At 47.5% G+C, this 571,324-nt stretch overlaps 14 protein-coding genes and 1 pseudogene across 65 annotated transcripts; 8 read left to right on the plus strand and 7 right to left on the minus strand.

The window, feature by feature from the left end:
- The first annotated feature begins 5,472 nt into the window (after positions 1–5,472).
- A3GALT2 (alpha 1,3-galactosyltransferase 2) lies at positions 5,473–14,262 on the plus strand. The gene is made up of 5 exons (XM_063808844.1): positions 5,473–5,558; positions 6,359–6,442; positions 6,661–6,750; positions 7,062–7,199; positions 11,719–14,262. Exons 1-5 carry the CDS (start codon positions 5,473–5,475, stop codon positions 12,404–12,406), a joined length of 1,086 nt encoding a protein of 361 aa, XP_063664914.1. The 3' UTR covers positions 12,407–14,262.
- A 4,186-nt stretch (positions 14,263–18,448) lies between these two features.
- On the minus strand, positions 18,449–192,553 carry ZNF362 (zinc finger protein 362). Of its 3 annotated transcripts, none has more exons than XM_054665602.2 (9): positions 192,282–192,553; positions 159,819–159,869; positions 43,071–43,134; positions 42,640–42,886; positions 38,758–39,091; positions 37,398–37,622; positions 24,163–24,241; positions 23,873–24,031; positions 18,449–20,240 (listed from the first exon to the last, which is right to left on the minus strand). In XM_054665602.2, the coding sequence occupies exons 1-9, from the start codon at positions 192,299–192,301 to the stop codon at positions 20,124–20,126; spliced, it is 1,296 nt and encodes a 431-aa protein (XP_054521577.1). In that variant the 5' UTR covers positions 192,302–192,553; the 3' UTR covers positions 18,449–20,123. The 3 variants fall into 3 exon arrangements, with proteins under 3 accessions (XP_054521577.1, XP_016814110.1, XP_063639176.1); XM_016958621.4 differs by lacking the exons at positions 159,819–159,869; positions 192,282–192,553 and adding exons at positions 48,665–48,790; positions 62,593–62,851; XM_063783106.1 differs by lacking the exons at positions 159,819–159,869; positions 192,282–192,553 and adding an exon at positions 43,904–43,985.
- Positions 18,672–19,453, minus strand: LOC129136881 (uncharacterized; annotated as a pseudogene).
- Positions 138,629–175,341, plus strand: TRIM62 (tripartite motif containing 62). Of its 3 annotated transcripts, XM_063783061.1 has the most exons (6): positions 138,698–138,818; positions 139,318–139,787; positions 155,165–155,260; positions 160,777–161,033; positions 162,334–162,449; positions 172,977–175,341. In XM_063783061.1, exons 2-6 carry the CDS (start codon positions 139,380–139,382, stop codon positions 173,525–173,527), a joined length of 1,428 nt encoding a protein of 475 aa, XP_063639131.1. In that variant the 5' UTR covers positions 138,698–138,818; positions 139,318–139,379; the 3' UTR covers positions 173,528–175,341. The 3 variants fall into 3 exon arrangements, with proteins under 3 accessions (XP_063639137.1, XP_063639131.1, XP_009451488.3); XM_009453213.5 differs by having other exon boundaries at positions 138,700–139,787; XM_063783067.1 differs by lacking the exons at positions 160,777–161,033; positions 162,334–162,449; positions 172,977–175,341 and adding an exon at positions 156,376–157,227 and having other exon boundaries at positions 138,629–139,787.
- Positions 192,554–197,365: 4,812 nt separating the features above from the next.
- On the minus strand, positions 197,366–239,761 carry AZIN2 (antizyme inhibitor 2). Of its 12 annotated transcripts, none has more exons than XR_010147245.1 (12): positions 239,615–239,752; positions 239,401–239,518; positions 238,555–238,731; positions 236,788–236,961; positions 228,683–228,855; positions 227,489–227,623; positions 226,197–226,362; positions 224,043–224,205; positions 222,733–222,845; positions 218,993–219,062; positions 202,729–202,943; positions 200,315–200,803 (listed from the first exon to the last, which is right to left on the minus strand). XR_010147245.1 is itself a non-coding variant. In XM_016958591.3 (11 exons), exons 3-11 carry the CDS (start codon positions 238,657–238,659, stop codon positions 200,665–200,667), a joined length of 1,383 nt encoding a protein of 460 aa, XP_016814080.1. In that variant the 5' UTR covers positions 238,660–238,731; positions 239,401–239,518; positions 239,615–239,752; the 3' UTR covers positions 197,366–200,664. The 12 variants fall into 12 exon arrangements, 10 of the variants coding, with proteins under 10 accessions (XP_016814080.1, XP_016814078.1, XP_024213503.1 ...); XR_010147244.1 differs by having other exon boundaries at positions 239,401–239,521; positions 239,615–239,750; XM_016958591.3 differs by lacking the exon at positions 218,993–219,062 and having other exon boundaries at positions 197,366–200,803.
- Positions 239,762–281,491: 41,730 nt separating this feature from the next.
- Positions 281,492–309,591, plus strand: AK2 (adenylate kinase 2). Of its 5 annotated transcripts, XR_002944570.3 has the most exons (8): positions 281,596–281,787; positions 293,961–294,086; positions 296,806–296,916; positions 297,048–297,142; positions 303,879–303,951; positions 305,072–305,267; positions 307,639–307,707; positions 308,578–309,591. XR_002944570.3 is itself a non-coding variant. In XM_513289.9 (7 exons), the coding sequence occupies exons 1-7, from the start codon at positions 281,695–281,697 to the stop codon at positions 307,641–307,643; spliced, it is 699 nt and encodes a 232-aa protein (XP_513289.2). In that variant the 5' UTR covers positions 281,492–281,694; the 3' UTR covers positions 307,644–309,591. The 5 variants fall into 5 exon arrangements, 4 of the variants coding, with proteins under 4 accessions (XP_513289.2, XP_009451468.1, XP_016814073.1 ...); XM_513289.9 differs by having other exon boundaries at positions 281,492–281,787; positions 307,639–309,591; XM_009453193.5 differs by lacking the exons at positions 307,639–307,707; positions 308,578–309,591 and having other exon boundaries at positions 281,528–281,787; positions 305,072–305,430.
- A 24,932-nt stretch (positions 309,592–334,523) lies between these two features.
- On the minus strand, positions 334,524–335,908 carry LOC469268 (large ribosomal subunit protein eL20-like). Its single transcript, XM_054665536.2, has one exon. It carries the CDS (start codon positions 335,886–335,888, stop codon positions 335,361–335,363), a length of 528 nt encoding a protein of 175 aa, XP_054521511.1. The 5' UTR covers positions 335,889–335,908; the 3' UTR covers positions 334,524–335,360.
- Positions 335,909–348,607: 12,699 nt separating this feature from the next.
- On the plus strand, positions 348,608–376,980 carry RNF19B (ring finger protein 19B). 6 transcript variants are annotated; one of them, XM_024357699.3, is made up of 9 exons: positions 348,608–349,372; positions 363,653–363,858; positions 365,061–365,205; positions 366,871–367,033; positions 367,806–367,920; positions 369,266–369,406; positions 370,964–371,171; positions 374,902–375,033; positions 376,118–376,980. In XM_024357699.3, the coding sequence occupies exons 1-9, from the start codon at positions 348,738–348,740 to the stop codon at positions 376,137–376,139; spliced, it is 1,767 nt and encodes a 588-aa protein (XP_024213467.2). In that variant the 5' UTR covers positions 348,608–348,737; the 3' UTR covers positions 376,140–376,980. The 6 variants fall into 6 exon arrangements, with proteins under 6 accessions (XP_024213467.2, XP_024213466.2, XP_024213468.2 ...); XM_024357700.3 differs by having other exon boundaries at positions 348,609–349,372; positions 365,064–365,205; XM_016958581.4 differs by having other exon boundaries at positions 348,610–349,372; positions 376,168–376,980.
- On the plus strand, positions 361,865–362,272 carry LOC104007267 (metallothionein-1E). The gene has a single exon (XM_054665539.2). It carries the CDS (start codon positions 361,946–361,948, stop codon positions 362,129–362,131), a length of 186 nt encoding a protein of 61 aa, XP_054521514.1. The 5' UTR covers positions 361,865–361,945; the 3' UTR covers positions 362,132–362,272.
- Positions 376,981–413,359: 36,379 nt separating the features above from the next.
- TMEM54 (transmembrane protein 54) lies at positions 413,360–420,165 on the plus strand. 2 transcript variants are annotated; one of them, XM_016958575.4, is made up of 6 exons: positions 413,360–413,539; positions 416,441–416,634; positions 418,791–418,850; positions 419,017–419,205; positions 419,321–419,455; positions 419,827–420,165. In XM_016958575.4, the coding sequence occupies exons 1-6, from the start codon at positions 413,524–413,526 to the stop codon at positions 419,953–419,955; spliced, it is 723 nt and encodes a 240-aa protein (XP_016814064.1). In that variant the 5' UTR covers positions 413,360–413,523; the 3' UTR covers positions 419,956–420,165. The 2 variants fall into 2 exon arrangements, with proteins under 2 accessions (XP_016814064.1, XP_016814065.1); XM_016958576.3 differs by having other exon boundaries at positions 413,362–413,539; positions 419,881–420,165.
- On the minus strand, positions 420,114–428,749 carry HPCA (hippocalcin). Of its 3 annotated transcripts, none has more exons than XM_009453156.4 (4): positions 428,652–428,749; positions 425,495–425,893; positions 421,131–421,236; positions 420,114–420,995 (listed from the first exon to the last, which is right to left on the minus strand). In XM_009453156.4, the coding sequence occupies exons 2-4, from the start codon at positions 425,870–425,872 to the stop codon at positions 420,898–420,900; spliced, it is 582 nt and encodes a 193-aa protein (XP_009451431.1). In that variant the 5' UTR covers positions 425,873–425,893; positions 428,652–428,749; the 3' UTR covers positions 420,114–420,897. The 3 variants fall into 3 exon arrangements, with proteins under 3 accessions (XP_009451431.1, XP_001155509.2, XP_009451430.1); XM_001155509.6 differs by lacking the exon at positions 428,652–428,749 and adding an exon at positions 428,254–428,359; XM_009453155.5 differs by lacking the exon at positions 428,652–428,749 and adding an exon at positions 427,206–427,652.
- A 15,095-nt stretch (positions 428,750–443,844) lies between these two features.
- On the plus strand, positions 443,845–452,472 carry FNDC5 (fibronectin type III domain containing 5). Of its 4 annotated transcripts, none has more exons than XM_009453146.3 (6): positions 443,845–444,105; positions 445,763–445,878; positions 446,372–446,570; positions 446,918–447,007; positions 449,946–450,079; positions 450,260–452,472. In XM_009453146.3, the coding sequence occupies exons 1-6, from the start codon at positions 443,868–443,870 to the stop codon at positions 450,278–450,280; spliced, it is 798 nt and encodes a 265-aa protein (XP_009451421.3). In that variant the 5' UTR covers positions 443,845–443,867; the 3' UTR covers positions 450,281–452,472. The 4 variants fall into 4 exon arrangements, with proteins under 4 accessions (XP_009451421.3, XP_009451423.3, XP_009451419.3 ...); XM_009453148.3 differs by having other exon boundaries at positions 450,445–452,472; XM_009453144.3 differs by having other exon boundaries at positions 450,964–452,472.
- A 3,393-nt stretch (positions 452,473–455,865) lies between these two features.
- Positions 455,866–497,330, minus strand: S100PBP (S100P binding protein). 18 transcript variants are annotated; one of them, XR_010147280.1, is made up of 8 exons: positions 497,086–497,188; positions 489,328–489,444; positions 487,827–488,659; positions 486,679–486,767; positions 484,693–484,796; positions 480,691–480,718; positions 461,590–461,677; positions 455,866–458,821 (listed from the first exon to the last, which is right to left on the minus strand). XR_010147280.1 is itself a non-coding variant. In XM_054665446.2 (8 exons), exons 4-8 carry the CDS (start codon positions 488,655–488,657, stop codon positions 458,707–458,709), a joined length of 1,224 nt encoding a protein of 407 aa, XP_054521421.1. In that variant the 5' UTR covers positions 488,658–488,659; positions 489,328–489,444; positions 494,181–494,233; positions 496,445–497,330; the 3' UTR covers positions 455,866–458,706. The 18 variants fall into 18 exon arrangements, 17 of the variants coding, with proteins under 17 accessions (XP_054521421.1, XP_063639282.1, XP_003308004.1 ...); XM_054665446.2 differs by lacking the exon at positions 480,691–480,718 and adding an exon at positions 494,181–494,233 and having other exon boundaries at positions 486,679–486,764; positions 496,445–497,330; XM_063783212.1 differs by lacking the exons at positions 480,691–480,718; positions 497,086–497,188 and adding exons at positions 494,181–494,233; positions 496,445–496,823.
- On the plus strand, positions 497,215–537,118 carry YARS1 (tyrosyl-tRNA synthetase 1). Its single transcript, XM_001164500.6, has 13 exons — positions 497,215–497,587; positions 503,728–503,874; positions 504,019–504,194; positions 508,173–508,302; positions 516,633–516,713; positions 521,076–521,168; positions 525,268–525,403; positions 525,896–525,981; positions 529,808–529,943; positions 531,204–531,301; positions 532,071–532,264; positions 532,831–532,972; positions 536,269–537,118. The coding sequence occupies exons 1-13, from the start codon at positions 497,531–497,533 to the stop codon at positions 536,377–536,379; spliced, it is 1,587 nt and encodes a 528-aa protein (XP_001164500.1). The 5' UTR covers positions 497,215–497,530; the 3' UTR covers positions 536,380–537,118.
- Positions 537,119–537,390: 272 nt separating this feature from the next.
- NHSL3 (NHS like 3) lies at positions 537,391–570,388 on the minus strand. 5 transcript variants are annotated; one of them, XM_003307954.4, is made up of 7 exons: positions 570,028–570,388; positions 544,406–544,576; positions 544,246–544,301; positions 543,589–543,712; positions 542,576–542,689; positions 539,921–542,482; positions 537,391–539,496 (listed from the first exon to the last, which is right to left on the minus strand). In XM_003307954.4, exons 1-7 carry the CDS (start codon positions 570,260–570,262, stop codon positions 539,474–539,476), a joined length of 3,285 nt encoding a protein of 1,094 aa, XP_003308002.2. In that variant the 5' UTR covers positions 570,263–570,388; the 3' UTR covers positions 537,391–539,473. The 5 variants fall into 5 exon arrangements, with proteins under 5 accessions (XP_003308002.2, XP_054521346.1, XP_054521357.1 ...); XM_054665371.2 differs by lacking the exon at positions 570,028–570,388 and adding an exon at positions 558,166–558,366; XM_054665382.1 differs by lacking the exon at positions 570,028–570,388 and adding an exon at positions 548,859–550,519.
- Between the last annotated feature and the right edge of the window lie 936 nt (positions 570,389–571,324).

Consider the following 571,324-nt stretch of genomic DNA (forward strand, 5'->3'; position numbering starts at 1 on the left):
TTCCTTCTATGTTCTCAGCGATTGATCCCAGTGACCCAAATGGACCCCTGCTTTCTCCCCGAGCAACTGCAACCCTAAGCAAGTGATTTAACCTTTCTAAGCCTCAGTTTCCTCATTTATAAAGTAGACATAAGCACAGCATCTCCTTCAAGGGGCTGTGGTGTGCCTTTAACAGGACAGGCACATAATACACTTGGCCAGGTATCCGTCTCAGTGTCTGGGATTATGCATAAGGAGTACAGACTTAATCCTGAAGAAAATGGAGTTTTAAGCAAAGGAGTACCAGTCAACTTGGAAGAGAGAATGAACACAAATAACTCATTCGTTGTTTCATTCATTTGCTGAACAAATAATTATCAATAGCATGAATTATGAGGCAGAGGCATAATGAGTGAGGCAGACAGTCCCTAGCATCGCTTGGCAGGTACTGGAGGAGAGGTCTGGGAAAGGGACAGAGGCACATCCTGGGGGAGGGACCTAACAGGAGGAGATGTCAAGGCCAGCTTCAGACAGGAGGAAGCTGGGTGCTGAGGAATGATGCGGAGCTTGTTGGCTGATGGAAGGAAGAGTGCAATCAGAACGGAATACAGAGGTAGGGAAGCCTAGGAGACTTCATAGTGAAGGGTAAAAGATGGAGACTCGGAGGCAGGGTCAGGAGGCTGTTATAGGAATCCAAGTGAGAAACAAGGAGGCACGGATAGGACAGTGAGGGAGGCCAGGAGGGGAGTTTTGGGCACTAGGAAGGAGGCAAAAGCAACAACTTGGCTGTCAGGAGAGAAAGCAGGGGTCCCACTTGGGTCACTGGGATCAATCGCTGAGAACACAGGAAGGGGAGAGTGAATGGCAGGATGGGGGAGGAGTGAGTGGGGGGACGGAGGAGAGTGAGTGGGAGAACCCCCAGGGTTTGCTGATAGGCTGCATGTGGGGCATTAAATTATTTGTAACAATATTTTTATTTAAACCAGCACATCCGAATTTATACCTGTTTCACTGTTTTAATGTGGCTACTAGACATGTTTAAATTACATATGTGACTCACACTATACTTCCACTGGATGATGCTATTCTAGATCTCTTCCTACACTCATGAAAGAATGCGGCTATACATGACTGCAAAGGCTCGAGTGCACAGGCACAGATGCTTCCCCCTGCCAGAAGCAAGGTCTGCCTCTCCGTATTAGTTATTCCTTCCTTTTCACCTTAACACATTAGGGTCTGTTTTCCAGAGAGTACATATAAATCTACCTCACCCTTTTCAATAGCCATGTTGATCTCCATTATACAAGTTGAGCACCCCTCATCCAAAAATCTGAAATCCAAAACGCTCTAGAATCCGAAATTTTTTGAGCACTGACAGGACATTCAAAGGAAATGCTCCCACTGGAGCATTTTGAATTTCAGATTTCCAGATTAGGGATACTTAGCCAGTAAATACAATGCAAATATTCAAAACTCCAAAAAAGTCCAAAATCCAAAACACTTTTGGTCCAAACTTTTGGATAAAGGATACCCAACCTGTATAGAGATGCCTAATTCATTGATCCAGTTCCCTACTAATGAACCCTGGGGTTGTTGCATTAGTTTGCTTTTTCAGAGAAGGCTATGGGAACATCCTGGGACTAGTCACTGCAGAGTCTCCATTCCTAGCTGCAGGCAAGCTGGCCAGGGGCTGTGAGCACTGACAGTGTTACAGTGGAGGAGCTGGACTTGGAAGGCTTCTCAGGCATGGTTAAGAGATGTGGACGGTGTCCTGCACTCAGCAGGAAACCACAAAATAACTTCAATTTTTTTGTGTGTAAATTGCTATCTTTGAAATTTTCCTTCATTAAAAAAGCAACATACTGTAAATACATTACAGAAAATTGAGGAGAAAATAAGAAACTAATTTTATTGCACAAACACATTCTTCCTTTTAGTCTTATTTTCTGATGCACGTTTTTATTCTTGCTTAAATTGTAATCAGAGTGCACCTCAATTTTAGATCCTGCTTTTTTCCTTTCATGTTCCTGTATGAGCATTTTTCTACGTGACTGCAGAGTCTTCCTAACACGTTTATTTGCCAGTCCCTTCAACTGGACACTAAAGCCTTCTTCAGTTATATTTGAGCAGCTGAGATAATGCCTCTCCCTGTGACCCAAAACGCCTTCTCTGTGGGTGCTTTCCAGGCAGCATTCAACCAAGCTCAAGTCTCGCTTGTGTAAGGGAAACAAGCACACACCCATCAATACAACCACCCTGTCCCCTCCAGTTGCCACCCCATCTCTGTCCTCCTTACAGCCCGACTTCTGGAAAGACAGCCCCACTCCCACCCAACCCATGTGCCTCTCCTTAAGTCCTCTACCTCCTCAGTCTCCCTCCCATTCCCACCTGGTATAGGCCTGGGCCCTGGCCTCCTCTCCCTCTGTACTCTCTCCCTCTCTCCCATAACATCCCTGCCCTCCTGGCAAATCCCAGAACTTTCTCCTGAGCCTGCCTGCCTTCTGGGCTCCAGCCCCCTTCCTCCAACCAGACAACCAGGCATCTTCTCCTTTCTGGTACCTCAGCCCCGTCCCTCAAATCCATGGCCAAGTCTTGCCCATGTGCCCTCCCTGACAGCCCCTCACCACCTATTCCTCCCCATCCAGCTGCCAACTCCCTGATGTTGCCCCTGATACCTCCCAGGGACTGGCACCTAACTCATCTTCCTGCCTCCAGCAGTGCCCTCCCTGCCACCCCACCATGGCCAGGCTCCAGATTTCAGCTGGAGTACTTTAAGGTTTGTGGAGGGGTTGTTTGTTGGTTTTTGGGGGTTTTGTTTTGTTTTGTTTTGTTTTTTCAAATAAAAATCTGACTGAGTCACTCCCCAGAGGAAATACCTTTCAGGGCTCCCCATGACCCTCAAGATGAAGTCCAATTCCCCGAGCCTGACATGCGGGCCCTGGGTGACCTGGCCCCGGCTCACCTCTGCAGCCTCATCCCTCCCTCCTCATCTGCTACTACACTCCACCCTGCAGTTCCACAGACATTCCAGGAGTGAGGCTTCCTCACTTTTGCATACTGTTGTTTCTTTTCCATGGACCTCTCTTCCCCCTCCATGCCTTCTTCACCTGAAGAACTTCTATTAATAATTTTTTAGGTCCTACCTTAGAAGTCAACTCCTCCTCCAGGAGGCCCCAACTACCTCCTCATCTACGAAGGCTCAGGTGCTACCCTCCAATTTGCCTCATAGCATCTGATACTGTTCCCAATCACAGCATTCATTGTGCTGTGTTCCACGCATCTGTTTTCAGTCTGTCATGTGACCCATACCCTCACCACCGCCCCCCCGCCCAACTACACCCACATCTTCCTGACTCCGCACCCTGAAGACAGGGTCTGTGTCTCATTCACCTCTGAATCCCTGACTTAGCACAGTGCTTGACGCTGAGCTTGTGTCCAATAAATATACGTTGAATGCACGACTTAACAGAAACTGATGAACATCTTGATGCATAAACTTTTCTCATTCTGAAGATTATCTCCTTTGAACAGATTCCCAGAAGCTTGGAATTATTGAATCAAAGTGGATGAATATTGAACACTTTCAATTCCCATAGCTAAGTAGCTTTCCAAATGGCTGTGGCAATTTACACTCCCACCAGCAAGTGTAAGAGCACCAATCTCACTGCATTCTTGCAGCTTGGCTATTCTCATTATGCCTTTTATTTTTAAAATCAAGACAGGGTCTACCTCTGCCACCCAGGCTAGAGTCCAGTGGCATGATCATAGCTTACTGTAACCTGTAACTCCTGGGCTCAAGCGATCCTCCTGCCTCAGCCTCCTGAACTGAATAGCTGGAACTACAGGTGCATACCATCTGGCTAATTTTTTTTTTTTTTTTTTTTTTTTTTTTTTTTGAGACAGAGTCTTGCTCTGTCACCAGGCTGGAGTACAGTGGTGTGATCTCAGCTCACTGCAACCTCCGCCTCCCAAGTTCAAGTGATTCTCCTGCCTCAGCCACCCAAGTAGCTGGGACTACCGACACGTGCCACCACGGCCAGCTAATTTTTGTATTTTTAGTAGAGATGGGGTTTCACCGTGTTGGCCAGGATGGGCTCGATCGCTTGACCTCGTGATCCACCCGCTCGGCCTCCCAAAGTGCTGGGATTACAGGCATGAGCCACCATGCCCAGCCCCGGCTAATTTAATTTTTTGCAGAGGCAGGGTCTTGCTCCGTTGCCCGGGCTGATCTCGAACTCCTGGCCTCAAGCAATTCTCCTGCCTTGACCTCCCAAAACACTGGGATTACATGCACAAGCCCCTCCCAGCCCTATTATGTTTTTTTTTTTAAAGTGCTCATTTTATAGGCAAAACATACCACCTTGTTCTAATTTGTATATCTTTGATTGCCAGTGAGGGTGAACATTTTTCCATATATTTGCCTACTAAATGCACTTCTTCTTTGAGGATTTACCGGTTTGTGTGACATGGAAACTGTTAAGGCAGGCTGACTTGTTATGAGATGACTCTGGGGCTGTGGAGGAAGTGACCAGGAGCATGAAGAGTGCTGCTGCAATGATCCCGTGACGGAGGAGCAGGCCAGGGTCACTGTGGGGCACAGGGAAGAGCAGGGGGAGCAGAGATCAAGGAGACCAGGTCAACCCGGGACTGAAAGCAGACAGCAGGTGCAGAGCAGGAGGGGTCAGGGTGCACCCAGGTTTCTGGCTTGGCGCAGTGAACTGGAGGAGGGGCTGTGCTCAGAGACAGTGCCCAGGTGGATCCACACACCTGCAAGGCAGTTCGCAGCACTCTTTACTAGACACACCTGCTGAGGAACAGCTATGTGGGGCAGCAGGAGAGGCAGGGGCAGGAGGGTCTGAAGCTGGCGGCCTTCTTGAAAGAGACCAGGGGAGCCAGGTTTTGAAAGGATTTGTAGGCCGGACACGGTGGCTCACGCCTGTAATCCTAGCACTTTGGAAGGCCGAGGTGGGTGCATCACCGGAGGTCAGGAGTTTGAGACCAGCCTGGCCAACATGGCGAAACCCCGTCTCTACTAAAAATACAAAAATTAGCTGGGCAAGGTGGTGGGCACTCGTAATCCCAGCTATTCGGGAGGCTGAGTCACGAGAATCACTTGAACCCAGGAGACAGAGGTTGCAGTGAGCTGAGACTGTGCCATTGCACGCTAGCCTGGGCTACAGAGCGAGACTCCGTCTCAAAAAAAAAAAAAAAAAAGAGGAAGGAAGGAAGGAAAGAAGGATGGATGGATGGATGGATTTGTAGGGGCAGGGAGTGGAGTGAGGAGGCTGCCCAGGTGACGATCAGGGTGTGTTCAGGAAGAATGGTCATCACTAGATAAAGCTGAGTGAACTATTGCAACATGAGAGGCCTTGTTCTCAACGCTTAGCTTGTGTGAAGGCAATGACAGCCCTAAGGCAGGAGTTCTTATTACCCCATCCTATAGATGAGACTGATGTGCAGAGGACCAGACCTTGCCCCAGGGTCAGACAGCTAATGAGTGGTGGAGCTGGGATTCGAACCCAGGGCTCTGGCCCCCGTGTCTGTGCTCCTTACTACGTGGCTCCAGTTGCTCTAGATACGTGAGTACTCAGGAAGGTGGGGTGACAGTGGAACAAGCTCCCCAGAAGGAGCTTATTAAGATTCTCAGCATTTGGAGCCCTTCCTGGAAAACGAAGTGTGGACAAATCCCAAAGCCCACCTCTTCTGAGCCGAGAATTGGGCTGCTGAGCTCTGCTTGGAGGAGTTCACCTGGCCTGGTGACTGGAGCCACCACAGACACCTGGTCTCTGACCACAGCCAGCCCAGTAACTCTTCTCTAAGTCCCAGACAGCTTTTAACTCCCAGTGACTGAGGCGGGAGGATTGCTTGAGCTGAGTTGGAGACAAGCATGGGCAACATAGCAAGACCCCATCTCTAAAAAAAAAAAAAAAATACAAAATTAGGCATCTATAGTCCCAGCTACACAGGAGGCTGAAGTGGGAGGATAGCTTGAGCCCAGGAGTTCAAGGCTGCAGTGAGCTGTGATCACACCACAACACTCCAGCCTGGGTGACAGAGTGAGGCTGTCTCAAAAAAAAAAAAAAAAAAAAAAACTCCCAGTCACCGAACCACAAACACTTGTGCATCCTCTCCCGGCCTCTCCTGTCCAAGGTCAGTCCCACCTTCCACCCAGGATAAGTAAGTACCTCAACCCCTAACGTTATCATCCCCGCAACCTGCCCAAGGTCATGCCCCTGCACAAGAAACTGGTAACACTGGCTACCTTCATGCAGAAGAACCGGCTGGCTGGAAGTAAGAAAGACTTTTCATGTATGTGTGCATATAAATATTTGTGTCTATACATATAAATGAGTTACTGATGCCCCCCTCCCGCCCCCAGGGCCTGGAAGAGAATCTTCTGGCGGCAGATCCTACTTACACTTGGCCTCTTAGGCCTGTTTCTGTATGGCCTCCCTAAATTCAGGTAAAAGCCCCTTTCCCCAGCACTTGAGGTGGGACCACAGAGTCAGGTTTAAAGGGGATCTGTCTAAGTGCCTCCTTGAGGGATGGAGGGCAGTGGCTAACTCAGCTCAAGTGTCCTTGTGAGCTCTCTCTCCTTGTAAGAAGCAAAGCCAGAGGGCTCCTGGCCAGGCTGACATGCTTCTCACGGCTGCCTCCCCCCCGCCCCTCAACCCACCACAGGCATCTGGAAGCCCTCATCCCCATGGGCGTCTGCCCTTCGGCCACAATGTCCCAGCTGAGAGACAACTTCACAGGTGCCCTGCGTCCCTGGTAAGAAGCTCCCATCCCTCCCACTCCAAGGGCACCCCCAAACCCTACACAGCTCTGCCCCATGTCCCTGCCCTCCACACATCTCCCACCCCAGCAGAGCCAGGCACTCTGCCACCAAGTCCAGCAGCCCCATCGGGCCACACATCTCCCAGTCCTCTGTGTTGCTCTGAGCTGGGGGCTTCCAGGGGCAGCAACTAGGTCTCATCGGTCTATGGGTCCCTAGGGCTCAGCACTGGGGAGGTGGCAGTGAACATGCACCAAGTGGGTGGATGAATGGAGCTATTTCCATTTCCCATCCCTGCCCTGGCCAGGGCCCGGCCTGAAGTTCTGACCTGTACCCCCTGGGGGGCTCCCATTATTTGGGATGGCTCTTTCGACCCAGATGTGGCCAAGCAAGAGGCTAGACAGCAGAACCTCACCATTGGGCTGACTATCTTTGCTGTAGGCAGGTAAGGCCTGGGAAGGGAAGCAGTGCTGTCAAAGCTGTGAGTGGGAGGGGTGTGCATGTGATGAAGGAGGCGGGGCACTCTGCTCCCCTGTGCCATGGGATCCCAAAGTGAAGCGAGAAGCAAAGACAGCACTTCTTGCCCCACACCCCCAGATGAGCACAGGACCATCCTTCTCCTCCTCCCTGGACACCAACACCATAGAGCCCGCCCAACACAGGCAGCCAGGGCTGTTCTAGAACCACATCTGGAAGGGACCTGCCTAGGGGCTGGGGCTCATCCATCTGGAGGCACTGGTTTTGTAGTGAGAAAATGATGGAGTCTTTCAGGTGAGAGTGGTGAGAGGAGGGGAGTGTGACTGGGTAAGTAGAGGGATGATTCACTGCATTAGGTGCCCATTGGAGGTCAGCAGCTCAGGTGCAGGTACACAGGATTGTGGGGGCAGGTGCCAAGCAAGTCTGATGAAGGGAGAGGGGCTGGGGAGCTGAAGGATTGCAAGGGAGTGAATCTGAACTGGGCAGAGGGAAGTGAAGAGAGGAAGGGGGTGACAAATACTGAAGTGGCAAGGTCACCAGATTAGAGGATTCAGTGAGGTAGGACTGTTTTGGGTTGGGGGTGGTAATCACAGTAAGTGAGCTAGAAGAACGAGGTCCTTACAGGGTGGGACAGACACTGATGAAGATCAAGTTGAGGGAGTAGCCATGGGAACAGGTAACTGTGAAGGGAACAGGTGACTGTGGAGGGCATGGGAAAATCACTACAGGAAAGGAGGTCAAGAGAAGAAATGGCAGCGGGGCGCTGACCTCCCCACTATGGATGACAGGGAGTGTCTAAACTGGGTGTCGACCTTCCTGAAGTGACACGAAGGGGACTCTTGGCTGACAGTGGCAGTCAGATCCTATAACCTAGTTTCGGGCAACTAAAAGAAGCATTTCTAAAAGTGGAACTAGTTGCTTTGGGAAGGTGGTGAGAACCTCCCATTCAGGAAGGATGGGGAAGGAATTTTGTTACCAGATACCCCAGACAACTGTTCAAGGCTCCTCGAACTCTGTCCCCCACACCCTACAAGGGAGGGAAAGCCAGGAGTGCCACTCACAGGCAAGGGGATGAAAAGGACCAAGGGCTGCCCCGTGGACCAGGTGGGCAGAACTGCTGGGCTACTTGGGCCTTCACCTCTCCCAAGGCCTCGGTGCTCCCACTTCCATCACACATGCTGAGTAGGGCATTCCTGCCCCAGCCCTAGGGTCAGACACTCAATGTACAGAAAATTCTGGGATACTGAGGTCCTGAGTTCCAAGATTCTGAGTCCAACACCACGAAATGCTGAGATTTCCTAGGTCTCTGATTCCCATTTCCCACAGTCACCAGGAATAGAGCAAGTGCAAGTAAAGGTACAGGCTCTAAGGCCAAGCTGGGTTCAAATCCTGGCTCAACCACTTACCAATGATACATACAAGTTTCTAACGCTCTTTAGATGAGACAATGCACATTGACATAGAAAGCAGTGGCTGCCACATGATAAAAGTTCAAAGTATTATTAGGCACTGTTACTACTATTTTAAAGTCCTAGGATCCCAAGGTCTGTTCATACAGTATTCCAGGCAGCCTCATGATCCATATAGTGAAAGACAGTGACTTAAAACAACTTATTATTATAGCTCATAAAATAATTCCCCTCTCCCTCTCCCTCTCCCCGGTCTTCCTCTCCCCGGTCTCCCTCTCCCCGGTCTCCCTCTCCCTCTCCCTCTCTCTCCACGGTCTCCCTCTGATGCCGAGCCGAGGCTGGACTGTACTGCCGCCATCTCGGCTCACTGCAACCTCCCTGACTGATTCTCCTGCCTCAGCCTGCCGAGTGCCTGGGATTGCAGGCGCGCGCCGCCACGCCTGACTGGTTTTTGTATTTTTTGGTGGAGACGGAGTTTCGCTGTGTTGGCCGGGCTGGTCTCCAGCTCCTGACTGCAAGTGATCTGCCCGCCTCGGCCTCCCGAGGTGCCGGGATTGCAGACGGAGTCTCGCTCACTCAGTGCTCAATGTTGCCCAGGCTGGAGTGCAGTGGCATGATCTCGGTTCGCTACAACCTCCACCTACCAGCTGCCTGCCTTGGCCTACCAAAGTGCCCAGATTGCAGCCTCTGCCCGGCCGCCTCCCTGTCTGGGAAGTGAGGAGCGTCTCTGCCTGGCCGTCCATCGTCTGGGATGTGAGGAGCCCCTCTGCCCGGCTGCCCAGTCTGGGAAGTGAGGAGCGCCTCTTCCCGGCCGCCATCCCGTCTAGGAAGTGAGGAGCGTCTCTGCCCGGCCGCCCATCGTCTGAGATGTGGGGAGCGCCTCTGCCCCGCCGCCCTTTCTGGGATGTGAGGAGCGCCTCTGCCTGGCCGCGACCCCCATCTGGGAACTGAGGAGTGTCTCTGCCCGACCGCCACCCCGTCTGGAAGGTGAGGAGCGTCTCTGCCCGGCCGCCCCGTCTGAGAAGTGAGGAGCCCCTCCGCCCAGCAGCCGCCCCATCTGGGAAGTGAGGAGCGTCTCCACCCGGCAGCCGCCCCATCCAGGAGGTGGGGGACAGCCCCCGCCCGGCCAGCCGCCCTGTCCGGGAGGGAGGTGGGGGGCAGCCCCCGCCTGGCCAGCCCCCCGTCTCGGAGGTGGGGGGCGCCTCTGCCCAGCCACCCCGTCTGGGAAGTGAGGAGCCCCTCTGCCCGGCCGCCACCCCATCTGGGAGGTGTACCCAACAGCTCATTGAGAACGGGCCATGATGATGATGGTGGTTTTGTCGAATAGAAAAGGGGGAAATGTGGGGAAAAGAAAGAGAAATCAGATTGTTACTGTGTCTGTGTAGAAAGAAGTAGACATAGGAGACTCCATTTTGTTCTGTACTAAGAAAAATTCTTCTGCCTTGGGATGCTGTTAATCTATAACCTTACCCCCAACCCCGTGCTCTCTGAAACATGTGCTGTGTCCACTCAGGGTTAAATGGATTAAGGGCGGTGCAAGATGTGCTTTGTTAAACAGATGCTTGAAGGCAGCATGCTCGTTAAGAGTCATCACCGCTCCCTAATCTCAAGTACCCAGGGACACAAACACTGCAGAAGGCCGCAGGGTCCTCTGCCTAGGAAAACCAGAGACCCTTGTTCACATGTTTATCTGCTGACCTTCCCTCCACTATTGTCCTATGACCCTGCCAAATCCCCCTCTCTGAGAAACACCCAAGAATGATCAATAAATACTAAAAAACAAAACAAAACAAACAAACAAAAAAAAACACACAAAAAAAACAACTTTGACATGACAAAAAAATAATAATAATAATTCTGTGGAGGGCCAGGCGTAGTAGCTCACACCTGTAATCCCAGCACTTTGGGAGGCCCGAGACGGGAGGATCACCTGAGGTCAGAGTTCGAGACCAGCCTGGCCAACACGGTGAAACCCCATCTCTACTAAAAATACAAAAAAATTGGCCGGGCGTGGTGGTGGCCACTTGTAATCCCAGCTACTTGGAGCCTGAGGCAGGAGAATCGCTTGAAGCCGGGAGGCAGAGGTTGTAGTGAGCTGAGATAGCGCCACTGTACTCCAGCCTGGGCCACAGGAGCGAAACGCTGTCTCAAAAATAATAATTCTGTGTGTCAGTAATTCAGACAGGGCTCAGCAGGAAGGGCTCCTCTTCTCATGCTCTCAAATGTCTGCGTCTCAGCTGGGAGACCAACTGCTGAAGACTGGTGGGGGCCAGCTTAGGCTTCCTCACTCATGGCAGCACCCAAGTTCTGGGACTTCTTAAATGGAGGCTTAGAGCTCTAAAGAGAGAAACGCTGCCAGTCGTCCAAAGGGCCAGTATGAGGCAGGAGTGGCAGGCAATTTGCAAGCATCCTCAGTCCAACCTGCCCTGCCCCATCTAAGTTGAAAGATGCTAGGGCTAGAGGGTCCGGAGTTCCAAGGCCGGGTGTGGGGAGGACCAGGCAGCACTGGTGGGGTGGGGGTAAGGTTGGGGTGGGGGTGAGGTGGGTGAGGTTGGGGTGGGGTAGGGGTGAGGTGGGGTGAAGTGAGGTTGGGGTGGGGGTGGGGTGAGGTTGAGGTGGGGGTGAGGGTTGGGTGGGGTGAGAAGGGGGTGAAGGCTGGGTGGGGCAGCAGAGGGGTGAGGTGGGGGTGAGCTTGGGTTAGGCGCGCTGAGGTGGGGGTAGGGATAAGGTTGGGGTGGGGTGAGGTTGGGGTGGGGGTGAGGGTTGGGTTGGGTGGGTTGAGGTGGGGGTGGGGGGGAGGTGGGAGTGGGGGGAGGTGGGGATGGAGTGAGGTTGGGGTAGGGTGAGATCGGGATGACGGTTGGGTGGTGTGTGGTGGGGGTGAGGATTGGGTGGTGTGAGGTGGGGGTGAGGGTTGGGAGGGGTGGGATGAGGTGGGGGTGAGGGTGGGGTGGAAGTGGGGGTGAGGGTGGGGTGGGAGTGGGGGTGAGGGTGGGGTGGAAGTAGAGGTGAGGTGAGGTGGGGAGGCCGGCCCCGCCTCGCTTCACTCTCAGGCTGACGGTGGCGCCGCGCCCTTAGATACCCGGAGAAGTACCTGGAGCGCTTCCTGGAGACGGCGGAGCAGCACTTCATGGCGGGCCAGAGCGTGATGTACTACGTGTGCACCGAGCCTCCGGGAGCGGTGCCCCGCGTGGCGCTGGGCCCGGGACGCCGGCTGCCCGTGGAGCGCGTGGCGCGCGAGCGGCGCTGGCAAGACGTGTCGATGGCGCGCATGCGCACGTTGCACGCGGCGCTGGGCGGGCTGCCGGGCCGCGAGGCGCACTTCGTGTTCTGCATGGACGTGGACCAGCACTTCAGCGGCACCTTTGGGCCCGAGGCGCTGGCCGAGTCGGTGGCGCAGCTGCACTCCTGGCACTACCACTGGCCGTCGTGGCTGCTGCCCTTCGAACGCGACGCGCATTCGGCCGCCGCGATGGCGTGGGGCCAGGGCGACTTCTATTACCACGCGGCGGTGTTCGGGGGCAGCGTGGCGGCGCTGCGCGGGCTGACGGCGCACTGTGCGGGGGGCCTGGCCTGGGACCGCGCGCGCGGCCTGGAGGCGCGCTGGCACGACGAGAGCCACCTCAACAAGTTCTTCTGGCTGCACAAGCCCGCCAAGGTGCTGTCGCCCGAGTTCTGCTGGAGCCCGGACATCGGCCCGCGGGCCGAGATCCGCCGCCCGCGACTGCTGTGGGCGCCCAAGGGGTACCGGCTGCTGCGGAACTAGCGCCGCCGCCGGCTCCCGGCCCTCCGGCTTCTCCGCCGGCCCAGCCGGCCCGGCCTCGCTCCCGCTCCGGGCGTCTTCGGCCCCGGGAAGATGTGGAGTGGGAGTCACTAGAGGAAGAGATCCTGAAACCGGGCGGGGCCCTTCTGGACGCTGATGGCGCTCTGGAGAGCAGAGAGATAGTGGATACAAAAGCCCTACCCGCTTCGTGTGCGCCAGTCCGTGGGAGTGGGAGTAGGAGGGAGAGCTCCTCGCCTTTGGGGAGCTCCTCACTTCAAGAGAAAAATCCCCTTCCCTTAGCTTAGCAGTGAGCGAGGCTCAACTGCAGTAGAGCCCCGAGCTATCAGCCTGTAGACCTTTCACCCCTGAGCCTGCAGAATGCAGCTGGTGTCTCTGGAGATGTTTTAGTCCCACCTGCAACCCCTTTTTTAAATGAGGAGACTGAGATACAAAAGAGGAAACATAACTGCCCAAGGACACAGAGGGTCCGAGTCACTGTGATGTCAGCGGCTGGAGAGGCGTGGCTGGCCCCTCGGGATGTCTCTGGGCAGGAGCCACAGGAAGAAACACAGGGGGCACCCCGTCATTGGCTCTGCCCTTTTACCTCCCCTGCTCATAAGCATGGTTTGTACATATTTCAGTAATATTATGATAAATTATTCCTGTGCTGCGAGACAAAGTAGCAAACATAAGAAGCCATGTTTGCTCCTTTCCCTTGCCAGCATAATTTCACAAAACCCTAACTGTGACAGCATATAGCTGTCAAAACAAAAAACACAGCTCCCCACGTCCCTTGCCAGAGTCACTATATTCCCTAAAAAAATAAGTGACTCTAGATATATCTCCATATAAGATAATGTCAGTTGGAGTTAATGATCATGCTTCTATAAACTATAACCAGATACACTCTTACACACAAACTTAGATATAATTTTACGCATACTGAAGCTTCACCACCTATATCTAAACTCTAAACTAAAATACTACATTCAGGCCGGGCATAGTGGCTCATGCCTGTAATCCCAGCACTTCGGGAGGCTGAGACACACAGATCACTTGAGGTTAGGAGTTTGAGACCAGCCTGGCCAACATGATGAAACCCCATCTCTACTAAAAATACAAAAATTAGCAGGGCGTGGTGGCACACACCTGTTAATCCCAGCTACTGGGGAGGCTGAGGCACAAGAATCGCTTGAACTCGGGAGGCGAAGGTTGCAGTGAGCCGAGATCGTACCACTGCACTCCAGCCTGAGTGACAGAGCAAGACTCTCAATAAAATAAATAAAATACTACATTCAAAGCGTCTGATAGAACCTTCTAAAGAGCTCCTCCCGGGCCATAGGCCTTGGTCGATGGTCCTCAATAAGACTTCTAAGTGACACTAACTTTAATTATTTAAAAACTTACTTTTATTCTTTAGTTGACATTCCCAAATTGTTATTATGGCTTTTTCTCCTAGACAAAGTCCAAAATGACATTTTCTGGCCTGGGGGCGATAGCAGGGTGACATTTGGCCACAGTATCTGGGAGGGAAGTTTCCACATCCGTGGCAGCTGTCTAGACTTCTGATCCCCAGTGGGGAAACACAGGCTCTGAATAGGAGTGTGAAGGCGTCAGACCCTCCCAGGAAGGTGGTCACAGAGCCAAGGAGATAGGGAAGGTAGCCACTGAAGCCCCTGAGATTTTGTCTGACATTTGGGAAAACTGGGGCCCTGAGAGACTGGGATTTCACCCTGGCTCTCCTGAATCTTTTACGTAGTATTGTCACCAACCTTGCATTTTAATAGCCTCCACTCCCAGGTAGGGCAGCAATTCTTGCTATTTACCAGGCCCAGCTATTGACGATAAGAGAGATCTGTCCTCTCAAAAGCAGTTCAAAATGTCTCCTATCTAAACTAGATTAGCAAAACCCAGAAGGTCTTCTGGACTCAGGATTAGAGATGAGAATGGGCCACGTGTGTCAGAACAGGCAATTTGGCCGGGCACAGTGGCTCACACCTGTAATCCCAGCACTTTGGGAGGCTGAGGCAGGCGGATCACAAGGTCAGGAGTTCGAGACCAGCCTGGCCAGCATGGTGAAACCCTGTCTCTACTAAAAACACAAAAATTAGCCAGGCGTGGTGGTGGGCACCTGTAATCCCAGCTACTTGGGAGGCTGAGGCATGAAAATCACTTGAACCTGGGAGGCGGAAGTTGCAGTGAGCCAAGATCGTGCCACTGCACTCCATCCAGCCCGGATGACAGTACGAGACTCCGTTTCAAAAAAAAAAAAAAAAAAATTTCTGCCTGTGAGCTGGGGAAGATGTGTGTCCTCCACCTTAGCCTGCAGCATTCACTGAGGGCTACACGTGCTGACCCTAACAATTGCTGCAGACCCTAACAATTGCTGGGCCATTCAATACCTGAGCATGAGCCAGCAAGAGATGATGTGAACTGGCTCTTCTGTGTGTGGGTAGACAAGTTCCTTACCTTTGCTGGCCTCAGTTTTCTCATACGTGAAATGTGGATGCCACTCTTCCTCCCTGCAGGGGTTGTGGTGGTGCTCTAGAAAACACAACTTGCCTTCCTCTCCGTGCCTGCCCTTTTTCCAGCATGCTCAGAGAGTGCAAAGGATTTGCCAAAGAACAGTCATTTCCTGTTTTTTGTTTGTTTGTTTTTGAGACAGCATCTCACTCTGTTGCCCAGGCTGGAGTGCAGTGGCTATGCTCATGGCTCACTGCAGCCTCAACATCCCTGAGCTCAGGTGATCCTCCCACCTCAGCCTCCCAAGTAGCTGGGACTACAGGCATGCACCACCACACCAGGCTTTTTTTTTTTTTTTTTTGTAGAGGCGGGGTTTCACCAAGTTGCCCAGGCTGGTCTCGAACTCCTGGGCTCAAGGAATCCACTTGCCTTGGCCTCTCAAAGTGCTGGGATTCCAGGCATGAGCCACTGCGCCCAGCCAGTCATTTCTGTTTTAAAGGGGGAATAAATGGCATGCTCAGGAGTTTCCAAGGCGTGGACTGGAGGCAGCCTTGCGCTGTTGGGGATCTTCTTGAGGAGGGAGGGGTTCCAGGAAGCTGCAGGGTGGGCAACCCTTGGGAATGGCTCCCCTCCTAGTGAGCCCAGAGGCCTAAGGAGGGGTTGCGGGGGTGGGTACAGAGGGACTTGGATCTAAAGCAGGAATAACAAGAGGGCTAAAGCTCCTTCTGCAGCTGCCTCCATTACCATCAACACTGTCCTCAGCACCTATCCTGAGGCTCCCCCAGGGGCAGTGGCACTCACTCCCCACGTGAGCAAGTGAAAATCAGACTCAGTCCCCTCAGCATCACTGCTACATGCAAAATCTCCACCTGTCCCAGCCGCCCCGCCTTGCCATGCAAGCTCAAATGCCACCCCTAGAAATTCCCAAACATCTTCAGCTCTCAGTCAGGGATCACTGATCATAAGGATCATAGATCCCTTAGGGCTAAGGCAAATAGCAGCAATAATGATGTGGACATATATTGGGTCTTACAACGTGCCAGTTCTAAGCATTAGACAGGTATTGATTCATTTAATCCTCACATCCACACTGTAAGTTGGTTACTACTGTTTACCTCATTTTACATATGAGGAAATCAGGCACAGATTTAGTAACTAACACAATGTCACACCACTAGCAACTTAAACTCATTGAAGTGAGAACAAACAGGAGATTAAACATAGCCAGAGGATGAAGACTGACAGGAACAGAGGTTACCACTAGCTCTTGGTCTCCTTGGTCCATTTCTGCTCTTTCTCTGCCGGCTTTGTTCTTCTGCTTGTGTCCAGCTCAACACAGTCACCCCAAACCGCAGTCTACAGGGTTTTCCAGTTCAGGTACCCACCATCTCCTAACTTGTTCCTAATTCATGGAATAGAGAATCTGACAGGAGAGTCAGCTCCGTCCGGTGGTGTGCTGGTATAAGTCTAGCAGTTGACTGGGGAAAAAGAAAGCCCTGATTTATAGTGTTTGCCAATATCCATGGTGTAAATCCCACCATGGCTGATTTCAAGCTACCAGTACTCCCTGAATGCAGAGCTTGGAAGAGGTGTGCACAATTTTCTCACATGAATCAGGACAGCCATTATGCACCACTGGCTGCACCTATGTATCAAGTCAGAGTCAGGTGTCCACCCCTGGCCAATCGGCTGTGGCTGCAATGGGGTCATGTGACACAAATATGGCTGCCAGAGCCCATCCTTTCATGGCAAAGCAGGCTATGGGAGGTCAATTTCAGAGAAAGAGATGAGGCCCCTGAGATTACTGAAAACATGCTGGTTCTTGGCTACCACACATCCATTTCCTCTTCTGATAGTAACACACTCTGGTTTCCTGTTAGGGAACCTCTTGTGCTTCAGAAAGTAAAGAAGGTGAGGGCTTCACCCTCTACTCCAGGCTTAGAGCATGGGCCCTAGGCCCAAGCCAAACAAGCACACAACATGATGCAGTTAGAACCAGGAAGACCCAATTAGACTTTTGCTGGGTGCTATGGTTTGAATGTGTCCCCCCAAAAAAACATATGTGTTGGAAACAACCCCCAGTGCAACAGTGTTAGGAGTTGGAGCCTAGTGGGAGTTGTTGGGCCATGGGGGCTCCACCCTCATTAATGGATTAATGCTGATTATAAAAGGATATGAGGCTTCGAGTTCCATTTTTCTCACTCTCACCCTCTTTTTGAGATGGAGCTTGTTCTGTCTCCCAGTCTGGAGTGCAAATGGTGCAATCACGGCTCCCCACAGCCCTGACCTCCCAGGCTCAAGCAATCCTCTCACCTCAGCCTCTCAAGTAGCTGGGACTACAGGCGCACGCACCACCACACCTGGCCAATTTTCTTTTTCTTTTTTTTTGTAGAGACAAGGTCTCCCTATGTTGCCCAGGCTGGTCTCAAACTCCTGGACTCAAGTGATCCTCCTGCCTTGGCCTCCCAAAGTGCTGAGATTACAAGCATGAGCCACCAAGCCTGGCCTCACCCTTTCTTGCTCTTCTGCCTTCTGGCATGAGATGACATGGCATGAAGGCCCTCACCAGATGCTGGCACCATGCTCTTGGACTTCCCAACCTCCAGAACTATGAGACTGGAATTTATCATGAACAGAATGAAATTTCTGCTCATTATAAATTACCGAGTTTGTGATATCCTGTTATAGCAGCATAAAACAGATGAAGACACTGAGGCTTTTGTCAGAGAGACAAGAGGCTTGATTGCTGGAACCCTGGGGACTGAGAGACTAGAGCTGCTGACCCCACAGGCGCCTCAGGCTGAAGCTGACTCAGAACAGAGTGGAGAGCTGGAGACACATCCTTTGAGCCCTGAAGCTGGCCTGACCACTGTCCTGTTACATAAGCCAATACACCCTTGTTTGGATTGGACTTTCTATCACTTGCAGCAAAGTCTTGACACATGAGGACTGTGAGGACTCAGGGAAATGAGTTCCCAATGATGACCTCCATGGTAGATGACCTCCATGATGACCTTCCATGGACAGTGGAAGCACTGTCCCCCTCACAGTGCTTCCACAGGGCCAGACTTGATAAGCTTTTGGGGATTTTATTACTAAATTTCCTTCCTAGGCAGTCAAAACATTGACCCCTATGGGGAAAAAACAATGTATGACAAGGATGTCTTGGACTCCCCCTTCAATCACTAGACTCACTTCCACAAATCAGGCACTCATGATGGACCCCCCCCCCACATAGGTGGGGTGCCCCCTCAGGGAGCAGTGGAAGTGAGACTTATTGGTGGACCTAGTATATCCAAGAAGGCTCCAGAACTAGGCAATGCTGGGTCAGTTTATGTCACTGCCACTATACTGCAGCATGATCCTTAGCAAAGAGCCTCTCTTGGTTTGCTGCCCACTTCTTAAGGAGTTGTGAGGCAATCAACATAAAGCAATCAGTTCAGCACCTGGAGTGAGGCCAGCCCACAGTGAGAGGCCACTTTCTTCCTTCTCCAAGTCTGGGGGGCGGGGGAGGGGAGAGGAGCAATGGAAAGGTGCCCCCCAGCCCTGCCCTCGCACAGAGCACGCCAAACACCACCGCCACCCGGGTGCAGGTACAGTTTATTCTTCACAACAGAGAAATACAAAGAGCAGAGGGTTTGTAATTCCTTTGTTTCTTGCCCCCTTTAGTGTTTTCCCCCCACATTTGATTTTCATTTGCTCCCCACCCCCTTTTTTAAATAGAATGCAAACTACCTTCCTGAAGTGTCTGAGGGGCACCTGCCCTCACCTCCCTGCCTCCAAGATGCAGACTGAGAAGCCAACAGACTGTTTTTTCTTTTTTAATAAGGTAACTAGTTCTAAATATGGTGGCCTGGAGGTCCCATAGAAAAAGCAAAGGGGTGTTAACAGTATGTATAACAGCGTATTTACAGGGAGTAACATGCGGACAAAAAGCTACAATACTGAGTATCAGACGACGCAAGTCAAACAAAGGGCCGGGGGTGGGGGCAGAGAACCCCATGGGCAAAGAAACCCCAGGAAACGTTAAACTGGTAAATCAATGGCGAGTTAAGGCTTAAAAAGTGTATAAAAATAACACAGTTAATATTCAAAACGGAACTCCAGATACAGAATATATAGATGAGTTTCTGTCTAGTTCTCTTTTTTTTCCCGGGGGGATGTAGGGGGCTTCTCTGGGCTCTGTACATGGTTCCTATATACACCGACACGCATGGCTTTCAGATTGGGGTGTGTCTGTGGGGGCTGGGGGCAGGGTCTGCTCCTGGGACCTGCCTCCCCGAGGATCCCTTCCCTGCTGAGGGGCCTAGGGCCTCGGCTGGGGATTCCCACTCCATGGCAGGGAAGACAAATAACCCCTCCCTGGGCACTGCCCCCATCTGGAGGAAATTCTGGAGGGAGGTCCCAGATCCAGGCCCACTCCCTCCCCATCCCCCTGCCCACAGTCTGGGATGGTGGGAGAGGTAGCCGAAAGGTTTCCTGGCCAGCACCGAGGTAGACTGGGGTGGTCTTCAGGGCAGCAGGGGAGGGCCAGGTCTTACCCAGCCCATCCCCACCCCATTTCCCTGGGCCCGCCACCCAGCCCATCACTGCACCCTTTGGTCCTGTGGATCTCCCACCCCTCTCGTTTCCGCCTCCTGAAGCTGCCGCACCCCTCTGCTCAGTGATGCCCAGGGCACAGCTCGAGAGGTGCGAGCCAGGCACTCAGGGGCGAAGGGCTCACTCCGGCTGCTTCCTGCCCCTCCCACCTGGGGGTCCCCTTTGCAGTCCAGAAACCTAGGCCCGAGCCTTCCCTCAAGACCTGAGTCCATGGCAAGAGAAGGTCCCACACTGCCCTCTGGTTCTCTGCGTCCATCTGTCCGATTCTTTAAATTTCTCGGTCTTAGCAGCACCAACTTCCTGGCCAATAAATATCTTTTCTGTTATTTCCAAAACAAACTTAAAAAAAAAAACGAAAAAAAAAAAAAAACAGTGAAGCAAGTGAAGGGTGGGGAACAAAAAGAAAACTCAACAGAGAGGTTCAAAGTGCTCTGAGATCGTCTTTGGATGCCACCAAAACAGTCCAGAATCTTGCAGTTGGCCTGGCCGCCCCCGGACTGGACCAGGCAGGGCTTCTGCGGACCAAGCTTTCTGGAAGATTGGGAAGGTCGTGAGAGAGCTTGGTGGTTCCTGGAGGGCCCCCGGAGGGAGCTGGGGCCTGGTGCTGCCTGGGTCTGTGTCTGCCAGTGGGCCGGGTGGGGCGGCGCCTCCAGTGGGCTCAGATGAGAGAGATTCGCACCGGGATGCCGGGGGACTCCGTCCTCTGGGGCGAGTGATGGCTCACCAGGTGCTCCACCACCGTGTGTTTGGACATGTGCTTCATCAGGTAGGTCTCCTGTGGGCAGGGATGAGATTCAGAACAGGGAACCACCAGCAAGGGAGGGAGAAGAGGCTGCAGTTCCCACCAGCAGCCACTGGAGGGCTCTTGGTAGGCGGTTCAGAGGGTGGAGGACAGCCACAGTTTCGCAGGGTCAGATGGGCGTCGGCCATTGGTTCTAGAGACACTGCACTGCTGCCAGTATGAGTGCTGGCTGGAGAGCTCACCCCTCAGCAGTGCCCACCTGTGGCTCTCTAGGGCCAGGCCCCCAGCCCCTTGCCACCTGGGTGTAGCTGGGTATACTGGCTGAACCTCAGCCCTGTCTGCCAGGTGAAGCACTGTGCCTGCATCTGGCTGGTGATCCCAGTGACAGTGAGGCAGCAGGACTGGGTCTGAGCCTAGCTCTGCTCTTTCTTAGTGGTGAGAACTTGGACAAGTCATCTTGTCTCTCTGAGCCTCAGTTTCCTCCTCTGTAAGCAGGCATAGGGGAGGAACAACCTCAACAGGTTGCTATGGTGACAAAGATCAAGCCCTTAGCATGGAGTAAGGGTTGAAGGGTCCACTCCTGCCCCAGTCTCTACATTTCCTTTCCTTCCTTTTCTTAAGGTCTCACTGTGTCGCCCAGGCTGGAATGCTGTGGCACAATCACAGCTCACCACAGCCTCAACCTCCTGGGCTCAAGCAGTTCTCCCACCTCAGCCCTCCAAGTAGCTGGGACTACAGGTGGGTACTATCATGTCCTCCACTGGCTCTGCTGGATCTGACCTGAGGCACCAGGACTGGGTAGGTGAGGTTGTGACCCAGGGCTCACTGCAGGCCCAGAAGCCCTCACACTAAGCCACATCCTTCCAATAGCCTTTGCCAGAAGCAGAGGCGGTACTCCCACCTGCCACTCCTTGACTTCAGACCTCAATATGCTCAGAACCCAGCAGAGGAAGCCCTCAAATGTGGCGGCAACATGCTATCCAATACCAGAGGGAAGCAACCTGCAAATTCCTAGCTAGGAAACTATTCTTCAGTGAATAAATAACAAAGAAAAAAAGTGGGGGTAAGGGGACCTAGAGATTAAAAGATCTACTGAGCTACTACGATGCAGGAATCTTATTTGGATCTTGATCTAAAAAGAATAATGTAGGCTGGGCACGGTGGCTCATGCCTATAATCCCAGCACTTTGGGAGACTGAGGCGGGCGGATCACCTGCGGTCAGGAGTTCGAGACCAGCCTCGCCAACATGGTGAAACCCCGTCTCTACTAAAAATACAAAAACATTAGCTGGGCATAGTGGCACATGCCTGTATTCCCAGCTACTCGGGAGGCTGAGGCAGGAGAATCGCTTGAACCTGGGAGGCGAATGTTGCAGTGAGCTCAGACTGTGCCACTGCACTCCAGCCTGGGTGACAGAGCAAGACTCCGTCTCAAAAAAAAAAAAAAAAGAGGAATAATGTAAATACACCAAATCATGGCATTCATGACACAAATGAAAATGTCAATGCTGAACGGGTATTTGAGTATCTGATGATGATAAGGACTTTGGTTAATTACTTTTTGATATTCCAAAGGTATTGTGGATATGCTCAAAAAAGGAGTCTTCATCATTAGAGAGATAAAGTGAAATTTTTAGAAATAGTATGTCGTCTGGATTGTACTTCAAAAAATAGGAGTATGGATGAGGCAGGATTGGTTGATGGTGTAGGAGGTTATGGAAAACTTGAGCCTTGGAGAGAGGCAGGGACTGACTGGAGATCAGCTAGCCAAGCGAGGGCTCCTGCTCACCCCTTTGGAGCCCTTTTCCCTGCAGATTCTGTCCTCTTCGCCTCCTGACCCTCCTCTGCCCTTTGAACTCCAGGGAAGAATAAATGTTACAGACTCAGCACTTAGCAAGTGGCAGCCCTGCCCGGCACCTGACAAGTACTGCCAACAACCCCACCTACGATCCATGAACAGCCTCCAGCCAGAGTGACCTTGCAAAAATACCTTCCCTGCCAGGCACAGTGGTGCACACCTGTAGCCCCAGCTACTCTGGAGGTTGAAGCAGGAGGATCCCTTGAGCCCAGGATTTTGATTCCAGCCTGGGCAACATAGCAAGACCCCGTCTCTAAAATATACCAAAAAAAAAAAAAAAAACCCTTCCTGACAGTCCCCTCCCTGTGGCTTCCCATTCCACCTGAAAAAATATCCAAACTTTTCTAACAGAGCCCCAAGGCCCCAACTGACCTAATTTCCTTTGAGTTCTTATAACATGCCAAGTTTGTTACCCCTCAGGGGGTCTGCACTCAGTGTTCGCCTGCGTGGAAGCTTCTTTCCCCTCTTTCTCCTTCTCATCCAATTATCCTTCAAGGCTTCACCTAAGTGTTGCTCCTCCAGGTGGTCAATCTGGACTCATCCCCCTTCCCAGCTCCATTGTGTCCTCCCTGCTGTCTTTCAAAACACACTTTTATCACAGTGGTTCTCAATTGAGGTGATTTTGCCCCCCAGGGACAAAGAGCCAGGATGAGAACCCAGGAGTGGCAGGGACAGAAGGAGCTCCCAGGGAGGACACAGAGGGACAGAGCTTCAGGGCCATGCTGTCCCCCAGGATGCAGGACTCCAGAATGCAGGACGGCATGGCCCTGCAGCTCAGCCCCTCTGTGTCATCCCTGAAGACATTTTTTGGCTGTCACCACTTGGGGAGCGGTTGCTACTGGCATCTAGCGGATGGAGGCCTGGAATGCTGCTCAGAGCCCTGCCACATGCAGGCCAGCGCCCACAGTGGAAAGGTCCGGCCCAAATGTCCATCTGGACTAGGGCCGAGAGTCTCTGCTTTACAGCAGCTACACAATTTCCCGTCAAACAGTTATGTGTGTACTTGTTTAATACTTGTCTCCAACAGTTCTTAACTTCCCTGGGGGCAAAAAATAGATCTGTCTGGCTCATCCCAATGCCCGAGCACCAGGCAGAAGTGTTTAGTAAAGACTGAGTGAATAAATAATGGTACTAGCTCAGGTTGATTTGGCACCACTCTGCCAGCCAACAGCCCTGTGAGTTCATCCATTTGACAGATGAGGAAACTGAGGCTCAGTGACCTCTATGTCGGGGATACGGGGTCTGTTAACTAGAATATTAGATCAAACAGAAGCACACACTCAAGCGATTCGCCTGGGGGTGAATGGTATTTCTGGGTGCCAAAAGGCCCTCGTTTGGGGAAATTCCCACCCAGGGACGGGAGCTGAATGCTCTGAGCTTTCCGGGCTGCTCAGGCCTTTCCTGAGATGAGGGTGGCTATGGGCCATGTCACTGCGCCACCTTGTGGCCACAATGGGGGTTGCAGCTTCCTGGGTGACAGGAAGGCGCTTCTCTCTCTGTAGCTCTGCAGAGCAGGTGAAAAGCCTCCTGCCACTGCTGTGAGTATTCCAGGGCCTCGGAGACTCAGGCTAAAGGTGAGCAGGAGGCTAGGGGCTTGGTCAGGGGTAGCTGAAACCAGAAGTGGGAAGCAAAAGCCCTGGTTCTCCCCTTCCCTGTGATCTCAGGGTGTCACTTCCCTTCTCTAGGCCTCAATTTCTTTGTCTGGAAAATGGGTAGAGTCGACACAGATCTGACAATGGGGAAGCAACTGAGGCCTGGAAGAGGAAGTGGCTCCCCCGGGGCAGGGCACAGGCCGACCGGCACTCACCGAGGTGTAGGCCCGCCCACACATGCTGCAGCAGTAGGCCTTGGCGTGCTTGATGGCGTGGGCCGAGAGGTGGATCTGCAAAGAAGCGGAGTCCGAATAGGCCCGGTAGCAGTTGGGACACTTGTAGGGCTTGTCCTTGTTGTGCTGGCGCTGGTGAGACTGTGGGGGCACAGCAGGGGGTCAGGAGAGGAACAGGGCTCCCTCGCCCCACCCCCTTCCTACGCTTCCTTGTGGGGGTGGGTGGGGGGGCACCAGAGCACCTGGTGGGCAGGAGGCAGGCAGGCACTCACCTGGAGGTTGGAGAGCTGAGTGAAAGCCTTCTCGCAGCCAGGATGTGGGCACTTGTAGGGTCTGTCGCCTGTGTGGATTCTGTAATGGGCAGCCCAGTAAGTTCGAAGTCCCTGACACACACCCCAAGACCGCTCCAGTTCCCAAGTCCTTACTCTGGCCCCTAAGCCTCTCGGTCCCTACCCTGCCCATGCTCCCCAAGGACCCAAGAGTGAGCCCAGGCAAGAGCTGGGGACTTCAACGGCCATGGCTCTTCCTTCCTTCTCTGGCCTCCACTGACAGTCTGACCAGAGCCTCCTACTTCCCACAGGTCCCAGCTGTCCCCAGCCCACCACCAGAGCCCTTGCAGCAACCCAGTGCAGGCCTCGGAGAGGGCCTGATTTGGCTGCCCCTCTCTTTGAAAACCCCACACTACGGACCACACATTGCAAAGAACACAGATGCACAGCTTTGTCGGGACCTTCCCTGCCCTCCCAGCCTCCTTCCCTAAGAAGAAGGAGACATCTCCCTCTAATTGGCCCCAGGCACTTATTTCCTGTCCCTACCCCATGTCAGGCACATCTCCGTGACAGCTGCATGGTCACCCTAGTAAATGGGAGAATGTGGGACAGCATGGCCCTGAAGCTCAGCCCCTCTGTGTCCTTCCTGAGAGCTCCTTCTGTCCCTGCCACTCCTGGGTTCTCATCCTGGCTATTAACCAGCTGGGTGACCTTGGACAAACCACTGAGCATCAGTTTCCTCATCTGCAAAATGGGTATAAAAATACAGTTCCTATCTCATCGGGCTTTGTGAAGATAACATCAGATAATGCATGTAAAGGGCTTAGCCTAGTGTTGGTACAAAGTAAGCACTCAACGTTTGCCAGTTATCGTTACTCATTCATTCACATTCATTACATTGGGTACCCATGCCCCAGGCACTGTGCTAGGTATTTGGAATATATCATGAACAAAACAGACAAAAGCCACTGCCTGGAGGAAATAAGCAACAAGCGTGAAATAAGTAAATCACATGTAGAAGGTAGTAAGTTCTGTGGGAAAAACAACAAGATGGGGAGACCATGAGTGACGGGAAGGAGGGGTACAGTTTTAAACGGAGATAAGGGCCTCATGAGGAAGGTGACATTGGGGCAGTGACTTGAGGGCTGATGACCCTGTACCTGCCCAACAGCCCAGGTGAGGATGGAGCTGTGGACTGGGCGATGATGTCCACAAATGGAGCTCAGCAGCCTGGCATGCACTAATAGTGGCCTTCCCTGCTTTCCACACTCATGCCTTTGCACCATCTCCCTGGGCATGTCTTCAAGCATCTGTTTGGGCAAATCTGCTGTACCAAGCAGGTGAGCAATGAAATGCCAGCTGGGCCTGCACTTTGTTTGCCTAATTTGTTGAGGAACAAAAGTGGAGGGGAATATCCAGATTTTATCAAAAGGGTGTCCACTCCTTCCTTCCAAGGCCCCAGCCCCTCTCACTGACTGGGTTTGCCATCAGCCCATCAACAAACTCATCAAAGAAACTAAAGCCCCTCTGGCCAGGCCCAGTGTTAGACTTAGAGACACAGGGTTGAGTAAGAAACACTCCCTGCTACCAATAAGCCCATTGGCTGCCATTATAAACACTGACAAAGTCCAAATTCCTTATATGTCATTCAAGCCTTCACCAGGTGGTCCAGCATCCCCTCCCTGCTCGTACGCACCCTACGTCCTGGTCAGATAATGATTCTTCCCTGCCAGCCATGTCTGATAAGTCTCCCCACACCTCTGCTATGTCTGCATCCTCAGCACTGGGACCTCCCCAGCTCTTTTGCCCAGTAAATGTCAGCTCATCCTTCCAGATTCGTTGGCGAGTGGGGCTCTGCGGAATCTCCCCTGAGCGAACTGCTCACCCCACAGGCTTCCAGAGCACATTCCTCACCACAGAGCCAACCCCACTGGACTCTCAAGGCCTCCCACACTTCTCTCCCCTGCTAGATGGGGAATCCCGAGGGCAGGGACGGGCCCCAGTCTCAGGATCAAGGCCTGGGGTCTGGCCTTCCACAACAGCTGTGCCAAGAGAAGCTGGGCTGACCCAGTTCTGAGCACCCCTGCACATTTCTGGATGTCACATGTTTCAGGATCCCATCCCAGGCTGCTGCACCGTCTCTACAATGGAAGGACCTTAAGGGTCATCTGGACCAACTCCGCCTGAGGCCAGCATCCTCTTCACTTCATCCCATCCTCATTCTCTCTAGGGCTGGGGAATTCGTTTACTTAGGCTCCCCAACACCTAATCCTTAAGGGTCCCCAGGACTCACAATGCCTTTGTTTTAAACCCCACAACCAAGTCCAGGACCAGATGGATTCACAGCCGAGTTCTACCAGAGGTACAAGGAGGAGCTGGTACCATTCCTTCTGAAACTATTCCAATCAGTAGAAAAAGAGGGAATCCTCCCTAATTCATTTTATGAGGCCAGCATCATCCTGATACCAAAGCCTGGCAGAGACACAACAAAAAAAGAGAATTTTAGACCAATATCCCTGATGAACATCGATGCAAAAATCCTCAGTAAAATACTGGCAGACTGAATCCAGCCACACATCAAAAAGCTTATCCACCATGATCAAGTGGGCTTCATCCCTGGGATGCAAGGCTGGTTCAACATACACAAATCAATAAACGTAATCCAGCATATAAACAGAACCAACGACAAACACCACATGATTATCTCAATAGATGCAGAAAAGGCCTTTGACAAAATTCAACAGCCCTTGTTGCTAAAAACTCTCAATAAATTAGGTATTGATGGGACGTATCTCAAAATAATAAGAACTATTTATGACAAACCCACAGCCAATATCATACTGAATGGGCAAAAACTGGAAGCATTCCCTTTGAAAACTGGCACAAGACAGGGATGCCCTCTCTCACCACTCCTATTCAACATAGTGTTGGAAGTTCTGGCCAGGGCAATCAGGCAGGAGAAAGAAATAAAGGGTATTCAATTAGGAAAAGAGGAAGTCAAATTGTCCCTGTTTGCAGATGACATGACTGTATATCTAGAAAACCCCATCGTCTCAGCCCAAAATCTCCTTAAGCTGATAAGCAACTTCAGCAAAGTCTCAGGATACAAAATCAATATGCAAAAATCACAAGCATTCTTATACACCAATAACAGACAAACAGAGAGCCAAATCATGAGTGAACTCCCATTCACAATTGCTTCAAAGAGAATAAAATACCTAGGAATTCAACTTACAAGGGATGTGAAGAACCTCTTCAAGGAGAACTACAAACCAGTGCTCAATAATAAATAAATAAATAAAAGAGGATACAAACAAATGCAAGAACATTCCATGCTCATGGATAGGAAGAATCAATATCGTGAAAATGGCCATACTGCCCAAGGTAATTTATAGATTCAATGTCATCCCAATCAAGCTACCAATGACTTTCTTCACAGAATTGGAAAAAACTACTTTAAAGTTCATATGGAACCAAAAAAGAGCCTGCATTGCCAAATCAATCCTAAGCCAAAAGAACGAAGCTGGAGGCATCACGCTACCTGACTTCAAACTATACTACAAGGCTACAGTAACCAAAACAGCATGATACTGGTACCAAAACAGAGATATAGACCAATGGAACAGAACAGAGTCCTCAGAAATAATGCCACACATCTACAACTATCTGATCTTTGACAAACCTGACAAAAACAAGAAATGGGGGAAGGACTCCCTATTTAACAAATGGTGCTGGGAAAACTGGCTAGCCATATGTAGAAAGCTGAAACTGGATCCCTTCCTTACACCTTATACAAAAATTAATTCAAGATGGATTAAAGACTTAAATGTTAGACCTAAAACCATAAAAACCCTAGAAGAAAACCTAGGCATTACCATTCAGGACATAGGCATGGGCAAGAACTTCATGTCTAAAACACCAAAAGCAATGGCAACAAAAGCTAAAATTGACAAACGGGACCCAATTAAACTAAAGAGTTTCTGCACAGCAAAAGAAACTACCATCAGAGTGAACAGGCAACCTACAGAATGGGAGAAAATTTTTGCAATCTACTCCTCTGACAAAGGGCTAATATCCAGAATCTACAAAGAACTCAAACAAATTTACAAGAAAAAAACAAACAACCCCATCAACAAGTGGGCGAAGGATATGAACAGATACTTCTCAAAAGAAGACATCTATGCAGCCAAAAGACATATGAAAAAATGTTCATCATCACTGGCCATCAGAGAAATGCAAATCAAAACCACAATAAGATACCATCTCACACCAGTTAGAATGGCAATCATTAAAAAGTCAGGAAACAACAGGTGCTGGAGAGGATATGGAGAAATAGGAACACTTTTACACTGTTGGTGGGACTGTAAACTAGTTCAACCATTGTGGAAGTCAGTGTGGCGATTCCTCAGGGATCTAGAACTAGAAATACCATTTGACCCAGCCATCCCATTACTGGGTATATACCCAAAGGATTATAAATCATGCTGCTATAAAGACACATGCACACGTATGTTTATTGCGGCACTATTCACAATAGCAAAGACTTGGAACCAACCCAAATGTCCAACAATGGTAGACTGGATTAAGAAAATGTGGCACATATACACCATGGAATACTATGCAGCCATAAAAAATGATGAGTTCATGTCCTTTGTAGGGACATGGATGAAGCTGGAAACCATCACTCTCAGCAAACTATCGCAAGGACAAAAAACCAAACACCGCATGTTCTCACTCATAGGTGGGAATTGAACAATGAGAACACTTCGATGCAGGAAGGGGACCATCACACACCGGGGCCTGTTGTGGGGTTATACCTAATGTAAATGACGAGTTAATGGGTGCAGCACACCAACATGGCACATGTATACATATGTAACAAACCTGCACGTTCTGCACATGTCCCCTAGAACTTTAAGTATAAATAAAAAAAAAAAAAACCCACAACCCCTTCTCCCCTTGCCCTGAAACCCAGCCACAGTGGCCTTGCACTAGCTCCTCCAGCACTGAGCCCTTGCCCACCTCCAATCCTTTATCCAAGCTGTTCCCTCTACCAGGAACACCTGTTCCTCAGTTAACACCTGGCTAAAACCCAACTCCTGATCTCAGCATAAAAGTCCCTTCATCAGGGCAGTCTTCCCTGACCCCCTAGACCAGGTCAGGCTCCCTGCGGCCCACCTCGCAGGCAACAAAGACATCGGCTTCCCAGAAGTCTCTGCATGGGTACTTATTTTCTCCATGTCTGGTCACTGTGTTCCTTCAGAGGAACTCCCTTGGGCTCATTCCCCACCATCACCCCAGCGCCTGGCATGGGCTCAGCACAGAGGGGATTCCATAAATAGACACAGACTGAATGAAGGAAAGCAAGTTCTTTCTCCCTGAAGTCAATCATTGACAAGAGAAATAGGTTCCACATTATCAGCGACTTCCATGCTCTGGGTGTATTTCATGAGGGTTTGCTCACTCACTGACCAACAGTCCTCCAGTGGATTCAGCTCCTTCCTCAGGAACCAGCCAAGCCCTCTTGACCAGCAAGTTGCCCCTCTGGCCTCCTCCCATGCACGTGCAACAACTGCCCGGCCTCCCCCTTGACTCCCAGCCTCAGCCTCTCCCCGCCAGGCCTCGGCACGGCTGAAGCTGCAGGGCTCTGACCTGGTCACAGCCCAGTCTGGCAACCTCCATGGTCTCCCTCTTTTTCCAGGACAGAGTCCATATCCCCGTCCCCAGCTTGCAAGGCCCTTCACATTCTGGCCTTTGTTTCTAAGGCCTCCTGCTCTGCCACTGCGCTCCTGAGAGGAGCATCTTACCAACCTCCCCCAACACACATGCAGATGCAGCCTCCCGGCGGGCCTCGAGCCTTTGCTCATGTCGTTCTTCCTCTGACTGGGGAGGGCTGTGGACCCCTCCGTACTCAACCCAGATGATCCCCCCCAACCTCCACCTCCTACTTCCCTCTCTCAAGGAAGTTTCCACATCTGCCATCCTCCTAGGTCACAGTGGCAGGGGCCTGCCTCTGCCCACTCCTGTGTCCCTGTGCATGGCACCCAGCATGGGGCTGGCTCAGAAAAAGCTTCAGGGAGCAACTGTTGGATAAGGAAGGACCAGGCTACCTGTTCTTTTAGCCACAAAGCTCTTGTCTTCAGTCCCTGAACTTCAAGTCAAGCCTAAGCCCTCAATTCTAACATCAGAATCCTCTCTGTAGGGCATCTTCCCACTAGGGGAGCACCCAGCCCCAGCTCCCACATCTGTGGCGATGGGAAGTCCACCCCTGACTCTAGGTGGTCACGCTTCTTTTTTTTTTTTTTTTTAGACAGAGTCTTGCTCTATCGCCGAGGCTGGAGTGCAGTGGCACAATCTCAGCTCACTGCAACCTCCGCCACCCCAGTTCAGCGATTATCCTGCCTCAGCCTCCCAAGTAGCTGGGACTACAGGCCTGTGCCACTGTGCTCGGCTAACTTTTTTGTATTTTTAGTAGACCACCATGGTTCAAGACCACGTCAGCCAGGCTAGTCTCAAACTCCTGACCTCAAGTAATCCACTCACCTCAGCCTCCTAAAGTGCTGGGATTACAGGAATGAGCCACCACCGCACCCGGCTGGTGGTCACTCCTCTTTAGGCAGCACAAGGAAGCTGAGCTGAAGCTAGTGGCCCTGGACTACCCCACTTCACCCCCCACTGTCCCAGTCCCACCCAGGGGCTCCAAAGACTTGCTCTTCTCTCTTGCCTGGCACTGCCATCCCCAAGTGCTTCTTCTGCAGCCTGATGCCCCAGCCCTTCCTTCTTTCTGAACTGGGCTGCTCCTTGGTGCTCTGCACTCAAATCTTGCTTCTGCCACCTCTTAGCCGGGTAACCTGGGGCAGGTAACTCTGCCTCCCTCAGCCTCAGTTTCCCCCTCTCTAAAATGGGGATAATAGACTGTAAGAATTTAAAGGGTGTTCATAAAATATTTTTGCAGTGTTAGTTTTTAATACATTAATTTCTATTTAAGTTAAGCAACTTATGAAAACAGAGGAAACGTATTCAATGTTTCAATAAAATTATTAAGGATTCATGAATTATCACTTTTATTTCTCAGCCATGATATGGCTTTTGGCATGTCGTGTTTTTTAACTAAAACAATGGTCATAGATATATGAAAGTTAAACATTCCTTGAGAGGATTCCCCCTCTGTGGCATTTTTCAAATTCATTATCTCTTATGAAGAAACAACAAATTCACACTGTACAGGGATTTTATGGACACCTTGTATATTAAAACACCTTAAGCAGGACCTGGCACACAGAAGTTCTTTAATAAGGAATAGTTGTCGTTGTTATTAGCATTATTATCAGACTTGAAAAAACTCAAAGGACACTTTCCCCTGCTGCAATGATCATTAGGCATGTACATAACATCACTCTGTCAGGAAAAGAAAAACAAAAACAAAACCCCTTTGCACCCTGAATAAACAGACAAATCCAGAGTCACTCTGTCTAGTTCTAGTTCCACAAATAGATAAAACTTTCAGCCATTTCCTATAACTTAACTTCCTCCCAAAACAATGGTTTGTTTGTTTGTTGTTTGTTTAGATAGGATCTCTGTCACCCAGGCTGCAGTGCAGTGGCGTGATCTCAGCTCACTGCAGCCTCTACCTCCTGGGTTCAAGCAATCCTCCCACCTCAGTCTCCTGAGTAGCTGGAGCTACAACACATGCTACCACACTCAGCTAACTTTTTAATTTTCTGTAGAGATGGGTCTCAACATGTTGCCCAGGCCAGTCTCAGACTCCTGGCCTCAAGCCCTGACTCCCACACTGTGATATCTGCAGGTACAGACGACCCTTACACATACACTAACTGCACGAGACAACGCTGGTTTTCTACCATGAACAGACTAACAAGAACAGAAAATGTTCTATTTTCTCTATAAATCCATGTGGTGTTTATTATGTAGAGGGCTGATCCTTCTGAAGCCTGGACTTGTTCAACACTTTGCAAGTCCCTCACTTTGCTTGTGCCTTCCTTTCACGCTGCAGGCCAATTAAGATGCTCCAACGCCACTCAACCGCCTCACTCCGACCATGCTCCCAAGCACAACCTTCTCAACTCCCAGGATGGATCTTGCTTGCCCTCTTGCTAACTCTACCTCTATTGCTTGACCGGGGCTGGCTCTGTTTTGGACATGACCTTCTTTTATGCCCTTCATTAGTGGCTGTAACATTGGGAAGATGGATTTGATTATATGATCTGATGCTTGGTTCTCTGCCAAGGGACAAATAAGTAGGAAAGGGCCTCCGTCAAATAGCAGAGGACAAGGAATCTGGAATCTGGTTGTTTCTTCAGCTTTGGCTTTGTTTGTTTGTTTGTCTAAAGAATCCTGGGAGTTCTGGGCATGTGGGGACACTCGCCTCTTTGCCACTGAGTTAGGACATATCAGTTTAATTATATGTGCAAGCGTCTAGTGACTTATAAACTGTCTTCCAAATGTTGATAGAATCCTCTTTTGTTGTTTGTTTGGTTTCCTGCCATTATGAACTCAAATTAGTCCAAAAGAGAGAGAGAGGGAAAAAAATAAATTGTGCCCTCAGGAATGGAGAATAATCCCTGAGTCAAAGAACATTCTGGCAAAATACTCTCCTCTCCTTCAAAGGCCTGTTAATTTTTTGTTGCTTTTTTTTGGGTCATGTTCTCAAATAATATTTTTAAACAAAGTCTACTTCTTGGAAAAAAAAAAACAGAATTCTTCATCATTATTATCACTTGCTCTTGTGTTTATTAGCTTGCCTGTTCTGTCAACTTTGTGCTGTCGCCTTTCTCAGATCCAGGTCCCCATTCAGAAAGATAAAATTGTCAAGGTGCAAATGCAAATGCAATTGCTTTTGGCATTTCCAGACGGCTGCTGGGCAACACCAAAGATTTGCTCCCTTGTTTTACAAAAGGAGGGATGCTTACAATGATTGGGTTTTGTATTCTTCTTTTTTTGTTGTTTTTTGTTTTTTTGTTTTTTGAGACAGGGTCTTGCTCTGTCACCCAGGCTGGAGTGCAGTGGTGCGATCTCAGCTCACCGCAACCTCCGCCTCCCAGGTTCAAATGATTCTCCTGCCTTGGCCTCCTAAGTAGCTGGAATTACAGGCACCCGCCACCACACCTGGCTAATTTTTGTATTTTTAGTAAAGACAGGGTTTCACCATGTTGACCAGGCTGGTCTCAAACTCCTGACCTCAAGTGATTCACCCACCTTGGCCTCCCAAAGTGCTGTGATTACAGGCGTGAGCCATGGCACCCGGCCTATGTATTCTCCATGGTTTTAATTAGCCAAACACTAGAGTGACAGCTGCCCTACAAAGTTTGTAGCGTAAGAAAGTTGGCAAATAAAAAGAGAAACTCAACCTCCCTGGGTTAATTTTATACATACATAAACATATAATATGTATAACATATAATATGTTCTTGTGCACTTTTTAAGATGGACCAAAAAAACCTAATCTAATGCACAGAGGCTGGCATAACAAGCATCAACAAAGACATTTCTTTAAGAAGATTTTGTCTCTAGATTTAGAATGCCCTTAACAATTAGTGATAACGCTTTATGGGATTAAAAGACCCTGAAGATGGGCCAGTGTGCTTGATGCCAATAACATTTTTTTGTTGGTGGTGAGATGGGGTCTTGCTCTGTCACCCAGGCTGGAGTGCAGTGGCATGATCTCGGCTCACTGCAACCTCTGCCTCCCGGGTTCAAGTGATTCTCCTGTCTCAGCCTCCCGAGTAGATGGGACTACAGGCATGCACCACCACACTCGGCTAATTTTTGTACTTTTAGTAGAGACGGAGTTTGACCATGTTGGCCAGGTTGGTCTCGAACTCCTGACCTCAAGTGATCCACCTGTCTCAGCTTCCCAAAGTGTTGGGATTACAGGTGTGAGCCACCGTGCCAGCCTACCATGTTTTTAATTTGAAAAATTGATCGTGATTATACCTTAATAGAGGACTCCATTGTCCTCCATAGTGATATTGTTGATTATTACAATTAACTAAGCAGAATCATTTGTTCTAGTCAACAGGTCTGATTTTTACCCTCACACTTGCTTAATTAAAGGCCTCTGCTTTGAGCTAGAAAAGACAAATGCATACAGGCTGCCACGTTGACATCCTCTTCTTGACCAGACACTGCCAGAGGCCAAGGTAGGCTCCAAGAGTCCTTGCTCCAGAAGTAGATAACTTTGAAAGCAGGCTAACTAACCCAGGAGCAGAGGAACAGGAATTATTCCCCAGGACTGGATGAAACTGATTTCACCCTTAATGTTCTAATTTTCTAAAGGTCTTTTTTTTTTCTTTATTACTGTCGCTAATCCTCAATTTAGGAGGCTGTATTCAATAAACTGGAATAAAATATTCCTAAAATGGTGCCTTCTTCCTTCTTCCAACTAACTCTTCAGAATTCTGGGGGTGAGGGTGGGAGGGGGACTATAAAAACCTAACATAGATATGAAATAATAAATCATCAAGGAAATGTTCAAATAATCATTCTATTGAAAACAACAAATGTAATTGGCCTTATCTACAAAACTACTAGGAATAATAGCTAAAAACTCTTCAAAGTACCTTTGCTGAGACCCTTTTCTTTAACGATCATTAGTTCTGTAAACAGGATCTGTAAGAATCTGTCCTCCTTCCTAACAGGATATAATTGGGTAAATCAAATTTGTAACCATGGCTGTGCCAGAAATGTCACAGTTAAAGACAAATTTCATTTAATTAGGCATGACAAGCCTGAGAGTAAGAAACAAGGACTGCACTTCAGAAGTGGGAATGAGGCCTCCCGGGCCTCCAGGAAACCGGACTGGACCTGCTCTATGGCTTGTGGAATTTCAGCCTTTAAGGTTATAAAAACACATCAATCTCTGCTTGTTCAGAAACACTGACAAATGAAGATTCTCCAAAAAAAGGGTAACCGCCACGTTACACGTTGTATAGGCACAATCTGGCAGAGGTGAATTGGATGGTTCTAGGTTCCTGATCTCTAATAATATAAAATTTTTTCACATACACACACACATACACAATTCTGGCCTGGGGGCCTTACAAAGTCTCCTAATAGAGTTAACTCTCAAGCTTTTCTATCAAATGCTCTAATTTTAAGAACCATACAACTGGGAGGACTTTATCAATCAACACCTTGTTACATACATCTCTGTACATAAACCTGGCCAAATTTTTTAAAAATCAAAGTAGCAACAAAATCAGAAAATTGCTGAAACAAACTTACATGGTCAGACTTGTGCCTTGGGAGGCATGGTAACGAGAAAACAGACTGACACCTGGCCCTGCTGCCATTGTACCATTTTATTCTTTTATTTTTTTTTCTTTTGAGACAGGGTCTCATTCTGTCCCCCAGGCTGGAGTGCAGTGGTGTGACGTCAGCTCACTGAAGCCTCGACCTCCTGAGTTCAAGCAATCGATCCTCCCACCTCAGCCTCCCAAGTAGCTGGGACTACAGGCATGCACCATTACTCCCAGCTAATTTTGTATTCTTCTGTAGCAATGGGGTTTTGCCATGTTGCTGGTCTCGAACTCCTGAGTTCAAGTGATCAACCCATCTCAGCCTCCCAAAGTGCTAGAATTACAGGCATGAGCCACTGAGCCCAGCCTGTCATTTGATTCTTACTATCATACCCACACATCATGTCCCAAAGTCAGAGAAACAGACAAGGTAAAACATCTTGCACCCAGGGATAAAAGATTCAAAGACAATGGAGATAAACGAATAAATGACAAAAACAAAAAAAGCAAATAAAAAATAGAGCCCTTCTCATGGTGGCACACGCCTGTAATCCCAGCTACTTGGGAAGCTGAGGAGGCAGAGGTTGCAGTGATCCGGGATCATGACACTGCACTCCAGCCTGGGCAATAGAGTGAGACTCTGTCTCAAAAAAATAGAGCCCTTCTGTATAGTATTAGTCCTCAAAACAGAAAAAACCTTGAATTCTTTCTGTAAATTACAAACTCCACAACAAAAACCAGTTTTATCCCTGACTTTTACAATGCTGATATTGGCAAACACGTGACAATGCTCACACAGATGATCATCGTCATGTGAGAAAACGGTGCTGCTTCCCCTCTGAACAGAGGGACTGCAATCTTGGTAATCTTTGGCTTGTTTTTAAAAATACCAATGGTATTTTTATTTGGTGAGCCAGTCTTTCTGATGTCTATACCCTCCTGCACAAACTTTTTTTTTTTTTTTTTCTTGAGACAGAGTTTCACTCTTGTCATCCAGGCTGGAGTGCAATGGCGCAATCTCGGCTCACTGCAGCCTCCATCTCCTGGGTTCAAGCGAGTCTCCTGCCTAAGCTTCCCAAGTAGCTGGGATTACAGGCGCCCACCACCACACCCAGCTAATTTTTGTATTTTTAGTAGAGATGGGGTTTCGCCACGTTGGCCAGGCTGGTCATGAACTCCTGACCTCAGGTGATCCACCCGCCTCAGCCTCCTAAAGTGCTGGGATTACAGGTGTGAGCCACTGCACCCAGCCACAAACTTTTCTTAAAGCATTTATAGCTTTGAGTCTCCCTTTCACACACTCAACTAGACTGTATGCCCCACGAAGGCAGAGATTTTCATCTGTTTTGTTCCTTGCTGTATCCTCAACATCTAGAATAGTGTCTGGCATAGAGTAAAAGTTTCTATAAGTGTTTGTTAAATGGATGAATCATATGCTCTGTAAAAACCAGTTATATTTATTCCAAAATATTTAATAATTGCTTATTTTGTGCCACAAACTGGGGATATGGAAATGGAGGAGACTGAGCTCTTGCCTTCAAGAACTCCCAGTAGATTGAGTGAGGTGGGCAGATAAAGAGACACGGGCGTGACAGCCTACCACTGCTATGATGGACATGCACAGAGCCCTGTGGGGACACAGAGGTCGGGTCCCTCACCCAGCTAGAGCAATCAGGGAGGGCTTCCTGGAGGAAGCTAGACTGAGAGAGGACAAGGGGATGGCCAGAGAAACAGGGAAAAGCGGGAGAGGGGTGTCTCTCTGGTAAAGGACACAGCATCTGCAAAGACCTAGAGATGAGAAACAGTGGGGACGGGGTGCAGTAACAACAGCTGAGGCCAGTGAGGTCCACAAGGGCCGTGACCCCGAGGGCAATGGGCACCTGGAGAAGGTCCTTGCCCCTCCTTGCACTGGCTCCATGTGCCAGGCCACGGGTGCTGAGCTGAGTTGGGCTGCAGCAGGGCAGCAGGCAGGCCACTCACCTGGTGTGCTGCTGGAGGTGGGAGAGCTGCCGGAAGGACTTATCACAGTAGGAGCAGTGGTAGGGCTTGACGCCCAGGTGGATGCGCAGGTGCTGGGCCAGGTAGGAGGCGTTGGCAAAGGACTTGGAGCAGTGCGGGCACTTGTGGGGCTTGGCCTCTGTGTGCGACTTGGAGTGGATCTGCATCTCTGACTTGGTGAAAAAGGTCAGTGGGCATACCTTACACCTGCGGAGCAAGAGACAGGTTCACGTGGGAAGATCCCCCAGACTGTCCATCTCAGGGGAGGCCTTCTACATCAGAGAGACCTTGCACCTGGGACAGGTCTTTCCTGTGATGAGCCCAAGAAGCACAGGACCACCTGGGAAAGACAGGGGACAGTCTCCCAGCCTGGGCACCCTTAAATCTGGAGGAGGAAGCTCTTGCCTGGGGAAACATTACAGAGCCTGGAGCATAGGTTACACCTCATAGGGAAGACAGGCCTGATCCTGGTGAGGGTTTGCCCAGGGCTATATCCCATGGTTCCGGGCAGGAGGCGCTACCACGTGAAGTAGTTCTCAACCAGGCTGCTCATTAGAATCATCTGGGGAGCGTCTAAGAAATACCAACGCCTGCCCCACCCTCCATACTTTCCATCCTCAGAAAATTAACTCAGAATTCCTGGAGATGCAGCCCTGGCATCCACATTTTCTGAAAGCTCTTCAGGTGATTCTTTAAAATTGTTGTTGTTGTTGTTGTTGTTGTTGTTGTTTGAGACAGAGTCTCACCCTGTCACCCAGGTTGGAGTGCAGTGGCCCGATCTCGGCTCACTGCAGCCTCTGCCTCCCAAGTTCAAGTTATTCTCTTGCCTCAGCCTCCTGAGTAGCTAGGATTACAGGGGCGCACCACCATGCCCGGCTAACTTTTGTATTTTTTGTAGAGACGAGGTTTCACCATGCTGGCCAGGCTGGTCTCAAACTCCTGACCGCAGGTGATCCACCCGCCTTGGCCTCCCAAAGCGCTGGGATTACAGGGATGAGCCACTGTGCACGGCCTCTTCAGGTGATTCTAAGGTGGCCAGGGTTGAGAACACTGCTTAAAGGGAGGAGGAAACCGACTCTCACAACCCCAGGCTGTGGGGGTGGCTGCCAGCCACAGACCACACCTAAGGGTCCAAGCCTCTATTCCCCTCCCCAGCAGCCCTCCCCGAATTGGGACTTGGGATGTGGGTGGGGCTCTCCAGAAGGCCCCGCCCCTCTGGACCCTAGCCCTGCCCCTCGGCCCTAAGGGTCCTGTTTCGGCCCCGCTGCTGGGCTCCTGGAGCAGCCCTGGCTCAAGCCCCAGCCCCAAGCCCACTCGGACCCCATCCCGCCGAGACCCCCACCTGTACGTCTTGCCCTCCTTGGCAGTCTCGCCCGAGGCCAGGATGGGATAGGGGACTACAAGGACAGGCGGACCCCCCGGGTTCTCCGCCTTGATCTTTTTGCGGCCGCGTTCGGACTTGGGGGGGCCAAGCAGGCCGTGGCCCTGGATTGTCTTGATGGAGTCCAGGAGAGGGGGGCTGGTGATCCCTGAGATGAGGGTGGGGGACGAGGCGATGAGGCGGCTCTGGCTGGTGGTGGTGGGTGTGGACGGGGTGCTGGTACCCGTGCCCGTGCCCGCGCCCGCGCTTGACTCAGAAGTGCTCACAGACGGGGTCCGGGTGGACAGCCCCAGACCTGCGAAGACAGGTGGGTGGGGGCAGGGGTGAGGGGAGCTGCAGAGACCAGCTCAGCTGCCCACCCAGCTATGTGATTTTGGCAGGCGAGCATCCCCTTAACGTTCATAAGTTATTACCCAGGGGTAACTAAATGAGACCTTGTGCATGTGTAAGATGCCTTAGACACCTTAAGATTAAATTGAGTTAGATAACAGGGGCACTTTGGAAAAATTCAAACTATAGAAAAATACTGAGGCACAAAGAAGTTCACTGCCATCTTATTTATAACAGCAAAATTTTAGAGGCAACTGAAATATGCAACATTAGGGAAGGATTCGGTAAACAGCAATTAATTGCCTCTACTGAACTGCCCATTGAAAAGGAGGTTATGTTTGTTTAAGCAAACTACGTATGTATGCACACAAAAAAATAAGAAGGAAAGAACGTGCCAAAATGTGATATGGATAGTAGATCAGGAGTAATAAAAAAAAAAAAAGAGGCTTAACTGTGCTTGATTCTTTGACAATGAGCGTTTTAAAAACTTCTGTAATAAAAGTTATTCTTTTAAAAATGATAGGACTAGAAACATAATATCAACTGAAGCAAACAAAATCATGAAAATGGTATCTATTGTGTGGTTCTATGTTTTTTAAAAGAAAAACTAAAAATTTGTGCATTGAAAAAGATAATGTCAAGTTGGCAGGAGAATGTTTTATATCATACACTGGTGGTGGGAGTGTACATTTGCAAAGCCTTAATGAAGCCTTAATGTTAATGAAGGGTAGTCTGGCAACAGCCATTAAAATTTAAACATGGCCGAGCACGGTGGCTCACGCTTGTAATCCCAGCACTTTAGGAGGCTGAGGTAGGAATATCACTTGAGCCCAGAAGCTGAAGACCAGCCTGGGCAACGTGGCAAAACCCTGTCTCTACAAAAATTACAAAAATTAGCTGGGTGTGGTGGCGTGTGCCTGTAGTCCCAGCTACTAAGGAGGCTGGGGTGGGAGGATCACTTGAGCCCCGGAGGTCGAGGCTTCAGTGAGCCATGATCACACCACTGCACTCCAGCCTGGGTAACAGAACAAGACCCTACTCTTAAAAAAAAAATTAATTTAAATAAATTTTAATGTACACAACTTTTGGCCAAGCAATTCTACTTCTAGAAGTTTACAATAAAGAAATATTCCCACATGAGCACAAAGATGTGTGTACATGTCCATACAAAATTGTGATCAGACAAAATTGGACACAACCTGTTTGTCCTCAGCATAAGCTTTGTAAAGAGCTGTGGTCCACTCTCATTAGGGAGAACTGCACAGCCACTAAAACAAGATCGATGTGATACAGTGACACAGAGAGAAGGTCGAAATGAGCTGTCAGGTGAAAAAAGCAAATCACAGACATACGAGGCCATCTATTTTAAAGAACACACACTCAAACTACATACGTAGTTTGGACAAGATATATGTGCATGTAAACGCACAGGAATAGATCTGAGAGGAGACACATCAAACTGCTAATTGTGATTCTCTCTAGGGAAAGAGAATAATTTTTTGGTAAAAGGAGATTTTCATACTTTGTCTATCTGATTCTGTATTATTTGAATCTTTTACCTGGTGAATTTATCCATTTTTAACATCTGTGATTAAAGGACAAAATAAAATAAATTATAAAATATGAAAATTCTTAACAATAGTAGGATTAAGGCTATTTTTTCTCCTTTCAGCTTATCAGCAATTTCCAAATTTTCTATAATGACTATGTATTACCTTTATAATAAAAAGTGGAATATATATGTTTATGACAGAATGGTGAGTAGGAAAAGCAAGTTAAAATCATGGGTACAGCCCTACCACAAGCTCAGCAAAACACACATGAATATTGAAAAGCCAAAAATATGGCAAAGGAAGGAAATGGACCAACAGCCTCTCTGAGCTGCTCAGTTGGGAGCTGGGGATTATGAATGATTTTTTTGTTGCTAGTTTCTCTTTTTTCCAAACTTCCCTTAATATGCTTATATTACTTTTTAATATTACTTTTATAATGGAAAAAATAAATTTAATAAAATCATAATAACAGGGGACATACAGAGTGCGGCTGGGGCCTGGAGAGGTTTACCAGGCCCTGTAATTCTTGGGTCACTCTGGGAAAATGCAGGAGAGAAGAAGAGAGGCAGAAGCACCTGCCTGGCAGCAGGGGCGACAAGGGAGGAACAAAGGCCCAACCACTGAGGTCTCCCAAGAAAGCCTATCCACCAAGCTCCGAGGAGGCCTCCGGTGGCTCCAGCCCCTTGACATTATCCCAGGATGTCCGCCTGGCACCCCAGCCTCAACCTATCCAAGACTGAGCTCACATCTTTCCCCAACCCTGTTCCTTCTCCGGGGATTCCATCACAAGGGCGGTGCCCTGGGAGTCTCCCTCACCTCCTCCCTCCCCTCACGCTCCTACATCCTGTCCTCTCTTCTCCCACAATGTATCTCAGATCTGTCCACTTCTCTCCATTCCCACTACCACTGCATTGCCCAGGCCACCACACTCCTGAAGGTCTCCCTGCTTCCATGCTTACCCCCTGACAACCTGGTCTCCACCTAGCAGCCAGACTCGGTTTTCTCAACCCATATCTGAGTGTTTCCTCCCCTATTTAAAAACCTTCAGTGGTTCCCCACTGCCCAAGGGTCAAGTCCAAACCACTCTGTGGCCTACAGGGCCCTTTTTAATCTGGTCCCTGCTTCCTCGAAGCCTCAGCAGAACTGAGCATCAAAACAGAGTGAAGATACAGGCTCTGGAGCCACACTGCCGGCCTCTGCCTCTTACTAGCTGTAAACCGTGGTTGCACGTGGCTTTACCTTTCTCTGCCTCAGTTTCCTCATCTGTTGAATAGAGACATTAAGGTGAACTGCATGAAACTGCTGTTTTTCTAAGTCAAAACGGTCCAGTGTTCCGCCTAATACCAACAGCACACACCTCACAGGCTGCTGGGAGTACAATGAACACTGGTGAACAGACACAGGCGCTCGACTGGAGCTAGCTGTCATCATCACCATCTTCTGGGCCTCCCCACCCCAGACGGTCTGTCCTACTCTTGCTTCCTACACACATATTCCCTCTGCCTGTGCGGTTCCCTCTTCCTGTCCCATTTCCCTGGTTTGCTGCCAACCTTTCCTCGCCTTTTGGCTCCTCCAAGGAAGTCTTCTCTTACCCCCTAAATCTGGTCAGGGTCGTTCTCTGGATTCCCAAAGAATCTCGTGATTTCCAAAGTTCTCTATGTGAACCTAACTTTCCTGGTGAGCCCCATGGGGCAGTGACCGGCTCCTGTCGTGTCCACTGGGGGGAGAAGGGTCCTTCCAGTACTGGGTCGTTGGAAGTCCGGTGCTGTGGCTCGTCGTGGCCAACCCCGCCACCCCAAGCTTTATGCCCTACCCCTAGGCCCTGCCCGCCCTGCTCTTACCTAGCCGGGTCCCATCCTCACCAAGTCCCCCGCTACGCCCGCCCCCTCCCGCCCAGTCCTCGCCGGCCCCGCCCACCCGCCGGCCCCGCCCACCCGCCGGCCCCGCCCGCTCGGCCTACCTGTGACGGTGCTGGTGGCCGGCCGTGCGTGCAGCGCCACGTCGGGCTGCGGCACCGCCTGCGGATGCAGCCCCGGCACCTGCTGCAGCTTGGGCAGCGACATGACGGCCTGGCTGCTCTCGGCGGGCGCCGGCGGCACTAGCAACGGCTGCTGCGACGAGGCCGACGTGGGCGGCAGGTGAGGCGGCCTGATCTTCTCGGCCATCAGCTGCTCCTTGATCTTGTTAATCAGAACCAGGTTGTCCAGCTGCGGGAAGAAGAGGACGGGCTGAGGAGGTCTGGACCACCTCCCGCCCCTTGCCCAGGCCCGCTGGTCCACCCGCGAGCCCCTCGCTCCTCACCCTCCTCCCCGCAGGCCACAGCCAAAACCCAGGGGAAGCGAAGCAGCGCCAAGGAGGGTAGGGCAGCCGGAGGGGCGACGTCAGTCTTACCTGGCTGGGCATGGTGGGAGGAGGGGGCCAGAAGTAGGGGTTGTTAAATCGAGGCTCGGCCATCCTGCGGGAAGAGAGCGACTGTCACCGGGAAGAGAGCCCTCCCCAAGGCCTGGGGCGAGCACCCTTCAGCTGCGCCCACTCAAGTCAGGGCCAGTGTCTGGGATCCATGTCCCCGTGGGTCCCCCAGCCTCACAGCACAGCAGGCCTCCCACCAGGCCAGGAAGCCACATCTCCAGGCTGAAAAACCTGGAATTCAGTGACACCCCCACCACCCCCCCTTAGTGGGCCCCATAGGGCAAAGGTCACATCCAGACCAGAGTACTCTCAACCAGCTCCCACCCCTATCACCCCAATGCTGGCCAACCAATCTCCATCCCCCAGGAGGGCCCCAGGCTGCTGTGCCAACCCCGTAGGTTCCATACAGAAGGCCCCCCAAGTCCAGAGACAAACTGGGGAGGACTGCAGCAAATTTGTAAATGCCCATCCCTGATCCCTGCCCTTCTGCCCCCTGACCCCTTGAGTACGGACATCCTTCTCAAAATCAGGGGGCAACATGAGGTCACCAGATATAGCCTTTCTGAGGGGCAGTTTGGCAGGACAATTTACAGTGACCCAAATGATTATTGCCCTTTGACTCAAGAAATTGTACTTCTGGAAAGTTATCTTCAAGAAACAGGCCACGTGTGGTTGTTCAATGTCACGTGCAACATCTGACCTACAACGACGTGGATGAGAATGCTGTGGTTATGGAGGGGGCTGAAGAGGCTGAAGCTAGGGCAGTCTGCGGCTCTTTGGTAAAAGTGTGTGACAAACTGTCTGGTGGCCCTCACCTCTGGCAAGTTCCATGGCAGGCCTGTGCGGTTAGAAGGCCTTTTCAACCAGGGCAGTATGAAGGATGGGCCTTCAGGGCTATCTCAGTCTTCCAGAAGGTTTGTCTTCCTGCGACCCTAGAGTAAGTCAAGAAGTGACTTACAGGGACCATGCCTCACAGAGGGTTTCCATTAAGTCTTGCTCCCTGTCAAGTTTCTCGTATCTCTCTCTTACAGAAATCACTTGCCTAACTGGTATTACTGCTTAAATGAAATTGTTTATTTTGACAGGAAAGACCAAAATGAAGTGCTTTCAACCTCTTTTCCTGATTCTATGAGCTTGAGAAACCCCTATTGGAATGGTAGCTATAGGGCTTCGGGAGAAAACTCTCAATAAGGACACGATCTAATCTCAATATTTTAAGAAAGACATTTTAGATGAATTCTCTCTTGTGATCTTTACTTGAAAGTAGGCACAAGAGGTATTATTATACCATTTTATCAGTGAAGAAACTGAGGCTCAGAGAGAGGGGAAGGAGGAGACCTGTCCAAGGCCACAAAGCGAAGGTGCCACAGTCAAAACTAGAAATCAGATTTGCTCAAGCTGGTTCCTCTGGGGAATTTGCTTTGCAAACCCTAGTCTTTGGAAGAGCAAATGCCCATATGCAAATGGCTCAATATCTATATGCAAATGTCCTTACCCCTCACTCCCAGCCTGAGGGCCAGTTTGGGTCAGAGCACCCTCCTCAGGTGGCTGGGGCAGCTCCTGCCCTCTATCAGCCCCCCTGCTCCTCCATCCACAGGCACCAAGATGCTCTTCCCTCTGCCCACCAATCCCTTACAGCCCAACACAAGAAGTACTTCCTGCCTGGAGTTCTCCCTGAATGCTCCAGACCCCTGGGACGTATCCTTTCCCAGAACAAACTCAAAACAATAATTATGGTGAGGAGGCTGCAAGTTACCAAGTGCCTCTCTTGTGCCAGGCACAATGACACTGAAAGGCAGGTAGGTACTCTTATCATTCCCATTTTATAGCTCAGGAAACTGAATTCAGAGAGGTGGAGTGACTTGTTCAAGGTCACACAGCAAGTAAGCAGAGAGCTGAGATTCCCACTCTAATCTGCCTGACTCTGAAGTCCAGCTCATCAGTCCCTTACGTATTCAGGGGAATGACGCATCCTGACCACAGGCTTGTGAATAAACCCTACCTTAGGATGACACGGCTGCGACCCCACAGGTGAGCACCCGCTCACACAGCAGTCTCAGGACCTGTCCCAACCCTGCTGCTGTCCACAGGGGGAAATGTGGAGGGGACCGAGATGTAAAGCCAGGGTAAGGAGGCTCCACGGCTGGGGGCAGGGAGCTTGAGAATTGGATACACCTGTCCTGTTCATCTGGGTATCCCCAGCACCCAGGCCCAGAGGTTATCAATAATGTGAGTTGCATAATGGAATGAATAAATGAAGTAATAATAATCAGAATGACTTTAAAGACAATCCCATACAATTATCTAGCACTGCTCACAGTTTACAAAGCTCTTCTGTGCCCACTGGCATTCTCATAAGAACCTCAGGAGGATGGCAAGCAAGGAAGAATTTTCACCCTGATTTCACGGAGGAAGAAACAAGGGCACCAGGAGGGAGGCACCTTGCTCAGGCCACATGCATGAGAAACAGGAAGCAGCACTGTGATGTGATGCTGGGTGCTAGCTCTCTAAGCCTCAGGTTTCCTCCTCTGTAAAATGGGGTGAAACAGGCTACCCTGCCTCACTCCTGCCCTGGCCCAGGACTCTGCCCACTGCACCTCGCTGCTTCTCAGACAGTTCTGGGAGATCCGTCTTTTCCTCCTCTTCAGTTCAGTTCAATGCCAAGTTCAGAGCCACTACCCTGATCAGGAGGCTATGGGAAGAGGGGGTCTTGCCCAGGGTACCACAGCTGGGATAGAACATCCTGCCACTTATCAGACCCCTGGTCAGGCAGGGGCCACCCTTCACCCTAGCTGGGCCCCAGATCACTTAATCTGATCCACACCACCTTTGCCTGATTTCTCTGCATCATTTTCTGGCTGGTTCTAAGTAATTTAATGATTCAGTCAGTGACCCTAGTCCTGGTGTCTACCTACTGTGTGACAGGCACAGGGAAGGCAGGGCAGGGGCCAAACATTTCCTGAGCTCTTCCTGCGTGTCAGACACACTGCTAGGTGCTCATCAACAGCATCTCATGTGAGACTCTGTCTCACATGCCTTTGAGGTGGGTATCCCCTGTGCAGCCCTGGGACCTGTACAAGAGGGTGGGCCCTGGTGAGAGGTGAAGGGGTAAGACAGCCAGGGCCAGGCCAAGCCACTCAGACCTTGTCTAAGGGAGGGGCTTGAAGCCAGAAAGAGACATGGCCAGAAGTGTGTTCAGGACAGAGGGACAAGGCAGAAGGACATTCCTGGAAGAGGTCACAGCTTCAGCAAAGGTGTGGAGATGTGAAAGCACAAGGCAGGCTTGGGACAGTGAACAGCACCCACAGACACCAAAGAGAGCTGCAGACCAGGGAGGTGGGGAGACACAGGGCACTGAATGCCATGCTAAGATGTTGGGTTGGAATGCTGGTGGTGAGAAGGTGGCAGGAAGCATGCTGGGCCAGGGGAGCAGTGAAGCAGAGGGGACTATCTGAGGACCTGGTGAGGGCAGGGGGTGGAGACAGAACAGCCACCTGGGGGTTGAGTGTGCATACCAGAATGGGCAGAGGAAACACGCTGGTGGCCAGGCCTCAAGCACGACAAAAGCCAAGACTCTCTACTGTGAGCCCCAAGACACAGGGCTGATCCTTACAGGGGAGCAAATGTCATTTTGTTTCTCTTATTCTAAAAGGTGAAAAACAGTGGATGGGTGGATGAACAAAACGCCCCTTCCAGAAAATGGCCTGCTGATGGCAGCTGGCCCATCTATCAATCTGTCCATCCATTCATATTGGACAAATCCTCTGGGCCAAACTGGGACCAGTGCTGGGGAACCTGAGCCAACTGGAAAGAACTCTGCCCTCCCCGAGCCCCAAGCTAAGTGAAGGAAGCAGACAAGTGAGCCATAAGCTTCTGCAAAGAACTCCCACCTATAAGGCCAACCACACACCACCGTGGCCTCCCTGAGGTCAAAGCTTATGGCCCACCTTCCAGTCCTGTCCTCCATGGCCTCCCTGCCACCTGGCCCCTTGGAGAAGGCCTGTGTACCATGACACCTGGCTCCTCACTTTCTCAGCCTCCTTTACAGTCCCTAGCCTCTCTTCCCCACCAATTCAGCTCCTCAGGACAGAGCGGGAGCCCCCTCTCTCCCACCAGCCTCAGTTCCTGGGTGGCCCAACCACTTTAGAATCCAAATACCAGCCAAGCCCGAAGTCCCCACCTCCAGCCAGGCCTCTCGCTGACAGTCCCTTTGGCCGACTCCTGGGCTGCTCAGACTCTGCAGGCCTGAGCTGGACTTAGTCTTCCCCTATGCCATGCACCTGGTCTGGTCACCCCCAGCTCACAGCGGGACATCCCCATCTGCCCAGATGCTCCTGCAAACACACAGTGATCTACCACACATCTACCCAGATGCTCCTGCAGACACACAGTGATCTACCACACATCTGCCCAGATGCTCCTGCAGACAGAGTGATCTACCACACATCTGCCCAGATGCTCCTGCAGACACAAAGTGATCTACCACACTCGCCCTCCCTCCCCACTCACCTCACACCCATCTCAGCCATGTCCTCAGGATTCCAGTTCCAAAATCTCTCTCAAGCCCACCCACTCTTCTCCAACAGTCCCAGCCACTGTCGCCTCACCAGGACTGTGGAACAGCCCGCTCTGTTTGCAGCCCAACATACCCGGGTTCCAATCTTTACTCCAACTCACCAGCTGTGTGATCTTGGGCAAGGCACTTGCTCCTGCCCCCCATGTAAGGGATTAGCAGCCCAGAGCCAGGGACCTGACCCAGCCTGGAGAGGATCAGGGAGGACTTCCCAGGGGAGGTGATGCCTGCCTTGGGTCTTAAAGGATGAGTGGGAGTTAGCCAGGCAGAGAAGAAGTGGGAGCATTCCCAGCAGAAGCAACAGCTTGAGCAAAGGCCCCCCAGGCGAGGAGCCCAACAGTGTGAGGGGAGCCACGAGCGTTCGGTGTTGCCTGGCAGATGGGAGATGAGGCTGGAGCCAGCAGCTGGGGCCAGACCTAAAAGGCTGCTCCCTGACTCCTAGGCCTGAAGGCTAGACTTGAAGCAGTGGGTGATGGGACAGAATCTGTGGTTGAGAAAGGCCCCTCTGAGTGCCCAATGTAGAGGGGACTAGAAAGGACAGGAGAAGAGGCAGTGGGAGGCCCCTGGGGAGCAGAGCAGAGAGGCAGGGGCTGCGCCTGGGCCAGGGAGGAGAGCGGTCAAAGAGCCCTGAAGCTGGAGGCCAAGGAAGCATGTAAGGTGACCCCCACAGTGGAGCCCAGGAGGCCCACTGCATACCAATGCTGACAAACACAGCCACAGGAACATGCGGACAGACAGCACCAAACCCAGACGCAAATGACAGATACAGACCTGTGGCCCCAAACGTGGACTGATGGGGACCCAGCAGCTGCCGTGAGGAGGAACCCACAGCCACCACGACACAGGAGGCCGCTACAGGAGGGTAAGCACACACCTCCCCCAGGGCAGACCCAGAGGGTAGCAGCGGGGGCACTCAGGGAAGGTGGGATGAACACAATGCTTTAATCCCCCAAAGAACAAACCCTCATTGACAGAGTGCAACCTGGAATCACAGGCTCCTTACCTAGAGTGTCCTTTCCCACTTGGTGAACTTCTACTCATCCTTCAAGACCCAGCTCAAGTGTTCCCTCTTCTACGGAGCTTTCCCTGAACCCCCAGCCAGTCACTTCCTCTGTGTTCCCAACAGCACCTTGTATATGGGAATAACAATAACAATAATAACAATAATAATAATAGTAAAGTGCCAGCTACCATTGATTTCAACATCTATGTGTTGAATATGTCATGATTCATGTCACTGAATCTTCCCAATGACTCTGAGATGCACGTGCAGCACAGAGAGATTGACCAACTTGCCCCAAATCACACAGCTAGTAAGTGATGGAGTTAGGATGCCCAGCACTGGCCCAGCACTACAGGGCCAACTGCACTCCAGTGCAGTTATATTTTCCTGGGTGTCCTCCCCACCAGACTTCAAACTCTTCACAAGTAGGGTTGGTGCTCATTCATTTCTGCCAGCCTCTAGCCCAAGGTGGCCACTTCCAATGGACTGGGAACTGTGTCAGGATATTTACAGCCATTATTTTACTCTCACAATAAACCTATTGTACAGATGAGGAAACTGAGGTCCAGAGAGGTTAAGCAAGTTGCCTTAGGTCACAGAGCTGAATCTGAACTTGAAACCGGGTCTGTTTATCACTCCGTCCCAGAAGGGTGTCTCTGAGGCCAGCCCAGCAAGCTCCAGAGAGGGCAACTGAGGGAGGGGGTACTGAGGAAGGGGTACATCAGGTGCCAGGCCCTGCCACCTGGAGACTTTCAGACCTAGACAAATGGACAGAAAGAGGACAGGCAGCCCAGGGAGGAATGTCACAAGACTTACCCACTGCAAGGCAGAAGGGTTCAGTAAAGCAACTTACGGCTATCCCCCAACCCCCGCCCCAGCCCAACCCACAGACATTAAAATGTGAGATTTGACTGGGCTGGGCATGGTTCATGCCTGTAATCTCAGCACTTTGAGAGGCTGAGGCAGGAGAATCGCTTGAGCCCAGGAGTTTGAGGCTGCAGTGAGCCATGATCACACCACTACACTCCAGCCTGGGTGACAGAGTGAGAACCTGTCTTTAAAAAGAAGACACTGCCCAGACCCCATGGCCACATGGGAACTAGCTCTTCACAAAGCAAATGCGAGAGAGCAGGACCCAAAACTATCCGGACACTATGATTACAAAGGAGGCAAAAATAAAAACCTGCGTCAGAAAAAAGAAAGCTTCAGGGAGCCACACCCAGAGGGAGGCTGGGAGCAAGGCAGGAGGCAGCTGGGGCCAATCTTGGTCTTTGTCTTTGTTTCTCTGATTTCCAAATTCTCTGTAATGCTGTTCAGCTGCTTAATGAAAACAATAAATTTATTCTTAAAAAATGAAAGAAAGTAGTTGGTAGCCCAGTGCGGGGAACAGATGGAGGGTCCAGAGGCATGGGGCAGGGGGAGGTCAGGGTCAGCTGCTGGTGGGCAGGCAGTTGACTGTTGCATGCCAGGCCCTGCACAGCCTCAGCCTCAAAGCACAACTTGGAGGGTGGGTGTCAGGAAGGGCTATCCGGAAGAGGTGGCATTCAATCTGTACCATGAAGCTGATTAGGATCCTACAGGGTGGGGAGAGAAGAGGGTCTGCACCACCTTCCCTGCCCTGATCCAGGCCCCCTTCAGCTCTGGCCTCAGCTGTTGTAAAAGCCTGCTCACAGGTTCCCCCACTCCACCCTCATCCTCCACTCCATTACTGCAGTCACTGTGATTTTAATAAAATAAAAGATCATAACCCTGCCCTTCCTAGGACCCTCCATAGCTCCCTACTTCCCTCCAGACAATTTCTGGATTGCTTAAGCCTTACATGTGCGGCCCCTGCCAATCTCTCTGGCTGTTCTACTTTGCACTGCCCAGCCAGAATGAACATCTCACAGTTCCCCCAGGGTTCTGCTTCCCTTCTCACCTTCCACAGGCTGCATCCTCTCCCTGGTGCTCTCTGCCCTCCCCATTTCACTAGTGAATTCCAATGCATCCCTCAGGCCCCAGCTTACAGGCCACGTCTTCCTGGAAGCAATTGGGGACTGCTCTGCCTCCATGCCTGAGCTACTGTGTGCTCTCCTCTCTGCTCCCTTTGTACCCTGCCTTTCCATCATCAGAACCCCTCTCATCCCATGTTCTGTCTGTTTGCTCATCCATCTCTGCTGCCAGACAAGCACTCTGTTGGGGAGGGATCATGGCTGAATCATTTATCTTTTAAGCCCTGCACAGTACCTGATAAAAGTTTGGATTAATTACTTAATAATCAGGTGGGGGGAACTGAAAGGGCTGTGGCCTGGATGGAAGGAAGCCCCCTCCCCCTCCTCCAAGTCCCCTCCACCCACTCTGGCACTGTGCTGTCCTCTGTGTTAACACTGTTTACTATTTCCTGTATCTAAGTCCTGTCTTCCTAATTGACCCAAGAAGGGGCTATGTGTGTTCTCTAAAGACGAGCCAACCCAAAAAGGATGTTAACAGCTAATAAACACAGAAAATGGTTCTGCTTCCATAGCAGTGAAAATTCAATGAGTTTAACCTGTCAAAATAGGAAAAAGAAATAAGAAAATGCTAACACCCAATACTGGTGAGGGTATGGTGAAATTGGCACGCTCATGTATTATTGGTGGGAGTGTAAACTGTAACAATCATTTCTGAAATAAATCTGGCATGAATTTGTCAAGAGCTCTAAAAATGTCCAAACTTCCTGGCCTAGTGATCCCATTCTTGGTCATCCATCCCTAGAAAAATATAGAAAAAGTTATATGTACAAAGCTGTTTGCGTCAGTGGTTTTTTACAGCAGCAAAAACCTGGAACAGCCGAAATTTTAAACAGGTTCTGTTTAAGTCATGTTACCTGGTGTCATAGTCTATGGTCGTTAATAACAGCTAATGTTACTGGCCTTGTAATGACTCATTTAACACTCCCATTGGCCTGTCAGGAACTGAAGGCACAGAGAGATCAAGAAATTTGCCTAAAGTCAAGCAGTTAAGTGTAGGATTTGAATCCAGACAATCAGGCCCTAAAGCCCATACTCTCCACCCTGACACTGGATCCATTAAAAGGAAGGATTGAAACCACTCTGCAGTCATTTAAAAAAATACTTGTGATACAACAATAGTCAGGGGGGAAATGGGAAGATTTTAAAAAACTGCATGTATAGATGGAGCAAGGACATCTATATAAAAACTGGGTGCTGAGAGGAAAGAGGGGAAGAAAACACCAAAATGCTAACAGTGGTGATGCTTCCGGCTTGGAGCAGGGGCAGAGATGAGGTGGGTTTTTACTTATTTCATATCCCTGTTTTCTCATTTTTCTCCATGTCACAGCTGATGGGGCGATAGGCCTGGAAGAGTATTCTTATGTGACTTTTTAAGGGAATATTTTTAATAAAACCAAAAGTTAAGCAACCTTTGACAAAGCAAGACACCCCAAACCCCAGCCTAAGGCCCTGCAAGTTTACCCAGGAGAGTGGGGCTCAGGGAGGGACAGGGACCTGCTCAAAGTCCCACAGCAAAAGCCTCCAGCCCCACCCATGACCCCAGCCAGGAGAGCAGTCAGGAAGGGACTCCTGGTCCCATCCAGGGGCCCCAGCAGGGAGGACCAAGCCGAAGGAGAGCCTGCCCAGGGCGCTAAGTCTACCGCTTAAAATCCTTCTTGGATTCCCATCACTTTTGGGGTATAGTTCAAACTCCATAGTCTGATGCTCGGGTTTTCGCCAAGAAGGTCCCCTGGCCACACTCATCTCACCAGGTGTGCCCCTTGGCAGCATCCCTCCAGCATCAGGGCCCCCAGAACAAGGTGATCTGATGTGCCATGGCTTTGCACAGGCTGAGCCCCTCCATCTGGGAGCCATACCACCCAGCTGGAACCCTGCCCTCAAAACTCTGCTCAGCTGGCACCACCTTGAGGAACTGTCTGGTTATCTGGTTATTTGTCCAGTCCCCCAAGTAGGCTGTGGGCTCCCCAAAAGCAGGGCTTGGTCTGGTTCTCAGTTACAACCCCTACCCCAACATAGCCCCACAGCTCACCCAGGTCTTCCCTCCTGTCTCAACTTAAAGGTCACTTTTGACGTTTCCCACATAGGAATTGGGCTACCCTGTTATACACTCCCATGGTCCCCTGCCTTCTCCCTACCCCACCTTTGTATTAATACCATGCACCTAAATATGCTTTAGGCCTGTCTCCCCATCAGCCGTCACTGCTGCAGCCCCAGAGCCCAGCGCCAGCCATGCAGTAGGGCCTCAAGTGCCTAGTATACACTGGGTACTCAACAGATGTTCACTGAGGGAATTGATGAGGAGGGGTCTTTCCATGTGAGCCGTGAAGACAGACGAGTTTGCCAGGAGAGCCACTGCGGCAGAAGGGCAGCATGTGCAGAGGCTGGAAAACTGTTAACTCCCTGGGAGAGCAAAGGTTTCCCAAACATAATCCCTGCCCCCAGAGAGAGGCAACAGCTACTGCTGCAGTCAGGCTGGGAGGGAAGGGAGGGTAGTGGCAGCATTCTCAGGAGGGTGAACTCATCTCACTGTGGGAAGAACAGACTTCAGGAAGGTGGGACTTACTGATGGGGGAAGGGGAAATTGCAAGAGGGAGATGCCAGAGGAGAGCATGGCAGGTGGAAAGAACTGCATGTGCAAAGGCCCCGAGGCAGAAAAGCACACAGCATCACGTGGGTCAGGGGTATAGTGCAGGAATTCACAAGGGAAGAAGGGTGGGGTGGCTGGAGCCGTTCATAAAGGACCAGAGTTCCAGGCTAAGGTGCTCCGGTGAAAGAACATAGCGGGGACATGGGAGGTCCCTGAGCAAGGGAGGGCCATGGCCAAGGTTTTCAATGGACAAGCTGTATGGGGCCAGAAGGATGGCCTGGAGAGGATAAGCAGATGGTCTAGGAGAGGGAAACTGAGGCTTCTCATGTTTTAGGCTCCTGAGACATGCTCAAAGTTTGCCTCCCATGGCCCCTCTGCCCTCTGCCACTCCAAGCAGCTAGAACCCTGAGCCCCAGCCACTGCACCCCACCCCACTCTCAAGACTTTGGGCAGGCCTGGCCAGCACCAGAAACACACTCCTGGGAACTTCCTTCCCCGGAAGGAAAGAGGATCCCAGGGTCCTGGATCCAATTAGACCGGGTTTCCGCAGCCCCACGGGGCTGGGAAGGGCTGTTTTCATTGTGATGGCAGGGCTGATCAGAGCAGGAGGGGTTGCTGTCTGTGCCCAGGTCAGTGGGAGCTGGGAGCCTGCCCCTTCCCCTCACTGTCCCTCCCCCTCCCCAACACCCTCAACCTCTGGGCCCCCCATTCCCACCTCCAGCTACCCAGAGACACTGAGGGCGGTTGAGCCTCTCTGGGAGCCTCAGTGCCCTCATCTAGGGAAGGGGCCATGACACTCTCTCAGTTCTGAGAGAATGTTCTACAGGCTTGGAGCACATACCCCTCCCTACTTCTATTTCTCCTGGGGACCCCCAGCTCCTATCCCCACAGGGAACTCCTTCTGCTTGTATGAAATGATGATGGCAATAATAATAATAGTTGCTTCCTCCACGCCAGGCACCTTAAGATACTTTACAAGCATTTCTCACTCTGGCTCCTAACGACCCCATGAGGTAGATGCTGTGAGTGTTTTGAAATATAACATATATTCAGAAAGATGCTTAGAACATGAACGGACAGCTTAATCACTTACAAAGCATGTATCAGGAGACCTAAGAAGCCCTCACCCTGGGTCCTTTCTCAATTTCAGTCCCCATGTGTCCCCCAAGCTTCTATGGTCATCACTTCTTTGTTTGGGGTCAGGAATGAGGCTCAGAGAGGTAACTAACCTGCCCAAGACCATGCATCTGGTGCAGGCAGAGGTAACAGAACCCTCTGTCAAGTCCATTTTCTCTCTGGGCCTCCTTTCCTGCCTCTATAAGGTGAAGGGGTTCAACCAAATCATAGTGTGGGCTCCTGGACCCTTAAAGGGGAAATGTGACAGCTCAAGGGTTCAAAGTATGGATTCTGGAGGCAGATAGCCCCAGCTCAGGCCTTTGGGATTGTTACCTAAATCTCCAAGCCTCAATTTTCTCATCTGTAAACTGGGGATGATCATGGTATCTCCATGGGTTGTACTGAGGACTAAGTTAGCTAATATGGATAAAATCTTTCGAACACTGCCTGACACACAGTGAGGACTCCTGAACAGTCAGCTGCCGTTGCTGTTGCTAGGTTCTCTAAGGCCTAAGGGAGCCTTTCCCAACATTCCAAAGACCCACATGGAAATCTGACCAGCCAGTAATGCCATCTAGGGGGTGGGGGGTGGCAGTAGCTCTGGGCGGCCTTCAGGACCCACAGGGACCATTCTTCTGACTGGCAAAGATCTAGGTCTGAGATTAACTAAAAACAGGAAAGCCAACTGCTGGACCCTGGCTCTGGCCCGGCCCCCAGGAGCTTTCTAGACAGGTCTCAGGGGTCCTGGACAGGGAACCCCTGGCAGGCAGTGAAGCCTGCTTCCCTGCTATATCCCAGGACCTCCAAGGCAGGCAGCCTGTGGGGCAGGCCAAACAGGCCTCCAGCCTGGGGTGCAGGCCAGCAGACAGAGCAGGCCCCAAGCAGGCCACAGCAGCAAAGGGAAGGCTGAGCTGGGCTGGGCAGAGAAAGGAGTGGGGAGGGTGTGGGGTGGACAAATGGCTCGCGGGGAACAGGCCAGGGAAGACCGGCTACAGGCCCCACCAGACTCAGCCTCACCTGCTGCCTCATCTCCTGCAACTTCCCTAGGTCCCAGTGCCACCACCTTCTCTTTGTCCCTGAATTTCTCACCTCGGGGTCTCTGCCCAGGCTGTTCCCTCTGCTCCTCCCCCATCATCAGTCAACATAGTGACCAAAATCTCTAATCTTAATCATCATGTGGCTGGGCACGGTGGCTCACACCTGTAATCCCAGCACTTTGGGAGGCCAAAGTGGGTGGATCACCAGAGGTCAGGAGTTTGAGACCAGCCTGACCAACATGGCAAAACCCCATCTCTACTAAAAATACAAAGATTAGCCAGGTATGGTGGCACACGCCTGTAATCCCAGCTACTCTGGAGGCTGAGGCAGGAGAATTGCTTAAGCCTGGAAGGTGGAGGTTGCAGTGAGCCAAGATTGTGCCACTGCACTCCAGCCTGGGTGATAGAGCGAGACTCCATCTCAAAAAAAAAAAAAAAAAAATCATCATTTGTGTGATCTTTTATATAGTGCCGTCTACCTCCACTAGGGCAGGGACCTATATACATCAGTTTTCCTCCCATCTATCCTCAGCATCTAGCACAAAGCCTGGATATAGTAAATGCTCAAGAAATACTAGTGAATGAAGGCAGGAGACGGAAACGGGCTGCCGGCTCCACCATTTCCAGTAGGTCCAGGCCAGGTGTAGGTGCAGGTGTGAATGCAAGGGTGTGTATGAGACACACTGCGCAACGGCTAGAATTTGAGGCTATGTTATCTCAAGTGTAAATAAGCATGTGCATGCAAGACTCATCTACATGTAAAAACACACATGTGCACAAGGAGGCCTGAGTGAACAGAGCTGTGTACAGATGAACACCATGCGTGTGGGAGAATGTGCAGATGATCAGGCATGTGGCTGTGTGCTGTTTCCCAGGAGAGTGCACGGTGTACGCTTGGGTATGTGGTCCTCCCAGTGGCAAGAGCACATGCACGTGCTCCTATGTGATGTGCATACCGTGTGTGCATGCACACTCCAGCAGACATGCTTCCTGAACTCCTGGCTCCTAGGGATCCAGTTTAGGACACCTGTGGTGGTATTTCTGAAATAGCAGAGGAGTGCTCCACATTGGCAAGGATGGTGCAGGAGGGAGGGTCAGGGGTGGTAATGGAAAAGGTAATAGTGTGAATATGTATGAATGTATTTGAGTGTGTTGAAGGGTTTTGCCCCCTCTCAAGCAGGTGTCCCCCGACAGAGCCCCAGAACCTGGAACGGCTGCCTAGACTGTCCCCTCAAGAATCCTTAAGCCGGCCAGGTGCGGTGGCTCACGCCTGTAATCCCAGCACTTTGGGAGGCCAAGGCGGATGGATCACAAGGTCAGGAGATCGAGACCATCCTGGCTAACACGGTGAAACCCCATCTCTACTAAAAATACAAAAAAATTAGCTGGGCGTGGTGGTGGGCACCTGTAGTCCCAGCTACTCGGGAGGCTGAGGCAGGAGAATGGTGTGAACCCAGGAGGTGGAGCTTACAGTGAGGGGAGATCGCGCTACTGCACTCCAGCCTAGGGGACAGAGCGAGATTCCATCTCAAAAAAAAAAAAAAAAAAGAATCCTAAAGCCTTTGCCCAAAGTTCAGAAAAGGACCCAGATGGTGGAGACCCCACCAAGGGTACCCTTGTGGCCACATGCATGAGGCAGGGAACAAGGCAGGACCCCTTAGGCCCCAGAGCCAAATCCCTCGGCCTTCCCTACACACCTTATCCACTAAAGACACTATTCAGCCACCTCCCCCAAATTCCACCCAGCCTCCAAAGCCCAGTTCCAGCCCCAGGTTCTAGAAAGCCATCCCCATCACCATAGCCCCAACCAACTCCCAATGCAGCTGGCTTCCTCAATCTCCCCCCAAGTGCCAGGCACACCCTGTGCATCCAAAAATGTTGCCCCCATTGTACAGGGGTAGCTTCTCCACTAGAGAAGAAGTAACTGTCCCATTGAGCACTTTTCCCTGCCTTTGATCCCCAAGGCAGATACTGCAGCAGCCTGTTGGCCTCTGGGTAGCAGACAGAGATGCACGTGGCCTTGGATAAGGCCTGCTCCTCTCCCTTCCCACTTCAGTTTCCCCAACGGGTAGAATGAAGTTTGGCTAGATGACATCCACCTCGCTCCTAATAGTGCATGATTTTAGATCTCACATGATTCTCCAAGAATTGCATACATAAATGTCATCAGATACAGACTTTATTGGAGAGATAACGGTGTCTCCTTTTCCTGAGTACACCAAGCCTGACCAATTACCCTGGATGAGTGCCGAGCACCAGGCTAAAGAGATAGGAACTCAGAAATCCTGAGGGTTCACGCGGTCTTTGTGCACCAATTTATTCATTCTTACATTCAACAATGCACTGAAGCTGTCTGCCTCAAGGCTGTCTGCCTTTCTTCCCACAACCCAGTGGGAAGAAAGAGGCTACTGAAACCAGGAATCCACAAGGTCAAAGGCACTGGGAAACCATGACACTAACACCACTTCCCAGGCGTTACTCACAAGGGAGGGGCAGCACTTTACACATTGTAAAGAAAATCTTACTAGCAATGAGAACTTTCTGACAGCAGGAAGCTAGGTGGCCTGGTTAGGAGGGAGTTCACTGGAGGGGGGTTTTTTGGCAGAGATCAGAGGCCCTTTTGACAAAGGTGTGGGAAAAGGATTCCTGCTCTGTGCAAGGGTCAAGTGAGGTTGGGCTTCCCCTCAACAGTTGAGGGATTCTAAGGAGTCCCAGAGTGCTAGGTTCAAATCCCAGCAACTGCTCCATGATACCTAAATACCTCTGTGCCTCAGCTTCCTCACCTGTAAATATGTTAATATTTATAAAGGCTTTTAAAACATGGCGTGGCACAAAGCGAGCCCTCTGTGATGCTAAACAAGGCAGTGAGAGTCCACTTTGTAAGATTCTAAACCTAAGACTGGATCATCCTATCATGGTAAGATTCCAAGTGTCAAAGGTTCTGAGCTGGAAAGCTTCTCAGATGCTAAAGCTCTGAGACTGGAAGAGACTGGGATTCTTAGATTCCATGATTTAATCATCTCATTATTTCCTGACAACAGCCCTGAGTCTCCCGGGGTAGGGGGAAGGAGAAGACAGCCCTCAGTGTAACTTTATCTCCCAGGCAATGCGCTGCCACACCTGGACTCCCTAGCATTTCCTCACCTCTACAAAAGCCCCAGCCACACCACACCAGAACCACCTGCTCACTCACACGCATGGCGCTTCAGCATGTTCCAATGGTGTAGACAGGCAAGAAATGCAAATAAATAAATGAGAGGGTTTCAGGTACTGGTGACAGCCATAAGAGAAAAGAAAAAGCAGCTGATGTGAGAGAGTGAGAGTAGGAAGCTATTTTAGAGCAAGTGGTCCAAGCAGACCCTCTGAGGAGGTAACATTCAAGTAGAAACCTGTGAAACAAGAAGGTGCCAGCCATGTAAACACTCAGGGAAAAGCTGTCCTGGTGGGGGAATGTGCAAAGGCTCTGCCACCAGGCTTTGTAAATTCAAGGTGTAGAATGAAACTGGTGTGTGGCTGGAGGTGGCAATGGGATGCGGGGAGCCAAGGTTGAGAGGTGGGCAGAGCCTGGACTGTTAAGGGCCTTGTAGGCCCAGAAAGTACTTCAGATATTTTTTCTTATAAATGCCTAGGAAACATGAGAAAAGTTTCAGCAGGGGAATGACAAAGCAGACCAGGGCTTTCAGGGTGCCCAGATCATTTGCCTCATTCTGAAACCACCATCACGGTTCTCAAATTCATGGCAGGGCCTAGGACAGTCATCAGCAATCCTTATAACTCAGTGGGTACGTACTGAGCTCCCACCACATGCCTGGCCAGGGCAGGGAGACGTGTCATACACTGTCTTGATATCACTCCCAACAACCCATGAGAGATTCACAGAAAGTACCCCATTTTAGAGTTGAGGAAACTGAGGCTCAGAAAGGGAAAGAATGTGCTGAAAGTCACAGAAGCCATGTGACACAATGGGACCTAATCTCAGGACCCAGGTCTACCACTGTGATGGTTTATGGAACTCCTTTGGTGTCTTCAAGCTTTCCATTCTCTGAGATACCTCCCCTGGGGACTCATGGAGGCACTCAGCAAACACTGCCCTGGCTAGTGCTTCATGCACCTGCAGTCTCATCTCTTCTTCCTTGTTGGCTTTAAAGCCCTGGAGGACTACACTTGTATCTCACATGTCTGTCCAGTGTGGGCTGGGTGAGCTAAGGATTGCATAGGACAGATGGGTAGATTACTGAGATGACTAACCAATAAACTAATTAATGGATAATGAAAGAATAAAGGAATAATCTGGCAACAAATGAATGAATAAAATAGCCCGTGGCAGAAGAAGGAATGAATGGCTCCTCATTTTACAGAGAGATAAGACAGGAAAGTGTCTGCCCAGGGAAGGGCTAGGGCCAGCCTGGCTTCAGACCCGGTCCCCACCTCACCCACACACCTGCTTCCTCCTTTCCATGTGGGACCAACTTGCCTCCATCCCCCAAGACTGCAGATAGCCTATTCCTCAGTCCCTGGGATAAGTTCATGTCTCCATGGAGCGCTGGCCGTTATTCCATGACACCATCACCAGCACCACCACCCACTAGCAATTCCTGCCATCCTGGGGCCCGTGCAGCCTGGCAATGGGTAGAGGGGCTCATTGTCCCTCTGAGTGTCACAGAGGAAGGGAGGCAGGAGATCAGGGTCTGGTTCTGAGACCCAAATCACTGACTTCCAGCCAGTAGCTTCCCCTCTCTGAGCCCAGGTGACCTCCTGACATCTGAGCCTTTTCAGCTCTGACATTCTTTGGGTGGGGTGGGCCTCTGGATTTTTACACAGTCACTGGGTTCAGCAGAAGAATTAGAGAGCCCAAAACCTAGAAGAGTCCTTCCCACAGCACCAAAGTCCACCTGGGAAAAGGCCAGGCGAGGAGCCTGCAGGCCTGAATTTAAGCCTCCTCTGCCACTGTTCAACCTCTCTGAGTCTTGGTTTCCTTATAATGAGGTTCATAATCCCCATTAGGACAATTTAACCCTAACTGAGTTTCTGGGAGAACCTGATGTGATAATCACCACACCATACTGTGAAAACTGTGAAGTTCAATTCTCTCAGGAAAGATTATGATAGCGGGGGTAGGAGGGGGTGAAGGGATCGTGCTGTCCCATTCTAGTCCAGTTCTGTTCAAAACGGATCTTCCAGGGGTCCAGGCCCGCCATGGAGAACAGTGGAGGGAGCCCAGCAGTGGAAGCCTGAACACCCAGGTCCCGGGCTCAGTCTCCTTCTACCTGGTAGCGTGACTTCAGGCAAGTCACTTCCTCTCTCTGGACCTCAGTTCCTCCATCTAAAAACCACCTGGCTTGGTACCCTCTGGCCAAGACATGCCAAGTTCCACAGCCCTGAACCCCTAACCCCAGCTTTCAACCCCCGACTCTGGCTTCTGGGAGCTCACTCTGTCTAGTGGAGCCAGGACACAAACCAGAAGTGAGACTAGAAGGGTCTCCCCTCCAAGAAATGCTGGGGTAGGGGACACATGAGAGGCTAGGCCCAACACTGCCCCAGTGCCTTGGACAGCACCAGTCACCCCAGACCTTGTGGGCCTGGCCTTCAGATCCCCCTCGGCAGCCTGCGGAGCCAGCAGGCCCTGACCTGTCCAGCGAGATACTTCAGGAACTTAACCGAAGTCCAAAGTGCTTCTACCTCCCGGGCGTAGGGCAGCAGTGGCAGAAAGGAATAAGAGCATACCACAGGGGTGAGGCTCACACAGAGGAGGTCTAGCAAACCAGACTACCTTTCCTGCCCCTTCCCTCAGACGGGACCCACTGGGCTGCAGGCCTGCACCCAACCAAAAGTTCATCATAGGGTGGGGTCGGGGAAGACATTACCACCAGCTGCCACCTCTGGGGGCAGGAGGACCACCAGGTTGGGGAGGGGGCTCTCCAACTGCAAAGGGCCAAGCTCACTTGCCTCAGGGTCCAAGGGTCACCCCAGGGCCTGGGCGAGATTCCAGCCTACACGGGGGGTCCTGGCCACCCATGAAGGAGACAGGCCCACTGCCACACACACAGCTCCCGAAGGTTCCACACTGCTCGAGGGCAGGGTGGTGGGACAGCAGGATTATTTCCTCATGCCAGGGGTCTTTGCTGGAAATCCTGGACCCATTCTGAGCCCCTCTTGCCGGCCCTCTCCCCCAGATCTGAGGATCTAGCTCCTTACAATGCCATGTTTATAGAGCCCCTTCCAAATAAATGTTTCCCAGTTCCCCCAAAACTCCCATCCTCAACCCTCCACATCCGCCCCCCCACCCCCATCCCGCGCAGCTCTGAGGAAACTGGCAGTTAACTTTTCCCAAAAATCCTGCAAAGGCAGCTGGCTGGGGGAGAAATGGGCCTCGAGATCCTTTCGCGGCATTTCACCGTCTTCCAAAAAAAAAAAAAAAAAAAGAAAGAAAGAAAGAAAGAAAGAGAAGCAAAGCAAAGCAAACTTTCGGAGTTAACTTTAAATTCCCAGCCCTCCCCCCCCAAATCGCCCGGCAGCTTCCCTTTTTTTTTTTCTTTAAAGTGCAATTGCATTGTGTCTCACCTCCCCGAAAGGCTCGCGGCTCTCGCCAAAGAAAAGGAAAAAAGCCAACCCTTCGGGTGCCCCCTCTGCTTCCAGCCGCCTCTCCCACATTCTCAGACAGTTTTATTAAAATTTTCAGACAAAAGAAAAACAAAAATGGCAGCCTGGCTTATTTTTAAAACAGGACAGGGACGCCATATTCTGCAGATCTGCAAAAAAAGGGAGAAATCCGGCACTGGCCGCTCCACCGGGCCGGCTGCAAAGTGCGCGAACCGCGCCGTTTGCAATCCGTTTATTTGCATTAAGCCCCATGAATCATTGTTTACCGGAGAATTGCAGCAGGGTTTGAATAGCCCGGCTTAAGAAAACACACACACACGCGCGCGCACACACACGCACACACACTCGGAGACCAGCCCCAGACACGCCGCGGGAGACACTTCCTACCCCGCGCGCCCCGCTGCCGCCGCCGCCGCCGCCGCCGCTCCGGGCCGGGCCCGAGGCGCAGGCGGCCCCGGGCCCTCGGAGCGCCCCGGCCCGCGCTGACAGCGCCCGCGCCCCGGCCCGGCCCCCGCCCGCAACTCGGCGCAACTTTCCCGCGGGCAGGCGCCCGCCGCCGCTGGGCCCGCTCCCCGCGCGCCCCGGGCCCGCACGGACCTGGCTGTGCTGGCGGCGCCTCCGGGACGCGGCCGCAGCCCCGCGCCCGGCGGCCCGAGCAGGGCCGGGCTGGGGCTCCGGCACAGGCTCCGGGCTCGGGCTCCGGCTCCGGCTCTGGCTCGCTGCGGAGCCGCGCGCAAACCTTCCGGGTCGCCTGCTGTTCACTTCTGGGTTCTGCAAGCACCGAGGCGGCGGCGGCGGCGGCGGCGGCGGCGGCGGGAGGCTGGGTCTGCAGCGCCGCGCGGCCCCCAGTGCGCTCGGCGAGCCCCCGCGCCAGGCGCCCGGCTCCGGGGGGGCCGCGTCGGGCCCCCGCCTCTCCGGCTGCGCAGCCCGTCCGGCCCCGGGGGCTCCCGCGAGTGGGCAGCGCCGGGCGCTGGCGACTGCGCGCGAGGGGAGGGGGCCGGGCGGGGGGCGGGGGCGGGCCGCGCGCTGGGGGCCCCACTCGGGCCCCGGGGCCTCGTCTCGCGCTCGCCGCCGCCGCCGCCACCGCCTGGCAAAGTTGCGCTGCGCCCCCCGCCCGCGCCGCGCCGGAGGCAGAGCCACAAAGGAACTCCTCGCCCCCCTCCGCCCGCCTGAGCCGCGCGGGGAGGGCACCGGCGCCCGGCCCTAGGACAGCCCCTTCCCCAGCGCGGGGGCTCCCGGGGCCCCGGCGGCCGTGGCCATTGTCCCGCCCAGGCCCGGCGGCCGCCTCGCCACCCCACTCCTGGGTGATGGCAGGCTGGGGACTTGGGCCTGGCGGGCCACGGCCCTGACCAGGCCGAGCCCGCGCGGTGCCAGGCTGCCCCTGGGGGTCTCCCTCGAAGACGGCCGCCTGGAGGGGACCCCCAGGATGGACCCTCACACCTGATAACGACCTGCTCAAAATCCAGGCCGATTTTTTTTTTAAGACGAGGACATAGGGGTGGGGAGTAGAAGTTTGCACAGGCCCAGCCACCCCTCCCTAGCCCTAGGCCGGATCCCCGACGGATGGGGCGGCCCGAAGCTGGCAGCGGCTCCTCTCGCAGAGTCTATCAGAGGTGGCACCGGCTGTACCCCGGCTCCAGACCTCAGAGCCATCTGTGTGACTCCTCCTCCCGCCTCACCCTCCCCAGCCAATCAGTCACCAAGTCCTCCTGATTCGGCCTCCCGAGCTGTGTCAGCTTCCAAACTTACACTTCTACCTGAGGAGGCAGCCGGTTCCAGGATCCCTTCACCGGCTTAGATTTCTATGGCATCCACCACCCCGCGACCGCTGGGCCAGGATGGATCAGGGCTGGCCCTGCCCTCAGGGAGCGCACAGTCCCCCGGGAAGGGCACAGAGATAAACAATCATCTGCCAGCGTTTGTCCTCCAGGAAGCATTTCCAAATTCAGTAAATATTCATAGAGGACCTGGTAAACATCAACCACTGTGCTGGTTGGCTGGGAGCACAGCTATTAAAAAACTGGATAATGCCCCTGCCCTCACGAAGATTCTAGTCCAGCACAGGATGGTAAACACTGTGAGCAACTCGAAGACAGGGCCCATAGGGACTGCTTGTTCTCAATCCCCAAGCACAGTGCCTGGCACAGAGCAGGGGCACAAGAAATCTGTGTGGCATGAATTAGTTGGAATGTTAAAGCATGGCGGGAGAGCACAGAGGAGGCCACTCTTTCCTGGAGAGGTGGAGAGGGCTTCAGAAATTGGCTCTGGGGTGAGCGAGGTGGGGAAGAAAGGAAGGCCTTCCAGTTTCCAGAAATGACGATAATCAGAGGACCAACCCATTGTTGAGAAATTCAATGAGATAATAAATTAATAAACGGGAGAGAAGAGACAAATTGTCTGTGCAGAAGAATTCCAAATAATTTATGTAGACAATCAGGGAGGGGGAGCATCACTCCCTACTCTTTAGGAGTAGGCTGCAGATAGTGACGTCCTCCCCAAGCACACAATATGGAAAGGGAGAGGAAAGGAGTAACTTTACAGGGAGAGAGCTGATGACTGCTACTCAGACAAGTGATCAAGGCCAAGATCAACAGCCACAAATCATGTTGATATGTGCTTGATACTATGTGATGAAAATGACACTTTACCTTTGTGGTCTTCCTCCCAATAACCCATAACCCCAGCCTTGTGAGAAAAACAGACAGACTCCAAGAGTGGGCTATCCAACAAAATTGCTGGCTGACCAGTACCCCTCAAAACTATCAAGGTCATCCAAATCAAGGAAAGTCCGAGAAACCATCACAGCCAGAGAGGAGCCTAAAGACACGGCCGGGTGCAATGGCTTATGCCTGTAATTCCAGCACTTTGGGAGGCCGAGGCGGGAGGATCACCAGGTCAGACTTTAAGACCAGCCTGACCAACGTGGTGAAACCCCATCTCTACTAAAAATACAAAAATTAGCCAGGCGTGGCACGTGCCTGTAGTCCCAGCTACTCAGGAGTCTGAGGCAGAAGAATGGCTTGAACTCCAGAGGTGGAAGTTGCAGTGAGCCGAGATTGGGCCACTGCACTCCAGCCTGGGCAACAAGAGTGAAAGTCTGTCTCAAAAAAAAAAAAAAAACAGACGAAAGACACATAACTACTAAATGTAAAAGACATTAGGTAAAAACAATCTAAATAAACTATGGAATTTAGTTATTAATAACAATAATGTGTCAAGGAAAGTATCTACCAAGAATTATAACAAATCATAACAAATAGTAACATAAGGTATTACTCATAGGAAAATTAGAGGAGGTATATATGGGAACTGTCTGTAATATCGTCTCAATTTTTCTATAAATCTAAAAATGTTCTAAAACATAAAGTCTATAAATTTTAAAATTAATACCTTTAATTAATTAAGGTATTAATTAATTTTAAAAGGTATTAATCACGGCATTGCTGAGCAGTTCAATGAAATAATGCCCATCACAGCACCTAACACATTCTAAGCGCTCAAAAAAGTTATGTTATCATCAATATCATCATTATCATCATCATTCTAGGCACTTAGAACAGCACATGCAAAGGCACAGAAGTTTAGAATGGAGAGGCAGATGGGAGACAGGATCCTGAAGGCCTTGAGTGCTGAGCTGGGGCCTTTGGAAGGGATTTATGGGGGAAGGGTACATGCTGGCCCACCTTTGCCCCACCAGTCTCCTCCCTAGCCACCTGGAAAGCTGTGCTCCAGCCAGCCAAAGTGAGCTGCCATCTAAGGCCTTGCTATCTCACTTCTGAGGACTTTGCATATGCTGTTCCCTCTGCCTGGAACACCCTCCCTTGCCCTTTCGCCTCACCTTTTCTGACCACCTTCAGTTTATCCTTCAGGTCTTAGCTTAGACATTTTCTTAAAAGCCTTCCAGAACCTTCCAAGATGCTATTAATATGATTTGGTTGGAGGCAGTTGGGGTGAGGTGCAGGAAGCTAGGGATGGAGAGACTGAGCTCAGCTCTTTGCCACTGGCACCCATCCCCCTTTCCCCCCAAATCCAGCCATACTAGATGCTGCCCTGTCTCTGAACACACCATCCACCTTCATGATGCCTGGCCTCTGCTCATGCTGTTCCCTCTGTCTGGTATTTTTAGTCCTTTTCTCCTCATCTCATCTCTGTAGTGAATACTTACTTATCAAGTCTTAGCTCAAACATCACCTCCTGTATGAAGCCATTCTAGATCCTTCACATAGAAAGGGCACTTTCCTTTGGTTCCCAAGGTGTCCATGGTCCTTCTGCCACACTGCTGGCAACACACTCATCACGATGCATCGGAATAAATGTTTGCTGAATGGATGGACAGCAAGCCCACTGTCATCCTCTCCAATTCTGCAAAGCTTTCCTCTAGGAGGCCCTCCATGGCAGCTCCAGCCCATTAACCCCTCTCCCTTTCTTTTTTTAGCAGTTATCCCCTAATTGTATTCTAACTATTGTGTGTATAAGAATCAATCTCTTGGATTAGAGTAAATTATTTAAGGAAGGAACCATGTCTCACACTTTCTGTTTTTTCACTCATTCAAGTATTTACAAAGCACCTACTCCAGTGTTTCGGTTAGGGTCCCAGGCTCTGGAGAGGCAGCAGTGAGGAAGACCCCAGCTCTGCACAAATAGAGCACTGTCTTAACCAGACTATGCCGCAGTAACAAAGAACTCCAAAATCTCAGTGACATAGCACAAGAGTCATTTATTGCCCACTTGTGCCACATGCCCATCATGGTTTCTCTGCTTTAGTCACTCAGAGACCTAGACTGAGGAGTCCCTTCCATTTTGGAGCTGCACCCACTGGAACTTGTGACCTTCTCAGTTACCATGGCAGAAGAAAAGAGAATAGATGGTTTTTCTGGTTGTTATTGTTGTTGTTGTTGTTGTTGTTGTTGTTGTTGTTTTGAGATGGAGTTTCACTCTTGTTGCCCAGGCTGGAGTGCAATGATGCAATCTCGGCTCACCGCAACCTCTGCCTCCTGGGTTCAAGTGATTCTCCTGCCTCAGCCTCCCGAGTAGCTGGGAATTACAGGCACATGCCACCACACCTGGCTAATTTTGTATATTTAGTAAAGACGTATTTCTCCATGTTGGTCAGGCTGGTCTCAAACTCCCGACCTCAGGTGATCTGCCCGCCTCAGCCTCCCAAAGTGCTGGGATTACAGGCGTGAGCCACCACGCCCAGCCGAGAATGGATGATTTTTTTCAGGCATGGATTTTTCACTGCTTCTGCCTGGAGGTGACACACACACCCCTTCTCACCATCCATTGGCCAAGACTAGTCACATGGTCCTGCCTACTGCAAGGGAGGCTGGGAAATACAGTGCTCCTCTGGAAAGAGAATAGACTGGACATGGGTGAGCTCTTCCACTGTCTGTCCCAGGAGAAAGAATTTAGCAAATAATTACTGAAGTAATGCTTTAATTAGGTCTCATAAGTGCTACAAAGGTGAGGCTGGAAGTGTCTGGAGAGTGTCTGAGAGAAGATCAGGGAGGGATTCCCAGAGTAAGGGACATTTAAGCTGACATCAGGGAAGAGTGTTTCCAACAGAGAGAACAGTACGTGAAGGTTCTGGGGCAGGGAGGAGTTTGACACATTGAAGGGCCAGAAAAGAGAGGGGAGCTGTGAAGTGACACTCAGGGCTAGATGTCGTAGGCAGGCCCAGATAGGTAAGGGTTTAGGATTTTATCTTAAGGGTAAAGGAATTCCCAGGAAGGTGTTAAGCAGAGATGTGATATGGCAGAGTTTTCTCCAAAAGGTCCATGTGGTTGCTGAGGAGAGAATGGGCTGGAATGGGCAGAGTAGGGAAGCGGTGGGGGTGCTGGGGGCAGTGAGGAGACTTTCAGAGTCCTCCAGGTGAAAGGTGGCAATGGTTTGGACCTTGGCATTGGCAGAGGTGGAGAGAAGTGGACAAACATGGGATTTATTAAGGAATCAGCCCTACCAGGACTTGGTGACTGATAGATGCGGGGAGTAAGAAAGCAGGAGGTGTCCAGGTGACTCACAGGTTTTGCAGCCCTCATAGTGCCCAGCACAAGGCTGGCTCCACTACATTGTATCTCCAGCATGTTCACCATGGGACCTTGACCTTGGACTCATCTGGGACATCTAGCCCTCAGTGTCATTTTGCAATCCCACCTCATTCCACTCCAGATTCCCTGTTCTTTCTGTCCCTTCAGTGTGGCAAGCTCCTCCTTGCCTCATGGCCTTCACACTCCATTCTCTCTTTTGGAAATACTTCTTTCAGCTCCTCTCTCATGTCGGCTTAAATGTCCCTCTCTGTCATCAAGCTAGCTAACCACCTCCTCGTTCTGTAGGAGGAGGGGTGTACCTCCCATCAGAACTAAAAACGCTCTCAAGCATCAACCATGCACCTTCTTCTTCTTCTCCTTCTTCTTCTTCTTCTCCTTCTTCTTCTTCTTCTCCTTCTTCTTCTCCTTCTCCTTCTTTCTTCTTCCTTCTTCTTTCTTCTTTTTTTTTCTTCAACTTTTCAGTTCCAGGGTACATGTGCAGGATATGCAGATTTGTTACATAGGTAAATGTGTGCCATGGTGGTTTGCTGCACAGATCAACCCATCACCTAGGTATTAAGCCCAGCATCCATTAGCTGTTCTTCCTGATGCTCTCCCTCCCCCTGCTCCCCAAATAGGCCCCAGTATTGTTGCTCCCTCACTATGTGTCCATGTATTCTCATTGTTCATCTCCCACTTACAAGTGAGAACATTCAGTGTTTGGTTTTCTGTTCCTGCATTAGTTTGCTGAGGATAATGGCTTCCAGCTCCATCCATGTCCATACAAAGGACATGGTCTCACTCCTTTTTATGGCTGCATAGTATTCCATGGTGTATATGTAGCACATTTTCATTATCCCATCTATCATTAATGGGCATTTTGGTTGATTCCATGTCTTTGCTACTGAACACATGCACTTTCCACTTGGACCCCCTACAGTAGTCTTGAGAGGGAGGCTGGTAGGAACATTATCCCCATTTCACAGTGGAAAAAACTGAGGCCAGAGAAGGGAAGTGGTTGGCTACATCTTGGGGCCAGGCCTCTAGCTAAGGTCCTCTAACTCCTGGTTCAGAGTTTCTTTTACTGCAGTGCCTGGTGCATAGTGGGTGCTGTATGGCATTTGCCAAGAGAATAAATGAATGAATGAAGGAATGAGCACATGACTGTCTGCCTATTCACTTCTTTACCTTTGCTCATTTTGTTTCCCTCAAAGAGGCTGTAGATTGAGCTAATAGATTAGGTTTAAGAGTCCCAGAGAGCTGTTTGAACCCTAGCTTTGTCATTTAAAGATAGTGACTTTAGGCAAGTTTCTTCCTGTCTCTGCAAATTAAGGATGCAAATACCTACTTTATAGAGCAGGTATTAAAAGAGAATGTGTGGGTTAGGCCAGAGTAATGTTGGCTGCCTGTTCTTCAGGGACCTGTTCCCACCTTGCCTCCCTTGGAAAATCTTCCCTGAGAACACCAGCCTGCACTTACCCACACCCAATAAGAACCTCTCAAGCCCTTCTCATCTGTATCTCCCAGGTTATGACCCAGATGAAAAGTGTCATTTAAACCGCAAACTAGATGCTCTGCCTTCCGAGGGCAGTGGCATAATTCACATCGGTGTGAAACTCAATCTCTCTGTACTCTCCTTTCCACTTTCTTGGGGGAGTGGGGCAGGAAGGGGAAAACTTCTACCACTTTCTCTGGGGAGACTCTGAGTATCATTTGGCCCTCTGTTAAGCAGAGATATGAATGGAGCTTTGGGTAAACCAAAACTGTCCATGAGCTGAGCAGGAGATGGAGATCTAACTTGCTCTACATGATAAGCTGATGGGGATAATGGCCTATAAGTCTCTACATGGCATGGTCGCTGCCAACCCTTTCATCCCCAACTAGAACTGTTTTCCCCCTTGGCCTCGGTGCTGCAGCCACACAAGCCCCCTGGAGTTCACAGAAGGCATGCTGATTCCTCTTGCTACAGGGACTTTGCACAGGCACTCCTCTCAGAATGTGCTCCCCAACCATCTCTGCCCTATCACCTAGCAAGCTCCTCCTCACCCACCATGTGGCTCATAGCCACATCCTGAGGGTGACCTTCTGCCATCTTCAGGATACTCTCATAGCTCCATGGACCTACCTTTCCTTTTTTACAGACTTATCTCAGCTGTAATTATTCATTCTGATTTCTAATTGTTTGCTTTGACATCAGATTGTAAGCTCAATACATATTTCTTCCTTCATGCAATAAAAAGTGACGGAGATTGAATTTTTGAAGGTGAAGGGGCTCAGCAAATGAACAGGTTGAAATATTTGAGCATTATCTTGAAGTGTGGGGGTGATCCATAAAATGGGAGAGCCTGAGAAGAGCAGTGGCCGGCACTGGTGGCTGAAGGACTCTGAAGAGCAGGGCTAGCCATTATTCAACTTGCTCCCCTTTGCATTGCTATGATACAACCCATCTCCTTCAATCTCAGTAAAATAACCTGCATACTGAACGTGAGGTTGGCACAGGGTTGCCTGGCTTGGCACTGGGCAGAGAGGAAAGGTGAGCAGAGGAGAGATGAAAGGTGTACCGGGAGGAAAAAACTGGGGCTGAAAGTAAGCACAATTTTGCAAGTCACTGGAATTTGAAGAAATCTTGGGGCCATCACTGGATTTCTTCAAGATGTGAGATAGGAAATTCCAGTCCATTTTTTATCTAAATCTCAAAGGACTAGTAATCTGGGTTCTCAGCAGGAAGAATGCTGTGACTGATTAGCAATGTCTGTCATGGGCAGTGACAACTGGTTACATAGATCTGCAGTTGAGCTTAGCGTTCTCTTAGCCAGAGGGTGAAGACTATGTCTTAGTCATCTTTCACCATCAGTCACCATCAGCAGTGAGCTGGGGGTTATGGGATGGAGGGAGATAGCAGTGAAATGGGCAGGAGGGCAGAGCCTTGACCAGGCAGGGCAGGACATGGGGCACCAGGTCCTGACAATGTTAAATCCTAGAGTGAGCTTGGGCAAGCCATGTTGCATCTCTGGGCTTCAATTTCTTCAACTTTGAAATGGGCCAGTAGTACCTGTGGCAAGTTATAAGGCAAGAGCATTAGTGCTTTGAGATCAGATATACAGGGTTCAAATCTTGGTTCGCCCTAGCTTTAGGATCTAGAAAGATCTCAGTCTTCTCATTTATAAAACTTCACAGGTCAGTGTGCCAGGATTAGAAGCAGTACACACCAACAATTAGCAAGCATTTGCTATAAGCAAGGCACCTTGCTGGACTTTTGGGGACTTGACCTCACCCAGAGAAGGGAGAGTGCCCAGCACAGTGCCCAAAAGACAACCAGTGCTCAATGACTGTTCACTCCTTTTTCCTACCAAGTCTAAGGAGCTCATGGGTGTGGAAGGGCTCTATCATCCATAAATTGTCTTCAGAAAGCGAGGCCGATGACAGTAACTACTTACAGCCTTTCCCCCATCTGGGCTGACAATCCTCCCGTGCTGCACCCTCGCAGCACATCTGGACCCAGCTCCCTTTCATGACTGGCCCGGGGACTGCCAGAGGAAAAGGGCAGAAGTGCCATAATGAAAGGGCTGACAATTACCTTCCCTCTTAATTACCATTTGCAGTAATTAAATAATAATAGCCTTTTGTTGGCCCTGAGAATTCAAAGCAGCCCACATCATAACATCTGGTTCTGCCTTTTGCCAGGAATTGAATGCCCATAGGGACAAGATGGGGAAATTGAGGCAGAAGGGGATAAGGCTAGCCATTCTTCAGTCACACAGAAATCAGAATGCCAGCGTTAGGGCAAGGTCCTTAAAGAAACGACTCCAAGTGGAAGATAGCCGCAGCCCTGCATTATGGGTGCCGGCTCAAACCACTCACACGCTGTGTGGTTTGGGTGGTTCACTCCCCTCTTTGTGCCTCAGTTACTCCATATGTAAAATAAGATGAAGTCAATACTTGACCTGCCCTGAGCATATTTTTCTAGACTTTACTTTGTTCATACATAGTAATGGGAAATTCTTTTTGCAAACTTTGGGTTGCTAGAAATAGAAATCCACCATAGACCAGCAAATAAACAGAAAAAAATGGGTTACCAGTCTACTAATTCTAGAAAGGGTTGAACAGCCGGAGGTCCTGAGACCTCTGCTTTTTGTGTGTGAAAAAAGCAGAGGGCTCAGGAACAATTAAACCAGAGACCAGGACATCACAAGGCCTCCTTCCTCTCTGCACCTCTTAAACATCAGCTTTATTCTTTCTCCACCTTTCTTCAGAGGGTAAGGAACATAGAGCACCAACAGCTACTCCAACCTTCAGTTCAGACTGTCAGCCACCTACAGGCATCTACCCTCACTGGTCTGGCTTGAGCCAGGCAGCCACCCTTGAACCAATAACTGCATCCAGTAAGGCAGGGTCTATAATGGCCTGTAGCAACTTCAGGGATGGAGTAAGAGAAGGGGCCAGTCACAGAGTTAGTAGGAGCCACTAGGCAGGCAACATAATAGTCATCCACTAAAACAAAATTCCTGCACGTGGCCTGCAAAACAGTGAAGGGAAAGTTGCTGTAAAATCAAAGCAACGGCATAAATCACCAGGAACAGAGAAATAGCAGAGGCTTCCCTTGGAGGGGAAGGGGAGAGCTGTACCATCTCAGGTGGGCTTGACTTCAGACCTCAGCCCTCTGAACTGGGGACCCAGTCCTATGTGAGCATCCACTCTGATCACTACACCCACCTGGAAAAAAGCAATTCCCAGGCTTTTCCATGGCCTGAGTGAACATCGATTGGTGCTGCCTGCCAGGCCCCTTCTTTGGGAGTGTTCCTGGTGGGGACCAGCGGGTCACATAACCCAAGCCAGGCCAATCAGAATCCTTCTCCTGGTCTTTCCTCGAGAGATACCCAAGGCCACGGCCCCATCCAAGAGAACAGACATCCCATGCCAAGAGGGCAGCATTCCCCTGCCTGGTCCCAGCCACCCCGGAGTTGGGCCTAACTGCAAGCCCTTCCTTTGGTTTGGCTATATTGAGTCAATCAAATCCCCCTTTGAGTAGGTGTATTCACTTCCTGGGACTGTTATAATAAACTACCACAAACTCAGTGGCTTAAGACAACAGGAATTTATTCTCTGGAGGCCAAAGTCCAAATAGAAGACATCAGCAGGACAATGCTCCCTCCTCCTAAGGCTCCTAAGGCTCTAATCCTGTCTTGTCCTTTCCAGTTACTGGTGGGTGCATAACTCTGATCTTTGCCTTTGTCTTCCCACAGCTGTCTCTCTCTCTGTCTCTCTCTCCCTCCCTCTCTCTCTCTGTTTGAGATAGGGTCTTGTTCTGTCACCCAGTCTGGAGTGCAGTGGTGTGATCATGGCTCACTGCAGCCTTGATCTCTTGGGCTCAAGTGAGTCTCCTACCTCAGCCTCCTGAATAGCTAGGACTACAGGCACATACCACCATACCCAGCTAATTTTTTAAAAATTTTTGTAGAGACGAGGTCTTGCTATGTTGCCCAGGGTGGTCTCAAACTCCTGGCCTCAAGCGATCTTCCCGTTTGGGCCTCCCAAAACACTGAGATTACAGGCATGAGCCACTGCATCTGGCTTCCTTCCATCTCTTATAGGGATACTTGCTGTTGGATTTTTGTTCACAGTTGTATGCCTACCCAGGTAGTAATCCAGAATGATCTTCAGATCTCATCTCACGATCCTTAATTATACATGCAAAATCCTTTTACCAAATAAGGTCACATTTACAAGTTCTGGGAGGTAGGACATGGGCATATCTCTTTTTTTTTGGTGGGGGGTGGGCACCATTTAACCCACTATAGCAAGCCTATGTCATTTGTAACCCCCCAAAAAAAAATCCCTCGTATATGCCTCAGGATTAGGCATGGATCAGTCCTCCTCACTGTGTTCTGGTCCTGAACTCTGAAGCAACATTTTAATAACTAACTCCAATCCTTTCTGAGAATGTGATCCATCTCTGAGCCCCAGGTTTTGTTTTCCACCTGTAAAAATGGGGCAAATACCATCTAAATGGTGGTTGAGTGGATTAAATGAAGGGTCATCGGTCAGACCCAGCCTCACACTTTAAACATCAGAGCTTTTTCCCAGCCTTGATGGTGGACCTGAGCACTCAGGCCCCTGCGAAGGAGAAGCCCTGCTTACAAATGAGCCACCTGACACCTGGTTCATTCATCAAATTCCCAGGAGTCCTGGCAGCCTGAGTTCACCCAGACTAGACCCTGTGCACCTGACAAAAACAAATTTCTGCTTCTGCAGAGCTGAGGGCTGGAGCCTCTGGCTAAGTCTGTCAGCCTTGTAGAATGACAGGAATCCCAAGGCTGATAAAATGAGGTTGGCAGTCCCATGAAGAAAATCCCAGAGATTAAACCCAAAAAACCCAACACAATATTAATAGCTGTTCCTTATTGTGTACCTCCTCCAAGCCAGGCCCACACTCAGGCCCTTGCCCCCACTCCCTTTTAATCCTCACCACAATCCTATGAGGCAGCTCTCATGATCTCCATTTTACGAAGTTGTTGAGGCTCAGAGAGATGAAGCCAGTGATCTAAGGCCACACAGCAGAGTAAATTGTGGAGCCCGAGGCAACTCCATAACTGTCACCTCAGCCATAAGTGCCTTCCCAGTCTCTCCTCCCCACAAAGGGTGGCATCAGAGCAATTAGCACCATGGTGAGATAGGATTCTGAAATATGAACTGAAGGGCTTTCGCTCACAAAATGTCCTTGTCCCCTTGGTCATTCCTCCATGGACTTTGTCTTGTTCACAGTAGTATGCCCAGTGATTAAAAGAGTGCCTAGCACATACTCTGTACTCAATAAACATTTGTTGAATGAATGAATTCAGTTAGTGAGGGCATTCCGGTGGTTAGTGCCTCAGGGAAGAGATGATGTGATAACACAGACAACAAAGGGATCCTGGTCTGGCCTTTAAAGTGTCAAAACCCTAGGCCCAGACAGAAGACCAAAGAGCTGGGAAAGCATGTGATATATAAGGAAACAGTTCATCCCTGATACTAGAACACACATCTCCTGGCCCTGCCCCTCTGGGAATGACGGGAAGGGGAAGGAGAATCAGAGGGGAAGCAAAAACCAAAAACAAAGCTCTCTGCTTTGTAAAAGCACTTGAAAAACAGAAAGTACTGTAGACATTATAGTGATTACACAGGGGAACCTCAATCCTGCTTCCCCCATCCCATCCCTCCACTGACAATTCTTTCATCAGTCTCCAAATCCATGGACACTTTTCCTTTTTTTTGTAAATTACACATATTTTTTTCCATTCTAAAAATGTGCATGCTTATGATAGAAAATACATAAAAGTCGGCCGGGCGCAGTAGTTCACGCCTGTAATCCCAGCACTTTGCAAAGGAGGCCAAGGCGGGCGGATCACAAGGTCAGGAGATCGAGACCATCTGGCTAACACGGTGAAACCCTGTCTCTACTAAAAATACAAAAAAAAAAAAAATTGGCCAGTTGTGGTGGTGGGCGCCTGTAGTCCCAGCTATTCAGGAGGCTGAGGCAGGAGAATAGCATGAACCTGGGAGGCGGAGCTTGCAGTGAGCCGAGATCGCACCACTGCACTCCAGCCTGGGCGACAGAGCGAGACTCCGTCTAAAAAAAAAAAAAAAAGAAAAGAAAATACATAAAAGTCGAAGGAAAACAGGAAGAATCTACTTCAGGTCCATCACTTAATAATAACTAAGATTTTGATGTATTCCCTCCAAACACTTTTAAAAGTTGTGATTTGGGGCCGGGCGTGGTGGCTCACACTTGTAATTCCAGCACTTTGGGAGGCCAAGGCAGGCAGATCACCTGAGGTCAGGATTTCAAGACCAGCCTGGCCAACATGGTGAAACCCCCATCTCCGCTAAAAAAAAAAAAAATACAAAAATTAGCTGGGTGGGGTGGCGGGTGCACCTGTGGTCCCAGGCACACCTGTGGTCCTGGCTACTCTGGAGGCTAAGGCAGGAGAATCACTTGAACCCAGGAGGCGGAGGGTTTCAGTGAGCCAAGATAGCGCCACTGCACTCCAGCCTGGGCAACAGAGCAAGACTCCATCTCAAAATAACATAACATAACATAACATAACATACCATAATAACAGTTGTGGTGATTTGGTGATATAAAAGCATATATAATTATTTTGAATATCTCTCATTATAATACATTGTCATTGGGAAAAAAATAGAACAGAAAGAAAAAAAGAAAGAAAACATAAATATTAAACAGAATCCCCCAATCTCAGACACAATCCAGGTTCCTCCCTCCACCTCCTACTGTTTTCTGGGACTTGTGGTTTTGGTATGAATGTTTTTTTAAGGACATATATGGGGAAGGGAGGAGAGGAAGCAGCACTTTGGCTTGTCCAAAACAGGATTTATGACTTAGAAACACAACAACTGCCCATTTTTCTGGTTGCAACATATCTTCAGTTTCTGAACTAGGAGCAGAGAGTGAGGGGAAAACGAGATATTTACACCTTGCACTTTCTTATCAAGTACAAAAGGGGATTTAATTCCACTTCTCAACCCACCTCCATCGCTTCCTAATCCGTGGGAAGTCTTGATTCTGGCCATGGGTTGATTTTCAATGCTGGTTTTCCGTGTCTTTCTTAGAGAGTTTTTGTCTTTTTCTGGGTCTTCACAGGTATGTTAGTGGGTGTATCACTAACTGCTTGCTAGGATCCACTTTATGTATTATTGACAAATTATAATTTCATATATTTATGGGGTATAAAGTGATGCTATGTGCAGAGAGTGTGGAATGAGAGAACCCACTTTAAAAGTTCATCCTTATCCTATGTGACCTCTCATGGCATTTCTCCCCAGCAACCACTTCCTCCTGCTCAAAATGCTCACCTCCCTTGATTTCTGTGACACCACAGTCACTGCACTGTCCCTTTACCTTCTGATCTATCCTTTTCTGTTCATTTTCCTCATTCCTCTTCCTCGGCCATCTTTCCCTAGGGTTCATTCTCGCTCTCTTCCATCCCCTCCATGACTTACACAAGGTTAATTCTCCCTCCCTGATCCACCCCTGCAGCCTCAGGACCACATACTCAGTGGCTTGCTGCACACCTCCCCCTGCTCATCCCTCAGGAATCTGAGATTCCACGTGTCCACAGCCTCCTCATCGCCTTTCCCGGAATTTGTTCTTCTTGCTGGACTGATGCTGTCTCATCCTCTTCCATTCACCCACAAGGGTTGGCTCAGTGTCATCTTTAGCTGTCTCTCCCCTTTACCCCACATACCACTGAGTCCAGCTTAACTTGCTTGGTTTTGGGGGTGGGGGTTGGGGGTTGGTACATTTTCATTGTGAAATAATTTCAGGGCCAGGCATGGTGGCTCACACCCATAATCCAGGTACTTTGGGAGGTCAAGGCAGGAGGATGGCTCCAGGCCAGGAGTTCGAGACCAGCCTTGGCAACACAGTGAGATGTTCTAATATTTCCCTTTTATTTCTTCTGGCAGCATAAGACCAGCATCTTCTGTTGTTTCTCTCAACTCTCTTCTTTGAGATTTGATCGTTTTTTCTGTGTAAATACTCATTCCTTTATGATTTGTTATTGCATAGTTAGTGGATTTTTCCATGATTTCTATACACCAGTCTTCAAGGAGAAATATTTATTTATTTGTTTATTTACTTATTTATTTTAGTGTAAACATAACTTTGTAAAAAATTTTATTCGTACATCTTTTTTTTTTTTTTTTTTTGAGATGGAGTTTAGCTCTTTGGCCCAGGCTGGAGTTAAATGGCATGATCTCGGCTCACTGCAACCTCCACCCCCCCAGGTAGAAGTGATTCTCCTGCCTCAGCCTCCCCAGTAGCTAGGATTACAGGCACCCGCCCCTACACCTGGCTAATTTTTGTATTTTTAGTAGAGATGGGGTTTTGCCATGTTGGCCAAGCTGGTTTCGAACTTCTGATCTCAGGTGATCCACTCACCTCAGCCTCCCAAAGTGCTAGGATTACAGGCGTGAGCCACCGTGCCCAATCCATACATAATTTTTTAAAGCTTGATATTTTACTCTCCAGTGATCAGGACTGATTTTTGTGTCAGATTCACCTTACCTAAAACTCCACACTTGAAAAGGACAACTCAGAGTGGGGGGGAATTGTCATATACAGCAGAAAGCAAAATTTCAACAGATTCCCCCTTTGGATTACCCAGCACTTCAAAGGTTGGGGTTCACTTTTCAAGCACCGTCTCTACTGCATGCACAGCTTCGTGTGGTGAAATCATTTTGCGTGGGAAAGTCTTTCCACTGTCACACCCTTATTCTGCAGCATCTGCCACCAGCAAAGTGAGATTGAAAAGCATGGGCACATTTTTTCCGAAGTTCTGTAAAGTGTCACGCATGGGGGGAAAACGCCAGGTAATCACATAGAATGTCAGAATTGTACTCAGGTTCAGTTTCTTTGCCATCACTCTGCTATCACTGCTTGTTTTGAGTCTACTATTTAAACACAGGGATATGGGATATGACGGGTTGGAGGTGCAAACTGCACCAAAGTTAGCTTGAGCAAGAAGAACCAAAATGGATGTACTCTGTAAACAAACAAATACATTTTGCAGAGTCTACATATACCAGGGCAAAATGTCTACCTGGGAATTCTCCAAATAAACTTCCACTTTGAACCTAACATTTACGAAAAGATAAGTAGTAAGAATTTGCTCATGTGAATTGTACATATGTATGTGTCTATGTATGTGTGTTTATGTATATATGTATATGTATACTGAATATATAATTATATCTAAAAGCAATGGGAGCAATTGCTCAGATGTTTTAAGGGAAGACTGTTTTATCACTGAATTGTTGGCACATGGTGATAATAAAAAGCACCTCAATTTTAGTCTGTTTTACTACTTTTAAATTCTTAAAAAACACCACTCGCTGCCTGCACCCAGACCAGATGATTCCCGCCCTTGGTATGTCACTAATTCAGTGCCTCATGTCAGGAAGCAGGTGATTGTCAGTTTGTTCCAATATAGGCTGTGTTAACTTTGATCACTTGATGAAGTCCTCTGTAAAGTTACATGTTTCCCTTTGTCACTAATAAGTAACATGAGGAGATACTCTAAGACCACACTAATGTCCTGTTCCTCAACAGGCTTTCACCCGGGAGTTCTACCACCCTCTGATGATTTTCCAACTCTCATTTCTATATTTAGTAGTTGGCACTCTACTGTAAGAAAAAGCATTCCCTTCTCCCTACTTTATTTCCTTATTTATGTCAGTACGGATACATAGATTCATATTTTTTCAATGGGTGATAGTCTGTTACTATCATTATTTATTTTGGTTTTCAAATTATCCCTGATTTGGCCAGTGGGAGGGTTTTCAGGTTGGTTCCTATGTCCTTCTGACATGTTCCCATCTGATATGATTTTGTTCTGTGTCTCCACCCAAATCTCACCTTGAATTGTAATCCCTGTAATCTCCACGTGTCAAGGGCAGGACCACGTGGAGGTAATTGGATCATGGGGGCGGTTCCCCCATGCTGTTCTCGTGATAGTGAGTGATTCTCATGAGATCTGATGGTTTTATGAATCTAGCATTTCCCCTGCTTGCACTTACTCTGTCCTGCGCCCCCGTGAAGCAGGCGCCTGCTTCTCCTTTGCCTTCCGCCATGATTGTAAGTTTCCTGAAGCCTCCCCAGCCATGCAGAACTGTGAGTCAATTAAACTTCTGTCTTTTATAAATTAGTCAGTCTCGGGTATTTCTTCATAGCAGTGTGAGAACGGACTAATACACTATCATTCTTTTGAGCACTTCCCTACTTTCTGATGTGTACCACTATGTATTATTAAAAACCCATGTGAGTATATGTACCAGTAAGTATATGAGTACCAGGAAATGATCTAGGGGACCCCAGAGGGAACATTTGGGGCCCCTATTAGGGCCCACGTTTGGGGTCTTGCCAACAACATTGGAACAGGAGACAGCAAATCTGAGATCTACCTTTAGCATTGTCTGCAACTCCCCACCAGAGTGAGTGTGCTGCCACTGTTCTGTCCAGTATAAATACTCTGGCATATAATAATCTATTATTAGTGGTATTTGATAATAGTGCCACAGACACAAATTGGGGGATGGAGTAGGTGTTATCTGGCTCACAGCGGTACTCCCAGAACTAATTCACTGTGTTGGTAGTCTCCATGCCCTCAACCAGCACCTTCTGGGAAACCACTCCTGCTGGGGCTGCCATAACAAAATGCCGTAAGCTGGATGGATTAAACAACAGAAATTCATTTTCTCACAGTTCTGGAGGCTGGAAGTCCAGGATTGAGGCACCTGCATGGTCCGGTTCTGGTAAGGCCTCTCTCCTCAGTTTGCAGAGGGGGCTTTTCATCGTGTCTCCACATGGCCTTTTCTCTGTGTGCATACGTCGAGAGGGAGAGAGAGAGAACGCTCAGGGGGTGTCTCTTCCTCCTCTTATAAGGACCCCAGTCCTATCGGATTAGGACCCCACCCTTATGACCTCATTCAACCTTAATTACCTCCTTTAAAGGCCCTGTCTCCAAATCCAGTCACATTGGGGGTTAGGGCTTTAACATATGAAGTCTGGGGAGACACAATTCAGTCCATAATAATTCCCTTCGCTCTGGCTACATGACCCTTCCTTTCTAGCTGCATTGATTGGCTGAGGTGCAAGCACCTGACCTAGGCTTGGCCAATCACAGCACCTCACTTTCCTCAGCTATTGTGATTGGTTCAGCCACGGTCACATGACTCAAATGGGCTTTCCAAGGGATTTTATTTTTTAGTTTGAAGCAGAGATCTCATTTTATTTTTTTTTATTTTATTTTATTTTATTTTATATTTTGAGACAGAGCCTCACACTGTCACCCGGGCTGGCGTGCAGTGGTGCGATCTCAGCTCACTGCAACCTCTGCCTCCCAGGTTCAAGTGATTCTCCTGCCTCAGCCTCCTGAGTAGCTGGGATTACAGGCGCCTGCCACCACGCCTGGCTAATTTTTTTGTATTTTCAGTAGAGACGGGGTTTCACTATGTTGGCCAGGCTGGTCTTGAACGCCTGACCTCTGATCCACCTGCCTTGGCCTCCCAAAGGTGCTGGGATTACAGGCGTGAGCCACTGCACCCAGTCACAATTTTTTTTAAATAAAAGGCTAGATAGTAAATATTTTCAGCTTTGGGAGAGAAGGAGTATATGGTCTCTGTCACAACTATCAATCCTGTGTTAAACTCTGCCCTTGCAGGTAAAAGCTCTATGAAGTGATTCATAGATTTCACAGATGCTCATTTTTATTAGCATGTGGTTCCAGCGTCTTTAACACAGCCTTCAAGGTTTCCCTGTCCTCAGCAGCTGACGAAGTAAAGAAAGAGAAACCTCTACTCACATACCATTGGCCAGAACTAGTCACATGGCTCCACCTGGCTACAAGAGGCCTGGGAAATGCAGTTTACTTGTGGGCCCAGGAAGAAGAAATGGGTCTGATGTACATCCAGCCATCCTCTGCCAACGACTCCACCACAGATCATCATGAGGACTGAGGGGAAGAATACTATAAAGACTTAGGACAGCATCTGTTCCACATAAGCACGCAATAAATGTTAGCTACGATTATTACTGAAGCTTCAAGGGGGAAAGAGAAAGCACTCTTTTCCTTTCTGGTAGTAGAGCCATATCAATGTCATCTCGGAGCAGCCTGCAGCCATGGCTGCAACTGTGAGGGGAAGGTCAGGGTAGGGAAGAGATGCTGACACACAGAAAGAGACCAGTGAGATAGTCCTGACTGCACAGAAGTGTCTGTTGCAATCAAGCCTGTCCTTCTGCAGCCTTGGTCAGTCTGCTCTTAACATCAACAACAGTAACAGTACCTGACATCTATTAAACTGTGCTATGTGCCAGATGCTTCATTAAGCTCTTAACAGATAATATTTTTCTAATTCAAACCACAACCCATGGCAGGGGGAGGAGTCATTAAATCATTTTAAGGAGTTGATACCAGCATTTAATAAAAATTTTTAAATTTTATTTTTAATTGAAAAAATAATGGTATGTATTTATGAGGTACGATGTGATGTGTGGTTTTGTTCTGTGGAGTTTTTTTTGAGACAGAATCTCGCTCTGTGCCCAGGCTGGAGTGCAATGGTGTGATCTCAGCTCACTACAACCTCCGCCTCCCAGGTTCAAGTGATTCTCCTGCCTCAGCCTCCCGAGTAGCTGGGATTACAGGCATGTACCACCACGCCCAGCTAATTTTTGTATTTTTAGTAGAGACGGGGTTTCATCATGTTGACCAGGCTGGTCTCGAGCTCCTAATCTCAAGGGGTCTATCCACCTCAGTGCTGGGATTACAGGTGTGAGCCACTGTGCTTGGCCACAATGTGATATTTTGATATATGTTTACATAGTAGAATGATTAAATAAAGCTAATTAACAAATCCATCACCTCATGTACTTATCATATTTTTGTGGTGAAAACATTGAGTGTCAGTATTTTTAAGAATAAACAAAATAGACTACACTAGACTAGACTAAACTAGAACATAAATTATTAGAGTATATTACATATAGTAGTAAGGGAAAATATTGTGTGTGTGTATATCTATCTATCTATCTATCTATATATATATATATTTTTTTTTTTTTTAAGAGGCAGAGTCTTGTTCTGTCACCCAGGCTGGAGGCTACAGTATCTTGAACTCCCGGGTTCAAGCAAGTCTCCTGCCTCAGCCTCTTGAGTAGCTAGCTAGATAGGACTGTAGGTGCACACCACCACACCTGGCTAATTTTTTTTCATTTTTTGTAGAGATGGGATCTCACTATGTTGTCCTGGCTGGTCTCAAACTCCTGACCTCAACCGATCTTCCCAAAGCCTCCCAAAGTACTGGGATTGCAGGCATTAGCCACTGCAACCGGCCTGTTTTATGAGCATTTGTCTTCGATTTATGTGTGTGCTGGGTGATGATATAAAGTATGTTTCTCAAGGTGGGCTGCAGTCACTGCACTAATTCATTGCACTAATCCAGCCTTCACCTAGTGAAGGAGGTATTACTATGAGCCCGTCCTATAAATAGGGAAGGTGAAGCCCTGAGAAGTGACCTCACTTGCTGTGGGCTGCACAGTTAGAAGGGGCACCAGTCAGCACTTGCACCCCCAACAGTCTGGCTCCTGAATCTCCCTCTAAGGTCTACCCTAACACCCTTCCAATAAATCAGTAACTTCTCTTTCAGCTTAAGCATCTTTAAGTTGGATTTCTGTGCTGTGCAAACCCAAGAGTCCTGACCAACAGAAGGAGGGAGGAACAGCATTGACAAGACTGACAAAGGTCCGCTGCTTGACCAAACTCTAGTCAGGCTTCTAAACCTTCTCCTAGGTCCACCCATATGCCCACCCTGGCCTGTCTTCAGCAAGAATCCTGTTAGGTCAGTTTAGCCAGAATTTCCCTTATCTCTGATGTTTCCTCTTAGTAATTTTCCATGCACTGACCCTCACCCTGCTTCTGGGCTATAAATTCCCACTTGCCTGTTCTGTATTCAGCATTGAGCCCAATCTCACTCCTCCACTACAAAATCCTATTGCAGTGGTCCCTATACCTATAGTGACAGTCCTGAGTAAAGTCTGCCTTACTGTGCTTTAGCAAGTATCCTTGAATAATTTTTTCTTTAACAAGGCACAGATGTGGAGAGAGGAGGCCAGGTCCTAGGCTAGGCTTAGCCTGGAGTTTGCTGGAGACCTTCAAAACAACACCTCACTTTTCCAAGTATCTGTTTCCTTCTCCTGGCAAATGAAGATGGCAATAGTGTCTCCCTTACAGGCATCGTGAGGAAGAGAGATAACCTAGGAAAACTAATCATGTGTCTGGCCAGGAGTGCCTGGGGTGCGGGGTGGGACAGGGACAGCACATGCAAAGGTGTGGGGAAAGCAATGAGCAGAGCAAGGAGAAATCAGCACAGGAAAGCGGTATTGCAGGGCCTCAGAGGCTGGATGACAAGGAACATGGTCCATTACCAAGCAGAGTCCTGGGAGGTTCCAGAAGAGTAAAGTGAGGAGTTCCCAAGTGTCCTAAGGTACAGACAGACATTTCCTATGAATTAAACTTGAGGAACACACAACACGGTGCCTCCATCACAGGTGGCTAACAGAGGAGAGTCAAGCATCTTAAATCTATGACCCGGGACTGCAGGGGGAGTGAGGAAGCCCAATGATCGACCTCAGCTGAGGCCTCAGCCATTCCCAGGGCTGAACAGCAGGCTCCCTGCAGAGCAGGAAGCCAGGAGCTGCTCAGAGGGCAGGCAGCTGTGAGGCCTCCTCTGGGAAACCACTCTTTGATCTCCCTGGCAACAGAGGGGTCCCACTTCCTGCATCATAGAATGCCTGCTCTGGAAGGGACCTCAGAGTACGTGGACCCAACCCCATTGGACAGATGGGAGCAATGCTGCCCTGAAAGGTGCAGGCTTTGGTCAAGGCTGCACAGGGAGCCAGTGGACAAGTCAGGACCAGCATCCCAGCTGCCGTGCTGGTCCTAGACCTCCCTGTTCCTCCTGCTTCCTCTCGCTCAACGGGAAGGCAGCAGGGAGGGCCTGCTCCTTCCGATCTCTCTGATGCGGAGGGTCCATTTCCTGCCAAAGCTGAATGAGTTCAAAGGCCCCTGGATGGTCGGGGGATCTGGACAGTACAAGATGGGGCGGGGGGTCTTTAAATCACAAAGATTACTTTCTCCTCTGAGATTTTTTTAAGTGGAAAGAAGCCAATTTCCTAGCATTCGTTCTTCTGATGTAGCCCTTGGCAAAAATGATGACACGGCGTGGGTGGGGAGGGAAGGAAACTTAAGGTATTTGAGCTCCTACTGTGTGCTGGGCTCTGTGCCATGTGAATATAACAATCTTTCATGGCAGGTGTTAGTTTACTTATTTCAAAGTTGAGGAAATGGAGATAGAGGGAGGTGAAGTAACTTGTGTAGGGTCACACAGCTAGGATTGGAGCCCAAGTTCCTCTGACTGAGGAGCAGTATTTGACTTTAGGCCACATCAGTACCCTAGGGGTTGTATTCTGGGTAATCCGAGTTCCACTGCCCCATTCATTCTTTCAACAAACACTTGGTGAATGTCTGGTAGGCAGCAAGTGCTTCAAGTACAGGAATAATCATAAAAATAGATGAGATTTATTGAGTACTTCCTATGTGTCAGGCCCCATTCATCCTAAGTGTTTACATGCAGAAACTCATTTAATTCCTGCAACAGTCATGTAAGATGGAAACTATTAAATATCCCCATCTTAAGAGTGAAAGTGAGGCACACAGAGTTGAGAGGAGGCATCCCAGTTCCATATTTAGGAAGTGATGGAGCTGGAAGTCAAACTCTTGTGTGCCAGAGTTCACTCTCTGGACCACGGCACTGCACTACCCTGCCAGGCTCCAGAGGCACAAAGTCTCAGGGGAAGACAGACATGACTCCAGGTAACTATAAGAAAGTGTAAAAAGGGGCCGGGCTCGGTGGCTCATGCCTGTAATTCCAACACTTTGGGAGGCCGAGGCAGGCTGATCATTTCAGGTCAGGAGTTCAAGACCAGCCTGGCCAACATGGTGAAACCCCATCTCTACGAAAAATACAAAAATTAGCTGGGCGTGGTGGCATGGACCTGTAATCCTAGCTACTCAGGAGGCTGAGGCAGGAAGATTGCTTGAGCCCGGGAGGCAGAGGTTGCAGTGAGCCGAGATTGCACCACTACACTCCAGCCTGGGCGACAGAGCGAGACTCTGTTTCAAAAAAAAAAAAAAAAGTGTGAGAAGGGATGGGTGAGGGAAAAGCAGGGCATTGCAGGCATGCAGAGAAAAGGCAGGCTAAAGCCAGAATGGGTGGCCAGGAAAGGCCTCTGAGAGCATGTGACAATGCAATCAATGCCTAAAGAGTGAACTGTAGTTGGTCAGGCAGAAAGTAAATAGACTATCTCAGGCAGAAGGAGCAATCAGGGGAACTAAAGGATTTTGGTCTGCCCAGGGCTTAGAGTGAGAATGGGAGTACAGAATGGGGACATCTGAAGCTGAGGAGGATGGAAAGGAGCAGAGAGCCTGAAGAGTACTGAATGCCACATTAAGAAGTTTGATTTTTATCCTATGGGCAACTGAGTCTCAGTGCGTGACCCTGGACAAGCCACATAACCTCACTGCATTTCAGTTTTCTTCTTAGTAAATTGGGACTAAGAGAAACTATTTTGCATACCTGTAGTTATTCAGTGGAAGAAATGAGATGATGCATTTGTAGTAAGAACCTTACAAATGTTAGTTTCCAGCCTCCACCTCTCCACCACTGAAATGAAGAACACAGAGACGCAGTTGAAGAAGCAGACAAGTGTCACAGGAGTGGTGCCGTGTGCCCATCAGGAGGCTTCAAGCAAGGAACAGAAACCCCAACTAAATACGGCTTAAGCCATAAGGAGGTCATTTTCTCACATAATAACAAGAGTATAAGTTCTGGGGTTTGGAAATTCGGTGGCTTAATGATGTCTTCAAGCGGTGTCAGCTTCCTTCCCATACTGTCAATGCCTTGCCTCATGCTAACTAGATGAATGCAGCAGTGCCAGCCACCATCCGCAGACATGACAATGTCCAGTGAAAAATGCATTTCTGGCCGGGCGCGGTGGCTCACGCCTGTAATCCCAGCACTTTGGGAGGCTGAGGCAGGCAGATTACTTGTCAGGAGTTTGAGACCAGCCTTGCCCACATGGTGAAGCCCCGTCTCTGCTAAAAAATACAAAAAAAAAATTAGCCTGGCATGGTGGCGTGAGCCTGTAGTTACTTGGGTGGCTGAGGCAGGAGAATCGCTTGAACCCAGGAGGTGGAGGTTGCAGTGAGCTGAGATCACACCACTGCACTCCAGCCTGGGCAACAGAGTGAGACCCTGTCTCAGAAAAAAAAAAATACATTTCCGCTTACGCATCTTTAAAGGAAGAAAATCTTTTCTGTAGACCTCTTCATCAGACTTCCCCTTAGGTCCCATTGACCAGTATTGGCTTGCATGCCTTTTGCCAAACCAATATCTGGCAAGGAGAATATAATCATGATTGTCTTAGACCAATCATGACTCATGCCCCAATACTGAGGAGTGCCCTGTCCTCTGAGTGCTTGGCCTCAAGGGAAAAGGACCCAAGCAAAACAGGCCTTTCCAGCCAGGAAGAAGGAGGGATGGATTTACATAGGTCATCAACATCATCTGTGACTCCAAGAACCAAGTCCAGGCTCTGGCCAATAACAGTAATTTCAGCTCCCAACTACTGATGGGCTTAGGCTCCAGCAACCTTCTATAGCCCTTGATATCAGGACAGGATGAGAAAACATCCTGAGCCTTAGAAGCTGCCTTAGTAGGGCTGAGGGAGCTGGGGTGTGTCCCTTGTACCCCCTTGGTCCAGCTCAGTGCCTCCGGAGGAATCCATCATTCGCTCATTCAGTCCACAAATATTAATTGGACATTTATTTTGTAGTGGGGACACAATGATAATCAAAACCCAGCATGGACCCTGCCCTTACTGACCTCACTCTCTAGTTGGGGAGACAACAAAATAACTACACAGGCATGTGTAAAATGACAACTGTGTCAGTTGTGGACTGACAGGTAAGTGGTGCTATGGGAGGAAATATCAGGGGACTTGACCCCAGCAGGGAGATCGGGGACTGTGGATTCCACAGGTATCTTTTGGAGCCCAGGGTCAGCCACTTACTGGCTGTGCAACTTTGCAATGATAATTTGTTTGACATCTCCGTGCCTTGGTCTTCATTGGGAAATAGCTAAAGCATGAGGAAATGTCTCTTAGGATTAGTAGAAAAAACAAATGAGATGATGTGGCCATCGTGCAATAACTGCAGTTCTAAGAAACCTCATGCAATCAACAAACCAGTAGAATAGCACAATGGTTGTGGCTCTGGCTCAAGCTAGACTATACGTGTGTGAGGCCCAGCTCCGCTTCCTTCTAACTGTTTGACACTGAGCAATCGTCTCATCTCTCTATGCCTTGGTTTCCCTATCTGTAAAATGGAGCCAATAACAAAGAACATTGCGTGAAAATTAAACAGATCATTGTGCAAATCTCTTAGCACAAAGCCATCACATAGTAAGTTCAATAAGCGTTAGTGAAGTTTATTATTATTGTTGTGGTGGTTCTTTTGAAATTAATCATAAAAACGAATGTGAAAATGTGGTTGGGTTAGAGATTTTCAGTCTAGCAACTGCAAAGTCACTTTTCTTGTTGATACCTTAATAATAACAGTGTTTGCCCTAGCAATATGTGTATGGTTATGAAAGTTTTATATCCCTGAGCATCCCTGAGCTTCGATTACATCTATATTTTCTTTCAGAGTGCTGGCCTTCCTATTTCTAGCACCACCAGCACCATCAGTAACACATCTTGAGAAGCAGCCATTGTTTGGATAAACAAAGCAAAACCCAGCCAGCAGCCTCACGGCAGCCCAGCCGCAACTTCCAGGCTGCTTCCAGCTTGCGCTGCTGTATAACCAATCACAAGCCGCAGGATGCAAATCGTGTTCCCTAATTGATCCATCAAGGTATGCACAGATCAGGTTATGAAAACTGGCACTGTGGGAGGAATGTCTGTACGTGCGAACACTTAGCACTGGGCTCGACACATGTGAAGTATTCGGTGAACATCAGCTATTGTTATTAGTATTATGTATCCTACAGATGGTGGGAGCATCAGACTCTTACAAGCTGGAGAGAGCCATGACTGGTTTTGCTTTTCCTTTCCTTGGTAAAACGACTGTAGCCTCTTTAGGTTATCATGTTATTACTACACCTGCTTCATAGGGTGGGTATGAGGATTCCATGAGTTGGTGCGCGGATGTATTTGGAATGGTTCCTGTACAGCATAAGCACTCAGTAACAACAATAATAGCTAATACTCATTGAGAACTTTTCAGGTTTACTTTCCAGATTTAATCCTCGCCACCCACCAATGAGGTGGGTATTAACACCATTCCCAGTTTACAAGTGAGGAAACTGAGACATTGGAATGTTAAATAACATGCTTAAGTTACACAGTAAACATAAACATCAGCTGCTATGGTTATAGGTTTTTTTCAAAATAGGGCATTAATCTGAAGAGTCAGTAGAAGCACAGCTATATGTTAAAAAACAAACCAAAAAATCCAGCTTTTGCATAGAAGAATGCTTCAAAATGTAAATAGTGCTTATCTCTAAATGGTATGCATGTGGGTAGGGATCCCACCTTTTTTCATCTATCTGTGTCTTCAAAGTTTTCCATTAGCAACATGTATTACTTTTATATTGGTGAAAAATAATAATTTTTAAATGTATGTGGCAAAAGCCTAGATGGACAGAGAGCAGAGGGAGGGACGCGGGTTACTAGACAATTGTAATCGCTAAAGGGGAAGAAGGTGGAGTTTGAACCAGCTGTTGACTGGGGGCTAAGGGGAGGACAGTGTGGATGCAGGTGATTTTAAGAAGGCAGAATAGGGCCGGGAGTGGTGGTTCACGCCTGTAATCCCAGTGCTTTGAGAGGCCAAGACAGGCAGATCACCAGGTCAGGAGTTCGAGACCAGTCTGGCCAATATGTTGAAACTCCATCTACACTAAAAATACAAAAAGCTAGCCGGTGTGGTGGTGGGCACCTGTAATCCCAGCTACTCAGGAGGCTGAGGCAGGAGGATCACTTGAACCCGGGAGGTGGAGGTTACAGTGAGCTGAGATCATGCCACTACACTCCAGCCTGGGCAACAGAGCAAGACTCCGTCTCACAAAAAAAAAAAAAAAAGGCAGAATAGAAATGACTTTTTGACTGATTGGACATAAGTGAAGGAGCTGCCTGGGATCCACTCATTCATTCCACAGATGGCTAATAAGCTCTTTCTAGAATTCTAGGCACTGTTCCAGGAGCCAGGGTTGCATAAGACAGATAAATCCCAGAGCTCATGGAGCTTCCATTTAAAACTGAGAAAAGATGTCAGTGCGTGTGGGGTCAGATGTTAAGGGTTGTGGAGAAAAGGAAAGAGAGGGGCTAGAGAGTCCTGGGTGGGGTGGAGAGTAGTCAGGGAACCCCACCCCCACCCCCAACCTTCCTGACCCTTAGAAACATTTGAACAGAGGCGGAAGGAAATGTGAGAACAAGCCCTACAGATACCTCGAGGAAAACCACCCCTTGCAGAGGAAACGGCAATCACAAAGGCTTTGCAGCAAGAGCATCTTCAGGGAAGAGCAAGGAAGGCTGGGGTGGCTGCAGAGAGGGAGGGACCGAACAAGCAGTAGGAGATGAAGTTCGTTAGCCATTGCCAGGACTTAGACTCTTATTCTGAGGGATGTAGGAAGTGGCGGAGGTTTCCAGTAGAGGAATGATAGGCTTGACCTTCATTTTAAAATGATCACTGAGGCTGCTGTGTGGGAAACAGACAAGGCAAAGTTGGAAGCAGGGAGGTCTGTTAGGAGGTCTTTGCAATAATCTTGGAGAGATGGTGATGGCTTCCAGAGTGGCAGAGTCACACTGAGGAGTGATTGGATTCTGAATCTTTGAATAGAGCTGACGGCATTTCCTGACTTCTTGGATTGTGGTGCAGAAGAGGAGTCAAGGGTGAGTCCCAAATTTGTGGCCCATGCAACTGGAAGAATGCAGTAAACATTTCCTAAGAAGGGAAAGACTGCCTGAGAACCAGATTTGTGGAAGGCAAACCAGAGTTTGGTGTTGGATATGTTGAGTTTGAGATACCTTTTAGATGTCTGTGTGGAGAGGTCAGCTAGACAAGCGGATGGACTGGAAAGAAGTTCAGAGGAAAAGTCAGGACTGGGGACAAAAATTTAGGAGGCCTCAAAGTATAGATGATATTGAAAGCCTGAGTACCAGATAGGAAGGTCTAGGAGTGAGCATAGCAAGGGAAGGATGACTCCTGGGTTTCAGGCTTGGGCAACTGAAGGATAATTTTCCTTCTTCAGAGATGGAGGGCACAGGAGCAGGAGCAGGTGTGGAGGGGAAGACGATGTGCCTACTTGTGGACACACAGATTTGGGGTCCTGGAGGACATTACAGAGGGGAAGGGAGTAACCTGGCTCTAGTTGGATGTAGAGGTCATGAGCTCAGAAGAGAGGGTTGGGTAAAAGCCAGAGCCAGGGGGCAGCTGAGGTCCCAACAAATTTATGTAAAAGAGATGCAAATCTCCATAAACCTGAGCCCTTTTCACAATTCCGAGTCAGGGCAAACAGGTGTCAATGCAGGTGTTCTAGGGATTAACAGGAATTTGAACTCACAGGTAAATTTCAACCTTTTCTGAGGGAACACCCTCAGTAAATAACTGAGTGGGAAAAAAAAAGACCCCTTCCCTCTCCATTTCTGAGCACCATCTGGCTTCTCTAGGGCACCTGAATGAGGGACTCTTGAGAGACTGGAAAGGGATCCAATGGGATAGAGACAGGAATGGTAGAGCCAGGAGTAGGACTGGTGGCCTCTACAATCTGTTGCTGCATAGCAAATACCCCCAGCTTGGCAGTACAAAGCAACATTTTTATTAGGCTCATGGATTTGGCAGTCAGGAATTTGGACAGAGCACTGTAGGAATGGTTTATCTCTGCCTCTTGATGTCTAAGGCGTTAACTGAGAAGGCTCCAGTGGCTGGGGACTGGAGTCATCTGGGGGTTCCTTCACTCACACATCTGGCTCCTGGCCTTGGATGGCTGAAGGCTGGGCTTAGCTGGGAATGTCTCCTTCATGGCTTATATATGGCTTGGGCTTCTTATAGCATGGCAGTTGCGTTCTGAGCAGGAACGTCTAAAGAGTCAGTGTTTAGAGAGAGCCAGGTAGAAGATGCCCAAAGGCCTAGCCTCAGAAGTCACACAGTGTCACTTCCACCATACTCTATTGGTCAAAGCTGACACAAGCCCACTCAATTCAAGGGGATGGGGCATCGACCCCACTTCTTAATAGGAGGAGCTTCAAAGGATTTGTAGCCAATTTTCTTAGTAACAGTTTTATTGAGATATAATTCACGTACCATATGATTCACTAATTTAAAGTATATAGTTCAATGATTTTTAGTATATTTACAGAATTGTGCAATCCATCACCACAACCAATTTTAGAACATTCTTATCACCCCAAAAAAGAAACCTTGTACCCTATAGTTATCACTGTCCCCAGTATTCTCATCCCTTCCCTCAGCCCCTGGCAACCAGTAATCTACTTTATATCTTCAGGGATTTGCCATTTCTGGACATTTCATATAAATGAAACCATATAGTATGTGGTTTTTGTGATTGGCTTATTTCACTTAGCATAATGGGTGTCTTGTTTTGTTTTGCTTTTTGTTTTTGAGACAGAGTCTCAGTCTATGGCCCAGGCTGGAGTGCAGTGGCACAAACCAGGCTCACTGCAACCTCTGCCTCCCGGGCAGCGATTCTCATGCCACAGCCTCCCAAGTAGCTGGGATTACAGGCATGCGCCACCATGCCCAGCTAATATTTGTATTTTTAGTAGCGATGGGATTTCACCATGTTGGCCAGGCTGGTCTTGAACTCCTGACCTCAGGTGATCCACCCACCTCAGCCTCTCAAAATGCTGGGATTACAGGCGTGAGCCACGGCGCCCGGCCTCATTTAGCATAACGTTTTCAAGGTCCATCCATATTGTAGCAGGAATCAGCACCTCGTTACTTTTTATGGCCAAATGATATTTCATTATATGAATACACCACATTTTGTTTATCCATTCATCAGCTGATGGAGATTTGAATTGTTTCTATTTTTAGGCTATTATGAATAATGCTGCTATGAATATTCATGTGAAAGTTTTGTGGCCAATTTTTAAAAACCATCACTGACTCACGGGCAGGAGCTCCAAGGCTGGTGGACCCCAGACAAGATTTTGACATGTCTTAGCTCTATGCCCTTCAGAAAAATCATTCAGTATTTCTGAGCTCATCTGCAAAATGGGACAACAAAATATTCCTGGACAGGTGAGGATTAATGAGCTCAAGGCTGTGAAGTAATTTTTTAAATCATAAACTGAAAAGCTTTGTAAGAGATCTACATGTTGCCATCCCAACAGCACTCCCTTTCTTGGTAAAAGAACCCTGATTTTGGTCAGGTATGTGCCTCCTGGGGGCTTGACACCCACCCTCCCACCACAGTAGACAAATCATGATCAGTCTAAACCAATCACAATAATCCATTGTCTTTGCCTATTTATGGTTTTGGAATGACCTAATGATGCATTACTGGTCAATGAGACAGAGGGGGTCTGCTGGGGAACACTGCAGTAAATGGGTATCTTAGACCTAAAAATCATGCAAAAGAAAAAACCATCCCTTTTTAGCAAGACATCTTCATGTCTGCTTGTGAAACTGCATAGTAATCAGCTTGCTGAGTGAGATAAAATCTGAAGATTGACAACAAGTTGATGTCAGCATTGAGCTAACCCTGGAGAAGTCTTGCCTCTGGATGACTTATGTGAGGTAATAAATGTCTTTATTCTTTAAGTCACTTACAGTTGGGTTTCCTATAACTTGCAATGGAAAACATCCATACTTAAACACATCTCAGTATCTGTCTGTCTGTCTATCTACCCCATCTACTTTCAGAGAGGATTAGTCTTACCTTACAATAAAAGACACAGGGAGAAATCAATACAAGGGTAAACAAGCAACGATGGGAACTCATGCTTCTGGCATCATGGCATACCAAATACCCTGAATGACCCTTCTGATTAAAAGAGCTGTAGTTATTTTAAATACATATATATTTTTTAAATAAATCAGTTACATGAATCAGCTTACATTTAGGTAAAAGGAGAGCAACAACACAAAAAGTATAAGTAAGTAAAATATATAATATGTCAGAAGGTAATAATGCATAAAGAAAAATAATTTCAGGAAGAAGGATGAGGAGTACCAGGTGGAATAAGTGTGTTACCATTTCAAAGGGGTGGCTAAGGTAGGCCTCATTGGAATGGTGACATTTGAGAAAGGACTTAAAGATAATGAGGGCAAAAGTTATATAAATGTCTGAGAGAGAAGAATAATCAAGTAGAGGAAACAGCCAGTGTGAAGAGTCTATAGTGTGAATGTGTCTGGGATGTACAAGGAATAACAAAGCCAGTATGACTAGAATTAAATGAGTGAAGGGAAGAGCAGAAGATCAGTTCATAGTTGTAATGGATATGGAAATCTAGATGGGCAGTAGTTGTTGTCTTCTGGCTCTTGTGGTTTCTGTGGAGAAGTCCACTGTCAGTCCTATTGTAGATTCTTTGAATATATATCTTTTTCTCTCTGGCCTCTTTTAAGATTTTTCTCTTTGTCTTTGGCTTTCAGAAGTTTGACTACTGTGTGCCTGAATATGGTTTTCTTCGTATTCATTCTGTATAGAGTTCATAATTCTTAATGCATCTTATGACTTGATATCTTTCTTCAGTTTTGGAAATTCTCAACCATCATCTCTTCAAATATTGCATCTGCCCTATTTTCTCTTTCCTTTCACTTCGAGATTCCAATTATACATAATTTAGACATGTCCATGTGTTTCATGTGTCTCTTTCATCGTTATCTCTTATAGATCTCTTGCAATTATAGGTCTCTTCAAATTGTACATAATTTAGACATGTCCACTGTGTTTCACATGTCTCTTACATTGTTATCTCTTATAGATCTCTTGCAATTATAGATCCCTTCCAATTATGTAAGAAACACATGAAACACAGTGGATACATTTAAATTATGTATCTCATATAGATAGCAATGTAAGAGACACAATGTTATTTGTATTTTTGCATCCTTTACACTCTCCTTACTTAGGTCTGGAAATTTGATCTATTTCCAGTTCACTAATTCTCTCTTCAGTTGTGTCTAATCTGTCGCCAAACCCATCTATTGAGTTTTTTATTTCAACTGCTACACTTTTTAGTTCTAGAGTTCATTTTTGATAATTTCTATAGTTTCCAGGTCTCTGTTGAAATTTCCCATCTTTCCATTTAATTTATTTATCACTGTTACTTTAAAGTCTGATAGTGCCAATATCTGGACTCCTATGGGTCTCTTTCTATGATTTTTTTTCTCTTGATGTTTGGTAAATTCATGTCTCTTTGCATGTTCAGTAAATTTTGATTAAATTTTAACATTGTGTACGAAAAATGTAGAGATAATTTGAAACTCTGGATCATGTTCTTTTTCTCAAGAGAAGATACACTTTTACTTGTGACAGGTAGTAGAGACAGATCACCTTAATGCAGTCAGGGACTAAGCTGATCCAAAGCTGGTCTTCAGTCTCTTTTTTCTTTTTTTTTTTTTTTTTTGAGACGGAGTTTCACTCTTTTTGCCCAGGCTGGAGTGTAGTGACGTGATCTTGGCTCACTGCAGCCTCCACCTCCCTGGTTCAAGCAATTCTCCCATCTCAGCCTCCCAAGTAGCTGGAACTACAGATGCATGCCACGATGTCCAGCTAATTTTTGTATTTTTAGTAGAGACAGGGTTTCACCATGTTGCCCAGGCTGATCTTGAACTCCTGACCGCAGGTGATTCACCCGCCTCAGCCTCCCAAAGTGCTGGGATTACAGGCATGAGCCACCATGGCCAGCCTGGTCTTCAGTCTTTATGATGGCTAATCTACTTCTGATTCACCCAAAATTACAAACTCTGAAAAGTGCTATGAAGGAGGTAAATGGTAATAGAACAGAGAGTAATTTGGGATGGGAGAGAGAAATATATGCAGCTTTAGCTAAGTGTATTAGTCCATTTTCATGCTGCTGATAAAGACATACCTGAGACTGGGCAATCTACAAAAGAAAGAGGTTTATTGGACTTACAGTTCCACATGGGTGGGGAGGCCTCACAATCATCGCAGAAGGTAAAAGGCACATCTCACAGGGCAGCAGACAAGAGAAGAGAGCTTGTGCAGGGAAACTCCTGTGTTTTTTTGTTTTTTGGTTTTTGTTTTTTTGAGACAGAATCTTGCTCTATCACCAGGCTGGAGTGCAGTGGCTCAATCTCGGCTCACTGCAAGCTCTGCTTCCTGGGTTCAAGTGATTCTCCTGCCTCAGCCTCCTGAGTAGCTGGGACTACAGGCACATGCCACAACACCCAGCTAATTTTTGTATTTTTAGTAGAGACGGGGTTTCACCCTGTTGTCCAGGATGGTCTTGATCTCCTGACCTCGTGATCCACCCACCTCAGCCTCCCAAAGTGCTGGGATTACAGACATGAGCCACCGTGCCCAGCTGGGAAACTCCTGTTTTTAAAACCATCAGATCTCATGAGACTTATTCACTCTCAAGAGAACAGCACAGAAAAGACCTGCCCCCATGATTCAATTACCTCCCACCAGGTCCCTCTCACAACACGTGGGAATTCAAGATGAGATTTGGGTGGGGACACAGCCAAACCACATCACTAGGGTACTCAAAGAAGGCCTCTATGAGAGGTAACACTTGACTGCCAAACTGAATGATGAGAAGGAAACAGCCACGTGAAGATGTGGGTTCTTCCAGACAGATTAAGCAGCAAATGCAAGTGCCCTGAGGCTGAAATGAGCTTGGTAGCTTTGTGCAATAGAAAGAAGGCAGGATGACACTACAAGGTAGATAACAGCTAGCTATTAGAAGTCCTGGCAAAGAGTGTGGATTTCAGGCACAGTAGGAAATTACTGGAAAATTTCACACAAGCAGTGGCATGATGTGATTCATGTTTTTAAAAGATCACTCTGGCGAATGTGGAGAAATATTCATGGGAAGCAAAACTTGAAGCAAGGAGATCAGTGATATGACTATTTGCAGTAATGTAGATGAGAGATGCTGGCAGCCCAGACTAGGGTGCACTGCAAATGAAGAGAAATAGATGGATCTGAGATATATTTTGGAGGTAGGATGTACAGGGCTTGTTTCTAGGTTAGAAATAGGGTTGGTGGGGGGCCAAAAGGACTTGAGCAATTGGATGGATGGAGATGGGGAAGTATGGGGAAGGTATAGTTTTGGAGATAAAGGTCAAGCATTCCATTCTGATGCCATTTCCATGGTATACAAACAGCATTAATTTGATGGCTTTTGGTTGCAAGTGTCAAACTGGCTTAAGCAAACATGAGAAATTGTTGGCTAGTACTCTTGGGAAATACAGGCTCATGGACAGCTCATGAACCTATACTGGGCACTGTAACTGTCCTCAGAACACACATACTACCTCACTCTTTCTTTCTGTCTCCTTGTCGCCCTCTTCCTCCTCCACCTGCTTCTCCTTTTTCTCTCTACCTTCTTTGCTGGGATGATTTAATCCTCCACCCATGGAGGAAACTGTCTACAGTAGGAAGAAAGGCAGCCTTCCCACAGCCTATCCACTGCATCCTACTGCCCATCCACTGCATCCTACTGCCCCATCGTTCATGCTGGGTGAGATTATCCATCTGTTTAACCCTCTAGGAACAGATCAGACACACCTTAAAGTTAAGGACCAGTTCTTACTCCCTCTGAAACACCAGCTTAGTGAAATGAAAAATGAATTGTCTTTGGAATGAGCCAGTACCTGGCTCTGACATTTAGTAGTTGCTTGACCTTGGACAGCTCACTTAATCTCTCTGAGACTTATTTTCCTTATGTAAAAACTAGTGATTACAAATATATACTTGTGCAAGCTGTGAGGATTAAATAAGATCTTGATGAGAAATGCCTGGTATAGTTTGGGCACTCTATGTTTTGAAAACTACGGATATACAAAGACAGCAGCAACCCTGTGGGTATAATCTTGGTGATGTGGGTGTGGAGGAGTGAGGCTGGACTGGTTCCTGGCAGCAGGGAGGAAAAGCCAGTTTGGGACAGGGGTGCCTGAAACTCACTGTGCAGTTTCCTTGGGCAGGCCCACCCCAAACCTGGCTTCAGCCCAAGCCTGCCTGATGGGGGCCCTTCCCAGGATCCCCACCCACAGTCAGGACAGGTCCTGGCCCGTACCTCACTCCTCTGCCTGCGGCTGGGGTTTGCTTAAGCCTCTTACATTCCGGAGGGATTGATAAGATTCTGGAAGCCACACCCACCACCCACTGCCAATCCCAGGGTTAGGAGAGAAACACCGGGTCTTGCCCTCCATGCCTCGGGCTGATGGTCGGCACCCCGCCCCCCAGCACCAGCCTTCACATACACACATGGCCCTGTCTCTTCTTCACAGAACAGCACAACTTTAAGGAACCCCAAGGAGCCCTGCCACCCTCTTTCTGCTGACCCTTGCCCTGTCAATCTGATGGGCCACACCCTTCCACATTCCCCACAGAGCATCAACCAGTTTCATTCCTTTCCTCCCTACGAAACTCACAAATTCAAAGAACTTGCCCAGAATTCGTGGCATTAGGAGAACCATGGCTATAGGGTGACCTAACGGTGGCTGAATGTACCCACATCCGCTGGGTTGCTTCACCCAGATTATAGCTCCAAAGACTCTGGGTTCCTGGGACCCCATGTTGGAAAACACTGTTGGACAAATGGGGAAACTGAGGACCAGAGAGCAAAAGGAACTCACCCAAGTCATAGTCAGTCCTGGCTGGGCAGTGGTAGAACCCAGGCCTGCGATGCTGCAAGCCAGACAGACTCCTGAGGCCTGCCCTCAGGACAAATCAGCCACAGATGGCGCCTCCACACCCACAGAGGCACCTTCTGGTGGGTGCATGACATAGTCCAACATGACTGTAGGGGAGTGGGTTTGAAGGAACTGGGGGCAAACAGATGGCTCTGCCCTGACTCCCTGACTCCTCAGTGTGGCCTAGGACAAGTGGCTTAACCTCTCTGAGCTTCTGCGTCCACATCTTAAAGTGGAGATCAATCACAAGGTAACTGAGGGTTAGAGGATGTAATGCTTGTAAAGAGTTTAGCAGGAGGCCCAGCATATGGTAAGCAATCTACAAACAGCTGTTATTGCTATCATTATTAATAAAAACAATGGAATAGAAGTCTATAATCCTGCCTTAGCCAAGGCACCAGATTGGAGATTGAGGGAAACTCAGGACAGGCCCCCAAACCCCCCACTGCAGAGTCCTGTGACCTTACAACCCCTTCCCTGCCCACCTTTCCTTCCCCACAAAGCCCACAGCCTCCGGGGCCTGGGCCCAGCACTCACCTTCTGCTCCACTGCGCTCTCCCTCTGCTGGCTCTGATGATTCATCCACCCCCAGGCCATAGTCATGCCCATCAGAAACCCATTTTTCCAGTTTCCCCTTCTGAGCCAGGGGCCTCTTCGGCCATGCCTTGTTCCCAGTATAAGGGAGGAGTAGGGGGCCCTGAGCTGGAAAAAGAGTATCTAGGGGGAGTTGGGGTAGCAAGGAGGAAGACGGGAAAGGAAGTAAGGACAGAAACAATTTCCTCCCTTGGCTTGAATTAGTCTAGAGCAGCTCTGATCCCTGGGCAGGGATAGACCCAGGTTTTTCAGGTGTGAGAGGTGGGGAGAGGTCAGGCTAGAGCCGTGATTTGCCACTGCTGAAAGCATCCTGGAAGTCCCTCCAGCACCTCAAACTCAGCAGAATTCAAGCAGAACTTACCCCATGTCAAAACTGCCCCTACTCCTTGGCTGTCCACACAGTCCCTCAGATAGGAAACCTGGGCATGCCCCATCTCACCCCTCTCCTGGCCAGCACATCTCACCCACGGCCATGCGCTGGCCTTTTCTGCCTGGGAACACCATATCTTCCTGTTGGGCCCTGCTGCCCATGCTACCTGGTTAGGTCTTCACGAGTCCTCCCCTTCCTCGCTGGGCTCCTCCCCTGCAATCTCCCTCCATACTACCCAGTGAATCTTTCTTAGACACAGAATTAATCAAACATGTGGGCAGGCTTGAGACAGCAGGAGCCAACTTGTCTCTGGTCCGCCGATGAATGAATGGCGGGCAGAGGTTGGGAAGTGGGCTGGGCAGGCCCACTGTGGGCTCACACTCACTGAGCACCAACCGTACACTTTACCGTCATCATACCCAGTGAAGGTGGGTACCACTGTACCCATTTCACAGATGGGGAAATTGAGGGTACAGAGGTCATGAATGTCACACCCAGCCCCCAGCCAGGAGATGACAGAGTTGGATTTTGAACTCCAGTCTGACTTCAGAGCCTGATTCTCTTCAATGTTTAGAGGTATCTCTAGAGACTAAGGGGAAATAATTTGTGTTTGGGGCCCTTAAGGGTCAGTGAATCAAGTGGCTTCCTGAGAAAGGAAGGAAGTCTCTTGCGGGGGGCGGGGGGTGGTGTGTGTGTGTGTGTGTGTGTGTGTGTGTGTGTCCAGCTCCTGGGCAGACCTGTGCATCCAGCCTGAAAGTGAATGTTGCTGCCACTGCTGCCCTCCACTGACCAGAGGCAGAACTGTTCCAATCTCTTGGGAATCTGACTTCACAGGGGACTACATTGCCCAACTCCACGGACCCTGAGAAACCAGATGGGTTAAGGTTAAATCCCTAATATACAAAGAGTTCTTAAAAAGCAATAAGAAACAAACAAATTTAATCCAACAGAAAAAAATAGACAAAGGACATAAACCGGCCATTTCACAAAAGAAAACATCCAAATAGCCAATAAGCAGATGATCAATTTCACTAATAATCAAATAAATGATAATAAAAACAATAATGACAAGTTCACCTGTTAGATTACAAATTGACAATGCCTTCTTTTGGAAAGAGTGCTGAGAAACAGGCATTCATGTATTGTCAGTAGCAGTGAGATTGGTACTAGCTTTTTGGAGGGCAATATCAAAAATTTTAATATTCACATTTTTTTTTGAGACAGGGTCCAGGCTGGAGTGCAGTGGTGTGTGTAATCACAGGGCACTGCAGCCTCGACCTCCAGGGCTCAAGTCATCCTCCTGCCTCAGTTTCTCAAGTAGCGTGGACCATAGGCATACACCACCATGCCCAGCTAATTTTTAAATTTTTTGTAGAGGCAGTATCTCCCTATGTTGCCCAGGCTGGTCTTGAACTCCTGAACTCGAGTGATCCTCCCACCTTGGCCTTCCAAAGTGCTGGATTATAGGCATAAGCTGCCATGCCCAGCCCCTACATTTTTCTACCTAACTGTTCTGCATCTAGAAATTTATCCTAAAAATGCAAAAGAATATATGTTTAAAGGTGTTTGCTGCTACAGTGTTTATGATCCATCTATGGACTATAGAGAAAAATAGGGAGCCACTAAAAATAAAGACGTAACTGGATTCTGCTCATGTTCATGCTGATCACGTTTATACATTTATGTAAATTGTATATTTGTATGTGAGTAAGTAATCAAAGTAAAACTTTGACAGTAATAAGATAAATATATTTTTACATAGATATCCATGACATATTATGGAGTGAAAAACTGAGATTGCACCATAGTTAAAATACTATGATCCAGTTTACATAAAGTTGTGGGTGTGTGTTTGTGTGTGTGTGTGAACATAAGGAGTTATCTTGGAAGACTGTTACCAAAATCTTAATGGTGGCTACCTTTGTATAATAAGATTTCACTTAAATTTTACTTTCTCCTGTATACTTCTCTTATGGTTTAAATTTCTTTTTAATGAGTCTATATTATTTTAATAATGAAAACAATAAAGTTGTTTTCATTCTGAAGAAAGAAAACAGTCAGAAGATCTTGCTTCCCCAGGTGGGGGAGCCCAGTGGTAGGATGGGGGTGGCCCTGCTAGGAGAGCAAGCTGGTGGTTGGGACATTAAGGTGGGGTGCAGAGATCTGGAGCTGCATCTGACCCAGTGTAAAGTTGCCTGGAATGAGTCCTAGATGGCCAGAGAGGAAAAGGCCTGCCGGTCTAACACCCTCTGTGTGAGGCAGGAGTGACAGATTACATGGCTCAGATTGGGCAAGGGAATTGGCCAAGGTTACACAGTGAGCTAGTGCTGAATTAGGCACCAAAACCCAGGCCCTCAGACCCTAGGCCAGGGCTCCTTCCTCACTGCTCTAACTTCATAAGGTGGATCTGAAGGTCAGAAGTTAGATCAGGTTAGGCAGCAGGTTTCCACTGAGATGGTGCTGTTACTGATTTGCTGGGAGAACAATTATCTCCAATTTAGCCTCCTTAGCACTGAGCCAGGAAGTCATTGCTCCCTGGGAACATCTTTGTGCCACGCGCCTGTTCCTGATGCTGAGCTGGAAGCTGGGTTGTAAGGGATGGATGGTGGCCTCTCTCCATCCCCAGTCTTCCTGCCTCCAGGACCACCTCAGCAATTCATTCTCTACACCACCCTCGGGGGATTCCTTGAAAACTCTACTCCCACGCGTCGCCTCTGCTTGGAAAAGCTCTCTGTGGTTCCCCACCGCCCTTATTCAAGGCCTTCAGTGATGTGAACCCACCCTCCATTTGCAGCCCTTGCCCAGCCCCTCCAGCCACCTGCACAGGGGGCCCATCCTATGTGCTGACTCTACCAAGTCTTTTTACCTTCCTGTACCTTGGCTCATGCAACTCTTTCTATTTATTATTATATTCCTGCCTTCTATAAGTGCGAAGCTTTTGATCCTTCTTTAAAATCATCCTAAATAAATGTTCTTTCCTCCGGGAAGCCTTCTTTGACTCCCAGAGGAATTTTTTTTTTCTGTTTCTTTTTTTTTTTTTTTTTGAGACAGACTCTTGCTCTGTGGCCCACGCTGGAGTGCAATGGCACAATCTCGGCTCACTGCAACCTCTGCCTCCCGGGTTCAAGGGATTCTCCTGTCTCAGCCTCCTGAGTAGCTGGGATTACAGGCGCCTGCCACCATGCCTGGCTAATTTTTGTATTTTTAGTAGAGATGGGGTTTCACCATGTTGGTCAGTCTGGTCTCAAACTCCTGACCTCGTGATCTGCCCGCTTCAGCCTCCCAAAATGCTGGGATTACAGGCATAAGCCATCGCGCCCGGCCCTTTTTTCTGTTTCTTAAGAGCATACTTTATTCATCTTTGTACCATCTGTGGCTAGCCCTGTGCTTAGCATACAGTGAGCAGACAAGAGATGCTGGTCAAATGAAGAGTCAACTGCATTTAATTAAACTGTCTCATTTTCCCCTCCCCTCCCACCCCTTTTACTTTAGAATGCAAGGGATGGAAAAACTCTCTAAACTTTTTCAGAGGAGAAGAATATAGGAGGTCTTACATTTCACTTTCAGTATAAGTACAGCACTGGTCTTAGATTTAAAGTCTTATGGAAACGTTTGTTTTTATAAATATATCACAGGTTGGAGATACTGACATATAATAAGATAAAATTATTAGCCCAAGGTTTAGTTGGCAACACCTTGACTGTATTTACTTTTATAATCATGAGAAACATTGCTTCAAACCATGTTTGTTATACATAATAAGCATATATAGGCCCCTGGTTTATGGCAGAAAACCTTTTTCAAAAAATTCGTGACATTAAGAAAACATTACAAGCATCAGCATATTCCTATATATGTGTGCTCAATTTCAAAATTTATTTGAGGATTTGTAGAAAATATCACTCTGAATGTGACTGTGAACTTCATTTTTGCAACACTACCAGGGTACAGAATTTTTATATTGATTTTTAAATTTTTAAAAAATGTTAGTGACTATGGATACTCCATATTCATGGAGTACATAGGGCAATGTACTGATCCAGGCACTCAATGTGTAATAATCACATCAGGGTAATCAGGGTATCCATTGCCTCAAGCATTTATCATTTCTTTGTGTTAGGAACATTCCAATATCACTCTTTTAGTTATTTTTAAATGTACAATAAATTATGTTGACCATAGTCACTCTGTTGTGCTATCAAATACTAAAATACTAGGATATTATTCATTCTATATAAGTATATTTTTGTGCCCATTAACCATTCTCCCCTACCCCACCCTACCCCCAACTTCCTTCTCAGCCTTTGGTGACCATCATTCTACTCTCTATCTTCATGAGTTCAATTGTTTTAATTTTTAGCTCCCACATATAAGTGAGAACATGAGAAATTTGTCTTTCTGTGCCTGGCTTATTTCACTTACATAATGTCTTCCAGTTCCATCCATGTTGTTGCAAATGACAGAATTTAATTATTTTTATGGATGAATAATATTCCACTGTGTACATGTACAACATTTTGTTTATTTATTCATCTATTTGGGGACACTTAGATTGATTCCAAATCTTGGCTATTGTGCACAGTGCTGCAATAAACATGGGAGCGCAGATATCTAATCAATACACTACTTTCCTTTATTTGGATGTATACCTACTAGTGGAATTGCTAGATCATATGGTAGTTCTATCTTTAGTTTTATTGAGGAAACTTCAAACTACTCTCCATATGACTATACTAATTTACACTCCCAACAGTGTACGAGGGTTCCCCTTTCACCATATCCTCACCAGTATTTGTTATTGCCTGTCTTTTGAGTGAAAGGCATTTTAACTGGGGTGAAATAATATCTCATTGTAGTTTTGATTTGCATTTCTCTGATGATTAATAATGTTGAGCATTTTTTTCAAACACCTGTCAATCATTTGTATGTCTTCTTTGGAGAAATATCTATTTGGATCTTTTGCCCACTTTTTAATCCAATTACTTCATTTTTTCTGATCAAGTTGTCTGAGCTCCTTATATATTCTGGTTATTAATCCCTTTCAGATGGGTAGTTTGCAAATATTGCCTTTCATTGTGTGAGTTGTCTCTTTACTTTGCTGATTGTTTCCTTTGCTGTGCAGAAGATTTTTAGCTGGATGTGATCTCATTTGTCCGTTTTTGCTTTGGTTGTCTGTGCCTTTGAGGTATTATTTGAGAAATCTTTGCCCAGACCAATGTCCTAGAGAGTTTCCCCAATGTTTCCTTTTAGTAGTTTCATAGTTTGGCGTCTTAGATTTAAGTCTTTAATCCATTCTTACTTGATTATTGTATATGGCAAGAGATAGGGGTCTACTTTCATTCTTCTGCATACGGAGATCCTGTTTTCCTAGCTCCAAATATTGAAGAGACTTTCCTTTCCCCAGTGAATGTTCTTAGCACCTTTGTCAAAAATGAGTTCACTGTAGATGTCCCATAGGAATTTTTAGGGGTGTGCATCCAGCTATTCCTGTATGTTTTCCCATGGCTTCAGCTGCTATCTTATTTTGTGTCTTTCAATTTACATGCTTTTTGCTTCTTTTTTCTTATTTCACATTTTTAATTGGATTAATTTCTTTTTAATTCTATTCTTTTTTTCCCTGAACTAGCATGAAGTTAAGTATACATCATGCACTCTTAAAATCTAGAACTCAGTAAAATCCCTAGACTTTTCCCAACCAATACAAAATCAGGTGTTTTCGTTCAATCTTGTTTTTTGTTGTTGTTGTTTTTTTGTTTGTTTGTTTGTTTTGGTTTGGTTTGGTTTGGTTTTTTTGAGACAGAGTTTCTGTCTGTTGCCAGGCTGGAGTGCAGTGGCGTGATCTCAGTTCACTGCAACCTTTGCCTCCCGGGTTCAAGCGATTCTCCTGCCTCAGCCTCCCAAGTAGCTGGGACTACAGGCACGTGCCACCACGCCCAGTTAATTTTTGTATTTTTAGTAGAGATGGGGTTTCACCATGTTGGCCAGGATGGTCTCGATCTCTTGACATCATGATCCACCCGCCTCGGCCTCCCAAAGTACTTGGATTACAGGCGTGAGCCAACACGCCCGGCCTCAATCTTGTTTTAAAACCTCCAAAATAGTAATTATTATTATTATTACTATAGTAATCAATACTTATTTAAATTCACCAACACATTTACCAGCTTCTTTGTTCACTTTACTGCTTCCCACCCTTCTTCTGGGATTTTTTCTAACTGATTTATTGAAATACAATTGACAAACAATAAACTGCCCATACTTAAAGTGAACAATTTTGAGAGGTTGTTATGTATGTATGTATGCATCTGTGAAATCATCGCCGTGATTAAGAAAATGAACTTCAGGCTGGGCGTAGTGCTTCATGCCTGTAATCTCAGCACTTTAGGAGGCTGAGGTGGGTGGGTCACCTGAAGTCAGGAGCCAAGATCGCACCACTGCACTCCAGCCTGGGCAACAGAGTGAGACTCCATCTAAAACAAAACAAAACAAAATTCTAAAAATTTATATGAATAGTATAATACATACATACTCTTTTTGTCCATCTTCTTTCACTCAGCACAATTATTTTGAGATTCAGCCATGCTATTGCACATATAAAATTTACCCTTTTTATTGCCAAGGAGCATTTCCATTGTATGGATGTGCCACATTTAGTTTATTCATTCATCCATGGATTTGGGACATTAGGGTTACTTCTAAATAAATTGTGACTATTATAAATAAGGCAGCAATAAACATTTGTGTACAAATCTTTGCATGCACGTATGCTTTCATTTCTCATATAGTTCGGCTGTCTTCTCCAAATCTCATGTTAAAATGTAATTCCCAGTGTTGGAGGTGAGGCCTGAAGGTCAGAGATGTTTGGATCATGGGGGAGTATCCCTCATGAATGGCTTAGTGCCATTCCCTTGGTGATGAATGAGTTCACACAAGATCTGGTTGTTTAAAAGTGTGTGGCACCTCCCCACTGCACCCCACCACCTCTCTGTCTTACTCCTGCTCTTGCCATGTGATAGGCCAGCTTCCCCTTTGTCTTCTGCCATGATTGTAAGTTTCCTGAGGCCTCACCAGAAGCCAAGCAGATGCCTAGCGCCATGCTTCCTGTACAGCCTGCAGTACTGTGACTCAATTAAACCACTTTTCTTTATAAATTATCCAGTCTTGGGTACTTCTTTACAGCAATGCACCAATAGCCTAATATAGGTACCTAGAAGTGGAATGGCTCAATATATGTTAGAGATACCTAGGTAAATTATTGAGAAACTGCCAAACTGTTTTCCAAAATGGCTATCATACTAGTCATTCTCACACTGCTATGAAGAAATACCTGGGACTGGATAATTTATAAAGAAAAGAGGTTTAAGTGGCTCACAGTACTGCAAGCTGTATAGGAAGCTTGGCTGGATCTGCTTCTGGGGAGGCCTCAGGGAGCTTTGACTCATAGTGGAAGGTGAAGGGGAAGCAGGCATGTCTTACATGGTTGAAGCAGGAGGAACAGAGAGAAGGGGGCGGTGCTACACACTTTTTAACAACCAGATCTCATGAGAATTCACTATCATAATGACAGCTCCAAGGGAGATGATGTTAACCATGAGAAACAGCCCCTGTGGTCCAATCACTTCCCACCAGATCCCGCCTCCAACACCAGGGATTACAATTGAATGTGAGATTTGGGTGGGGACACAGATGAAAACCATCTCAGATGTACATTTGATATTCCCACCAGCAATATAAGAATTATCAAGACCAAATCTCCTTTGGATTGGTGTACCTGAAAGTGATGGGGAGAATGGAACCAAGTTAGAAAACATTCTTCAGGATACTATCCAGGAGAACTTCCCCAACCTAGCAAGGCAGGCCAACATTCAAATTCAGGAAATGCAGAGAACACCGCAAAGATTACTCCTTGAGAAGAGCAACCCCGAGACACATAAATGTCAGATTCACCAAGGTTGAAATGAAGGAAAAAATGCTAAGGGCAGCCAGAGAGAAAGGGCGGGTTACCCACAAAGGGAAGCCCATCAGACTAGCAGATCTCTCTGCAGAAACCCTACAAACCAGAAGGGAGTAGGGGTCAATATTCAACATTCTTAAAGAAAAGAATTTTCAACCCAGAATTTCATATCCAGCCAAAATAAGCTTCATAAATGAAGGAGAAATAAAATCCCTTACAGTCAACCAAATGCTGAGAGATTTTGTCACCACCAGGCCTGCCTTACAAGAGCTCCTGAAGGAAGCACTAAACATGGAAATGAACAAACAGTACCAGCCACTGCAAAAACATGCCAAATTGTAGAGACCATCAACGCTATGAAGAAACTGCATCAATTAACCGGTGAAATAACCAGCTAGCATCATAATGGCAGGATCAAATTCACACATAACAATATTAACCTTAAATGTAGGCCTGGCGCGGTGGCTCACATCTGTAATCCCAACACTTTGGGAGGCTAGTGAGGGCAGATCACAAAGTCAGGAGATCGAGACCAACCTGGCTAACATGGTGAAACCCCATCTCTACTAAAAATACAAAAAATTAGCCAGGCGTGGTGGTGGGCACCTGTAGTCCCAGCTACTCGGGAGGCTGAGGCAGGAGAATGGTGTGAACCTAGGAGGCAGAGCTTGCAGTGAGCCAGGATTGTGCCACTGCACTCCAGCCTGGGTGACAGAGTGAGACTCTGTCTCAAAAAAAAAAAAAAAATTAACCTTAAATGTAAATGAGCTAAATGTCCCAATTAAAAGACACAGACTGGCAAATTGGATAAAGGGTTAAGACCAATCGGTGTGCTGTATTCAGGAGACACATCTCACATGCAAAGACACACATAGGCTCAAAATAAAGGGATGGAGGAAGGTCTACCAAGCAAGTGGAAAGAAAAAAAAGTAGGGGTTGCAATCCTGGGTCTCTGATAAAACAGACTTTAAACCAACAAAGATCAAAAGAGATGAAGAAGGCCATTACATAATGGTAAACGGATCAATTCACCAAGAAGAGCTAACTATCCTAAATATATATGCACCCAATACAGGAGCATCATGATTCATAAAGCGAGTTCTTAGAGACCCACAAAGAGACTTAGACTCCCAGGCAATAATAATGGGAGACTTTAATACCCCACTGTCAATATTAGACAGATCAATGAGATAGAAAATTAACAAGGATATCCAGGACTTGAACTCATCTCTGGACCAAGCAGACCTAATAGACATCTACAGAATTCTTCACCCCAAATCAACAGAATATACATTCTTCTCAGCACCACATTGCACTTATTCTAAAATTGACCTCATAATTGGAAGTAAAACACTCCTCAGCAAATGTAAAAGAACAGAAATTACAACAAACTGTCTCTCAGACCACAGTACAATCAAATTGGAACTCAGGATTAAGAAACACTCAAAACTGCACAACTACATGGAAACTGAACAATCTGCTCCTGAATGACTACTGGGTGAATAATGAAATGAAGGCAGAAATAAAGATGTTCTTTGAAACCAATAAGAACAAAGACACAACATACCAGAATCTCTGGGGCACATTTAAAGCAGTGTGTAGAGGGAACTTTATAGCACTAAATGCCCACAAGAGAAAGCAGGAAAGATCTAAAATCGACACCCTAACATCACAATTAAAACAACTAGAGAAGGAAGAGCAAACAAATTCAAAAGCTAGCAGAAGGCAACAAATAACTTAGATCAGAGCAGAACTGAAGGAAATAGAGACAAAACAAACCCTTCAAAAAAAATCAATGAATCCAGGAGCTGTTTTTTTGAAAAGATCAACAAAATTCATAGACCACTAGCAAGACTAATAAAGAAGAAAAGAGAGAAGAATCAAATAGATGCAATAAAAAATGATAAAGGGGATATCACCACCGATCCCACAGAAATACAAACTACCATCAGGGAATATTATAAACACCTCTACGCAAATAAACTAGAAAACCTAGAAGAAATGGATAAATTCCTGGACACATACACCCTCTCAAGACTAAGCCAGGAAGAAGTTGAATCTCCAAATAGACCAATAACAGGCTCTGAAATTGCGGCAATAATTAATAGCTTACCAACCAAAAAAAGTCCAGGACCAGACGGAGTCACAGCCGAATTCTACCAGAGGTACAAAGAAGAGCTGGTATCATTCCTTCTGAAATTATTCCAATCAATAGAAAAAGAGAGAATCCTCCCTAACTCATTTTATGAGGCCAGCATCATCCTGATACCAAAGCCTGGCAGAGACACAACAACAAAAAAAGAGAATTTTAGGCCAATATCCCTGATGAACATCAATGCAAAAATCCTTAATAAAATACTGGCAAACCGAATCCAGCAGCACATCTAAAAGCTTATCCACCACGATCAAGTCAGCTTCATCCCTGGGATGCAAGTCTGGTTCAACATACACAAATCAATAAGTGTAATCCATCACATAAACAGAACCAACGACAAAAACCACATGATTATCTCAATAGATGCAGAAAAGGCCTTTGACAAAATTCAACAGCCTTTCATGCTAAAAATTCTCAATAAACTAGGTATTGATGGAATGTATCTCAAAATAATAAGAGCTATTTATGACAAACCCACAGCCAATATACTGAATGGGCAAAAACTGGAAGCATTCCCTTTGAAAACTGGGACAAGACAAGGATGCCCTCTCTCACCACTCCTATTCAACACAGTATTGGAAGTTCTGGCCAGGGCAATCAGGCAGGAGAAAGAAATAAAGGATATTCAATTAGGAAAAAAGGAAATCAAATTGTCTCTGTTTCCAGATGACATGATTGTATATTTAGAAAACCCCATTGTCTCAGCCCAAAATCTCCTTAAGCTGATAAGCAAATTCAGCAGTCTCAGGATACAAAATCAATGTGCAAAAATCACAAGCATTCCTATACACCAATAACAGAGAGCCAAATCATGAGTGAACTCCTATTCACAATTACTACAAAGAGAATAAAATACCTAGGAATCCAAATTACAATGGATGTGAAGAACCTCTTCAAGGAGAACTACAAACCACTGCTCAACAAAATAAAAGAGGACACAAACAAATGGAAGAACATTCCATGCTCATGGATAGGAAAAATCAATATCGTGAAAATGGCCATACTGCACAAGGTAATTTATAGTTTCAATGCCATCCCCATCAAGCTACCACTGACTTTCTTCACAGAATTGGAAAAAAACTACTTTAAATTTCATATGGAACAAAAAAAGAGCCCACAGAGCCAAGATGATTCTAAGCAAAAAGAACAAAGCTGGAGGCATCACGCTACCTGACTTCAAGCTAAACTACAAGTCTACAGTAACCAAAACAGCATAGTACTGGTACCAAAACAGATATATAGATCAATGGAACAGAACAGAGGCCACAGAAATAACACGTCTACAACCATCTGATCTCTGACAAACCCCACAAAAACAAACAATGGGGAAAGGATTCCCTATTTAATATATGGTGCTGGGAAAACTGGCTAGCCATATGTAGAAAGCTGAAACTGGATCCCTTCCTTACACTTTATACAAAAATTAACTCAAGATGGATTAAAGACTTAAAACCATAAAAACCCTAGAAGAAAACCTAGGCAATACCATTCAAGACATAGGCATGGGCAAAGACTTCATGACTAAAACACCAAAAGCAATGGCAACAAAAGCCAAAATAGACAAATGCGGACTAGTTAAACTAAAGAGCTTCTGCACAGCAAAAGAAACTATCATCAGAGTGAACAGGCAATCTACAGAATGGGAGAAAATTTTTGCAATCTATCCATCTGACAAAGGGCTAATATCCAGAATCTACAAAGAACTTAAACAAATTTATAAGAAAAAAAACAACCCCATCAAAAAGTGCAAAGGATATGAACAGACACTTCTTAAAAGAAGACATTTATGCAGCCAACAGACATATGAAAAAATGCTCATCATCACCGGTCATCAGAGAAATGCAAATCAAAACCACAATGAGATACCATCTCACGCCAGTTAGAATGGCGATCATTAAAAAGTCAGGAAACAACAGATGCTGGAGAGGATGTGGAAAAATAGGAAGGTTTTTACACTGTTGATGGGAGTGTAAATTAGTTCAACCATTGTGGAAGACAGTGTGGTGATTCTTCAAGGATCTAGAACTAGAAATACCATTTGACCCAGCAATCTCATTACTGGGTATATACCCAAAGGATTATAAATCATGCTGCTATAAAGACACATGCACACGTATGTTTATTGCGGCATTATTCACAATAGCAAAGACTTGGAACCAACCCAAATGTCCAACAATGATAGATTGGATTAAGAAAATATGGCACATATACACCATGGAATACTATGCAGCTATAAAAAAGTATGAGTTCATGTCCTTTGCAGGGACGTGGATGAAGCTGGAAACCATCATTATCAGCAAAATATCACAAAGACAGAAAACCAAACACCGCATGTTCTCACTCATAAGTGGAAGTTAAACAATGAGAACACATGGACACAGGGAGGAGAGCATCACACACCGGGGCCTGTTGGGGAGTGGGGGGCTGGGGGAGGGATAGCGTTAGGAGAAATACCTAATGTAAATGATGAGTTGATGGGTGCAGCAAACCAACATGGCACATGTATATCTATGTAACAAACCTGCACGTTGTACACATGTACCCTAGAACTTAAAGTATAATTTTATAAAAAGGAATTGTCAAGTTTCTCCATATCCTCCCCAACAGATGGTATGATCTTAGACATTACAACAGGTGCATAGTAGTATCTTATTGTAGTTTTAATTGCATCTCCTTAATGATTAATGATGTTGAACATATTTTATATACTAATTTTCCATCTGCATATATTATTTAAGTGTCTGAAAGTTTTTTGCCCATTTTGGGAGAGATGTGTGTTTTATTATTATTGAGTTTTCAGAGTTCTTTATACATTCTAGTTACAAGTCCTTTATCAGATATGTGATATGCAAATATTTTTCCCCAGTCTGTGGCTTGTCTTTTCGTTTTTATAATAGTATTTTTTTCTCTTTTTACAGATGGGGTCTCACTGTGTTGGCCAGGCTAGAGTACAGTAGTTATTCACAGGTGCAATCATAACACACTGCAGCCTCAAATTCCTGGGCTCGAGTGATCCTCCCATCTCAGCTTCATGAGTAACTGAGACTACAGGCTCATATCACCATGCTTAGCTATAATAGATTCTTTTGAATTACAAATTTTCTTAACTTTGATGAAATCCAGTTTATCAATTTTTTCTTGTTTGTTGTAGTCATTTTTTTTTTGTTTTGGTATTATGTCCAATAAATCTTTGCCCAACTCAAGGCCCATAAAATTATCTTATATGTTTTCTTCTAGAAGTTTTATATTTTTATGTTGTACACTTAAGCAGGAAAGATCTAAAATCAACAGGTGCATGATAGTATCTTATTGTAGTTTTCATTTGCATCTCCTTAATGATTAATGATGTCAAACATTTTTATATGCTAATTTTCTATGATACATTTGAAGTTATGGCTCAAGTTTTATTTTTGTTTTGTTTTTGCATTTGCACATGAATATATAATTTTTCCAATATTATTTGTTTTAAAAGATTATCTTTTCTCAAATGAATGGCCTTCACATCTTTGTCAAAAATCAGTTGACTATATAAACACGGGTCTATATTTGGAATCTGTACTCTGTTCTATTGATCTATTTGTCTATCTTTTATTTTTTTTTTTTATTTTTTTGAGACAGAGTCTTGCTCTGTCGCCCAGTATGGAGTGCAGTGGTGCGATCTTGGCTCAGTGCATCCTCTGCCTCCCAGGTTCAAATGATTCTCCTGCTTCAGCCTCCCAAGTACCTGGGATTACAGGCACCCACCACTACATCTGGCTAATTTTTTTGTATTTTTAGTAGAGGCAGGGTTTCATGATGTTTGCCAAGCTGGTCTCAAACTCCTGACCTCAGGTGATCCACTCACCTCAGCCTCTCAAAGTGCTGGGATTACAGGTGTGAGATACCACACCTGGCCCTGTTTGTCTATCTTGATACCAATACCAAAATATCTTGATTATTGTAGCTTTATAATGTCATCAAGTCAAATAAGTCCTTCAACTTTCTTCTTTTTTTTCAGTTATTTTTTTCTATTTTAGATCCTTTGCATTTTTTTCTTTTTTGAGATAGGGTCTTTATTTGTTGCCCAGGCTGAAGTGCAGTTGTGCAATCATAGCTCAGTGCAGCCTCCATCACCTGGGCTCATGTGATCCTCCCACCTCAGCTTCCCAAGTAGCTGGGACCACAGGCATGCACCACCATGCCTGGCTAACTTTTTAAATTTTTAGTAGAGATGAGGTCTCACTATGTTGCCCAGGCTGGTCTTGAACTTCTGAGCTCAAGTGATCCTCTTGCCTCAGCCTCCCAAAGTGCTGGCGTTATAGTTGTGAGCCGCTGTGCCCAGCCATTCTCTGCATTTTTTAGAATTTTAAAATTAGCTCATCCATTTGTAAATACACACACACACACACACACACAAACACACAGGATTTGCATTAGGATTCTCTTAAATATATAGATGAATTTTGAGAGAGTTGACATCTTAGCAGTATTGAGTCTTCTAATCTAAGAACATGGTATATCTTCCCATTTATTTGAGTCTTTAATTTCTCTCAGCAATGTTTTGTAGTGTTCAATATATAGGTCTTCCACATATCTTGTAGATTCATCCCTAAGTATTTCCTATATTTTAAGGCTATTATAAAAGATGTTTTTAAATTTTAATTTCTGATTGTTTGTTGCTAATATATAGAAATACAATAGATTCTTACATATTAATTTTGTATCCTGAAGCCTTACCAAACTCACTTCTTATTCCAATGGGACTGGCAAGAACCCCTAGTACAGTAACGATGAATAAAAGAGATGAGTGCAGACATCCTTGATTTGATTCTGATCTTAGAGGAAAGCATTCAGTCTTTCACCATGAAGTATGCTGTAAACTGTAGGTTTTTCATAAATGCCATTTGAAATTGAAGAAGACACAACTAAATGGAAAGACATCCTATGTTCATGGATTAGAATTAATATTGTTAAAATGTTCATACTACTGAATTCCATATACAGGTTTATTCCAATCCCTATGAAAGTTTCAATGGCATTCTTTACAGAAATAGGAAAAGCAATTCTAAAATTTGTATGGAACCACAAAAGACCACAAGTAGACAAAGCAATTTAGAGAAAGAAAAACAAAGTTGAAGGCATCACATTTCCTGATTTTTAATTATATTATAAAGGTATGGTAATCAAAACAGTATAGTACTGACATAAAAGACAGACATATAGACAAATGGAACAGAATAGAGAGCCCAGAAATAAACTCAGTCATATATGGTCAACTAATTTTTGACAAGGGTACCAAGAAGACATAATGGGGAAAAGACAGCCTCTTCAATAGATGGTGCTGAAAAACTAGATTTCCACATGCCAAAAAATGTGGAAACTGGACTCTTATATTATACAGAAAAAAATCAACTCAAAATGGACAAAGGACCTAAATATAAGAACCAAAACCATAAAATTTCTAAAAGAAAACACAGAGGAAAAGCTCCTTGACTTTGGCCTTGGTAATAATTTTCTGGATATCACACAAAAAGCTCAGGCTATAAAAGCAAAAATAAATAAATGGGACTACATCAAACCAAAGAGCTTCTTCACAGCAGGGGAAACAGTCAGTAAAAGGAAAAGGCAGCATACAAAATGGGAGAAAATATTTGCAAACCGTACATCTGATATCCAAAATATATAAGAAACTCAAACAATTCAATAGCAAGAAACAATAGCAAGAAAACAAATAATCCAATTAAAAAATGCGCAAAGGACTGAAAAGACATTTCTTCAAAGAAGACATTAAAATGGTCAATACGTGTATGAAAAGGTGTTCAACATCACTAATCATCAGGGAAATGCGAATCAAAACCACAAGGAGCTATCACCTCACACCTGTTAAGATGGTTATTATCAAAAAGATGAGAGATAACACATGTTAAGAGTGTGGAGAAAAGGGAACCCTTGTACACTGTTGGTGGGAATGTAGATCGGTACAGCCATTGTGGAAAACAGCATGGAGGTTTCCAAAGAAATTAAAAATAGAAGTACTATATGACCCAGCAATCCTTCTTGTGGGTATATACAAAAATGAAATAAAATCATCATCTCATAGAAACGTCTGTACTCCCATGTTCATTGCAGCATTATTCACAATAGCCGTGATATGAAAACAAACTAAAATATCCCTCGATGGATGAATGGGTAAAGAAACCATGGTGCACATATATGATGGAATATCATTCAGCCTTAAAAAAGGAGATCCTACCACTTACCACAACATGGATGAACTTGGAAGACATTATGCTAAATGAAATAAGCCAAACACAGAAAGGAAAATATTGCATGATCTCACTTATATGTGGAATCATCAAAAAAAAGAAAAGTCAGAAAGATGGAGAATAAAATCGTAGATGGGAAGGAGTAAATAGGGAGATGTAGATCCAAGGATACAGTGTTGTAGCTATGTAGGATGAACAAATCTGGAGATCTAATGTAACACATAAGGACTATCACTAATAATATTGTATTATATTTGAGATTTTTGTTAAAAGAATGGATTTTAGGTGCTATTCCCACAAAAGGAAACGAGTAACTATTTGAGATGATGGATATGTTAATTTGCTTGACTACATTAACAACTTCGCCAAATGTATGTATACCAAACATCATATTTAAGGTATTTATATACCTTAAATATATACAATAAAATTTTTAAATAAAAAAGTGATCTTCACTGGGCTGAGGAACTCCACTATTGTTCCTAGCACATTGAGTGTTTTAATCAAGATTGAGTGCTGGCTTTTATAAATGTTTTTTTCTGCATCAATTAAGATGATTATATAGCTTTTCTTTCTCAGCCTGTCAACATGATAAATTATAGTGATTGATTTGGGATGCTTAAACCAATCTTACATTCCCGAGGCATAGTATCCTTTTGGTCATGATATAGCGTCTTTTTTTTTTTTTTTTTTTTAAGGAGTCTCGCTCTGTCACCCAGGCTGGAGTGCAGTGGCGCAATCTCGGCTCACTGCAAGCCCCGCCTCCCGGGTTCACGCCATTCTCCTGCCTCAGCCTCCCCAGTAGCTGGGACTACAGGCGGCCGCCACCATGCCTGGCTGATTTTTTTTGTATTTTTAGTAGAGACAGGGTTTCACCGTGTTAGCCAGGATGATCTCAATCTCCTGACCTTGTGATCCGCCCGCCCTCGCCTCCCAAAGTGCTGGGATTACAGGCGTGAGCCACCACGCCCGGCCTGATACAGTGTCTTCTTTATATATTGTTAAATTCAACCTGCTGGTTTTATAGGATGAATTGGAAAATATTCCCTCCTCTTCAATTTTATGGAAGATTTTATTTAGAATTTGTATTATTTCCTTCTTACATGTTTGGAAGAATTCCTCAGTGAAGCTGTCTGGACCTGGAGTTTTATTTATGGAAAGGCTTTTAAATACGAATTCAATTTATGTAATATTTGAGGGCTATTCAGGTTATTTATTTCTTCTTGAGTGAACTTTGGTAGTTTTTATCTTTTGAGGAATTTGTCCATTTCATCTAAGTTATCCAACTTCTTGGCACAAAGGTGCTCATAGTACTCCCTTATTATCCTTTTGATATATTTAGAATCTGTGGTGATGTCACCCTTTCATTCTTGGTATTGAAATAATTTATATTTTCTTTCCCTTTTTTCCCAAATCAGTCTGGATAGAGATTTGTCAATTTTACTGGTCTGCTCTATGAACCAGCTTTTGTTGTCATTGATGTTCTGTATCGCTTTTGTTTTCTATTTCATTGAATTTTGCTTTCATCTTTATTATTTATTTCTTCTGCTTACTTTACATTTAATTTTCTCTTTTTGTTGTTTCTTAAGGTGAAAGCTAAGGCCCTTGATTAATATAGAGCATTTAGTGCTATAACTTTCCTTCTATGTACTATGTAGCAGCATCCTACAAATTTTAATATGTGTATTACCATTTTAATTCCATTCAAAATATTTTAATTTGTCTTTTGATTTCTTCTTTAGCCCATGGATTGTTTAGAAGTATGTTATTCAGTTTCTAAATACTTGCAGATTTTCCAGAGATCTTTCCATTATTGACTTTTAATTTTATTTCATTGTTGTCAGGAAATATACTTTATATGACTTGAGTTCATTTAAATTTATCAATCCTTGTTTCATGCCCCAGAATATGGTCTGTCTTAGTAAATGTTCCGTGTTAGCTGAAATTAATGTGTACTCTGCTGATGTTGGATGAAGTGTTCTATAAATGTCTATTAGATCAAGTTGGCTGACAGTATTGTTCAACTCCTGTATCTTTACTGATTTATGCCTACTCTTTCTATCAACTTCTAATAGAAGGGTGTTGGAATCTCCTACTATCATTGTGGCTTTGTCTCTTTTTCCTTGCAGTTCGTTCTATCAGTTTTTGCTTCATGCATGTATTAGTTTGCTAGGGCTGCCATAATACAGCACTATAGACAATGTGGCTTAAACAAAAAAAAAAATTTCCTCACAGATATGGAGGCCAGAAATCCAAGATTAAGGTTTCAGCAGGGTTGATGTCTTCTGAGGCCTCTCTCCTTGTCTTGTAGATGACGGTCTTCTCCCTGTGTCTTCACATGATATTCCGTCTGTACCTTGTCTGTGTCCAAATTCTCTCTTCTTACAAAGACACCAGTCATAGTAGATTAGGGCCCACCCTAATTTAACCTGATTATCTCTTTAAATATCCTATCTCCAAATATAGTCACATTGGAGGTTAGGACTTTATGATTTTGGAAAGGGTACACAATTTAGCCCATAACAATGTATTTCAAAGCTCCCTTATTAGTTGCTTAGGACTTCTATGTTCTCCTGATTAATTGACCCCCCTTTCTTTGTGAAATAACTCACTTTATCTCTAATAATAACCTTTACTCTGAAATCTACTTCATTTTGATTGGCTATGATGTGATATATATTTTTCCATCCTTTTACTTTTAACCTGTTTGTATCTTATATTTAAAGTGGATGTCTTATAAGTAACATATAGCTGTGCCTTGCTTTTTTATTCAGTCTGAAAATCTATACTTTTTAATTGGAGTATTTAAATCTTTTACATTAATGTAATTCTTGATATGGTTGAGTTTGAATCCTGGCTATTTGACTTCTGTTTGTCCTATTTCATTTTTTTCTTCCATTTTTTCTCTTTTTCTGCCTTTTTTGGATTGAGTATTTTTTCTTCTCTTTCTTTTTTAAGAGACAGGGTTTCACTCTGTCACCTGGGCTGGAGTGCAGTAGCACAATCATAGCTCATTGTAATGTAACCTCTAACTCCTGGGCTCAAGTGATCCTTCCACCTTAGCTTCTTGCCTAAGGTATTTTGTCACAGCAGCAGGAATAGACTAAGACAACAGCCTACCTTCAAGTGATAGTACACCACCTCACAAACAGAATATGACCCTTATAAAAGTACACTTCCACTTAGCCCCTCCTGGACTTTGTGCTATTGTTGTCAGATATTTTACTGGTTGTTTTGTTTTGTTTGTTTGTTTTGTTTTGTTTTTGAGATGGAGTTTTGCTCTGTTGCCCAGGCTGGAGTGCAGTGGCGCCATCTTATCTCACGGCAACGTCTGCCTCCCAGGTTCAAGCAATTCTCCTGCCTCAGCCTCCCGAGTAGCTGGGATTACAGGCACCTGCTATCACATCTGGCTAATTTTTGTATTTTTAGTAGAGATGGGGTTTCACCATGCCAGGATGGTCTCAAACTCCCAACCTCAGGTGATCCACCTGCCTCAGCCTCCCAAAGTGCTGGGATTACAGGCGTGGGCCATCATGCCCGGCCTAGATATTTTACTTTTACTTATAACCCCACAGTAACAATGCATTGTTATTGCTTTTGCTCTAAATGGTTGATTATCTTTAAAGGGATTTAAATAATTTTTAAAAGGCATTATTTTTTACCCACATAATTGCCATTTCCAGTACTTTTCATTTCTTTATGTAGATCCAGATTTCCATCTTGTATCATTTTCTTTCTGCTTGAATAACTTCCTTTAACATTTCTTGTAAGTACAGGTCTGCTGGTGATAAACTCTTTCAGTTTTTGTATTTCCAAGAAAGTATTTATTTCCCCTTCATTTTTGAAATATATTTTCAATGGGTGTAGAATTCTAGCTTGATAGATTTTTCCTTTCAGTACTTTAAAGATGTTGTTCCACTATCTCTTAGCTTGCATTGTTTATAATACAAAAAATCTACTGTCATTCTTTGTTCCTCTGTGTAATGTTTCTTCTTCCTTTAGCGGTTTTTAAGATTCTCTCATTTTAACTTGTTTTGAGCAATTTGATTGTGATGTGCCTTGGTGTATTTTTTCTTTATGTTTCTTGTGTTTGGGTTTGTTGAGTTTCATGGTTATGTGAGTTTATAGTTTTCATCAAATTTGGAAATTTTTCAGATGTTTCTTCAATTTTTTTTCTTTTCTTCCCTTCTCTCCTTAAGGGACTCCAAATATACATATGTTAGGCTGCTTTAAATTATCCCATGACTCACTGATGCTCTTTTTATTTGTTTTTGTCTTTTTTCTTTCTGTGTTTTATTTTGGATAGCTTCTATTGCTGTATCTTCAAGTTTACAAATCTGTTCTTCTGCAGTGTCAAAACTGCCATTAATCTCATCCAGTATATTTTTCACTTCAAACATTGTGATTTTCATGTTTGGATGTTTGATTTGAGTATTTTTTAAATATCTTCTATTATTCTGTTTAACATGTTTAATCTTTCTTCTGGCTTTTTGAACATATGGAATTCAGTTACAATTGGTGTTTTAAAGTCTTTGCCTCCTAATTCTATCATGTGTCACTTCTGGGTCAGTTTTGATTGACTGACTGATTGACTTTTCTCTTTTTAAATTTTTGATACAGGATCTTGCTCTGTTGCCCAGGCTGGAGTATAGTGGCATGATCATGGTTCACATCAGCCTCAACCTCCCAGGCTCAAGTGATCCTCCCACCTCAGCCTCCTAAGTAGCTGAAACTAGAGGCGTGCATCACCATACCCAGCTAATTTTTGTATTTTTTGCAGAGATGGGGTTTTGCCATGTTGTCCAGGCTGGTCTCCAAACTCCTGAGCTCAAACAATCTGCCCACCTTGGCCTTACAAAGTGCTGGGATTACAGGCATGAGCCACCATGCCCGGCTTTGACTTTTCTCTTCTTTTTTATTTTTGTTTTTTAAATTTAATAGAGACAGCATCTCACTGTGTTGCCCAGGTTGGTCTTGAACTACTGGGCTCAAATACCCTGGTCTCCCAAAGTGCTAGGATTTATAGGCATGAGCCACCACACTTGGCCGACTTTTCTCTTCTTTATACATAGTATTTTTCTGCACTTTCACTTGCCTGGTAATTTTTTATTGGATGCTAGACATTGTAAATTTTACTTTTTGGGGGGCTCTGGATAATTTTTATATGCCTATAAATATTCTTTAGCTTTGTTCTTAATGTAGTTAAGTTACTCTGAGATAATTTGATCCTTTCAGGTCTTACTTTTAACATTCTTGGCAGAACCCCAGTAGCATTTAGTCAAGAGTTAAATTCCCTTGCCTCAGAGGCAAAACCCTTCTGAGTGCTCTACACAGTGCCTCAAGAGTTATGAGAGTTTTCTACTGTGGCCGGTGGGAAGATCACTATTCCTGACTATATGTGAACTCTGAGAATGTTTTTCTCTACTCTTTTTGTGAAGTTCTTTCCCAAGGCTTGGGTCATTTCCTCACATGCACATGATCAGTACTCAGTACTATGAAGTGCTCTCCTTTCTGGGACTCTGCCCTGCAAACTCTAGCTTCCTTGGCTTCCTTGGCCTCTCAGCTCTGTCTCCTCCTCTCAGAAAGACCTCCAGGGTTAGCCTGGGTTCCCTCCCCCGTACTGTGGCCTGGAAACTCTTTCTAGGCAGTAAGGTTGGAAACTGTTTAGCTCACCTTGCTTGTTTCCCAGGGATTGCTCCCCTTTTTGCCTAATGTCCAATGCCTTGAGAACCATCGTTTCATATACAGTTATGCACTGCATAACGACTTTTGATCAATGATGGACGCATATGTGACAGTGGTCCCAAAAGATTATAATGGAGCTGAAAAATTCCTATCCCCTAGTGATGCCATAGCCATCTGTATTAGTCAGGGTTCTCCAGAGAGACAGAACTAATAGGATATATGTATATATGAAAGGGATTTTATTAGGGAGGATTGGCTCACATGATTACAAGGCAAAGTCCCACAATAGGCTGTCTGCAAACTGGGGAAGAGAGAAGCCAGTAGTGGCTCAGTCTGAGTCTGACAGCCTCAAAACAAGGGAAGCCAACAGTGCAGCCTTCAGTCAATGGCTGAAGGCCCAAGATCCCCCAGCAAGCCACTGGTGCAAGACCCAGAATCCAAAGACCAAAGAACCTGGACTCTGATGTCCAAGAGCAGGAGGAGCAGAAGAAAGCATCCAGCACAGAAGAAAGAAGGAAGCCAGACAACTCAGCAAGCTAGGATATCCCACCTTCTTTCACCTGCTTTGTTCTAGCTGGCAGCCCATTGGATGGCACCCACCCACATTGAGGGTGGGTCTTCCTCTCCCAGTCCGCCAACTCAAATGTAAATCTCTGGCAACATCCTCACAGGCACACCCAGAAACAGTACTTTGCCAGCCATCTAGGCATCCTTCAATCCAATCAAATTGACACCTAATATTAACCATCAAAATGTCATAGTGCAATATATTACTCATGTTTGTAGTGATGCTGGTGTAAACGGCCTACTGCACTGCCAGTCATATAAAAGTCTAGCACATACAATTATGTACAGTACATAATACTTGATAATTATAATAAACAGCTGTTACTGGTTTATGTATACTGTGCTATACTTTTTATCATTATTTTAAAGTGTACTCCTTCTACTTATTAAAAGAAAAAAAAGTTAACTGCAAAACAACCTCTGGCAGGTCCTTCAGGAGGTATTCCAGAAGAAGACATTGTTAGCATAGGACATGACAGCTCCATGCATGTTATTACCCCGATAACCTTCCAGTGGGGCGAGATGTGGAGGTGGAAGACAGTGATATCAATGATCTTGACTCTGTGTGGGCCTAGGCTAATGCATATGTTTGTGTCTTTGTTTTTTATTTGTTTGTTTGCTTGTTTGTTTGTTTTTGAGATGGAGCCTTGCTCTGTCACCCAGGCTGGAGTGCAATGGAGCAATCTTGGCTCACTGCAACCTCTGTCTCCTGGGTTCAAGCAATTCTCCTGTCTCAGCCTCCCAAGTAGCTGGGATTACAGGCGCCTGCCACCATGCCTGGCTAATTTTTGTAGTTTTAGTAGAGACAGGGTTTCACCATGTTGGCCAGGCTGGTCTCGAACTCCTGACCTCAAGCAATCCACCTGACTCGGCCTCCCAAAGTGTTGGGATTACAGGTGTGAGCCACTGCACCCAGCCTGAGTCTTTGGTTTTAACAAAGAAGTTTAAAAAGTAAAACCTAAGGATAATAATTTTAAAAATACAAAAAGGCTTATAGAATAAGGATATAAAGAAAATATTTTGGTACAGCTGTACAACGTGTACATGTTTTAAGCTAAGTCTTATTACAGAAGAGCCCAAAAGTTTTTAAAAGTTTAAAAGTTTATAAAGTAAAAAAGTTACAGAAAGCTAAGGTTAATTTATTATCGAAGAAAGAAATTTTTTTTTATAAATTTAGTGTAGCCTTAGTGTACAGTGTTTATGAAGTCTACAGAATTATGCATAATGTCCTACAACTTCACATTCACTCACCACCCACTCACTGACTCACCCAGAGCAACTTCCAGTCCTGCAAGCTTCACTTGTGGTAAGTGCCCTATAGAAATATACCATACTTTAATCTTTTATGCCATATTTTTAGTCTGCCTTTTCTATGTTTAGATATGTTTAAACACAAATACTTACCATTGTGTTACAATTGCCAACAGTATTCAATACAGTAACATCCTGTACGGGAGCCTGGGAGCAACAGGCTCTACCATGTAGCCCAGGTGTGTAGTAGGCTATGACATCCAGGTTTGTGTAAGTATCCTCTATGATGTTTCAGTAAGGACAAAAAACACCTAAAGGTGCATTTCTCAGAATACATCCTCATCATTAAATAATTATCAATAATAACTGTTTTGTCCAGTTTTATTTGTTGTTCCAGGTGAAAGGGTAAATCTGGTTCTTATTCTTCCATTTTGATTGGAAGATTCTTTCCCTCTGAGCTGAATTTTTTTCTTGCTGAAGTCCACCCTTCATAAATTCTTTGAGCAAAAGTCTGAGATTAGTAAAACCTCAGTCTGTATATATCTGAAAATGTCTTTATTTTGCATTCATCCTTAAATGCTGGTTAACTGAATGTAGAATTTGTTTTTCTGATCACTTCAAAGGTATTAGTCCACTGGCATCTATTGTTGCTGATGAGAAATTGGCTTCAGGCAGAACATCATTCATTTGTGGATGTTTCATTTCTGATGGCTTTTCAGATTTTTTTCTTTATTTTTATTGTTTTTCAGTCTCTTCAATATGTCTAGAAATGAAATTTTTTATTCTACTCAGAACTCAATGTGCCTTTTCATTCCAGAGGCTCATTTTTCTTTGCTTGTAGAAAATCCTTCATCATTATTTCTTAGAATGGTGCTTCTTCTCCCCTATTTTCTCCTTGTAGAACTACTAATCTAATATAAATTTTGGAACTTCTCATTTTCTCCTCTATGATTTTTATCTTTCATATTTTCCATTACTCTATAATACTGAGCACTCTCTATGTGCCAAGAACTATAAACTCATTTAATCCTCATAGTAACACTATGAGGTAGGTACATTATAGTATATTATAACATTATAACATTATAGTATATCTCCATTTTATAGATGAGAAAATTGATACACAAAAGGCTTAAAAACATACCTGAATCTCTATTGCTATTAATAGTAAGTATCAGAGATTTAATACCAGCTGTGCGGCTTCAGACCCCATGTATTTTTTTTTTTTTTTTTTTTGAGACAGGGTCACACACTCGTCACCCAGGCTGGAGTGCAGTGGTGCAATCTCTTTGCAGCCTCGACTTCCCAAGCTCAGGTGATTCTCCCACCTCAGCCTCCCAAGTAGCTGGAACTACAGATACGTGCCACCATGCCCGGCTAATTTTTTGTATTTTTAGTAGAGATGGGGTTTTGCCATTTTTCCCAGGCTGGTCTCCAACTCCTGGGCTTAAGCAATCCACCAGCCTCAGCCTCCCAAATTGCTGGGATTACGGGTGTGAGCCACCGTGCCCAGCCCACTGCACTAATATTCCATACTATTATAATTTCATCTCTTTGTGCTGCTTTCTGTGCTGCCTTCTGGGTAATTTCTTCAGATCAATTTGAGTGTACTAATTCTCTCTCTCCATCTGTGTCTAATCTACTCTTTAAAACATCTATTGCATTTTAATAGTTCATTTTTGCTATTTCTATTTGCTTCTTTTTTCATAAGCTCTTCTTCTTGCCTTATGTCTTCGATTCCTAATTTTATCTCATTTAAACATACTTACATTAAAGTTTCTCAGGTTGTTCTATAATCCTAATTTTTGGCATATGCACCACTAAGATCTCCCTTCAAGAAAGAACTTGCTCTTCAGCCACACAAGTGCAGTTGGCTGACTACCTCAAGCTGTTAGTACCGTTACTGCCTTCAAGATATGCCTCCGTTTTTTAGTTAAGGCTGTGCTCTTCTTCGGCAGTCCCTAAGCAATAACTTTATGAACACGGCAGGTGTACTATAGTCTTGCTATTTCTGCTCAACAAGGGACTTTCTCTAACAGGCGGTATTTGTTCTATAATCCCCCTTTGTGTTAGCCAAGACTTTATCACATTTGCGTCCCATCTAAGGCTCTCTGCCCAATCTTGATTCTCCCCATTTTGTCTTTTACAGGCATTACCCCTCAATAAACCCCTTGCACTCCTAATCCCGTCTCTGCATTTACTTTCTGGAGGACCCAACTAAAACAGCATGTGAATTATCCAGGTTATTTCATCTTCTGACTTTCTTTCCTAGCAATCCTTTTCCTCTCATACTTTGTAATGTTTTTTACCATGAGATTATCTTCAGTGGGAGTTGTTTTCTATAGAAGTCCTGTGTGCCCTGCATTGTGGAGGAGAACCACAGGTAGTTTCACAAGAAGATCCATTAGTTTAACCAGTTCCAAGACAAACTTTATGTCAATTTCTTAGCTAGGGTTCCCCCAAACATCACATCACTGCCACCATCACACAGTTAATGCAAACATGTGAACTTAATTCTCACACCCATACTAATGCAGATTGTGATTACAATTGCTTCCAGGTGACTCTTTCCTAGCTCTTTTCTAGCTCCATCTGAGCTTTTGAGCTCAGCTATATATTTTTTAATGTACTTTTTATATTTTACCTAGCATTTCTATTTATTTAGCGTAAGAGATAAAAGAAACTTCTTTTCTTTCTACAGTACCCCATAGTCAATGAAAGTAAACCCTGGAACCTGCATATATGTGTGTGTGTGTGTGTGTGTGTGTATATATATATATATATATATATATATGGAGAGAGAGAGACATATACATACATATATATTTCTATATAATTTATATTCTTGGTCATACTATCTATTTTTTAACTTTTTATTTTGGAATAATTATACATTCATAGGAAGCTGCAGAAGACTCCCGAGTACACTTCACTCAGTTCCCTTCATTCAGGGAATGTACTCAGGAATCTGCATTTTAGCAGGTAATCAGAGGACTCAGATGTAGGTGCAGGTTGTTGCAGATGCTATCAGTTCCCCATCCATATCCCTTGGACCTTTCCTACCAACTGTTAGCAACAACTCTTAACCAATGACTCTCAGCATTGGTATATAAATACCCTGGTTCCCTTACCCTTCATATGCGTTATTTCTGAGTCATGTTTTGCACCATTTCCCAGAGTCTCCCTGCTAAATTAACTGTTAATAAACCACTGTGGTAGCACTCTTATTGTCTGCCTTCCTTTTCTTTATCACTTCCCACTTCTCTCCCCAAATAGTCACTTTCCAAATAAGCTAATTTAACTCAAATCTTTGTGTGGCGGTCTGTATCTGGTCTTCTAAGCTCAGATCAGAAGTGGTCTTAGATCCCAAGGATGGAATCTAGGATTGTAAAATTTGTCAGCCAATGGTAATAAGATTCCATTATTGATGGTCTTTAATATATTGTAGAGGCCTAGGATGAATTGGCGGACAAGATACAGATACAAGGGGATACAACCATTTATGAAGTCTCTCTAACATCTGAGAGATGTGGAGGCAATGGTAGTTAAAGAACTGGTGGAGTTTGTTGGTTGTTGTTAAGTACCATTGAAGTGCTAAAGGAGGAAAATGATAGGGTCAAATTAGTCAATTACCAGCCCAGGGGATGGTATGAAACCTAGAAAGCCACTATGACAGCATTTTAAAATCCCCTAATTTCCTACAGCTGGAGGGCAGATAGGTCTGAAAACCACGTCCAGAACCTAATGATGAAAGTAGTAGAAGTGTCCCACTCCCGTTTGCTAGAGGATAATAGGCTTCCTCCTCTTGCCTGGAAACTATGCAGAAGCCTCCCCTAAGGCAGATGCCTTGCAAGATGATACTTGCCCTCTTCAAGATCTGCTTCTACATTCTCTTGCGTCTTCTAGGTCAATCACTAGGGTTAAATCTCATCACTCAACCATTGAGGAGGTACTATCTCTGCTTAAAGAAACAGGATTTTGGCCAGGCTTATGCCTGTAATCCCAGCACTTTGGGAGGTTGAGGCGGGTGAATCACCTGAGGTCAGGAGTTCAGGACAAGCCTGGCCGATATGGTGAAACCCCATCTCTTCTAAAAATACAAAAATTAGCCAGGCGTGGTGGTGCACACCTGTAGTCCCAGCTACTTGGGAGGCTGAGACAGGAGAATCACTTGAACCTGGGAGGCAGTGGTTGCAGTGAACCAAGATCGTGCCATTGCTCTCCAGCCTGCCTGGGGGACACAGCGAGACTCCGTCTCAAAAAACAAAAACAAAAACAAAAACAAAAAAAAAGGATGTTTACTAAAAGAACTGCAGGACCTGCCTAATAGGTACCAATAAAAAGCTGGAAGATGTGCCTGGGAATGGATATTGAGGCTGCTGAGTCAAGAAGGGAAATGGAACATAGGGATGGAGAAGAGAAGAGTTGTTGATATGGAGGAAGTCTCCTGAGCTTCTGCACTTACCATCCTGGCAAGAACACTTGGAGCTGGGATAGTTCAGAGGACAAAAGGATCAGTGTCCAATCAGGAGGTAGAAACTACACCACTAATTTAAATAGAGATCTAATGTAGTGTATTCTTAAGTAGGTATAAAATTATTAAGTAGGTAACTGCAAAGGTAAAAAGAGAATGCTAAGTTGTCACAAAGATAGCAATGACAAAAGCAGATACCATGCCCACGGCTGGTGAAACAAAATAAGAAGCGGAATTATCAAAATTTAGAAGCTTACAAGAGAAGTTCCAAGAAACCAAAACTCAGATCTCTGAGGAGGAACACCAAAGTATTGGAAACTGGTGCTAGGAAGTGTTGGGAAACTGCAAACTGGATTCAGCTGCTGCTAAGGAAAGATGCTGCTGATGCCAGGGTGAAGAAGCGTTGCTAGGGTGATGCTCACAGGAACAGGAAGCTGACAGGAAGTCAATAGGAAGAAGCAAGTCCCTCCTTCCTGCTGCTGCGACATCAATTCCCACCTGCCCTCCTCATTGGCAGGCATAACAGGGAGAAACTGGCAATGCTGGAATGTGAATTTCTGAACCCCAGCCCCAGCACTACACAAGTTGATACAGAAGGGTGGTTGTGGCGCTAAGAGGTGACAGCTTAACAACTGACAAGAGTTACAATAAACAATGTAGAAATGCGTGAACTGACATAACTGGAGACAGGAGTCAAAAGTTCAGAGGAGAAATGTATTGCCTAAAACCAAAAGACCACCAGCTTAGTAGCTTAGTATGTTTCCAGTACACCTTCACTGGAGCAATAAAGAATGAGCTCCTGAAGGGGCACTGACATCATTGAGCAACTCAGTGGTGGCTGCCCCTTCTATGTTGTGTTGTAGCTGCTAGGGAACTGGAGTTCCTACTGTTTGTTAATGGTGACAATAGGATTCCAGAACAGCAGAGGCCAGGTAGCAGCACTTAACCATCAGACACATAGTGTATGGAATTACCATAATGGGCAGCAAAGTCAGAAACTCAACCAAGGGGCCCTTACCCACAGAGATCTGTGGGATTGCTAATAGACCCTGAAGTTCCTAAGGGTGAGATCAGTGGGTGACTAACAAGGGTATTGCTGCCCAATATAATAAAAACAGATCAAGAGCATGTAATGTGAAGACTGAGGTGAGCCATCACAGTGGAAAATCACTATCCCTCACCCATTTTTCATGCTTAAGCTAGTCCTCAGACCCAGTACCACAGTAACTGTACACAGGAGAACAAAAATATCCAGATATTTCTATAGTTGGGGAATTCAGAGTCCGGACTAACACTGATTCCAGGGGATCCAAATTGCCACTATAGCCCTCCTGTTAAAGTAAGGAGATATGGAGGCAAGATGATAAATGGAGTCTTTGCCAAAGCCCATTTTACAGTGAGTCCAGTGGGTCTTCACACCCTCCTGTGACTATTTTCCCCATCCCTGAATACTTAATTGGGATTAGTAAACTCAGCAGGCAGTAGAAACCTCACATCGGTTTCTTAATCTGTAAAGAAACTGGTGAGGGTCACCCAAAGCAGAGGTGACAACGGTATGTGTGTGTGTGTGTGTGTGTGTGTGTATATATATATATATATATATATATATATATATATATATATATGCTGGAATGTGAATTTCTGAACCCCAGCCCCAGCACTACACAAGTTGATACAGAAGTGTGGTTGCGGCGCTAAGAGGCAACAGCTTAACAACTGACAAGAGTTACAATAAACGATGTAGAATATATATATATGGGGGATCAACTGATTATATAGCCAGAGTTTCCCATTGTAAGTTTTGTACTGTCAGATCCACCAAACTGTATAGTCGAGTATGTGCAACAGTAATCCATTGAAGCGTGGACATGGAACATTGTCATGAACTAGGCCTGAGCAGGACCAGAGGTCACAAATAAACTACAGAAGCAGGCCCAGAATCCCCTGTTGTGATCCCTGCATTGGAACCTCTCCCCTCAGCTCACACCTATGAAATCATGAGAGATTCCTGATGACCAGGTGACAGAGGAGGAAAAAGCTTAGGCCTGGTTTATGGACAGGTTGGCACAATAGGTTAGTGGAAAACAAAAATTCACTCTTGCTGCACTACAGTCCCACTCAAGGGTTCCTGAAGAACAGCCATGTGGAGAATTTTTTGCAGGGGCAGAACTTTAGGCGGCGCATTGAGTCATCAACTTGGTGCAGAAAGAGTGGTGGCCTGAGGTCAGGACTCCCAGGCAGTAGTGAACAGTTCAGCTGATTGCTCAGGGACTTGTGAAGAGCAAGACTGCAAAATTGCAGTTAAGGAGGTCTGGGGAAGAAGCATGTGGATTGATCTTTGAGAGAAGACACAAAAATATGTGGGTCTCTGTCTCATTTCATTGTCTACCAGAGGGTGTCCATCGCAGAGAAGGTGCTGAACAATCAGTTAGATAGGATGATTCATCCAGTGGAAATGAGCTTATCTCTTTCCTCAGCTGCCCCAGAGCATGCACAACAGACCCATGAACTGAGAAGCCATGGTAAGAGGGATGGAAGCCACACATGGCCCAACAGCATGGGCTTCCTCTGGCCGAGGCTGACCTAGGTATTACTACTAAGTGTCCAATCTGTCAAAGCACAGGCAGGGCTGAGCTCTTGACATAGTACCACCCCTCAAGGAGGGCACCCAGCCACATGGTGCCAGTTGATTACACTGGACCCAACCACCCTGGAGGTGCTGTGACTCTTCTATGACTTCATGGGACTGATACAGATTTGCCTTCTCTGTCCACAATGTCATGGTCAGCAGCACTCTCTCAGAGTTCCCAGGGTGTGCAGTTTATCATCAAAGCATTCCCCCCATAACATGGCCATGGAGAAAGTGAGCACATGACCATGTTATTCACTGGTCCTGCTATTTACCATACCAACCAGGGCTGCATCCTGAGAAAATGCTGGAATAACCACTTGAAGGCATAGCTAAGTCATCAGCTTGAAGATAGGGTTGAGAACCTGTCCTTACATGTTTGTTTGTTTGTTTGTTTGTTTTGAGATGAAGTCTCATTCTGTTGCCCAGGCTGGAGTGCAGTGGCACAATCTCGGCTTACTTCAACCTCTGCCTCCTGGGTTCAAGGGATTCTCCTGCCTCAGCCTCCCGAGTAGCTGGGATTACAGGCACCCGCCACCACCCCCGGCTAATTTTTGTATTTTTAGTAGAGACGGGGTTTCACCATGTTGGTCAGGCTGGTCTCAAACTCCTGACTTCGTGATCTGCCCGTCTCGGCCTCCCAAAGTGCTGGGATTACAGACGTGAGCCATCGCACCCTGCCTCCCTTACATGTATTTCTATACTTGAGACAATAGCTATTGTAAGGGTGCTACATCCCCAACAGTCAGAATACATAGGTCTGGAAGCCAAGAAATGAGTGGCCTCTCTCACCTTTATTCCCAATGACCCACTTGGCAAATTTATGCTTTCTATTGCCAAAGCTTTAGGCTCTGTTGAACCAGAGATCCTAGTTCTCAGAGGGTAGGGAGAGATCACTTCTACCAGAGGACATAATTGTGGTTTTATTAAACCTAAAATTATATCTGCCTCTGGTAATTTTGGGATCCTCATGACAGCAGACCAACAAGCTAAGAAAGGAGATTCTGAACTGGCAGGAGTAAGTGACCCCTGCTGGACCAGGTGAGGGGCATCTAGAAAGGGTAGTAGAGTCGGAAGCTGAGCATCGGTTACACTTTAGGACCAACTACAGCAGTGGGGTCTGGAGATTGTCCCTCCTCTTATCTGTTATCCTTTCTACCTCTTCCTCTTCCTTCTTCTCCTCTCTTCTTGTAACAAATCGTGACTTTCCACCACCCAAAGTAGCAGTGACAGAACATGAAACTTAATATGAATGCAAGTTTATCTGAGCAGGTGCAAGGGTGAACTGTGACACATACTGTCAATGCCCTGCCATTGTCCCTCAAACCTGTCAATGTATTCCCAAGACTTCCGACTGCCAGCATCCACATGGTAGCTAAGGGATCATTTTCCCAGAACTACAGAGAGCTGACTGTACACCTCACAGTTCACAAGTGCCAAAGAATTAAACACCACCAGGGAGCAGCCTCAACACTCAAACATGGTGTATAAATACCCCAGCTCCCTCATCCTTTGGGTGGGATGCTTCTGAGGCATCGATCATTCTGAGGTTTTGTACCATTTCCCAGAATTTCCCTGCAGGATAAATCTTCAGTTCCCCTTTGTGATAATAGTGCACCCTTATGGGGCTGCCTTCCCTTCCCTGTATCACCTTCCCACTTCCCTATTAGTGTTACTTATGCTCCCCAAATAAACTATTTTCACTTTAGTCCTTATCTTAAGGTCAGTTCTTGGAAGAACCCATGCTAAGACACATGTGGCTCAAGGACTATGCATTGAGAAGCACTAATTTAGAGAGTGAACTCATTTCTATTTTTTAAAAATATCTTTCTCCCTCTCTCCCCTGACTCCCCTTCTCCTTCCCCCTACACCCGAGTTTGTGTGTGCACACATGTGCACACATATATAGAATATATGAAAAAGATCTGAGGATATGATCCAAGTATTAACAATAGTTCTTTCTGAATGGTGGCTTCTTAGTTTTCCTCTCTTTTGTTTTTCTACAGCAGCAATTGTGTCTCTGAAAGTATTTTTAATTGGCAATTAGGAGATGATGAGTGGAGTGGTGGGGGAGCAGAGCCAGGCTGCAGTGGGCTGATGCTGGCCCAAGAAGATGCATAGGCCACAGTGGGCTGATGCTGGCACAGGAGGATGTGCAGGCTGCAGTGGACTGATGCCAGTCCAGGAGGATGTGCAGGCTGCAGTGGGCTCATGCAAGCACAGGAGGATGTGTAGGCTGCAGTGGGCTGGTGCTGGCCCAGGAGGATGTGCAGGCTGCAGTGGGCTGGTCCTGGCCCAGGAGGATGTGCAGGCTGCCGAGGGCTGGTGCTGGCCCAGGAGGATGTGCAGGCTGCAGTGGGCTGGTGCTGGCCCAGGAGGATGCGCAGGCTGCAATGGGCTGATGGTGACGCAGGAGGATGTACAGACAATTCTCTCAAGGTGCTGGGCTAGAGACAGGCAAGAAATGAGATGGTAGCTCAAGGTGGGGCAACTGTAGAGAGTATCATTTGAAGAGGAAGTTGAGCCTGTTTCTAGGCTGAGGAAAAGCAGCCAATGACAAGGAAGGAGACAAAAATACAGAGTCAAAAGTGGGCTCACTGAAGGAGTCAGGTCCCAGAAGAGGCCTGAGGGGATTCAAGGGGCCCTAGGGGAGGAATCCATTCTCAACAGAAGGTGAGCTTCATCCTCTGGGACCAGGGAAAGGGGGTGAAGATGAATAACGTTAGAAATGCATTTATTTCAGTCATTTTTTTGTTCTACTCTCTGCTTCATTTCACAGAGGACTTGAGGTGTTTCTATAGATAAGTTGATAGGTTGGAGGGACTGGAAGTTGAGACATCCCCACGGAGGGGGCTCCACTTCCTCCATGGAGCAGGAGGCAAGGTCCCCCACTGAGAGGAAGCAGGGGTGTCTCTGTGGGGTTACAGGAGCCAGGCAAAGGTTTGGAATAGGGAGGAGGCACTGAGCGACAGAGCCCAGCTTGCCCATTTATAAAGTCTGCTAGGTGGAGCTGACCGCTCAGCTGTGGCCCAGCCAGGCTGCACAATGTGGAGTCATCTCCAGCTGCTTGGGCCCCAGGCAAGAATCACAGGAGGAGCCTGTGCCGCTTACTTGTCCTGGTTTTAGATAAGTCACTTCCCCACTCCCAGCCACAGTTTCCTCATCTGCCAATGGGGAGAAACAAGTCAAATCTGGAGATTTGATCCTATTGTGAGGATCAAATCAAATAACACACATGAAGCACCTAGCACAGTGCGTGGCACTCGGAAGTTGCTCAATGTTCCTTCTTCTGCTCCTCTGCCTTCAAGTGGGCTTGAGCAAATGTAACCTGGATAGGAAGGGACATGGATGTTTTATCTTGTATTGGTGGATGCTGTTACATGCAACAATTTTAAATACAGCCGACTCTCATTACTCTCTGTAGCCCTTAAAAGAGCTATGGCATCAGGCTCCTGTGAGTCTCTGGCCACATTTTCAGCAACCAGTCAATATACAACATTGTTTTATTTATTTATTTATTTATTTATTTATTTAGAGATGGAGTTTCGCTCTATCGCCCAGGCTGCAGTGCAGTGGTGCAATCTCAGCTCACTGCAACCTCCACTTCCTGGGTTCAGGTGATTCTCGTGCCTCAACCTCACAAGTAGCTGGAATTACAAGCACCCGTCACCACACCCGGCTAATTTTTGTTTTTTAGTAGAGATGGGGTTTCACCATGTTGGCCAGGCTGGTCTCAAACTCCTGACCTCAGGTGATCCTCCTGCCTCAGCCTCCCAAAGTGCTGGGATTACAGGAGTGAGCCACCGGACCCAGCCACAACTTTGTTTTATGTGTGTTTCTGCTTAGAGACCCTTATTTAATATATAAATCGTTGATTCACTAGCATTGAACTCACAGCCAACACTACTGTAACTCATGTCTGAACAAAGCTTATCAAGCACACGTATTTTCTCCTTAAGGCACATCACAGCCTTCTTGTGCTTGAGAATACCAGACAGCACTTCAGCACAATGCTTGGGGCCATTTTAAATAGCAAAATCACCAACAAAAAGCACAAAAAATGAGAACAGTTCGCACCAAATAAGTCACAAAAAGAATACTTGTTTACACTATGACAGCTGAGACAAGAAGGCAGGGTGTCCCTTTGTTCAACTTCAGCTGGGAACATATGTGTGGGTAAGTCAAGATTTTCACCACTGCACATAAGTATGTCCACAAATAATAGCAATTGTGCCTCAAGTATTGATTTGAAGGTTACAAATAAATTTTAGAAGCAGGTGATTTTGCAAATATGGAATCCATAAATAATGAGGATCAATTTTCTTTATTTTTTCTGATTATAAAAATATATATAATAAACAGAGCTATCTAATGTAAAAGTTAAAGTCCCCCATAATCCCAGCCCACAAATGAACACAATTAGAATATAGTTCTATAGAATTTTTGTTATGCAAATAATGCCTGTGATTGTGTCTAAGTCTGTGGGTGTCTATGTGTCTATGTGTATTTGGGTCTTTCTTTTCTTTTTCTCACTCAACAATAGCTCTTGGATAGCTTTCCAGAAAAAAAATTCCTGATGTTAATTTTTGGAGTATGAATGGAAGCAGATGGCATACACTGCAGTCAGGATCTCTAAGTCTTAGTTCAGACCACTCAACCACATCAGATGTGGAGAGAGCAATGACTTGCCAAATGTAAAGATAATCAACAGTTTTAGTGTTCTGCATCTTAATGGAGATGGAATAAGGTCAAGAGAAGAACTGCTCAGAGGATAAAAGGACTGAACACTGGGAAGTAAAGTGAAAGATAAGAGACTGGGTCAGGCACGGTGGCTCACACCTATAATCCCAGCACTCTGGGAGGCCAAGGCAGGCAGATCACTTGAGGTCAGGAGTTTGAGACCAGCCTGGCCAACATGGTGAAACCCCCTCTCTACTAAAAATACAAAAATTAGCTTGGCGTGGTGGCGGGCACCTGTAATCCCAGCTACTCGGGAGGCTGAAGCACGAGAATTGCTTGAGGCTGGGAGGTGGAGGTTGCAGTGAGCCAAGATTGCACCACTTCACTCCAGCCTGGGCAACAGAGCAAGACTCCATCTCAAAAGAAAAAAAAAGAGTCTGTGACTTTCAGCCAGAGAAAACCACATTCTATGTCCTTTGGAGGAGACTAGACCTACATATTAAGACTATCTACTGAAAGGATTTAGACAATAGAGTAAAATAGTACCAGAGCCTCTTCTAAAAACAGCTGCAAAATTGGCTGGGCACAGTGGCTCATGCCTGTAATCCCAGCACTTTGGGAGGCAGAGGCGGTTGGATGACCTGAGGTCAGGAGTTTGAGACCAGCCTGACCAATATGGTGAAACCCTGTCTTTACTAAAAATACAAAAATTAGCCAGGCATGGTGGTGTGCGCCTATAGTCCCAGCTACTAGGGAGGCTGAGAAGGAGAATCACTTGGACCTGGGAGGCAGAGGTTGCAGTGAGCCAAGATCATGCCACTGTGCTCCAGCCAGGGTGACAGAGCGAGACTCCATCTCAAATAAACAAATAATAAAAACAGCTGCAAAATAGTATGGAGAAAGCTGGGCTGCTGCAACAAAAGACCCAAAATACAATGGCTCTTAGAAAATAAGTTTACTTCTCACTCTGTAGTCCATGTCAGGGTGGCTGTACTTCATGCAGTCATTCAGGAACCCAGGATCCTCCCATATCTTTGCTCCATCAGCCCTTTTGAAGCATTATTGAAGCTGTGTCCCTGGTACATCTGTGTTCCAACTCAAGAGAAGAGAAAATGGAGCATGGAAAAGCAAAAGCTTCATGCCTTAAGGTCTATTTCTATTTATGTTCTATTAGAAAGATTTTAGTCACCAAGTCTCACTCGGCTGCAAGAACAGCTGGGATGTATGATCTCTAGTGGACCAGCCATTCCTCCGACTGCTACTCTATTACATAGAAGAACAGGAGGATGAAGTTTAGTGGACAGCTAGCAATTTCCATCACATCTCCTTTATTTGAGCCTTGGTATCTTCCTCTATAAAAGGGGGATAATAATATAAACTAGTTAAGGCTGCTTTGGGACTCAAATCCAATAATATATGTGAGAACGCTTAGCAAGCCCTACTGTGTCTGATAAGAATTTCTCATTGATTTTGCCCTCTAGACTGCCAGCTCCTTGGGAGCAAGGAGCATAGTTTATTCCACCTCCTCACAAAGACCTGCTTGGAGTCAGCATCAGTAAATACATGTTGAATAATGAAGTCACTGTTTCATCCATCATCAAGCCTTTTTTTTTTTTTTTTCATTTCATTTCAAACGCTTCAATAATTTAGACTCTGCCCTGTTCACTTTCCCCACCCCCTCATTAGGGGTGCACGTCAGTATATCAGTTGGGATTCTCTGGGTTGCAAAGTGACAATGCACTACTGTTAAACTGGCTTATGCAATAAGATGGACCATCTCACATATCCTGAAGTCCAGACTCTGCATCAGAATAAAAGCTTCTCTTCCCTAGGACTCTCTTGGCCTTGCCCTCCCTTCTGTATTTGCTGCATTCTCAGACTGGGAGCAAGATGGCTGTTGCTATTCCAAGCATTGCCACCAAACATATCCCAGCAAAGGGGGCAGACTGTTTTGCAAAGTAAAGAGACCGTTTCCTGAAAACCCCTCTCTGCCATAGGCTTCCCCTTTAGTTTTTCAGGCTGGACCTGCCCAAACCGTCACTGGCAAGAGGAATGAGACCACCATAATGGACTTGGACCAAACAAGACTCACTCCATGAGACCACCATAATGGACTTGGACCAAACAAGGCTCACTCCTGGAAATGGGCTGGGGTCAGCCTTCCTTGGGTCACTTGGGGAAGGGGGCCACCTGAACAAAATCAGGGCTCTGCCCATAAGAAAAAGTTGAGAAACTGCTGTTGCATGAGCAACCAACTATTTTTCTCACAATGATGGAGATTCTGGGCCAGATGAGGGTGTGATGGAGAAAGTGTTAACCATAGAGAACTAAACTGAGAGCTTTTTCATAAACTTTACCTCAATAAAGTTTAACACCAATGAAGATATTTCTGGAGGAGGCAGAAACTGGTAGCCACCCTCTATGGCTCATTTCCCTCACCCCCGTATCCAACCATCACCAAATGTCACCGTGTCTGTACTTGCAATACCCTAGTCTTCTCTCCTTACCCACTGTTGGGGCCCCAGTTCGGGTCTCGCCTCCTGCAGGCACGATGACAACAGCACCTTAGGGGTGCCCAGTCTTTCCTTCCTCCTGCAACCCAGGGCGTTGATGCGGTTATTCAGCTACACACCTTTACTGTGTGCTGAGTGCTGTGCATGCGCAGACACATTGGAAAAGCTCCCTGTCTTCTTCACCTTGCAGATGGTATAATGATTATCTCTGAGACTTCCTGAAACCCAATCGGACCAGGTCATTCCCTTGCCTGAAAGCCCCATGCCTTCAAGAAATTCTTTACCATGACCCACAATGCCCTCCAGCCCACCCAGGCTCCTTCTCCACCCCACCCCCAACGGTACAGAATTACTCGCACTTCCTTCACTGCACCCTCCCCTTTCACGCCTCTATGCTTTTGCACAGGCTGTCTCCTCTGCCTAGAAATCCCTTATCCCCTCTCCATCTGGCACGCAAGACAAGTTCTCCTATTACTTTTTCTCCCTCTCTCCTGCTCCACCCCTCACCGCCTTAACACACACACACACACACACACACACACACACACACACACAAATACAGCACTCCAGAATTGTTTGCCAATGGAGGCAGCCTCCGGGGCCAGATGTTAGCCAGGGCTTTCCAAACTTCTCCCCAAGCACTCCTTAAGAAAGTGAAGAGGAAATGGGACCCCAGGGCTTAGGAGTGTGAGGGCCTTGAACTTGCTCTAAGCAAGCAGGGCATTTCAAGAGTTTTATCTTTATATTTTATGCAGAAGTTGTATTCCAAATAAATTCTTGTTCGTTTTAATACAAAATATGATTTTTTCTACATCTTCAAATCGATGATCCAGAAAGATGCTCCTTGTTTATTTGTTGTGCTCTCAAATTAGCTGCTCCGCCTCGCCGCGGGGACCCTAAGCGAGACCTGGATGCAGTTCCAAGTACACACCCCGAAGGAACAGCTGGGCTTCGCTTCCCCGGGAGCTGGAGGATGGTGGGGGTGGGGCGGGGTCAACCGGCTGGTGGCCCCGCCCCTCCCCCGCCCGCTGCGGGGGCGGAGTTGCTTGGGTCCCGCCCACGGGGGCGGGGAGGCAGCCGCGGCCACCGGCTGCTCGGATTCGGCTGGTTCCGGGTTGAGAGGCTGCGCTGGACCGAAGCGGTGGCTGCTAAGCTCGCGGGGGTAAGGGGTCGCGCTGGGCCAGGGTTTGGGGCCGGGATCCGGCAGCTGAGCGGGCCGGCACCCCTCCTCTTCTCTGCCGGTCACAGCCAATGTACGGCTCGGCCTGGCTGCCCCCTCCCCCAGGATTCCCCATCCCCAGCTTTTCGCCCTCCCCGCACCGCCCCCACCCCGGGATTTCGACCCCCTCAAGGGCTCCACCCCGCTCCGGGATCCCCTTCTCCCAGCTCCTATCCCTTAGGACTGCCCCGCCCCCTAGAACCTCCCCGTCAGGATCTCCGTCCCTCAGCCGCTCACAGCCTCCTCCCAGCGCCCATCGCCTTGAGCTGCCCACTACCTCTAGACTGCCCTCCCGGGCTGGCGTCCCACGGAGTCTCAGCCGCGCACCCCTTCCTCGCGTTACCCTCCTTCCGGACAGCACCCCCTCCCTTCTCCGGTAGCTCCTACCCCTGCCTGTGCGGGCCTCGTCCCCGCGCCCAGCCCTCGGTGCTGCCTCCGACAGCGCCGCGCTCTCTCAGCCGCCCCCCTGCCCCTCGGGCCCCCCTCTCTGCTGCCCCCGGCGCCATGGCGTGCAGCCTCAAGGACGAGCTGCTGTGCTCCATCTGCCTGAGCATCTACCAGGACCCGGTGAGCCTGGGCTGCGAGCATTACTTCTGCCGCCGCTGCATCACCGAGCACTGGGTGCGGCAGGAGGCTCAGGGCGCCCGCGACTGCCCCGAGTGCCGGCGCACGTTCGCCGAGCCCGCGCTGGCGCCCAGCCTCAAGCTGGCCAACATCGTGGAGCGCTACAGCGCCTTCCCGCTGGACGCCATCCTCAACGCGCGCCGCGCCGCGCGACCCTGCCAGGCGCACGACAAGGTCAAGCTCTTCTGCCTCACGGACCGCGCGCTGCTCTGCTTCTTCTGCGACGAGCCTGCGCTGCACGAGCAGCATCAGGTCACCGGCATAGACGACGCCTTCGACGAGCTGCAGGTGCGCTGCCGGGCCTGCCTGGGGAAGAGGCGGGGCCGGGCTGGAGGTGGGGCCGGGAGGGGGGTGGGGTCAGGGCTGGACCGCGGGCCAGGCCCAGTCAGAATGGTCCTGGGGCGGGGCCGCCAGCCGGGTCAGGGCCCTATCAGGAGTAACGCGGGGCAGGGAGGGGCGGGGCCGCCGCAGGGCGGGACCGTGGGGGCGGGGCCTTGGGCAGTCCGGACCCTGAGGGATCTGAGACAGACCTGGAGTACCGGCTGGTCCGCGGTTAGGGAGAAGTCGGGGATGCGGATGGGATGGCGGAAACAAGTGAGATCAGAAGTGGACCAGATACTGGGCTGGGGCAGGGTTGTGGACGAAGCGGAATCAGAGCCGGGCAAAGGCAGGGCCACTGTCAGACTGAGGGCGAGGCCGCGAGGATGGGTCTGTATTAAACCGGGTAGCTGAGCTCTGGCAGGCTGGGGGTTCTGTGGGGGCGGAGACTGGATCAGATGTGCATCAGGACTAAGAGGAGTACGGGGGCTAGAATGTGTTGGACAGGTGAGGGTGAAACCTAATAGAGGGGTATAAGTTAGGGTGCCAAAGTGCTGAGAGGGCAGGTTTGAGTACTGAGGATTAGGCCAAGGTGTATGAGGGGTTAAGACTGAGATCAGGTCCAGATACTCTACAACAAGTTTAGATTTAAGCCAGAGTAGAGGCCAGGTTGAGTGGGGGCAGGACTTTAAGGTAAAGATTTGGAGAATAAGGCCCAGATGTAAGGTGATTCAAGAAGGGAGGGGCTAGACCTCTAGGAGTCTCTAGAGGTTTTTGATGACCTCTTTGGCTCTGTCCCCCACATCAGGACTTTTGAAGACTAAGTGAAACGGTACATGCAGAGTGACCTGAGCATAGTTGGCATAGAACTCTAATCGGTCTCCCTTAAGACTTCCTGTCTTCACTGACAAACTCCTACTCAACTTTTAAGGCCTTGCTCAAATATCCTCTCCGTGAAGCCTTCTCCAAGCTCCACTGGTCAAACAAACAAACAAACAAACACAAACATTAGAACTGCATTTCCCCAAATGCTCTCTATTAATAAGTGTGGGAAATACAGTATATTTTTTATACCCACCCCCTTGGAGAATTTTCAGTGTGCATTTGCATATTAAAAGCTTAGAGAAATTTTGTTGCAAATAAATCTATTTTACTGTGTTTAATAAAATGGTTCCCAAGCTTACTTGGGCCTGGAATCCTTTTTTCAAGCTAAATCACTTAAATCCAGCAGTCCCATGTACCTGGCTTTGGGATACTAGTCAAGCACGTAGTTCTCCAAGGCCAGAGACAGAATCTTATTTCTCCTATCTATGGCCCCAAAGCCTGGTGCAAGGCCTGGCCCACAGTACACACCAATAAAGGCCAAATGAATGAACGAAAGAATGACCAACCCTGGCCTAAGCTGGACCACACTGTGGAGCGTTTGGAAGCAGAAGGTTTTTGGCTCAAACATTTTATGAAAATGGAGTGGGCTAACTTGGGAGGTAATGAGCTCTCTGGCCTCGAGATACTCAAACAGAAACTAAATAATTACTTTCCCCTGTATTGTAGGGGCTCCCAACCCCTCCACACACTAGTCTTTGAGTAGGCCTGCACCCAGCAGATGCCCATGGGCCTCAGGAGAAATGGCCCATGTTCACCATCGCTCCTTCCCTGTCCCTTTTATCTCAAAACTACAACTGACTCCCTTCCAGTCTAGCTGTCTGAGGATGAAGGCCCCATCAGAGGCCTGGGCCTCTGGGAGCCTGCACAAGGCTTGGCCCTCCACCCCCAGAGCCATCGTGCTAGACGCTGCTGCTGTCCATCTCCCCGTCTATGGAGTCACATAAGCAGGAAGAGTTTGAGGGGACTCTGTCTGAAACCATCTGTCCAACCTCTTCATCATGTAGGAATGGAAAGTGAGGCCTGGAGAAGTGATGTGACTTGCCCAAGGCCACACTTCCAGACAGTGAGACAGCCAGGGCTATAGGGCACAGCCTGACCCAGATCCCTCTTCTCTGATCTCTCCCCTCCTTGTCTGACCTTCTAGCCTCTGCTTCAGAGCCTTGGTTCTCCTGTCTGCAAACCAGGAAATCCAAATTACTGTATGTTGGGCTTCTGTACTCTATCCAATGACCTGGGGGACACAGGAGAAATTGAACATGTATTACCTACAAATATTATTGAAATGCTTCATTATTGGGTGAAAAGTAAAACAGGACTGCCACTTGCTTACTTTCTAGCACACTGTCCTGGGGTTGGACATACTTGGGTTCCAAACCTGCTGTGGGCACTGTGTGCACCTTGGTGAGTCACTTCATGTAAACGTTGATGCTCTGTCTGTACAATGGGGTCAGGATGCTTCCTTCCTACCAGGACTTTTGTGAGGCTGACCTGGGATTAACCTGCTATTTGAGGTTCAAAGGCACACAGTACGGGCTGGAATAACATACAGCCCACCTTTTCTCTTTCTGCCTGTGAGAGCTCATGTGCCCAGCTGAGTGAATGCCCAGACTCTCCTCTCTGGCCCGAGAAGGAGGCCTTGCTTTAGTGTGTCCTCTGGGCTTGGCAATTTGGTGGCAGAGAAATCTGCCTCCCATCTAGAGAGTATGTGCTGCTGGGTGAGATTCAAGGCACCCTCCACCCCACCTGCCTCTCCCTCCATATGGGGAAGGCAAGGCTTATTAGCTATTTATGTAGCAGAAATAAGGCTGAACCCACCCTCACATCCCCTTCTCTCCCAGCAGCTGATGGAGCTGGGGCCCTTCTCCTGCAGAATTACAGACTCAGAGCCATGCATATGATCTGGTGCCACATCCACTTGACAGATGGGGAAACCGGAGAGGGAGCGGGAGGAAGGGGACTTGCCCAAGGCCTCGAAGCCAGAGGAAGCTGGGCCTATACTCAGCTGGAGTCTCCCAACACCCTACCTAGCAGTTGGCCTGGAGCTTTTACATTTATTATAAATCCTTGAGGCATCAGAGCAGAGAAATTAAGAGCCCTGCTTTGTACCCAGGCAATCTCAATCCTGGCTCTACCATTTACTGTGTGACTTTGGGAAGATTATTTACCATCTCTGAGCCTCGGGTCCTTCATGGACAGCATGGAAGTAATTATATTAGGATTAAACAAGATGATGTTTATAAAAACTTAGTACTGCACTTGGCACCTAACAGCACTCAATAAATGACAGCTATAGTAGGTTACATCGTACTCGGCATTATTGACATTTGGGGCTAGATAACTGTTGTGCAGGGCCATCTTGTGTGTTATAGGAAGTCTGGTAGCATTCCTGGCCTCTACCCATTAGATGCCAGTAGCAAACTCCACCCACCCTGCAAGTTGTGACAATCAAAACCATCTCCAAGCATTGACAAATGTCTCCTAGAGTCAAAATCACCTCTAGTTGAGAAACCTGACCTAGAAAAGTCCTACTGAACTTTAAAACTTCAGGTCAAATATCACCTCCTCTGTGAAGCCTTCCCTGACCTACTAAGCACAATTGCTTTGTACTCCAGATTCCATCACAGGGGTCAGATCCTGACATGCTGTGTGTCCTTGGTCACGTCACTTTGCTTCTCTAAGGCTCCTTCTCTAAGGTTCATCTATAACACGAGGATATGACGTTCCTGGGAAGGATGTTGTAAGGGTTAGGGATCCTTTATCAGAAGTGCCTAGTACTGTGCCTGGCATAGTAGGCACCCCAAAACTATTTTTAAATGTCTTTATTCTGATTATAAAATTAACACAAGAAGCAGAGCTGTATAATGTAAAAGTTAAAGTCCCCCCATAATCATATCCCATGAAACATGGCAGGAGCTACTATATAGTTCTAAGGATTTTTATGTAACCTGTGGGTGTGCATGTGCATGTGTGTGCATGCGTACATGCATGTGTGTGCATGTGTGCATGCATGTGTGTGTGTGCATGTGTGTGTGTGTATATGTGTATGTGTGTTGGTGTCTTCCTCCCCACCTCCACTGCTGAGTACCTGGACCACTGAGCAAAGTGGAGGGAAGGAGCCCATTTCCAAAGAGTTCAGGGCTTCTCAGCCAATATTCATCGAGCCCAGTCTGAATGCCTGGGACTGCACTAAGAGCTTTTCTTGCATTACCTCATTTAATCTTCATAGCACCCTGTGGGATGGGTATTGTTATCTATTTCTTCTACTGATGAAGAAACAGACTCAGAGGAATTAAGTGACTCATTTGGTCACCCAGCTGGTAAATGGCAGGGCCAGGATTGGAAGCCAGTCTGACTAGGCCACATATCGTCCCTGAGCTACCTCTGAGGGCTGGGTAATTGTCTCCCAGCCACCCTGCCTGTCCTGTATTGACAGGGCTAGGCCATCTGTGCCAGCTGACGCCCCGAGGGCAGGTGGTTGGGACGTCATCTTGGTCAGAGCAGACGTGGCATCCGGCTCCCTGGCCATCTCAGGTTCCTAACCCCAGAGAGGGGATCCGATTCAGTCTCAGCCGCCCCCCTCCAGGCCTCATGTGACCATTGGAGCCCTTCCCAAGGCTTCCTTCATGCCAGAGAAGACAGCAGTGGATCAGCCTTGGACGCAAGCCCTGGTAGGCAGGGTATGGTGATCCAGTGACACCAAGGCAGCCACCCAAGGAGGGAGGGGGCTGGGGGCTAGGTTCAAATCTCGGCTCTGGTTTCTTCCAGGAGAGGGGGTGACACCCTCTTACCCAATCTGAGAAATGGAAGTAAGAACTAGCCCTCCTGCTTTCTGTATAAAGAGAGAGAAAGAGTTGCTAAATATCCAAAGAAATGAGAGATTCAGAGGCACTTTATTTTGTAGCATAGATAGGAAGGCAGCTGGGTTGTCTGTGTTGTGGGGAAGTGGCTCTGCTGTTACTTTTCCAAGGAGAGGGCAGGATTTCTATGCCAACAGCAGCCTCTGTGAGGGCAAAGCTGGCTGTGGGTCAAACTCAGAGCTGGCCGCTGGCATCTCTACATCCCTCTTCACAGGTGTCTGGGCAGCCAGGATACCTTGGCTGAGCACGGGCCACAGTGTAGAAGCTTAGGGCCAACACTGGGGACCCCAAGATGTTTATTTTATAGAAAGAAAAAAGACCTGGTAGGGACTAACAATGATGAAACAACGACTCTAAAAAATTATAGCCCAAGTTTTGGAGGCACAAAGTAAGTTATGGGGCACTTACTGTGTGCCAGGTGCTGTGTTATAGGCATTTGATCCTCACAAGGATTTTTTCGTTCCCTACTCCCTGAGTGGGACTGAGATCAGTACCATCTCACAGATGAAGAAAATGAGGCTGAGAGATTCAGTAACCTTCCCAAGATCACATTGCAAGTAGGAGGAAGAGCTGAGATTCAAAGTGGTCTTTCTGACTCAGAATTCACCCTCCTTCCCAACACGCCAACTGTCCCAGGGAGCACCAAATGAGGAGGAACCTGAGAAACCATCTGGTTGACATGCTCCCCATTTTGCAGATGGGGAAACTGCCTTGCCCAGGGTTAGACCAGAGCTCAGCTCTCCCGACTCAGTCCAGTGTTGTTTTCCCAGTACCATTTACCTTCCTGACCTCCATCTCTGCTTGAACACTCAGAGGGATGAGGCGGATTTGGAGGTGAGTTCTGTCTTGGATTCAGGGATTCCTTTAATAATTTCTGGGCTGGGCGCAGTGGCCCACGCCTGTAATCCCAGCACTTCAGGAGGCCAAGGCAGGCGGATCACCTGAGTTTGAGATCAGCCTGGCCAACATGATGAAACCCCCAACTCTACTAAAAATACAAAAAAAAAAAAATTAGCTGGGCATTCATGGCACACACCTATAATCCCAGCTACTCGGGAGGCTGAGGCACGAGAATCGCTTGAACCGGGAGGCAGAGGTTGCCGTGAGCTGAGATCGTTCCACTACACTCCAGCCTGGGTGACAGAGTGACACTCCATCTTAAAAAAAATACATATACATATACATATACATATAAATACGTGTGTGTACATATATATGTATATGTGTATATATACATACATATATATATGTATGTGTGTGTGTATATATATATATATATACACACACACATAATTTCTTTAGCAAGTATCTGTGCCATGGCTACAGAGGGCCAGCCCTGTGTTGGGCCCAGGAGAGAACTACACAAGACCTGGCCCTGTGTGGTCCCGAGAGATAGGCCCATAAACTGGTAGGTTGCTGTAACTGAGGCTTGCTCTGTTGAGCTGAATCCTAAAAGATACGCTGAGTACTTCAGGCCAGGGAGCAGAAAGAAAGATGTTATGGACAAAGGGAATAAAAACATGCACAGCCTGGTGCAGATTGTTCCACGGACTGGGTTCAAGGCTTTGACAGGCAGGCATGCTCTCCTTCTCTCTCTCTCCCCCAGCCTACCTCTCATTTAATTCTAACAGTAACCCTATGAGATGGATCTCATTGCCCCATTTTATAAATGGAGAAACTGAGGCTCAGAAACTGTGCCTAGCTGGGCACAGTAGCTCACACCTGTAATTCCAGTACTTTGAGAGGTCAGGGCAGGAGGATTGCTTGAGCCCAGAAGTTCGAGACCAGTCTGGGCAACATGGCAAAACCCTATCTCTACAAAAAATGCAAAAAAATTAGCTGGACATGGTTTCATGCACCTGTAGTCCCAGCTATTTGGGAGGCTGAGGTGGGAGGATCGCTTGAGCCCAGGAGGTTGAAACTGCAGTGAGCTGTGATGGTGCCACTGCACTCCAGCCAGCCTGGGCAACAGAGTGAGACCCTGTCTCAAAAAAACAAAAAGAAAAAACAGAAACTGTGCCTAAGGGCCTGGAAAGGGAGAAGGGAGAAGAAGGGGGAAGAAGAAAGGGGGGAAAAGAATATAAATGTACTTACTATCTCTGAATTGTACACCTAAAAATGGTAAAGATGATAAGTTATATATGTATATTTTACCTCAATAAAATTTTTTTTAAAAAGAGGCTAAGCACAGTGGCTTATGCTTCTAATCCCAGCTCTTGGGAGGCCAAGGTGGGAGGATCATTTGAGGCCAGAAGCTAGGAGTTCGAGACCATCCTGGGCAACACAGAGAGACCCCATCTCTACAATAAATTTTTAAAAATTATCCAGGCATGATGCATGCCTGTAGTGTGAGGTACTTGGGAGGCTGAGGCAGGAGGATTACTTGAGCCCCAGGAGTTTGAGGCTATAGTGAGCTATGATTGCACCACTGCACTTCAGCCTAGGTGATAGAGTGAGCCCTTGTCTCTAAAAAAATTTTTTTTAATTAGGGGAAAAAAAAAAAAAGAAAGAAACTGTGCTTAAGGTCAGAAAACCACTAAGTGTCCCTGAAGCTGAAACTTGAACTCAGGTTATCTGAGTGTGACCAGGGACAGGCATGGAGGTGAGCACACATTCAGGTGGTTCATTGTGGCTAGAGGGGAGGGTGTGGCAGGAGGAGGTAAGAATGGAAAAGCAAGGCTTGACCAGCTCAGGAAGGGCTTTGAATGCTTGAATGTACACATACATGCACACACACACATACACACATACACATGCATGCACACACAAGCTCACACACACACATGCATGCACCCATTGAGCTTGATCCTTAACTAGGAAGCCAGAAACAGATGTGAGCAGGCAAGTGCAGCCCGGCCAGGTCTGCATTATGGACCAAGCACTCTGGGGCAGTGTGCCAGGGGAGCTGGTGGGAGACCCTAGAAGCAGGGACTGGCCAGATGTTGCCAGAGATTGTGTGGCTCGGAAGTGCACAGGGAGGGTTGGGGCTCAAAGATATAAAATAATTCCAGTCTGTTGGGAGGACCAGGAGCATCCGGTTCTAGGTATAGATGAAGGATTGGGGTTGAGGGAGGAAAGGGAGAGGCAAGTTCAAGTTTGTCACGGTCAGGTTTCTGGCATCCTTGGGTCAGAGAGGGAAAGAGAGAGAAGTACCCAGACATGGAGAAGAGGAGAGGCTTGAGCACCTATTGTGTGCAGCACCATGCTGGGCCGTGTCATAGGTGCCATCTCACTTTAGCCTTCATCACAACACTGTGAAAGCTTGCGGAGGTGAGCCCTGAGCGAAAGTCGTGCTGTCAGGATTTGAACACAGGCTTTTCTGATGAAGAGTCCCTGAAGCCAGAGCTGAGATGGCTTTCCACAGCTGCTTTGTCCCCTGGGCCAGAGGGAGGGATGGCCTCACAGCAGGAGAGATCTGGCCTTGGGAACATTTGAGCCCTGCCTCTCTGTGCCCCCCAACTCCTCTGTTGCCCCAGTCCTGGCTTCTTCATACCAATAAAGAGCCCCAGAGCCTCAAAGCTGGCATATTTGCATAACTGTGTGCTCAGGGCTGCGCAGACTCCACAGCCCCACCCTCTGAGGTGTGTCCTCCCCACTCACCTCATCCTGCCCTGCCCACCCCCGCTCCGATGGGGCCCTGTGGAATCCAACTCTCCAAGGCTGACATTCAAGGCCTCCTCCAGTGCCCACCCCTACCCTAGCTAGCCCCAACTGGCCTTTCCAGCTTGTGACTCCACCCACCTGTCACATGCCTGGCTGCAGCCATCCCCAACCACCCCCACTTCCTGCACATGTGAGGGTGGGCCCCTACCCAACCTGTTCTCCCCACCTGCAATGCCCTGGCCCATCCTGGAGACTTGAAGGAACCCTGGCCATCCATCTTCCTTTGTCCTTCCATCAGAAACAAACTCCTTCCTTGAAGCTCCCCCAGTTCTGAGTCCCAACTTTACATATAGTTACTATGATGATAATGACAACTAAGATTGATTGAGCTCACCCTGTACGTCATGTCAGGTCATGAATTAAGTCATTTCATTCCCAGAGCAAGCCTATGGAGCAGGTGCTGTTAGGCCTTACTTAATAGATTTGAGGTCCGGTGCCATGGCTGATGCCTGTAATCACAGCACTTTGGGAGGCCAAGGTAGGCAGATCACTTGAAGTCAGCAGTTCAAGACCAGCCTGGACAACATGGTGAAACCCCATCTCTACTAAAAATACAAAAATTAGCCAGGCGTGGTGGCGGGCGCCTATAATCCCAGCTACTCAGGAGGCTGAGGCAGGAGTATCACTTGAACCTGGGAGGCAGAGGTTGTAGTGAGCCAAGATCGCACCACTACACCCCAGCCTGGGTTACAGAGCGAGATTCTGTCTCAAAAAAATAAAAAATAAAAATAAGACCTTACTTTACAGATTTGGAAACCAAGGTGGAGGGAGGGTGCTGTGAGCACAGCCAGGTGTTGTCAGCTGTTCTGGATCCTAGCAGGCCCTCCATGTTTATCCTGTTCTTCTTTGTATTTTACCTATTCAAGTTTCTTCCTCCTCGACTAACTGCAAATTCTTCAAGGACCATGTATAGGCCCACCCCTGGAGCGGCCAGCACAAAGCCTGACACTCATTGGGTACTCAGAAATTTTTGCTGCATTGATTTGCATGGGAGGTAGGGAGGCCAAGAGATTTTGAACATGGATTTTCGGAGCCACTGAGACCCTCCCCTCTGCCTCTTACTAGCTGTGTGAACTTAGGCAAGCTGCCTAACCTCACTGAGCCTCAATTTCCCCCTCTGTGAGATGGACGCAATAAAGACACTACTAACCTTGTGGATTGTTGTGAGAATTAGGTGACAAGATGCCTGTGAAATTCAAACCCAAACCATACCCGCCTCCAGCCCCTCTGGTCCTGGGTCTCTGCCGTTACCAGTGTCCTTCCTCAGGGTTAAGCTGTATCACTTGGGAGTTTATCAGGCTCCAGTTTCCTGTGTGACCTCTCTGCTGGAGTAAAATTTCCAGTTTGTTCTCCTGTGTCAAGCTGTGTGGCCGTGGGCCAGTCAGTCCCTTCCCTTGGGCCTGTGTTTCCTGTCCTGGCAATCCAAGGGGTTGGACCAGATGGTCCCTGCAGCCTCTTCCTGCTCTGGCCATCTGAGAAGGGAAGGAGGGGCCACCTGGACACAGTGAGGGATGAAGACACAAAGAAGCGACTAGGGAGCCGCATACGGGACACAGTGACCGCTCTGTCTCCCGAGCACCCAGGGTGTGCCAGGCTCTGTGCCCTGTGAGGCTGAATACTTCTTACCATTGTCTCATTTTATCCTCCCAACCTTAGGAGATATGATTATCCCCATTTTTCAGACAAGGCACTGGGGCACAGAGAGGTTAGGTGACATCCTAGGGTCACACAGCCCAATGGGTGGTAGAGCCAGTCTTCTAACCAAGGAAGGAGACACGTTGGAGGGGGAGGGGTGACACAGCTCAGGCAGCCTTCTAAGTCCTACCTTCTGGACTCTAGGGTTTGGTTTTCCTAAGTTAGCTGTTTCTTTGGGCTCTGCACCTAGCCCATCCAAGGAACTCTGCCTGCTGGGGGCCTTCTCTCCCCTCCCACCCTTTCAGAGGTGAACTCTGACCCAGCCTAGCCTCATCCCTGGGCAGGGACATCCTGAAGACTCAGTGAGGCCAGGGGTGTGTGGCCGTGTCCTAGGTACTGAGATTGTGAAAATCTCCCCTTTCCACAGTCCTTGCCCTCAAGAGCCCATAATCTAGTAGGGGAGATTTTTGTTGTTGTTGTTTTAAAGATGGGGTCTCGCTCTGTCACCCAGGCTGGAATGTACAATCTAGTAGGGGAGATTTTTTTTTTTTTTTTAGAGAGACTGGGCTGTGTCACCCAGGCTGGAGTGCAGTGGCACAATCTTGGCTCACTGCAACCTCCTGGGTTAAAGCGATTCTTGTGCCTCAGCCTCCCAAGTAGCTGGAATTACAGGCACCCGCCACCATGCCCGGCTAATTTTTGTATTTTTAGTAGAGACGGGGTTTTGCCATGTTGGCCAGGCTGGTTTTGAACTTCTGACCTTAGGTGATCCACCTGCCTCAGCCTCCCAAAGGCTTGGGATTACAGGTGTGAGCCACTGTGCCCAGCTTAGTAGGGGAGATTGACAGGTAACCTTGCAATTAAAATGCAGTGTGTGCCATCAGGGTACAAGTGTGGGACACTGTGCATGCAGAGTTTGAGACATGTACTCCCAGGGGAGGTGACATTTGATCTGGGTCTTGAGAGATGTGTAAAGGCCTGGAGAGCCCTGTGAGCTGCTCATGTATCTGCAGCAGTACTGTCCACTAGAACTCTCTGGTAGAACGGGCAGTTCTGTGTCTGCACTGTCTGATACAGCAGCCCACGTGGCTGGCAAGCACTTGAAATGTGGCCAGTGCAACCGAGGAGCTGAATTTTCCATTTTATTTCATTTTAATTAATTGCAATTTAAATAGCCATGTGTGTCGTATTGAACAGCACACGTCTGGACCAAGAGCTAGGACTGGAGAAGAAAAGGTTGGGGCCAGCAGTGAAGAGCCTTGAATGTCACCCTAAGGCTTTGTGCCTTTCTTCCCAGACAATGTGGAAATCTGCAGACTGGCACAATGGGGAGAGTGAGGGGGAAGCATTTATACATCTGCCCTTTAGAACAATCACTGCAGCTGCTGTGCAGGGCACTTGGAGCAGCAGGAGAGCTAGAGGCAGGGAGGAGCCTGGGGCCACAGCCCAGAAAAGAAGTGATAAAAACCGAACCAGAGGCAGCACGCATAGAGAGGAGAGAACAAATTCCAGAGCAAACCTGGTGACTGGATTGGTTTAGAGGCGGTAGGAATCAAGGATGACTCTCACTCTGAGGTTTCTGGCTGGGATGGAGTTGGGGGAGGGGTGCCCTTCACTGAGATGGGGAATATCGGGAGAGGAGCAAGTTTGGGATCTCCTAACACGATCGCAGCATTCCCCATGATGTAAGTGTCTGTGTCCCTGACTGTCACCCCAACACATGCACACCTCGTGGCATCACGTTTAGGACTCACCCCTCATCTCTCCCCATCCCTGACACAGCACCATGTGGGGCCCAAGGTCTCAACACATGTTTGTGGAATGGGCAAATGAGTGTTCTGATTCCCCCGGGATCCAGGAGGAAGGAGCAAGCCCGCTGTCCTTATTCCCTGACTGCAAAATCAGGGAGGAAATGTCCAGGTTTCTCAAGTGCCCTGAGCAATGTGAGGAAGGCAGACTCCATGGCAGTTTCTCAGAAATCCTGAAGAGCTGCCTGGGTGGCTGGGTCTTCTGTGGACCCATGGGGGCCACCAGCGGGAGAATTGTAGCACTTGGCCCATCTCCTCAACATCTGCCTCTCAGCCACACTGTGTCCCAGGCTGGATAGCCCAAGGCTGTCAGAAGCACCTGAGGAGTGGTCTTTCTACTCTCTTAGGCAAACAAGATTCCTCTGCTCCGAGGACTGTATCCGCTTAAGCTGCACACGAATATTAGGAATGACTTTCAGCTGTTAGTAACAGAGCCCTGGCTGAAGTAGCTGCAATCAGATGGGGTGCGTTTCTCTCTCATGTAAGACAAGTCTCTAGGAAAGGACTCCAGGTGGGGTATGCTGCAGCAGGTTGCACTGGCTCCTGAGAGCTGATTGTGTGCATCTCATCCCAATGCCAAGTCCAACTACTACTTCACACTGATAGCTTGAAATCCACTTGAGTGGGAACATTAACACCATGGAAATTGGCACTGTTGGGGCTTTAAAAAAAAAAAAAGTTTTTCTCAGACAGCCAGCTTCCTAGCATGTCACTGAGTAAACCGATGGTGTGGCAGCCCCACAGTCATCAGGGACTCGGGCTCCTTCTTCCTTCTACTCTTCTGGTTTCAGCTTGTGACTTTGGTCTTTACAGTTGCCTCATGGCCTGAGATGGCTGCCAGAGTTCCAACAATTGCATCAGCATGGGCTCTCAAAACAAGCAGCTTGTATTTTTCTATCTTACCCCCATTTTCATGGCTGGCTCCTCCTCATCCTTCTGCTGTCACCTCCTCAGAGAAGCCTTCCCTGGCCACCCTACCTAAAGTCCCCTCCATCTCACACTGCTTTATTTTCTCTGCAGGACACACCATATTGGTAACCTCGCTCCTTTATTATTTTCCTTGTTTGTTGTCTGTCTTCCCCACCAGACTAGTCCCTATGGTCAGGGACTGTGTCTGTCTTGTCCTTCGCCATAATCCCAGTGCCTCAACAGTGCCTGGTACATAATAGTTGCCCAAGAAATATTTTTAAATGAATAATTGATAGTAATCAAAGATAATTTTGTTTCCTGCATTCTTCCATCAGCATGTCATCATGAATATTTTCCCATGTTGCTGCCTAGTCTTTAAAATTAATTGAACTAGACATTTACCAAGGCCCTCCCTGGTCTGACAAGTTGAATGAGTGGGAGGGAGGTGGATGTGAACAGGTAAGTCAGCCTTCCTGGCACTGCTCACAGCCCAGACTGACTTGGGGAAGTCAGAGGCCATTTCCAGGAACTTCATTCACGCAGCAAGCGTCATTGAGTCCCATCTCAGTGCCAGGCTGTTGCTGGGTGTGAGGTATATGGAGAGGGAGCAGTAGGAGCCACCCTGGAGGACTCGTGGGCCAATACGGGGACGAAGAAGAGATAGACAGGAGAACAACTGGCGATAATACAATGGGCTAGATTCCCAATGCCTGCAGACAGCTGGACCCTGTGCTAGGGAGCACTCACCTCCACAACCCATTTATCACTTGACAAATAATCACTGAGTCCCTGGGCATAAGGCAGGGAACAAGCCAGACAAGATTCCTACTACTCTCATGAAACTCACATTCTAGTGAGGAGATAAGCAATAAACACCACAGTCAAATATACTCAGACAGCAGAAGGCGCAAGGAAGACCGTGAATCCAGATGCGTGACAGGGTATGAGGAGGTGCCACTGTGCGTGGGGCGGTCAGGCAAGACTCTTCAAGGAGTTGGCATCTGAGTTAAATTAATGGTACAAAGGAGTCACCATGAGAAACTCTGAGAGTGGAGGCCACCAGCCAGAGGGAATAGCCAGGGCATAGTCTGAAGATTGGAATGAGCTCAAGATGGTGGAGGCACAGGAAGAAGGCCACTGGCTGGATGGGAGTGATGAGGGAGGGTGTTGGAGACAGAGGTGGGATCAGAGGGTGCCCCAAACTCAGCAATCAAGATGAATAGTATTTAATGCAATATTTCTTAAATCAAAATTAATGCAAAGAACCCACGATGAACAAAATTCAACATTTCAAACAAGGCCAGGATCACTAACAATGCTCTGCTGAGCCACACTGGAACCTGAGACAAAGGAAAAATCAGTGAGGCTGATCATGTTTTTATTTAAAATTTTGATATCTTGTGTGTCGTGGATTTATTGTTATTCATCGCAGGAGTCATCATGGTAGAAAATGTGTCACCTGGCATCAAGATCATGGTCTCCACAACCAGGCTGTCCGGGTTCCAATTCCTTCTTTACCATTATATGCTTATCTGTATGCTATGGGGCCAGTTTCTTGACCTCTCTGTATCTTTTTCTCCATCAGAAAATGGAGATAATAATTGTGCCTCCCTTAGGGTTACTGAGAGGCCCAAGTGATTTAATATAAGCAAAGAGCTAAGAACTGTGCCCAGCCCACTGTAGCCCTCGGAGAATGTTGGCAGCTAGTCTGTAGCATTGGACTGGTACAGCTTTGGTTCCTTAGAGCAGTGGTCCCCAACCTTTTTAGCACCAGGGACCAGCTTCATGGAAGACAATTTTTCCACAAACCGCAGGGGGTGGGGGTGGGGTGATGGTTTCAGGATGATTCAAGCACATTACATTTATTGTGTACTTTATTTCTATTATTATTTCATTGTAATATATAATGGAATAATTACACAACTCAACATGATGTAGGATCAGTGGGAGCCCTGAGCTTGTTTTTCCACAGCTAGACAGTCCCATCTGGGGGTGACGGAAGACAGTGAGTGATCATCAGGCATTAGATTCTCATAAGGAGCAGGCAACCTAGATCCCTCCCATGTGCAGTTCACACTCCTGTGAGAATCTAATGCCACCACTGATCCAACAGGAGGTGGAGTCAGGTGGTAATGCCAGCGATGAGGAGCGGCTGCAAATACAGATGGTTTGCCCCTCCCCACCACCGTTCATCTCCTGCTGTGCGGCCAGGTTCCTAACAAGCTATGGACCAATACCCACCTGTGGCCTGGGGGTTGGAGACCCCTGCCTTAATTCTAAGAGGGGATCCAGGGCCAAGTGTGGGGAGCCAGAGAGTGTGTATGTGGAAGTCAATTGTCACAGAAGCCTCTAGGGTGGCCAAAGAGGAGGAGGCTGTTGCAAAGATGCGGGTGAAAGATACGGACGGGTTCTGGAGGTGTTTAGGAGACAGACTCTACAGGACTTGCTGGTGGTTGAACTGTGACGGGAGGCAAGTGTTGGAGGTTGGGGACAGAGACCAGGCTAACCCCCAGAGCCTGGCAGTGGTCAGGGCTGAATGCCTGGGCCAGGCATGGCCCCTGCCCCCATCCCGGCCCTGTGTGTGTTTCAGAGGGAGCTGAAGGAGCAACTTCAGGCCCTTCAAGACAGCGAGCGGGAGCACACCGAAGCGCTGCAGCTGCTCAAGCGACAACTGGCGGAGACCAAGGTGAGCCTGGCCGGGGCGCGGAGGTGGGGCCGGCAGAGATGAGGGCAGGGCTTCGAGGGGCGGGGCCAGCTGGGGAAGAGGGGCGGGGCCTCGGGTGTGCGGTGGAAACCTGGCTTCAAGGAGCCAAACCAGGAGTGAGAAGGGCAGCGTGGGGAAGAGGGTAGGGCGTCCGTTAAGTTCAATGGGGCGGGACCCACCCCATCATGACTGGCGGCAAGGATGTGGGCTGGTCCCTCGGTTAAGGACGGGGCCATTTCTCCCTTCCCACTTTGGGTGGAAGTTGAGGCGGGTCCCGGGACCCTCCGGAAACCCCCTGCCTCCTGAAGGGCTGGGGAATGTGCTCAGTCTCTTTCTCCTCTCCCCTTATTAAAACCGCCCAACCCTGGTGTTGTGACACACACTTGTAGTCCCAGTCTCTTCAGAGGCCGAGGCAAGATGATGGCTTGAGCCCAGGAGTTTGAGACCAGCCTGGCCAATATAACGAGATGCCTTCTCTACAAAAAAAAAAAAAAAAAAAATTGAATATAGCCAGGCGTAGTGGCACATGCCTGTAGTCCCAGCTACTCTGGAGACTGAGACAGATGGGAAGATTGCCTGAGCCCAGGAGTTTGAGGCTGCAGTAGGCCATGATCATGCCACTGCACTCCAGCCTGGGTGACAGAGTGATACCCTGTCTCTAAAATGAATGAATGAATGAATGAATAAGCCCATTGCCTAGGAGTCAGTCCTGAGCATGTCCCCTCGAAGCCCTCCAGAGGTGGCCCAGCCCTGGTATCATCTCCCCTTAAGCTCAGGCCATGGGATATGGACTCTGAAAGGTAGGGCCAAACTCTGCAGTCTCTGGCTACCGTGGTTTGGGAAACAAACAAACAAACAGACCTTTCCACTGACCTGAGAAGGACATGGGTTCTGATCCCACCACTAACTCACTGTGTGACTTTGGGTAAATTGCATGCTTTCCTGGGTCCCCAGCCTTCCCATCTGTCCAGTGGGGACTGCCAGGCTCAGTCCAGCACTCTGGGACTGGAAGGTGCCGGGTGGAATCCCCACTATACAGAGTGACTCTGTGTCGTGAGGCCTGGGGTGATTTCAGGCTGACCCCGCTGTGTCAGCAGGAGCTGCGGCAGAGCCTTAGGAATGCGCTGGGCCTCTGGAGGTCATCCTGGGGCCTGAAGACACCATTGGAAACCCAGATCTATGCCCCAGCTTGGCCACCAACCCACTGTGGGGTCTCAGGAAGGTCATGACAAACAATTCTTCACAGAACATTCCAGAGTGCCTCTGGGCAGGACCCTCGGGGGCAACAGATGATAAACAGTCACAGGATGCTGGCCTCATTGCTTCTTGCAGCCTCAGTTTCCCCAACTGTCTGGTGATTCTGTACCTCTTGGATGATGAGAAGCAAATGGAAGCCTCTCTCTGTATGAGAGCGGAGTATTATGGGCTGTTCCTTCTCCCCAGCAGCACTCTCTTCTCTCCACATCCCACACCCTCTTTGTTTTTCTCCACTGACCTCTTCCTCCCCCGCTTTCCTGTCCATCTGTCTGCCTCTGGGGGGTCCTGTGGGGCCACATCCCCCTCGAGTTCCCCCAGCCCCACTTCCTGTCTGGACTGGGGTGTTTATACAAGAAATGCCTATGGATGCTTTGGAGGTCATATTTCACCTGGTGCCTGACTCGGCTTTCCTGCTGCGCCTGCCCCTCCAATGGCCCGGCCTGAGGGCCTGTCTGATCTCCCTCCTCAGGCCCTCTGTTTTCCTTGGTCGGCGCCCTGGCGGGGTGATGCATTCTTGGCAGGGTGTTTTTCTGAAAGGGCCCCAGCGCCTCCAGCCCTAGGGTGTTCCAAGGGATGTGATGGGTTGGGGTGGGGGCTGTTTCCCCAGCCACAGAGCTGAAAGGAGAGGGTTGGGGAAAGGGTGACTCTGCCCTGGAAAGAACTAGAATAAATGGGGTGCACCAGTTGAGCAGAACTTTTCTCTGTGCTGAGAATTGTGTTCCCCTTCATTATCCTGCCAACCTCACAGAATGTCACCTCCACGAGAGCAGGATTCCCTAAAACCTAGCACAGTGTCTGGCACACAATAAGTAGTTATAAAAAAAGTGATTGAAAAGAAAAAAAAATCGGCCAGGCACAGTGGCTCACGCCTGTAATCCTAGCACTTTGGGAGGCTGAGGCAGGCAGATCACCTGAGGTCAGGAGTTCAAGACCAGCCTGGCCAATATGGTGAAACCCTGTCTCTACTAAAAATACAAAAACTAGCTGGGCATGTTGGTGGGTGCCTGTAATCCCAGCTACTCAAGAGGCTGAGGCAGGAGAATTGCTTGAACCCAGGAGGTGGAGGTTGTAGTGAGCCAATATCGAGCCACTGCACCCCAGCCTGGGCAACAAGAGCGAGACTCCATCTCAAAAAAATAAAAAACAACAAAAACAAAAACCAAAAAAACAGGAAAGAAAAAAAATCGTCCCAGGTAGGAACTGTTGTTATCTCAATCTTATCAGTGAGGCAACTGAGGCACAGAGAGGTTGAGGGACCAACCTAAAGTCCCACAGCTAGAAAATGGCAACTCGGGAGCTTACCATCCAGTCCTGTCAGAGCCCAGTGCATAGTCCAGCTGGGATGTCTCCTGGGGTATCCTGCAAGAGCTATGGCTTTGCAGTCAGCAAGCCAGGTAGGTCAGTAGGACTCATCGGGAATGTACTTGGGGCTCCAGGGGTGGCTGTCACTCTGATGTTCCACTGCTGGCTGCCCTGTCCCTGCCTTCCCCCCTTTCCCTCCCATCCTCTCTCGTCCTTGAGACATTGAAACCCCAGCCTGGAAAGAAGTTGGAGCCTGCACCCAGCTCTACGGAGCAATCTCAGACAAGACTCTTCCCTCCTTCACCCCTCAAGCAACTCCTGATTGCCAGCCTTGTACCAGGCTCTGGGATGGGCACAGGGGTGCAGAGCCAAGGGAGATGTCATTCCTACCCAGCAGGGGCCCACTTACTAGCCAGGGAGACAGAAAATGTGGGACAATGTATTAAGACTGTTGACAAAAGGCTCTGGGAACATCCAAGTGCCTGAAAGAGAGGAAAGTTATCTCTGAAGAGGTCACTTTCAAGCTAGGTCTTGCAGGATGAGTAGGAGTTTGCCAGTTGAATACAGGGTTTGGGTAGGGTCATTCTAGGCAGGTGGAGTTGCAATGCAGTGGCGCTAGGGAGGTAAGCTAGGGTTAAATTGAGAAGGTCCTTGAATGCCAGACTAAAGAGTTCAGCGTTTTACTACGTGTCAAGGAGCTAAAGAAGGTTCCTAAACTCAGGATCATCTGTGATTCATTTGGCACTTTAGAACGATCACTCTGACAGTGAGTTTGCTGGCAAACACAAGAGTTGACTTGTAGACCAAGTGAGTTGGAAAGACCTGTGGGACCCCAGAGGGATGTGTTGGGGAGACTGTTGGAAAAATGGGTGTGGCACTCAGGAGACAGGCAAGGCCATCTATATGGACTTGGGAACCATCCTTAAAGCAGTTCAAGTTGAAAATGGGGGCAGGTGTACAGGGTGAGGATGGAAGGCGCTGACCTGGATGAGCCCCGAGGAACATGGGAGGCAGAGAGGCAGCAGTCACAGAGAAGGGAGGCAAAGCAGAACTTTCAACTAGGAGAGGGTGGCGAGTGGGCTAAGTGCTGCAGAGTGGTCTAGCAGGAGCCAGAGGAGTAGCTGCGGAGTCTGGGCGCCTGTGGAGGGCAGCTCCAGGTGGTGCAGGGACGACGGACCCCATCTTCCCCATCAGCAACATGCCGCTGCAGAGGCCTCCACCCTCCCCGGGTGAGGGGGCTCAGGAAGGCCACAGCAGCCTGGCCGTGCATCCCCAGCCTCTCGTCCGCCCCCCTTTGTCTGCCTGGCGTTCTGGGTGGGCATGCGCAGCGAGGCTGGCCCACCGCCAGCAGTTCTTCCTGCAGGCCAGCAGCCGCGCGTCGGGGAGGGAACAGGCCCTAATTGAGCCTTTGTAGAGCCTCCCACAGAGCCCTGGGCACTGAACACAGTGGGATTTCTGACTCCATGAACTCCCAGCCAGAATCCCACAAAGTAAAATTGCAGAGGCAGGCCCCACATGCTGCTGCAGCCTGGCCGCACTTCTATAGCCCGTGTCGTCCTGATGTTAAGCCCTTCCTCATGCGGCTCCCTCTGCCTGTTCCCTTGACCCCCAACTGACATCCTGCCCATCCCTCAGGCCCCGGCTCAGAACCCGTCTCTCAATGAAGACTTCCGGGAAACGCTTATTAGAATTGCAGTCTTCAATAACCAGGCTCTTTCTCTGCGCCTTGGAGTGCGCACAACACCACCCCCTCATTTCATCTTCACCACAATCCTACAATGCAGTTTTTGTTACCCCTTTCACAGATAAGAAAACTAAGGTTCACAGCTCTTAGGCAACTGACGTTGCCATAGCTAGAGACCCAGAGCTAGAATCCTTACGCAGACTGTCAGGCACCAAACCTGTGCCCTTCACTACTTCACCCTTCCTGAGCCTCACAGTGCCCTTGGGGGCAGAGAAAACCATGAAAGTTCATGCTTACCTCCCTGATCCTGTCCATAAACACCAGTCCTTGCTCCTTAGCCAGAGGGTCCTAGAGGTAACAGGAGACAGCGAGTAACCACCAAAGTTTTCTCAATACGTTGCAATTTACAAAGCTCTTTGATGTCTGTGATCTTGTCATCTTTCCTTGAGCCCCCTGAATGAGCCCCATGAATGATTTTTTTAAAATAAAGACTTCAGCCGGGCACGATGGCTCACGCCTGTAATCCCAGCACTTTGGGAGGCCAAGGTGGGCAGATCACCTAAGGTCAGGTGTTTGAGACCAGCCTGGCCAACATGGTGAAACCCCATCTCTACTAAAAATACAAAAATTATCCGGGCACAGTGGCGGGCTCCTGTAATCCCAGCTACTAGGGAGGCTGAGGCTGGAGAATCGCCTGAACCCAGGAGGTGGAGGTTGCAATGATCCGAGATCGTGCCATTACACTGCAGCCTGGGTGACAGGAGCAAAACTCCATCTCAAAAAACTAATAATAATAAAAGCAAAAAAAATAAAGACTTCACTATGTCCTTGAGAGAACATCTTCACCCTGTCCCCTAGGCCTCACTCCAGCTCCCTCATCCCTCCTACCCCCAAGCCAGAAACCTGGGCATTATCCCCAGCTCCTTTCTCTTCTGTACCCCTCTAGCCAACACAGCAGGGTCAAAGAGGCTGCCCTCTAGATGTTTCTCAAACCGTGTTCCTCACCATTGCTGCTGCTCCTCTAGTTCAGGCCTCATTTTCTCACCTGGGCCATTTCATTAGCTATTTAATGGACCACATAGAACATGCCCATCCTTTCCTACCACCATGCTTTTGCATGTGACATTTCCCCCACCACGCGTGCCCTTTCCCACCCTTTCCTCTCTGTGTGTCAAGGCTCTCGATTTCCTCCTCTCACCCAGAGATCACCCCATCTGCTCCCCCAGCCATAACCCCTGACGACTGTCCCCCACAGTCTTCCACCAAGAGCCTGCGGACCACTATCGGCGAGGCCTTCGAGCGGCTGCACCGGCTGCTGCGTGAGCGCCAGAAGGCCATGCTAGAGGAGCTGGAGGCGGACACGGCCCGCACGCTGACCGACATCGAGCAGAAAGTCCAGCGCTACAGCCAGCAGCTGCGCAAGGTCCAGGAGGGAGCCCAGATCCTGCAGGAGCGGCTGGCTGAAACTGACCGGCACACCTTCCTGGCTGGGGTGGCCTCACTGTCCGAGCGGTAAGTGCCACCTGCCGGGGCCCTCCCCGGCTGACCATCCCCTCCTCGACCCATGCTGGGCAGTGGGAGTGGAGGCAGATGGGATCCTTAGCAGAGAATTCTTTCATTAAACATTTACGGGACATCTGCTATGGGTAGGAGCATGAAGCCTTGAGTATGAAGCCAGTGAGGCTTGAACTAGAGGAGCAGCAGCAATGGTGAGGAACACAGTTTGAAAACCATCTAGAGGGCAGCCACTTTGACCCTGCTGTCTTGGCTCTAGGGGTGCAGGAGAGAAAGGATCTGGGAATAAAGACTTCATATATTTACATTATTATATATGTAATATATTCTGTATACATTATAGATAGTAGGTAACATTTAATAGTGTTTACAATCATATAATATAAATATATTACATATTATTTTATTTATGATAATGTTGGCATTACGTGTTACTATATAAAGGCTTTATATTACTGTAACCCTCTCAGTCCCTTTGAAAGTAGTTACCACTGTCATCATCATTTCATGCATGTAGAAACTGAGGCTCCTGCTGGGCACGGTGGCTCACACCTGTAATCCCAGCGCTTTGGGAGGCCGAGGCGGGTGGATTACCTGAGGTCAGGAGTTCAGGACCAGCCTGACTAACATGGTGAAACCCCGTCTCTACTAAAAAAAAATACAAAAATTAGCCGGGCATGGTGGCAGGCACCTTTTGTCCCAGCTACTCAGGAGGCTGAGGCAGGAGAATTGCTTGAACCCAGGAGGCAGAGGTTGCAGTGAGCTGAGATTGCGCCATTGCACTTCAGCCTGGGCAATAAGAGTGAAACTCTGTCTCAAAAAAAAAAGAAAAAAACTGAGGCTCTGAAAAGCTACATCAGTTGGCCAAGGCCCCCTATCTGGTAACTGGTAAGCCAGGATTCAAGCCTAGGTCTCTGTGACCCCAAATCTTCCCTTAGTAGTAATAACACTTAGTCATTGGTTTGTTGGTGATCAATACTGATTGCTAAGATCATGAATTTGGCGTTGACCGTGAGCCGAGCACTGTGCTGAGCATCTGTATATGTTATGCCATGTAATTCTCACAAAAAGCCTAGAAGGCTGATGCTAGCATAGCACCCATTTTAAAGATGAGAAGACTGAGGGAATCGTTAGAGAGGCCAGAAGCAGCACAAGCAGGCACTTGAATCTGAGTCCCACAGACTTCTCACTCATGACCACATCCTACGCCAGCTGCCCTAAAGGTGGCTGCGGGGCCCCTGGCATTGGGGCAGGAATCCAGTCCCTGGTGCAGCCCCCTTTCCTGCTCTCCTTCCAGGCTCAAGGGAAAAATCCATGAGACCAACCTCACATATGAAGACTTCCCAACCTCCAAGTACACAGGCCCCCTGCAGTACACCATCTGGAAGTCCCTGTTCCAGGACATCCACCCAGGTAAGTCATGGGTTATCATGGTCCAGAGCTAGGTGGGGCATGTCCCAGCACAGCCCAGCCCCGTCCTAAACACAGCATGGGGCAGTTGGGGTGAATGAGCAGAGTGCCTTGCTGAGCACCTAGTGTGTTCCAGGACCTGTCCTGGGCACCTGCACAATCACTCAGCTCAGTGGACCTTCAAAACACCCCAGGAGATGGCTGGGCGTGGTGGCTCACACCTGTAATCCCAGCACTTTGGGAGGCTGAGGTGGGTGGATCATGAGGTCAGGAGTTCGAGACCAGCCTGGTCAACATGGTGAAACCCTGTCTCTATTAAAAATACAAAAATTAGCTGGGCATGGTGGCGTGCACCTGTAATCCCAGCTACTCGAGAGGCTGAGGCAGGAGAATTGCTTGAACCCAGGAGGCAGAGGTTGCAGTGAGCTGAGACTGAGCCACTGCACTCCAGCCTGGGCAACAGAGCAAGACTCCATCTCGGAAAAAAAGGAAGAAAAAAAAAAACATGAGATAGGTTCCATTAGCAAACCCATTCTCCAGATGAAATGACTGAGGCCTGGACACTTCATAGACTCCTTCTATACAACAGGGTATATAAGAGTTCACATCAGGAACTGTTCTAGGTGCTGGAGATACCATAGTGAGCAAAACAGGCAAAAATCCCTGCCCTCACGCATCTTACATCCTAGGGTGTGAGATAGAAAGTAGACAAAAGTAAATCAGAAAAATACAGAGCATATTAGATACTGACAAAGAATAAGGAAGGGGGCTGGGAAAGGTGAGACAGGATGGAGATTTTAGACAGGTGGTCCAGGAACCAGCCCTCACTGAGAAGGAAGCATTAGAGTCAAGGGCTGAAGAAGAGTGAGCCACGTAGGTATCTGGAGAAAGAGTGTTCCTGGCATGGGGACAGCAAGTGCAAAGGACCTGAGGCAGGAGTACATCTCACTCTCACCAGTCTCCCTCTGTTTCCCAGGCAGGAAGAGCAAGGAGGTTAACGTGGCTGGAGGGAGATGAGTGAGGAGGAGGGTCAAGGTGAAGAGACTGAGAAGGTAGCAGTGGCCAGACACCACGAGGGTCTGTAGGCCATTGTGAGAACTTTGGATTTTATGCTGAGTGAGATGAGAGCCAGTGGAGGGCTTGGAGCCATGAAGTGACGTGAACTGGTTTAAGTTTTTTAAGGATCCCTTTGGCTAGTGGGTTGAGAATAGACTGAAGGGGGTGAAGGATGGGGGCTGGGAAATGGGTTAGGAGACCACTGCATAATCCAGGCAAGAGGTGATGTGGGCGTGAAGCAGGGTGGTGGTAGTGGAGGGGGTGGGAAGGGGTGGGATTTAGGACATATTTTGTAAGGACAGCCAACAGGATTTGCTAGCGGATTAGCAAATCCAGGTGTGAAAGAAAGAAGACGAGGGAGATAGCAATTATTTCAGCCAAAGTGACTAAAAGGATGAAGTTGTAAGCCTGTAAGGTTTGTGATGCCAATTAGTTATCTCAGCACTGATGCTGAAAAGGCAGTAGGGATGACAAGCCAGCAATACAAAAGGAAGGTCAGCACCGGCATCATTAACATATGGACAGCTTTTAATGAGCCTGGACAAGATCACCTAGGAAGTGGGGGTGGATAGAAAAGAGAGGGCTGCCCTAACATCAGGAGCCCCGGAACACTCCTAGAAATCAGGGACAAGAGGGGGACCCAGCCAAGGAGACCGAGAAGGAGCAGTCAGAGGGATAGGAGGGCAACCCAGGTATGTCCTGGAAGCCTGGAGGAAGCGTTTCCAGGAGAGGGTGGCTAACAGTGACAAAGGCTGCTGAGCCAAGCATGGGAGAACCCAGAAGAGACTATTCTCCAGATTTAGCAACAAGGAAGTCATTGGTGGACTTGATGAGAGCTGGTTGGGTGGAGCAGTAGGGGCCAAAGCCTGGTTGGAGCTGGTCCAAGAGAGGTGGAGGCAATGCTTGAAAGGAGTTTTACTCAAGCGAAGGAGAGAGAGTGTGGCAGTGCTGTTTTTTATGATAGAAGAAATACAGCATATCTGTGAGATGATTGGAAAGATCCAGTAGAGGGGACAGAATTAAGGATGTAGGAGAGGAAGTTGCAGGAGTGACAGCCTTGACTGCCGCCCAGCCTTGACTGTGATCTGCTGCATGGCTGAGAGCCAGCTTCTGCTGGGAGCCCAGACAGTTCATCTTCAGGAGCCCAGAGAAAGTAGAATAAGTGGGCACCAAAGCCAGTGGGGCAGTGGTGGGCGCTTGGGGGATTCTCTTCTGATGGCTTCACCTTTCTCAGTAAAGCAGGAAGCAAGATCATCAGCAGAGATGGGAGCAGGGGATGAGAGGTTTGCAGAGAGAGAAGAAGGTCTGAAACAGGTTTCTAGTAGACTTATCAGGTGTTGGGACTGGGAAATCAGTGCCTTCCCAAAATCACAGATCCCCCCCAAGGGCAGATTCAAACTGACTGGCAGCAGAGAACCCTGTGTGTTCCTGAGTCAGGCACGATGTCCTTTAGAGGAGAGACCTGGATAGAGAAGTGAATTCTCCCTGAGAAGTGGGAAGTGTTATTATCCTCATTTTTTCAGAATAAGTAACGGAGGCACAGAGCTGTTAGGAACTTGTCCTTGGTCACGACTTGGAAATGCTACAGCCAGGACTTAAACCCCAACGTTGGGCCCCAGAGCCTGTGCCCTTCCTTACCTACTAAGCTCACTGGCCATTCTCTGACCTCACACACACCAGGAAGGAGGCTGGGGAGACCAAGGCTCAGGGAGACTCACTGACTCCCTCAGGTCACACAGGGGTCAGAGTTCCTTCCATCTGGCTGGATTCATTCTTCTGTTCCACAAACATCAAAAGTCCCTCAAGGCACGTTCAAGAGTCAGGGGAGGCCGGGCATGGTGGCTCATGCCTGTAATTCCAGCACTTTGGGAGGCCAAGGCAGGCGGATCACTTGAGGTCAGGAGTTCGAGACCAGCTTGGCCAACATGGTGAAACCCCGTCTCTACTAAAAATACAAAAATTAGCCAGGCATGGTGGTACACGCCTGTAATCCCAATTACTCGGGAGGCTGAGGCGGGAGAATGGCTTGAACCCAGGCGGTGAAGGCTGCAGTGAGCCGAGATCGCGCCACTGCACTACAGCCTGGGCAACAGAGCGAGACCTTTTGAGACGGAGTCTCGCTCTGTCGCCCAGGCTGGAGTGCAGTGGTGCGATCTCGGCTCACTGCAAGGTCTGCCTCCCGGGTTCACGCCATTCTCCCGCCTCAGCCTCCCAAGTAGCTGGGACTGCAGGCGCCCGCCAAGACGCCTGGCTAATTTTTTGTATTTTTAGTAGAGACGGGGTTTCACCGTGTTAGCCAGGATGGTCTCGATCTCCTGACCTCATGTTCTGCCCGTCTTGGCCTCCCAAAGTGCTGGGATTACAGGCGTGAGTCACCGCGCCTGGCCACTTTTTTTTTTTGGATACGGAGTTTCGCTGTGTCAACCAGGCTGGAGTACAGTGGCGTGATCTCGGCTCACTGCAACCTCTGCCTCCTGGGTTCAGGCAATTTTCCTGCCTCAGCCTCCCAAGTAGCTGGGATTACAGGCACACGCCACTGCACCCAGCTAATTTTTGTATTTTTAGTAGAGACGGGGTTTCACCATGTTGGCCAGGGTGGTCTTGAACTCCTGACCTCGTGATCCACCCACCTTGGCCTCCCAAAGTGCTGGGATTACAGGCGTGAGCCACCGCGCCCAGCCTCAAAAAAAACAAATTTAATTAAGAAAAAAAAAAGATCTAAAGATGGTTCCATATAGCTGAGCAAGATAATGGAAGAGAGAATGAGAAGCTGGCAGGCCCCAGATCCTATAGGGCTTTGAATGCCAGGCTGAGGTGCCTGGACTGCCTCTCCGAGCTGTGACAGACATGGAGCAGGTGGCAGCTGAGGCTAGAAGGCTCCCCAGGCTCCCTGCTCCAGGGCTGTCCTGGGTCAGTGACTGGGGAGGGAATCGGAGCCTCGGATGCACTTTTGCCTCCCAGAACTTAGTCTCAGCCTCCCAAAGTGCTGGGATTACAGGCGTGAGCCACCACACCCGGCCCATCTTTAGATCTTAAATGAGCCATATTCTCCCTCATCTACATGTTTTGTATTCTCCCTCATCTACACGTTTGCACATGCCATTCCCTTCGGCTGCAGCCCTCTACACAATCCTTAGTCTTTGATGGCCAACTCTTACTCTCCTTGGCATCTTAGTTTATAAAACCTTCCTCTGAGAAGCCTTCCTGGATTTCTCAAGGCAACCTGGGCTTACATGGTCTCACTGTTTTGTCATTGTCTGTGTGGCTGTCTCACTCACTAGACTGTGAACTGTGAGGGTCAGAGGCCAGGTCTGATTCACTCCCAGCAGCTAGCACAGCAAATGTTTGTCGATAAATGCATAAAAAAATGAATGGATCCTAGTCTCAGTTCTGTTTCTAGAATAGCGCCTCATATAAAATAGGTGCTTAGTAAGTATTTGTTGACTGAAGAAACTTGCTGCACAGCCTTGAACAAGTCACTGCCTCCTCTGAACTTCAGTTTCTTCCTCTGAAATAGGGATGCTAGTGTTCCCTTCTCAACTCCCTCACAAGGGAGCAAAGGGATGTGGAACTTGCCATCACCCCAGTGCAGGGTTTCTCAACCACAGCCCCATTGACACTGGAGGCTGGACCATTCCTTGTTGCAGGGCCCCGCTCTGTGTTCTGCAGGATGTTTAGTGGCATCCCTGGCCTCTATCCACTAGATGCCAGTAGCCAGTAGCCACCCCACTCAGTTGTAACAACCAAAAATGTCTCTGGACTTTGCCAGATGTCCCTGGGAAGCAAAATTGGCCCAGTTGAGAACCACTGCTCTAGAGAAAGCTGCCTGCCAGAGAGGAGCTGAGGGAGGAACAGCCTGTGCTCCAACATCCTGCCCAGAGCAGAGGCCCCTGGGGAGTTCAGAGAGCAGCAGCCTGGTTGGCTGGGCCCCTTTCTTTGTCTGTGGGGCCTGTGAAGTCAGTCTGGCTCCTCTGCCAGCACCAAAGCCCTTTATGTCCAGATGGGAGGGGTGCCCCCAGGGACCTAGCCCATGGATTCTAGCAGCTTCCTGCCTGCCCCTCCCCTCCGGCTCAGGCTTCCTATTGGGTCACCTGAGAACCCCATCCAGCACCTGTCACTCCCCTGCTCTGGCACTTCCGCCCTCCCCCACCTCCCACCCCTCTATCCCACCCCCAGCCTAACATTAGGAAGCTCTCCTCCAACTGTGACCTTCTTACCTACCTGGTCTAAATCCCCCAACTCCCAGGCACAAACTGCCTCCCCAGCCAGGCCAGGCAGCCCATTGTCCCAAGGACACCAGGAGCAGCCTGCCTTGCTCCTGCCTCCTCCCCATCCTGGGCTGCTCTCCCCACCCCCTGCTAATCTGAATCCAGTCATTTTGAGTCCCAGCACATTCCTTGCCTAGCTGTGTGACCCAGAGCAATGCACTCCCCTCTCTGAGCCCCCGTTTCCTCATCTGTAAAACAAGGATAGTTGCATTTCTCTCCCAGGGTAGCTATGCAGATTAAATTATTTGTTTGTAATAATGATCCTGTAACACTTAGTAAGTACTTGATTCCTGTCTGTTTATTGTTATTATCATCATGAATCGACAGATGGTTCCCCAGTCTTTTTTTTTTTTTTTCTTTTTGAGACGGAGTTTCGCTCTTGTTGCCCAGGCTGGAGTGCAATGGCACAATCTTGGCTCACCACAACCTCCACCTCCCGGATTCAAGCGATTCTCCTGCCTCAGCCTCCCAAGTAGCTGGGATTACAGGCATGTGCCACCATGCGCCGCTAATTTTTTGTATTTTTAGTAGAGACAGGGTTTCTACATGTTGGCCAGGCTGATCTCGAACTCCAGACCTCAGGTGATCCGCCTGCCTCGGCCTCCCAAAGTGCTGGGATTACGGGCGTGAGCCACCGAGCCCAGCCTCCCCAGTCTTGCTGAACAGGCTTTCTGGGGCCACATGCTGGGAAGAGCATGATGTGAAAAGACCTCAGCTGAAGTTCCAACTCTGCTTCCTCTCCAAGTGGCAGCTTGAGCAAGCCACTTACCTCAGAGTTGTCTCCTTGGAGCCTCAGTCTCCTCTTCTGAAAAATGGCTAGAACAATCTGTGCCCCTGGGTCTGTCGTGGTGCTCCCATGAGCTAGTGAATGTGAGAATGTTTTTGCACATGTCTGCCCTGTACATCTGAGGGACTGAGGAACCTGGTTTTTTAAAGGCCTGGCCAGAGGAAAACGCTTACAGCCAGACTTTCATGTTCTGTCAGGCCTCTGCATGCTGGAAGCCTCTGTTCTTGAGAACAAAGAAACACAATCCACTCACTGCCAAGCAGCTGTGCTGGGCTGTGCCCCGGGAGGGCTTTCTCCACTGCTTGGGCAGAATGTGATTGCTCAGTGGTGGCCGGGAAACATCTCCTGGGACCTCCACAGTCCATGATCCTTCCTGAATGCCTTTGACCTCAAGGTCTCAGAGATGCTTAAATGAATGGAGAACACACCTGGAGACCAGACGGGCTGCCTCAGTGTCTGGCTTGTTTTTATAAATCTTGGTGTCCCGGGACTTAGAAATGAGCTCTGACCTGTAGAATAGTGAGCCCCCAGGGACTGCACTTGTTTTGCTGGGCCTGTCACCTCCTGGGGATGAGGGACAGATGGAGGAACTGACTTCTCAGAGGGGGAAGGGGTGTTGCCATGCCCCTTCTAGGTCCCTTTCTGGTCTGAAGGTTGTTACTCCTGTTAGCCCTAGCCTCGGGGAGGGAGCCCCAGGAGCCAAGACCCTGTGTTAATGATGCGTGCAAGGCCTTAGAGGTGGCTTCAGCTAGGGTGCCACACCCTGCCCCAGCCTCACCCCTTGGGGTATAGAAGTCTCCTAAGAGTCAGGCCACACCCCCGCCTAAGAGAGTGGCAGGCCCTGCCCCTAGGCCAGCCCAGTGAGTGGCAGGCCCTGTACCTATCCTGTCCCCTGGGCTTCAAGCAGCACAGGTCCGCTCGCCAGGGCTGGCATTCAGTGGGTCAGGATTTCCTCCAATCTGCAGGCTCATCTTTGTCTACTGGTCTCAGACCCACGGAGAGCCCCCTTGTCTCCCTCTTAGGGTGCCCTCCCACTCATCAGTGGCACCACAAGTGGCTCACATTGTCCTACATAAGCTACAAGTCTGAGGCTGAGCCCTTATACCTGCTCGAGGGTACCCCCCGCCCCACACCCGTCCTTCTGCCCTGAGCCTCGGTTGCTGCCTGTTGCTGGTCTCAAATCACCCAGGCGCCTTAGATATCATGCCTAGGTTCCCCCAGCACTCTGAACTGCTGCTGTTCATGCCTGGGCACAGTGCATCGCTCTTCTGCCCCTCCGCTGTCATACCTGAGTGTGATCCACATCCCACTGTCATAGGGGTGGCCCACCTATGTCTGATCAGGTTCCTCTTCTCAATCTAGCTCTTCCCCCTACCACACACTCCTCCTACAGCTCCCTCCCACTCCCACCTCCCGACCCCACTGTGGGAATTCCCCACATTCCACCAGGCAGGGGCCCCCTGGTTCTGACAAGCTGCCTGTGGCCAGTCAGACCACAGGGTGAAACATCCAGCCACCAACTCAGTGGCCGTCCTCTCTTGGTTCCCCGTCTTCTATGTCCCTGGACAGAGGATTGAGTTTCCATTGACCCCTCTATTCACAAGGCTAATTACTTCCATACAGCCCTCTAAGTCCAAAGGACAGAAACAAAGAGGGTAAAATGCAAAACTAAACTTACTCCTGGCAAAGATCATGGAAGGAACTTGATATAGGTCACTGGTCCAGTGGGTATATGAACAGAGGCACAGTTCAGGGACTGGCTGTAGCTCCCTGTTGGGGACAGTCCCCATCATTGAGGCATCTTCTTTCTGCACATCAATGCAGCCAACAGAGGCAACTGAAGTAGGGAGAATGCTCCAGCCAAGCATAACCATGTCCCTACTTCGCCAGTAAAGGAAAGAGCCAGAGAGCTGGATGTCCAAGACCCCAAGGAACGGATGCGATTCCTTCTTCCCACTTTTCCTCATCTCTGTCTTGCTGTTGCCTGGAAATGGTCATTCAGGCTAAGGAAAGCCAATCCCAGTTTCCTCCTTCTCCTCTGGCCAGTTATCAGCTCCCTCAGGGAGCAGAGAGTAAACAGAGATCTTAACAAGGGTTCATGAAATTTTTAGTCAGACCTGCTAAGCCGGTGTGGCCAGCCCAGAGCCAGGTGATGCAGCCCATGCCACCTGCCCAACACAAACATGGCCAGTTTAATTTGGTGAGTCTTTCCGGAAATGTGCCACAAGCCAGGCCCTGGGCTGGGCTCTGGACACACAAGGGAGAGCCCCATTAGACAGTACACGGTCCTTGCCCTCTTGGTGCAAATGGGGAAATAGGGCAAAATGTGATCACAGAAGATAATACCCCACGCCAGTATCGGGGCACAAATAAAGCTAAAGAATTTCAGGCCAGGTGCAGTGGCTCACACCTATAATCCCAGCACTGAGAGAGGCTGAGGCAGCAGGATCACTTGAGGCCAGGAGGTTGAGACCAGCCTGGCCAACATTGCGAAACCTCATCTCTATGAAAAATTTAAAAATTAGCTGCGCATAGTGATGCATGCCTATAGTCTCAGCTACTCAAGAGGCTGAAGCAGGAGGATCACTTAAGCCAAGGAGTTGGAGGCTCCAATGAGCTATGATGACACTACTGCACTCCAGCCTGGGTGGCAGAGTGAGACCCTGTCTGTATTTTTTTTTAAAAAAAAAGAAGAATCCAGCACAGTGGCTCACGCCTGTAATCCCAGAACTTTGGGAGGCCGAGGTGGGCAGATCACTTGAGGCCAGGAGTTCAAGACCAGCCTGGCCAACATGTCGAAACCCTGTCTCTACTAAAAATACAAAAAATTAGCCGGGTGTGGTGGCGCGTGCCTATAATCCCAACTACTCGAGAGGCTGAGGCATGAGAATCACTTGAACCTGGGAGGTGGAGGTTGCAGTGGGCCAAGATCATGCCACTGCATTCCTGCCTGGGGGATAAAGCAAGACTCTATCTCCAATAAATAAATAAGAAAAAGAAGAGGCAAAAGGAATTTCAGAGGACAGAATGAGCACATCTGCTGGGTGACCAGGAAGGCTTCCCAGAGGGTGGGCCTTTTGAATTGAGCCTCTGGGGGTGGTTGCAACAAGCAGAGAGGAGGAGGTGGAGGGAACCGTGTAAGCAGAGGCTTTGGACCTAAGTGGGGTAGGGGGCAGAAGTGAGAGGTTGGCTGGGAGAAAGGACTGGCACTAGATTGCAGACGACCTTGGTTAGTCCTGGCTCTGCCAATATTTGCAGGATGACCTAAGTTTGTCATGTCTCCCCTCTGGGTCTCAGTTTCCTCATCTGTCAAATGGAAGAGTTGGCCTAGAATTCATGTTTTCAATCTTTTCAGACCCATTGTCTACTTTTCATAACAAATCATGTGTAATATCTCAAAGATAATATAACCTTTTTATAATTTCAAGTGTAACCTTTTCACAATTTCAAGTGTTGTTTGTGTATATGTACATAGATACATACTCTGACTATTAATATGAAGGAAAATAGAAGGAAATTATTAATAATAAAATATTTTGTATGTCAACATGTAGATGCTCACCCACAATCACACTAGAAAACCTAGCAAAGCAGCCAGGTCCTCTCGTCATAGGTAAAACACCATCCTGCCTCAAATGCCTATACAGGTAGGTTGTCTCAGTCAGTGGTGTTGCCCTTAGGGATGTATTTTCCAACAAAGCAAACAGTTCTTAGGGAAGTTCCAAACAAAACAAATGCAGCCTTCCCTTCATTTACACAGTGGTTGCATTCTGAAATATTCAGTGTATATTAAAACTGCAAAAAAAATTTCATGTTTATACATGAAATGGAGTTAGGTTATAGTTTCTTATCCTTATAAAAAAGATTTTTCATCCACATGAATGTCTGCTGGGACACGTGAAAATCACTGGGATTCGGGGAAGGTGTGGGGCAGAACTTCCCTTTGCAGAACTGTCCTGTCCATTTCGTGGTCTTTAGCATCCCTGGATCCCAGCTGTTGTTAAGACAACCTGAACACACTCACCAATTTCCCCATTCCCCCTAGGGGGCAGTAGCAACTGGATCATCTGGAAGCTCCCTTCCAGCTCTAAAATTCCCCAATTCTAGGCCTCATTCTGGTTAATTCAACAAACATTTGCCAGTGCCCACTATGTGCTCCGCCCTGGGCATCAGGCAGTGAACAAGCAGCTGTAGCCCCTGCTCCCCTGCAGACAATATCTGGAAGGACCTTAACCACCACCCTTCCATTCTACAGAGGAGGAAGATGAGGCCCAGAGAGGGCAGACTTGTATTCAAGGTCACACAGCAGGTCAGAGGCCTCCTGCGTACCAACCAGAACTCTGCCCTCAGGAAGGCACTGCATCGTGGGTCCACAGCCTTCTCCCCACTCATCTTCTCTCCCTCCTCCAACCCCCACAGTGCCAGCCGCCCTAACCCTGGACCCGGGCACAGCCCACCAGCGCCTGATCCTGTCGGACGACTGCACCATTGTGGCTTACGGCAACTTGCACCCACAGCCACTGCAGGACTCGCCAAAGCGCTTCGATGTGGAGGTGTCGGTGCTGGGTTCTGAAGCCTTCAGTAGTGGCGTCCACTACTGGGAGGTGGTGGTGGCGGAGAAGACCCAGTGGGTGATCGGGCTGGCACACGAAGCCGCAAGCCGCAAGGGCAGCATCCAGATCCAGCCCAGCCGCGGCTTCTACTGCATCGTGATGCACGATGGCAACCAGTACAGCGCCTGCACGGAGCCCTGGACGCGGCTTAATGTCCGGGACAAGCTTGACAAGGTGGGTGTCTTCCTGGACTATGACCAAGGCTTGCTCATCTTCTACAATGCTGATGACATGTCCTGGCTCTACACCTTCCGCGAGAAGTTCCCTGGCAAGCTCTGCTCTTACTTCAGCCCTGGCCAGAGCCACGCCAATGGCAAGAACGTTCAGCCGCTGCGGATCAACACCGTCCGCATCTAGTCCAGGCCGAAGGAGACCACAGCCTCCTGGGACCACTGCCACCTGCAAGAGCCCTGCCCAGGAGATAGAAGACCTGGACTCCGGCCCACCGTGGCCACTGGAGACCTCAGGCCAGTTGTTTACCCTCCAGCCTCCAGTCTGTAAAATGGAGGTTGCATTCCCTACTTCCTAAACTCTCTTCCAGCATCGATGTCCTGTAGCTCTGACCTTGATGGGGATACAGCTTTGATCCAAGGATGTGACATGGCTTCTCCTCAGGGCAACCCCTGCCCAACCCTCATCCCCATCTTCTCAGGGGCAGGGGACTACCTTCCAGTGTCTCCCTCCAGCCCAGCCCTGACCTCAGGAAGTGTCAGAGCATGGCCAGTAGTTGGCAGCCCGAAAGACACACAGCACCCTCTTATGTCCCATGGCCTAAGACTTACCCCTGACCAAGCTAGTGATGGGCCATTTACCCTTGACCCCAGTCCACAGTGGACACAGGTAGTACCTGGTCCTAGGGTTGCCTGAGAGCCAACCTCTCCTGCCACCCCCACACCAAGAACTATATGGTTCCTACTTTTCCCACTGATCTGCTGGTCAGTGATGATGCTGTGGCCTGTGGAAGGCACCTGGTAGTTGAGTCCACACATTATAGTCATGTGCCACCACCTTCCTGCCCACAGGCCCAGGGACAGGGTGAGGGTATACCCAAAGCTGATGCAGAGCCCATTAGCCTAAAAGCAACTGCAGGACAAGCCTCCCTGGATGATCGAGGTCCCCAGTAGCTCTGAACAAGAGTCCAGCCAACCCTCTTCAGCCAGGCCTCTGTGACCTGCTAGGGTGCAGGAGGCTTCCAGAAGCAGTTGTTGTAATTAGGACCCAAGCACTGGGAGGGGCTGTTGGCTGGACCCCTTGTCAGACTTGGCATCTATCTCAGTTAGGATCCTGCTGCAGAAAACAAGAGCCACTTGTAGCTGGTTTAATTAGACAAGGATTTACTACCTGGCCCCTGGTGGCTTGCAAAATTGTTGGAAGAGCTGGAGAAGCAGACTCTGCTGAATTTCCAGGAACAACTCCCAGCGCCAGATTCATCATGTCTGTTGTGACCAGGAAAGCTGCCCCCATCTGCAGGAAGCCACTGTGCCGGAAAGCTGCTGACTGCAGAACTAGGCTCCCTCTGCCACGGTCCGTGCCAGCCAATAGATGTCCTGAGGCCTGCCCCTCTCCCACTTCACTCAGTTCCCAAATCTAAATTTTTACAAGAGATTCTATTTGGGGGAACTTAAGTCAGATCCAGAACCTTGGCTGCAAGAGAGTCTGGGAAATGTCGTTTTCCTCTTTCCAACTTCAGTCATACAAAAAGGCTCACTAGAAGGAAGTTAGGGTGGGTGGAGCAAGCCCCACCTGTGTTTTTCTGCCACAGCATCCAATCGTGAAGAACTCGGGAGAGGGCGGAGTCCACATCTAGGGTTGTCCTGCCCCTTGGCTCTATCCCTGCCCAGAGGTGGGAACTGGAGGAGTGGGCTGCAAGACTGAGCCTAAATGTCTCCCCGGCCTTGACTTTTCTTTCTAGTCCTGGGGCCTAGATTCTGCACTTGGGGTCTCTGACACAACACACCATCCCAAAGTAGCCAGAAGAGCTAAACACAGGGGGTTCTTACAATGGCTGCCCCCGCCACCCGGGCCTCCCTTGGGCAAAAGGAATTGTCAGCCCTACCCCAACCCTTCAACTACCAGAATCTGGGCCACCCCAGCAGTATTTTTATTTAAAATGTTGCCCATTTTATGAGTTATGATCAATTTGTATTAAATTAAAGTTACAGATGTCAGTAGCCAGTTCCATTCATTTTGACAAACACACAGGCCCACCCAGCTCTGTCCCAGGCAGTGCACACACATGAGCATAGCTAATCCACAAAGCAGCCCGGCTGGGTAAATGGTATTATGCTCATTTTACGGAGGAGGAAAAATGAGGTTCAGAGAGAAGCCAAGACTTACCTGGAGTCCCATATCCCATGCTGGCAAGTGCCACACCACAAACCTGTCCAAAAACTTACCAGCCAGGGAAGGCTGTCAGTCTTTACCTGGAGGAGAGGTGGTGGTAGTCTTGGGAGCAGGCAGCGGGCAGCTCATGGGGCAGTGGCAAGAGCCTGGTCTCGGGAACCACACAGACCTCAGCTCAAATCCAGGCTCCATCACTGTGTGACTTTAGAAAAATGACTACCCTCTCTGGGACTCAGTTTTCCCACATGGAAGATGAGGATACCGATTTCACATAATTTATTGGTAAGCTGTAAAGTGCAGTGCACTTAAGGCGGCCCTACCCTATCCCCCCAGCTGCCTCCCAGAGTCAGTGCCTGGAGCTGTATGGGTTTCCTGAACCTCTGGGCTGGCTCTGACCCAAGAAGTCTGTCTTTCTCCTTATGGGCTGTGACGGGTATGGAACCACCTAGACCAGGACCATCCTGAGGTCCATCCCACCTCTGACTGATGAGGAAGCATCCTGGCTGGGAGTTAGGACAGGCTCTGCATGTGGACACACAGGCTGTGCACACTTAAGTGGAAAAGACTGTCGACTAAAGAAGAAATATCAAGCTTTTAAAGAATTAAAGTTCACTTTACTTAGAAGTCTTACTGAGTACTATAGACAGGCCTAGAGCCCAGCAGCGGCCCTTTAGAGAGGTTCTATCAGTCGGGCCCAGGACAGTATTTTAGCCCACTGCTTATATACAGGTGGTGGAGGTTTAGTACACGCAAAATCACATCACACTTGCTCAGAAGTAACATTAAAGCCGCCGGGCGCAGTGGCTCATGCCTGTAATCCCAACACTTTGGGAGGCCAAGGCAGGCGGATCACCTGAGGTTGGGAGTTCAAGACCACCCTGACCAACGTGGAGAAACCCCGTCTCTACTAAAAAATACAAAATTAGCCGGGTGTGGTGGCACATGCCTGTAATCCCAGCTGCTCGGGAGGCTGAGGCAGGAGAATCTCTTGAACCTGGGAGGCGGAGGTTGCGGTGAGCTAGAGATCGCGCCATTGCACTCCAGCCTGGGCAAAGAGCGAAACTCCGTCTCAAAAAAAAAAAAAAAAAAGAAGTAACATTAAAGCGGAATCATATATCAACGTTTGCATGTAAGAGTGTGTCTGGGCTACAGATTACAGAGGCATAATCATGAATGCCATCAGACACTATCTTCTGTACAGGAAAAGGCAAGGACTAGGTTTATTTATCTTTTAAGGAACGTAGTGACTCAGGCAAGAGACATGGGGGCCATGCCCACTATTCTGTCTTGTCTCCAAAGTATCCCTCCACAGAGCCGCACATGGTCACAGAGTCAGAGGCTTGTGAAATTATGCTGGCAAACAGAAATGAGGGAAGTAGCTTCTTCCATTTGCTACTGTGTCTCCCAGGCCACTGGGTGCTCTCTGCAGTGTGCAGGGAGTACAGCACCCCTGGGAGCCCTGGACTGGTGTTGGCTTTCTGTTAAGTCATTTTCACCCTAAGCCATTCTTGGCCTCCTCACCCACAGAATGAGGGAGGTTAGGCTGCAGGCCACAGGTGGATCTTCATCTACAGCCTGGAGCTGGGGAGAGGGAACCACCCCAGTCATTGACTTGCCTGGGTTTCTAGGAAGAGGAATGAGAACGAGGATGGGAGAGGGGCTGTTGGCAGGGGTGGGTGGAGAGGTCTCTGATTGTCTGATGGAGAGCAGCCCAGTTCACAGGGAAGTGACTGGGGTGATTCTGAGACTAGAGTATCCCAAGCCCTCCCCCATCCTCTCAGATCCCTGTGACTGCTCTAAAACCACGCCCTCTCATTTTGGCTCAGTGGATCTGTCTTTGCTCAGCCTTCTCCCTCTGGGGTCGGAGCACCCCCTCCATGGCGCATTCCACCTTCTCCCCACTCAGCCTCAGCAGCAGCTCCAAGAAATGCTGGCCACTTCCCAGGCTTTACTCACAGTTTCCAAGTGTGTAGAAGTAACTATAGAGGCCGAATTTGCATTATCAACTGGGGACTCCTGGAAATGGGGGTGTCTCCAAGAGATATATTTGATACACGTCCAGAGAATTCCTGAAGGAAAGAATCTGGGGTTGTCAGGCTGATATCATGAACCCCACATTTAACACATTAAGTGAAGAGAGGGGACAAAGGCCAGGCTTGGGAAGGAAGGAGGGATCAACAAAGGCCTTACCCAGGACAGATAAAAATGATAGAATGGCAGTAACCCCATTTGGAGCCCCCATTTGTAGTCAGCGAGCAAAGTACTGGTCCTTTTTATACCTTATCTAACCATCGAGACACGCCCCTGCGGTTGGTATCATTATCTCAGTGTTTGAGCAGGGAAACGTCACTTCCCAGAGGACCCACAGCCAGTACTCGGCAGAGCTGGAAATCAAACCCGGTCCATCCAAAGCTAAGGCCAGATGTCTCTTTACTGGACCTCTCTGGAAATGCTTCTCAACTTTGATGATGGCTCCAGTGACAGGCAGCAGCCACCAGGACTGTGATCTCCCTGGGATTTAAAGTGGGAGGTTAAACCAGGCTCCACGCCACTGCGGAATTGTGCAATTGTAAGTCAAGTCTCAATTGTGAGCCAAGCTTCTCCCAGGGTCAGAGGTGGAGTTAGAAAGGCCCCATGTGACCCTGAGCAAGTCTCTCTCCTTCCCTGGTCCTTAGTTTCCCCATCTCTATTGGGGAAGGGTTAGGTATCTATTCTAGTTGATTAATTGCCAGGGCCTGAGCTCTGATGGTCCAGGATTCTGTTAAGTCTAATGTTAGGTCCCACGGCTTGCCCTGCTCAGCACCTAATAAGGCCATTAGCTCTGGCTCCTTCTCTCTGGGGTGGCAGCAGGGACAGAAAACAACAGAGATAAGTTCTCTTGGCAGCACAGAACTCAGCTCAAGGGCTCTGGGGATGGGGCCTTCCCTCCTGCCAGGGAGGCCATCTCGAGAGGCTGACTGCTCACACCTGGGCAGCACTCTGTCTCCTCCCCTCCTGCCTGGGTCCCAGCTCTGTTCACCACCCCAAAGCACATCATCACAAGGTCAGTTGCAAAGGCCCAGTATCACAGGCTTAAATACAGAGGGCTAGGAGGGAGGTGGGAGGTGGGAGAGGAAGGTGGAGTACTAACAAAGGTGCTGAATTATCACTGCCCATCAGGACACGGTTATTTCCCCTTACTCTGGGACACCAAAGATTCTACACAATCTTCCTATAATCCTGAACCACAAAAGGGAGGCACAGCCTCCAAAAAAAAGTAGGAGAGGGGAGGGGGGAAGTCCTTTTATTTTGAAATGTGTTCATTTTTCTTTGTTTTGTTTTCTATCTTGATGAAAAGAATGTATTTTTAAGCCTAAATACAAAATAGTACAGTTTTCTATTTTTTTTTTAAGTTCCAGGATACATGTGCAGGACGTGCAGGTTTGTTACATAGGTAAATGTGTGCTATGGTGGTTTGCTGCACCTATCAACCTATCAGAACAGTTTTCTATCTGCTTTAAAAATTTCAACAGTTCTATCATATTTCTATTACAAAATGCTCCCCCCTCCCTTGAAATTAGATGAAGAGGGGGAAGGGTTGACACTGTGGACCAGAGACCCAGGGACTTCCTACCCTGATGTCATGATAAGGGCTGGGGAAGGGCTTTCAGGAAGCTGGCATCAGAGGCACAAAGCTTCAGGTCGTGGTGAGCTTCCCAAAACTGTGAGACTAGATGTGATCGAATCTGAATGCTGGAAGGGTCTGAGTGATCCTCCAGTCTAACCTGAAGCCCAGAGAGGGTTAGTTTCTAGCTCCACATCACACAGCGTATGGTGGAGCTGAGATGAGTACTCAAGTGTCCTGGTTCCCAGTCAGCACATAGGGGAGGGAGATTGACCAACTGAGAGGGCCCCAGCCCAGGCAAAGAAAAGGAACACAGGCCAGGCTGGAAGGGACAGGGCCAGAGCTTAGGAGGGAGGTGCTCAGAGGAGAAGGGTCCCACATCTAAGAAGGTCTGCGGGGGTACAAGAGGGCCTATCAGAGTTGGGGGCTGCAGCTCCTCCGAGAGGAGAAGGAGGGGGCAAAAGGGTGATCAAATCAGGAAGTCCTCCCTGGGGTGTGCATGCCAATCAGCATCACAGGCCCCAACATGGCTGATGAGAGACCCCTGATCTCAGCCCTGCCATTTACATAGAAGAAAACTGAGACATAGATGCAAAGACAGCAGCCTGCAGGGCACAGTCAGGGCCAGATCCCAGTCTCCTGACTCCCAGCCATCGGCTCTTTTCATGCAAACTTCAGTCTCCCTCTTGTGGATTCTGGTGTCTCCTCCTACCCCCTGGGAACCTGGAGCCTGAGCAGAAGGAGAAGGGGAGAGAGGAGGGTTCCAACAACCCCAGGCACCAGGAGCTGGGTGCCTTCCTCTGTTGTCCTCTCCAAGGAGAAGAGAGAGCTGGCCTGGACCTCCAGGGCAGAGCCACTTCATACCTGCCCACACCTGGTCCTCCTTTGCTGGCAACAGAGTTCAGAGCTAGCACCAGCCACAGCAAGGACAAAGCCCAGCTCAGGCAGCTGCTGGAGCTGCAGGGAGTCCCAAGTAAGTGAAAGCATTGGGACTGATGGCCCAAGGGGGTTCCCTGATTTCATGGCACTAGAGAAAGCCCTGGGATATCAGGTGGTTTGAATGTTTTGAAGTCTTTTTCCCCAGAAAAGAGGCTCTTGCCCCCTCACTCCCTGCAGGCTGAGCCCCTGTGCCTGCTTCCTCTGCTTACCACATACCCCAGGTCAAAGGCCCTCCCTGACCAAGCTGCCAGATCTGCCAATCAGAAGCGAGGTCCTGGGGCCCAGCAGCACTGTTCTTGCCACTGGGAGAAGGGAGAAGCAGATATGGGACCTGAAAGGTCACCAAAAAAAGCAGACAGGCTGGAGGTTTGTGCCTCTCACCAGGGTGGGGCTGTGGGTCGAGACCTGGGTAAACCCCAGCTCTGTCTCTGACTCACCAATGACCCTGGACAGCTCCTTCATTGCCACCGTAAGCATCCCTGTTCCTCATCGGCTGAACAAGAGGGACAGGCAAAGGTTCTAGCCTGAGGCAGCTTCCTGGGTTTGTCCATTGGTACCCCTCTCTCCCCTCTTTCCTCTTAGGGACCCCCCTCTGACACACTCCTGGAAGGTCCTTCCCCACTTCTTTCATTCCTCCATCAAAATTTACCCTCCGGTGTTCCTCAGGTTAACTGGCTTACTGTTTAAGATGTCTCCCTGTCTACAACCTATGCACATTTATAATAGGAACCACTCCCGGAAGAGTAGCTGATGGTGGGATCTTAGAAACTCTGACAAGCAGCAGAGGAAAGATTATGGGGAGGATAGAAAGAGATAGGGGACTTCTCATGACACCATATGGCAGCACTACAGCAGCTGCTGGTGGCTCCTGTCTTTCCAGCTGACCTGTCTCACTCTTGCCCCCATCCTCAGCACTCAGCCCTCCCCACCAGCAGCCCAATACAGGCTAACGGCCACGCACCACAGCCTTTCTGTTTGCAGGGGCTTCCTCTGCAGGAGGAAAACAACCTATGCATACAATGTTAGAATCAGACATGTGGACCTTTATGATCCCACGTGGAGAATGATAAGCATATTTTTGGCCTTAATGAATCTGCTTTTGGAGTACTCTTCCCCCTACCTAATGCCCTCCTTTTCCTTACTGTTGAAATCTTACTCATCCTTCATGTCCCACTCAAGGCAGGCTGTGTCAGTCATCCAGGTCCAGGAGATTCACTGACCCTGGGCTTTCTAAGAAGGACTCTGGGTCTCCCACTGCCACTAGGCATGAGCATCTCAAGATGGGGATCCTGTCCTATGGTTTTGCATGCTGGGTGCACAGAGAATGTCAGAAAATGTTTTCTGGCTGAAAAGTAGCTAATGTCAAGCTGTAATTGTGAAACTACCCCATCTCCAAGATGGGAGGGAACTTACAGACCAGAGATAACCCCTCCCTGATGATGCTGAGCCCCCAGAGCGACCCTCACTGATCATTCCCCCGACACCTAGATTTTGTGCAGGGAGAGCCAGGGAAAAGAGGCAGAGACTAGGAAAGTTATTTGTTTGCTTTTTTAACAAATTATAACATAACTTGTGCTCATTTTAAAAAATGAAAATAAACGGTAGAAATTCTCATTCTCCTTCTTCCCCAGTCCCAGAAGTCAGCAGCTATTAACAGTCAGTGCGAGTCTTGCAGGCATTTTTGCTTACACACAAACAAATGTCATTTTCTTTTACACAAATATGATCATCTTTCACATACTGTCCATCTTTCTATGTGTTCTGTGGTGTAAGTAGAAGCCCAACCCTTTCCCCTGCCACCTCCCTGGACCTCGGGCTCCTCAGGCTCCTACAAATGAAATTATTGGTCAAAAGATTTTCTCATTTAAAATGTGTTGCTTTCCTGGGTCGTTTTATTTTCTTGTAACATGCTCATTATAGAAAATTTGGAAAATACACAAGACACAAAGGAAAAAAATCATCAGCCACTGTCCAGAGATAACTGCTGCTAGCATTTTGATGATAAGGTTTACAGTCTTTCTTTCCTTTTCTTTTTTTTTTTTTTTTTTTTGTTGTTGTTGTTGAGACAGGATCTCGCTCTGTCACCCAGACTGGAATGCAGTGGCACAATCACAGTGCCTCAGCCTCCCAACTAGCTAGGACCATTATTGGGCGTGCTAATTTAAAAAGAAATTTTGCAGAGACAGGGTCTCGCTATGTTGCCTAGGCTCATCTTGAACTCCTGGTCTCAAGCAGCCTCTCCACTAGGCTTCTTAAAGTGTTGGGATTACAGGCATGAACCACTGCACCTAGACCAGCCTTTTTTCTACGTGAGTCTATTCTACATAAATCAAACCACTTTGCCTATTGTTCCATAACCTGTTTTTTTCCACTTAATAAAAGATTGTTATTCCATGTTAGTCTACAGCATCAGTTTAGTATGCTGTGTGACCTCAGGGCCACCTTAGAAGCCTACTTTTCCTAACCCCCATTCTGAGTAGGGAACCTGCTGCAGCAGATGCCCAGAACGCTCTTGCTCCAGGGTGTAACCTCTGCGTACTGGCTCCCTTTCAGGAATAAAATGCCCTGAGAAGTCCCTGAGCACTTGCCTCCTCCACCTCCCCTGAGCTGAAATCCCAGCACCCCACTGACGGTTATGCAGTCCCCCTGCAACTTCTCCGGCACCACCTACCGGTGCAGTAAGTAGAAGCCTGCCCCTTTCCCCTGCCACCTCCCTGGACCCTCAGCTCCTCGGCTCTGCTGCCAACCCAAGACCCAAGGTGGGGAGGATGGAGGTGGGGGCCTGGGTGGTCCTGACTGTGAGGCAAGGGAAGCCCTCTGGACTCAAGTTGGGCAAGTGACAGTGCCACTTGCCCTTGTACCGTGGCCAGCTTTCCCTCAGAATGATGAGACTGAGGAAGGGACAGGGGCAGGTAGGTATCAGAGGTGGGCCAAGGAGGGTGCTGAGCCACTTGAAAGTTTTCTGGTTCCCAAAGCAAATACCCAGCTTCCCAGCCCAAGCCCATACTCTGCCCAAGGAATTTACTAGCCAAATAGTGTGGTTAAGTGTGGTGTTGGGCAAGATCCCCCCTCTGGGGATCTCAGTCTTCTTACCAATTATACAAGGGGAAATATAGCCAGGTGGTTTCTAAGCCACCTTCCCAGCTCTGAAACTCTAAAACCCAACTGGAATCCATGTTTTCAAATGCTCTGTTTTCTCTCAAAGTCCCTGTACGCCTCATGATTAGTTGAATCCAATTATAGACCAGGTCTGGTTTGAAATATCATTAACATAATAATTATTATGGGCTGTCCTCTCATTTAATCCTCACAACAAGCATAAGAGGAGATACTATTTTTATCCTCTTTTTACTGATAAGAACACAAGGTCCAGAGAGTTAAGATGACTTTCTGCTTATGTGGCAGAGCTCGGATTTGAACCCAGGGCTGTGGGACTCCCAAACCTGTGCTCCTTATTAGCCTCCAGTCCCCATACTACCCTGTGATAGGTGTAGGGATCATTCTTCCCTTGCTACAGTTAAGGAAACTGAGGCCAAACAGAAGAGATGTTTTCCTCAGGGTCACATAGCAAGTTCATGGCACAGCTGGGTGAACCCAGGCTCTGTGTCTCCCGGCCAACTGTCACTCCCCCACTCCCAACAAGCACTGGCTGATTTTCTTTTCTTTTTTTTTTTTTTTTTTGGAGACTGAGTCTTGCTCTGTCACCCAGGCTGGAGTGCAGTGATGCGATCTTAGCTAACTGCAACCTCTGCCTCCTGGGTTCAAGCAATTATCCTGTCTCAGCCTCCCAAGCAGCTGGGACTACAAGCACGCACCACCACGCCCAGCTAATTTTTGTATTTTTAGTAGAGACAGGGTTTCACCATATTGGCCAGGCTGGTCTTGGACTCCTGACCTCTGATCCACCTGCCTCGGCCTCCCAAAGTGCTGGGATTACGGGCGTGAGCCACCATGCCCGGCCTGGCTGATTTTCATAGACAGTTGTTGGGGAACCGGAAACAGCCCCTGGGGCCAGGCGCAGTGGCTCAGGCCTGTAATCCCAGCACTTTGGGAGGCTGAAGCAGGAGGATCACTTGAGGCCAGGAGTTCAAGACCAGCCTGCCCAACATGGCGAAACCCTGTCTCTACTAAAAATACAAAAAATTAGCTAGGTGTGGTGGCATGCACCTGTAGTCCCAGCTACTCGGTAGGCTGAGGCATGAGAATTGCTTGAGCCTGGGAGGCAGAGATTGCAGTGAGCCAAGATTGTGCCACTGCACTCCAGCCTGGGTGATGGCGAGGCACTATCAAGAAAGAAAGGAAGAAAGAAAGAAAGACAGAGAGAGAGAGAAAGAAGGAAGGAAGGAAGGAAGGAAGGAAGGAAGGAAAGAAAAAGAAAGAAAGAAAGAAAAAGAAAGAAAGGAAAGGAAGAGAGAAAGGAAAAGAAAGAGAAAGAAAGGAGGGAAGGAAGGGAGAAAGGGAGAATGGAGGGAGGGAGAGAGGGAGGGAAGGAGGGAAGGAAGGAGGAAGGAAAGAAGGAAGGAAGGAAGGAAGGAAGGAAGGAAGGAAGGAAGGAAGGAAGGGCTGGCCCCTGGGCTGGAGTCAAATGCCCAGAACTGAACAGGGATGGGGGCAGTCAAGAAGAGAAGGCCATGTTTGCTCAGACAAGCTTAGGTCCACCTTCCCCAGCTCAGTCCAGACAAGTATTGGCTTTGGGCAAGTCCCAAAGAAAGAAATACATTACCTGCAGGGTGGGGAGGGAGGGCTGGGCCTGGGGACCCCTCACTGTGCTCTTCACTCCCTCACTCCCTCATTCAATCGCTTACCCAACAATTCCTACAGCTTGCTAGGCACTGAGATAGGCAACAACAGCCGCATCCCAGGTCTATATCAAAGAGCTGATGGTGACCAGGCAAAGATAGCACATAGGTTGAGGACTCAGGAGAACAAGAGAGGCTCTCAGGAACTCAAGAGAAGAGGTTCCTCCTGGAGGAGGTTCTGCTGAAGCTGAGACCTGCATGCTGAGTAAGTGCTGGGCAAAGTTGTCCAGGAAGGAGGAACAGCATGTTTGAGGGACAGGAGGCTGGCAATGAGGCTGTGTGGCTGAGGATCCAATGTGAGACCAAGGGCAAAGCAATGGGCTGTGGGCGATCCTGAGGGCAACAGAGAAGCCTTGCTGGGTTGCTGTGAGAATGAAATGAGTCGAAATAATAGTAATGCCTAACGACAGCTAGAATTTATTGAGGGACTGCCACGTGCCAGGTGGTCTCTTACTGGGGTGGGCCACATGTCTGGCTCATGGTAAGTGTTCAGAGCTTGCTTGTGGGGAAGCACATGAATAGCGTGAAGGCCTGGCAGCATGCGGACCTGGGTTGTTTTTGTTTGGTTTGTTTGTTTGTTTGTTTGTTTTTGAGAGAGTCTTGCTCTGTCACCCAGGCAGGAGTGCAGTGGCGCCATCTCAGCTCACTGCAACCTCGCTTCAAGGTTCAAGTGATTCTCCTGTCTCAGCCTCCCAAGTAGCTGGGATTACAGGCACGTGCCACCACGCCCGTCTAAATTTTTTTTGTATTTTTAGTAGAGACGGGGTTTCACCATGTTGGCCAAGCTGGTCTTAAAACTCCTGACTCAGGTGATCCACCCACATCGGCTCCCAAAGTGCTGGGATTATAGGCATGAGCCACAGCGCCCAGATCCATGAATGGTTTTAATCAGGGAAGGAGGGTGGTCATATTTATGTGGAGTGAAACACAGCTGGAGGCAGGGAGGGAACCCAGCGGGAAAGCAGCAAGGCTGGTGAGGCTGAGGCCAGGGGTGGGATGGAAGAGGAAGTAGAAGACGGAAGAAATGAGGAGCCAGGGATTTCTCCTGGGAGCACAGAACTGTTTCAGAGCTGACAACTCATCCTCGCTCCCCTATTTCTCAGAGTCCCAGAGAGGGCAGGCGCAGCAAGCTGGCAGCTGCTGTGGGCCAAGAACCCAGAGACCCGCATGTACTCCTAGCACCAAGAGAAAATTCCTGCAGTCTCCCATGCCACAGCTTCCCTGCGTAAACATGTCTGGTGCCAGGGAGCTCACTATCTGTGCAGCAGCCCATCCTACTACCGGATTAGGAGGTCTTTCTTTCCATGGGTCCCCTTGTGTCTCTGGTGGTCCTAGCTCTGTCTTCTGACCCCCTCCTTTCCATAGGATAGTCCTTTAAAGGCCCTCCATTTACTCCTTTTCCAAGGACTCCTTCCCATTCTTCAACTAAATAAACAGAGGCAGTATTATTGGATTCCTCTGCTACCTAAGCGCCTTAGCTAACATGGGAAAAGAGTCCACCTGCACTTAATTCCTGGCCCTGCCACTTAACCAGCTGTGGACCTTAGGCCAGACACTTCACCGCGATAGCCTCAGACTTCCCATCTGGAAAATAGGAACAAAAATACCTACCCTTGCTGGGTTGCTGTGAGGATCAAATGAGTCGAAATAACAGTAATGCCTAATGACAGCTAAAATTTATTGAGGGACTGCCACGTGCCAGGTGGTGTCTTATGGGGCTGGGCCACATGCCTGGCCCACGGTACGTGTTCAGAGCATGCTTGTGGGGAAGCACATGGATAGCATGAAGGCCTGGCAACATGCGGATCTGGGTTCAAATCCTGCCTCTGCCCCTTATAAACGTTTTAGCCTCAGAGAAGCCAGCCTTGGCATCACAGCTTCACCAGCTGGTAAGTGGTAACAGCAGAGGCAGCTCGCCAGGTTGAGTAAGATAAGGCATGTAAAGCATCTGGTGGTATTAGGATCACATCTCTCCCTTTGGGTCCACAAGCAAGTACCCAGCACCTTCTAAGTGCCAAACACTAGGGGAAGAACAATTGGCCACTTGCCCAAGGTCACTCAATCTTTGCCTCTCAGCCTGCTTTTTCTCTGCACCATGCCTCCTCCATGTCGTGGGAGCCCAGTGTTGTGTGGGCCAAGGCTGCTGAGGGCCAGAAGCACAGCCTGCCCTCGGGGAGCAGTCCACTGCCCTTGCCCTAACACCCCATCTCTTTCGCCAGACGTGGGTGGCTTACAAGCTGCAGTGCCCTGATGCCCCATCCCTTTGGCCAGGCATGGGTGGCTTGCAAGCTGCAGTGATCACCATCCCGGCCCTGCTCCCCTCATCCACTCTGCTGGTCATCAGCTGTATAAATGGAAAACGTGCCGCCGGTGGTCCCAGGTCACCTGCCCCAGCCCACCATCCCCATGAGGGGCCCAGGTAAGCCATTCAAGGTCCACGATGACAGGGAAGATCCACTGCTCTTTTACTCTTGGTCTTATTGTGCAAAACACCCAGGAAAGGCCCTATCAGATCTGTATTGCCCAAAGGTGTGACATTTAAGAGTGACATTAAAAGGAGAAACTCTCCTTCCTCTCTTGAGGCGACAGGGACAATGTGCTTAGCTGGATAAAGCCTCGCAGAGGCCATGAGCACTGTCTTTGGCCTCACAGCCTCCCTTGCCCTTGTCCAGGATCTGTTGAATGTTACTCACCAAGCCCTTGGGTCAAGGAAGGTCCATTCTGCAGCCCTGTAACTGTAACTGTAAGTGACTATGGGCCAAGGCTGCCCTCGACCCCACAGTGTCTCTCTCCTGACCCACTGGGCCTGATGGGGCCTCCGCAGGGAACCTTACCAAGGAGCACAAAGCCTCCTCCAAGGAGTACACTCCTGGTTTCACCCCAGCTGAGGTGTGGCTTATCACATTATCCAGGGCTTGCAGCCCTTAGAATTTTCCACTTCTCCCATCTTAAAACATTCCCCCATGCTTTTCTGAAGTATTGGAGTTACAGGAGGTGCCTCTCATGCCGCTAATTTTAAAAGCCCAGAATTCTCATCACTACCCAAGATCTCAGGACATCTAGTCTGACTATGTGTCAACCACAAGGTTCATGGTTTCTTCCACTCATCCAATGACACTCAAGTGCGTGCCATGTGCCAGGAGTGCCAGGTGGTGAGTTTATAACAAATGAGACCCAGAATTAGTAAGCCAGTGGTTAGAAAAGAACAATGACAACAGAGTATGAGAAGTGCATGTATGGGATACAGGGGTCTGTGGGAGCATAGAGAAGGAGCAACTAACCAGTCAGGAGAGGAAGGTTAGGGGGAGCCTCCAAGAAGTGGCATCTGAACTGAGACCAGAAGGATGACTAGGCACTTGCTGGAAGGAAGGAGTGAAAGGATAGTCCAGGCAGAGGGAACAGAAAGTACAGTTTAGGGGTTGACAAACTATGGCCCACCTCTTGGTTTTGGAAATGAAGTTTCACTGAAACACAGCCATGTCCAATCACTTATGTATTGTCTCTGGCAGCTTTTGCTCTGCAGGGCAGAATGAAGTAGTTGCAAAAGAAACACTAAGAATTACAAAGCAAAATAAGTATTGACTATCTGGCCCTTGACAGAAAAGGTTTGCTGACCCCTAGAGACTGGAGAGCTCACGCTGCCTTTTAGGGAACATAGTGGCTGGAGGGTAAGGGTGGGAAAAAAGCAGTAGGCAGCTCACAGTGCGTTCTTCCCGTAGCCATAGCAGCTGGATCCAGAGTAGATACACCCTGATTTAAACTGAGCTGATCAGAGTCTGTCTTCTCAGAAATTGGAATGTGGGATGTCAAATTCAAAAATGGAGCCCGGTCACATTAATGCCTGTGAAGCTCTGCTGCGAAGGCCCCTCAAGCCTGCTCCTTGCCCAGACTGCTCAATCAACCATGCCTTGATTCAGAAGGCCCTTGCAATCAATTCCCCTAACATTTAATTTTCATTTCCCCTCAAGGTTTCTGTTACTTTCAATGAAAATAAAACAAACCTTTCATTAACTAAAATTAAAGTCACTGAGAGAGATAAAGTTGGTAGGGAATACAGATTTAGTCAGTGAGGTCCAACATAAATATAATGTGAGGTATATTTAATATATAATTTTAAATTTCCTAATAGCCATATTTTGGCTGTTAAATTTTCTAATAGCCAAAATAAGTAAAATCTATTATTTAAATTAATTTCACTAATTTAAAAAGAAATGTGTGAAATTAATTTAATATATTTTAATTATTTATTTTATTTCTTTTAAACATACAAAATGTTATCCAATGATAATACTAAAATCAATATTCAATATTTAAAAATTATTGAAATCGTTTACAATCTTTTCTTTTGAACTACATCTTTGAAATCTAGGGTGTATTTTACACTTATAACACATTCAATTTGGACTGGCCACATTTCAAGTGTCTCATAGCCACAGGAGGCCGGTGGCTAACATAACAGACAGCACAGATTTAGACCCTCAGAGCCCTGCAGGAGTGGCTAAAAAGTCCTAGCCTCAATCTTACTGTTTCTCTGCAACCAAGTTATGAACAGTAGTATGAAGGCAGGGACTTGTGTGTTTACTTGTTTGTCCCCAGTGCCTAGCACAGAGAAAGCACTTAGTAAACATTTGTGGAGAGAATGGCTAGATGAAGAGGAGAATGGTATACCATACACTTTGACAAGTAAATCAAACTCAGGAAAGAGAATTCCCTCCAGCTCTTCCTTGATTCTATTTTTCTGCATTATTTCTTCCCCAGCTCACAGTGGCTGTTTTCTTTGACCAACCTTGAGTCTGCTTTGTTGATCTATCTTGTTGTTGCCAGAAATCTCAAGGAGCCACTTTTAAAACTCATCCCCAGTGACCTGCATGCTGGCAGCTCTAGCAAATACCATCCCTCACATTACCAAACACTGGCATTGCTCTCTCCTCTGCCTTATCCCTCCTTCCCACATCCAACTCCATTGCCAAATGTCTTCTGTTCTTTTTCCAGACATATCTCAAATTCATCTTCTGCTCTTCACCTGCACAGCCACTGCACAATTCAGGTTCTCATTATTAGAGAGATGGCCTACAACCACCACCCTCTCCTAATTTCTCTACTTCTGTCTTTGCTTCTAATCCCTCTGTATTAGTTATCTATTGCTGCCTAACAAATTACCTTAAAATTAGGTAAAACTTAAAACCACGAATATTACTTATCTCCCTTTCTGAGGGTCAAGAACCTGGGTATGGCTTAACTGGGTCCTCTGGCTTAGGGCCTCTCACATGGCTGCAATCAGGTGTTGGCTGGGGCTGCAGTCATTCTAAGGCTTGCCTGGGGGAGGATCTACTTTCAAGCTCACTCACAGCTGTTAGAAGGCCTCAAGTCCTTGCTAGCTGTTGATTAGTCATCTGTTCTTTGACACACAGACCTACCCACAGGGCAGTTCACAAGATGGCTGCTGTGTTCCCTAAGAGCAAGTGAGCAAGAGAGCAAGAGAAGGTGCCCAAAACAGAAGCCACAGGGAGTTTTTGTAATCGAATCTCAGAAATGACAACCCGTCACTTCTAACATATTCTATTCATTAGAATGGAATCAATAAATTCCATCCATACTCAAGGGGAGGAAATCACACCAGGGTGTGAATACTGGGATGTGAAATCATTAAGGACAACTCAGAGACTGCCTACCGCATCCTCTTCCTTGCCTCCTAGTGCACCATCTAAAGTGCAAAGCTACGGCCAGGTGCAGTGGTTCATACCTGTAATCCCAGCACTTTGGGAGGCCAAGGCAGGTGGATCACGTGAGGTCAGGAGTTTGAGACTAGCCTGACCAACATGGTGAAACCCCATCTCTACTAAAAATACAAAATTAGCCAGGCATGGTGGCTCATGCCTGTAATCCCAACTACTCGGGAGGCTGAGGCAGGAGAATCGCTTGAACCCGGGAGGCAGAGGCTGCAGTGAGCCGAGATGACCCCACTGCACTCCAGCCTGATCAACAAAAGCAAAACTCCGTCTCAAAATAAATAAATAAATAATGTGCAAAGCTGACCTCCTCTCTCCCCCGCTCAGAAATTCTGATGTCTTGCTGATACTTCGGAACATCACCCTTTATTGTCCAAAAGATCACCAGAATGGGTAAATAGTAGAAAAGGAGAGCTTTATCGGTGATATTAGTTTGCAAACCAGGAAGAGAATCTCCAGTGTGGACCAAACGTGTTTTCTCTTCGAGAAGGGAAGGAGCAGGTTGGGTTTTATGCCTCACAAGGTCCATATTTACACAACAGAGTCATACATATTTAGCAGATTGTGGGGGAAGACTATATTTATGAGGGGAGCTGAGTGCATGCACAATGCGTAAACATATATGTAACACTCATCCCATGCTCACTTTGGGGCAGAATTTTTGCATTAAAATGAGGTAGAATTTGACTCTTTATATCAAAAGATGAACCACAGGACCCAAAGACAGTCTGTGTACCGCCTTTATCAGCTGGTGAAACTGGCTTAAGGTCTGCAGTTGCTTATCAGAAGAGAATGTTTGTAAGGCCGGTCCTCTGTCCAATCAGAGTTGTAGCGGTCTTGGGTTGTAAATCAGAGTTAGGAGGGATATGATGAACCCCCAACCCATAGGTAACTTTAACTTTGGTTTCCTTAATCTTAGGGTCTGTCTTAGTTGATAAGAAGTGTCTTCTTAGATCACTTCTTCGTAATATGCCCCCAATCTCCATTCCATTCTTACCTTCCATCCTATACTCCAGTTCCCAGAAAGGGCTCTGAATCATCAAACTACCATTCCCTTGTACACGCCAGTGCCCTGGTCTGGAATGCTCCTCTCAACTTCCCCAGACTTTTCTACCTGGCCAACTCCTACTCATTCACCAAGACCTGCTGCTTTTGCCACGCCTGTCCTAATCCTGGCCGGCAGCTTTATCTATCCCTAATCAGACCTCCCTTGGTGCCCTGTGCTTTCCACTAACACAGCACTTACCACACCAAATCACAATTATCTCCACTTGGATATCTGAAAAGATCTCAAATGTAACATGTTCAGAAGTTCATTTCTACTGATTTTTCCATAAGTAGGATTTAGTAGGAGGTGGATCTTGAAGCCATCCATTCTGACTTCTCCCAGAAGCCTTGCCCCTGGTCTGAGAGACAAGTTATAGGACCTCACCAACTTCATTAAAATTACAAAAATGCCCAGAGAGCAGCCACTTTGTAATAGGATGCTACCAAATAAATACATCTGATGCTTTAAAGGCAATTAGGATCATCACAGGCTCCCTGTAGACACAGGAAGAGGGTGGGGCAGGTATAGTGATTGAGATTCAGATTAGGCAGAGACTTTCCCAACCTGCCTCCACTAGTTGCTATCTGTTCTAGACAAGTTACTTCATACGTAAGCCTCATTTCTCAATTTGTAAATGAAAATAACTTACCTGGTTACTGTGGTTACCATGTGTCAGGTGCTGTTCTGAGTGCTTTAAATACGTTAAATTTTTTGTTCTTTTGGAGACGAGGTCTCACTCTGTTGCCCAAACTGGAGTGCAGTGCCCCACTCACGGCTCACTGAAGCCTCGACCTCCCAGGCTCAAGCAATCCTCCTCCCACCTCAGCCTCCAGAGTAGCTGGGACCGCAGGTGCTTGCCACCACGCCTGGCTAATTTTTTTTTTTTTTTTTTTTTTTTTTTTTTTTTTTTTTGGAGAGGTGGGGAGTTTCACTATTTTACCCGGGCTGGTCTTGAACTCCTGGGCTCAAACAATCCTTCCACCTTCGGCCTCCCAAAGTGCTGGGATTACAGGTGTGAGCTACCATGCCCAACCTAAATATGTTAAATTTATTTATCTTTAGAATAATGGTATAAGGTAGATACTATTATCCTATTTTACAGAGTCAGAAACTGTGGCAGAGAGTGACTTAGGCCAGGATACACAGCTAATAACTGGCAGAACCAGGATTCCAACACAGGCAGTGGAGGGTAGGAGTCCTTGTCATTAAGACGCACTGCACAGGCCTGTGTCGATTAATTGAATAATGCGAGTGAAGGCGAGAGCAGGGCCTGGCAAGCAGTAGGCACGCTTGATTATTTTAAAATGTAAAACTCCTTGGCCTAGAGATCAAGAATTATTTCAAAGACCTTTATATTCTGCGTGAACCCAGCAGGTGTTTTCCCTCGCATATGAAATTGATGGTTGAGAAGGACATCGGAGACAAGTCTTAGGTTCGTACAGCCTTTCGGTTCTTTTACCCAGATCCTCCGTTTTTAAGTAGAAGCGAAAGTAGCTGATGCGCAAATAAGCCCACTTCCGGTGTTACCCCGGGCCTTTTTCCAGCTGAGCAGAGATAAGGTCGCCCGCTTCCCACGCCGCCTCAGTCCTGGGTTGACCCCTTTCCCGTGAGAGCCCCGCCCTCGGCGAAGGTTCGGTTTAACATTGGTTGAGGTTGGAAGACTGAGCTGCGCCTCTCCGTCTTTCAACCAACGGACTTCCCTGTTCCTTCTCACCGTTTGGTAAAGTCGGTCCCTCCTCCCAGCCGCCAGAGGGCGCGACATCGCGTGGCTCGAAGCCTAGAAGTCTCTCGAATACGGAAGTGACTTTACGCTACCGGAAGACCGTGGCCTCAAGGGATGGGGGCTGTGAGCTGGGGGTTCCGGTGGCTGGAAGCTGAGCAGTCATGGCTCCGCCAGGCAATCGTTTCCACTTCTGAGAGTCTCATATGCTCAGATGAGAAAACGGAGGCTTTTGGAGGAAGGAGCTTCTCGTATTTACACAGCGAAAAACTCCTCAGACAAGCGCGCTTCCCATACGACTCACCAGGACAAAGGGACGATCCATGAGGGTATTTGCTCAGCCTGAGGAATCCCTGAGGCAAGTCTCACAGAACTGTGCCCATTCCACCGATGGAGAAAGCGAAACCCAGAGAGGGACATGCAGCGTACAGGGACTTGCCAGAGTAGGGTTACCATATTTAGCAAATAAAATGCAGGATGCCCAGTTGAAGTTGAATTTCAGGTAAACGACGAGTAATGCTTTAGTATAAGACTATCCCAAATATTGCAATGAGACACGTATGCTAAAAAATTACTCATTGTTTTTCTGAATTCAAATTTATCTGGATGTCCTGTATTTTATTTGGCGATCCTACCCCAAGGTCACCTAACTGAGTGGAAAAACAGAAAGCGCTATTGGGGGGGTCCTACGTGCCTCCCTGCCTGGGGCTCACTAGTGTATGGAGCTGGCTTGTTCCCAGGTGCTATTCTGAGGTTATTTTAAAGGCCCCCAGCTCATGCTAGTCAATGGTCTTCCTAGTGCAGGATCTAGACCTATTCAGGAGCTGACAAGGAGCCACATCCCCCACTCCCATTCAGGGCTACCGCACCACCACCACCCAAACTAGTTTATTCAAAAGACACTAAGTGTCTACTCTGTGGTAAGCACAGTCTTAGGTTCCAGATCACACTAGAAAATAGGAGAAACACTCCCTGTCTTTATGGAATCAATAGGATTAGATACGCAGGAAGACAAGTATTTAGAGAGGAAAACTACAGTACGTTGTGATCAGTAGTTCTTTAATAGGGACAAATACAGGATGCATGAAAGCCCAGAGATGGAACCCCTAATGAAGGAATAGAAAGTAAGAGAAAGGAGAGAGACACCCAAGCTGAGGCCTGAAAGATTCATTCCTTCATTCAGTAATTTCTTGAACATCTACATGAAGGACAGTATTCTAGGCACTGTGGACCCAGCAGTGAACAAAATAAACAAATCTTTGCCCTCAGAACTTAATTCTAAGTGAAATGTATAATATGTTAGACGGTGATCTATGGAGGAAAAAGTAAGGCTCTGAAGGGGATTATAGAATGCTGGGGCAGGAATGGAAATGTTACAGTTTTTTTGCTTGTTTGATTTAGAGATGGCATCTCACTATGTTGCCCAGGCTGGCCTCAAATTCCTGGGCTCAAGTGATCCTCCTGCCTCAGCCTCCCAAAGTGCTGGGATTACAAGAATGAGCCGTCACTCCCAGCCTGAAGTGGGTAGTCAGGAAGGTCTCACTGAGAACATTACATTTGAGCAAAGACCTGAAGGGATGAGGGAGAGAGATCTATGCAGAGATTTGGGGTTGTAAGTGTGTCTGGCACGTTACAGGAAAGGAAAGGGAAAGGGAAAGGGAAAGGGCGTGTGATAAACAAGATTCCAATATGATAGCTTTCTAAGGGATTTTCAATGATAATTTTGACCATATGATTCTTGCCTTAAATATGGTCTTTAGAGCCTCATCCCTGTAAAATATGACCACATAAGTTGGTGGGGGCTACTTTGAACAGGATGTTTGGAAAAGGCCTTCTTGAGATGGCAACATTCAAGCCGAGGCCTTTAAGATGAGAATGAGCCAATGCTGGAGTAGCTAAGGGAACAGCAAAGGCGAAGACTTGGAGGCAAGAAAGAAGTCAGTAAATGTGAGAAACTGAAATGTGAGAAAAGAGTGGCATGAGATGAGGTGGGAGAGGTGGGCAGGGGTCTCAGGCAATTTAGCTTTTATTGGCATCGCAGCGGAAATCAACTGAAGGGCTTTCAGCAGAGGACTGACAATCAGATCATTTTACTGGTTGAATTTACACAGGCTTAGCTGTTTATCCCAAAGGTGCCAGGAAGAGGGTTTAAAATGGAGCAAAGGGATGAGTGGAACCCCTGTCCTCTTGCCTCCCCTTTGTTCCCTTTACAGCTGGAATGAGATGGCTTGGGCAGGTGGGTTTCCTAGGTGAGAGATGACTCCCACCCAGAGAGCCACCATCTCCCTCTGAGCTGGGGTGAACAGAGTTGACAACTTGCGTCTCTCTGACCTCCTCAAAGTTTCCTGGTTGGATCCCATTACTGGGTATATACCCAAAGGATTATAAATCATGCTGCTATAAAGATGCATGCACACGTATGTTTATTGTGGCACTATTCACAATAGCAAAGACTTGGAACCAACCCAAATATCCATCAATGATAGACTGGATTAAGAAAATGTGGCACATATACACCATGGAATACTGTGCAGCCATAAAAAAGGATGAGTTCCTGTCCTTTGTAGGGGCATGGATGAAACTGGAAACGATCATTCTGAGCAAACTATCACAAGAACAAAAAACCAAACACCGCATGTTCTCACTCATAGGTGGGAATTGAACAATGAGAGCACTTGGACACAGGTTGGGGAACATCACACACCGGGGCCTGTCGTGGGGTTGGGGGACGGGGGAGGGATAGCATTAGAAGATATACCTAATGTAAATGATGAGTTAATGGGTGCAGCACACCAACATGGCACATGTATACATATGTAACAAACCTGCACGTTGTGCACATGTACCCTAGAACTTAAAGTATAATAAAAAAAAAAGTTTCCTGACTGGGTCTGCCTTTCAGACTGTGGGCATAGGTGAAGGAAGTACATGCCACTACCAGCCCTGAAGGTCTCCTCCCTCCGCCCCTTTTGAGTATACTTTTTTTTTCTTTTTTTTATTTTGAATACACTTTCAATTAATCTTCCCAAAGATCCTGACGTGCTTCTTCTGCTCCAGAAGCATAGCGGGCTCCCTACTGCCTACAGAATTAAGTTCAAACTCCTGGCTTTGTAATTCAAGGTCCTCTGTGACCATGCTGCACTGTGAGCTCCCTGAGAACTCAGAGGGACTCACCTCTGCATCACCAACATCTACCATGGGCTATAGCCACAGTAAGTGCTCACTAAATGCTCAGGAATTACCTTTCAACCTCACTTATTGAGCACCTAATGGTGTGCTAAGTCCTGGACTAAGTACTTTATACCCATTTTCTTTTTTTATTTTTTATTGTTTTTTTTTTTGAGATGGAGTCTTGCCCTGTCGCCTAGGCTGGAGTGCAATGGCAGGATCTCGGCTCAATGCAACCTCCACCTCCCAGGTTCAAGTGATTCTCCTGTCTCAGCCTCACAAGTAGCTGGGATTAGAGGTGCACGCCACCATGCCTGGCTAATTTTTTGTATCTTTTTTTTTGAGATGGAGTCTCGCACTGTCATCCGGGCTGGAGTGTCGTGGTGTGATCTCAGCTCACTACAACCTCCACCTTCCAGTTCAAGTGATTCTCCTGCCTCAGCCTCCCAAGTAGCCAGGATTACAGGTGCCGCCACCACACCCAGCTAATTTTTTGTATTTTTAGTAGAGACAGGGTTTCACTGTTTTGGCCAGGCTGGTCTCAAACTCCTGACCTCGTGATCCGCCTGCCTTGGCCTCCCAAAGTACTAGAATTATAGGTGTAAGCCACCGCTGCTTGCCAATTTTTTGTATCTTTAGTAGAGATGGAGTTTCACCATGTTGGCCAGGGTGGTCTCAAACTCCTGACCTCGTGATCCACCAGCCTCGGCCTCCCGAAGTGCTAGGATTACAGGCATGAGCCACCACAGCTGGCCTTATACCCATTTTCTTATTTAATCTTCACAATAACCCTCTGAGGGAAATAAAGTTATCAGCCACATTGTACAAATGAGTAAACAGATTCAGACAGATTAAGAGCATGTTTATTCAGACAGATTCAGACATGTTTATTCATTTGCCCATCCAGCATATACTTTTTGAACACCTACTCCGTTCTAGGTAATAAGGACACAGCAGTGAAAAAATACATCAGGTTTATTCCAAGAGCCTAGAGCTCACATTCTAGAAGGGCTGACAGTTGCCCTTGTGTTATGGAACACATTATGGAGTTATAGAGTATGTTGAGTGGTGGTAGGTACTATGAAGAAAAAGAAAACTAGTTAAGAGAAAAGAGAGAGACTGGGACATGCTATTTTCTAAAGGGTGATCCAGAAGGCTTCACCTAAAGAAAACATTTGCACAGAACCTGAATGAAGTGAGTGAGGCCCACAGATAACCCAGGAAGATCATTCTAGAGAGGGGACAGTAAATGCATGCCCAGCAGTGGAGTGTTTGAAGAACAGAGAGGAGGCCAGTGTGGCCAGGACCCAGTGCATGAGAGGGAAGTGTGGGAGTCAGAGAGCCAGCTGGCCAAGGACTTTAAATTTCATTCTTGGTGAAACGGAATCCCAGGAGGTACGGCATCTGGCTGCTGAGTGGAGGACGGACTGTGGAGGGGAAAGGGGAAGAAGGGGCCAGTCCTGAGTATGAGAAGATGGAAGCTCAGATCTGTTAACTCCTTGAGGGAGAGAATGAGAGAGAGTGAGTGTGCGCACAGGAGGGGCTTCAGGAGGCACAGGTGGGTTGTAGGGAGGCATTGGGAAGAGGATGTTCCTCAGGTGATGCCCCAGGGAAGGATGGGTCTGTGAGAGGCCAACAGGAACATCTGACTTCCAAGGCAACCAGGAGGCATGAGGAGCCACTACCAGTGGGTCGCTCAGCAGGGAGCTTGGAGGAGGCAGTGCCCATGCAGCCAGGGGTCCAGGAGACCCCTGCTTAGATTCGCCTGCACAAGCCTGAAGCCCCTTACCGTTCTCCACATTTCAGGCTTTTTTCTTCTCTTTAGAAAAAGATTGAAATAAGAAACAAAAACAAATAACTGGGAAAAAATGACTATTAACTATTATCCTCAAGTAAGCCACATCAAGTTCTGCGTGTATCTTTCTTGGAAAAGTAAATTTCACATCCTTGCTGCAAATGGAACATGAAACACTAGAAAGGCTCCAGTGAGAAATCCATTCAAACTCCATGACAGCCACTGTCATTTCAAAAGCCACAGAATGCCCCCTCAGTGGACTTGCTCAGAAGAGGGAATCAGCTACACCTGGGTCTCACTGTAGCCAGCCATGAGATCTTCCCAGGATTCCTGCGCTTTTCACAGCAGATGCCTGGTTCCAGCAGAAAACCTATGTCCCTCCCCGCAAAAGAAGTATGAGTGCTTGGAGATCTGAGATGGAAGAAGTCTCAGTCTGATAGACAATTACAGGCATGGTAATACCTGTAAATCGTGGCTTTGGTGGATCACGGGGTAGTAGAGTAACCCTTTCTGATTGCCCTGAGTCTTTTGATGTCCCAAGCTTTCAGCCTATTTATTGTCAAGATACCAAAAACTAGATCCCACCTGGAAAAGGGAGACACCCCTGGTTTTGAGAAAGCACCTCATTCACTCCAAACCCATGCCACATTGCCTCATGAGATGACCTCAAAGCCACGTACAGTTCCCACCAGGACTGGCTGAGATACTGAAGCAGGATGGCCAGGCTTACCTAGAGAGAAGCTCAAGTGAAGATAGAAAATCCATCACAATACAATGTCCAGAATAAGCAAATCCATAGAGATGGAAGGTAGATTTGTGTCATCAGGGACTGGGGAATGGGAAAAATGGAGAGTGACTGCTAATGGGTATGGGATTTCTTTCTAGGGTGATGGTTACACAACTGAATACACCAGAAACCACTAACTTCTCCACTTTATTTATTTCTTTATTTGAGACAGGGTCTCGCTCAGTTGCCCAGGCTGGAGTGCAGTGGTGCAATCTCAGCTCACTGCAACCTCGGCTCACTGCAACCTCCACCTCCCTGTTCAAGTGATTCTCCTGCCTCAGCCTCCTGAGTAGCTGGAATTACAGGCACATACCACCACACCCAGCTAATTTTTGTATTTTTAGTAGAGACGGGGTTTTGCCATGTTGGCCAGGCTGGTCTCGAACTCCTGACCTCAGGTGATCACCTGCCTCAGCCTCCCAAAGTGCTGGGATTACAGGTGTGAGCCACTGCACCCAGGCTTCTGCATTTAAAAGGGTGAATTTGATGATTGCATATGAATTACATCTCAAATCTTTTAATTGCAGCAGAAAAATATTTAGAGTCCCCTGCAGCCACTGAGGGGGACTCTAAAATCTGAACTCCTTTGCTCAACAGCTCACACACCCCGGGGGCATAATTTGGGAACCCGGCAGTGTGAAGGAGCCTTTGTCCTGATAAGCACTGCCAGTCTCAGGGGATGCCAGGGCTGTCGGCACTGGACACAGCAATACTCCGTGGCCAGCCCTGTTCTAACAGGCACTGCCCAAAGAAGCAAAAGCGACCACCAGGTGTCTGCTTTACTCTGACTGCCTTGCCAACCTGCAGGGAGAGCAAGGGTGCAGGGTCCACTCAAAACCTCCCACACACCCATTTCTTGGCTCTGTATCTTCAGTATGAATTTCCACAGCTGTGTTAAATACTCCATTGCCCCTACTCTGGGCCAGGCCTTAAGCTGGGTGTTGGGCTGACACAAAGGCCGTTCACCAGTTATGAGCTACGTAACTGCCCATCTCAGTCTCTGACAGCAGCCCCTTCCTTATGGCACCAGGCCTGGAGGCCCATGAGGAGGAGAGAGATGAGTCAGATAAGGTGAGTACTAGTGGGGGAGGCACACGCTGCAGCCAGGGCTCAGGACTAAAACAGAGGGTGTGGGCTCATCAGTGCGTGATGGGGAAATCCTGCCCCAGGCCTAGCCCAGGCTGCTTTGTGAATCAAACTGCCAGATTCCGCTGCAGTTTTTAAAAACCTAAATATTTATTTATTTGCATTATATTTACAAAGGTGGGAAGGAGACCAAAGGAGACCCCAAGAACACCCCCACACCTGGCTGACCAGGCCCCTTGCACTGCAGAGGAGGCAGACACAGCTGGAAGGAACAGGATTTATGTTGCATACTTGAACTACAGCGAGTGTAAGACTGGTCCTATTTACAGGGCAGAAACACTGCAGGTGGAGCGCGGGGGTGGCAGGGTGGGCACCAGAGTCCTGGCCAAGGGTACCCTTGCCTGCCATCTTCCCCACCTCTCCCAGATGCATCTCTGAGGCCCCGCTGGGATTCTCCGGGGGGGAACGAGGCCCACTCACATGATGCTCGCTGGGGTGAAGACAGGGCCCACGCACAGGGTGTCTGTGATCTCCCAGCCGCAGGACAGAGGCTTGCACACACCCTCCACGTCATCCTCCTGTTCTGCAGCCATCAGCTGCCTTCGCAGCGCTTCCCTAGGGGTGAGAGAGGGTTGCTGCAAGTAGCCAGCATGGGACTGGCAGGGCCCTGTACCTGGAGACGCGGCCCCATTGGGCAGAGGGCTCTCACGTGAGCCCGAGCTCAGCTGAGGGCAGGGGCAGGGACAGGCTGCTGACCCCTCCCCAACTGCTTCCTACTCCCGTGTGGTCCCCACCCCTCAACAAGGGAAAGAAATCCACATGTATCGAGCATTTACTACATGCCAGACATCATGCCAGACACTTATATTATCTATTTGTATCTTCCCAAAAACCCCATGAGGGAGGCATTACCATCCACGTTGCATTGATGATGTAATCAATCAGTTCCCCAGAGAGAGAAGTGACCTACCTAAGATCACATCCCTAGTAGGTAGTAGAACTAGGACTGAACCCAACTCTCACTCGAAAGCCCACATTCATCATACCCCAGGCTTGGGACTTCAAATAAAATCATATCCCATTCTCTCAAACAATCCCACAAACTGCTTCTCCTCCTACATACCCATGTTGATCAATGGCTCTACTATCAGAGTTGTAAACAGTTGGCAATCTTGTTCCCACACCCAGTCGAGCCCTGCTGAGCCCAGCTTCTGAACATCCTCATGTGCCCCATGGTCTCCATCCCCATGGGTAACACCATTTCAGTCTCCCTGATCTGCTCGTGCCCTCTCCAGACAGTTCTCAGCCAGGACCCAGATTCATCTTTCCAAAAAACAAATCCCTGCCCTTGAGCTGCCAGCCGTTTCCCTCTGCTCTCAGGCCCTGCAAGATCTGGCTCTACCCGCCTCTTCCACCCACTCCTGGACACACCGGCCCACACACCTGAGCCATCCACTATGGCCACCTTTTGGGCTCTTACACATGTCCTCTCCCCAGCCTGGATCCATCCTTGTCTCTCTGCCTGTATCATCAACCCTCATCTAATTCCTCCTTAGCCTTCAGGTCTCAGCTTTGGTGACAGTCCTGAGACTGGACACAGCAGAGGAATTGAATGTGCCTGGGCAAACTGCTCCAGCTCTTTGGCCCTCTCCCTACCCCCAAAGAGGGACCCTTCACCACTGACTAGCTGCGTGACCTCAGAAGAATGACCTCTCTGTGATAACGCTGACCCCCACAGAGTGTTGTGTGGGTGAAATAGTCATACGACACCTAACGTAAGGCCTGATGTCAGGGTTCACTGGATGTGACTCCCCCATCTTGCATGCCTCTTGCCTTACTGGATCCCAGCACTAGCCTGGTGGGGCAGGCAGGGCTACTGTTACGCTTATTTTCTAGATGGAAAGACCAAGGCTCAGCAAGCAGGCAGACCAAGTCTCTCCTGTGTCACACAGCAGCCACCTAACTGGTCATCTCTTTCTGCATCTGCCCTTGTCCTCAGTCTATACAGGAACTAGGGTGGTCTTTCCAAAGTGCAAATCAGACTGTGTTATGCCCCTGCTTCAAACTGGTCCATGCCTCCCACTGCTGTCAAAGCATGTCACTCGGCCTTCAAGCCCTTCCCAGATCTAGCCCTGCCTCCCTCTGCAGTCACAGCCACTCTCCATGCGAGCCTTGAATGCACCACACTTGCTCTCCGTTCCTTTCTTCTGGGAAGTCCTACCACCCACTCCTGTAGTTGACTCCCACTTCCTCAGGGAGGCCTGGGCCTCAGGGAAGGCTCTGCACTTCCACCAGGCACAGTATTATCACAAGGGCCTGTCTGCTTCTCTGTGCCTCCCTCAGGGCTGTGAGCTCCTCTAGGAAAGCCCAGCCTCACTTATGGCCACAGCCAGGTGCCAAGCACATCCCTCACGTGGGACCAGCAGCCAACAGCTACTTGTCAAGTTGGATTACACAGAAGCAGAATCTCAAATCTCAAGTTTCCCTCGTTTCTGCCCAGTTCCTCCCCATACCCCCATTTTCCAGCAGGGCCCTCTTACCAGGCCACCCGGGACATGGCATAGGTGATGTGGCAGGCCTGGGTCCCCCCAAAGGGGGAACCCATGCCCACAGTGTAGGCGCCCATGTTGTCAAAGACCAGCCAGTCCCCTACGTGTAGTTGCGGCAGCCACAGGCCCTCAGCCACGCAATCACAGCCATCAACCGCCGGGCCCCACAGGCTGCTGCTGTACAGGGGCTGCTCCGTGGATGGTTTCTGTAGGAAGAAGGGATGGCCATGCCAGCTCTCCTGGGCATACAACAGCCTTGCCACTCCCTCCCTCAAAAGCCTTCTATGGCTCCCATAGCCAACAGGATAAAGTCTAGATGGGCCTCCTAGCTTAGCATTTAAGGCCCTTCCCACTTCTCTGCATTCGTTGCCTCTTACACTCTGAAGTCACGAATGCCTGGTCTTAAATCCAGCTTCCAGCAGTTGTTAGCTGTGTGACCTTGGGCAAAATGCTTAATCTCTCCATGTCTCAGTTTGCTCATTTGTAAAATGGGGATAACAACAGTACCTACCTCGTAAGGTTACTGCAAGGATAAATGAGTTAGTTTATGGAGAGCATGTAGAACAGTGGCCGGCACACGGCGAGGGTGCACGGAAAGTCAGCACAATTGTAACTTATTGTTGTGATTGTTGTTGTTACCACCTCTGCACTTTGGTCTTCACTGGCCTCTTTCCAGACGTCGGTATGTCCACACCTCTACAGCCCTTCCCCGACCCTCAAATCTAGCCTGTCTTCTGAGCCCAGCCCTGGGGCTCCCTCGTCTATGAAGCCCTCCCAGATGTCCTCACTCCGTGCCAGGCCCCACAACAGGAGCCAGCAGTATACCAGGCTAGACTCACCCTCCCTCAGGCCCTCAGTCTAATGAGAAAGATGGACTTCCAACAACAATCACAGGGGGACCTGGCAGAGGTCACAGAGACCCCACAGAGTAGACACAATTACTCCCATTTCAGAAAAATGGAGGCTCTGACAGCTTAAATGACTTGCCCAAAGACACAACTACCAATGACATAAAATTTAAGATTTTTTCTTAAATGATTTCCACATCCAGAAATTTGTAACAGACTCTGGACAACCAAGTTATCAATGCCATTTGCCACAGTGTAGGCAGGGATCTTGCCAGGCAGATCCTAGAGTCACCACTGAAATGTGGATGATGATGACTGTGCCCTCTGAGAGGCCTCTTCTCCCATCACTGCACTTGCTGTGCTCCAGTTACTCCAGTTGCTCTGGGCTCCCCAGGTAAACCCTACTTCCCTTCCCATACCTCCTACTTTCCCCCATGCTATTCCCTGAGGCCCCAAATTTGCAAATTCCTATTTCTCCTTTAGATCTCAGCTAAAATGGCTTCAGGGAAGCCTTTCCTAAAGCTCCATGCTCCCTCAAGCTTTGCTTTCGTAGTATTTACCATAACTCATAAATATTTGTGAAATATCTGCTCAGGCCTGTCTTCCCTGAAGACTATAAATTCCATGAGCCCAGGGGATGTGTAGGTCTTGTCATCCCCATCTCCTCAATGCCTAGCAGGCTGGCATCCATTAGGTGCTTATTCAAATAATATTTTTTAAATAAATGAATTAAAGAATGGGGAATATATGAGTGATGAGAAAGAGAAAGAATGACAAAGGGGAGAAAAAGGATATGAATGGAAGCCATCCAAAGGGCATAGATGGAAGCAACAGAGAAGACCAGCAGAGAAAAAAGGAAAGGCGTTTCAATACCTTAGCCAGAGCAGGAATGAGTAAAATTGAGAAAGGAAAGTCGCAGTTTCCATAAGCAGAAATAGTGCTCATATATTTGATAAAAAGTTAATTAATAAGGTATTAGTCCCATTAATAAAGAAAAATATGTACATTATGTAAGGTAAGAATGATAGCTATCCAATCTTCAGGAATTCATTCATTCAACAAGTACTTATTGAGCACCTACTAATTGCCAGGCTGTGATCTAGGAGCTGGAGATGCAGCAGTAAACACACACACAAAATAAAATTCCTGTGGTCATGAAGCTCCCATTCTAAGAAGGGGAGACAAAGGAATACTGTATATCCTTGTTCATATAACTGAACATTCTTGTTTATAAACTTTTTGTTGATGAATAAAATTAACCTCAAGTGGTCTGAAATATTTCCCTTAGCCCCACTCATTGAAAAACATTAAGCTAATGTTTAAAGATGAGTGGAGGGGATGCTCTATAAATGAATCTACAAGGATCTTTGAGAAAATAAATTTTAAAGATTCTCCCATGGTAAAGAGAAAAGGCACCCTTGGATTATAAGAAGTTAGCATTCCCTCACTTGTTATTAGTGGTGTAAATTTTTAAAAAATAGGTGAAAAAAGATTTTAAATCTTCACATGACATAATGCAAAGCTACGCTTTTACTATTTATGTATCTATTTAACTGTTTTTTGAGACACAGTCTCACTCTGTCATCGAGGCTGGAGTGTAGTGGTGTGATCTCAGCCCACTGCAACCTCTGCCTCCTGGGTTCGAGCGATTCTCCTGTCTCAGCCTCCCGAGTAGCTGAGATTACAGGTGCCGGCCACCACACCTGGCTAATTTTTGTAGTTTTAGTAGATACAGGATTTTGCCATGTTGGCCAGGCTGGTCTCAAACTCCTGACCTCAGGTGATCCGCCACCTCGGCCTTCCAAAGTACTGAGATTGCAGGTGTGAGCCACTGCACCCAGCCTATTTTTTTTTTTTAAGGAATCTGTGAAATAAATATTCTAAAAGCTGTGGCAACAAGCTTGTAAATCTCAGCTATTTTTACAAGTCTGAGTGGAAATGGACAAGCATCTGCAAAAATCCAAGATGCCCAGTCTGCCAGCCACTAGGCCCCTCTGTGAGAGAGAGCAGGGGGTTCCTCATTTACAAAGCATACCACCACCACTTCATACCTTATCTGGGAGGCAGGTGGCATGATTGCATTTCCATTTTACAGATGAGAAAACTCAGAGAGGGAAGGTGACCTGCCCAAGGCTCTAGGGGAAGTTAGTAGAACTCTGGGCAGTCCCAGATAAGGAGCCTCCTGGCTGCACCTAGCTGCCTTCTTCAAAGGCACATATGTCTGACAGAGCCACAGAAAAAACAAGGTCAAACACTGAAAAAGGTGCACGGCCTTGATGGAATCCCTAAATAATTCTTCAACTTTTAAAGAATAAATCAATAGGCTGGGCGCGGTGGCTCACGCCTGTAATCCCAGCACTTTAGGAGGCGGACACGGGCGCATCACTTGAGGTCAGGAGTTCGAGGCCAGCCTGGCCAACATGGCAAAACCCTGTCGCTACTAAAAATACAAAAATTAGCTGGGCGTGTAATCCCAGCTACTCAGGAGGCTGAGGCAGAAGAATCGCTTGAACCTAGGAGGCAGAGGTTGCAGTGAGCCAAGATCCAGCCATTGCACTCCAGCCTGGGTGACAAGAGCAAAACTCCATCTCAAAAAAAAAAAAAAAAAAAAAAAAAGGCGGGTCGCGGTGGCTCATGCCTGTAATCTCAGCACTTTGGGAGGCTGAGGCGGGTGGATCACAAGGTCAGGAAATCGAGACCATCCTGGCTAACACGGTGAAACCCCGTCTCTACTAAAAATACAAAAAATTAGCCGGGCATGGTGGCGGGCGCCTGTAGTCCCAGCTACTTGGGAGGCTGAGGCAGGAGAATGGCGTGAACCCGGGAGGTGGAGCTTGCAGTGAGCCGAGATTGCGCCACTGCACTCCAGCCTGGGCGACAGAGCGGGACTCCATCTCAAAAAAAAAAAAAAAGAAAGAAAAGAAAAAAAAATCATCCAGTCTGGCCAACATGGTAAAGCCCTGTCTCTACTAAAAATACAAAAAAATTAGCCAGGCATGGTGGCAGGCGCCTGTAATCTCAGCTACTCAGGAGGCTGAGACAGGCGAATCATTTGAACCCGGACGGAGGTTTCAGTGAGCTGAGATCGCACCACTGCACTCCAGCCTGGGTGACAGAGCAGGACTCCGTCTCAAAAAAAAAAAAAAAAGAAAAAGAAAAAAGAAAAGAATAAATCAATAATTCGTACAAAAATATTTTAAAAGACAAAAATGAGATCAAAAGAAAAAAAAAACCCTATGGCCAAAATCTCACTTGTGAATATATAGGCAAAAACCTGACATGAAATCTTAGCTAACCAAATTCACAGTCATATTATCTCTAAAATGAAAGGTGCAGACAACAGGAGAGAAGTCAATCACTGGCTTCATAACATGGAAAATATAGATCTACAGTTCAAGTTTAATTTTCCCAATACATGTCAACATACCATGAAGTAGCCTGTAGCATCTATTCTTTATTAAAACTACAGACAAAACAAAACCCCACAATGAAGAGAGACTATTTTAAATAACGATCCAACTCTGACTTCATTGAGATACACTAAAGTTCAGCCCTGTCATTTTCCAAATGGAGAAACTAGAGAAATAAGGCTCAGAGAGATTAAGTAGCTTGCTTTGCCTAAGGTTACTCAGCTGGTCTATGGCAGAGCCAGGTCTCAAACCCATGTCTTCAGATTCCAAGTCTGAAGCTTTCTGTCATCATTCCCATTTTATATATCATGAGAAATGCTAGCAATAGCTATCAGAAAAAAAGAAACAAAAAAGCATAATACATAGAAGATGAAGAAATAAAATATTACACTGCAGATAACGTATATGCCCACCTGGAAAATCTTAAGGGGGTGGGTGTGGTTACTAGAGGAAATCAATGAATTTTAGAATGCAAGCCAGCATCTCAGCTCAAAAACACAGGGAAAAGTTTTCACTCACAATAGTAGTGAAAGCATTAAGCTATTACATTCTTGGATGTACTTGGGCCACAGTAATACTTATTCAAATAAAACAATAAAAAAATAATAAAACCAGCTGGGCGCAGTGGCTCACGCCTGTAATCCCAACACTTTGGGAGGCAGAGGTAGGCAGATCATGAGGTCAGGAGGTCGAGACCATCCTGGCTAACACGGTGAAACCCCATCTCTACCCCATCTCTACCCCATCTCTCCAGGCATGGTGGCGGGCGCCTGTAGTCCCAGCTATTTGGGAGGCTGAGGCCTCCCAAGAGAATCGCTTGAGCCTGGGAGGTGGAGGTTGCAGTGAGCCGATATTGCACCACTGCACTCCAGCCTGGGCGACAGAGCGAGACGCCGTCTCAAAAAAAATAAATAAATAAAACCTTCATGGAAGAAATAAAAGATATGAAGTTTACACTGTCCTAGCTAGAAAAACTGAGTAAAGCAAAAAAGAGAATTCTCCCTAATTTAATAACTAGATTAAATAAACTATTACTAATTAAAATCCCCAGGATGTTTTTCTAAACATTAGAAATAATGTGATAAAAGAATAAATGTGAGCCTATCAAAGAATAATAATAAAGCAAATGACAAACTCAGTTTTTGTTAAATAATTTATACAAAAGAATATTTGTATCATGTCTAAGATATAATGAATGACAATAAAATGAATATCTGTGTACTTACCACCCAACTGAAGAAAGATAAAATTTCCAGTATCTTTGAAACTCCCTATGTGCCCACTCCAATGACATCTCCTCTTTCCTAACCTCTTTAGAGGTAACCACCATCCTCACTTTCATGTTCATCATTTTCTTACTTTGTTTTCCATGAGTGTACCTAACCCTAAACAATGTATTGTTTAGTTTTGCACACTTTTGAAATTTATATAAATTATAGAGTATGTAATCTCTACAAGTTCACAATACACTGTATAGAATTCACTGTACAGAATACACCATAATTTATGTTTCTGCTACCCTGCCAATAAACGTTAAGGTCGTTTCCAATGTTTTATATTATAAAGATATATATGTTCTGATATATCTCCTCGAACACACATGCCAAGAGTTTCTTTACAATATAGGCCTAGGAACTTGCTGTAATGTAGGGCATACATATGTGCAAATTTATCTGAATAATGCCTACTTGTTTCCCAAAGTAGTGATACACCACTGCCACCTAGCAGTGCCTAAGGACCCAACTACACCATATCCTCACCAACAGTTGGCATTATCATGCTTTTAATGTTTTTCTAATCTAGTTGTTATGAAATGGTATCTCGTTTTCACTTTTATTTGCATTTCCTTGATTAACACTGAGCACCTTTTCAGTTTATCTTCTGTGAATTGCCCGGTAAAGTCTCTTGCCTGTATTTCTATTGGGTTGCTTTTTTCCTTATTTTCTTGAGATTCTTGTTTGTCTCTATTTCTTACTTAAGAATTCTTCAGGCCGGGCGCCGTGGTTCACGCCTGTAATCCCAGCATTTTGGGAGGCCGAGGTGGGTGGATCACAAGGTCAGGAGTTCGAGACCAGCCTGGCCAACATGGTGAAACCCCACCTCTACTAAAAAAAATACAAAAATTAGCCAGGCACGGTGGTGTGTGCCTGTAAACCCAGCTACCTGGGAGGCTGAGGTGGGAGAATTGCTTGGACCTGGGAGGCAGAGGTTGCAGTGAGCCGAGCCACTGCACTCCAGCCTGGGCGACAGAAAAAGACTCCGTCTCAGGAAAAAAAAAAAAATTCTTCATATATTTTGTCTACTAATCTCTTATCAATTATATATGTGTTTCAATATTCCCCCCAGTTTGCCTCAGCTGGTCTATTTCTTATGCTGGGATCAAAACTAAACTATTTTAATTACTTTCTGTGTTAGAAGTTATATTATCTTATTTCTATTCTTGTAGTGGTTACTCTATACATTTACATTTTAACATCTCAACGTGGCATTCAATAGCTGTACCGTCTATTCTTGATCAAAACTACAGAAAAATCAAAACAAAACCCCACAATGAAGACAGACCATTTCAATAAGGAACCAACTCTAACTTTGTGAAGATACACTGGAATGGCCTCACTTCAAAACAAGAAGCAACATTAGTAATTAAAGTTCAGCCCCCTCATTTTCCAAGTGGAGAAGCTAGAGAAGTAAGACTCAGAGAGATTAAGTAACTTGCCTAAGGTTACCCAGCAAGTACATGGTAGCATTCGCCTTAGTGGCCTTCACAGTTCAGCCCTGGCCTGCACCTTCCAGCAAGATTCTCCCCCACTCAGCAGCAGGCTGCTTCTGTGCTGCATGGATTGTTGCAGTAGTCACCCTCTGACAAGTTTGCCACTGGTGGACTGCTGTTTCTGTGACACTGCAGCCTCTCCTCAAAGGTTTCAATATCAGCCTTGGAGGGAGGAGCCCTCCTCCTCTGTGTTTCTAAGTTCCTGCCTTCTTCACTCTCCCTCAGGACCAGGGGTGGTAGCTGATTTTACCCCTTTTAGTAATTGTAATGAACCACCTTTACAGTTAACCATTCTTTATGTTAAAATTTCCCTGTTCAAATTACTAGTGTGACATTTGTATCCTGATACAGTCTCTTCCTGAAACTATGATTGGACATTACGCCTTCTGACTCTATGCACCATTTCCTTAGCCTTTCCTATTTTATATCTTTTTGTCTCTGTGCTACATTTGGATACTTTCTTCAACTCTATCTTCCCATTCTCTCATTCTCTCTTCTGTTGTCTCTAATATGCTGCTTACCCTGGCCATAATTTCAATTTTCATATTTTTCATTTCTAGTTCTATTTAATCCTTTTTAAAATCTGCTACAACATATTTTTATATTCACTTATTCTTTGGTCATATTTTCAATTTCTTATTTCTTCAAACATTGTAAAAGAATGTTAGCACCTGATAATTCCAATATATGAAGTAAACACAGGTCTGATCTGCTACCTATTGCTTTTGCGGTTCTTCCTCACGATGACTTGTTTCTTTGTATGTTGTGATTTTTGACTGTGAGCTCATGTACTTTGAAACCTTATCAGTGAGAAGCCTAAACTGAAGATTCCGCCTCCAGAGAGAATTTGTTTGCTTCTGCTGGATGAAATTATTTTGAGGCTTAAGGTTTTTCAGACCATAGTTAATGTGAATTTGGGCCACAAGCCCAAAAGAAGGCTGGCTTGTGGTTACAAAATCTCAATTTTTTGCTCTCTTCCAATCACTACCAAGATCAAAACAGTGAAGTTTTCTTGCTGCCGTTCTCTGTAGAATGGGCTTTTTTCTCTAGTTGACTCTTACACTAAGGATGTACTTCTTTTGGGTTCTCAGCTCTATGTAAGGGCATCCTATTGGATTCTCCATCTTGACTAGGCCCTAGGAACCCACACAGATATCAAAACTGAAGGTCAATGCTACCATGATTCAGCATACACTCCAAAACAAAAATCCAGTTTCAGAATTAGGTTGCCATTTAATACATATTTGGATAATCACTGTTTTGTATGCTTGGGACACACTAATAAACAAAATACACAAAGGTCCTTGTCCTCTTGGGGTTTACAGTTTAGCAGGGGGAAGGCAAACAAGTAAATTATATAGTATGTTAGAAGGTAATAAGCACTACAGAAAAAAAAAAAAGAACAGAACACACAACACCAAAGGCACAATCCATAAAAGAAATAATTGATAAACTGGACTTTATTAAAATTATAAATTTCTGCACTGCAAAAGACAATATTCACCAGGCGTGGTGGCTCACACCTGTAATCCCAGCACTTTGGGAGGTCGAGGCAGGCAGATCACTTGAGGCCAGGAGTTCGAGACCAGCCTGGACAACATGGTGAAACCCCGTCTCTACTAAAAATACAAAAACTAGCCAGGCTTGGTAGTGCACACCTGTAATCCCAGCCACTCAAGAGGCTGCGGCAGGAGAATCGCTTGAGCCTAGGAGGCGAAGGTTGCAGTGAGCCAAGATCTCACCACTGCACTCCATCCAGCCTGGGTGACAGAGCAAGAATCTAACTTAAAAAAAAAAAAAAGAAAAAGAAAATGTTAAGAGAAGACAAGCCACAGACTGGGAGAAAATAGTTGCAAAAGACACATCTGATAAAGGACTGTTATCCAAAATATATGAAGAACTCTTAAAACTCAAAAATGAGAAAACAAACAAGTAAAACTCTGTTTAAAATGGTCAAAGGACTTTAACAGATACTTCGCCAAAGAATATATACAGATGGCAAATAAACGTATGTCATCAGGGAAATATAAATTAAAACAACAAATACCACTGAACACTTACTCAAATGGCCAAAATTCAGAACACGGGTAACACCAAATGCTGGTGTGGATGTGGAGCAACAAGAACTCCCATTCATTGCTGGTGGGAATGCAAAATAGTACAGCCGCTTTGAAATACCGTTTGGCAATTTTCTACAAAACTAAACATATTCTTACCATATGATCCAGCAATTGTACTCCTTAGTATTTACCCAAAGGAGTTAAAAAATGCTTGTCACACAAAAACTTACACATAGATGTTTATAATAGCTTTATTCATAATTGCCAAAACTTGGAAGCAACCAAGATGTCCTTCAGTAGGTGAATGGATAAACTGCTGTATACCCAGATAATGGAATATTATTCAGTGCTAAAAAGAAATGAGCTATCAAGCCATGAAAGGAATGAAGGAAACTTAAGTGCATATTACTAAGTGAAAGAAGTCAATCTGGGCCACGGTGGCTCATGCCTGTAATCCCAGCACTCTGGGAAGCCAAGGTGGGCAAATCACTTGAGTTCAGGTGTTCAAGACCAGCTTGGCCAACATGGTGAAACCCCATCTCTACTAAAAATACAAAAAGTAGCGGGGCATGGTGGCACATGTCTGTAATCCCAGCTACTCGGGAGGCTGAGGCAGCAGAATCACTTGAACCCAGGAGGCAGAGACTGCAGTGAGCCAAGATCGCGCCACTGCACTCCAGCCTGGGCAACAGAGTGAGACTCTGTCTCAAAAAAAAAAAAAAAAAAAAGTCAATCTGAAAGTCTTTAATCCATTTTGTATATGGTGTGAGATAGCATCCAATTTTATTCTTCTATATGTGGATATCTAGTTTTCCTAACACCATTTATGGAAGAGACTGTCCTTTCCCATTGTGTGTCCTTGGCACGTTTGTTGAAGATCAATTGACCGTAAATGCATGGATTTATTTCTGGGCTCTCTATTCTATTCCACTGGTCTATATGTTCGTTTTTATGCCAGTACCATGCAGTTTTGCTTACTTTATAGCTTTCCAGTATATATTTTGAAATCAGATAATGTGATGCCTCCAGCTTTCTTCTTTTTGCCCAAGATACTTTGGCTATTTAGGATCTTTTGTGGTTTTATACAAATCTTAGGATTTTTTTATACTTCTGGGGAAAAGATCATTGGAATTTTGATAGGGACTGCATTGAATCTATGGATCGCTTTGGGTAGATGGACATTTTAACAGTATTAATTCTTCCAATTCACAAACATGGGGTATCTTTCCATTTATTTATGTCCTTTTTTATTTCCTTCATCAATGTTTTCTAGTTTTCAGCATACACATCTCTTACCTCCTTAAATTTCGTAAGTAATTTTTTGATGCAATTGTAAATGGGATAGTTTTCTTGATTTCTTTTTCAGATAGTTAGCATATAGAAACATTGTATGTTAATTTTGTATCTTCTAATTTTCTGAACTTATTAAGTCTAATAGTTTTTTGGTGAAGTCTTTAGAGTTTTTTTGTTTGTTTGTTTGTTTTGTTTTTTTTTTGAGATGGAGTCTGGCTCTGTCGCCAGGCTGGAGTGCAGTGGCGCCATCTCAGTTCACTGCAGCCTCCACCTCCCAGGCTCAAATGATTCTTGTGCCTCAGCCTCCTGAGTAGCTGGGATTACAAGCACCCATCACCGTGCCCAGCTAATTTCTGCATTTTTAGTAGAGACAGGGTTTCACCATATTGTCCAGGCTGGTCTCGAACTCCTGACCTTAAGTGATCTGCCTGCCTCGGCCTCCCAAAGTGCTGGGGTTACAGGCGTGAGCCACTGCGCCGGCCTTTGTGTGTGTGTGTGGGATGGAGTCTCACTCTGTTGCCCAGGCTAGAGTGCAGTGGCATGATCTCGGCTCACTGCAACCTCTGCCTCCCAGGTTCAAGCAATTCTCATGCCTCAGCCTCCTAAGTAGCTAGGATTACAGGCACACATCTTTATGCCTGGATAATTTTGTATTTCTAGTAGACAGGGTTTCACCACATTGGCCAGGGTGGTCTTGAACTCCTGACCTTAAGTGATCCACCAGCCTTGGCCTCCCAAAATGCTAGGATTACAGGCATGAGCCACCACGCCAAGCCTTAGAGTTTTCTATATATAAGATAATGTCATCTGCAAACAGAGACAATTTTACATCTCCCTTTCCCATTTGGATGACTTTTATTTCTTCCTCTTCTCTAATTGCTCTGGCTAGGACTTCTAGTACCACACTAAATAGAAGTGGTGAGAGTGAGCATCTTAGTCTTGCTCCTGACCTTAGGATCCTTGTTGAGTATAACATTAGCTGTGAGCTTGTCATATATGGCCCTTATCATGTTGAGGTACATTCCTTCCATACCTAATTTGTTGAAAGTTTTTATCATGAAAGGATGCTGAATTTTGTCAAATGCTTGTTCTCCATCTACTGAGATGATCATATGATTTTTATCCTTCATTGTGGTAATATTATAGTACATCACATTTATAAATTCAGACATGTTAAAATATCTTTGCATCCCAGGGATAAATTCCACTTTAAAAGGATCATGGTGTATGATCCTTTTAATGTGCTATTTAATTTGGATTGCTAGTATTTTGTTGAGGATTTTTGCATATCTGTGAACATGGCCTGTAATTTTCTTTTCTTATGGTGTATTTGGCTTTGGTGTTAAGGTAATTGTGGTTTTGTAAAATGAGTTTGGAAGTGTTCCCTCTGCTTCAGTTTTGTGGAAGCATTTCAGAAGGATTGGTATTAATTCTTTTTTACATGTTTGGTAGAATTCACCAGTAAAGCCATAAGGTCCTGGGCTTTTCTTTGTTGGGAGGTTTTTGATTACTGATTCAATCTCCTAACTCACTATTGGTCTATTCAGATTTTCTGTTTCTTCATGATTGAGTCTTTGTAGATAATATTTGTCTAGGAATTTATCCATTTTGCCTAGGTTATCCAATTTCTTGGTGTATAATTATTCATGCTAGTAGTGGTCTCTTATGATCCTTTGAATTTCTGTGGTATCCTGTAATGTCTCCTCTTTCATTTATAATTTTATTTATTTGAGTCTTCTGTCTTCTTAGTCTAGGGACACACTTGGTAAGTGCTATTGCAATACATTCCAGACAGATTCACACTTTTGAAAGCATAACAAACTAGAATAAAATGGAACAGCAAGTAAGAAAGCCCCATCTTGGCAATAAAAGGAGAATCTCTCTTCATGGACTGGGGTAACTGTCCTGAATTTTGCCTGCCAAGATTCTTATAAAACTCCCATGATACTTGCCTCCTCTTGATTCCACCCTATACCAAATCGTATCTTGCATTTGTGAAGTGCTGATACACATTTGTTGAATTGCATCTTTACACACTGATATGGTTTGGCTTTGTGTCCCCACCCAAATCTCATCTTGAATTGTAATCCCCAGATATTGAGGGAGGGGCCTGTTGGGAGGTGATTGGATCATGGGGGGCAGTTTCGCCCATGCTATTCTTATGATAGTGAGGGAGTTCTCACAAGAGCTGATGGTTTTAAAAGTGTTTGGAAGTTCCCCCTTCACACCTCTACCTCCTGCAGCCATGTAAGATGTGCCTGCTTCCCCTTCTGCCATGAATGTAGGTTTCCTGAGGCCTCCCTAGCCATGCAGAACTGTGTCAATTAAACCTCTTTCCTTTTTAAATTACCCACTCTTGGGTATTCCTTTTTGGCAGTCTGAGAACAAACTAATACACACACTAAATATGTATTATTTTAGAGCACTCAATGAACATTTAAAATGTTTCTATATTTAAAAGTCCACCTAACACGTCAGTATTTAAAGAAAACCATATGCTCACAATATATAAAACTTTAAAGTGAAAAACAAAGTGAACTATGACACTTTTTTAAAAAGTAGAAATCAAAAACAAGATTGGTCTTTCAAAATGTTACAGCATTGTAAATTAGAGATTTTGGGCTTAGTTCTCTCCCCCCACCCAGCTCTGATTATTTCCAATATTTTAGAAGTATATTAACAAAAACACCTTTTAATATCAGAGCAGCTAAAATTGGTTAAATCATGACATTAGTAAACGAAACATCTTGCTTATTCTTAGCAAGACTAGACAACCTTTTAAAAAAAAATTATCAGGTCAGGCGTGGTGGCTCATGTCTGTAATCTCAAGGTGGGAGGATTGCTTGAACAAAATAAGGAGCTCGAGACCAGCCTGGGCAACATGGCAAAACCCCATCCCTGCAAAAAATACAAAAATTAGCCAGGCATAGTGGCATGTGCCTGTAGTCCCAGCTATTCAGAAGCTGGAGTGGGAAGGATGGCTTGAGCCTCGGAGGTGGAGGCTACAGTGAGCATGACTGTGCCACTGCACGCTGGCCAGGGTGACAGAATGTGACCTTGTGTTAAATAAAATAAAACAAAATAAAATAGCCATTAAACCCAAAAAAAGTAGAAATCAAAGTACATTTAACAATAGTCATCTCTGAATGGTGGGATTAGTGAATCATTTTATTTTACTATTTGTGTTAAATTTTTTCTAATAAACATTCTATTTCTATAAGACTATATATATATATGTAATAAAGATAATCTATAACAGCAGAGCACAAAAGAAAGTAACAGATTTCCTTCCTATTAATTACAGCAAACTTAGTTAAAACAAAATAGTGTGTCAAAACTTCTATGAAAGAATAACAAAGAATTACAAAACTAAAACAATAAACCAATAGAGTGAAAAAATATTTGTATCAAACATCATATTAAATACATGCACACATGCATATGCAAGCTCATTTCTATGTGCAAGAAAAAACTTCAAGACCTCCCAAATTAAGTGAACAGAGGATATAAAAAGACATTGACATCAAAATAAATAAAACAATAAACAAAAACAAAATGGTTTATCCTTGTCAAAGACATAGAAATGAAAGAAACAATGGCCGGGTACAGTGGCTCATGCCTGTAATCAAAGCACTTTGGGAGGCCGAGGCGGGCGGATCACTTGAGGTCAGGAGTTCAAGACCAACCTGACCATCATGGTGAAATGCCGTCTCTACTAAAAATACAGAAATTAGCCAGGCATAGTGACGGGCGCCTGTAATCCCAGCTACTCGGGAAGCTGAGGCAGCAGAATCACTTGAACCCGGGAGGCAGAGGTTGCAGTGAGCCAAGACTGTAGCACTGCACTCCAGCCTGGGTGACAGAGTGAGACTCCATCTCAAAAAAAAAAAAGATCTATTTAATTCCAACATATACTGAACCTACTGTATGCCAAGTTCTGTACTAGGGAAACAGATATGAACAGATGTGAGACCCTCAAGGGTCTCACAGTTTATTGAATGATTGATTCATCCATTCACAATTCATTCAACAGATATTTAGTGAGCACCTACTATATGCAAGGCACTGTGTCTGGTGCTGGGAACTCAGAGGAAACTAACTGGACAACGTGGCTGCCCTCATAGAGCCTACCTGCTAATGGAGAAGACAGACTATAGGCAAGTAAACAAAAACAAGATAATTAACAGATTACGATGGGTTGTGAAGAAAATAAGCAGGGTATCAAAATTATCTGACTAGGGGAGGTGAGCCTACTTTAGAGAGGGCAGTCAGGAAAGGCCTCCCTGACGAGGTGACATCTGAGCTGAGACATAAGAAAGAGAATACAGCAGCTGTCTCAGGGGTGAGTGGAAGAGCATTCTGGGCGAGCGAATGCAAAGGCCCTGAGAGTAGAAACAACTTAGGTGTTACAAAAACAGAAAGGAGAGGAATGGGACTGGAGCAGGTAAGTGGAGCTGAAAACAGGGACAGGAGTGAGGGCAGAGGTGCCTGGGAAGATGGCAGGAGCCTTGCTCATTGTGGTAAGGAGTCTAGGTTTTATTATGAGAGCAATGGGAAGCCACAGATGGTGTTAAGCAGAGGAGGGGCATAATCTTTGGGATTTTAAAAGATCATTCTGTCTGCAGCATGGAAAATGGGTGGTAAGCAGGTAGTAGTATGGGGGTGGAAAACCAGTTAATGGCTACTGCAGTAGCTCAAGCAGGAGGCAATGGTGGCTTGCATTAGGGTGGCGACAGAGGAAGAATTCACTGAAACCAAAATGTATTTTGGAACTGCACTCAAGAATTGCAGGTGGACTGCGTGTGGAAGGAGAGGGAAAGCAAAAATCAAGAACAATGCCAACTTTTTTAGCTTCAGCAGTTGGCTAGTGGCAGTGCTATTTACTGAGAGAAGTTTGGGGTTGGAAATCAAGAGTTCAGTTCTGAACAAGTTAAACTTGAGATGTCTGTGAAATCCCAGTAGGAATCTCAAGCGGGTAGTTGGATGTGCAAGTCTGGAGCTCAGGGGTGTGATCCAGGATAGAGATAGAAATTTGGGAGTGATGATAGTATGGAAGATACTAAGAGCCTCAGTCTGGAAGCATTTACCTAGGAAGCGCATATAGACAGAGAAGATCAAGGACTGAGGCCCGAGACAGTCAACACTTAAAGGGTGAGCAGGAGAAGTGCCAAGGAGACAAGGTGAGAACAGCAGAAGAGTAGCCAAGGCCCAGGATGTTGCCACAGAAGCCAGGAGAGGTGAGCATGAAAACAGAGGAGGACCAGCTGCTGGGACAGAAGAGCCATATGGAAGAGCTAGCAGTGTGGAAGTGACTTTCAAGAGCATCTTCCGTGGCATCATGGAACAGGTACCTGACTGGAGAGGTTGGAAGGGCTAAGGGAGCTGAGTGAGCAGGGGCAGTGGGTACAGACCACTCGGTGGAGAAATTCAGACATGAAGGGGAACACCAACTTACAAAGTCCCTGGAAGAAGTTCCGGGAAACACATTTGGCCAGTAAATATACAAAGAGACATCCAGCTTTGCTAGTGATGAGGGAAATGCAAATCAAGACACAATGAGATATCATTTTACATCCATTCCACTGGGAAAATGTTTTCAGTCTGGCAATACTCCATGCTGGAGAAAATGCAGAGCCACCGAGTCTCTTACACACTGCTGGTGGGATTGTCAGTACAACACTTCAGAAAATTGTTTGGCATTTTCTCATGAAGCCAAACATTCACATGTCCTATACCCAGCCATTCCACTCCTTGCTCACTCATCAGAGAGAGGGAAACAAGAATTCACAGCAGCAGTATTCACAGTAGCAAAAACCCAAAGACAGTCCAAATGCCTTGAGAGGAGAATGGACAAATAAACTGCAGCATACTCACCAGAAGAGCGCTACACGGCAATGAAATGAATGGACTCTAGAGACATGTAGCAGGGTGGATGGTTCTTAGACTGTGATATGAGGGAGAAAAAGCCCAAACAGGTTACATGCATCAAAATACCTTTTTATAAAGCAAAAAAACAAATATAATAAATTATAAATACACTCGAGGAATAGATTTAGATGTGATAAACCTATACTGAAAAAGAAAGCCAGAGAATGATAATGCTTGAGTCAAGATAGTGATGACTTTGCATGGAAGGCAATGTAGGTTAAATAATAAGGATGCTTATTACTCTAAAAGGAAAACAAAGACAAGATCTCCCATGGAGTATTTTTATTCCAAAGCTGATTGAGATGCTATTCAAACCTCTAAATCTACCTAATTTCAAAAAAAAAAAAAAAAAAATACCAGGCAGAGAAACATGTTCAAAAGCACCAAAGGGAAATTCAGGAAATTCACCAATCAGGAAAATCAAGAATGCAGGAAACTCCACAGGAAAAACAACTCAGTTTAAAATTACCAAAGAAAACAAACAAACAAACAAACAAAACAGACTTAAAAAGAGGGTGGGGGCCAGGCACAGTGGTTCATGCCTGTAATCCCAGCACTTTGGGAGGCTGAGGCTGGACAATCGCTTGGGGCTGGGAGTTCTCAACCCGCCTAGACAACACAGGGAGATTGCATCTCTACAAAAAAGAAAAAGAAGAAAAGAGTATGGGGAAACCAATGGGTTAAGAGAGAGACATGGTGCCGGGCCCAGTGGCTCACACCTGTAATCCCAGCACTTTGGGAGGCCGAGCCAGATGGATCACTTGAGGTCAGGAGTTCGAGACCAGCCTGGCCAGCATGGCAAAACCTCATCTCTACTAAAAATACAAAAATTAGCCAGGCATGGTGGCACACACCTGTAATCCCAGCTACTCGGGAGGCTGAGGCAGGAGAGAAGCTTGAACCTAGGAGGCAGAGGTTGCAGTGAGCCGAGATCGCGCCACTGAACTCTAGCCTAGGCGACAGAGTGAGACTCTGTCTCAAAAAAAAAAGAGAGAGAGAGAGATGGCAACCAAATGCACCATGCAGACCTTCTTTGCCTCCTGATTTCAGCAAGTTAATATAAAAACCATTATGAGACAGTTGGGGATAGCTCAACACCGATGATGGGGGATACTATGGAATTATTCATTTTTTAATTTGATAATGGAATTGTGATTTTTTAAGTTCCTTATTTTTTAGAAACATGTACAGTACTAAAATATGTTTTAAAAGCTCCAATAATATTTGTTCTGTACTTTTCTCATACATGGTTGTAGCTTGTATACTAATCACACACACACACACACACACACACGTGTTTCTATCCAACAGGACTGTACTTCCAAAGCACAGACAATTCCTCTGCAGACCTCAGCACGGTGCTTTGAGTATTGAGAGTACTGCTTTGAGAGTACTGAATTATTTGCTGAATTTATAAAAATAAAAACCAAAAAGAAACACACAAAAAAGGGCCAAGCATGGTGCAATAAGAAGTATATCTTGAGCCAAGGATTATGTTTCATACAACTTTTTTTCTTTTCTTTCTTTTTTTTTTTTTTTGAGACAGAGTCTTACTCTGTCGCCCAGGCTGGAGTGCAATGGCACAGTCTCGGATCACTGCAACCTCCGCCTCCCAGGCTCAGGTTACTCTCCTGCCTTAGCCTCCCAAGTAGCTGCGATCACAGGCATGTGCCATCATGCCCGGCTAATTTTTGGATTTTTAGTAGAGACAGGGTTTCACCATGTTGGCTAGACTGGTCTCGAACTCCTGACTTCAGGTATCCAACCGCCTCTGCCTCCCAAAGTGCTGAGATTACAGGCTTGAGCCACCACGCCTGGCCTCATACAACTTTTTATACCCAGGTCTAAACACAAAGTCCCTGGGAAGGAAGAGCAGGTATGCAAAGAAAGATGCCAAAACTAATACTTGTAAGGGGACCTTCTTTGGGAAAGAAGGTACGGATACCCCCAGCCAGGCTGAATCCCTCTGACACACACTCCCAGCACCACAGGAGTTAACTTATTATGTGTATTGTCATCTATGCAATGTCTTATTCCACCGCCAGGCTGTGGGCCCCACTCTGGAGGCGCTCACGTGGCCAAACTTGAAAAGCAGTTAAGAGCCTAAAGGAAGAAACCGCAGCATCGTCCAGGGGAGGAACAGCACAGACCACAAAGAGAGTCAAACATCCCAGTGCCCAAGTCAGGAATGCCAACTAGAGATCAGCCAAAGCAAAGATCCCGGTGGGGGGCGTGGCAGTGGGCTGGGACCATCATCTCCTCTTCTGAGGAGCCAATGAAGGGAGTGGAGTGGGTGAGAGCCAGCATGCAACAGGAAGACGAGTACTGGAGAGGCAGAGTAACGGGGACTCAGCAGCTGCCCGCTCTGTAACCTGGCTGGCCTGGTCCCTTCTCAGTGCAGTAGGATGTGGGCTACCACAAGAATGCAGAATGCAGGCAATGCTAGTGCGTCAGAGTAGAGAGCTCAGCATTCCTCAGCACCTTGGGGAGGCCTACTCTGACCAGCAGATGTAACCACATTTAACCATGGAGTGAGGCTCCATCAAGCACATCTGGGGTGCCTGGGTACCTGGAGGAAGGAGGGAGGGAGAGAGGGGTTCCCTAGGCCAGCACAGGGATAAGGGGCAGGAAGAGCCACAAAGTGGAGTTGATTTTCAAGACCCCTCTGACTGACTTTTGAAAAACTGGATAGGTTGGGAAGGGAAGGAAAAACATAATGAGTGCTAGTTAGGCACTTCAAGGCATGCAAGGAAAGTTTCTTTCCAGGAAGAGGGGCTGCACAAAGGTCAAGAGATGGGAAGAGGCCAGGCGTGGTGGCTCGTGCCTGTAATCCCAGCACTTTGGGAGGCCAAAGTGGGTGGATGATTTGAGGTCAAGAGTTAGAGACCAGCCTGGACAACATGGTTGAAACCCCGCCTCTACTAAAAATACAAAAATTAGCCAGGCATGGTGGCGGGTGCCTATAGTCCCACCTACTCGGGAGGCTGAGGCAGGAGAATCACTTGAACTCAGGAGGTGGAGGTTGCAGTGAGCCGAGATCACACCACTGCACTCCAGCCTGGTTGATGGAGTAAGACTCCATCTCAAAAAAAAAAGAGAGAGAGAGATAGGAAGACACAATGGAGAGGGGAAGATAAAATGATGTCTGGTTTTCTTTATCCTCTCAAAGATGCCCATTAAAATTGCTGGAGGCCCTGGGCTGGGTTCCACAGGCCAGGAGGAATGTTTTATGTATTCCTGTTCCCCTGTTATTACAGAAAAACCCACTGTATATGAACTGTTTCTACTTCCAGGAATTTACCACAGAGCTGAAACCTCAACATATATTCACAGTGCTCAAAAAGAGGAAACCAAATAGCCAACCACTAGAGTTAGATTGGTTAAAATACAAAAGCATGTTGTCAAAGATCAGTTAATGGCATGGAAAGAGCTACACCCCATATAAATGGAAAAAGCAGGTTACAAAACAATATGATTCCAATGTTATGAAAAAAGTATAAGGCATTTTTTAAAATATGTAATGCTCAAAGAGTGTGGCAGGATTATGGGTGATAACCTTCATCATCCTTGTTGTCTATTATCGACAATAAATATGTTTGACTTTTTAAAAATTAGATAAAAACACAACAAATGTTATTGAAATACACACACACAACTGAAAACAGGCCCACGTGGGGTAAGCTCACCTTCTGCAGGATGGGGGTAGGGCAGATGTTGTCAAACAGGACTGAGTTGAAGATCCCATACACGCCCTCATCAAGGTGGTACACGATGGTCTTGGAGGTGGAACCATTTTCCTCTGCAGGAGGGGAGGTTTCAGAGGCAGCACAAGTAGCAATGTGAGGGGGTGGTAGTGGGGCTGACACAACAGTGGGCTCAGTAAGGAAGCAAAATGGCTGCCCATTCCTCAACCATGAGGCGAGGCCTACAACAAAAGCCATCAGCAGCCATCCTTCCAATGACATGGGTTCACTGCCGTGTTGGGAACACTCACCCCTGCAGCCAAGCAACCTGCCCAGGATGCACTCCCCTGCTTGCATCTGAGCCCCTAGGTGCCCCAGCAAAGGCAGAAGAGCAGCCCACCCAAACTCAAGACCCCAAAAGGTTAAGCCACTTGCTCAGAGGCACATGATAGGGCAGTGGATCAGCCAGAATGAGAAGCCAGGTCTCTTGATTGGATCAGACGGGACAATCCCCCAGGTCTATAAAGGAAGCCAGAAGAATGCCACACACGAACACAGGACATTCTACCTGGAGCCCACCACCCTTCACATGAATTCTCTCCGGGGAAAAGCGCACAGTCCTGAGGCTCCCCTGCATGAGGGTCCCAGAGCAGAGGGCAAGCCTCAAGATCAGAGTCCCTGACACCTGTCACTCACAGGCTGCTATCCCTGACCTATCTGGAAGGGGAGGGAAGAGCACTGATGTTGGTGATGTGGGCCCAGAAGCTCTGAGTCAGCCTAACCTGAACTTGAATCCCCACACTGCCCCTTATCAGCCATGTGACCTTGGGCTAATGACTCAGCCTCCCCCTGCCTATGTTGTCATCTGTAAAGTGGACTCAAACAAATGTAAGCTGTCATTAATTATTTTCATTATATTATGAGAAGCAGTAGGGTGAGTAGGAGCCTGTATTTTGGAGAGGAGACAGACATGGGGTCAAATGCAGGCTCTTACTAGCTATTAAGCAGTTCACTTGTATTCTCTTTGGCTCTCAGTTTCCTCATCTGTAAAATGGGGTCAACAGAGTATCTATTCTCTCTAAGGTTGTTTCGCTCTCAATCTTCACAAAATATGAACACGCCTAGGAAAAAAGATGCTAAATAAATGTCTTGGGGTGGGGCGACTTGATTGAAAGTTTCCCTAAAGCAAGAACCCATTCATTCTCCAGATTCCCCCATCCTCTGCCACTGGGTCTAAAACCAGATCCTGCTCAGCCAACCACTATCTGCAGCTTCAGGGGAGTACAGGGCTCCACTGCCCACCTGGCACCTACCCTCCCTGCCAGGCTGGTCTAGCAGAACCTCCTTCTTGGCAATGATGCTGACTGCCACAGTGAAGGCCGAGGTCACGTAGTAGCGCCCCAGCTCAGCAAAGATGTCCACGCCACAGCCCTCTGGGAAGTACAGGTCCAAGGCTGAGTTGATCACGGAAGCAATCTGGTAGGAGGAGAATGGGGAGACAATTATGTGTTTGAAATGTGGGCTTTATGCTGAAGACTTGCTACAGCTCCAAGTCTATTTTTTGAAAGCTGCTTTGATTTCCGGAAGAAGGATTTGGCAGCTGCTAAGGCCCCAGCTGATAACTGTGGACAGCTGGCCAAGAAGGTAGGAGGGGGACAGAGCTGGGTAGAGAGCCTCGTGCTTGTGTAAATCACCCTCCTCCATGGCCCCACAATGGGAAGGAGTCCTCTTCATATCACACTTGGTACTCAGATTCCAGAAGCCCTGATGTGGATCTTTCTTTCATAAATAACCAGTTTGTTAAATACAGTTGACCCTTAAACAACACAGGTTTGAACCGTGTGGGTCCACTTATGCATGGGTTTTCTTCTGCCTCTGCCACCCTGAGACAGCAAGACCAAGCCCTCCTCTTCCTGCTCCTCCTCCACAGCTTTCTCAACTTGAAGACAATGAGGACAAAGACCTTTATGATGATCCACTTCCACTTAATGAATAGTAAATACATTTTCCCTTCCTTATAATTTTCTTAATAATATTTTATTTCTGGCCAGGCATGGTGGCTCATGCCTGTAATCCCAGAACTTTGGGAGGCTGAAGTGGGCAGATCACTTGAGGTCAGGAATTCGAGACCAGCCTGGCCAACATGGTGAAACCCCGTCTCTACTAAAAATACAAAAAATAGCTGAGCATGGTGGCTTGCACCTGTAATCCTAGCTACTTGGGAGGCTGAGACACGAGAATCTCTTGAACCCGGGAGACGGAGGTTGCAGTGAGCCAAGATTGTGCCACTGCACTCACGCCTGGGTGATAGAGTGAGACTCTGTCTCAAAAAAAAAATTATTTCCTCTAGCTTACTTTATTGTAAGAATACAGTATATAATACATATCACACATAAAATATCTGTCAATCGGCTGTTTATGTTATCAGCAAGGCTTCTTGTCAACAGTAGGCTATAGTAGCTAAGTTTTAGGGGAATCAAAAGTTATATGCAGATTTTTTAGTGTGTAGGGGGTCGGTGCTCCTAAGCTCTGCGTTGTTCAAAGGTCAACTGTAATATACTTGATTACAGAAAATTCAGAAAATACAGAAAAGGAAAAAGAAGATAAAAGTCACTCCAAAGTCTATCACCTAGATGAATCTAATTATTGTTAACTTTTTGGAGTAGTGTCTTTAATTATTTTTTATACAAACGCTATTTTTTATTATAACCATGGTAGGTCTCTGTATATGCTTTTGGAACCTGTTTTACTTAATAGACTGTGAACGACCTCCCCACATTAAGGAAGTGTTTTCATCAAAAGGATGTACCATAATTTAACAAATCCTGAGTATTAGATGGACCAGGGAAGTCCACTGGACTTCTGTTAGGAACAAAGCTAGAACAGTCATCTTTGAGGCAAATTCTTTGAGACTATCCCAAATCATTTCTGTAAGGTCAATTCCTACATGTCGGTATTCCCGAAGGAGGCGCCTTCCAAGAAGAGGCGACCTCTAGTGGTTGGAGTGGGAACTGCTAGGACACATTTTTCTTAACTTCACCTCACAGTGGGTAAGGAAAAGGGAATAGAGGAAGAGAATGGACAGGGAGCAGACCAAAGGTTGGTTTTCGTTTCCCTGCCTTCCCACCCGATATCTCATCAGCCCACCTTAGGGTGAAGAGGCCTATCCCGCCCCTTAAAGAGCCTTACGACTTATGTAAATGTGTCCTGGTTATGCCTCCAATTGGCTGAAGTGCATGGCAGGCAGAACCAGGTTCTGCTTTGGGCTCAGGAAGTAATGTAACCTCTGTGAGCCTTGGCTTGCTCAGCTGTAGCACAGGGTTAATAAGCAGTGAGATCACCCAGGTAAGCACCAAGCACTGCATGCAGTGCATAGGACCCATGCACCACCCACCCTCCGATCATCTAATCCCTCCCTATCCTCCCCGCCATAGAGCCTAGCACGACACTCCCAGCTCCAGGGTTACCTCTTCAAATCTCACTTTGGCCCCTTCTGTGCCAGGGAAGCCACCACCAAGGTCCAGAACGTGCATCTTGTGACCCAGCTCGGTGCCCATTTCAAACACGAGCCGGGCATCTGCGATGGACTGAGCATAGGCCTGAGGGTCAGGACAGCCACTGCCAATGTGAAAACTGGGAAGAGAGGAAGAGCCTCGGCTGACATGCAGGGCTCCAAGTGCCACCACCTGAGCCCCAGCCAAGAATGACATTGGGCAGGCACATGAGACACTGTGCCCATTTTACAGATGCAGTGACCAAGGGCCTGAAATGTTCAATGGGTTGCCAAGGGCCATATGGCAAGGGAGAAGTGGACAGGAGGCTTGATCCAAGGGCTCCTGGCACTTGGTGCTCCTCCCATCCCTCCTTCTGGGATGAGAGCCAGGACCCCCAAGTCAACCAGATCTGGCTGTGCCTCCCAGTCAGCAGGGTGGCCTTGGCAGCTTACTCAGCTTTGTTTTAGTTTCCCCACCTATAATGCGGGGACAAGACCCACACCACACAAGGCTGAGAGAATGTGCATGAAGCACTTAGCACAGCACCTGGCACACCTAAGTACAGAATAAATGAAGCCCTATATTAGGTAGTTCATTGTTCATTAGGTAGTTCATTATTACTCCTTCCATATCCCTGTAAGACAAGAGGCACACAGCTGGGTGCAGTGGCTCACACCTGTAATCCCAGCACTTTGGAAGGCCAAGGCAAAAGGATTGCTTGAGCCCAAGACTTTGAGACCAGCTTGAGCAATAAAGTGAGACCCCATCTCTACAACAAATAAAAATTAGTCAGGTGTGGTAATGCACACCTGTGGTCACAGCTACTTGGGAGGCTGAGGCGGGAGAGAGAATTGCTTGAGCCTGGGAGCTCAAGGCTGCAGAAAGCCATGATCATGCCACTGCACTCCAGCCTAGGTGACAGAGTGAGACCCTATCTCAAAAAAAAAGAAAGAAAGAAAGAAAGAAAAGAGGCCCCTCAAGAGTGTAGCTGCAAAACCTTTGTCCTACAGGCTGGTAAGACTCCCTCAAAGCCAGGTCTCTGGATGGAACTTCCTGGGACAAGACCTTCTGGGGACCCTGGGACTGGCGAAGGGACCCTTCTAAACTTCCTTTTCAAACAGAGGAAATTCTCAAATGGCAGAATTCCAGGCCCAGGGACAGGCCCTACTCAGAGGCCCTGGGGAAGGTCTCATATAGAATTAATTCCTGGGAAAGAGGCAGGGAGCCTGGTGTGGGAGGGGATGGCAGGGGTTCCCAGTGCTCACCTCACACCCACCACCTCCGCATGGTTCTTCTTCGCATTTTCAAGCAGGTGTCTGCAGGATTTCAGTGACACTCCAAACTTTAGGCTCAGGCAGCTCAGGGAGTGGGAGTCATCAGTAGCAATGCACAGAACCATCCTGATGAGACACACAGTGCCCCTCTGCTGGACAAACCCTGTCGCCCCACCCCAGCCACATCTCTCAATCAAGGGCTGTGAGCTACATGGCTCAGAGCCACCCAACCCCACAGGCTCCCTGACCCCTCCCTCTCCCTACACAGCCAATCAACCTTCAAGTCCTGTCCAATCCATTCTCTAAATGTCCCTGACCCATTCCTGCAGCCCCTGCGCCCTGGTCCAGACCTCACCAACTCTCCTGGGGCAGCTCCAGTCCCTCCAAATCAGTCTCCACACCAGTTAGAGCTTTCAAACTTGTCGTGTATGAGAGGAATCATTTTTAAACAAAGCCTTAAGGAGAACCCATTAATACGATGGAAGCTGCTTTGGATGGACTAGAGTGGCCCATCACCTGGCCACCCCCTTCACTCCAAGGCCCCTCCTGGGAAGTCCAAGGGTGTCCAGTAATCATGTAAAAGGCACAGCCAGAGCAAAACGTCCAGCCCTGACCCCTTCGAAAGTCCATTTGCATCGGCTCCCCGCCCCCGACCAGGATCTCCTTCACCCCCTACACATAGCATGCGGCAGCCACACTAAGTTTCTGCTTACGCTTGAATGTCCCATGCTGTTTCCAACCTCAATGCATTTGCTTACGCAGTTCACTATTTATGGCCCCTCCAAATTCTATTCATTCCTCAAGGCCTGCTTCAAATGCCACTTCCTCCGTGGAGCCTTCCTGACCACTCCCTCGACTCTCTCAAGCCTGTGACTTTGGCCTCCATAACACATGGGTCTCACTCTGCCTAGGGCTTTAACCAGTTATTTCTGCCTTTGTTCTAGCTAGACCTTAGCATCCTGGGTTCAGTCCAGGAGTACCTGCCCCAACCTCCTGCAACTGTGGCTGGGTCCAGGACAGGGTGACCTGCCCCAGCTCCACCCCCTCACCCCACCCCCCCCTTCACTCTGAAGCCCAGCCTTCCCACAGCCCAGTCTCCCCTCAGCCCAGCCTCCCCACAGCCCAGCCTCCCCACAGCCCAGGCTCCCCACAGCCCAGCCTCCCCATGAGTGGTTCTCAGCTTACTTGGCACTGGGGTGGCTCTTTACCACCTTTGCCAGCTCCATCTCATTGTCAAAGCTCAGCAGCTGGATCCCATGCTTGGCAGCATATTTGATCTGTGCAATTTGCTTACAGGGGTTGGCGCAGATGATCTTACTGGCAGGGATTCCAATATGCTGGACCAACTCCATCTCTGCCTATGGGGCCCCAAAGGTGGTTGTAAGGAGGCACCAGGGCCTGCTAGCCCATGGAGCCCAAGGAAGCACAGATGAGGGCAAAGTCATAGCTATGCATAGGGAGGCCCATAACAGTGGGCCTTGCTCTAAGACAACAGATACATAGAAATCAGGACTTACATGGATTCACCATTCTTTGATAAGCAGGGCTGCCATGTACAGCCATGCGGGTGGTACACTGAACAATCCTGGGGGTGGGGAGTTCCCATTCAGAATGAATACAGAGTAGATTTGTATATTTATTAAAACTTCCTGGCAGTAAAGCATCTCATTCTAAGAAAATCAGTATATTTATTATAACAATTAAGTGTCTTAAGGAAAGGGTACATTTTCTAATTTACACAAAGGCATTATATGGACTCATGGTAGCCCTGACAACAGGCTTCTGACACATTTTCCTGGCAAATTTAAATGTTTAAATATTACTTGGAAAACAGTATGGAGGTTCCTCAAAAAAAACTGAAAATAGGACAGGGCGCAGTGGCTCACGCCTGTAACCCCAACACTTTGGGAGGCTGAGGTGGACAGATCACTTGAGGCCAGGAGCTTGAGACCAGCCTGGGAAACATGGCAAAACCCCATCTCTACTAAAAATACAAAAATTAGCCAGGCTTGGTAGTACATGCCTGTAGTTCCAGCTACTCAGGAGGCTGAGGCAGGAGAATCACTTGAACCCAGGAGGCGGAGGCTGGAGTGAGCCGAGATCACATCACTGCACTCTAGCCTGGGTGACAGAGCCAGACTCCATCTCAAAAAATAGAACTACCAACTACCATATGATCCAGCAATCCAATACTGGGTATACATCCAAAGGAAAGGAAGTCAATATGTAAAAGAGATATCTGCACTCCCATGTTCAGTGCAGCATTATCCACAATCGCCAAGATACGCAAGCCACCTAAGTGTCCATCACAGATGAACAGATAAAGAAAGTGTGGTCCACATACACAATGGAATATTATTCAACCTTAAAAATGCAGGAAATCCTGTCATTTGCAGCAACATGGATGAGCCTGAAGGACATCATGTTAAGTGAAATAAGCCAGGCACAGAAAGACAAACATGCATGATCTCACTTATATGTGGAATCTAAAAATGTCAAACTCAGAGAAGCAGCATAGAATGGTGGTTGCCAAGGGCTCGGGTCAATGGCGAGGGGGCAGTGGGAAGAAGTTGGTCAAAGGATACAAAGTTTTAGTCAGGAGAATTAAGTTCAAGAGATCTAATGTACATTGTGGTGACTATAGTTAATAACAATATATGGTACACTTGGAAATTGCTAAAGAATAGACCTTAGGGGTTCTCACCACAAAAAAAGGTAAGTATGTGAGTTAATGCCTAATTAGCTTGTTAACCATTCCACAACGTATACATATATCAAAACATCATGTTGTACACCATAAATATATACAATTTTTATTTGTCAGCTTAATAAATAACAAAAGTACTGCTGGTGTATTAGAAAGTCCACCAGACCAAGGGTCTTTTGGACAGAGATCACCCCACTCCAAAGGCCTACTCTGTGCACGGCCCTGCGCTGGGTGTGCAGGGTGTGCGGGCTCAGCCCTGCTCCTCTTGGGGCCTCCTCTTCATCCCCTTTACTCTAGAACCTGTGGGCACCTGATTGCTGCATTAATGATACGAACAAATGATGATGATGATGATGACGACAGCAACTGTGTTCATTCAGCACCTGCCACAAGCAGGCCCTGAATTAGATGGTTTACATCGGGTGTTAGCATACTTTTTCTATAAAGAACCAGAATAAATATTTTAGGTTTTGCGAGCCACACAGTCTCTGTCACAACTTCTCAACTGCCTTTGTAGCACCAGAACAGCCACAGCCAAAGCATAATTGAATGAATGTGGCTGTGAGTCAATAAAACTTCATAAAATTAGGTGGTGGGCTGGATTTGGCCTTCCGTCCGTAGTTTGCCAACCCCTACTTTGGATTCACCCTTTTATTCAGTCCTTGCCAATAACCCATCCAGATGGGTATTAGCTCCAATCTACAGAGAAGGAAACTGATGCTCAGAAGGGCTACGCAGAAAATAGGTGGCAGAACGAACTTTCGAACTCAAGTCTGACTCTCCACGAATAAACAAGAGACGAGAGAGCCAGTTTTGAAACATGGTGAGAGGCATAAGAGTCATTTTTAGCCATCCTGGTTTTGTAATAAGAGTCTAATTTTAATTTAGCAACTTTTCAGCACTAGATATTTATAAGCATTATTTCATTTAATCCCAGTGACTATGCTATGAAATATTTACTGGCTACATTTTATGGAGGACAAAATTGAGTTCAGTGAGGTCCACCTGTCTGTGGTGACACAGCCAACCAGTAGCAGAATGGGACACAAAGGTCAAGCTCCAGAGCTGGGCTTGCTGCCACCACAGCTTGCTTCCCAGGGGCAGATGCGACCTACCCTGAATCTGAGTGGATGTGGACCTGTGTTTTTGTTCCCTGCCTCACCACGTGAGGTGAGAGGAAGAAGCAGTGTTAACACTTTAGCACTTTGGGGACCTGTGATTGAGCTTTGATTATAATTTTTTTTTAAATATATATATATTTTAAATAGAGACAGGGTCTCACTACATTGCCCAGGCTGGTTTCGAACTCCTGGGCTCAAGCAGTCCTCCTGCCTTGGCCTCCCAGAGTGCTGGGATTACAGCTGTGAGCCAAGGCACTCAGCCTAATTATAAATATTTAAATAAGTGTTGTCATTCATTGAAGGCATATCCTATGCCAGTCACTGCATTAAGTATTTTATATACATTCTCATTTAACCTTACTAATAATCTTATAAGGTGGGGAACAGAGGCTCAGGGATGCTAAGTGATTTGTCCAAAATCACACAGCTTCTAAGTGGCACAGATGGGATTCTAACTGTCAGAACTTAGCACACCAGCTCTTAACCTCACTGCTGTAATGGGGAATGCAACCTCAATGCTGCACTGACGGGTATTTTTGAGCATCTATTGAGTTGCCAGGCTCTGTGATAGGTGTTAATAAAACAAGTGGTGACTAAAGCACATAGGGTCTCTGAGACCATGGAGCTTTCAGGTTGGTGGGAAAGATAGGCAGGGCAGTCCCAAATGAGCGCTGAATAATGATGGAATTACAAGTGGTTAAGAGCTAGGAAGAAAAAGTACGTGCTGCAAGAGACCTGGGTGTGAGGGGCAAAGGACAACCTCAGGGTTAGATATTTAAACTGAGCCCTGCAGGAGGCCTCAGCCAGGCCAAGAGGGAAGGAAAGAATCTAAGAATGTTTCCAGTAGAGGAAGTGGTCTGTGCAGAGGTTCTGAGGCAAGCAGTGCTGAGCACTTCAGCCTGATCAAGGAACAGAGAATGCTGGAGTGGCTCAAGAAGAGCAAGTTAGTGCAGTGAGGACGATGAGGTCAGAGGGAGAGGGGCAGAACTGCCAAGGAAACATGTTTTACCCTGCATGTGATGGGAAAGAGTCTAAAGGGTTAGGAAGGGAAACGACGTGGTCAGATTTGCATTTTAAATATAAGGTCTACATGCCTATCTGGCTACCTGAGGGAGGGCCCAAGGGGATTCTGGGGGAATAGACTGTGATAGTCAGTGGCTATCACCATCGCCCTGGGGGAGATGACAGAGCCAGCTCCAGAAAAGTGGGGAGATGTGTTCTGGAGGTGGGACTGGCAAGCTGGGTGATAGATTGCATGTGGTGATGAGGAGGAGGACGTCAGAGGGAACTCCCACACCCAGCAGACTGAGGGGGCCCTTCATGACGGGGAAGGGGGACATCAGGAGCACATTTGAACATGCCGGGTTCCAGGCATCTCCTCGTATCAAGTCAACTGGATATATAGGTCTGAGCTGGAGATTAAAATGTGGGAAGCAGTGGCATATTGATGGTATTTAAAGCCATGGGAGGAGATAACCCTTCTTCTGAGAAGAAGGAGGGTTTACAAGACAGGGAGGCCTAGGAATTCAGAAGAATGCTACCATTTAGAGAGTGGCAGAAGATGGGGAGAGATGGCACCCGGGACCTGCAGAGGTGAGGATGGAGAACGTTTCCAAGGGATGGAGAACAATATGCAGATTAGAAAGCTATTCCTGTAAATGCAAATCTCGTCTCACAGCGAGACGTGTGTCTGGACAGGAAGGAGCTGTCTCAGCTGTAAGAAGTGCCTGATGAGGTGGGGTCGAAGCAGTGTTCTCTTTCATCTTATACACTTCTGAAGCCTTTAAAAGTAGGACCATATGTTACTGTTGAGTCTTTTTTTTTTAAAGAATGCATTGCCGGTCGGGCATGGTGGCTCATGCCTGTAGTCCCAGCACTTTGGGAGGCCAAGGCAGGTGAATCATGAGGTCAGGAGTTCAAGACCAGCCTGGCCAACATGGTAAAACCCTGTCTCTACTAAAGAAACAAAAAATTAGCCGGGCATGGTGGTAGGCACCTGTAATCCCAGCTGCTCAGGAGGCTGAGGCAGGAGAATCGCTTGAACCTGGGAGGCAGAGGTTGCAGTGAACTGAGATCACGCCACTGCACTCCACCCTGGGCAACAGAGCAAGACTCTGTCTCAAAAAATATATATATATATGGCTGGGCGCAGTGGCTCATGCCTGTAATCCCAGCACTTTGGGAGGCCGAGGCGGGTGGATCACCTGAGGTCGGGAGTTCGAGACCAGCCTGACCAACATGGAGAAACCCCATCTCTACTAAAAATACAAAATTAGCCGGGCATCGTGGTGCATGCCTGTAATCCCAGCTACTCGGAAGGCTGAGGCAGGAGAATCACTTGAACCCGGGAGGTGGAGGTTGCGGTGAGCCGAGACTGCGCCACTGCACTCCAGCCTGGGCAACAAGAGCAAAACTCCATCTCAAAAAAAAAAAAAAAAACTATATATCCACCAAAACCATCCTGGTGATTATCTATGGAGACATAAAGCTGATGTCCTAGTTTCTTTTGGGGTGAATGAATCAATGTGTTATTTGCATGTATTATTAGTTCACAATCCATGTTTAAAGTAAAGTGCTCACTGGATGTTGGTAAGTGCTCACTCGGGATGTTGGTAAGAGAAAATTCTTTGGAGTAGTGAAAGTGGAGGCTGGGAAGCAATGGCTTAAGGAAGGAGTACTGAAGGAAAGAAAAAATGGGGGCGGACAGGCGAGTGCAGACAACTTGGTTGAGTTTGGTCACAAAAAGAGGGCAAGGGATTGGGCTGGAAGAGGGATTCCTCTTCCAGGGATTGCTGGTGTCCAGCAAAGGCTTTTTAAGATGGGAGGATGCTGAGGGAGACAGAGGGCAAGCGATTGGGACAGGAGAGATGACACAGTGGTCCTCGGGCAGGTGGCTGGGTAGACCAGAGTCCCCGAGCAAGCTGTGGCCCTGGCCCCTGTCCGACGCATGTCTGTCTTCACATCCAGCCCTAGCTCACGCCAGGCCCTTGGTCAGCGTCCACTAAGGCACAACGCCGTCAAGCATGGCCACCCACTACAGACGACCAGAAGAGGGCAGCCTTTGCCTTCCAAGAAAAGCTGTAAGTCGGGGAGCCACCTCTCCAGAAGTGCACCAAAGGGTTTGCATGATCCCATCACAGGGAGGGGGCTTAAGTCTCTCCTCGCCCCTGCAGTTGGCTGAGGGCATCCATCACTGGCTGAATCCCAGCTCAGCCATCCTCTCCCCAGCCACCTTGGAAAAAACAGAGTCCAAGGCAACTCAGCAGGACTCAAGCTGCCACCACCCTGATGCGGAACCTCCATCTCTCATTTCCTTATACGTTAAATGTGTCCTCACCAGGCTACGGTCAGAATCCCCATTTTAAAAAATAATAATTATCTCACAGGGCTGTTGTGAGAATAAAATGAGATCAGATACAGAAAACACTTGGCAAAGTGCCTGACACAACAGACACACTCAGCAAAGGGCAGATGCTTCTCCAGTCCCCGCTGTCATCAAGGTCTCTCTCAGCCTTAACACCTCACTCTGCCCTTTCTTCTAGAGAACCAAGCGCCTCCCCCTGGGGTTCCTGAAGCAGAAAACTCTAGGCAGTGGGGTTTGGTCCTGTTCTTCACCCTAGACCTCGGGGACTGAAAGGATCCTGCTCCTTCTCATCCCACGTGGAGGCCCAGGGCACCGCAGGAAGAAGTGGGAAACGAGGACGTCCTGGCTCTGCTACCCACAGATGGCTGACCCCATGGTTTCCTCAACTGTAGAACGGCAGTCTCTCCTGCTGTGTGCCTCACAGAGCTTCGTGGAAGACATGCACAAAACGAGGTGTGCAAAGCATGAACTAGCCCAAAGATAAGAGGAAGCACCTCATCTACCATGAAAGGCATTAACATTCGGTCCCTGCTACAGGTTAACCTGCTCGTTCTGACCATCCCAGCCAAGTGCACACCTCTCCCCAACCTGGAGTCGCTCCAGCCCTGTCATCCTGCCCAGGACTCCAGGAGTCCTTTCTAGAACTCTCCTCACAACATCCAGCCATATTACGCAACCATTACTAACCACCAAGAAAATAGTGCTAATGACAATATCACAAAGCAGTGCCCACTGGACTTGCTCCCACCTCAGGGCCTTTGCACCTGCTGTTCCTGCTGCCTGAAATGCCCTTTCCCTGGTTATCTACCTGGCTTGATCCCTTGGCTCTTTTGGGTCTGTATTCAAATCTCAGTGAACCATTCCCTGGCCAAACTATCTAAAAGTACAATCCTCTCTCCCAACATTCCTTACTTCCCTTTCCTGCTTTCTCTCTACAGCATTTTCCACCTAAAATACTAAATATTTTCATTATTTCATCTGTTTTTTTGTGTGTGTAAACAAGCTCCATGAAGGAAGGGCTTTTGTTGTTTTATTTTGTTCACTGCCAAATCCCCACCTAGAATAACGCTTGGCCTCAGAAGAGATGCCCAATTAATATTTGCTGAATCAATAAATGAGATACTTTCAGCTCTACTTAGTTGCAACTTTATAGCTTAAATGCTTTTATCTAGCAAGGACAGAATAGAAATAAATAAACTAAGCATTCAACTCAAGGACAGCAGTCTATCAATTCTGTATTGCTAGCCCTGCCTAGCACAGTGACTACACACTGTAGGAGTTCAGTAGATACTGAATGACAGTAGATAAGTAAAGTTAATCTAAAGTGGCTATGCGCGGTGGCTCACGCCTGTAAACCCAGCACTTTAGGAGGCTGAGGCGGGTGGATCACCTGAGTTCAGGAGTTTGAGATCTGCCTGGCCAACATGCTGAAATCCTGTCTCTACTGAAAACACCAAAAAATTAGCCAGGTACGGTGGTGTGCACCTGTAATCCCATCTACTCGGGAGGCTGAGGGCAGGAGAATCACTTGAACCCGGGAGGCGAAGGTTGCAGTGAGCCAAGATGGCACCACTGCACTCCAGCCTGGGTGACAGAGCAAGACACCATCTCAAAAAATGAAAAAAATAAATCTAAAGAGAGCAGGAGGGAATGAAGACAACAGCAGAAATCAAATTAGAAAGACAGAATTGGTGGCAACAACAAAACTACAAGGACTAGTTAAGAAAATGCACCGCCACACATTATTATGATTATAAAAGGAAAAAGAAAAGAAACCAACAATATGGAGACGCTTTTGTTTTAATTAGAAGAACACCATGTATAGCTCTGTGCCAAACAAATTTGCAAATCTCCATTAAAAAGATGAGCTTTCTACCAGGGACAAAGAAGATTCCAATCTGGAACTTCAAGGCTGACAAATTCCATGCTCGTTTCTCCCTCCCTCATCCCTTGAGACCCCTCCTGAGTGGGTGGTCTTCCCAGAGGGCAAGGACCAACTACAGGTACCTCTTGCTCCCCAGAGCCCACCTGGACTAGCCTGGCCATGTGTGTGTTCAGTGGGCATGGAGGGTCAGTGCACCGTGGGGGCAGGGCTCACCTTGTTGGCACAGCTAAAGCCCAGCCCCAGCTGGGCCAGAACCTTTAGCACACCTGGGCTGCTGTTGCACTTGACAGTGTAAAAGGGCTGGACTCGTGGCAGGCACTTCAGAAAGCAAAAGTGCTTCCTCACTATGGCACCCAGGTCAGCCACGAAGAAGGCAGCTACCTCGTCCTGAATGACAAGAAGTAGATGAATGTGAGACCCCATCCAGCTCGCACCCTGTGCATGCCATCCGTGATCCTTCCAAGTACCTGACCCAGGTTCAGTACTGGCCACAGAGCTACCCTGCTGCTAAGTTTTCTGGGCCTCCCCAAGCCTACAGGGCAGAAGGCAAACTCCTCAGCCTGGCATTCAAGGCTCTGATCTAGCCCCAATCCCTCCCCTCAATGCGGCTAAAACTCCAGCTGTAGGCTGGATCATTTTCCCACCTTCAAACCTTTGTTCCCACCATGTCCTGCAGAATACCCTCCCCACTCCTGTGTCTGGCAAAATCCTTAAAGTTTCACTCAAATGCCACCTTCCCCAAACCAATAAGGCAACTCTGCTTTTAAATGCTCCCACTGCATTTGCATATGCTTCCAAGGTATCAGAACTGCATATGCATCTGTCCATTCTAGAAAAGGGTAAACTCCCTAAAGGCAGAAGCTATGACCTACAGCTCACTGCCTTCCAAACACAGGTGCTCAATGAAGCCTTAAGCTAGTCCCACTGACACTGCAACCTATCCCTATGGACAACTGTTCATTGTAGATGTGCTAAAGGCCAAACATGTATGAGGCTGTGGGTGAGACCACATTACTTAAATGTGGAAGGGACCCTTCCAGAGTTGCTTCCCTGGGACTCTGAGTTTCCCTTTCATGCAACACTTTTTTACTCATGCCCACTTGGTGCCAAACGTTATGCTAAGGGACAGAGATGACCAAACAGTACTGTTGTTCTGAAGGAGCTTGGGTCTGGAAGAAAAGGAACCCCTTAAGTACTTACAAGTCCATTCAGCAGATGTTAGATGGCAGTTTCTACAAGGTGCAATGCGGGGGCATGGAGAAAGAAAATACAAAATCTGCCTGGGGCGATCAGGAAAGGCAACACTGATGAGAAGCAAGGAATGACTAGAAAGGGGTAAAGAGGGGAGAGGCTGAGAGAAGGATGCTGCAGGCAGAAGGAACAGCCTGGGCAAAGGCATGGTAATAGGGCACACGGCATCATTGGGAAATGCAAATTGAGTCATTCAGCTCCGAAGGAGCATAATATATACTGTGGGGAAAGCTGGGAATGGGGCTATGGAGGCAGGGAAGCTCTGACTTGATCCTGTAGGCAGTGGAGAATTGCCAAATTCAGATTTTGAACAGGACTATGATACCTTTGGAGGGGGTGGCATGAGACCGGGAGATCAGGGGGCCTTTGGAGAGAGGAAGACTGAACTAGAAAGCGAGGTTCCACATAAGCACACTGGAGGCTTATTTAAGAAGGCAGAATTCACAGAGCTTGGTAATGCCTAGATGTGGGCGGTGAGGGAGAGGGGGCAGCAGGAAAGGAATCCCCCGTTTCTGACCTTGGAGGGCTGGGTAAAAAGGCAACATAGGAGGGGCAGGTTTGGGGGCAAGGACCAAGAATTGGGGATAAATTGAGCCCCTCTCTTGCAAATAGCAAGGATTGCATACCAAATAAGCGAAAGGATAAGATGAGGGCCCTAGGGACCCTTCCTGAGGAGGCAGCTGATCTGTACAGGGGACCGGGGACCCACCCCCATTCCCAGCCCCTCACCGTGGTGGCCTGTGAGGCCCCCAGAGTGAGTTCCTTCAGCAGGTCTCGGGTACTGAAGCCCTCCTCCACCATCACAAAGTCCGATTCACTCAGGTAGCCAGCCATGCCTTGCAGGAGGAGCTGACGGGCTGGATGGAGCCGCTGCTGCAGCCGCCGCCTTAGAAAGTATGCAACACACTGCGGGGCGGGGGGAGATGAAGGGAACCGCTGGGGGGCCGGCTCTGCTGCCCCACTCGCCTCCCGAGGCCAGGGATCCCAATCCCGTCACAACCCGCCCCCAGCACAAGCCCGGGGTTCACTGGGCAAGGGTGGAGAAAGTCAAGAATCCCGGATTTCAGACGGAGACAAGGCACCGTATGCCCAAATGTCACTGCCTCTCCGAGTCAGTTACTCCCTCTGTAAAATGGATGAATTGTTTTGGAGAGCCTTCCCAGTTCTGAAATTCTGGATTTCAGGAAAGAGTGAGAGAGAGATGGAACAGAAAATCTGAGAAACTTGGGTGGGGAAGTTTCCAGGGCGCCCCCAGTCTTGACCACGCCCACCTAGAGGGTAGCCAGTGGCCACACCAAGGCGTCTCAGCCTAAGAGCAAGAGCTTAAGTTCGAGTCCGCTCTCTACTGCTTGACCTCGGGTACCCTCTGACCCTTTCGGAGCCGCAGTTTCCCCAATTGTAAATGGGGGCTGGACTGATCCTGAGATGCTACAATTCTAGGCGTGCCTGGGGACGCCACGCGGTGGGTGGGGGCCGCAAGCTCCTGGGAGAGAACGGAAGGCCGAGGTTTTTTCTGTCCGAGTGACTCCTACAAAGTGCAGGGCTGAGGTCCCCCCAACCCCCAGGGCCCCTTACCAAACTCCGTCCTCCTTCGCGGGGGCCAGAGCCAGGAGCGCTGCTAGGGGGGGTCGCCGGTGACCTCGAAACTTGTGCAACACCCCGAGGAGGAGTGGCAGTTGCGGAGCCGAGGCCCCTGCTGACAGGAGGCAGAAGGGGCAGGGGGGCAGGTCAGCACCAGGGCGGAGGGCGTCCGCTCCCCGAGGCTCCCCAGGCCACTTTCCGCACTCGCCTTAAAACGCATTTACACGGCTTCGGCCCATAGGTCTCCCCAGCGAATGAATCGGATCCTCGGCGCCTCCGCTCTCTCGCTCCCCCGGGCTCGGGTCCCGCGGCCCGCGCCCCGCCAGCCCAGCAGCCACCGACCCCTCGCCCCGCCTTCCGCCCGCCGCTGGCTTATATAACCCCGCCCAGGCCCCGCCCATAGTGCCGAGGCCCTGCCTCCGCTTGGCCGTAGCCCTGGCAACCGGGTGCCGCCATCCCATTGGTCGATTCCGACATAAAGTACTCAGCTCTGCTCGCCCTTACCGCAGTCTTCTCCCCCGGAGGCTTGGCGGTGGCTACCTCACGCTGGAAATCAGAACTACAGGGCCGCCGCCACGCGGGTGAGACACTTAGACCCTGCATCTTAGTCTTAGAGAGTGGGCAGGACCAGGAAGCCTTTTCTGCCTCTGCCTCAACTTACTTCGTGGTCCAGCTCTTGTCTGCGTCAGGAACTGCTCACTCATCTCTCGAAACCCAGTTCCAATGACATGTCCTTGTATTACTTTTGTAATAAAATTCTTTTTATTTAATTGCCTCTTCCAGGCATCTTCCCCGACTCCAACTCAAAACGCATCTAAAATGTCTTCAGAGAACCTTTTTGTGACTTTCCCAGTTCAGGGCAATCCCTCCCTTTATCCCATCCTCTGAACCCGGCAAACTCTTACTCATCTCTCAGTAGAAATGTGTCTCCTTCTCCAAGAAGCTTTCCCGGACTTCCTCAACTCAAAGCATTTCTTCTATACCGAAAGCTGCTGCTCACCCATCAAAGTCCTGTATAATGTCACCTCTGTTGAACCTTCCATGACTTGCCTCCCCCCAAGGAACACAGCATTTAGTCTGTCTGGACCCCTCACTCATTTGGTTCTTGTTACCCATAGCGTGAGATTCCTGTTGTTATTTTACACTTCTTGTTTGGTTACACTTTGCATCTAGTTTGTGATTTCCCAAGGGCAAGGACTGAATACCCTGCTCAAGAGCCTGGTGCCTGGCATAGACAAGAATGCTGAGGAAGATTCAATAGCTGTGTTACTCAAAAGCTGATTCAAAAGTTCATCTGGAAAAGTAAGTGTACAAGAACAGTCAAGACACTCTTTTTGCGCAGGCTGGAGTGCAATGGCACGATCTCAGCTCACTGCAACCTCTGCCTCCTGGGTTCAAGCGATTCTCCTGCCTCAGCCTCCCAAGTAACTGGGATTATAGGCGCATGCCACCACACACAGCTAATTTTGTATTTTCAGTAGAGATGGGGTTTCACCATATTGGCCAGGGTGGTCTTGAACTCCTGACCTCCAGTAATCTACCCGCCTCGGCCTCCCAAAGTGCTGGGATTATAGGCGTGAGCCACCGTGCCCGGCCAAAACTACAGTCTTTAAAACAGTATGGTGCTGGAGCAGGAAGAGACAGTGGTAAAACAGAACAGAGTCTACAACAGTCCCATATACATTGGAGATTGGTACACAATGGAGGCAGCATTTCAAATCAATGAAGCCAAAGGGCTTTTGGTCTACCATATGTCTTCATGTCTCCTGCTAGGCTGTGGGCTTTTTTTTTTTTTTTTTCTCTTTTGAGACAAGATCTGGCTCTGTCACCCAGGCTGGAGTGCAGTGACATGACCTCAGCTCACTGCAACCTCCACCTCCCAGGCTCAAGTGATCCTCCAACCTCGGCCTCCCAAGTAGCTGGGACTACAGGTGCATGCTACCATGCCTTGCTGATTTTTGTATTTTTTGTAGAGACACGGTTTCGCCCTGTTGCCCAGGCTAGTCTCAAACTCCTGAGCTCTAGCAATCTGCCTGCCTCAGCCTCCCAAAGTGCTGGGATTACAGGCGTGAGCCACCGTGCCCAGTGGGCTGTAGACTTTTTTTTAAATCAGAGGCACTTCTTGTCCCGCCTTAGTATCTCCCTAGGACACTGCACAACCTAGTTAGAACATGCTCAGTACACAAATGGTGTGGGGCAGGGACCAGAAGCAGGGAGAGCCATTTTCTGCTCCCTACCCAGCTGGGACATATAATTGCTGGGTGTCCTTGGCTGAGTCACCCTAACTGGATCTGGGTCACTTCTGCCTGGCTTGATTTCCCCCTGTGAACTGAGAGGTTTCAGACTGATTTCTCTGGGCCCTTCTGCCTGGAACCATCTTGTTTTCTATGCATAGGAGTAGTATTTCAGGAGGCAGCTTTATAGGACAGTCATTTGCAGGCCCTTTCTTTGAGATTAGTAGTCATTTGCAACATAGTATGAGAACAAGTATCTACCAATCAGGAAGGGTAGATTAGGACAGCCATGGCAGAAACCCTAAAAGATTAGACTGAGAGGGCCGGGCGCGGTGGCTCACGCCTGTAATCCTAGCTGAGATGGGAGGATCACGAGGTCAGGAGATCGAGACCATCCTGGCTAACATGGTGAAACCCCATCTCTACTAAAAATACAAAAAAAAATTCGCGGGAGCCTGTAGTCCCAGCTACTCGGGATGCTGGGGCAGGAGAATGGCGTGAACCCGGGAGGCGGAGCTTGCGGTGAGCCGAGATCACGCCACCGCACTCCAGCCTGGGTGACAGAGCAAGACTCTGTCTCAAAAAAAAAAAAAAAAATTAGACTGAGAGGAGAGGAGCACCCGAATAACTTTGGCTCTACTTTTAGTTAAATCATTCTCTGAGCTGTCTGCATTTGGATGTCATGGTCTGGGTCTGCCCTACCAGCTTTTTTCATCACCTAGTAGGCACATAATAGGTACATTCAATATGTTTACTGAATGAATCAATAGAGGTAAGAAGAAACGAGCCAGAATCCAGTCTGTCCATTTGGAATCTATCAAGAGTAAGTAATCAGAGCAGAAAAATCTGCACCCTGGACTGAGTACAGATAGGCTGTGGCTTTTTCTTTTTTCCCTGCTTGTTATGTGATGTCATTGAAACTCCATGACAACCCTATGTCACAGGAGCCACATTTGTTCTCATTTTACAGATGAGGAATATAAAGCTCAGAAAAGTTCAATAACTTGCCCAGGATCACACAGCAAGTAAAGGTGAAGACTAGATTTAAATACAAGCCAATGCTGACCTTTAACCTTTATGCTTGACTGCCAATCAGTGGCTGAGAATTCTGGCCCCAGCTAAACAAAAGTTACACACTCATCCTGCCAGCATCCAACCCAAAAGCTGGTAGCTTCTCTTCTGCTTGTCTCTCATGCTACTGCTGTTGTAGCATCTATGATTGCTGTGCTGAGCCCTCAAGAACATGGAGCAGAAGCAGGATAAAAATCTTCTGATCTCTAGTCAGAATCATGTCAGCCAAGTCAATCTATTCTTCATAAACCAAGAGTAATCATAGCCACAAACGTTGCAATAATAAAAATGCCTTATTAGTACATAGAACTGGAGAGTTTGAAAAATACTTTCCTGTTCATCATTTTATTTAGGCTTCCCAAAATTCCACCAGTATTAATTTCTTAGGGATGCCATAACAAAGTACCAAAAATGAGTGGCTTAAAATAACAGAAATGTATTGTCTCCAGTTATGGAGGCTAGGAGTCTGGCGTCAAGGAGTTGGCAGGGCCATGTTCTCTCTGATGGCTCTAGGAGAGAATCTTTCCTTGCTTCTTCTAGCCTATGGTGTTAGCTGGCAATCCTTGGCGTTCCTTGGCTCGTAATGCATCATTCCAGTCACATGGCCGTCTTCTCCCTGTGTGTCTTCATATGATCTTCCCTCTATATGTGTTTGTCTCTGGGTCCAAATTTCCCCTTTTAATAAGGATGCTTATCATATGGGATTAGGGTCCATCCTAATGACCCCATTTTAACTTGATTACCTCTGCAAAGTCCTGTTTCCAAATAAGGTCACATTCTGTGGCACTGGAGGTTAGGACTTAAAAATAACATTTTACAAGGACACAATTCAACCCATAACACCACCAAACACTTCTTTTTTCATAATTGACCAAAATATAGATCCACGATGACACCTAGTTGCGAGGGAGGTGGGAAGACGTAGTCTTTATTTGGGTACATTGCTGTTCCTCCTACCCCCCAATAAAATCAAAATACTAATGAAGACAAGGAGAGAAGATATTTTGTGGTAACTAGTAGGGAAGATTATTTCTCCCTTTTAAAGATCAGTATACCACCGGGTGTGGCAGCTCATGCCTGTAATCCCAGCACTTTGGGAGGCTGAGGCAGGTGGATCACTTGAGGTCAGGAGTTCAAGACCAGCCTGGCCAACATAGTGAAACCCCATCTCTACTAAAAATACAAAAAATTAGCCGGGCATGGTGGTGAGCACCTGTAATCCCAGGTACTGGGGCAGCTGAGGTGGGAGAATCAATTGAACCCAGGAGGCAGATGTTGCAGTGAGCCAAGATTGCACCACTGCACTCCAGTCTGGGCAACAGAGCAAGACTCCATCTCTAAAAAAATAAAAAAATAAAGATCAGTATATCAGTTGCTATGGTTTGAATGTGTCTCTCAAAAAGCTTGGGTTGTAATTTAATACCCAATGCAACAGTGTTGGGAGGTGGGGCCTAATGGGAAGTGTTTAAGTCATGAGGGCTCCACCACCATAAATGGATTAATGCCAATTATAAAAGGGCTCAAGGCTGTGAGTTCAACCTCTTGCTCTCTCTTGCCCTCTCCACCACCTTCCACCATGAAATTATGCAGCAAGAAGGCCTCCACTAGATGCAGCTCCTCAGTCTTGGACTTCCCAGTCTCCAGAGCCATGAGCCAATTTTCTGTTCATTATAACTTACGCAGACTCAGGTATTCTGTTGCAGCAGCACAAAATGGACTAAGACACCAGTTCAGAATGATTATGGAATTTATTCCATAGGGAGAAGTAGACAGAGAAGTAAACAAACATTATTTGAGCACCTATTGTGTGACAGACATCATACTGAATGTTTACAAACACATGATTGCATTTAATCTTTAGATAACCCTGTAAGACAGGCATTATTAGCCCCATTTTACAGGTGAGAAAATTGGGATTAAATCCTTTGTCTAAGGTTACCCAGCTAGTGAGTATCAGAATGGAAACTTCACTCTGGTCTGTCTGACTATGCCAGTGAGATGGGCTCTGAGAATAAGGCATGAAGCTCAGAACAAAGAATGCCAACACCAGGCCAAGAGCAAACAGCAGGAGACCTGAGCAGTGGCTGGAACCCAGGTTTAGACACCAGATAAATTGGCAGAAAGGGCACCAACCCAAAGTCACCACTGCAAACTCTTTGAAGGCATCAGTGAAATGGAGACCCTGAAGTAACTAGAAACCAGAAACAAAAAAGCAGCCTTAGGACTTTGCAAGGTCAGAGCTACTTGCAAATTAAGGATGGAAATGAATCGTAACAGTGGCCACAATCTATTGTGCATCCACTATGCTCTAGGCACTAACAGCTAAGAACCCTAGAGAGGTTACTATCATGCAGCCTTGTATTAAAATTTATATAACTCTGGGCCAGGCGCAGTGGCTCATGCTTGTAATCCCAGCACTTTGGGAGGCTGAGGCAGGTGGATCACCTGAGGTCAGGAGGTTGAGACCATCCTGGCCAACATGGTGAAACCCTGTCTCTACTAAAATACAAAAAATGGCGGGTGCCTGTAATCCCAGCTACTGGGGAGGCTGAGGCAGGGGAATCACTTGAACCTGGGAGGTGGAGGTTGCAGTAAGCTGAGATTGAGCCACTGCACTCCAGCCTGGTGACAGAGCAAGACTCCATCTCAAAAAAAAAAAAAAAAAAAAAATTTATATAACTTTGACTGGGTGCAGTGGCTCACGCCTGTAATCTCAGCACTTTGGGAGGCCGAGGCAGGCAGATTACTTGAGGTCAGGAGTTCGAGACCAGCCTGGCCAACATGGTGAAACCCCGTCTCTACTAAAAATACAAAAAGAATTAGCCAGGTGTTGTGGCACATGCCTGTAATCCCAGCTACTTGGGAGACTGAGGCAGGAGAATTGTTTGAACCCAGGAAGCAGAGGCTGCAGTGAGCTGCAATTGTGCCACCACACTCCAGACTGGATGACAGAGTAATACAGCTCAAAAAAAAAAAACAAAAAAAAACAGAAAGAAAGATTTATATAATTTTTAACTCAATAACCCTAAGAGGTATGTGCTGTTTAGTAACCCTATGTTGCAAGGGAGGAAACTCATAGAGAGGCTAACTTGCTCAAGGTCACACAGAAAATAAGGGGCACCTCTGCACTATATACACTTTCCCCATCTTCACAACAAGCCTGCAAGGTGGGAACTATTATCTCATTCCACAGTGGAGGAATCTGAGGCCCAGGGAAGCCAAGTGATTTGCCTAAGATCACACAGCAGGTAAGTGGCAGAGCCTGGACTCAAACTCAGGGCTGTGCCCTGGTGAGAAATTTGAAATGGAGAGGCCCAGGATCATGTTAGAGCAAACCCTGGGGCCCCAGCTCTTCAAACCCTGAATTCTAATTGTTAGAGCTGTCTGTGTCCCCTTGATACAGGAGCAGGCAGGCAGAGGCCCTGCCTGTACCTTGGAACCCAGCCTAGGATCCAGCACTGAGAAGACAAAGCTCAAGTGTGTTGACTGAATTGGGGATTATACTAACAACTCTTCCCTAGACAGACAAGATGCTAAGAGGCTGAATGTGGTAATTTGGATTTCTTTGTGTTTATTTTCATTCTCTTTTAGGCTACACACAAATGTGAAAAAAATAATAATAGTGTGTAACAATTAAGGAATTCATACAGTTTCTCTGAAGCCAGACCTGAGTCATTTCTAACAAATGTGAAAAGAAAACAACAACTATTTAAAAAAACAATACTCAGCTGAAAATTCTCACTTTCTCCAGCTGCTGTCTTCAGAGCCACCTGGGAGGGGAATAAACAAGGCTGTTGACTACAGCTCTGTTCCACATTCTCTGATGGTTCTCAGGCTTTGGCCTGCATCAGAATCACCTGGAGGGCTTGTGAAAACACACATTGCCAGGCCCTTTTCCAGAGTTTCTGATTCAATAGGTTTGGGGTGGCCCTGAGAATATGTATTTCTTTTTTTTTTTTTTTTTTTTTTTTTGAGACGAAGTTTTTGTTCTTGTTGCCCAGGTTGGAGTGCAATGGCGTGGTCTCAGTTCACTGCAACCTCTGCCTTCTGGGTTGAAGTGATTCTCCTGCCTCAGCCTCCCAAGTAGATGGGATTACAGGCACCCGCCACCATGCCCAGCTAATTTTTGTATTTTTAGTAGAGACAGGGTGTCACCATCTCAGCCAGGCTGGTCTTGAACTCCTGACCTCAGGTGACCCACCAGCCTCAGCCTACCAAAGTGCTGGGATTACAGGTGTGAGCCACCACGCCCAGCCAAGAATATATAGTTCTGACAAGTTCCCAGGTGAAGCTGATACTACCAGTCCAGGAACCACACTTTGAGAGCCCCTAACCTAAACAGACCTGAAGCACAGCAGGCAAAGAGATCAAAGCTGTGTACCTTTGAAAGAAGGCGTCAAGTCCTTGCCCCAACCCCTCTCTGGCAAGGAGGTCTGGTGGGCCAAAAACCAACCTGGGCTGGAAGGCTATACTATCTCTAGACAATAGGAGCACATCCGTAAATATACACACTTACTATGTACCCACAGAGATTTACAACAAAAAAAATTGTTGTAAATAGGAGTACACACTTCAGGGGTATATAAGCTTGAATCCATCTCCTGGGGCAACCCTCATTTACTGTGTGACCTTGGCAAAGTTACTTATCTTCTGCGAACCTCACTTTATTCATCTGTAAAATGAGCATAATAAGACTGCCTGCTTCCCAGGGCTGCTGTAAGAAATCTGTGAACATGTAAAATCTCCTGCTTAGTGCCTGGCATGTACATTCGCAAATGCATTCTATTTTTTTTAGAAAGAGTCTCGCTCAGTCACCCAGGCTGGACTGCAGTGGCACAATCTGGGCTCACTGCAGCCTCTGCCTCCCAGGTTCAAGCAATTCTCATGCCTTAGCCTCCCGAGTAGCCAGGATTACAGGTGCACCACCACACCTGGCTAATTTTTGTATTTTTAGTAGAGATGGTGGTTTCGCCATGTTGGCCAGGCTGGTCTCGAACTCCTGTCCTCAAGTGATCCACCCACCTTGGCTTCCTAGCAAATGCATTCAAAACAGTAGCTATTTGCATTATTAGCCTGAGCCAGAGTGCATGGGGCCAGAGAAGAAAATTCAGAATGGTTTCAGAGGATACAGCTGGGGCAGGATGAGAGAAGCAGCCCCACAGGGAGGTTTAGGAGGTGAGCTGAGAAACACCCAACAGGGCCCAGATGCTCAGGAAGTGGGGCAGCACAGTATGGGGTAGGGTAGAATTCCATTTCCCCTTGGGTTTTCACAGGGGCAGAGGTTGATGTGCAGAGCATTGAGTCATGCAAGCCCCACCCAAGCTGGACCTCTTTCTAAATTGCTATAGTAGTCATGTTCTCTCAGAAAGCTGTTCACTCACGCCAAGAAAGAGCAGACCCAGACAGCCATGTCTACACCTCAGGATGCTCTGCTCCCCTCCCCCACTGCTGAGGGACTCATAATTGGGCACCACATCCCTATGCCTCCAGTTAGCTGACCAATCAGAGACACAGCGACTGGAGCCGGGTGAGTGAGTGAGATCTGGGGTCAGTGGAGTCCACCTGAGAGAGAGCCAGAGTTTGCCTCTGTCTCTGAGGCTTCCAACCATGCCTGGTGTCCCTGAGAGATTCTGAGTCCTTTCAGCAAGCCTCCTTCACAGAGGCAGCACAGCAGGGTCCTCAACCACAAGGACACAAGGAGTCACGCTTCCTACTCTTCAACCCAGGCTCCACCATTTATCCAATAGTGTGACCATGGGGAAGTTACCTAACCTCTCTGTACCTCATTGTCCTCATCTGTAGGATGGAGATCATAAAACTGCCTACTTCATGGGGTTGATATGGTAAGCAAAGAGGTAACCATGTGCTCTAGTCTGAATGTTGGTGTCCTCCCAAAATTCATGTGTTGGAATCTAATACCCAATTTGATAGTATTAAGAGGTGGAGCCATTGAGAGGTGATTAAATCATTAAGAGAGGCCCTTGAGTCTTTCACCATGTGAGGATACAGCAGAAAGTGTCATCTTTGAAGTAGAGAGCAAGTTCTCACCAGACATCAAATCTGCTGGCACGGGCTGGGCACGGAGGCTCACGCCTGTAATCCCAGCACTTTGGGAGGCAGAGGCTGGTGGATCACTTGAGCCCAGGAGTTCAAGACCATCCTGGGCAACATGGCAAAGCCCTGTCTCTACAAAAAATACAAATAATAATAATAATAATAAGCTGGTGGTGGTGGCATGTGCCTGTAGTCCCAGGTACTTGGGAGGCTGAGGTGGGAGGATCATCTGAGCCCAGAAGTCAAGGCTGCAGTGAGCCATGATTGTGCCACTGCACTCCTGCCTGGGCAACTGAGCAAGACCCTGCCTCAAAAAAAAAAAATCTGCTGGCATGTTGATCTTGGACTTCCCATCCTCCAGAGCTGTGGGCAATACATTTCTGTTGTTTATAAATGACCCAGCCTCAGGCACTTTGTTATAGCAGCACAAATGGACTAAGACAGGACTCTTATGTGGTTGTAATCAGATGGCAGCCTGAACTAGAGTCACCCAGAGGCTCAACTAGGACACTGGGATAGCTGGGCCTTTCTCCCTCTTTGTGTATGTCAGGGCCCCACTATGGGGTTTTCACTTGGTCTCACAGCAGGGGAGCTGGACCTCTTACCTGGTGGAACAGGACTCCTAAGAGCTCAAAGGCAGAGCTTGCCGGGTCTCCTGAAAATCTCAGGTTCAGAATTGGCACAGCATCACTTTCCCTGCATTCTACTGGTTAAAGTGGGTCAGAGAGTTGTCCCAGATTCAATGTGAGATGGGACTACACAAGGCACATATATTGGGAGGCGTGGTTCATTTTTGGAGACTAGCTGCCATAAAATCCATCCAAAATCTATGTGTCCACTGTCCCTACCCTGTCAAAGTCATCATCCCTAGCCTGGATGTCCGCAATAATTTTCTAAATAATCTCCCTGTACTGCTCTTAACCTTCCACCAATCTAGCCCAAACACTGCAGCCAGGGTGTTCTTATGAAGGTGATATCAAAATGCAAATTAAGTAAAGATTTTGCCTATTAAAAACCCTGCAATGACCTCCCTTTGCTCTTGGGGCAAAGTCTCAGATCTTTAACAAAGCCTACGAGGCCCTTCATCTGGGACCCTGCCCCAGCCTCACCTCTACGGGACTCTCCTGGCCACCATTTTCCCAGCCTTTCTCCAGCTGCTGCTGCTGCTTCTTTCTTCTTTCTGCTTCTTCTTCTTTTCTTCCTCTTCTTCCTCTTCCTTCTTCCTCTTCCTTCTTCCTCTTCCTCTTCCTTCTTCCTCTTCCTCTTCCTTCTTCCTCTTCCTCTTCCTTCTTCCTCTTCCTCCTCCTTCTTTCTTCTTTCTTCTTCCTCTTCTTTCTTTTCTTCCTTCTTCCTCTTCTTCTTCCTCTTGTTCTTCCTCTTCTTCTTCTTCCTCTTCTTCCTCCTCTTCCTCTTCTTCCTCTTCTTCTTCTTTCTCTTCATCCTCCTCTTCTTCTTGCTGCTGCTACCTCTCTTCTTCTTCTTTCTCCTTCTTCTTCTTTGAGATAGGCCTCTCTCTTTCACCTACATGTAAGCTGGAGGGCAGTGGCACAATCACAACTCATTGCAGCCTCAGACTCCTGGGCTCAAGGGTCCTTCCACCTCAGCCTCCAAGTAGCTGGGACTACAGGCATGTGCCACCATGCCTGGCTAATTTTTTTTAGTGATGAGGGTCTAACTATGTTGCCCAGGATGGTCTCGAACTCCTGGGTTCCAGTGATCCTCCCCTCTCAGCCTCCCAAGTAGCTAGGACTACAGGTATGAGCCACCACACCCAGCATTTCCAATTTATTGAACCTGCCATGTTTCTTCCTTTCTTGGGACCTCTGCACTTGCTGTTCCTCTGGGACATTTTTTCCACCTCTTCACCTGACCAACTGCTGCTCATCCTTTAGGTCTTGGCTGAAATGTCCTTTCCTCAGAGAGGCTGTCCCTGACGCTTTGGGTCACTAAACGCATTTCTTCATTTTGAGTAGGGGAAAACCCAACTCAAACTGTCTCAAGCAAAAAGGGCATTCATTGCCTTATGTGACAAAGTCACTGAGGGATAAAAGTTGACACAAAGACTAAATCCAAGAGCTCAAAAATGTCACTGGGATCTGTTCTGCTTCGAGTCTCAGTGCTGCCTTCCTTGGAGTGGGCTTCTACCTCAGGCAGGCTCTCAGCAACCCCCCAACCCAACACACGCTTATCCTCCAATCCACCCTGGACCCCAGCCACTGCCTCCTAGGCCAGGTTCCTTGATGTGCACATCTCTGATTGGCCAGACCTGGGGCTTGAGCCCCTTGCCCAAGATGAGATCAGCCCCATTCTTACAATATAGAATGAGAGTGGGGAAGGTATGGTTCTCCAGTAGAAAAATGGGGTGTTGTAACGTGAAAAGGGGGGATGAATTCTAGCCAGGAAAAAAATGCCGATGGATTCTCTTATTCTGTTTATCAGCACCCTGAGTGTTGCCCTTACGTACTGGGGCACTCTTTTTGTCTTTTATTATTGTTTGTTTATTTTGTTGCTGTTGTTGTTTGGGGGTTGTTTTTTCTTTTTGTTTTTGTTTGAGACAGGGTCTTGCTCTGTCCCCCAGGCCGAAGTGCAGTGACACAATCACGGCTCACTGCACCCTCTATCTCCCAGGCTCTAATGATCCTCCCACCTTAGCCTCCTGAGTAGCTGGGACTACGGGCATGCACCACCATGCCTAGCTAGTTTTCAAATTTTTTTGTAGAGAAGAGGGTCTCCCTATGTTACCCAGGCTAGTCTTGGACTCCCGGGCTTAAGTAATCCCCCCACCACTGCACCCAGCCCCAGGGCACTCTTTTGCCTTAGGATCTTTGCACAGGCTACCCCTTCTGCCTGAAATGCTTTTTTAAAAATATAATAATATAAATCCTTTTTGCTTTTTTTTGTTGTTGTTGAGACGGAGTCTTGCTCTGTCGCCCAGGCTGGAATACAGTGGCACAATCTCACCTCACTGTCTCTCGGTTTCAAGCGATTCTCATGCCTCAGCCTCCTGAGTAGTTAGGATTATAGGTTCATATCACCATGCCCAGCTAGTTTTTTGTATTTTTAGTAAAGATGGGGTTTCACCATGTTGTCCAGGCTGGTCTTGAACTCCTGACCTCAAGTGATCTGCCTGCCTCAGTCTCTGAAAGTGCTGGGATTACAGGCATGAGCCACTGCACCCAACCTATAAATCCTTTTTTTAAAAAAAGTTTTATCTTGAAATTCATACAGAAACTTTCCAAAAATAGTATATATCTTTCACCCAGATTCCCCAAATGTTAACATGTTGACAATTTTGCTTTCCATTCAAATATATATATTTGTGTGTTTGTGAATACATGGATGGATAGATATGGATAGACAGAGGGATAAATTATTTATTTTTTCTAAACTGTTGGAGAGTAAGTTGCAGACATAAAGCCACTTTACACCTAAATATGTCCATGTGTATTTTGTCTAGAATGTGTTTCTGAAGGAGTGGCCTGCCCTTCCACACCTGTAGGTGTTTCTCGTCAGGTGGGACGAGAGACTGAGAAAAGAAAGAGACACAGAGACAAAGTATAGAGAAAGAAAAGTGGGCCTAGGGGACTGGCGCTCAGCATATGGAGGACCTGCACCAGGAGGACCTGCACCAGCACCGGTCTCTGAGTTCCCTTAGTATTTATTGATCATTATCTCTGACATCTCGGAGAGGGGGATGTGGCAGGACAATAGGGTAATAGTGGGGAGAGGGTCAGCAGGAAAACGTGAACAAATGTCTCTGTGTCATAAACAAGGTTAGAAAAGGTGCTTTTATCTTCCCATTTTAGGGGAAAGAATGAGCTGAACCTCCTATGCAAAGTGGAATGATGATTCTTATTCTCCTGACAAGAAATAAAATAAGTAGCCTCCAGGCATTCCTTTCCACCAGAGGAGCAATTGTTTTTTAAATAGCCCTTTGGTGCCCAGTCTATTACTAAACCATATGAGTCATTTTTTAATATTACTGCATGTGAGTTAACACAATCTTCCCAAATTAAAGTTTTAGATGGGCCCTCAAAATTTTTAGGGCATGGTTTTCCTGCAGGTTTATATTGAAAGTATGGGGTACCTCCCATTACTCCCCCTTTCATTTGTTTTAAAGGAGAAAGGGAGTGGCCAGAGACTAAATGTCCTGGTTCTTCTGTAGCTGATCTCTCCGGAAGATAAGCAGCCTAGACTTGAGTTTTTAGATGGATACAACCAGGTGCATGTCTGAGGCACAGAGGTGGGTATTTATAACCTATGGTAACATTAAATGCAGTGCCTTCTTCTCCTAGTTGAGCAGGGCAATGGTCATCTGTACCTCTAGGCATCTACACACTATTGTTAGTGTAGATTTTTGCAGGAGCATCAATCTAGGTGAGAGGTCGAATAAGTGGAGGAAAAGGCACATAAGCCCAATAAGAATAATTTTGTGTAGAAGGTAAATTAGTGTGAGAGGAAACTGGTGAGACAGAAAGTATAAGGAGGAGAATCATTAAATAAAACCTATTGTAAATGAGATTGAGTGCTGAAGGAGGAAGAGAAGAACAGAGGGATGTTATTTTCAGGCTAATAGAAATGGTGAGATTTTTAGGTTTGTAAGGAGAAAAAGAGAGGTAATTAGAAATGGGATTAGTTAGATGGGTCTCCATTGCCATCAGGGAGGATTGAATCAGACCCATTGTGATTTGGTGTGCCTGCTTCTGAGGAGTCGGCACAGATCTCACTACGTCTGAGGGCAGTCTGTGACACAGATGTCTTTTCTTTGTGGTTTTTGTTTGATGATCTCCTGGTGAAACACAAGCATATTCTCTTTCCTACGTTAAGGAGAATAAGAGACAATATTTAAAGGTTTGGGGAAATCCTGTAAGGCAGTAATTACAGCAATTAACTCTGCCTTTTGAGCAGAGGCATAAGGGGTAGAAATAAGCTGTCTGTAGGTCTTAAATAATTAATGTTACCTAAAAGTTTTTGGAAGTCATTTAAAGTTTTCAAAGAATCTCTCTTAATTTGAACTCTTTGAGGTTGAATACGTTGTTTATCGACCACCATTCCTAAATATTGAACAGGAGTGGTCGTTGAATTTTATCCTGAGTGATGTGTAATCCAGCCTCTGTAACACAGCGGCTTAAAATTTGATAACAGTCAATTAATTCTTTATTAGTGGGGGTAGAAATTAAAATATCATCAATATAATGAAGAATATAGGCCTGGGGAAATTGGGCTCGAACTAGTGAAAGCACTTGTCTGACATAAAGCTGGCAGATTGTAGGGCTATTCAGCATTCCCTGAGGAAGTACTTTCCATTGATAATAAGCTGCAGGCTCCTGATTATTGATAGATGGTACAGTAAAAGCAAATTTTTTACAATCCGATTTATGTAAAACAATATGAAAAAACAATCTTTAAGATCAATAACTATGAGAGGCCAATTTTTAGGTATTAAAGCAGGGGCAGACATGCTGGGTTGGATGGCTCCCATAGGTTTAATTACAGCGTTAATGGCTCATAAATCGGTTACCATCCGCCACTTGCCTGATTTCTTTTTTACTAGAAACATAGGAGAATTCCAGGGGGAAAGAGAAGGTTCCACATTTCCAAGTTGTAACTGTTCAGAAACCAATTGAATTAAAGCCTCCAGATTTTCTTTAGAAAGCAGCCACTGCTGAATCCAAACAGGTGTGTCAGATTTCCATTGTAAAGGGATAGGATCAGGAGGCATGGCAGTGGCCACCGCTAAAAAGGATAATCTAAACCATTACTGTCTTATTTTATAGTAATTGGGAGGGGTTTAGTAATCCCTTCATGCTTCGGACTGAGACCTAGCCCAGGAACAAACCCATGTTTTTCATCATATGCCGACTGGGAACACTATAAGAGTTATATGGAATATTAATTTTAGCCTCAGTATCTACTAGGCCCTCAAAACTTTTTTCCTTGAATGTGTATGGTGAAGGTGGGCCGTTGTTTAGAAATTATATTAATCCAATAAGCAGCCTTTTTACCACCAGAGTCTATCCCAGAGCCACGTGTCTTATCTCCTTTGTTTAAAACGATATTAGGTAGTAAAAGCAATTGAGCCTGTTTAACAGTAGTAAAAGAAACAGGAGCTTGGCCTGGGGCACGTAATTTATCCCAAGCTCTCATACACACCTTTGTTACTTGTTTTGTGGTAGGAGCATCAAAGCCTACTTGGGCTTAAGTATCAGAGAAACTATCGGAGCCTGTGAGCTGAGCCTGAGTAGTTAGAATGCCATTAGTCTGATTTAGCTGAGCCTGAACATGGGCCTCCTCTGCCCACCAGCCTGAGATGGGGTTAGAACAGCTTTTTGCCAAAAGGTCCAAGTCTAAAGGAAGTAAAGTGACCTCCATACAAAAAGTTTGTAATACCATTTTAACATAAGGAGAAGTAGGACCATACTGACTGAGTACAAGCATCCTTAAATTCTTTTAAAAAAAGTAAGATTGAGCAGTGCATATCGACACAGACTGGTTGAGGAACCGAAACGACAGGAGGGTGAGGGGCTGTAGTGGATGGGGGAGGGCCTGGAGAATTATAGGTAAATTGTAGTTTGGTCCTGGAGCCATTTGAAGAGACAAGAATTAGCATATCTATGGTCCTGGGCTGTGTGAGTCATGGCCGCGAGAGCTTCAAGTACCAGTTCTTCATGAAAAGAAGATAAGTAGGGGGTAACTTTAAGCCAAAGTCACCAGAGTTAGACATTGAATTTTCAGCATCGTTAGGTGGGGGAGGAGTAGCCAAAGGAAGAGGCTGATCAGATAATGAAGGCCGTGTGGGAGAGGAAAGTTGAGGAGGTATTAGGATGGCACGTTCCAAGGCCTAATCACCCCAAACAGTGACGGGAACATAATTCCCTGCTGGGACCAGCTCCCAGAATGTTGAACCAACACGATCCCATACTTTTACATATACAGTTCCTTTTTCAGGAAACCAAGGACAGTATTTTTCCAACACCCTGAATAGAGTGACCATATTTTCCATGGTTACTCAGACCCTTCCCTGTTTTAACAGGTCTACATCTAAGGTTCCTTTTTCTTCTAATTTTAACGTTTCAGTATATATCACCTCTTGTAATTGATTATAGTCAACACTTTGTGTTGACTGAGCCATTACCAGCTCTGCTACATATTTACAATGTGAACTTTCCATTCCTTTTCGGGATTCCATCCCTGCCTCTTCTTCACAATCTATTACACAGCTTTCAGGGGCATCAGAAACTGAAATGCTATCTTCTTCTGTTTGAAACAGTTCTAAAGCTACTTTAATAATGACCCAATCATTCCATATTGTAAGTGGGATGATTTTACCCTCCCTACTTGCTTGTTTTAATTCTTTGCCAATTTTTCCCCAATCTTTTAGATCTAAAGTTCCTTGTTCTAGAAACCATGGACAGAATTGTTCTATTGTTTGGAATAGCATGATTAGAGTTTTTGTAGAGACTCTAACTCCCCCTGTTTTTGAAAGAATTTTAATAGAGCTAAAAGGCATATTTACTTTTAGTTTGCCCAATTGTTACCCTAGGTTCTTCCAAGCACACAAGCTTACCACAAGGCTGACTGTAGACATACTCGGGAATCTCTCATCGACTTGTCCTCAATGACCATGCTCGAGCGTACCTTCACCCTAGGGAAAAGCCCCACATTGGGCGCCAGATGAAGGGGTGGCCTGCCCCTCCACACCTGTGGGTGTTTCTTGTCAGGTGGGACAAGAGACTGAGAAAAGAAAGAGACACAGAGACAAAGTATAGAGAAAGAAAAGTGGGCCTAGGGGACCAGCACTCAGCATATGGAGGACCTGCTCCGGCACTGGTCTCTGAGTTCCCTCAGTATTTACTGATCATTATCTCTACCATCTCAGAGAGGGGGATGTGGCAGGACAATAGGGTAATAGTGGGGAGAGGGTCAGCAGGAAAACATGTGAACAAATGTCTCTGTGTCATAAACAAGGTTAGAAAAGGTGCTGTGCTTTGATGTGCACATACATAAACGTATCTGGTGCATTAAAGAGCAGTATTGCCACCAGCATGTCTCACCTCCAGCCTTAAGGCGGTTTTTCTCTTATCTCAGTAGATGGAACATACAATCGGGTTTTACACCGAGACATTCCATTACCCAGGGATGAGCAGGAGACAGATGCCTTCCTCTTATCTCAAATGCAAAGAGGCCTTCCTCTTTTACTAATCCTCCTCAGCACAGACCTTTTATGGGTGTTGGGCTGGGGGACGGTCAGGTCTTTCCCTTCTTACGAGGCCATCTCTCAGACTATCACATGGGGAGAAACCTTGGACAATACCTGGCTTTCCTAGGCAGAGGTCCTTGCAGCCTTCTGCAGTGTATTGTGTCCTTGGGTACTTGAGATTAGAGAGTGGTGATGACTTTTAACAAGCATACTGCCTTCAAGCACTTGTTTAACAAAGCACATCCTGCATAGCCCTAAATCCATTAAACCTTGAGTCAACACAGCACATGTCTCTGCGAGCACAGGGTTGGGGGTAGGGTTACAGATTAACAGCATCTCAAGGCAGAAGAATTTTTCTTAGTACAGAACAAAATGGAGTCTCTTATGTCTACTTCTTTCTACATAGACACAGTAACAGTCTGATCTCTCTTTCTGTTCCTCACATGTTTCCTCCAGATATTCCCATGGCTCACTCTGCACAAAGCACACCCTCACTTCCTGCAAGTCTTTGTTCAAATGTCACCTTCTCAAGGAGGCCTACCCAATCACCCCTTTAAAATTTCAACCTGCCTTTCTGTGCACTGCTGTCACTCTTAATCCTCTTACCACTCTCTACTTTTTCTTCTTCGACAACACCTTTCACTTTCTAGGATACTTTAAAATTTATAGGTTAAATCTGTATGTAATTTAAGCTCCCTAAGGACAGGAATCTTTGAACTTTTTGTTTACTGATATATCCCAAGCTCTTAAAGCAGTGCTTGGCACACAGCAGATGGTCCATAAATACCTACTGAATGAATAAATAAATGGGGTAACCCAGGGTCATAGCGAGTGAGTGGCATGGTGCTTTCATCAGACCCTATCATGGGTCAGCTACTGCTCTCAGAGCTCTTCCGTGACATCCTCTCGGGCTGCCTAGGTTCTCAATGGGCCCATCTATGACACTGCTTTATGTAGCCTCTAGCCATTGTGGGGTTGACCCAAAACAAAATTATGAGCTCTCAATTTTGCCATTGTTACCTCTGATGTTTCTTTTTTCTTTTTGAGACAGAATCTCCCTCTGTTGCCCAGGCTGGAGTGCAATGGTGCAATCTTGGCTCACTGCAACCTCCACCTCCTGGGTTCAAGTGATTTTTCTTCCGCAGCCTCCTGAGTAGCTGGGGTTACAGGCACATGCCACCATTCCCAGCTAATTTTTGCTTTTTGGGTGTTTTTTTTTGAGACGGAGTTTCACTCTTGTTGCCCAGGCTGGAGTGCAATGGTGCAATCTTGGCTCACCTAAACCCCCACCTCCCGGGTTCAAGTGGCTCTCAGCAACCCCACACACACACCCTTATCCTCCAATCTACCCTGGACCCCAGCCACTGCCTCCTAGGCCAGGTTCCTTGATGTGCACATCTCTGATTGGCCAGACCTGGGGCTTCAGCCCCTTGCCCAAGATGAGATCAGCCCCATTCTTACCATATGGAATGAGAGTGGGGAAGGTATGGTTCTCTAGTAGAAAAATGGGGTGTTGTAACATGAAAAGGGGGAATGAATTCTAGCCAGGAAAAAAATGCCAATGGATTCGCTTATTCTCCTGCCTCAGCCTCCCAAGTAGCTGGAATTACAGGCATGTGCCACCACGCCTGGCTAATAATTTTTGTATTTTTTTAGTAGAGATGGGGTTTCACCATGTTGGCCAGGCTGGTCTTGAACCCCTGACCTTGTGATCTGCCCGCCTCGGCCTCTGAAAGTGCTGGGATTACAGGTGTGTGCCACTGCTCCCAGCCTGATGTCCCTTTTTCACTGCTTTCCCCACTCCAAAACCTCTCTTTGCCCTAATGTTTCTCCCACATGGCAACTATTTCCATCTCATGTGGCAAGGGGCAGGGCAAAGTGGTGCAAAAACACTGGGCAGGGAGTCCTTAGAAAGGACCCACTGCCCTCTTTGGGTCTCAGTTCCCCACTCTGAGATTCCCATGATCTCTGAGACTCTTGGTGACTCTGATAGCATCTGCCAGTCTAATACCTTTATACATTGACCTAGGAAGTCTGGGTTGAGATTTGCGGACTTTTCCCTGATAGCAGAATGTGTGGCTCATTCTCCCATGAAAAGCATCACAGGGAATAGATGAAAAAAGTGTTTTCAAGTCTATGGTTACTGCTTCCCTGCCTCTGGGTTTGAGAACTAGACAAATCTGGATTTCTATCTAAAGCTGCCACATCACTTAGTAGTTCTATGACCCTGCCAATTTGCTTCAGCTTTCTGAGTCTCAGTTTTCTCCACTATAAGATAGATTTAATAATATCTTCTCCAGAGGGTTGTTGGAAGGAGCAAATAAAAAGATGCATGCAAAGCACTTTGCCTATTACCTGGGACACAGAAAGTTCCAAAAATAGCAGCTGTTATTAGCACCTGTCTTAATCCATTTTCTGTTGCTTATAACAGAATCCCTGAACCTGGGTAATTTATAAAGGAAAGGAATTTATTTCTTAGAGTTATGGAGGCTGTTAAGTCCAAGGTGGAGGAGCTGCATCTGATGAGGACCTTTCTGCTGGTGGGGACTCTCTGCAGAGTCTCAATATGGTACAGGGCATCACATGATGAGGGGGCTGAGCAAGCCAGCTCAGGTATCTCTTCCTTTTCTTATGAAGCCACCAGTTCCATTTCCTGATAACCCATTACTCCATCAATCCATTAATCCATGAATGAATTAATCCATTCATTAGGGCAGAGGCCTCATGACCCAATCACCTGTCAAAGGTCCCACCTCTCAATACTGCCACACTGGGGACTAACCTTCAACACGAGTTTTGGAGGGGACAAACATTCAAACCATGGCAGCATCTGAGCCCTGAGTGGATTCCTGCTGCAGCTGTGGCCACATGGTCAGGGAGCATTTCTGGAGTCCTCTCTGCATAGTAAGTGTGGGCCTGAGCCCTGTGTGCAGCTGCTGTGGGGCTGGTTTGGTGGGCGGTGTCTGCGGCTGTTTTGGAGACACCAGTTCCTATTGTCTAGACAGAGTTCCCTAAGGCCATCATCTCCCCAGCATAGAGGCTGAGCCCAGAAGTCTGAGTCATAGAAAGCACTTGAAAGTCCCCGGGAAAGCCATCTGGGCCAGGAGCACTTAGAATATTTTTCCCTACATGTTTCTTTTATTGAAATATTATATTCATCTTTTATTGCTGCATAACAACTCAAAACTTAGTAGCTTAAAACAACAAACATTGATTACCTCACCCAGTTTCTGAAGGTCAGGAATCAGGAGGCAGCTTAGCCATGTGGTCTGGCTCAGGGTCTCCCATGAGTTTGTGGTCAAGCAGACAGCTAGGGCTGCCAACATCTGAAGGCTTTAACTGGAGCTAAAGAATCCACTTGCAAGCTCACTTACATAGCTGTTGACAGGAGGCTTTAGTTTCTTGCCCCTCGGATTTTTTCATAGGGATGCCCAACACATGGGTTCTCCAGAATAAGTGACCTGAGGGAAAGGGAGATTGAGACCAAGACAGAACTGCAGTGTCTTTTTTTTTTTGAAATGGAGTTTCACTCTTGTCTCCCAGGTTAGAGTGCAATGGTGCGATCTCAGCTTATGGCAACCTCCACCTCCCAGGTTCAAGCGATTCTCCTGCCTCAGCCTCCCGAGTAGCTGGGATTACAGGCACCTACCACCACACCTGGCTAATTTTTTTGTATGTTTAGTAGAGATGGGGTTTTGCCATGTTGGCCAGGCTGGTCTTGAACTCCTGACCTCAGGTGATCCACACGCCTCAGACTCCCAAAGTGCTGGGATTACAGGTGTGAGCCACCGCGCCCGCCCTGCAGTGTCTTTTATAACTAATCTCAGAAGTGACACCCCATTACTTCTGCCAAATAGACCAACCTGATACAGCATGGGAGGGGATAATACAAGGGCATGCACACCAGTAGGCAGGAGTCTTTGGGGGCTCTTTGAGGTTTTTTGTTTCTTTGTTTTGAGACAGAGTCTCGCTTTGTCACCCAGCCTAGAGTGCACTGGTGTGATCTCGGCTCACTGCAACCTTCCAGGTTCAAGCGATTCTCCTGCCTCAGCCTCCCAAGTAGCTGGGACTACAGGCGCACACCATCATGCCCAGCTAACTTTTTTGTATTTTTGGTAGAGATAGGGTTTCACCGTGTTGGCCAGGCTGGTCTTAAACTCCTGACCTCAAGTGATCCGTGCACCTTGGCCTCCCAAAGTGCTGGGATTACAGGTGTGAACCACCATGCCTGCCTGGGGAATCTTTTGAATGCCACCTGCCATGGACATAATTCACATATGATGAAATTCACAGATCTTAGGCGTACAGTTTTATCAGTTTTAACAACGGAATATGTTTTTTTTTCGAGATGAAGTCTTGCTTGCTCTGTCGCCAGGCTGGAGTGCAGTGGCTTGATCTTGGTTCACTATAACCTCCCCCTCCCGGCTTCAAGCAATTTTCCTGCTTCAGCCTCCTGAGTAGCTGGGATTACAGAAGTGCGCCACCGCATCCGGCTAAATTTTGTATTCTTAGTAGAGACAGGGTTTCACCATGTTGGCCAGGCTGGTTTCGTACTCTTGACCTCGTGATCCGCCCACCTCAGCCTCCCAAAGTGCTGGAATTACAGGCGTGAGCCACCGCGCCCGGCCCAACAATCAAATATTCTAATATAACCCATATTCCTATCAAGGTTTTGAACATTTTCATTATGTCAGAACATTCTCTCATCCCCTTCCCAGTCAATTCCCCCTCACTCCAAGTAACTACTGACCTTATTTCCATCTCCATATAATCCACAGTTTTGCCTGGTCTAGAATGTGATAACATTGGAATCATAGAGTATGTACTCTTTTGTGTCCAGCTTCTTTTGTTCTGCATAATGATTTGAGATTCATCTATGTTGTTGTGTATCAATGGTTCATTTCTTTTGATTGTTGAGTTAGGCACTCCCACCTTTGTGTGGTTCTCACCCTTATTAAATGTGCCCTGTAACATGACATCTGGCAGTTAACTCTTCATTTCTACTTCTACTAGACTGTGACCTACTAGACTGTGACCAACTCAAGGACAGAGGTTGTATGTATCTCATTTATTTCTGGGTCCCCAACATGAGCTCAGTGCCTGGAAGGCAGTAGACCTGGGAACTGTCACATCCTGGAACTTGGGAGTTGGCGTGATGGGAAGTAGGGGACTGCAGGGAGTTGAGGGGCACTGACAGGAGACCTGATCACTGGGGCTGGAAATCACTTCAAGACCCACCATTCACAGGCCCCATGAGCTCAGAGGGCTCTCCAACCAGAAGTTCCAGGACAGAGAGGGGGTTCCAGCCCAATAAACACAGAGTGGGCAGTGAGTCCACAGCTGTTACTCTAGGGCTCGGTCTTCCAGCCACTGGAAGACTCACCAACTGGGGACGGGCCTGAAAAGAAAGTAAAAATCGATTTTCTCTCACTTGTTTCTCTTCCCCTTTCACCCAGAGAGTGCACCTGACAACTAGCCCCAACCCTCTGGCAGAGTTTGAAGCCCCTGCCCCCTCCAGCCCCACCCTCTCATGCTGCTCACACTGGCCCCACCCTCAGCAGGGCCATGAGGATATGAGAGTTGAGGCTCCAACACCTGCAGGCTTTCTGGAATCCCAGAAGCCCTAAAGCATAGACTTAGGGGTCAGAGCTGGCACTGAGTTCCTGCTTTACCACCCTCTGGTTGTGTGGCCTTGGCCAGATTACTTCCTCCTCTGTAAAACAGGGCCATAATTCCAGCTAGCAGGGTAGGTAAAGGGCTACTTACCTGACGGAAGTAGAGGGCTAAGTGCAGTGGCTGGCAGAGAAAGGATGGGGTGACTTGGTGGTGGGAGGAGCCTGTGAGACCTTCCGTGATTTTCCAGAAAGGTAGAATTAGCACCAGAGGGCCAGGCGCGGTGGCTCATACCTATAATCCCAGCACTTTGGGAGGCCAAGGTGGGCGGATCACCTGAGGTCGGGAGTTCAAGACCACTCTGACCAACATGGCGAAGCCCCGTCTCTACTAAAAATACAAAAATTATCTGGGCATGGTGGTGCATGCCTGCAATCCCAGCTACCTGGGAGGCTGAGGCAAGAGAATCGCTAGAACCCGGGAGGTGGGGGCTGCAGTGAGCCAAGATCACACCACCACTGCACTCCAGCCTGGGTGACAGAGCAAGACTCCATCTCAAAAAAAAAAAAAAAAAAAAAGGCCGGGCACAGTGGCTCACGCCTGTAATCCCAGCACTTTGGGAGGCCGAGGCGGGCGGATCACGAGGTCAGGAGATCGAGACAATCCTGGCTAACACGGTGAAACCCCGTCTCTACTAAAAATATTTTTTAAAAATTAGCCGGGCCTGGTGGCGGGCACCTGTAGTCCTAGCTACTCGGGAGGCTGAGGCAGGAGAATGGCGTGAACCCAGGAGGCGGAGCTTGCAGTGAGCCGAGATCGCACCACTGCACTCCAGGCTGGGCAACAGAGCAAGACTCCGTCTCAAAAAAAAAAAAAAAAAAAAAGAATTAGCGCCAGAGTCCACAAATGAGAACAAAAGCTGAGAAATACTCCACCTTCCAAGCTCAGAAGCTCCCCTGAAGGGTTGATAGGAAGTGCTATTTCAGCAGAACTAGCACTATGTAGTGCTGTTCTATGCAGGAGCTATGCAGGGCTTGTGAAACGAAGCCATCTGTCCCTGTCTCCCTCAGGGTAGGGCAGGCAATTCCCCCAAGACAGGTTTTGCAATATGACCTTTTTACTTTGTCAAGGGGACCAGTCAAATTCTCCTCCCCTTGAATATGGGCTGGCCTTGGTGACTGCTACTAACCCAGAGAATGCAGCAGAAGTTACAATGCACCATTTCTCAGGCTAGGCCAAAAGAAACCTTATAACTTCTTCCTTGGTCTCTTAGAAAGCTCAGTTTACAGGCACTCATTTTTGGTACCCAGGTGCTATGCTGTGAGAAGCCAAGCCACATAGGGAGGCCACGTTTAGGTTCTCCAGGTGACAGTCCCAGCTCAGGCACTGGTCATGTGAGTGAAGCAACCTCCAGGTGATTCCAGCCCCCAGCCATTTGAGTCTTCCCAGCTAAGGTCCCAGACATCATGGCGCAGTGTATTAGTTATGCACTGTTGCATGGCAAGTTACCCCCAGAATGTAACCGCTTAAAACAACAAATATTTATCATCTCACCCAGTTTCTGATAGTCAGGAATCCAAGAGCAGCATATCTGGGTGATTCTGATTCAAGGTCTCTCATGAAATTGCAGTTAAGCTGTCGGCAGGGCTGCAGTCATCTACTTTCTCTGGGGCCAGAGGATCCATTTCCAAGCTCATTCATGTGGCCATTGGCAGGAAGCCTCAGTTCCTCTCCAGGTGGGCCTCTCCATAGAGGCAGCTGGCCTCACAGCGCGGCACCTGGCTTCCCCAAGGGAGTGATCCAAGAGACAGAGAGGCAGAAGCCACAATATCTTCTTTTTTTTCTTCTGAGACAGAGTCTTGCTCTGTCACCCAGGCTAGAGTGCAGAGTGGCACAATCACAGATCACTACAGCCTCTACCTCGTGTGTTCAAGCAATCCTCCTGCCTCAGCCTCCCAACTAGCTGCAACTACAGGTGTGAGTCATTGCACCGGCTAATTTTTTTTTTTTTTTTTTTTTTTTTTTTTTTTTTTGAGACAGAGTCTCGTTCTGCACCGGCTAATTTTTAAAAATTTTTTTGTAGAGACAGGGTCTCCCTATGTTGCCCAGACTGGTCTCAAACTCCTGGCTTTTCTCAATCAAGTAGAAGCGATCCTTCTACCTTGGCCTCCCCAAGTGCTGGGATTATAAGTGTAAGATACCGCGCCCAGCCTCACACTATCTTCCACAACCTAGCTTCAAAAGTGACATACTATCACTTCTGCTATATTCTGTCGGTCACACAGACCAACTGATATGGTGTGGAAGGGGACTACACAAGGGGGTGAATACCAGGGGGGAGGGGTCTTTGAGAGCCATCTTGGAGGCCACCTACCGTAAGCAGAGACCAGTCATCCCCGCTGTGCCTTGTGAAACTCCTGACCCACAGATTCCATGACAATGATGAAATGGTGATTGTGTTATACCTCGAAGTTGAGGCTGATCCGTTAGTTACACAAGCTAACTGGAACAGAGCTAACTAGGACAGTAGCTAACTGGAACAGAGCCAAAAGAATCATTCATCAGGTGTGGGGTGCCACCAGAGGGCATCTGACTTCTCCTTCCCTGATGATGTTTGCTGAGCAACTACACTTTCCAACCTGTCCTGGTGCTACGGAAATAGGGGAAAGGGCATGGAGAGGGAAGGCCAAGGATGTGATCAGGTGGCAAGGAGTGGCAGAAAGATGGATTCTGAGATTTTTTCTGAGACAGGCCTGTGTCCACAGGCCCCAGGCTGGGGCTGCAGAGGGTAGATGTGATGGGGCAGCAGGCCTGCGGGGGGCAAAGAGGTGCACTGTGAAGGGTGAGCCAGAGGCCACCAGCAGAAGAGAGCAGCTTGGCACCAAGCCCTTTTGCAGCGTGCTACTCCATCACCCCGTGTCTACAGATAAGGAGCTGAGCAGCTGTGATGTCTGAGAGGACAGGAACACAGACACCTCGCAAGAAGCGAAGAAGAGGTCAGCCAAGGGCCAGCAGGGGACAACTAAGGAAACAAGTCCTTTTTTTCCTTCTTGTTTCTCCCCACCAGAGGGCAGAGAAGAGAGAGCAGACCCATCTCCCCTCCATGCCATAAGGCCTGCCTGCTGGACTGTGAGTCCCAAAGGAGACTGACCTTCGAAAATGAAAAGACCAAGTTAATGGCTGAAACAAGAGACTGCATTAATAACTAAAAACGACTGAAAAGTTTTGGAACCAGCTGGAGATGTCATCAAGGGGGCCAAATGTCCGTCAGGAAAGGGGATGACAGATTACAGTTGGTAGAAATTATTTTTTAAATAACTGTTAGGCCAGGTGCTGTGGTTTATGCCTGTAATCCCAACACTTTGGGAGGCTGAGGTGGGTGGATCACCTGAGGTCAGGAGTTCAAGACCAGCCTGGCCAACATGGCAAAACCCCATCTCTACTAAAAATACAAAAATTAGCTGGGTGTGGTGGCATGCACCTGTAATCCAGCTACTCGGGAGGCTGAGGCAGGAGAATCGCTTGAAACCAGGAGGTGGAGGTTGCAGTGAGCCGAGATCCCACCACTGCACTCCAGCCTGGTGACAGAGCGAGACTCCGTCTCAAAAAAAAAGAAAAAGAAAAATACAAAAATCAGCTAGAGGTGGTGGCACCCACCTGTAGTATAGTCCCAGCTACTTGGAGAGGTTGAGGCTGAAGTGAGCTGTGATCGTGCCACTGCCCTCTAGCCTGGTCAATAGGGTAAGACCCTGTCTCAAAAAAAAAAAAAAAAAAAAAAAAAAAAAAAAAAAAAAAAAAAAAAAAATTTTTTTTGTTTGACGTTTACTTTAAGATTTTGATTTTTCTCAATCAAACTCGTCCCCAGAGTTATTGTTGTTATTGTCCTTGGCTGCTCCTCTTTTATCTCATTCATTCGCTCACACATAAGCACTTATTGTATGCCAGGCACTGTATTTGGCACTGGCCCTGGGATGCTGTGATAAACAAAACAGACTCAATCTCTGTCTTCATGGAGCTTATAATCCTCCTGGAGAGGGAGATTTTTTTTTTTCTGAGACAGAGTCTTGCACTGTTGCTTGGGCTGGAGTGCAGTGGCGCAATCTTGGCTCACTGCATCCTCCACCTCCCAGGTTCAAGCAATTCACCTTGCCTCAGTCTCCCAAGTAGCTGGGATGAAAGGCACCCGCCACCACGTCCAGCTAATATTTTTGTATTTTTTTAGTAGAAACGAGGTTTCACTGTGTTGGCCAGGCTGATTTCAAACTCCTGACCTTGTGATCCGCCCATCTCAGCCTCCCGAAATGTTGGGATTACAGGCGTGAGCCGCTGCGCCTAGCCTTTTTTTGTTTTTTTTTGTTTGTTTGTTTGTTTTTTTTGAGATGGAGTCTCGCTCTATCGCCAGGCTGGAGTACAGTAGCATTATCTTGGCTCACAGCAACCTCCGCCTCCTGGGTTCAAGTGATTCTTGGGGCTCAGCCTCCCGAATAGTTGGGATTACAGGCACACACCACCAACCCAGCTAATTTTTGTATTTTTAGTGGAAACGGGGTTTCACCATGTTGGCCAGGATGGTCTCTATCTCCTGACCTCGTGATCTGCCCGCCTCAGCCTCCCAAAGTGCTGGGATTACAGGTGTGAGCCCGTCCTGAAACGTAGATATTAAATAGTTAATCGCACAAATACAGGCTATGATAAGTACAGTTAATTAGAAGTATAGCCAATTAGTCACACATCCTGTCCATTCAACTTCCATATCTCATAAGCCTTCTGCCACTTCTCTCTATCCCGGATGTCTCTGCCTTGGCTGTGATCTGTTACCATCCAGCCCTTTTTCCACCCTTCCCCCAAGAGATCTTTCCAAAAGGTAAACTCTGTTGCACACAGCTAATTGTTCCCCAGCATCTATTCTTCCTTTAGTAATAGAGCCTGTACCTGTTGGCTAGGCATATGTCTGTCCAGAATAAAAGCTACGTTTCCCAGTACCCCGGCTGCTAGTCGTGGCATTGTAACTAAGTTCCAGTCAGTGCAATGAGAATGAAAGTAACAGGTGCAATTCCAGGTTATGCCTTTAGAGGGAAGGGGGGCATCCCCCACTGCCCCATTACTCCTTCCTGCTGGCTGAAATGCAGAAGTGATGGTAGGAGCTGGAGCTGCCCTTTTGGACCACAGGAAGGAAGCCGCATGTTGATGTCAAACCAAGGAGACAGAAAAAGCCAGGGTTCCCTGATGGTAGAGCCACCATATCCACTGCCCCTTGCCTGCCAGGGTTTTGACATAAGCAAGAAGTAAGCACCTATCTTGTCTAAGTCATTGTTATTTTGGAGTCTCTGCTATAGTAGCTGAGTCTGTTTCCTAACCACAGTAGTTTCCTATTATCCAGTTTCCCTTTCTGCAGTTTCACTTACCAAAGGACAAATGTGATCCAAAAATATTACATGGGAAAATTCCAGAAATAAACAATTCATAAGTTGTAAATTGCATGCTTTTATGAGCAGCATGATGAAATCTGGAGCCATCTCACCCAGGATGTGAATCATCCCTTTGTCCAGCGTATCCATGCTATATACACCACCCACCAGCTAGTAGCTTAGTAGCTGTCCTATTTATCAGATCAACAGATCACAAGAAGGGTGAGCAGAGCACAATAAGATATTTTCAGAGAGATAAAGGGATTACATTCACATAATTATAGTGTATTGCTGTAATTGTTTTATTATTAGTTATTGTTATTAATCTCTTGCTGTGCCTAATTTATAATTTTTTTTTCTTTTTGAGGCAAGGTCTCATTCTGTCGCCCAGGATGGAGGGCAGTGGCACAATCACAGCTTACTGCAGCCTCAACCTCCTAGGCTCAAGCAATCCTCCCACTTAAGCCTCCCGAGTAGCAAGCCCTACAGGTCCACACCACCATGGCTGGCTAATTTTTGTGTTTTTTGTAGAGATGTGGTTTCACCATGTTGCCCAGGCTAGTCTCGAACTCTTTACCTCAAGCGATCCTCCCTCCTCAGCCTCCCAAAGTGCTGGGATTGGTGCGAGCCACTATGCCTGGCCCCAATTTATAAATTAAATGTTAGGCCGGGCGTGGTGGCTCACACCTGTAATCCCAGCGCTTTGATTCCCTCCACAAGGATTTCCTCACAGGCCATGTCTAATGTGTAGCATTTCCCAGCTGAGGGTGTTTTTGTTGCTGTTAATATCATACGCCTTTTCTTGGAAGCTGGCGACTTTTACGGAAATCAGAATTTCGCCACAGTGACCTCAAAACAGTAGTAGAAAGGCTTTGCTTGTTCAGGTGGCTTGGACTCAGCCAGTTCTTTAGAAAACCACATCTCATGGTTGTGGTTTGGGTGACAAAGGAACAGGAAGCATGTTACAAAAATTGGGAAGCGGTCCTAGGTCAAGTGGGCTGTGAAGCCCAAAAAAGACACAGGAGAGATGCACGCTGCCAGGTAGGGGGGAGTTGGTCTGTGTAGGTAACTGGAACTTAAAGTCCACAAACCCCCTGGAACTCAGTCTACATCTCTACTGACCAAGGTAAGTAGGTCTTGGCATACTCAGCAAGAGCTTCCTGTCCAGCCTCTTTGTCTGGCCCTCACAAGGGATAGAACAGTTAGGATGCATGAGGTTTTGCTTTAGAAGAAACAACTGGGGAAAATTTAAGCTACTGGACCTCTGTAGCTTAAAAATAACAAAATAAGGCTGGGCACAGTGGCTTATGCCTATAATCCTAGCACTTTGGGAGGCCAAGGTGGGTGGATCACCTGAGATCAGGAGTTCGAGACCAGCCTGGCCAACATGGCAAAACCCCGTCTCTACTAAAAACACAAAAATTAGCCAGGCATGGTGGCGCATGCCTGCAGTCCCAGCTACTCGGGAGGCTGAGGCAGGAGAATTGCTTTAACCCGGGAGGCGGAGGTTGCAGTGAGCTGAGATAGTGCCACTACACTCCAGCCTGGGTGACAGAGCGAGACTCCATCTCAAAAAAATAAAAAATAAAAATAAATAAAACCCTTGCTCATACTACCTGCTCATTTGGATTGGCTAGGGGGCTCTGCTGCAGGTGGTTTGTCTCTCAGGGACCTAGTCTGGTGGAGGTTCCATCTCAACAGTCTGCCATGACTGCTGAGGTCAAAAGAACATGTGAATCCTGCCCTGGCTCTCAAAAGCTTCTCCCTTGAATTGTCATGCACGCTACTTCTGTTCGCATTTCACTGGCCAGTGCAAGTCATATGCCCTCACCCAAGTTCAACAGAACAGAAACAAATAATCCTTTCACAGCAAGAGACATCAAATATTTGTGGAAAACAGTACAGTCTGCCACAAAAGAAAATGCTGTGTGGTGGGAGACTTCACCGGCTGTGTGATTTCAAGCAAGCCAATTAACCATGCTGAGTTAAGCCTCAGTTTCCCCATGCATCAAGTAGGGATATAATAGTTCTGGCAAATTAGCCAGGTGTGGTGGTGTGCACCTGTAGTCTCACCTACTCAGGAGGCTGAGGCAGGGGAATCACTTGAACCTGAGAGGCAGAGATTGCAGTGAGCCAAGATCGTGCCACTGCATTCCAGCCTGGATACAGAGCAAGACTCCATCTCAAAAAAAAAAGAAAAAATAGTTTTGACATAGCAAGTGTATTGTGATGACTCAGTGAGATTGTATGTAGAGATCTGATCACAGGGCTTGGTACCAATCCTTGCTCAATAAATGGTAACTTTTAAAAATTAATCAGTGCAGAACTCTGATCACCACAGGCAAGAGTAAAATAAAAGTCACTTCCTTCAGCTGAAACTGCTCTCATGTTAAAGGGCAAACTCCTTGAGGCCAATTCCAAGGGACTTTTCTCAGTCCTCACCTTTGACTCCGCCAGGAAGGAAGGTTGTGCTATTGTTCATGAATATTCCCTGCCTCACCTACTGAGTCCCTCTCAGTGGAAGAAGTACATTCCTGGCCCCATTGACTGCAGCTTGTCCATGAGACTTGCTTTGACAAGTACAATGTAAGTGCATGTGACCTGTAGCATTTCCATGGCCTGTGCCATTTCTAGGCAGAAGGTTTAAGGGCCAAAAAGAGATCCCATCATTTTCCTTTTTTCCAGTCCTGTGCTGGTAAACATTTAACAACTGGCTCTTCTAGAGGGAAAATATTTGCCACATTCTGTAGTATATGTACTTCCACCATAACTGATTTCAAGCTACCAATGTGACATCACTGAGCACAAAGTTGGGAAGAGATATACACTATCAGCTTTCTCTAATGCAAGTTATACCAGCATACCAGTGTACCTTTACCCTCTCTTCCAAGAACAGAACCTTCAGCCTGCATCCCCAGTGTACAGCAGAGCCATAGCTGACCTGCAGCTAACATGTAACCCTTTCTGTAAGCTGATATTTTGGGGTTATTTGTCGCTGTAATATAACTTAGCTGAAGCTGACTAATACACTCCCAGAAACTTTTTATTTGGCTTTGGTAACACTCCTTCTTCATCATTTCTATCAATAAACACTAATCAGTGTCCCACTACATATGAGAGACAACATAGCATAGTGGTTAATAGAATAGACTGGAGAGGCAGACTGGAGAAGCTTTACTCACAGTTTCCAAGTGTCTGGAAGTAACTATAAAGGCCTAATTTGCATATCAACTGGGAACTCCTGGAAATGAGTGTCTCCAAGAGATATATTTGATGCATGTCCAGAGAATTCCTGAATGAAAGAATCTGGGATTGTCAAGTTGATATCATGAACCCCACATTTAACACAGTTAAGTGAAGAGATGGGACAAAGGCCAGGCTTGGGAAGGAAGGAAAGATCAACAAAGGCCTTACAGGGCAGATAAAAATTGATAGAATGGGCCGAGGGCATTGGCTCATGCTTGTAATCCCAGCACTTTGGGAGGCCGAGGTGGGTGGATCACTTGAGTCAGGAGTTCAAGACCAGCCTGGCCAACATGGTGAAACCTCGTCTCTACTAAAAATATAAAAATTAGCCAAGTCTGTTGGTGGGCACCTGTAATCCTAGCTACTTGGGAGACTAAGGCAGGAGAATCGCTTGAACCCAGGAGGCAGAGGTTGCAGTGAGCTGAGATCGAGCCACTGCACTCCAGCCTGGGCAACAGAGTGAAACTCTGTCTCAAAAAAAAAAAGGGAAAAGAAAAAGAAAAAGAATGTGGTGGCCGTGCACGGTGGCTCATGCCTGTAATCCCAGCACTTTGGGAGGCTAAGGTGGGGGATCATCTGAGGTCAGGAGTTCAAGACCAACCTGGCCAACATGGTGAAATCCCACCTCTACTAAAAATACAAAAATTAGCCAGGCATGGTAGCAGGCACCTGTAATCCCAGCTATTCAGGAGGCTGAGGCAGGAGAATTGCTTGAACCCGGGAGGCGGAGGTTGCAGTGAACCAAGGTCACACCACTGCACCCTAGCCTGGACAACAGAGTGAGACTCCGTCTCAAAAAAAAAAAAAAGGATGTGGTGGGTAGAATGAAATTTCAGGTTTTCTTCTTTAGTCTCTAGTCATTCTCTGACTCCTTTCCCCTCAAGTGTTGGCTTCCCAGCTTTTAGTCGTCATTCTCCTCTCCTCTCTACCCTCCCACAAAACAAGCTCATCTCCTCTATGTCTTTGACGCAGGTAGTGATAGTTAACATTTACTGAGTGCTTACCATGAGTAGGGCACCGTGCTAAGTACTTTACATCCATTATGTAATCTGATACTCACTGTGATCCTGTGAAGTGGGTATCGGCATCCTGATTTTGCAAAGAGAAATTGAGGCCCAGCAGGGTTAAGTTACTTGCCATGTCACATAAGGTGCTTTGGGCAGTGGGTATCAGAATGCCGACATAGATGCGGCTTGAACATTAGGGGTTTATCTCTCATCACAAGAAGTGTGGAAGAAGGTGACATCTGAGTTGCTTAATTCAGCAGCTCAGTGACGTCAGACCCTAGGTCAGCTTCCCTCTGAGTCTCGCAGCTCTCCCCTCCTGGTCCCAAGATAGCTGCTACATTTCAAGCGCTGCATCATCCCTGAGGCAGGCAGGAAGGGAGTTTTTCTTCTTGTGCATCTCTTTTTCCTGGAAAGCAAAGCCTCCCACAAAAGCCCCCAAGAGAATTTCCCATAGGACCCTGTCTCCTCTCCCCCTTTTTTCTTTCCTTACCCTCTTGAGTTGTAACTCCAGCCAGACTGACCCTCTTTCAACTCTGTACCAAACAGAAGTCTTGGTGGCTAACCTAAGCAGTGAAGGAATTTATTGAATACTGTGAGGTTTTCACCAATTCCAAACATGAGTAGGAACCAAAAGTAATTAGGCTAAGAACACAGCCAAAGACATGGCACAGGAAAAGCCTACCTGGACAGCCACCACTGGCCACGGTCCACCCACTGAGGCTGGACTCTTACCTCCCCACCAAGAACAGGCCCTGCCCCTTCCTCTCTCTCCCTCAAGAGTCAAAGTCCTGGGCAGGACATCCCACTGGCCAAGCCTGGTCACGGGCTCACTCCCCTGTTGCCAAGAAGGCAGGAAAGAGTCTGCCCTTTCAGCTTCTGCAGGGTGGCTCTGTTTTCCCCCAAGTTCCTTGCAGTGAAGGATTTCCACAACACAAGAGGGGTGTTCCTCTGCCAAATATCACAGTTCCCCTCAACTTTCTATAATCTTTCTTTTTTTTTTTTGGAGACAGGGTCTTGCTCTATCCCTCAGGCTGGAGTGCAGTGGCATGATCTTGGCTCACTGAAACCTCCGCCTCCCAGGTTCAAGTGATTCTCATGCCTCAGCCTCCCGAGTAGCTGGGATTACAGATGCTCGCCACCATACCTGGCTAATTTTTGTATTTTTAGTAGGGATGGGGTTTCACCATGTTGGCCAGGCTGGTCCTGAACTCCTGACCTCAGGTGATCTGCCCACCTCGGCCGCCCAAAGTGTTGAGATTACAGGCATGAGCCACCACGCTCAACCTCTTGTTATAACCTTTCTTAACTCCAGGACTTTGCACATGCCATTCCCTTTGTCTAGAATACCCTTCTTCCCTCTCTTCCCTAAGCAAATCCTCCTTGTTCTTAAGGTTTCATCTCACTTACACATCATTTCCCCTCAAATCTGAGCTGGGGGCTCCTCTATTGTGCTGTTACTGAAGCCTGTACCTTTCCCAGCACAGACTCCGTCAATGTCTTATTTGTTGTTTTTTTTGTTTTTTTCCCCCACTTGACTGCAAGTTCTGTAGAAGTGGAGAGTTTTCTTTTCTTTTCTTTTCTTTTTTTTTTTTTTTGAGATGGGATCTTGCTCTGTCACCCAGGCTAGAGTGCAGTGGCACAGTCTCAGCCCACTACAACCTCTGCCTCCTAGGTTCAAGTGATTCTCCTGCCTCTGCCTCCTAAGTAGCTGGGATTACAGGCACATGCCACCACACCTGGCTAATTTTGGTATTTTTAGTAGAGACAGGGTTTCACCATGCTGGCCACGCTGGTCTTAAACTCCTGACCTCAGGTGATCTGCCCGCCTCGGCCTCCCAAAGTGCTGGGATTACAGGTGTGAGCCACTGCGCCCAGCCCGAAGTGGAGAGTTTTCTAAAGGTGGAAACCTTGCTTTTGTTTTGTTTTTAGAGACAGGGTCTCGCTCTGTCACCTGGGCTGGAGTACAATGGGCTAATTATAGTTTATGGCAGCCTCAACCTCCTGGCAGCAAGTGATTCCCACACTTCAGCCTCCCAAGTAGCTAGTGTAAGAGTTAAGAAAGAAGAAAGAAACACGAAACGTGACTTAACCCCTTAAAGACAAGCTTATTTTAGAGAAAAAACCTGAGAGGGGCTTCTGGCCAATTTCGGTCAGGAGCGTTTTCTCTTACAGAGATATATATTGGTTTTAGGGTGAGGGGGCTTATTACAAGCTTGGAATGTTTATGTGTTGGGGAGAAGTTTATGGCGGGATTGGAATGTTCTGGGCAGAGGGGAGGTTATCTTGAGGCTGACATCTTTTCAGCAGGTGTGGGGTTATATTCAGGGCTGGCATCTTCCCAGCTGGAGGGGGGTTATTTTGGGGCTAGCATGTCTCTGGTTGAGGAGGAGTTTGGAATGTTTCTGGTTGGAGATGTTATTTGTGGTTTATGGTCATGCTGACCTAAGCCATTAGGCTGATGCTCTTTGGATTTAGACGGTTTTCGATTAAGGTGAATTTTTAAATGACAGTGCTTGTCCAAGATGGTGATACTCCTGCTCTATCAGCTAGAACCAAAGGTGCATACCACCACACTGGGCTAATTTTTTAAATTTTTTCTGGGGTTCTCACAAATTTCAAACATGAGTAGAAACCAAAAGCAATTAGGCTAAGAACACAGCCAAAGACATGGTACAGGAAAAGACTACTTGGACAGACATGACTGGTCATTGTCCACCCACTGCTGCTGGACTCTCACCTCCCCGCCAAGAACAGACCCTGCCCCTTCCTTTCTGTCCCTCAAGGGTGAAAGTCCCAGGCAGGACCTCCCACTGCTCAAGCCCAGGCCACGTTGCCCAGGCTGATCTCAAACTCCTGGCCTCAGGCAATTCTCCCACCTCGGCCTCCCAAAGTGTTGAAATTACAGGCATGAGCCACTGTGCCTAGACCAACCCTGGCCTCATTATTTACCACTGGATCCTTAGCAGCATCTAGCACAATACTAGACACATAATAAATGCTCATTAAATGCATGTTGAATGAATCAGCTAATGAATGAATGAGATGAATACTAATGGCACCATCATCCCCCCCAGTCACTTGGCCCCTCAACTCAGTCATTCTTATCCCCATCTGGTCTGGTGTCAAGTCCCATTAATTCTACCTCCATAGTCTAGGCCTGCATTTTCTTTCTCCTGGGCCTTTGCAATAGTTCCCTGCAGAGGACATCTGTTGTTTCTGCCTGCTCAGTATCTCTTTCTTATTTTGGAAACTGCCACAATTTGCTTCTGGGAAACTACTTCTTCCATTCTCTGTAGTCTGGAGGGAACTGTCAATTAAGGTCCTCTACACCATTGCCAAGGGATGAACAGGAGATCCAAGCCAAGCCAGAAATTAATGTCTTGAGCAGAATGACACAGATATAGAAACTGGTTGGAACTGAGTCATTTAAATCATAGCATCCATAAGAAATTGTTTGTTGGGTTTTGGGGTGGTCTCACCCACGTTTAGACCCAAATGAGGGAATAACCACAGAAGTAAGGCACAGGGAAATCAGAATATCACTCTTTTTACTGACAAAGCTGCTTGACATATGCATTTACTGAGAGAAAAGTGGGGTTATGAATTCTGGACCCCCAAGTTAAACTTTTCCACCTGATCCCGGGCAGTGCTAGAAAATCATCATAGCCCTCTTTTCTTTTTCTTTTTTTTTCTTTTTTTTTTTTTTTTGAGACAGAGTTTCACTCTTGTTGCCCAGGCTGGAGTGCAATGGCACAGTCTCAGTTTACTGCAACCTCCGCCTCCCGAGTTCAAACGATTCTCCTGCCTCAGCCTCCCGAGCAGCTGGGATTACAGGTGCCCGCCACCACGCCCAGCTATTTTTTTGTATTTTTAGTAGAGACAGGGGTTCACCATGTTGGCCAGGCTGGTCTCAAACTCCTGACCTTAGGTGAACCACCCACCTCAGCCTCCCAAAGTGCTGGGATTATAGGTGTGAGCCACCATGCCCGGCCTCTTCTTTTTTTTAGATGGAGTCTCACTCTGTCACCCAGGCTGGAGTGCAAGTGGCACAATCTCGGCTCATTGTAACCTCCACCTCCTTGGTTCAAGGGATTCTCGTGCCTCAGCCTACTGAGTAGCTGGGATTACAGGTGCCCGCCACCACGCCCAGCTAATTTTTGTATTTTTAGTAGAGACGGGGTTTCACCATGTTGGCTAGGCTGGTCTTGAACTCCTGACCTCAAATGATCCGCCCACCTCAGTCTCCCAGAGTGCTGGGATTACAAGCATGAGCCACTGTGCCTGACCAATCATAGTCCTCTCTGGGAGGGCTAGACTGTGGGAAATGTATTAATAGAACATGGAGGAAGAGGGCAAAAAATCATGCTTCTTAAGGGCAGGCACATTTGAAAGAGAAAAAAGGAGGAAGAGCTGAGTTGTGCTCAGTTCATTCTCCGCATACTCACTAATGAGATACAGGTTGAGTATCCCTAATCCAAAGTGCTTGGGACCAGCAGCATTTCAGATTTTGGATCATTTTCAGATTTTGGAATATTTGCATATACTTAATGAGATATCTTGGGGATGGGAACCAAGTCTAAATATAAATTCATTTATGTTTTATATAGACCTTATACACATAACCTGAAGGTAATTTTATACAATATTTTTAATAATTCTGTGCACAAAACCAAGTTTGTGTATACTGAATCATGGGAAAACAAAAGTGTCACTTAGACACCCATCTGGAAAATCTGTGGTTGTTCGGCGTCACCATCATTCATGACTCTGAATTTATATGCTGTATCATTTTTCTTACATTTATTCACATTTATCAGTTAAAAAAAAAGACCATTAATACAGTGAAAAAGTAATGTGTTCAGGGTAAGTAAGCAGCATAGTAGCATCATCAAAATAATACCTGGAGATGCTGAAAAAACTGTGTTGTATGTCTGTGTTTTGACTGCAACCTGTCACGTGAGGTCAGGTGTGGATTTTTGTCTTTTTTCTTTTTTTTTTTTTTCAGAGACAAGGTTGCTCTGTCACTCAGGCTGCAGCGCAGTGACACCATCATACCTGGCTATAGCCTTGAACTCCTGGGCTCATGCAATCCTTCCACCTCAACCACAGTGGCACAATCATACCTGGCTGCAGCCTTGAACTCCTGGACTCAAGCAATCTTTCCACCTCAACCTCCCAAGTAGCTGGGACTACTGGAGTGCACCATCATGCCTGGCTAATTTTATTATTAGTAGAGACCAAGTCCAGGCTGGTCTCAAACTCCTGGCTTCAGGCAATTCTCCCACCTCAGCCTCCCAAAGCGCTGGGATTACAGGTGAGAGCCACCACACCGCCTGTTAGTGTGGAATTTTCTTTCTTTCTTTCTTTCTTTTTTTTTGATACGGAGTCTCGCTCTGTAGCCCAGGCTGGAGTGCAGTGGCGCAATCTTGTCTCACTGTAACCTCTGCCTCCCAGGTCCTGGTTCAAGCAATTCTCCTGCCTCAGCCTCCCAAGTAGCTGGGATTACAGGCATGCGCCACCATGCCCAGCTAAGTTTTCTATTTTTAGTAGAGACAGGGTTTTGCCATGTTGGCCAGGCTCGTCTCAAACTCCTGACTTCAGGTGATCCGCCCGCCTTGGCCTCCCAAAGTGTTACAGGCGTGAGCCACCACACCTGGCCTACTTATTCCTTATATCTAGATTACCCAACGCAGCCCTGGCTCCTATCACTTCCAAGGCCTGTGGTTGTACAACTGAATCCTCTCAGCGAATTTTGTTTTTGCTTGATGTAGCTAGAGTCTGTTTCTATTGCTTGTATCCAAAGAATATGTACTAGTTTCCTATGGCTGCTAGTTTCCAATTACCACAAACTTGGTGGTCTATAACAACGGAAATTTATTACCTTAAAGTTTTGGAGGTCAGGGGTTCAAAATAGGTCATATGGGGCTAAAATCAAAATATCTTCAGGGTCATGTTCCTTTGGAGACTCTAGGGGAGAACCCATTTCCTTGCCTTTTCTGACTTCAGAGGCTACCATCATTTTGTAACTGAAAAGCAGGTTAGTTGCTCACAACATTCGGAGTCCAGTTAAAAAGAGCAAGGTCTGGGACGAAAAAATGAATTTATTTTGAAGCTAGCTTGTGGAAATGGCACGAAGCATCCTGCCTTAAATGTGCCACTTCCCTTTTGGAGCAGAAAGTGGGTCTTTTATAAGGTGGTGGGAGGAAGTGAGCAGGGGGAGGGCGTCTCCGTTACCTCTGGTGGCTTAACTGCTGGGCAGTTGAGTTAGTGCCTTCCTGGGCAGAAGTAAGTTATAAAAGTGGCCAAGTGGACACGCTTTCAACATTCCCTCTTGGTAGGTGTGAGTTCGAAGCAATCCCCCAGAGGGTAGAAGTTCCAAGGTGAAAGTTCCCTAGCGGGCATGCTTTGCTCTGTTAACTTTCCAAGAATTAGATGAACTTGCCTTGAAGGGAGTGTCTGGTGAAGAAGTTGGTAAAATTTCTTCTTTAGAAATTCAAAGAAATTCAAAGATTAAATCAGAAGTGGGAGCGGGAAGAAAGGAGAAGAGAAAATAAATTTTAAAAGGAACTGGCCGGACACGGTGGCTCACTCCTGTAATCCCAGCACTTTGGGAGGCCCGAGACGGGCGGATCACCGGAGGTCAGGAATTTGAGACCAGCCTGGCCAACATGGTGAAACCCCATCTCTACTGAAAATACAAAAGTTAGCCGGGGGGGGGGGGGGGGGGGGGGGTAGGGGCGCCTGTAATCCCAGCTATTCAGGAGGCTGAGGCAGGAGAATCTCTTGAACCCAGGAGGCGGAGGTTGCAGTGAGCAGAGATTGCACCACTGCACTCCAGCCTGGGTGACAGAGTGCGGCTCCTTCTCAAAAAAGAAAAAAAAAGACTTAATTTGTGATTCATTACACTTCAAAGTGTATTGAATAAATCTTACACTTTGTGTCTTTATGGATAGTCTTCCTTACTTTCCCTCCTGGGAGCCCTAAGTCTTGTCAGAATCACTATAGGGATTGGTGGTAGAAAGGGAAGGCTGCTCCTACTCCCCTTGCCTGGTCCCTGTGCATAGAAAATTTCAATAAACTCTGGTCTTATTGGACTGAAGTGAATTTTGGCCACAGAGAGGCTTCCTGCAGCTTGTTTTCCCATCCCTCTGCCCATAAGCCCTGTAATCTCTAGGGCACCTGCTTGTCGTCCTCAGTTGTTTTTGTTTTTGTTTTTGTTTTCAGAGTCTTGCTCTGTCACCCAGCCTGGAGTGTAGTGGTGCCATCTCAGCTCACTGCAACCTCCACCTCCCGGGTTCAAGCGATACTCCTGCCTCAGCCTCCCTAATAGCTGGGATTACAGGCATGCGCCGCCACACTGGGCTAATTTTTTTGTAATTTTAGTAGAGACGGGGTTTCGCCATGTTGGCCAGGCTGGTCTTGAACTCCTGACCTCAGGTGATCTGCCCCCCCTCAGGCTCTCAAAGTGCTGGGATTACAGGCGTGAGTCACTGGACCTGGCCTATCCTCAGTCTTAATTGTGAGTCTGCTACTGTGTGACTTTGGTCACTACGTATCTTCAGGCCTCAGCTTCCATTCTGAAAAATAGACATAACAATCCTTTCTTCCTTCAATGTCATTGGGAGTATCCAACAAGATTAAGCAGGTACACTGTAAAAGTCCAGCGTGGCGATGAGAAATGAATGTTAACTTCTGTGTGGTAAGGAAGAGACCACAGCTGGGCTGGGCACAGTGGCTCACGCCTGTAATCCCAGCACTTTGGGAGGCCCAGGCGCGTGGATCACGAGGTCAGGAGATCAAGACCATCCTGACTAACACGGTGAAATCCCGTCTCTACTAAAAGTACAAAAAAAATTAGCCAGGCGTGGTGGCGGGCGCCTATAGTCCCAGCTACTCAGGAGGCTGAGGCAGGAGAATGGCGTGAACCCAGGAGGTGGAGCTTGCAGCGAGCCGAGATCGCGCCACCGCACTCCAGCCTGGGCAACAGAACGAGACCACGTCTCAAAAAAAAAAAAAAAAAAAAAAAAAAAAGAAGAGACCACAGCTGAAGGGATAGCAAATTCATCATCAAGATGTAGAAAATGAGTTGTTAGGAGCCTGTGGGGAAACATAATCGTTTCATTACACACTCTTAACTAAAGGTCCAAAGAGGCCCTTGGAGCTGGATGAAACTTTCACACACCAAAAAGCTGTAGAAATTATTTCCCTATCCAAGAGGGTCATCTCTTTTGAGAAAAACTATCTTTTCCTGACTTTAAAAGGTTAATGTTTTTCTTAATATAAAGGTAAAACTTGTTTTAAACTTAAGTTTTTAAACTTATTAAGAATTTACTATAGAACTTTAAAAAATCTATTAAAATATACAAAGCAGAGGTGCTCCTCTAATCACACTACACAGCGGTCTACACTTGTAATAAACAAAATCGGGATTTTTTGTGGGGGGAGTGGGACGGAGTTTCACTCTTGTTGCCCAGGCTGGAGTGTAATGGCTCAATCTTGGCTCACTGTAACCTCCGCCTCCTGGGTTCAAGCAGTTCTCCTGCCTCAGCCTCCCAAGTAGCTGGGATTACAGGCATATGCCACCACTCCCAGCTAATTTTGTATTTTCAGTAGAGATGGGGTTTCATCATGTTGGTCAGGCTGGTCTCGAACTTCTGACCTCAGGTAATCCGCTCGCCATGGTCTCCCAAAGTGTGGGGATTACAGGCGTGAGCCACCGCGTCCGGCCAAAATTCGGATTTTGTTGTAACTGCAATTTTGTATCTCGCTTTGCTAACATTTTCCTGCATGATTAAATTATCTTATACAACAGGGGTATTCCAGGATACAAATTGGTTGCAATTTATTTAACCAATCTCTTATTGTTGGACATTTGGAGTATTGCCTTTATTTTATGGTTTTTCTCGGGCTTTTGGGCTAAGTGTTGCAATTAACATCTTTGTTACACGAATCTTTACTCATATCCTTGATTTTATCCATTGAATTCGTGGAAGTGGAATTGCTGGACCAAAGAGTATTTGAAACATATTACCAATTTGTCTTCTAAGAGTGATTTTACCCATTTAAACTCCCACGCGCAATTTAATAGGATTTCAATGTTGTTGCTGGTGTCGTCAACTGTCAAATGCCGAAGTATACCTTCCGGCCTGACCTCCTGTCCTCCTTCGCGTTTTCCCGCCCACTCCGCACACCCGCCACCCTTAGTACATGCTGGCCCGCCCCTTCCTTATCACGCACCAATTCTGTCCAATCAAAAGCAAACTTCCTCAGTATCGCCGTGCAGTTGGTAAGGTGAAGAGTCCGTCGTGCTCAGGGGCGGGCGGAACGGGCTGACGGACGCGGCTATGGGCCAGTGTGAGCGGCGAGTGGGACGTGCGTGGCGTGCGTGCGTTGACCTGGGAAGCACTGGACCTGTGAGGTGTGCGAACTGGTGGCAGTGAGAGACTCCGGCGGACATGGCTCCCAGCGTGCCAGCGGCAGAACCCGAGTATCCTAAAGGCATCCGGGCCGTGCTGCTGGGGCCTCCCGGGGCCGGTAAAGGGACCCAGGTGAGCGGCAGGACTGGGCTTGGCGGCGGAGCCTGCTGAACTCCAAGGTCAAGGCGGCCGGAGATCTAGAAGCCCTGGACCTGCCCGGAGCGGGCCGGGGACTAAGGCCTGCGGGGAACGCTGGCCGGGGTCTCGGTTCTGGTGGGGCATTTCGGAGAGGGTCCAAATTGGAGGTCGGGGCAGTCTGAGTTAGGATTGGAGTGCCCGAGGGATTCAGTGTTGAAGTGTTGGGTTAGGGAATGGGAGGGCTGATTAATTCCACTAAGGGTCTAGAGACTGGAAAGGTTTGAGGGGTAGAGTGAGCCCTGGGCCGAGGCATCTAGATTACAGGCTGAATGGAGGCAATTAGCTTTATGGCCCAGGTTACCTGCGAGTTGGAGGTGAATTGTCCAGAATCAGGGTTACATTCCAGGCACTGGAGGTCGGGAGATTTTGATAATGATTTATGACTTAGGGGGAGGGGAGGAGAAGCATCTCCAACACGTGGGGCAGAGTGAGAGCTGACATGTGCTGTGTGAGCCAGTTGAATTGAGATGGGAGAAAACCTAAAGCTCTCCCTGTTTGAAAGTTGGGGGTGAATGTGTAGAACTGGTTTATAGCCTGGAGACCCATGAGTCGCAACCTTTGAGTAGTATCCACAATAAGGGTTGGGAGTGCTCATGGGACCTGGCTTGGAGTTAGGACCTGAGGCTACTGAAGGCTAAGCAGCTTGGGATGACTCAAATGATTTTAGATGAAAAGGAACTTGAATTTTTTTTATTTTGTTTTTATTATTTTTGTTTGTTTGTATCTTCCTTCCCTTTGGTTTTTATTTATTTTTTCCTTTTTTTATTTTGTTGTTGTTTATAGGGAACTTGAAATTTTAACTTTATCAATCAACAGGTTAAAAAACAGGCCCAGAAAGGTCAGGTGGCTTTCCCAAATTAGTGAAATGAGTTTCATGAGCCTGAGACCTCAGGAGCCATGGAGTTAGAGTCTGAAGTTACCATCTGCCCTAACAGGCAACAAGGGCCTCACTTGGGATCTGGGCCCCTTCTACATCTGGGACATAATGGGGCCATAGATTAGGGTTGGGATCGATGATCTCATTTCAGATTTGGAAGCCCACAGGTTGGATTATTGATGTCCCCTTCTTGCTTGGGGTCTGGCATTGCCCCTGGGGCCCTAAGCCTCTGGCTCTTGCCTGTTGTTAGGCTTCAAAGAGGGAAGTCTGAGCTCCCAAATGAAAGGGAATCTGAGGACTGCCCTGTGCCCGCTTTTCTCTTCCTAGCACTTGCCAAGTTTTAAAAATCTTGGCAAACAGACCATCTTACTCATTCTTGGTACCCCTTGTGGCACCTAGCACATTACTTGGCCCTTGATGGGGTTAGTGGAAGTGGATGAATGTCGCAGATTAATGTGGGTGATAAAGAAAGAAGTTCTGGAACACTCCGTTCATTCCTGTGACCTGGGCACTAGGTCAGAAAAGACAACTTTCTTTTCTTTCCACAGACTGAGATGATTCTTTGGAGCTTACCTGTACCTGATCCCTTTATCCTTTATCCTCAGTGTTGTTGACATCTCTTTCCTGTTGCTGCCACACTCATTTATTGGGTAATCTGCAGCTTAGGGAGGTTTAATCTTAGACTCTGCAGACTTTTGCTGTGAGTGATCAAGTATAAACAGCTCAAATGCTTCATTGTTTTTCTTTTTCTTTTTCTTTTTTTTGAGACAGGGTCTCACTCTGTTGCCCAGGTTGGAGCGCAGTGGTGTGAGCTCAAGCAATCCTCCCACCTCACCCTCCCAGGTAGCTGAGAGTACAGGCACATGCCACCATGCCCAGCTAATTTTTAAACAATTTTTTGTAGAGACAGGGTCTTGCTATGTTGCCCAGGCTGGTCTTGAACTCCTGGACACAGGCGATCCTCCTGCCTTGGCCTCCCAAAGTGCAGGGATTATAGGCACAAGCCACTATGCCCTGAGATTTTTTTCTTAACTCATATTGAAGTTAATAATTTCAGTAATTATGGAATGGACAACCTATACTAGTATAGTACTGGGACAAGGGTTTTATAATTTAGCAAGCTATGTAACTTCTGAGCCTCAGTGTTCTTACCTGAAAAATGGGGATAATACCTACCTTGCTCATTCAGCATTTCATGAGCACCTAACATTGGGGATATAAAGCATTGGGCAAGACTGATAAAGTTCTTGCCCTCATCAACTAAACATTCACAATGATACTGGAAAATTATGATATATATGTGTGTGTGTGTGTGTGTGTGTGTGTGTGTGTGTGTGTGTGTGTATGTGTATGTGTATCAAGCACCCACAACCTAGATGACAGCCTGTTATATAGTAGGTACTCAATAAATTTTGACTCCCTTTTATCTTAGTAACACATCTCCCTTCCCCTCCTTCAACTTGGATGTTTCAGTATAAGACATGATTTATTCAGGAAGTTTAGAAGAACATTATACTAATGAGTTGATTGATAAGGGTGCATGATGATGAGAGTTGGTCAGAGAAGGCTTTGTAGAAATAGAGGAGATGTGATTAGAGCTGGGAGTTGAAAGGATAAGATTTACACAAGTCATTTAACCTCTGTACACTTTCCAGAGTTGTAACAATAGGAATACTGGTGATTGTATGTATTTTTGTGGAGTTTAAAAAAAAGTTCAAGCCTGGGCAACATGGCGAAACCCCATCTCTACAAAAAAATGCAAAAATTAGCCAGGCATGGTGGTGCATGCCTGTAGTCCCAGCTATTCAGGAGGCTGAGGTGGGAGGATCACTTGAGCCTTGGAGGCAGAGTTTGTAGTGAGCTGGGATCTCACCATTGCGCTCCAGCCTGGGCAACAGAGTGAGACCTTGTCTCAAAAAAAAAAGATCTTAAATCAGACTTTACAAATGGTAGCCTACAATAACATTTAGCCTGCAGACACATCCCATACACCTTAACTTTTTATTATGAAGAATTTTGAATACACAAAAGAAGACGGGATGGCATAATGAGCCCTTACCCAGCCCCAACCATTAACTGGTGGCCTTCGCTCCTCCAGCCATTCTCCCTTCACAAATTATTATAAAGCACCTCCCAGGCATCATAACATTTCATTTGTAAATAATATTAGTATGTATTGCTAAAAGATAATTTTTAAAAACATAAGCATAATATCCTTTAAAAAATCAACAATTTTTATTCAAATTTTCTTTTGTGTTACCAATGTGATAATTTTGTTTCTTTTATTTATTTATTTTTTTACAGACAAAGTCTTGCTCAGTTGCCCACGCTGGAGTGTAGTAGCCTAATCATAGCTCACGGTAGCCTTAATCCTCCCACCTCAGCTTCCTGAATAGCTGGGATGACAGGTGCATGCCACCGTGCCTGGCTAACTTTTCTAGTGTTTTAAAGATGGGGGTCCTGCCATGTTGCTCAGGCTGGTCTTGAACTACCGGGCTCCTCCCTCAGCCACCCAAGTAGCTGGGACTACAGGCATGTGCCACTGTGCCCATCCTTCCTTTTAATTTATAAGTTCCCCTTCTCTTTTTTTCCTGGGGTTTTGCCGAAGAAATTGGATTATTTTTCTTTTCTTTTTTTTTTTTTTGAGACAGAGTCTCGCTCTGTTGCCCAGGCTGGAGTGCAGTGGTGTGATCTTGGCTCACTGCAAGCTCTGCTTCCCGGATTCACCCATTCTGCCTCAGTCTCCCGAGTAGCTGGGACTACAGGTGCCTGCCACCACACCCGGCTAATTTTTTGTATCTTTAGTAGAGACGGGGTTTCACTGTGTTAGCCAGGATGGTCTCGATCTCCTGACCTCATGATCCGCCCACCTTGGCCTCCCAAAGTGCTGGGATTATAGCCGTGAGCCATCATGTCCGGCCCCAGAAATTGGATTATTTTTCCTGGGAGTATTATACCATTCTCTGGGAATTTTCAGTTGTATTCCCCTGGTGTACTTAACATCTTCCTCTGCCCTCTCTATTTCCTGTAAATTGGTGGTTTATACTTAATTAGTATATACTTAATTCAATTCAGGTTCAATTTTTTGGCCCAACTACTTCACAGGTGGTGGGTGCTGTGCTCTCCCTGAGGAGGCACATGGTATTTCCTTATCTCTGGTGTTTATAGTCATGCTGTTCAGTGTCTAGGTTGAGTAATTCGTTATGGATGGTGAAATGGTGGTATTCTAATTATATCGTTCCCTGGTCATTTATTAGCTGAAATATTTCTATAAAGAGAAACTTCCCCTCATCTACTGTTTCGTTACCCCGTGATATGGTTGGTATAGAAAAGTCAGGATAAATGGTTGATTTATTCTCTTTGTCAGCTTTCAAAATAGTAGGTTGACCACAGAGCGTTTTCGGTTATGCAATTTCTCTTAAAAATCCAGAGCTCCAGTTTCTCTTGAGAAACCAGAAGACCTGGCAGTGATGCCTCCATTCCAGTGTGGCAGCAGTCACTTGCAGTTGTGTGGCATTGCTGCTTTGGATGGTCTGTGTGTCTTCCTGTCCCCTGCACGGTCCTCTTCACTGCCCATTGCTTACATTTGACTCATTTCATACAGTTGCATTGCCTGCTTGGCTCCCACTGGCAGATGTTTGCAATCTTACATGTAAAATCCCTAACCTGGGGTTAGTGCCTAGTGCCTGCTCAGTAATGTTTGTTTTCTTCCTGCTATACTTTGTTATACCTGCGTAACTCAGTATTTTATGTGCTTTATGTTGCATGACTGAAATAATGTTTCCTTTTAAAACTCCTCACTTTTAACTAAAGTAGTTAAATATTTCAAAACTACTCACTTTTGCATCAATGTAATGTTTTAAAACATCTATAATACCTGGGTTTGTTATTTTATTTAAATAACTTTATTCCCTTGCCTCCCTTTTGGGGTTGGATGCTCCTTCGGTGTGGTCAAAACCAAAGGTATGTTTCTTGGTTTTTTTGCCAACCCCTCCTCGTTTCTTCCATGTGTCAAACTTATGCCCAATTCTTCGAGGCCAGGCACGCTTAGGCAGTCTTATGGGTCAGATGCATCAGTTATGTCATTGCAGTGATACTTGCAACATCTCTGAGACCCACACTCTTATTTCCCCTTTTACAGTTGGAGAAACTGAAGTTTGAATGGCTTGTTCTCTAGGCTACATAGCAAGTAATTTACAGAGCTTGCATCTGAATGACTCCAAAGCTCCTGCTCTTTCTGCTGCTATCTACTGCCCCAGGTTAGATTTTTCTCCTACCGTATGCATGTCAGGAGGGTGTAATAATTACAACATAGTCACCCATTGCTCAGTTATGTGACAGACCCCCAAGCTAAAGATTTTACATGTATCATCTGATTTAATCCTATAACACTAGGAGATAGGTCCTTTTTACTGACAGAGAAACTGAGCTCAGAGGCTTTATCTTGCCTCAGGACACACATGTAGTAAGTAGCAAAGGTAGGATTTGAACTCATGTCTGTCTGACTCTTGAGTAGTCATTATTTTACATTGTTGCTGTGTAATCTAGATGAAGAGGCAGAAATGAATATGAATGGAAAAATACAAACAAGTGCAGGGTGCCAGGTGGGAAGCATCAGATGAGTGACTTTGAATGTTGGGTTAGTTCAGGGATAGAACAAGAACTACAATTTGCTGAAGTTCTCCTGTTCATCCTCCTATCCACCCAGTGAGGTTGGTAATGATTTCCTCAGTAAGTTAAGAGACAGCTGAAATGCAAACACAGGTTTCTGTGATTAAAAAAAAAAAACAACTTAAGCTATAAGATACCTAGAAAAAGTGAACAGCTTGATTTATTTTACAATGTGAACAGATTTGTGTAGCTTACACCCATTATTAAGAAACAGAATATTGCCAGCACTTTGAAATCCTCCTTGTGCTCCCTTCCAGGAGGATAGCCACTAAGGCTCTTTGGGTTGTTTGTCTTAAAGCCTTATAGTGTCATGGCTAAGAGCTAGGGCTTGGTAATCTGGCCTGTTGCCAGTTCTTTTACTAGCTCTGTGATCTTGGGCAACTTAGCCCCGGAGTTTCATCTGTAAAATGCAGTTAAAAATAGTTCCTACCTCATGGGTTTATTATGTATTATACATACTAAGTACCGTAAAACAATGCATGGAAAACTGCTTGGCATGATGCACATGCTCAAAGTTAGCTAATGTTAATATGAATCCTCAGCGGAAGAAGGGGTAGTTGGGGAGGTGTTTTTGTTTTAGGAGACAGGGTCTCACTCTGTCACTCAGGCTGGAGTGCAATGGCACGGTCATAGTTCATTGAAGCCTCGAACTCCTGGGCTCAAATGGTCCTCCCACCTCAGCCTCCTAAGTAGCTGGACTATAAGTACCTGCCACCATGCCCAGCTAATTAAAAAAAAAAAAATGTAGAAATGGGGTCTTGCTGTGTTGCCCGGACTGGTCTCAAACTTTTGGCCTCAAGTGATCCTCCCAAAGTGCTGGGATTACAGATGTGAGCCACTGCTTCCAGCCCAGTTAGGCTTTTGATGGGAGAAATGTACTCAGAAGTGTACTACAGAAAAGGCTTAGACCAATATTGGAGCAGAGAGGGCATTCCTGTGGAGTGAGGAGCTTGTGTTGAGGTCCTTGGAGAGGCATTTATGCCGCGTATTTGGGAACCATGCGTAAGAGCAGTTTGTCTGCAGTGGTGCAGGACGTAAACACAGGGCACTTGTGGAAGTAAGTTGGGAGGGCTTAGCAGGTTTTAGAAGTTGATTGTGGAGGGCAGCTGAGTGCCAGGCTAAGATATTTGGACTCTTCCTCTATTGTACCACAGAGATGTTGAAGGCTTCGGAATGTGTATGTTTTGGAGGGTAGGTAGCATATCCAACAGTGTTTTAAGATATGATTCTAGCTGCATGTGTAGGAACATTGACAGCAGGAGTGACAAAGACTGGAGGCACAAAGGTAATTGTGCCAGGCACAGTGATATGCGCCCATAGTCCCAACTACTCCGGAAGCTGTGGTGGGAGGATTGCTTGGGCACAGGAGTTTGAGGCTATAGTGTGCTATGCTGATCAGGTGTCTGCACTAAATTCAGCATCAGGCCAGGCACTGTGGCTTGTGCCTATAATTCCAGCACTTTGAGAGGCTGAGGTAGGCAGCTCGCTTGAGCTCAGGAGTTGGAGACCAGCCTGGGCAACATGACGAAACCCCATCTCTACAAAAAATACAATAATTAGCCGGGCATGGTACTGCATGCCTGAGTCCCAGCTACCTGGGAGACTAAGGCAGGAAGATTGCTAGAGCCCGGGAGTTTGAGGCCACAGTGAACTATGAACATGTCACTGCACTCCAGCCTGGGCAATAGAGTGAGACCCTATCTCAAAAAAAAAAAAAAAAAAGTTCAACATCAATATGGTGACCTCCCAGGAGCAGGAGACCACTAGGTTGCCTAAGGAGAGGTAAATCGGCCCAGGTCAGAAAAAGAGCAGGCCAAAATTCCCATGCCGATGTGTAGTGGGCTAACACTTGTGAAGCCACTGTGCTCCACCCTGGGCAACATAGCAAGACCTCATTTCTAAAAAAACATAAGAAGAAGATGATGGTTACAAGGTGAGAAGACTGGTGAATTTGGGATTAAACCAAATCTCTAGGACTGATAGTTTCCCTTTATTTCCTAGTTGTCAGGCCCTATGCTGGATGTCTTTGCATACGTAATCTTATTAAATCCCCACAACAGTTCAGCAGATAGACACTGTTTTCTGTTCTATGGATAAAGAAAACGAGACCTTAGAAAAGGTAATGTAATTTGTTCAGGATGACACAGTGAATAAACGGTAGAGCCCGTTTCCTAACCCAGATCTGTACCACTACAAAACCCAGTCTCTGCCACTACATCAGGGCTTCACATACTGTATCCATCAGAACCTGAGGTGCTGCTTGAGAGCCACTCAATCATAAACTTTAAAGGTGGGCCTAGGAAATGCCCTAGATGATTGATAATACACTGAAATTTGAGAACCACTCAGCCCACCATGCTGTCTCTCTAGTGGTTTTAGCATTCCCATTAATTACCCCAGAGTCCTCCACCCCACACAGAGTTTTCATAGAGGTGATGAGCCTGTTTCTTGGGCTCAGCAACAGTTTTTGGCTGACAGCAACAGACTATGACTGAGTGTGGGCTTCAGACCCCTGCTCTTCAAAGTGTAGTTTAGAGCCCAGCCACTCATCCAGGCCGGGAAGCTTGCTTAAAATGCAGGTACTTAGGCCCTACCCTATTGAACTAGAATCTGTATTTTTTTTTTCTTGAGACGGAGTTTCACTCTCGTTGCCCAGGCTGGAGTGTAGCGGCACGATCTCAATCTCAGCTCACCACAACCTCTGCCTCCCAGGTTTAAGTAATTCTTCTGCCTCTGCCTCCCTAGTAACTGGGATTATAGGCATGTGCCACCACGCCCAGCTAATGTTGTATTTTCAGTAGAGACGGGGTTTCTCCATGTTGGTCATGCTGGTCTTGAACTCCCGACCTCAGATGATCCGCCTGCTTCGGCCTCCTAGAGTGCTGGGATTACAGGCGTGAGCCACCGCGCCCAGCCGGAATCTGCATTTTAACAGCATTCCTCCAGTGATTTAGAGTCTGCGAATGGCTGCTCTAAAGCATAAGTTTGAAGTGTGAGGGGACTATAATAAAGTTATTTCATTAGGTTTCTGCAGCCTGTAAATAAAGACTAATGCAAAGAAGAAAGACCATGGAAGGAAGCCTTTTATTTATTGAATGCCTGCTGCGTGTCTGATGTTTTTGGTACTTTATTTCATTTATCTTCATAAGAACCCTGTGAAGTAGTCATTATCCCCATTAAACTGATGAGGAAACTGACACTCTGCGAAGTTAAGTACTTAGCCCAAGATCACACAGCTACTGAGTGCCTTAGCTAGGAATCAAGTGTAAATCTGTCTGACTTCAAAACCCATGCGTGCTCTTTACAGCCTACCACATTGACTCCCAGGCAGCCAGCAGGAAATGAAGGAATTCGTTTTCTTTTTTTCTTTTTTCTTTTTTTTGAGATGGAGTCTTGCTCTGTCACCCAGGCTGGAGTACAGTGGCACGATCTCAGCTCACTGCAACCTCCACCTCGCGGGTTCAAGCAGTTCTCTGCCACAGCCTCCTGAGTAGCTGGGATTACAAGCCCCCACCACCACGCCTGGCTAATTTTTGTATTTTTAGTAGAGACGGGGTTTCACCATCTTGGCCAGGCTGGTCTTGAAGTCTTGAACTCCTGACCTCGTGATCCACCCGCCTTAGCCTCCCAAAGTTCTGGGATTACAGGCGTGAGCCACCGTACCCAGCCAAGAATTAGTTTTCTTCCCTATTGGTGTGTGTTCTTTCATCTAGCTGTAGAATCCAATCACCTGGAACAGTGCATAAGAGTCCTGCAGTTTGGGAGTGATAAAAATAGAACTGGTTCTGTGCTAACAGCTCTTCTCTGTGGTGTTTTGGTCAGCCTTTCCACTTGAGCAAGCCTGACCTCCAAATTGTTTACCCAGGTTAATTTCAACAGCAATGAGAAAGATTGGCAGAAAGCACTCTCTAGATGTATGGCCACAGTGCCAGCCTGGTTTTTCATTGTCAGGGCTCCTGACATTCACTGGTTTTGCAAAGTACGGAATTTTGGTTTTTTGGGTTTGTTTGTTTGTTTGAGACGTAGTCTTGCTTCTTCGCCCGGGCTGGATCTCGGCTCGCCGCAACTTCCACCTTCTGGGTTCAAGCAATTCTCCTGCCTCAGCCTCCCAAGTAGCTGGGATTACAGGCACGTGCCAGCACGCCCAGCTAATTTTTGTATTTTTAGTAGAGATGGGGTTTCACCATGTTGGCCAGACTAGTCTCGAACTCCTGACTTCAGGTGATCCACCCGCCTCGGCCTCCCAAAGTGCTGAGATTACAGGTGTGAGCCACTGCGCCCAACCCAGAGTACAGAGTTTTTTTTGTTGCTGTTTTTTTGTTTTTTTGTGAGATGGAGTCTTGCTCTGTCTCCAGGCTGGAGTGCAATGGTGCAGTCTCAGCTCACTGCAACCTCCAACTCCTGGGTTCAAGCGATTCTCCTGCCTCAGCCTCCTGAGTAGCTGGGACTACAGGCATGCGCCACCATGCCCGGCTAATTTTTTATATTTTAGTAGAGACGGGGTTTCACCATGTTGGCCAGGATGGTCTCAATCTCCTGACCTTGTGATCCACCTGCCTTGGCCTCCCAAAGTGCTGGGATTACAGGCGTGAGCCACTGCACCCGGCCAAGTACAGTTTTTAATGCCTTCTCACTAGATTCCATTTTGCTATGAAGTCATTTCATTGCTTTAACTGAATTGGTCCATGAATCACAAACCAGCCCTATCTATGTACCTTTTATTGTGTGCACTTAAGCATGCACCTAAGAAAACTCCCAATTACATAAAAATTAGCCAGGCATGTGGCGTGTGCCTGCAATCCCAGCTACTGGGAGGCTGAGGCAGGAGAATCACCTGAGCCCAGGGAGTTCGTGGCTACAGTGAGCCGTGATCGTGCCACTGCACTCCAGCCTGGGTGATAGAGTGAGACTCTGTCTCAAAAAAAAAGAAAGAAAGAAAAGAAAACTCCCAGTGAACTGATTTGTTGGAATCGGGATCTAAACCTACTTAGTTTATAAAACAATTGAACGGAAAAAGCTAAAATTGAGCTCCTTGAACTGATTATATTCCTTGTAAATTCTGCATTCTTTTTTTCCCACTGCAAAGCCAGTGTTGAGCTGTCTAGGGTCTCTTCCTGTTCTAATTCTGCATTCTCATGTATAATTCACCAAATATAAGCTCTTTAAGTACATAGTCTATGCCTTTTATTCATGTTTCCCAGGCTCCCGGCAGGGTTCTTGGGAAAGGCATTAGTAAATGTTTTCTTTTTGTATGAATGAATATAGGATTAGGACAGGGGTTATGGTAACAGCCAGTGCCCACTGAGCGCTTACTATATGCCAGGGTCTGCATATACTGAATTCTGTATAATCTTCTCATCAACCCAGTGATACAGATACTATTACCATCTCCATTTTACTTAGAGGAAATTTGAAACCTAGAAAGGTGAAGTGACATCTTAAGTCAATTTTACGTAATGGTTAGTGGACCTGGAGTCTGCAAACCAGCAGTTTAACTCTCAAGCCTGTGCTCTTGACCAAAACACTATAATGCCTCCTAAAACTAGTATGTAAGTGCTTATTATTTGCCAAGTGCTCTTTGTGTATATCTCAGCTAATCCTCACAGCTATCTTCTGAGATGGAGCCTTTTTTGCCTTCATTTTAAACAGATAAGGAAACTGAAAAGTGAGGTGGCCACCATAATACAGCTACTTAGTGACAGGGAAGGAGGAAAACCCAGTTCTGCCTGGGGGCAAACTGCTCCTAGTTGCCTCCCTGACCCAGTAGCTGTAGTACATGACAATTGTACATTCGTCCCTTTGGCAAATGTTTATTCAGCACATGTTATGTGCCAGGCGTTGTACCAAGTGCATTATATACATGATCTCATTTAAACCTCACAGCAACCATGTGAAGTGTTGGTACTATTTTTATTCTCTCTTTTTTTTTTTTTTTTTTGAGATGAAGTCTCACTGTCACCCAGGCTGGAGCTGGAGTGCTGTGGTGCAATCTCAGCTCACTGCAGCCTCTGCCTACCAGATTCAAATAATTCTCCTACCTCAGCCTCCTGAGTAGCTGCAATTCCAGGCAAGCGCCACCACACCCAGCTAATTTTTGTATTTTTAGTAGAGACGGGGTTTCCCCATGTTGGTCAGGCTGGTCTCGAACTTCTGACCTCGTGATCCGCCCACCTCAGCCTCCCAAAGTGCTGGGGTTACAGGCGTGAGCCACCATGCCCAGCAAGTCTTCCCATTTATAATGGGGAAACTGAAACTTATGTGTCACTAGTGTGTTGAGTGGAAATAGTGATAATTAATATTTATGACTCCTTCCTGTGTGCTAGTTGTACTGTTTTAAGTGCTTTACATATATTATTTCATGTAATTCTTACCATAACCCTATAATCAGTATATGTTAGAATGTAATATAAGGTACTTTTATCCCCATTACAGGTAAGGAAGTAGGCATTTGCCCATGTTTACATAGCCAGTAAGTGGCAGGGCCAGGTTCACACCTAGGCAGTCTGACTCCACAGCCTGTAATGTAATTGAATCTTGGTTTTTGTCTTCCTCTCCGTAGGCACCCAGATTGGCTGAAAACTTCTGTGTCTGCCATTTAGCTACTGGGGACATGCTGAGGGCCATGGTGGCTTCTGGCTCAGAGCTAGGAAAAAAGCTGAAGGCAACTATGGATGCTGGGAAACTGGTAGGTTTGGTGGTACCAATGAGTGTTGATATTCCTCAGAATCTAGATCTGCACTGTCCAATATGGTAGCCACCAGCCACAGGTGGCTATTTAGATTAATTTAATTAATGTAAAAATCAGTTCCTCAGTTGCACTAGCCATATTTCAAGTATTTACCAGCCAACGCTGATACAGAACTTTCCATCATCAAACAAAATTCTGTTGAACAACCATGTGCTAGAGGGTGTTTTAACAAACTGGCAGATTATAGGAAATTTTTTTTTTTTTTTTTTGACAAAGTCTCACTCTGTCGCCCAGGCTGGAGTGCAGTAGCGTAATCTTGGCTCACTGCAACCTCCACCTCCTGGGTTCAAGCGATTCTTGTACCTCAGCCTCCCGAGTAGCTAGGATTACAGGCACCTGCCACCATGCCTGGCTAATTTTTATATTTTTAGTAGAGATGGGGTTTCACCATGTTGGCCAGGCTGGTCTCAAACTCCTGACCTCAGGTGATCCACCCTCCTTGGCCTCCCAAAGTGCTGGAATTACAGGCGTGAGCCACCGCACTTGGCCTTATAAGACTTTTTAGAGTGCAAGTTATTTTGTTTGTTCTGAATTTATGGCACTCATTCATAGTATTCTTGAAGTTTTTCTGTGCTGGTGTGTTTTGTTATATACCTAAATTTTAGAGGCAGAAATGAAACTGCTGTCCCTAGGCCAGAACTCAGAGATGTATTCAAGAGAGGATTTAGGAAGTCACAGAAGTGTTTTTTAACCTGCTTTATGGCTCTGTGTTCTGTTTCTGTAACAAAGCAATTACTTCGCAGTTGTGACAAAGGTAATCCTTCTTATTTGGGGACGATAATTGCATTTTCTCCCTTTTTTTTGTTCTGAGACCCAGGCTGGTGTGCAGTGGCGCAATCATGGCTTACTACAGCCTCGACCTCCTGGGCTCAAGTGATCCTCCCACTTCGGCCTGATGAGTAGCTAGGGTTACAGGCACACACCACCATGCCCTGCTACTTTTGTTGTTGTTGTTGTTGTTGTTGTAGAGATGGGGTCTCACTGTGTTGCCCACACTGGTTTTGAACTGAGCTAAACCCAGGAGCAGTCCTCCTGCCCCAGCCTCTCTAAGTGCTGGGATTACAGGTGTGAGCTGCCATGCCCCAGCCACATTTTCTCCTTCTTTAGGCCAGTTGACCTGATTGGACAAATACAATCTATTATTTTCTGGCACTAATCAAAGATTGCTAGATTAATTATAACTGAGTTATTCTGGAACTTGGCCTCTGAGAATCACCTTCAGAAGTCATTTTGTGCTTGGTCTTCTGGTCTTTTTTTATCTTAGAATGTTGGTTGGGGAAGGAGCTGGACTTTGCTTTAATCCTCAAGTTACCTTCTGTTAGGCTTTGAGATTCTGTAGCTGTATCAAATGATACCTCTGCCTGCCCATTTCTATCTAGTTTTCCCTTCATGTAATTGAATCTCTGAGTCAAACCAGAAAGCTAGATATTTTGGACTTTGAGTCTTGACAGAAGACTCTGTACTAAGAAAAAATTGAGATGTGGCAATGAGATTGCTTATCTCCAACCTTCACTTAGTTGCAGAGTGTGTACTTTGTCCCCAAGTTCACAGCACCAAGAAATAAAAGCATTAGCTGCCAAGATGGGCAGGCTTCACTACAGGCTGGAGAATTTCTTTCTATAACAGCCCAAGAGAAAAACCAGTTTCTGAAAACTGGGAGAAGTCCTTATTGGGGTTTTAGAGAGACTCAGAAGTGTATTGGCTTAGGGCTGGACATGGTGGCTCACTCCTGTAATACTAACACTTTGGGAGGCTGAGACAGGCAGATCACTTGAGGTCACCAGTTCGAGACCAGCCTGGCCAACATGGTGAAACCCCGTCTCTATTAAAAATACAAAAAATTAGCTGGGCATGGTCGTGTGCGCCTGTAGTCCCAGCTGTTTGGGAGGCTGAGGCACGTGAATCACCTGAACCTGGAAGGTGGAGGTTGCAGTGAGGGGAGATTGTGCCACTGTACTCCAGCCTGGGCAACAGAATGAGACTGTCTCAAAAAAAAAAAAAAAAAAAAGTGAGGGAAGAGTGTTGGCTTGGCTCTTCAGTTCCTTGGTTCTGACCCAATCTTGCCAATTCAGTGAACTTCTCTGTTTCCTCATGTCCAGGATGGCCCAGATGTGTAACCAAGTACACACATCAGTCACGTTACTGTTAGCCTAATGACAGCTGTGGAACAGGGAAAGCTGATGCCTGTGTTTTGGTCAACCCCATTCTCTCCTGGCACTCTCTCAGGTGGTCTGTCAGCCATTTGTCCTCACATTTCCTGTGCCTTGAGGATCACTGATTGCTGATAAGCTGTTATCTGACAGTTTGGACTCTGGACTCTAGTGGCAGGAGGGACCTTCAGGACCTAAGATACAAAGCTCTCCTGGTGAAGTAACAAGTAATGGAATCTGTCTTCCCTCACCCAGATTTTTGGGATACAGGAGAATTTCAAGAGACGAGAGTGTGTATTTGGCAACCACAGAGATAAAATTATGAAACTGGATCTTCCAAATGGAACCATTTCACGTTTGCTCTTATTTTTGCTTCTTTGGGTCCAAGAAAACTTGCTGTTTAGTAATAAGGTTATATACACAAACTTTTGGCTGTGGAGTTGGGCTAAGGTCAGTCACCTAGGTAATGGATTTAAACCCAAGGCTATTTTGTTCCTAACTTCCAGGTGAGTGATGAAATGGTAGTGGAGCTCATTGAGAAGAATTTGGAGACCCCCTTGTGCAAAAATGGTTTTCTTCTGGATGGCTTCCCTCGGACTGTGAGGCAGGCAGAAATGGTGGGTAGCTTAGTTTTTATATTACTACTGCATGAAACCAAACTCTTGTCCTTTGTCTTTCTTAATTCCTTTGAAGGAGATGGGTCTAACCAAGCTCTGGTAGCTTAGGTGGGCCACACATTCTTTTACAGCTCGATGACCTCATGGAGAAGAGGAAAGAGAAGCTTGATTCTGTGATTGAATTCAGCATCCCAGACTCTCTGCTGATCCGAAGAATCACAGGAAGGTATTTGTCCCTTGAAGGTCCCTTTTCATGCTTCTCAGAGCTTTCTCAAACTCTGAGAATTGCTCTTGCCTAATCCCGGCCATGAAGCTTAGTGCCATTTCAACATGGATTGATTTTATTTGGTGACATCCGCTGAAGTGGTGAGATGGGATCGGGATATGGAAAGAAGAGCAAGGGATTTGAAGTCAGACAGCATCTCATTCTTGTCACTTTTTTTTTTTTTTAGATGGGAGTCTAACTCTGTCGCAGTGGCGCAGTCTCGGCTCACTGCAACCTCCACCTCCTGGGTTCAAGCAGTTCTCCTACCTCAACCTCCCAAGTAGCTGGGATTATAGGTGTCTGCCACCAGGGCTGGCTAATTTTTTTTGTATTTTTAGTAGAGATGGAGTTTCACCATGTTGGCCCAGCTGGTTTTGAACTGACCTCAAGTGATCCGCCTGCCTCGGCCTCCCAAAGTGCTAGGATTACACGCTTGAGCCACTGTGCCTGGCTCTTGTTGCTTTTTTTTTTTTTTTGAGACAGAGTCTTACTCTGTCACCCAGGCTGGAGTGCAGTGGCGCGATCTTGGCTCACTGCAACCTCTGCCTCCCTGGTTCAAGTAATTCTCCTGTCTCAGCCTCCCGAGTAACTCGGACTACAGGCATGTACCACCACGCCCAGCTAATTTTTGTAGTTTTAGTAGAGACAGGTCTTCACCATGTTGGCCATGCTGGTCCCAAACTTCTGACCTCAAGCAATCCACCTGCCTTGGCCTCCCAAAGTGCTGGGATTACAGGCTTGAGCCACTGTGCCTGGCCTCTTGTCACTTTTTAACTGTGACCCTAGGCACATTTCTTAACCTCTCTGAGGCTGTTTCCTCATATGTAGAAGGGGGTTGATAACACCTGCTTTGAGAAGCTATTTCACGTGTTAGGTAACATAAAATGCATAGTTCAAAGCCTTGCCTATATTAGGTGCTTAAGAAATGTTAATGTCTTTACATGTGTATCTCCTCCATTTTAGTGCTCCTTAAATCTGATTTCAGCTGGAGTTGCCATACTTTGCTGTAGACTTTTTATTGTAAAAATAATATAACCATCTGTACAAAGTTTAGAAAATGGAGGAAGAATTTGCTCATAGTACAGCCACTTTGTGTGTGTGTGTGTGTGTTTTAACATGTTTGTTTCTCTGTAATAGCATTGAACACAGAAATGCCTCTGCTTCTGGACACGTTTGTTCTGACAGACCAACACTGCTTTAGCCTACAGTTGTCTCTACCCTGTTTCACTAATCACTGCCATCTGCTTTGTGCCTTCCAGAAGTATGACAGAAGCTTTCAACTGCAAATGGACCCTCCATTCCCTTCTTTATTGTGGGCTGTAGCTTTTTTATGTCTTTGTCATTTTAATGGTGTCTCAGGAAAGCGGTCAGCCAAACATCTTGAACCAGACATCCATGACCATTACTTTTAATTGCTGTGTAATATTTCACAGTAGGTAAACCATTGTTTACTTATTTCCTTATTGTTGTACATTTATGTTTCTTCCAGTTAGCCACTGTTAAAATGATACTATGGCCATCATAATGCATGTAAATTTTTGGATTAGGGAAAAAATGTTTTCTTATTTCAGACATTATTACTTTGATTTCCTAATGAGGTTGAACATCTTTTCCATGTGTTTGTAGTCCATACCTTCAAGAAGAGACAAACATGTGAATAGACAGTACAGGGTTAGCACTATTATCCTGGAAAGCAATATGAAATACAGTGGACTCTACCTTATATTCATTTTCTTTTCAAATGTCCAGGTTACATGTCTCCGGCTATTCCATAGGCTCCTTTAATGCAGGAACTTCTGTTTCTTTGTATCCCCACTGGGCACAGAGTAGACAAAGCTGATGTAGGTCGAGAAGCAGTAGGGTTAACAGTAAAGACATCACTAGGCCTGGGGTCTCTGAAGCACTAAGCACGTATTAGCAGAACCAGGTGATACTGGAGACCTTTGATTCTATGGGCCCAGCTTCCTGAGTACCTGCTTCGTGCATAGCACAGTACTAGACCCTGGGAGCAGAGGACCACGAGAGGCTCTAGGATAACCATATAGTGATGCCCATCTCTGACCTCAGAGAGTCATATATGAAACTTGGGCTGTTCAGTGTAGTAGAAAGTCCAAGAAGAAAGCCTGGGGACAGGGAAGAAAGGCTGCCTAGGATAGAGATAACATTAAACTCTTCCTCGATGAAGAGTATTTCAGAGAGCCTTTCCCAGAAGGGAGGAGAAGCCGGAATGAGTATGTGTTGGACTTTCGCTGAGGCTAGTAGCAGACGTGTCTGCCCAGTGATCTGGGGGGCAGGAAGGTAGAAGGAATGCTGTTGAGAAGAGCTTTACTGGGGAGATCTGCCAAACCAAAGAGGGTAGACTTGACGGAGTTCAGGACTCATGAGATATTCTTGAGCCACTGGGTATTGTGGCAAAAATAGTATTCTAAGAACATTAGCTTGGTCCTGGTGTACAAGGTAAATTACGGCAAGGAGAAACAGATAAGGATACCATCTAGGAGCCTGTTTATGATCCACATGATGTGGTGGAGATTTCTAACTGAGGTTGGGTGGGAGAGAACAGAGAGATTCTGAAGAACAAACAGCAGGATTGCTGTAAAGGGTGAAAGAGAGAAGATTCAGTCCCTCCATTTGGAAGTAGGTGGTTAGTGTGACTTCCTCACAGAGAGAAGGACCCCGTTCCTCACAGAGCATGTCACTGCTGAAGGTGTTTTTCCAAGTTTACCCAACAGATGAGTGGCAGGGTTAGCCCTGGAAGCCTGCTTTCTGCCTCCTAGTCCAAAATGTTGATGGTTAGAAGAAAATGAGGCAGGAACTAGTCAGTTTAATATGGATCTTTTTCTTTTCTGTTTTTTTGTTTTTGTTGTTGTTGTTGTTTTTGAGACAGAGTCTCACTCTGTTGCCCAGGTTGGACACAGATGTCGGCTGTTTGAAGATGCTGGGGAATGCACCCCGGACCTCACACAGGTTCTTTTTCAAGTCTGAGATGATATGGACCCGTTGTAACAATCTTCTGAATTAGCTCTGACCTCACTTCTAGTAATTTTGAGTCATTGTTCTGTTTCTTGAATATGAATAGTTGGTGGTTGTGGTTTTTGTTTTTAACTTATTCAATATTGGCTCTCTCAAATCCTAATTATCCTACCAGTTGGCTCTCTGGTATTATCTTAATACCTGGTACCATCCCAATTTTGTGGATGAGAAAACAAGTGTTTAAAGTGTCGCACTGAATGTTGAGTGCAGTGGTTCATGCCTGTGATCCCAGCATTTGGTAGGGACCTAAACAGGAGGATTACTTGAGGCCAGGAGTTTCAGACCAGCTTGAGCAACATAGCAAGACCTCGTCTCTACTATAAAGCAAAAAAAAAGTTAGCCAGGTGTGGTAGTGTGCACCTGTGGTGGTGGTCCCAGCTACTTGGGAGTCTGAGGTGGGAGGACTGCTTGAGCTAGGGAGGTCGAGGCTGCACTGAGCCATGATTAGGCCACTGGACTCCAGCCTGGGTGACAAAGCAAAACCCTATCTCAAAAAAATAAAAATAAAGTATCACACTCACGGTAGCAGTGATTGTAGATTCCCAGTCCTGATGATACCTCCAAGCCACGCTCAGTGGCTCATGGAGCTATTTTGGTTGGTACTTGAGAGCAATCCCATTTTGAGAACTTGGAGAGTGGGGTTTCTTTCACTTACCTTCTATGGAATGAGCCTTGTATTGTTTTAAAAAGTGGTATTTGTGAATGGCAAAAGAGCAGTGTGTGGGAGTCATATTTGTTGCAGCCTGGCTGCTATGTGCCCTGTGCTCTCTAGAAGGTAAAAAAATATCCTGGTCCGTATCTCATGCCCCTAGCCCCTCCCAAAGTTGCTGCAGCTGAGCCCAGCAGTCTGCTCTCTCCTTTCCCTGGGTCTCCCAGTGGATGCCATTTCTGAATGAATGCATCAGAGGAATCCTTCCAGGCACTCAAATAATGGAAGGTGCAACCTCACAGTACATGACTGCAGTCACAGGAACCTTTACTCCTCTGTCCAGTTGGCCTTCCATATCCATGATTCCCTCATCTACGGATTCAAGCATTTGTGGATTAAAAATATTCAGAACAAAACCACCAATAAATATAACCCGGGAAAGCTGAAGAAAATAAAAAATAATACAAATTTTAAAATTCAGTATATCAATTTTTTACATGGCATTTACATTGTATTAGGTATAAATAATCTAGAGGTGATTTAAAGTATGCAAGACAACCAGCCTGGGCAACATAGTGAGACCTCATCTCTACAAAAAATTAAAAAATTAGACCGGGCGCGGTGGCTCACACCTGTAATCCTAACACTTTGGGAGGCCGAGGTGGGTGGATCACGAGGTCAGGAGTTCGAGACCAGCCTGGCCAACATGGTGAAACCCCGTCTCTACTAAAAATACAAAAAATTAGCCGGGCGTGGTGGCAGGCATCTGTAATCCCAGCTACTCAGGAGGCTGAGGCAGGAGAATTGCTTGAACCTGGGAGGCAGAGGTTGCAGTGAGCCGAGACCATGACACTGCACTCCAGCCTGGGCAACAGAATGAGACTCTGTCTCAAAAAATAATAATAAAATAAAATAAATTAATTAAATAAAAGAATTAGCCAGGCATGGTGGCGCATGCTTGTAGTCAGCTACTCCAGAGACTGAGGCGGGAGGGTCACTTGAGCCCAGTAGTTTGTGGTTACAGTGAACTATGGTCATTGCCATTGCACTCCAGCCTGGACAACAGAGCAAGACCATGTCTCAAAAAATAAAATAAACAGACCAGGCGCAGTGGCTCACACCTGTAATCCCAGCACTTTGGAAGGCTGAGGCAGGTGGATCACGAGGTCAGGAGATCGAGACCATCCTGGCTAACACGGTGAAACCCCGTTTCTACTAAATATACAAAAAATTAGCCAGGCTTGGTGGTGGGTGCCTGTAGTCCCAGCTACTTGGGAGGCTGAGGCAGGAGAATGGCGTGAACCCGGGAGGCGGAGCTTGCAGTGAGCAGAGACCGCGCCACTGTATTCCAACCTGGGTGACAGAGGGAGACTCTGTCTCAAAAATAAAATAAAAATAAAAGTACACAGGAGGATATGCATAGGTTATATGGAAATGCTGTACCATTTTATATCAGGGACTTGAGCATCTATGGATTTTGGTATCCACAGAGGGGGCTCCTGGAACCAATCCCCCCGTGGATACCAAGGGATGACTCTATAGCTTATTTTCTCTACTGTCACCTCCCTCCTGCCCATAACCCAGTGCCACTTTATGCCAAATGGACCATCTTGTCCCCCCAAAATATGCTGTGATTAACAAAAAAGAAAGTAGCACATTTTACAGAGGTGCTACTTCAATAGTCTAAATAGAATTGAATAGAATTTTTATTTATTTTATTTTTTTGAGACAGTCTTGCTCCGTCACTCAGGCTGGAGTGCAGTGGTATGATCTCGGTTCACTGCAACCTCCACCCCCAGGTTCAAGCGATCCTCCTGCCTCAGCCTCCCAAGTAGCTGGGATTACAGGTGCCTGCCACCCAGCTAAATTTTTCATATTTTTAGTAGAAACGGGGTTTTGCCACGTTGGTCAGGCTGGTCTCGAACTCCTGACCTCAGGTGATCTGCCCCCCTCAGCCTCCCAAAGTGTTGGGATCACAGGCATAAGCTGCTGGGCCCAGCCCAAATATTGCTATGCCTGCCAAATGGTGAAAAATATTAGGGAGCTCTAGTCTAATAGACCTTCATGAGAAAAGCAACCATTAGTTAAATAAGCAAACAAACACTTGGTTGGCAGAGAATTGAGAAACCACAGAAGTGAAGCAAGGCCTGGCTGCTGAGCAGAGCTTGGCCTGCCTCCTTTCCTTAGGTTTCTAGGCTGCTGTGGTGTGGCCATTCCCAGTCAGGAACATGGGCTTGTTGTCTGTGGGGACTCAGCACAGATGCAGCTGCCCACTATACATTCAGTGCCAAATAAATGCCTGTTCTTGAGCTCTATATTCCATGACTTGTTTAATAAGTCATTTTTCCCGATTACTTGAATATTGCTCCATAAGGGTTAGGCTATCTTTTATCTGTGTGATCGAAAAGATGTGTTCCATTATCTGGCGGTGTTTGCATCCATGGGAATTATTTTTCCTGTTAGTACCTTCCTGGTTTTGTAACCAAACTAGGTTAGAAAATAGAGGTCATTTCTTTGTCCTCTGTCCCCCATAGCACTTTGTACAAATCTCTGTTAAAGGATTATCACGTTTGTTATTTATTTCCACATTTGTCTCTCCCACTAAGCACTACTTGTGAGCAGGGATCATTACTCATTGCCTTGTAGCTTCTGAATTCAGCTTAAGGCTTGAATGGAATACTTATTAATGTTTGTTAAGTAAATGGGTGAACAGAATGGATGGCTGTGTGAGACCAGCACCAGAGTTCCTTCTCTCAAGTCCTGAATTAGGTAGTTATGCCAGCAGTTTGCTCTTCAGCCAGATACTCATAATAATGTTTGGTCAAAATAGAAAATATACTCTGCTGCTGGCACAAGCTCTCCTGGAAGCCCAGTTATTTAGCTGGATTTTCTGCTGGGTGCTGGGTCCTTGCATCCAGCGTCCCTATCTCTGCTTGTCATTCCGGAGCCCCCTAGAGTGGAGTGCAGGTGCGTACTGTCAGTTAACCTAACTCATATTCATTTGCTGCCTTTCAGGCTGATTCACCCCAAGAGTGGCCGTTCCTACCACGAGGAGTTCAACCCTCCAAAAGAGCCCATGAAAGATGACGTATGTAAACTCAGGACAAAAAATTTCCTTTTCTTTCCTTCCCCTTTCTTCACTGTTTTCTTTTTCCTTTATTCTTTCCATCTTCCTTTTATTTCTACCAATATTACTAACTTAGTCATGAAAAATAACACTATCAAGTAAATCACATGGCCTGTGTCAGATCTATTCAGTGTCTCCTCAGGTGGTTTATTGCTTGGCCTCAAGGTTGCTTCCAGTGGTGCTAGCTTTTTGCAGTGCCCAGATTGTACCTGTCTTCTGTCAAGAGCAGCCCCTTTTCTGGCATCATGGCCACCTAAGTGAGCAGCTAATCAGGAGAAGGTTTCTTAAAAGCCTACAATTGGAGAGTGGGAAGAGTGTGGCACTGAAGAGAAGTTTGATGACCAGTCCTCCAGAAAAATATTCTCTTTTTATAGTTATTGCTGCTGTACTGTGTCCTGGGGTTTCATACATGGTCACTGCACCATTTGCCATAAAGAGTCTATATGGTTTGTTTTAAAGCATGCAGGCAACAGTAAGAATTTCCTGGGTTTACCTTTGTCCTATGAAACAAGTTCATCAGGTCATTCAGGTTCTATAAATACAGGTTCCAGAGCCGTTATGGCAACTTAGTCACATTTTGCAAAGTTGCTAATTCTACCATTCAAAGTTCTTATTTTACTTGCCACTTTTAGAATGTTGATGGGTGACACTCTAGTAAATACACTAAATATTTAAGCAACTAAGATTACAATTGCTAATGTATCTTTGATTTTGATGTATTCTGGCCTTAGGGGCCTTTTTGACTTCCTTACTTTTGACCCTAGAAGTGTTTATCTTGGAAGCTGAATCGCCTGAGCACAAAGATGAGAAAGTCATTGCCTATCTTCCCCTCATGAACCCCTTTCCTCACAGCTGGTGTTTCTGACAAACTCTCTGACTTCTGTTCACCAGCTGCTCTGCTCCTGGGAGTAGCAAAGTTCTTCACTGGAGAGGGTCTGGATTGCCTGTCTTTGTCTCTGATGGGCTTTGGGAACAGACAGCATCCTGGGCAGAATGGTCCCATCTCAAATCTGCATCTGGCATGGAATAAGAAAACCTTGCTAACAGTCCCAGCCTTTCATTGCTGTCTTCCTGTTCTCAGATCACCGGGGAACCCTTGATCCGTCGATCAGATGATAATGAAAAGGCCTTGAAAATCCGCCTGCAAGCCTACCACACTCAAACCACCCCACTCATAGAGTACTACAGGAAACGGGGGATCCACTCCGCCATCGATGCATCCCAGACCCCCGATGTCGTGTTCGCAAGCATCCTAGCAGCCTTCTCCAAAGCCACATGTAAAGACTTGGTTATGTTTATCTAATGTTGGGTCCAAGAAGGAATTTCTTTCTATCCCTGTGAGGGAATGGGTGGGAATGATAGGACAGGCAAAGAGAAGCTTCCTCAGGCTAGCAAAAATATCATTTGATGTATTGATTAAAAAAGCACTTGCTTAATGTATCTTTGGCGTGTGTGCTACTCTCATCTGTGTGTATGTGTGTTGTGTGTGTGTGTGTGCATGTACATATGTGTTCACTCTCCTACTTTGTAAGTTTTAGGCTAGGTTGCTTTACCAGCTGTTTACTTCTTTTTTGTTGTTGTTTTGAGACAAGGTTTCGCTCTGCCACCCTGGCTGGAGTGCAGTGGCGTGATCTTGGCTCACGGCAACCTCTGCCTCCTGGGGCTCAAGCAATTCTCCCACCTCAGCCTCCTGAGCAGCTGGGACTACAGGTGCATGCCACAACACCTGGCTGATTTTTGTATTTTTTGTAGAGACAGGATTTTGCCAAGTTGGCCAGGCTGGTCTTGAACTCCTAGGCTTAAGCAATCCACCCACCTTGGCCTCCTGAAGTGCCAGGATCACAGACGTAAGCCACTACACCCAGCCCAGCTGTTTACTTCTTTAACCATACTTTTGATTTTATTTTTTGACCAAAATGAACTAACCCAGGTAATCTTCCAGGGACCGCAATTCCAGAACCTCATAGTATTTCTTCCATTTCCAGCAGCTGATTAGAAGTCCAGGATCATGTGAAGTCAGGCAGGGTCACAGTTCCTGATGGCACATTATGGACAGAGAATTCCATTTTGTTTTCTAACCCATGATGAAAACCCACGTGAGTCAGTGTGTGAACAGGGATCATTAATTTTTTCCCCCTAGGTGGAAGGAAAAAGGCACTTATGTTGCAGGTTACAGAAATTACTGGGAGAGGATATTGTCATAAAAAGAGCCAGGCCAAATTGGAATATTTTTGTGATCTGCATCATGATGCTGAAAATAGCGATTATTTGGGAATTGGGTTTGAAAACTGAATTGTTGCCAGAGAATTAAACCAGGTGAAAGGTCCTTTTGAATTCAGATTGTCTTCTGAACATCCAGGCTGATCATCTGAGAGCAGTCAAATCTACTTCCCCAAAAAGAGACCAGGGTAGGTTTATTTGCTTTTATTTTTAATGTTTGCCTGTGTTTCCAAGTGTGAACAAAACAGTGTGTGATCTATTCTTGGATTCATTTTGATCAGTATTTATTCAAACCCAGTCTCTCTCCAGGACATAAAACTGAAATCAGATATGTTCTTTTTAAGCCCAAACCCTCTCCCTTCTAGATCCAACCCTTCACCCCTAATTTTATGATGGCTATAGCCATGGACTTCCCCAAGAAAAGATCACCCAGAAATAAGACCACCTGTGACAATTACCAGCTTTTATTCATAACCTTAGCTTCCCAACTATTGAGCATTTTCTAAGGTCCCTGCTGTCTTTTGGTCTCTGGTTTGATTTGTGGCAAACAGATGAAGTAACAGACTGCTATGAAGGACCACAAAAACGGCAGCCTCTGGAAAAACCATTAGAAAGTCAGTGGCAGATCCAGTAAATAATATCGCCAGCCTCAGCATAATCTGCTGCTGACTCGATTCAGTGGACTCTAAAGTGCCCAGCCTCCTGACCTGAGCTCTCCTGCCATCTGTGAGACTACCAGAGGTCTTATCTGCCGTCCACATGGCAACTGGGCATGAGTACCTGGCCACCTTGCTTCCCTCTTTGCCTGGTCCAAGTGAGTGTCTGCTGCCTCTGTCCTGCCTTGTTTTCCTGGCTCTAAACCAACTCCACCCACTCTTAGTGGAAACTCAGTCTGGCTTTGTGTGTTTCTGGGAAGCACATGACTTCTGGGAATGGGCAAGGAAGAGGAGTGAAACAAAAACTGTCAGCTATGTGTGCCTGGTCTGGGATCCTTCTCTGGGTGACAGTGGCATCATGAATCTTAGAATCAGCTCCCCTTTAACTAGGGACAATTGTAAGCACTTGGCCTCAAAGTTGAGGTTCCTGAATGTTTGCTAATTGAATGTGCATGATCCTTGCCCAAATATTTGTCATCCGTCCACATAGATTCACGTGTGCATACAACATGTACAAGTAATATTTGGGCTGCCCATAAGAACTGGAAGATTCATAGGGAATGCATATACCCTTCTCAGTATGGTTAGGATTCTGTTTTTGCTTCATTTAATTCCAGAGTTCCTCAGCCTCAGCAGGTTCTGCTTTTACCTGTCACAGAAATTTCCAGTGTTTAATGCATTTGGTTGCTGGGGCTTACATGCCAGCCTCCTCTGATATGTACTTGGTTTTTAAAAACCCATTTTGTTCTCTCTTGTTTCCTCTCTATTTCAGCCTAGTATCAGAAGGCCAGGCGAGACTGCAACACTGCTCATCACCCCGCGGCGTGATCCCTGCTCTTAGGTGCTGGGCAGAGGGGAAGGGTGGTCAGGGTGAGGATGGTGAGGGAGGGCTGGTGAGGGGCTCAGAGGAATACTCGGAACAACAGCAGTGTTATTGTAGTGTGGCAGTTTCTTTTATACATAGGTGAGAGTTTTTAAAGTGTAAGGGAAAAATTAATTTTTTAAAAAACACCATGCTTGGAGGGTGGGGGTAGAAATAGACACAATATTATTTCTAAGGAATCGGGTTTTCATTTACTCTGGACTGGTGAAAATATTTTTTAAAGCCAGTGCTCTAAGACCTCAGGTTTTATCTCAGAACCCCATGGGTTCCAGACCAAGAGTACAGGAAATCAAATTGTTGTCCTGTCTGTCTATAGCTTGGAACAGGGAGCTTTGATTACTGACCCCGGTTCCACACACTGTAAGATCAAAAAACCATCTCCACATTTGAAAGAGATGTAAGGTGTATTCATAGGGATGGTGGCTCAACAAATCAAGCAAACTGGAATCAAGGGGAGGGGGAAGGGAATGAAATGGAAAGGGAGGCTGATTCCCTTCCCCTGACTTACCACTAATTTACTAGGCTACCTACTCTCATGAGTAACCTCTCACAGCTACTCAGCACATGCCACAATCCTATGCTCTTGCCTTCTTTTATCTGCAGTGTGTGAAGGGACTCTTTTAAATAAATGAGCAAGTGTCCTAAGCTATGTCATCCAAAGATTGTCCTTTCCATTCTCAAATCCTGTGACTGGGATCACTCAACAGCACTGTGTTGTATTATTTTCAATGAGGTGCCTTTCTTAACTGACCAAATGCTGCCTTGTTTGGCCCCTAAATCAATAAAATATGTTAAAATTTGTATCCCCTGTTGTGGCATTTTTTTTAGATAATCTAAGCTAGAAAAATGACATTGAATTCTGGACCTGGCTGGAAGGAAAAGAAGCCCTTTCTTGTGGTCGCTGGCAGCTGTGTGGTAGGGAGGTCCAGGTATGTGCATATGAGATAAGCCTGCACCCTCTTGACCTTCAGCTCCTATGCAGGCTTCTCTTGAGCCCAGAGACAAGGCAGCTTGGTCTAGTGGAGATAGCACTGTGCTTGGAGTTCAGGGGACCTAGGACAAATCCCAGCCAGTTAGTTATTCACTGTGCTCCTGTTTCCTCAGCTGAAAAAGGAAGTTGGTTATGCCACCTTCTCGGCCTTAATGGCATTAAATGAAATTTATAGGAAGAGGTTTTTGCTCAGTACCTGGCATGCAACAGACATTGGATAAATGTTAGTTGGATCCAGATATACACAGAAAGATATCTGCTTCCTGCCAGGCTGGATAACTGTTGAATGGACACTTGTCCATAGTCTAGAAAGCCAGTGCTTCTAATCCCTAAGCCAGATCTTTGACTACCTTTTCAGTTGCTTCTTTAACACTCTTTGTTGCTTCTCTGTGTGTCCTAGTTTAAATTCATTTCCTCTCCAGCAAAAGTGAGCTTAAATAATTTCTCCAAACTAAAGCTCTCATGTTTTTGGAAGGGCTGCCTTTGCAAGTGAGGTTTCTGAGAAATGACTGTTGTTCCCAAAACAAGAGGGAGCTGGGCTGGAAGCACCACTATTCTTTAGGCATCTTGTTACAGAGAGAGGCAGGGTCTTCACTGACATATTAAATCCTGTTCCCTGAACCAGCCCCTCCCTCTTCTGCTCCACTTCCTCACCTGTGCAGAGTCATTTTCAGGTGTTAGCCTTACTGATTTGCACTGATCTGTTTGTTCCCTGAGCTTTTTAAATACCCTGTGAAAATTTTCTTTCCTCCCTTGGTCATCATGCATCTAATTGTGGGGAAATGTTTGTCAAACCAACCTGCAAAGCAGCATGGTGTAGTTGAGAAGAATAAACAGAGAAGACTGGGTGAGCTATTGTTTGTTTGCTTCTTTGGGCCTGGGTTTCCTCATCTAATCTGCAAACCAAGAATGCAGACTAGTCCTACCACTCCCGGAAGACTGACGTTATGCCAGGTATTATGCAAAGGCTTCATGTAACCCTCGACTTCACGTAACCCTCACACAGCACCCTGTGGAGTCAGAACTGTCCTTCACTTTTATAGGTGAGGAAACCAGACTCAGAGAGGTGAAGTGGCATTCCTGAGGTCATGCATAAGAGGCAGTCAGGACTGAAACACAGTCTCTAACACTTATCCGTCCCCTTGATCTTGTTGCTGAAGTGATTTAATTACTTGCGTAGCTCTGCACACAGGAAGGGCTGCTCTGAATAAGAGCTCTTTTCCATGGACACTCAGCGCTGCCGGAACTGATTTTGAAGAAGTCACTGCCGGCTCTGAGGGCCTGGGGTATGTGTCTTAGGATCTCCTGTGTGCACAAAGTGTCACTGACAGAACACAGCAGGATGGAGAGCAGCCTCCTCAGAAGCCTCACAAGTCTTTCCTCAGATGAAGACAGAGCAACGAGTCAGAAGACAGATTTCAACAGCGACTTCACCATGCGACCTTGGACAAGTTATCTCACCTCATCAGTAGAATAGGAATGATCCCTACCCCTCAAAGGTGCTGATGACACTAGTGACCAAGATACTCATGTGGGTTGGACTGCCCAGGACACAGCAGATGCTTAGTAAACACAGATGGAATTCAGAGGGAAAATGTAGGCATTGAAGAAAGTTGTCTTACTGACCATCTGGAACCAGGCTAAGGATCCCCTAGAAATCATAGACCTCTGAAATTATATGCAGAATTCTTTATGTGTTTTCATAATTAATAATAGTCTAACATATTAAATTCTTAGCTGTGTGAGAGGTTCTGCATGCATTATCTCATTTATTCTCCTCGATAACCCTGTGGAGGTAAGTACTGCTGTTATCTCTATGGTATGTCTGTAGACTTTGAGGTTCAGACATCTGATAATGGCAGAACCAGAGCCTGAGTCCAAGTCTGGCTCCACACCCCAGCCTCTTAACACTGTGCCAATTGCTTTGACACTTTGCTGGGGAGAGACGAAATGATCTCAAAGGCACTCATGATACAGAAAAGGCTATGAGCCATGGATCCAAACAAAAGGAGAAACTCAAGTAGGTTTGCTGTGTTACAGTGAAGGACCTGCCACAGGTAAGACCTTTTTCTATTTGGCCATCCTCCGTTGTTTCCTTATTGTTGGTACTAAAGTTCCAATGTGCTGGATTTGCATAGCTCCTGGAATCACACGTATTCCAGAAAGGCTGGAGGGGTGAGTTATGTTGGGGGAAGGAGCCGGTTCCCATCTCTTGTCCTCCACGATTATCTCCTGGTTCTGGATAAGGTGGCCAGGGGAGGGTGTGTATGTAGGCTGTTGAGTCACAGGCAGCCGTCTCAGATTGCAGCTCTGTGTAGCTGATGGTGTTGCATTATTCATAACTCCAGGGGGAGCAGTGTGCTTCTGATGTCTTGGGAATGCAGCAGCTCTGGGTTTAGAGTCATCCATGGCAGTGTGATGATGAGCTGCTCTCACAGAGGGCCCCTTCCAGGTGCCCAGTCCAGATTGAGGTGCCCCCAGCAGAAAACAGGTGGAAATGGAAAGACAGAGCATCAGAGGGCAAGACAACATGGGCCTAGATCCTGTGCAGATAGCCCTCAAGCCAATAAGCCAAACAGATCTGCACTTTGGGGGTAAAGTTGCTATGGAGCAAATAATTTGATTGTGTGGTGTTCTGTAAGGGTTTTGCAGACAAATTCCTCTGAGCTTAGCTAGGAGTTCATTATGCTTCCTGTTTAGCTGGTCTTCTTTCTTCTACTAAATAAGAAATGCTTCATTTTTGGCCGAGCACGGTGGCTCATGCCTGTAATCTCAGCACTTTGGGAGGCCGGGGCATGCGGATCACAAGGTCAGGAGTTTGAGACCAGCCTGGCCAACGTGGTGAAACCCCGTCTCTACTAAAGATACAAAAAAATCAGCTGGGCATGGTGGCGCCCACCTGTAATCGCAACTATTTGGGAGTTCGAGGCAGGAGAATTGCTTGAACCCGGGAGGCGGAGGTCGCAGTGAGCTGAGATCGCGCCATTGCACTCCAGCCTGGGCGACAGGGTAAGGCTCCGTCTCAAGAAAAAAAAAAAGAGAGAAAGAAATGCTTCACTTTCTACTGTCTTCCTTCTTGCCCTGGCTGTGAGGAAACTCAAAACTACGTCTTGTGTTCAGTTGTTAATCATTCCTCAGCCATGGTTTCTTAATAAAATTTCAACGCCAGCCCAATTTTAGTTCAGTGTTTAGCATTTTTGTGCTCATGTGTGTTGTAAACTGCCTTGAGTCTATTTTGGAAGAGAAGCAGAGTGTAAAGGAAGGGCTAATTATGCAGTACAGGAGGTCAGACTGCAGAGAAGAAGGTAGCTTTGTGAAGGAAGTGGGATCTGGGTGACTCCATGCAGAGGGTGGCAGCATTCCAGCTGAGGGCACAGCACAAGGGAGGGTACAGCGGCCACTGGTGCTCTGGGCTGCTTTAACCTCAAGCAGGGATCCCCAACCCCCAGGCCATGACTACCACCAGCAGGAGGTGAGCGACAGGCAAGTGAGCACTACCGCCTAAGCTCCATCTCCTGTCAGATCAGCAGTAGCATTAGATTCTCATAGGAGCACAAACCCTATTGTGAGCTATGCATGCGAGTAATGTAGGTTGCCCGCTCCTTGTGAGAATCTAATTAATGCCTGATTATCTGAGGTGGAACAGTTTCATCCTGGTCTGTGGAAAAATTGTCTTCCATGAAACTAGTCCCTGGTGCCAAAAATCTTGGAGACTGCTGACCTAGAGAACCCCTACCAGAGTTCTTGGGAAATCTGTATCTGATTAGAGATAAGTTTTTCAAACAAAGCACAGTGACCGTAGAAGGGAAGTTTTTCAGCTCATGAATAATGTCAAGAATGCAGAAGAGCAAAAGACAAGGATACGTACATAGAGATTTGATGGGCCGCTTTAAGCTCAGCCCATGTGCCACTCTTCCTCCCTCCCCTAAACACACCACAGTCTGTGCTTTGACCATGAATCAGGCGATACTTTGCTGTGGGGCTGAAGCGGGGGAAGTCCTTCAGTTTTATTGTCAGCTCTTTTTTCCAGTCATGTGTCTAGTGGTATGGGCATGAGTTCTGAGGATGACAAAGATGGTCTGTGCTTAGATCTTGGTCCTGACAGTAACTTACTGTGTGCCTTGAGGGAGACACTTAACCTGTAAGCCTCAATGAACTCATCTGTAAAATGAGGGTCATAGCACTCATCTAGAAGAGTGGTGAAGTTCATATGAATTGAGAAATAGCAGCTGCCCAATAAATGATCCTTTCTGTGTCCTTTCCCAAGGCCATTTGCTGAGGAAAAAAGGACCTTACCATGGCTACCAGCTATTTCAGAATAGGTATCTTTACCCATTCCTATTCCTCAGTGCCACCTCATCCCCCTTGGAATTCAGTACCAAACCCGAACAGGTTGCTTTTCACTGGAGTGTTTCCTGAGCTGCCAGATGTGCCCCTGAGTGGAGATGGGAATCAGTGTTATCTTCCCCAGGGATGCTGATTCTACTCCAGGCTGGCAGGAGACATTGTGGTCCTGACATGGCAGCCAACCAGATACCAATGGTCTTGGCACCCCCAAAGCTTACTGAGAGTAGGACATTCTATAGTTGAAGATGAGGGGAGCATCTTCAACTGCTGAAACCACACCTTGGCCTGGCTGTACCTGCTCCTATCTTGAGGCCAAAATAGGAGGGAGCACAAAAGAACATGGTGGGGTAGATCTGTGTGCACGTGACACCAGTGAGGTGCTGGAGTGGGCCGTGAGAGTCTTTAGTGAGAATATGTTGGCTCATGTTTTGGAAACCTTTGAAAATTGTCCTGTGGTAAGGGAATGAGAACAGTACCTCTCTCTTTGTGCTGTTGACAGGATGAGTTCATGTCTGTCAGGTATTTTAGAACAGTGACTCCCATAGTGCTCAGTAAGTGTTTCCTAGCTAGCAGCTCTGGCTCAGCAATTCCAGTTTGTACATGTCCCCCAAGGAAATGACTAAGTATGTGCAGAAAGCATTCTTTATAACAGGGTTAGAATTGGAAACAACCTAAATTTCCAACAAAAGGGGAGATTGGCTGATTCATTCATGGGATGGAATAGTATGTGATCACGAAATAAGTCATTTTAAGACAAAGATTTTATGGTAAATTTATTAAGTGAATAAACAAAGGTTTTAAAACAATACAGAATGGAATATGCTTTTTTTTTTTTTTTTTTCTCCTCCTAGAGACAGGATCTCCATATGTTGCCCAGGCTGGTCTTGTGCGCCACCATGTCTGGGTAAAGAATGGATCTATTTTTAAAAGGAAACTTTTTATTTTGGAGTAATTTTAAGTTTACAGAAAGGTTCTAAAAATAGTATAGAGGGTTTCTGTATATACTTCACCTAGTTTCCTCTAATGTTAACATTTTACTTAAGTATGGTACATTTGTCAAAACTAAGAGATTAACATTGGTATATTACTAGACTGACTATATTTGGTTTTCACTAGCTTTTCCACTAATGTCTTTTCTATCCAGGCTCCAACCCTTTATACCACATTGCATTTTTTTTTTTTTTTATTTAAAAGTGTATGTACATAGAAAAGCATCCGGGTGCATATAGATGAAAATGTTAACAATGATCATAGCTGAGTGGTTGAACTAAGGGAGATTTTTGTTTTAAAGTTTTTAGTATGTCTTCTAATTTTTCTATGTTTAACATGTCACATAATTTTAAAACACAAAACTAACAATTCAGGCTGAGTTGGTGCCCTCTGATTACCCCTTGTATGGCTATACTGTGTATGTTTAGCTGAGTCTTTTCAACACTCAGCTAAAGAGGGCAAATGAATAAGTCTGCCTCATCCCTCTTTCCTTATCATGCAGCCCAGGGCCAGGCACAGAGGAGGCACTGATAATATCTAGTTGAATAATGGGTGAAGTCAGAGAAGTTTATTGCTACCAACTCTCAGAGATAAACTAGTCTTAGCACTCTTTTTCAGCTTAAGGAAACCCAGGCTTATGTTTCCCCAGTTTAGTGACCCCAGCAGGACAGGACCTGTTTTTAAAGTTTGCAGTCTCAGGGCTGACTTTTATGCCCATCGCTGAATTAGTTGCTGTGGCCAGGAGCATGGAATATGCCTCTTGGCCAGGCTTGGGTCCACTGACCAGACCTTTAGATGGCTTCCCAAAGAAAAGTCAGGGTTCTGCTATCCAAAGGAGGTAAGATGGATACTGAGGAAGTTAAATACAACATCAGAGCCATCCCCTAAACACAGGCATTTTAATCTCTAATTCCTTTTGCCATACTATACGTCATGCTTGGGCTCCCTGATGAGAATAGTACCACATTAATGCTATTCATCATTAAATCCTAGCATCCAGCACAGTGCTTGTATGTAGCAGGGACCTAGTCAACATACAAGTGAATAAATACATTTCTTGGTGACCTAAACAAAATCATTTAACTAGATGTTTAAATCAGAATGCTTTGAGTTGTAAATAACAGAAAACCAACTCAATAAAGGACATTTGTTGACTCATGCAACTGAAAAGTCTAGTGGAGCCCAGCAGTCAGGCATGGTGTGGTCAGGACTTCACTTATGTGCCAGTCTCTGACTGCCCCCTTGGTATCATCAGGCTTGTCTCTCTCATGTTAGCAAAATGACTGCAGCAGTTCCAGACGTGACATCTGTACTCCACAACATCCAGAACAAGAGAAAATACAGAGACCCTGTATCACAGAATTCCCAGCAAAAGTCCTGAGAGTCACTGTGAACTGAATAAGATTACATGCCCACCTCTGAATCAGCAGTTAGTGGCAAGGGTTGTTTACTGGCTTAGCCTAGATCATGTACCTCACCCTTAGAAATGGGGAGATAGGGGAGGGAGAGAGTAGAATCAGCTTCCCTGAAACTACATGGATTCCTGATGGGAACTGAGACTTTGGGGAAGGGGAAAGCAGTCCGGATCCTGAGGATGTAACCAATAGGAATCCAGCTCAATTGAATACCCTGAATTGTGTGGCATAAACAAGGGCTGCAGGAGTTAGAGGGCAATGAGTGAAGGTTGCAGCAGTCAGAGCAGGGAGGCTTCATGGAGGAGGATGAGAGACTGGAGCCAAACCCTGAAGAGGTAAAAGATTTGGGCAATGGGGTAGGGAGGTGGAAAGGAAGGAACATTTCCCATGTGCCAGACATCATACTAAACCCTCTGTATGCCAGGTGTGGTGGCTCACGCCTGTAATCCCAACACTTTGGGAGGCTGAGACAGGTGGATCACCTGAGGTCAGGAGTTCGAGACAAGATTGGCCAACATGGAGAAACCCCGTCTCTACAAAAATACAAAAATTAGCCAGGCATGGTGGTGCACTCCTTTAGTCCCAGCTACTCAGGAGACTGAGGTGGGGGAATTGCCTGAACCCGGGAGGCAGAGGTTGCGGTGAGCCGAGATTGTGCCACTGCACTGCAGCCTGGGCGATAAAGCAAAACTCCATCTCAAAAAAAAAAAAAAAAATTCTCTGTATGCATTATCTCACTTAACCCTTACAATGACCTGCAAGTTTGGTATCATCATTATCCCCATTTTACAGTTGAGAAACTGAAACCCAGGGGTCACACAGTAAGTGTTGAGGTTGAGACTTGGACCCAGCTTGTCTGGCTGAGAAGCTTGTGCCTGGAGCTATGACACTGGTGAGTAAAGTAGACAGTGGTCACCTGGGAAGTTTGCATTAGTGTGAAGTAAGTGGCCTGACCTCAGGTCATCACAGAGGTAGTGCAGAATGTGAAGTTCTTCCCTCAGCTGTGCTGTTTTTGGGGCAGCGGGGATCAGAACCAAAGCACAATTCCTTTGAAAGTTTGCCAAACTTTGACCTTAACCATGTGAAACCTTGTGCCTTTCCTCCTCACCAGATGGATTCTTCAGACAAGGCCTAGGTGCTGGTTCTGCTCCTTACTAGGTGGCCTTGAATGTATCATTCACAGTCTTTGAGCCTCAGTTTCCCTATTTGCAAAATAGACACAGTAATACCACATTTATTGATTGAACAGATTTACTCTTGCCTTATCTTTGCTGGGCCTGGGAGACCAAGAAACAAAGATGAATGAGACAGTGCCTGCCCCCAAGGACCTCCCAGTCTAGCAGAGGAGATGGATATAAAATCAGAGAGACTTATGGAGAGCAGTGGAAAACATAGATCAGGGAGCGATCAACTTAGCTTAAGTGGATCTGGGAAGGCCTCAGAGTAGGGGACATCTGAGCCACATCTTGAATGGTTAGTAAGAGTTTGCCAGGCAGCCACTTGGGGCAGAGTTTTGTGAGAATCAGATAAGCTGTGTCAAAGTAAATGTTTTATAAATTGGGCTGCCTTTCCCTTCTAGGTTCATACCTCAGCTTGCATTACTGCTGTAGGAAACATAAGAAATGCCCTAGAAACCCCTCCCTGGGCCAAGAGTTCCTAGAATTAGGGGCCGGGGAAGAGTTTTGAATGCATGCTAAAGTCTAGGCTCATCATCTTGCCACACAAGGCCTGTTTGGCTTCATCTTTCTCTTAATTTTATGCTCACGCAAAACAACCACCTAGAGTTCCATGAAATCATTACCTCCCTGTTTCTCCTCCTATGTCTTCTTCTTCTGCACACCCACCTGGCAACCTCTAATTTGTCTCCTGGAAATGTGATTGACCCACACTCCACTCACGCAGCCTCAGCACCCTTTTATTTGTAAATACATGGACTCATCTTCTCCAGGGGACTGGGGGTCCTTCAAAGACAAAGAGTAGGTCTCAATCTCTACCCTGCCACACCTAGCACCAACTGATCAGAGCTGCATCTCTGATGCAGGGATAGGTAGTTGGGAGTCTCACTTCTTCCACAAACATTGAGCTTCTGCCACAGGCCTGCTGGCGTCAAGTCAGGCAAAAAGGATTCAGGAAGCAAAGGGTACAATCCAACCCTGGAAGCAGTCACAGTCCAGAGAGAAACTCACATGTAAACAGTCCATTGTAATACTGGGTGATGTGTGCTGGGATGAAAGGATATCTGGAGCATGAAGGGGACACAGGAGAGATCAACTACTTTGGGTACACGGGAAATTGAGCAGGAATCTGCTGGTTGGTGAAAGACAGACACTAGAGCTTGTACGAGGCATGGAAGCATGAAAAAGCACAGCAGGTTCCAGGGTCAGTGAGTATGCGTATGGCTGAAGGAACATGGGAAGAATGGAAGCAGGCTGGGAGAAGCAGCTAGGGAAGCAGGCAGAGGACAAGGAAGAGCAGACTTTACTCTCATGTGAAGGGTTTGGACACATTTTAGAGCCAGTTATTGAAGCTTTTCAAGCAGGGAAGGGATGATGTGGTCAGTTTTGTTTTAATGTGGAGCAGGAGAGAGAGGCCAGGTCGGAGGCCAGGGGTGTTCTGTTAGCCCAAGGCTTTTGGCCACTTAATAGTATTAACAACAGTTAACACTTAGTCTGATTACTCTCTGCAGGCCCCATTCTCATTACCTTATACATTTATTTTATTTTTTTTTTTTGAGATAGAGCCTCACTGTGTTGCCCAGGCTGGAGTGCAGTGGCGTGATCTCCACTCACTGCAACCTGCGCCTCCTGAGTTCAAGCGATTCTCATGCCTCAGCCTCCCGTGTAGCTGAGACTACAGGCGCACACCACCATGCCCAGCTAATTTTTATATTTTTAGTAAAGATGGGGTTTTGCCACGTTGGCCAGGCTGGTCTCGAACTCCTGGCCTCAAGCAGTCTGCCAAAGTGCTGGGATTACAGGCATGAGCCACCGCGCCGGGCCACCTTATGCATTTTAAATGATTTAATTCTCCTAGGGCCCTATGAGACAGATACTATTCTCATTTTAAGGTTCAAAAACTGAGGCATAAAAAAATTAAATAAGTTGCATAACTTGGTAAATGGTGGGCCTGACTGCACTCTGGCTGGCACACTTCAGGGCCTGTGCTTTTAGTTACTGTGCTGGGTAGGATCTCATCGTCGTCACAGTAATAATGATACGCTAATGAACATTTGTTGAACTCAGATTCCATACTGTGCTTTGCTCTGTGGGCTTCAGATTATTACCTCAGGTTTAACCAGGTTCTAATCAAGTTGGCAAGAAGGACACTGTCCACCTGGGGGACCAGCCTCAGAGCCCACAGTCCAATAGAGACACTGCTCCAGGTCTTGCTGTGTCTGAGGGAAGTGGCCTGGCCACCTTCCCAAATTGCTGAAGGCGTGACCTTTGGCAGGGGCAGCCAGAGCCTCGTGCTGCCTTTGGCTGAGAGCTGGGCCAGAGGGGCTGAGCCAGAGTGGAGTGATCAGCTGCATGGGCTGGGCCCCTGGGGCCTCCAGACACCCTGGCTCAATGCCTGGACACTGTTCAAAGCTGCTACAGCTAGAGCTGGGGACCAAGCACCAGGACCCCTGAGTTCCAGGCCCAACTCGGTGGCTGATGTGCTGCGGGAGCTTGGGCAAATCCCTACCCCTCCATTGGCCTCAGTTTCCTGGAAGGCAGTTGAATAAGATTGCTCCTGTCCGTGACCTTCCTCCATAATATCATCTGTGACAGGCTGGACATTTGGGATACCACAAAGTAGTCCCTCCTGCATAGAACCCAGGCCCCAGGTTATTTAGGATTTCTCCTTGGTACCAAGCACTGCTGGGCACTGGGGCCACAGAGAGGAGCTGAGCTGATCCCTGCCTTCAAGTAGCTCCCAGTTGGTTGTCAGGGGGTGATGGGGGTGGAGGGGGGGTGTGGAGCGAGACAGACAGGAAAACCAGCCATCAACCTAGTGTGATAAGTGCTGCACTGCATAGAGAGAAGGAAGTACTGCACTGCATAGCGAGAAGGATGCCCAAGGAGCTGCAGGGCTCCATGGAGAGAGCAACTGACTGCCTGCAGTGTCCTGGACGGCTTCCCTATAGGAAGGACGTGGAGCTACTGCATCTTCCAGGTAGAGAAGGGGATGTGCATTCCTATTGAGGGAACAACCTCCACAGTGGTCGGGAGACAGAAAAGACCAGGTGTTGAGGAAAGGGTGAGCTCCATGTGGCAGATGGTGGGAAGGAATGTGAGTGCAAGGAGATGGGGCTACAGGGCAGGTGGGAGGCAGCAGGGACTGGACTGAGTGCCAAGTTCCTGAGCCACAGCTCAAGGCTCCGAGGCTACAAGGAGCAGAGCCCACATACAGGCTTCACAGGCACTGGGGAGGGCCTCGAGCCTCTGGAGTCCCAGCTTGGTAACACTCTTCCTCCTGCTGCTTGCATTTCTTCCTGTGTCTCATACTTCCTTCCCTTCCCTGGAGGCCAAAGGCCACCCTGTGCCTTCCTGTTCAGGGCACTCTACCCCCTTTCAACCTCCGGTAAAGTTCTTCACAGGGTAGCCCATGCATTCCAAATGCCTCATACTTGTGGGTCTCATCGTCTACCTTCTGGGTTTCTCCAGTAGCCTAGCGAGGCAGCCAAGACTGAAAGAACTTGTAGGTGATACAGAAACAGGGAGCACCTATGGGCCAGGCCCCATGTTGGCCTCTGGAGAACAGGCCAGACAAAATTCTTGCTGGGAGCCCTCAGTCTGGCTGGGAAGACAGATGCTAAAGATGTGATCATACCAATCAGCTGACCTCCCTGCACAGACAGGGAAGGCATCCCTGAGTTGCAGTTTGAACATGAGGTTCTAGAGAACGAGCTTCCTGAAGCAGCACAGGAAGAGTGTTACCAAGTACGAGATGACTTGTTTCAGGTCATCTGGCCAGTAAGGGAGGTCTGGAGCCAAAACTCTGATCTGTCTGACTCAAGGCCCACTAATTTGCAGTTCCCTCCCACTGGTATTTTTCTCCCATTATGCAAATGTCAACAGCAAAGAATTTTCATATCTTTAATATTGCTGGATCCTCTGTGAGATAGGGCCCACTCTCCCTATTCAGAGGCATACAGACCTGGGAAGTCTAAGTGATTCATCCGTGGTCACAACAAGGTCAGAACTAGGATGAGAACACACATCTCTGGGCTCCAGGATAACCTGGTGAGATCATGGAGGAAAATTGTTGCTGTCTTTCCCAGCTTTGCCCTGAGCCAGGCTACCCCTGAATGACAGACACACGTTCCCAGTTGTTTCCCAGGGACTTGCCTGGGAAACAACTTCCTGGAGGAATACCATAGTGACCTGAGAGATATGTTTGACTTGGGAGCAACCCTGTTCTGAGCCTGAGGGTCCCCAGAGCTCAGAGCAGACATTCAGAGCAAATTATGGTATTTCTGCCCTTGAGATTGCAAACAGAACTGCTTTTGGATGAAATGGAGCATGAGCCCCATGCTGGGCAAGCAGTGCAGGCCCCTGTAATCTCTCTAAGGGATGTGGGTGCCACCATCAGAGACTTGTAAGCTATAGGAAGCTCCAAGCTCTTGAACACTGTGCCCTCAAGCCCTGAAGTGGGAGGGGGTATCTTTGGGCCCTAAGAAGGCCTTGATCCCATTCAAGAGCTTTTGTGGTACTGGGAGGGCCTCTAGGCCCTTAAGGAAAAGACTTGGGTTCTGGTGATGAGTTTTTAGAGTACCTGGGGGAGGGAGTTCTAACAATAACAGATCACTTGTCAGCAAGCTGGGAGCAGTTGAAGTGTTTGAATACATTTAGGGGCATGTATTTGCCATGTCTATAGTTTCTTCAGTCCCTTTCATTCCCAGAGCACCCACACTTTGATTATCTTATACATTCCACTTTGACCCTCAGAGCTACCTTTTATGGAGCTAAAAACGATTCAAGAGATGGAAGATTGAGAATTGAAAATTGCAGGCTGGGCACGGTGGCTCACGCTTTTAATCTCAGCACTTTGAGAGGCCAAGGCGGGAGGATTGCTTGAGCCCAAGAGATCAAGACCAGCCTGGGCAGCATAGTGGGACCTTATCTCTACAAAAAAGTAAAAAATCAGCCAGGTATGGTGGCATATGCCTGTAATCCTAGCTACTTGAGAGGCTGAGGTGGGAGGATTGCTTGAGCCCCGGAGGTCAAGGTTGCAGTGAGCTGAGACTGTGCCACTGCACTCCAGCCTGGGTGACAGAGTAAGACCCCGTCTCAAAAAAAATAAAAAAGAAGAAGGCCGGGTGTGGTAGCTCACACCTGTAATCCCAGCACTTTGGGAGGCCAAGGTGGGTGGATCACTTGAGGTCAAGAGTTCGAGACCAGCCTGGCCAACATGGTGACATGCTATCTCTACTAAAAATACAAAAATTAGCCAAGTGTGGGGGTGCATGCCTGTAATCCCAGCTTCTTGAGAGGCTAAGGCAGGAGAATCACTTGAACCTGGGAGGCAGAGGTTGCAGTGAGCCAAGATCGCACCACTGCACTCCAGCCTGGGTGACAGAGCAAGACCCTATCTCAAAAAAAAAAGAGGAGGAGGAAGAAATGAAGAGTAGAAGGAAGAAGAAAGGAGGAAGGGAGGGAGGGAGGAAGGGAAGAAGAAAGAGGAGGAAGAGAGAAGAAAAGGGAAAGAAGAAATGAGTGCTGCCTAAGGCCCCACAGAGGTATACATCTGAAATCAGATCCAGCTCTTTCCTACCTACCCTAGACCTGACCCTTTCCTGTGGCCTCCATCTGCCCTTGCACCCTCTGCCAACCTGCAGGCCCCAACCTCCCTAACTCCTGCTGAGCTGGAAACCTTAGATACCAAAGAACCAACCCCCACTCCCCACTGGACATCTCCTTTCTGAAAAAGCCCTGGCCAGGAAGGTGGGACGAACTAGGGGCTTTAATCTTGGCTCTGTCTCCTTCCCTGAGTTGTGATGAGTTTAAGTGAGATCAAGGATCTTAAAAGTGCTCCAGAAACTGAAAAATGTTGAAAGAACACGAGGAAGGGGAAACTACCACTCTGTTGTTTTATATGGAGATGAGTGATTTGGAGCCAGGCCTTCCAAAGGGTCACAGTTTGGAGACATACAGACCCCAAGCCCCAATGTGTCATGGATAATGCAATAGCCAAAGGATGTGCCAGGCATTGTGAGGGCACAGACAACTCCTAGGGGAGTCAGGGAAAGCCTTGAGAAGAGCACACATTGGAAATGGGTCTTGAGGACGTGTAAGTTTACCAGGTAGACTAAAGAGAATGTGCATATTTCAAGGGAGGGAACAGCTTGTACAAAGGCATGGAGGCTGGAAAGGGAATGGTGTCCAGTGAGAGTGTCCAGTCAGTGATGGATGAAATGAGTTTTGGCAAGGTGGGCCAGGGCAGAGCAGAGCATGTCCTTGAAATACTTGCAAAAGGCCAGGCACAGTGGCTCACGCCTGTAATCCCAGCACTTTGGGAGGCCGAGGCGGGTGGATCACGAGGATAGGAGATCGAGACCATCCTGTGAATGGTGAAACCCCGTCTCTACTAAAAATACAAAAAATTAGCCGGGCATGGTGGCGGGTGCCTGTTGTCCCAGCTACTCGGGAGGCTGAGGTGGGAGAATAGCCTGAACCCGGGAGGCGGAGCTTGCAGTGAGCCGAGATTGCACCACTGCACTCCAGCCTGGGCGACAGAGCGAGACTCTGTCTCAAAAAGAAAAGAAAAGAAATACTTGCAAAGAAGATTTAGAGTTCATTTCGGTAAATAATGGGAATTCTTTTTTTTTTTTTTTGTAAAGACAATGTCTTGCTCTGTTGCCCAGACTGAAGTGCAGTGGCCCGATCTTGGCTCACTGCAACCTCTGCCTCCCAGGTTCAAGCAATTCTCCTGCCTCAGCCTCCTGAGTAGCTGGGATTACATGCAGGTGCCACCACACCCAGCTAATTTTTGTATTTTTAGTAGAGACGGGGTTTCACCTTGTTGGTCAGGCTGGTCTTGAACTCCTGACCTTGTGATCCGCCCGCCTTGGCCTCCCAAAGGGCTGGGATTACAGGCGTGAGCCACAGCACCCAGCCAATAATGGGAATTCTAAAGCAGGAAAGTGGTCCTTGTGCTAGGAATTATTATTTCCATTTTTTACAGATTTCAAAACAGACTCAGAAGGAGCAGCAAATTGCCCAAGGCCTCTGTACCAGTCAGGGAAACAGAGCCAATAGGATCTATATATATCAGGCTAGGCCAGCAAGTCCCAAGATCTGCAGAGTGAGTCGGCAAGCTGGAGACCCAGGAGAGTGGTTTAGTTCCAGTCCAAGTCCAAAGTTATCTGGGTATCCCATGGTGCAGTCGGACTGACACCATCAAATTGTAAAATGGCTAAAACTAACCATCACAGCTCACAGCTAAAATGTGGCAGAGCTGGGGCTCAAACCCTGTTCTATCTGACTAGAAAACCCTTTGCTGCAGAAGCCACTGGGCAGAGACCCAGGCCTCTTCTCTCGTAGCCTGGACACCAGGGCTGTGCCAGCTAGAGAGAAGCAGCCAGTCACCAGCCAGGTTAGGCTATGGGCCTGTCAGATAACCCAGCAGGGTTTGAGGAAGGAGCTAACTGGAGGCCTCTGTTTTAGGTGGAACTCCACAAAAGGCTTTACACCTTCTTGGGAGGACAGGTGAGGGCAAGGAGATTGGGGCTTCAAAGGAGCTGCCCTGCAGAAGCCCTTTTCACTTTTCCTGTTCAAAACACCTTAGTGCTCATCATCCCATTTGAGCTCAGCAACTCTGAGAATGGGGAGGGGGAAAATACCCATTGGACAGATGGAGAAACCAAGATGCAGAGAGGTGAAGATGAAGTGACTTGCCCAAGGTCACAGCTGAGAAGCAGAATCACAGGGCCCAGGACCCTGGAAGCTCACCTGCCTCCTGTTTTACAGAGAAGGAAGGAGAGGCCTAAAGAGGAATGTCCCAGCCAGGCACAGTGGCTCATGCCTGTAATCCCAGCACTTTGGGAGGTTGAGGTGGGCAGATCGCTTGAGTCCAGGAGTTCAAGACCAGTCTGGGCAATAGGGCGAAACTCCATCTCTACAAAAACAAAAATTAGCCAGACGTGGTGGTGCATGCGTGTGGTCCCAGCTACTCAGGAGGCACAGGTTGGAGGCTCGCTTGAGCCCGGGAGATGGAGGCTGTAGTGAGCCATGATCATGCCACTGTACTCCAGCCTGGATGACAGAGTGAGACCTTGTCTCAAACAAATAACAACCACAAAAAAAGAAATGTCCCCATTCCACTGATGAGGAAGTGGAAACACAGAAGGTTGGGTCTCCTTCAAGCTGCTCAGTGAAAAGTGATGAAGCCCTCAACTGTCCTGGGCGTTTTCTTCATTCCTCCACAGCACTTGGCCTTTCCACTGTCCAACAGCCCAAACTTTACAAAATACTTGGCATGGCCACAGTATCTTGGGTTCAAGGTCATGCCACGGCCAAACCAGATACAACTTCACTCTCACCCAGTACCGAGGTCCAAAGAGGGGAAAGGACATCCCATGTCACCAGCAAATCAGGAGCTAACTCCAAAGGCTATTTTCCTGGCCCATCCCTTGGAGTGGCGGAATAGAGGCTTGGCTGGCAGGACCAGCCTCCAGATGACCCTAGTAATTGCTTGGGGGGAGGGAGGTTCTGAGGCCCAGAAATGGCAAGTGGTCTGAGGTTTCATGTTAAAACCTGTTTCTGCTCTAGCCCAGCAGTCGGTGAACACCAGGTACTTTCTGATGGTGAATGAGGTTGGTGCAGGGCTGCATTATCTGCTCCACATCCCACCATGAGAACATACCAGGAGTGGGGGCTTTCCACCCAGATCCCCAAGAAGTTGCTCCATCATTCTGTCTCACCACAACCATTTCCTTCTCTAAAAACTCCCTTCCCTGCAAGCCCTGAGACCAGCCAGGCTCTCACCACAGAGTATATGCAGACTTGCTTCTTCAGCTGTGGCCACACCAGGCTCAGGAATGTCCCAGGAGGACCTCCCATCTCTGCTGCTGCCACAAGCTGAGGGTGTGTCGGGGGCTGGCCTCAGGAAAGGTTGGGCCTGAAGCTACTGCCTCTCTGAGTAAGAGTAATGCTCCTAACCCCTGCAAAGCAGTTTACACCCAACAGCTCACTTAATCCTCACAGCTATCCTGTGGGGATGGAAATAGTCATTATCAATGGCCATTTTACAGGAAAGGAAACTGAAGAGAGGGAAGTAACTTAGGGTAACACAGCTTTTCAGCCTGACTCTGAGCTCTCTGCTTCTCTTAAGGGGCTGCTTAGTGGACTCAAAAGAGGTATTGAGTATCAGGTTTTGGTTTTTGTTCTGCTATCAGAAAATTTTTTGAAGATTGCCTGGGAGAGAGGTAGGACTTCTAATGATGCCAAAGCAGGAAGAGTCCCCCAGGATGGTGAAACTGAGGCAGGGGGGAGGAGACATGTCTTAGCTAGGGTTGCACAGCAGGTGAACTGGCTGGCGCTGGACCCGGCGGCAGGAAGTACCCGCTAAGCTTGGACCTGGATTCATCGGCCAGCCAGCCAGGCTGCTGCCCCTTACCCCTAAGGCCTCTGTTTCTCTGCTATGTAGGCCAGGCCCTCCTGTAGGTCACGCCTCAGTCATCAGTGATGGGGTGACAGAAACTGTGGGAGCCAGAGTGCAGCTGCAGTAGGAAACCAGCTTGGTTGCATCAGTACTCGGGTTCTAGCCCCACCAAGTTAGGCAAGGGCACCCCCCTACCTGGGCTACAAGTCTCCCACCACTCCAGCCCCACCGTGTCCCCCTCCCTTCACCCCTGACCCGTGATGGCTCTGCCCCTAGCGACACTCTCGCTATGAGGGGCAGAGCCTCTCATCCCAGCCTGTGCCAGGCAGGATCCCTGCTCCCATACGTGGCAGGGCCCACCTTGGGAGGTGGAGGATTCTCTCCCTAGGAGAAAGAGGATTCTGCTGGTGGATGACACCTGCTACTACTGACTCATTCATGCATTCAGTCTCTTCTAAGTTTGTTCATTCCATCAACACATTCTTTTTGTTTGTTTTTTGAGATGGAGTCTGGGAGGTGGAGGATTCTATCCCTAGGGGAAAGAGGATTCCGCTGGTGGATACCTGCTATTACTGACTCATTCATGCATTCATCCATTCATGCATTCAATCTCTTCTAAGTTTATTCATTCCATCAACACGTTATTTTTGTTTGTTTGTTTTTTTGAGATGCAGTCTCACTCTGTTGCCCAGGCTGGAGTGCAGTGGCATGATCTCGTCTCACTGCAGCCTCCACCTCCTGGGTTCAAGCAATTCTCCTGCCTCAGCCTCTCGAGTAGCTGGGATTACCGACACGCACCACCATGCCCAGCTAATTAATTTTTTTTTTTTTTTTTTTTTTGTATTTTTAGTAGAGACAGGGTTTCGCTATGTTGGCCAGGCTGGTCTCAAATACCTGACCTCAGGTGATCCACCCACTTCAGCCTCCTAAAGTGCTGGGATTACAGGCATGAGTCACAACACCCGGCCTCCATCACAAATTCTTATCCAGCCCCTTCTAACCTGACAGCCACACTGGGTCATGGCTTCTCCTGGACCCTGGGGACACAGAAAAGAATAAAGTGGACATGGTCCTGCCCTGGAGGAGCTTATAGGGTAGAGGGGCACTGTGTCGTGTCTGATGCTATAACACAAAGATAGACATGAGACAGCAGCAAGACAGAGAGGGAGTGTGATGTGTGAGAGCAGCAAGGTGGGGAAAGATACAAAGGGGGACAGCATCTGCCTTGGAGGATGAAGGGAGCAGTAGTTGGCCAGATGAAGAGTTAATGGTAACAAGCCCAATACAAACTCCGAAGGCATTTACTGTGTGCCAGAAGCTTTATTCTCATTAATTTCTTTTTTTTTTTTTTTTTTGAGACGGAATCTCACTCTGTTGTCCAGGCTGGAATGCAGTGGCACAATCTCCGCTCATTGCAAGCTCCGCCTCCCAGGTTCACGCCGTTCTCCTGCCTCAGCCTCCCGAGTAGCTGGGACTATAGGCGCCCACCACCACGCCTGGCTAATTTTTTTGTATTTTTAATAGAGATGGGGTTTCACTGTGTTAGCCAGGATGGTCTCAATCTCCTGACCTCATGATCTGCCCACCTTGGCCTCCCAGAGTGCTGGGATTACAGACGTGAGCCACCACGCCTGGCCTTTTTTTTTTTTTTTTTTTTGAGATGAACTCTCACTCTGTCACCCAGGCTAGAGTGCAGTGGCACGACCTCCACTCAATGCATCCTCCGCCTCCCAAGTTCAAGTGATTCTCCTGCCTCAGCCTCCCGAGTAGCTGGGATTACAGGCATGCGCCACCACTCCCAGCTAATTTTTGTATTTTTAGTAGAGATGGGGTTTCACCATGTTGGCCAGGCTGGTCTCGAACTCCTGACCTCAGCTGATCTGCTCACCTCAGCCTCCCAAAGTGCTGGGATTACAGGCGTGAGCCACCTCACCTGGCCCTCAATTTCCATCTTTACAACAAACCTGGAAAGCAGATATTATCAGCCCCCTTTTACAGATGAGGAAATTGAGGCTTCAGGAGGTTAAATGAATTTCCAAAGTGGTATAACTCATAAGTACAAAAGCCAGAATTTGAACCAGGTTTGTCTATCTCCAAATTCAGTGCTAAATTTAGACCTAGAGTTAAGTTAAAAAATACAGGATGGTAACTGCAAAGGACTGGAGGCTATATCCAAAAGAGTAGCAATGGTAGTCTCTGGGGGGATGAGTTTACATTGTTATGCATTGATGTACATTTGAATTATGAGACAAGAGATGTCCATATATGCTGGAATTCACAATTATTCCTGCAGTACATTAGTTTCATTTTCTCTGATTCTTTTCTTTACCCCAGAAATGGAAATTGCTTAAGTGGGTTTTTTTTTTTTTTTTTCTTGAATACAAGAATATAGGATCCTCTTTTTGAAAATCAGATGTCAATTTTAGGATGACCATTACCAGTGAGGTTTTTTTCCCTTTGCATTTTCCTAACTTACTATATCAAGCATGTCTTTCATAATTTGAAAGTAATGTTATTTTTAAGAAATGAATTGCACACATCAAGGACTGGAGTGACCCAGCCGACGCAAGTTCCTGTATGTAGTTCCTGAGAAAAAGGCTTGGAGGTTTTGCGTGACCTCAGACCAGAGTGAGTCAGCAGGGTGAAGTGGCTGCCAAAACACCAGGCAAGCAAGTAGAAACATGGTCCCAGATTTGAGAAGGAAACCTCCCCTGCTCCTCAGGGCTGATCAAGCTTATCTGAGGCTCAGACATACAGGAGAGCTACCCTGAAGCTAAAGAGAGACCTAAGCACAGTTGAGGGACCTTGGAGAAGAGGCCTTTAGGGGAAGGTCTTTACAGTGCATACGCAGTTGGCATGCCTGTATGAACAGGCTTGACCAGGGGGTTTACCCTACCCAGACAAATAGTGAGCTACCTATTACTGCAAGTATGCAAGGAAAGACCGGAAGACTACCTTATATTAAAGGGCAGCTGTGTGGGTGATAGATTGCATTAGCAGACAACCCAGATATTAAGACATACAGTGTTTGTAGGACATGAGGGGGAAAAGATACCTACCTAACTCAACATCTCAGAGGGAGTATACTAGAACTGTCAATAGTAAGCCAATTGGGTACTAGGCGTATTACATATATATCAGTGGTTTTCAAACTTGAACTACACCAGAATTCCTGGAGGGTGTGTTGTAACACAGATTGCTGGGCCCCATGCCCAGGGTTTCTGATTCAGTATGTCAGAAGTGGGGCTACTTCACAGGTGATGTTAATGCAGCTGGTCTGGAGACCACACTTTGATATGCATGATCTTATTTATTTGTCACAGCCACCTTATAATGGAGGTTCTGTTATCCCCATTTTCCAGGTTAAAAAAGCAAAACCAAACAAAAACATCATCTGAGGCTTCTCAGTTAAAATTACTATTTATAACTAGTAAGTGGCAGAACCAAGATCTTTGAATCCAGATCTTTTTAACAGGCTTAATTCATTTTATTTTTTCTTGTGTAAAAACTCCGTTGACCGGGGCAGTGGCTCACACCTGTAATCTTAGCACTTTGGGAGGCCGAGGCATACAGATCACTTGAGCCCAAGTCCCAGACCAGCCTGGGCAACATGGCAAAACCCTGTCTCTACAAAAAACACACACAAAAAATTAGCTGGGGGCGGTGGTGCACGCCTGTAGTCCCAGCTACTGGGGTTAGGGAGTGGCTAAGGCAGGAGGATTGCTTGAGCCCTGGATGTTAAGGCTGCAGTGAGCCATGGCCATGCCACTGCACTCCAGCCCGGGCAACCCTGTCTCAAAAAACAAAAACAAAACAAAACTCTATATTGTATACATAGCTGGAGCCTGGGTCCTCCGCACAGAGACTCTGGTCTGGGTCTTGATGAGATGGTCAGTGAACTCCTGATAGGGAAACTTGATGAATATTGTCTCTCTCCAGAGGTTGGGGCCCCTTACTGCCTAGAGGAATGCTGGGACTCTGCCCTAACCTCAAGAACCTCTGCAAGATCCTTGTCTTGTGAACCTCATGCACTGTTTGACTTCCTAGGAAATGCTATGGATTTCTTAAAATGAGATTTCTGGTATATCCACTGCTTCTGCCTGAGGCACTTTTTGTTTTCTGGAATGGTGTGGTGAGCCTTTTAGCAGAGCAGTCCTAGAATCTGCTCTAGCATTGACTTGTTACATGACCTTGGGCCAGTCACTTCTTCCCTCTGGGCCTCGATTTGTCCATCTGTAAAGTTGGGAGCAGGTGGAGCCCTTCCAGCTCTGATGCTGTCTGGTGGGACTGTGAGGAAGCAGTGTCCTGTAGTGGTTAAACCCCAGACTGTGGCCCTGAGTGGGAGTCCTGCCTGCACCATTTACTGGGACCTTGGGCAAATCACTTCTCCTCTCTGAGGCTCCATTTCCTCATCTGTACAATAGGACCTTCATTCCTATCCCCCTGGATTGTATGAGGATTAAATGAGATTACAGACATAAAGCATTTGAGGCTGTGCCAGGCCCAGCAAATGGCAGCTGCTGTCATATTTTGTAATGGATGTGAAATAGAAAATGTTAACTCTGCTGATTGCTGCGAAACACACCACCCTCAGGGTTTACCATCAGTGCAATCTCTGCAAACTGTCAGAAGGTCCTCTGATGGGTGTCCAGGGAAACACCCAAAGCTGGGTAGCTTCACTTCAGCAGGAACTGAGGAAATTCCCCATGGGGAAAAGTTGGCCAAGTAGGTGGTGGCTGTGCTAATTTGTGGGTATGAAGACAATTCCTAGACTCTGAGCTGCAAGGGTGAGCCTGGGATGGAGTCTGGGTGGCCCGAATTAGCTCAGGGTGGGAAAGGAAATATCCCTTGCCCCTAGCTAGTAACCAGAGTCAGGATAGCCTAGGGCAGGATGGAAGGGAGAACTGAGTCTTCCCTCACCCATGACCTGCCCTGGTCCTCTGCCTGTGCCACACTATCACTCTAATTCTGACCATCTGGTGCCTGCTCATATTGCCACTTGTAAGTCTGACTGCTCTTTACATAAAAAATGGGAAATGAAGGCTCAGAGAAAGGCAGGGACTTGCCAAGACCACACAGCAAATCAGAACCAAAATCTAGGTCTCCAGGCCTCAGATGCAGCTATCTCTGTCAGCATCAGACAGCCTCCTTGATTCTGGCAAGAGAGTGAATGGCTGGTTGTTGCCTGGCAACCACAGCCACCCCAGATGTTTTCTATCTCCACATTTTCATGAGAATCAGGCCATTCAGCGATAGCTGGGCTCAGACCTCACAGAGAAAATGTCTCTGGTCTTAGGGGCAGTAGGGACAGGACTCCTCATGTTTGAAGCATTTACCTAGGCAAGGCACAGTCAGTTCCCCTCCAGGTTCTAGAACTCTCCCAGGCTGCCCCGACCCATTTCTCTTTCTTGCTTAGGGACGAGATTCACACGATTTCCTCCCTTCCGGCTGAGCTGAGCTGTGCTCTGTCATCACCGACAGCAAGTGCTGGAGGAGAAAATCCTGCTGGGGCCTTTAATCACATTGAGACAGCAATTTAGGAATCACCCTGGGCCTGAACCCTGGCTCTACCAGTCGTTGGCTACATGACCTTGATCAAGTTACTCCAACTCTCTGAGCTGGTTCTTTCATCTGTAAAATGGGGTTAATGTCTGCCTCTCAGGTCTGTGTAAAGAGTTAATGAAATAATGAATGTAGGCCAGGCGCAGTGGCTCACGCCTGTAATCCCAACTCTTTGGGAGGCCGAGGTGGGCGGATCACGAGGTCAGGAGATCGAGACCATCCTGGCTAACATGGTGAAACCCCGTTTCTACTAAAAATACAAAAAATTAGCCACACCTGTAGTCCCAGCTACTCGGGAGGCTGAGCCAGGAGAATGGCGTGAACCCGGGAGGTGGAGCTTCATCTCAAAAAAAATAAAAATATGAATGTAAGGTATCAGGCATAGGAATAGGTATTCAGGGCCACGCGTGGTGGCTCACACTTGCAATCTCAGCACTTTGGGAGGCCGAGGCAGGCGGATCACCTGAGGTCAGGAGTTGGAGACAAGCCTGGCCAAGACGGTGAAACCCCGTCTCTACTAAAAATACAAAAATTAGCTGGGCATGATGGCAGGTGCTATAATCCCAGCTACTCAGGAGGCTGAGGTGGGAGAATCACTTGAACTCGGGAGGTGGAGGTTGCAGTGAGCTGAGATCGCGCCATTGCACTCCAGCCTGGGCGACAGAACCAGACTGCGTCTCAAAAAGAAAAAAAAGAAATAGGTATTCAGTATTAATATCTGTATCAGTCAACTTTCTCAACTGCAAGCAGTAAGATTCCACTAAAGGTTGTCTAGCAGAAAAAGGCCAGAGGATCAGGCTGGGGGGCTACACATCAAGAACAGTATCCTCAGAATGCCACTTCAGTTAAGACCCTAGGGCCACCCCCAGTTGCCAACACACAGCACAGATGTGGCAGCACGCATTAGGGATTTTCTGTAGCCTCACTCACCGTGGCACCCCTTGCCCTTCTCTCTGCCCTTTTGGGATCTGGTACAGGAGGAAGGAAGTGGATTCCTCACGCTCATGGCTAGACTGCATAGGGAAAACATATACATAAGCACTATACCCCTGGTGCTGTTTACACTGCTTACAACCCTCCCTTAGAGAATGATACTGCTATTTTGCCAGTTGATAGATATGGAAAGTGATGCACAGAGAGGTTTTTCTTAACTTGGCTGAGATCACACAACCAGTAAACAGTAGAACCAGAACTGGAACCCAGGCAGTTTAACTCTCTTGCTAATGTCCTGAACTAGAACTCTCAGGGTAACCAGAGTTACCCTGAGAAATTACTATTTCCCATCTACATGATGGGAAGATTCTATCATAACTGTGACTAGATGGATGGATGGATGGATGGTTTATTCATTAATTCAACTTTAAGTGCTTTTTATGTCCCAGGCTCTGTGGTCAACACCAAGTAAAACTAGTGTGTTCTCTGACTTTAAGGAACTTAGGGCTAGTGGAGGAAACGAACAAGAAATAAGCAAACACTCAAGTAAATTAAATACTTGGAAATTATGAGAAGAGCAAGGAAGGAAGCACAGAACAAGGTATAAGAAAGAATCACTGGGGCAACATTGTGGGTAGGGAGGACTCTCTCCCTGGCTCACTGTTCAGCCATACTAGCCTCCTGGCTGCTCTTTGTTTTTGTTGTTGTTGTTGTTTGTTTGTTTGTTGTTGTTGTTGTTTTTGAGACAAAGTCTTGCTCTATCACCAGGGTGGAGCGCAGTGGCGCGATCTCAGCTCACTGCAACCTCCGCCTCCCGGTTTCAAGCGATTTTCCTGCCTCAGCCTCCCGAGTAGCTGGGACTACAGGGGCGCGCTACCATGCCCAGCTAATTTTTGTATTTTTAGTAGAGATGGGTTTCACCATGTTGGCCAGGATGGTCTTGAACTCCTGACCTTGTGATCCGCCCACCTTGGCCTCCCAAAGTGCTGGGATTACAGGTGTGAGCTACTGCACCCGGCCCTGGCTACTCTTTGGAACCACCAAGCACACTTAGGGCGTTTGCTTTGGCTGTTCCTTCTGCTTAATAAGGGTTTCCCCAGTTACCTGCATGGCTAACTCCCTCACCTCCTTAAAGTTTTGTATGCATAGCACCTTCTCAGCAAGACCTTCCTTGACACCACTGTTTAACAACTCATCCTGCCTCTTCCCTGCACTGATGCTGCATCAGCACTCCCTGTCTCCTCCCTGCTCTACTGTATCTTCCCCTTACCACTTTCTAACACAGTTTATTTATGTGTATTTATAATTTATTATATTTATTATGTTTACACTTTACTTTACCTTGTAGAATGTAAACATCACAAGAGAGCAGGGATCTTTGTTCTGTTCACTGAAATGTGGCACATAGTAAGTGCTCAAAAGTATTTATTGAATGAATGTAAATAATGTCCCTGATGTCACACAGCTGGAAAGTGGCATTTCTGTGATTTGTATCTAGTGTTATTTGGCTCCAAAGCTATAGTACCTTATTACTAGGGCTGTTACGGGGCTCAAATGGGTTCACGTGTCAGCCACTTAGCACAGTGCCTGGTAGGAAGGTTAATGTGCCATAAACATGAAATAATAGTTGTTATTATTAATTATTGAGAGGGCCCCTCCCTCTTGGGCTCATTTTTCTAAATTTCATAATAGTACAGCCAGCTTTTTGGGGTAAGACATCAAGCCTGACTTGACAGACACACTGACATGACTCTTAGGAAGGAAAAATGCAGCTGTGCCAGCCCCAGTAGCCTGGAACCCTGCCCCAGCAGGACCCAGTCCTCTATGTGGCCCAGCCTACTTCGTAACTGAGCTGAAACTGTTCACCCACAGGGACTGCAAACAACACAGACTTCCTGTGTTTTGAGAAAGGGGAAGTCCAACCAGTGATTTACCTTGAGTCATTTGTTTCGAGATGGAAGCCTCAGCAGTTGGCAGAAAGTAGCGGAAGGAGGAAGGCTGCCAGAGGCAAGAAAGGAGACCTGGATTCTAGAAGGAATGCCACTACTTCTCAGCTGACCACACTGAGCAAGTCCCCTCTCTGGCCTTAATTTTCTCACCTGGAAAATGGGACAATGATCTTTACCTCACTGGCTTCTCTAGGCAGTGCTAATATCGATGAGTGCCTGTGTGTGAAGAGCTGGAAATACAGGAATGCATCAGCATCTTGCAACTGGAAGGGCAAAGTTCAGAGGTTAAAAATTTACAAACTATGAAGTCACTTAGATCTGGATTCAAATCCTGCCTCCATCACTTTCTAGCTGTGTGTCCCTGGGCAAGTAATGTAACCTCTCTAAGTCTCAGGATCTTTGGTTTCCTCAGCTGTGAAATAATTTTTCTCCTAAACTGATTTTGAGGATTAAATGAGATATGCATATCAATGGCTATGAAGGAACAAGGAACTGGGCTCAGAGGAATCCTTCAGAAATGGTGATTCTTGTTTTTAATCCTGGATGAGCTCTCACTTCCTCTCTGTGTGATGCCAGTGCCCAGGACAAACCCCTGCTGAGAGTATTTCTTTTTTTTTATTTTTTGAGACAGAGTCTCACTCTGTCACCCAAGCTGGAGTGCAGTGGTGCGATCTCGGCTCACTGCAACCTCCGCCTCTTGGGTTCAAGCGATCCTCCTGCCTCAGCCTCTCGAGTAGCTGGGATTACAGGCATCTACCACCATGCCCAGCTAACTTTTTTTTTTCCCCACCATGGTGTTCCTGAGTTTATTTGAGGCACAGCCAGGTGAGGGCCCTGTACCTAGAAGAAGGTGTTGGGTCTCCTGGTGAAGCGTGGCTTCTGCTGATGGCACAGCACCAAGTGGGGCAGCAGGAACTTGATATTGGAGTCGTGGAATTGCTTGACAGCTGGCCACCAGCACTTGCTGGCCGCAATCTCCTCCACCTTCATGATCTGGATGAAGTGGGCCCGGGCGCGGTACCGGGTGCCCATGTCTTGGTAGCACTGGGTGACAACGCCCATGGTGGTTAGGTCCCGGTATTCCCTGTACATGTTGTGGGTGCTGCTCCGGGAGTCATAGCGCAGCCAGATGCCAAAGTTCTTCACCCACAGTGGGTACTTCTCAAACACCTGCCCACAGTTGACAGTCTCCCCTGAAGACTTCTTCATCTTCTTTAATTGAGATAGGAAGTACCAGAAGTGGAACTTGGCGACTACATGATTAGGCGCAAAGATTTGCATGTGGTAGAGGGGCAGTGTGTGGCATTTGGGGGTGGGCAGGCAGTGACACACCACCTTGTACTCTTGTTGTGTGCCCAAGGCCTTCATGGCTTTCTGTCCACCTTTGCCACCACCCGCAAAAGGAAAAGGCTAATTTTTGTATTTTTAGTAGAGATGGGGTTTCACCATCTTGGCCACTCCTGACCTAAACTGATCCACCCACCTTGGCCTTCAAAAGTGCTGGGACTATAGGCGTGAGCCACTGCACCCGGCCCCCTTCTGAGTATTTAATAGAAATACCTCCATCTGTGGGACCACAGATAATTATTAAAATAGAGAATAATTTTATGTATTTATTTTTACTTATGACAAAACTTAATAAATTCATGGCAGAAAAAAACTTAAGCAAATAAGTAAAAATAAGAAAATAGAGATTACATATAACTTCATCACCTAGAGATAATCACTATTAACAGTTGGGTTAACTCTCCTGGATTTCTTTTTAAGGCATATTTAACAAGATGTTAAATGCAAGTTTCCCGTCATTTTGGCTTTGGGGCAGAGGCAAGGACCACTACATCCAGGCATGCTGAAGGATGGAGAAACCAGTTCTACCAGCATTAATCCCATCACCCCCAGAGTGTGTGTGTGTGTGTGTGTGTGTGTGTGTGTGTGTGTGTGTGTATGAGAGAGAGAGAGAAGACAGAAGAGAGAAGAGGGCTAGTTTAGAGAGATGTATTTTAGAGGCAATTGTGGTTTTTTGTTTTGTTTTTGAGTCAGGGTCTCACTCTGTCACCCAGGCTGGAGTATGGTGGCACAATCACTGCTCACTGCAACCTTGAATTCCTGGGCTCAAGTGATCCTTCCACCTAGCCTCTCAAGTAGCTAGGACTACAGGTGCGTGTTACCATGCCCAGTTAGTTTTTTTTTACTTTTTTATGGAGATGGGATCTTGCTGTGTTGCCCAGGCTGGTCTCGAACTCCTGGCCTCAAGCAATCATCCCCGTTAGGCCTCCCAAAGTGCTGGAATTACAGGCATGTAGGGCAGTTGTCTGGAGAGCAGATCCAATCCACTGTTTGCTATCTCAGTGGCCTTGGGTAAGTCACTTCACCTCTCTGGGCCTTAATTTCATCTGCCAAGTGGGAGTTATGATAATAGTACTTCCCTCATAAATCACTGTGGGGGGCCGGGTGAGGTGGCTCACGCCTGTAATTCCAGCACTTTGGGAGGCCAAGGCAGGCAGATCACCTGAGGTCAGGATTTTAACACCAGCCTGGCAACATGGTGAAACCCTGTCTCTATAAAAATACAAAAATGAGCCGGACATGATGGCGAGTACCTGTAATCCCAGCTGCTAGGGAGGCTGAGGTGGAAGAATCACTTGAACGCAGAAGGCGGAGGTTGCAGTGAGCCGAGATTGCACCACTGCACTTCAGCCTGGGCAACAGAGCAAGATTCTGTCTCAAAAAAAAAAAAAAATCACTGTGAGGATAACAGATGTAATGTATGTAGCATTTAATACAGTGTTTTGCACAAGCAAATTATACAACTTTTTTTTTCTTTGAGACGGAATCTCGCTCTATTGCCCAGGCTGGAGTGCAGTGACAGGGTTTCACCATGTTGGCCAGGCTGGTGTCAAACTCCTGACCTCAAGTGATCCACCCACCTCTGCCTCCCAAAGTGCTGGGATTACAGGTGTGAGCCACCATGCCCAGCCACTTCTCAATTTATGTCCCAATAAACCCATCATACGTTGAAAATATTGTGAGCAGAAAATGCATTTGATAAACCTAACCCAACCATCATAGCTTAGCCTAGCCTATCTTAAACATGCTCAGAAGACTTGCACTAGCCTTCAGTTGGACAAAATTATATAACACGAAGCCTATTTTTAAGGCTTCCAAGGATGGACCCAAGCACCCATTCCAAAACCCCTTTCCAGGATTACTGCAAATTCCCGGGAGGCTTTATTTCTCCTGCTCCTGTTCCTACTTCAGTCTGTACTATCTTTGGTCAGCACTATACCAAAACAGATGTAAAATTTGGCCCCTTCAGCTGTTTCTACCAACACTCCAGTCAGGGCAGCCCCCGTGAATATAGATCTTTCTTGAATATTTCCAGGGATAGGAGGCAGAGACATTCACATCATAGCTATAAACCTCAGGGTGAACAAAAACAAAAACAACTCCCAGTTTCCAAGACAGCCTTTTCTACTTTCCTCCACAGCCCCCGGCCTCAGCCACAAGCCAGCTCCTGTCTCCTGGTAAAGGAAATTTGCCTTTGGCTATTCATTCCACTCTCTCTTCCTAAGGACCTCTCAGATTTCTCTTCCAGGCATTATCCCACTGTGTGAAGCCTCAGGGTTGGGGGCTTGGCTTTCTCTCCTATCTCCCCATCACCACGATCATCAAGTGAAAGCCTTACAGGGCTCCTCTTTGGCCTTCATGTAGTCCACACAAGGATAGGAGGAAACATTTGCTGTCATTCTGGCCCTCTCTGGCTTCCTGCTGTCCACCCCTCCCCAGAACCCTCGGGTCCTGCCCATTTCCCAAATCCAGTCCTCCAGATTCTGGTAGAATCTCTGAGCCCTCAGTAGCTTCTCAGTGTATGTATGACCTTTTGCTTAAAACATTCAGAGCCACTGGGGAACATATCCAAATCTAAGTTTTCTTCTTCTTCTTCTTCTTCTTCTTCTTCTTCTTCTTCTTCTTCTTCTTCTTCTTCTTCTTCTTCTCCTTCTCCTTCTCCTTCTCCTTCTTCTCCTTCTCCTTCTTCTTTTTTGAGATGGAGTCTCACTCTGTCACCCAGGCTGGAGTGCAATGGCGTGGTCTTGGCTCACTGCAACCTCTGCCTCCCAGGTTCAAGCGATATTCCTGTCTCAGCCTCCCGAGTAGCTGGGACTACAGGCGCATGCCACCACGCCTGGCTAATTTTTGTATTTTTAGTAGAGATGGGGTTTCACTATGTTGGCCAGGCTAGTCGCAAACTCCTGACCTCGTGATCCGCCCGCCTCGGCCTCCCAAAGTACTGGGATTACAGGTGTGAGCCACCACGCCTGGCCTTCTCTTCTTTGTTGCCTCCACAACAGCTGCCTCTCAGACATTCAAGGCCACACCTTTACCCTGGTTTTCCAAAGCATTTTCCTAATGAAAGCCATCCTTTTCTCTAAGGGTGGAGGTAATGCGCTAAGGGTTTATGACATGCATCTGGCTCACAGGGGTGTTTCTAAAAAATCAAATCAACATTTAAAAATTGATGGATTACACATAAAAGTCCGGATTTGTGGCTTTTCTTATAAATTCAGAAAATCTGGCATCATAAGACCCACATTTCTCCCAAGGAGCATATTGGCCTAAATGAAGAGCGGACTCCCTGCCCTTTAGACAGGTTTTTCCTTTCTTTTTTCTTTCTAAATACTGTACTTCATACCATAAGACAGGTTTTTCTTTTTCTTTTTTTTTTCTGTGACGGAGTCTCGCTCTGTCGCCCAGGCTGGAGTGCAGAGGTGCAATCTGGGTTCACTGCAACCTCCGCCTCCCGGGTTCACGCCATTCTCCTGCCTCAGCCTCCCGAGTAGCTGGGACTACAGGCGCCCGCCACCACGCCCGGCTAATTTTGTCTCTGTGTGTGTGTGTGTGTGTGTGTGTGTGTGTGTGTTTAGTAGAGACGGGGTTTCACCGTGTTGGCCAGGATGGTCTCGATCTCCTGACCTCGTGATCCGCCCACCTCGGCCTCCCAAAGTGCTGGGATTACAGGCGTGAGCCACCGCGCCCGGCAAGACAGGTTTTTCTTATGCCCCTGATACACCAGCCGTATTTCTCTCTCCTGCTTGACTCCTGCAGGCTTTCACCTTTGTGACCTTTGCTAAGCGGCATTTTAGTGCCAGTTTCTACCCTCTGTTGCTTTATTATAATTAAGTTGGGTCTAGGAATTCGCTAGGTTCACAAAGGGGGAAAGGGGACCCTATAGCAAGAGCAGTCGCAAGTATGCAAGTGATGGCTATCCCTGGAAGGGCCCCGGGTCCAGAGGGATGGGGTCTTCCGTGCAAGGAGGCGGTTGGGACTGGTGAGGGTGAAGGTGAGTCTTAGTTATGAAGGATCTAAATGCTCTCTCATCGGGCACGGGGAGCCAGCGTGGGGTTTAAGGCAGGGCGACACACCATGAGCTGTAGGTATGAGAAAGGTGGCTGGGAAGCTTGCGGGGCAGAATCTATTGAAACCCTCCCATCCCCCGCTGTGTCTGCTGGAAGCCCAGTGAGAGGCAGAGGCAGTGGTCCGAGGACGGCTGCCGCCGGATGAGTGGCAAAGGCGGTGGGAACGGCTGGGAGGACTGCAAGGGAGGGATTTCGGAGGCAGCCTTGTCAAAGAGTGGGTATGCTTGACCTTGACAGAAAACACTGCGGGAGCTGCGGCAGCAACTCGCTCGCCTCCGCTCCCTTCCCGTCCCCTGCGCCGTAGCGGACCGCGGCGGAATCCCGGCCCCTCGCCGGGCGCTCTCCCTCGCGGATGCGGCACGCGAGGGGCGGGGGCGGGATGGCGAGGGTGGCGGCACTGCGGGGATGCCGGTCTTCCCTGGAAGGCCAGGGAGGGAAAGGGAGGCTGGTCACATGGCACCGCCACCGGGCGCAGCCGGATTGGCGGGTTGCGCAGCCAAGCAAGCCAAGGCTGCTCGGATTTCCAGGCACTAAGCGGCCCCCTCCCCTCGTTCGAGTGCCCGAGGAAAGCGCTGGCCCTGCCCCGGGCAAGGGAAGACGCGAGCCGTGCTCGTTCCGCAGTGTGAAACGCACGGTATCGCCGCAGTCCTAGGGAGGTCTGATTATTGGGAGCTTGGGACGTCTGATTATTGTGTGGGAGCAATTGTCTGATTATTGTCTCGGGAGGTCTGATTATTGTCTCCGTGAACACGTCTTGTCCCCCTTCCCTTCTCTGCTTTTCTCCTGACTTCCCACACCTGCCCCTCTTTCTACCTTACCTACCTGGAGGCAAGCTTTATTTGCAGGTTTCCATTACTTGCTGTAATTTTTCAGCTTTGAGTAAATCAACCTGCTGGAGGTGGCAAAGATTAAAAGAGAAATCCGACAGATGCCTCAAGTCCCACACATCCAGCCCCACTTATCTCCCCAAAATGCTCTTCTCTGTCTCAAGCAAAAACTTGAGAACCATCTCCATCTCGCTGTCCCCAATCAAATCTATGACCAAAACCTATTAAATTTACCTCCAAAATATTTCTTACACCTCACACCAAGTATTTTTCCTTCTTAGCATCTATCCTGATTTGTAACTGTATGTTTATTTGTATGATTGTTTTTGTAAGGGTTTTTCCCACTGGATTGTAAGCTCCATGTGAGCAGGGACCTTGTCTGTTTTGCTCATTGCTATATCACCGACACTGTACCAGGCACATAGTAGGTACACACTAAATGTTAATTAATTGATTGAATGAATGAATCCATGTAAAACAAGTCCTGGGGAGGGGCACAGATTTTAAGTAAAATACACAGTTTATCTATCCCCAAGAAGTCACCTATCCGATGGGTTTGGTGTCATGAAGCCTGTAGTTCCAGCTACTTGGAAGACTAAGGCAGGAGGATTGCTTGAGCCCAGGAGTTTGAAACTGTATCATACTATGATTTTGCCTGTAAATAGCCACTGCACTCCAGCCTGGGCAACATAGCATGACACCGTCTATAAACAAAACAAAAAAAGAAGTCATCTATCCAACAAACATGTCCTGAGGTCTTTGCTACACAAGGCCCTGGACAGAGACCAGTGCATGCAATGAGTAAGATTCCATTTCTACCTTCCCTCTTTGTCTTAAGAGTCCACATGTCACTAACCCAGACAAGACCCTGTGGTATTGGAGGTGCCAAGGGTGGAGTCAGAGTCCAGGATTTAGAATCTGATGAGCTGGCTGTGTGACCACAAGTCTCCTCTCTCTGAGGCTCCATCTTCTCATCTTGAAAACAGGATAGCAATACCAAGCTCACATGGCTGTTGAGAGCAATGAATGAGATAAGTGAAAGCACCAACTGCGGGTTTTACAGCGATGTTGGGTGTAGGTGGGTGATCATATCTTCCAGTTTGCCTGGAACAGATCGATTGACACCTGTTAAACTAGAGCAAATTAATAGCATTCCCTTTCATCCTTCCAAATGTCCTGCTTTGGACAGTAAAGTATGTGGATACCCTAGTAATACATGTAACTCTAGAGTTATCTACACTGTACCCTGGGGACACAAAGGATGGAGGGAGGTGGGTCTGACTGTAGAAAGGTGGATGGTAACCATGGAAATGAGCCTGAAATATGCACAGGATTACACCAAGTGGAGAGGGATAGGAAGGGCATAAGAAGCAGAGGGACCAGCATTTGCCAAGAAGCGAGGCTTAACAGTCCTGGGCATACTTAGTTAGATAACATAAAGAAGGCCAAATGGCTTGAGTCCAGGAGGCATGCAAGAAGATGAGGCTTTCTGCAATGGGAACTGGAGAAAGTTTTTGAGTAGGGGTAGACATGAGCCAATGGCTTCACAAAAGAGACCAGTTGAGGAGCTGGAGCCGAAATTGAAGCAGAAGAGATAATGATGCTTGAACAGGGCAGTGCATGTAAACCCAGGAACAAAGGGTGAGATTCCATAAGCATTTTGGAGATAAAACAGATAGGACTTCGATGTGAGCATCAGAGGACAGGTCAGAGGCAGGAAGACTTCCAGATGGATAAAGAGGCCACTCCCTGAGGCAGGCGGAGAGAGGACAGGCCAGGAGACCCAGAAAATAGGAGGTGACCCAGATCAGGCTGACTAGGCACAGAAGCTCATGATCCACAGGGAAAAATGGAGATCGCATCAGGTAGAGGTGACTTCTGAGGCCAGAGGAAGGAGCTAGGAGCCTCAGTATTCATGTGACATCTAATTAAAATTAGCTTTCAAAGCAACCTTGAAGCCAGGTGCTGTGGCTCACGCCTGTAATCCCAGCACTTTGGGAGGCTGGGGCGGGTAGATCACCTGAGATCAGGAGTTTGAGACCAGCCTGGTCAACATGGTGAAACCCCGTCTCTACTAAAAATGCAAAAATTAGCCAGGCATGGTGGCACACACCTGTAGTCCCAGCTACTTGGGAGGCTGAGGCAGGAGAATCTTTTGAATCTGGGAGGCAGAGGTTGCAGTGAGCTGAGATCGCGCCATTGCACTCCGTCAAAAGCAAAAAAGTGAAACTCCATGTCAAAAAAAAAAAAAAAAAAAAAAAAGAGGCTGGGCGTGGTAGCTCACACCTGTAATCCCAGCACTTTGGGAGGCCGAGGTGGGCAGATCACTTGAGGTCAGGAGTTCAAGACCAGCCTGGCCAACATGGCGAAACCCCATCTCTACTAAAACACAAAAAAAAAATCAGCCGGGCATGGTGATTAGCGCCTGTAGTCCCAGCTACACGGGAGGATGAGGCACAAGAATCGCTTGAACCCAGGAGGTGGAGGTTGCAGTGAGCTGAGATCGCGCCATTGCACTCCAGCCTGGGTGACAGAGCAAGACTCTGTCTCAAAAAAACAAACAAACAAAACAACAACAAAAAACAACAAAAAACCAAAACAACAACAACAAAAACCTTGAAAAAGACAAGAGAAAACTCAAAAGTAGAGCCTCAAGAAAGAAAAAAGCAGGTTTTTTAGTCCAATTTCATGGTATGTATGGCTCTCCTTGATTTAAACTGTCCCATAATACCTCATAGACTAAAGGCTGAGCTCCTTAGCCTGGCACTCAAGGCTTCCTGTAGCTGGGTCTCAACCTATCTCTGATGAACATTTCATATTTCATCTGCTCATGTTTGGCCCCTCCCTCCTTCCTTGTGAAAGAGTAGCTCCTTCCTTTTGGAGAATTGCTCCTCCCTTTGGTCCAGCCATATGGTTCAGGTACTGCCTATCAATCATAGCATTCCATCCTCCATGACCACAGATGTGGGTATGCAGCCAAACCTCACCAATCAGACTTGTTCTGAAGAATTTTGAGAATCTGGAACAAAGGGAAGATAATTACTCCTCTCTGGTGAGGAAGCTAGGACACATAAGCTAGGGATTCTACAGTTCCAGCAAGAGAGAGAAGTAGACTGAAAAAATAAAGTGGGAAGAAGAGGGAGTTAATGCTTAATGGCTATGGAATTCCAAGTTGGTAAAATGAAAAAGTTCTGGAGATGGATGGTGGTGATGGTTGCACAACAATATGAATTTATTTAATGTTACCAAACTGTACACTTAAAATTGGTTAAAATGGTAGATTTTATGTAATGCATATTTTACCACAATAAAAAAAAAAAAAGAAGAAGCTAGCATGCAGAGAAGCAAAGATGAATGATGGAGTGCAGGATCTGGGGGCTTTCCTGGGTGCAGTTGCTGTGGTACAAAGGGTTCAAAAGGTTATAGAAGCCAAAAATCACTCCTTTGGCCTAGCCTCATTCAAGTTAGGCTTCTGGTCCTTGCATCCAATGGAGCCATAATACAGAACCTTTCCATTTTCTTTTTTGTTTCTTTTCTTTTCTTTTTTTCTTTTTTTCTTTTTTTTTTTTTTTTTGAGAAGCAGTCTCACACTGTGGCCCAGGCTTAGAGTACAGTGACATGATCTTGCTCACTGCAACTTCTGCCTCCCAGGTTCAAGTGATTCTCGTGCCTTGGCTTCCCGAGTAGCTGGGACTACAGGTGAGTGCCACCATGCCTGGCTAATTTTTGTATTTTTAGTAGAGACAGGGTTTCTGCATATTGGCCAGGCTGGTCTCAACCTCCCGACCTCAAGCAATCTGCCCACCTCAGCCTCCCAAACTGCTGGGATTACAGCGTGAGCCACCATGCCTGGTCAGAACCTTTCCATTTTCATTTCTCACTCATGTCCTTTCAAACATTCTCTTCTCCTGTCAACCCTGCTGCTCATACTTCCTCAGACTTATCCTGTGTTGATACACACTATGCCTTTCCTCCCTGCTCCCCAAGCTTGGAATGTCCTTCCCCCTTCTTATGACTTTGTCAACTCATATTCATCATTTGAGATCCAGCTGAAAGGGCTCCTCCTCAGGAAAGCCATCCCTGACCACCCTAAGCAGAGCCTGCCATGCCTTCTGTTGGTCTGTCATAGCTTTTTTGTATATGTCCTCATCACTTGGTATCTCAGTGATCTGCCATCTTGTCTGTAACCCCCAGTAGATTATATTTTTCATCTCCATGACCCTGGTAGCTGGCAAAGAGGCTAGCACAAAGTAAGTATAATAAATCTTTACTGAATGAGTGTACAGATGAGTGAGAATCTTTTTCTCCCTCATGCCGTCTCTGAGTCACTACTCAGTTTCTATCAAGAAGAGACACATAAGGAAACGTGGGAGGAATTGCTTTAGTCCCTTTATTCAAGGGTGATAGTCTCAGGAGAGAAGAAAACACAATCAAGTTGGGGCCACTGCAAAGTCTAGTGGCATTTAAGAGAAGTTATTTTCCCCAAAGCACTGGCAGCTTTGAACTGAGGCTGAATTTGTTTGGAAGCCAGAGCCAAGACAAGCAGACATTTGGTAGTGTTGAGCCTTCCAGCAAGCTGGGATTCTGACAGCCGTTTCTGTCAGCTGCACAAGGAGAAGCATCTAAAAGGCATCTGGGTCTACCTGGAATTGGGGGTCCCCATATCTTCTAGCACAATCTGACCCAAGGAACAAGGCAGCCGTCTCTCCTACCCTCCATTCCCACCATAAGCATATATCTCCTCTAAGGGGGCTCTGCAATTGATTAGGACATTGGGCACTGAGAACAGAGTCAAAGATGACTATAGGAAACTGTGGCAGAGATGATACTACTGCTTACTAAATGGCTTATGGTTTCTTCCTACATTTCCCAGCCTCCCTTGCAGTTTTTTTGTTTGTTTGTTTGTTTTTGACACAGAGTCTTGCTCTCTCTCCCAGGCTGGAGTGCACTGGTGTAATCTCCACTCACTGCAACCTCCACCTCCTGGGTTCAAGCGATTCTCCTGCCTCAGCCTCCTGAATAGCTGGGATTACAGGCGCCCCACCACACCCCGCTAACTTTTGTATTTTTAGAGATGGGGTTTCACCATGTTGGCCAGGCTGGTCTCGAACTCCTGACCTCAGGTGATCCACCTGCCTCGGCCTCCCAAAGTGCTGGGATTACAGGCATGAGCCACCGTGCCCGGCCTCCAGCTCTCTTTTTGAGGCAATACTGAAAGCTTTGCATTGAGATGGTGGAGCCCAAGACAGAAGTAGTCTGGATCTCTGAGTTACCCAGGAGAGTTGAGGAGAGCTACCCTGGAGAGTGCCTTAACCCACAGCCAGCGTTGCATGAGTGGAAAAGATATACCATTGTTGTGTTATGCCATTGAGATATTTGGCTTGTTTGTTACCATAGCCAAGTCTAGCCTATTCTGCCAAATAAATATAGACATTAATTGTTGTTTTAGCCATCCAGCATCAAACCTCCTTCCTATTTGAGGATTAAACTCTCCCCCTCCTTTAGGACTCTTTGGTGTTGCCAAATCCAGTGGTCACATCTCTGTTCTTATCTTTCTTGATTTCTCAGCAGCATTTGTCACAATTGACCACTCCCTTCTGGGAACATACTATGTTGGTGTCTGTGACATCATGCCTGCTTAGTTTTTCTTTTATGTCACTGCCCCCCGCTTTTCAGTTTTCTTTGTTGGTTCCCCTTCTTGTTTTATGTCAAAAGTTTGAAGTTCTGGAGACCTGGTTTAAAATATCACAGCTGGTTTCCACCTTTTGAGACGATGTCTTTTTGTGTCACCCAGGCTGGAGTGCAGTGGCATAATCACGGCTCACTGCAGTCTCAACCTCCCAGGCTCAAGCATTCCTCCCACCTCAGTCTCCCAAGTAGCGGGGACTACAGGCACACTCCATCACACCCAGATAATTTTTGTATTTTTTGTAGAGATGGGGTTTTGCCATGTTGCTCAAGCTGGTCTCAAACTCCTGGGCTTAAGAGATTCACCAGCCTAGGTCTCCCAAAGTGTTGTAATTACAGGTGCGAGCCACAGCTCCTGGCCCATCTTACCATTCCTTATTAATAACAGAGCACTCATTGTTAGCTGGGCACATTGTACCCAGTTAAGAGAATATTTCCCAGGCTCCCTTGCAGCTGAGTATGGCCATGTGAGTATGTTTTGGCAAAAATGTGCGGGACTTTCGAGGCAGTCCTTTTTTCTTTCTTTCTTTCTTTTTTTTTTTTTGAGACAGAGTCTCGCTCTGTCGCCCAGGCTGGAGTGCAGCGGCGCGATCTCGGCTCACTGCAACCTCCGCCTCCTGGGTTCACGCCATTCTCCTGCCTCAGCCTCTCGAGTTGCTGGGATTACAGGCGCCCGCCACCACGCCCGGCTAATTTTTTATATTTTTAGTAGAGACGGGATTTCACTGTGTTAGCCAGGATGGTCTCGATCTCCTGACCTCGTGATCCGCCCGCCTGGGCCTCCCAAAGTGCTGGGATTACAGGCGTGAGCCTCCGCGCCCAGCCCCAAGGCAGTCTTCTTAAAAGGAAGAGGATGCCATCTTTCTTCCCTATTTCCTTCCCACTGTTTGGAATATGGACCATAGTGAGGTGACCTTAACACTGGAAGCCAAATACTGAGGATGGCTGAACAGCCCTGAACTGCCTACTTTTGGACTTATATTTCATGGAAAGAGAGAAATTTCTGGCTAGGTGCAGTGGCTCATGCCTGTAATCCCAGCACTTTGAGAGGCCAAGGCAGAAGGATCGCTTGAGCCCAGGAGCTCGAGACCAGCCTGAGCAACACAGGGAGATTTCATCTCCATGAAAAAAATAAAAATAATAGGCAGGCCTGGTAGCGCACCTGTGCTCCCAGCTACTCCAGAGGTTGGGGTGGGAGGATCGCTTAAGCTTGGGAGGTTGAGGCTGCAGTGAGCTGTGATCACGCCACTGCACTCCAACCTGGGTGACAGAGCAAAACTGTCTCAGGAAAAAAAATAAATAAATTTCAATCGTAAGCTATTTTTTTCTTTTGTTATTTGCAATTGAATGTAATCCTGATACATTCCTGTTGTTGAAGCTGTTTGCCTGCCTCCCACTAGGAAGCCTAAGGGTCCAGATCCTCCCCCAGTCAGAGGAATGGGGAACTAGAAAAAGAAAGGCAAAGGCACTGCCAGGCAAGAAAACGCTGGGTCTCCTTCCACAAGTTTGGTAAGTAAGCAAGATACCAGGAGGATAGAATGGTAAGTGAGCCTAGAAATAGATTATTATATACATAGGGTTTATTAAATACATAGAGAACACTGAATGCTAGACTAAGAAATTTGGACTTTATTCTGGAAGTCCCTTGCAATAGGGGACCTTGTCTGTTTTATTTTCTAATGCCTCGCACTTTGTAGAAGCTCAGTGAATGAATATATTCTTTATTAATTTATGCCGTCTGCTTAATAAACAGAAATGTTGGAAGGTGAACTAGTTGGGAGTCACCATCTGATCAACCCCTGTCTGCTTTTTATAAATAATGTAACTGAACCATCATTTACTGGAAGTGGCAATCAACCTGTGAGGAACGGCAAACCAAAAAGTCCACCTTGGGTGTCATGGTGATGGAATTGGGGGCGGAGACCAGGGAGAGCAGCGGGCTAGGATCTCTGAGTCTCCGCAACATGGCGGCCCTGGAACCACCTGACCGGCAGGAGGCGGAGCTCCGCCCCAGCTCGCCCGGCCCCACCCCGCTCGGCCCTGCCCAGCGCACTCCTAGTCCGGGGCGCAAGGGTTGTGAGGTGTTTGAGCGAAGCGCCTGCGCAGGGCAGCGGCGCGCGGGGCGGAGGCTTTATAACCACTTCGTCGTTGCCGCTCGGCTTCTATCTCTGGGAGGGCGGTTGAGGCGGTGGTGGCGGCGTCGGCGGCGGCCGGGCGCTGGCTGAGGGGCGCTGAGGCGGGAGCTGTGGCGGCGCTGGGCGCCCCTGGCCCCTCGGCCTCTGCGGGCCATGGGCTCCGAGAAGGACTCCGAGTCGCCGCGCTCCACATCGCTACATGCGGCCGCGCCCGACCCTAAGTGCCGCAGCGGCGGCCGGCGCCGGCGCCTCACCTTGCACAGCGTCTTCTCTGCCTCGGCCCGCGGCCGCCGCGCCCGGGCCAAGCCGCAGGCCGAGCCGCCGCCCCCGGCTGCGCCGCCGCCGCCCGCCCCGGCCCCTGCCGCGGCCCAGGGCCCGCCGCCCGAGGCGCTGCCCGCCGAGCCGGCCGCCGAGGCCGAGGCGGAGGCCGCGGCGGCGGCGGCGGAGCCTGGGTTCGACGATGAGGAGGCGGCGGAGGGCGGCGGCCCGGGCGCGGAGGAGGTGGAGTGTCCGCTGTGCCTGGTGCGGCTGCCGCCTGAGCGGGCCCCGCGCCTCCTCAGCTGTCCGCACCGCTCGTGCCGGGACTGCCTCCGCCACTACCTGCGCCTGGAGATAAGCGAGAGCAGGGTGCCCATCAGCTGCCCCGAGTGCAGCGAGCGACTCAACCCGCACGACATCCGCTTGCTGCTCGCCGACCCGCCGCTTATGCACAAGTACGAGGAGTTCATGCTGCGCCGCTACCTAGCCTCGGACCCCGACTGCCGCTGGTGCCCGGCCCCGGACTGCGGGTGAGCGCGGGGGCGTGGCGCGGGTGGCGGCGGGCTGCGGCCGAGGGGCGTGGCTGGGGGCAGCAGGGACCCCGCGTGGGTGTCCCAAGCAGGGAAACCCGCAAGGCGGCAGCTTCGGCGGGGTGGTAACCATCAGGCAAGCCCAGACTAGTGGGGTGAACGCACCCGACACCCCGCCCCCTGCCCCAGGGCTCGAGGTGGCTGCTAAGCATTCGGTGAGGGGAAGGGAGCTGTCCATCAAGTTAGGAGACAGGGAGACGCGGTTTTTTTGTTGGGGGAATGCCCTCTGTCCGGAGGTGAGGACAGTATCTTTTTTTTTTTTCTTTCTTTTTTTTTTTTTGGAGACGGAGTCTCGCCCTGCCGCCCAGGCTGGAGTGCAATGGCGCGATCTCTGCTCACTGCAAGCTCCGCCTCTCAGGTTCAAGCGATTCTCCTGCCTCAGCCTCCCGAGTAGCTGGGATTACAGGCGCCCGCCACCACACCCGGCTAATTTCTTTGTATTTTTAGTAGAGATGGGGTTTCACCATGTTGGCCAGGCTGGTCTCGAACTCCGGACCTCAGGTGATCCGCCTGCCTCGGCCTCCCAAAGTGCTGGGATTACAGGCGTGAGCCACCGCTCCCGGCCAAGGTGGGGAGTATCTCTTAATGAGAGTGGGGAGGGGATATTTGGCCAAGGAGGGAATGAGAATATTCTGAGGGGGCAGCGCGTCGGAGGGGTGTGTCCACTTGGCTAGGGACAGGCTTAGCAGTGCAGAAGAAGGCGTGTTCTCCCTGACAACCACCGCTGAAAGTTGGGATGGAGGTAACCGGGGAATAGGCTCTGGGGTACCCTGAGCACTGTGTGTTCTGTGCCACGCTATCGGGAGGCACTCTGTCGTTCTTACCTTGCTGCCTTGGGTAGGGTGAGGGATAGACAGATACGTTCTCTGTCCAGAGACTCAATGGGGGCACTGAGAAGAAGAATGCCCAGAGGTTGGTGTGATAGGAGAAATTGTGTTTCTGAACCCCTTTGATCTTGAGTTCTTGATGACAGTCTTTTTAATGCACCATGTAGGCTGAATTTTAAAGGGCAGTAAATTAAAATATGCAATATCTGCAGAGACATAATACACCAGATTTTGCTATCTGAAGCATTCAGTGGAGACCTTCCTCGCCCTCCCCGCCTTTAGAAGTCTAATTGTTACTGTCAGTATATCCCATGAAGGGGTTGCACGCAGGAGGAGGGGCTCATTTAAGTAGTTGGGAGTCAGACAGCCATTACCTACCTGTTCTGTGACCTTGGGCAGATAATTTTATTCTTGTGTGTCATGTTTTGGCGACAAAAAGATGCTGGGGACTCCTTGCAGTGTGTAAACGTAATGCTAGTAAAAAGTTGTGTGATCTTTAGCTTCAAAGGAGTTAAGGACTTTTAATTGTAGCCTATATATCAAGGTGGTTTTGAAATCTCCATGATGCTGCTGGTTGTCTCCTTTCAAAAGGAGCTGTCTTAGAGTGTCTAGGAGAGTAAGAAGAGTTAACTTCTGTTTTTAATTCTGCCAAACTTGTTTAGAAATGGGTGTGTTATTTAACCTCACTGAGATGGGGTTTCTAAATTACTTTGAAGTGTTGTGGTCAAAGGAATGGTGTTTATGGTGGCTCACTTTCAGTTAATAAGTATCAGGAAGGACCTTTTAGGTTCATGGAACTGTCTATGTCTAGTGATCTTACTGGCCCTCTGAGGTTAATTTATATTAAAGTTTTACAGATACTGTTGATCTATTTTCTTAACCAAACGAATATTAAGAGAACACAGGCCAGGCTCGGTGGCTCACGCCTATAGTCCTAGCATTCTGGGAGACCAAGGTGGGTGGATCACCTGAGGTCGGGAGCTCAAGACCAGCCTGGCCAACATAGTGGTATCCTGTCTCTACTAAAAATACAAAAATTAGCCGGGCATGGTGGTGCACACCTGTAGTCCCAGCTACCCAGGAGGCTGAGGCAGAATCGCTTGAACCCGTGAGGCAGAGGTTGCAGTGAGCCGAGATCAGGCCACTATACTCCAGCCTGGGTGACAGAGCGAGATTCTGTCTCAAGAAAAAAAAAAAAAAAAACACTGCATAGTTAATTTTGGAATAGTACATTAACTCCTTTCTGAGATGTTTCCTTGAGTTCTAAGAAATGTGGCAGATCATCTTTCTGGAAAAGGTCCCTGTTTGTTTTTTATTTTTCTAAAGTCAGTTTCTGTCTTTGCTCACATCAATAAAAATGCACAGAAAATAATTTTCAAGCTTGGTAACAACTCTCAACTATTTGGAAGTTATTAAAAAATTAGGCCATTTCTTATTTTAGCCAAGTATTATGTTAGTATCCTCCAGATTTTATTTTTTTAATTAGTTAGAAGAATGATAATGATATATATAGTTATATATATAAACAATGTATTTTTTTATATGCGTCCTCTACGGACTTAAGGTGGAGTTTGGGGAAAGAAGAAAGCTGGCCTCTCAATACCTGTGTGCCAGGCATATATAATTTAATTCGATACAACCTTGTGAGATAGGTTTAGGTTTGATATAGTTTTATAAATGAGGAAACTAAAGTTTAAGGAAATTGAATGACTTGTTCAGGGTCATATAACTAGTAAGTGGTGGAACCAGGCTTAGAACAGGGGTCTTAATTCCAACCAATGCCAATATTCCTTCCACTCAGCCCCTGTTTTAAAAAGCATTTGCTTGTCAACATAGCCGCATTATTGAGGATGCTGCTGCTTGGGTGCATTTCATTAAGTGTAGCCTGAGGACAACATCGAGAAAGCCAAAGATAATAGAGTCTAGTTTCCTTTCTGATTCCTGTTGTTAACAGCCTCCTACCTACGTTATTTTTCTTATCTGAAATAGGTCTAATTCTTTCCTGACTTGAGAGGTTTAATGTTTACACGGTGTTTTGAGATCTTCAGTTGAAAGTGGTTATAGGGAGTAACTTTAAAATTCTGTTAGTTGCCAAATAGATGCCTGAGTTCTCCCTTGGGATGTGCCTAGTGGCTTTGCATGTCTTTTTTTTGAGACAGGGTTTCGCTCTGTCACCCAAGCTGGAGTGCAGCAGTGGTGCAGTCACGGCTCACTGCAGCCTCAACCTCCTGGGCTCAGGCGATCCTCCTGCCTCAGCATCTCAAGTAGCTGGGAACACGGGTGCATGCCACCAAGCCCAGCTAATTATTATTATTAATATTATTATTATTATTTGTAGAGATAGGGTCTCCCTGTGTTGCCCAGGCTGGTCTCGAACTCCTGGGCTCAAGCTGTTTTCCCGCCTTGGCCTCCCAAAATGCTGGGATTATTGCTGCCTCTTTTTAATGCCAGGAAAAAAAAATAGCTTCTGTGTTCTTACTGGATGTCATGGTTCCCTTGTTCTGTTTTGAACAGTGTTGTTTTGTTTTGTTTTGTTTTAGAGACAGAGTCTCACTCTGTGCCCAGGCTGGAGTGCAGTGGCATGATCATGGCTTACTACAACCTTGAACTCCTTGACTAAAGCAGTACTCCCACCTCAGCCTCCTGAGTAACTGGGATTATAGGCATGAACCACTGCACCCTGCTCCTTTGTTTTATTTTTTTAAAGAAATCGTTCTATTCTTCTGGGGCTGGTAGAGGTCATTGATAAACACTAGAAGAGAAGTCCAGTTACCTCCTATTCCCATACCTGACCATCTTTACTGCCCACAGATAAAGTTCTTGCCAGCCAAATTGATCAGGTCTCCCCTCTGCCTTGTTTGTATGTGCATTTGGTAGGGTGAGGGGGGCATGTGAGCAATCTTACAGGTTCTGATCATTAGTTTTACTATAATTACTCATAATAACAAGAACACCATACATTCAGAGATTCATGATTTGTTTACAGAATATTTGTAGGATAGAGCAAAGAGTTTTGGATTTTTCTTCTCTTACACTCAAATATGGTTTTATTTTATTCATAAATAAGGGAACCAATTTCAGTGGGAAAACATTCACATTATAATTTTTTTTTTTTTTTTTGAGACGGAGTCTCGCTCTGTCACCCAGGCTGGAGTGCAGTGGCACCATCTCTGCTCACTGCAAGCTCTGCCTCCCGGGTTCACGCCATTCTCCTGCCTCAGCCTCCCAAGTAGCTGGGACCACAGGCGCCCACCACCACGCCTGGTTAATTTTGTGTGTGTGTGTGTGTGTGTGTTTTTTTAGTAGAGATGGGGTTTCACCATGTTAGCCAGGATGGTCTCGATCTCCTGACCTCATGATCTGCCCACCTCGGCCTCCCAAAGTGCTGGGATTACAGGCGTGAGCCACTGTGCCCGGCCTCACATTATTATTTAATATACTAAGAACAATATGGCCTAGTATAATCTTAAAACAAGCTGTCAAATGAGATAAAATTAGTTCAAAATACAAATAACTGATTTTTTATAGTTCTTTATAGTCTTCAGACTATAATCTCATTCAGACATAATTTCATTTTAGTCTCATCCAGGTGGATATTGACGTGCATTTTATAAAGGAGAAACCAGTTCAGAGAAGTTTAAACATGGGGCCTAGTGTTTCATTGCTAATAATTGGTACAATTGATCTTTTACGCTTTTGGGTCTCTGCCCAAGTATGTCTTTTCAGAAACCCCGAAGTCAGGTAACTGTAATGTTTTCCTCTCACGTATCCTGTTGCTAATCTTAAAACCCTTTCAGAATCTCTGGGAGACTGACGGGTGAGCAAAGTAGGCAACAGAAATTTCCTGGTGTACAGGGGCAGATCTTCTGTACAGATGAATAAGAAGGGATAAGGCTGTCTTGACCTAAATTCTTTGTGCAGGTCCACCACTCCAGCCTTTCATTGCTGCCTCTGTCCTCTGCAGAATCCTTCCTCCCACCTGATCCCAGGAAACAGTATCAGCTATTGGCCTTCCCAGACAACTAGACTGGACCATCCCATAAACAGGAAGCTTTTTTCATCCCTAGCACATTTATGAGGGAAGATCAAGCAAGCTCTTTGAGCAAGACAAATTTCAGTCAGTGAAGGAGGATTTTTGCTTTCTGAAGCCTCCCTGAACCTCTTCTCTTGATTTGGCTCCATACCTCCTGTTCCACAACTTTTCCCTGCATTCCCCAACTCCACACCACCCCCTCCTCTTGTGCGCGTACACCAACCTCCATCCCAATACATCTGTCTCAGATTTGCCAAAGTACTTGTACTAAAGGAGAACATCTGTATCACTCCCCTGCCTAAGACTATTCATTGACTACCTAACCTATAAGATGAGTTCTCATTATGTCTTTGAGAACTTATTTGATCTATCCTTATCATTTAAGCTCCTTTACAGTTTCCAACCAACCTTTTTTTTTTTTTTTTTTTTTTTTTTAGATGGAGTCTGGCTCTGTTGCCCAGGCAGGCTAGAGTGCAGTGGTGCAATCTCGGCTCACTGTAAGCTCCACCTCCCGGGTTCATGCCATTCTCCTGCCTCAGCCTCCTGAGTAGCTGGGACTACAGGCACCTGCAACCATGCCTGGCTAATTTTTTGTATTTTTAGCAGAGACGGGGTTTTACCGTGTTAGCCAGGATGGTCTCGATCTCCTGACCTCGTGATCCACCCGTCTCAGCCTCCCAAAGTGCTGGGATTACAGGCGTGAGCCACCACGCCCAGCCATCTCCAACCATCTTTTGATTTTATTTTCTATTTTTCACTCACATCACTATTTCCTAAGGTATGTTATAGGCATTACTTGAAAGAAAAATGTTTTGTGAGGAAATAAGCTTGGAAAATACTGAGTTAAACAAAATAAAACAAGTTTATGAGTTTCTTAAATCTTTAAACATGCTAACATGCTAATATGTAGTATAAATCTTCAATATAATATAATTTCCCCAATTTAGATCACCAGGAAACAGGTTTTTGTTTTTTCTGTAGCATCTTTAAGGCTTAACTTTCCCTAAACTCTTTTAATAGTTACCATGCTGGCCTGCCTTTGGTTAGTGTCCTTATTTAACCATAAACCTTATGCTCTGAATAGATTGAGAGCTCATGTCTCTAGACTAGGATATCTATATTCCAACCATTTCTACAACTCTGTGTACAAAGTCTTTCAATTAGGCTGTAGAAGAGTGTGGTACATAGATGAATTTTGATGAAAAAGATAAATATGAGCAGCATAGTTCTCAGAGGAAGAATAGAGATGAAAGAGATAAGCAAGAATAGTATAGACAGGTGATCATTCAATTCAACAGACAACTTTTTTGAGATGGAGTCTCGCTTTGTTGCCCAGGCTGGAGTGCAGTTGTGCCATCTCAGCTCACTGCAACCTCTGCCTCTCGGGTTCAAGCGATTCTTCTGCCTCAGCCTCCCAAGTATCTGGGATTACAGGCACGTGCCACAATGCCCAGCTAATTTTTGTATTTTTAGTAGAGACAGGGTTTCACCATGTTGACCAGGCTGGGCTTGAATTCCTGACTTCAAGCGAGCCACCCGCCTCACCCTCCCAAAGTGCTGGGATTACAGGTGTGAGCCACCACACCTGGCTTCAACAGATACTTTCGGAATGATACACTGTTGAACCCTGGGTGAGTACTGAGTATTACAAAAAGAACTTAGACATGGTTTTCTTGATAGGAAGTTTCACCTGGTAGAGGAGACAGATAATTGATACATAGATAGATAGAAAATTATTCAAATGTCATATGATAAATACTAAAGAAAATACGGGTGCTCTTAGATAGATGAAAGAACAATAGAATTTGCATGACAGTTTCAAGAAAGACTTCACAGAGGAGCAGGCATGGTGGTGTGCACCTGTGGTCCCAGCTGCTTAGGAGGCTGAGGTGGGAGGATTAGTTGAGCCCAGGAGTTCGAGACCAGCCTGGGTAATAGCAAGACCCCATACCTGGTAAATGACTAGAGATCAACCTGAAAACGTGGACTGGATTCAGGTTGATAGGCCTGTGTAAGCCATGGAAATAAGTTTTGGGTTGAAGCACTTTTTTTCTTTTTTCTTTTTCTTTGAAGGATTTTAAGCAAAAGAGTAACCTTCTAGAATGGAATTTGGATGGAGTGGGGAATAGGGAGAGCAGATAAGGAGGCTCTTGGAGTTGTCTAGCCTAGAGATGGGTCTTAAATAGGGCAGGAAAAATGAAGATGTTAAGGGTACAGTTCATTGTGACAAGTTGGCGCATGTCTACCACCCTGATGCCTACTAGGGGTCTATTTGTAAATGGGTAGCCTAGTTATGTTACATGACTTGGGGATGGAAAGTACAGACATAATATAGGAACACATTTCTTTAACCACTGAAGTCTATTGGAGCATAATCAAATTTATACTAATGGAAATCTTTCTTTCCAGGGCTGAAGCTAAGTAATGCTGTGGTCTAGCTTGTCACTTTATGAAGTTTCTGAAGATTTAGGAAATTAATAAAATGAGTGAAAGTTGTATGAACTTAAGCAGCAGGGGCTGGGGTGGGCGGTCTGTAGTCTTTTTCTTTTTTATTATTTTTTATTTTTTTGAGATAGGGTTTAACTCTGTAACTCTGTTGCCCGTGCTGGAGTGCAGTGGTGCAATTTCAGCTCACTAGAACCTCAACCTCCCAGGCTCAGGTGATCCTCCCACCTCAGCCTCCTAAGTAGCTGGGACTGCAGGCATGTGCCACCACACGCCACCGCACCCCACCACACTCGGCTAATTTTTGTTGTTGTTGTTATTTGAAGAGAGAGTCTCACTCTGTCACCCAGGCTGGAGTGCAGTGGTGCAATCTCGGCTCACAGCAACCTCTGCCTCCTGGATTCAAGTGATTCTCCTGCCTCAGCCTCCCGAGTAGCTGGGAGTAGCTGGGACTACAAGTGCACGCCACCATGCCCAGCTAATTTTTTTGTATTTTTAGTAGAGAGGGGTTTCGTCACGTTGGCCAGGCTGGTCTCGAACTCCTGACCTCAGGTGATCCACCCACCTCAGCCTCCCAAAGTGCTGGGATTACAGGCATGAGCCACCATGCCCGGCCTAATTTTTGTGTCTTTCGTAGAGATGGGATTTCACCATGTTGCCCTGGCTGGTCTTGAACTCTTGGGTTCAAGTGATCCTCCTGCCTTTGCCTGACAAAGTTCTGGGGTTATGGGCATGAGCCACTGCACCCAGCTGTGTCTGTATTCTTCACAGCATGTAATTTTCTACACCTTTCTTTTAGCTTCTAATTAGCAAGCCTGACTGGTTGGTTAAGCTAAAAGAGCAGAGTAGGAGAGATGCACCAGCATGGGACGTGGAAGAGAAGGAACAAAGTGGACAGGGCAGATTGGGCTTCAAGGATGAGGTATTTTCTTTTCTTTTTTGAGACAGGGTTTAGCTCTATCTCCCAGGCTGGAGTGCAGTGGCACGATCTTGTCTCACTGCAACCTCCACCTCCCGGGCTGTAGCCGTCCTCCCACCTCAGCCTCCTGAGGAGCTGGAACTACAGGCATGCACTACAGGCATGCACCACCACGCCTAGCTAATCTTTGTATTTTTTTTTTTTTTTTGTAGAGATGGGGTTTTGCCATGTTGCCCAGACTGGTCTCGAACTCCTGAGCTCAAGCAATCCACCCACCTTGGCTTCCCAAAGTGCTGGGATTACAGGTGTGATCCACCATGCCCAGGCGAGGTTTTTTTTTTTCAACTATTCGGGAAGAAGATTACCATATTCAGAACTTAGGGGTTTACCACTAAAGTGGGTTTATATGAAATTTTAGGATTAGGTTATAGTACCTGGCATATGATAAGCCAATAGATACATGGATACATTGAAAAGATTGCTTTAGAGCAGAGTGATGGCCTAGGAGAAGACCTAGAATGCCCTAGGGAAGGTCAAACAACCAAAACAAGAGAAGGTCTCTGTCATTCATGCAACACAGGTATTTTGAGCATGAACCAGTATACTAGACTGAGATTAAAAAGTGGATGATATGTCTCCTTAAGTCCAGTGTGGTTTGGAAGGCAAGCATATAAACAGATAGTTACATTATAATGTAAGTGTTATAAAATAATCGTGCACACCCACGAAGTAGGCAACGAGCTGCCTAGAGAGGTTAAGTATATTTTACAGAGAAAATGACACTTGAGTTGGTTCTTAAATGGGTACTTGTCAGGGCAAGAAGTAAGGACAAGACATTTCTAGGTAGAAGGAATAGAGTATGTAAAAGCCAGAAAGTAGGACAGAGTGTACGATGTTTTTATGCCATATATCTTTGGGGACAGGGTCTCACATGCAGTTTTAGAACGTGTTTAGCTATGTTTGAATGCGACAAGTACCTGTACCTCCATTTGGTGGAATAGAAGCTAAGGTTTGGAGATTTTTTTTCTTTTTTTTTGAGATGGAATTCCTCTTTTGTTGCCCAGGCTGGAGTGCAGTGGTGTGGTCTTGGCTCACTGCAACCTCCGCCTCCCAGTTTCAAGCAATTCTCCTGCCTCAGCCGCCCGAGTAGCTGGATTACAGGCGTGCGCCACCATGCCTGGCTAATTTTTGTATTTTTAGTTGAGACGGGATTTCGCCATGTTGGCCAGGCTGGTCTTGAACTCCTGACCTCAGGTGATCCACCTGCCTCGGCCTCCCAAAGTGCTGGGATTACAGGCATGAGTGACCGCACCAGGCCGGTTTGGAGATTTTAATAGCTTCATGTCATGCAGCATGAGTCAGAGGCAAGAGCTCAGACCAGGTACCCAAAAACAGGAATGCCAAATCTCGTGCCCTGAGTAATTCAGTGTCGTAGTAATAGATTGCTGTGGATTCATGAGTAATTTGGGGTTATTTTACTTCCTTGGCACCAAATTACACACTCAAAATTGACATTGTCAATCCTATCCAATGTTCTTCTTTTTCAAGAAAAAAAAAAAATGTGGGCTGGGCACGGTGGCTCACACTTGTAATCCCAGCACTTTGGGAGGCTGAGGCAGGCGGATCACTTGAAGGCCAGGAGTTCGAGACCAGCCTGGCCAACATGGTGAAACCCCATCTCTACTAAAAATACAAAAAATGAAGCTGGGCATGGTGGCGGGCGCCTGTAAGCCCAGCTACTTGGGAGGCTGAGGCAGGAGAATCGCTTGAACCCAGGAGGCAGAGGTTGCAGTAAGCCGAGAGCACGCCATTGCACTCCAGCCTGGGCAACAAGAGTGAAACTCCGTCTCAAAAAAAAAAAAAAAAAAGAAGAAGAAGTGGGGGCTGGGGGAATGTTAATAAACATTTACTTCTGCCATGTGAGGTAGGAATGGATGATGAAGTGTTCAAGGCTCCCTACTGGCTGTCCACTTAATTTGTATCTTTAGAAGTTGACTTAGTGCTTTTCTGAGGTCATCCAGTAACTTTCCCATTTAATGCAAAATAACAAGCTAGTCACTGTCTTGAGGAGACACGTTGTTTATCTTTAGTAGTTATTTTGCAGCTAGGTGGGGTAAATTTGCTCAGAATTCCTACAGGATATGAATCATTTGCATTCATAGGTTGACCTATTCTCACTTTGTTCTTTCTGAAAAGAGTTTTAATACAGCCTATATTATATAACATAGGGGATACATTGTCATTTATATTTTCAGCATCATTCTCAAGTAAATTTGCAGAATCTATGATAAACGTGAGAACTTGAGTTGCTATGATTAACATCTCATGTACATTCAAATAAACAAGCAAACTGTAGAATAAATCCCAGAAAATGTTATTAGCTTTTTGTACAAGTTATTTGAGGTCTTTGAATATTGCGGGAGAGTATTGGAATAGAGGACAGAGTGCAGATGGCAACATGGAAACCTGCAATTACTGATGTTTTTAAAAATGTGTGTGATAGACCAAGCTTGGTGGCTCACGCCTGTAATCCCAATGCTTTGGGAGGCTAAGGCGGGAGGGTTGCTTGAAGACAGGAGTTCCAGACCAGCCTGGGCAACATAGCAAGACCAACCCTGTCTCTACAAAAAAAAAAAAGAAAAAAAGAAAAAAGAAAAAGTTAGCTGGGCATGGTGGTATGCACTGCTACTTGGAGGGCTGAGGTGGGATCACTTGAGCCCAGGAGTTTCAGGTTGCAATGAGCTATCATCACACCACTGTCCAGAAGCTGGGCGACAGAGTGGGACCTTGTCTCCAAAAAAAAAAAACAAAAAAAAACTGTGTGATTAACTTTCATAACTTTCCATTTATTTATTTATTATTTTTTTTAGACGGAATCTCACTCTGTCACCCAGGCTGGAGTGCAGTGGCGCAAACGTGGCTCACTGGAGCCTCAACCTCCCAGCCTCAAGCAGTCCTCCCACCTCAGCCTCCCAAGTAGCTGTGACTGCAGGCCTGTGTCACCATACCTGGCTGATTTTTTTTTTTTTTTTTTTTTTTTTTGAGATGGAGTCTCACACTGTCACCCAGGCTGGAGTGACACCCATGGTGGCGCAATCTCTGCTCACTGCAACCTCCACCTCCCAGGTTCAAGCGATTCTCCTCCCTCAGCCTCCTGAGTAGCTGGGATTACAGGCACCCGCCACCATGCCCAGCTAATTTTTTGTATTTTTAGTAGAGACAGCATTTCACCATGTTGGCCAGGCTGGTCTCGAACTCCTGACCTTGAGACTTGCCTGCCTCAGTCTCCCAAAGTGCTGGGATTACAGGTGTGAGCCACCACGCCAGGCTTTTTTTTTTTTTTTTTTAAGAGAAAAGGTCTTGCTGTGTTGCCCAGGCTGGTCTAAAAATGCTGGCCTCAAGCGATCTTCCTGCCTCAGCCTCCCAAAGTGCTGAGATTACAGGCATGAGCCATCTCACCTGGCTAAAATTTTATTTTATACAAGTATTATATTTCTTGTTAGAGTAATCTGAGCATTTAATTGACATATTTGGAATTAATCAGAAAGGCTAATAGTTATATAAATATATTGGATTGTTTGTGTGAGACTAATTCTTGGTAAATGAACATGAACTACAAGAAATGGTCGACATTAGTGCTGATAAATTCTGAATCTTTACATGAAGAATATGTGTCACAGCTGAGTGCAGTGGCTCACACCTGTAATCCCAACACTTTGAGAAGCCAAGACAGGCAAATCACCAGAGGTCAGGAGTTGAAGACCAGCCTTGCCAACATGGTGAAGCCCTCTCTCTACTAAAAAAAAAAAAAAAAGCCGGGCGTGGTGGCGGGCGCCTGTAATCCCAGCTACTCGGGAGGCTGAGGCAGGAGAATCACTTGAACTTGGGAGAAGATTGCAGTGAGCCGAGATCACGCCACTGCGCTCCATCCTGGGCGATATAGTGAGACTGTCTCAAAAAAAAAAAAAAGAATATGTGTCAGAAGAGAGAAAGGGAGGTATGGCCTTAATGCTATATTAATTTATAAGATAGAGGCATGGTATTCTTGGATTCTGGAGCCTATGACATTTCAAGGTATAGATTTGAATTGAAAAAGTATGGAAAGATAAGATGAGCTTTCAAGAGGGATGCTGATCATAAGTCTTTAGGGTTTATTGTCTCTGTGACTATGGTCAGACCAGCTTCACTGTGGAACTGGAACTTAAGAATGAAAAAGGCAGCACACTTTCCAACTGCCTGACTGCTTGTTGGCCTCACCGGTGGGAGCTCCAGCATCTCCTTTGCTCGAAATGGACCCCAACTGCTCCTGCGCCACTGGTGGCTCCTGCACGTGCGCCGGCTCCTGCAAGTGCAAAGAGTGCAAATGCACCTCCTGCAAGAAGAGCTGCTGCTCCTGCTGCCCCATGGGCTGTGCCAAGTGTGCCCAGGGCTGCATCTGCAAAGGGGCGTCGGAGAAGTGCAACTGCTATGCCTGACGTGGGGACAGCTCTGCTCCCAGATGTAAATAGAGTAACCTGCACAAACCTGGATTTTTAAAAAAATACAACACTGAGCCATTTGCTTCATTTCTTTTTATATTAAATATGTTAATGACAATAAAACAATTTTTACTTGAAGAAAAAAAAATGAAAAAGACTGAGTGCAGTGGCTCACGCCTGTAATCCCAGCACTTTGGGAGGCCGAGGAAGGCGGATCATAAGGTCAAGAGATCGAGACCATCCTGGCCAACATGGTGAAACCCTGTCTCTACAAAAATACAAAAATTAGCTGCGCATGGTGATGCATGCCTATAGTCCCAGCTACTAAGGAGGCTGAGGCAGGAGAATTGCTTGAACCTGGGAGGCGGAGGTTGCAGTGAGCCGAGTCGCGCCACTGCACTCCAGCCTGGCGACAGAGCGAGACTCCATCTCAAAAAAAAAAAGAATGAAAAGGTAGCATGGTGGCTCATGCCTGTAATTCCAGCACTTTGGGAGGCTGAGGCAGGCTGATTGATTGAGCCCGGAAGTTTGCGACCAGCCTGGGCAATGGGGCGAAACCCCATCTCTATGCAAATTACAAAAATTAGCCAAGTGTGGTGGTGCGCACCTGTAGTCCCAGCTACTCTAGAGGCTGAGGCAAGAGGATTGCTTGAGCCTCGGATGCGGAGGTTGCAGTGAGCCACTGCATTCCACCCTGGGTGACAGTGAGACCCCATCTCAAAAAAAAAAAAAAAGAAAAAAGGAATTAAAAAATAAACTTTAGTTTTTGCCATAGCTCTTTATTTCACTAATGTTCTCTTCCTTCGTATAAACAAATACTAATCTCTCTAAATATAGCAAACTATCAAAAGGAAATAGTTTTGTACCCTGTTATTTATGAAACTTACTATGACAAACTACTCCTAAAGCAGCTTCAGCTATGATTGAATAAATGCTGGAAATCCAGGATAAATAAGATACTCCACCTCCACTTTTTAAAGTAAATAAATGATTTGTGTTTTTGGAATCTCAAGAAATTTATAGCCAGGCGTGGTGGCTCACACCTGTAATCCCAGCACTTTGGGAGGCCGAGGCGGGTGGATCACCTGAGGTCAGGAGTTTGAGACCAGCCTGGCCAACATGGTGAAACCCCATCTCTACTAAAAATACAAAAAAAATTAGCCAGGCGTGGTGGCTTGCACCTGTAATCCCAGCTACTAGGGAGTCTGTGGCAGGAGAATTGCTTGAACCTGGGAGGTGGAGGTTGTAGTAAGCCGAGATTACACCACTGCGCTCCACAATCCAGCCTGGGTGACAGAGCAAGACTGTCTCAAAAAAAAAAGTTTACTTTCTCACATGGGATATATTTTACAGTTGGTCAAATGTGCTTGTGTGTGTATATGTGTGTATGTGTATTCTTTTCTCTGTATCATATGTGATAGTGGGGTAGTGCCAAACATTGTTAACTCTGATGAATAATGTCTCTTTTGGTTAGATCATTCTTACCTTACTGGTATCTCTTACTGTTTCCTTACCTAGTTATGCTGTTATTGCCTATGGCTGTGCCAGCTGCCCGAAGCTAACTTGTGAGAGGGAAGGTTGCCAGACTGAGTTCTGCTACCACTGCAAGCAGATATGGCATCCAAATCAGACATGCGATATGGCCCGTCAACAGAGGGCCCAGACTTTACGAGTTCGGACCAAACACACTTCAGGTCTCAGTTATGGGCAAGAATCTGGACCAGGTATAAGTTGGCATTATCTCATTGTCTCTTTATTTGGTATTTCATGATGTGAGCCCATAGCTGAAAGAAATTATCTTACTGTATAACCCAAGGACTCCAAAGGATCAGAGAGCAGAAAATATCATTTGGTAATACTTTCAATATTATAATAAAGATAGCACTTCCCTCTCTGACCATTATAGGTTATCCAACTATATAAAATTGAAATGCAACAAAATTGAATTATGTAGTTCCTACTTTCTTAGTAATATGTCTCAGATTGGAGAGAAATTAGTTCATTTTGTTTTGCTAGGGGCTTTTTCAAAACTTTCATTGTGAACAGAAAGACATTTAATTAGTATTAAACCTGTGCTGTTTGCCTTCAAGCTGACTTAAGTGCCTCACTGCCTTTGGAAGTAGAGTACAGATTGAAGAAAAGGAAACAGTATTAGTATAGATTAATGATTAACCTTAAAAGGAGGAATGTCACACATTCAGCTCCAACCTTGACGAGTCAGAGGAAACCTATTTTAAAATGTCAGTGGATTTATTGCTTTGTACTTTTATTTTGCTGATGTCATTTGGGAGAGGCTAGTAGGAAAGATTTTGCCATTCACTTTTTCCTGGCACAGCATAATTTCCTAAATTGTCATTTTATTAGGATAGTTCATAACTTGCTCTGAAAATTACCAAGTATATGGTACATAGCATACCCAGTTGTTTTTAGGTTTTGAATTTGAAAGTATCATGGGAAGGGATTGTGGGCTGTGTTAACAGCAAATCACAATGATACATGTTGAACCTGAAAAATAAATTTCCCGAACTAAAGTTTTTAAAAATGTAAAGCTAATTCCAGGCTGCAGGCTATTCTTTCTGTAGGATTCTTCTTTTAAATCTGCCAGCCTATTGACTGGTAGAAATTTCATTTTTCTTGGAAACATCTTTCTCCCTAAGGAAATCTCCTTGCTAGAATGTGGTTCAAGTGCTGTGTAAGATGCCAGTTGTTGGGATAGGCAGCTCAATAAGAGACAGGATTCATTTTATGAAAATTCCTGAGGTCTAGACATAGCCAACCTTCCAGTAAAGTGGGTTGTACAATTTGGAGTGTTCAGTGAAGAGTTCTTGACTGCTGCCTCATTTCTTATATATACTCCTAGGAACAATTAAATCAAACTGGATTTAACTAGGGATATTTTTTCTACCCATTCTTCCCCCACTCATAGCAGATGACATCAAGCCATGCCCACGATGCAGTGCGTACATTATCAAGATGAATGATGGAAGCTGTAATCACATGACCTGTGCAGTGTGTGGCTGTGAATTCTGTTGGCTTTGTATGAAAGAGATCTCAGACTTGCATTACCTCAGGTAAGATGGGAAATGCATCCATTCCTTTCGTAGTCTTATTCTCTTACTGATTCAGGGAAAAGGATGTCAAAAAGACACATCCGTTCTCTCATTACAGGTTAAGGAAGCTGTGAAAACTTCTTCTGACATGCTCCTCTAATCATGTTTTCACCAGCTACTATTCTGGTTCTTTCTACCTTTCTTTGCATGCCATATTACAGGTAGTCTGGACTTGCTTTTTCCCTTTTGCTGTCTTGCCTCCATGTTCTTTCCTTTGCCTAGAATGCTTTCTGCCTACCTTCCAGTATCCTCCTTTTATCTCAACTTGTTCAGTTCTTATCTTTTAAGAGCCACTTAAATGCCTTTCATCCATGTTGCCTCTCCTTTTTCCGCCTCATTCTTTGACTTTCTTTTATCTTTTGTCATAAATATCGTCAGTACTTTACACTTCACGTACCTATCTTATCTTACTAAACTGTAAGTATCTTGAGGCTAGAGTTGTGACCTTTTTGCAGTTTTTTGCATTTAGTGAGTTCCCAAGGAATTCATTAAGTGAATTCTTTTTTTTTTTTTTTTTTTTTAAGACAGAGTTTCTCTCTGTTGCCCAGGCTGGAGTGCAGTGGCTCGATCTCGACTCACTGCAACCTCCACTTCCCAGGTTCAAGTGATTCTCCTGCCTCAGCCTCCTAAGTAGCTGGGATTACAGGCGCCTGCCACCATGCCCAGCTAATTTTTGTATTTTTAGTGGAGGCGGGGTTTCACCATGTTAGCCAGTCTGGTCTCAAACTCGAACCTCAGGTGGTCCGCCTGCCTCGGCCTCCCAAAGTTCTGGGATTACAAGCGCGAGCCACCGCGCCCAGCCTCATTGAGTGAATATTAAAATATTGTTGTGGAGGAGTTAATACTTACAAACAAAATGTTTGCTAATATTTACAAATAAACAAAATGTGTTAATATTTACAAACAAACATTCATTGTGTAAATGAAACACAACACCTTCATTGCCAATTTGTCGAACATTTGAGTACTTACCGTGTGCTAGTCATTGGGGACATAGGGGTGAATAAGACATGATCCCTATTTTCAAAATTGTTTATCCCTTGTAGTGGAGAAGATAGCACAAAGAGAATGGGCAAAAATGGTTGGGCACAGAAGGGCTGACTGTAAAAGTAGCCAAACTCAGAATACCAAACTGATACAAAGGTTATGATGAGGTCTTTTTATATCCTCTCCCAGGAACATGGTTTGCAGTATCTATTAGGTATGGTAGGACATATGCCAAGAAAACTACACAAATCAGAGTGTTCATTAGTGCAGGGTGCAGTGTGTCTGGATGGGATGTCAAGTGCATAAGGCTATGCAGCATCCCAAGTATTGTCAGTCATGGAAGCTAGATCAGTTTTGGTGGGTTAGGGAAGACAGAATTCAGCAGAGAAGAATGGAAAAGGAATTTCAAGTCTGGAAGCCTGTCTTTACAACAAAAACCAAAAAAGTTAAAGAGCCCAGAGCTCTAATAGTCTGGCCTTGTCCTTTGCTCTCCCTTGTGTAATGTATTCATTTCCCGTAAACTCTTCTGTTAATCACTCTTACTGAAAAGAAGGCTGTTGCTGTTATCAAGCCCTCTGATAATACTAGCTGTATTTGTAATGTTGACATTACATTAACTTCAGTCTGTTTCCCCTGCAGCCCCTCTGGCTGTACATTCTGGGGCAAGAAGCCATGGAGCCGTAAGAAGAAAATTCTTTGGCAGCTGGGCACGTTGATTGGTGCTCCAGTGGGGATTTCTCTCATTGCTGGCATTGCCATTCCTGCCATGGTCATTGGCATTCCTGTTTATGTTGGAAGGAAGGTAAGAAAGACATGCTGGTTTCTGTGCTTGTTTCAACTTTAGGTTCGTTGGTAAAGGTTTGAGGGAAATGGGAAGGAGCTATGTTTCAGAGCTGCCTGAAAACCAGCTGGTTCTTAGATAAAAATAACCTTACTTTCTTAAATGGATTTTTATAAACCCCCATGAGATCTGAAAGTTCTTATTAACATCCTGGGCCTGGCTTGTCTCAGTGACTTAAAGGTAGAATGCTGGGCCAGGCATGATGGTTCACATTTGTAATACGTGGCCTAGCACTTTGGGAAGCCAAGGCAGGTAGATCAGTTGAGCCCAGGTGTTTGAGACCAGCCTGGGCAACATGGCAAAACCCATCTGTACCCAAAAAAATAGAAAAATTAGCTGGGTATGGTGGCATGTGCCTACAGTCCCAGCTACTAGGGAGGCTGAGGTGGGAGGATTGCTTGAGCCCAGGGACGTAGAGGTTGCAGTGAGCCAAGATCGCACCACTGCACTCCAGCCTGCATGACAGACTCCAGAAAAAAAAAAAAAGAAGAAGGTAAAATGCTTACTTCATTCTGCTGGAGTTATTTTGTCTCTTTTTGGATTAACTTTGCCTGTATTACTTTATATCTTCCAGGTCTGAGTTAGGTTAAAATTTGATAAAGATGCCTATTTGGGGTGGAGGATATGTTTTAATATAGATAACTTACAAGTGAATATTCACCTGTCCTTTTTTTCTCTGGCAAAAGATTGATGTCCTAACCTGCTGACCTGGATTTTCTTTTTTTATTCTTAGATTCACAGCAGGTATGAGGGAAGGAAAACCTCCAAACACAAGAGGAATTTGGCTATCACTGGAGGAGTGACTTTGTCGGTCATTGCATCCCCAGTTATTGCTGCAGTTAGTGTTGGTAAGCTAGTCAGGACCACACCTCTTCTCTCTCAGCTTTCTGACCATAGCAGTTTAGCCAGATGGCCAGATGTTTCTCAAAGACTCCTACATTTTATGCCAACCCACCTTGATAGTAAATTCTGTTAGGCACCATGATTATGATTATTTTTAAGTTTTTCAAGCACACCAAATTATCAGAGTGTGCGATCTTTCATTCTTAAGTTAGTGCCTAGAACTCCATTTGGCACATAGAAAAGGTTGAATTAAAGAAACTTATTTTAAGCCCTAGTTTTCACCTTTCATCTTCCTTCTCTACTTGCCATGAAATCCACAAAACAAAATTACTTTTGTTTTGATTTGTTTAATGCTTCACATTACTTTGGGAGGCATAAGAGTTTGTTTTAGAATAATAATAGTGTAACTAACATTTAATGTGGCTCTTCATGTGCCAGGAGTGGTTCTGAGACTTTTGCATATATTAATTTATTTAATCCTCACAAAAAGAAGCACAATTTTAATAGAAAGGTGCAGTAATTGGCTGGGCGCGGTGGCTCACGCCTGTAATCCCAGTGCTTTGGGAGGCCGAGGCGGGCAGATCACGAGGTCAGGAGATCGAGACCATCCTGGCTAACACGGTGAAACCCCGTCTCTACTAAAAATACAAAAAATCAGCCGGGTGTGGTGGCAGGTGCCTGTAGTCCCAGCTACTTGGGAGGCTGAGGCAGGAGAATGGCGTGAACCTGGGAGGCGGAGCTTGCAGTGAGCCGAGATCATGCCACTGCACTCCAGCCTGGGCAACAGAGTGAGACTCCGTCTCAAAAAAAAAAAAGAAAGGTGCAGTAATTTTCTCAAGGTCACTTAGCTGGGACATGAATCAAGTTAATCTGCCTTCAGATCCTGTTCCCTTAACAGCTAAGCCATTCTACCTCACACAGCAGTAAGATTTTGGAATTAACATCCTGAGGAGATCCTAAACTCCAAGCAGTAGTCACTTATTTAATATTTGATTCTTGATTGGCTCTTGATTGGGTTAGCATTTCAGCAGTGATTAGAAGAGGGGAAAATGAAAGCAACATATATTTACTGTGTAAAGCACAGTACATAGCATTCTCATTTGATTATTGACAACCCTGGGAAGATAGGTCCAAGGTTATACAGCTAGTAAATGGAGCCAAGAATCTAATCCAGACCTTTCTGATTTCTAGCCTGGTCATCATTCTGTTACACCAGGCCACCTTTTTGGGATAGCCATTTTCTGTCTTCCTTTCTTTATAAAGTGGTTTGTCCATGCCCAGACTGGGAAGAAGAATTCAGGGCACTTGCAACCTAATAGCCAGCTGACATGTTTCCTTCTCTTCCCCCAGGTATTGGTGTCCCCATTATGCTGGCATATGTTTATGGGGTTGTGCCCATTTCTCTTTGTCGTGGAGGCGGCTGTGGAGTTAGCACAGCCAACGGAAAAGGAGTGAAAATTGAATTTGATGAAGATGATGGTCCAATCACAGGTAAAAAGCAGGATGTTTATTTCCATTTGAATTTATGATATACAAGATAAAAATCAGTAAAATTCAGCACATTTTACAGGGAGATTGTCATTGGATTACTTTGGATAATGAGCTTTGTAGGGGGTAAAGTATTTTTAGCTTTTCATTTCTTTGTTCCAAAGTTATTAGGTTAATTCCCCTGGTACTTGGCTCTGTGTGGCAGGTACAAACTAGTAGGATTCCAAGTAACTCCAAGTATGCTGGTAGTAGTAGTGATTAGAATAACATCTTTATATCTGCACAGTACTTGATAATTTTCAGAGTATTTTACACAATTATCTCACTTGCTTTTTACAACAAACAGCTCTCTGACGAGGGAGGATGGAGCTGTTATCCCCATTTAAATGGGAATTTCTTTTTTTTTTTTTTTTTTTTTGAGACGGAGTCTCTGTCACCCAGGCTGGAGTATGATGTCGCGATCTCGGTTCACTGCAACCTCCGCCTCCCAGGTTCAAGTGATTCTCCTGCCTGAGCCTCCTGAGTAGCTGGGACTACAGCCACGTGCCACCACGCCTGGCTAATTTTTTTTTTTAGTATAGACGGGGTTTGGGGTTTCACCGTGTTAGCCAGGAAGATCTCGATCTCCTGACCCCATGATCCGCCCACCTTGGCCTCCCATAGTGCTGGGATTACAGGTGTGAGCCACCACATCCGGCCTAAATGGGAATTTCTTTAAGCTTTCATCTTACTATCTTATTAAGAGCTTCACAGAGCTGAGACTAGGGCAAGTCTTCTGACTTACTTTAATGTGGTTTCTACTCGTAGTAACTAACGTAGGGCACAGAGATCCCCAAAGGTTTTTCTAGCCTTCTTTTTTCTTTTCTTTTTTTTTTTTTGAGACGGAGTCTTGCTCTGTTGCCCAGGCTGGAGTGCAGTGGCATGGTCCTGGCTCACTGCAGGCTCCGCCTCCTGGGTTCATGTCATTCTCCTGCCTCAGCCTCCCGAGTAGCTGGGACTACAGGCGCCCGCCACCACGCCCGGCTAAATTTTTTGTATTTTTAGTAGAGATGGGGTTTCACTGTGTTAGCCAGGATGGTTTCCATCTCCTAACCTCGTGATCCGCCCGCCTCGGCCTCCCAAAGTGCTGGAAGTACAGGCATGAGCCACCGTGCCCGGCCGGTTTTTCTAGCTTTCTACTAGAAGCTTCCTATTAAAATCAGCACATGACCCAAACATATTTTTTAAATCTTCACGTTTGGTTACATGGAAGCAACAGTGTAGTGGAAAGAATAGTGGCCTTGGAATCAGAGTTAACAGTTTCGTGTAACTACCATGGCCTTGGACAAGTCATTTAGTTTTAAATTTTAGTTTTCTCATCTAAAATTGAGGCTATTAATGCCTAGTTATTTGGAGGATTAAATATGAACATATGTTAAAACACCTGATATGTGGCGACTGCACACAGTACCCGTTCATTAAGTAAATACATTAGTTCTCTGAAAAGTCATTGCAGGAAAATGCCTACTGACTGTTTTGATGCTCTGCTGTCCTGAATTGGATGTTTGGTTCTATCCCCAGTGGCAGATGCCTGGAGAGCCCTCAAGAATCCCAGCATTGGGGAAAGCAGCATTGAAGGCCTGACTAGTGTATTGAGCACTAGTGGAAGCCCTACAGATGGACTTAGTGTTATGCAAGGTCCTTACAGCGAAACAGCCAGCTTTGCAGCCCTCTCAGGGGGCACGCTGAGTGGCGGCATTCTCTCCAGTGGCAAGGGAAAATATAGCAGGTAAACAAATAGATAATTTCTGACAGAAATGGTTAGAATTATAAGAAGTAACACATTGAGCCATTTCTCTGTGCCAGGCTTGTGCCACGTATCATCATATTTTGATTTAATTGTCAATGGTTTTGTTTTGTTTTGTTTTTACTTTTTTTTTTTTTAAAGACGGAGTCTCACTCTGTGGCTCAGGCTAGAGTGCCATGGCGCGATCTTGGCTCACTGCAAGCTCCGCCTCCTGGGTTCAAGCGATTCTCCTGCCTCAGCCTACTGAGTAGCTGGGATTATAGGCACCCGCCACCACGCCCAGCTAATTTTTTGTATTTTTAGTAGAGGTGGAGTTTCACCATGTTAGCCAGGATGGTCTCAATCTCCTGACCTCGTGATCCGCCCGCCTTGGCCTCCCAAACCGTTGGGATTACAGGCATGAGTCACTGCGCCAGGCCTTTTTTTTTTACTTTTACAAAATAGGAAACAAGCTTAGAAAAAAAGGTTACGTCAGTTATGCAAAGTTCATTGTTCTTTCCATTGCACCATAGCTGCCTCTATATAAAGAATAATCCTGACTTCAGATTCCCCCTTGACTGCCTGAGGCTGCCTGCTTCAGGAAGGGAGAGTAGGCATTTTTATAGAATTCCTAAAATGCTCTCCGTTAGGCTTGTCATTGGCTTTCAGTAGCATTTATGCTGTATCATGGCTTATTTATTTTATTTTATTTTTTTGAGATGGAGTCTTGCTCTGTCGCCCAGGCTGGAGTGCAATGGCGCGATCTTGGCTCACTGCAGCCTCCACCTCCTGGGTTCTAGTGATTGTCCTGCCTCAGCCTCCCAAGAGGCTGGGACTACAGGCCTGCACCACCATGCCCGGCTAATTTTTGTATTTTCAGTAGAGACAGGGTTTCACCATGTTGGCCAGGCTGGTCTCAAGCTCCTGACCTTGTGATCCACCCGCCTCAGCCTCCCAAAGTGCTGGGATTACAAGCATGAACCACCACACCCAGCCCATCATGGTTTATTGATAGTGGGCTTTGGGGATTTTTTTTGTTTTTTTTCTCACTCTGTCATCCAGGCTGGAATGCAGTGGCACAATCATGGCTCACTGCAGCCTCAACTTCCTGGACTCAGGCAATCCTACCACCTCAGCCTCCTGAGTAGCTAGGACTACAAGTGCACACACCACACCCAGCTAACATTTTAAATTTTTTGTAGAGATGGGGTCTTGCTCGGTTGCCCAGGCTGGTCTTAAACTCCTGGCCTCAAGCCATCCTCCCAACTTGGCTCCCAACGTGCTAGGATTATAGGCATGAACCATTGCCCCCAGCTGGTTTAGTGATACTGCAATCCTTATTACCTTTCTATTTCCATTTGCTAGATAAGGAAAATCAATTCTATGTACTTGTGTTGAAAATATGTAAAGCTTTGTAACTAAAAAGATTGTGACTTGCTTGGTCATTTCACTAGTTAGGCAGACCAGAGTGTATATTTTCAGAGGAGCATAACATGTTGCCTGAGAAGCAGTTAGTTGAATGCAACGGAGAAGAAAGGCCTAGGGAGGGGTAAAGGTAGAACAAAGCAGGATAGGAAGGTAGAGGAGATGGTTGCCTTCAGCTATTCGAAGGACCTTCAACTGTGAAAAGGATTAGACTTCTATGCCTCATACCAAAAGGTAGATTAAGATGACTTGGCAGAAGCTAAAGGGAAACTAATTTTGGTTCAGTATAGAGAATATAGGGAAAAGCAACATGAAAGCCCAAAGAGGAAAAAGGCTACTTTAGTAGATACTGAGCTGCCTGTCCCTGGAAATGTTTACAGTGAGACCAGATGGCTATTTGGCTATAAGAAGGATTCAAGCAACAGATGGCAGGTGGACTGGATCTCCCACCTGAGTGCCTGTCAATCACTTGGGAGCCTCTTAAAAATAGACTTCAGGGACCCATCCCAGAATGAGTAGCTTAGAATTTCCTGGAGTGGCACCTAGGGGGTGATCTGTGTTTTGAAAAAGCTCCCCAGGTAATTCTAGCACAGCCATTGCATGAACCAGCATCTGAGAACCACCTAAGTAGGAGCCCTTTCTGAAAGACTCTTCCAACTCAGAGTGATTCTGTGGCAGACCTGAAACTAGAATCCAGGTCTCTGACACTGTGCACTTTCCATTGCATTCCCTCATTTCCCTGGGCCTTGGCACATTTTTGAAGGGCACCTGAAGCTGGAGCAGCAAAGCAAAGGCTCAGGCAGTAGGATGGAAGCTGCTTGAATGTGCAGCTGCAGGCTGCTACTGACCCGTCTGTGCATCTCATGACTCTGGTTGTCTTTTATCAGGGGATCCCGCCCCCACATGCTGGCATATTCACTGCTGTGCTTTCTTAAAACCAACACCCCTGTAAATAAGCAGACAGACATAATTGGAGACTGACTTGCTGAAACTGCAGCTTAGCCAGTCCAGCTGTTCTAGTTCTGTGAAAGCCTTTATTTTATAGGAAGTGAATGAGTCAGATGGGTTTGACTGTGAAACCCATCATGAGGAAATACTTAACTGTGCAACAAAGTGATGTTGGAGCCAAGAAAGGAAATAGTTATGGGCTCTGAGACACTATTGGGAAAGTTTGCTGCTCCAAGAGGAGGGAAGAGGTTGGCTCCTGTATGTCCTTCAGTCTCATTCCCTGGAGGTAATTTGATTGTTAAATGTTTGATTTCCTATTATGTGCAAGGCAGGGAAGGTAAAGTGTGAATGAGTTGTGGTCTCTCCTTTTGTGGAGTTAACAGACAAGTGAGAGATGCATAATAATAAGTAGGCAGGGCCTGCGCACGCCTGTAATCCCAGCACCTTTTTTAGGTGGGTGATCACCTGAGGTTAAGAGTTCAAGACCAGCCTGGCCAACTTGGTAAAACCCCATCTCTACTAAAAATACAAAAATTAGCTGGGTGTGGTGGTGGGAACCCATAATCCCAGCTACTTGGGAGGCTGAGGCAGGAGAATCGCTTGAACCTGGGAGGCAGAAGTTGCAGTGAGCCAAGATCGTGCCACTGCACTCCAGCCTGGGTGACAGAGTGAGACTCCCTCTAAAAACAAATAATAATAAATAAGTAGGCAGGTGCTGTGGGAGTACTTAGCAAGAAGTGAATGGTTTGCTGGGATAATGAGGGGAAGTGATAGTTCCTTTGTTGTTAAGGACTGAGTATAAGTTTGTCTGGTAGAGAAAGGAAATTTCTAGAGAGACAGAATAGCATGTGCAAAGTCATGGAAGTATAAAATGTATAGGTGTTTAAAGAAAGAAAGAATTCAGAGTGACTATGATTTCGGATCTATAGGGAGTGATAGAACTGGACAGAGAGCTTCCTGGCAGATCAGGAAGACCTTAATGCCTGTTGGCAGTAGGGAGCCAAGAGTTAGAGAATTGTTAGAGTGATTGGGTCTTTATTCACACTGGCACTGTTCTAGAGGTTGTTTGACTTGGACTTAAGGGCTACTGGAGAGGGAGCCCAATTTTAGTCATCCAGGCAGAAGATGATGAAAACCTGAAGTTAACCAGTAGCTGTGGGGATAGAAAGGAGGGGACGATTTCCATAGATATTTAAGAGAAAAAATATATGGGCATCTATTTGCGCTGTTTGACAGTTGGAGAAGATCAGACAGACAACCACAATTTGCAAGAGAGTAATGGAAGAGATGTGTGCCAGGAAGCAGACTGTCTTGGAATACCCAGGTCTCATATTAACTTGAACGTCCCCTCTTTACACAGGTTAGAAGTTCAAGCCGATGTCCAAAAGGAAATTTTCCCCAAAGACACAGCCAGTCTTGGTGCAATTAGTGACAACGCAAGCACTCGTGCTATGGCCGGTTCCATAATCAGTTCCTACAACCCACAGGACAGGTATGTGAACAGTCAGATGTCCAGGAGAGGTTGCATTTTTTGGTTGGGTACTAGGTCTTCAGAAGTTCAATGCCTCATGTTAGGGCTGTATGTACCATCTCCTGGGATATATAGTGTAACCTGTGAATTCATTTGAGCAAGTTCTTGGTACTTGAGTGTTTGGCATCTCTTGATTCTTCTTGTTAGCGCTTGATTTTTAGAGATTTCTTTTCTTTCTTCCTTTTATATATTTTTTCTTTTTTTTTTTTTTTTTGTCTTTTTTGGCTATTGCAACAGTGTATAATTACATGGAACTTAAAGAGCTAGATTGATGTTCATTGATGTCTTCAAGTCTAGGGTTTCTGCTTGCCCTTTGCTTGATAGGATTCCCATAGCTTCTTTCTCTTTCATTTTGAGAAACTGGTGTATCTGGGATGGTGTGATTGTGGTACTCCCACTAGTAGGTATTCTGGCTTCTTCTACTTGTGGCATGGTAGTAAAAAGCTTTTACTTTTCTATTTTGAGTAAGCTAGCGTGGGGCTCTGACCCTTAGTTGAATTTTGGAAGCTCTTTCTGTATGTTTAAAGAGATTGGCTGAGATACACGTGTGTGTGCATCTGAGCACACGTGTGCATGTATAGTTAAATCAGCAAAAAGGATCTAATTACTCTTCTCCATCTCATTTATTTTTATTTTTGTTTTTTTAGAGACTGGGTCTTGCTCTGTCAACCAGGCTGGAGTGCAGTGACACAATCATAACTCACTGCAGCCTTGAACTCCTGGGTTCAAGTGATCTTCCCATCTCAGCCTCCCGAGTAGCTGGGACTACAGGCACGTGCCTCCATGCCCAGCTAATTTTTTTTATTTTAGAAACAGGGTCTGACTTTGTCGCCCCGGCTGGTCTCAAACTCCTGGACTCAGGCGATCCTCACACCTCGATCTCCCGAAGCGCTGGGGTTATAGGCATGAGCCACCACGTCCAGCCTCCATCTCATTTGAGTGTTAGATTAAAATGTTATTTTTGTTAAAAGTGAGCTCTAGTTAACTGTTTACCTATCTTTTTGAAATTCCTAATCCTGAACCCACGAACTGCTTTTACCAACAGGTTTAGCATGATCCATGCATGACTCAGCAAAGTGGATTTTGTCTCCACAGAGAATGCAACAATATGGAAATCCAAGTGGACATTGAAGCCAAACCAAGCCACTATCAGCTGGTGAGTGGAAGCAGCACGGAGGACTCGCTCCATGTTCATGCTCAGATGGCAGAGAATGAAGAAGAAGGTAGTGGTGGCGGAGGCAGTGAAGAGGATCCCCCCTGCAGACACCAAAGCTGTGAACAGAAAGACTGCCTGGCCAGCAAACCTTGGGACATCAGCCTGGCCCAGCCTGAAAGCATCCGCAGTGACCTAGAGAGTTCTGATACACAGTCAGACGATGTGCCAGACATCACCTCAGATGAGTGTGGCTCCCCCCGCTCCCATACTGCCGCCTGCCCCTCGACCCCCAGAGCCCAAGGTGCACCGAGCCCAAGTGCCCATATGAACCTCTCTGCCCTAGCCGAGGGACAAACTGTCTTGAAGCCAGAAGGTGGAGAAGCCAGAGTATGAAGTGGAATGAATGCTCCTGTTCTGAGAAGCACACTTGTAACTGCATCTTTTGGAATTTTTTTTTATTTTTTTTTCCAAGGGGTAGAGATTTATGTATTTTATTTCAAAGATTCTCTGGTCACAGGTGTTCGCCCAGGGAAATTCTGAGAAATTCACAATTTCTTACCAGATAAAACATGAAAAGTTTGCCGTTAGTTCCCCTCCCCTCCCCTCCCTCTTTTTAGTTTTAATTTATTGGTTAAACTGATGGCAGCAATCCGTGAGGTGTGTCAAAGAGTGTACATATGTATGTGTGTATATTGAATGCTAAACATATTACTGAAAGACACATTTTAATAAAGATTTCTGTCATAATTCAACTTACCTCATTTTCCTGGGCTTGGATAGTCCCACAGAGCTAAGTGTTTGAGTGAAACAAAGCACCATCTTTGACAGTCTCTAGACCTGAATTTTTCTAATCCCAGGGAAGAAGGATTGTATTCAAATCCAACCGCAGTAGTCATCTATAAACCTATGACTCCTAGCATGACAGGAAGCAAAGCTAGGCTTGTTTTGGACTTTGTAGTCAGGCTGAAGAATTATTAGCTGAGTCAGCTGAATAGGGAAGCAGTAGATTAAAACTAACTTTGTTTGCTCTCTAGAAGCAACTGTGCAATTTACTCTTAAAACTTTACCCTTTTCTGCATTATAGTCACTAGTAGTCATATGCTTCAGAGGAGAGAAGGAGTGGCAGTCCCAGGTAGCTCTTAAGAGAATTCTCAGTGGTCAGGCATGGTGGCTCACGCCTGTAATCCCAGCACTTTGGGAGGCCGAGGCAGGTGGATCATTTGAGGTCAGCTGTTTGAGACCCGCCTGGCCAACATGGTGAAACCACGCCTCTATTAAAAGTACAAAAATCAGCCAGGCGGTAGTTGCGCACACCTGTAATCCCAGCTACTCAGGAGGCTGTGGCAGGAGAAGCGCTTGAGCCTGGGGAGGCAGAGGTTGCAGGGAGCCGACATCACTGCAACTCCAGACTGGGTGGCAGAGACCCTGTCTCAAAAAAAAAGTTCTCAGTGAATGTTGCATGGTTACAAGTTGGAGAACAGAATATTCTGTTATTGGAGGAAGAAATACACTGATGCGCATAATCACAAAGCAATGACATAGGTGTTTGCTGTGTTCTCAGGTATACCACTCCGTGTTCTAATAAACTTTCTCAGTTTTGCTAATCTGGTTTAAATAAAAGGGACTAATCTGAGATTTGTAATGAAAGGAGGGGGTATGCCCTCAAAATCTCTGAACATATTTATCTGATCTTACAAATTCGTCAAAATTGAGCTAAGTTTGTACTACTTGGAGTTTTGCCTCTGTGTAAAATAATGTCCTGGCCAGGCACAGTGGCTCACGCCTGTAATCCCAGCACTTTGGGAGGCCAAGGCAGGTGGATCACCTGAGGTCAGGAGTTCGAGACCAGCCTGGCCAACATGGTGAAACCCCCGTTTCTACTAAAAATACAAAAGTTAGCCAGGCCTGGTGGCATGTGTCTGTAATTCCAGCTACTCGGGAGGCTGAGGCAGGAGAATCGCTTGAACCTGGGAGGTGCTGGTTGCAGTGAGCTGAGATCACCCACTGCACTGCAGCCTGGGAGGCAGAGGGAGACTCTATCTCAAAAATAAAATAATGGGCCGGGCGCAGTGGCTCACACCTGCAATCCCATCACTTTGGGAGGCCAAGGCAGGTGAATCACGAGGTCAGGAGATCAAGACCATCCTGGCCAACATGGTGAAACCCCGTCTCTACTAAAAATACAAAAATTAGCTGGGCGTGGTGGCGCACACCTGAAGTCCAGCAACTCGGGACGCTGGGGCAGGAGAATAACTTGAACTCGGGAGGCGGATGTTGCAGTGAGCCGAGATCGCGCCATTGCACTCCAGCCTGGGTGACAGAGTGAGACTCCATCTGACAAAATAATGTCCTTAGAAGTGAAAGCTTATATACAGTATAGCAAGAAAATTAGAAGACTCGTGAAACCTGATGTCAGATTCCAAATCTTACAGTGACTTACTTTGTATGAGTGAGTTTCATGCCCCTAACTTCCCCAACTTTCAGATCTTATTTATGTATTTAGAGACGGAGTCTGGCTCTGTCCCCCAGACTGGAGTGCAGTGGCATGATTTTGGCACACTGCAACCTCAGCCTCCTGGGTTCAAGTGATTCTCAAGTCTCAGACTCCCAAGTAGCTGGGATTACAGGTGCATGCCACCACACCCGGCTAATTTTTGTATTTTTAGTAGAGATGGGGTTTTGCCATTTTGGCCAGGCTGGTCTAGAACTCCTGACTCAAGTGATTCCCCCACGTCGGCCTCCTAAAGTGCTGGGATTACAGGCATGAGCCACCTCGCCCGGCCCTCAGATTGCATTTAAAGAGCTTCCAGTGTCAGACCTCTCTCACCTTAGTCCTGGGCCCAGAGGAAAAATTGAAATCCTCCTTTCCCTGAAGACCAGATGACTTTCTGTTTCCTTTCACAGATGCACTTTTGTCTTCCTGGCCAGTGTTTTACTACAATGAGGATGGCAAGTCTGGACAACAGCCAGCTTGGAAGATTCTTATCTCTTGGGCACTGCAGCCAGACTTCACACATTTCCCTGCACCTAGGACAGGAAATGCTGTTAGTGGACTTTGGATTTCTGGAAGAATGTTCCCTGAAGGGGGCGTGTACTTGTGTGAAAAAGAGAACTTGTTGGAAAAAGAGGCAGACAGCCTGGAGATCTCTGAAACGCAAATTATCAACTCAAAACTTGGAATTCTCTTGAAGCCTCAAGAGAACAATTCACTTCTTTGATAAAATCAAAGAAGTCTGTTGGAGGGGCAGTAGTTTATGGCTAAACCTATATTTCTTACCTGGGTTCCACTTACTACAGCTGTGAGATTTGGGCAGTTTACTCTGAGTCTGTTTTCACTTAGCCAAAATGGAGATGATGATCCTAGTTAAGGGGTTGTGAAGACTGAGATGGTATACTGAAAATGTTTTTGGTAAAGGCCCATGTTTTTTCCTCCTGCAGGAAGAAGAAGAAATGAGTTAAAGGAGATTTTAGATACCATATAAGAAAGGAAGCCTAGACCTCTAGGCCAGAGGCTATGAAAAATTTAAATTTATTCTAATCCTTAGCGACACTTTAGCAGATGAAAAGGCCCATCATCACCACCTAGAGGCGAACACAAGTAATGCATTAGAAAAGTTACAATAGCTTGGCCGGGCGTGGTGGCTCATGCCTGTAATCCCAGCACTTTGGGAGGCTGAGGCGGGCGGATCACAAGGTCAGGAGATCGAGACCATCCTGGCTAACACGGGTGAGACCCCGTCTCTACTAAAAATACAAAAAATTAGCCGGGCGTAGTGGCAGGCGCCTGTAGTCCCAGCAACTCGAGAGGCTGAGGCAGGAGAATGGCGTGAACCCGGGAGGCAAAGCTTGCAGTGAGCTGAGATTGCGCCACTGCACTCCAGCCTGGGCAACAGAGCGAGACTCCGTCTCACAAAAAAAAAAAAAAAAAAAAAAAAAAAGTTATAATAGCTTAGAAAATGGAGAAAGTTTAATTTCCTCTTCATACAGCCTTCATTCATTCTGAAATACCTACCGCATTTCAGGTATAAGATGTAGCAATGACTAAAATACAAAGTTCCTGTCCCCATGGAACTTAGATTCTTAATGGGGGAAGGCAATCAGATATATAACCTGGAGTGAGGATAAGTACTCTGTGAAGAAAAACAGGGAAGACAGAGTGGTAGACAGTGCTACTTGACATGACCAGGTTGGTCCTCCTTGATAAGGTTCCATTTTATTAGAGACTTTAATGGAGCAAGGAAGAGAACTATGTGAATATCTAGGGGAAGCACATACCAGACATGAGGAATAAAGTACAAAGGCCCTTTGGTAGAGCATCCTTAGTCTGTTTCCAAAAAAGCATAGTATAGAGGCCTGTATGGCTGGAACAAAGTGGACCAAGGTGGGGAGAGTAGTGGATTAGGTCAAAGACATAGCTGGAGCAAGATTGTGTAGATTAGCCAAACAACTCTGAAGACAAGGAAATTTTAGATTTCTTTGGGCCACAAAGAGGTAATCTTCAGCGCCAGACAGATGCAGTGCTTGCGGCCAGCTTTCAAAGGGGTTGAAACTGGGAGGGGCATGTCTGATCACTAGTACTACTTGGACAGGCCAATGTGAAGAAGCTTGTGGATATGGTAAATGAATACTCATTTATGCTCACCTAATGTACCTTTGTATGCTGCAGAGGCTGGAAAACTAAAAACTTCATGTCTTACATTTCCTTGAAACCAAGGTTCTGAACGTAACCTAAGGTCAAGTTTTGCCAATTAGATGCACAAACAAGATGTGGAAGGAGGAGTGATTCAGGGGTTATCTTTAGCTACTTTGGCTATTGCTCCTGCAAGATGTAGAGGCCTTAGGTTTCTCTTTAACTGCATTCTAATAGCCATCAGTAGCTTTGTGGTTGTTGAAGGGTGTCTGGATCCATAGATAGCAGTTCGCGATATGTTTTCTTGTAGTCAACCTGTAGTGGCCTCCTAATTCCTCATCTCCCCTATGGTGGCAGAGGTAGCAGCTCACATGGAAGGCTAATTCCAGGTCTGGGAATCACCTGGAGGCCCAGCCTATGGCCATGTTCCCCAGGCTTTCCAATGCTTTTGTAAGCACCTAATTTACCTGTGTTGAATCCTTTTCCACTTAAAATTGGTAGAGGAGTATTGTTTCCTGCAGTTACTGAATCCTGGCTAATATAGTATTTGGTTCCAAAAGTGGTTGCTAGTAACAGGCCCTCAAAGATGGGCTTCTTAGATTAGTTATGACTAAGCTGCATTTGAATGAAATGTAGATCTAGTCACCATTGGAAAATGATAAACTGGTAGGCAAATTGATGACACCTGTGGTCACCTGAAATGAAATGTCTTTTGGAGAGAAGACATTGGCACCTCAAAGGGCTGCCATGATAGATCATCATGTAAGAAATGGGGACAAATGATGGTGACTACACTAGAGGGGTTAAAGGAAAAAGACAAAAAGCTCAAAAGTTTGACATTTGCAGCTCAAGGCATAGTATGGGAGAGACCCAAAAGAATTTTATCTTTCGTAGCCGCAAAGCTCATGTACATCAAAATCAAAGGGAGATTCTGGATCATTGAATTACATACAACATAAGTTGAATTCGTAGCTTTACCAGGCCTCTTATGTGAAAACGGGGCTCTGAAATGGGCAATGGGGACCCTTGAGTGGATTTGGATAAATCCTAGTGCTGTCAACTCACAAATCTACTCCTTTTAACCAGCAGAAGCAGCCATTCTTCCCCTCATAGATATGGCTGGTTCTGCTGCTTGAAGACCCTGGGGTAGTTGTCTTAAAGGGGAATACTAATACTTCTCGTGTCCCACCCCCTACCCCTCCTTGCTACCAGCTCTAACTAGAGTCAGATCCCAGTATGCTTCTGGAAGGCAAACCCAAAGTCTGATCTGAGAGACTTACAGAAGAATTGTAAGACTTTGCTAATTTGTATCAGCAGAAACAAGGGGAAAATGTGTAGAGTATGTTCCAAAGATGTTGGACCAGGAAGATAGGAATATACATTTATTTTCATTTGCGTTGAATTTATCAATATGGGGGTACTAGAGGTTCTGGACTCAGCATATTGGCTTTAGCAGCTAAGAATTTTTTTTTTTTTTTTTTTTTTGGAGACAGAGTCTTGCTCTGTTGCCTACGCTGGAGTGCAGAGGCGCAATCTCGGCTCACTGCAACCTCTGCTTCCCAGGTTCAAGCAATCCTCCCACCTCAGCCTCCCAAGTAGCTGGAATTACAGGCTCATGCCAGCACACCTGGCTACTTTTTGTATTTTTACTAGAGGTGGGGTTTCACCATGTTGGCCAGGCTGGTATTGAACTCCCGACCTCAAGTGATCTGCCCACCTTGGCCTCCCAAAGTGCTGGGATTACAGGCATGAGCCACCGCGACCGGCCAAGAATGGCTTTTAACAGGTTGTTGGATGAAACCTGGACTTAAAAGTGGCCTATACAGAGATGGCAAAAATTCCTTAGTGTAGAATTAGAAGACTCAAGGCTAGGTGTTGTGGCTGATGCTTGTAATCCCAGCACTCTGGGAGGCTGAGGTGGGAGGACTGCTTGAGGCCAGGAGTTTGAAACTAGCCTGGGCAATATAGCGAGACCCCATCTCTACAAAAAGTTAAAAAATTAGCTGGGCATGGTGGTGTGTGCCTGTATAGTTCCAGCTACTCAGGAGGCTGAAGTGGGAGGATTCCTTGAACTCAGGGATTTGAGGCTGCAGTGAACTATGATCGTGCCACTGCACTCCAGCCTGGGCAACAGAGCTAGACCCCATCTCAAAAAAAAGAATCAGCCGGGCATGGTGGCTCATACCTGTAATCCCGGAACATTGGGAGGCCGAGGCGGATGGATCGCTTGAGGCCAGGAGTTCCAGACCAGCCTGGCCAATATGGTGAAGCCCTGTCTCTACTAAAAATACAAAAACTAGCTGGGCATGGTGGTATGCATCTGTAGTCCCAGCTACTCAGAAGGCTGAGGCATGAGAATCTCTTGAACCCAGGAGGCAGAGGTTGCAGTGAGCTGAGATCATGCCACTGCACTCCAGCCTGGGTGACAGGGCAAGACTCTGTCTCAAATAATAACTTAAAAACATGATACTAAAAACATTGATTTGTAGATTTATCATATGTGTGACCTACTTACCTCCTAATTTTGCCCTTCAAAATTGCCAAGAGGTTATTCCTTTCAGCAAGGAATTGAAAAAGTACTTTAAACAAGGGAAACACCTTATCTTGAAAAGTTTGTAGTGTGTACCTTCCCTAGGCTGGAAACGAAGCTAAGAGATGTTACCATTGTAAAGGAATCCCTGATATCAGTAGAGATGATGGGATCCTGCAGTGCCAGTGGCCAAGGGGTAGTACCAAGGCAACAGAGCTGTAGTGATGAAATATATGGGTTACCTACCAAGGTTCTATTTGGCTTATAGAACGCAAAACAAATCTTCAGGTCTGGCAAATAGAGGCCTGTTTTGAGTCACCAAAATGGAGATTTACAGACAATTCTCAGAGCTGAAGCCCTTGAAAAAGGGGGTGCAGGGTACTCTGGAGGAAGCACCCAGCAATACCACCATAACTATATCATAAATCTTCTCGTTTTCCCCAAAGGGATCTTAAACCATGTAACTATGCATGTGTGCTTAGGGAAATGGAAATACCCAGGCCTTTAGGGATTACTTGGAAACTGGCCCTAAACCAGCACAAATGCTGAGACCTAAAAAGCCTTTGTGGTCCACTAGTTAGAATAGAGGCTTCCGTGGTGTTATGGGTCGAATTGTGTCCCTTCCACCAAAAATCATATGTTGAAGTCCTAGCCCCTAGTACCTCAAAATGTGGCCTTATTTGGAAAATGAGGTTGTTGCAGATATAATTAAGATGAGGTCTTATTGGCATAGGGTGGCCCCTAATTCAATTGTTGTACATATAAAAAGGGGAAATCTGAACACAAAGACATGCACATAGGCTAAGTACCATGTGAAGATGAAGGCAGAGACTGGGGTGATGCAGCAGAGGCCAAGGGACACCAAGGATTGCCAGCAAACCATCAGAAGCTGGGAGCGGCAAGGAACAGATCCTCCCCCACAGCCCGCGGAAGGAACCAATTCTGCCGAAATCTAGGACTTCTAGTTTCCTGAACTGTGAGACAATAAATTTCTGTTACTTAAGTCACCCAGTTTATGGTACTTTGTTATGGGAGCCCTAGCAAACTGATACATGGGGGTCAGGTGATAAAAAGGAGTTCTGGCCTGCATCAATCTCACATACTCATTACCAGTTCCTTTAGGCACAGTTGTAGTAGACGCACTCGGCGACTGGTAGAATCTGCACATTGAGTAACTCATGGAGTGAAAGCGGTTGTGGTAAGAAGAGCAAAGGGAACCCTTGAAATTGCCCTTTCCCACCAAAAACATAAACCAAAAGCGATAGTGCATCCCTAAGGGAATGATGGATATTAGTGTCCGCATCAAAGACAGAAATTTCAGGAATGATGGCTCCTATCATATCCACATTTAATTTACTTGTTTGGCCTATGCAGGACTTGATTTTTAGCTGCTATTTTAGATATAATCTCTTTATGAAGCAAATCAACACCTGCCCCTGGCCCCTACAGTCATGCAACTGAATATGAGTACTGACCTGGAATATGCTTTTTTCTCTAGCCCAAATAGCAGAAAACATCAAAAACAGATTACTTTCACCTGTCAGGGTCAACAGTACATTACACTGTACTGCATCTGGGTTATATCACCCTTGCAGCCCTGTTGCAGTCTAATCTGCAGGCACTTTAATCATCTCACATCTCCCAGAACATTGTTCTACGTGTCTGGAATCTTGCAAGCAAGAAGTAGCAGGTATCCAAATGCCCTGGTAAAACATGTGTTCTAAGGATAGGAGATAATCCCTGTGGAAATTAAGAGAATGTCTACCTCCGTGATTTGGGTCACCCCACCAGATAAAGAACTTAATCCAGTTCATATACTGGCTGAGGAAGAAGGATCATGGACTGGATGGTGGAGAAAGAAATATATATAAATATAAACAACTAACTCATGAAAAGCTGAGAAACGGGCACTATATTAGCATTTCATATTTTCTTCCTTGCTCTATTGTGTTAATTTATAGATATTAACTCATTTTCCCCTCCCATATATTCCCTAGTATAATGAAATGTATTACTGTTGGTAACTTGTTAATTTAGTGTTTAGATTATATGCTGTTATGGTAGAATTGTAACTGAACTAGAACGATAATCACCCAGGGTGGATCAGCTAGCTATGTGACTGATGGGATTTGGGGTCTCTTATTTTAAGGAGCGGATTTAGGTCCAAAAAGATAGACTGTGTAGACATGGTGAACTGACTTTCAACATCCATTCCAAACACTTCCTCATACTGCAGAGGCTGCAAAGATAAAAACTATTTCCCAGACTCCCATGCAGCTAACATTCCGCATACAAGTTGGAGTCTACCCCATCAACGGATGAAAAAATAAAGAAAATGTATCTATAAATGATGGAATACTATTCAGCCTTGAAAAAGAAAGAAATTCTGTTATTTGCAACAACATGGATGGAGCTGGAGAACATTATGCTAAGTGAAATAAGCCAGGCACAGACAAATACCACGTTACCACTTGCATGTAGAATCTAAAACAATTCAATCCATAGAAACAGAAAGTAGAATGGTGGTTACCAGAGGCTGAGGGCTGAGGGGAATAGGGAAAATGATGGTCAAAGGGTACAAGACCTCAGGAGGAATACGTTTGTTTGTTTGTTTGTTTGTTTTGAGATCTATTGCACAGCATGGTGAATATAGTTAATAATAGTTGATAGAGTTTGGATATTTGTGCCCATATAAATCTCAGGTTGAATTGTAATCCCCAGTGCTGGAGATGGGGCCTGGTGGGAAGTGATTGGATCATGGGGTGGATCTTTCACGGATTGATGCTGTCCTCACAATAGTGAGTCTGGAGATCTGGTTGATTGAAAGTGTGTGGCACCTCCCCCACCTCTCTATTTCTCTGGCTTTCACCGGTATTAAGTGCTCTGCCTTCCACCATGAATAAAAGCTTCCTGAGGCCTCCCCAGAAGCCGAGCAGATGCCAGGTACCATGCTTTCACAGCCTACAGAACCATGAGCCAATTAAACCTGTTTTCTTTATAAATTATCCAGTCTCAGGTATTCCTTTATAGCAATTTGAGAATGGCCTAATACAATAGTATATGATTGTACATTTCAAATGTACATCATTTGAAGAGTAAATTTCAAATGTTCTTGTGATACCGTAACTTGTATTAAGTTGATTGACTCTCTCTTAGCTGAGAAAGCGAGATGGACTCCATTTGGCTCCTTCCTTTGCAAGACATCAAGGGCTCCTTACCCAGCCCCTTCCTCAAGGACTGAACTTGTGCAAGCTGACTCTCAGCATATCAAAGAGTGCAATTAACTGATAAGGTACTGTGGCAAGCTATGTCCGCGGTTCCCAGGAATTCGCCCAGGTGATGGTACCCTAAAGCCCCTGCATTTGTGTCCAGCAGATAGCACCCAGAGTCCCCGCACCTATCAGCTTGTGATGAATTTAAAACCCCTGCACCTGGAACTGTTTGTTTTCCTGTAACCATTTGTCTTTTTAACTTTTTTTTTTTTTTTTTTTGCCTGTTTTACTTCTGTAAGATTGCTACAGCTAGGCTCCCCGTCCCCTCTCTAAACCAAAGTATAAAAGAAAATCTAGCCCCTTCTTCGGGGCCGAGAGAATTTTGAGCTCTAGCCATCTCTCGGTCGCCATGTAATAAAAGACTCCTGAATTAGTTTCAAAATGTGGTGTTTCTCTATAACTCGCTTGGTTACAACATTTGGAGGCCCCAGCGAGAAATTCGCCACTGGGTGAGAGCCCGACTCGTTCCAGGCTCCCCCGGACAGACGGCGGACTTACAGGGGAGGCGCCACCTGAAGACGTTCCAGGGCCCCATAAGACCCCATCTTCCGGAGGGGAACGGATCGACCACCGGTGTGTGCCCACAAAAAATTCAACTCCTAAGTCCTCAGTTTCTAGTCCCGGGAAGGTAAGTCAGATCTGACTCTGTTTCTCTGGGAGGGAAGTGGCTCTGATGAGGGCCCTCCCTTTTTGACTCTGCTCGCATTCCAGGACGCTGGAGGACAGAGCCCTGGTTTTCTGTTAGGCGCCTCTGTGTCTCTCTCAGAGGGAAGCAGCCCTGACGAGGGCCCTCCCGTGACTCTGTCCATATTCTAGGACGCTGGAGGACTGAGTCCTGGTTTCTGGCAGGCCAGCCTCTCCGTTAAGTCTAGGCTATCTGTCTCTCTCTATCTTCTCTCTCTCTCTCTCTCTCTCTCTCTCTCTCTCTCTCTCTCTCTCTCTCTCTCCCCTCTCTCTCCCTCCCTCCCTCTTTCTCTATCTCTTCTTCTTTCAGGTCTCCTGGAGACCTCTGTTTTAGAACGGGAATTAAAAAAAAAAAAAAACTGTTGTAAACTCTGTGTGAATCAGGGCATGTATGTGGAGTTCAAGGGCTTGCGCTTGAATTTCCAGTTTGTAGCTCCACCGCGAAAGCTACGGAATTCGAGAGGGCCCTCACCTACGGTTCCGTGGCGACCTCATACGGCTTAAGGCAGCATCGGGCATAGCTCCATCTGAGCCGGGGGTTTATACCGGTCTGCCAATGCGAAGAGGAGCCTAAGTCCCCTCAGGGGGAGCAGCCAGGCGGGCATCTGACTGATCCCATCACGGGACCCCCTCCCCTTGTCTGTCTATAAAAATTGTCATAATTGTTTATATACCCCAGTGTCTATTGTCCTGTTTAGTGTCTATTGTCCTGTCTGGTGTCTGTCTAAGTTTCGTATGTCTGGTCGTTGATATTGCCCAAGACGACTGGGCAAGGACTTCTTCAAAGTCCTGAGTGCAGATTTTCTAACACAAGAGGTCTCAGGCGTGTCTCTTCGGGTTGCCGGGCCCAGGGGCCAGGCGCGCCTCCACCAGTTTACAAAACAGCCTCCTTTCCCTCGGCAGAGGCTCCCCGACCTGCAGGCGAGGAGTGGGAGGGGACGGCGCAGGACCCCCTCCCCCAGGGACCCCCGCGGGCGCCTGACTCCTGCGCCTTCAGGCGTCAAAACCCCTGACATCCCTGAGCACCAGCGCGTCCACACCCGGCTCGGAACGCAGGGGCCCGGCCTGCTGTGGTGACCTTAGCCCCGGGCCGGGCTTCTGAGCCGGGCTTACGAGCCGGGCTTACAGTGCCTGACGGGGCCTGGAGGCGGGGCGGGGGACCACAGAGTCGTCCTGGCGACCCAGCGCAGAGGCCTGGCCTGCTGCGGTGACCTTAGGCCCCGGCTTCTGAGCCGGGCTTGCAGTGCCTGACGGGGCCTGAAGGCGGGGCGGGGGACCACAGAGTCGTCCTGGCGACACAGGGGACCCAGCGCTGCCCGGCACAGCTCCTCCCAGCCTCAGAAGATCCGAGTGGCCCCTTTCCTCCACATCCCCATCCTTTACCCCGCACATCTCGTTTTCCTGTGTCACAGCAAGTCCAGCGCCTCCAAGATTTGGCTCTACTCTCCCTTTTTAAACCCTTAAAAGAAAAGGCCAAGTTTGAACTTTTTGCCTCCCAGTCGTGGAGACACCAAAAATATTTAGGCTATAGGTCGAGGAAGAGTGAGGGATCACATTGGTCCCACTGGCCTCGGACCTGCCTCTTGTCCTCCCCCTAGATCTCAAAGCTTAAAGAGACAGTCCTTATGTGGCAAGAAGTGTTGACTATAGTTGTTTTCCTGCTTCTTCTGGTTGTAATACTTCTGTTCTTCCGATACTACAGCCCCCCAGGTTGTAAATTTCTCTGTCCGTGCTGGGTTTAATATTTCTTCTCAAACCTTGTTAAATTGCCTCTAGAATGAGAAACTCTTCTTCCCGGCCTCGTAAAGATTGGAGCCCTCTCCAATGTATGTTACAAAATTTCTCTCTAGGCTTCTCAGAGGATTATGGGGTCTACCTTAAAAAAGGCAAACTCCGGACACTGAAGTAGAATGGCCAAAGTTTGGAGCCGGGTGGCCCCCAGAAGGGTCACTGAACCTCGCAATTGTTCAGGCTGTGTGGCGGGTAGTTGCTGGAACTCCCAGTCACCCCGATCAGTTTCCCTACATTGATCAATGGCTGAGTTTGGTCCGGAGCCCTTCTCCATGGCTCCGCTCATGAGCCATTCATAATTCTACCTCCAAGGTCCTTTTGAGCCAAACCTCACTTTCGCCTCGACTCTCAGCCAGCTTGGCTCCTCCTGTATTGCCTCCTTCTGAAGAAAAGGAAAGTCTCCCTCACCCAGTTCCGCCGCCTTATAACCCTCCTGCTCGCTTAGAATATTCCCTTGTCTCCTCGACTATGTCCCCTGTGGGCTGTCCACCCATCGCCTCCCAACTGGGGCCATGGCAGAAGGAGGTAGCCCCCTCCTCCCGCTGAGGCACAAATCGCTCTGGGTGATGAGCACTATCTAATTCCGGGACACTTCCATCACTCCAAAAAGAAACCTATTGGCAATCAGTCCTAACTACCCCTTCTCCCCAGCCCCAGAACCACTAATCTAATACTTTCTCTATAAATCTTCCTATTCTGGACATTTTGTATAAATGGAATCATACAATGTGTAGCCTTTTGTGTCTGGTTTCTACTTAGCAAGTGTTTTTCAAAGTTCATCCATGTCGTAGCATGTATCAGTACTTCGTTTTGTGGCTGAATAATATTTCATTGTTTTGTTTTTGTTTTTGTTTTTTGAGACGGAGTCTCGCTCTGTTGCCCAGGCTGGAGTGCAGTGGCGCCATCTCTACTCACGGCAACTTCATCCTCCCCAGTTCAAGTGATTCTCCTGCCTCAGCTTCCTGAGTAGCTGGGACTACAGGTGCGTGCCACCATGCCCCGCTAATATTTGTATTTTTAGTAGACACAGGGTTTCACCCTATTGGCCAGTCTGGTCTCGAACACCTGACCTCAAGTGATCCACCTGCTTCGGCCTCCCAAAGTGCTGGGATTACAGGCAAGAGCCGCTGTGCCTGGCCTGAATAATATTTCATTGTATATTGCATGGATATTGTATGGATATACCACATTTTGTTTATCCCTCAATTCATGGACATTTAGGTTGTTTCCGCTTTTTGGCTGTTGTACATAATGCTGCTATAAATATTGGTGCTCAAATCCTTGTTTTCAATTCTTTTGGGAATATACCCAGAAATGGGATTGCTGGGCCCTGTGTTAATTCTACGTTTAGCTTTTTGAGGAGCTGCCGCACTGTTTCCTACAGCAGCTGCACCATTTTACCTACCAGCAACACACAAGGGTTCCAATTTCTCCACATCCTCCAACCGCTGCTTTCTCCTGGGGTTCCTAAGCTGAGAAGATGTAAGCATGGATATTTCTTTTTGTCTATTTTATTATAGCCATCCTAGTAAGTATGAAGTGATATTTCATTGTGGTTTTGATTCATGTTTCCCTTATGACATGTTGGTGGGCATCTTTTTCTGTGTTCATTGGCCATTTGTATGTCTTCTTAGAAGAAATGTCTCTTTGAATCCTCTCCCCACTTTTTTTTGTTTTGTTTTGTTTCTGTTTTTGTTTTTGTTTTGATTCGGAGTCTAGCTCTGTCACCCAGGATGGAGTGCAGCGGCGCAATCTTGGCTCACTGCAAGCTCCGCCTCCTGGTTTCACACCATTCTCCTGCCTCAGCCTCCCAAGCAGCTGGGACTACAGGCACCCGCCACCACCCCCGGCTAATTTTTTGTATTTTTAGTAGAGACAGGGTTTCACCATGTTAGCCAGGATGGTCTCGATCTCCCGACCTTGTGATCCGCCCACCTCAGCCTCCCAAAGTGTTGGGATTACAGGCATGAGCCACTGCGCCTGGCCACCTTTCCCCACTTTTTAACTGGGTTATTTGTCTTTGTTGTTGTGTTGTAAGACTTTATATATTCTGGATGTAAGTCCCTGAACAGATATGTAATTTGCAAATATTTTCTCCCATCTGTGGGCAGTCTTTTCACCTGGTGTGTTCTTCAGTGCAACAATTCTAGTAGTCATTTCCTGACTCATCACCTTCCCAATTGTGCCAGAGTTAGTAGCTATTCTGGGGCCCAATTTGCAGAGTCTGATTCTGGGAGTTATTCCTGAAAACATCCTAGAGCCCACTCCTCCAGTCCTTCCAACTATTTTTTTTTTTTTTGAGATGGAGTCTTGCTGGAGTGCAGTGGTGCATTCTCAGCTCACTACAACCTCTACCACCCAGGTTCAAGTGATTCTCCTGCCTCAGCCTTCCTAAGTAGCTCAGACTACAGGTGCCCACCACCACACCCAGCTAATTTTTGTATTTTTAGTAGAGACAGGGTTTCACCATGTTGGCCAGGCTGGTCTCAAACTCCTGACCTCAAGTGATCTGCCCGCCTTAGCCTCCCAAAGTGCTGGGATTACAGTTGTGAGCCACAATGCCAAGCCCAACTATTCTTTTTACTTGCCGCCCCCAAGCTTTTTTTTTTTTCTTTCTTTTTCTTTCTTTTTTTTTTTTGAGACAGAGTCTTGCTCTGTCTCCCAGGCTGGAGTGCAATGGTGCGATCTTGGCTCACTGCAACCTCCACCTCCCAGGCTCAAGTGATTCTCCTGCCTCAGCCTCCTGAGTAGCTGAGATTACAGGCACCCACCATCATGCCCAGATAATTTTTGTATTTTTGTAGGGATGGGGTTTCACCATGTTGGCCGGGCTGGTCTTGAACTCCTGACCTCAGGTGATCCGCCCGCCTCAGCCTCCCAAAGTGTTGGGGATTACAGGCATGAGCCACTGCACCTGGCCCCATTTTTTTAAGCATCTGGTTCCCTGTATTAAATCCCTTTCTGCTCGATTAGAGTGACTTCTGTTTCCTGTGACTGATCCCCGATGATAAATAGCACCATGGGATACAGTGTCCTCAAAGAGAGGCTATGGCATGTCATTTTGCTAGAGCTGATGTGCGGCCAAACTATAATAATAATATACTCCTAGAAAGCCAGAATTGAAAGCACCTTTGAGATCGACCAGTCCAACGCCTTCATTCGACAAAGAAGGAAACGAAGGCACAAGGAGGAAGACATAAAAACCATGAGGCCGAGTGCCTACAGCTCCCTCAGTCGCCTCCTGAGGCCAGTGGACCTGAGCTGACCTGGCTTCATGAAATCACTGTGATCTAGGTCACGTAAGTCCAATGAGGCCAGCCCTGCCAACCTCACTGTAGCTGACTGGACACAGGATTTGGGCCCGAGCCATTTGCTGCCGTGGACAAGCTGGATGTGATGGAGGCCAATGCCTGTGTGAGACTGTCTGGTATGGGAGACATCGATGCTGGGAACATGCCCAGAGGGCATGGGGCCAGAGCACAAGTCTATCCCAGTTCCTGTTCTCCGGGGACTTGCTGGACGCTGCTGAGAGGGCTTCCCCAATAACCTCACTTCCTCTGTGTCCTTACTGTAGCCACCATCACTGAAAGTCCTCTGAGCCTGGCTCTTCCTTGCATACCTAAAGGAGCTTGAGAACATACCCAAACGTGGCCCTTGATTTTTCTGGGAATCACATAGCTAGATCAAAAAAAGAAGTAGCCGGCACAGTGGCTCATGCCTGGGATTACCCAGCATTTTGGGAGGCTGAGGCGGGCCTTGGAGATCAGGAGTTCAAGACCAGCCTGGCCAACATGGTGAAACCCCGCCTCTACTAAAAATACAAAAATTAGCTGGGTTTGGTGGTGCACGCCTGTAATCCCGGCTACTCGGGAGGCTGAGGCAGGAGAATCGCTTGAACCCGGAGGTTGCAGTGAGCTGAGATTGAGGCACAGTACTCCAACCTGGGCAACAGAGTGAGAGTCTGTCTCAAACAAACAAACAAAAAAGAATGAGTTTCCTTCTCAAAAGGGATGGTCTTCAGAATGAGAAGATATAAAATGCCTGTTCCAAAACAGATGGCTGATAAATATCAGTCTTCTCCTCCCCTTCCTTGCTGTGCGGTTTCAGTCCTCTGAGGCCACATGTGACATCACTCTGAGATGTTACAAGGATAAAGAACACAACCAAAGCAAACCTGAATTGCCTGGAATTCCAAATGAGTAGAGACTGCTTTCTCCTGGGGTTCCTAAGCTGAGAAGATGTAAGCATGAATCTTCCAGAGAACAGAGACTACCTAATATTGCAACTCACAGAGGAATGTGGAGCTGAGAAATTGAAAAAGAAAGAGAAAGAAACACCATTTGATTACACTAGATGACATCATTTTAATGCCAGGATCTAACCATGCCTAAAGCCCCTGAACGTTTCAGTAACATAATCCAACAAATGTCTTTCCCCTTATCCAAAGCCCATTTCAGTTAGGATTCTGTCATCTGTAACTAAAGAAGTTGACTAATACAGGAAGTGGGATACTCCTAGTGCTGGCCCCTCACACTTGGAGTTGACTGAGTTGAGGTGGGTTATAGAATGGTGAGGATTTCCCAATCCCGGGCTGGGAGGCGGGTGTACCCTGAGATGCAGCTGCACATCCAGAGTGTCCTGAAACTCAGATCATGCACCCAGCAGAGGTGGGAACTTTAGAGGGCTTCACAGAAATACGTCAATGTGCTGGCTATTTTCCCAAATCTTCAATTCAGAGTCCAGAAATAGACAAATTTTGCAGAGAAAATAATAATAAAAGCTAACATTTGGCCTGGCGCGGTGGCTCACACCTGTAATCCCAGCACTTTAGGAGGCGAGGTGGGTGGATCACGAGGTCAGGAGATCAAGACTATCCTGGCCAACATGGTGAAACCCCGTCTCTACTAAAAATACAAAAAATTAGCTGGGCGTGGCGGCGCGTGCCTGTAGTCCCAGCTACTCAGGAGGCTGAGGTAGGAGAATTGCTTGAACTAGGGAGTCAGAAGTTGCGGTGAGCCCAGATCGCACCACTGCATTCCAGCAGCCTGGCGACAGAGCAAGACTCCGTCTAAAAAAAAAAAGCTAACATTTATGAGACACTCACTGTGTGCCAGACACTATATTAAGAGCTTTACACATATTAATTCGTTTATTATTTTTCTTTTCTTTTTAAATAAAATGAGATGGGGGTCTCGCTGTGTTGGCCAGGCTGGTCTCAAACTCCTGAGCTCAAGTAATCCTCCCACCTCGGCCTCCCAAAGTGCTGGGATTACAGGCGTGAGCCACCATACCCAGCCCATGTAATCCTTAAAATAACATAAATAAGTGGGTACTATTTTATTTTCCATTTTCCATTTGAGGAACTGAAGCACAGAATAATTGCCCAAAGTCTTACAGCTAGATGGCCGTTGAGCTATGAACTTGAATCCAGGCAGCCTGGCCACTGAGCTTGTGCTCCCACAGCTCTGCTCAGAGAGGCTGCCCATAGCCAACAATCCAAGCTGATTCAGTGTCCAATGATCGTGTGCTTTGTAGGATTGAAAATGCTCATCTTGGCCAGCCACGGTGGCTCATGCTTGTAATCTCAGCACTTTGGGAGGCCAAGGCGGGCAGATCACAAGGTCAGGAGTTTGAGACCAGCCTGGCCAACATGGTGAAACCCAGTATCTACTAAAAATACAAAAATTAGCTGGGCATGATGGCAGTTGCCTGTAATCCCAGCTACTCGAGAGGCTGAGGCAGGAGAATTGCTTGAGCCTGAGAGGTGGAGGTTGTAGTGAGCCGAGATCGTGCCACTGTACTCCAGCCTGGGCGACAGAGGGAGACTCTGTCTCAAAAAAAACAAAAAAACAAAAAAACAAAATTGCTCATTTGTTTATGTCAAAGTTAAAGTGAACGGGAGCAAAGGCAGGGAGGCAGGAAACACACCCCTCCCAAGCCCTTCTGACCTGTCCCACTAAGAGGAAAATGACCCTTATGTAAAGAGCCTTCCACATAGTGAGAGCAGCCAGCTGTGCCCCCACCCCCATGCCTGGTGTTCACATTGCTCCAAGGCAGAGGTGAAGACAGAGGCCTTAGGGATCTGAGTACTGGGAGGTTTCCGTTGCTAAGAGAGACATCCTCCCTCTCCCTAGCAAATCAAGATCAAAGTCTAGATTCAGGGACCATAATTTACAATTCTTCTGACTCAGTTATTAGCCCATGGTCTTACCCAAATGCAAATAAGTCAGAAACCTTACATGTCTTTTTACTTTATTTTATTATTTTTTTTATTTAAAAATTTTTTTTAGAGACAGGGTCTCACTCTACCACCCAGGCTGGGTGCAGTGGTACAATCACAGCTCACTGCAGCCTTGACCTCTAGGTTTAAGCAATCTTCCTGCCTTGACCTCCTGAGTATCTAGGACTACAGGTGTGTGCCACCATGCCAGATTTTTTTACTTTTTGTAGACACAGGGTCTCACTACATTGCCCAGGCTGGTCTTGAACTCCTGGCCTCAAGCGATCTTCCTGCCTCAGCCTCCTAAAGTGTTGGGATTACAGGTGTGATCCACTGCGCCCGGCTAAACTTACACATCTTTTAATAGAGTGGTCTTGCCAGAGAAACCCCAATCCTGGCAAGTGGAAGCCTGTGACTGCTGATCAACCGCTAAGGCAATGTCTTGGCCCCAAAGAGTACCCACAGGAAATCCTCAAAACCCTTCTACGGTGTGGCCGCAGAATTACAGTGGGTAGGGGAGTCCCTCCACCAAGGTAGAGCAGCCAGACTGGCCCTGCTCTATTGAGGCAGGAAATACTTGCTGTTCTTCATGTAATGCACACCGTGGACCACTGAGTGTTCTCCTTCTCCCGTTTTCCAAATGGGGTTGCTTATTTGTAATTATCTTGTTTTCCCTCCACCAATGCATCAAGGTATTTTAAGCTTATTAGTATTTATCTATAGCAGTGTCTCCCAAACTTCTTGATCTCAGGACTCTATTATGCTGTTAAAAATTATTGAAGGCCAGGCACAGTGGCTCACGCCTGTAATCCCAGCACTTTGGGAGGCCGAGGTGGGCAGAAAACTTGAGGTCAGGAGTTCAAGACCAGCCTGGCTAACATGGTGAAACCCCGTTTCTACTAAAAATACAAAAAATTAGCCGGGCGTGATGGCAGGCACCTGTAAGCCCAGCTACTCAGGAGGCTGAGGCAGGAGAATTGCTTGAACCCGGGAGGCGGAGGTTGCAGTGAGTTGAGATCATGCCATTGCACTCCAGCCGGGGTGACAAGAGAGAAACTCCGTCTCAAAACAAAATTATTGAAGACTTAAAAGAGCTTTTGTTTATGTGGGTTTTATTATTGATATTTGCCATATTATAAATTAAAATTGGCCAGACATGGTGGCTCACACCTGTAATCCCAGCACTTTGGGAGGCTGAGGTGGGCAGATCACTTGAGCCCAGGAGTTTGAGACCAGCTTGGGCAACATGACGAAACCCTGTCCCTACAAGAAATATAGAAATTAGCTGGGCGTGATTGTGCACACCTGTAGTCCCAGCTACTCAGGAGGCTGAGGTGGGAGGATCTCTTGAGTCCAGGAGGTCAAGGCTGCAGTGAGCCATTATTACACCACTGCATTCCAGCACGGGCAACAGAGTGAAACCCTGTCTTAAAAAGAAAAAAGTTAAAATTAAGAATTTTTAAAATATTTATTTAAAAATAAAAAGACCCATTAAATTAATGTTAACATAAATAAAACATTGTTAAATTTTAAAAAAACCCTGCATTTCCAAACAAAATAATTAGTGAGAAAAATGGCATTGTTTTACATTTTTACAAATCTCTTTAATTCTGGGTTAATGAAATGCAGCTAAATTTCCATATCTACTTCTTCATTTGATCTGTTGAAATATGGTGTTTTGGTTGAAGCGTATGAAGAAATTCAGTCTCACACAGATAATTAGAAAAGGTGGGCGTATAGGCACATGCCCTCTTACTGCACTCCACTTTATTTTTTTATTCACGGATATTGCATTTCTTACAAACTGAAGGTTTGTGGCAACTTCATCAAGCAAATCTATCGGAGCCATGTTTCCAACAGCACATGCTCACTTCATGTCTCTGTGTCACATTTTGGTAATTCTTACAATATTTCAAATTTTTTCATTATGATTGTATCTGTTATGGTGATCTGTGATCGGTGAGCTTTGATGTCACTATCATGCAGTTATGTGTTGCTTCACAATGGGCATGTATTCTGAGAAATGCATCATTAGGCAACTTTGTTGTTGTGCCAACATCATGGAGTATACAAACCTAGGTGGTAGAGCCGATTACACACCTAGGCTATATGGTATGGCCCATTGTGCCTAGGTTACAAACCTGTACATCACGTTACTGTACTGAATACTGTGGACAGTTGTAATACAATGGTAATAATTTGCATGTCTAAACATAGAAAATGTACAGTAAAAACACAGTATTAGGATCTCACGGGACTACAATGTGGTCCATTGTTCACTGAAACATCATTACGCAGCACATAACTGTAACCATTTTGGGGCACCATGAACCACACACATATCAGATGGAGAACTTAATTGATACATATCGTCTGTGTTCTGACTGCTCCACTGACCAGCGTTCCCCCAGCTCTCTTCCTCTCCTTGAGCCCCCCTATTCCCTGAGTCAAAACAATATTGAAATTGGGCCAATTAATAACCCTGCACTGGCCTGTAAATGTTCAAGTGAAAGGAAGAATCACACTTCTCTCACTTTAAATCAAAAACTAGCAATGAATGGCCAGGCGCAGTGGCTCACGCCTGTAATCCCAGCACTTTGGGAGGCCGAAGCGGGCAGATCACGAGGTCAGGAGATCGAGGCCATCCTGGCTAACACGGTGAAACTCCATCTCTAATAAAAATACAAAAAATTAGCCGGGCGTGGTGGTGGGCACCTGTAGTCCCAGCTACTGGGGAGGCTGAGGCAGGAGAATGGCCTGAACCTGGGAGGCGGAGCCTGCAGTGAGCCGAGACTGTGCCACTGCACTCCAGCCTGAGCAACAGAGGGAGACTCTGTCTCAAAAAAAAAAAAAAAAAAAAAAAAAAAAACCTAGCAATGATTAAGCTTAGTGAGGAAGGCATGTTGAAAGCCGAGACAGGCCAAAAGATAGGCAGGCCCCTTGCGCCAAACAGCCCCACTGTGAATACATAGAAAACATTCTTGAAGGAAATTCAAAGGGCTACTCCAATGAACACATGAATGATAAGAAAGTGAAACAGACTTGTTGCTAATATGGAGAAAGTTTGAGTGGACTGGGTAGATCAAACCAGCCACAATATTCCCTTAAACCAATGCCTAATCCAGAGAAAGGCCCTAACTCTCTTCAATTCTATGAAGCCCAAGAGAGAGATGGAAGCTGCAGAAGAAAAGTTTGAAGCTAGCAGAGAATGGTTCATGAGGTTTAAGGGAAAAAGCCATCTTCATAACATAAAAATGCAGGTGAAGCAGCAAGTGTTGATATAGAAGTTGCAGCAAGTTATCCAGAAGATCCAGCTAGGATCATTGATGAATGTGGTTACACTAAACAACAGATTTCGGTGTAGACAAAACTGCCTTTTATTGGAAGGAGATGTCATCTAGGACTTTCATAGCTGGAGAGGAGAAGTCAATGCCTGGCTTCAAAGGATAGGCTATCTTATTGGAGGCTAATGCAGCTGGTGACTTTAAGCTGAAATCAATGCTCATTTACCATTCCAAAAATCCTAGGACCTTTAAGAATTGTGCTAAATCTACTCCACCTGTGCTCTATAAATGGAACGACAAAGCCTGGTGATAGCACATCTGTTTACAGCATTGTTTACTGAGTATTTTAACCCCCTATTGAGACCTCCTGCTCAGAAAAAAAAAAAAAAAAGATCCATTTCAAACTATTACAGCTTATTGACAATGTACCTGGTCTCCCAATAGTTCTGATGGAAAGGTGTGAGGAGAGTAATGTTGTTTTCATGCCTGCTAACAGAACATCCATTCTACAGCCCATGGATCAAGGAGTAATTTTGATTTTCAAGTCTTATTATTTAAGAAATACATTTCAAAAGGCTGTAGCTGCCATAGACATTGATTCCTCTGATGGATCTGGGCAAAGTAAATTGAAAACCTTCTGGAAAAGATTCACCATTCTAGATGCTACTAAGAACATTCATCATTCATGGGAGGAGGTCAAAATATCCACATTGGCCGGGCACGGTGGCTCATGCCTGTAATCCCAGCACTTTGGAGGCCGAGGTGAACAGAGCACCTGAGGTCGGGAGTTCAAGACCAGCCTGACAAACATGGAGAAACCCCATCTCTACTAAAAATACAAAAATTAGCCAGGAGTGGTGGCGCATGCCTGTAATCCCAGCTACTCAGGAGGCTGAGGCAGGAGAATTGCTTGAACCTTGGAGGCGGAGGTTGCAGTGAGCCGAGATCATGCCATTGCACTCCTGCCTGGGCAACAAGAGTGAAACTCCTTCTCAAAAAAAAAAAAAAAAAAAATCCACATTAACAGGAGTTTGGAAGAAGTTGATGCCAACTGTCATGATGACTTTGTGGGTTCAAGACTTCAGAGGAAGGTGGCCTGGCGCGGTATCTCACGCCTGTAATTCCAGCACTTTGGGAGGCTGAGACGGGTGGATCACAAGGTCAGGAGTTCGAGACTAGCCTGACCAACATGGTAAAACCCCGTCTCTACTAAAAGTACAAAAATTAGCCAGGCATGGTGTCACGCGCCTGTCATCCCAGCTACTCAGGAGGCTGAGGCAGGAGAATCTCTTGAACCCGGGAAGTGGAGGTTGCAGTGAGCTGAGATTGCACCATTGCACTCTAGCCTTGTGACAGAGTGAGACTCCATCTCAAAAAAAAAAAGAATCACTTGAACTGGGGAAGTGGAGCTGCAGTGAGCCAAGATCACACCACTGCACTCCGGCCTGGGCGACAGAGCCAGACTCTCTCTCAAAAAAAAAAAAGGCCGGGCACAGTGGCTCACGCCTGTAATCCCGGCACTTTGGGAGGCCGAGGAGGGCAGATCACGAGGTCAGGAGATCGAGACCATCCTGGCTAACAGGATGAAACCCCGTCTCTACTAAAAATACAAAAAAAATTAGCCAGGCTTGGTGGTGGGCGCCTGTAGTTCCAGCTACTCGGGAGGCTGAGGCAGGAGAATGGCGTGAACCTGGGAGGCGGAGCTTGCAGTGAGCCGAGATCGCACCACTGCACTCCAGCCTGGGCGATAGAGCGAGACTCCATCTCTTAAAAAAAAAAAATACAAAATAAGGTCTTAGTATTATTATGAAAATAACTGACTTCACAGACCCTCTAAAGGTCCTGGAACCTTCAGGAATTTGCAGATCACATGTGGAGAACTGCTGATGTAATGCTTTATTCATCAGTTAATATTTATCAAGTGTCTACCGCATTCCTGACAGTTCCAGGCTCTGAGTATTGGGTGGTGCACTGTACACAAGATCTGTAAGGCCTCTGCTCTCAGAGAACCAAAATTCTTGTAGATAGAGGCAGAAAATGAATAAATAAATGAATACGATTATTTCATCTACAGAAATGTGCCTTGAAGAAAATAAAACAGGATAATTTAATAGAGAATGGCTTGTGGGAAATTTATCTTCAATGGTTCAATACGATATCCACTCTCCCTTGTGCCTGTTTAAATTTAAATTAAATCAAATAATTCAGTTTCTGAGTCACACTAGGCACATTTCAAGTGCTCAATAACCGTATGTGGCTAGTGGCTACCATATTGTACAGTGCAGATAAAGGACACTTCCCTCATTACAGAAAGTTCTATTGAACAGCACTGATTGAGTCTGTGTGAGACAGAAAGCTCAGTGAGGATTGAGGGCAGAGTATTGAAGGCAGAGGGATGCAAAGGCAAAGATCCTAAGATGGAAACCACTTGGGTGTGTTGAAAGAAAAAGAGAGACAGCAGTGTGGCCGAAGTGTGGTAATTAAAGAGGGGACTGGAGGGCTACGATATGAGAGAGGTGGGTGGGAGCCAGGGCATGCTGGAAATTGTGGGCCTTGGTGAAGACTTACAGAGCCCAATAAAAGCAGGCATTGATATGACTTGATTGATGTTTTTGAAAAATCACTCTGGCTGCTACATGGAAAATGAATTGTAGAGGTGGAGGTAGAGGTACCAGTTAGGAGGCTGCTGGATGAAGGGAGTGATGACGGAAATGGAGAGAAGCTGTTTGATTTCATAGGTATTTTGGAACTAGAACAGCAGGACTTGCAGGTGGATAGAATGTAAAGAATGAGAAAAAGGGAGGAATCACTAATGGCCTTTAGGCCTTTGGCTTGAGCAACTATATAGATGATAGTGCCAATTACTGAAAAGAGGAAGAATGAATTCAGGGGCATGGAACTAAGAGCCCTTCTTGGGGGTTTTACATTCAGATGGCCATTAGGCATTCAGGTAGAGATGACAAGTAGGCAGTTGGGTATACACATTTGGAACATGGAAGTCAGAGCTGGAGATACATAAAGTCGGCCCTCCATATCTGTGGATTCAACTAATTGTAGATTAAAAAAATCTATCTATCTATCTATCTACCTATCTATCTATCTATCTATCTATACATATATTTTTTAAGACAGAGTCTCAGGCCAGGCGTGGTGGCTCACACCTGTAATCCCAGCACTTTGGGAGGGCTAGGCGGGTAGATCATGCGGTCAAGAGATTGAGACCATCTTGGCTAACACGGTGAAACCCCGTCTCTACTAAAAATACAAAAAATTAGCCGGGCATGGTGGCAGGTGCCTGTAGTCCCAGCTCCTGGGGAGGCTGAGGCAGGAGAATGGCCTGAACCCGGGAGGCAGAGCTTGCAGTGAGCCAAGACCACGCCACGGCACTCCAGCCTGGGTGACAGAGTGAGACTCCATCTCAAAAAAAAAAAGACAGAGTCTCACTCTGTGGCCCAGGCTGGAGTGCAGTGGCACCATCTTGGCTCAATGCAACCTCCACCTCCCGGGTTCAAGCAATTCTCCTGCCTCAGCCTCCCAAGTAGCTGGGAATACAGGTGCATGCCACCAGGCCCAACTAATTTTTGTATTTTCAGTAGAGATGAGGTTTCACCATGTAGGCCAGGCTGGTCTTGAACTCCTGACCTCAGGTGATCTGCCCACCTCAGCCTCTCAAAGTGCTGGGATTACAGGTGTGAGCCACTGCACCCAGCCCAAAAATATTTTTTGAAATAATAACAATACAGCAATAAAAAATAATACCAATTTTAATATACAGTATAACAACAATTTAAATAGCATTATGTTGTAATAAGTATTACAAGTAATCTAGAGATGATTTAAAGTATATGGAAGGATGTGCATGGGTTATATGCAAATACTATGGCATTTCATACAAGGGACTTGAACATCCAAAAATTTTGGCATCTGAAGCGTTCCTGGAATGAATCCCCTACAGATGCTGAGAGGCGACTGTATATAGGAGTCACTGACACATTGATAGTATAAAAGCCAAGAGTGTGGATGAGATCACTGAGAAAGTGGGTATAGACGAGAAAAGAAGAGGACTTTGACCAAATTCTCAAGTGTGCCATCATGAAGGGTCAAAGAGTGGAGACCTCAAGAAGCCAAAGAATTGTTAAGATATTAGAGTAAGTGGTATGGAAAGATAGAAGATGGGTGTTGGGGGAGTAGGGTGCTGAAATGTAAGGTCTTAGAAGTAGTATAGTTACTGATGATAACGAGGTCAAAGATTTGACCTTAGAATGGGCCATTGAGGACTGGACTTAGAGGTCCAGGAGGGAGAAATCAACTTAGAGGGACCAAGAATGAATGGTGACAAAGGTAGGAGGAAAACCTGACGGGTGTGGGGTCATAGAACCAAAAGAAGCATGTTTTGTCTAGGAGCGGCGGCTCACGCCTGTAATCCCAGCACTTTGGGAGGTCGAGGTGGGCAGATCATGAGGTCAGGAGATCGAGCCCATCCTGGCTAACACGGTGAAACCCCGTCTCTACTAAAAATACAAAAAATTAGCCAGGCATGGTGGCGGGCACCTGTAGTCCCAGCTACTCGGGAGGTTGAGGCAGGAGAATGGTGTGAACTCGGGAGGCGGAGCTTGCAGTCAGCCGAGATCGTGCCACTGCACTCCAGCCTGGGCAACAGAGCAAGACCCGCTCTCCAAAAAAAAAAAAAAAAAAAAAAAAGCAGCATGTTTTAAGCAGGAGAAAGTGGTCATTTTGGTTGACCATTGCTGACAGGTTAAGGTGACAACAGACTAGTGTGCCCACTGGATTTGGCAGCATGAAAGATGTTGGCATTCTTGATAAGAGCAGTTTCAGTGGAGTGGTGAGGTTGGGAGCCTAAAGAGAGTGGGTTGAAGAGTGATGAGATTTGAGGAGGGAGGAATGAAGTGGGGAAAACCAGTAGTAGCTGGAGGGCAAGTAGAGTCAAGGGAGGTCTTGTTGTTTCATGTTGTGTTGTTAAGATGTAAATATATAACATGTTTATGTATTGATTGGAATGCTCTATTGGAGAGAGAGAGATTATCTGGTGTTGCAGGAGAAAAAGCATGTAGTTGCAGAAGCAAAGCCCTTGACAAGGTGAGAGTTAGCCTTAGAAAGTAGCGAGAGGACTTCATTTATGGTAACAGGGAAGAAGGCAGAGAGTGTGGGTTCCTGTCTGGTTGTGGTGATACAATCGTAAACAATGCTGCTCTGAACATTCATATACAAATTTTCGTATGAATATGTCTTCAGTTCTCTTGAGAATATACCTAGGAATGAAATTGCCGGGTCATATGATAACTCTATGTTTGTTCGTTTTTTCTTTTTTCTTTTTTTCTTTTTTTTGGAGACAGGGTGGCTCTGTCGCCTAGGCTGGGGTGCAGTGGTGTGATCACGGCTTACTACAGCCTTGATCTCCTGGGCTCAAGTGATCCTTCCACCTCAGCCTCCCAAGGAGCTGGGACCACGGCTGCATATCACCATGCCTGGCTAATTTTTAAATTTTTTTGTAGAGATGGGGTCTCACTATGTGGCCCAGGCTTATGTTTAATTTTTTGAGGAACTGCCATATAGTTTTCCAAAGTGCTTGCACTGTTTTACATTCTCATCAGTAGTACGTGAGGGTTCCAATTTCTCCACATCTTCACCAGCACTTGTTATTGTCTGTCTTTCTGGTTATAGCCATGCTAGTGAATATGAAGTGGTATCTTATTGTAGTTTTTATTTGTATTTCCCTATTGACTAATGATATTGAGCATCTTTTCCTATACTTCTTAGCCATCTATGTTTCTTGTTTGGATAAATGTTTATTAAAATCTTTTGCCTCATTTTCAGTTGGGTTATTTGTCCTTTTGTTGTTGAATCGTAAGACTTTTTTGTGTATTTTGGATACTAGATGTCTATCAGATGTATGACTTGCAAATATTTTTGATGGGTTATCTTTTTACTTTCCTGATAGTGTCCTTTGAAGCACAAAAGTTTTTAATTTCAAAGAAATCATAATTACCTATTTTTCTTTGGTTGCTTCTGCTTTTAGTGTCATAAGTAAGAAATCATTGTCTGATGCAAGGTCACAAAGACTTATGTCTACATTTTCTTAAAAGAGTTTTATAGTTTTAGCTCTTACATTTAGGTCTTTGATTCAGTTTGAGTGTATTTTTGTACATGGTATGAGTTAGGGGTCCAGCTTCATCCTTTTGCATGGGATACCCAATTGTCCCAGCTCCATTTGTTGAAAGACTATTACTTCTCCCTTGAATCATCTTGGCATCCTTGTCAAAACTCAGTTAACCAAGGCCGGGCATGGTGGCTCACACCTGTAATCCCAGCACTTTGAAAGGCCAAGGAAAGAGGATCACTTGAAGCCAGGAGTTTGAGACCAGCTTGGGCAACATAATGAGACTTTGTCTCTACAAAAAAAAAATAATAATAATTGTTTAAATTAGCTGAGCGCAGTAGTATGCACCGAGAGTCTTAGGTACTTGGGAGGTTGAGGCAGGAGGATTGCTTGAGCCCAGGAATTCAAGGCTATAGTGACCTATCGTCAAGCCACAGCACTCCAGCCTGGGCAACAGAGCAACCCTGTCTCCAAAAAACAGAAAAGAAAAAGATCAATTGACCATGTGTGTATTTTTATTCCTCGTTTATTTCTGGTTTCTTTATTTTTGGACTCTCAGTTCTATTCCATTGATCCATATGTCCATCCTTATGTCAGTACCACATTGTCTTGATTATTTTAACTTTATTGTAAGTTAGAATTGGGAAGTGTGAGTTCTTCAACTTTTATTTTCTTTCTCAGGATTGTTTTGATTATTCTGTATCTTCTGTATTTCCATATAAATTTAGGATCAGTTTACCAATTTCTGCAAAAAAAGGCAGTTTTTATTTTTTAACTAGTTTATTTTAGATTTAGGGGGTACATGTGCTTGTAGTTACATGGGTATATAGCATACTGATGGGGATCAGGCTTCTATTGTACCCAGTGTCCAAATAGTGAACATTGTACCTGATAGGTTATTTTTCAACTCTCACCCCTCTCTCAACCTCCCTCCAGAGCAGCTTGGATTTTGATAGGGATTATATTGAATGTGTAGATCAATTTGGGAGAATTGCCATCTTAATGATATTAAGTCTTCCAATTTATGAACTTAGGATGTCTTTCTATTTACTTAGGTCTTCTTTAATTTCTTTTTTTTTTTTTTTTAAGAGATAAGATCTCACTCTTAGCTCACTGTGAACTCCTGGGCTCAAGCAGTCCTTCCACTTCAGCCTCCCAAGTCGCTAGGACCACAGGTGCCACCACACCCAGCTAATTCGCGGGGGAGGGAGGGTAGAGATGGGGTCTCCCTATGTTGCCCTGGCTGGTCTCAAACTGAACTCAAATGATCCTCCCACCTTGGCCTCCCACAGTGCTGGGATTACAGGCATGAGGCAGTGTGCCTGGCCTTTCATTTCTCTCATGTTACTGGTTTTAAGCAGAAGAATATCATGATTTGATTTATACTTAAGAAGATTACTCAGTAGTGGCCGGGCGTGGTGGCTCACGCTTGTAATCCCAGCACTTTGGGAGGCTGAGGCGGGCAGATCATGAGGTCAGCAGTTCGAGACCAGCCTGGCCAACATGGTGAAACCCCGTCTCTACTAAAATTACAAAAATTAGTTGGGTGTGGTGGCGGGCACCTGTAATCCCAGCTACTCAGGAGGCTGAGGCAGAAGAATCGCTTGAACCCGGGAGGCGGAGGTTGCAGTGAGTCGAGACACCCCATTGCACTCCAGCCTGGGGTGCAGGCTGGGGTGCAGACAGAGTGAGATTCTGTCTCAAAAAAAAAAAAAAGGAAGATTACTCAGTAGTGTGGAAAAATAATTGGTGGGCAAAGAGACGCTACATGAACAAGGGCAGAGACAAAGAGGAAGTCACTCATTACATAAATATTTATGGACGGGACTTGGTGATTGACTTTATGTAGAAAGAAAGGGAAGAGTAAAGAACAACTCCCAGGTTTGGGCTTCAGTACATCACGACGCCACCAATTGAGATAGGAAAATATAATTTGTGGGGAAAGATGAAGTGATCAGTTTGTGCCTGCTGAGCTTCAGGTGGTGAAGGGACACCCAGGTGGAAAGGTAAGGTAGTTGGATATCTGAGTCCAATGCTAAGAGAAGAATCTAGTCTGGGAATAGTGATTTGACACTCATCATATAAAAGGAGAGCTGTGAGAGTGCACAAGCCAACTGATGGGAAAAGTAAAGGAAGCAGAAAGGACGCACAGAAAAACTAGGAATTCCAAGGCTGAGCTGATGACAAAAAGTCCACAAAAGGAGACTGAGAAGGAACAACCAGAGAGGCAGGAGGAAGCTCCAGAAAGAGATGCAGGGAGAGTGGCTAATAATAACAACTTAAGGACTGAAATGCTTCCATCGGAATTAGCCAAATTAGAAGTCACTGGTGACCCTGGCAATGACTCTTTTGCTGAAGCTGAAGCCACGCTGCTATGAACTGAAGAGGAAGTGGGAGTTGGGAAGGTGGAGACAGCAAATAAAGATAACTCATTCCAGAGGTTTGCAGGGAGAAAGGAAAAGAAGTGAAAAAGCAGTAACTAGGAATGTAAAGAGGGTCAAGAGGAGGTTGTGCTTTTTAGGACAAAAGAGACTTGGGTGAGTTTATAGGCTGAGGAACGAAAGCAGATGAAAGGGAGAGGATGAGGGATGGAGAGTCCTTGTAGAGCTGGGAGGAATAAGGAGGGAGAGGATTGATTTTATTTATTTTTCTTTTAACCCTGCTTGATTCTATACTGATTTTTAAAAATTTTTTATATGGGCCGGGTGCAGCGGCTCGCACCTGTAATCGCAGCACTTGGGGAGGCCGAGGTGGGTGGATCACCTGAGGTCAGGAGTTCAAGACCAGCCTGGCCAACATGGCAAAACCCCATCTCTACTAAAAATACAAAAATTAGCCAGGCGTGGTAGCGGGCACCTGTAATCCCAGCTACTCGGGAGGCTGAAACAGGAGAATCGCTTGAACCCAGGAGGTGGATGTTGCAGTGAGCCGAGATGGTGCCAACTGCACTCCAGCCTGGGTGACAGGGTAAGATGCCGTCTCAGAAAAAAAAAAAAAAAAAAAAATTCTATGGAGGTGAGAGGACTTAGAACAGTGCTCTTCTGACGTTAATGTGCATATGAGTTACATATCTCAAACCTCCCCCCTCTCTCCATCTTGACAGCTACCATTCTGGTCCAAGTCCAAGTCCCCCTACAGGCCTCATCTCTCACTGGGACAACTGAGCTGGACTTCAGACGCTCAACCCTGTGGTTTAGGCTTGGTGGTGAAGAGGCCAGGACAGGGCTAACTGAATGGAAGAAAACAGAAGGGGCCGGCATGGGGAGTCCGATTACGGGCATGCTGCTGGGGAGGACTTGGTGATGCTTGAGGTTGGGATTTCAGAGAAGGCTGTTCTAGGCGTGGCTCTGGAGAGAATAGCTACAGTCATGTGAAGGCCACTGAGGATGGCAAGGAAGGGCCCTGGGACATTCACATGGATGAGCAGGATATTAGGACAGAAACCCAAGTCCCGGATGGATGAAGGGAGGTGACAGGGAAGATAGAAGATGAAGGTGATGGGGAGGCACAGCAGAGTAGAGCCAGGCAGCAGAAGTCTCAGAGGAGAAAGAAAAAGATAACATATGCGCACAGAAAACAAAACAAAACAAAACATAAAGCCAGGCACACGCCTATAATCCCAGCACTTTGGGAGGCTGAGGTGGGAGGATTGCTTGAGGCCAGGAGTTCGAGACCAGCCTGGGCAATATAGTAAGATCTTGTCTCTACGGAAAAAAAAAAAAAAATTAGCCTGGTGTGGTGGCATGTGCCTGTGGTCCCAGCTACTTGGGAGACTGAGGTGGGAGGACTGCTTGAGTCTGGGAGGTAGAGGTTGCAGTGAGTCGACATTGAGCCATTGAACTCCAGCCTGGGCGACAGAGTGAGACTCTGTCTCAAAAAAAAAAGAGGCGGGGGTGGGGGGTCATTGTGGCTCACGCCTGTAATCCCAGCACTTTAGGAGGCCAAGGCGGGCAGATCACCTGAGGTCAGGAGCTCAAGACCAGCCTGGCCAACAAGGTGAAACCCCTTCTCTACTAGAAAATACAAAAATTAGCCGGGCATGGTGGCTTCTGCCTGTAGTCCCAGCTATTTGGGAGGCTGAGGCAGGAGAATCACTTGAATCCAGGAGGCAGAGGTTGCAGTGAGCCGAGATGGCACCTGCACTCCAGCCTGGATGATAGAGCAAGACTCCATCTGGAAAGAAACAAAGAAAGAAAAGAAAGCAAGGAAGGAAGGGAGGAAGGGAGGAACGGAGGAAGGGAGGGGGAAAAGAAAGAAAGGCACAAAAAACTTCAAAAATGTGAATGGAGGTATACAGTCTCGCTCTGACGCCTAGGCTGGAGTGCAGTAGCACAGTCTCAGCTCACTGCAACCTCTGCCTCCTAGGTTCAAGCGATTCTCCTGCCTCGGCCTCCCAAGTAGCTGGGACTACAGGCACGTGCCACCACGTTGGCTAATTTTAGTATTTTTAGTAGAGATGGAGTTTCACCTTGTTGGCCAGGCTGGTCTCAAACTCCTGACCTCAGGTGATCCACCTGCTTTGGCCTCCCAAAGTGCTGGGATTACAAGCATGAGCCACTGTGCCCCGCCTGATTTCTGCTTTATACTTTTCTGTTTTTCTCTCAGTTTTTCTACAATGAGTTTTTTTTCCAGACATGTAAAAGAATACAAAAATTAATGTAACACTCCTATTCACACCATCTAGAATCCATAACTGTAAACATGTCATATTTGCTTTAAAAAAAAAAAAACTTTAGAGCTATAGTGAAAGTCTCCTTTAACTGCCTATTCTTCTCTCAGACAAGCATGGTCAGTTGGTTTTTAGTTTTATATACAGGTATATACATACATAAACTAGAATCTGGTACAGTTGTGTGTGATGGCTTTACTTACATGGAGGAACAGTTCTTAAAATCAGGGAGGGATGGCAACCTTCTTTAAATTGAGGAGGGGATGCACAGGGACTGGCAGCCCGAACCCACCTTCCCAGCTAAGCAGCCCCATGGGAGCCCCTGCCCTGGGGAGATCCAGCTCCCAGCTAAGTGCACGGGCCACACCTGGTTGTTAAATGTACCAGGAAGATAACTGCTATTTGTATTTCTCTGGCTAGCTTCCAATGAACTTTCATATCTCGCAAGTCATTGATGGCTCAAAAAATCTGGGAAACCTGGAAAGAAAATCATTATCCCCATTTGACAGATAGGGAAACTGAGGCCCAGGAAATGGCAGTGAGCTGCCAGGATATCACAGTGAGTTGATGGAGGATAAGGAACTAGAGCTCAGACCTGGAGTTCTTTCCAGAACCTCAGGCCAGTGTGCAGAGGGGTGGAGCAGAGGCCAAGGCTTGCCAGGTAGCTGGCACTGATGGACTTTGGCCACATGGCAATAAGGAAAAGAAGTGGCAATAACTTCAGACCGCTGAGGTTGGCTGATGGCTGGGAAATTATGGTCTGGAGAGAAGCAGGTGGAAAGTTTTCCTTCCTCAGAGGTCCCAGAGGGCAGGCACACTCCTGGGGACTGTGGCTCTCCCCACCCCCAACACACACACACTCAGAAGTCAGGAGCAGCCTCACAGTCAGACAGGTCCAGGTTCAGGTCTCAGCTTTACCACCAATATATGTTGTAGGGTCTTTAAAAAGTCCTTTACCTCTCTGGGCCTCAATTTTCTCATCTGTAAAATGGAGTGATTATCTTTAATTCTGTGTTGTTCCAAGGATAAAAGAGAATCATCATCTATGCATCTGGAAACAAAAGCATTTAAAAGGTCCCCAACCTAATTCCAGAAGCCTCCAGCAGAGGTTAGAGTCAAGAGGACTGCCTGACACTGACTGATAGAGAAGCCACATCCATGCACACACATGAGGTTTGACATCGGCTTTGCAGTGACCACCTGTGCTCTCCGGGGCAGCCCCTGGGAGATGGGCATTGGCATCACAAGCTGTTGGTGGAATGAGGGCAGGGCAGTGGTGATGAAGGGGCCCTTCCTTTCTTTTTATTTTTTCTTTTCTTTTCTTTTTTTCTTTTTCTTTTTTTTTTTTTTTTTTTTTTTGAGACAGAGTCTTGCTCTATTGCCCAGGCTGGAGTGCAGTGGCACAATCTCGGTTCACTGCAACCCCTGCTTTCCGGGTTCAAGGGATTCTCCTCCCTCAGCCTCCTGAGTAGCTGGGATTACAGGCGCCTGCCACCATGTCCAGCTAATTTTTGTATTTTTAGTAGAGATGGTGGTTTTGCTATGTTGGCCAGGCAGATCTCGAACTCCTGGCCTCAAGTGATCCACCTGCCTTGGCCTCCCAAAGTGCTGGGATTACAGGCATGAGCCACTGCGCCAGGCCGGCCCTTCCTTTCTTTTCAACAAAACCAAGGCAGAATTCATTCTAAGACTCCAACTTCAACCATACAGCCATGTGTAAAACAAAAAGCAAAATCCTTCCCGTCACTCTCCTGCATCGCTCTTGGTTATCACTTTGGTGCCATTGCTTGCTATTAGGAACAGTTTGTCCACAAACACCATTAGATGCATGCATATCTTTGCACTCTGGTGCGTAGGATAAAGATCTACAAATGGAATTTCTGGGCCACAGTTACAAGTGTCTGAACATTTTTTTTTTTTTGAGACGGAGTCTCACTCTGTCACCCAGGCTGGAGTGTAGTGGCCCGATCTCGGCTCACTGCAAGCTCCACCTCCCAGGTTCACGCCATTCTCCTGCCTCAGCCTCCTGAGTAGCTGAGACTACAGGCGCCCGTCACCACGCTGGCTAATTTTTTTTTTTTTTTTTGTATTTTTAGTAGAGACGGGGTTTCATCGTGTTAGCCAGGATGGTCTCGATCTCCTGACCTCGTGATCCGCCCACCTTGGCCTCCCAAAGAGCTGGGATTACAGGCATGAGCCACCGCACCCGGCCACAAGTGTCTGAACATTTATAATATGAGTAAGTACTACCCAAATTGCCCTACTAAAAGATTGTCTGAGGACATCAACATTCCGATGCCAGCCCGATGTCTTCATAAACTGCCCCCATCTTCCCTTCCACCTGACAAATCTGTCTCCCCACCCGGAATTCCCTGCACATTATCCCCCTTCAGACAGCAGGTGACAGGGAAGCAGCTCTGCTGGGGGGTTACCAGATGGGATGCCCCGGGGGGCTTCCTAGGAGAAATGGCTCCACTCCCTCCCATGGTGTTAATGCGTTCTCCAAACTCCAGAGGCTCTACATCTGACCCAACTGCCCAACACACACAGCGCCGCAGGTGTCAGCACAGGTGTGCAGAAAGACACACAGACAGTGGACAGCCCCCAGGACAGGCTCCAACCAAGCACCCAGAGACAGCCAGCCAGCCCCTGGCCTCTGGGACACTGCCCAGTGGGGTAAGTGGGGCAAGCTGTGAACAGATGTTGCCCAGTTCCCATAGTGCCTCCAAGGACCGAAAGAGCCCAGGGAGGTAGCCACGGTGTGGCCACTCTACAGAACTTGGGCACAGAGACCCAAGGGGATTCCAGGCTCCTGCCTACTCCACCACTTCCAGCTGGTGGTCTTGGGTGAGTGGTCTGTGGTCTCTGAGCCCAAAGGTGCAGGAATGGTACCTCTGCCAAAGGGATGCTGAGACTAACAAGGGACCTCACTGGGGTCCATCCTGACACATTAAAGGGCTCAGCAACCCAGAGCAGTACTAATAAAGCTCCTACTATGTGCTCTTGCTAGGTCTACACTTTGTCCATACAGACAGTCTGGAGAGTTTCCAAAGCGTGTTGTTGTTGTTTTGTTGTTTTGAGATGGAGTGGCGAGATCTCAGCTCACTGTAACGTCTGCCTCCCGGGTTCAAGCGATTCTCCTGCCTCAGCCTCCAGAGTAGCTGGGATTACAGGCTGGCCCCACCACATCCGGCTAATTTTTGTATTTTTAGTAGAGACGGGGCGGGGGGCGGGGGGGTTTTCACCATGATGGCCAGACAGGTCTCGAATTCCTGACCTCAGGTGATCTGCTTGCCTAGGCCTTCCAAAGTGCTGAGATTACAGGCATGAGCCGCCGCGCCCGGCCGAAAGCGCTTTCTTACCTAATTTTTGTATCCTATTTTGTCTCACCACGACCTTCGGGGACAGGAATTATCCCTGATTTTCCAAGGACGGAACTGAAGGCCCTCCCGACTAAGAAGGAGACTTAAAGCGCCTTTTTCAGCGTGGAAGACAAGACTCGCGGGCGCTAAAGGTAAGCGCAGAGAGGGGAGGCGATTTGCCTGAGGTCACACAGCAGGCAGGGGCAGACCCCAATCCCCAGCAGCTCTTTCACTGCCCCTGCTGCCCCTCTCCGTCCCAGCCTTGGGCCCGGGGGCTTTCCGCCCAAGCGCCACAACCAGGTCACAGTAACCACAGCTACGCCGGCAACCCCCAACTTGCCGCGGGCCCGCGCGGGGCGGCTCCTCAGAGCCTCAGTTTCCCTTTCTAGAGCGGGCCCGCCGCCGCCGGTGGGCTGAGGGAGGGCGGCTCGGCGCCGGGCGGGCCGGGCGGGGCGGCGCCTGACTCAGCGGGCGGGCCACGGGCTGCTCAGCCGGTCCGACCGGCCGGGAGGCGCACGAGCCGCGGGGGCGCTGCGGGGCCGGGCGGCCCGGGGGGTGACGGGAAGGGAGGCCGGCCCGGCGCCGCCCAGCCCCGGGCTCCGGGCGGGAAGTGGGCGAGCGCGGCGGTGCGGGACGCGCGGGCGACTGGCCAGCGGGATGGGAGCAGGGTCCCCCGGCGGCCCGCAGCCTCGGGAGCCGCGCTGAAGCCGGGGGCGGGACCAGCGCGGAGCCGACATGTGTCTGCGCCTCGGTGAGCGACGGGGGGCGCGCGGGAGGCCCCGAACCACCCCAACCCTCCCACAGGAGCGGAGCACTGAGCCCGGAGTCCGAGCCCCCAGGGGGCCAGGCCACCTGCTCTGCCTCTAACTTACTACGAGGCCGGGGTCGGGTCACTTTCCTCTCTGGGCCTCAGTTTCCCCAGCAGTGAAATGGAGGGGAGGAGCGCTGCGGGTGTCTTCTCGATGTGGCTGTAGCGTCTCTTACCCTCGCCCTCTCTTGCCTTTCCTGCGGAGGCGCACGACTGCCCTCGGGGACCCCCGGGTGGGCGGCAGAGGAGACGCTGGAGAGAGCAGCCCCATCTTACCCAGAAGGGACCCCGGGGCCAGGCCTCAGCTTCCCCAGCCTTACAAGGGGCTCCCACTTACATACTCTCCACTCTCCCGAGGCCAGGAAGGAAAGCCGTGGGCAAAAAGAATCAGCAGCGGGGGAGCGGGACTAATGTGCCCCCTCCTTCCACTGCCTGGGCACGGTGATGCTGCTTGTGGGCAGCAGAGTCCTGGGGCATCCCCGCTGTCTAGCCGAGAGACCTTGTGAGCCTCAGTTTCTTTGTCTGTAAGAGGGGGACAGTAGTTCCCACCTCCTAGGACTACTATGAGGATGAGGGCAGCTTCTAAGAGTAAAGCGCTTAGCACCTTGCCGGCTGCGCTGCTATGCGCTCCCACAGTGGTAAGACAGAAATGAAGCCAGCTGGGCTTCATCTGGGAGGCAGCACTCTGGGAGGCCGAGGCAGGCGGATCGCTTGAGTCCAGGAGAGACTAGCCTGGCCAACATAGTGAAATCCGTCTCTACAAAAAATTTAAATAAAGAAAAAAAAATTTAGCCCGGCTACTCAGGAGGCTGAGGTGGAAGGATCACCTGAGCCCAGGAGGCAGAGGTTTCAGTGAGCCACGATCAGGCCAGTGCACTCCAGCCTGGGCTACAGAGTAAGACTCTGTCTCAATCAATTTAATTTAAAAAGTCAAGGACTGCTCCAGGCTCAGTCCAGTGCTCCAGGCACAGCCCCATGCTGGCACCGTGCCTCCTCTTTGACCAAAGTCTTGGTCCTGGGATGCTGTTGTTATTGAGTCCAGCCCTCAGCTGGAAGGTAGACACCGAGCTCCCAGGTAGGTGGGTGGAGGGGGTGAGGTGGGTCAGGCTCCTGCGCTGAAGCTGCCATGCCCCTTCCTGCTTGGCTGGCAGTCCATCTTCACAATGCTATTCCAGTCTCATGGTGCCTGTCCAGCCCATCGTCTGCCCTCTGCTTCTGCTAGACCTGGTTCAGCTCCAGAGGGTCCTGCAGTCTCCAGGGGTCTCAGACACTGGCTGGACCAATACCTCCCCATTTTATAGATGTGGAACTTGGGGCCCAGAGGGGAGGGGCTGGTGCATGGTCACACAGCAAGTCTGTGACTGAATAGCCCCATCCCTTCCTGCTCCCTGGGGACTGTCTCTTGGCACAGCTTGGGACAGATGTCCCAGAGCGTCCAGTGTAGAGATTTCATTTTTTTTTAGACGGGGTCTCTGGCTCTGTAGCCCAGGCTGGAGTGCAATGGCACGATTATAGCTCACTGTGGCCTCCACCTCCTGGGCTCAGAAGATCCTTCTGCCTCAGCCTCCTGAATAACTGGGACTAGAGGCATGTACCACCATGCCTGCCTAATTTTTTATTTTTATCTTTTTGGTAGAGATGGGATCTTGCTATGTTCATCAGGCTGGTCTTGAACTCCTGGCTTTAAGTGATTCTCCCACCTTGCCCTCCCAAAGTGCTGGGATTAGAGGCATGACCACTGTGCCCAGCCTCTTTTTTTCTTTTTTTTTTTTCAGCTGCAGAGCTACCATATATTAAATATGACCAAACCGCTCTACCACAGATGAGGAGAGGGAGGTCTAGGAAGGGACTCAGAGTCACATCCCATCAGAAGCAGCTAAAGAAGGGGATGTTTAGTTCTAGGGCCTGACCACAGTCTTCAAGTCTCAGAGCTGGCTCTAGTGAGGGGCTGGCAGGGCCAGGGGGTGTGGTGTGTCTCCTTGAAGGCAGAGCTAGGACTTATGGGCAAATTTCAGACAGCAGGTCGGGAGCCGGCATGTGCAGGTAGGGCTGGGCAGCCACTTGGCCACTGAGAGCATCTGAATGAGTCCCAGTGTTCTTTTGATCCCAGCTTCCCCCACTCACTCCATCCTGCCAGGTTCCCCCTGCACTGAGAGCTTGCTTTTCCCAGTACCCTCAGGGTACACCACACTTTCCCATCCACTTCCTCATGGACCCACTGAGAGGCAAGGTTCTTCTTCCCATTTTACAGATGGGGACATGGAGATTCAGAGCCTTGAGTTACCTCCCCAAGTCACCTGGCTCTGGGCAGTTCAGTTCAGCAGCAGTGTCAGCATCTGCTGTGTACCAGGCCCTATCCATGAATCTGAGTACCAAGCAGGGCCCAATTCCTGCCCAATGAACTCTGGCTCCTTGTGGCCTGGAGAGTGACTGTGGAGCTCACCGTGGTACCCCAGGGCCTGGCACAGAGCAGACACTCTGTGAACATGTGTAGTGAACACACGAATCAGTGAATGGGGAGCTTAGTGGAAGGATCTCGAAGTCTAGAGCTAGAGACCTGAGCTAGCGCCCCCCACTCATGACCTTGAACACTAACAAGCGCTACTGCTAAGAGCCACCTGTGTGCTTGTCCAGCCTTAGAGTCCCAAGGATTCTCACAAAGGCATCCCGAACCCCTTTTATGGATGAGGAGACCAAGGCTCAAAGAAGACAAGTTACTGGCTCCAAGTCATTCAGAAATACATTTAGAACCCAATGTCCATCACTAGGGCCAGGGCCTCAGCTTCCCCTTCTGCCCAGCAGGATAAGCCCCACGCACAGCCCTGACATAGCTGTCCCCCACAGGAGGCCTGAGTGTGGGCGACTTCCGGAAGGTGCTGATGAAGACAGGCCTGGTGCTGGTGGTGCTGGGCCATGTGAGCTTCATCACAGCTGCCCTGTTCCATGGCACAGTGCTGCGCTACGTGGGCACCCCTCAAGATGCGGTGGCTCTGCAGTACTGCGTGGTCAACATCCTCTCTGTCACTTCTGCCATCGTGGTATGGCCAGGCTGGGAGGGTGGTTGCTGGGAGGAGGCTGGAGGGGGCTTGAAGGGTCTTCAACAGGTCCCCACCCAGAGCCTGTGGTGGTAAGCAGACAGCCTCAAGGACTAACCGTTTGTCTGCCACTTACCAACTGCCCAAGTCACTCAACTTCTTCATCTATCAAATGGAGATGGTAACAGTGTTTACCTCTGAGGGTCCTAATGGGTACTGATGAGATCATCCACACAAAGTGCTTAGCACAGTGTCTGGCATGGCATGTTGTTAGCACCCACTACTGTGAGCTAGGATGATTATTACATCGAGGAATAGCCACAGCACCACTGGACAGAAGAAAGGAGCAGGAGGTGAGCTTGGGAGGGTGCCGGAGGGTTTCACAGAGTGCAGGCCTCTGACCTGGGTATTGATGGATGAGCAGGAGTTCACAGACAGGCTGCCATGACCAGAACCTACATATTGGCATGCTGAGGCTAGCATAGGCAGGAAAGGAAGCTGAGATGGCATTCCGAGTACAGAGAACGGGAGACGGGAAGGTTGGAGGTGGAAATGACTAAGATCTGTTCTGGAGATTCTGAGAAAACCAATTTGGCAGGAGCTTAGCATTAGGCCCGGTCTGTAGCAACTGCTCAATGAATGGTAGCCACGGTTGTGACCAGATATCAGTACCTGTTTGACTAGCACATGAATGGAGGGGTCTGGTAGTCTCAAGTTTCTAAAGCTCTTTCTTGCCGGTCAGCACAAGTGGCCACAGCCTCGGGGGAAGATCCTCCCGCACATCAGTGTCTGAGTTCCATCCCTGCCTTCTCCTGGCTGAGGGACTTATTTCTCTCTCTAGGCCTGTTCCTCCCTTGCAAAATAAAGCTCAGACAGCCTGCTGGCCTCAAGGCTTGGGAGAATGGGGGTCATAGGTCCCAGCAAGAAAGAGAGGCTCTGTTGGTGGGACAGGGCTGGGATGGGTGGATGTGTGCAGGGTCCTTGGAGTTCCTCTAATACTGTTGTGAGGAAGGCAGGGAAGGCAGTGAGCTCAGGGCGAGGAGGTCCACCAGGATGGACTTTGAGCTGGACCACTTCAGCCTTCCCCTCACTTACTCGGTTAATCCTCACTGCTCCCAGCAACTGGGGGCCATTATTATCCCTGTTTCACAAAAGAGGAAACCAAGACTCAGGGATTCACCCAACCTCCTGCTGATACACAGAAGCCAAACCAGATTGGAAACTATTTGTGTCTGACACCAAAACCAGTGTCCTTTCTGTCAGCTCATCCTGCAGAGTGGGGCTAAGCCCACAGAGATGAGGCACTCTGTTGTGGCTCTCATGTGAACTAAAGACATGCTGGGCCTGGAACCCAGCACCCCGTCATACCACCTGCCTCAGATGGGTCTGGCCCAAGCCTGGTCCAGTGAGGAACATCAGGAGGAAGGCTGGCTGGGTGGACCCCAAAGATCCAGAGGGCAGCTGTTGGGCTGAACTGTGGGGTAGCCCCACCCCTTGGGATGGAGGCTGGTTAGGGAAATGTGTGCAAACCTGAGCAGGGCTTGCAGGATCCACACGGGCAGAGGAGCAGGAAGGTGAGAGGGTGCATGGGCAGTGTCCTGAGCAGGCTGTGTATGGGCATCCACATCCAGAGCAGTGAGGGAGGAAGGTAGCCCAGGTAGGGCTGAGAAGCCAACAGGGTTGGGGCTGGGATCTGGTCACTAAGAGCCTGGAATCATTGAAAATACTCCCAGAGATTTAAAATTCTACTCCATAACATGTCTTGGTTTGTTTCAATGTAACAATTTTGATTTTAGTTCCTTGCTAACTGGGTTAGTTTCTTCCACAATCTTTTTCATTCCAGAAAGGGGTGTCCCATGCATACCCTGGCATGCCCCGATGGCCCCAGGATACATGAACCTGCTTGAGACACAGCCTTAGGAGTGGGGACTCATGGAAGGTTGTAGAGAGGGAGTGACTGTTTTAGAAACATCATGTCAGGCTGGACTATGAGGAGGCAGATGGAGATGTGAGGCCCAGGCTAAGCAGCAGGTGAGGGGTGGGGGAGTCTGGAGGGCAATGGTTGGCGCCGGTGAGATCATTATCCCAGAGTGGCCCTGATCCCCCTGCCCCTGTTCCTCCAGCCAAGGAGTCAGGGCTGACTTGAGCCTTCCCTACAGGTCATCACTTCAGGCATCGCAGCCATCGTGTTGTCACGCTACCTCCCTAGCACCCCCCTGGTACGTGGTGCCTCCTGGGATGGGGCTGTGAGGGAAGGGTAGGGGCAGCAGCCACCTGCCAAGGGCCTGGCCTCCTTGGAGAGGGTAAGGCTGACCCTCAGGGAGGCCAGAGCTGCCCATGGGGGCCAAGCACGACGCCCATTGACCAGTGGCCTCCCCCGTCCAGCGCTGGACAGTGTTTAGCTCGAGCGTGGCCTGTGCTCTCCTTTCTCTGACCTGTGCCCTCGGCCTCTTGGCCTCCATCGCCGTGACCTTTGCCACCCAGGGCAAGGCACTGCTGGCTGCCTGCACTTTTGGGAGCTCTGAACTACTGGCCCTCGCACCTGACTGTCCCTTCGACCCCACACGCATTTATGTGAGTACCTAGGCCTGGAGTAGTGGCACCAGGCCCTCGCACGGGTGGGAAGGGCTCTTGGAATCCACCCTCCACCCCCAACTCCAGCCAGCCATCTCTGCCCCATGCCCCGCAGAGCTCCAGCCTGTGCCTCTGGGGCATCGCCCTAGTGCTCTGCGTGGCGGAGAATGTGTTTGCTGTACGCTGTGCTCAGCTCACCCACCAGCTGCTGGAGCTGAGGCCCTGGTGGGGGAAAAGCAGCCACCACATGGTAAGTTCCCTCCACAGCCCTGACTCCCCGAATTTCCTGGGAGCCCCTGCCAGGGTGCCCAAGCTGCTCTGCCCCACCCCTATGTATGGGCCCCCACCTTGAGAAATGGGGCAGAAGTTTTCTCCCCAGGAGCAAAGGGAGAGGCCTGGAGGCTGGGAGAGGTGAGATCTCCCAGCAGAGTCACACAGCTGACACCTGGCTCTCCTAGGGCCCAGGATGAGTCTTGAGGGAGGGGCAGGGGTGTCTGGGCTCGCACTGAGGGCATTGCAAAGGTCAGGCCTGGCTCTTGCAGTGGAGTGGGTAGTGATGCCCCTTTGCCCCCAGAGAGCCTTCCAGCCCTCACCTCCTTCCATTTCCCGGATGTCCTGGAGGAGGAGACCCAGGCTGAGAACCAGTGGGTCTGGCAGCCTCCTGTGTCTCTGCAGATGCGGGAGAACCCAGAGCTGGTGGAGGGCCGTGACCTGCTGAGCTGCACCAGCTCTGAGCCTCTGACCCTCTGAGAGATGATGTCCTGCCCAGGCCCGATGGCCACTAGGACCCTGCAAGCAACTCTGCTCTGTGACCAGGCCAGGATTCCTGGAGCTGGCCTGAGAGGGCTCAATGGACCCTCGGGGACCCAAGTGGGGCTTTCAACCCTCTCCCCCACCACCCAGCCCACTGCACTGAAATGAGACTTTATTCTGAAATTATTAAAAAGAACAGAGATGCTCCATTTGGCTGCATGCAGGGGGGGCGGTTGGGGGGACAGAGGGGAGGACAGGGGCTCAGCCGGGGGGACCGTGCCTCTTTCCCACGCAGGACACTGTGCATGGGGCTCTGGGTGCATCTGCCCATCTGTCTATGGGCCTGTGTGTGTGTGAGAGGCCAAACACAGAGAGCTCCGTGGGTCTGTGTGTATCCAAGTGCTAAAAGGCAGGCTGGCTTTCTGGGACCCACAGCTGGCGGGCTAGTATCCTGGAAGGTTTCACTTGGTGGCTTGGCCTAGGGACCAGCAAGGGCTGGGGTGGGAAGGGTGGCTCAAGGAAGCCTCTTTCTCCAACTCCACACCCCTAGAATCCTTCTCTCCCCTCCAGATAAAAAGTCTCCTCCCCTGGGCATGACTCCCCCCACCCCGCAAGCTGAGACCTGCAAGAAGGGGACTGCCCCTTTGGGGGAGGGGTCTGGCCTCGGGGCTGGTGGGTGGGTAAGGGGGCCTGACTGAGGGGCAGACCAACCCAGCCTGTGTCTCTATTGTTGCCTCTGGGATTGGGGGGTGCTAACCGCTTACTTGCTTTGGCCTGGGGGTACCGCAGGGTTCCCTTTTCCGGAAGCCCCCCACAGGGCAGACCCGGGGAGAAGGGCTTCCCCAATCTGGCCCCCAGCCAGAATACACACAAGGGAGTGGAAGCTAAGAGCCGGGAGGGGGCCGGTGAAGGGAGGGAGGAAGGGGAACCTGGCTCCTCTCAGAACTGGGAGGCGCTGCTGGGGTCGCACTGCAGCAGACGCACGATGGATGGGTCGCTTTTGGCCCCGCGGATGAACTCCTCCAAGGACAGCTTGCCTGCAGGGCGAGGGGAGCGGTGATGGGGGAGGAGGCGGCAGCCTAGCGAGGGGAGGCGGAGCGGGAAAGGGAGGCAGGGAGGGAGGGAGGGAAAGGCGCCCGCCCCGTCCACCCCGTCCCGCCCCTGCCCCTCACCGTCGTTGTTTGTGTCCATTTGGCGGAAGATTTTCTCAGTCCTCTTTTCCGGGGTCGACTCGTCCTCCGGCATCTTCATCACGGACGAAACCATCTTGTAAATGGCCTGGGGGCGGGAGGGGAGGCGAGGAGTGAGAGGAGCCTGCCCGAGCCCCCACCCGCAAGATTCAGAGGCGCCCCCGGCCTCTCTGACGTTTGCTGCCCCCGCCTGGGCAAGGTGGAGTGGGGAATCACGGAGGCGTGGGGAGCCGAGGGCTTCGGGAAGGCGTGTCCGGGAAGGCCTCCCAGAAGAGAGGGCTATCGGGCGGGTCCTGCCGCGCTCCCTTGGAGGGCTGGGTGGGAAAGGAGCAAAGGCGCCGCAGGTGAAAGCTCCGAGCGGGCGCCGGGAATTTGGGGGCGCAGGGGTCAGTAGAGATGTTGGAGGACACCGGGGCCCGACAGTGGAGGGCCTGGAGCGGCGGGCTCAGGAGCGCGTGCCCGGGACGCGGGTCGGGGGTAAGTACCGGGCTGGCACCCGGGCCCAGAGCGGCCCGCGCTCGGTGGTCGAAAGGGGGCGCCGGGCCAAGGGGGCGGCACTGCGCTGCGGGGCCGTCTGCTGCCGGCAGGGGGCGCGGCGCGGGCTGGAGGGCCAGAGGCAGCTGGGCCCAGAGGGGCGGGGAACAGTATGCAAATGAATGCAAATGAGCATCTGCAGCGGGCAGGGACCGCCAGGCTTGGCTAGGCTGGGCTAGGCAGAGGGCGGCAGCCGCCACGTGCAGTAGCTCCCGAGGCGACGTGAAAGAGAGTTCTTGCGCTAAATGTACAGAGCACGTAGGGCTTGGCCTGTAGCCTGGGTCGCAGTGCCATGGAGCTCAAGGACCGAACCTGTCTCCTCAATCTTCCAGCTTTACCCGACCGACACTTCCTCCAAGAAGCCTCCCTTCTCCCATCCCATAAACTTCTGCTGCCTCAGATCCAGCTTCAGCCTCCACACTGGTCTCTTCCAGCCTCTGTCCCTCGGGTCTGTCCCCCATGCTGCCTCTGAAAGCTCTTTCCGAACACAGATCTCCACTGTTACGTCCCCAGCCTGCACACCACCCCCTCACTCCCGTCACACACAGGCCTCCTCTTAGGCCCGCCTTGCACCCAGCTCCTGCTGCTGCTTCCCACTTCTCCTTGGGGCTCAGTTTACAAGCTGTTTTCTTAGGGAGGTCTTCTCCAACCCAGGCTGGGTCAGGGTGCATATGGGCCCAGAGCCTGGCGGACTTTTCCTTTGCAGACATCTCTCCAGAAGTAATTATGTCTTTGCAGGGTTGTTCCTGCAAACATGGACGTCTAGCTAATGCCCATATCCCCAGAACCTGGGACCAGGCAGGGACTTCCCTATTTAAAAGCCATTGGCACTTCCCACTGCCCTCTGTACCAAATTCAAACCATTCAGCCCTTGGGATTTAAGATGCTTTACAATCTGTCCACTGCTGACCCTCCTCCATCAGGTCTCCCCTGGCTGCGTGATTCTGCCAACAGCCAAACACCCCTGGCCCTTCAGATTCTCCAGCATTTACAGTCTTTGCCTGGAATAACAATACTAAGTACCACTTATCAGGGGCCCGCTCTGTGCCAGGTACTTCACATGCACTATTTCTAAACCTCACGCAAGCCCTGAAAAACAGGTATCATGATCCCCATTTTCCAGATAAGAAACTGAGGCTCAGAAGGAAATTGATGGCAGAGACTCGATTTGTACCTGTTCCCTCTTAGCTGCTGGAGGGATGCTTGGGCAGTGTGGGGTGGTGATAATCAGCAGGGCCTTTAGCATTAGACCCGGTCTGTAGTAACTGCTCAATGAATGGTAGCCACAGTTGTGACTGGATATCACTACCTGTCTGACCAGCACATGAATAGAGGGGTCTGGTAGTCTCAAGTTTCTAAAGTTAGATGGACCTGGAGTGGTGTCCTGGTTGAACTACTCACTAACTGTGTAGCCTTGGACATATATGTATCTGTGAGCCTCAGTTTCCTCAGATTAAATGAGATTATGTGTGAGGAACCGTGGCTGGCTAGAGTGGGTGGTCAGTAAACAGCAGCTCATATTATAGTCATTATTCATCCTCCACATCCTCAAGTCTTCCCTGCCACTCAGTCCCCTGGTTCCCAGATGACACCTTTACACCCCTGTCACTGAGCTTGTCAGTGTGACCTACACATCTGTCTCCCCCACCAGAGTGGGAGCCCCAAGAGGTGCAGTCTCTTCCTCTCCAGTGTGTCCACTACCTGGCAGAGGGCTCGGTCTTGAGAAGAACTGGGCCAGTGACCAGTAACCCTGTGATAGCCTTCTCCTGGGCCTCCTAACTAATTGTCTGGAATTGCTGCTTACTCATGGTTTCATGGGAGCCAACTTGTCATTAATCAGGCACTGGGGCTTGCAGATCTCTGTGTGCACCAGCTGTCTGGGGCCCCCGGGCTGCCCTAAAAGAAGCCAGGGCCTGGATAGCAGAGGCCACCAGAAAGGGGTCCTGAGGATGCCCAGGGAATGGGTCTAGCTTGACTGACGCCCGGGCGTGGTGGCTCCAGCAGGATTGGGGTTTACCAGTACACACCAGTGCAGCACACTAAGTGGTAAAATGCCAACATTCCTTCAGATAGTCAGTACCCAGCTGCTGTCCATGTCCGGGTGATCCTCCACCATTCTGGCCACCTGGCCCTACCATCAGGACCCCCAGATCCCCCTACCATCAAGCAACTAAAGAGTCAAATGCCTGGCTCACAGGAGTCCATGGCAAACATTAGGGCTTTCCCCTTTCTAGCCATAGGTATGGGGAGGGCATCACATCTCCACCTGGAGAGCAGGCCCAGACCTTAGCAAGAGGAGAAGCCAAAGTCAAGAGTCCAGCAGTGGCTGGGGCAGCAGTCTGTGGAGCTGAGGAACCAGAAGGGAAAGGATTCAGAGATGCAGAAGGAAAGGGGGCAAGAGCTTGTGCAAAGCTGCATGACAGGATTAGTCAGGGCACATTTCAAAGATGCTGAAAAGGCCCTTCTGGCTAGAGCAGAGGATGTGCAGAGGAGAAAATAATAACAGACAATTGCTAATGTCTACCAAGTACCAATTATATGCCAAGCCTTCCGCTCAAGTCCTTATCTCACTCTATCCCTGCAATAGCCTTGTGAGGCAGGGGATTAACACCCCCACTTTACAGGTGAAAAAACGTGTAAAGGCTTAGGAAAAAGGCAGATAAAATAGAACCAGAGCCCTGGCCATCTTCAAGGCTGGGCTGAGGGGATGGGTGGTTTCTGAAATAAAGCTAACATGCAGCACACTTAAACTTGTACTAACAAAAGGCATTTATATCTGGTCCTTAAATCTCCTTGTGAAGTCAGTATCAGCGTACAGATGAGCAACCTAAGATTGAAGGCCACTTCCAGAACTGGAAGCCAGACCTCCTGGCTATGAGTCCAGAGCCCTCTCAGTAGACAGCTCTAAGTAGTGGCCAGCCAGAGCTTTTCTCCACTTATGTGCTGTGTGATTTTGGGCATATCACCTCACCTCTCTGAGCCTCATGGGGTTGTTGTAAGCACGCACTGAGCTCATGAGCACCTCACTCAATGCTAGGCTCATAGTGGGCCCTCAATCAATTAGTTAGAAGATGGCTGGGTATCCAGATGGAATGTAGACAGTGGTGCCAGATGGCCCACTCACACAGGCTGTGTGGCCTCAAGCAAGTGCCTTTATCTCTCTGAGCATCCGTTTCCTCTGGTGTAAATGAGGATCAACTAGACATAGCTGGACTGTGCTCTGCAGAAATGTCAATTCATAAAAGATAAAGAAAGGATGAGAAGCTATTCCAGATTAAAGGGGGCTAAAGAGACATGAGAACTAGATGCAATGCATGACCCCAGGTCAGGGCCAAAAATGCTATAAAGAACATTATGGAGACCGTTGGCAAAATTGGAATATGGTTGGTAGATTAGATAATAGCATTCTTTCTATGTTAAATATCCTGGCTTTGGTAATCATATTATGGGTTATGTAAGAGAATGTCCTTATTTTTAGGAAATATATCCTAATGTATCCAGGGGTAAAGGGCCAATGTTCAGAACAGCAAGAAAATGTTACACACTAGTGTGCACACACGCACACATACACTGATAATGATGAAGCAACTGTGGGAAAATGTTAATTGGTGAATCTGGGTAGAGGGTATAGGGGAGTTTTCTCAACTTTTCTTTAAATGGGAAATATTTCCTAAAAACAATTTTTAAAATGGGATTGCAAGAATATCCCCTGCCACCACATGCCTACGAGGTCTGCTGAGAGGATCAAAAGGGGTGGTGGGTGCAAGCTGCCAGGCCCTGTGCCTGGCATTCTGAGGGGCCCAGGGGCCCACCTGCACGATCTCCAGCATCTCCTCCCGGCTGATGTAGCCGTTGCCGTCCAGGTCATACATGCTGAAGGCCCACATGAGCTTCTGCTCCAGGCGGCCGCGCGAGGTCACGCTCAGCGCAATGATGAACTCCCGAAAGTCTATGGTGCCATCGCTGTTGGTGTCAAAGGTGCGGAAGACGTGCTCGGCAAACTTGGAGGCGTCACCATAGGGAAAGAAGTTGGCGTAGATCTTCTTGAACTCATCCACATTGAGGATTCCTGTGGGGCAGTCCTTGAGGAAGCCCTTGTACCACTCCTGCAGCTCCAGCTCTGAGAACTCTGTGTTCTCTCGCAGGTCCTGCAACATCTCGGGCCGCAGCTTGCTGTTCTGCTTGCCCATGGCCGCCGAGCCAAGTCCCACCTGGGTCCCCAAGGGGGTCAAGGGCAGAGAGGAGTGATCAGGCCCTCCTGGCTACTAGACACTGCTCCAGATGGGCCCCCCTGCCAACAGCCATCCCTGCCTCTTGTTTGGCCCAGTGAAAGAGAGGAACTGGCCCAAGGTCACACAGCCTAGACCCAGGCATCCTGTATCTATGCCATGCTCCACACCATCTCCCTGGACCATACACTTTCCTGGGAGAGGGAGGAAGGGAAGGGTGGTTCACATTTACTGAGGCCCTTCTAGGTGCCAGCCACTAAGCCTTCACAAATGCACACCAATTCACTTTCGCAACAGGTTGTATGGGGATTTGCCCCATTTTACAGATGAGAAGGCAGGCTTACAGACGTGAGGTGGCTGCTTCAGGTCACACAGCCATGGCATTATGAGGCTGACTCCTAGAGTTGCCCACAGAGGTGCAGAAAAACCTTCTGATCCTCCTCCGTCCTACCCACTGCCTTCTCATTGCCTCACATGTGCCTGCTCAGCACTGAATATACCCGCAGCCCAGACACTGCCCTGTTCTCCCTCTGACAGGTGTGCCCAACAAGAGGCAGCAGAGGGAGGTGTTACTGTGGGCTCCAGAGTCAGATCACCTAGGTTTGAATCCCAGCTCCTCCTCTTACCAGCTATGTGACCTTGGGCAAGTTCCTTAAACTCTCTCTGCCTTATCTTTAAAGTGGGGTAATAACAGTACTTACCTAAGAGGATTGTTTTGGGGATTAAATTAGTTAATATGTGTGAAGCACTTAGAACCATGGCTGCATAGATAAGTGCTACATAAGTGTTAAATAAATAAAAATGACTTACATATACCCAGGTGCCACAAAACTCATGCAAAAACTGCAAATGAATGTATACCGATAACTGTATGCTTCATAGCTCACCAGATCCACACCCTGGATCCCATGCCACTCACGTACCAGCCCACGCCCACCCATGGGTCAGCATGCCTCCACACATGACGACATTCCCTCTGCTCCACAACTCACACGAATCGACACATGGCACCACGCACAACTCCCATACCCTGTGCATCAAGACACACCAGCCCACGACCCCACATGTCTCACACATGCCATCACACGCCAACTCGCATGCCGACACCTCTCACATGGCCAGCTGCACGTGGGACCTTCAGGCACCCTTGCCATTTTTCTTTGTTTTCCTTCTGTTTTCCCAGGGGTGCTGCCAGGTCCCAGGAGAGGGAGCTGCAAACCTTCCCAGACCTGCTCGGGGCCCCTTTTCCAAGGAGACCCCCCCCCAAGCCCATCCAAGCCTCCCCAACACTTACCCTTCATCTAGTCCTGAAAGGTCCCCTGAGTGCAGGTTAGATTGTGGAGGCTGAGTAGAAGGCAATGAAGAGGAAACAGCCAGCCAGTTCTGCACAAGGATGTAGGCGTGTGTGCAGGTGACCCCCACCCACTTGGGGCAAGGAGGGGCTTCCTTATGCATACATGTGCATGAAGCTCTGCACACATGTGAATGGGTGTGTTGTGAGTGCATGTGCTCATGCATGATGTGTACCGCTGGTTTTTGCATTGCATTTGCCTGCCGTGTCTTTCCATCTATGTCCCTGCATGTGCCTCAGATGTGCATGTGATCAGGTATGCACCCGTCACAGCGTGAGGGAATGAGCCCGTGTGGCCATTTGGAGGACCCGTGTGTGTCCTCGGCGGTGTGTCACATGCATGTTTCTGTAAGTTGGTGCCCCTCCTTTCTAGACCAGCCTCTTATGGCCCAGGCTAAGGACCCACCGGACAAGTGAGTGGGAAAGGGCTAAGGAAATGAGAAGGGCTGGGGCATGTCCCTCACTGCCCTCCTCAAGGTCCAAGGAACTGGGTCACCGGGGTGGGGGCAGAGAGATGCGCGGAGCAGGAGAGCTCCTCCAGTGCCCCCTGGGCCCTGCCACCCTCGGAGTTGCCACTCCAGGTTGCAAGAAGATTCAGCTGCCCGCAAAGACCTCCAGTCCCCCATATGGGAAGAACCCCCTCAGCTCGACCTGAGAAGCCAGCCCCGGGGACCCGCTCCAAACCTCCCTCAGCTCTGTCCCCCAGCCCCCGCCTCCATCCGCTCAGCACTAGGACAGCGCCCGGCGCGTGGCCCCTCCTGGAGGGGGCGCTCCAGGGCGGTCGAACGCGGTTCCTAGGGGCCGGCCACTCGGCGGTCAGGACCCTGGAGAGCACCGCGCGCTTCCCAGTCCCCAGCGCCCCCGCCACCCGGGGCAAGGATTCCCGGGAAGCCCGGGAGCGGCGGTGTTAGGAAGCCCTGGACGTAGGCCCCCGGCTCCGGGAACCCCCTGCCCTCATCCGCCGGCCCCGGCTGGAGCTGCCCCCACTCACCCAGCGACGCGGAGACACCGACTGCGCAGGGAAGGCGGCGCTGCTGCGGCGCGCGCGGCAGGGGCGGCAGGAGGGGCGGGCGGGACTGCGAGGGAGACGCCCCGCAGCGCTCACCCGGAGCCCCTCCCCTGGGGGGGTCCCCGCCAGCCCTGGGGGCTGGGGAGCGGCGCGCTGGGCTCCGCCCCCCACCCCCGCCCCGGAGAGAGAAGGGGACGCCCTCAGTTCCCCGGTCCCCCTCGAGGGAGCACCCTGCCCGGGGAGGAGGATCGCGGCGCCCCTCTCCTCGGCACCTCGGCTCTGGTGGCCGGAATGAAGGGACACGGTAGTGCCAAGAGGTCTCTCTCCTGAGCCGGGGGCGATCCCAGGCCACTCCGCCCCGCTTCCTTCCCCATACCCACCTGGGCTCTGAGCCGCACGTCGCTTCTAGGGCCGAATTGGCACCCTGGGCACCCTCCCTGCTCCTGCGCCTCAACTCCCAACTAACGGAGCTGGGAGCGTGGAGCGCCCATTCCTCCAGCTACTGAGGTCTTCGGGGTAGGGGACCAGACACGCCCCCTTCCCCACCTCCACCTTGGCGAGCCGGCCCCCATCTCAAACCCACCACTCCAGACCTCACCCCGACCCCCCTCTCAGAATTAATCCCACCTCCCAACTTTGGTGTCAGCTGCTCCTCCCACTCCCCCCTCCAATCAAGGAAACCCCCTCCCTTCCTCCCTCCCCAGCCTGATTGTGCAGGCCATGACAGGAGGGCAGAACATCTGCCTAGGGATCCTGTGGCACCTACCCACTGCCTGCCGACCGCACAGCTCCTCTCCAGAGTCGATGACCCCTAGCCCAGCTCCTCCTGCCCCCAGCCTCAGCAACATTCTCCGCATGCTGGGCTGAGATTTTGTCCCTTTTCCATTTCTAGGGGTTGGTCCTTATTGTCCCCATGAAGAAATGGGCTCAAAGGGGTTAAGTGATTTTTCCAGTGTGTGCGCCCTCATCCATTCATTCCACAAATACATATAAAACACTAGTTCTGCGGCCAGCATTGTTCTGTCTAGGTAGTGGGACTACAGGCGCAGACAATAAACAATGGACACAATATACATGTCGATATTAGACATGTGTTTTTAAACGTTGGGATTTGGGTGTGGCAGTTAGAATGGTAACTGCCATTGGGGCCATCCAGAGCCTTGGGGCCTATGACAATGACTTTAGGCTTTTTATTCCAGATGAGATGGGAAGTCCTGGGGGGCTTTGAGCAGAGTGAGAGGGTGTGACCTCCATGTGGACAGCTTCCTTGGGTTATTATGTCAAGAAGAGACTTTGAGGAGTTGGGGGCAAGGTGGGAGAAGGGGCCATTTCAGGCTGAGAGATGGCCGGGGTGGGTCTGGTTTCTGGATTTACTTCGCAGGTAAAGCCGGCAGCATTTGCCATCTGCCCAGAGGGCCCTTCCCAGCCCAGAGTTTCTTCAGCATCGGCAGCTCAGCCCCTCCTGGCACCCCAGGGCTCCGCCTCCAGGCTCCCAGACTGAGCCTCTCAAGTCCTCAGAGTCTAGCCTTAGTCCCTCCTGCTTGGAGGCAGGTGGGGAGGTCTCGGCTGGAGGAACTGAGGAGCCGGGGTGGGGTGGGGACAGCTGGGCTCTCCGGAACACCGGCTTCACTGTGTGCCTTGGCTCTGATGTTGGGACCCCCAGTGGAGGCGTGAGAGACGCCAGATGAGCGTGGGTGGTTCCCAGCTGCCTCCTGCGTGAGGACCTGGGGGCTGGGAGAGACTCGCTGCTCAGCCCCCACCCCAGGGCCCTCCAGTGGAAAGCTCCCTCCCATTTCCCCACCAGGCCTGGGGGGCCAGCTGTGCTGGGGTCGGGGAGATGGTCCCACCCTCCCTCACCTCCTCAGCCCCCTCCCCCATCACCCCTTCCTCTCTCTCCTGAGTGGTCTGGATCCTTCTCTTTATCCTTGGGGGACTCAGTTTATCCCCATCTTGGGCTGCTCAGCTCCCTCTTTGCCTTCTCCCCACTTCCCCAGTTCAGCCTCCTGCAGGCTCACCCCCTCAGGGGCTGACTTCTCCCCACCCCCACCACCAACCATCTTTCTTCTTTGAGGGTGACTCTGGTGCCCTGCCTTCGGACCCCCAGTCTGTGTTCTGTCTCCCCAGTAGATAGGGGTTTTGGAAGGCAAGGCCATGTCTCACATCCCCATGAGCCCCTCCTGCCTTTGTCTTTCCCTGCACCTAGACTGTGTAGGTGGTTCTGGAGGCAGAGTGTGGGCCCTAGTGGGTTCTGCTGCTACTTCCCATCAGCCACCTGCACCTTTCAGAGGGACTAAGAAGCATTGCAAGCCCACCCCCCAACAGCCAAAGAAGGTTCAGGGCTCCCCACACTGCACAACACGGCCCTTGGTCCAAGCCCTAGTGCTCTAAGATATGGCCATGAAAAGGGGTGCTGAGGGGCAGCTGGGCTGCGGGCCTGGGTCCCTCGCTCTGGACAACCCAGAGCAAGTCTCTTCCCCTTTCTGAGCAGAGAGTTCAGACAGGTGATGTAAGCACGAATGAATGAGGCCTCCTGACCCTGGAAGCCTCTTGTGTGTGGGGCTGTGTCCTTGCTGGTGATACTTAGTCCCTCCCACCTCAGACTGAGGCGCCCAGGAGGAGGGAGAGGCAGGGGTGGGGTAGAAGCAGAGGCAGGTAATTGAGAGAGCCAGGCAGTGGCAGGGTCCATGGAAGGGCCAGCAAGTTCCAGGGGAGGGGAAGTCCCCAGCATCTGAGGAGGCAGGAGAGGGCACATAAATCAGGGCCGACTACCCTCCTCTACCACTACCAAGGGAGGGACAGAACTGCTCCTGGGATGCCAGAGAGAGAGACGTGATATCTCAAGCGCCTATAGTGTGTAGAGTTCTCTGCACACGTCACCTCACTGGATCTTCAATGATTCTGAGGAATCAATAATGTTAACTGCCATTTTACACATAGGAAAACTGGGGCTCAGAGAAGTAAAGTCACCTGTCTGAGGTAACACAGCAAGAAAGCAACAGTGTCAGAATTTGAACCCAGTTCTGGCCAAGTATGGCGGTTCACATCCATACCCCCAGCACTTTCGGAGGCTGAGGAGGGAGGATCACTGAAGGCCAGGAGTTCAAGTTCAGCCTGGGCAACGAAGTGAGACCCCGTCTCTACAAAAAAATGCAAAAATTGGCCGGGCGCGATGGTTCACACCGGTAATCCCAGCACTTTGGGAGGCCAAGGGGGTTGGATCACGAGGTCAGGAGATCAAGACCATCCTGGCTAACACGGTAAAACCTCGTCTCTACTAAAAATACAAAAAAATTAGCTGGGCATGGTGGTGGGCGCCTGTAGTCCCAGCTACTCAGGAGGCTGAGGCAGGAGAACGGTGTGAACCCGGAAGGCAGAGCTTGCAGTGAGCCGAGATTGCGCCACTGCACTCCAGCCTGGGCAACAGAGTGAGACTCCGTCTCAAAAAAAAAGCAAAAATTAGTTGGGCATGGTGGCAGGTGCCTGTAGTCTAAGCTACTTGAGAGGCTGAGGTGGGAGAATTGCTTGAGCCCAGGAATTTTGAGGAATTTGAGCTATGATTGCGCCACTGCACTCCAGCCTGGGCAACAAAGCAAGACCCTGTCTCTAAAAAAAGAAAAAATTGAACCCAGTTCTGTGTGACTCAGGAGCCCAGGACCTCTCTGGAAACCTCTCAATGAAGTGGGTGAAGGTGGCCCCTCCCCAGCCCCCTCAGAGGCCCAGCCACCCTACTCCCCCATCCCCTACCCCCCACCCTCCACCTTGTTGCCTCTTTGGTCCCAAACGGTTTGGAAAATCCTGACAGGAGCAGATGGTGGGACAGATGGAGGGAAAAGCATTTCGGGGCTGAATTACACAAACAAACATTGAAAAAGTGATTAAAACCCCAAGCCACCCCTTTCCAAAAGGCCCTGCCCACCCCAGCCTAGAGCACAGCGGGCTCTGAGGTGGGGGCCTGGGGGTCTCCAAATACCCCGCATCTCAGCGCCAGCATCCCATCTTCTGCCCAGCCCCCTCTCTGCCAGGGACCACCCCCGGACCAGAGCCTAGGGCGGCAGAGCTGCCAGGAGCACAGCCCGGGACGGGGAGGGGACGGGCCTGGCTGTTCCCAAGGGAGCTGGGCCCTAAGAAACAGCACGCTGGGGCGGGAGGTGGGAAAGTCCTGGGAGCTGGAACCACAGACCCAAAGTCAGGGATGGAGTGTGAGGTGCTGGGGGCCCTCAAGCAAAGTCCCTCACTTTATATGCGGAGCCCAGGTCACACAGCAGCGTTACCCACCCCGTAGAGGAGCGGGACAAGGTCCTTGACCTCTGGAAGCTTCGGTTGGTTTCCTGGTCTGTAAATGGAAACAATAATAATAGCACTGGAAGGGCTGCTGTGAGGATTAAGAGGGAGGGAGCTGCGAGGTGCCTGGCATAGCGCCTGCGCCCAGTCAGTGCCCAGCTAATGTTGGCTGTCAGTACTCACAGGGCTCCATGTGGCTTCTAGGCAACCCCTGGTGTTGGGAGATCAGGAAGGCTGGGGCTGCTTGAGATGGTCCTTCTCCAAACAGAAGTCTGGGCTTAAAGATCCTGCTGGGAGAGCCCCTGAGGCTGCTGAGCTCTGCAAGATGGAGATGGCTCCAATGGGTCCCCAAGAAGAGCCCTGACTCCTGGGTAAAAGCACCCAGTTCCATGCCAAGTCCACTGTCAGGGAGCCCAAGAGATAGAGAAAGTGCTGCATCTTAGCTGGTTCCTCAATATGAGAGTACGGATTTCCTGGGGTGACAGATCCAGGTTCAAATCCTGGCATGGCCTTTTGTCTTTTGGGGAAAGTTGGCAAAAACAACCCCTCTGGTCCATTTTCTGTAAAACCTGCCTTTCCAGCCACTTCCGGGACTTGCTGCCAGAAGCCCACAGACACCCTGACGTAAGCCTGCCAGTGGTCACCCCATCACCTTCTCCCACAGCCTGTCCGGCCCTTGGGCCCCCTCCATCCACCAAAGGAGGCTGAGGCCCCACCCCATCTAGGACCCCTCCCTCTTCCTCACTCCCACACCTGCCTTCTTCCCAAGTCCGGCCCATTGTAGCAGAGGAGGTCTCAGACCTGCCCTCTTCTCCACAGTGCCACTGACTTCCTGGTCATATCTGCCTGGTATTACAGCTCTGGCCTTCCCACAGCTCCCCTGCTCTGATCAGTTTCTCTAAATCTGATTACCTTCCTCCCTGCTTAATAACCTTCCATGGCTCCCCGCTGCCTACCAGAGGCTCTCTAAGACATGCCTTAACCCTCACCTTCCACCCCATCTCTTCTCCCTCTACCTTCCTTTCCCCTAATAATGTCCCACCAGCCCAGCAACCCCTGCCCCGGATGACCAGGATCTTCCCCACACCAGATGAAGGGGCTCCCTGACCCTCTCTCAGCCCTAATCTCTCTCATATGGGAGTTGGCCTTGGTGGGATGGGTGAAGTAATGCCAGCATCTGGGGTCACATCCAGGCCACACTTGCCCAGCAGAGTAATCACTTTTCTTTTTGCTGGTGAAAGCAACTCATAGCTGGAAGGGCCTCAGGAGTTGACCAGAGAGGGACAGTGACTTGCCTGAGATCACCCAGCCAGGCCTGCCCTGTTTCTGCTCCCCTCAATTAGAAGTGGCCCCTTCACAGCCTCTGTAATCAAAACATTGAGATCTTTCTTCCATAATTCCATTGCTGGGGAGCTCAATCCTGCCACTTCTCTTGGTCTATCTTGGACGGGACCGTTTGAAAATCATTCCTGGGTCATGGCAAAGGGACCAGTCACTTCTTGGAAGTGGAGTGGAGGGCAGGAGGCTGAGTCTTCACTTCTAACTTTATATTCCCTTCTGTCTGAATGTATTAAAACCTGGACATGGAGGATATTTGAGACTTGAGTCAAAATTAAGATTTTTTTTTTTTTTTTTGAGACGGAGTCCCGCTCTATTGCCCAGGCTGGAGTGCAGTGGCGTGATTTCGGCTCACTGCAAGCTCTGCCTCCTGGGTTCGCGCCATTCTCCTGACTCAGCCTCTCGAGTAGCTGGGACTATAGGTGCTCGCCATCACGCCCGGCTAATTGTTTTTGTTTTTTTTTTTAATAGAGACGAGGTTTCACCGTGTTAGCCAGGATGGTCTCAATCTTCTAACCTTGTGATCTGCCCACCTTGGCCTCCCAAAGTGCTGGGATTACAGGCATGAGCCACCGTGCCCTGCCAAGATTTTTTTTTTTTTTTTGACACGGAGTCTTGCACTGTCACCTGGGCTGGAGTCCAGTGATGCAATCTCAGCTCACTGCAACCTCCGCCTCCCAGGTTCAAGTGATTCTCGTGCCTCAGCCTCCCAAATAGGTGGGATTACAGGCATGCGCCACCATGCCTGGCTTCTTGGTTTTTGTTTGTTTGTTTTATGAGATGGAGTTTTGCTCTTGTTGCCCAGGCTGGAGATGGCGTGATCTCGGCTCACCGCAACCTCTGCCTCCCAGGTGCAAGTGATTCTCCTGCCTCAGCCTCCCAAGTAGCTGGGATTACAGGCATGCACCACCACGCCCGGCTAATTTTGTACTTTGAGTAGAGACAGGGTTTCTCCATGTTGGTCAGGCTGGTCTTGAACTCCTGACCTCAGGTGATCCGCCTGCCTCCGCCTCCCAAAGTGCTGGGATTACAGGTGTGAGCCACCATGCCTGGCCTAATTTTTTGTATTTTTAGTTGAGACAGGGTTTCACTATGATGGCCAGGCTGTTCTCGAATGCCTGACCTTGTGATCCACCCACCTCTGCCTCCCAAACTGTTGGGATTACAGGCGTGAGCCACCAAGCCCAGCCCCAAATTAAGATTTTAAAAGAAACTTCCTCGGGCCAGGCGCGGTGGCTCACCCCTGTAATCCCAGCACTTTGAGAGACCAAGGCAGGCGGGTCACGCGGTCAGGAGATCGAGACTGGCTAACACGGTGAAACCCCATCTCTACTAAAAATACAAAAAATCAGCCGGGCCTGGTGGCGGGCGCCTGTAGTCCCAGCTACTCGGGAGGCTGAGGAAGGAGAATGGCGTGAACCTGGGAGGCGGAGCTTGCAGTGAGCGGAGATTGTACCACTGCACTCCAGCCTGGTAGACAGAGCGAGACTCCATCTCAAAAAAAAAAGAAAGAAACTTGGGGAAGCCGAGGCATGAGGATTGCTCTCAAAAAAAAAAAAAAAGAAAGAAACTTGGAGAAGCCGAGGCATGAGGATTGCTGGAGGCCAGGAGTTTGAGACCAGCCTGGGCAACATGGTGAGACCCCATCTCTACAAAAAAAAAATTTTTTTTTAATTAGCTGGGCGTGTAATCAGGAGGCTGAGCCAGGAGGATTGTTGAGCCCGGGAAATGGAGGTTGCAGTGAGCGAGACCCTGTCTCTAAATAAATAAGTGAAATAAAAATTAAAAAGTGCCCCCTAAACCGGGATTTGCCTCCCAGAAGCCTTCCAGCGGCCCAGCTCTGCTGGGGTTGTCCAGGCTGAATGCTGCATCCACTGCCCATAGCCCTGGGGGATTCTCCTCCCAGCCTGCTCCTCATGACCCAGAAAAGTGGTTGGAATTCCCAGCCACCTGTGTGGTGTGGCTCTGGGGGCGGAGGGACTGTGCATGTAGCTGAGCCTTGCCTCCCTTGCAGAGCTGCTGTGGGGAACCTACAAGACACTGTGGAGGGTAGCGCACGTGAAGGAGGCTGCTCCGTGACACTTCAGGGCTCTGGGATACACATTCACACAGCTTTGCCGGCAGGTGCCCTAGTGAGAGGAAAGGTCACACCCCAGCTCTAGACTGCTGCTGGCACCCCAGTTCCCTCCCTGAGACTATGCATGGGGTTAGAGCCAGAGGCAAGCTAGAACCCAGCTCTGTCTCCGAGCTCTTTCCAGTGGGCCAGGCTTCCTTGGAGGAGTGAGAAGACTTCCCAGAGGGTCCAGGGGTACCCAGAGTTCCAGAACCCCACCCCGGAGTCCAAGGTTGCCCTATCCCAGGAACCCTGTGCTCCCAATTTGTCTCCCTCCCTGGGAAGACCAGGCCAGCTCTCATTCCTGGCACCTTAGGATCTACCGGAGGCTGAGGATTGCCTCATTGTTTCCATAGTAACAGTGAACAGCAGGGCCTCCTGAATCACTGCTGGGAGACTGCACTGGTACCTGCAAGTATGCATTTGCCCCAGGAATGCCTGGGATGGGGCAGCCTTTGGTGCATGCACACAAGCATATGCACACCTTTGCACACATGCACACCCAATGCACACCCCTTCCTCCTCCCAAACACACACGCACACCCTTGCAAATGCAGGCACGGGCATGGGGCTTCAAGCCCTGGCCCGCTGACCCAGAAGTGGGTCAGAACATCATCCTGCCTGACATAACCCACTCCCACAGCCACCCTGGCCCACTCAGATGCAGAGAGCATCTCGGGGAAATGAGGGACTTGCACTTTATAATAATACCCACTGCAACATTTATAGATACTTAGCACGTGCCAGGTCCTGCGCTTTCCTCTTCACATGTAACATCTCCTGTGTTCCCCAAACACCACGCTGGGATGGATGCCAGGAGAGTGATTTGCCAGAGGTCACACTGTAGTGCGGGGCTGAGCCAATGTGTGAGCCCAAACAGTTTGGCTCCAAGCCTTGGACTCTTGCCTTCCTCACCAGACCCCTTGATGCCAGACCCATAAGCACTCACCCCGGGACCCACAAACACAGATGGGTGTGTCTGGCAGCAGGTGGGACCAGAGCCAACTAGAATGCCAGCATTCCTGGGCTTGTCACTCTGGGCCATCATATTCCCTCTTCAGCCTCCAGCCATTCCTGGGTCGGAGGTATGAGGGGAGGTTTAGACAACACAGGGATTTTTTTCTTTCACTTGTTTCTTCCCAGTGTGCAGAAAAGGAACTTTGAGCAGCAAGAACAAGACCCACTGAGAATCTCCTGCCTGGGAAGCCACCTGGGTTCCCTTCCCTTCCAGCAAAGGGATGAGTCCAGCTGCTGGATCTGTCCTCCAGCCTTATCTGAGACCTCTCATGCAGACTTTTAACAAAGGGGCCTGAGGCCAGAGGCTGGGCCAGCTGCATCATCCTGAGCAGGGATTTGGGTGGGCCAGGTGGGGGGATGGCTTCCAGGAGGCAATTTTCAGCAAAAGGATGGGCTGGCAGTGTTGCCAGGAAGGCAGCAATGCCCCCCACTAGAGGCATCCCAGGTTGGCAGGCACTGGATACACCCTGGTGAGGAAATTTGAGACAAGCAATGACCGAGTCCCTGCAACATCCTCGTCATCATCTTTGTCGTCATCGTAGCTACCACTGATTGGACACACTTTGTGTCAGGCGCTTTAAGATATGATACAACTGCAACTACTGCTAATAAAAATGGCAGCTGCTAGGAACTCAGCCCTTATGTGGCTGATCTTCATTGACTCCTCACAGAACCCTATGAGGCAGGCACTATTGTTAGGCCCATTTATAGATGGGGAAACTGAGGCTCAGAGAGGTTCAGAGACATGTTTATAGGCAGAGGCAGCAAGATGCAGGCTCTACCTGGCTGCTGCGTCTGTGGTCGGCTCGCCTGGGAGTTGACCTCCTGAGAGCTAAGCAGCAGGCAAGGCAGCCTCTGCCAGCCGGGGCCTCTTCCTGGGGCCGTTCCTGCGCTGGGGCAATGTGGGGTTCACTGTGGCTAAGGTGGCGCCCTCTGCTGGCTGTGCCCAGGCTGTGCAGAGCCACGAGGGAGGCCCTCTGTGGACTTGGGTTGCGGGAGGTGGACCGACCCTGGAGCCTCAGGGTCAGACCTTCACTGCGGATGGCCGCTGTTCGCCAGTGAGAACAGATGCCAAGGTCACTCCGGCAGTCCGGGGCTGAGCTGAGGAGTGAACGTAAAGGCAGTCTTCACTCCCAGGCTTTTGTCCTTCTACCCCTCTCTCATCTTCCCCTAGCTGCCTCCACCTCTTCCACTGCCTTCCACTCTGAGCCTCTAAAATGGGGCCTCTGGCCCCACTGTTTCTGAGGAATCTGGGTGACTGGTGTGCAGCTGAGAATCTGTCTCCAAAGGCAAAGCCAGGGTCCAGGCTTTGAGGCCTGGAGCTGCCACTGACTGGCTTTGTGATACTGGGTGAGATTCTCAACCTCTCTGAGTGCTGTTGGATGGGAGCCTTCCTGTGTAGACTCTGAAGAACTGAAGAGATTTGAGGAGGTCTCCTTTACCCGATTAGAAGGCTCTATTCTGCCGCTCCTCCTTCTCCCTTCCCCCCTCCCCGTCCTCCTCCCTCCCCATCCCCCCCACCCCCCGCCCCCGTCCTCCTACCTCTTTCTTTCTCTCTTCCTCTTCTCCACCCCTGACCAGAGGAGGCATTTTAGGCTCAGAAAGCTAGAGTTACTTGGCCCTATGTCACCCAGCCAGGGGTTTCTGGCTTCAGAATCTGGACTTTGGAGGGCTGACCTCTGCCCTGCTTCCTTTTCATCTCCTCCTATACGTCTGATCCATCAGCTCCTCCTGCAAAAAAAAAAAAAAAAAAAAAAAAAATCCCAAATCCTCCATCGACTTCTCTCTCTGTCCCCTGCCACCACCCAGGCCAACACCACATCCTTTCTGGCCGTGAGACCGCAGCACCCTCCTTGCCTCCTCACAGGGCACCTGGCCCCCCACTCCTGTTCTCTGCCATCCAGCCTGCACACTGGAGCGGGCAAAGTGAGCCTTTTAAAATGCAAATCACATCCCATCTCATCTCCCCTTGAAGCTTCCCATTGTGAGTGGGATCAACCTAACCTCCCTTCCACACCTGGAGGCATGTGTTATTCAATCCCAACTGCCCTCACTGCCTCCTTCTTGCTTATAAAGCTCCAGGCTCACTGGCTTCTTTCTGTTTCCCCAACATGCAAGCTTGCTCCTGCCCCAGGGCCTTGGTACTTGCTCTTCTGGGGCTGGAGCTCCCTTCCTGTGCTGTGTGCTGCTGCCTCCTTTGCCTTCAGGTGTCAGTTCAGGTGACTCCCCCTCAGCCCACACCATGTAATGTCGCCCCACCCAGCCACTCTCCACCACATGACTTCATTGTTTTCATAGCCACTCTCGGTCTCTGAAGATATTTCATTTGGTCATCAGCTCACTTGTTTATTGCTTTTCTCTCCCCCTGGAATATGAGATTCACATGGGGCAGGGACCCTGTTGTCTTGGTCACAGCTGTGATGCTACTGGCAGTTAGTAGGTGCTCAATAAATGTTTGTTGAATAAATAAAGCCCTTCCTAGCCCCAGCTTCTCTTGCAAGCTCGGAACAATCTTTCCAATCTAGTTCTACTTTTCCTGCTCCCAATGTCACAGCTCAGAGCCTATAGCAAACGCCCACATAAACATTCTGCCTCTCCTGCTTTCCCTCCACAGAAACACTCCACTTTTCCAGACCTCAGGGCTAATGATTCCTCTTTCCCTCTGCCTCTTTCCTCTCACTTGGCTAATTTCCACCTGACTGTCAGTACTTATTAAGCTCAAGCATCACCTCTTCCCAGAAGCCCTTCCTGCTTTCCTCTCAAGTTAATTACCTTTTCTGTCCCTGTAGGCCCCAGGTGCCTCCTATTCCAGAAGGCAGTCTCCTCTTTGTATTTTAAGAGCATCTCTCTCCTCTTCCTTGGCCATAAGAACTCCTTAAGGACTAGGACCAGTCTGGTTCATCACTATGTCCTCAGCACCACCAGCACTCAGTAAATACTAAACTGGCCTGACTTCATCATTGCCATGATGGGGATTTTGAGGATTAGAGAGGCTAGATCAGTGTCTCCCAGCTGTATGACCCATGGCAAGCCCCTTCTTCTCTTCAAGCCTCAGTTTCCTCATCTGTAAAATGGGTATAATTCCAACTCCTCTGAGGATTCAAAGAGTCTTCCCTTATGTACATAATGTGTCAGCACGGGAAAAGTGTTGGGTGAGTAGGGGGCCCCTTGTCTTGGCCCTGGGATTAGCAACTGCCTCTGTGAGCAATAAGTCCCCTTGAGCCCTTCAGGGAAGGAGATTGATGTGATGTCCTCTGGTGAGCCCTGAGCCCTGGATCCTTGTCCTCAGAGGTCCTTAGAAGTGAGGGGATGTGGTAGGCAGACTGGATCAAGCCCTCAACTTGCAGCCGCATAATTTAATTTGAGACATGTCTCTATAGTTCACTGGCTGTGTGACACAGGGCAAGTCCCCTTACCTCTCTGATCCTCAGCTTCCTGATATGGAATGGAAGCTAATGACACATACCAGCCTAAGACTCAAAATAACATGGATAAAGGCCGGGCGCGGTGGCTCACGCCTGTAATCCCAGCACTTTAGAAGGCTGAGGTGGGTGGATCACCTGAGATCAGGAGTTCGAGACAAGCCTGGCCAACATGATGAAACCCCGTCTCTACTAAAAATAAAAAAATTAGCCGGGCATGGTGGTGGGCACCTGTAGTCCCAGCTACTCAGGAGGCTGAGGCAGGACAATCACTTGAACCTGGGAAGCAGAGATTGCAGCAAGCCAAGATCACGCCACTGCATTCCAGCCTGGGCAAAAGAATGAAACTCCTTCTCAAAATAAAATAAAATAATAACATGGATAAAGTAGGTGCTCAATTATTATATCCCCAAAGCAACTCCTGACCTCCTGATTCTTCCTGTGATTTGCAGGGCGGGTGAGGGGTGTCTAGCGACCACCCTTGACTGGGGCCATGACCATCCTAGGCTATAAAAAGGAACCTTCCTATTCTAAATGGGTACCCGGGGCTGGCTTGGGCACCTGCAGCCTGAGTTAGGTGCTGAGACTCTGGACACGCAGGAGGGTCCAAATGCTGGTGACCCCATTAGGTGTCAATGTGTAAGTGGCCGGCCAGCCCTCAAGGGGGTCTCTGTGGAGTCCTGTGAAGCCCAGTGAGTGCAGCTTGGGAGGACAGAGGCGCACCCTTAGTCCCTGCCCAGGTCCTCATGGTTTCATTCATTCTTTCACTGCTGTGTTTCCAGAATATTACACAGGGCCTGGTCCATAATAGGTGCTCAATAAACATATGATGGAAGAATGATTTTTTTTCCATACAGTCAACAATCATTTAATGAGCCCCAACTGCATCATAAGCCTTGTGCTAAGGGATGGGGTACATAAAGTGGCTGGGTTTTTTTGAGATGGAGTCTTTCTCTGTCACCCAGGCTGGAATGCAGTGGTGCGCTCAGCTCACTGAAACCTCTGCATCCCGGGTTCAAATGATTCTCATGCCTCAGCCTCCAGAGTAGCTGGGATTACAGGCACGCACCACCATGCCCGGCTAATTTTGTATTTTTAGTAGAGACAGGGTTTCACCATGTTGGCCAGGCTGGTCTCGAACTCCTGACCTCAGGTGATCCACCCACCTCGGACTCCCACAGTGCTGGGATTACAGGCGTGAGCCAGCGCCCTGGCCTGCAGTGGCTGCTTCTGACAGCTCCCTCCCAAGTTCACCCAGGGCTCCACTAAATCCTCCCAGCCAGCTCTCACTGGCTGCCAGATTCCAGGCACCAGGGCTTTCCCCAGAATTAAGGCCCAAGCACCCCATGCATCATGAGGACTGAGAAGGCTGTACCCCCACAGTCACAACTCTCCAAATCCTTCAAGCCCCCTCCTTCAGCCGCCTTCTCTCTCAAGCCCTCAGGCACTGCCATCTCCTCCCTCCCAATGCCCTACATCTATCTGGGTTTTACCCAAAGAGGCCAGCAGATGGCGCCAAGGTCCCCCTTTCCCCAGCGCTGGACTGGAGGCCAAGACCCCACCAGGACCCTCCCTCCTTTTCTCCCCTGCAGAGACGGGAGTAGATTCTGTGTCCTCTAACTGAACCCTCTCCTTCCTGCTGGTTCCTGTGATGGAGGCCTGAAGAGGCTCCAGTTGCTCCTGCGGGCCTCCTGGTTGTCTTCCTGTCTGATGGATGGGGGGTGGGGGGTCCCTAGGGGCTAAGCTGCAGCTGGTGGGGCGGGGCCGGGTGGGGTGGGGCAGGCAGCAGCTGCGGGGAGAAAGAGAGAAGATAATAAGGGGAGAGAAAGAGAGCAAAGAGAAAAGAAAGAGAGAGGTGCTCTGGCTCCGGGGCTCTTCTCCCAAACGGGTCGAGGTCCCAGCTGAGGCTCTCCCAGGACAAGGTATGTGGCTGGGGAAATGATAGGGCTGGGCAGTGTCACCCTGCCGAGTGGGGCAGGTCTGGGGGCACTGAGGGGATGGGCAGGAAAATTCTGCTGCTCAACAAGAGCCCCTAAGCTCGCTTCCATCTCACCCCTTCCAAGGTGACCAAGGAGGAACACAGGGCCAGCGAAGGAGTCCTGGGTGGGCATTAGGAGAGGAGGGTTGTCTATCGCTCCTCTTGACCCACTGTGTGAATCTGCACCAAGTTCTTCCCATCGGTAGACCTCACTTCCTTAATGTAAAACCAGGGGGATGGAGAGGAAGACCCTGAAGACGTTTCTGTGGCGGAACTTTGCAAGACGTCTCCTTTCCAAAGAAAATTAGCCCTTCCAGGGCTTCTGGAAAACCTTTAAGACCCAAAGGAATGCCCCGCTAGTAGTGGAATTTCGGATAGTCGTGGGAGGGGGCTCAGGGGTTCTTGCTGAGACAAAAGGCCCTGAGCCCTGGTCCATGCCTCTCTCCTCCACCTTGTTTTTCTGGCTGAGATGAGAGTAGGGGGCTGGAGCCACTCCCCCTCTCAGAGATGCTCTTAGATTGCTGCAGACTGTTTTCTGGCTGGGGAGGAGCTGGCCCCGGCCAATTCTAGAGTCTCAGGAATCTCCGGATGGGTGAAGTCACTCTGGGTGGGGAGACAGTTCAGTTAAGCACAGCTTTGGGAGTCAGATCAGCCTGTGCTCAAGTCCTGGCTCTGCTGCGGGTCCCTGGACAAGTCAAGTAGCCTGTCCAAGCTGCAGGTTCCTCCTGTGCAAAGTGTGCAGAGTATGACTTTACAGGGTTGCCCTGAGAATTAAGCCACATAATGCAAAGAAAGCTCAGCATAGTATCTGGCCCCTGGTAGACGCTCATTACTGCCCTCACTATGGGGATGAAAATGAAGGAAAAGGACTGGCCTGGGGTCACAGAGCTGGACTCTCCAGTGAGTCAGAGCAGCCTCTTCCCAACCCCACTGGAAACACGGAGCCCTGGTGTCCACTTAGCACTCTCTCCAGCTCTCCCCAGCCTTACTGTGATCTCTCCCTCTGCTCCCGTCTGCCCCAGCCGCAAGGCCTCGGGTCTACCGTGGAGTGAGGGGATCCCTAGGCCCAGGGAAGGGAGGCGCGCTTAGGGGTGGGGGCACAAACGGGCATCTCGGTGGCACTTGTCCTCTCTCTACCCTGGGAAAGGGCAGAAAGCGGCAGCCAAGTCAGGGCTGTGCACGGGAGAGAGAGTGACCGCGGCGGGGGCGCGGAGAACCCCGCCGGGCTCCCGCTCGGTGAGAGGGCGGGAGCCGTGGGTCCGCGAAGCCCCTTCCTCCCCGGCAGAGGACCTAATAGGCAGCGGGGGCGGGAGTGGGGGCGCCCTCCGGTCCTCACCCCGCCCCTGCACCTCTCCCCGCAGCGGGGGCGCCCCGCCCCCCGGGCGCCCGACGTGGACGCGGCCGCCGCCACCGCCGCCGCGCGGGAGTCGCTGTCCGCGGAGCCGACATGCAGGCGGCTCGGGGCGGCGCAGGGCGGCCGGGGCGGCCGGGCCGGCCGGGCCGGGGGCCGGAGCGCGAGCGCGAGCGGCCGCCGGGCGCCGGAGCCGCGTCCCCCTGCGCCGCCCCGGGCCTGCCGGCCGGAGGAGCCACCATGCACCCTGGGTCGCCGAGCGCCTGGCCGCCCCGCGCCCGCGCCGCGCTCCGCCTGTGGCTGGGCTGCGTCTGCTTCGCGCTGGTGCAGGCGGGTAAGGGGGCCCGGGGCGGGGGGCCGGTGCCGGGGCAGGCTCCTCTCGAGCCCAGCTACCTGGGAGTCCCCTGGTCCTTTCTCTGCCCCCTAGGGACTCCTGTCTCGGCCCAAACACTGCTCCCCTAACCCAGCCCCCAGCGTCTTCCCTACCTCCTTGACCCCCAGACCTGTCCTTCAGTTTCCAAATCTCCCCTGTCACCTCAGCCCTGGGTTTCCTAGGGTCTTGTGGTCCCCAGTCCCCTAATCCCATTCCCCTAACCCCAGGTCTTTGCCTCAGCTTCCCTAGCTCCCTTCTTTGACCCAGGGAGCAGCTGAGGACACCAGGTCCCCCATCTGGGCCTCTCTCCGTGTCCCCAGGACCTCTCAAAGCCCTGCAAGCCAACTCTGCAGGGGCAGATGGGGTCCCGCTGTACAGGAGCACGTGTGAAGGGGATGGGGGCTGGCACCTGAGGGCGCAGGGCGTGGGGTGGGCCCCGGCACCCCTGATCTGGTGCAGTGTCTGGCCTGCCCCATGGGGCCGGCCCGACCTTGCCCAGCCTCTCCTGCCACTCTGTCTTTGTCCCTCCTGGCTGCCGCTGCCCGGCTCATCTCTCCCTCCGTGGCTCGGGGAGCGCTCTCTCGCAGCTGTCTTTCTCAGATGCCCCACTTCTCTGTCCTCTGGTTCTGTGTCTGCCACCACCTGTCTGTGTCCTGTCTCTCCACCTCCCCCTCCGTGTCTGGCTCTGTCTCCCTCAGGTCCCAGGCCCAGCCCCCTGGGTCTCAAGTTCACTCTCTGTGGGGTGAGGGGTGCTGCTCAGGCCCAGCTCTGCCCCGTGCCGCACCTGCCCCTTGGAAGATACTGAGCCTTATGTGACTGCACTGCCCCTCTCCTGGACGGTTTTCCTCACTGACCCCCCACTATCCCTATCACTCTCACCCCCACTTCCCTCCTGTCTCTTCTGGAGTGATTCCTCATTCATCCTCTTCCCCTACCTGTTCTCTCCTCTCCACTCGCCATGGAGGGGCCCTGCTCTGAGTGACCCCATCTTCCCTTGCCACCTCCCCACCTGCATCTTGGGGCTGGAAGAGCATGGATAAGAGGCTCACACAGACTCTTCCCCAGGCTTTATTCTGCCTGGGCCATCACAGCTCTGAGGATACTTCTGTTCTCCTCACTCCCAGTCCAGGGCTCACCCCAGCCTGACACTTCTCGATCTCTGGGTCTTTCTCCTTCGTTCAAGGTCACTCATTGGACAGGACAGTATTGTCAAAAGAGCACTGGACTGGGGAGTCCTTTTGTCTGCTTTTCATCAGCTAACCTTCAGTTTCTGTCCACCTATGTCCCCTACATAACTCTCTCCACAACTCTAACCACCCATCCCTTAGATAGGGCCCCGGCCCAGGCCCATCACTTTGAGCCTTGGACCCCTCATGGGGCCGGCCTGTGGCCAGCAGGGGCTTCCATCCCAATCATGAGGAGCCTGGGGCCTCTTGGGCTTGGTTCTTCAACCCACTGAAGAGCTGAGAGCCATGTCACTGGACCCCACTTGAGGCCTTAGTTTCTTCCTTCCCCTCCTGCATGGCCTTCCCCAGGTTTCCCCTTCTTACTTATGAGACAGTGGGTCTGGGCCTCACAATAGGGGATGCTCAGGCTTAGGTGCCTCCCTGTTCCCCAGACAGTCCCTCAGCCCCAGTGAACGTCACCGTCAGGCACCTCAAGGCCAACTCTGCAGTGGTGAGCTGGGATGTTCTGGAGGATGAGGTTGTCATCGGATTTGCCATCTCCCAGCAGGTAATGCTCCACTGTCCTTAGGAGGGAAGGACACATCAAGACAGTAGTGGCGGATGGGGGTAGGAGTGTGGCGGTGGTGGTGATGGAGAAATAGAAAGGAAATAGGAACTTAGGGCAAGGGAGATGAACAGCAATTTGGACATATGTCTGAAAATTGGGGCCCCATTCAGACATATGTCTGAAAATTCTCTAGAAGAGAATCAGTCAGTGAGGGAGGGTTTGGGAACTTTCAAGTGGAACACAGAAATTAAGGTTTTGATCTCAGAGACATCTGCATTTAGGACCTAGCTCCAGTGCTTACTAGATGTGTGGCCTTGGGCAACTTCCCCAACCTCTCTGAACCTGTTTCCTTCCCTGTAAAATGGAGATATTGATAGCGGAGGTGATGGAATGATGAAGATTGTGTATGTAAAGGCTTTGTCACCACTGGGAGGTGGGCAGGAGCGGGGCTGGTCACCGAGTGTTGACAGCAGTGACCGGCGCTTCTCTGCAGAAGAAGGATGTGCGGATGCTGCGCTTCATCCAGGAGGTGAACACCACCACCCGCTCGTGTGCCCTCTGGGACCTGGAGGAGGATACGGAGTACATAGTCCACGTGCAGGCCATCTCCATTCAGGGCCAGAGCCCAGCCAGCGAGCCTGTGCTCTTCAAGACCCCGCGTGAGGCTGAGAAGATGGCCTCCAAGAACAAAGGCAGGCCCGGGTCACTGTTAAGAGGAATGGGGTGGGGTGAGGGGTGGTCAGGACCAGACCAGTGGGTGGCTTGAGGAAAGCTCTGTCTCCTCCCCCTTATCCCCTGCTGGCAAGTAAAGCAGTACCTGAGAGAGGGTTCACGCTAGTCCCTGACAAGACGCTGAGCATATAAACTCCCTTTAGACTTGGTCCTATCACTGCCACCCCAAGTAGCCATCAGTGCATTCTAGAATGTATGTTAGATGTGTGGGCACCTGTAGAAATCAGCACTGTTGTCTTGGGCTTGGCCCTAGAGGAGTGGCTGAGGGAGGAAAGGAGCGCTGGATCTAGTGTCTCTCTCCCTGCAGATGAGGTAACCATGAAAGAGATGGGGAGGAACCAACAGCTGCGGACAGGCGAGGTGCTGATCATCGTCGTGGTCCTGTTCATGTGGGCAGGTGAGTCTGGCCTCCGAGACCTTCTTCTTCCCTCAGACTCTGGGAAATGGAGGACTCTGACCAGCCCCTTCTCTCATGAAAAAAAGGGTAAGGGGTTTGGACATCTCTAAGGTGAAAAGTCTCCAAGTCCTGCCAACGACAGTTCTGGGAAACAGATCTGACCCCTTCTCTACCTCACTCTTCACCAAAAAACCAGCATATTGTTAGCTGCCTTATAGGATTAGATGAGTACTTGCCTTCGCCCTCCCTCAGAAGAGGTTCAGCTTCTTGGGGCTGGACACTTCCACAGGCCTTTTACCTCTGGTCATGGCCACAGCCTTTTTTTCCTCTTCTGGGGTGCTGTGCCTCCAGGGGTCCAGGCCTGGGAAGCTCAGGGGAAGTCACTGCCTGGCCTGGGGACATTCTCCTAACCTACTCACCCTTCTAGACCCAGCCACCATGGCTGTGAGACAGCCACCGTGAAAACTCCCTCAATCCATCCATTAGAATGGCCCTCCTGCTTCCACACCCCTACCGCATACTGTTCACTCCTCTCTTTAGCCCTTCTTTAACCCTCTCTTTAGCCCTTGTGTTAGTTCGTTCGGCTCATGTCTCTCCTTTACCTGTGGTCTGTGAGCTCCCTGAGAATGAAGACCAAGTTTTTTTTGTTTGTTTTGTTTTTTGAGACCCAGGTTGGAGTGCAGTGGTGCAATCATAGCTCACTGCAGCCTTGACCTCCTGGGCTCAAGTGATCCTCATGCCTTAGCCTCCTGAGTAGCTGAGACTACAGACATGTGCCACCATGCCTGGCTAATTTTTTATTTTTTGTAGAGATAGGGTCTTGCTATGTTGCCCAGGCTGGTAAAGGCCAAGTTTCATTCATCTTTGTACTCAATTCAACCAGCATTTACTGAACAATCACTCCAGCCCAAACAGTAGTGCTACAATCATGACTAAGAAGACCCCTCTGCTTGCAAAGAACTATCTGGGCAAAGCCAGGCCCAAACTTTTCTTTTTTCTTTTCGTTTACTCTTCTTTTTTCTTTTTCATTTTCTTGGGCTGAACTTAACTGTAATCCAGTGTGATGAGTGCTATGATAGTACCATGTAGGAGAGCAGAGGAAAGGGAATAACTGTGGGTTAGAAATCAGGAAAAACACAGAGAGGAGATAACATGGGAATTGAGCTTTGAAGGATAAATAGGAGTTCACCAGGCAGCCAAAAGAGGAATAGTGTTCAGGGCATGGTGTGTTCAAGAAACAAAGTAAGCTCAGTCTGGTTCAGGGCAGCTGCAATCCAAGAGAGAAGGTAGAACGTGGGGGAGTAAAGGATGGCGAGGCTGCAGACTGGAGTCTTTTGAGGGATTTGAATACCATGCTAAAGCTTTATTACCATGGTGGTTGAGAAAGGCAGGCTGTATTGTAGAAGCATTTGGAAAAAAAAAGCTCCTTAGGCACACAGAAAAACAGGCACTTGGAAAAATGAGGGAAAAACAAAGGGTTGTACAAAAGAGGAGGTTTGCTTATGGTGCGTTATTAGATTTGGCACAGACAGTATTTATATAATCATAACAATATAAACATAGCGAATTAACCCAAAATTGTGATGTAATTTTGTTAGGATAATAGGGAGGGAAGTAGAGGAAGTTGTTATGCTTTATCTACCATGTTTGGAAGTCAACAGACTTCTAAAATAGATCAAGAAATAACATTCTAAATATAGAGGTAAAATTGGGAAAACACCTAGAAGGACTGGAGTTGGCTGCCTTAATACTGTCTGACTTTTAAAAAACATTCTGTTCATGTATTATTAGTTTGATAAAACTAAACATTTAACAGACTGCAGGCCCTGGAGTTCATGTCCTAGTTCCACCACTGTGTGACCTTGAGTTAAGTTAGTGAAACTCTCTCTGCATCAGTGTCCTCACTTGTACCCTGGGAATGATAATAATAGGTATCCTCACAGAGTTGTGAGGATTAAGTGAGATAGAATATGTCAGTGCACAGCACAGGGCCTGGCACGAGCTCAACAAATGCTATTATTGTTTCTATTTTCCCCTCAAGGAAAACAGGAGCTGTCAGAGGTTTTTTTGTTTGTTTTTCTTTGAGACAGAGTCTCTCTCTGTTGCCCAGGCTGGAGTGCAGTGGCCTGATCTCAGCTCACTGCAACCTCTGCCTCCCAGGTTCAAGCTATTCTCCTGCCTCAGCCTCCTGAGTAGCTGGGATTATAGGCACCTGCCACCACGCCCAGCTAATTTTTGTATTTTTAGTAGACAGAGTTTCACCATGTTGGCCAGGCTGGTCTCTATTTCCTGACCTCGTGATCCACCCACGTTGGCCTCCCAAAGTGCTGGGATTGCCGGGCATGGTGGCTCATGCCTGTAATCCCAGCACTTTGGGAGGCCAATGTGGGCGGATCACCTGAGGTCGGGAGTTCGAGACCAGCCTGAACAACATGGAGAAACCCCGTCTCTACTAAAAATACAAAATTAGCCGGACGTGGTGGCGCATACCTGTAATCCCAGCTACTCGGGAGGCTGAGGCAGGAGAATCACTTGAACCTGGGAGGCAGAGGTTGCAGTGAACCGAGATCGCGCCATTGCACTCCAGCCTGGGCAACAGGAGCGAAACTCCATCTCAAAACAAAAAAAAAACAAAACCAAAGTGCTGGAATTAACAGGCGTGAGCCACCGCGCCTGGCCGCTGTCAGAGGTTTAAAGGAAAGGAGAGGAGGAGGTATATGATCAGACGCATATTGTAGGAAGATCAGCCTAGCAGCAGTGAAAGGGGTGGTTGGTGAGGGCACAGGTGAAAACAGGAGCCAGAGGGCAGAGGGAGGGTGCTGAAGTAGTACAGGTGAGGTACAATCTGGAGAGACCATTGGCAAGCACTAGTGGGAAAGAAGCAGGGGAGGCAGGAACCCAGGCCCTGGCCTCTGACTGCTCACTTGTCCCCCCTCAGGTGTCATCGCCCTCTTCTGCCGCCAGTATGACATCATCAAGGACAATGAACCCAATAACAACAAGGAAAAAACCAAGAGTGCATCAGAAACCAGCACACCAGAGCACCAGGGCGGGGGGCTTCTCCGCAGCAAGGTGAGGGCAAGACCTGGGCCTGGGTGGGCCACCCTGTGCCTCATGCTCTGGTAATCCCTGGACTGCAGAGGGGGTCAGCTCGGGGACTGGCATGGCGACAGCTGGGCAGAGCCAGACTTGGCTGCTGCCTGTGTGACACAGGGACACTGCAAGTTGATTTTGGATCCTCTCCTTTTGCAGGGTGCCAGGGGCCAGTGGTGATTTGAAGAAAAAAAAAAAAAAAGCAGTGAGTGGGGAGGGCAGAATTCTTGGTTGGCGCGGGACAATAGGAGTGGGGTGTCTGGCCCATTCCTGCTCCTGCTGTGCCTTGTGACCTTGGGCAGGTGCTTTACCGCTGTACCTTCATTTCCTCTTCTGTAAAACAGATATGAAAACCTTTTCAGTGCTTGCCCTCAGCAGCTAAGAAGACAGTAGAGAATGTGAGAGGATCTCATGGTTCTGATGATGATTATCCAACAAACATCTGGCCCTCTCTACATCTCTTCCCTCCATCTCCTTGTACCCTCTGGCTTACTGTCCTCTCTCTGGCGCACTTTCCTGAAGCCTCTTATTAACCCCCATCTCCAGAAGCACCTCAACAATGTCAGTGGCTGAGGCTGCACTCAGACGGATGACTGCTGGGGGTAGACTGGGTGCCAGGGGCCATGGGCCCAGGACCCAGTCTTGGCCATTCAGTTGAGTGAGGCTGAAGGCTGGGTTTGAAAAGGCAAAAAGACAAGACATCCAGGCAGGGCTTCTCTTTTCTTTCCACAAGGGACAAGAGCTTGGCTTATTTAGGCTACAGCCCTGCTGCTGCTCCCTTCCTTCTTCTGTCCTGTTTCCAGCCTTGCAAGAAGGCTATTCACAATTAGGCCTGGCTGCTTCTCTCATTTTTTTCCTCCCAGTTTCCAAACAAGCCCTCAGTGAACATCATTGAAGCGTGACTGCCTGTCTGCAGGGAGAAGGATTCCATTTTTCTTCTCAGCTGGTCCCCAGGCCCATGGGCACAGGGAGAGGGACAACTGCAGCAGTGGGGAGGAGGCACAGCTAGCTGCACAGTTCTCTCTTCTCCTTGTCCTAGTCAGATGAAGGAGGCTGAACTACAAACCCAAATTCTGCAAAAAAATAAAAATAAGCCACAAAACTAAAAGGCCTGGCCCCATTCTGGAAAAGGCAAAGCTGCATGAGACACAGCCTTCTGCCTCCTCGCCTCTCCTGGACTGGCTTCCTCTTTGAGAAAACGCACAAAGCCCTGGGAGATGACAAGCACAAGGACTGACTCAAGCTGTGTCTTTCAGACCAAGGAACATCAGAGAAGCTGTGGGGCTGCCTGCCAGGCAGGATCATGGCTGCCATCAAGCCTTTTCTGGATCCAGCCATCAAGGACATGTTTGTGGTGTGATGCACACTTTTGCAAGCGTGTAAGATGTTACCTGGTTTGTCTCTTTTGGAAAACAAAAATCAGAAGGCTGCATTCTAGAGAGCAGAGAAATTCCCCCGAAGACTGAGCTGGTTGCCTGCATCCTCTATCTTCTTTGACCCTTATGACTGAAAGATCATCAGTTCGGAAGGTACTGGTCCAATTTATTTAGGAAGTATCTCTTGGAGTTTCAGAAATGCTAGCTTGGACAACTGAAAAGTCACATCACAGCTGGCATTCTGGGGGCTACCAAAACACCCCTTCTGGAGTAGAAGCTGCTGGAAGGCAGGCCTGAGCCATTCACCACGGACAGGAAGAGCAGCTCTGGCTATCACCACTGGCCTCTGGGGTCTTCATATCTTGCCATCTCATCCAGGGTTCCATGAAAGTTACCCAGGGTCCTCATGTCCTTCCTTAGAGCCTGAGTGGTGTGAGGTGACAGGTCTCTCTCTCCACTGCCCCTTTCTGGTTTAAAAAAATGGTGCTTGATGAGGGAAGGTAGACTCTTCCCTAGGACTGACGAGTTACGGCTGCCAGATGCCTGCATGGGAAGAGGTGGACATCTGCATCTTCCATTGGTGGCCAAGGATGGGTGTGGGAGAACCACACCTAGTGCAAGCCTGGTACTCAGTAAATATTTGTTGAAATGAATGATAAGAGCATTGGTCCCCAAGCCAGAGAGCCAGAAGCCATCACCCAATGACCGCCCCTTCCTTCCGGTCTACAAGAGCTCTCAAGGCTGGGTCTGCCACCACTCTGCTTTGCCCAAGTGTGGCAGCACTGGGGAGGAGAGACAGGATAAAGGGCAGATGTCAGCAATACTAAGGGCTTTCTCATGGGAGGGCATGAGGCTCCACTCATTGTCTTGTGACTTCCATCCCTGCTGAATGGGGCTGCAAGGCCAAGGCTCCTTAGGGGAGAGGTCCTCACCTCTGATCCACTTAGAGCAATAACCACTTTTTAAATGTAAAATAAAAAGACAAATGAAAAGGCACATCCTTGTCTTCTGGTAAATGCCCAAATGTTGCCCTCTTTTTCTGGCAATTGGCAGCAAGTCAGGATGTGTGGAGGAGGGAGTCAGTTTCTCTCCATTTTGGCCTGCAGCTTCTTAGGGACATGCCTGCCAGCCAAGCTGGAGTTGGAAGGGAAATCTCAAACAGATGGGGGTGCACGTGTAGGAGAAGAAAATAGCTGCTCCATCATCCTATTACTGAGGCTCCCCCAAACCAAGCTTGGGCTGCCTCACTAGATAGGTATGCAGGCTGGTACTTAGTTTTTAAAACAAAGGGTTTTCCCCTCTGGATGGGGCTGGGTGCTTTTCCTGGCCAAAGGAATGCAATTCTTGTTTCTCCCCAGGGTAAGGAAGGAAGTGAAGGGGAACAGCAAAAGCTGCTTTCTGCAGCTCAGTATTCACAGCGTGCTGTTCTAGGCTGTTAAAGGAACACCATTATGATCCCAACAGTAGGCTGAAAGAGTAATGATGACATTAGCCAAGGAGCAAAAACCAGTAAATGGGGTACCTCGAACATTCCTGTCCAGAGCCAGGAAGAAGCTTGGAGAGAAAATGTCCGGTGAGCAGGGCTTAGAGTTGACTGTTGTAAGTTTTGAAAGCAGAGGGAAAGAAGGTTTAGAGGCTGCACAGCAAAGTAGGAAACTGAGTTGCACACCGACTCTAAGCCAAACCTCAGAGAGGTACTTCCTAGGCCCTCTGTACCCATCTAGTGCCAAATGATGGAAAAGCCCCCAAATCAGCACTAGGTATAGTATAGTCAGTGGGGCTCAGGGAGCTCTGCTAATGGGGGTTTCCTGTCTTCAACTTAATCTGTGCCTGTGGTACATCATAAAGGGTATGAGAGAAAAGGAGGTAACACTCTTGGCTTAGATAAAACTCCATTCCCTTTAATTACCTCCCTAAACTCCCAATTGTATAACAATTGAGCCTTCCCTGAATCCACTGTAGTTGCAAAGTTGAACCCTACACAGCTAGACTTGGGATGTGATCCTTTCACCACCATCACATAGATCCATGGACATTTTCTCACAACTGTGGAAAGGCACAGGCAGGTCTTTGAGACCAAGAGACCTCACTTGGAGACTACCGCAGGCCTGTGGGAGAAATGTTGTTTTGAGAGACAGGAGACCCTGCCTTGTAATCACCTAACACCTCAGGCAAGTTAATTCTCTGAGGTTAAGTCGTGGTGTCCTTATCTGCCAAAAACAGAATTTAGAAGATTCCCAGACTCTACCTACTTCCTACAATAGGAGCCAAGGTGCATCCTCCTAGGAGCATGAGGGAAACCTCAGGGTCTGAGGGAAGGAAGACAGACTGGTGAGTGTTTCTATGAGGCAAGAGTCCTCTTCTCCTCCTACTCTTGTCCCCTAGTTTTTCAGAATGGGCCTTCTCAAGAATGCATTTTTAAGAGTTTTGGTTCAACCCTTTACAAAAATGTGCAAAATCTCACCAACCCATTAACATGAGCTTTAGATTTCTGACTCTCTTTAAACCTATTTGATGGTTACTGGAATGTGCATTTAAGTAGCCTCCAAGAACAAATTGCTTCTATAAATGGGACACCCTGCTCACCCTCCTCCCTTGCCCAGCTCCATCAAGCTCCATCCATACAAAATATTACCAAACCTTCAAATGTGACTTGAAGTTAAGTTGAAGGAAAACTTTGTATACAAATAGTTCCTAACCAGGTGCAGTGGCTCACGCCTATAACCCCAACACTTTGGGAGGCCAAGGTGGGGCAGATCACTTGAGGCCAGGAGTTCAAGACCAGCCTGGCCAACATGGTGAAACCCTGTCTCTACTAAAAATACAAAAATTAACTAGGTGTGTTGGCGCACACCTGTAATCCCAGCTACTCAGGAGGCTGAGACATGAAAATCACTTGAACCCAGGAGGTGGAGGTTGCAGTGAGCCAAGATCGCGCCATTGCACTCCAGCCTGGGCAAGAGAGTGAGACGCTGTCTCAAAACAAATAGTTCCTTAGTGATATATTTCAGGACTATCACTTAGACTGCTTTAAAGGTTATCCAAAATATTATATTCCACCCCCTTTCAATGGGTGCTGGGAAGGGCCAGATTTTCCGTCTATGGCATGTCCCAGTTGTCACAGGGGGAGGACAGGTGGGGAGGAAGGACAAGGCAGGAGCCTATTCATTTAGGAATTCCACCACTGACCAGCTGATACTTCCTGTGACAAGTGGAATTTTTTTTTTTTTTTCCCTGACAGGTGCTCTGGCATACAAAGCAAGCATACACTAAAATCAGCTTAGGAATAATTGTTTTCTCTTAGAAAAGCAGAACATTACTAAGAGAAGCAGGGAACTCCACTTTCTAGCTTTAGGTGGTTGGGTTTTTTCTTCCTATAAAAGCTCAAAATAGGCTAATTAGAGAATGACCCCCTTCCTCTTGGAGAAGGTCCATTTCTCCTTTTCCTCTTCACTTTTCCGTAATGTAAAATGGACAAAAGATCCTATCTACACCTGATAGGAACAAAACAGATATGCATAGGTTAAGGAGAGTACCTCAGATTGAGACAAGAATGTCAAGTTGCTGAGTACTTAGCAAACTTATATTAAGTCTTTTGCATGGACTCAATATTATATTTTGTCTAGAATTTATAGACAAAACTTATAGCACAGCAGGCCAGATAGCATGGCTAAACATGTTGCTACTTGTTTTCTCAGCATGAACTCAGATTTTTAAAGCACTGGCTAATATAGGTGACAAGTTATTATTGCCTTCCCTTTTTTCCTTGCTTCTGGGGGTAAGTCTAAGAAGCTTTGGTTCACAAAAGGGATCTAAGGAACACTGTGTCTCCCACATCTACCCACGCTTATCCAACCTTCACCCAGTTTTTAGAAGCCGCAGTTTCTGGAGAAACTGGGTTATGAACAACCATCAATTCTGTACCACTGATTCTGGTTTCTTACATCCCCTTCAAAGAGAGAATGCTCTGGGATAGCATGGCTTCTTCCATAATCAATGCTAGCTCTGGAGAAGCAGAGATAGGGAGGCCAATCACACAGCCATGGGAAGGAATAAAAGGCAATGCCTGCCTGATCACGGCTGAGCCATCTTCCCCCTCTGCAAAAACTGAGGCATAATGATATTTCAGGCTCTCCCTATGTCAGGCTCCTGACATGCACCATATGTAGCTGCAAATCCCAATCAATTTCAACATTTCTTAACTGCTAGAACACCTTTCTCAACACTGTAATTTACCTTCAAAAGAATAGGGAGCAAGCACCCTCGCCTTTCCAGTACCACATTCTACTAACTGCCGCCCCCCTCCCCACCCCACTAACCTACCTACGCAAAGGAAGAAGGCAAATAACCCTCCATCGAAGCCTATGACAGACCGCCACAGTACATAAGTCACTGACAAAAGAACTTTTATTTCTTTTTAATGACATTAAACACAACTGCTACAAGGGAAAAAACATGATAAAGAGGAGGCACCAAACTTCAGTTTCATAATTGAAACTGACAACGCCAGTAAATCAGGGCCTGCATTAGAAACTACAGGTTATTTCAGGCTCCTTACTTGTAAGTAAACAATGTAAACAGCATATTTTTACTCTGCTTTGTCAAGACCCCATGGTGGGAATGTCGTCATGGATGAAGAAAGCAGTTAAATGCACATAACACTTGCTTAAAAAATAATACAGCAAGAATTCCAACTGCAATATTAGACTTAGAGGCCAACACCAAATATAAGAGATATGCAGCTTTGAAAAGAGATGAAAACTCCAGATTCTACCCACTACCATCTTTAAGGCGAACATGCCAGATAATGAGTTTTCTTTGGCTTTGTTTTTTCTTCTTAAAGAATACCATGTTAACCACTAGAGAACAGCTCTCTCCTCCCCCAGTCCAACAGATTTAATTAAGCTGCTAAAGCTTTGGAAAAACAGAATTATTTGAGCTAAGAGGAAATGTGATTGTCACATTTTCTAGTTAACCTGTCACTCATTTGATTTGGCAAAGGCAGTGCTCCTATTACACATTCAGTCTTAAAACCCCATGTACCAGGAGGGCATGAGTCTTAGATTTTTGCCTAGGCAAAATCCTGTCCCTTCACTCCTTGGGTTTTCTGTAGGGAACTAGACTACAGTTCCCTACTGTAGCTGCAATGCTAGCTATTCCAACTACATTTAATTTTAACTATGCTATGGTCCCAAAGGTGGATGTTTGGCATGTCTCACTCCATCAACCTAATTTAGGGCAGCCTGGAGAAGTGACCGATGTAGTAAATGCCAAGTAGGCTAACTAAAGTAATAGATTTCAACTACTGCCTTTGAATAGAACTTCTCCTTTGCATTTTGACCCCAGAATTTAAACCAAATGTTCAAGGAAAAGCAAATCCTTGACTGGATAAAAACAGTAAACACTTAAGGACATTCACCCAAATTTATTGTTGGCTTAAATGACCAAGCTTTCCCCACGTCCGTTTCTAAAGTGGGGTAGGATGTTTAGAATGCATTACTCACACAGAAAGATGGGATTGATGAAATCACAAAACTAAACACAGGCTATAGCAACTATGAACAGTCTTCACAGAGAATGAACAATAGCACAAATGCCAGACTGCAACACTTCCTAAAATGATGTCTATAGCTATCTGTAAAGAGAGAATAACCGGCCGGGTGCAGTGGCTCATGCCTGTAATCCCAGCACTTTAGGAGGCCGAGGTGGGCAGATCACCTGAGGTCAGGAGTTCAAGACCAGCCTGACCAACATGGAGAAATCCTGTCTCTACTAAAAAATACGAAATTAGCCAGGCATGGTGGCACATGCCTGTAATCACAGCTACTCGGGAGGCTAAGACAGGAGAATCCCTTGAACCCAGGAGGCGGAGGTTGTGGTGAGCGGAGATACGCCATTGCACTCCAGCCTGGGCAACAACAGCGAAACTCCGTCTCAAAAAAAAAAGAGAGAATAACCAACTCCTAAGACATCCATTAAGACAGACGCACAGTCTGTCAACTTTGGTTAGAATACCAAACCTTAAGATCAGGTAATGCTTTTGTGCATAGGCTGTCACAACTATATTACATCCACGTTAGCATCCATGTGAAACTAGGTATCAGGGGCTTGACCAAATGAGATGGTAACATCCAGGGCCTAAAGACACCTCTTGTTAACTAATATGGAGAAAAAAGAGTGCCTTTCCACACTCTCCCAGAGAATGGAGGCTCCCTAACTAACACTCAAATTTGGGGTTCAGCAAATGAAACTAAATATCAACTGACACCACAATAGCACTAGCCTGCCCTAGAGTCAAGACTCTGGGTGGGCAGCTCTTCAATAAAGACAGCAAGGAGGCCATCCTGAAGAGGCATATCCACGTCTAACAGGTTACAAGAATACTGCCACTAGAATCCTAAAGAGCAGAGTGGTAACTGGGGGGTAAAAAGAAAAAGGAAAATCCTTGAAGAAAGGCAAAGGAGACAACCAGTCTCAAGACCACAAGGTATTATAAGTCTTCTGTCAAAGTAAGATGTATAAGATTTGTAAACACTATTGTGCAAAATAAGTTCAATAAGGAATGAAAAAATCCCCCCCCCCCCCCACAAAAAAAAAATCAAGGCAGCTAGTACATACAGAAGGGAGAGGAGAGGATTTACTATTTTAATTTGTCCTTTCAATAGGATTCTTCTCCTGCTCCATCCTACTTATAATGTCCTGGATTGCCAACTTTAAAATACTGACAGGTATTCAGAGGATTCAAATAAAAAAGTAAGAGGGGTTGTTAAAAGTAACTTATATCCATTCACAAGTTATCTAACACTGGCTCACAGCCTGGTAAAGAATCTCTTCCTTATGGAAGATTGAACAATGATTTCTTTGAGGTACCAGAAAGTAGACTTTGCCTCTGCAGAGAGGTGGGTCTTTTGCTTGAACCTGGGTGTTCTGGCTTAATGCTGGCTTTCAGGAGGCAGCTACCTTCAATTTAAATTAAAAAAACAAAAAAAACTATACCAACCGAACGCTTGCTTAAACACAGACACACACACACAAAATCAGGAGAGACTTCATACAAAAAAATTCAAGTCGGCAATGGGCATTTCCAAAAGGTGACCAGTTTTTTAAATAAAAATCTTGTGAAAAATAAAATCCAAAATCGGCAAAAGCACAAAACAGCAAAAGAACATGAAATGCTGCTCCAAGCAGGACCCTGGATAGGGACCTTCACTGCTGATGGGATGACACAAATTAACTGTACGAGAAGTCTGGGAGACGCTGGAACCGATGGTGGCTTCGCATGTTCCTGTCAACCCACTGAGTCAGACTGTATCTTTGCAGATGTTTCTGTCGGCGGGCGTAGTTTCTATCAAGAGAGAGGGAGAGTACAAACAGGAAGGCTATTTCAACTAGAATGGCTATCTGTACACAAAAAAAGGCCAGCACAACAATTTTAAGAAGATCTTTACTTTTGGAAATCAGATATTAATTTTATATTTCAATTCTCGCAATTTTAGAAATTTTATACTATTTCATTTATATGAACACCACACCGTTAAGTGCTATTTCTTTCCAACTCCCAAAGCCACCTAATTCCCATAGGGATTATGGTGATATGTGCCATATACACAATATTCTAAGGAAAACTAATGTAGAATAATGTTTAAGTAGGGGAGAAAAAAAAACCATTTTATTCCTCCAGAAGAATTTAGGATAGGATCTATATTTTATTGTTTGCATCACACCTGTACCTCCAAAAGGACCTCATTGTCTGACACAGCTCAAGGTTGCTCAGGACACAGCAGTTAAAATTAGAATAAATTCCCAGAAAGGTAAGTCATCATGTGAGTTTAGAGACTGAAAAATTAACAGCACAGACTCAAAGTAAAATTTCTTAAAAGTCTCATTTAGTTATGTGCTGGGCTGCAGTTCTGAGCAAGACGCTCTGAGATAATCTGATCCCATTTTCGACTCTGAAAGTGCTCCTAATAATCTAGGAAGCTTTCTGAAGATACGCATTCTAAAATTTAAAAAAAGAAAAAGAAAAAACAAATACAGATATGGATTCTTGGCCTCTCCCTCCTCCCAGACTTAATGACTTAGAATACCTGGAATCAGGATACAAACATCTGTATTTTTAGATATCTCCACAGGTAATTATGAGTAGTCGCCAGGGTTGAAAATAACTGTAACAGTACCTGACATTTATCTATCCCTATATGCAAGTACTTGCTGAATTCTTTAAATACCTCTCCTCACTTAATACTGTGACAATCCTACTAGTATTTTCATTAAGTCCTTGTATAGGTAAGGAAATTGATTGAGCCTCAGGTTAATAATTTACCCAAGGTCATACAGTAGAGTAAGCAGAACTGGATTTGAATTCACATCTGACTCCAGAATTTATCTATTAACAATTACACTACACTGCCTTTCCTTCTGAGAAATGCTATGATTTTGACAACTACAGAGGGAATATGACTGTAAAGGCCCTGAAGCAAGAGGAAGAGTATTAGGAGATGAGGTCGGTGAGCATAGGCCAAAGCATATAGGCCTTTGTAGGGGATTACGAGAATGGAAAGATGTGAGATGGAAAGCCACTGGGAAATATTGAGCAAATGTGATTTATGCTTTAAAAGAATCTCTTTCTTTGGCTGCTGAGTTGTGAACAGTGCACTGGCAAGGGCAGAAGCAGGGAGGGCATTTAGGAGACTTGCAACAATCCAGGTCAAATGATGAGAAATAGTTAGGCTTTGGATATACAGCTGACCCTCCATATCCATGGGTTCTACATCCATGGATTTAACCAACCATGGGTCAAAAATATTCAAAGAAGAAAAATGGATGGTTCCATCTGTATCGAACATGTATAGACATTTTTCCTTGTCATTATTTCCTAAACAATACAGTATAACAACTATTTGCATAGCATTTATACTGTATTAGTTATCATAAGTAATCTAGAGATGATTTAAAGTATATGGAAGGATGTGCACAGGTTATGCAAACACTATAGCATTTTATATAAGGAACGTGAGCATCTGTGGATTTTGGTATCCAGAGAGGGTCCTGGAACTAATCCCTCATGAATACCAAGGACAACTGTATATGCAGAACCTATGGGATTTGCTGATAGACTGAATATGGGGTGAGAGAGAAAAAAGTAAAAGATGATTCCAAGGTTTTTGAGTATCTGAATCAAAGTAACTGAATAAATTTGTACAGCCACATTGCATCAAGAATCCAGAAAACTGTAATACTAAATTTGAGTCTTAAAAAAAAAAATTCCAGAAGATTTCAGAATTAGGAAGGTCCTTTGACACCAAGTTGCAAAGCTAGTATTAGAACTCAGGTTTCCTGAATTTCAGTCCAGTTTTTGTTTTGTCTGTTTGTTTTTTGAGACAGGGTCTCGCCCTGTTGCCCAGGCTGGAGTGCAGTGGCACAATCATTGCTCATCACAGCCTCAAGCTCCTGGGCTTCAAGCAATCCTTTTCTCTCAGGCACTCTCAGGGACTACAGACACACACCACCATGCCCAGTTAAGTTTTTGTATTTTTTGTAGCGACGGGGTCTCACATTGGCCAGGCTGGTCTCGAACTCCTGGGCTCAAGCAATCCTCCTGCCTTGGCCTCTCAAAGTGCTGGAATTACAGGCGTGAGCTACTGTGCTCAGCCTCAGTCCAGTTCTTATTCCATTATACTGCATCACTTTTTCCCCCTGCCTCTTGAATTAAACAATTCCAACCCCTACTCCCCACTACATTCCTCCTGCAGCCAAATTTCACGCGCCCCCCCACCGCCTTTTCTTTTTTTTTTTTAGACGGAGTCTTGCTCTGCCGCCCAGGCTTGAGTACAGTGGCACCATCTTGGCTCACTGCAACCTTCGCCACCAGATTCAAGCAACTGTCCTGCCTCAGCCTCCTGAGGCTGGGACTACAGATGCTTGCCACCACACCCAGCTAATTTTTGTATTTTTGGTAGATATGGGGTTTCACCATGTTAGCCAGGATGGTCTCAAACTTCTGACCTCAAGTGACCCACCCACCTTGGCCACCCAAAGTGCTGGGATTACAGGTGTGAGCCACCGCGCCCAGCCATTCTACCCTTTTCCATCTTCTTCTAATCACCCACTCACCGCGTGGTGAGGTCCGAAGGATGCTGCCATTTTGAGTGCTGCATATGATGAACTTGATCCATCAAGGCACAAAGCTCCCCTGAGACACCTGTGATACAGAGGGATCAGTGGTTAGGAACAGCTGAGTGAACTATGTCAGCCAACGTCAAAGTATGTGTTTTCAGGGAAAGAGAAAACAGGCACTGTTCTCAACAATATATACTTATGATTATCACAAGCAGTGAGCACAGAAACTATAAACCAGAATGGGGAGATTACTCTTGGAGGGTGAAGGTGAAGCAATAATAGCAGCCACCATTCATTCATTCAACACTTAGCTCCTACAATATACAGGGAACTTTACTTGTCCCTAGGAATATGGCAGTGAAAGAAATACAGACTGCTATAGAGACTGGGGGGGTGGGGGTTAGGGAAAGCCCCCTCCAGGGGGAGTAACTATAGCAGGGATCTAAAGGATGTATAAAATTAGTGAGGTAAAGAGGGGTAGGAGGTTGGATGCCAAAAGATAACAGTTAATACAAAGCCCCAGAGACAAAAGACAGCAAATACATTCAAGAAACAAGAGGAGTTTAGAACAGATGGAGGTGGGCGCTCTTTGCTAACAAGAAAAATTGCTAGATGCAATTTCTCAAACACCTGGGATCCTAGCAATGTACTAGACACTTTACATATTATCTTACTTAATTCTAAAAAAAACTTACATGGAGATAGATGTTATTAATATCATTTCAAAGATGGGAAACTATGGGAGGTGAACTTGCCTGAAATACTTTTTTTTTTCTTGAGACAGAGTCTTGCTCTGTCGTCCAGGCTAGAGTGCAATGGCATGATTTCGGTTCACTGCAACCTCTGCCTCCTGGGTTCAAGCGATTCCCCTGCCTCAGCCTCCTGGGTAGCTGGGACTACAGGCGCCTACCACCATGCCAGGCTAATTTTTATATTTTCAGTAGAGATGGGGTTTCATCATGTTGGCAAGGCTGGACTCCAATTCCTGACCTCAAATGATCCTCCCAAAGTGCTAGGATTACAGGTGTGAGCCACCATGCATGGCCCTGAAATTCTTGATGACCCAGGATTCAACTAGCTCCTGTGTGACTCCATGTCCTTGCCACTATGCAATAATGCTAATTTTGCACTCAACGATTGAGACTTAGGCTAAAACTCAATAGAAGCAGAAATAAAACACTAGTTAGGAAATAATTTCCCTAGACCAGTGGTTCGCAAATTTTAACATACATTATAATCAACTGGAGGTATTGTAAAACAGATTGCTGGGCCTAGCCTCCAGACTTTCTGATTATACATAATCAGAAAACTACAGATCTGGGTAGGGCCTGAGAATTTGCATTTCAAGCAAATTCCCAAGTGATGCTAATGCTGGTGGTCTAAGAAACACTTTTTTTTTTTTTGGGGGGGGGTAGTGGGGTGGGAGATGGAGTCTCACTCTGTCACCCAGGCTGGAGTGCAGTGGTGTGATCTCGGCTCACCGCAACCTCCTCCTCTCGGGTTCAAGTGATTCTCCTGCCTCAGCCTCCTAAGTAGCTGGGATTACAGGCACCTGCCACCATGCCTGGCTAATTTTTGTATTTTTAGTAGAGACAGGGTTTCACCATGTTGGCCAGGCTGTTCTTGAACTCCTGACCTCAAGTGATCCACCCGCCTTGCTCTCTCAAAGTGCTGGGATTACAGGCATGAGTTACTATGCCCAGCTGAGAAGCACACTTTGAAAATCAAAGCCCTAGACAGTGGAGACTTTTCAGCTCGTTTACATGTTTTTCATTACCTTATCTACTGTGCTTTCGGGAATCAAAAGCAGTCTCAGTAGGCTACAGACTCATATTTTCAAGTTCTAGTAAAAGTAATGTAACTTTTAGGATAAATGTAATTTATTTGAAGCCTCAAAAAGTAGAGCTTTGTAGAAAAAGTATACTGTATACTTTGGAGTTAGGCAGAGTTGAGTTAAAATTCCAATCCATCAATTAGCTCTGTGACCCTGGGCAAATTATTTCACTTCTTCAGGGCTCACTACTCATCTATGAAAAGCAGATAATACAATTTAGCTTGAAGCTGAGTTTTAGGAATATTGAACGTAAAAGACCTAGCACATTGCTATGGCACACAGCGTGTGTGCAGTGAGTGGTAGCTATTATGATGTTAGCACCTCAGGTCTATGTTAGCTTGCAAAGACTCTGCAAATCCTGTGAAATTTTAAGGAAAAACGTTTATTAAATGGATCCATCCACACATAAACTATGACATTTTATGGCACTCAAATATTTTTCTAACCATAACACTTTTTAGGAAAAATTTATAGATTTCATTAAAAGTTTCTCTACTGTTAAAAAAGCACGACCAAATGAAACATAACTGACAAAATGAAAAATATATTTGAAACATACTTGGCAAAAGTTTAATGTCCTTTATCTACAGTCTCTTTATTTTTTAAAAAAGGTCAAGGGCATGAATAGACAACTTGCAAAATTATTACAAGTGATCAATAAACATGATAAAAACAATGTTCAATCTCATTCATGGAAAGAAAAGGCATTACTGTCACTCCTTGAGAAGGAAAAATAAATCAGAAATGAGTTTCCTCATGAAGGGAAGTAACTCTTGATTAGAAAATTCCTTACCTGCTGGATTTGCAAAGCTAAAATCAAAGGTCTCAATTCAAATTGCCTTTCCAATACCCCACTTTCACCTCGCTAGCACTCCACTCCCTGTGGTCACCCAAAAAGGACATTTCAGTGGGAGGCAGGGGAGGGGAGAATCAGCTTTATAAAAATTTCAAGATACATTTTTCCTACCAAAGCTTCACAAAGGAGGGCTAGCAATATATGGAAATTCTGTGTCCATCAAAATGGAACCACAAGATTATCTATAGAACATGTCCTTCAGCTCACTCATTTCTTATCACCTGCATTTTAGAAAATTAATCTGGCAATGGAAACTAAAGATAATCTACAAACATATCTATTCACATTAAATGATGAGAAGAATAGCCAGTTAGCCAAAGGGGCCTAATATTCAAATATTTAACTTCTAGGAATCAAATCCAGCAGCAGCAATTTATATAACATTATATATCAAGCCTGTTTAAATAAATAAATAAAGGTACTGTCCTATGTGCTAGTTTATATATATCAACTCATTTATTCTTTACAACAATCCTATAAGGTATTTTCCCCGCTTCACAGACAAAAGTATATAAAACTGTAAAGAAACCGAGGCACAGAAAAGTTAACTAATTTGCCCAAAGTCACATGTCTAGTGACAAAGCCAGAATTCCAACAATATAAAACTATCATAGGATTGACTTTCCTTAAAAAATTTTCTGGGAGCAACATTTCATAGTTGAGATTAGAAAGTAAAAATCATATAGCCATATGTCTCTTGTAAACAATGGCTCAATAATTAGATCTCAGCTCATGTACCAAAAAATTTTAATTTTCCTTAGCACTAATAACTAACTTATTGTTAGACTAGCCTAACTCTTATTATGAATAAGACTTAATGATCTAGAGATAATGGGAGCTAACATTTATCAAGCACTTCTTATGTGCTAGGTACTTTGCTAACTGCTTTGCATGTATCCTACAATTTAATTCTAACAATCACAGATGGCAAACTCTATAACCTCCATTTTATTCACAAGTAAACTGAAGCTTAGAAAAAAATACTTTCCCAGCACTTTGGGAGGCCGAGGCAGGCGGATGGCTTGAGCCCAGGAGTTCAAGACCAGCCTGGGCAACATGGTGAAACCCCGTCTCTACAAAAAGTACCCGGGTGTGGTAGTACACACCTGTAGTCCCATCGACTCCAGGGGGCTGAGGTGGGAGGATCACCTGAGCCCATGAGATGGAGGCTGCAGTGAGCCATGATCATACCACTGCACTCCAACCTGAGTGACAGAGCAAGACACTGTCTCCAAAAAAAAAAAAAGAAAAAAAAAGAAAGAAAAGATACTCATCTATCATCTAGTAAATCAGGAAAGCCAGGATTCAAACCCAGGTGGGGCTAATAATCCAAAAACCTCATTTTAGCTTATAGTTTGAACCTCATCTTCCTCCAAATTTAGAGATGCTAACAAGAATGGGAACATTTGAATTTTCTCTTCTCTTCATAGTCTCTAACAGATGGGCTTTCTTGGACCAACAATCAGTACCATGGGTTTATTTTAAGTTGTGGCAAAAAGGTGGTAAAGACTGTCCTTTGTTTTGTGACTAAGAATGAAATAAAGGAGGGAAAAACCCCCAATATTTCAGGAATGACGTCAACAATTCATCTAAATCTTAATCTATAAATATGAAGGTGACTGGTTTTGGGGAAACATCCAGTTTAATAACTGTTCTTAGTAAGTTTAAAGTGAATCAATTTTTATATCATAATGGAGGAGGATGGATAATGCTGAGTACCTGCTATGCCAATTCTGACAGGTTTTATAGGACATAATACTTTTTACCACCCACATGACCCTAACTCAATCAAGTGTGGCACGTGACCAAAGAACAGAGACTCTCTCAGCTGGCTAATGACCTAATGACCTAGAAGGCTGCCTGGTACCAGCAGGTCATTAAGTAAACCAATCAGATACTCTCCTTTGAAATGTCAATGTGAGCTTTAGTAATGAGAACAAGAGAGAACAGTACACATGCAGGGCTCTAGGAAAAACAGTTACTTGAGACAGCTAAATAGCAGCAAAAGTACTGGTCACAGAAACAGATTAGATTAGGGAAAATCCCAATAGGGAACAGAGGCACTCATTTCTTTTTTCTTTATTTTTTTTTGAGACGGAGTTTCGCTCTTTTGCCCAGGCTGGAGTGCAGTGACTCGATATTGGCTCACTGCAAACTGCCTTCCGGTTTCAAGCAATTCTCCTGCCTCAGCCTCCCGAGTAGCTGGGATTACAGGTGCCCGCCACCATACTCGGCTAATTTTTGTATTTTTAGTAGAGATGGGGTTTCACCATCTTGGCGAGGCTGGTCTCGAACTCCTGACTTCATGATCCACCCACCCTGGCCTCCCAAAGTGCTGGGATTACAGGTGTGAGCTGCAGCACCTAGTTAGAGGCACACATTTCTGACGGAGAGTGTAGTTCGGCTCTACGGTTAATTCTTTTCACTACGAGGCCTGGTGAAAAGTCTCATCTAATCATCTTTTCCTGTAAATCCTTAAACTCAGTTACTTAAAGGCTATCATAATGTCTCTATTCCATGCAATGTAAAGTACTTAATACCAGGGAGGGAATGAAGAGAGAAGGAAAGAAAAAATGTGCTACAGGGGACATGGGCTACTGCTTTTATAAATAGATTAATAAAATATAAATGAAGAGAAAAAATAAGTAGAAGGCAAGAATGCAAATGTGTCACCTCTAGGTCAACAAAACTGCGATGATCTAGTAGAAATCTTGACTGATTTTCCTTGCAGGCAAGGGAAAAAGTAGAAGAAACAGGAGTTATTATGTAATTCACTTATGAAGTGATACAGGGGATACTGAATGATATATGAATGTCCTCAACAGTACTGGGAAATTCAGAATCAGAATTTATATAACCATTGCTATTTATGATCTTCAATAAAAATCAAAGCAGATATTTCCACTTGTAGCTAAGATGAATAGGGGACTTAACCTCTCACTGTAAGCTACTAGAAACTAGGCAAAATTATGAAACAAGTGCTTTCAGACTACTGAAAATTGTGATCCCCGAGGAAAGAGAAACAACTGAGGTGAGTCTTGAAACTTCTTATAAGTCTATAATTTTTCAAAATAAAAAGTTTTTTAAATGAAGGCAGAATAAACAGGTTCTAAATAAAAGCAGAGAGACTTCATCAGTAGATGTGCACTACAACAAACATTAAAAGTTGTTCATTAGGAAAAAGGAAAATAATATCATATCGAAACTTGGATCTATACAAAATAATCAAAAGCACTGGAAATGTAAGTATGTGAGTGCATATAAAAGGCTATTTTTCCTATTTAGATGATGCCTTTAAAACATAATTTACTGTTATGGCCAGGCACGGTGGCTCATGCCTGTAATCCCAGCACTTTGGGAGGCCAAGGTGGGCGGATCACCTGAGGTTGGGAGTTCGAGACCAGCCTGACCAACATGGAGAAACCCCGTCTCTACTAAAAATACAAAATTAGCCGGGTGTGGTAGCACATGCCTGTAATCCTAGCTACTAGGGAGGCTGAGGCAGGAGAATCGCTTGAACCTGGAGGCGGAGGTTGCGGTGAGCCGAGATCGCACCACTGCACTACAGCCTGGGCGACAAGAGCGAAACTCCGTCTCAAAAAAAAAAAAAAAAGAAAGATAATTTACTGTTTAAAGTAAAAATAACATGCCTGTAATCCCAACACTTTGAAGGATGAGGTGGGAGGCTTGCTTGAGGCCAGGAGGTCAAGACTACAGTGAGCTATAATCATGTTACTGCACTCTAGCCTAGGCAACAGAGTGAGATCCCATCTCCATAATAATAATAATAAATTTAATAAGATAATAAAAATACAACAAAGAGATATAGGCAGTAAGTATGGAGATAAAATGGAATACTAAAAAATACTACAAAAATTAAATGAGTCAGGGAAAGATGGAAGTGGAAACAAAAAACAAATAGAAAACAAGTAACAAGATGGTAGATTTAAATCCAGCCATATAGGATTGTACATTAAATGTAAATGGATTAATGCTCCAATTAAAGACTGAGATTGTGAGACTGGAAAAAAAAAAAAAAAAAGCAAGACCCAGCTACCAATCATATGCTCTCTATAAGACATTTACTTTAAACATAAAAGTAAATTAAGGAGAGCAGGCGTGGTGGCTCATGCCTGTAATCCCAGCACTTTGGGAGGCCGAGGCAGGCAGATCATGAGGTCAGGAGTTCAAGACCAGCCTGGCCAACACAGTGAAACCCCATCTCTACTAAAAAACTACAAAATAAGCCGGGTGTAGTGGCATGCACCTGTAGTCCCAGCTACTCAGGAGGCTGAGGCAGGAGAATTGCTTGAACCCAGGAGGTGGGGGTTGCAGTAAGCCAAGACCACACTATTGCACTCCAGCCTGGGTGATAGAGTGAGACTCCATCTCAAAAAAAAATAAAAAAATAAATTAATTAAGGCAAGGCCCAGTGGCTCACACCTGTAATCCTAGCACTTTGGGAGGCCGAGGTGGGTAGATCACTTGAGCCCAGGAGTTTGAGACCAGCGTGGGCAACATGGCAAAACCCCATCTCTACAAAAAATACAAAAAATTAGCCAGGCTTGGCGGCACACACCTGTAGTCCCAGCTACTTGGGAGGCTGAGGTAGGAAGATCACGAGCCCGGGAGGTTGATGCTACAGTGAACCATGATTGTACCACTGCACTCAGGCTGGGTGACAGAGCAAGGCTTTATCTTAAAAAAAAAAAAAAAAAGAAAGAAAAAGAAAATGAAAACATATCAAAATGTGTGGGATGCAGCTAGCAGTGCCTAAAGGGGAGCCTATGGCTTAAAATGCTTAGAGGAAATAGAAAGTTCTCAAGATCAATGATCTGATCTTCCACATTAAAAAGCTAGAAAACAAGGCCAGGCATGGTGACTCATGCCTGTAACTGTGGCACTTTGGGAGGCCAAGAGTTCGAGACTAGCCTGGGTAACAGTGAGATACCATCTCTATTTAACTTTTTTTTTTGAGACAGGGTCTCACTCCGTCACCTAGGCTGGAGTGCCGTGACACGACATTGGTTCACTCAGCCTCCTGGGTTCAAGGGTTCCTCCCACCTCAGCCTCCCAAGTAGCTGGGACTACAAGTATGTGCCACCACAACACTTGGCTACTGTCTCTATTTTTTAAAAAAGAAAGGTCAGGAGATCGAGACCATCCTGGCTAACACAGCTAACGTGGTGAAACCCCGTCTCTACTAAAAATACAAAAAATTAGCCGGGTGAGGTGGCGGGCGCCTGTAGTCCCAGCTACTCAGGAGGCTGACGCAGGAGAATGGCGTGAACCTGGGGAGCGGAGCCTGCAGTGAGCCAAGATCGCGCCACTGCACTCCAGCCTGGGCAACAGCGAGACTCCACCTCAAAAATAAATTAAATAAATAAATAAATAAATAAACAAAAAATAAAAACACAAAAAAATTAGCCGGGCATGGTGGGGGGTGCCTGTAGTCCCAGCTACTCGGGAGGCTGAGGCAGGAGAATGGCGTGAACCCGGGAGGCACAGCTTGCAGTGAGCCGAGATCACACCACTGCACTCCAGCCTGGGCAACAGAGCGAGATTCCATCTCAAAAAAAGATATATATATATAGATATATAGAGATATATATCTCTCTACAGATCTATACAGAGATATATATCTCTATCTATAGATATCTATATATATCTCTATCTCGGAATAGAAATCAGAAAACAGGAAGGGCATGGTGGCTCATGCTCATAATCCCATTACTTTGGGAGGCCAAAGCTGGAGACCATCTCTACAAAAAAATTTAAAAATTAGCTAGGCATAGTGGCACGTGCCTGTAGCTACTCTGGAGGCCGAGGTAAGAGTATTACTTGAGCTAAGGAGGTAGAGGCTGCAGTGAGCTGTGATGGCCCCACTGCACTCTAGCCTGGGGGACAGAACCAGACCCCATCTCATAAAAATTAGTAACAAAACAGGGTTTGCTCTGTAACCTAGGCTAGGCACAAGTGATCCTCCCACATTGGCCTCCCAAAGCACTGGGATTACAGGCATGAGCCACCGTGCCCAGTTTCAAATGTTTTTCTAAAATCAGTAACAGGTTCGGGCACAATGGCTCACACCTGTAACCCCAACACTTTGGGAGGCAGAGGCAGGCAGATACTTGAGGCCAGAAATTCGAGACCAGCCTGGCCAATATAGCAAAACCCCACCTCTGCTAAAAATACAAAAAATTGGCTGGGCACAGTGGCTCACACCTGTAATCCCAGCAATTGCGGAGGCCGAAGTGGGCGGATCACCTAAGGTCAGGAGTTCAAGACCAGCCTGGCCAACATGGTGAAACCCTGTCTCTACTAAAAATACAAAAAAATTAGCCAGGCATGGTGGCAGGCGCCTGTAGTCCCAGCTACTCGGGAGGCTGAGGCAGGAGAATCACTTGAACCTGGAAGGCGGAGACTGCAGTGAGCTGAGATCGAGCCACTGCACTCCAGTTTGGATGACACAGCGAGACTCCATCTCAAAAAAAGAAAAAAAAAAGTCAACAAGGGGATGGGAAAAGATCTCACCCGGGCATGGTGGCTCACGCCTGTAATCCCACCACTTTGGGAGGCCAAGACGGGCAGATCATGAGGTCAGGAGATCGAGACCATCCTGGCTAACACGGTGAAACCCCGTCTTTACTAAAAATACAAAAAATTAGGCCATGTGCGGTGGCTCACACCTGTAATCCCAGCACTTTGAGAGGCCAAGGTGGTCGGATCACTTGAGGTCGGGAGTTCGAGACCAGCCTGACCAATATGGAGAAACCCTGTCTCTACTAAAAGTACAAAATTAGCCAGATACAGTGGCACATGCCTGTAATCCCAGCTATTCAGGAGGCTGAAGGAGAATCGCTTGAACATGGAAGGCGGAGGTTTTGGTGAGCCGAGATTGTGCCATCGCACTCCAGCCTGGCAAGAAGAGTGAAACTTCATCTCAAAAAAAAAATTAGCCGGGTGTGGTGGCTCATGCCTGTAGTCCCAGCTACTCAGGAGGCTGAGGTTGCAGTGAGCTGAGATCACGCCACTGCACTCCAGTCTGGGCAACAGAGCGAGACTCTTGTCTCAACAACAACAACAACAACAAAAAACAAAAAGAAAAGATCTCATTTGTACTTAACTGGAGGTTCTAGGCAGCACAAGAAAAGAAAATAAAAAGCATCCAAGTCAGAAAGAAACAAGTAAAAATTTCCTTATTTGCTGACAATAAGATAACCTACAGGGAAAACCTGATGAAATCTATTAAAAAGTTACTAAAACTAATAAAAGAATTTAGGAAGGTTATAGAATGTAAGACCAAGACATAAAAATCAATTACATTTCTATATAATAGCAATGAACAGATACTCAAATTTTAAAAACTAAATCATTTTACAAAAGCATCACAATATGAAACACTCAGGGATAAATTGGATAAAAGATGTGCAAGACTGTACAAAAGCTACAAAACATTTATGAAGGAAATTAGAGAAGACTTTAATCAAAACACTCAATATTAAAATGTTAATTCTCAGTCAGGCGCGGGGGCTCACACCCGTAATCTCAGCACTTTGGGAGGCTGAGGAGGGCTGATCACTTGAAGTCAAGAGCTCGAGAACAGCCTGGCCAACTTGGTGAAACCCTGTCTGTATTAAAAATAAAAAAATTAAGCTGAGTGTAGTGGCAGGCATTTGTAATCCCAGCTACTTGGGAGACTGAGGCAGGAGAATTGCTTGAATCTCGGAGGCAGAGGTTGCAGTGAGCTGAGATCGCACCACCGCACGACAGCCTAGGCAACAGAGTGAGACTCCATCTCAAAAAAATAAAATAAAATGTTAATTCTCTCTCAGTTTTATTTATTTATATAGACTCAATACAATCCCAATGGAAATCCCACCAAGCCTTTTTTAAGAAATTGATACGCTAATTCTAAAATTTATATGGAAATGCAAAGAATCTACAAAAGCCAACACAACCGAAAAATAAGAACACTAGTGGAACACATTAGTCTTTTTTTTCCTGGAAACCTGATTTTTCTAGAGACAAATGATTTTTGACAAAGGTACAAAGGCAATTCAATGCAGAATGGACAGTCTTTTCAATAAATGGTAAAGAAGCAATTGAATATCCATGTGCCAAGAAAATAAGCCTTACATTCCCATATGTGTGTGTGTGTGTGTGTATATATATATATATATATATATATTTTTTTTTTTTTTTTTTTTTTTTTTTTTTTTTTTGAGACAGTCTTACACTCTGTCACCCAGGCTGGAGTGCAGTGGTGCATCAATGCAACCTCCCTCTTCTGGGCTTAAGCAATCCTCCTGCCTTAGCCTTCTGAGTAGCAAGGACTACAGGTGTATGTCACCATGCCCGGCTAACCTTTTAATTTTTTTTTGGTAGAGGCAAGGTTTCACCACATTGCCCAGGCTGGTCTCAAACTCTTGGGCTCAAGCAATATTCCCACCTGAGCCTCCCAAAGTGCTGGGATTACAGGCTTTAATCCATATCTTGCACTACATACAGAATAAATTTTAAAAGGATCATAGATCTAAATGTAATCCCTAAAGCTATAAAACCTCTAGAAAAAAACATAGGAGAAAATTTTTGTGGCCTTTTCTTTTAGGCAAAGATTTCTTAGATACCACATGAAAGCATAATCCGTAATTTTTTTTTTTTTTTTTTTTTTTTTTGAGACAGAGTTTTGCTCTTGTTGCCCAGGCTGGAGTGCAATGGTGCTATCTCGGCCCACAGCAATCTTTACTTTCCGGGTTCAAGCAATTCTCCTGCCTCAGCCTCCCGAGTAGCTGGGATTACAGGCATGCGCCACTACGCCCAGCTAATTTTGTATTTTTAGTAGAGATGGGCTTTCTCCATGTTGGTCAGGCTGGTCTCGAACTCCCGACCTCAGGTGATCTGCCTGCCTTGGCCTCCCAAAGTGCCGGGATTACAGGTGTAAGCCACTGCTTCCCACCCATAAAATTTTTAAAAACCTGATTAAACTTACTTCATCTACTATAACCAGTGACTACCAAGAAAAATAAATAAATAAATAAAAATAAACAAACTTACTGCATCAAAACTAAGAATTCTGTTCTTTAGAAGACACTTATGGGAATGAAAAGACAAGGCATGTACTGGGAGAAAATATTTCCAAATTACTTATCTGGCAAAGAAACTTGCATTTGGAATATGTATTTAAAGAACTCTCGAAACTCAGTAATAAGAAAATAATCCAATTTTTTTTTTTTTTTTTTTTTGAGACGGAATCTTGCTCTGTCGCCCAGGCTGAAGTGCAGTGGCACAATCTCGGTTCACTGCAAGCTCCGTCTCCCGGGTTCATGCCATTCTCCTGCCTCAGCCTCCTGAGTAGCTGGGACTACAGGCACCCGCCACCACGCCCAGCTACTTTTTTTGTATTTTTAGTAGAGACGGGGTTTCACCGTGTTAGCCAGGACGGCCTCAATCTCCTGATCTCGTGATCCGCCCACCTCGGCCTCCCAAAGTGCTGGGATTACAGGCTTGAGCCACCGTGCCTGGCCGAAAATAATCCAATTTTTTAAATGAGCAAAAAATACTTCACCAAAGAAGATATACAGGTGGCAAATAAGCACATGAAAAGATGCTCAACATTATTACTCATTAGGAAAATGCAAATGAAAACTACAATGAGATATCACTACACATATATTAGAATGTCTAAAATTATAAAAACTGACCACTTTACACCCATTAGGATGACTCCCATTGAAAAATAGAAAATAGGTCGGGCGTGGTGGCTCACACCTGTAATCCAATACTTTGGGAGGCCGAGGCAGGCGGATCACCTGAGGTCAGGAGTTCGAAACCAGCCTGGCCAACATGGCAAAACCCTGTCTCTACTAAAAATACAAAAATTAGCCAGGCGTGGTGGCGGGTGCCTGTAATCCCAGCTACTTGGGAGACTGAGGCAGGGAGAATTGCTTGAACCCAGGAGGGGGAGGTTGTAGCGAGCCAAGATCATGCCATTGCATTCCAGCTTGGGCAACAGAGCAAGACTCTGCCTCAAAATAAAATAAACAAACAAACAGAAAATAGGGGGCCAGGTGCGGTGGCATGGTAAAACACGGTCTCTACCAAAAATACAAAAAATTAGGCCGAGTGCGGTGGCTCAAGCCTGTAATCCCAGTGCTTTGGGAGGCCAAGGTGGGTGGATCACTTGAGGTCAGGAGTTCAAGCCCAGCCTGGCCAACATGGTAAAACCCCACCTCTACTAAAAATACAAAAATTAGCCGGATGTGGTGGATGCACACCTGTTATCCCAGCTACTCAGGAGGCTGAGACAGGAGAATCGCTTGAACCTGGGAGGCAGAGGTTGCAGTGAGCTGAGATTGCACCGCTGCACTCCAGCCTGAGCAACAGAGCAAGACTCCATCTCAAAAAAACAAAACAAAACAAAAAATTAGTCAGGTGTGGTGGTGAGCCTGTAGTCCCAGCTACTCGGGAGGCTCAGGTGGGAGGATTGCTTGAGCCTGGGAGGCAGAAGTTGCAGTGAATCAAGATCACACCACTGTACTCCAACCTCAGTGACAGAGACCCTGTCTCAAAAAACAAATAAGTAAAAGAAAATAGTCTGGGTGCAGTGGTACACACCTATAATCCCAGTTACTCAAGAGGCTGGGGTGGGAGGATAGTTTGAGCCCAGGAGTTCACAACCAGCCTGAGCAACACAGTGAGACCCCGTCTCTAAAAATAAAAAGAAATTAGCCAGGCATGGTGGTGTGCACCTGTAGTTTAACCTTATTCAGGAGACTGATGCCAGAAGTTTGAGGCTGTACTGCACTACGGTTGTGCCACTGCACTCCAGCCTGGGTGACAGAGCTAGACTCCATGTCAAAAATAAAAATAAAAATAAAAATAGAATTAGCATATGATCTAGCAATTCCTCTTCTCTTCTCGGTATGTAAGAATTGCAAGCAGGGTCTCAAAAAGATATGTGTAGATGCATATGCATAACGGCATTATTCACAAAGCTAAAAGGTGGAAGCAAACCAAGTGTCCATTGATATATAAATGGATAATCAAAATGTGGTATCCATACGCTGCATTATTAAGTCTTAAAAAGGAAGGAGATTCTGACACATGCTACAACAAACATGAATCTTGAGGACATTGTGCTAAGTGAAATAAGCCAGTCACGAAAAGACAAATACCACTTTGTCTGACTCCACTTATGTGAGGTACCTAGAGTAGTCAAATTCATAAACACATAAAGTGGAATGGTGGTTGTCAGGGGCTCAAGGGGGAGGGGAATGGGGAGTTATTGTTTAATGGGTATAGAGCTATGGATTTGTAGTGGGTGCAGCGATGTGTGCCTATAGTCTCAGACACTCAGGAGGCTGAGGAGGAGGACTGCTTAAGCCTAGGTGTTTGAGCCTAACCTGGGAAATATAGCAAGACCTTCATCTTTAAAAAAATAAAAAACAAAGCTTCAGATATGCAAGACCAAGAAATTATTGAAATGGATATGGTGATGGCTGTACAACAATATGAATATACTTAATACCACTGAAATGTACACTTACAACTTTTTTTTTTTTTTTGAGACGGAGTTTCACTCTTGTCACCCAGGCTGAAGTGCAATGGCATGATCTCAGCTCACTGCAACCTCTGCCTCCTGGGTTCCAGCGATTCTCCTGCCTCAGCCTCCAGAGTAGCTGGGATTGCAGGCACCTGCCACCACGCCTGGTTAATTTTTGTATTTTTAGTAGAGACAGGGTTTCACCACGTTAGCCAGGCTGGTCTTGAACTCCTGACCTCAGGTGATCTGCCCACCCCAGCCTCCCAAAGTGCTGGGATTACAGGCGTGAGCCACTGCACCCAGCCAAAACGTTTTTATAAAGAGGTTTTAAAAAGATGGTTATGTGTATATTATGTGTATTTTACAATTAAAAAGTTGGGGGAAACATTTTAAAATAGTGACCATACCCAATTGTTGGTAAGGCTGGGGGCAACCGGAATTCATACAACTGCTAATAGAAATAAAAAATGGTACAACTACTTGGGAACAGTTTGGCAGTTTCTTTTCTTTTCTTTTTTTTTTTTTTTGAGACAGAGTCTCGCTCTTTCGCCCAGGCCGGACTGCAGTGGCGCTATCTTGGCTCACTGAAAGCTCCGCCTCCTGGGTTCATGCCATTCTCCTGCCTCAGCCTCTCGAGTAGCTGAGACTACAGGAGCCCGCCGCCGCGCCCGGCTAATTTTTTGTATTTTTAGTAGAGACGGAGTTTCACCGTGTTAGCCAGGATGGTCTCGATCTCCTGACCTCGTGATCCGCCCGCCTCGGCCTCCGAAAGTGCTGGGATTACAGGCGTGAGCCACTGCACCCAGCTGGCAGTTTCTCAAAAAGTTAAACACACACCTACCGTATGACCCAGTCATTTTACTCTAGATATTTACTTAAGAAAAATAAAAGCATATATATACAAAGATTTGTGCATGAATGTTCCTAACAGTTTTATCTGTCATAGCCAAAAATTGAACATAAGCCAAATGCCCGTCTAAGTGAATGGGTAAACATTCACTTAGGGATAAATCTATATAATGGAATACTACTCAGCAATAAAAAGAAATAAACATGCAACATGGATGAATTTCAAAATAATTATCTTGAGACAAAGAAGCCAGACTCAAAAGAGTACATAGTGTATGATTCCATCACATAAAACTTTAGAAAATGCAAACTAACTGCAGTAGACACTAGATCAGTGGTCAATCTTGCCTGGGGATTACAGGGGGCAGAGATAGGCAGAAGGGAGGAATTACAAAGGTGCACAAAGAAAGTTTTTAGTCCAATATGCTTATTATCTTTTTTTTTTTTTTTTTTTGAGACGGAGTTTTGCTTTTGTTGCCCAGGCCGGAGTGCAATGGCACGATCTCGGCTCACCGCAACCTCCACCTCCCGGGTTCAAGTGATTCTCCTGCCTCAGCCTCCCGAGTAGCTGGGATTAGTGATTCTCCTGCCTCAGCCTCCCGAGTAGCTGGGATTACAGGCAGGTGGCCGGTGCCTATAATCCCAGCTAGGAGGCTGAGGCAGGAGAACTGCTTGAACCTGGGAGGTGGAGGCTGCAGTGAGCTCAGATTACGCCACTGCACTCCAGCCTGGGCAACAGGGCGAGACTGTCTCAAAAACAAACAAACAAACAAAAAGAACTTCCAGAGAGAAAAAGACAGATGACATACAAAGAAATAAAAGTTAAACTGATAACAGACTTCAGACTTCTTAAGAGCAATACTGAATGTCTTCAAATTTTTTTTTTTTTTTTTTTTTGAGATGGAGTCTTGCTCCGTTGCCCAGGCTGGACTACAGGCACCTGCCACCACACCGGGCTAATTTTTGTATGTTTTTTTTTTTAGTAGAGATGGGGTTTCACCATATTGGCCAGACTGGTCTCGAACTCCTGACCTTGGGATCCGCCCACCTCAGCCTCCCAAAGTGCTGGGATTACAGGCGTGAGCCACTGCCCCTGGCCATGTCTTCAAATTTCTGAGCAAAAATTGATTTTAAATTTAGAATTTTATATCAAACTATCAATCAAGTATGAGGATAGAATAAAGACATGTTCAGATATGTAGACACAAAGAAAACATCTATGCACCCTTTCTTAGATATTCTCAGAGGATGTCCTCTACTAAAACCAAAAATAAGAAAGAGCAAGATATAGGATCCAAGAAACAGGATTCAACCCAAGAGGGCAGCAGAGGAAAATCCTGGGAATGACAGCTCTGTTGCAGGGCTAAAGAACAAGCAGTGCAAATTGGAGCAGTAGAACAGAAGGCTCTAGGAAAAAGCTCTTCCAAAAAAAAATTTAATGAAAGAAACTGAAGCAATTAACAACTCTACAAAAATAAACAATTCAAGAAAGAAAATGAAGCCATAATATACTACTCGGCTTTTCAGTGAACAATACTTAGTTGGGACACAAAAACAATGAATACTGATTTAACACCCTTTAGGATAGCTACTATAAAAAAAAACAAACAAAAACAAAAATACAAGCCAGGCACAGTGGTTCATTCACACCTGCAATCCCAGCACTTTGGGAGGCCGAGATGGGGAGATCACTTGAGCTCAGGAGTTCGAGACCAGCCTGACCAACATGGCAAAACCCCATCTCTACTAAAATACAAAAATTAGCCAGACGTGGTGGAGTGCACCTGTAGTCCCAGCTACTTGGGAGGCTGAGGCACGAGAATCACTTGAATGTGGGAGGCAGGGGTTGCAGTGAGCCAAGACTGTACCACTGCACTCCAGCCTGGATGACAGGGCGAGACTCCAGCCTCAAAAAAAAAAAAAAAAAAAAAAAAAAAGCACAAAAAAATAAGTGCTGGCAAGGATGGGGAAAAATTAGAACTCTTGTGCACTGTTGGTAGGACTGCAAAATGGTGCAACTGCTATGAAAAACAGTATGAAGTTCCTCAAAAAATTAAAAACAGACCTACCATATGGTCCAGCAATCCCACTTCTGCATATATATCCAGAAGAATTAAAAATAGGGTCTTAAAGAGATATCTGTAGACCCATGTTCATAGTGGCACAATTCACAATAGCCAAGAAGTGGAAGCAACCCAAATGTCTACTGACAGATGAATGGATTAAACAAAATGGTGTGTATATATACAATGGAATATTATTCAGCCTTAAAAAGGAAGGAAATTGAGTGGTGAGAAAAATAGAAAAAAAATAAACATAAAAATATTTAAAAAGGAAGGAAATCCTGTCACATGCCACAATGGGTAAACCTTGAAGACATTATACTAAACAAAATAAGCCAGTCACAAAAAGATAAATATTGTATGATTCCACTTATAAAAGGTATCTAAAGTAGTCATATTTTAAAAAAAAGAAAGTAGAATGGTGGTTACCAGAGACTGAAGGGAGAGAGGGGGAACTGTTGTGTAGGTATAGAGTTTTAGATTTGCAAGATGAAGAGGTTCTGGAGATATGTTTCACAACAATGTGAATATATGTAACATTACTGAATTGTGCACTTAAAAATGGTTAAGATGGTAATTTTATGTTAGATGTATTTTTTTTTACCACAATTAAAAAAAAAGATTAATGGGATCATGTCAATAGGAACAAGAGTCATCTTGAAGGAGCTCCCATTTATCAAATTTGAGACAAATTGAGCATCAAAAAGAAAAACCAAGAACAGTAGCTATAATTGATTACAACATATTGATTCTTTAAAAAAATCCATGAGGTTATAGTAATAGTAAAGTAATAGAAAATCTTTATAAAAGAATGCTAGTTAATAACTGTAGAAGAAATTATATATTTAGAAAATGAACATTTTTTTCTTTTGAGATGGAATTTTGCTCGTTGCCCAGGCTGGAGTGCAATGGCCTGATCTTCGCTCACTACAACTTCTGCCTCTTGGGTTCAAGAGATTCTCCTGCCTCAGCCTCCCAAGTAGCTGGGATTACAGGCGCCCACCACCATGCCCAGCTAATTTTTATATTTTTAGTAGAGACAGGTTTCATCATGTTAGTCAGGCTGGTCTCGAACTCCTGACCTCAGATGATCCATCTGCCTCAGCCTCCCAAAGTGCTGGGATTACAGGCATGAGCCACCACGCCTGGCCAAAAAAGAACATTTTCTATGTAACTCCCAGTGCAGCAGCTCATTCAAGCAAGGATCATCAATAAATGCTCAAGCAATTAGGTGAACAGTTAGTTGTTGGGGAACAGGATATTCACATGGTACCAAAGCATCACCCCACAGATAATTTACTAATTAAAAAGGGGTAAATGTACTTTACGATGGAAAGACATGGCAGTTAACACCTTAACAAACTTAGTATTACTATTTGTGGAACAACCTGTCATTAAGTGTCATATATGCCTGCTGATTTGATTAGAAGGATATAGTGTAGGGTATAGTGTAGGATGAATACACAATAGCACCTAGGAATTATCCCTGCCAAAAACACTTAATTTGAATCTAATCCCACCTCTGGACCCAGCTTCTAGTTTACAGGAAATACAGAGAATGGAGGAACAAATTAAATGATACCACAAGAAACAGACAAAATTCAGAATGTGGGACAATCTATAAAACAAGTGACCTAAATTAAAAGAGATTAAGGAGACAATAACTAAATGTGAACTTTGATTAGATGCTATTTCACCAAAGTTACAAGAATATATTTTTGGGACAACTATGGAAATTGGAATATGGAATATATATTAGATGATTTTTTAAAAATTATGATTAAATATAAATTAACAATAAACAAAAAACATTTAACCTGACCAATTATTAACACAAAATATGTTAAAATTTACCTATCAAATTGGTGACACTAAAAATTAATACAATTTTTTGGAGCAGGACCATCTGGTAACATGTAACAGTTTTTTAAATGTTTATATACTTTACCCAGCAATTCCACTTCTAGGGATTCATCCTATAGAAATAAGAGTTGTACATAAACATTTATTGACCAGAATGTTCACTGCAGCATTACTAATGAAAATGGACACAATCTAATTTACCAAGATGAAATAAATTATATAATAAAATACTTTGTAATCATTAAAAATCTTAATTTCAAATATTTAACATGAAAAGGTCCTTAAAATACATTAAGTACAAAGAAAGCAGATTATAAACTATTAATATGTAATTTCCCTGTATATATTCTACCTTACAGGAAAGATTATTATCAAAATGTTAATTTTGTTATTTCTAGGTGGCAGGATAGATTTATAGGTGATTTTAAGTTTTTTTCTTTGTAGGAGAGAGAATCATTATTTCTAATGTCTGAAAGAATAAAAAATGGGCTGGGTGCTGTCTCACGCCTGTAATCCCAGCACTTTGGGAGGCCAAGGTGGGCGGATCACTTGAGGCCAGGAGTTCGAGACCAGCCTGACCAAAATGGTGAAACCGTGTCTCTACTAAAAATACAAAAATTAACCAGGTGTGGTTGTCTGCGCCTGTGGTCCCAGCTACTCAGGAGGCTGAGGCAAGAGAATCGCTTGAACCCGGGAGGGAGAGGCTGCAGTGAGCCGAGATCGCGCCACTGCACTCCAGTCTGGGCAACAGACTCTGTCTCCAAAAAAAAAAAAAAAAAGAAAATAATAAAAAATGAAAGACAGAACAAAGTTATTTTTCATGATGCTAGAGGGCAGAACTAGGAACTACCACTAGAAGTTATAGGGAAGCCACGTTTGACTCAACGTAAGGAATAACGTTCTAACAACTAAAATTTTCTAAGCAATGAATGACCTGCCTTATGAGGTAATGCGTTTTGCATTATTAGAACTCTAAGCAAAGGCTAAACGGTCACCTGGCAAAAATATATAGAACAGACTTATGTGTTAGGAGATTAAAGAGAAGCTCCTAATGATCCTTTTCTACTTTAAGTACTTATAATTTCATAGAAAGTTTTCCATTTGCAGGGATACCAGAAAGGAAGTTGTTGGTATTTCTTTTTAAGTGTTATTATTAAAAAAAAAACCCATGGGGCACTAAACTAAAGAGATTACACTTACATTAGAATAATGGAGTTGAAGGATGATTTACTTTGTTACATTCTACATCAATAATATATACATTATTGATAAAGTGAAAAGAGATAACTAACCCAATGGAGAGGATTCAAACTGAACTGACAAGAACTACATTTGAATCTACTCCTTACTAATTTCTCTGTGTCTGATAACCTGAAGAATTACACTTTTTCAAGGTTAAATGCAATAAACATCTCAAAAGGAAGGAGGACAAGAAGTACTACGCTCCCCTTTTGTGCTTCTGGCTGCACTATAATTCACATACAAATGGAGGAAAGGTGAAGAACATACCACCCCCGCCCTTGCAATAAGGTATATACAAATCTTATGATTTTGGATGTAGGAATACTGGGCAATGGGAAGTGATAGAAAAACTTCATATTATACTGGGTTCCTGGAAGGCAGAAGGAAGTGCCAGAGGTCTGTGAAATTTTTAGAGTAATTTGTAATGCTGAAAAAAATGAATGCCCTAAAAGACGTGCTTAAAAAACAACTTTTTAATTATGGAAATTGTCAAATATACACAAAAGTAGAAAGTATACTCACCACTCACCTTCATTTATCAACATTTTATCAAAGCTGTTTCCAGTATTTTTTGGCTGTGATTTAAAAACAAACACTAGATATAACGCTATTTTACCTAAAAAAAAAACTTCAGTATGAAAAAATATCCTTTCTTGCTGGTAACAGCAACTATTCAATAAATGTTAGTTACTAGAGCTAGGTACTGTTCTATGCTTTATACCTGTATAATTTTCATGTAAGTTAAGCCTTGTCATTATCCCAATTTTACAAATCAATATTTAATGGCTCACCCAGCCAGTAAGCAGTGGTGCCAAGATGTGAACCCAGATGTTAACTCTAGACTAGACTTTACTCTCTCAACCACTAAAGTATGCTGCCTATTCACTATAGTTATTCTAGCTATTCTTCATGGGATATAGATTGTTGTGGTAATACTGGGAAAGGAACTGCTGAATGGGGAAAAGATTGAAAATGATGTTATAGTGTGAACAGCTGCTCTTTGCTTTTCTCGGGAAATTTTCTTTAAATGCTCCAAATGAGAGAAAACATAACTGGATATCATCAGTGTCAACTGCCTAGGATATTAAAAAAGGAGTCAGCTCACAGAGGGAAAAGCAATGACATGACTAGGCCTGTTCCACAGAGCTTGAATATAGACAGGTTTCTTTTAAATTTGCCCCTCCAATGATGGGGGGAGAGGTGGAGAGGAGAGGTTTCTCTACTTCTATCAGACCTAAAATAGTTCTAGCAAAGGGATCTCACAAGCAGAGGGCTAAGAAATCAGTGTAAGTAATATTTGGTTGCTTATGAAATATTCAGTGAAAAATAAAAGGATACGGGATAAAAAATTCTTCTGACTGATGTCTCATCATAATATTATAAAACAAACAAGAAAAACTACTACATAATTCAAGATTTGTCAAAAGAAAGAAGAGTCTCCTCTGCAAAAGGACCAAAAATTCTCCTAAAACCCTCCCTAGTGATTTACAATAGATCTTAGAGTAATTAAACTAATTATCTTCTCTGTGGAGCTCACCTAGGGCATCCTCCTTCCCCATCTTCCACTTTTCCCAAACACAAGCAGAAGGACTCCTTCCCTGCTCCTACTGTACTTTATATGTAATTCTATTAGAACTCTAATCAATACTGCAGTGTAATTATCTTCTTCTCTAGGCTATGAATTCCCAGAGGGCCAAGACCCTATCTTACTCCTCTTTACATTTCCATTTCCAATTCCTTATCTTCAAAACTACCACGACTGAAATACTCGAGAAAGTTTGCTGAATGAATGAAGATGACAGAATATGGAGTGATTTTTTTTTTTTTTTTTTTGAGACAGAGTCTCAATTCTGTCACCCATGTTAAAGTGCGACGGCATGATCTTGGCTCACTGCAACCTCTGCCTCCCGGGTTCAAGTGATTGTTGTGCCTCAGCCACCTGAGTAGCTAGGATTATAGGCATGTGCCACCACGCCTGGCTAATTTTTTTTTTCCCAAAAGAATACGATCCGGCTAATTTTTATAGTTTTAGTAGAGATGGGGTTTTGCCATGCTGGTCAGGCTGGTCTTAAACTCCTGGCCTCAAATGACCTGCCTGCCTCTGCCTCCAAAAGTGCTGAGATTACAGGCATGAGCCACCATGCCTAGCCTGGAGTGATCTTTTTAATAAGTGATTCTTTTATCAGTATAAAACCTCTCTAACCTCTTCACCTTCAGTTCTTCCCGTAAGTCTCCCCTTTAGGAGCTTTCCCATCAGCCAATAGTTCAGGCTGAATGATAACATGGACTGTAGTCTCTTGAGAGCTGGAGAAAGAATCTAGTCACTTTGGTTTGCAATATCTTCTAATGAAGTGGGGAGAACACAACTTGAAGGATCTGGAAGGTAGCCAAACCTTTCAAGAGCTTTTATTCAGAAGCCAAAATGCAGAATGGTGTTTGAAATGCCTGCTTTTAAATGCTGAAGGTAACAGGAGAAATAAAACATTTCAAATTTTAAAAACCACTGATTAGTAAGCAGCACCTGGTCATCCACTTCCATTATTTTTCAGACAAAAAATCCCTAGCAAAAATGTACCGGTCTGGGTTAAAGCCCTCAACCATGAGGGAGGCACCTTTCATGTACTGTTGTAAACGTGCTTAGATCCCTCTCTAAAACTGGTTAACCAAACCACTTCGAGAATTATCTGGTTAGGCAATCCTTTTAAGTGAAAATCTTTTAAGTAAGGAAGTTATCTTTCTCAAGAATTTAAGAAAATTCTAAACAATCTACCAGTTTAAGCTGTTACACCGGAAAGAGAAAGTCACATCACATGTTTTATATGCCTTTCTCTGGGTACCATGTTACCTTGGTTAGTGTCCTCTGGGTCTTCTATATGAGCAATGACACTCCTGAGGTAAAGCTGCTTCTGCTGTTCTAGATTTGACTGTGAAAACGTTGGAACATTAGTCCTTGAATAAAGCAAACCAGAAAAAAGAAAAACAGCCCATTAGAAACAGGAATATAGCGTTTTGTAGAGAGAAGTGATATACTGCTGATTGATTAGAACTAAGTTTCAGAGGCAAAATTATCTTTATGATCGAGAGGCAGAGGACAGTATTAGTCATACACAAAAAAAACTAAAATGGAGTATGGAATCAAGAGAAAAAGAAGAGAAGCTGGGTGTGGTGGCTCACACCTGTAATCCCAGCACTCTGGGAGTCTCAGGCAGGAGGACTGCTTGACGCTAGGAATTTGAGACCAGTCAGGGCAACACAGTGAGACCCAAGAAATTTTTTTAAAAAATTAGCTGGACATGGCTGCATGTGCCTGTAGTCCTAGCTACTCAGGAGGCTGAGGAGGGAGGATGACTTGAGTCCACGAGTTCAAGGCTGCTGTGAGCTATGATCACACCACTGCATTCCAGCTTGGGCCACAGAGTGAGACCCTGTCTCTAAAAAAATCAAATAATTTAAAAAAAGACGAAGAGAAGGAAATAGATACAACCTCCTGCTAACAAGGAATAGAAAGGTGAAGATTACTAGTCCCTAGAGAAAGCATTTATTGAGTAATTCAAGGTTAGTCAGAAAATAGCTTTCTAGAGTGAAACTGAAAAGTTAAATGGGATAAAGACTGAAAAGAATCACTAGATCTGGCAATCAGAGCAATGATGACCTTGGTGAGAGCAATTTCTGGCCCATACTCATACTGACTGACTGTACTAAAGAATCAGTGGATGAGAATATTGAGATTGCAAATTTATTACTGTCCCAAGTAGCCTGAGTTGTGAGCTTTTGATTATCACTTACATTGTAAGCAATTCACAAGGTTTCTCTCAATTATGCAAACAAAATAAAAAACCAGGAAACTGGGATTCGGGATGATAGTCAAAGGAAACTTTAGCCTTGTTTGTAATAATTTAAATTTTTATTTTATTTTTTATACAAGGTCTGTCTCCCAGGCTGGTGTGCAGTGGCATGATCTCGGCTCAGTGCAACCTCTGTCCCCTGGGCTCAAGCAATCTTCCCACCTCAGTCTTCCTAGTAGCTGGGACCACAGGTGTGCACCACCACACCTGGGTATTTTTTTGTATTTTTAGTAGAGGCGGGGTCTTGCCATGTTGCGCAGATTGGTACTGAACTCCTGAGTTCTAGCAATTGGCCCACCTCAGCCTCCCAAAGTGCTGGGATTACAGGTGTGAGCCACCGTGCCCGGCCTAATTAAATTTTTTAAGCAAAATTAATGTAATAAATGTATAATCAAAAGAATTTTTTTAAATCTCACTGTAAGGAAGCTAATCTGATCCAACATTCTAAAAAAAGCTTTTTCTAGTAGATTCAATTTAAAAGGACCATGTAAAGACACTGCCATCTCCTGGCAACCAGAGAATAAATTGAAAAGATGACGCAAATTTGCAACCCCTACTGGAATTTTTCCGCAAGGGTAGTTGTATGCAAGTTGGGACGGACAACAAAATGATTTTCTACTACTTGTATTTTAACATTTTCGTTAAAATTATTCTAACCTCTTATCATATATGTGACCAGGCTGCCCCATGCACAGGAGAAGATATCTTACCTTTGTAGTGTTTTCGCTAATATGTCTATTTTGCTTTCAAAATAACCCTGTCAAGCAGCAGAGGAGGCATCATTAGCCTTATTTCATGCATAAAAACTGAGGTAAGAGATTAATTGACTTGCCAAAAGTCACATAGTTGGTAGTGCTAGAACTTCAAGTTTGCTTACTCCTGGAGTAGGGATTTTTTTCCCTGCACTAAGAGGAAACTGGGGAGGGGAAGAAAGAAATTGAAGAGAACCAAAATAAATCAGAATATTTAATTATACTTTACATTACCTGGTCTTAGTTTGTAGAACAGGAATGACTTTGCCTAGTCTTCTCTCATGGCCTTTCATCTTCCCAGAATCCTTGTTAAGAACATCCTGCTTTTTTGAGGAAAAGGAATGCAAAAGGAAAGGTGATTCTTAGTTATAAGAAAAGCACTGAAAACACTATTTATGGAAATATTTTTTAACTAAAGGCTACAAAAGCCTATTCGTGAACACTACTGTGTACCACGTATAACAGTAGTGCTTCAAATGAGATAACTGTAATCTTTTTCTGTAATCTTAAAAAAAAAAAAAAAAAACCCTGGCCAGGTGTAGTGGCTCATGCCTATAATCCCAACACTTTGGGAGGCCAAGGCGGGTGGATCACCTGAGGTCAGGAGTTCGAGACCATCCTGGCCAACATGGTGAAACACCGTCTCCACTAAAATACAAAAATTAGCTGGGCATGGTGGTGCATGTTTGTAATCCCAGCTACTCGAGAGACTGAGACAGGAGAATTGCTTGAACCCGAGAGGCGGGAGTTGCAGTGAGCCGAGATCGTGCCACTGCACTGCAGCCTGAGGGACAGAGTGAGACTCTATCTCAAGAAAAAAAAAAGAAACCCTACGTGGCAGGGATTATTACACTCATTTGGCAGATAGGGAATCGGGCTCAAAAAGGTTAGATAAATTGCCCAAGATTTTTCAGCTCTTTCATGGCTGATTCAGAGCTAGTGCTGTATCTTAATATATAGCATGGCAATAAAGATTGAGACATAGGCTGAAGCCCAAAGACAAGAAAAATAATAGAATTACCATCTTAGTAATTATTCAACAGAGGGTAATTTAATATTATGTGCCAGGTGACATAAATACATTATTTCATTAATCCTTATTATACTATGAAGTATTATTTACTCCAATTTAGATAAGAAACGTGGGGAAACATAGAGGCTAAATAATTAGCCCAGGGTCACAGTGCTAGTCAGGATTCAAACCCCAATTTGTCTGAATACAAAGCTCTGCCAGATTATAACAAATGTACCACTGTGGTGTAGGATGCCCACAGCAGGGGAAGTTGTGTACGTGTGGAGATAGCAGGTATATGGAAACTCTGCTATACATCTGAATAAAAATAATTTCATTTTTCTCTTCACCTTGAATAAAATGTACTTACTTTGTTTGATGAGGTGGAAACGACCAGAGATCTCATTTCACAACTTGACTTGTGTGAACCACCATTTCTGCAGGATAACTCCATATTAGGAGTCTCTGAATGGTCTGAGATCCGAGAGAATACAGACGTAGGGTTCTCACTGTCAGGCATATTTTTATCAGAGACAGTCTGTTGAAAGTTATTGTTTGAAGAAGAGAGCTGGGGCCCATTCCAGGCAGAGTTATTGGGGCTGATCCCTTCAGATTCAGTACAAAGTTTGCTTTCATTTGGGCTAAGACCATCTTCTCTCATCTCTTCTCCAAGGGAAGAGAGTTTTTCAGTATCTTTGGATGAATCAGTCTCATCCTTATCAAGCAGAGCATCACAAACTGTTGGATTAAATGGTGCAACAGTTACTTTTATAAGATTCTTTTCTAGTACAGAGCGTCTGTTTAATGGTTTAGTATGAGCTGGTCCATGACCACTTGATGTACTTAGCTGAGGTAGTTTGAAGAGGTCAGGAGTCTCAGCTACTGGTCCCAGGCTGTACGATGAATTTTTCTCTTGGGGAGTATCAAGTAGAATTTGACTCCCTCTTTCTCCCTTCTCAACATGCCCACCATCATCTTCCCCAGAAGACTGCTCATATGATGGGTCATCTTCCTTCAACAGTGCATCAATCTCTTCCTCTGTGTAATTTACATCACCATCATCTTCTTCTCCCTCTGACAGCTCCAGCAAGGAGTCATCCAATCCATCCTCATCCAAGCAATCCCAAGAAAATGGGGCACCGTCTTTAGGCAAGAGAGAGGTACCAGAAGACTGTTCAGAGGGCACCCGTGAGCACATCATTTCTGGAGAAATAAGAGACAATTTCACTGAGGAAGAGAAAATAACCTTATACCAACTCCAGTCCACTATATGTGGGTAATGTTCTAGTATTTCAAAATCTTTGCACTGTGACTTGTAGCATAAGAAATAATTTTAAGATATTTAACCTTACCAGAAACATGGAAATACACGTTAGAACAATGAGATACTTTTGCCTATCAAAATGGTGATAATTAAGATGCCATGATAATCTGGATTGGTGAGGATGTGGAGAAACGAGCATTCACACACTATCAGTAAAAGCGTTAAGTCAGTATGATATTTTGTGAAGAGTAATTTGACTATACCATCTGACCTAGCAATTTGACTTCTAGAACTTCATATATATATACATGGATGTTCAAAGTAGCCAAATCCTGGAGGCAACCTAAATGTCTATTACCAAGAGAACTGTTCAGTAAATCATGGTATGTTTGTGCTATGGAGTACTTTTCAATTATTTAAAAACACAATGAAGTAGATCTGTATGTACTATCATGGAATGATATCTACAACATACAAACAAAACAAATGTATATTATGTAAAATGTCTGAATATTCAGTTTACACTTTAACACAAAACAAAAATGTATTACTTTTGAAATAAAACAAAATTCGAGAACACAAGAAGGTAAATAACTGTCTTCCATACTGTGTGGAGCTGCTGGAGCAATCTCTGCCTTTGCCACGAGACCAAATGGAAAAAGGTTTCAGTTCCTGCTAGCTGTTCCTTTCAGGAGACTTGTCAAAATGATTGACTCCCACCTTCCTGCAGGCAAAAAGAAAATTAGAGGATCTTCTCATCACTTTCAACTCTGCTAATTACAAAGTCAACTGTATTATGCTTTAAGGTGCTCGATGTATTAATTTTAATCTTGATTTTTTTTGTAATACCAGAAAGTTGGATTTTCTGAGTCAAGAACACCAAAGAAATCTTCAAAGAAAAAAAAATTACGCAACTAAGCAAACTAGTTTTGTTCCTCCCAACAATTTATACTTTCTTAAGACTATCATCTACTTTAGTAGGATGAATACTGGCGTGGGAGTCCAAAGACCTGGGGTGTAGTCCTGGTTGTATCACTAGCCAGCTCCAATAACTTGGGTATGCCACGTGACCATTTAGACTTGTTTCCTCATTTACAAAATGGGAAAGGGATGGAAAAGGGGTGCTAGGCAATGTCTAAGGTTCCACCAAAATCTAAAAATTAATCATGATCACACACACACAAATCTTTATATATATATATATATATATATATGTATAGAAAAAATGCAAAAAAAAAAAAAAAGGTCATTAGAGATACAAACACAAGCCTGGGCACAACGTGAAATGCTGTCTCTACAAAAAAATAGAAAAATCAGCGGCGCATGGTGGCACACGCCTATAGTTCCAGCTACTCATGGGGCTGAGGTGAGAGGATCACTTGAGGATGGGAGGTCAAGGCTGCAGAGAGCAGTCATCATACCACTGCACTCCAGCCAGGGTGACAGGGCAAGACCCTGTCTCAAAAGAAAAAAAAAAAAAGATACAAACAAAAATTGATGACTATCATAACTCGCAGGGACCATAAAGGTAGGTCAAGGTTGGACTTTGTATCATTTTACTTTTCTACTTGAATATTTAGTTAGTTGTATAATTAAAACCTAGTTTTTAAACAGCTAATGACAGACCTAATCTATAATTATTTTCCAGATGGGAAAGGTGATAAAATGCTAGTATTTCACATATCTGAGAAGTATAAGAAATGCTTAAATACTGAACTCAAAAATTTGGAAAAGTACTTGTAGCCTTGTTAACTATAAAATTTCCCCTACTCCATGACCCTCCATACCACACCCTGAGCTTTAACTTTAGTTCATGCATTCCTTTTTTTTTTTTTTTTTTTTTGAGACGGAGTCTCTCACTCTGTTGCCCAGGCTAGAGTGCAGTGGCACGATCTTGCCATCTTGGCTCACTGCAAGCTCCGCCTCCCAAGTTCACACCATTCTCCTGCCTCAGCCTCCCGAGTAGCTGGGACTACAGGTGACTGCCACCACGCCCGGCTAATTTGTTGTATTTTTAGTAGAGATGGGGTTTCACTGTGTTAGCCAGGATGGTCTCCATCTCCTGACCTTGTGATCCGCCTGCCTCGGCCTCCCAAAGTGCTGGGATTACAGGCATGAGCCACTGCACCCAGCCTAGTTCATGCATTCTTTTAGAAGATATTTTTTGAGCTACAATCATCACACACCACAAGCTGCATGATATGTCTCTTTATGATTTCCAAGAAATCAAGGTATAGCTCCTACCCTCATAATGTATAATACATAATGTATAATCTTAATGTATAATCTTGCTAGAGAAACAACACTGAAAATTAAACACCAATATGAGATAATATAAAATGGTATGGACAATAAAGTACTAGAGAAAGAGAAGCAAAGGGAGGGATTATAGAGTTCTAGAATTAGAAGGGACCTAGTTAAACTTACTCATATTAGAAATGAAATGGGAGAAAAAGAAATATTAAATACCTATTATAAACCAGGTGCTCTGAGACACATTTTACAACTCTAACTTAGCCTCTCAACACAATTCTGTAAAATTAATCTTATCGAAGATATCATTTTCTGTTGTATTTAAACCTAGAGCTGCTAAAACTTATTTTATTTTACCAATACTATATTCCAGCAATTGTTGAGAGTTCTAGGTGTTGAAGCAGCTGCCTCTATGAAAAGTAATTTCTCTGCATTAGTGACTGAGTTATTCATTTCTTTAGGAAGCAGTTAGAAAAAAAAGTTTAGTATGGAAAACATTCTTTGACTTAAGAAAATTTATGGTTGTCAGACACAGGTATCACAGGCACTGGGGTTAAGCAGCTACATTTCTTAGATGCCCTTTCTGGGCCATTGCCCCCCATTCTAACTCCTTACAAAAGGTCTAGTTCAAGCCCTTGGTTGGCCAAATGGAGAGTTCGATAGATTTTTCCCTCTTGGGAAACTAAAGTTCAGAAGCATGAAGTAACTTAACTGAGTATACATAGCTAATAATGTTAGAGCAAGGATCGAAACCCAGGTCTAATTCCAAATGCAATGTTTTTCCCACTACATCTGTGACAGACTTGCACAGGATTGGTCAGCAAATGGCAGAGCTAGAATCCAACCTCAGGCCTTCTAAATTCAGTACAATCTATAACAAACTGTGCAAGAGTAAAGACCAAAGAGGGCTTTTGGTCTCTTGGAAAAAATATTTTAAGCCACCTTAATAGGACCAATATCCTTCGTAACCATTGCAATAATCAATTCCTACACAACATGACATCCAGATGCAAAAAAATGGGCTTTTCTGAGCTTCTCTTATGTTCCAAAAGATCTGGGAACAAAAGTATACAAAACAATACCATATATATGGTATATATAGAGAGGAGGAGATAATTTTAATTTGTACAAACCATTCTCTTTCTGATATCTGATGTTATTTCCTCATTTTCTTTTTTTTTTTTTTTTTGAAACGGAGTCTAGCTCTGTAGCCCAGACTGGAATGCAGTGGCGCGATCTCGGCTCACTGCAAGCTCTGCCTCCCGGGTTCACACCATTCTCCTGCTTCACTCAGCCTCCCGAGTAGCTGGGACTGCAGGCGCCCGCCACCACACCCGGCTAATTTTTGTATTTTTAGTAGAGACGGGGTTTCACAGTGTTAGCCAGGATGGTCTTGATCTCCCGACCTCAGGTGATCTGCCCGCCTCGGCCTCCCAAAGTGCTGGGATTACAGGCGTGAGCCACCGCGCCCGGCCATTTCCTCATTTTCAAAAGTACTTATTATAAAGAAAGTAAAACATATACATAAGTAACATAATAGTATAATGAACCACCACATACGCATCACTCAACCCCAATGACTATCAACTCATAGCTAATCTTGCCCCATCCACTTCCCACCTTTACCAGATTGTTTTGAAGCAAATCCCAGGCATTGTATCATTTCATCTGTAAATAACAACAATTCCTTATCATAAAATATACAGTTCAGATTTCCAATTATCTTATGTCATATTTTTTTTTAAGGCTAAAAAATAATCAGTATCCAAGTAAGGTCCATACAATGTGACTGGCTGATAATGTCTTATGTGTATTTTAATCTAAAAATTTCAGATCTTTTCCCCCTGCAATTACTTTATTAAAAAAACAATACGCGAGATGGCTTACGCCTGTAATCCCAGCACTTTGGGAGGCTAAGTTGGGCGGATCACTTGAGGCCAGGAGTTCGAGACCAGCCTGACCAACATGGCGGAACCCCATTTCTACTAAAACTACAAAGAAAATTTAGCTGGGCATGGTGACGCGGGCCTGTAGCCCCAGCTATTCAGAAGTCTGAGGCAGGAGACTCGCTGAAACCCAGGAGACGGAGGTTGCAGTGGGCAGAGATCGCACCACTACACTCCAGCCTGGGTGACAAGAGTAAAACTCTGTATCAAAAAAAAAAAAAAGAAAGAAAAAAGAAACAGGCCAGGCGCAGTGGCTCACGCCTGTAATCCTAGCACTTTGGGAGGCCGAGGAGGGCGGATCACGAGGTCAGGAGTTCGAGACCATCTGGACCAACCTGGTGAAACCCCAACTCTACTAAAAGTACAAAAATTAGCTGGGCTTGGTGGCGCATGCCTATAACCCCAGCTATTCGGGAGGCTGAGGCAGGGGAACTGTTTGAACCCAGGAGGCAGAGGTTGCAGTGAGCCCAGACCGCGCCACTGCACTCCAGCCTGGGTGACAGAGCAAGAGTCAGTCTCAAAAAACAACAACAAAAAAGCCACAATACCACGTATTATGTATGGATACATATATCACAAAATTATTAAAATATGCATGAAAGGCCGGAATTCAGGATGGTCTTGATCTCCTGACCTCGTGATCCGTCCGCCTCAGCCTCCCAAAGTGCTGGGATTACAGGTGTGAACCACCGCGCCCAGCCAACGTTTTATTTCTTAAGAAAACAATATCTCATCTTAGGCTACATGACGATAAATAAATAAGGAAAAAAAAATAGCAAGAAGAGACCTGAAACAAATATGGCAACCTAAGACAAAGCAGTATGCTAGGTATAATAATGTTCATTATTATGTTATTTTATACTGTTAAATTATTGTTATTTTTTTGAGACAGGGTCTCAGGTTTGTTGCCCAGGCAGAAAACAGTGGCATGATCATAGCTCACTGCAGCCTTGAACCCCGGGGCTGCTGGGACTACAGGTACACACCACCATACACGGCTAATTTTTTATTTTTATTTTTTGTAGAGACATAGTCTCATTATGTTGCCCAGGCTGGTATTGAACTCCTGGAGTCAAGCAATCCTCCTGCATTGGTTTTCCAAAGCACTGGGATTACAGGCATTGAGCCACCATACCCTGCCACTATACTTTTTTATATGCTTGAAATAATAAAAACATCTTAAAATTATGAAGTCATTGGGAAAGATACAATGATTATACTCTGTGAAGTATCAAATGTCCTCATATATCACAGTACCTACCTGATAGGGTTGTGGCAAGAATTAAATGAGATCGTGAACATAAATGTGGCACACTAGAGGCATGACGTAAGAGACAAATAACTGGTGGCCATAGTTATTATTTCACCCCACCACCATCATTGCCCCGATCCCTGGAGTCTTAAGAGAAGCATAGGGCCAGGCGCAGAGGCTGATTCCTGTAATCCCAGCACTTTGGGAGGCTGAGGTGGGCGGATCACCTGAGGTCAGGAGTTCAAGACCAGCCTGGCCAACATGGTGAAACCCTGTCTCTACTAAAAATACAAAGATTAGCCAGGTGTGTGGTGCATGCCTGTAATCCCAGCTACTTGGGAGGCTGAAGCAGGAGAATCGCTGGAACCCAGGAAGCAGAGGTTGCAGTGAACTGAGATCGCACCACTGCACTCCAGCCTGGGTGACAGAGCGAGACTCCATCTCAAAAAAAAAAAAAAAAAAAAAAGCATAGGAACGGTAGGAAAAAAGAGTGCTAAACTGGTAGGGAATTTCCCCTAGACTCTGCTTGAAATTATCTAATATACTCTACTCTTATCTAGTTTAATCCAGCACTCAACCATATTGTCACTAAAGACCAGACTAGGTAGATATCTGAAATATCAGGCAAATTATGCAAATTAATGTTCACTGAACTATCCTTTATAGAGGTACTGGACCTCAGCAATTCACTTCAAGTCTCTGAACTTCAATACAGATGAGAACATGCATCTAAAAAGGGGGTAAATACTGTTAACTTCAAACAGACTATCATGAGAAAAAAGAGGATGTTTATGAAAGTACTCTAAACCTAAAAGTTCTATACTAAAAAAACCTGGTATTTAATGAATGTGCAAGGGGGAAATCCTCATATAAAACTGAAGTTCTTCAGTGAAATTCCAAAGACAGCCTTACTTATTACTTCTCTGTCAAAAGAAAGCTTGCTTACTTCTCTGTCTACCATCTACCACCTTTCTTGGCACTTGTCTGGTAACCTCCACTTAAAATATGGGGACCCTTTTATTTTTTTATTTTATTTTTATTTTTGAGACAGGGTCTCACTCAATCACCCAGGCTGAAATGCAGTGGCGTGATCTGGGCTCACTGCAACCTCTGCCTCCCAGTTTCAAGCGATTCTCGTGCCACAGCCTCCCAGTAGCTGGGATTACAGGCGTCCACCATGCTTGGCTAATTTTTGTATTTACAGTAGAGATGGGGTTTTGCTACGTTGGCCAGTCTAGTCTTGAACTCCTGGCCTCAAGCAATCCTCCGGCCTCGGCCTCCCCAAGTGCTGGGATTACAGGCGTGAGCCACCATGTCTGGCCATATCCCTTTATTTTTAAGGGAAGAATATTTTTCCGATCTTCTAATTCTATTTCTTAGTTTCTCTACACCCCATCCTTTCTGTGACCCCATTCTGTCCTTCCACATCTCTCTCACCTGTCCACCCCCTTCTTCACACTTCAGTTTACCACCCCCTCTCTGTTCTCGAACCTCCTGGTTGCAACCTCAGAAACTGGTTCCCTTTCTATTTTTATCTCACCTCAGAAAACCTACTGCCTTCGAGCACAAAGCCTTACTTTATTGAGGCCACTAAAACTGCAACACCAGATGCAAACCCACATCCTCTTTCAAGCTCTAAAGTGAAGACCATTACCAAGCAGTGTCTGACAGGTACAGCCAAGAGCAGAGATTATTTCCAATGGACAAGACCTCCCCCTGGCCTTTGATTTCCAACCTTTCCCAAATGCAATACATGTGAAGCACACAGCACGAAACGCACTCAGCAGGCTTTATCACTCCATAAAATAGGCACAACATTTACAAAAAATCAAAAAGAACTGAAATTATCTGTAACAGTTTTGCAAATTCCTTCGAAGTAACTAAAAACACTGCAGGACGGAAAAAACAACCCAGGGCTGCAAATCTTTGCTTTAGGTAACATTTCACTAGATGAGGGTGCCAGGATTCTCCTCCCACATGGACACAGAGAACAGATGCGCTAAGCTGCAGCAACAGGTTTCTTTTCAAAAAGAAAATGTGCTTTAAAACACTTCAGGCAGGTCTGCTAGAGCTTGGAGTCCCTAATAAATACACAAAACACCGGAGATCAGGTTAGGGCAGGCCGTGGGCAATTCAACCACTTCTAGGACCTTTCCAGGGCCCACTGAGGTAATAACTGCTTTCCCTCTTGCCCTGGAAGTAACTGGTGACGCCGCCTCCAGCCCTTGAGAAGCCGGAGAAAGGGTGGCCCAGGCCCAACCTTTGGAGGATACTGCCTTGGCTCTCTCTCACAAATGCAACGGCCCGGGACGGTGTCGCCTTCCAGGAAGGGCCTTTGCGTCTCCCTCCCCCGGGGACACCGCGAATTCCCGCCTTCCGGCGGAAAGCGGGAGAAGCGAGAGTTTTCTCCCCGCCCCTCCCCCAGTAGGGGCAAACCCGCCCCTCAGCAGGCCTGGGCTGTGCGCTCCTCTCCCGGGGACCACCGTCCTCAGATCTCCCCGGGGAATGGGTCGTCCTCTTCCTGCCCCCACCCGCGAGACGCGGCAGAAAAGCCCGCGGCTATCTTCCCGCCAGCAACAACCTCCCGCCGAGCCGGCCGGGACAGAGGCGGCCCCCACCCCCACTGGGCAGGGACTGCAGACGGCGCTCCCCGACTCTCAGACGACCAGGGAGCTTCCCTTTTCCTCAGCGGGGTGAGGGGCATCTGTCGCCCGCCGACTTGGAGGTGGGGGGGCAGGGACATTCCCTCGCCATCACCTCAGGAGCTAGAACGCGCCCTTCTCGCAGCAGGGCGTGGGCCTCCCAATCCCTCCAAGGGGCGGACGGCGTGCGCAACCCCCTGGAGAAGCAACAGGCGCCCCCATCCCCCTCCAAGCCGGGTAACGCCGACCCCCTCGTCCCTCTCGCTCTTCACCTCCGGAAGCCGGGCCAAAGCCTGGGCGAACGACTGCGCCTCACTCCGCCCCCTGCGCCATTTTATCGCCCCCTCCCCGACCTCCCCTACCCCGAGTCAGCCGGGCCAAAACCAGGGGGAGGGCAAACCAGCAGTGATTGGCAGGAAACCGTCCCGCCTCTAGGAGGGTTGTGCCCCGCTCAGGCGCCTCAGCCCCGCCCTCCGCACCGCCCACCGTGCCCACTGGCTCCACCTTTTCCCGTCTCATCGACCTGCTCGACTCTCTGCTGCTCCTCACTTTTTCCGGCCGCTGCCGGAGGGGTCCAGGCCGAGCAAGCGGAGCGCCGAGCCCAGCTGATGCAACCTGGCTGGACTCGCGTGACAGTTCCCGGCACGCGGCGGCGACGGTGACCCAGGAAGGGGCTCTGGTGCCGGGCTGAGCGGGGGAAGCAGGGGTAGCGGAGCCATGGGGGATGCTCCCAGCCCTGAAGAGAAACTGCACCTTATCACCCGGAACCTGCAGGTCAGGCCTGGGGGTTGGAAATGCGCCGTTGGGGATTAGGAGCCCGAGGTTCAGTGATTTTGAGCCCCATTACGGGGTTCTAAGTATGTGGGGCCGGGGACTCGGCGCTGGCGCAGCTCTGAGAGAGCCTGTAGATCTCACTGCTGGTCGGTCAGTCAATCAAGCAGCCCTTCCCTGGGTTCCCCAGAAATCACAGTGGGCTCACCTCTTGCGTCCAGTTGTCTTGTGTTGGAGCCAAACTTTGAATCCAGGACTCCCATTCCACCCCCCTATTAAGTGCCAGACGTGGTGCTTAGTCGCTGGGGATACGTCAAGGGCCTGCCAGAGCTTGTCTGAAGGGGATCAGACGTTTAAAATGACCCATTACGGTTCAAGTAAGTACTGGAAGATGCTATACTGGGAGCTTTAAAGGGAAAGAGAGAAGGGAAGGCTTCCCTGAGGAAGTGACCTCCAAACTGCGCCTTGAAGGAAATGGATCCCCCCCCTCACTCCACAAATGTTCCGATTGTTACCAAGAACTACAGGAGTAGAAGTGAACCAGAGGAAGAATGGAAGAATAAAGAGGGAGAGCATTTCAGATGGAGGAAACAGAAATTGTGGCAAATTTAGCTGGAGTGGAGTGAGCAAAGTTATGAGGAAGCACTTAAATATTTATATTGCTTACCCCTTAACTTTTTCAGGCTTCTGACTGTTGTCACCTTATCAGGGACGCATGATTTCCGACCACTTTATTTAAATAACAAACCCTCTGGCACCAGAACTGCCCCATACCTTGCTCTGCCTTTTTTTTGTTATTGTTTCTACATAGTATACATTTTATTTATTTGTTTAAGAGAGGTAGGCAGGGACCAAGTCACGGGAGCCTTGCAGGCCTTATTCTGTTCAATTTTAAATTGGGCTTCCTTCTAAGAGTAGTGATAAATCAGTTGGGCCACACAGCCTGTTCTGTTTTTTCTTTTTAGAGATGTACTTCACATACTATAAAATTCACCCTTTTAAAGAGCACAATTCAGTGGGTTTTAGTATGTTCACAAGGTTGTGCAACCATCACACTATCTTTTTTTTTTTTTTTTTTTTTTGAGGCGGAGTCTCGCTCTGTCGCCCAGGCTGGAGTGCAGTGGCCCAATCTCGGCTCATTGCAACCTCCGCCTCCCAGGTTCATGCCATTCTCCTGCCTCAGCCTCCCGAGCAGCTGGGACTACAGGTGACCGCCACCACGCCTGGCTAATTTTTTGTATTTTTAGTAGAGACGGGGTTTCACCGTGTTAGCCAGGGTGGTCTCGATCTCCTGACCTCGTGATCCACCCTCCTTGGCCTCCCAGAGTGCTGGGATTACAGGCGTGAGCCACGGCGCCCGGCCACAACCATCACACTATCTAATAAAACTTGCACCCGTTAGCAGACGCTACCTATTACCCACTACTCCTAGCCTTAGAGAAACACTAATCTACTCTCTGTCTCCAGGTATTTGCGTATTCTGGGCATTTCCTGTAACTAGAATCATACAATATGTTTGTTGTGTCTGACTTTTTGCACTTAGCATAATGTTTTCAAAGTTCATGCAAGTATTTGCACCTAGCAGAACGTCATTCCTTTTTATGGTTGAATGATACTCTGTTGTATGGATATACATTTTGTTTATCCGTTCATCAGTTGATGGACATTTGGATTATTCCATTTACAACTTAGTCTTAACCAAAGGTTTTTGCATGCTTCCCCTAGCTAGATTCTTTGTTTCCTATTCTCTCTCCATAAAATAGTGCTGGTTGGAGACTAAAAATACACAAAACTATTAGAATTGACTCAATTGGGTTTTTTGTTTTGGGGATTTTTTTTTCTGGAACGGAGTTTCTCTCGTCGGCCAGGCTGGAGTGCAATGGCACAATCTCAGCTCACTGCAACCTCTGCCTCCTGGGCTCAAGTGATTCTCCTGCCTCAGCCTCCTGAGTAGCTGGAATTACAGACGTGCACCACCACGCCGGGCTAATTTTTGTATTTTTAGTAGAGATGGGGTTTCACCATGCTGGCCAGGCTGGTCTCAAATTCCTGACCTCAAGTTATCCACCAAATTTGGCGTCCCAAAGTGCTGGGATTACAGAGTGAGCCACAGTGCCCGGCCTCACTCAGGTTTTAAAGGCTAAGTAATGTGACATCTTCTTGGATGGTGAGAACCCTCCAAGTGTCCACGTAGTCAGGGGTGCTCTTGAGCATGCGGGATCAGCTGCCAAAAGACTTGGAGCACAGGAGTTTAACAAGTCCTGGTAAAACATGATTCAAACCAGCAGTCTATCATGGTTTCTGACAGCCTCCCAAAACCGTAACTTGAGGAAACACTACAACCTCTTATCGGGGTATACTGGCCTGTTAGAATTTTTCCAATACTGTCATAGCACAAAAAGAAATCATTAAAGGTTTGTAAAAAGGAAAATGAGTTTTAAAGAAGTTTTTGAGTTTTAAAGACTGTCTCTGGCTACCTTTTAGAACATGGATTGGAGGGGCCAAGCGCAGTGGCTCATGCCGGTAATCCCAACACTTTGAGAGGCCCACACAGGCAGATCACTTGAGGTTGGGAGTTCAAGACCAGCCTGGCCAACATAGTGAAACCCCATCTCTACTAAAAATACAAAAATTTCTCTGGCATGGTGGCGGGCACCTGTAATTCCAGCTACTTGGGAGACTGAAGCAGGAGAATCGTTTGAACCCGGGAGCAGAGGTTGCAGTGACTCAAGATTGCATCACTGCACTCCAGCTTGGGTGACAGAGCAAGACTCCGTCTCAAAAAAATAAAAAAAGAACTTGGATTGGAGGGAGTAAGAGTAGATTTGGGAGACCTGTTAGGAGAATATTACGGTAATCCTGGTGTGATCTCATAGGGCCTGGATTTGGGTGGTGATGTAGAGGCAGAGAGAAATAGGAGGGTTGAAGAGCAGTTTTGGAGTCCTTGAACAACTCTAAATGATGGTACCATTTACTGTAGTAGGAGTGAAACTATCAGTGAAAAAGATGGTTGGGGAGTGAAGTAAGAAGTCAAGAGCATGAGTTTTATTTTGAACACGTTGAGTTTGAATGATTGGGTTGATAACAAGAACACGGTTCTGTATATGGGCGTAAGCAGGAGATTTGGGAGTTATTGGCTCATAGTAGTAATTGAAGCAACTGAAGGGGATCAGTTAAGGAGACTGTAGAGTAAGAAGACAAAAGACCAGAGCCCCAAAGATTGCTAATATTTAATGACTAGGAAAAATAAGAACAGTTGCAAAGAAAGCTAAGCAGGCAGAGACGAGGAACACTAAGAGAATAAAATAAAGGAGACCAAAAGAGGAGAATGCTTCTGGGAGGGAGTGAGGACTAAAAAATACTCATTGAATTTAGCAACGTGAAGGTCTTCTGTGATCTTAGCAAGATTATGTGTGATGCGATATGGAATTTAGTAGTATGATGTAGTATGGAATTAAAATTGGAATGGGAGATTAGGAAATGGAGACCAAAAGAAGAGACAACTGTTACAAGAAATTGGCTATGAAAGGAAGGAGAGTGAGTTAGAGGCATGTAAACCAAAAAGTATCCGAGGCCAGTTGTGGTGGCCCACACCTATAATCCCAGCCCTTTGGGAGGTTGAGGCAGGTGGATCATTTGGTCAGGAGTTTGAGACCAACCTGACCAACATGGTGAAACCCCATCTCTACTAAAAATACAAACAATTAGCTGAGTATGGTGTTGCACGCCTATAATCTCAGCTACTCTGGAAGCTGAGGCAGGAGAATCACTTGAACCCTGGAGGCGGAGGTTGCAGTAAGCGGAGATCACAGAACTGTGCTCCAGCCTGGGCAACAGAGTGAGACTCCATCTTGAAAAAACAAAAAGTATCTGAGACAAGTCTCAATTAATTTAGAGGTTTATTTTGCTAAGGTTAAAGACCATGGCACCTGACACAGCCTCAGGAAGTTCTGAGAACATGCGTCCAAGGTGGTTGGGTTACAGCTTCGTTTTATACATTTTAGGGAGACAGAAGTTACAGGCAAAAACGTAAATCAATACAAGTAAGGTATACATTGGTTTGCCCAGAAAGGGGGTGGGGGTTCTAGGTTCTAGGTGGATTCAAAGATTTCCTGATTGGCAATTGATTGAAAGAGTTAAACTCTGCCTGAAGAATTGGAAGTCAGCTTGAGTTAAGATAAGGAGGTTGTGGAAGCCAAGGTTGTTTTTTTTTTTTTTTTTTTTTTTGGAGACAGAGTGTCCTTCTTGTTGCCCAGGCTGGAGTGCAGTGGTGCAATATTGGCTCACTGCAACCTCCACCTTCCAGGTTCAAGCGATTCTCCTGCCTCAGCCTCCCGAGTAGCTGGGATTACAGGCGCCTGCCACCATGCCCTGCTAATTTTTGTATTTTTAGTAGAGACGGTTTCACCATGTTGGCCAGGCTGGTCTCGACCCCTGATCTGATGATCTGCCCGCCTTGGCCTCCCAAAGTGCTGGGATTACAGGCGTGAGGTGCTGCACCCAGCTGAAGCTAAGGTTCTTGTCATGTAGATGAAGCCTCCAGGTAGCTGGCTTCAGAGAGAATTGATGGTGAATCTCTGTTATCTGACCTTAAAAGGTGTCAGACTTTCCAGAAAAGACTTAGTGTGGGGAAGAGATTTCTCTACAGAATGCAAATTTCCCCCCACAAGAGACAGTTTTGCAGGGCCATTTCAAAATATGTCAAAGAAATATCTTTTGGGGTAAAATACTTTGATTTCCTTTAGGGCCTGCTATCTGTCATATGGTGCTATACCAGAATCAGTTTGGAATTTGGTACCTTATTGCTACAGAGAGTTTGTTTTGTCAGTCTTACTATCTGTGTTTTAATGTTCATGCTGGTCAGTTGTGTCTAAACTCCGGAGGATTACCAGGTGGGGTGGCTCACGCCTATAATCCCAGCACTTTGGGAGACTAAGGCCAGAGGATCACTTGAGGCCAAGAGTTCGAGACCAGCCCGGGCAACATAGTGAGACTTCTCTACTAAACCAAAAAACTAGCCAGGCATACATGTGCTGGTAGCCCCAAGCTACTAGGAAGGCTGAAGTGGGAGGATTGTTGAGCCTGGAGGTCGAGGCTGCAGTGAGCTGTGTTTGCAAAACCGGACTCCTGCCAGGGCAGCATAGCAAGACCTTGTCTCAAAAAAATAAATGAATAAATATACTCCAAAGGGAGAAGGGTATAATGAGGCATGTCAGACCCTTCCTTCCTGCCTTGGCCTGAACTAGTTTTTTAAGTTTCTTTGGGATCCTGTTGGCCAAAATGTGGGGTCCATTCCGACAGTTGGGGGGCTTAAAGTTTAGTTTCGGTTTACGGGTAGCTGCTGCAGGCAAAGATGCAGTTAGGGGCATGTCCCCACCCCCCAACATCGGGGGTGATACTAGCAGCAGCACCAACTTTACGTTGGCTCTCCACGTTGTAACCGAGCGAGTTATAGAGAAACGCCACAGTCTGAGACGAATTCAGGAGTCCTTTATTAGCCAGCGACCGAGAGATGGCTAGTGCTCAAAATTCTCTCCGCCCCGAAGAAGGTGCTAGATTTTCTTTTATACTTTGGTTTAGAAAGGGGAGGAGGAGCCTAGCTGAAGCAATCTTACAGAAGTAAAACAGGCAAAAAAGTTAGAAAGACAAATGGTTATGGGAAAACAAACAGTTCCGGGTGCAGGGGCTTTAAATCCATCACAAGGTGATAGACGCGGAGGCTTTGGGTACCATCAACCAGACACAAATGCGGGGGCTTAGGGTACTATCAACCGGGCAAATTCCTGGGAACTGTGGCTATAGCTTGCCACAGTATCTTATCAGTTATTTGCGTTCTTTGATGTGCTGGGAGTCAGCTTGCACAAGTTAAGTCCTTGAGGAAGGGGGGTGGGTAAGAGGCTGCAAGGGGCTACAAGTGAAGGAGCCAAAATGGAGTTTGTCTGGCTCTCTCAGCTAAGGGAGAGTCAATTCAGGTTAAAACAAGGTAGGGTATCACATCTGCACTGAGAACACATGGCTGGACCTCCTTGATGGCTCTGAGCCTGGATCTCCACTGACACATGCTGTTGTTTTCCTTGTCACATGGTAAAGGATGAGCAAGGTGAGGCACCGACATTAAACTAACTCTTCTGCTTCCACAATAGGAGGTTCTGGGGGAAGAGAAGCTGAAGGAGATACTGAAGGAGCGGGAACTTAAAATTTACTGGGGAACGGCAACCACGGGCAAACCACATGTGGCTTACTTTGTGCCCATGTCAAAGATTGCAGACTTCTTGAAGGCAGGGTGTGAGGTAAGAACTAATGCTATAAGCCCTTGGGGAATGACCCAAGGGAGACCCAAGAGAGACTTAACAAGGACAGGGTGGGGCTGGAGGAGATAGGTTGGAGGTAATTGGACAAATTCACATTTTGGTGGCCCCTTATCTCTTGTCCAGGTAACAATTCTGTTTGCGGACCTCCACGCATACCTGGATAACATGAAAGCCCCATGGGAACTTCTAGAACTCCGAGTCAGTTACTATGAGAATGTGATCAAAGCAATGCTGGAGAGCATTGGTGTGCCCTTGGAGAAGCTCAAGTTCATCAAAGGCACTGATTACCAGCTCAGCAAGTAAGTGCTTGATCATCCACCCTCCTTGTGGCTCTGGTGCTTCTAGCTAATTACAGGCCTGTGGAGTCCAGGCATTCTTTACATTTAGATTAGAAGCTGTCTGGCGTGACCTATTAAGAACCATTTAAAACTTTGTCCATTAAAACCTCATTGTCCTTGTAATTCATCCATCAGAAGTGTACTGACTAGTAAATGCTGTCCTATTTGCTGGAAATATAAACGTAACCAAAACAAAGTCCTTGGTCTTGCAGAACTCACAGCATATGGGAGAGTGATGGTGAACAATTCAGCCTCCCTTTCTCTTCCAGCCTCAGCAAATAATAATAAGAGAAATGTGAAAGAAAAATATTTCACTTATTTCTCACCGCCCCAACAATTGTTATTGCTTTTTATCTTTGTGAGTTTTGTTCATATTTGGAATGTTAGCATAGATATTTCATGTCCTAATGTTTAACTTACTCTTTTTTTTTTTTTTTTTGAGATGGAGTTTCGCTCTTGTTGCCCAGGCTGGAGTGCAATGGTGCGATCTTGACTCACTGCAACCTCTGCCTCCTGGGTTCAAGAGATTCTCCTCCCTCAGCCTCCTGAGTACCTGGGATTACAGGCATGTGCCACCACACCCGGCTAATTTTTGTATTTTTAGTAGAGACAGGGTTTCACCATGTTACCCAGGCTGACCTCTAACTCCTGAGCTCAGGTGATCCGCCCACCTCTGTCTCCCAAAGTGCTGGGATTACAGGCATAAGCCACTGCGCCCAGCCTAACTTACTCTTTCTTAACCTCAGATATGCATTTATAAGTACATAGCGCTCTATTAGTCACTTTTGCATTTAAACCCTTAGAACAACTTTTTAAAGTAAGCATTATTTTGCTAAGGAAATTAATTCAGATTTAACTTTCCTGAGTTTATACATCTAGTAAGTAGATGAGTCAGGATGTGAACCCAGATCTCTTGCTTACTAGTAACTTTCTCTTTTTACTGCATCTAATATAATTTTCTTTACCATTCCTCACTGTTGATACAATTAGGGCTTTAAATAAAGCATATAGGCTGGGCAGGGTGGCTCACATCTGTAATCTGAGCACTTTGGGAGGCCAAGCTGGAAGAATTGCTTGAGGCCAAGAGTTCAAGACTACCCTGGCCAACATGGCAAGTCCTCATCTCTAAAAAAAAAGAAAAGAAAGAAAAATGGGGCCAGGCATGGTGGCTCACACCTGTAATCCCAATGCTTTGGAAGGCTGAGGTGGGCACATCACTTGAGGCCAGGCGTTTGAGACCAGTCTAGCCAACATGGCGAAACCCCATCTCTACTAAAAATACAAAAATTTACCTGGGCATGGTGGCATACACCTGTAATCACAGCTACTCGGGAGGTTGAGGCATGAGAATCACTTGAACCCGGGAGGTGGAGGTTGCAGTGAGTGGAGATCATACCACTGCACTCCAGCCTGGGCAACAGAGTGAGACTCCATCTCAAAAAAAAAAGAAAAGAAAGAAAAAGAAATGAATAAATAAAGCATATGAACATCTTTGAATCTACAGCCTTCGTAGAGTACCTGAAATTTTATTCATTTTTACACTTAATCTACAGATCTTTATGGAACCCCTGGTATATGATAAGCACTGTTCTAGACACTGGATATGCAAAAGTAAGCCAAAACAAAAGTCCCTATCTTAATGGGGCTTACATTCCAGCAAGGAAATACAGACAGTAAATAATGAGTTATATGTGTATCAGATGGCGATAGCTGAAACAAAGCAGGCAGGCCAGGGTAGAGAAAGTTTTCAGGAAGCGGGGGGCTTCAATTTGAATGAGATGGTTAGGGAAGCCCTCTCTACTAAAATGACATTAGGCAGAAACCTGAATAAGGTGAGGGAGTGAGTCTTGCAAATATATATTGAATTCTTGCTATGTGCAAGACACTAGTCTAGGCACTGGGGTTATACCTGTGAAGAACACAGGCATGGTTTTTATTCTCCAAGAACTTAAGAGAATTTGGGATATGGGAAGGTGGGATAAATAAAGTTATCTTGCTTCAAAGTCACTTGATACTTTTCTATATACAAAAATGACTTTAGGGCCAGGCATGGTGGCTCACGCCTGTAATCTCAGCACTTTGGGAGGCTGAGGTCAGGAGTTCAAGACCAGCCTGGCCAACATGGTGAAACCCCATCTCTACTAAAAATACAAAAATTAGCCAGGTGTGGTGGTGCACGCCTGTAATCCCAGTACTCAGGAGGCTGAGGCAGGATAATCACTTGAACCCACGGGGCAGAGGTTGTGGTGAGCCGAGATCGCACCACTGCACTCCAGCGTGGGCAACAGAGCGAGACTCTGTTTCAAAAAAAAAAAAAAATGGTGGGGGAGTGGGGGTTGTTGGATGCAGTGGCTCATGCCTGTAATCCCAGCACTTTGGGAGGCCAAGGCAGGAGAATCACTTGAGCTCAGGAATTCGAGACCAGAGTGGGCGTAGCGAGACCTCATCTCTACTAAAAATCAAAAAAATTAGCTAGGCATCATGGCATGCACCTGTAATCCCAGCTACTTGAGAGGCTGAGGTGGGAGGATCACTTGAGCTGAGATCAAAGCTGCAGTGACTATGATTGTGCCATTATACTGCAACCTGGGCAACACAGCAAGATCCTGTCTCAAAAACAAAAAAACATGGAAATAGATTGGGAAATTTTGATATCAGTTGAAAAGGCATTCCAAATGAAGAGACTGAAGGAGAGTGGCAGAGAAGCAGTGTTTCAAGAGATAATGGCAGAACATTTTCCAGAAGTGAAGAAAAATACTAATTGAAGCCCTCTTTTAAAAAGAAAAAGAAGCCCGCTACTGTGGCTTGTTTTCCCAGCACTTTGGCAGGCTGGGGTGGGCAGATTGCTTGAGCCCAGCAGTTCCAGACCAGCCTGGGCAATGGGGGGAAACCACGTCTCTACAAAAAATAGAAAAATTAGCCAGGTGTGGTGGCACATGCCTATAGTTCTAGTTCCTTTGGAGGTTGAGGTGGGAGGATCACCTGAGCCCAGGGAGATTGAGGCTGCAATGAGCTGTGATCACACCACTGTGTTCCAGCCCAGGCGACAGAGTGAGACCCTGTCTCAAAAAAAAAAAAAGGAAAAACATAAAAATAAAGTAATATTTTAGATGAGAAGATAGGTCTATCACATTTTAGAAGCTACCAGGCAGTGCTCTGTTTGAATGTCCTAATGTAACTGGACCCAGGTTTGGCTGCCCGGCCACTTGAAAGCCAGACACAAGAGACACGGGTTGGTAGGAGGAAAAGCAGGTTTAATCAGAAAGCCAACAAACCGAGAAGATGGTGAACTAGTGTTCTAAAGTACTATCTTAAATTATAAATGTTACCATAGTGTTTTTAAAGGGAGACTTGGTGTGGGAGACATGCAGGAGTGGTGAGAATGCAGGGTCTGTGTGTCTTTGTTCTGATGGCTGTCTTGCATAATTGCCTGTCAGGAGGTATGGTTGGTGTTATCTTGACTTAAGACTGATGGTGATGGACTAATCGTTCCAGACTCCCTCTGAGCAGGAGGATTCTGCAGTCTGGGCTCCATGCCTAGTTTGTTTCAAGATTAGCTTCTGTGATTTCTTTTTTTCCAACTTTTATTTTAGATTCAAGGGGTGCATGTGCAGGTTTGTTACATGAGTAAATTACATGTCACAGGAGTTTGGTGTACAGACAATTTTGTCACCCAGGTAATCAGCACAATACCCAATAGGTAGTTTTTGAATCCTCACCCTCCTCTCTGAAATTTCTTAAGCAAGAACATAATTAAATAAGCATGCATTGCCAGAAGGGAGGGAAAGAAGAAGAAAGTTGGTGATTAAAATATATTTTTAAAACCGAGATCCCTGGGTACACTAAGGTTAGGGAAGTGAATTAATGTGCTTTAGATTTCCTAGGAAACTGAGGCCTAGGCCCAGGTTTACAGCTGTCCCCTCTTCCTTTCCTCTTCAGAGAGTACACACTAGATGTGTACAGACTCTCCTCCGTGGTCACACAGCACGATTCCAAGAAGGCTGGAGCTGAGGTGGTAAAGCAGGTGGAGCACCCTTTGCTGAGTGGCCTCTTATACCCCGGACTGCAGGTACTTAAGGGGGATGGAGTGGCCCGATGACCTTTTCTGCTCTGGTTTGATGATAGGCATATCTTATTGCACTTTGCTTTACTGCACTACGCAGATATTGTGTTTTTTACAAATTGAAGGTGTGTGGCAACCCTGTGTACAGCAAGTCCACCAGCACCATTTTTCCAACACCATGTGCTCACTTCGTGTCTCTGTGCCACATTTTGGTAATTCTTACAGTATTTCAAGCTTTTTCATTATTATCATATCTGCATGGTGATATGCGATCTGTTACCTTTGATGTTAATATTGTAATTGTTTTGGGGCACCACAAACTGTGCCCGTATAAGACAACGAACTTAATAAATATTGTGTGTGTTCTGACTACTCTACCATCCAGCCATTTCCTCACTCTCCTGGCCTCCTCATTTCCTAAAACACAACAATATTGAAATTAGGCTAATTAATAACCCTACAATGGCCTCTAAGTGTTGAAAGGGAGAGTCACACATAGCTCACTTTATTTATTTATTTATTTTTGAGACGGAATCTCGCTCTGTCGCCCAGGCTGGAGTGCAGTGGCGCAATCTCGGCTCACTGCAACCTCCGCCTCCCGGGTTCAAGCAATTCTCTGCCTCAGCCTCCCGAGTAGCTGGGATTACAGGCGCCTGCCACCATGCCCGGCTGATTTTTTTGTATTTTTAGTAGAGACGGGGTTTCACCATCTTGGCCAGGCTGGTCTTGAACTCCTGACCTCATGATCCACCCACCTTGGCCTCCCACAGTGCTGGGATTATAGACGTGAGCTACCGCGCCTGGCCGCACATCTGTCACTTTAAATCTACACCTAGAAATGATTAAGCTTAGTGAAGAAGGAATGTCAAAAGCGGAGGCAGGCGGAAAGCTGGGCCTCTTGCACCAAATAGACAGGTTGTGAATCCATAGGGAAAGTTCTTGAAGGAAATTCAAAGTGCTACTCCAGTGAACACCTGAAAAATAGAAACAGACGTAAGTTTCACTTATGCTGATATGGAGAAGATTGTAGTGCTCTGGATAGAAGATCAAACCAGCCACAATGTTACCTTAATCTAAAGCCTACTCCAGAGAAAGGCCCTGTCTTCAGTTTTATGAAGGCTGAGAGATTGGTTCATGACGTTTAAAGGGAAAAAAGCCATCTCCATAACATAAAAGTGCAAGGTGGCTCTCCCTCTCCCTCTCTCCCTCTCTCCCTCTCTCCCTCTCTCCCTCTCTCCCTCTCTCCCTCTCTCCCTCTCCCCCTCTCCCCCTCTCCCCCTCTCCCCCTCTCCCTCTCTGTCTCCCCTTTCCACGGTCTCCCTCTGATGCTGAGCCCAGGCTGGATTGTACTGCCGCCATCTCGGCTCACTGCAACCTCCCTGCCTGATTCTCCTGCCTCAGCCTGCCGAGTGCCTGGGATTGCAGGCGCACGCCGCCACGCCTGACTGGTTCTTGTATTTTTTGGTGGAGACGGGGTTTCGCTGTGTTAGCCGGGCTGGTCTCCAGCTCCTGACCGCGAGTGATCTGCCCGCCTCGGCCTCCCGAGGTGCCAGGATTGCAGACGGAGGCTCGCTCACTCAGTGCTCAATCTTGCCCAGGCTGGAGTGCAGTGGCGTGATCTCAGCTCGCTACAACCTCCACCTCCCAGCCGCCTGCCTTGGCCTCCCAAAGTGCCGAGATTGCAGCCTCTGCCCGGCCGCCACCCCGTCTGGGAAGTGAGGAGCGTCTCTGCCTGGCCGTCCATCGTCTGAGATGTGAGGAGCCCCTCTGCCCGGCCTCCCAGTCTGGGAAGTGAGGAGCACCTCTTCCCGGCCGCCATCCCGTCTAGGAAGTGAGGAGCGTCTCTGCCCGGCCGCCCATCGTCTGAGATGTGGGGAGCGCCTCTGCCCCACCGCCCCGTCTGGGATGTGAGGAGCACCTCTGTCTGGCCGCGACCCCGTCTGGGAACTGAGGAGTGTCTCTGCCCGACCGCCACCCCGTCTGGGAGGTGAGCGTCTTTGCCCGGCCGCCCCGTCTGAGAAGTGAGGAGCCCCTCCGCTTGGCAGCTGCCCCGTCTGGGAATTGAGGAGCGTCTCCGCCCGGCAGCCGCCCCGTCCGGCAGGTAGGGGGCAGCCCCTGCCTGGCCAGCCGCCCCGTCCGGGAGGGAGGTGGGGGGCGCCTCTGCCCGGCCACCCTGTCTGGGAAGTGAGGAGCCCCTCTGCTAGGCCGCCACCCCGTCTGGGAGGAGTACCCAATAGCTCATTGAGAACGGGCCATGATGACGATGGCGATTTTGTCAAATAGAAAAGGGGGAAATGTGGGGAAAAGAAAGAGAGATCAGATTGTTACTGTGTCTGTGTGGAAAGAGGTAGACATGGGAGACTCCATTTTGTTCTGTACTAAGAAAAATTCTTCTGCCTTGGGTTGCTGTTAATCTATAACCTTACCCCCAACCCCGTGCTCTCTGAAACATGTGCTGTGTCCACTCAGGGTTAAATGGATTAAGGGCGGTGCAAGATGTGCTTTGTTAAACAGATGCTTGAAGGCAGCATGCTCTTTAAGAGTCATCACCACTCCCTAATCTCAAGTACACAGGGAGACAAACACTGCGGAAGACCGCAGCGTCCTCTGCCTAGGAAAACCAGAGACCCTTGTTCACATGTTTATCTGCTGACCTTCCCTCCACTATTGTCTTATGACCCTGCCAAATCCCCCTCTCCGAGAAACACCCAAGAATGATCAATAAATACTATTAAAAAAAAAAAAAGTGCAAGGTGAAGCAGCAAGCGCTGATGTAGAAGTTGCAGCAAGTTACCCAGAAGATCTAGCTAAGATCATTGATGAAGGTGGCTACACTAAACAATGGATTTTCAAGGTAGATGAAATAGCCTTTTTTCGGAAGAAGATGCCATCTCGGACTTTCGTAGCTAGAGAGAAGTTGATTCCTGGCTTCAAATCGTCAAAGGACAGGCTGACTCTCTTGTTAGGAGCTAATGCAGCTGGTGACTTGAAGTTGAAGCCAATGCTAATTTACATTCCAAAAATCCTAGTGCCTTTAAGGATTATGCTAAATAGGCCTGGCATGGTGGCTCATGCCTGTAATCCCAGCACTTTGGGAGGCCGAGGTGAGCAAATCACTCGAGGCCAGGAGTTCGAGACCAGCCTGGCCAACATGGTGAAACCCCGTCTCTACTAAAACTACAAAAAAAAAAAAAAGAAGAATTAGGCCAGGCGTGATGGCTCACACCTGTAACTCAGCACTTTGGGAGGCTGAGGCAGGCAGATCACGAGGTCAGGAGTTCGAGACCAGCCTGGCCATCATAGTAAAACCCCGTCTCTACTAAAAATACAAAAATTAGCCAGGCATGGTGGTGCGCAACTGTAGTCCCAGCTACTCGGGAGGCTGAGGCAGGACAGTTGCTTGAACCCAGGAGGTGGAGATTGCAGTAAGCCGAGATCGCACCATTGCACTCCAGCCCAGGCAACAATGCAAGACTCTGTCTCAAAAAAAAAAAAAAAAAAAAATAGCCAGGCGTTGTGGCGCGCATCTGTAATCCCAGCTACTCAGGAGGCTGAGGCAGGAGAATCACTTATACCCAGGAGGCAGAGATTGCAGTGAGCCGAGATCACACCACTGCACTCCAGCCTGGGTAACAGAGTGAGACTCCATCTCAAAAAAGAATTATGCTAAGTCTACTCTGCCTGAGCTCTATAAATGGAACAACAAAGCCTGGATAGTAGCACATCTGTTAACAGTATGATTTACTGAGCATTTTAAGCCCACTTTTGAGACCTACTCCTCAAAAAGAAAGATTCTTTTCAAAACATTACTGCTCATTGACAGTGCACCTGGTCACCTAAGAGCTCTGATGGAGAGCTTCTGTAGAGCTTGAGATGTTCAGGAGTTGAATGTTATTTTCATGCCTGCTAACACAACATCCATTCTATAGCCCATGGATCAAGGAGTGATTTCAACTTTCAAGTCCTACTATTTAAGAAATATATTTCAAAAGGCTATAGCTGCCATAGATAGTGACTCCTCCGATGGATCTGGGCAAAGTAAACTGAAAACCTCTGAAAAGGATCCAGCATTCTCGGTGTTATTAAGAATATTCGTGATTCATGGGAGGAAGTAAAAATATCCATATTAACAGAAGTTTGGAAGAAGTGGATGGTAACTGTCATGGGTGACTTCGAGGGGTTCAAGACTTCAGTGAGGGAAGTCACTGTAGATGGGGTAGAAATAACAAGAGAACTACAATTAGGAGTGGAGCCTGAAGATGTGACTGAATTGCTGCAATCTCATGATAAATTTTGAACAGATGAGGAATTGCTTCTTATGGATGAGCAAAGAAAGTGGTTTCTTGAAATGGAAACTACTGGTGAGGATTCTGTGAACGTTGTTGAAATGGCAACAAAAGATTTTGAATATTACATAAACTTAGTTGATAAAGCAGCAGCAGGGTTTGAGAGGATGGACTCCAATATTGAAAGAAGTTCTGCTGTGGACAGAATGCTATCAAACAGCATCACCTGCACCAGATAAATCTTTCGTGAAAGGGAGAGTCAATTGATGTGGCAAACTTCATTGTTGTCTTATTTTAGGGAATTGCCACAGCCACTGCAGCCTTCAGCAACCACCACCCTGATCAGTCAGCAGCCTTCAGACATGGAGGCAAGACCCTCCACCAGCAAGAATATTATGACTTGCTGAAGGCTCAGATGATCATTAGCATTTTTAGCCATACCTTAACCAAATTAATGTATGTACGTTGTTTTTGTAGACGTAACGCTATTACACACTTTAAATAGACTACGGTATAGTGTAACCACAACTTTTATATGCGCCGAGAAACAAATCCAAGTGAGTCACTTTATTGTGGTTGTCTGGAACTGAACCCACAGTATCGCTGAGGTATGCCTGTACTGTACACAAACCTCTCTCCTGGCACCAGTTAAATATATGCATTTGCTATTCCTTCTCCAACCTATAGGCCTTCCTGTGTGTCTCTCCTCTTCCTTCCCCGCTTCCTGGGAAGCTCTTTTACTTCTTCCATTATAATTCCTTCTCTACCTGTCTGTCCTTTAAGACATTGTTCGTCTCATACATCTTTATATTAATCATAATCCTTTTTATCATAATCTTAATAAAGGAAATAAACTTCAGAGCGATATGTGAAAATAAATTTGAGCATGATCCTATTTTCTGTTAAACAAAACAAATACATGTTTTAACAGAAACATCCTTCTGTTTCCTTTGTGTGCACATATATTTGTATGAGCAAGGAGAAGGATAGAAAAATACAAACCAGGCGGGTGCAGTGGCTCACGCCTGTAATCCCAGCACTTTGGGAGGCCGAAGTGGGCGGATCACGAGGTCAGGAGATCGAGACTATCCTGGCTAACATGGTGAAACCCCATCTCTACTAAAAATACAAAAAATTAGCCAGGTGTGGTGACGGGCGCCTGTAGTCCCAGCTACACAGGAGGCTGAGGCAGGAGAATGGCATGAACCTAGGAGGCGGAGCTCGCACCACTGCATTCCAGCCTGGGTGACAGACAGTGCAAGACTCCATCTCCAAAAAAAAAAAAAAAAAAAAAAAGAAAAGTACAAACCAAGCTGTTGATACTGTTTACCTTGTGAAGACAGGATGGAAATATGGATAGACTTCACTTTTTCTTTGTATATCTGTATAATTTTTTTTAATTAAATTTTTTGTAGAGACAGGGTCTCACTATGTTGTCTAGGCTGGTCTTGAACTCCTGGCCTCAAGTGATCCTCCTGCCTTAGTCTCCCAAAGTGCTGAAATTGCAGGCATAAGCCAACACGTCTAGCCCTTTATAATGTTTGATATGAGAAAATAAGAATTTCCCTTGTCACCTCAAAGAGATATTTTCCAAGGTTAAACCTGGAGCTGGGCGCAGTGGCTGGCACCTGTAATCCCAACACTTTGGGAGGCCAAGACAGGCAGATCACTCGAGGTTGGGAGTTCAAGACCAGCCTGACCAACATGGTGAAACCCCATCTCTACCAAATAATACAAAAATTAGCCAGGTGTGGTGGCATGCCCCTATAGTCCCAGCTACTTGTGAGGCTGAGGTGGGAGAATCGCTTGAACGCAGGAGGTGGAGGTTGCAGTGAGCCGAGATCACGCCACTGCCCTCCAGCCTGGGTGACAGAGTGAGACCCTATCTTAAAAAAAGAAAACCCGGAGACATGCTAGTTCTGCACTGTTGGCTGGGCGCCATGGTTTATGCCTATAATCCCAAGTCCAAGGCAGGAGGATCGCTTGAGGCCAGGAGTTCAAGACCAGCCTAGGCAACGTAGCAAGACTCCATCTCTGTTTTATTCTGTGTGTGTGAGACTCCATCTCTAAAAAAAAAAAAAGAAAGAAAAAACTAGGTCTGTACTGTCTAATGTGGTAGCCTCTAGTCCTAGTCATATGTGGCTATTTAAATTAAATAAAATGGAAATTTTTGTTCTCTAGTCACATTGGCTATATATCAAGTTCTTTGTTAGCTACTATATTGGACAGCACAGACATATAATATATTCGTCACCACAGAAGATTCTGTTGGATAATGCTGTTCTAGACTGTTCCTGCTTGTTCAGCCTTCTCTTCCTCTTCCCTTCAGCCAATTATGCACTAAATCTTATCAATTCTACTTTAAAAAAATGTCTTAAATTCATTCTTGCTCTGCGTCCTCATTGTCTTTTGTCCATCGATATTTCTCACTTAGACTTTCACAATAGCCTTTGAGGCATTCACTTTGTCTCCAACCCATGAGTCTCCAGTCTCTGCCCTACCCTGTTACTGTTGCGCTCTTCCTACAGTGCTGGTCATATTTCTCCTCTCCTTAAAACCTTTCATTGGCCAAGATAACACTAGGCACCCTAGCATGACATTTTATGGTCTTTACCTACTTTTCTAACCTCATCAGTCACTACTTCCCACCTCCCTTGAAGTTCGTACTTTTGCAGACTGAATCACTCAAAATTTCCCTAAACACTTCACACCTCTGTGCCTTCTCACATTCTATTTCCTCTGCATGGTGAAAAACATCTATATGTTCTTCAAAACCAAGCTTAGCCCACAATCTGATTCTAGGAAGACTTCTCCACACCCATCTTACTAAATAGAGATAATTTCTTCTTTTATGTCAACACTGTTCCTTATATGAACATCTGGGTTAACCCTTAGCACACTGAGTTGAAATGATCTGTTTACATGTCTCTCCCCAGCTGGATAATTGGGCTTCTTGAAGGGAGAGTCAGGGTCTGATTTATCTCACCATCCACGGAGCTGGCAGCAGGCCTGGCATGTCATAAGTGACAGTCACTGTTTTATTTATTTATTTTAATTTTATTTTATTTTTTGAGACAGGGCTTCACTCTGTCTCCCAGGCTCGGGTGCAGTGGCACGATCATGGCTCACCGCAGCCACGACCTCTCTGGGCTTAGGTGATCCTCCTACCTCAGCCTCCTGAGTAGCTGGGACTATAGATGCGCGCCATCACACTTGGCTAATTTCTTTTTGTTTGTTTGTTTGTTTTTTATTTTTGGAGAGACACACGGGCTCAAGTGATCTTTCCACCTCAGCCTCCCAAAGTGCTGGGATTACAGGCGTGAGCCATCGCACCCAGACAGTCACTGTTTTCTAGTTCAGTCTTACCTTTTTCCCGAATTCTCACAGGACTTCTTTATGCTACTTATATGTCGTTTGTCACAGGCCACCTTATTCAGTAGAATACCTTTGGCATGACTATGGTTTGTTTTCTTCTTCTCTCCCTCCCTGCAGGATTCTGCATATCCTGAGGGCAGAGACTACTCTTATTTTTTTATCCCATGACATCCACATGGAGTAATGTTCACCGCAAACACTCAGCAACTGTCTTTGCAGCTTTTGAGGCCAAGAGGGAAGCTGACTGCTGTTTATTTTCTTCTTGGCTTTACCTTCTGAAAAATCTAGTAATTTCCTAAAGTTTCTGATTTCTCAGACCCATATAGAAGAAATAAAGTAGATGTTTAGGCTGGGCATGGTGGCTCTCGCCTGTAATCCCAGCACTTTGGGAGGCCAAGGTGGGTGGATCACCTGAGCTCAGGATTTTAAGGCCAGCCTGGGCAACATGGCAAAACGCCGTCTCTACTAAAAATACAAAAAATTAGCTGGGCGTGGTGGTGCATGTCTGTAATCCCAACTACTCGGGAGGCTGAGGCAGGAGACTCACTTGAACCCGAGAGGCAGAGGTGGCAGTGAGCCGAGATCACGCCACAGCACTCCAGCCTGGGCGACAGAGCGAGACTCTGTCTCAAAAAAATAAAGTAGATGTTTATGTTCATGTGTTTCTTTCCACAGGCTTTGGATGAAGAGTATTTAAAAGTAGATGCCCAATTTGGAGGCGTTGATCAGAGAAAGATTTTCACCTTTGCAGAGAAGGTGAGTGTCCGCTTTCCTGTCTTTTTTCACTTGCACCTCAGAGGTATGCAGCTGTGTTTATTGAACTATGATGTGTCAGTCCCACTAGTCACAGTGTATGGTAAATATTCTCCTTGTTTTGCAGATGAGAACACTGAGGATAGAAGATAAGAAGTTGTCCAATATCACACAGTTAGTAACTGAGCAGGAATTATTAGTACCCAGATCTTTCAAACTCCAGAGCCCATGTGCCTGGTGACAACCAGGAAGCTGCTCCCGCACCTGTTGGATTTACTCCTTTCCTAATAGCCCAGTTTCCAAGGAGAGGCATTACCAGTTGGAACTACTGTCCTTTCACAGAGCATTTGGTTCGCATTTCCCAGCATCTTTTTTTTTTTCTTGTCTTTTTTTTGAGACAAGTTCTCACTCTGTCGCCCAGGCCAGAGTGCAGTAATGTGGTCATGGCTCATCACAGCCTCGACAGCCTGGGCTCAAGCAGTTCTCCCACCTCAGCCTCCCAAGTAGCTGGGACCACAGGTGCATGCCACAACACCCGGGTAGTTTTAAAATTACTTGTAGGGATGAGGCCTCCCTGTGTTGCCCAGGCAGGTCTCAAACCCCTGGGCTCAAGCAGTCTTCCTGCCTTGGCCTCCCAAAGTGCTGGGATTATAGGCAAGATCCACTGTGCCTGGCTTAGTTATTTGATATAGTTAATGAATGCAGAAATGCTTACTCTCTCTCTCTATATATATAGATATATATATCTATATATATATTTTTTTTTGAGACTGAGTTTCGCTGTTGTCACCCAGGCTGGAGTGCAATGGCTCACTCTTGGCTCACTGCAACCTCCACCTCCCAGGTTCAAGCGATTCTCCTGCCTCAGCCTCCCGAGTAGCTGGGATTACAGGTGCCTGCCACCATGCCTAGGTAATTTTTATATTTTTAAGTAGAGATGGGGTTTCACCATGTTGGCCAGGCTGGTTTTGTACTCCTGACCTCAGGTGATCCACCCATCTCAGCCTTCCAAAGCACTGGGATTACAGGTGTGAGCCACTGCACCCAGCCACAATATAAATTTTTTGAGGGCCAGGCACTGTGGCTCATGCCTGTAATCACAGCACATTGGGAGGCTGAGGCAGGAGGATCATTTGAGCCCAGGAGTTTGAGACCAGCCTGGGCCACATAGCAAGACTCTGTCTCCACAATAAAATAAAAAATTAGCCAGGCACACCTCTGTAGTCCCAGCTATTCAGGAGGCCGAGGCAGAATAATTGCTTGAGCCCAGGAGGTGTGATCATGGCTGCAGTGAGCCATGATCACACCATCACACTCCAAACTGGGTGACAAAGCAAGACCTTGTCTCTGAAAAAAAAAAACAAAAAAGAATAAAATAAATACATTTTTTGATTATTTCTTATTATTTGTTTTTGTTTTTGTTTTTTGTTGTTTTTTTGTTTTTTAAAGACAGAGTCTCACACTGTTGCCTGGGCTGGAGTGCAGTGGTGCGATCTCGGCTCACTGCAACCTCTGTTTCCCAGGTTCAAGTGACTCTCTTTGCCTCAGCCTCCCAAGTAGCTGGGATTACAGGTGCCTGCCACCACACCCAGCTAATTTTTTTGTATTTTTAGTAGAGACGGAGTTTCACTATGTTGGCCAGGCTGATCTCGAACTCCTGACCTCATGATCCACCCACCTCAGCCTGTCAAAGTACTGGGATTACAAGCATGAGCCACTGCGCCTGGCCTATTATTTCATTGTATCTGCTTGATTAACTTTTTAGTTGGACCTCCTTTTATTATTAGAGCAGGGATTTGGCCCATACCTTGTTTTTGTATGACTCATGAGCTAAGAATGGTTTTTACATTGTTTAAGGATTGTGAAAAAAGATGAAGAATAAGCAGTAAAGAGCATATGTGGCCCATAAAGCCTAAAATCTTTTTTTTTTTTTTTTTGAGAGGGAGTCTCGCTTTGTCACCCATGCTGGAGTGCAGTGGCACAATCTTGGCTCACTGCAACCTCTGCCTCTTGGGTTCCAGCAATTCTCCTGCCTCAGCCTCCCAAGTAGCTGGGACTACAGGCACGTGCCACCACACCCAGCTAATTTTTGTATTTTTAGTAGAGACAGGGTTTCACCATGTTGGCCAGGAATGGTCTTGATCTCTTGACCTCATGATCTGCCCGCCTTGGCCTCCCATAGTGCTAGGATTACAGACGTGAGCCACCGCACCCAGCCCCTAAAATCTTTATTAACTGGCCCTTTCTAAAACAGTTTGCCCATCCCTGCCCTAGAGATTACAACACGTATCCTTGCAATTTATTACAGTTTAAGTTAGATATTTTTACCACTGCCCAACAATGCAAGAAACAGTTTTACTACATTTTTGCTCCAACAACAGTTGGAGTAAAACTCATTTTTTGTTTGTTTGTTTGTTTTTGTTTTTTGAGATGGAGTCTTGCTCTGTCGCCCAGGCTGGAGTGCATAGTGCCATCTCGGCTCACTGCAACCTCCACCTCCCGGGTTCACGCCATTCTCCTGCCTCAGCTTCCCAAGTAGCTGGGACTACAGGCGCCCGCCACCACACCCTGCTAATTTTTTGTATTTTTAGTAGAGACGGGGTTTCACCGTGTTAGCCAAGGTGGTCTCGGTCTCCTGACCTCGTGATCCTTCGACCTTGGCCTCCCAAAGTGCTGAGATTACAAGCGTGAGCCACCGCGCCTGGCAAAACTCATCTTTTTTTTTTTTTTTTGAGACAGAGTCTTGCTCTGTCACCAGGGTGGAGTGCAGTGGCGTGATCTTGGCTCACTGCAACCTCCGCCTCCCGCCATTCTCCTGCCTCAGCCTTCCAAGTAGCTGGGATTACAGGCGCCCACAACCATGTCCAGCTAATTTTTGTATTTTTAGTAGAGATGGGGTTTCACCATGTTGGCCAGGTTGGTCTCCATCTCCTGACCTCGTAACCCACCTGCCTCGGCCTCCCAAAGTGCTGGGATTACAGGCATGAGCCACCATGCCCGGCTTATTTTCTTTAACCTACCAATCACAGTTATTTTGGCATCATGGTCTGTTTATTGCAATATCTGGATTGTTTCTGAATCTGCTTCTATTGGCTATTTTCTCTTGACTGTCAGCCACTTTTCTCTGCTTCCCATTTCTAGTATTTTTTTGTATGTGTGTATCAAAGGGATTATAGATGCATTGTAGACCCTCCGGATTGTGTTTGTAGGATGCTATGTTTTCTGTAGATTGCTAAATTACTGACTTATCACCTGGGTTCTGTCAGGGGTTGGTTTTAGGCTTTGTTAGAACATCTACTTCAGCTTAGCCTTTACTCCTGTGGTGTGGTCCTTGTTCCTAGAGCATGGCCTTTCTAGAGACTCAAACCGAAATATCACAGTGTTCACAAAGCCTTCTCTACTTTGATTGGAGCTAAACTTCCATCTCTGTCTCCCCAATACTGTGCAGCCTCCAAAATCTCTGCCCAGGTCTCCAGCCTCCCAGAGCCTGTTCTCTGCCAGACTTCCTGGTATCTCACTATGTGCATACACAGCTATGAGTCAGCCAAGAAATCAGTGGGGAATTTTGATATAGGCTGAGGAACCCATCCCAACCCCTAGCCTCCTCCAGCCTTGAACTCCAATAGCTGTTTCCTCTGCTTAGTCTTTCGCTGTCTGCTTGGTCTCTTTTTCTCAGCACCTGGTTTGCAAAGAAATACCCTCAGTGAGAAAGCCCAAGGCAAGTGTGGTCACCTTACTTCCCTTTGCTCAAGATTTGCTGCCCTGTTGGGTTTTTTTGTTTTGTTTTTTGTTTGTTTTGTTTTTGTTTTTGTTTTTTGAGATGGAGTCTCGCTCTTGTCGCCCAGGCTGGAGTGCAATGGCACGATCTTGGCTCACTGCAACCTCCACCTCCCGGGTTCAAGCGATACTACTGCCTCAGCCTCCTGAGTAGCTGGGATTACAGGTGCCTGCCACCACGCTTGGCTAATTTTCGTATTCTTAGTAGAGATGGGGTTTCACCATGTTGGCCAGGCTCATCTTGAACTGCTAACCTTAGGTGATCCGCCCACCTCAGCCTCCCAAAGTGCTGGGATTACAGGCGTGAGCCACCATGCCCAGCTTGCCCTGTTGTTTTATGTGTTTCCAGCTTTTATTGTTGTTTATGGTGACATAAGTCCAATAGCCTCACAATGTAATACTGATAGAAAAGCAGTAGGGAAAAAAACTTCGCTTGAATTACAGTCACTGTCAAAGCTACATATTCAGTATAAAAAGATTGGAAGCAATATAACAACTACTCAGTTGCTGGCCAAGTTAGATGAGATCAGGGCACTGAGGAGGAACTTAGACTAATATCTGCTTTTGTGTGTTTCTCTCATCTCTCAGTACCTCCCTGCACTTGGCTATTCAAAACGGGTCCATCTGATGAATCCTATGGTTCCAGGATTAACAGGCAGCAAAATGAGCTCTTCAGAAGAGGTAAGTTGCCAGCTGAGACTTGAATTTAGAAATCTTCAGCCTCAATGGAGAGATTGAGGACTGAAAAGAACAGTGACCTGGCTAACTAGAATTCTCCAATATTTGAGTTAGAAGGGGCCTTACACCATTCAGTTAGTTTAGTGGTTCTTGAGTATCAAAGGATCCAGAGCAGTCCTGATGACATCTAATCATAACTTAATGGTTTTTACTGCTGATAAAAAAATAAAAGCAAAAGTAATGTCTTTGTTCATACAACTGTGATGAAATTCAGCCTTATTAATGAGAGCACTATGGTTGCATTTCACTAATTAGCATTTTTATTCCTAGGGTAATACTTGATATCACTCATATTATGATATCTTTTAATATTTAAGAGCCCCTCTTGAGCTCGTGTACTTGAGGGAAAGTTCACTTTGGTTCTGTTCATTAGAGCGTGGAAATCCAAAGATGTGAAAAGTTGAGTTCTGGGTTCCCAAACATGGCTTACCTTCAGAATCATCTAGGGAATTAAAAAAAAAAAAAGTGTTGATTAGACCTTGTCCATAGAGATTCTGATAAAGTAGTTCTGGGAGGAACTTAGGAATCTGTATTTCCTTCCTTCCTTCCTTCCCTTTCTCTCTCCCTTTTTTTTTTTTTTTTTTTTTTGAGATGGAGTCTCACTCTGTCACCCAGGCTGCAGTGCAGTGGTGCGATCTCGGCTCACTGCAAGCTCCGCCTCCCAGGTTCACACCATTCTCCTGCCTCAGCCTCCCAGAGTAGCTGGGACTACAGGTGCCCGCCACCATGCCTGGCTAATTTTATTTTGTATTTTTTTAGTAGAGATGGGGTTTCACTGTATTAGCCAGGATGGTCTCGATCTCCTGACCTCGTGATCCACCCACCTCAGCCTCCCAAGGTGCTGGGATTATAGGCGTGAGCCACTGCACCCAGCCAAAAAGTTTTTAAAAATACAAATTAAAAAAAAAAAAAAAAAAAAGGCCTGCGTGGTAGCTCATGCCTGTAATCCCAGCACCTTGGGAGGCCATGGCAGATGGATACTTGAGGTCAGGAGTTCGAGACCAGCCTGTCCAACATGGTGAAACCCCATCTCTACTAAAAGTACAAAAATTAGCCAGGCGTGGTGGCAGGCGCCTGTAATCCCAGCTACTAGGGAGGCTGAGGCAGGAGAATTGCTTGAACCCAGGATGCAGAGTTTGCAGTGAGCCGAGATCACACCGTTGCACTCCAGCCTGGGCAACAAGAGCGAGACTCTCTCAAAAAAAAAAGGGCCAGGCACAGTGGCTCACACCTGTAATCCCAGCACTTTGGGAGGCCAAGGCGGGTGGATCACCTGAGGTCAGGAGTTCCAGACCAGCCTGGCTAACATGGTGAAACCCCTTCTCTACTAAATATATAAAATTCAGCTGGGTGTGGTGGCATGCACCTGTAATCCCAGCTACTCGGGAGGCTGAGGCAGGAGAATTGCTTGAACCCAGGAGACAGAGGTTGCACTGAGTCAAGATTGCATCACTGCACTCCAGCCTGGGCCACAGAGTGAGACTCCATCTTAAAAAAAAAAAAAAAAAAAAAATGCCTGGCCCAATCCCAAGAGATTTTGATTCATTAGGTTTGGGTGGAACCCAGTAAAAGGTGATTCATATACTGTCACATGTGAGCTAGAATTTGGTAACCACTGAACTCAAATGACCATGAACTCACTCTTTCCAAATAAGAAACAAAGCCTATTACCTAAAAAGGAAAAATGGCTGTAGATAATATATAATACTTAGTGTGGCTGATTGCTGTGAACAAGTATCCTCACACATTGTCGACAGCAATGTTGATTAGGATACCTTTCAAAAAACAATTTTGAACCTAGCAATTTTGGGCATCTTAAGGAAATGATTCTAGAGAAGGGAAAAGACTGCAAAGATGTCCAATGTAGCATTATATATAATTTGTAAAAATTAGGATAGAATCTAACAGTTTGGAGTTTGCTAAATTATGTTTCCACTAATAATTGGGAATATAATACGGCATAAAAACTATAAATAGGCCACACATTGTGGTTCACACCTGTAATCCTAGCACTTTGGGAAGCCAAGGTGGGCAGATAGGTTGAGTCCAGGAGTTCAAGACCAGCCTTGGCAACATGATAAAATCCCATCTCTATAAAAAATTTTAAAAATTAGCTAGGCATGGTGGCATGCACCAACAGTTCCAGCTACATGGGAGGCTGAGGTAGGAGGACTACTTGAGCCTGGGAGGCAAAGGTCGCAGTGGGCCATGATTGTGCCACCACACTCCAGCCGGGGCAACAGAGCAAGCAAGATCCTATCAATCCCAACACTTTGGGAAGCTGAGGCAGGAGGATTGCTAGAGGCCAGGAGTTTGAGATTGTCCTGGGCAACACAGTGAGACCCCATTTTAACAAATAATTAGCCAGGTATGCCAGGTGCGGTGGCTCACGCCTGTAATCCCAGCACTTTGGGAGGCCAAGGCGGGTGAATCACCTAAGGTCGGGAGTTCGACACCAGCCTGACCAACATGGAGAAACCCCGTCTCTACTAAAAATACAAAATTAGCTGGGCTTGGTGATACATGCCTGTAATCCCAGCTACTTGGGAGGCTGAGGCAGGAGGAACCACTTGAACCCAGGAGGCGGAGGTTGAGGTGAGTCGAGATCATGCCATTGTACTCCAGCCTGGGCAACAAAAGCAAAACTGTCTCAAAAAAATAAATAAATAAATAAATAAATAAATAAATAAATAAAAATTAGCCAGGCATGGTTTTGTACACCTGTAGTCCTAGCTCCTCATGAGGCTGAGGTCAGAAGATCACTTAATGGCAGGAGTTCGAGGTTACAGTGAACTATATAATTGCACCACTGTACTCCATCCTGAGCAACAGAGCGAGACCGTCTGAAAAGAAAAAAAATTGTAAGTAAGGACCAGGTAGCCACTCAGAAATACTTAAAAGATAGACATTTATTCTCCAACTACAAATTCATAACAATTTTGTGTGCTATAAACAAAGCCTGAGAAGAACATAAAAAATAAAATAGTTTAATTTGTTAGATGGCAGGATTGTGAGTGGTTTTTCACTGTCGCCCAGGCTGGAGTGTAGTGGCATGATCATGCCTCACTGCACTTTCAACCTCAGGCTCAAGTGATCCTCCTGCCTCAGCCTCCTGAGTAGCTGGGACCACAGGCGCATACTACCACACCCAGCTAATTTTTTATTTTCAGTAGAGATGAGGTTTTACTATGTTGCCCACACTGGTCTTGAACTCCTGGGCTCAAGCGACTCTCCAGCCTCCCAAAGTGATAAGACTACAGGTGTGAGCCACTGTGCCCAGCCAAACGTTAAAATATTTTTATTGCCTGGGCGTGGTGGCTCACACCTGTAATCCCAGCACTTTGAGAGGCCAAGGCGGGGCGGATCACGAGGTCAAGAGATCGAGACCATCCTGGCTACCACGGTGAAACCCTGTCTCTACTAAAAATACAAAAACAAAATTAGCTGGGCGTGGTGACGGGCACCTGTAATCCCAGCTATTCGGGAGGCTGAGGTGGGAGAATGGCATGAACCCGGGAGGCGGAGCTTCCAGTGAGCTCAGATGGCGCCACTGCACTCCAGCCTGGGCGACAGAGTGAGACTCCGTCTCAAAAAAAAAAAAAAAAATCTTTATTTATTTATTTTTACCACATCCACAGGAAAATATCTGCAAGTACCTAATGTTAAAATCTTTGTAAAAAGAATTTTTTTAGCGAGGCACAGTGGCTCGCACCTTTAATCCCAGCACTTTTGGGAGGCCAAGGCAGGAGAATTGCTTGAGCCCAGAAGTTTGAGACCAGCCTGGGTCACATGATGAAACCCTGTCTCTACAAAAAATAGAATTAGCTGGGCGTGGTGACACATTCCTGTAGTCCCAGCTTTCCAGGAGGCTGAGATGGGAGAATCTCTTGAGCCCAGGAGGTTGAGGCTGCAGTGAGCCATGATTGTGCCACTGCACTCCAGCCTGGGTGACAGAGAAGAAAAAACAAAATTCAACTTACATTAGTTGAGCATATTCTCATTTTCAACCACAAGAGGTCCTCTTCCGTTCCATGACTTCTAGGAGTCCAAGATTGATCTCCTTGATCGGAAGGAGGATGTGAAGAAAAAACTGAAGAAGGCCTTCTGTGAGCCAGGAAATGTGGAGAACAATGGGGTTCTGTCCTTCATCAAGCATGTCCTTTTTCCCCTTAAGTCCGGTAACACTCTCTGTTTTCTTCCTAGAGGCCAGGCTAGAATAGAAAAATTCGTGCTGTTTTCATACTTGTGATTTGTCACAGACTCTTCCTTCAGGGACTGGCTGCCCTGATTCTCTGCTCTGATTTCTTATATATTAAAGTATGAATGATGTTGGGATGTAATTTAATTGTCCATATATTCGTTACCAGGCTAGGTTCTGAGGGAATATTGGGGTGGGCAGAGGTGTTAGAAGTAAGGGTGGGGGCAGACATGTTGAACTAGAGGAATACAACAAAATAGATATAAGCCACAAGCCTTCCCCTGAAGCAGCTGAGATGCTAGCTGGGTATACAATAGTGCCACTCATCCAATTTAAGAATAATACCATACAATAAAGTTCAGAATATATGGCAAAAACTACAAATAGTCATGCATGTGGGCTAGGAATAGTCATGCATGTGGGCTAGGAATGCTGTCAATGAGTTTGTTGACATGGATCCTTTTCCTTATAGAGTTTGTGATCCTACGAGATGAGAAATGGGGTGGAAACAAAACCTACACAGCTTACGTGGACCTGGAAAAGGACTTTGCTGCTGAGGTAACATGAAAGGAAAAGGAATCCTTCCATGAAGATCTGTATTTTGTTATTTTTTGCTGACCGTTAGAACTTGTTTAGAACAACTTGTTCTGTGTAAAAGTGAGCTGCCTGCTATTTTTGCTCTACTTTTGGTAATCTCACTAGTGTCCATTTTCCTTCAAAATTGCAGTTTTGGTTAAAGTTTCTTGTCAGTTAGCTTTTCTGACTTAGGAATTTTGTTAATGCAGATGGATTTCTATCCCTCGGGGCCCTTTCCTTACCTGGCAGGGACTCTGTCTCGCCTCTTCTCAGGAAACATTTCTTATCAGTAAATGTCTGTAATCTTATACACACGAGTGGTCCCTTTAGGATGTACAAAAGCAGTACTCATTCAGTAGAAACCATACTTCTTCAAGTACCCATACAACCATTCTGTTTTTCACTTTCTGTATTCAATAAATTACATGAGATACTAAAAAAAAAAAAAAGAAAAGAATGGGCTGGGTGCAGCAGCTCACACCTGTAATCCCAGCACTTTGGGAGGCCGAGGTGAGTGGATCACCTGAGGTCAGGAGTTCGAGACCAGCCTGACCAACACGGAGAAACCCCATCTCTACTAAAAATACAAAAAAGTAGCCAGGCATGGTGGCACGCACCTGTAATCCCAGCTACTCGGGAGGCTGAGGCAGGGGATTCGCTTGAACCTGGGAGTCGGAGGTTGCAGTGAACCGAGATCATGCCGTTGCACTCCAGCCTGGGAAACAAGAGTGAAACTCCGTCTCAAAAAGAAAAAAAGAAAGGAAAAGAAAAGAAAAAGAAAGATAATCCCCACTCAACTCTGCCAGACCTCTCCATCTTGGCCCACTAGGTTTGTAGTTATATGCTACAGGGCTCTGTGTTTTTGTGGGTTTTTTTTTTTTTTTTTTTGAGACAGAGTCTCACTCTGTCGCCTAGGCTGGAGTGCAGTGGCACGATCTCGGCTCACCGCAACCTCCGCCTCCCAGGTTCAAGCGATTCTTCTGCCTCAGCCTCCTAAGTAGCCGGGATTACAGGTGCCCACCACCACACCCAGCTAATTTTCATATTTTTTAGTAGAGACGGGGTTTCACCATGTTGGCCAGGCTGGTCTTGAACTCCTGACCTCAGGTGATCCGCCTGCCTCGGCCTCCCAGAGTGCTGGGATTACAGGCGTGAGCCCCTGTGCCCGGCCAGGGCTCTGTTTATGCTCTCCAGGGCTGCATATTTTGTTAATGGCTTTGATGAGGATTCAGGTGGTTCCCAGATTCGATGGGCAAATGGTACAAAGCTAATATACTGGTGCTTTAATCACTCTCCAAGTGACTTAGCAGGCTGGAATAAAGGACCTAACTCAGCAAAGATGAAGTATTTCAGGAACAGATGCAAAATCAGGGTTCAAAAACAAGAGATAATTATAAAAGGACAGAATAGAGGCTCCTATTCATTTCAACAGACACCTTAACAAAAGACTTACTAGGTGCCCATGTGTTAGGCACTATGCTAGGGACTGGTATTACACAGAGGGTTCAGTCCTCCTAATGCTCAGTCCAGTAGGCGAGGCAGACTTGTAAACATTTCATTGGCTGCATTTTACATATATATGTATATGTGTTTTTTAACATGTGTATGTGTGTATATATGTGAATATAATATATGTGTGAAAATATATATGTGAATATATATAATGAAAAGAATATATATATACCAGAAATAATATAGGAGGAAATGATTAACTGACTCTCTGGAAAAGCTTGTGGAGGAGACACTATCCAAGCACTATTTTGCTTGAGGAATAGGAGTTCACAAGGAAATCTATGAGGGAATAAATTGTACAAAGACATGGTAGGATGAAACAGCATGATGTATGAGGAATTCCAGGTGGTTTGGTCTGACTAGAGTCTAAAAGGTGAGGAGGGGGATTATGGGAGAGATAGGCAGGGCCAGGTCACAAAGGGAAGACGTGATAATACCATATATAGGGAATAAAATGGGGGGTTTTGTGATTGACTCTGAATTCAGGCCCAACCAATTTAATGGGGCTGTTAGAAATGTTAATATACACCAGGTGCGGTGGCTCACACCTGTAATCCCAGTACTTTGGGAGGCCAAGGCAGGAGAATTGCTTGAGCTCAGGAGTTGAAGACTAGCCTAGGCAACATAGTGAGACTCTGTCTCTACAAAAAAAATTAAAAATCAAAATACTGGCCAGCCATGATGGCACATGCCTGTAGTCGCAGCTACTGGGAAGGCTGAGGTGGGAGGATCGCTTGAGCCCAGGAGATCAAAGCTGCACTGAACCATGATTGCGCCACTGTACTCCAGCTGGGTAACAGAGCGAGACCATGTCTCAAAAAAAAAAAAAATCTTTTGTGGGAATTAGGAATAGATGAAATTCCTCAGAAAAAAGGTCTGCAGCCATGTTATCCAACAGTACTTTCTGTGGTGATGGATATGTCCTATCTGTACTGCCTGATACAGAAGCCACATGTGGCTGTTGAGCACTTGCAATGTGGCAGGTGCAGTTGAAGAACTGAATTTCAGTTTACATTTAAATACCCACACAAGGCTAGTAGCCACCATATTGGACAGCAGCAGCCCTAGAGCTTTTATTAAAATTAAATATTCCCAAGGAAATGAAGAAGTAGCATCAGAAACAAAAATGTTCGCTTTGTTGTATTAAAAGTGTTCATTCCTAAGGGATGTCCCCTCAGAATATCTAGAAGATTCTTTCAGACCAGATTTGAGATATAAAAAAGGCAGTCAGCTGGGTGTGGTGGCTCACACCTGTAATCCCAGCACTTTGGGAGGCTGAGGCAGGTGGATCACGAGGTCAGGAGTTCAAGACCAGTCTGGGCAACATGGTGAAACCCCGTCTCTACTAAAATACAAAAAATTAGCTGGGCGTGGCTGCATGCGCCTGTAGTCCCAGCTACTCAGGAGGCTGAGGCAGGAGAATTGCTTGAGCCCGGGAGGCAGAGGTTGCAATGAGCTGAGATTGCGCCACTGCACCCCAGCCTGGGTGACGGAGCAAGACTCCGTCTCAAAGAAAAGGCAGTCACAGGACACAAGGAATAAAATGGAATTACTGAACTATTACCATGTACCAGCAGCGTTCTCATCATTTTCACACCCACATTCAGTGATTTAACCCTCATCCCCATCCTGTGAGATATAGCTATTGTTAGCTTCACTTTATAAGTAACAAAGCCAACACTGGCCCGGCACGTTGGCTCATGCCTGTAATCCTAGCACTTTGGGAGGCAAAGGCAGGCAGATTGCCTGAACCCAGGAGTTCAAGACCAGCCTGGGTAACATAGCAAGACCCTGTCTCTACAAAAAGAAAAGAGAAAAGGCAGCAGCCAAAGCTTAGAGGGGTTATGTGCCTAATTTGGAGTCACACAGCTAGCTGGGAATCTAATCTGGGTCTGTCGAACTCCAAAGCCCTTCCTCTTTCTTCTTACTCAGCTGTCTCCCTCAGGTTATCTTTAGGCCTTGGGTTACCTATGTGAATGTTTCTCTGCTTGTAAATACCACTTGGTCTGTGACCCTACTCTAAGCATAAATGGAGGGACTAGAAGAATTAGACTAACAAATACATTCAGCTCCTAAACACCCTCAAGTTAGTATAGATTTCAGAATCAAAAGACTTGGATTTTGGACACGTTAGTCTTTCTGAATGTATTTTCCCTTCTCCTACCTGCCTCACAAGATTATCACAAGGATCAAATAAGACTGTTGGGAAAAACTCCCTTGATCCTACTTTTTTGGATTCAGGTGTCCTGTGCCCTGTTCTAGACCTTATCTCACTAGGTCTTGTTCGATTCTGCAGGTTGTACATCCTGGAGACCTGAAGAATTCTGTTGAAGTCGCACTGAACAAGTTGCTGGATCCAATCCGGGAAAAGTTTAATACCCCTGCCCTGAAAAAACTGGCCAGCGCTGCCTATCCAGATCCCTCAAAGCAGAGTAAGGCCAGCCGGAGAGGGGCCGACATCATCAGGAGAGAGAGCTTGTCAATGAGCCTTGGAAAAATGCCTGTCTTAAATTGAGGGCACAACAACCCAGGGGGTCTGAAGTGCAGGAATGTCATGTCCTACTGGCTCCTAGAATGGAACTTGAGTCATTTTGATTTGGGTTTGGTTAACAGCAGGAAGTGATCACATCCTTTTTTACCAGCATTGCTGAGAGCTGCTGGTGTAAGATGTATACTTTGGTCCTTCTAGTCTGTTTGTTAAATCTGCCTCTTCATTAAAGATAGTGACCGGGGCCAGACACAGTGGCTCACACCTATAATCTTAACACTTTGGAAGGCTGAGGCAGGCGGATCACTTGAGCCCAAAAGTTAGAGACCAAAACCCAGTCTCTAACCAAAAAAAAAAAAAAAAAAAAAATTAGCCAGGCAAAGTAGCACATGACTTTAGTCCCAGCTACTTGGGAGGCTGAGGTGAGAGGATCACCTGAGCATGGGGAAGTTGAGACTGCAGTGAGCCATGATCGCACCACTGCACTCCAGCCTGGGCAACAGAGTGAGACTCTATGTCTCAAAAAAAGAAAAATGATAGAAATTAGATTAGACCTATTATACCCAACCAGTATATAGGGTATCGATAGTCTCTTACACAGCTGTTGGGCAGAGCATGCAGAGCTTAGAGAAGCTTATCTTTAGATTCTCCCAGTTTCCTTCTATGTGCATGGGCCTGGCTCTTAGTTGGCCATCCACTTGTGCATAATGCTAAGATATTGGCATTGATAGCTTTGTGCGAGCCTTCCAGAAAAAAACTCAGTAACTCAGTAAAATTTTTTTTTTTTTTTTCTAAAAGAGACAGAGTCTGGCTCTGTTGCCCAGCCTGGTCTTGAAGTCCTGGGCTTAAGCAGTCCTCCCGCCTCAGCCTCCCAAAGTGCTAGAATTACAGGTGTGAGCCACCACACCTGGCCAAGACTCAGTAAATTCTATGTGGAATGCATGAATGGAAATACCTAAAGGAGGCAAAGCTACTACTGCTCCCTCCCCGCTAGTCTAATAATTGAGGGAGAGAACAGATGAAAATCAGGTATGTCATGTCTGAAAGGTTGCCAACCCAGTATTAAAGAAGTTACAACTCAGTGTTTAGACTCTGGGGATTCTACACTAAATCTTACCTAATCTCAGTGTCTTAACGTGGTGGGATCAGCAGCTGACCTGCCACAGGGAAGAATTCTGCCTCATGGGGTTCTTCTCATTCCCAGAGCCAATGGCCAAAGGCCCTGCCAAGAATTCAGAACCAGAGGAGGTCATCCCATCCCGGCTGGATATCCGTGTGGGGAAAATCATCACTGTGGAGAAGGTACTCATTTTTCACCACATCTCAGAGAGGCAGATTGGGGTCAGGTTTGTCTGTTTCCATCCGGAGGAAACGTGGCCTGGAGATGGGAAGTAACATCCTGAGGTCATATTGCAAGTCAGAGTGCAGGTGTCTAATTCCAGGCCACAGGCTTTCTGTTGCGATTGTTGCCTGTGGACATTATGCAACCAAACACAGCCAGGAACTCAGCATGGGGGACGGATGTTAGTCAGAGGGAACTTGTTTATCTGTTAAATCTGGTCTGATAGACTCACCTGATCCCTGTCAGCTTGCCTAGACTAGCTACAGGCCTTATCTTGGATGGGCCATTTTGCCCCCTTCAGAAAGTGGTGGAGGGAAGACTTCCTTTTTCCCAGAGACAGAAGGTTATGCACCCAGTGGCCTGGGACCATTGTTCTGGGCTTTTTTTCCCTTCGACATGGATTTGCTTCTCACTGTGTACCCCAACCACCAAAACCACCCTGAGATCAATGCTGGTGCTCCTGCATCAGATGGCTTAGAGATCCTTCCACCTCTTAACACAAGCATCTAGGTCCACTTTACTCAAATCTGGCCTCAGTTGAGAGCAGAGTATACCATCAGAGCCCATTCTCCTGTCTGCTGTCTGGGACGTGGAAAGAAAGTTAGCTCTAGGGGGTCTTTCCAGGGGCCTCTGTAAGGAGTGGGTGCTCCTTTCTGGAATCCAAGAGTTCACCAGGCTGCTTCTCTAATGGACGATGATCCTCTTCCTCCTGACGTCTCTCCCTGGCAGCACCCAGATGCAGACAGCCTGTATGTAGAGAAGATTGACGTGGGGGAAGCTGAACCACGGACTGTGGTGAGCGGCCTGGTACAGTTCGTGCCCAAGGAGGAACTGCAGGACAGGCTGGTAGTGGTGCTGTGCAACCTGAAACCCCAGAAGATGAGAGGAGTCGAGTCCCAAGGCATGCTTCTGTGTGCTTCTATGTGAGTGAGGACTTGGAGTGGGGCACAGGACCTGGGGAGGCCAGGAAGAGTAGGGAATCAGCCCATATGATGTCCTTCCACACACCAGGTGGAAGCTCTGAGAACACGTGCCTCTTCCTTGCTGATGCCAGAAGTTGATGCATGAAGGACTTATTGTACAAGTACTGTGAATGAAGCATTTTACCTACAGTTAATTTTTGTTAAAATAGAAATGGAGGGCTCAAACCAGTACATGCCCAAGTCTTACTACTAGTAAGGAGTGGAGCAGGAATTCAAATCCCAGTTTTGATGTCTATAAAGTCCTCGCTATGTTATTTTATACTTCCTCCCCTAGAAACACAGATTTTGGTATCTCTCTTGACACACAATTTTGGTATAGCCTGGGTTAATGTAACCCTGGTGATATGCAGGGATGTAGCAAGATAAGAGGACCTCCTGGGGCTCTGGTACTGAGGATGCCCTAAATCCCATCAGGGCCCCTGTGTAAAGGCCCGGATTGCTTTGGCCTCCAAAGTCACTGGAACCCATCCATAGCCTCACTCTTCCCTTGTCCTGTGTCTTCCCAGAGAAGGGATAAACCGCCAGGTTGAACCTCTGGACCCTCCAGCAGGCTCTGCTCCTGGTGAGCACGTGTTTGTGAAGGGCTATGAAAAGGGCCAACCAGATGAGGAGCTCAAGCCCAAGAAGAAAGTCTTCGAGAAGTTGCAGGTAAAAAGCTGTAATTGTTCCCTTTCTTGGCTGGGCTGTCTGGACTGTGTCCCCAGACTGTCCTGTTACTGAAGCCATAGCTGCCCCTCTCTGTTGGGACTTCCTGCATTTGAGCCCCTCTCTCCCTCCTTCTTTCCAGACCTTTTTGAATTCAAGGTGCCTAAGGAGCATGGGGGTCTTAGGACCTTGCATTACATCTCCGACAGATCGTTTGAGGCCCTGTGTCAGGGACTTCAGACATTTCTTCATTTGATCTTCAGTCTGTGATAGGAGATTATCCCCATTTTACCTGGCAAGATACCTGATAAGGCCACATAGGGTCACCAGAAATGATGAGGGCAGGGCCAGGCATGGTGTCCCATGCCTGTAATCACAGCACTTTGGGAGGCCGAGGCAGGCAGATCACCTGAGGTCAGAAGTTCAAGACCAGCCTGGCCAACATGGTGAAACCCTGTCTCTACTAAAAATACAAAAAATTAGCCAGGCGTGGTGGTGGGCGCCTGTAATCCCAGCTACTCCGGAGGCCGAGGCAGGAGAATCACTTGAACCCGGGAGGCAGAGGTTGCAATGAGCCAAGATCATGCCATTGCACTCCAGCCTGGGCAACAAGAGTGAAACTCCATCTCAAAAAAAAAAAAAAAAGAAAAGAAATGATGAGGCCAGGATTGGCCGGGCTTGTTGGCTCACGCCTGTAATCCCAGCACTTTGGGAGGCCAAGACGGGAGGATCATGAGGTCAGGAGATCGAGAGCATCCTGGCTAACACAGTAAAACCCCATCTCTACTAAAAATAGAAAAAAATCAGCTGGGCGTGGTGGCGGACGCCTGTAGTCCCAGCTACTCAGGAGGCTGAGACGAGAATGGCATGAACCTGGGAGGCGGAGCTTGCAGTGAGCCGAGATCGCGCCACTGCACTCCAGCCTAGGCGACAGAGTGAGACTCTGTCTCAAAAAAAAAAATGAAAGAAAGAAAGAAATGATGAGGCCAGGATCAAAACCTTCCCAGGGTTCCTCCTGCCCATCTTGAGTTTAGAGCACTCATTGTCTCCTTGCCTTCTGGACAATGAAAATCTGGCCTGCCCCAGTGATCCCTGAATTCATTCACTCATTCATTTAACAAATACCGAGTCCATAATATAGCTGTCAGGCAGTATTCTGGGTGCTTGGGCTACCTCAATGAATAAAGCAGCAGGAGTTGACTCTCCTCATGGAACTAACACTCATGGGTGACTCTTTCTAGTTAATACCGTGTTTCTTCAGTGAGATAGATGAGTGCTTCTGGAGGACACTGAGAGTCATTTCTACTCTCCATCCTCTTGCATGAGGCCATTTGCTTTGCCCACTCCCTCCTTTCCTGGTTTTCTAGGCTGACTTTGTGAATCCCTTTTTTTCTGGCTATAAAATAAATTTTCATAGTAGAAAACATCTAAAATATAGGAGAAAAACAAACAAAAAAACCACAATATCCTAGTCCTGCCACCTAGAGATATTAAAGAATGTTATTAGTGATTATTTCCTTCTGGTCTTTTGCTATGCTTGGAGTGATAATATGTTTACCGTTTAAGTCATACTAAATGCTGTTGATTAATTAGAAACAGGGTCTCACTCTGTCACCCAAGCTGGATTCCAGTGGTGCCATCATAGCTCCCTGTAACCTCAAGCCTGTAAACCTCCTGGACTCAAGTGATTCTCCCGCCTCAGCCTTGCAAAGCACTGGAATTATAGGCATGAGCTACTGTACCTGGCCATGATTTTTATTTTATTTATTTATTTATTTTTCCAAGATGGAGTCTTGCTCTGTCGCCCAAGCTGGAGTGCAGTGGCACAATCTCAGCTCACTGCAACCTCCGCCTCCCAGGTTCAAGCAATTCTCCTGCCTCAGCCTCCTGAGTAGCTGGGATTACAGGTGCCTGCGACCACATCCAGCTGATTTTTGTATTTTTAGTAGAGATGGGGTTTCACCATGTTGGCCAGGCTGGTCTCAAGCTCCTAACCTCATGATCCACCCACCTGGGCCTCCCAAAGTGCTGGGATTACAGGCATGAGCCACTGTGCCAAGCCTCCTGGCCATGATTTCTCTCACGCCTGTAATCCCAGCACTTTGGGAGGCCAAGGCAGGCAGATCACCTGAGGGCGGGAGTTCGAGACCAGCCTGACCAACATGGAGAAACCCCATCTCTACTAAAAATACAAAATTAGCCAGGCACAGTGGCGTATGCCTGTAATCCCAGCTACTTAAGACGCTTAGGCAGGAGAATCGCTTGAACCTGGGAGGTGGAGGTTGCAGTGAGCCAAGATCACGCTATTGCACTCCAGCCTGGGCAATAAGAGCAAAACTCCATCCCCCAAAAAAAAAAAAATTGAGGGGTTGCACTGTATAGTATTCTACCATAATTATCAAAATCTAACTAAACTCTTTTTTTTTGGAGACGGAGTCTCACTCTGTCATCCAGGATGGAGTGTGGTGGCGTGATCTCAGCCCGCCGCAACCTCCTCCTCTCAGGTTCAAGTGATTCTCCTGCCTCAGCCTTCTGAGTAGCTGGGACTACAGGCGCCCCGCCACCACACCCAGCTAATTTTTTGTAATTTTAGTAGAGACGGGGTTTCACTGTGTTAGCCAGGATGGTCTCGATCTCCTGACCTCGTGATCTGCCCGCCTCGGCCTCCTGAAATGCTGGGATTACAGGTGTGAGCCACCACGCCCGGCTATCTAACTAAACTCTTATTAGACATTGAGGTTATTTGGTTTTTCACTGTTAGAATGATGTGACAGATGTGACAGATGTCTGGGTGCATAAGCCTTTGCACTTAGGTTTATTTTCTTAAACTAACTCCCTAAAATGAACTTACTTGAGTCAAAAGATGAATGTGAAAGCTTTTGACAAACATTTCTTAGAAAAGCTGAGCCAGCTTACCCTACTGGTATGTAAGAGAGTTTTCAGGCTGGGCGCAGTGGCTCACGCCTGTAATCCCAACACTTTGGGAGGCCGAGGCAGGCGGATCACTTGAGGTCAGGAGTTCAAGACCAGCCTGACCAACATGGAGAAACCCCGTGTCTACTAAAAGTACAAAATTAGTCGGGCATGGTGGTGCATGCCTGTAGTCCCAGCTACTCGGAAGGCTCAGGCAGGAGAATCGCTTGAACCTGGGAGGCAGAGGTTGCGGTGAGCCAAGATCACGCCATTGCACTCCAGCCTGGGCAACAAGAGCAAAACTCTGCCCCCCCCCAAAAAAAAGGGGGGGGTTTTCTTGCAGTCCCACCACCATCATTAAAATCTCTTTTATCTATCTTGTCCAGGCTGACTTCAAAATTTCTGAGGAGTGCATCGCACAGTGGAAGCAAACCAACTTCATGACCAAGCTGGGCTCCATTTCCTGTAAATCGCTGAAAGGGGGGAACATTAGCTAGCCAGCCCAGCATCTTCCCCCCTTCTTCCACCACTGAGTCATCTGCTGTCTCTTCAGTCTGCTCCATCCATCACCCATTTACCCATCTCTCAGGACACAGAAGCAGCGGGTTTGGACTCTTTATTCAGTGCAGAACTCGGCAAGGGGCAGCTTATCCTCCCCAGAACCCAGGATCATCCTGTTTGGCTGCAGTGAGAGACCAACCCCTAACAAGGGCTGGGCCACAGCAGGGAGTCCAGCCCTACCTTCTTCCCTTGGCAGCTGGAGAAATCTGGTTTCAATATAACTCATTTAAAAATTTATGCCACAGTCCTTATAATTGGAAAAATACTGGTGCCCAGGTTTTCTTGGAGTTATCCAAGCAGCTGCGCCTCTAGCTGGGATCTGTTACCTGGACTAGGCTAATTACAGCTTCTCCCCAACAGGAAACTGTGGGATTTGAAAAGGAAAGGGAAGGGAAAACAGAGAACCTAGTGGTCTACCAAGTGGTTGGCAACTTTCCCAATGTCTGCTTACTCTGAGGCTTGGCACTGGGGGCCAGGGCCTTCCCCAGGGCTCCTGGAATTTCCCTTGATCCAGCTAGGCTGGGACACTCCCTAAACCAGCTGCGTGTTGTTAGCATCAGGCAGAATGAATGGCAGAGAGTGATTCTGTCTTCATAGAGGGTGGGGTACTTCTCCATAAGGCATCTCAGTCAAATCCCCATCACTGTCATAAATTCAAATAAAATGTCTGAACAAGGGTGTCTGGATGTGAGCTGGACCATCTCAGGAGAGAACACAAGTGTGAGGCAGCTGCTGGCCCCTCACCTAGTCTGGGGTTCCTTTACCCTGTAATGGGGGGTGGGGGGGTAGAAGATGGGCAAGACACCTTAACAGTCCCTTTGGCAGTACTAGGCAGAAGAGGCCCATACTTGGGTCCAATGTGTGCAGCAGGCAAAACATTTTCCCTTCTAAATGTGGGCCCAGACCACTGCCCTGTCCCCCCCACATTAAGAAGCAGTAGCCACAGCCAAGTTTCAATCATTTAATTAACACCTTTAAATGAAACACAGTTTTCTTCATGTGTCTCACTCAGGCTTCAGGGCAGAGGGAATGGATTTTTAGACATATCAAAGACTCAAAAATTTAAAGAAATATATATATGTATATATATACTTCTAACATTTTATGGAAATTAAAAATCAGAGGCTTTTGGTCTCTCCATTTACTCTAGGTCAAGCTCATTTACCCCAGAGGACAAAGAAGGGTTGCCTCTTCTAGACCCTCCCTTCTCCTTTGTCCTCTGTCCCACCCAGCAGGGAAACAAGCTCAGAAGATCCTAACGGGGTAGAGTTCCAGTAACGTTGGAGGAGGGAGAGGGAAAGAGAAGTCAGGTTCTCTCCCACCTCCAGCCATTCCCAGGTTGCTGCCAGGGCCTGGTTTCATGCAGCTTTGACCCAGTCCTGGATCCTAGGGGGTGGGGTAGATCAGGAGCTCTGAGCAGAACAGTGCTCACTGATTATCCTCTTTCCCCAACTCAGTGGGCAGGTGCAGCATACACCCAGCAGCACTCTCCACTGCCCACAGGCAAGGGAAGAATATTGATTGATTAGCTACGAGGAGAAGACAGTAGTGACTAGTGGAAAACAGCCTGGAGAGGGCCAGAGGAACCTGGCTCTCACCACATCCCCTCTGTTCCCAGCCTTGGTGAGGGGGCGGGGAGGTCATGTCAACCTCTCTCCTTGGTGGTGAAGCTAAAAGCAAGGTTCCTTGCCAGACTCAAGCCCAAGTCACTGTTAAGGAAAGAGGATCAAGAAAGAAGCGGTGGCCCTGGGGGGCAGCCATGCTGCTGTGGACCCACGGGGGCCAATGGGGAAGCCAGCTTGCCTAGACAGGTGGCACAGGCTGAAAATAGAAAGGTTAACATTCCCGGAGAGTACAGTAAGAGAGGCTGATACCTACGGGACCACCACCCAGCCTGCCCTAGAAGCACTGGGTGCCCCTCACTGACTAGGGAAGACTTGAGTAAAATGCACCTGTGGCTTCCCATCCTTGTCACTCAGCGTTAGCCGCCCCCAGTGGAACCACCTGTGCTGAAAGGCAGCTGCAGAAAGGACATGCACCGAAACGAGGAGAGAGAAAGGTCAGAGAATGAAGTGTGGAGGGCCAGGCCTGGGCCCACTGCTCAAGGAAGCTCCCCACCTCCAGATGCTCCCTTCCATCCACCTCCTCAGTGCTTGCTCAGCCCAAAGGCTCCTGCCTCTGAAGTGCTGGGGGCCCACCCACTCCAGTGTGGTCAAGGAGGCAAGGGGCAGGTGCTTGACACTGCCAAGTGCCCCGAGATGACTCTACTGCTCACCCATTTCTTTGGGCTCTGGCAGTCTCCTACTTGTCCCCAGCATGGAGCACCTGGCAGAACTGGAAGGCAGGAGGGTGGTTGGTGAGTTGAGGCACAGGAAGGCCAATCCCCTCTGCACCTTTTGTGCTTTGGAATTCCACAGCCCCACACCTGCCCCCAGCCTAGAGAAGCCTGTGGGAACACAATGACTTGGCCACCTTCAGGAACCAAGAGGAGTAAACTGGATTGGGCAGGAGGGCACAGACTGGTCCCAAGCTATGGGCTGACTGCCGGGGATGGATTCTGCTGCCATGTAAACAGGCCCTTGGAATGCAACTTCCTGGGCCCTGGAGGATGGCCATGCAGCCACTTTTCAAAAGTGCTTTGATTCTGGACTATAGTATGTGCATGGTTTGGACATGAAAAAAAATGAAACTCTGGTGAGGTGTCCTGCTCCCAACTCTGCGGCCTCAGGGCCAGCAGGGGGCGCAGCCACCCTCTCCCGCCAACTACCCCCTTCAAGATGAGGCTAAGGCCAAGACTGAAGCGGCAACTGCCGGAGGTGAACCCATTCGGGAAAAGGCATGAGCGCGGGATGACTCGGAGGACAGGAGCAACACCAGGCTTGCATAAGTATCAAAGGCCGTGGAGGTTAAGGCTGCAGGCGCCCTCTCTATTAGGTTGTGTCTGCTGTATCCTCTCGTCCTTGGAGCTGCTCGGGTCCCTGAGATTGTGTTTCTGGGATGGGTCAGCAGTGCCAGTGAGGTGCCTGGTGGTCAGGCCAGCTCTTTCTGTGAGTCTGGGGGAGAAAAATAAGACACTTAGCAAGGGGCCTCCTGGCTTGATTCTGGCACTAGGAGCCCAACAAAGCATACCCTCACCCAACCTTCTTACCCCTTTGACTTACTGACCATGCCCACAGCACTGGGCTGGACACCCTACACATGTTCAGACACTACAATGTAGGTGTCACTGCCCCACACTTTACAATGTAGCTAGGAAGGGTAGGGAAAGAGGCAAAGCTGGAATTCAAACACAGTAGGCCTGACACTCACACACCATTCTCCTCCTCTGGGCCCCAGCAAGGGTGACAGCTTGCCCTTCCCAGGTATTCTCAGACCAGAAAAGTTAAAGATCCAAGAACAAATCCCCCATGGCGGGACTTCAGATTCCTACTTCCCATCATCAGCAATGGGACCTCACCCTAGCACTGCCCACTGTACCTGAGCCCGGGAGGCCCATCTTCTCCTCTGGGCCCACCAGCTGCAGGACACCTCCATTCTCTGCCAGCTCCCTCTTAGTCCTGTCCTGGGTGTGAGGGAGCCCATTGGTGGGAGGAGCAGTAAGGGGCTCAGCTCGAGGGTAACTGGGGGAGGCGGGTGGGGGGACTCCCACAGACGGCTTGCGGGCCACAGGTGGGGGAGCCTTAGGTGACTTCTTTGGGGCCTGGGGTGGCCGCTGCTCTGAGATGCTCCGGAGTTCTGCCACCAGATTCCGCTGGAGGTCAGCCTGGGTCTCAGGGGACACAGGCCGCTCCAGCTGCAGCTTCCTAGTGCCCTTGGAGAAGATGAAACTGGCCGTTGAGGCAGGGGACTGGGGAGGCCGTGGCTCTGCCTCAGGCGGTCCGTTGGGCTGGGCACTTGAGAGGCCTTCACTGGCGGCCAGGCTGCAGGCCTTGAGTCGGACGGCAGCATGGAGCCCTGAGGAGGGGGCAGGCACTGGGCTGGCCCGCCCTGACAGGGCCCTTCGCAGTGGTTTCTGGGGGGCCGATGGCCCCAGTGCTGGGGTGGGAGCCCCTCCTGGAGCACCCACGGAGCGCAGCCGCACCATCTGCAGGAGCGAGGGCGTGACCAGGGGCGCACCTACGTCCTCCCTGGGAGGCCCACCGCCCTTGCTACAGCCCACCGGTTCCTTCTGAGGGAGCTTGGCCACATGCCCTGGGGCGGAACTAGCAGGAGCTGGGGCTGGCGGAGCTGGAGGAGGGTCTGGGCTACCCGGGGGCTGAATCTGCAAAGCAGTAGCTGAGGAGGACGAAGCAGCCGGGGAGCTGACAAGCTCTGGGGAGCCTGAAGGGCCTGCAGGCTCAGGACTGGCCACAGAGAAAAAAGCCTCCTCTGGTGGGGGGAAGTCAGCCATGGACAGGTCCTGCTCCTCAGGGGCAGGGGGCGGAGGAGGGGGCCAGTTGGGATCTTGGAGGGGCTCCTCAGCAGTCTCTGAGGCAGATGGTGCCTCCACAACCACCTCTGGCTTCTTAGTGGGTGGTGGGGGTGGATGATAAGATGGGGGTGGGGAAGGTGGGGGTGACTGGTCTTTGGAGATGACAGGAGACTCCTGCAGTGGAGTCAAGGTTGTCTGGGGAGTGGGAGGGGACTGAGGACTGGCGTCAGTGGTAGAAACAGGCCCAGGAACCACAGCAGGGGCGGCTAGAGCAGGGGCAGCTGGGTTAGGGCTCCTGGGCTTGGAGGGAGGTGGGGAGAAGGGGGCAGGCACCTTGGGGTGAGGAGGTATGACAAACCTGTCACCCAGGGGGGTCAATATCTGTGGCCCAGAGCGGTCTGAGGGGGCTGGGTCAGAGGAGGAGGAACATAAAGACGTGAGGGAAGAGGAGACGGAGGCCCCAGGGGAGCGAAGGGACGTGACACGCTCTGGTTTAGGGGGCTGGGCCTTGCCTGGGGAAGCAGGGGGACCTGCCAGGCCCTTGGGAGGGAGGGTGGGAGTACCACTTTGGCTCGAGTATCCACTGGAGGGCGAAAGTGTCCGTTCTGGGGACCGTGGGGGGCGCCGGGAACCACCCGGAGACAAGCCAGGTACCCAGCTGTTGGCTGGGTTGGGTGGACAGGGTGCTGCCCCCGCCCCTTCTGAGCCACCAGTGGTGGGTGGCCGAGGCAGCTGGGGCTGCTGCTTACGCTCAGGCTTAGGGGGCAACCCTAACGGCCCATCAGGCACTGCTAAGCCCCGCTGATGGAGGGAGTGGGTCCGGCGGGGAGGGGGTGGAGGCCGCTTCAGCTTACGCAGGGACACACTCCGGCCAGACAACTGCCCACTGCTCCGAATGCTGAGTGTGTCTGAGGCCTCAGCAGTGCTGCCCCCACTGGGAGAGCCCCTCCCACTGCCTCCCTGGGGACGGGGTACCATGCTATTGCTAGCCGTAGAGCTCTCCGGCTGGCCCTCAGAGCCACCCTTAGAGGAGAGGGTGGAACCGTCAGACACAATGGTGTCGGAGGATTGAGAGTGGCTCCAGGTGTCACTGGAGGAGGATGGGTGGCGGCTGCGGGGCTGTGGGCTGGAGACGGAGGAGAAGCGCCCCAGCGAGCGGACGGAGGCTGGGCTGGCCGAGTGCAGGCTGCAGCGGCTTAGTGTGCGCAGGCTGCAGCGGCCTAGGGCCACCACGTCCACTGTAGGCGGCAGCACAGCATGTGGAATCAACTTCGACAGGTAGGTGGCCTGGGGGGAGATGGACATGGCCGGGCTCAGGGGCTCTGCAGGCCCTGCCCCTCCTGTCAGTCCAGGCACTGCTAGGGACATGGGCCGGGTCAATGGTGGGGCCCGGGTGCCCGTGGACCGGCCAACAAAGGTGTCATCCCGGTAGACACGGTCAATGTGGCGCTGCAGCATGGCCTCTGTCTCAGCGCCAGCCTCCGCCTCTGCCTCCAGCGCCTGCAGGGACACCCGGGCCCCCATCCCTGAGGTGCCTCGGGGGCGGCCGTCCACTGTGGGGATGCGTACAGCATCCCGTGCACCAGGAGCCCGAGGCGTGCCTGATGCCTCACGCTCATTCCGCAGGCCTGGAAGGGACAGGGAGGAGGTGGGGTCAGCAGAGAGGGGATGACCAAGGCTCCCCACCCACCCCACCACTGCCCTCCTAACCCAGGCCTCACCAAGCTCCTTCTGCACATGCTGCGGGAGTCCCAGCACAGTGCTCCGCCGCTCCCGCCGACGCCGCCCTGACTTTCCAGATTTGGGAAATGAGTCATGGGGTCGGAAGGTGGAGCCTGGGGGCCAGTCGTGGGAGAAAAACTGTTAGAGCAAAGGACTCCGGGCACATTCTGCAGGGCACTACTTTTGTAATAAGAGCTCTGCGAGAAATGGTTTCCACAGTCAAGTAGGTATGGACAAGGCTAGGTTAAACAAAGCTAGAGGCTTCTTTCTGTAAGACTTCTGGAAGGCTACTAAGTCAATGATGGTAATTTCCCTTTAGTGATAGCTTATTATTTAGTAAACATATTATTACGTGTTAGTCGTCATGCTAAACATTTGGCATTCATTCCAATAGGGTACTTATCCTCATTTTTATAGAACATCAAACAGAAGTTCAGAGAGGTTAAGGGTTTTCCCAAGGTCACACAGCTGGCACGTAGTTAGTTACACCAGGCCTCCAACAGTTAAGATTTTCTAACTCTTTTTTTATTTTTTTTTTGAGATGGAGTCTCACACTGTCGACCAGGCTGGAGTGCAGTGGTGCAATCTCGGCTCACTGCAAGCTCCACCTCCCGGGTTCACGCCATTCTCCTGCCTCAGCCTCCCAAGTAGCTGGGACTACAGGCACCTGCCATCAGGCAAGGCTAATTTTTTGTATTTTTAGTAGAGACGGGGTTTCACCATGTTAGCCAGGATGGTCTCGATCTCCTGACCTCGTGACCCGCCCACCTCGACCTCCCAAAGTGCTGGGATTACAGGCGTGAGCCACCGCACCCGGCCGCCAAGATTTTCTAACTCTTAACTGCTTTATAGTTAGTGTGTATCACGAATGTGCAAGAGGACACAGGGAACTGTGTTTCCCGAATTCATTGAATTAGAGAGCCTGGTGAAACACTGGATAAGGAGGAAAAGAAGCTACAGATGCTGGGACCCAATGGCGCCCACTGTCCCTCTCCCCTGCCCATGAATCCACCTTTGCGCTGGATCATCTCCGAGCGGATGGAGAGCGCGTCCTCTGCTGTGGAGCTCTCAGCCACGTAGGATGTGGTCTGACTGCAGAAGGAGATGTTGTCTTCATCCGGCCCCGTCCGGGAGGACTATCAGGGTAGAAGGAGATCTGGGTGGGGCTGTCTCCTCAAGGCTCCCCATTGGAACTTTTTTTGAGACAAATCCAGCTCAGGCTGGAGTGCAGTAGCGAAATCTTGGCTCACCGCAACCTCCGCCTCCCAAGTTCAAGCGATTATCCTGCCTCAGCCTCTCAAGCAGCTGGGATTATAGGTACCCTCCCACCATGCCTGGCTAATTTTTGTATTTCTGGTAGGGACAGGGTTTCACCACTTTGGCCAGGCTGGTCTCGAAATCCTGACCTCAAGTGATCCGCCCACCTCAGCGTCCCAAAGTGCTGGGGTTACAAGTGTAAGCCACCTCGCCCAGCCTCCCACTCGAACTTTTGAGTCACAGATCCCCTCCAGCATCACCTAGCACTGAGCAACCCTGGACTAGCCCTCAGGGGTCATTTAGTGTAGCCCTTTGTGATAAAGAAACTGAGACCCAGAAATGTTCCAAGACATCCTTGCCAGGGGTCAAGCAGGTAGAGAAGAGTCAGGACTGAGCTGGAGGCAGGGCTCACCTGGATACTCTGGGTGTCTCCATGGTCCCAGCCGCCCTTGTTCAGTTTCTGTTTCTCTGGAAGACACCAGAAGGGTCTGTTGGGTTAGGCCCCTGACCTTGAGAGCTGACAGTGCAGCACTGGAGGGAGGAGAGGGGAGGGGAGTGGAGAGGAAGCTTACCTTGGTGTTGTAGGGAGCGGAGCCCCTCCTGGGCCTGAGTGTGCAGCTCTTCCAGGTGGGGGGGTCGCCCACTGGGAAAGAAGACGTTGTCCTGGTGCTCATTCACTGCAGACCCTGGCCCCTGGCCAGGCCCTACACTTAGACGTTTGTCATTCTCAGCCTTGGCAGAGCCTAGTAGGAGGGAGGAGGAAGGGAAATGAGGCAAAGGCATCTGGGCCCTGCAGGGGCACAGGTCCCACGGCAAGGGCACTCATGGTCCCCAGACTGCACACGGCCATTGCATATACAAGCAATGCCCCCTTCCCCAGTCTGGACACATAACCCACAGTTCTGGAGTACTCAACACACACAGCCCCCATATACACAAACTACACCCAAGTGTACATAAATCTGAGTACCCACACCGCACAAAGGGCCCCATATAAGGCACCACACACAGGGCACACAGGTACACAGGTCTACTGTGTACGTACACAGCACCCACAGATGTCATTCATGTATATAAACAAAGGGCATCCGAGTATAAACACACATAGGTACACACACCAAGCACACCCAGCCCGCACGTAAACACAACACCCACAGTCCCTGCTCTGTATATACACAAACAGTAACCAAGTATACACACGACTATGTACTCACACGTCACTCAGAGCCCCACAAAAGACATCCCGAGTATACACATAGCCCATAGTAAATACATTGCTCTTGCCTCCATACCCAAAACCCCACTTCACAGGAAAATAAACCACTCTTTTCATGCCACCACTTGACCCAGGTCCAGGAAGAAGATACCACAGGAAATCAGGAAGGAGAGACAGCTGGCATGAGTTACAACCATATTCCCAGAAAATCCTAGGGGGGATGCAGACTAAGGAGATAGCCTCCTGGGTCCCCTACTCACCCATGTGGCTGCCCCTTAGTGGAAGGATGGGCAGGGGAGGGGAGAAGAAAGACCCAGGCCCCTCCACCTGCCCAAGGGAGCTCCAGTCTCTCTTGGGGAAATAGTCCCAGGTATCCCCCTCTCCTGGAGGCCCTGGCCCTGGCCCTGGCCCCTGTTGCAGAGGAGCCAGGCATCCATTACAAAGGATCCTGTTACAAGCCCCGCCTGTGGAGGGGCTGGCCATCTAATCCTGGGGATGGTGGGCTGTGTCAGCACTTTGCAGCCCCAGCCCCCCCTTTAAATGAAACCCACAACATAAGCAAAAGCGCTGGAAGGGTCATGTGACCTTGGTAACACCTTATAAAGGGACGGGAACAAAACAAACCCTTTAAAGGGCCATGCTCCAGGAGCAGGGTCTTCAGTTCAGAAACCTGCCTTTCCTCCTCCCTCAGCCCATTCGTCAACAGCCAGAGCTCCTGCCCTAGGGAGTCTGCAGGAATCCCACAGGTCAGAGCTAGGAGGCCCCCAACAGATCCAACCAGACCAGTGCCCGAGATCCCCAGATTTTACAAGTGGGGAAACGGTTCAAAGGGGCAAGGCCTTGCCTAAGGTCACCCAGCAGTAGGAGTCAGACTGACCCTGGACTCAACTCCAGGTTCCCAGAGGGGACTCCCGGATCACACTCAGACTAGGGGCCCCCAATCCTCAAAAGTCCAATAAACTCTTGTCCCTATGTCTTAATCCAGGTCTGAAAGCCCAATTCCTAGGAGAAGGAAGGAGGAACAGGCCCCTCCCTCCAAAACTTCTCCATTCCCAGGCCTCTAAACAGGATTTCACTGAGCAGGCTTCCCAACTTCCAGTGGTACTACTCTCCTCTCTTCTGGGCCGCCCACGTCCCATCCTCCCCGGCACACTAGGAAAGGCTAGTACATCTTGACTGGGAGGCTGTACCCAGTAAAGTGTGGGTACCCCGGCAGGGAGGCAAGTCTCACGGGAGGGCTGCAGGCTTCAAGGTCAGAGACACCTGGATCCATCCTCCCAAGCCACAAGCAGGTCCCAGACAAAGGCAGCAACAAAGCAGCTGGACAAAAGCACAGCCGGATGGGAGATTCTGGCCTCATTATCAGCCCCCAGCCCCCACCCCATTACTTTTGCCCAGCCTTGATTCCTCATTCTACATAAGGGTCTGGCAAAGGGAGGCATCGAGCATCCCTCCCCTCCCCCCAAGCCACACCCACTCACCCTTCTTCTTAAACAGCCCTAGGAGCGCCGGGAGGCGGCGGCCAACGAACACCACCATGACTGCGGGCGCCACTCGAGACGTTCCCTATCCCACCCTGCCTCTCCAGAGCAGAGCGCGGGGCGTACCTTCACTGTAACCCAGCACTATGGGGATGCGAGCCCTCCCGCCCCGCCGCAGAGCACCGGCTCCAGACAGAGGAGGGGGAGGGGCTGCTCTCCATGTCCTCCTCCCACCTTCGCCACTGATCCCGCCCATCTGCCAACCCCGCCCCTTAAATGGGGTGCAGGGGCACAGAAAGGAAACTGAGGCCAGGAGTCCGTGGGTGCTCTGCTCCAGTAGAGTATGATTAGGAGGACCGAAGATACTCAATCCAGTAGCAGATCACTCACCCTGCCCCCAAGTCCAGAGTTAAGGCAGGGGTCCCAGCTGCCAGATGGTAGGTGGAGGGGCCACCAGACTAGACTTGGCAGGGTGCCCACCTGCAAGCCTCCTGGCTGCCTAGCGTAATTCCCTGGGGAAAGAGCTCAGAGCCTGCAGCAGCCAGGCAGGAGCCCAGAGCTGCTAGTGGGATGGCAAGGCTGTGGGCAGAGGCCCCCAGAGGGGCAGGGGCCAGTCCCAGGACACAGTCCTGGGAAGCCAGGGAGATGCCCAGAGCAGAACCACAGTGGCTGGCAGTACAGCCCCTCATACATAGGTTCAGCCCCACACTTTCCAAAGGACTTTCTTCCTACTTTGGCAATGTGACATCAGAAGCCCAGAGAAACACAGTGAACTCTCCAAGATCACACTTAATCTTGCAGAAGCTAGACTTCAAAGCAGACCTCCTTCTCCCCTAGTCTGGAATTCTTCACATTGGCCCCACGCTGTCAGTGATTCTGTCCTGGATCACCAGGCAGGGAGAACAGAATTAGCCAAGAAACAGTCCATGGGTGAAGGCAGTAAAAAAGGAGGTGAGGTGGAGAAGTACTGGAAAGGAAGTCAGGTCGAGGTTCAAATCCAGCTCCATCACACAAGTCACGATCTCATATGAAAATAAGGCCAATAACTCCTCTTTTTAAGATTGCTGTGGCTCACGCCTGTAATCCCAGCATTTTGGGAGGCCAAGGTGGGCAGATCACTTGAGGTCAGGAGTTCGAGATCAGCCTGGCCCAACATGGTGAAACCCTGTCTCTACTAAAATTAAAATTAAAAATTAGCTTGGTGTGGTGGTGCATGCCTGTAATCTCAGCTACTCGGGAGGCCGAGGCAGGAGAATCTCTTGAACCTGGGAGCCAAAGACTGCAGTGAGCCAAGATCCCACCACTGCACTCCAGCCTGGATGACAGAGCAAGACTCCATTTCAAAAAAAAAAAAAAAAGAAAAAAACAAGATGGTTGTATCCGTTTGATCAGCAAACATGTGTTAACCTAGTACTAGGGACTATAGTTAATGGAGAAGAACTTTATCTTGTTCACCAGTTTATCCCCAGAGGCTAAATCAGTGCCTGGAACATGTTATGAGTTGAGTTCAAACAATATTTGATGAATACGTGGATGAGGTAAACTAACAATGTAATTTTGGGTAGTGAAGACTCCAGAGCTGTGACAGGAAGCTTTGGTGGGGCCGGGGGGCGGGGAGAGTGGTTTAGTTAGGTTGTCAAGAAAAGCCCCTCTAAGAAAAGAATAGGCTGGGCATGGTGGCTCACACCTGTAATCCCAGCACTATGGGAGGCCGAGGCAGGAAGATGGCTTGTGGTCAGGAATTCAAGATCAGCCTGGGCAACAAGGCAAGATCCTATCTCTACAAAAAACTTTGAAAATTACCCAGGCGTGGTGACTCACAGCTGGGGTCCCAGATATTGGGAGGCTAAGACAGGAGGATTGCTTGAGCCTGGGAGGTTGGGGCTGCAGTGAGCCATGTTTGAGCCATTGCACTCCCGCCTGAGTGACAGGCATCTTTAAAAAATAAAATCAGCCAGGCACGGTGGCTCACGCCTGTAATCCCAGCACTTTGGGAGGCCAAGGCAGGCAGATCACCTGAGGTCAGGAGTTTGAGACCAGCCTGGCCAACATGGTGAAACCCTGTCTCTACTAAAAGTACAAAAAAATTAGCCGGGCGTGGTGGTACACACCTGTAATTCCAGCTACTCGGGAGGCTGAGGCAGGAGAATCGCTTGAACCCGGGAGGCAGAGGTTGCAGTAAGCTAAGATCCCGCCACTGCACTCCAGTCTGGGCAACAGTGAGACTCTGTCTCAAAAATAAATAAATAAAATAAAATACAATAAAATAAACAGAAAAGGACATTGGAACTGACACTTGAATACTGAGGAGCCAGTCAGGGTAGGTACCTGGGGAAGAGTCTTCTAGACAGGCTACAGCAAGTGGAAAGGCCTTGAGGCAGGAGTGGTGGATTTCAAGGAAGAGAGAGGAGGCCAGTATGGCTGGAGGATTGAGCAATGGAAAGAATGGTAGGAGACGGAATCAGAGGAGAGCAGACGACAGGTCAGGCTGGGCCCCATAGGCCTCGAGGGTTTCAGCTGGGTAGTGACACTGTTAAAAAATATTCCGGCCGTGCACGGTGGCTCACACCTGTAATCCCAGCACTTTGGGAGGCTGAGGCAGGTGGATCACTTGAGGTCAGGAGTTCAAGACCAGCCTGACCAACATGGTGAAACCTTGTCTCTACTAAAAACACAAAAATGAGCCGGGCATGGTGGTGGTGTGTACCTGTAGTCCCAGCTACTCAGGAGGCAGAGGTGAGAGAATTGCTCAAACCCAGGAGGCAGAAGTTGCAGTGAGCTGAGATTGCACCATTGCACTCCAGCCTGGGTGACAGAGAGAGACTCCGTCTCAAAAAAAAAAAAAAAAATTCCAGGCTAGCACTGTGGCTCACACCTGTAATCCTAGCACTTTGGGAGGCTGAGGTGGGCAGATCACCTGAGGTCAAGAGTTCAAGACCGGGCCGGGCGTGGTGGCCCATGCCTGTAATCCCAGCACTTTGGGAGGCCAAGGTGGGTGGATCACGAGGTCAGGAGTTTGAAACCAGCCTGGTCAATATAGTGAAAGCCCGTCTCTACTAAAAATACAAAAATTAGCAAGGCGCGGTGGCGGGCGCGTGTAATCCCAGCTACTCGGGAGGCTGAGGCAGGAAAATCGCTTGAATCCGGGAGGCAGAGATTGCAGTGAGCCGAGATCGCAGCCATTGCATTCCAGCCTGGGCAAGAGAGCAAAAAAATTCCGTCTCAAAAAAATAAATAAATAAAAGATTTCCTGGGAGGCTGGGCTTGAGCCCAGGAGTTCGAGGTTACAGTGAGCTATAATTGTACCACTGCACTACAGCCTGGGCAACACAGTAAGTCCCTGTCTCTAAAAAAAAAAGTAAATATATAAAAATAAAGCTTAAAAAAAAAAAAGATTCCCCTGATAACTCTAAAAAACATAGCAGAGACTGTGAAAGAGAGTCTGTGAACTATATATATGTATCTGTGCAGTATCCCACCAGCCGTGCCTAAGGACACCTCTCTGTCATAGCATCTTTCTCTCTGAGTCCCTGTGGAACTAAAAATTCACAGAGGCTCCCAAGTAACACGACCCCCCTGCAGTTCCTTCCCCAGTTGCTGCCACCCTAACACTGGCCTCTTGGAGACTACTCAAGTACAAGCTGAGATCTTGCTCTCCAGAGAACAAACATTTGTGGAGCTGAATAGTCACATCAACAAATCAATGAGATCTAAACAATAATCCTAAGAAGTAGGCACTTTTATTCCCATTTTATAGATGAGGAAATGGAAACCAGAGGGAGCAAGCATTATAAAGCTGCCCTCTCTGGCCTCCATGGTGTAAATGGCAAAGCAGTATTCTCACTCAGAACAACTTGAATCCAAAAGCCACGTTCTGTGCACTGTGCCAGCTACAAACCTGATCTCCCCTCTGAAAAAGGGTCATGGGACCCCATCATCCCTACAAATTGGAGGTTTCTCGACCACCTACTGTCCCCACTCTTCCCCTCTTAGGCCAGATCCACCCACCCACCCACCCTTCTTATCAGTCTCACACAAACAGAAAAGACCAGTAGACCGACATTTGCAGGGTGATTAATTCATGCCAGGCACCAAGCCAGGTCGTGGTGAAAGGCAAAACGTAGTCTCTGTCCTCATGGATCTTACAAAAGTTCTTCGAGGCAGGTACTGGAAGGTACTTTCCTAGTAATTGATCATGGGCCTGTGAGGCTCAGAGAGCTAAGTGACTTCCCGAACTCTGGCTGGCTCTAAAACTGGAGCCTTTCACCACACAGGACAGTCATCTTCAGCTACCCTCTAACCAGGGAAACTAAGGGCTGAGCTCCTGCCAAGATGGGGGTGGAGGAACATCAGCTCATCAAGGTCCCAGGCCCACAGCTGGCAGTCAGGGCCACAGCTGCAAATTCCCAGAGATCCAAGGGCTTACACTTGATAACATCTGGTTGCCCCAGCAACACCCCTCCCCCTCCCCACCCAAGTCAGAGCCCGCAGCCTCTCCGAGTCACCCCAGATCTATACACCTGTGGCTCGCTTGGGGAGGGGCTCAGCAACCTGAGTCTCAGGTGACTGGGAGGGGTACTTCACAAAGAAACTGAGGTCCAGAGAGTGGAAAGACCTTGCCCACAGCCATGCTTAGAGTCCTTGTTCCAGGGATTTCTGCCCCTGGCAGTCCAGAGGTGCAGCCTAGGGCTGAGGCCATGAGGGAAGCATCCCATACCACACCCCCATCCCCAACATGCCTGGGGGAGGAGGCTTCCTGGATCTGAGAAGACACCTTGCTCCCGGTGGCCACGCCCCCAGCACGCAGGGCACACCGGGAAGCACACCTGCGGGCTCCTCAACTCAGAGACAGTTTACCAGGGCAGAGACTCAGGCAGCAGGCAGCGTCCCACTGGGGCCACCTCCGCAGGTGGGCACTCTCAAAACCACACCCACATGGCCGGGTGCGGTGGCTCATGCCTGTAATCCCAGCACTTTCCGAGGCCAAGGCGGGTGGATCGCGAGGTCAGGAGTTCAAGACCAGCCTGGCCAACGCCGTGAAACCCCGTCTCTACTAAAAATACAAAAATTAGCCGGGCATGGTGTCGAGCTCCTGTAATCCCGGATACTCAGGAGGCTGAGGCAGGAGAATCGCTTGAACCCAGGAGGCGAAGGTTGCAGTGAGCCGAGACCACGCCATTGCACTCCAGCCTGGGTGACAGAATGACACTCGGTCTCAAACAAAAAAAAAACACACACACCCATAAAACACACCTAAGCCACCCTAGTCCCTGCCTTCCTCACCCATGAGCGACCGCACAGACCCACACAGGGCCTGCCAAGGGGCTGTGTGTACAGAAAAACAGGTGTGTGTAGCCCCTACTCAGGGGCTTTCCTAAGCCTGGGGAAAGGGAAGAATCGGGGAGGGAGCCCCTGCCTCCCAAGGCCACGCGCATGCGCACGCACTGTCTTGGCAACATCCTCCATGGGGTGAGGCCTCAACCTGCCCCATTCCAGAGCAAGGGGCGGGGGTGGTGGCGCGCCCACAGCCAGGCAGGCCTGACTCAGGGGAGAGGAATGAGGGGGGAGGGCACAGCTGTCCAGGTGGCCTTGCTCAGGAGGCCGAACCCTCTGAAGCCAACCCAGCCCCCAACTCCCTACTCCTGTCTGAACTGTCCCTGGCCAGCCCATGAGCCAGAATCCTGGGTGTTCAGAGGCCCTTAGCCTCAACCCCTCACTGTACAGGTGGACAAACGAAGGCCCCCGCCCCCCCACCATTACACATTCTAGAAGCAGAAGCAGAAACCAGAATGTAGATTTTATTCCCAAAGAGGCAAGACAAAGGAAAATGAGCATAACAAACTTTCAGGTGGAGGCGCTTTACGGTTCTCAAAACACTTTCTCTTCTACTGTCTCGCAGAACACCTAACAAGAAAGTTAAAAGGCAGGAGTGATTTCCTTTTTACAAATGAGCACCAGGAGGCTCAAGGGAAAGTGACTAACTTGCTCAAGGTCACCCAACCAGGGAGTGGTTGAACCTGGGTCTCACTCCAACAACCTTAGTGATCTTAAGTCTGAGAAAGTTAATGGGTAAGGGCAGTTGGGGGAGGGGCATGACCTCAATCTCTGCCCAAAGAAAGTAGGGGCTCTGCACCCCACCTGTGCCGGAATCCCTCTCCTTCCTTCCCTTGGTGTCCAGCCCCACCCCAGCAGGGACAGAGCTGACAGGCCGGTTCTAAGGTAAATAATGGGGGGCAGGGAGTGCCCAGAGCAGGGAGGGGAGGAGCCCATCCCACGGGGTGCCCTGGGGGAACAGGCAGTAGTGCACGGAGGAATTAGCTACGATAATATTAATAAATGTCCTAATGAGTTTCTGCACCAGCATTTGCTCCCAGCAATGACATAATAATCCCTTTCAGCCAAGGCGCAATTCTAACTTTCCACAGCCCTTTCCTTAGTTCCTTCAAGGCATGATTATCCCCATCTTATGGATGCCAGACGCAGACACCACAGAGTAGGGAGAAGAAAGAGCTGGGAATCAGGAGGTCTGGATTCCAGGCCTTGGATGAAGGAATTGGCCTCTCTGGGCCTCAGTCCCCTCATCTGTAAGGTGGGACTAACACCCACATCACAAAGTGCCTGGGAACCTTAAAGAAAGCCACACAATCTAGTGTAAACCCTGACCCCAAGGGTCAGAGACTTGCCCAAGGTCACACTGCTAGAAATGGCAGAGGCAGGATGTGAGCCCAACTCTGGCTGCAAAATCATGTTCTTCCCACGCCACCAGCAGCCTCCTCTCCCCACCACTCCAGCTCTCTTCAAATCTCAAGTAAGGTTAAGGACCATTAAGATAAGGTCTGATAAGGAACACTTGACATCAGCTCCCTATCTCTCCTTAGTGACACCCCTCCATGTGACAGCCCTAACCCCTCAGTTTGGGAAGGAAGGGAATTCCAGGCCCAGACCAGATCTCACTGCCCTGGAGTGAGGATTCCTAGGTTGGAGCTTTCATTTCCCCTTAATTGCAACATGATCCTGAGCCAGGTACTGTGCTTTTCTGGGCCTCAATTTCTTCATCTGAGATGTGGGGGGGGGTTGGAGAGATGATCTCCAAAGAGCCCTCACCATGGATGACTTTGCCCCTAGAAGGAAGGGGGGTCAGTGGTTCCCTTCCTTGAGTCGGGGCCTGGGGCAGCAAGGAGATTCCGCTTATCTCAGATCCCTGGGATCAGAGAGAGCTGGACCAGCCTCTTATCTGGAAGCCCAGGGCTCCCACAAGCAAGTCACCCAAGCAGTTGGTCACAAGTCTCCCCACAAGAAAGGGGACGAGACATGGGGGGAATGGAGGAGGGAGCCTTGTCCAGCTGTGGAACCTACCAAAGACCCCAGACTCCAAGAAGTTAAACCTCCAGGTCTACAGGCAGGGGGAAGGATGAAAAGAATTCCAGATGGTCTGACTCCAGTAGTCCCTTCCCTCAGTCTCCCCATGTGCACAATGGGAACAATAAATCCAACCAGAAGGAGGGCCATGTGTGTGAGCTTGACAGTGCAATGCATGGGAAAAGGAAGAGGGCGGGTCTTCCTGGGCTACCAATTCACATCCACCACCATTCCCCAACCTGCCCAGGACCGAGTGCTCAGCTAGCCTGGGAAGGGGAGAGTTGGGTGGATCCCTGAGTGCCAAGACCAAACAATCCCGGCAGGTTACAGTATCTTTCCAGCAGTCAGGAGGCCTCACCTCATACACCTTCACCCTTCTCTACCTTACAAGGGCATTTGATCCGTGGGATCAACCCTTCCTTGAGTCTTGATTTCCCCTTCCCACTTGCTCCCTCTCTAAGCGCTTGGAGGCTTTAATGCTTAGTCCTCAACCCCTAACCCTCCCCACAGTGCTTCCTCCACTAGTCCTCTTTACATAGTCCAAATCCCCCGGGGCCGGGGCCGCAGGCTTTCTCTGCCCAGAGGACGTGCAGGCGCCTCCATCATAAGATGACACCCTTCTATTCCTAAACTGATTAAGGGCACAGGCTTTGTAATGTGACAGGCTTGAGTTTTAATCCAGATTCAGCCATCTCCTTGCTGTGTGGCCTTGAGAAAGTGACTTCACTTCTCCGAACTCCAGCTTCCTCATCTCTAAAATGGGAGAATAGCCTGTGGCTTGTGGGACTGTTGGAGGACAAAGGACAAATGAATTAACTGATGTAAAGGGACAGCATAGGGACTTATTTTTATCTCTGCTACCATCTCCCAGCCAAGCAGCCTCAAGCACAGAAGCACACACAGCTCCCTCTGGCCCTTACTCTCAACATCTGGTTAATCCCAGGTCTTATCAATTCAGCCACTTCCTCCGAAGTGTCTCTGCAGCTGCCACTCCTCTCCACTCCCACAACCCCCACCCTGTCCCCAGCCCTCACCTCATCACCTCTCCCCTGGATTACTGCAACAGTCTCTGAGCCTCCACTCTCACCACCCCACCCCTCAACCTGTCCTGCCTGCACCTGCCCCAACCCTAGAGCCATCTTCCTAACATCCCACTTTTGTAGACTCCTCCCTTGCTCAAACACCTTCACTGGCTCCCTGTGGCCTGCAGACTCCAGACCTCTCTCCCTGCCTTGTACTCTCTCCCTCCTCCTCTCACAGACTAACGAAATGAGTACTTATACTGGCGCTTGAGTACTTATACTCAAGCTCCAGTCCCCATCTGGGACTGTCACAGCAGAGGCTGAGGCCGAGGATGACTTAGGATCCTCAGCACAAGTAAAACCAAAGGTACCGAGTTTATATTCACAATGGAACCTCAAGAGGACCCTCAGCTACTTTTCCCTCCCACCTCCATGCTCAGTCTCAACTCCATTTGTTTTTTGTTTTTGAAATGGAGTCGAGTTCTTGTCACCCAGGCTGGAGTGCAGTGGCGCAATCTTGGCTCGCTGCAACCTCCACCTCCTGGGTTCAAGCGATTCTCCTGCCTCAGCCTCCCAAGTAGCTGGGATTACAGGTGCCCGCCACCATGCCTGGCTAGTTTTTGTATTTTTAGTAGAGACGGGGTTTCACCATGTTGGCTGGGCTGGTCTCAAACTCCTGACCTCAGGTGATCCACCCACCTCAACCTCCTAAAGTGCTGGGATTACAGGTGTGAGCCACTGCATCCAGCCCATTCTTTTTTTTTTTTTTTTTTTTTTTGAGACAGGGTCTCACTCTGTCACCTAGACTGGAGTGCATTGGCACGATCGGCTCACTGCAGCCTTGACCTCCCAGGCTCACGTAATCCCCTCACCTCAGCCTCTCAAGCTACTGGGACCAAAGGCACATGTGCCACCACGCCCAGATACTGTTTTATTTCTTGTAGAAATGGGGCGGGGGGGGGGGGTCTCGTCATGTTGCCCCAAGCTACTCTCGAACTCCTGGGCTCAAGTTATCCTCCCATCTCGACCTCCCAAAATGCTGGGATTACAGGCATAAACCACCTCGCCTGACCTCAACTCCATGCCTTTACTCACGGCCATACCCCACAGCTGAAACAAATCCCTGGTTCTCTCATTTAACCAACAATTTAGGACTAATTTCAATCCTGTGATTACTTCAAAGACAAATTAGGACCATCTCCTCAGTTTTCTAAAGCTGACCCCAATCCAGAAGGCTTTTGATATATTGCCTAGAATATTTCCTAGCCCCTCACACTTAATTTCTGTGTTGTCTTGACATTGCTTTCTAATTTTTTTCAGAACGCCTTAAAGCCTGAGTTGACCCATGAGTTGCAGCAGGAACTGGAAGCTCACAAGTGTTGCTGGAAGCCCCAGGTCACTTCCTCAAGGGCCAGTAGGCAAGAGACTATAAACACAGCCTTCTTATCTTCTCTCTCCTCCATCACAAATGGTCACAAGTCTGGGCCCACAGTTAGTTCCTAGGAAACCATCAGATCCCAGCGACCATCAGAGGACAGATGAAGAGCCCCAGCCCTGCCCCCTTAGTGCAGATTCTAGGAGAGACAGGTAGGCACAGACAGGGCTTTCAGGACTGCTGGGGCAGGGAGAGTGCTGGAAGGTCCTGGAGATTCTCATCAACACCCACCTTCTGAGAAATCCTCAAAGAGCCTAACTGAACTTAGTTAACCCTTTTCTTATTGTCATTTTGATTATATTACTACCTCAAACCACCATAGGCAAATGACCTTGGACAAGTCCCTCTTTCCTGGACCTCAGTCTCTTCATCCATGAAATGGCTAGCCAGAACGGTAAGTGTCCCAAGAAGTCACCTAGGGCCCCTGATTTCACAGACAGAACCCCTGTAGGAGCCAGAGTGGTCCAGACAAGTGAAAGGAATCTGCTCAAGGTCACCAGGGCCTATTCCACAGCCTCATTGAGAGGAGAGGTCCCCCACTTCCCAGCCCAGGCTCTTTCCACCACCCCCTCCATGGAGCGATGAGATCATCAAGCTCCGGTTCGGAATCTCTAGGAATGTGGGCCATCCTGGGAATACACCCGTAGATTCTCCCACCACAGCAGGGCCCCCTTCACTCCACCTCCTCTGGGATTTCCTCACTCCCCCAGACCAACAGGTATCGCTAAGGTGCCTGCCTATGTTGAAGACCCTCTATCTTGGGGAGGAGGGAATGGAACCATCACCCTGCCCTTCCCCCATCTCTGGATTCACCAGTAACTAGGCACTCTCGATAGCCCCTCCTTCAGCGCCCCTCGGGGATACCCTGAACTGCCGCACTTGTTGGGGGAAACAGGAATCCCATCTCTTGGGATTGGAGGCCTTCCCCTTTCCTTCCCCTCCCCATTGGAGCCTGGAATGTGACCCGCGGAGGGATCCCGCAGCAGCCGGCAAGGGCTGCGTTCCAGCTCGGTGGCTGCATTGAAAGGGGGAGATGCGGCGGCGACCTCGGGGACCGCGGGGACGGGGGAGGGGGGGAGGGGGGAGAAGTCGCGGTGGCGCGGGTGGGGGTAGGGAGGGAGCCAAGAAAACCAGTCCGACTCCCGATCGCGCCAGATGGAGGCGGTCCCCAGACTCCAGCCCCGGGTTTCCAGCTTCTCCCTTCCACCTTTGTCTCCCCTCCCTCCTACAAACTTTCAGCCTTCAGCCTGTTGGGGGCTAAGATCTGGGGAATAAGCGTGTGTGTCCGAGTGCCTTAGGGTCTGCTGTGAGCCTGAATGCGAGTCCGGTTGGTTGTGCAGTTATGAACCTGTGTGTACATCTGTGTGCCTAAGACGCTGGGCAACTGTACCCACATGACCGATGTGTGTGAACGACTGTGTGCCTGTGTGTCTGGATCTGCGCGTGGGTGTAGTTCGTGTGGCTGTGTAAACCGCATGCATAGGTATACATGTACCTATGTCTCAGGCTCTGTGCGTCCTACTGCGATGGTACGAGAGTGTGGGTGTGATGGTGTATGTGATCCTGTGTCTGCGTGTCCGTACATTTGAGTGGGTGTTGTGCGTGTGACTGTGTAAACTGCGAACATGTACGTGTGCCCGCCCGTAGGTATTACCGTGTACGTGTGTCTCCGTGTGCCTGTGAGGGGTGGGGTCTGCGCGGGGATTCCCGACCCCCCCACACTCAAACCCTCCAAGCCCCGGGAGGGGGCAGCAGCGGTGGCGACGGCCGCAGTAGGGACCCTCCTCCCTGCCTGCCCCGCCCCCACCCCGGCCCCTACCTGCCGGCCGCTTCGCCGACCGCCCGAACCGCCAGAAGCTGCGGACCCGGGGACCGCTGGGGGCCTTCCTCTTGTGGTGTGAGTTCCCCATTGCTGGTGCGGGAGCCGGCGCGGGAACCCAAGCGCGGCCCAGCCAGCCCGGCCGCCGGGCCCGCAGCCCCGGGAGGGAGGCAGCGAGACTCGCGGGCGGGCACCGCGGGCGCCCCCAGCCCCAGCTCGACCACGCCCCCGAGCTCTGCGGCCAATGGCCAGGCCGGGGGCGGGCCCGGAGGAGGGGCGGGGCCTGGCGCGCATCCCGTCGGCTCCGCCCCTCCCGGGACCTGGGAGACCGGCTGAGCCGCCTAGCCTAGGGCGCACAGGGGAAGGCCTGGCCAGTCCAGGTGGGGCAGGCGGCTTGCCCACTCTCTCAGCCCAGAGGCTACCGCTCTGAGGAGTGCAATGGAGCTGGGAGAACGCGGATCTGGAGCCCTGCTGCCGCTAGAGCCCACCAGCCACCTCCCCGTGAGTGTCACGTGCCTGTGTGTACAAATGTATCGAACTGACTGTATTTCTGTAGTTATAGTGTTCAAAATAGTAGCACCCTTTTACTTAGTGTTTACTATGTGCCAGGCTCTGTGCTAACCGCTTTCATGCATTACTTCATTTTATCCACAATTGTGTAAGGTAGGTCCTTTTTTTATTATTTTTTTTTATTTTTTTGAGACCAAGTCTCGCTGTCACCCAGGCTGGAGGGCAGGGGCACGCTCTCGGCTCACTGCAACCTCCGCCTGTCGGGTTCAAACGATTCTCTTGCTTCAGCCTCCCGAGTAGCTGGGACTACAGGTGCGCACCACCATGCCCGGCTAATTTTTGTAATTTTAGTAGAGGCGGGGTTTCACCATGTTGTTCAGGCTGGTCTCAAACTCCTGACCTCAGGTGATATGCCTGCTTCGGCCTCCTAAAGTGCTGGGATTACAGGCGTGAGCCACACCACCCGGCCTGTTAAATATTTTTTTAACCAGCCTGGCCAACATGGTGAAACCCTGTCTCTACTAAAAATACAAAAATTAGCCAGGGTTGGTGGCACATGCCTGTAATCCCACCTACTCAGAAGGCTGAGGCAGGAGAATCGCTTGAACCCAGGAGGCGGAGGTTGTAGTGAGCCAAGATCACACCACTGCACTCCAGCCTGGGCGACAGAGCAAGACTCCGTCTCAAAAATATATATATATATATATGTGTGTGTGTGTGTGTGTGTGTGTGTGTGTGTGCGTTTTTTTTTTTTTTTCTTTAAAAACGCCAGGCATTGTGGCTCACACCTGTAATCCCAGCACTTTGGGAGGCCAAGGCGGGCAGATCACTTCAGGTCAGGAGTTCGAGACTAGCCTGGCCAACATGGTAAAACCTCATCTCTGCTAAAAACACAAAACATTAGCCAGGTGTGGTGGCTCATGCTTGTAATCCCAGCTACTTGGGAGGCTGAGGTGGGAGGATCGCTTGAACCTGGGAGGCAGAGGTTGCAGTAAGCCAAGATCACGCTACTGCACTCCAGCCTGGGTGACAGAGTGAAAAATTAAAAACAGAGAGAAGAAAAGCCTTCTAGGCTGCCTGGGGCTCCCACCTCTGTCTCCTCATCACAGGTGTCCTTGTGCTGAGGGACCTGCCCAGGGCCCCATTGCCTGGGCAATGACTCTTCTTTACCATCACTTCTGCCCTGTCTCTCCAACTAGAGGCAACATGGTAGAGTAGAGAGAGCACTGCGCTGGAAGTCTAGAGCCCTCAGTTCTAGACCCCACATGGCTTATCCTTCCTGCCACCAGAACAAGCCCCTCCACTATACCGTGCTACCTCTTATGCCCGATGGCTCCAGCAAACCCTCTTCCCTCCCTGCAAAATGTGAGAGTCAAAGCTAAACCCAACTCTCTCTGAGGCCCTTCTCTTGCTAGAGTCTCAGGTTGACAACAGTGCAGTCCTTGAAAGGCTGGCAAGTTATTCACCCATAGAAAATATTCATTGAGCATACAATGTGTACCAAGCTGCGTGTACACTTTGCACAGAGAAAATGGTCCTAGTGTCAAAGCTGAAAAAGACCTCAGAGATCAGCTAGCCAATTCCCTGAATTTATATAGATAGGGAAACTGGGGCCCATAAAAAGAACAGTTAGTATGGGGGAGTAGAGGGAATACCCAAGGATAAAGTCTAAATTTCTTGGCATGAATTAAGTGAGGACAGGTATGTGAAGAGGCTCAAAGGATGTCTGAAGTGTGGCAGGTTCCTTGGCCTTCACAAGAAGCATTGGAGGAGCTGCCCCTGCCCACCAGTTCAGCCTCATCTCCGACCTCATCTCTGAGATGACAATCTTCTTCTCAGAGCTACAACCACACAAAACTGCTTGCCACCCTCCAGCACACAACTCCAGGCGTTCACACCTGCCATCCCCTCTTCCACCTTGGCCTGAAAGGTGCCTTTTCATTCTCAATGCCCTGCTCTACATGCTGCTCCTCCATGAAGTCTTCCTTGCACCCCCTCTTCCCCCAGCTCAGTGCTTCCTTAATGAAGGCCCCACAGACATTAGTGCTGCCTTCTGATATAGTACTGATCACACCCCAGGGCTCCCCTGCACCCCGTGTTCACCATCCCAGAACTTGCCTTCAGACAATAGTTTTAGTGTCTGCCTTTCCAACCAGAACAGTTTCCTGAAGAGCAGTGATTGTCTGACTCCTTTTAGTAACCCCAGGCTCAGCACATAGTAGGTATACCTATGTGTTTAATAGAAACTGGTGGAGGTGGAGATGGTGGGGCTTGTAGATTAACTGTAGTAGCAACGGTGACGCTTGCATACTGACGGAGGTAGTGATGATAGCGCATAAATACTTTCACTGCAAAGGCAGTGCTTGCTCCAGGATCCTGTGGGAGGAGTACTGCCCACTGCCAAGAACACAGGACAGGCTAGGCTAGGACTGGTGGGAAGAAGTAGGTGGTATGGAAGGCATATGGACCAGAACTCCAGGAACCACAAGAATGAGCTGGAATGCCTCGTGACTGTCTTAGAAAATGGTGGGGAAGGCCGGGCACGGTGGCTCATGACTGTAATCCCAGCACTTTGGGAGGTAGAGGCGGGCAGATCACCTGAGGTCGGGAGTTCAAGACCAGCCTGACCAACATGGTGAAACCCCGTGTCTACTAAAAATACAAAATTAGCCAGGCATGGTGGCGGGCACCTGTAGTCCCGGCTACTTGGGAGGCTGAGGCAGGAGAATCGCTTGAACCTGGGAGTCAGAGGTTGCAGTGAGCTGAGATCGCACCACTGCACTCCAGCCTGGGCGACACAGCGAGACTGTCTCAAAAAAATAAATAAATAAATAAATAAAAGGGGCCGGGCGCTGTGGCTCATGCCTATAATCCCAGCACTTTGGAAGGCTGAGGCGGGCAGATCACAAGGTCAGCAGTTTAAGACCAGCCTGGCCAACATGGTGAAACCCTGTCTCTACTAAAAATACAAAAATTTGCTGGGCATGGTGGCAGGCGCCTATAATCCCAGCTACTCGGGAGGCTGAGGCAGGAGAATCACTTGAACCCAGGAGGTGGAGGTTGCGGTGAGCAGAGATCGCACCACTGCACTCCAGCCTGGGAAACAAGAGCGAAACTCTGTCTCAAAAAATAAAAATGAAAATGGTGGGGAAGACCTCACTTGGCTAGACTTGGAGGAGGGGGTGTCCTAAGCAGACAGGAGGCCTCACTTAGTAATCTCCCTACCAGGAGCCTCCTGGGAATCACGCACTTTGCTACAAGATTCAGGGTTTAAATCCTCTGTGAGCTGAGCTGTCTCTATCGCCCCTTCCATGCCAAGCACAGAGATGGGCACCCTGTGAGTGGGCTGACAGTCTTTTAATGAATCAGCCCCTCAGGACAGTGGAGTACAAGGGCATAGAGTACAGTGGGGTATAACTAACGATGGGGGAGGCGGACAGAGATTTCACTCCTCCTAACCAAGGAAGCTGCAGGATCTTGGCTCACTTCCCCAAGTCTGCCAACGGGCTAGAGGTGGCCTTTGGGTCCGCACAAGGAAGGTGTGTGTCCCTGCTCCTCCAACCCCACCATGTTCACTGTGGCCCAAATAACATACAATGCTTCCTCTTATTCGTTTTCTTTAGCATGTGACAGGCCATGAGCAGCTGAGACAGCTTTGAGGGTCTGGAGAGAGAGGGATTTCCAAGGAGCAGGTGCTGAGGGGAGGCTCTCACTCTGCCCTCTGCTGACAAGAGAATGCAGATTTTTGGGGTCACAGGGCTTGGCCACCACAGTTCAACCCTTGCTAGGAGCCCTGCTTCAGGGACTGCAGGGAGGGTATAGTGTGGGGAGAGCACACTGATTGAGAGCCCCTTTCAGGCCCAAGGGGAATTTCCAAGAGAAGGGTGAGGGAGAGAGAGCTGGAAGGAGCCCCTGAAGGTGTTGAGGGGAGGGCAGGGAAGACTCCCTTGGCCTTGCTTCCTTCTCAGCTCTTCACACCCCTAGCAGAGGCACCTCTCTGGGATGCGATTTTCCATTTGAAGTCTGAAGAAAGGAGTGAAGAAGCTGAACGCCTGGCAGTTGTGGGCTTTTCTTCTGCCTCTGACACTAGATGGCCATGTGAACTTGAGCAAGTCACTTCCTCCTCCGGGCCTCAGCTGCCCCATCTGTATGTACCATGAGGGCTCCCTATGACATCTCGGGCCATGAGCTCTGAGAGTCTAGGATCCGGAGATGCCCATCTCTGGGGGCCCATACTGGAGCATTACCTATCATCCAAGGACACTTAGCCAGGCCTTGTGCTGGCCAGGGCAGAGGGAAGAGTCTGTCAACCCAGTCTCTGCCCTTCGGGTATTCAAAATAGTGAGGTACAGCAATCCCTGGATCCCACGGAACCCCAGATAGCCAGCTGGTCCCAAGTCCCTAGCACGTGCTTTGCCTGACGCCAGTGCCACAAACCCTTCAATCCCAGCTTCCTTTCATCCTTCCATTTCAGCTCAAGCGCCACCTCCCTGGGGAAGCCGTCCCTGACCTCCCTCAGAGATTGCTGTGCTTCCCCTTGTCACACTTTTTAACCCTTAATTACTTGTTCAGCGTTATTTTCCCCCCTATACACACACTCATCGTGAGGTTCATGAGGCCCAGGACTTTGTCTCTCTTATTCATCCCTAGGATAGTGCCTGGTATATAACACTTAGGAAATATCTGTGAAATAAGTGAGTGAGGCTCCCTCTCCCGTCTGGACCCTAGGAAAACAATGTCTGTCCTCTCACAGGGGTCTGGGGGAGACAGAGCAGCCACCCTGTCACACTCTTTATTTTTTACATTTCTGGGAAGCCAAAATGTCACATTCTTATTGAGAAACCCCAAACTCCTCTGGGGAAACCACTCCCCTATTGGAGGTATCCCATAGCAGAGGGAACTCAGCCCCTATTACATTGGTCCAGGCCCCAGGTAAGGACACTGAGGTGCCCTTTACCCAAGAAGAAAGTGGCTGGAAAAGCATATACTGCCCAACCCCAACTCTCTTAAGCACCTTGCTCTAGGGTCTGGGGACAATAATTTCCCCTGGGAGTATCACAGAGATGACACTGACACCAGGCCCTGAGGGCTGAATAGGAGTTCACTGGATAGCAAAGTGAAGGGGAGCACATTCCAGGCAGGAGAAGCAGCACAGGAACTGACACAGAAGGGGAAAACACATGGGAGTGTTGACTGACGGGCAAACAGACACCATCCTGACCTCAGAAGAACAAGGTGTCCACGACCCCAGAGACTTGACTCTCACTGCTTTGGAACTATCTAGGCCCCTTCCTCAGCAGAGAGAAATGACATTGTTCATAATGGACTCTCCTTACCCACCTTCCTTTTTTTTTTGAGTTTTGAATGAAACTGTTGCCCAGTTGAACTCCCGTCGCCCAGGCTGGAGTGCAGTGGCGTGGTCTCAGTTCACTGCAGCCTCCGCCTCCTGGGTTCAAGTGATTCTCCTGCCTCAGCCTCCCGAGTACCTGGGACTACAGGCGCCTGCCACTACGCCTGGCTAATTTTTGTTTTTTGTTTTGAGACGGAGCTTTTTGTTCTTGTTGCCCAGGCTGAAGTGCAATGGCGCGATCACAGCTCACTGCAACCTCTGCCTCCTGGGTTCAAGCTATTCTCCTGCCTCAGCCTCCCGAGTAGCCTAGGATTACAGATGCATGCCACCATGCCCAGCTAATTTTTGCATTTTTAGTAGAGATGGGGTTTCGCCATGTTGGCCAGGCTAGTCTCAAACTCCTGACCTCAGGTGATCCCCTCCCGCCTTGGCCCCCGAAAGCACTGGGATTACAGGCGTGAGCCACTGTGCCCGGCCATAATTTTTGTATTTTTAGTAGAGACGGGGTTTCACCACGCCCAGCCACCTTACTCACCTTCCTATGACATCCAGGCCACTGGGTCTCAGTGTCTTATCTGGCTGGCTGGGGGTCAGCTCTCCTTTCCTGGACACAGCTCCCATCCCCATGCCTAGCCCCCAGCCCCTACAGGCTTGCTCCCTCAGCCCATTCTCAAACTCACAGAATCCTAGAACTAGCAAGAGTCTCAGAGGCCATTAAACCCCATCTTTGTCGGCCAGTCGCGGTAGCTCACGCCTGTAATCCCAGCACTTTGGGAGGCCAAGGCAGGCGGATCATGAGGTCAGGAGTTCGAGACCAGCCTGGCCAATATGGTGAAACCCCATCTCTACTAAAAATACAAAAATTAGCCAGGCATGGTGGCACTCACCTGTAGTCCCAGGCTGAAGCAGAAGAATCGCTTGAACCTGGGAGGCAGAAGTTGCAGTGACCTGAGATCTCGCCACTGCACGCCAGCCTGGGCGACAGAGTGAGACTCTGTCTCAAAAAAAAAAAAAAAAAAAAAAACCATCTTTATCAAGACAGGGCATGTCTGGTCCAAAGAGGGGCAGGACTTACCCAAGGTCATACAACAGAGCAGAACTCAAACTCAGGGTTCTCTCCACAACTCCACACCAGGAAAGGACAGTCCTCCCTGAGTGGCCAGAGGGAACTTGGAGAGGCCACAGTGAACTGACTGGAGTTAACATGGGGCTAAGTCAGCTAGGCCTGGCAGGGTGGCTCTCAAATTCTCAGTATCAGAGCCATGCCTACTCCCACCCCTCAGCCGCTGCCCACTGCACAAGAGAAACCCTCAGGAGGACTACATAGCCCTTTCCCCAAAACTGGTTTTGTCTAAAACTCTAGAGAGGTTACCCGCCTCCAGAGTCAGAAACACAGCCATCATCATATAATTTTCTTTGTAGAGTGTGGCCTCTGGAGGCAGACTGAGTGGCTCCGTCATTGTGATGCTGTGAACCTCACTTCCACATAGATGGGGACCTTGCCTGTCTGGTCCTCTGGCATTCGCATCACCTTGAACAGTGCCTTACACTACAGAGTAAAGAATATGTCCTCTTCAAATAAATGAAGCTGAGTGACCTTGGGCTACTTACTCTCACCCCTTTTTTCTCACCTACAAATGGTGATAACTGTCCACCTCCCAGGTTGCTGTAAGGACATAGGAAGACTTTGATGAAAATGCTTGGCCAGGGTATATATAGCACATAGCAGCCTTCCTGTTACTTCTCTTCCCATTCAGATTAGCCAGGACCCTGCCCTCCTTCCATAGGCGCTCGCCTCCTCCAGAAAGCCTCCCCTGATTATCTGCTGGGCTCCAGTCCTGGCATCTGTCCCAGAAACACTTCCTACCCACACACTTGTCTAGAGTCCAGGTGATATTTCTGGAAGATATGGATTCCTGTTTGTTTTTGTTTTTTTTTAACTTGTTCTTTTTTGTTTCTTTTTTTTTTTTTTTTGAGCTGGAGTCTTGCTCTGTCGCCCAGGCTAGAGTGCAGTGACGCGATCTCGGCTCATTGCAAGCTCCGCCTCCCGGGTTCACTCCATTCTCCTGCCTCAGCCTCCCAAGTAGCTGGGACTACAGGCGCCCAACACCACAACTGGCTAAATTTTTGTATTTTTTAGTAGAGACAGGGTTTCACCATGTTAGCCAGGATGGTCTCAATCTCCTGACCTTGTGATCCGCCCGCCTCAGCCTCCCAAAGTGCTGGGATTACAGGTGTGAGCCACCGTGCCTGGCCTGTTTTTTTAACTTTTTCTTATGTCTGAGTCCTCCTGTGGGACAAAGGTGAGACTCTACCCTCTGTGAATCCCCCTCAGTAATCATCATCATCACGGGCTGTTATCCAAACATGGATCAGGGTGAACTTAACTAATGCTCAAGTCCTCAGCAGCATAACAACAGCAGAAACCTGCTGCCAGCTGCACCATGCTCCACAGTTCACAACGCATTTGCATGTCTGTTAGCTCATTTGATCCTGGAAAGGCCCCTATAAAGCTAGGATTTATTATCCCTATTTTACAGATAAGGATACTGAGGCTTGGAGGGGTGAATAACCTGCCAGCATCTTGTAGCTTGACAGGGGCAGACCAGGGAAGCAGAGTTGTCCATTTTTTTTTTTTTGAGACCTAGTCTCGCTCTGTCACCCAGGCTGGAGTACAGTGGTGCAATCTCGCCTCACTGCAACCTCCACCTCCCGGGTTCAAGCGATTCTCCTGCCTCAGCCTCCTGAGTAGCTGGGATTACAGGCACGTGCCACTAAGCCCAGCTAATTTTTGTATTTTTAGTAGAGACAGGGTTTCACCATGTTGGTCAGGCTGGTCTTAAACTCGCGACCTCGTGACCCACCCACCTCAAACTCCCAAAGTGCTGGGATTACAGGTGTGAGCCACCACGCCCAGTCAAGCAAAGTTGTTCTTAGGCCCAGAGCCCATTCCTTCCAGACTGGGTCGTTAGAGCTCAGGTGACTAAACTTATAAACACAGTCATAGCAACCCCTTGCATTTCTATGGTTACTTCTCTTTAATATAATTTTCTTTTTTTTTTTTTTTTTCCCTGAGTCTCGCTCTGTTGCCCAGGCTGGAGTGCAGCGGTGCAATCTTGGCTAACTGCAACCTCCGCCTCCCGAGTTCAAGCAATTCTCCTGCCTCAGCCTTCCGGGTAGCTGGGACTACAGGTGCACGCCACCTTGTCTGGCAAATTTTTTATATTTTAGTAGAGACGGGGTTTCACCGTGTTGCCTAGGCTGGTCTCGAACTCCTGAGCTCAGGCAGTCTGCCTGCCTCGGCCTCCCAAAATACTAGGATTACAGGCATGAGCCACCACGCCCAGCCTTTAATATAATTTTCATATGCTCTCTTGTGAGAATCTTGGTGAGACAGAAAGGTCACAGCCCATCAAGGCAATGTCCAGCCAGAGGATTCCCCCTTTCTTCCCCACAAGACAGTGGTGGAATCAGGGAGCCCACTGAGAAGTTGCTCATCCTACATCATGGGGCTTGCTAGTAGCTGGGCCAGGATTTAAACTCTCATTGGCCTGATTCTGATACTCTCCCCACTCTATCAAGTTCCCTCACTTCTCTCTCTGGGCCATTTCCCATCTGTAAAGTGAGTTGAACAAGAAGATCTTCAAGCCTTACCTGCTGCTCTATGTCCTTGGGAGAGTCATGAAAACAGTCCCGATTTTTGAGGCAAGTAATTTGAGTTTAAATCCCAGTTTGGTCAAATCAGTCACTCACTGTCCCTGAGCCTCAATTTTTTCATCTGCAAGTGAGATCTTGACATATTCAGACTAATCAATAAATGTCAGACTTCCTCTCTTCTAAGTTTGTGCAGGGTAGTGAGGTCAGCAAGGGAATCATGGAAGACTGGTGCTCAAAACTCCATGACAAGCTCAGTTTTTCCATCTTAAAGTAGGAGAGTCAGATTAGAGGAATCAAGACCTGCCTCTCGTAGGTCTTTGAGTCAGAGATTGGAATGGAGGAGATAATGACTTCCCCAGCAAAGATCCCTGACCTCCCAGCAATCTCCTGTGTATCCCTCCTCCCCACCTCTCCCAATCTCCATTCTGAACATTCTCCCTGAAAGAGTTAAGCCTTCTGCAGGCTTCCCGTTCCTGGCCAGCGTTGCCAGTGGAGATTAGTGGGATCAGATTTATTTCTCTTAATAAACAGAAAAGAAGTTGGGCCAGGCAGGTGACAAGGAAACAGTTGCAATAATAGGAGGCTGGAGTAAAAGGGAACAGGACTTCCTCCAGTCATACCCAGGGCCACCTCCAGACCTGGAGAAACAACAGCCAGGGGCAAGGAGGTGTTACCCATGCACGTGGGCTCAAATCAGGCCGACATGCTGCCCAGAAAGCCCAGAGCCACCTGATACCAAACACAAGGCAAGAGGGAGGCCTGGCCACTGACCCAATGACCCCAAACCCAGGCTGTTGGAGCAGTGACCTACAGGCTCAGCTTTTCCAGCCCCCTGACTTCCAGGCTGGTCTCCCAGAGGAAAAAAGTCCACTGCCCTGGAGTATACACTGCTAGTCCACTAGCCTTCTGCCTGCCAATCCTGACAGTCTGACCACAATACATCCTGCTGCAATGCCCTCTTGAATGAGATGGGGATGACTTCAGACTGAATCCCAGTGGGGCAGCCCTGGGACAGACTCCATGTCCTGTTAGGACTGCAGAGGCTTTGGAAACACCCCTCACCCAAATCCAATCCTCCCTCAGGGTTTGGCCCAGTCACCCCAGCCCCAGCACCCTCACTTCTATTTGTGGCTGTGCCGCAGGGAAGCAGGGCCCTTATCCAAAAGGAAGATCAAGCCGGATACAATCACACATGAGGCTTTCCACCCTCTTCCTGACCCCTAAAGTGTTCCTTCTAACTCTCCCAGAAGAGGTGGTTAAAGGACACCGGGAGGGTAAACACAGGCAGAATGGGATGGGCCCGCACACCCAGCCATTTCCTCACCTCCAGCACTGCAGCAGCAGTCTAGGAAAGGTGGATTTCCCAGGACCGCAAGCCCCAAGGGAGCTCCACCCTCTTGCAAAGACTCAAGCCCTCCCCACCAAAAGGAAGACAGAAACTGGAAAATGAGGGAAGGCCCAAGAAAGGAACTGAAAATGACCCCAGCAGGGATGGGCCAGGTCGGCTTCCCTGCCTTTCAGGCTGCCCATCCAGGCCAGAGGAGGAGCCCAGGGGCTCAAATTCAGAAAGACTGAGAATTAGCTGTTGAATTTTAAGTACCCACCCCAGCCCAGGTACAGCCTCTCCACTGAGCTTGGGCCTCAGTTTCCCCCATCTGTAAGCACACTTCCGACACTGGCATGTTTCTCCAGGGCTGGAAGAAGGAGTGATAGGGAGGGGCGGGTTGGTTCACCTTGGTGAGCTCACTACCCCAGGAGGTGATGTTTGTGGCCTGGCCCAGGTGAGCGTTGAGGGAGGCCAGGTGGGAAAAGCCAGCACTGTTAAGAAGCTAAGGCAGGGCACACTGTGCTCCATGCGAGGTCCTTTGTGGGGCTGGAAATCCAGATCCAGCTGGAGCTGAAACTCTTTGTGAGTGCGGTTGACCTTCCAGACCCAGAGGGTCCCCACCAGAGACCCAAGGCCACCTGTCTCTCCCATTGGCCACAGGCCAGCGTTAAGTCTCTGACCCCCTGACTCAGCAGAGGGCAGAACCTGGGTGAGCCTGGGGGAGGGGGAATCGCCTCACCGCCCTGGAGTCGGGCTACCAGCACTTCCTGCTCTGCCAGGGGATCCCTGCCCCAGCCGGGGGTCCCCTCCCCTCACAGCGGGGCAGGACTGGGTCTGGAAAGTGCGGAAGGCAGCGCTGGGTGGAAGTGTTCGGACTCAGCCCTGGCCTCTTCGCTTTCCAGCACCAGCTCCTGGGGGTCACCCCCCTCCAACACGCCGCGCGCGGACCCCCGGCAGAGCCCCCTCGGCCGTACCCTCGACGCCCCCCCGCGCTCAGCCCAGGTGCCGACCGCCTTACCTCGGCCTTTGCCCTTGGCCCTCTTGGCCTTGTCCTCCGCCTTCTTGGCCCGGGGGGCGGCCGGTTCGGCGCCCTCGGCCCCCGCCGCCTTCTTCTTGCGCCGCTTGCCCCGCAGCCAGCTGAAGGCGCGGCGGAGGCCGGACGCGCCGGAGCGGGACTTCTTCCTGCGCGGGGGGCCGCCCGGGTTCCCCGGCTCCTCGGCCGCAGGTGCGGCGGGGGGCGCGCGGGCCGCCATGGCAGGCGGGGGCGGAGCGGGCGGCGGGTCAGGCCCCCTGCGGCGCGGTGCCCATGCCGGGGGCGGCCGCCGGGGACGCGCGCCCGGAGAAAAGTTTGGGCGGCGGAGGCCGAGCGGGCGCGGAGAGCGGGCGGCGGGAGCGGCGCGGGAGGGGCCGGCCGAGCGGCGGGCGGGGCGCAGGCCGGCGGGGAGGGAAGGAGCGGGGCGGGAGCGGCCGCGGGGCGGGAGCGGCCGCGGGGCGGGAGCGCCGCTGCCTGCGGCCCCTCCCCGCCTCCCCCGGTCCCGGCGGAGGGCGAGGTCCAGTCCCGAGAGGAGGGGGTCCCGGGAGCCCGGGGTCGTGCCCCCCGCTGGGGCCCGAGAGGGCGGGTCGTGGGGCCGCCCGGGAGGGGGCGGCACTGAGGTTCCGTCCCGCAGGGGGCACCGCGGGAGGTCTGTTCGGAAGAGGGTGGTATGGGGTGGGGACGGAAAGGGGAAGGGCGCAGGCAATGGGGAGCGAGAGGCTGGGGTTGGACCCCAGGAGACTTGGTATCCCAAGTTTGGGCTGGGAATAGACAGGGGATTCTGGAATATTTTTTCCTGGAATAAGGGAATTTGGAGAATTCCTTCCAAGCCCCGACAGTGTTGGGGCGCTTGCGCCAGGAATAGAGGCTTCAGACACGTCCAAGACCTGTGACCCGCAGTGGGTATTTCCCTCCCATCTGCTGACTGGGGTCGCCTCCTCGCTCTTTACCACACCTTCCAGGCTCCAACCATCTTCGGTGTGCAGCGGGGGCCCAGGCCCACTGTGTTCCTGCCTCACCCTTTGGTGGCAAGATGAGGATAGCCCTTCCTCCGTTTACCCTTGGACTAGGATTTGAGGCCCCAGGGCACTCCTGCCTGGACCAGGAGTTCCCACTGAGATGCTCAACACTAATTAGGGTTGAACTCTGGGCAGGTGAGAGGTGTGACTGGGAGGCTGGTAGGAAAGGAAACATTAAGAATCCTGAAATTGCTGTACTCATTGCCTACAGGCCTCTGGGTCTATTACAGCTGACCAAGCCCTTTTATATCATCTGATCCCAC

The sequence above is a fragment of the Pan troglodytes genome, chromosome 1 (genome assembly GCF_028858775.2).
Source record: "Pan troglodytes isolate AG18354 chromosome 1, NHGRI_mPanTro3-v2.0_pri, whole genome shotgun sequence".
NCBI lineage: Eukaryota > Metazoa > Chordata > Mammalia > Primates > Hominidae > Pan > Pan troglodytes.

Coding starts and splice junctions, on each gene's coding strand:
- A3GALT2 (XM_063808844.1), top strand. CDS start 5,473: ATGAGTGGTGGAGCTGGGATTCGAACCCAGGGCTCTGGCCCCCGTGTC. Junction 5,559..6,358: donor GCTCCAGTTGCTCTAGATAC/GTGAGTACTCAG, acceptor TCCCGCCCCCAG/GGCCTGGAAGAGAATCTTCT. Junction 6,443..6,660: donor TATGGCCTCCCTAAATTCAG/GTAAAAGCCCCT, acceptor AACCCACCACAG/GCATCTGGAAGCCCTCATCC.
- TRIM62 (XM_063783061.1), top strand. CDS start 139,380: ATGGCGTGCAGCCTCAAGGACGAGCTGCTGTGCTCCATCTGCCTGAGC. Junction 161,034..162,333: donor GTGGCCTCACTGTCCGAGCG/GTAAGTGCCACC, acceptor CTCTCCTTCCAG/GCTCAAGGGAAAAATCCATG. Junction 162,450..172,976: donor GTTCCAGGACATCCACCCAG/GTAAGTCATGGG, acceptor CAACCCCCACAG/TGCCAGCCGCCCTAACCCTG.
- ZNF362 (XM_054665602.2), bottom strand. CDS start 192,301: ATGGTAACCACAGTAACCAG. Junction 39,092..42,639: donor GGCCACCAGCACCGTCACAG/GTAGGCCGAGCG, acceptor CTGTCTTCGCAG/GTCTGGGGCTGTCCACCCGG. Junction 24,032..24,162: donor CTCAGCTCTCCAACCTCCAG/GTGAGTGCCTGC, acceptor GTGCCCCCACAG/TCTCACCAGCGCCAGCACAA.
- AZIN2 (XM_016958591.3), bottom strand. CDS start 238,659: ATGGCTGGCTACCTGAGTGAATCGGACTTTGTGATGGTGGAGGAGGGC. Junction 236,962..238,554: donor GGGCCTCACAGGCCACCACG/GTGAGGGGCTGG, acceptor CTTGTCATTCAG/GACGAGGTAGCTGCCTTCTT. Junction 224,206..226,196: donor CCAAAGTGAGATTTGAAGAG/GTAACCCTGGAG, acceptor TCCTCCTACCAG/ATTGCTTCCGTGATCAACTC.
- AK2 (XM_009453193.5), top strand. CDS start 281,695: ATGGCTCCCAGCGTGCCAGCGGCAGAACCCGAGTATCCTAAAGGCATC. Junction 294,087..296,805: donor CTATGGATGCTGGGAAACTG/GTAGGTTTGGTG, acceptor CCTAACTTCCAG/GTGAGTGATGAAATGGTAGT. Junction 296,917..297,047: donor CTGTGAGGCAGGCAGAAATG/GTGGGTAGCTTA, acceptor ATTCTTTTACAG/CTCGATGACCTCATGGAGAA.
- LOC469268 (XM_054665536.2), bottom strand. CDS start 335,888: ATGAAGGCCTTGGGCACACAACAAGAGTACAAGGTGGTGTGTCACTGC.
- RNF19B (XM_016958581.4), top strand. CDS start 348,738: ATGGGCTCCGAGAAGGACTCCGAGTCGCCGCGCTCCACATCGCTACAT. Junction 367,921..369,265: donor TATTGCTGCAGTTAGTGTTG/GTAAGCTAGTCA, acceptor CTCTTCCCCCAG/GTATTGGTGTCCCCATTATG. Junction 375,034..376,167: donor TCCTACAACCCACAGGACAG/GTATGTGAACAG, acceptor TTGTCTCCACAG/AGAATGCAACAATATGGAAA.
- LOC104007267 (XM_054665539.2), top strand. CDS start 361,946: ATGGACCCCAACTGCTCCTGCGCCACTGGTGGCTCCTGCACGTGCGCC.
- TMEM54 (XM_016958575.4), top strand. Junction 416,635..418,790: donor CTGTCACTTCTGCCATCGTG/GTATGGCCAGGC, acceptor CCTTCCCTACAG/GTCATCACTTCAGGCATCGC. Junction 418,851..419,016: donor ACCTCCCTAGCACCCCCCTG/GTACGTGGTGCC, acceptor TCCCCCGTCCAG/CGCTGGACAGTGTTTAGCTC.
- HPCA (XM_009453156.4), bottom strand. CDS start 425,872: ATGGGCAAGCAGAACAGCAAGCTGCGGCCCGAGATGTTGCAGGACCTG. Junction 421,237..425,494: donor AGATGCTGGAGATCGTGCAG/GTGGGCCCCTGG, acceptor TCCCGCCCCCAG/GCCATTTACAAGATGGTTTC. Junction 420,996..421,130: donor AATGGACACAAACAACGACG/GTGAGGGGCAGG, acceptor CTCGCCCTGCAG/GCAAGCTGTCCTTGGAGGAG.
- FNDC5 (XM_001155446.5), top strand. CDS start 443,868: ATGCAGGCGGCTCGGGGCGGCGCAGGGCGGCCGGGGCGGCCGGGCCGG. Junction 444,106..445,762: donor CTTCGCGCTGGTGCAGGCGG/GTAAGGGGGCCC, acceptor CCTGTTCCCCAG/ACAGTCCCTCAGCCCCAGTG. Junction 445,879..446,371: donor GATTTGCCATCTCCCAGCAG/GTAATGCTCCAC, acceptor GCTTCTCTGCAG/AAGAAGGATGTGCGGATGCT.
- S100PBP (XM_003307956.5), bottom strand. CDS start 488,657: ATGATGTGCTCACGGGTGCCCTCTGAACAGTCTTCTGGTACCTCTCTC. Junction 484,797..486,678: donor GTTCTACAAACTAAGACCAG/GTAATGTAAAGT, acceptor GCTTTATTCAAG/GACTAATGTTCCAACGTTTT. Junction 461,678..484,692: donor CCCAGAGGACACTAACCAAG/GTAACATGGTAC, acceptor TCTGTATCACAG/GTGTCTCAGGGGAGCTTTGT.
- YARS1 (XM_001164500.6), top strand. CDS start 497,531: ATGGGGGATGCTCCCAGCCCTGAAGAGAAACTGCACCTTATCACCCGG. Junction 504,195..508,172: donor ACTGATTACCAGCTCAGCAA/GTAAGTGCTTGA, acceptor TTTCCTCTTCAG/AGAGTACACACTAGATGTGT. Junction 516,714..521,075: donor TTTTCACCTTTGCAGAGAAG/GTGAGTGTCCGC, acceptor CTCATCTCTCAG/TACCTCCCTGCACTTGGCTA.
- NHSL3 (XM_003307954.4), bottom strand. CDS start 570,262: ATGGCGGCCCGCGCGCCCCCCGCCGCACCTGCGGCCGAGGAGCCGGGG. Junction 542,690..543,588: donor GGAGATGATCCAGCGCAAAG/GTGGATTCATGG, acceptor ACTGGCCCCCAG/GCTCCACCTTCCGACCCCAT. Junction 542,483..542,575: donor GCATGTGCAGAAGGAGCTTG/GTGAGGCCTGGG, acceptor TGTCCCTTCCAG/GCCTGCGGAATGAGCGTGAG.